The sequence below is a fragment of the Accipiter gentilis genome, chromosome 5 (assembly GCF_929443795.1).
Source record: "Accipiter gentilis chromosome 5, bAccGen1.1, whole genome shotgun sequence".
Lineage (NCBI taxonomy): Eukaryota > Metazoa > Chordata > Aves > Accipitriformes > Accipitridae > Astur > Astur gentilis.
Genome location: NC_064884.1, coordinates 4,668,720 through 5,226,518, shown reverse-complemented (window position 1 = coordinate 5,226,518; position 557,799 = coordinate 4,668,720). Strand labels below are relative to the sequence as shown.

Sequence of the window (557,799 nt, the reverse complement as noted above, 5' to 3'; positions counted from 1 at the left end):
CTTCTGCTCCCTGTGGTTACTGCAGGGCATCTTTCATGGGATAGTTTCAGAAGGCTTTTGTAGGGGATTTGAATGGGATTCCTGTATTTATGTATTCCACTGGGGGGTTGTGAGTGAGCAGCTGTGTGGTGCTTAGTTGCAGGCTGGGGTTAAACCACGACAATTTGCGTGGCATTTGGGAGCCCATGTCAAACAGGCCAAAAGCAGGGTTCAGGAAAGGGAAGGAAAAAAGTTTTTCACCTACTGATGCCTTCATTCTGCCCTGTCTTTGTCTCTCTCTGACCTCCCCCTCTTTGTGTTTATTCCCTCTGTGAACAGGACAAACCCTACGAGGCATGAAGCAGTAAGGGAGGCAAGGAATGTGTTACAGAAAGCCTGTTGTTTGATAGTTGAATCCAGATGTTAAGGGAAGGAGCAGATTTGTGTGAATAGGACAGAAAATGGCTAGAGCAGGAGAAAGTAAGGGGCACCAAGCCTACCCTGCCATTTAGACCAGTTAAACACAAAATGGATGAGAATTCGGCTCTTCAGGTACAACTTCTATTCTGCCCCCGGCAGAGGACAGAAGCTGAACCAAAAGGGAAGCCTGCCCAAATCTTCAGCATAAGAGAAGGGCTGACCTGCAAAAACCACTAAATCCTACTCTCCTATTCCAGTGTGATGTATTTGGGCCCACACCAAGAGGTGTCTTCTCCAGAAGACATCCACAGCCAATGCTTATTCATGAGCCTGCTTCACAAAAGCAGCTACCAGTCACGTAAGGAGCTGTAGGAGAGTGTTGGTCATGAGGAATATTTTCCAAGCATTTCCTAGTAGCTCCCAAATCTATACCATCAGTGTGAACTCTCAAGTCTCTCCTTCAGACAGACCAGACTTTTCCAAGGGATCTTTCCAGCTTTCATGGCCTTTCTAAGGAAGGGCAGCCTGGATCTGTACTACTGTTAGTGGATGGTCCCCACTGTTCAGGATTTCTCTCTTAGGGCCTCAGGTGTGCTCTGAGGGATCCTCATCTGTATTGTGTGCTGTGGCTTCAGGGGTATTATTTTTGTGGTATTCCCCTATTCCACCCTATCTGTGAAACACAGCAGGAGCAGGCTCGTGATCTTGAGTCTCTTCCCGTGAATTTACCCAGGAGAAAAGGGGCAGAATCCCTCCTGCACATGCCAAGAACCACTCCAACCGCTCTCCTCCCCCCTTCCTCCCCCTTCTCATCCTCCCTGCAGCTTCATGCAGCCTCTGCGTAAATGAGCATGGTATCTCAATTAATGTGCATCTAATCAGGACATCAGCATCTCTGGAAGAGAGTCTGCATCGGCTGCAGAGGTTGAGAATTCAGTTAACCTACCAGTGCACTGCCACTGGGGCCCGTTCATTTAATTACACCCAGGCTGCTGTATTCCTCAACCTTTTAATTGCCCAGGACAGAGAATAAGGTGGTAAACAGGTCAGAGATAGAAGTTGCTAGGCATTGTTTTTAGACAGTAAAGCTGTTTTTAAACACCATTCAGAAGCTTGTTTTATGTAATTGCTGAGAAAAGGAGGGCATTCAGGAGGGCCAGCAGGGAACACTCAAAAGGGATGCTGAATAGTTTTTAATTAATGAAAAATGACTTGAAGCCTTATTCCCTTCTGTAACAGTAAGATCTCTACTGAACACCACAACACAAATCCTTTCCCAGAGCTTCAGATCAAGCCATAGGTCCTCTGTAGTAATATTCCTGATAATAGCTGGGATTTAGTCAACAAGTTTGAAGACTGGGAGAATAAAAAAAAAAAAAAAAATCCAATTAACTCTCCCAGAGCTCTATTGCTTCTGCAGTGCTGTGAAGAGTAGTAAAAAGCTGGGTTTTATGTGTTCAGATCCCCAAAATAGTTGCCCCGATTGAATCCTTCAAAAAGCACTGATGATTCTTTCATGTAGCTTTAAAAGTCGAGTTTGGCATGAAAATGAAGGATGGAAGATTAAAGAGATGAAGGTAGAACATTTGGGTCTGATCCCTGACCTCAGTTATACCAACTTTAGTTGAGATGAATACCATTGTAAATAAGATGAGAAACTGAGGGATTGAACTGGCAGCAAAAGCTTGTTCTTGGTTGATTTTCATTTTGAAGGCTTAGATCTCTCGGGCTGTTCTGGACAACCACTGAGTGGTTTTCAGAGCACAACCAAAAGTCTGATTTTCCTTCCCCTTGCCTTCGCATTACTGCCCTGAACTCTGTCTGTGCAACCAGTTAGCCAAAGTGCTGGAAGGAGAAGTCTGCCTGGCTCTCAATGTGTGCACGCAGAGCTCTCCTCAGTCCAGCAAGGGAAATAAACCTGATGAGGCCAGGGCAGGGGACGGAAAGCCTTGGTAAACCACAAGCAAGCTGTCTGGCGAAGGCTGGGAGAGAGGATGGCTCTCAGGATCTGCTGGCTGGATTAGCAGTCTGATCAGGGCACAAGGCCTGAAGCTGTGGTGACAGAATGTTTCCTAGGGTTCTGCTCAGCTCTGCACCTTCTGAGATGAGCTAGCTGTGCAGTGTTTTCCTGCTGAAAGTGCTGCAGAAAGGACCTGCGGAGTTGAGAGTGTGCTGTGAGTAGCTCCCAGAGAAATGCATTGCCCTGGGAGTATAGGGAAGTCTTCTCAAGCCCCTGTTCTACCTCGATCCAAAAGCACATCGTGCTTCGCGGCTTCAGCAGGGTCAGGATCTTGCTTCTTCCCATTGCAGTTTGTGGGCGATCCTGGTCTGTTATAAGTGAGCATAATCTAGTCTTAAACTTCTTGCACTGACAAAACAGTCAAGGTGTTTGCACCAGCTTTGATGCTTGCTCCATCCATCTCCTCCATGCCTTAACCGAGCAAGGGCAAGGGTGTTGTGTACAGTTCATTAGACGCAGCCCAATAAACCACCTTGAAAGAAATATGGCTTGACATCTGTGCTTCGTTTGAGCTCTGGCTTGGAAAAGACTTGGTGTCAGCGCCCTGAGGACATCAGCAGGCACCGATTGCCCCAGCAAGCCTCACCCAGGCCCTGGCCCACACACTCTCTCCCCACTGGCCCCACAGCTCCGTTTAAGCCCAGGCCCTCAGCCCTCCCCTGAGCTGGCTGTGGGGAGCACCCAGAGGGGGGCTGCCCCACTAGAGAAGATGGGCAGAGTGGGACAAGGCTGCATCTTTGCCAACAGAGGCATGGTCCTGGGCAGGGTGAGCAGAGCAGGCTTAGGGGGGATAACCGGTTCAGCCAACAGTCCAGTGAGCACTAGGCAAGTGTGAGATGATAAGCCAGGTCCAGGGTCCTGCTGAGGAGACAAGTCAAGCTCAGGAGGTCCTACCTGCAGTGGAGCTCAGGTAAGGGCTGGGGACCACGGTCTTTGCTTAAAAGGAGAAGTGGAGCCAGGGCAGAGGGGGTGCAGGGGGAGGGCTGAGGCTGGACGTTTAAGGCTTGTTGTTGCTCTCAGGGCCCCAGCAGTTAGGTATGGCACAGACCTTCTTGAGGGTGCCCTGCCTGGACGTGTGCCTCCCCTGACAGCCAGGGCTTCCTAGCTGCTGTGCGGCTTCTGCACTGAATTTCTGTTCAACAGAGTGCAGGATGCTAGAGGCAAAGGCAACTTGGAATGGCAAACGAGGCCTTTTTGAAGAACCAGAGACAATTCGGAGGACCTAGAGCTTCTTGGGAACCACTGTGGTTGTTGATTCAGCAGTCTGAGGGGAACCACACTGGCGGTGATAAAGCTCGTTTCTACAACAGCAGCGTTGTGTGGGACTAAGAGCAGCTGAGATCTGGAAGAGGTGCGGTGCTGCACCTGCGTGAAAGCCCCCTGCAGCACACAACACAGGCAGGGCTTGCTTTCTGTCTGCCGCAGAGGAGGGGAGGTGTGTCTCTTGCCCCTCTAAAGGCGAGGGATGCAGAGGAGTTGCTGGCAGCGGAGCAGTTCTCAGCAACCTGCTCTTCCCCGCTGCCCAGCCTCGCACAGCCCAGCTCCCCACTGAGTTACCGAGATTGTTTCTTAGAATAAGCAGCTCGTTCGCAACAAACATCCTCACTCTTTGATGTCTTGGTGGTACTGCTGTTGTGGCATTTTAAATACCTTGGTTTCATACTCATAATAAGAAAACTGGCCACAGAGACTTACTGTAAGCTGATGAGAAAGTAGCAGTAATTATTGCTCTCTCCTCCATGGGAGGGTAAACTTCAGATGCTAATGGCCTCTAGAGTATTGACTGATTACTCACATTGGGGTGAAACAGCAAGGGGAAAGGGCCTTTGTTCTCTTTGGTCTTAAATGCTCCTGTGTTCAGCAGGTTGGGTGGGAAGCAGCCTAGACTGCATGAGAGATAGTGGCAGCAGTCTGATTTTGGACTAAGGGAAAGGATTTTTTTTTGGGGGGGGGGGGGGGAGCAGGGGGACAGGGCAGATGTTTTCCTGGAATGGACGAAGAGAGAGCATGGTGCAGGTATTTATGCATCATCCAGCTTGACAGCATGCACACAACATCAAGTGGGTGATGAGGACAGGGTGGCTGCAAATATTTTTGTTTGCCTGGTAAATTTGCACGCACGGAAGGCAGGGCTCTTGCAAGCAGTTCACTCACCAAGCCGTGTGTGGGATGCTATAGGTCTTCTCACACTCTGCTTCTGTTTTTCCCTTGCCCACTACGGCTCTAAGCTTTTACAGCAAGGGCTATCTGAGTCCAGGTCTCTGTGGGCATTAATCCCTTCCTGGTTTTCCAAGGTGCCGATGCGACAGCTTCTCTAAATGAAGTTTTGAGGTGAGGAAGAGGGAATGAAGATTGTAGCTTGGCCAAATATTAGTGGTTTTCCCGAGGGATGACAAAGGATGCATCTAAGGCACCAAGGCAAACCCCATGTCAGATTGTAATCCCCTGCTCCCACGCACTGCCCTGCTGGAACTTCACAACAAAGCACAGCGGAGAGTGTTTTCTTTTAACAGCATATTTTTTTTCCTTAACCTTGTTCTCAAACATAGCTGAGGTATTTTAATGGAAGTTTCCTCCCAGTAAAAAGACTGCAGCGTGCACACATACCAGAAACTCTTGGCCCAGACTATTAACATTCAGTAAAACTAAACGCAACTCAGGGTCCCATTGACCTTGCAATGAGAACATTGAACTGTAAGGCATGTTTCAACTTTCCTACAGTTCAGAAAGAGAGATTACTTGTACAAAGAGCTGTCTCATATGAGCAAACAGCAAAGGTAGAAGAGGCTGACTGACACCAGTAAAGAACTGGCGTAGCCATTCGGACCTGTCCCAAAAGCTTTGAGCTGTACTTGCTCTTCTCCGGCTACCCTTAATGGCCAGTAATTCTCCACCCACCACTAACCTGTTGAAGTGTCTCTTGCTGGGATGCTGACCAGTGGTGTCTGTCCCTTTTGCTCATCGGCTTTCAGTCTCTTTCAAATCTCAGCAAAGTTCTCATCTCCTGTGGTCCCTGGTTACTTTTCTGTTTTCTGCTATTAAAGAGCTACTTGCTCTTTAATTCTGTTGCCTGCCAGCGTTTTGAACCCCCTCCCCACCTTCCAGTATTTCTTGTCTGTGTGTCCATTCATTTTGGGACTGGGATCAAACCTACCGTTCCCAGGTCAGACTGAAGGTTCAGTTGTGCCCTGCTCAAATTGCAATCTGCAGGACTACAGCATTCCTGGCAAGGTGCTGAACCTCGGAAGGAGCTCTCTGAGACAGCCTGCTTTCTGATTTCCTTCGGTCTAGGAGGTACCAGGAGAAAAAATAATACCACTTACTCCAACCCAACTTCGCTAGCTGGGCAACACAGCGAAGGAGAGTCCTGCGTTCTCTCTCGCACCCCAGGATCCGGGTACACAGTGGGTACTGCTAAAACCTGCAGCTGGGAGACCACGTTCCTGCAGACATGTAGAGCTGCAGAGAGCGCAGCCTCATCTCCCTTTATCCTTTATCCTCCAGCACGGACTGCACTGTGCTCTGGTGCTTGGGGCTCAGTTGCAAGCTGATAGACCTGAAGTAACCCGAGTGCAACGGGGAAGTAAATTCCAGATTTGGGAAGAGAAGTGAGTATGGCCCTTTGGACTGGAAGTCTTCCAAGGGTTATTTGTGCCCACTGACCTCATGGCACTCTTTCTTCCAGCCCCTGCTGGGGTCCTCCTGTCTTTTTTGCATAATCTCCTCTGAATAAAAACACTGTGAGCGGGGCCTTCTCCTCAGCAGCTTTTGTCACGAGGAACTGTCTTCCTCTGTGTTTCTACCTTGTGGGCCCTCCCTGTCTTTTTGTAGCTGAGCTGGGGCAATTCTTTTCTCCCCTCGCTGCACCTCTGAACTTTTCCTTCTCCTCGGCATTTATTTTTAAGCGCTGCTATTGTCCTGGAAAGTATTTCAAGGAGACAATTTGTTTTGAGGGAGGCTGCGGAAAATACAGGGTCAAAACTTGTGTGAGGTCCCACAAAAAGCACTCCTTGGAGGAGAGTGCTCTCTTTGCCTGGAAGCAGGGATTTAAGTGGTTGTTTCTGTTTATTTCTGTGTTTCTCCTCGCAAAGCTCTTTCTCTGAGGCCCCGATCCTGCTGCCACAGTGACCTCTGTGTTTGCAGAGAGACCTTTTGAAATCAAAGGGGCCCTTCACGAGCATCTGCCCATCTGGAAGCGATCGCAGAAGCGGGTGGGTGAAGGGCAGGTTGGGAGCCTTTTGACTGTGAACCGAGGAGTCTGAAGGGACCCGGGTGCACGTGCCTGCGAAGGAAAATCCGACGTGCCCCTCGGGGGCAGGAATACATCCAGGCAACAGCCCTGTACCGCTGCAATCATGTAAATGCCGTTTGATGCACAGGAACCGCACGTTTAGCGGGCTCTGCGCCTGTTCGTTCGTGCAGGCGGGAGAGCCGGGCTCCGCCGGTCACGCTGCCCTCCCTCTCTCCTTCCCAGCCGCAGCCTGCGGCCGGCCGCGTATCCCAAGGGAGAAGAAAAAGCAAAGCCACGCGAAGCGCGCCCGGCAGGAGAAGACGCCTGCGGAGCCCCGCGGCCAGGAGGCAGCGGGCTTACGAGCGGGGGACGCTGCCTTAGGACAGAGCTTGGCGGCGCCGAGCCTCGCCCGCCCGCCCTCCGCGTCCCCGCCGGCGCGGGCCCTTTAACGGCGGGGCGGCGCGCTGCCTCCGTGGGGCCGGTCCCTGGGCCTGGGGAAGGAAGTGACGGGCGGGGGGGGCGAGGGAAGAGCCCGCCGAGGGCTTGAATGAAAAGGGCGAGCGGGCGGCGCGCCGAGCCACCCCAGCGGGGCCGGGGCCGGGGCCGGGGCCGGGGCCGGGGGCGCGGCGGGCCGCCTGCCTTCCTTGCCGCGCCGCCGCCGCTCCGCGCCTGCCCGCCGGCCGGCTCCGCACCGCTCCGCCCGCGCCCCCCGCCCCATGGCGGCCCTGCCCTGAGCCCGCGGCGGCCGCGGGCTCGGCCCCGGCGGGGCGGCTGCGGGGGGGCTGTGGGATGCGCGGCCCGCGGCGCCGGTTGCCGGCGCTGCCCGCGCTGCTCTGGCTGGCGCTGGCCCCGCTGCCCGGCGCGCCCGGCCCCGCGGCGCGGGCCGAGCTGCGGGTGCGGGTGCGGCTGCCCGGCGGGCAGGTGACGGAGGAGAGCCTGCAGGCCGACAGCGGTTCCGACTGCATCAGCCTGGAGCTTCGTACGGCCGACGGTGCCCTCGTCACCCTCACCGCCGACTTCAGACAGGTACGGCTCTTCTTCGGGCTCCGGGCTCCCGCCCCCGCGGTCCCCGGCGACCCCCGGGAAGGGGCCGCCGGCGGGGGGGGGGGGGGGGGGGTGTAACGGGGGCGCCGGCGGGGGGTCCGCGCTCTCTCGCGGGGACGCGCCGCTTTCCCCGGGGAGGACGTGCGCGCTGAAAGCCTGTCCCCCGCCTGCCTGCCGGGGTCCCCCAGCCCCGAGGAGGGCAGCGGAGGGGTAACCCACCCGCGGCGTGTCTTGCGGGGCCGGAGGCCCGCGGCGGTTCCCGGCTGAGCTGTAGGCGAGCGAAGGCTGCGGCTTGGGAGCTCCGGCCCTTCGCACCTCGCGGGTCGGCAGATGGGCTTAGCGAGACGATCGGGTCAGGACGCTGGCGTGGGGTGGGGGGGGGGGGGGGGTTGTGGGGCGAGCGCTGGTGATAGGAGAACGCAAGGTCCTTCCGAACCTGGGACCCGCTGGGAGCCTGGGGAAACCCTGGCTGAGGGTCCAGGAGCCAGAACCGTTTCTGAGGAACGGAGGGTCCTTGCGCATGTGTGGGGAAGGGTCCATCCACCCTCGAGCACTGCTGGGGTCTTTGTTTGCACTCTCTTCTCACACGTATAGCTAGCTCCACGCCGTTTAGGCAGGCTGCTGTCCCCACTGGCGTTACACCTGTAACCCGGGCTGCCTCTGTGGTGAAAATAAGTGGTAAAGATACTAGTGGCGTGGGTGGCGGAGCTTCCCCAGCACCCAGCCGACCCTAGCAGTTCTGTTTCTCGTTGCTGAGTTGCGAGTAGCATAGTTTTGGCGTGGCAGGCTCAGCAGCAACTGGGCATGGAGCAGGGCCGGGGCAGGGGAGTCTCTGTGCGGTGGGGAGAGCTCCGGTTCCCGACTCCCGGATAGGGGTGTTTGTGCTCTGCTCTATCACTAGGACATCTCTCCTCACAATGCGCGTGGGGTACAGCTAGTTCCTTAAGTGCAGTCCTGCTGTCTTTGGGAGCACGTGTGTGAGTTTGTGGTGTGGGAAGTGTTTGACCATCAGTTGTCCGTGGGCCTGACGACAGCCCTCCTGTAAGGGGAGCCTTTTCTCCCAGCCCGGTGCTTGAGAAGTGGCCTTTCTGCAGGGAGGTGATACTTGCTGAGCTGAAGCCCAAGATCCCAAGCTTCTCAGCAGGAGATGGTAGCTTCAGGGCCAGCATGGCATTCTTCAGAGCGTGCCAAGCCTGGCTGGATGCAGCAAACTTGCTATTGCACAGGGAAGAGCTGTTTGCTGCCGTGTGGGTGGCATGGCTGTCCGGGTAGCATGGCAAGCTTCTTCTTCCAAGCCTCCGTTCAGACTGTTTGCTCAGGTGGACTTTGGTTTGCGGCAGGAGGAAGCTGAAACCCATGAGATAGGAAGGTGGTGTGTCCCAACCTGCTGGGAACCCTGGAGCCTTCTGCCAGGGATTGTTCTGGTGCCACTTTCCCTCTCAGCTGTGCTCTTTGGTCCCAGTCTTCTTGCAAGCCTCTCAGATGGCCCTCTTCCATCTGGAGGCTGCAGGGTCAAGCCCACCTCTTTCTGAGATGTTAGCAGAAGCCTTGGTGATTTTGGTTGTGGCGGCACGCTCGGTGTACTCCAGCACACGTGCAAGGAAGCAGTCCCATAAAAAAAAAAATTCCAAGAAGACATACCACACTAGGGAAGTTAAGGAAGGGAGGGAGGGCTCTTAAGCCTGCAGTTTGCAGTCTTGCATACCACAGTGTATCCCTGGCCAAAGGAAATCCAAGCTCATTACAGATCCTCTAGGTAGGCCCTTTGGGAGCCAGGGATGTGACGTGTGGACTTCTGGTGTCCTGAGCTGTTGGTCATTTCAGCATTCTTCACTTGCTTCCACTCCTCTTGAGGGGAGCTTGTTCTCCGATCTCATCTACAAACCCAACAGAGCCCATGTTAGCTCTTCTCTCGCTCTCATCCTTATTATAGTTGAGCTGCTTCTGGGTACAGGTTCTCTGAAGGTATCTTGACTTCAGTATGTTAAATTCTTAGCGCCGTGCATCCTCAGCTCCTGCTGGAACTACACAGGAGATGGTCCCTGGAAGGCTTTGCAAGTATCGGACTTGGGGAAGTCCATTCCTAATCGTCAGTTTTAGAACAGTTGGGCACTGGCTCTCTCTGTTTCATGGCTTTGCTGGAAAATAGCTGAAAAAAGCCAGAAAAACATAAAGGACTGAGGAGATGAATTTGCGGTGCAGTGAGTAATGATGTGAGCAGGCAGCTGCCTGGCCAGGCTTCCCCTTCTGACCTGTTCTGGCTGCATGGAGGCAATTCACCGTTCTGCTCTGGTGCTCATCTCTAGTATTACACAACTTCTTCTCTCTAGAGAGAAGGTCTTGAGGCTCTTAGCCTTGATAAAAGCAGCTGGGGTTGTTGATCTGGCTTTCCCAAGCTAGGTTGTGTGGTCATGCTGTGGCCAGGATGCTGGGGTTTTGCACAAATGATTTTTCCACTTCTCTGGCTTAAACTGCAGGGGGTTAGTCCAAAGGCAGATTTATTTTTTTTTTTTTTTTTTTCCTTTGCTGACAAGGAGTTGCTGCTAGACCAGAGGCTGGAGAAGGAAGGAGTTTTAATGAGATCACAGTTCATTGCTTTGCTCTGACACTGGTGGAAGCTGGGTGGGACTTGAGCAGTGGTTGGGTCTTCCACAGAGGTGGGATTTTCATTTCTCTCCCACCCCTGCCTCCCCTCCAGAGCTGAACATGAAAGAGTCGTGTCCTCAGAGCACACCAGTTTTTTTTCTCATTCTCTAGTGCAGCACAAACTGGTCAGTGGGAGTCCAAACTGGGACTTGATGTTTTCTGGGAAGGGCAGTAGTGAAGACCATTTCTGTTCTTGCAGTTTGAAAGAATGTGATGAAAACATTTCTTCTTTTCCTGTGTAGCACTGTCAGGCATAAAATGTATTGCAAAAAAGAGTGAGGGGGGACAGCAACTGTAAATGTTGTGTCTAATTCGAATAGCATGACCTTGCCAGTTGTTAAAACAGTGGCCTGAGAACAAAGTGGGTGGTTTTTTTCCAAGGTCAGTACAAAGATATAGAAAAGTTTCTTTTTCCTTTTGATTGCCAGAAAAGTTCTGTTTGTTTGTTTCGATTGCTGGAAAAGTGTTGGAAACGCAGGAGAGAAACCATGGGTGATGGTATTTTAACGCTTGCACTGCCAGTCCTTTCAGTTTCCTTGTTAATAAAGCTGATGTTACGTAATGTTCTGGGGTGGTGTTTTGAGAATTTTGCCAGGGGTCCATTGTGTTAGGTGCTAAATGACCAGGTGATACAGGAAAGCATCTGTCCGAAGATGATGGCATCCATGATAGATGATATCCATGTAGTTTGGAAAGCAGTCTCTTCTCTGTAGAGATACCAAAAATATAAAAGGAGGGTCATTCAGCACCCTCTGGGAGGGCAGGAGGGATGGGGTGGGCTCATTAAAACATGGTGGTGTTTGTTACCTTGAGCTGTAGTGAAGTGCTTAAAACTGTTCTCTCTTGAACTGATCGCTGAAGTGTGGGTAGACGGCAGCTGTACCATATGCAAAGGCAGCGTGATAGCTGCTGAGCTGAGCACAGGGCTGGAGGGCTAAACTCCTGCCGTGCGGCAAGAGCTGCCCTTTGCTGACTCCATGGCTTTGGGGAAATCCCTTGTTAGGTAGGCTTCAGTTTCAAAAATGGTCTCTGACAGTTACTTTTAGGCATTGCTCAAGCTGTTGGTGCTGAGCATGAGGATGCTTAACTAGAGGTTGTTTTTCCAAGCATCTCAGAGCATTGTGGGGATTTCTGGCTGCACAATGCTTGTAAGAATCAGAGTCAAACCTTATTGCTCCTGAAAATGTGCATTTATTCCCCCCCCCCCCCCCTTCTCTCCCAGCACATCCTTAGTTCGCCTTTATAGATTCGTGAGTATAAGAGGCAATGCACCAAAGTGTCTTCACTCTAGCCGTTTCCAGTAGGAGAGGGGTTAAAAAACATAATCCCTGCCCAGTCAGGGTAACTCAGCTGACTGGGCCCCCAGTGTGGATTCTCTATGTTGTACGAGCACAATGGCTTTCTGGCCAGCTGTAGCTGTTCCCCTGGGGCAGTGCAGGCAGGACCCTGACCACAGCAAAGGCTGCTGACAGCGTAAGGAATTGGGCCCAGGAGTGCCGGTATTTCCCAGTGCCCCAAGCAGTGTGTCCTTTTTGCATGTACCCACCACTCTGAGCAGGCATACGATAGCAAAGACAAAAGTGGGTCCCACAGCAGCGCTGATGTCCTTGGGGGAGAGAAATTTGGCAGGAAAGCTGAACGGGTTGCGGGGAGGAAGGCATTGAAATAATTTATTTCCCTGGGAACTGGTTTGCTCCACTCAATGTGAAGTCGAGAGCCTGGGCTCAGATCTAGACCACACAGGCTTGTAAGTCTCTACTGGATAAACCCTAGAAACGGAGGTTGAATTGTTCTCGCACCCCAGATGACAGTCCCTGGAGGAGCTGGCTGAGGACAGTGTGAGGAGGGAAGAAGTTTGGTGATTTCACTGCTCCTCCTTGCAGGCTAGTTCTTTGCTGGAAGTCCCTCCGGTAGGTGCAGGCAACCCAGGCCGTTGGGAGCTCGGTGCACTGATTTCTTTCCTGCTTTTAGGAAAGAGGAGCTGCTCTCGCCTTGCTGTGAAAGCCAAGGCTGCGGTTACTTCCAGTGGCATGGTTAAAGCACGGCTGCAGAACTGGTTGTTTTCTGTTACACTAAGCGTTTGTCGTCCAAACCTAAACAATAGCTGTAACAGTACCCACCACACGAGTGCAGGTCAGGGCCAAGGATTCTCAGCGCCCTCATGATGAGTTCATCTGGAGAGTCCCCGCATTGCAAAGGCAATGTTCTGCTGGGACTTGTTCCCTGCTGGGAAATTTTGCAGAAACCCGGAATTAAAGGTGCCGTTTGTTGCCTTGGCTGGGTACCCGCCTCGGCACCGATTCACCCTACTCCTGCTGGTGGGAAAGAGGTGAAGTGGCTGGGGAGGGAAAGGCACTCCGAGTAGGAAAAACTTCAGTGGCTCTTCTCGTGTGAGAAGCATGACATATTTTTGATGTGACAAGCTTCGGTTCTTGTTCCACCTGAGGCTGCACAGCCACGGCAGGGTGAGCTGGGAAGCTAGGGAAAGCCAAGCAAGGCTTTGAGACAGAGAGGTGAAGCAGGGCTGGGCAAAAGAAGAGACTGACTTCTCGCTCAGGAGAGAGTGGTCACTGCGGGGTTTGTGTCTCCCAGAAAATGGGCCAGCGTGCAGCACAGTTCTAGCCTTGCTCTGAAATCCACAGCAAGGATCACTTTGGGTTTGCTCGCAGCCAGGTAAAGGTGTGACTTCTCTCTTCAGAACAACATGTGCTACAGGAGCCAGCTCCTTGAACAAAACAGGTTGATTAAAGCTGTTTGTTGGCTCACTGGCTATTTCAGTGCTGGCAAACCCAGACTATTCCTGTCTTTTCAGTGCATCTCCCTTGGTATCAACAAATGTGCTGGAAATCCCTGACGCCTGTTGTTCAGGCAGCACCGGAGCCCTCTTCATGCCACAGTTGCTTCGTTTAGATGTCGTGGAGTGAGACAGAGCTGGGAGAGGGATGTGGCCCAGAAGCACTGGGAACGCAGGGAGGAGGCGAAGAAATGACCTCGTCTCTGGGGGACCCAAGCTGTTTAATGTACCTGACCAGGCAGCCAGGCACAGAGCCTCTCTGATTCAGCTGGAAGGGGCTGCGGCAGGCAGGTGGGGAGCAAAGGGCTGGCTGGGTGTGTGCCCAAGGGCAGGAGCAGGGAGACATGAGGGAGATGGGCCATGCCTTTCTGAGAAAGGAGACTCTGGGGGTGGAGGAAAGGGTGGGTCATGCAGTGGGACACCACCCCATTGACCTATACTGTCTTCCCCTTGCTCTTTCCTCCTGCAGCTGTACCTCCCCCACTGCAAGACCACCTTTCTCTTTCTTTGCCTCCTTCCATTACCTACCAATGTGCTCTTTCAATGATGATTTTTGCAGGGATCTTTACTAGAGTTTACAGGGAGTCGTTGACCTGTACATCAGTAAGCACACAGAGATAGGCGGGTAAATATTTAGATTAGCTGAGCAGCGGCCCTGGGTCACTTGCTCACTGGTGTGATGGGAGCGAGGCTGGAGTTGGAGGCAGTGCAGTAAGGTGATTTGAGGGCAATACAGCAGTGGCTGGTGACGCTGTGCGCTCCGAGCTTGCTCCTGGTGTCCGTCTTGGGTTGGAGGGGGACTCTCGATGCTTGTCTTGATGCCTGAGAGCTGTTCATTTGCTCCACTGGTGCATTGTCATGACACAAATTCGGTCCTTCCTCTCCTGTGTGTTTGGAACTCGGAAACACTTAAAACATACTTAAAACCTGTGTCCGAATTCACCACTGAACAGAGTCACTGAGTCCAGGAGTCCTTTGTATCGTGTGGAAGTGGCACCTTGGGACCTGAGACCACTTGGGAAGGAGCTTATCTCTGCCTGGACTCTGTGGGGGCAGCTGGGCTCTGGACTTGGGAGGCAGAGCGAGGGACCTGCAGCTGTGTGGGATCAGTTGGGAGCTCTGGACCGTTTGCTGGGCGCAGCGAGAGCTGTGAATCTCTCGTATGTATCAGCCTTGAGGAGGAAAGAGTTGGGTGTCTGAAGGCTAATTCTTAAATAGGCAGATCAGAAGGATTAATCAGTTGCTCAGCATGTTCTCGTTTTACAAAAATTGCCTCCAACCTGGAAGTACTGCACTGTTTTTAATCTCCTGCCTGTAGAGGCTTTCAGCCTGAGTGCAAAACACGGCTATCCCTGTTTGCTTTTTCCAGACCGAATGCTGATTGTTCAAAGTGAATGAAAATTAAATCTGCAGCTGAAGAGTATGCCAGGGTCAGCTACCAGTTTTAGTCTACTCATCCTTGAGCCTTGCACAGCATGGGAGCTCACAGCAGAAGAGATCAGCTGGAAGGCAGCTGGACTAAATGTAGATGGGAACATGGGTCGTTCCAGTGGTGCCAATGTCTCAGTGAGAATTCTCCCCATTAAAGCTGTAAAAAAATAATTATTCCATAGTAATTTCACAAGCATTTTTGGTATCTCTTTCTTCCCCAGACTCCTCCATGTCCTCCTGTTGTGGTGAGTTTTCAGTCAACAAATGCACCCAGCAAAATCCTTTCTCCTGTCCTGGGGAGGGAAATGCATCCCAAATTGCAGCTGTTTTTCAGCTGTCCAGATGTGCACTGAATTGCATACCCTTTTCTCTTCTGGATATGGAAGAGAAGGCAAGGAATAAATGGTGGGCTGCATGAGCTAATCTGCAGAAAAACCTCAGTGGGGACACTGCTTAGAGCTTGTAGAAAAGAGAAAGGCTCCCTTCTTCTTGGGGCAGAAAGAGGTTTGGATGAAACTGAGCTCATGAGCTGTGCAACAGGTATAGCTTAGGAGGCCCGGAGGAAAGGGATGATCTTGGCAGCTTGGCATAGCTTCTGCTTGCTGCTCCATAGCCACCAGTATCTGTCTAGCTCTCTGTGGAGGACGTTGTTAAGAGCGAGGGCTGTGGCTGGGTGCCAAAAGGCAATAATTGCTCTTCATACCGAGGAAGAGGCACCATTCCGATCCATCTGCTTATCCCTTGTAGTAGTATGGTCTGACACCAAGACAGGGGATGGCAGATTCCCACAGAGTGTACAAATGCCTCTGAAGCCCGAAGCCAGATGAATTGATACCTGCATAGAAATTGGTGTTAATTTATGCCAGAAGAGGGTGTAGGGAGGTTTTAGTATTGAACAAGGTATTCTGTGAGTCTCCGTGGAGGTAACTATGACTGGTTTCCAAGCTGGTTTTGGAGACGGACTACAATCCATGTCAGAAGCTCTATATATAAAATGCCAAAATTATTGACTGGGGCAGAAAGGAAGGTCAGCTGCAGCTGATCATAACAGGTTCCTTCTGGATCTAACAATTTGACTTTCATTTCTGTTCCACATGCTGTAGGGTTCAGAAATTAATAATTTGTTCTCCAGGATACTGGTTGCTCAGAAGCAAGTGAGGGAAGGCAGCAGAGGAAATTGGGACTGCTTACCCCGAGTAATGCATGGAGATGCTTGTTTGACAAAACAAAATGAGACTCCTTGGAGGCTTGCCTTCCTTCTTGGTAAAGGACACAAACCCCCAGCTGTTGTTTGAGGAAGCCATGGATGTGGGATGTGACCTGGCAGCAATTTGTTCTTGCCACAGTGGGATTGCAAAAACCCTTACTTCTTCACGGACAGCAGTTACTATGCTGCAGGTTTTTGGGTGGGATTGAACCTGGGACTACACCCCTGTGCTCAGGTAGCAGAAGTATGAGACCTTTGACTTCGTTCTTCTGGCTGGAGCCTTCCTCTTTGACCCTGACTTCTCGGTTCACCCTGCTGATGCCAAACATCTATGACTCTCACTCTGTTTGTTTATCTCTTTTTCAGGAGGTGAAGATCTTCCGTGCCTTAATCCTAGGGGAGCTGGAGAGGGGCCAGAGCCAGTTCCAAGCGCTCTGCTTTGTCACGCGGCTTCACCGCAACGAGATCATCCCCAGCGAGTCTATGGCAAAGCTGCGGCAGGTAAGAGGCACCCTGCAGCTGGCTTCAGTGCCAGTTCCATCCTCCAGTCCACCCAGGGTTCCTTAGAGCTGTCCTGTCTGGCTACCCTTCCCAGGCAGCTGCCCGATTGTTCAGCTGTTAGACCCACCTTTGACCACCCCTCCTGCCTGAGGGACTCAGTATTAAACTAAGTTTACCAACAGTATTGATCCTGTTCTACTAATATACTAGAAGGAGGCATGATTTAGTTCAGCCTAGTCTGTATCAAAGGGTAGGTGGATGGCTAGAGCAATCACCCTGAAAATCCCTGTCCCACATTGCCCAGTGAAGTAAGTACTGATTTGGAACCCTTCATCACAAACAAAGCATTATGAAATGATCAGAGGCAAATCAGAGCAGTGATAAACTATCATCAGTTTCAGCACCAGCAAGAAGTTTTTTCAGTGCCTTCCCTCCAGATAAGATGCAGGTGCATTTACAGAGGAACATCCCCTTGCACATCTTCTTATGTTGGCAAGAAATTGTGACATGCTATAAAGAATGTGTTGTAACCAGGATTCAAGTTTTCATTATTTCATCCTCTGCAGAAAAATCCCAGGACAGTGCGGCAGGCTGAAGAGGTGCGGGGCCTGGAGCATCTTAGCATGGATGTAGCTGTCAACTTCAGCAAGGGGGCCCAGCTGAGCTCTCACATCCACAATGTCTGTGCAGAGGCCAAAGAAGCAATTTATACCCGAGAAGAAGATGTCAAATTTTGGCTGGAGAAAGGTAAGTTTCCTTCAGTTTTGTTGCAACTGCTCCTGTCAGCAAGTTGGCACTCTGCTGTGATCTCTCCTGCCAGGTTTCTGGTGATCAGCACAGATCATTTTGGCTTCTCTTTTGCTTTCTTTACGGTAGATAAGGCACGTCTATCGTTTGCTTGCACGTCACATTGCACTACTCTGTTTGTTAGCATATCTGACTTCTTTTGGTGGTGCTCTCCTAGTGAACCTAATTAGGCAGGTATTTTCAAGGTAGCCTTTCACCTGGTCCATCACCCCAAAGAAATATGTTCTTTACGCCCTCTCTGTATCTTTTGGCTTACTTTCCCCAGGGCCCTTTCTTCTCCCATGGTTCCTCTTTAGGCTCGTGTCCAAACAGCCCCTGTGAATGCGCTCTGTCTAACCTCATTCTCCTCGACTGTCCTGGAGACTGTGCAGAGAGAGCAATGCTTGCCTTGGTGGCTCTCTCCTTTGGCCTTGCCTTTCGGCAGCCCCCTGAGCAACATCTCTCTGCTTTCTCCCGCAGGGGTGGACGGCTCCATGTTTGAGGTTCTGCCACAGACATCTGATCTCCCTGACCTGCAGCGTTGCAAGCTGTGTGCAGATCGTTGGAAACCCTGCATTTGCAGCTACTCACTGAGCATCGAGTGGTACCCGTGCATGCTGAAGTACTGCAAGAGTCGTGATGCTGGGGGCAAGGTTTCTTCTTACAAATGTGGCATCCGCAGCTGCCAGAAGGGCTACACTTTTGATTACTATGTGCCGCAGAAGCAGCTATGTCTCTGGGACGAGGAGACCTAGCAGAGCCAGGCCAGACCTTTTCAAGGGGCAGCTCATCTGCCTCCTGCCACCATTTATGATGCTAAGGGCCTCCTGGAGCGGGCTGCTCCAAAGAAGGAATACAGTTCACAGCGGTGCCTTGTACCAGGAGAGCTCTGTGTGTGTGCCTTTCCTTCTGGCCCCCTGTGACTCCCTCCCCACCTGATGCTGCCTCATACTGTGATAAGCGGGCTCAGCTCACTGTGCGTTGATGCTCTCCTGCCAGCTGCCAGGAGATCCAGCTCCCTGGAAGAAGCAGGAGACACGGGTTGCTGGGGTGGAGCACTGGGAAGGGTGTGTTTTGCCCTGCTCTGGAGTTAGCCGATGTGAAAGGGGGCAGCTCTGATCAGTTATCAGCCTCGAGCATCCTGATGAGTTGTCAGGGCAGGGAGAGAAATAGTCTTGATGGCCTGCATTGTCAAACATCTCTGCCACTGAAGAAGCCCCTTCGCTGACTTCACCACCTCCTGGTGACACAACAGCATTTCCCAATGGGAAAACAGCTGATCTATGGGACCACATACCCTGAACAAGGAAGGTGCGATGCCTGCCCAAAGCAAGAGCCTGCCTGTAGCTTTTTCTAGTGTCCAGCTGGCTTTTATATCCTTCCTGTGGCTAGAAGATATAATGGGGGGATATATCCCAGCAATGACTTTTGCCCCTAAAGGGCTGGTAATTAGGGCTCTAATTAATCCCTGTTTAGACTAGTGAAGGCCCAACTTTTTGTGTTGGTCCTGTGACTCTCCTACTAAGAAAGAAACATCTAGAGACTTGTGACTACCATCATAACATTGTGGTTGCAAGGGGGGGAGGATGATCCCAGGTGGGTTCGCACTGTCATTTTGAAGAAGACAACATTCTACATCTACGTCCAGTTTTATGTCCTACTCTGCCAGCTATTCACAAGAAGCTCTTAGATAATTGTACTGCTTTGCTGTGCCTTGGTTTTCCCTATATGTAAAACAGGGACACCACTGAAGCTGACCTTGGCCCTGGTATATACCTGGAGGGCATCAGACAAAAAGCACTGCAGGAGTGCTGCCTGGTTCCTGTGTCCTCTTCCACTCAAGTCAGAGCAAGCAGGGAGGGGAGAGAGGCTGTTGGGGTCATTGTGAACCCCTGTACCTCCTGGTGAAAAGCCTTCACAATGTGCCTTTTTGCCTAAAATACAGGAATTTTTGACAAAGAAAATGAATTTGGTCACAATTATTTTTGTATTGATCACTCAAGGGGGGAGAAGGGAAACGTATTTTAATATTGCAACATGAAGTAAAACACACTTGAAATGATTTTTTTAAAACAAATTATTTATCATTTGTAAGGTAAAATAAACTGATTTTTTTTTAAAGCATCCCTGGCCTAAAAGATTCTCTGTGCAGCATAATCTGCATGTGATCCACTTGTTTGGGTTCTTGGTTTAAGAGTTGTTCCCTTATGGGTAAGTCTCAAGCCTGCACCTGGGACATTGAAGACCCGTGGATGGGGGAGGGACACCCTGCTGTTCAGCACGACCACAGCACTTTCAGTGTGGTCCTGCATCTCAAGCATACCATCCACCCAGCCCCTCAGCAGGGAGACGGCTTTGACTCATTGCAAGCAACTGTGGAAGAGTCTGAGGTGAAGTAAAAGACCATCAGTAGAGGCAGGTCCTGGGGTTAGGCGAGCTGGTGGTGCTTGCTCTTCTCTCGGAGTGATGGTGGGGTCCCATGAGGGGATATTACGCAGATGTGCGGCTGCACCATGTGGCTGGAGGCTTGTCTGGTCCAGCAGCCTCAATGAAGTATTCTTTGTCTATTCCTCTGCAGCCATAGCTGAGGGGAGATGAGGGCTGCAGAGTTTTGGGCAGCTCGGAGCTCTTGGCTCTGGCTGCTCGAGGAAGAAACGTGGAGTGCTGATTCCCCCTAGTGTGGTGAATGCAGAGGTGGGACCGAGGACTTGGGCAACCTCGGCCCTTCTCCACTTGAGCCACCAAGGCAACTTATCCCCTTACTGTGATTTCTGGGGAAGCTGAAATTGCTGGGTTTTCACTTACATGGTCAGCATTTACAGGGGTATGTTCTTTGCTGCCTCGTCTCCTGCTGCAGCAGGACACTGTGGGACTTTATCCCCGCTTGCCGGAGTTAAATCCAGCTTGTGGGACGAGGTGGGCTGTGAGCAGCGTGGGAGAAGATGGCAGGGTGGCTTCGTGCCTTTCTGCTGGGAGCCCCGCGTAGCCCATTTCCACTGTTGCTCCCTGTACAGGGCTGCCGGGAGCGGACACGACCTCGCTGTGGGAGCATGGGGTCATATCCCGGTGAGCTTGAATGTCCTTATTTTGTAGCGGTGAGGCTCTGGGGTGCCTGGATCGTAGGGACATCTCAGTGCTGTGTCGGGAGGGCTCTGGGAGTAGCAGACAAGCGAAGGGTGTGAACTCTAAGTATGAGCAGTAGACCCTGAGCTCAACTCGGTAGTCGTTTCTGGCTTTGTGCGTGCTCTGGCAGAGCTGGGCTTTGAGGGCAGACGAGCAACCGGGGCACGTCCCCCAGGTGTGCTGCAACCCGCCGCGCTCCCCAAAGCGTGGGAGGAAGGTGGGGACTCCGCTTTCCCGAAGCTGATGCCACCTGCTTGCCCTGAGGCTACCGCGGCCTCGAAGGGGTCCGAAAGGGAAGGCTGGGGAATGGCGGGGGGGGGGGGGGGACACACAGACGCACCGGCTGCTTGCCCTGTGCGGCCGCTTGCCGTGCAGCTTTCCCGGCCTCCACAAGTGGGTGCTGGCGGAGCACGGAGGCGAAGGGTGTCCGGGGACAGAGGCTGGAGGCAAAGCCGCCTCCGGGCCGGAGCCGGGCTGTGGGGGTGCGTGTGATCCGTGCCTCAGTTTACAGCTATGGGTCTCGGTCCCTGCAAGGTCTCGCTCTCTGCCCAGCCTCGCTAGAAGAGAGCTGTGCTGCAGCGCGTTTGCTTTTCCGAAGAAAAAACCTCCTTCCTGGTGCGCTTCAGTAACGCCCTTGAAAAGCAGCTCTCGCAGGTGGAGGCAGGAGACCTTCCTGGCACAGAGAGCAGGCGCAGTTGGCCAGGAGCACCGGTGTAAATCGTTCCTGCGAGAAAAAAAAGCGGGGGGGGGGTTGTAACATCTTTCTGCAGTTCGTGCTTTCAGGGCCCGTCCAAAGGCCATACTCCATAAATAAGTGCTATCTGCAGAGCTTATCTTCCTCCAAGAAAGGAATAAACATTGGCAGCAGGAGCGGAGGAACACATGCATACAGTGAGGATGAGAGCGGATGGATTATTCATTGATGGCCATGGAAGAAAAAAAAAAGAAAGAAAAAAAAAAAAGCAGCATATCTGCTGGCATCTAGGAGTGATCATCTCAGGGCAGAGTTAAAGCAAATCTGCCTTTGCTGAAGAAGGTGGTCTTATTTCCACGACAGAAAGGAGTGATGATGCTGTGATCCCTCCCCTATTTTTTCTTTCTCTGGGTACCAGAGATGTTTCGGGTAGCTTAATAACGAGGGTGTGTTCTCTCTTGCCTGCACAGCACATCGCTGAAGCCAAGGGTACCCAGGTGAAGGGCTTTGCTCCCACAGCTCTTTGGGGAGATTAAGCGCCTAAATATTAATTTTTTTTTTTCCTGCCGTTCCATTGACCACAAAATAACAGTCAAGAAAAAGCAGATTCCCACCAGCTGCAGGGCGATTCCCGGCTGCATTTGGCAGCGCCTGCAGGGCCAGGAGAGGGCACTGCGGCCCTGCCCATGGCCGGGACAGCATCCCCGGGCGGCGGGATGCCCGGGATTCCTGTCCGGCTGGAGGTGCCACCGGGGAGGACCTGCCTCCCCGGGGCTCCCTGCTCGGCTCTGGAGCAAGGGACAAGCGCCAGGAAGCAGAGAGAAAGGGTCGGTGTCAAGTGAAACACCCGGCTGCTGTGCAAAAGGTGCTCTGATGGGGGGGGGAGAAGAGCTCTCGTGGTCCCCAGCCTTTCCAGGGCCTTTCTCCTGTGCCCCAGAGGCCCTTCCAGCTGGCTGGAAGCCAGAGCAAATCCATGTTTGACGCAGCGAAGAGGCCCGATCGCGTCAGTCTTCAAGATGGGGAAAACCCAGACGTGGGGGTCACGCCGAAAACACTAGAAAACAGACCAGCGGCTGCCCAGGAACGCCCCGAGGATCAGGGCCTGAATGGCTGGGGCTCTGCCACAGGCTCGGGATCCGTGGCAGGAGTCCAGCCCCTCCAGCAGCTCAAAACAAGCTGCCTGCGCAAACCACCCCATGTCACCTTTCTGCTTCCTGGAGCAGCGCTGAACGGAGCCCGCAGAAATCTCCCCTCGCGCCTGCAAACGTTCGTCTGGCCTGGGAACTTCCTCTCCTCTCTGCTTTCCCCCTTCCACCTCTCCCCCCGCTTTTCTCCACTTTTTCCTTGTTAGAGTTTCGTTTAACACATCCACCCTTTCCTCCTCGAGTGTGGCCCTCTCCTGAGGATGTCCTCTCTGACCACGCAAGCCGAGGGCAGGCACTCCAGCTCCATAACAGTTGGACTGGGTTGGAGGTGAGGCTCCAGAGCCTGCCCGCCCGCCCACCCATCTCTTCGGAGAAACCTGTCTTTCCAGGGAGGGAGAGCAGTATGTGGGAAAGCCAAGAGCCCTGGAACGTGAATTAGCCAGGGAGAGATGAATGTGTGATAGCTTGTACCTGGCAGCTACCAATTGAGCGTGTTAACGCTTTCAGGAGGGGTTTGAGCAGCGCTGGAGCTCAGGCGGGTAACGCAGGCGTCCTGCTACCCTGGGCCGTGCTGGGGGTCATCAAGGTAGTGCACGGCGGGGACAGGGAGCAGCCGCAGTGCCCGGATCTGTGAGGGTGACTGTTGGTCCCCATCACAGCGCAGGGTACAGGCTGAGGAGCTGGCCTCTGGCAGCTCCCTACAGAAGAAGCCAATATTAGGGTTTTTTTTTTTGCCTGGCTTCCCTGGAAGTAGGCTGAATACTGCAGCTTTAAACAACAAGGAGGAGGAGAAAGAGGCTGCCGGCCACTTCTCTCCTCTTCTTGGGGGACTGACGTACCGCACAGAGCACGAGTCAGGAAAGGGGCTTCTCCATGAGCTGATCCTAATCCTGCCCTGCGTCTTTAGCCAAGCCAGGTTACCCTTCCACTCTTAACTTTCCTTTTAGCGCTGATTGTTTCCTACGGCATCATTCAGGTTCAGCCCAGCCCTAGGAGATGCCCAGGCTGCTCTCATGGCTCCCTCTGAGCAGACCCCGGGGTTAATCAGAGCGGCCAGAAATGAAGCGAAAGGGCTGCTTAGCGGAGGGACAGGGCAGTTCCCGCAGCTCGGACGCCTGCCCTTCTGCCTGCTGGCGGCTGCCGCCCAGCCCGGCTCGACGCCTCGGCCTCTCTTACCCACGCGTTGCAAAAGGCCAGAGCCAAAAGCCTGTCCGCGAGGGGCCGGCTGGGCTCTGGGGCTGGCGGCAGAGCCCCCGCGTAAAGCCCCCCGCTCGCAGCCCAGCAGGCAGGTGCTGCGGGGTGTATCCGTGCAGCCGAGGGCGGGCAACCCGCCTTCCTTCCTCCCTCCCTCCCTCCTTCCCACCCCACCCCACGCCCTGGTAGCGCTGCAGGGACTCATCCATTCCCCAGTTACTAATATGCAAATGGGTGCTTTTTGCATGGGCCGGGCGCCAGGCTGCTGGGTGTCAGGGCACCCGAGGGAGCCGGAGGTGGGGCGAGGCGTGGCGCGGCGCCGCATGCTCCCCTGGCCCTGCATGGCAACAGGCAATGGAGCTCTAGGTCCCTTGGGGAGCGGACCCACGCCCGGTTTGAGAGGCAGCGGGTGGCAGAGGAGGGAGGGCAAACTGGCAGCCCCTGGCAACCTGGGGCTGACGGCAGGAGGCTGGGCGCACCGCGGATTTCCCTCCGCCGGCAGGATGGTGAACCTGGAGTCTGTGCACGCAGGTAAAGGGCACTCGAGGAAGGATCGGGCCGGAGCTCGCCGCGTAGCCGGGACCGTGGACTTGGGCAGGAAATGGGATTGCTCTGATTCCTGTGACCTTTCCTCCCTCCTTTCCCTCCTCTGTTCTCCCGCTGGAGTTGGCTGTCGCAGCCGGTGCCTGGTTAAGTGCCCGCGTTCCTACCTGGGGATGGATGCTGCCCCGATCCTATTTAGGGGGCTGCCAAGCCATGCCCACAATGTGGGCGCACCGCTCACGCTGCCAGCCCTAACGTGGGTCGGGGAGCAGAGCGCAGAGGTCTCTTGGGTACCTGGAAAAACGAGCATTTAGTGCCTGACCCGTGGGACTAGTCATCGGGACAAAGCTGGGAGGGGTGAGGAGGGATAAATTCACAGAGGGATGCGGCAAGGGTGGAGGGATGCCTGTGTGAGAGCGAGAGCGAGATGGAACGTGGGTTGGAAGGAGAAAAGTTAACGACAAAGAGGGAAAAGGAGGGAGAAATGAATGAAGAGGGAGCTGTAAGAGGCTGGGTTGCGCGAGGAATGAATGAACAGGAATACTCAGAGAGCGATGCCTTCCAGGGGGTCTGATCCAGAGGTACAGCTTAGGTAGTCCCACGTCTTCTCTGAACGGACCTCCCCTCTGCAATTAGCTGGGGAGCAAGAGCAGTCGCTGCCAACCCCCTTGGAGCTGTGCTGAGCTCCGGCTCTCCCGGACAGAGTGAGTTTAGCTTCTGCCCTCAGCTCAAGCCCCTGTGCTCGAGGGGAAGGACAGCAGCCCCGGGCATGCTGGCGCTGAGGGTGACGCTGGGGTAGGAGCAGAGCGGCGGCAGCAGCGAAAGCCAGATCCTGACAGCCCCTTCTGTGGCAGGGGCAAGGCAGCAGGCTGTTGGGGGTATGGGAGCCACGTGCCCTGCTAGCGATCTGTGTCGGGTGCTTTGCGCAGCATGAAACATTGCGTGTTGTCCCCAGGTTTGGAGGGGAGGGGACGGATACATCCATCAGTCTGTCCCCAGCTCATTCCCATTGGCGTGCTGCAGCGAAGCTCAGGCGTTTGGTGGTCCTGCTGCGCAGGGGAGACCTCGGGGTCCCGTGCTCGGTGCCTGTAGCCCCTCAACAGCCCCTGCCTGCGTGTGGGCTCGCAGGCAGGCCTGGGGGGCGAGGCAGATGCTGCGGCAATGCCATCGCCCAGCACAGTCTCAGCCTGCAGCGGGCCGGCAGAGATGGCCAAAACCTCTGCTCCGTGCCTGCGTCGCAACCTCCCCGTGGCTCTGGGATGCCAGCAGCCCCTCCACAGCTGGTCGGCACCCCACTGAGCAGGCTGGCTCCCTGTGCCAGCCACGGGGAGGGCAGCTGGGGAGCCCCCGGCGCAGCGCGGCCGGCCGCGAGGAGAGGCTGCGGGAGGCGGGAGGCTCGTGGTCTTGGCTCGGCGTGTGAGCTTGACTAGTCTGAGCACCTGCGATGGGTGTGCTTGTGTGTGGTGTCTTTCGGGGACGCAGCCCCCGCAGGCTCCTATCCACCCATCTGCTTTGCTTGTGGGCGACTCTTTCTTCGTGAGAAGATTCCCAAAATCGATACTGTGCCCTCTGTCAAAGGCAGTGGCATCAGTCCCAGGGTGGATTTGGCCAGGAGCTGCACAGAGCTAGGTGCACGCTGAACTTCCATTCTCCCAAATCATCCCACCTTCCCGTCTGTCAGAAGGGCCTAAGCTTTAAGCAGTCTTTTCGCAGGGAGAGAGGCCAGCCTGGGCCCAACCGCTTTCATGTGCCAGAGCCCAACGCTGGTGGGAGGGTGTTTCTTCACCCTTGTGCAAAAGCAGTTCAGCGTGTTCAGTCTCGAGATCCCCGAAAAGCAAGGCCTTGCAGCAAGCCGCTTGCAGAGGTGTGCTCTGTTTCTTCCCTGGCCGTGCAGAGAAGACACAACGTGCAAGGTGAAGGTGGGCTGCGCGGGCTCCGTACGTCCTCCTCCCTGCCAGGAGGGTTTCCCTGCAGCAGCGCATTCCCTGGCCTGTACCACTGCCTCCTCCCCAGGCATCTGGATATTTTGCCTTCCTGCAGCCTCCAGAGGGGCTCAGGCACCTAAAGTGCAGAAAATTCAATAGGCTCCACGGAATGGTCTCAGCCAAACCGAGTTCCCCCTGCCACGGCCACCGGCTTTTGTTTTTCCTTTTAAAGTCATCAGGCTGCTTTACCCTAGTGCCCATGTCTGAACAACTACTAGGAATAAGGGCTTGGGAAAGCTTTATTTGCTGACACCGTTTGTTTCAGCAAAAATATAGATGCAGATATATCCCCAGAGAAGTGTCTGCACTGGTATAGTTCCTTTGGTCTGGGTGAACAAACCAGACTACCCCTACTCCAGGTCTGTTTGCTAGCTGAGGTATAGCAGCACATTTTTAATATGGCCCAGGCCACAGTGGCGGCTCCAAATAGGTTTGTGGTTAGGAGTTAAGCAGTCCTAAGTTGCATTATTTTTCCCAGAGATTTTTTTTACCAGCCTGCTTATTCTCTGTATATTGCCAACTGGCAAAGCTGTATGGAAGGAGCCTGCATTTAGTTGGACTCAAAAGTCTCACAGCCTGTCTTGTCTTGAGATATTTGTTCAGATGGAGAGGGGGGTCAAAACCAGATGCACCACTCCGTCCTGGTTTATAGTGGAAGACTCTTGGGTGTCAGTAAAAAGGTGTTGGCTTTATCTTGTCTACATTTATATCATATTAAGAAGTCATTCCTCTGCATGGCTGCTCCTTGTTATTAAGGATCCCTCGGAGGATGACTGGTGCGCGCTCCTGTCCGTAGGTATACAAAAGCTGGCCAGCCCCAAACCACGCAGATCAGTTAGCTTTGATGAAAAGGGTTTTCTTTTTCTTCCTCATTCCCTCCCCCACCCCCCAAGATATTTAAACTGTAATAACTTGCGTACATCTATGATGGGAATTTGAATCTTTGTCAATATAAAATTCTTCTGCTCTATATATGAGAGAATCACAGGGTATCTTGTTATCTCCTGACTCCGGGAGGAGGGAATTTAACTGATGGGTAGCATGTGATATGTAATCAAGTCACAGCTGTAATTCCTCCTTTCCTCCCCGCCCACCCCAGGTTATAAATGGCAGAGGGGCTAAGGGCTCACTCCTGTGAGAGAGAGAAAGCTTCTCAGGGTTTGCTTTTGTGTCTTCTGTGCCCATAAGGGGCTCCTTGGTCTCAGGGATTAGATAATTTTCTTTCGCTAACCTGCCTTCATTCGTTGTTTGTGTGCTCACAACGAAACCTGCATTACTTTTTTTTTTTTTTTTTTTTTTGCAAACTTGCAGGCTTTCTCACTAAAGCAAGCACCAAACTTCTACATAGTTTATGATTTTTTCTTACCCTATTTTATGAGAACTTGGCACTTTTTTTTTTTTTTTTTTTTAAGATACGTTTTGGCAGCAAGCAAAACTTTGTGCTTTGTAGATTGCCTAAGTTAGGGTCCCTTGGCAGTATTACAAGACAAGAAGATGTTTATAGCTGATGATAATTACTCTTCCTGCAGTAGAAATGCTTAGAAGCCCCACTAAATGTTCGTGTCTTAATTGCAGTGGGTTTATTTGAAGGGGAAAAAAAAAACCCAAACCCCACAACTCTTTTCTCTCTCCTTTTTCCTCTCACTCCTTAATACAATTTAACGAAAGGAAGTTTCTGAAGTACGTGAATGTTTCTGCGCTGTCTTTTGTATAAAACTTTGCCATTTTTTTCTTCCTTTATTAATTTTCTGAAGAAAAAGCTTGAAAAGTTAATCTAAACAAAGCTATTCAATTTCGGCCAAAAAGCAGATAATTTGCCATTTGCACACTTGGAAGTTTGAATGGGGAAAAGAAAACCTGAATGAACAAAGAAGAGGCCTGCCTGCTTTAGTGTGAGTAATAGAGGGAAATAGGTATAAACCCCTATGAGATTCCTCTCACCCTTTTGGAAATAATACAAGGCATATATAGGAAAGAGGAAAAGGTTTGCATGATGCCTTTAAGAAGGCTTCCACCTGCCTTTTCTACCCCAGCAAAACCACAGCAAACACTGGCCCAGCTTCCACGCTGTTGTTGTTACCTGATGCAAATCGGATGACATCTGTGGCCGGGATTGGCTGCAGGAAGCACATGCAAATCAGTTGGGTCTTTATAAAAAATATTATTTTTTTTTCCCAACTAGCCTGGAAAGAGTTAAAATTCCCATGCAAAGAGTAGAAGAGCGTGAGGGGGTGTCCATCTGAATTTGAATAGATATTCTTCCTTCTTTCACTGCTGTGTACTTTGCCTCTTTTAAGGAGGAGATGAGCAATCCAGTGTAAAGTTGACTATTCCCACCTTTTCTTTCAGCTGTCCCCGAAGGAGAACGTGGCCCCGGGTGTGGTGGCAGCCATCACTTCAAGGGTAAATGATAAATTTACTGACATCGATACGGATGGGGGGAAATAAGCAGGAGCTTGATAGCAAAGCGCTCCTCTTGCTCCTAGGTTGGGGTCAGTGCTTTGGAGCAAGGCACCTTCTTCGTGGTTTGTGAGGGGTGTGAGCACGGGCATGTGGGAGAGAACAGGGTAAACAGTTTGCAAACAGGGATCAGATGTATTGAGAGAAATAAGCTGAGTTTGCCAGGGAGCAAGCGGAGAAGAGAGACTTCCCTTGCCTCTCTGAGAGCATCTCGCTCCGTGCCTGCCTTTCTGAGGCCAGTCCTCCCAGCATGTGCTTTGTACAGCACCAAGCGCTGGCTGAGCCATCTCAAGGGACAAGGAAAGGATGTGGGAGAGGAGGGGAAAGCTGGCAGGGATCCCCTGCCTCTACAGGTGTGGTGGAGGACGGTGGCAAACCGAGAGCCACACCAGCTGGTTTGGGAAGCCTGCATAAGGCACGGGGGGGGGGGAGGCCACCAAGGCTGGTAGGGCTCCCAGTGGTTAAAGAACCCCTCATTCCTCTGCGCCGGCGAGGAACGATGCAAAAGGTGAGAACACAGCAGCAAACTGGGGAGGGGGAAAGGAATGAGGGGGATACAAAGAGCAACAGGAGGGAAAGTGCATCCTCGGAGCTGATGAATATTCTAGTGACTGTATGTTGAGGAATCAGAAATTTGAAAGTCTGATGGTTTATTATAATTACACATTCATTTGTGCTGTTTAGTGGAAGCCACATGTGCCTGTTGCCTGGGACTGTGACCTGTTATTAAAATCAGTTGTGCCTCCTTTTCCAGAGATCAAGATGAGCGGTGATGCGGCAGATTCCACAGATACTCGGCACGAACCTGACCAGGTGGAGCCAGGTAAGGAGGGTCCAGGACGTGGGGGGCAGGCGAGGAAGCCCGAGGAGGTAGAGGAAAGAAAAGAAGAAGAGGGGGGCATGGGTGCTGGAAGTTTCTGTCCATGCTTTGCTTGACTCCTGTTGCTGCTACGTTGCGCTCTTCCAACCAGCCTGGGAGTTGATCAAGAATGCGCTCTGGGCTAGGATTGCGTTCGTATCTTGATCAGCGTGCAAGATCCTTCTGTAACAGCAGTGAATCAATGTGTGTCTCAGTAACGTCCTCTGCGGTTTTAGCATGGAAATATGCTCATGTCTTGCCAAAGGACTAATGCCATTGAAATAGTCTTGGTCTGCTCAGTTTAGCACAAACAACTCTTCGTTTTACGTAGGGTTTGTGTCAGGAACATTTCCTCAGACGAAACTCCCTGGGGACTAAGCCTTTTTTGGCCGTGTATATGTAGAAAAATGGGAGGGGCTTCAGGAATAATCAAATCCAGCTGTTGCCGAAAAACTCAGAATAAAGAACTTACCAACACCAATTCAGTGTAGATAAGCAGACACTTCTTTATTGACGGCCGGGTGCGCGGGTGAGTCCTCTCACGAACCACGCACCCCTGAACACCAAAATCATACACCTTATATTGAACTTATTCATATGTGTTCATTAGATTTCCGAGAAATGTTATGTATATTTATTAGATTTCTGGGAAGTTATTAGCATATGTAAATGTCCTTTACGCAAGCGCCTTGCAGGTCTCTGGTGGTCTTCTAGAGTCCTCTGGTGGTCTTTCATACTCTTCCTCACTTGTCTGCTTCTTGACCTTCTTTCGGTGATTCTGCACAGTCTGGCCCTTGGCAGGTAACTAACTGTTTCTTGGCAGGTAGCTACAAGTTGCTTCGTTCGACTCTTCTCAGTTCCCATTAATTTAAAATTCTGACATCTTATACATTCCTCTAGGTTATAATATACTCCTACAAATAAACACTATATCCAAATCATCTTAAATCTTAAGCTTGTTATCTAAGTTCTAAATGTTCCTACTAGATGATTTTGACCAATTCCTCCGGCCTTGGTACAGGGTTATACAGAGGATTTCACAGCAGCTGTTGGTTGTTGGTTAAATGTGTCAAATGCAATAGATATATATAGTTTTTGCTAAAATATTTCTTATAATTCCATATTCCTATTAAAATTGAATATGATTAATTCTAACTAATAACAAATCAATAACAAATCAGTAACACAGCTAGATGGTTCCAGCAAAAATTTATCGCTCTTCATCTTGAAGCATGATTGGGTTTCTCATGTCCCCTACTCCCACCTGATGGCTGCTCAGACTCTCGCTGCTCCGTGGCTAGAAGCTCCAGTTTTCCTTGAATATGAAAAGCTGAAGTACAGGGTGATCCTTTGAAGATGATAGTGTTAGTGTTGGCGTTAGCACTGATTTCTGCCAGGTTACCTACCAACTTCTGCACTGCCACAAGGTGTGATATACACCAGAAAAATTAGTTTTGTATTTTCTGGCATCAGTTCTGACTGCCACTGCCTGCAGTGGGCTTTAAATGCAAGACCTTGGGTCTGTAATTTCACAAAGGTTCGTATCATAGATTCCTTTTTAGGCAAATAAACAGCAATAAGAAATACTTTTAGCACCCACTAGGTATTAAAAAAATTAAGATTATTAGAAACCTTGAGGCTCATCTGTAAACTGAGAAATAAACACCTTTTAAAACCCAAACTGGTAGAGACAATGTAGAAGAATGGTTGTTCTTTGAGCAATGAAGAGCCCTAAGTGGGGGGTGGGGGGTGGGGATGTGTGTAACAGTAGATTAGAACTTTACATGAAATGATTTTACTGTTTCTCTTTTACTTCTGTCATTTGAGAGAACTTAGAAAGACTGAGATCTTTGTAAAGCCAGAGAACTCTAGGCATGTTTTAATGGGACTAAAACTACCTCTTTATTTACACCTTACACTGAGGACTAGACATGCTCTGTGCTTTTAGCTGTTGAGCTGGGTTATTTGACATAATGTAAGATAGAGATAAAATCTGGTTCTATTCATGTCCATGAACTCTGATTGACTTTGGTCAGGTCAGCTTCTGCTCAGGGCTTTCAGATGACCCCAAGTTGTTTTTTGAGATAAATGTTTCCAAGCCGCCTTGCAACAAGTATGTCCTCAACTTCCCAAGCTCTTTCCAAAAACCCTGGTAGCTGTTACAGGGCCTTATATTGGGAACCAGAGTCTCCTGAAACGTTTCATGCATCTTGGCACACAGAGATGATGGATAGCTCAGTTGAATTAAGATTAGGGAAGGCTGTATTGAGGGTAGTTATTTGGTTTTGGTATTGGCTGTTACTAAATGTAGTGGGAGGCTCTGGCTGCTGCTGTTGTCAATAGTGTTAAATAGGCGAGAAGCTGGCACCGCAGTTGATTGGGTAAAATATGTTTTTCAGCTTAAGCTTCCCAGACAGCTATTAGTGCTAGCTGTAGCACCTCTTTCTAGTGGTAATTGAGAAAAGAAAGCAGAGAAGTGAAGTCAATTTGTTTTAAAATAACAAAAATGTTTACAGCAGCATTAGCTCTGCTCTAGGAGCCTTCAAATCAGGCAGGGAAATCAGAACAAGTAAATCTCCTTCATTTGCAAAAGAGTGGCACTTCCCTGCGGACTGATGGAAGGAACCTGTTTAAAGTATTCTTTTTTTTTTTTTTTCTAATGCAGTCCCCGTGACTGGTTGATCTGTTCAGGATCTTCAGAGATCACCACATCAGACTCAGCTGGGAAGAGAGGCACCGCAGTGGGTTTAGGAGCTTCTTAGGGGCCACTAGCAAAGAGCCTGAACCCCTCCTGCGGGCTGCCTGGTCCCTTGCAGGACTCGCAGGGAAGAGGGTGGCTGGGACAGGATCACACGCTATTGCTCAGCTCTAGGTGTTATACTTCAGGTGCTGTAACCTGGCACATCGGCCCGCCTGGCAGTCGCGACCAGGCAAGCCCATGGAGGGTCTGCCTCAATGCTTTTCCTAAAACCTCTACGCATCTTTGTCGTTTGGGTTTTTTCCCTCTTTCCGACCATTCTGTTTATAAACAACAAAGCTCTTTGTACTGAACTTCCCTGGAAGTTTTTATTTTCCCTTACACACATTGTTAGAAGAATATTTACTGCAACACCTAATAGTTTAGTGTTTTGTTTACTGGCTTCATGTGGGAAAATCTGTTTTCCAGTGACTCATTAATTGAAGACCCATTTCCTAATGAATTGGACCAATCCACGCAGCTCCCCAGGAATCTCGTTACCCCCAAAGGAGAGGGCAGTAACCAAACTAACGACATTATAGCTTATAAAGAATGGAAATCCTTCTAGGTGCATATTTACAAAGGCCTTTCATCACCAAAAGATGCAGACCGGCTCCAAGAAGAATTAAAAAAAAAAAAAAAAAAATACTGGAGGGAGTTGAGTGCCAAAATGCTTTTGTAAACCAAGCCCTTGATCTAAAACTGATGCCTAAAGATCTGATGGGAAGTGTCAGTAGCAGAAGCCTAATCTCATCCTTTCATATCTCCGCCAGTTCTAGGCTTAGAGGGGAAGAAAGGGTAATTTGGGGCATTGTTTTACTTTGAAGGCGTTTAAAATAATCACGGGGCTTTTTCTTTTTTGAGAATATTGTCAAATCGTTCATCTTTCATAGGAGGTTAGGAAAGTGAAGCTTTTTTTTTTTTCTTTTTCATCCACACCAATTTCATAGAAAACACTTCAAAGCTTTTTATTAAGATGGTCTCCAAAAAACCCATATTTGTTTGATTCCACCCCACCCCCCGCCATGTCTACCGCTTGCAGTGAAATTTTACCATTTCACAAAAAGCTATGATTAAAAACCCAAACTTTCTAAGGAATATCAACTACCCTGCCCAGTTCTGTGAATCTTAAGCCTCCCTTTGCTGTAATTCTGCTTTTTTTTGGTCACAGTACACGTGTGAGGAGTATGTGGAATAGGCACGAACTTCTTCCATGAGGGCTGTGGGTTGGCCTGCCTTCCCCCCTGGCCCAGGATCTGTGTAGGTCAGCCCCAGTCCGGGCAGCGGGTCATGTCTCCAGTCTGAGATTCCTCTTTACCTGTTCCTGTGTGATGCCAGCGTGGTTTAACGCTTGGCGTGCGGCAGCTGCGGCTGGGCTCGCAGGCAGTCCCGCTGACTCCATGGGGGGTAATGACAAGCGTGAGTTTTATGCTTGGCTGTAAGCTCTTTTCATCTGTTTAAACAGATGAAAGCCATGCCAGCAAGTTCTGGGTTGATTTTTTTATGGGAACTGTGGGGGCTTGGCACTGCAGAGTGTCGCCCCTGGTCTTCAAGCCGAGAGGCAGAGATCTCCCCCTTCTTGTGGTTTATCTAAGCCCTCTGTATCTGATGCAACAAAATGCTGAGGTGGGACTTGCCTCTGTCTGTCTGTTTGTTTGTGTCAGACACTTGTTCCCCGTTTATCTGCTTGATCAAAACAGGTTACACCAAGCAAAGCTACTTCCCTTTGATTTCATCTGTTGAGGCTATGGGGGGGAAGCCAAAGCTTTAACAGAAGGGCGATAGGGAAGCTCTTCAAACACAACCATCGGTAACTGAATAGCTGCAGGCTCTCCGAACATCTTCCCTCCCCACCCTGTAACACGGGGAACTGGCCAGCCTGCCAGGAGCCCAGGGCGGGGTGCGCGATGGGCATCCCAGTACACGGGGAGAGGAGCTGGGGTGTGTACGTGTGGGTGCAATATAGGACAGCCCTACAGCATTATCGCTGCCTCCGGAGCAGCTGGTATCGCTCCCTGGGACAGTGGTGGTTGGCTGACCCGGCGGCTTCGCCCAGCTGGGTCGGGTCTGGGATCTGGAAGAGGAGCAGCCGGGTAGAGGAGCGCGGTTTCACGGGGAGGGCACGTGGAGCCATAAGCTGGGCTCTTGGCCTGCTTCTGACTCTGGTGGCAACGGTAGCAGGGTTAACTAACCCTCACAGCTTGGGGAACCTATCTGCGTGCGTTAGGGAGCGATGAAGCAGGTCTCCTCTCTCTGAGGGTAGGAAAGACCCTTTCCTTTAAATCCCGAGAAAATGAAAGTGCGAAGGAGCTACGATACATCTGCTTCTGTGGTCTCGCAAAGCGTCTCTTTTGAGAAGACGCTCCTGTGAATGTCGTTCTTCTCCCCCTGCATCCTCCACTTCAGCCAGCTTGCGCCTGTGGAAGGGTGTCAGCGTGAGACACCTTCCTCCGCTGCTGCCACAAGACACCTAAGGTCCCCTGGCAGTGGAGGAGAGAAAGCAAGGGCAGCTCTGAAACTGGACACCAAAACTTCCACCCAAGCAAAAACTCCTCCCAGTACCCTGGCTTCTATGTCAGTGCATTTTGCATTAAATCTGTATCAGGGCAGATGGAAAAACAGAGACCGTGTCTCAGTCTGCCTCTCTGCCACACACTCCCTGTACAAACTTAAATTAAGTCTATCTGTGTTCCTCAGCTCCAAAGTGAGGGTCCCCATCTCTTCTCCCACCTTTTTGCCAGGGTGTAAGCTCTTTGATGCAGGTGGTGCTCTCCCCACGGATGGGTACGGCTCCGGGCACGATGGGCTCTGGGACGGCTGTTTTATTGTATTCCGATTGCAGGTGTCAGGGTAGGGTCTCTTTTAAACATGATGGCTCAAGCTGGAACGGGGTATGGAGGCTCTGACCCCTGTGTCGGCTTCTAACTCAGGCAAAAGGAAATTTGGAGAAGCAAGGGATGTCAGATTGAGCAGTGCAATGGCTTGTGTGAGATGAGTTGGTGGGTGCTCAGGCAGTGCTGCCTGGTGCACAGGGGCACTCCTTGCTGCGCTCAGCAAGCAAGCTAAGGGCTGCACAATCTGAGCTTTTTTTCTTTTGCCTTTTGTTGTTGCCGCTTCAGATCGGGCTGGAAACAGGCTGCCAGGCCAAAGTCTTTTGAGGAAACTTGGCCTTCCCCAGCCCCGCGCTGAGCCTAGTCCTTGGCTACGCCTTTGCTCTCCAAGGCTAGCTCTCCCTCGTGAAACTTTCCTCAAAGCCTCCAGGATTTCTCTTGTCTCTTCCCCCTGCAGCCATGCACAGCCCCAGGACAAGTCCTGAATAAATGAAAGCAGCAGCAGTCGGGCTGGAAACAGCTGGTTGCTATGGCAATTGGGCCTGCTCAGGATTTGCATAAGGCTGATGATTTTCATAGCACAGCCACATTTAAGGCAAGCAGGAGAAATTTCCATATTCCCAGCTCCGAGTCAGTTGGGGCGTGGGGGAGGCCAGGAGGGGGATATTTGAAATTCAAATGAAGGTGATTAGGGTTTGAGGTTGGGTTATTTTATTTTTTTTTCTTAAACATCCCATTATGGAAGAGGATAAAAAAGGATGGGGAGGGGAAAGGGGAACAAAAGGCTGGTTTGACTTGAATTAGAGGGGCAAAGGAAGAGCTGGTCTGATCTGCCTCTTGCCTCTGGTCTAAGAGAAGAGACTTGCCCTCTCCCAGCACCTGCAGGTGAAATGTTTTCCGTGGGAACAACTGCTGCCCTCGGGTTTCCTTCTGGAAACCGCCCGAGTCTCCCACACTCGCTGTCCTGCTTTCTCCCCCCCGCACCCTGCCCTACACGACGGGTATATTGCACTCAGAGCTGCAGTGGGACTAGAAGATGGGATTTCTTTGAGGCATTGTTGACAAAGGAAAGGCATTTTTATAACCCAGGGGTTTCCACCCAAATGAAACACTTGACTCTTCAGTGAAAGCTTCCCCTGGAGTCTGTAGCCGTCTGACTGAGTCAGCACAGATTCACTTTTCTTGCTAACCAGTCTTAACTTTCCCATGGAGATGCTCCGATGCCCCGGTTTGGTCTGTTTGTGTCTTTAGAGCAAACGGTTAACACGAAAACTGCAGCCCTATCTGTCTGCCTCGAATCTCCCCATCCTGTTGACACTTTCCCCTGCTCTCTTTAAAAAGCACTTCTTAAAGTAAGCTTTGGCGATGGCAAGCATCCCAGCAGGGCACATAAGGATCTAGGGCACTGACTGATGTCTGCTCAGCTTCAGTTTCTGCTCCCCAGTGCCACTGGACACAGCTGGAGGGAATCAGGGGTAGCCACTAAAACGGAGAGAAGGTCATTTAAGTGAGATCCTACCACCCGGGGCTTTTCCCGCTTGTTCTGGAGAAGTCACTGGTCTGGCTGCTGGGAACAGTAGCGTTGAGGGCTACGATCTGGTATTTGCTCGAGTCCTCAATCCTGAGGAGTATATCTGATGCTGAATATCTTTTTTTGCTTAATAGAACCACATCCTTCTCAGTGCAGGTGAGCGTTTTACTTCGTTTACAGCATGTGGGTCAAGTATTGTTTATAGTTATAATAATTGTTGCCACTCTTTACCTGCTCTTGGGCAATCTTTTAACTTCACATGTTGTTTGAGGTGAGAGATTTGGTTCTTGTCTCAGTTAACGTGAACAAGTTAATTTCTCAGCTTCTAGAAAATGTACGTCGAAAGGCACTCTGCATCTGGCCTGCTTTGTCAATCTCTAATGGCATTGTGCCTTATCAGCTGGAGTGTTGAAATCCTCAAGATAGGTGAGATTAATCTTAATTTTAGATATTCAATACTTTGAGGATGAAGTCTGACCTACTCACCTCAGGCTCCTCGTACAGTCAATGATGAAAATAGGTATCTCCAGAAGGTGATTCATCTCTCTGCCCTCTATCTCGGGGGTAAGACGAATTGCCCTCTGGAAGCGCCCGCTTCCTCTCTGTAGCTGTAAAGGGAGCCTAGAGCAATTGGCTCAGAATTAGACACCTAAAAGTTAGACATCTAAGCCCAGGCAGCTGAATCCCCTGCCTGGTGTCTGCCTGGCACTGTTCCCCCATTGCCGTTCAGCTGTTCTGAATTTCCCTCCCAAACGCATGCGGCAGAAAACTGATTCCCTGTGGGAATTCCCCAACACCTGTTAAAGATTGAAATCACCTTCTAATTCCCTTGTCCCTTCTGTGCAGCTGAGATCAAACTGTGAGGTGAATTAAGCGTGTAGCTGGGCGGGAAGGGGGTTAAGGTTAGCTAGCTTTCTGGTCGCAGCCCTGATTTTGGCCGGTGGGTGAAAAGCCAGGGTGGCTGTCACTCCCCGGAGGTGACATCTGCATGTTGCTGCGTGTGTTTGCCTTGGGAAGACGAAGGCGCGCTGCAATCTTGGTTTTACTCTTCTCCCATTACAGTGCTTTTATCGTCTAGTGCTGGACTGGCTTGGCGGCCCCCAGAGGGAACTGTGTCAGTTCTGATAGAGTGCTTGTCTTTGGTTTTCAGAGCAAATGCTGCGTTCCAGGTGGGGGCAACGGCAGCGGGTGGGGGGAAGCCGTCCGGAACTGTTCTGCTGCTCCCATCCCCAGAGAAACTTCCCCAGGCAAACTCGCACCAGATCTGATGCCAGTGCTATGCAAAACAGCTGCCAGGTGAACCAAGGAGAGCAGCGTAGTCCTTGTCTGCTGTGCTGCGGGGAGCCAGCTGAGCTTATCGCTGCCTTTTTCCCCCTGTCCAGAGCACCCATAAAGAGGGGAATGAAGGCTTGTTTGACGGGGAGGCTCCTGGGAACCACGGAGCAAGGGGCTCAAAGCAATCTTTCTCCATTTAAATCCCAGGGCTTCCCCAGTTTGATGCAATTTAAGGAGGGGAGGACTGCGTCTAGCAGACGCTGGAGACTTTGGATCCCATTCTGTCTGGCTGGTGTAGCAAGAGGCAAGTTGTTGGCTGGTGTGAAGCTCCAGCAAAATTAGTGGAGTTCTGGCAGTTTACGGCAGCTGAGAATCTGCTGCCACTTACACTTTTCTTTCTTTTTATCTCCTGGAGCTAGAAAAGATTAAATCTTAAGTACAGATCCTCGTTGTTTGAACAGCCCGTTCCTTTAAGGAGAGAAATGACTACTTCAGCGTGAGTCCTGATGTTGATAGAAACTGGGAGGAAACTGAGTCTATTTTTAAAAATATTTGTAGGAAAATTACTGATTTAACTGAAAGAGGAGAGTTGTTATCCCCATCACACCCAAACCTTAGCTTGCAGCTGGAATCATTTTAATTTCACTGAAACACAAGCTTTTACTGGAATAGAAAAAGGCAAGATTTGTTTGCAAATAAATCTGTGCGCAAACACTCACTGGTCCTGCTGAAATGAAGAGATTTGTGTATCCAGCTCCCATTTACATAACCACTGGGAGTAGAAATCACCTCGCCCAGTTTTAAATATCTCACTGTTGGACATCTAAGTCTGAAGTAGTTGCCCCTGGGTCCCTTTGTAGTCAATAAAGAGAAATAGTCATCTCCAGAGGGCCATTCATCTCAACTTAAGATAGGCGTCTAAGATAGGTCAGATGAATGGCCTCTGGAGGTGCCTATTTCTCCTCGCTGTCTACCGAGACAGCCTGGGGCAGTTATCTCAGACTTAGACGCCCAAGCTACGACTGAGTTAGTGTCAATCTCCATGCATATTTGCAGTATGCTCTACTGTCACAGAATACCTGGCTGATGTGCTCCCGCTTACCCCTGTCGACCTGCAGTGGGACATGCAAGAGAGCAGAGGGTAGGACGCGGAGGAAGCTGTGTGTGGCCTTGCAGGAGAGGAAGGGAAAACGAAAGGTAGAAGTCTGTCAGCTGCACACGCTTGTGAAGCGAGGGAAAAAGAAAGAGATGGGAAGCTTGGAAGAGGAAGAAAGAATACATTGGAGAACTTGGGCCTCGTGGTAGCAATGTGGAGTGAAACTCCGTTCCAGCTGTGCATCTCAAGTTCCAAGTTTTGGGGTGTATGATAGTGACTCAGAGCCGTCATCACTGGGACCTAGGGATTTCCCTCAAGGTCTTTGAATCTTGCCTCATCAACATGCTGCATTTGAACGTGAGCGAAACTCTTATATCCAAGAAACCAGAAGATTACCTTTTCCTTCCTGTTCTATTTTAGCAACTGGGAACTTTATTTCCTCCTTCTCTGCTCCTTGCCTTTCTTCCCTTTAGCTACTGCCTTTAGATTGCATCAACCCCCCGTGGGTTTCAAAGGTAGAAACTGCAGGCCTTGAAGATCCTCACACAGTCCTGCTCAGGTGTGTGGATACTGATTGCGATCATCTATTAACACTATCAGCATTCCCATCGTTACATGTGCAGTTGTTGGCTCTTGGGGCGTAGAGCTGGAACGCAATGAATGAACAAATTCCTCGGGCAGGAGCAGCTGGAGAGAGGTGGTCAGGGAGCAGATGGTTACAGTGAGAGGCACGGGAGCATGGAAGCGCGTGGCAGGTTGGAGGTTGTAGCAGAGTGGGGAATTACATGGAAGAAGATAAAGACCTGAGACTGGGAAGAGAAAAAGCTTTGAGAAGCAGGTCGGGAGGAAGATGGGAAGTGAGGGCAGGCTGTAGCACAGCAGAAACGCGGACAGGCTCGGGGAGAAGGTGCAGAGCTGGATCTAGGTTGAGTTGCAGATGATGAGAAGATGGAGGACATTCGGGGGGAGGGGGCAACAGCTTGTCCTGCTATGAAATAGTGCTCTGGTATTTTTTGATAGTGAAAACCTACAGCTCAGCCTAACAAGAGCAACAAAGGCAGCTCAGTTTCCACAGCCAACGCTGTTAACATGTTGCAGATTAAATCTCCAGAGTTGTTTCTAGATAGCAGAGAACAGGGTGCCATGGAATTGTGATTGTTGACTCTAAAATATTTTGCCATCTATGAATAATTGTACCAAGCGTGCTCCCCCCGAGGACCTCAAAGAACCATGCTGATTCACCTGGGAATATTTTGTGTATGGTGCAAGTTGAAAAACTGCGTGCTAGATTAGGGTAGAGACTTGTTCACTTGAAGAAAGCAAGTCAATGGGAGAGTTGGATTTGCACTCCTGCCTGCACAGCCTCTCTTAACTGCTTTCCAACTTCTTGCAAGAGACATGAACTACTGAAAAACATGATGTGTTGAAGCTTGATCAGATCACAGGGCATGGGCTATGCTTTATGGGGAATGTTATACTGGAAAAAACAGGAGGAGGAGGCCCTGGGGGCTTGTGCCAATGGGATGTGAACAATTTAAGACTGTTTATCACAAACTCAGTTGGACTGGAAGAGAATGACTTAGGGAATGGATTGCAAAGGGAAGGGGTTTCTTGGGGTTGCCTTTGCAACTAAAGAGGCTTCGTGGAATCCCTTAAAGCATTCATATCTGTGGAGCGTACAACCTTTCCTCTGTGATGTTCTTGATGAATTTGGCAGGTGTGATGGAGGGGGGGGGGGGCGGGGGGAGAATGTTTATCATCAAAGGGGAATGAGTGAGGGCCTGTGCGGTACCTTCAGGCTGAAACCTGTCTGATTTTTCCCCCTGTGCCTGCCAATCTCTTCTGGAATCAAGGAGACGCCTCTTGAGCACAACCCCACGGCACCCTCTGTTCCTTTAGATATCCCGTAATTACTCAGTGCCACACGGGTTCCTGAAGATCCCTGGTTTACAGCCTTGGCCACCTGTTTGCTAGCCTCTCCCACAGTTAGTTCTTGCCTTATGTACAGTGCCTTGGCCCTGGATTTCCCTGGAGATTTGTAACGTCCTCCAGCTCACCTCTGCTGGAATCTCCCTTTCAGTCGGTGAGCTTTCCCCCACCCTTGCTGCTTGGCCAGCTGTCTCCCGGGCAGAAGCACTTCTCTTATACTTCAGCAAAGGCTGATACCACCAAATGTTGCAAAAGCTGCCTTCGTACTTCCATTGCTGCATTCACCTTGATTCCACTTTCCTCCTCCTTTCCTTGCTCTTAAGGTGAACTAAGCTGGGCTAGCAGCCTGTCTTTGGTTATGTGCGTTCTAAGTTCTGGAAAGTTTGTATCAATGCTGACTGTCATTAATACTGAGACATTTTTCTGCTTGTTTCATTGTAGGAAATGAACAGAATGGGCTGGACTTTAACAGGCAGGTAAGACGCTCCCTGGGTTACCAGGTATTCTCCTGCTTTCTTGAATTACTGTTTTTTTAATTGCTCATCCTGCTGAGTCCCAGGCAGCTACTGCTAAGAGATAAAAACTGTTAGGTAAGAAGCTACCATTAAACAGACCACATAAGTCCTCCCAGTTCCCCTTGTGGGATAGAATGACAGATTAAACTTCTGGTTTCCAGGCCTTCCTACTTTACAGAAGCTCAGTTAATTATAGAGTTTCTTGAAATCACCATTTGCTTGAGGCTTTTTCTGGCTTTTAAATTTTTTTTTCCACTGTCATTTAGAAACAAAAGGGACCTCAGTTACACTGGTAAATGTGCAAATCCCACCCCAAAGCCCCATGCATTTTTACTGCTTGTGACACTGGCTCTGAAAGCACTGTGGTATGCAAGTCTAAGAGCACGGGGCTGACTCACAGGAGTATCAGCAAGGACTGAAGATGAGGTGGTTTGAGGTCTTGGAGTGCGTAGGTCAAGACCAGGCCTGCCTACAACGGCAGATTCCTCTTTGCAAGACAGTGGGGAAAGGGACAGCAGATAAAAGCAAGTGATTCTTGCAAGGCAAGCAAGCCCTAATTACAAATGAACATGTGAGGGACCGTTGTCTTTGCTGTGTTTGCTGTTATCCTCCTGCTTCATACAGCTAAAAGCAACCCCCATCTCACTGAGTGCCTAGAGATTTTCATCTGTGGCTCTACTAAATCCCCGAATCTCACATCATAATTGCAAGGGGAAGAAGCTGACAGCCCTCCAGAGCATATAGATTTTGAATCTGTGCAGACACATGAGAAAATGCTCTCTGAGTCCAGAGCTAAGGAATCCTGTGGAGCCATCAGTGGAGCTGGACTCAGACCTTGTAAAGAAAAAGGGGACGTCTAGAGAGCTAACCCACTGATCTGCTGCAGAACTCCGGGGGTTGGCTGGGGAGCTGGAGCAAGGAAAGCAAAAGGGGCTGTAACTCCACGGGCAGTCACTAGCGGTTGAAGCAGATGTTGGCACTGTTAACAGTACAGCAACCTACTTGATTCCAACCATGCGTTCCCCGAGTTCAAGGGTTGCAATCCTTTGCAAAGGCTTCCTGCTAGCAGCAGGTGGGCAGCTGGAGCTTCTTGCCATGACTTTTCTGTCCTTCAAGTTTGCCGTGGTGGCTCTTGTCTGACAGATGTCAGCAAGCTGCTGTTTGTTTGTTTGGTTTGGCTGCTATGGTTTTGGGTGGGTCGTAACTTCCTATCAAAGGTGTCTTAACACGTTCAGCCATCTTCCAGGTTTTTGGAATACCCAGCTGAAAACAAAAAGTCTTGTGTCTCCAGCTCTGTGGATTGCAGAGCCCAAAGCACAGGCTTTCTACACGCCAAGAGAAGAATCCAATCTGCTTATAACTAGTGATAAAAGAAAATTCCCTCAAGATAGAAATAAGCTATGAAAGTACAAGATCATTACATGTTGCAAACTTTTCCTATGGCAACACCACAAGGATGTTAGAACTGGAAGCTGGGCTGAGGTTAATCAAGGAAATGTTATTGACTGTGGTGAAGCAGTGCTGATTTACACCCACTGATGATTTGAGACATTATCTTTAAGGTCCTAGTTTTCTGCATGCCACTGAATGAATGAGGGGATGCTGGCAAAGTTGTGGGGGCAGACAGCCTTGCAGTCAGTATGATTTGGGCCAGAGTCTGCTTGATAGAAATGTCCTCCTCCCAAAAAGAGATTGTGATTTTATGACAGCCTTCTGTAGCATTCACTTCCCACTTCTGTTTTTCTCCTTCCACCAAAGTGGTACCACAAAATCCTTTTCATTTGTGCCAGCACTTCTGTGTAACTGACTACCAGATCTGACTGGGGACTTATCAAGGTTTGAAAAGCAAAAGCCTGTGAACAAGCTCCTTTTATTTTTTAATTTTTTTAAATCTGGACCGATTCCCCAAAACATAGGTAGTATCCGCAGAAGGGGTTTTGCAGTGATGTTGGGGATGGGGTTATAACAGTCCATGTGAGTGGACACAGGGGTGCGCAAATGGCTCTCTGTCTCCCTCTCTTGGCCCTCTCAAGGCCATGTGTAAACTTGAGCCATTATAGTTATTGTTATTATTATTTTAAATGAGCATGAGCCCAAATGCACACGGGTTATACACTCACATTTTAGGTTGGCCTCAGTTATTGGTGAATTCATCTTCAATTCAGCAAATAGATTTCAAATGACAAGAAAAAGGAAGAAGGGAGATATGGAAATATCAAAGTGTTTTCATGTAAAATCAGGTGCTGAGCTCTTTCATTAGGGATGGAGGTTGGTGGGTTTTTTAATTTTGGTTTGGGGTTTGAGGTTGGTTTTGGATGGCTTTTTTTTTTTTTTGTTACCTTGCAATTCAAGTTTTCAAACTGAAGCCAGAGAAGTATGATTTGAAACCCAACTCCAAACTGAATGCAAGAGCTGCTGAGCTCTCTTTGACTTTATTTGGAGTGCTGGGCGCTAATCACTTTGAAGATCATAAATCTCACATCATTTAAGCCTCTCCCCCAGTCTTTGTAGATGGCCTACATTTCAGGTCTGTTTCCCTCCCATGTTATGCTCCAGGCGGGAAGAGAAGGGTGGAGTGACCTGGTTAGACCCCTTGCTTGCCTACCAATTCCCTGCTGTGGCTGCTCTCACCCTGAAAATGGGGAGGAGGGAAACTCTTGCGGAGTTTGAGGTTTTCTCGCAGTTTGTGGGTCAGCCCTGCACTTTATGAGAAAGCTGCCTTCTGATCCCTCAACCTATTTGGCAAACATTTCTTCCCCCCTCCCCTCTTCAAACTCTCCTCCCACCTGGATGCAACAGTAATTTGTATGTGAATGAGAGGGAAAAGGGTGTGTATGGAAAAAGAAGCATCTTCTGCCTTGCCTATCTGGTTTGGCTTTTTATTTAGTGAATCTAATGCCGGTTGTTTCCTGTTTATATCAAGGGAAATGCAAAGAGACAGTAATAAACTTTCACCTTCAGTGCTGGCAACCTGGATAGGGACATCTGCTTCTTGATGGTTTGGGATTGTATCCAAAGGGCGTCAGGGACAGAACTGAGTAACTCGGCACATGTGGCTTGAGAGTCTTGCCATGAAAGGGCATTGAGTGGGACCAGGAAAAGGTCTGACCGAAAGTGTTGAAATCAGAACTTTACCTCGCTGTAATGTGGTGATCCTCACCAGGTGATGCTGCTGTGGTCTTACCACGTCTTGTTTGGTTTATTTCTCCATTGGTACACACAGCGTTCAGCTTTTAAGGAAATACTGCATTGTTTGTTTTTGTGGATGGCTCTGAAGAGAGCTGTTCTAGACAGCCAGGTAATTCACCCTGTGTCTGGAGTTAACCCCTGAGATAACATTGCCTTCTGGAATACACACATGGAGCTGATGGTTTTGGGAGACGACAGGGCTTGTGTGCATGGTGTGAGTGTTGTAGCCCAGCACATAGTGCTGTGCGTCGATTTGCAGCTGGAGGAGGAAAATACACAGATGCTGAATCGCTGATTTCTTTTCCATCAGGAAAGTGATGCGTAGGACCATGTCATCTGTTGGTCCTTGTATCAATGCAGTCTCTGACTGCCAGGGAGGAATGAAGGCTCAGATCTCCTCCTCTTCCAGAGCAGGGAATGAGAGGTCCTTTCCAAGCCCCTTCGTGCTCTCAAGCACCGAGCTGCACTCCGGTGCTGGGAGAGAATATGCCTCTTTTGAAATAAAGCTGAATGGTTATATGTTACTAGTGCTTAGGAAAGGAAAAAAGGTTGTATGTTACCAGCCAGGAAAGGATTAGCAGGATCTGCATGTGCTCTAGTAGGATCTGCATGTGCTCTGTATCCAAATATGTCATGCAGTTTCATTCCAGCAGAAGGCTGTAACCCTTGCAGACAGGCTGTCATTTGTTTAATGATAATGACAGGTTTGTTATTTGTATCAACGTAAAAGTGATCCTGCCGTGAGACTTTACAATATTTAAGACAGACAAGCAGGCACTAGCGTACTCGAGCAGCCCAGGGCTCAGCACAGCTTGAATTTTCCTGTTAATTCTTTATTGCTATTACTTTATTTTCTTTGGTTTACACCAATCAGGGGGTATAATAAGGATATATATTTCTTTCCAACAGGCTTCTTAGAAATAGGATCTTGGGATGGATTTACCTCGGAAAAGAGGTAGCTTGGAGATGTATTGCTGGGGGAGGAGAAATCTTCAGAACGTAAAGGGAAGCATCCAGAACAAAATAAGGAAATAAGATATGCAATTGAAGTGGCCTCGTATTTCATATGCACATTAGCTCAGCACTTACATTTGCACACCAAGTTGCACACATGGCTGTTTTGACTGTTGCACATGACTGTAAGGGACACGGTTCAAAATCCCTCTCTTCAGTGGTCAGTCAGCATTAAATAATTCAGCTGCTTAAGATTCCCAGTCAGTATGACCCGAGTAGACTTTTTTTGGCCAGTTGAGTGTGTCTGGTAGTATATCGTGAAAGAGCGGTGAGGGACAGGGTCCATTGAAAAATTCCTTCCTTCCAAAACCAGGTGAAGGATCTTGTGTGTTACTGCCCTACTCTCTACAAGAGGTGCCACAGGGGTTCCCCTCCTCAGGACCTCCTTATCTAACTCATCTCCCTGCCCTGTTCATATCTGACAGAGTCATTGTCCAAGAGAACTTTAATTTTTGAAGGTTTATGTGGGGTTTTCAACAGTTGTTTTGAGGTAATAGAGCGAGTTGTCTCCGGTCTTCACAGCTGGTGCACGTGATATGAGAAATTAAAGCGGGCAAACTGCATCTGAGATCTAGAATCACTGGTGGCTCTTTTTCAGTGCCATTAATAACACTCTGACCTTGTTTGGTACTTTCCACCCACACGTCTGAAGGTACTTTGCTAATGAATTTAGCATCCCGGTGCCTTTGGAAGGTAGGGAGGTGTTTAACCCTGTCTTACAGGTGAGGCAGACACAGACCGACTACCTGGCTTTTCCCAAAGATGCTGAGCAACGTGATTGCAGTTGAAATCAGTGGATACTTTATAGGACAGTTGCCTGTGGACATTGAGGTGAATTGTAATCCAGGGACCTGCTCCCTGGCAGAGCTGGGATACGGACTCCGATTCTCTGATTCATAGTCTTGTGCTCAACCACAGACAAGTTCTTCCTCCCCTCCATCCTTTTGAAGGTGGAAAGAAGGGCCTAGCTTACTAGGTAGTTTGTTATTAATATCTGGGATGCAAAACTCCCTGCAGATTTAATTTCGCTCAATCAGGGCTTCCCTCCCCCCAGGGATGTCTCTCATAGTTTTTCATTCCACTTTGTGTTCCCACCTCCCCCTAATCTCATGTGTTCCCTAGATGTCATTTCTGTTCCTGCTTGGCTTTTCCCTGTGGGTAGTTCAGGTTTCAGTCTGCCCTCCAGATTTCCATCCCAGTCCTGTTTTGCCCTCCTCTCAAGGGGAGGTTCACATCCTGCTTCCTTCTCCCCTCTGGGGATCAATTCAGATTTCACTCTCTCTTCTTCTCTGCACTGCCCCAGGGTATCAGCCTAAGTCTTGCATCTGCTTTTCATCTCTTGAGCCTTCACTAACTGGAAATCAGCCCGGCTGTCCGTATCTGCCTTGACTGACACTGGATCTAAGCTGAACAGTACTTTGGCCTTTCCCTTTTGAAGTTTCCTTGCTCTGTCTTAGGGATAGACTGATTGCATAAATTTGTATGTGTGCACTGGTTCTTCATTGAAATGCAGCCCTTTGGGAAAGCATCAGAGAAAGCCCTGTCTTGAGGGAAAGTCCTCTGTTTCTATATATGGCACTGTTTTGCTTAGGACAGAAATGTAGAGGAACCTCTTCTTCAAGCTAGTTTTGTTCTGGCGCCTTGCAGAGGCCCTCAGATGAGATTGTTGGGAATGAACTCTGCAACAGGCCAGTGAGTCTCTGGGGAAGTTTATGAGGGGAAGGGAGATGGAAGTAGGAGGAAGGATTTGGCCTTTTTGCATTTTTTCTCAAGAGGTGGACTGAAACCACTGAATTAATTTTATGTGAGTCAATAACAATTGACAACAACCCAGCCTCGCTTCAGAATTGGCTGGATTGTATCTGTTCCTTAAGATCCAGCTGCAGTCTGTTCACAAAGTCCTGCTTTCCTGCTCCAGGCTTCTAAAGAGCAACATATATTTATAAGGTATTTCCTACGCTTGTTGCCTTGGTCCACTGGCAATATATCTTGCACAGCTGTTTCAAAGCTGTCTTAGAGATGAGGGAGAAACAGATAGGGCTTTGTGCAAATTCTCTGCTCCAACTGGGCTCCTATCATCCTTTGGGAAATATTTTCCAGGCTCATAGGTGACAAGCCCTAGTTTCATGGACCTGTCTAAAGGGGCATAACGATTGTTTCCACAATAGAAACTAAGCTCAAGGCATGGTTGTCACTGTCAAACCACTATTTAGGTTGCCCGGCACCTTTTAAGCGGTGAGTTGCACGAACTGCTGTGCATGGATATGACTCTTTTGCCTACTAGAGAATGGCTCATCCGTAATAAGGAGAGGACTCAGAATTCTTGAAGGCCTTTCATCTGGTGAGCTCCAAGAATTCAATCAAAAGCCTGCACCACCCAGCAAGGGTGGGGCCCTACACCCATTTTGCAGAAGGGCAAGTCATAGCATAAAAAGGTGAAGGCGATGGGGTTTCAAGCAAGGCCTCTAATTTTGGAAGCCTGACATCAGAGTGCACTTTCTATCTTCCCAGAGGTGCTGATCTGCTAGCGCTCCATGTGAAAGCAGTGGGCTGAACCGGGGCTGCTCAGCCCCTTAGGAGTCAGACTTCGGGTTTATTCTAGCAAGGAACCCTCTTGCCCTGCTTCCCCAACACATCGAAGTTGCCCAGAGCCGCAGAGTTGGGAGCAGAGAAGTGGCTCTGAGCTCCCTCTTCCCCTCAATCACTAGACTCGATTCCCTCCACCCAAAAGGAAAAACTGTGTGATACTCTCCAGCAAAGTTGATCTTTCTCACTCTCCCTTTCTTTTTTAATTATATTACTTGTGTGTATTTAATGCAATCCCTCTAGCTGCTCTTCTTGTGTCCCAGTTCCCTGGGGCGCAGCAACTGGTGCCAAAACTACCATGAACCAATCAGAGAAACCTGCAGAGCTGGGATGGAGCCAGCCCCAGTCACGGGAGCCGTCTGATTCCAAGTTAATACCTTTCAAATGTGGGATGTGCTGGAAAGTGCCTTGCTACTGAGGGCTACCAGTGCCATGACTCGCTAGGTGGACACTGCTCTGCCCTCCTTGTGGATCACTGATCCGGGGACATCGCTGCTGTACAGCAGGGAGGCAGTGCCAGGTATTTAGATGGTTTGTGACTCGTTGGCAGCCAGAGGGCATGGAGAATCCAGAACAATCACAGTTTTCTCCCCTAGACAAGAGATCCGTGGCAAGGGGAAAATTTTCATGCAGGGAATTTGGCGAACAGTTAAGGGTCTGGTTTTAGCCCCACAAAAGCCCAATAAGGCAACTTTGCTGCTGACTTCCACAGGAGCATGATGAGGCTCCAGGGAACCTGTGTGAGCATGCAAGAGGGCATGGGAGAAGCCATGAAGCCTGGTGTGTGTGAAATCGGATTGATAAGGAAAGGGGCAGGGATGCAGCCCAGGGTGGGAGCAGAGAAGATAAGCACAAAGGTGTAGGCAGAGGTGGAGTTCTGGAGAGCTTTGGAAGTTGGGCAAGTGAAGTTGAGAGAGATGCAGGGAGCAGTGCTGCGATGCATGAGAAGGTTGGGGCAGAAGGGCAGGACCTCTGGGCTGAGGATGGCTGGGGAGGAAGGGTCAGGGAGAGTCCTGGAACGGAGACATGAGAGAAATCACAGCCTTAATGGTGGTGAAATTGTTTTTTGTGCTTCATTTGGAGGTTCTCACCATTCTGACCAAGAAAATGGCATCTTCCCCTCCCCCTTTTTTAAATACTTCCAATTTGGCATGTCCGCAGGCCTTGGCAGAGAAGGTGCCACATGCCCGAGTACCAACAAACAGTAAGAGTGAAAATGCTGTAAGTGGTTGCTTTTCAGTATCTTTTTGCCAGTTCTGTGCTCCCTGAGCACAGATCACCTTCCAAAAGCACTAGCTAGCTTCTGTGCTCCTGAAGCTCTTGCAGAGGCTGCAGTATCTAATGTGGAGAGCAGCCCTTCATCAGGACGTGCCTCCCTGAGCAGGCGCTGGGCCATTCAGGGCAGGTGCTCTTCCTACCTCTCATTTTGGTTCTCCACTCTCTTGCCCAGCGCCTGCTTTTGAAGCCTCCTGTGCTACACGTGATCATTTTGAGGTTTATCGTTCAGCACAGAGGAGAGGGGTGACTTCTTTCTTTTTCCTGTTCTTTGTTTAAAAGCAAAAACGCTAGGGACGTTCCGTATCAGAAAGCCTGTGAATGCCAAGCTGAGTGTGGTTCTGCTTGTTTTCTTTTCTGAAGCATGTAGCTCAGTTATTCTTGAAGTTTTGATTTCCCACCCCCATTTTTACTCCAGCTAAGGCACAACTGTTAACATCCTGAGCTGAAGCTCAGAGGATAAAGCATATCAGATCGGCCTCAATTAATAAACTCGAAGGCCTCGTGTAGCTGTGATGCAGGTGTGTTGAGGTTAGGGATTACATTTTAATTTTTCAGTGTGCTGTCATTGCTGAGTTTTAAGATGTAGTCTGTTAGGCTTTCAGCGTGGGATTAACTCCCCTTTTGTCATGCTGACAGCCTCTGAAAAATCCCACCCTTCACTGTGAAAGGATATCAAATGTTATAGGGTGAATATCGTTGCATTGACATAAGGGTTTTCTGCTTTCTTCCTGGGTGTCTGTTAAGCCTTGCCGTACGTGCAGGATAGTACATGTGGAAATAGTAATTGCAAGCCCATTATTGTTATTGCTATAATTTATTATTAGTGTGTTTTTTATTTTATGGTGCCCACGTGTGCAGGTAATTCACAGAGAAGTACACTTACGCCATTGGAAGGTGGGAAGTCTTAGTTAACTGCAATAGCCTCGGATCCAGTTTTGGTACCTGTTTCTATCATAAAACTTCCTCCCTTGACTTCAGGCAAATCACTTTGGGGCAGCTTCAGACAGCCCCGTTGTATTGAATAGCGCTTCGGGAGTGATTCAGCCCTGGAAGAACCACGCTGTTTGTTTCCAGCGAGGGGCAACTGGTTCAGACGCTCTTACGTCTGTGTGCACTTGACCCTCTTCTATCCAGTGAAACAGCCTTACCACTCCGCAATGGGGGGAGGGAGGGATGGATATGAGTAAGTCAAACTCTTAAACAGTTGTGATTTGCTGACTATGAGATAAGCCAGATACGAAGGCAGATAAATATCTGTTTCAAAGAGGTTACCGTCTAAATAGAAACTACACAACAAATATGATTGTCTTCTATCTTACAATAATGACCACGGTTCCTGCCTAATAAGTGGTACTGGAGAAGGCTGACATGGCTTTAACGGCCTCGCTCTGGCAGGATACGGAGAGCACTTATCTAGATTTGGGGAAAGCATCCGAGGCTCTGGGTGCTGAATCAGTCGGTGGGTCCCACCTTTGCAAAGAGGATGACGGAGCGGTGCTTACGTTACATCAGAAGCGCTCATCAAAAGGAGGTGGCTTGGGGCAGCGTTCAGGCTGCCTGCTTTGGTGTCTGAGAGACGACGAAGACCAATTCCGATTACCAGCGAGCGGTGACCCGAAACTGCGCTTATACGAGGAGGGCTGCAGCCAGAGTCCTGCCCAACGAATGGAATTCGGCTGTCAGTCCATTGAATCAAATGTGGGTCTGTCGGCCTGTCTGTTGGAAGGGTATGGCCTTCCACGCGGCGAAATCAGAGCTGCTAAGGTGAATCTTTCCAACTTCCTCATGTAAGGCTGGCTTTTTACAGCTTTGCAGTATGTCTGCAGGATGTTTTCATGAGCCGAATGTTTGCCAAAAGTTCACAGATCAGTTACAAAACAGATGTACTTTTTTTTTCTCCCCTTCTTCCTACTGGTAAGGAAGAGTTTGTGCAGTAATTGCAGGCAGGTTGGGAGATGTTTTCTTCATAATTCTCCTTCTTATGAAATGTTTATGAAACACCTTCCACAAATCGGTTACGCAAGCAAGCTGAAGAGCTTTGATCATTTTCCATCGCCCTCAATATGTTTCTTAGTTTGTTTTGCTTTTTGTTTTTGTTTTCAGGCCAGAGATAGGTAAGAAACAATTCATCATCCTTGGCCAGGCCCAGCAGACATGCTAGCCAACTAAGGAAAGGACTCTCTTTCCATCCAGTCACCCTTCCTGTGTTTTTCACTCTGATTGCTTGGGGGCAGCTGACCCTATTTTAAGGCTGTGAAAACATCCACTTGAGATATGCGAGTGCGATTCCTTTCCGATCCCGGAGAAGCCCTGGGTCGCTCGGCGTACCGGTGCCGCCACCTGCCGTTACCTCCTCCGGAGGAGCTCGGAGCTGCTGCCAGCCCTGCCCGCAGACTCCCCTGAGCCCAAGGGAAGAAGGTGCCTGGAGATTCACAGCTGGCAACCCAGGCTCCGCGCCTCTCCCTAGCTCTCGGGGAGCAGGAGGTGTCTGCGGTGCGTTACTTGCTCCTGCTGGTTTACGGGTTCGCTTTTCCTTAGACAGTGTTATTTCCCCAAATCAAATTCAATGGGAAGAAACTTAGGTTTGCTCTCAACGGCTTCTTGTTCCCCATTCCCCGCCTGGCTTGATCCTCGTGTAAAACCAAGGTCCTGAAGAACCACGGTGGGATCTGGTCCTGGTTTTACCTAAATCGCTGTTGCTCACTTGCAGTGTTTCAGCAGGGTTCTTCTCATCAAGGACCTACATGAGGCGATTCGGTGGTAATTTCAACCTTTTTTTGGTTCCTTAAAGGAACCTTTTCTCATATTTGTAGAAAATGCCTGCAAATATGAGTCAGATGCACTGGGAAAGGAGAAGGCAACTCCTCCCCTTGTTTTATTAATTTGAAATTTACATTATTTTAAGGGAGTCTCATGATATTGAGTGGCCTCGCCCACAATGTGTGTGGTTTTTTGGGGTTTTCGGGTTTGGTTTTTTTAATGTACAGTTGGTAATACTGCCGGTTTAGCCAGGGAAAAAATGAAGGTGCAGGATTTGCATAAACCATCCCAAAAGTTTTGGATATACCCCGAACTCTTGCTAATGAACAATTAGCCAGCTGCAGGCCTGTTGGGGAGAGGAAGAGGAGGGAGAGGTAAATTTGAGCCTAAACCCAATGAAAATAGGTGCAGGGGAGAAGGATTTGTCAAGAACACCCAGGTTCCCGCCCACTGCGCAGGAGGGAGCCAGAGAATTCCAGGGACGGGGGAAGGAGCAGTGGGAGATGTTGTTGTTTTTAAATCGGGAACCGGTCCTTTGCCAAACCCACCTCCCGTTCTCATATTGTGCGATGCCGGGATACAGCTACACACCCCTTTCACCCTGGAACGCTTCCAAATCATTCCGCTTGGCAGCTGTAAAAATTGATTTCAGTTTGGAAATGGCTTGTGCTTCTTCAACACTCCACTCTTATTGGGATCATAACTTAGGCGGGATCAAGTGCCTTGTTCTCTAAGACGCGGATAACTTTTCTTTTTGGGACTGTTCAGACTTGGATGACTGCATTGTGTGAGGCAGACACACATGAATTGCAAGCGGGGGTAATTTTTTTTTTTTTATTTATTTTTTCTTTTTGGCTCAAATGACTTCTTTTTAATGCACCCTCAGAAAGAAAAACGTGCATAAAACCATTTGCCTGCAATGACTGGATGGCTCAGGGGTAACGGTGTATTCTCCTGAGCCTTTCGTCTAACATTGAATAACTTAGACACTATCCGCATTGATAGTGATCAAGAAGAACTTTCCATCTGATTTTTTTCGCCAGGTTAAGAGGGATGATCATGCCAACCTGAAAGGTAGGAAAGAACTGGAATTCATAGCATGTATAACTCTTGTTGCAAAGAGCTAGCATTATTGCAAAACTAGTTTCGGCAGTGTCCAGAGCTATAGTTGTAATGAAAGGAGATGTTGTAATTCTCTTCCCTCTGCGTAGTACCTTCCAAAATGCAGAGGTTAACGTTACAGGGCCAGCTCCCTGCATTGCAGCTGCGAGCCTCTTGTGATCACATTCTGTCCTTTGCTCCTGCGGAGATTTGTGTATTCGTTTGCTTCAGTCAAATTGAAATAAAACCTCCCTCAACCAAAAATATTCGCTTGGGCCAGTTTTTAAAAGCTGAATTTCTTGTCCCCCTCTGCTGGTAGGAGGTTGTATGTCCGCATCAGCACTGCAAAACCCCGGCAAATGCAACCCTGCTTGCTTTCTGGGGGATGTTGGGCTTGAGTAATTTGATGGGAAATGGTGAGGTTCAGCCCTAGTAGTAAGAGTGAATCTGCAATGCGGAGCCCGTGGACGGGGTTTTCAAGACCTTTCCTTTCTGGTGTCGTCCTGGTTTTTCCAGTTTGTGGAAACTGGAGCCTCTTCTTGCGCTGGAAAGGCTTAGATGAGGAATGGGACTCGTGAGCCTTGTTCCACGCATTCTCAGGCTTAGGAAAAATGTGAACTTCACTTTGGAAATTGTTTGCTTGGATCTTTTCTTAGGGAAAATGTGTTCTAAGAACTCTGTATGTCTTTTCTGTCTCCTGTGCATGGCATCTGCACATAGACACTCCTCATACAGTTTTCAGGAATTAATCTAAAATCTTCTAAAATCTCCCCAACCCAGTTCCCCTCTTTCCTGTCCCAGTCAGCCTTACCAAAGGATTTCAGCTAGTACAAAGTGATGTAACGGGTTGTTTGTTTGTTTTAAATTAAGTAGCAGCAATGTTAGAAATTAACATGGAGACTATGGAATAAACCAGAAACAAGGATTGAGTTCTGGTCCCTGGGTAAATTCTTCTCTTAAGAACGTGGACTCAGAAATCGTGACTTTTTTTTTTTTTTTTTTTTTTTTTTTTTGTAGACAGAAATAAGTCTTGACCCTTAAAGTAGGTCAAAATGACCACTGGGTAAAGGGCTGACACCTGTGAAGTTTTCCCGTTCTTTTTCCACAGCTTTTTCTAGCTAAGGAAGCAGATTTTTCCTTGCTAGACCAGTACAATTTCATGTTGCTTTCTGGTAGAAGCTGAGCAAATATGTTTGGTGCCTGGGGTGCTGCATTTTCGAGTCTGGAAGATTACACTGCTTTTTGATGTCTTTTACTTCATGACCTTTCCTTTCCCATCCCCTTGTACCGTTCTCTGCTACCTGCAGAACAAAATGAGAGGCTATCTATAGCCAACCCTGCCATCGGGCTGTGAGTCGTGATCTGCAAAGAATTGCTTCATGTCTTCCTTATAACTCCACAAAATGTCTCAGTATTTTGTCTGAGGAAAGTATTCACATGCTTTAAACCTTGCTAAGTCACTGGAACTTGGTTATTTCCTAAAGTGTTTTAATTAATGCGTTTTGATTGAGCAAACTGCAAGCCTCCCCTTGGCTTGGCAGAGCAGGAACACTATGTCCATGTCACAAACTGGAGAGCAGAAGTGGGGAACGACTATGCCTTTCTACAAAGCCAGGGATGGAAGCAGTGAGTCCTGACATCTAACTTTTCTCTGAAAGGAACCCCTTCCCGATGCCTTCCAGCCTCTCAGACTCCTAGCTGCCCCACACCTGCATCCCCTTGTCTCTGCTCCCTAATGCTACAATTACTTTGCTCTTTTTTCAGATTAAAACCGAAGACCTCAGCGACTCCTTGCAATCTACAATCCCCCCTAGGTCAGGTCACCTTGTGCAGGGATCATCAATGATGCCCGGAAGCCAAATCGCAGGGGTAAGTGACTTCGCTGCTTCGGGGATCCAGAAGTCTGAAATGGCACTGGTTAGTGAACCTCCAGAGAAGAGGCTGATTTTGGGACACTCGCCAAATTACATGCGCCTTTTGACAGTGGCAAAAGGAGACTTGAGGGTATGATGGACTCTAAATTGGAAAAGTGAATGTGTGTTGGCAAAAGTCAGCTTCCTCCTCAGCCTCTTCCTTCTCTGCAGAAAGTTTTACATGGGTTCAAAGGTAGACTGGACACGTACTTGGAAGAGATTTCTTTTGAGGGTTTACTAAGTAGGCAAACCACACCATGCTCAGGAAACCCCTTGAATTGAAAATAATTGGAGGCTGAGACAACACCAAGGGGAAGTGTTAGATATGCTTGCCCTGGTCTTCCTCTTTCATGAATGTCTGGTTAATGTCATTGTTGGAGATAGGATTCTAGGCTAGATTAACTCTTCATCTGAACCAGTAAAGCCGTTCTTGAATATGCTGCCTCAAATTGATTTATGCCAGAGAAGAAATTCATTCCTTGAGGGAATTTTTTTTTCCTAAGGTAAAAAATTGGAGTTTAGCACTTAACTCTTGTTAAATTCTAGTGGGAATTAGATGCCAGAAGGCCACACAGCTGCTCAGTAATCTCTTCCCTCATTCTTTCATGGGTATTCAGATCTCTTACACAATTCTGGGACTGTTCAATTTCCCCAAAGCTTCAAAAGTTTTCTTGAAAAGCTTGAAGAGCTCATCTTATTAAGTAATGAGTTCCTTTAAAAACGTACCTCTGAAGTTGGTCTTATTGGGGCATTATTTTTGTGGGGGTCTATCCCAAGCAAATGCAAACTCTTATCCCCTAATCCCAACAAAGGACCTGGGGCTGAGACCCCAGTAATGTGAAAGAGCACTAGGATGTAATCCACCTCTCTCAATACCTATTGCCTGCTCTACTCAATGCAGGATGGGGAACTCCTTGCAGCTACATGGCAAAGAACAGGAAACATTTTCAGATCTGGGCATTGTGTCTATTGCAACGCATTTGCTGTTGGTGCAGAGAATCAGGTGCTGTTGGGCATTGCTCCTTTCCCGTCTCAGCACACGGCTGGCTGGGAAATCAGCCCTCTGTGGAAAATAGGCTCTCAGTGTTCGTGAGATGGGACAGTCAGCTGCACTTGCCTGTGTAATTTTAGGGAGTTCACTCTCTGAAAATACATTATCTGGAAGAAACTGAAATCCAGGAGGTTTCACTGTTACTTCTAACAATAAGGTTTTGATTGCCTGTGCCTCAAAAATGTCATTTTCAAGGATTAACTTTTTCAGATAAAAGTAGACAACTCTCCATGTGGATGTCTGTATGTGCACAGAATTCTTATACAGCTTAAAACTTCAGATTCTGGAGTTCCTCTGGACCTGTAGCTCTCCCGTGCGTGAATTACACAGATCTGGTGTGTTGGCAGTTAAATGAAAAGTGTGAATGGGGTCGAGGACAGTATAAAAGAGCAGGGAATCTTTACAGGAGGGGTGGTGCTGTGTGATGAGCAGGCATCTCTGAGTTTTGTTGTTCCCTTTGCTTTTTCCCGTAGGATATGAGCTCTCTTCACACTCTGCAGCAGCTTGTATTGCTTCCCGGTCATATGCAGTCAGTGCCCCAGTTTCTTCTGTCTCAATCTCAGGCCGGGCAACAAGGTAAGAGCAATAAAAGCAGAAAGGGGCATTGTTACAAGCAGATACATAGCTAGGAAAAACCTCCCTTCTCATGACTGGTGCTTTTAATCTAGTCTGTTAGGTTTTCCCAGCATGATGGTGTCTGTTCCCCTGCTGTGTTACCAGCTGCGTTTTCCCCCTGTGCTGGTTCCCACACCCGGGCTGATCCCATAAGCACGTAGCTCCTCCGGGAAGGGTCCAGTTCCTTCGATGCTCCTGGCACCTGTGGCTTGTGTGCGCTAAGAGTGCCACCTTGGGGCCAGTCTTTGCAGGCTTGGTGGGCATCCCACCTCTGGAAGTCACCTCTGGCTGGCTTCCAGCAAGGCAGCGAGGAGCCTGCTCCTTGGGGAGCAGTTGCAGCCTCGCTGGGTTTAGCAGTCCTCCTTTCTTCCAGAAAACTGAGGAGAGGTTGAGTTGATCTCTCCAAGTACCTTGGAGGGAGAGTAAATCGAGGGAAGGAGCTGAGCTGCTCTGGTGGAAGGACGATGCTGGCACTAGAACAAACAGGTCTAACTTAGCCAGGGGCAACCCGGGGATGAGAGCTGAGAGGTGCGGAGTTGCCAGTGGTTGTTCCCAAATCTCGCTCCAAGCCATGGGGCAGGAGAGGACAGGAGGTCTAACTACTTCTGAAACACAGTGTAATCAGCTCTGTGAAAGGGATGAAAGGACTGAGGACTGAACCGAGTGCTTGAGAAAGTCCCTGTGTTTCTATTTTTACTGCTGATATTTTTTATGGCATTTCTCCAACAATGGGGATACAGGCACACCATTGATGAAGTTTTATGCTGCTTGTGGACAGACAAACGTAGTCTTTGATCCGTAACTTGACAGATGCAAAGGGACTTGGGTCCTTTGCTCACATTCTTGACTTATTCCAGCACAGAGGTCCTTCAGTATGAACCAAAATTCAGAATTAAAACCTTAAAATCTCTGCAGCTTGAATGCACGAGTGCATATGCTCCAAAAGAAAACCTGTATTGTAGGCAAGTAGGCAACCTACTTCTCATTCACGGTGTGTAAACTCCTCTCTGGCAAATAATGCTGAGGGATGTATACAGACAGTACTTGATGTATATTTACCAACAATCTAGGATTTAGTTTGTTTGAAATGGCAGGGTCAGGATCATCTGCCTGCTTTTATTCACGTATGATAGGAAACGCATTATAATGCAAAACAGAACTTGCTTCCTTTTATAGAGTTAGAGTTTCTTCTGTCAAGTGTCTTCCTTTGGCAGCTATAACCCCTCCAACAGATGGCCGCTCGTTTGGCCATGACCCCTTTTGGTTCCAGACTTGACAAAGACTGGATATTCTGGCCAGTAGCTGGCTTTTTGTGCAAGAGCACTTCCATTCAAATAGATGATTGCCAAGTTTTAATGGTCTTTTGAGGTGTGTCTGCACAGCCACTGGGGAGTGAAAGGGAAGGCACAGATTGGTTTTATGGAACTGTTTGATACAGATACAGACGGAGCATTCTTCATACCAAAGAGATGCACAAAATATTCCTGAAGGTTGTCCCTTGGGCTGTCGTGGGAACACCCCCAATGTTTCCTGAGTTCTGGCTGATGGCTACATCAGTTAATGGATTTCATGGCCAAAGGGACCTGGCTGTGGGCTTAACCTTTCCAAGAGGACATGCGTTTTCATTTGGGTTTTGCATTTTAAAGCTGTTTTTAAACCAGAAAAGTTGCCAGGTCTGATTCATTATGCCCCGATGTGATTCATTGTGCAGCCCTTCAAACAGCTAATGCTGGCACACTTGAATAAGGGGGTGAAAGCTCTGTGCCGTAAAGGTGGAAACAAGCAGCCAGGTAGATGCTGGGAATACTGTCAGCCAGAATATTCCTGCTGTAGTCTTCATCTTACGAAAACACAGCCTCAGTCTCATCAGCTGTCAAACCAGTGATTCCTGAATCCAGTCCATAATTTTCATTTGAGCTAGAGCTCAGCTTTCGCAAAGGTGTTCAATCATGATTTTAAAGACTCCAAATGACAGAGCATCCGCCATGTCCCTAGGCAAGCCATTCCAGTGATTAATTACCTTCACTGTTAAAAATGTGCACCTCATTACCAGCCTGCATTTGAAATTCAAAGTTGTTCCAGCATTAGAGAAGGCTTATTGAAACACCAATCTAAATAAATAAATGGGATCCTGCACATTCAGATCTAAATTAAAAAAGGAAAGACAGAAAGAGAGAGAGGGGGGAGTGATTGATTCTGGACATGATCTTTTTTTCCTTTTTTTTTTTAGCAGAAGTCCATAAATTTCTATAGTTTTCCCTATCATTGTCAGTTACAATCAATAGAATATATTGACTGTTTCAAGAAAGGTTATAAATCCTCACTAAATTCTATAGGCTTCATCCACAACAGACTTGAAGAACCTAACTAAATTTCTAGGGAACTACACTGCTTTGGTTGCTACTTAATCCTTTAGGACATTCCCTGTAAGAGATATAGGTTTGTACTTGGCGGTTTGTCAACTAAACAATTACGCAGTCTCCATAAATACTAGTTTTTGTTAGTTTTATAGATTTTCTTTCTTTTTTCCTTTCATCATTTTGTGTCAGTTTATATATTCCAAAAGAAATTCAATTTATTTGAAATACAGTAGGGTAGAAAAGAAAGGGTCAGATGGCTTCAAAATGACACTTCAAAATGAAAAGTATAGTAGAAAGCAGCAAGTGGGCAGGCTCATGAGATTAACTGTAGGATCAGGATTTTTTTAACAAGATCAAGTGGCTGAAAGTTGCAGTCAGAAAAGCTTATATTGGAAATAAGATGCACATTTTTTTAACAGCTACAATGACTAAGCACTGGGAGAGATCACCACTACGGATGTAATAAATTCTCTGCTGCTTGGCATCTAAAATCAAAGTTAGATGTCTATGTAGAATGTCTGTGCCCTAGTTCAGCCTTAGCTTAATGAGCTACACACAGGGATCAGTGGATGAGATATTTTACCCATATCATTATTGTAATAATCCCTTTCAGGCTAAAAAGCCATGAAAAGAACCTTTCCTTTCTTGTAATCCAACTCAGAGCCATCCACAGTTGTAATGGCTGAAATTGTCCTATTTTGAACAAGAGCTAACTAACGTTTTCCATTCAGAGTTTCATGAGCCTTTCCTGTGCAGAGTGATGCTCAGCTGCCTAGGTGCTGATGAAGGAGCTGATCTGATCAGATATGTCTCTTTTTCTTTCCTCAGCTTTGCAGCCAAACCTCCTCTCCTTCCCCCAGCAACAGGGCAGCCTTCTCCTCTCGCAGCCAGGACCCAGCCTGGCATCACAGGTAACTTGCTTCAACATACAGTCCAACATACAGTCCCACCCTGCCAAGCACCCATCCACAAAAGTGCTGTTTCTCCAAGGGCAAATGCCAGAGAAAATTGTGTACTTCTCTATTGTTGTGACTCTATGCATCTTTTTTGTTGTTTTAACAGGCTGTGGGCCGTTCTGGACTCCCTGGCTCATCGGTTGAACCCCACCTGGACGTACCCCAGCATTTGCAAGTGGCAAAGCACCTAACTCCTTCAGGAGCATCTGAGGAACCCAGTGACCTGGAGGAGCTGGAAAAGTTTGCTAAGACTTTCAAACAAAGGCGAATCAAACTGGGGTTCACGCAGGTGAGCAGCCTCCCCAGTGGGAAGAGTGGTGTCACTTGTGATGTGGACATGTTAGACTGGGGGAGTTTGTGGCAGAGACGTGGACGGAGGAAGGGCTGGATTAGATACAGTTTGGCTTTCTTTGGAGCATCCCCTTCTGAACACATGAAGAGACAAACCATTCCTTACCTTCCTTCATTACCATGACCTCTTTATCTGCACCTTCTCCAATAGGCAAAGGCTCAGGGATGCGGGGCAGATTCCCGTTGTGGGAAGAGAAGTCACTTTCTCTGGAAGGCAGGTCATGGAAACAAGGCTGGACCTACTCTGAAAGCAGCCTGAGAGGTGGTCTGACTGCAGGAAGCTGTGAGGGGGTTTTCTGAGCTCATGTTGTGATTTGGATCTTCTCTGGCAGGGTGACGTTGGACTTGCCATGGGGAAGCTCTATGGCAATGATTTCAGCCAGACCACCATTTCCCGCTTTGAGGCTCTCAACCTGAGCTTTAAGAATATGTGCAAGCTCAAACCCCTGCTGGAGAAGTGGCTGAGTGATGCAGGTAGGTGACATTACATGCAGAAATGCCACCAGTCTTGGCCAGGACAAGAAGATTCATCCGGGAACCTCCAATAAAAGCCAGCAAAATCGGAGCTGGAGCTAAGACCTCTCAGATCCGTGGCTGGGCTAGTAACACACTCCTTTCCTCTGTGGCTCACACAGCAGGTTGCATAGCAGCCTAGATATCACACCACATCTGCCCTTTCTCTCTGGCAATATGGGATTCACATTGCAATTTGGTGTCCGGGGCAGTCCCTTCCTGCATCGCCTCTTGCTCTGTTGCATGGCCTGCGGCAAATCACTGGGCTAGTCCATTCAGTCCCTCCCTGTGTCAGCAGGAAAGAATAGGAAGGGACTCCTTCCAAAGAGCTCGGAGATCAGCCCATGGAAAGGAAGACATAACTGCAAGGGGAATCCCCAACAGCAGCCGGGATTGGGCTCGTGTCCTCTGCTGGCTGCAGACCGCTGTAGGAATGGCCTTAGTCTCATGTGCTTCACCCAGCCCTTTAGGAGTTGCATGTTTGACCAATTTATCACGTCAGGAGCTGTCTCAGCTACATAAGGCCTGATCCCAGTGGTGTAAGTCAACATCTTTGACTGTGTGAAATTAAAAAATTGGAAAATGTGTGGTCCCAATCAGAGCAGGCTGGAAATCAAGCTGGAAAAAGGAAAAATAATGTGTGATGTGGTGGCTTGACCCAATACAGTTGATTAAAATTTTAGCACTCATATTTCTTTCCTGATTCGGACAAGATCATTGGTGGATTTGGGACTGTTGGAGCAATTTTAATCACAATCAGAAGGATCCATAACGTAGGAACATTTTACTTATTTTAGGAGGTGCCATAGTTGCTAGAAAGGATCTAGGAATGAAAATAACTCGTTATCTTCTTGAATATCTCTTTTTCCCTTCCTCTTTCCCCAGAATCTGCTCCTTTGGATTCTTCCATGAGCACTCCGAATTCGTACCCCTCAGTGAATGAGATGTTTGGACGGAAAAGAAAGAAGCGAACCAGCATTGAGACCAACATTCGCTCCACGCTGGAGAAAAGATTTCAAGATGTGAGGGGAAAATCTTTCAATGTGTTGTGAACTGTCTGAGTTTGGCATTTGCTAGGTCACAGTAGCGCCGAATCCTCAAAAAGAGATCTCTTTTTTTGTTCGTTTTGGTAGCACGTTAGAAAATGCTTGCAGGGGTTAACAGGAAAAGTGTCAAAACCAAATAATCAGACCTAATTATTTCCTTGGCAAATGTTGTTTTAAAGGAAATACAATGCCATCACCACACCTCCCCATTATCGTCCACTGAGCAGTGCCCTAGCCCAAGCTGATCTCCTGCAACCACCTCTTCTCTTTGCAAGCTGTAGATGTGTGTCACGGGAACTGTGTGGCCATGGTGCAGCACGGAAACGGATGCCCCATTAAGCAGGTCTTGTGAGACCACAGAACCAGTTGCTCCAGATATTGCTGCTGAATCATTTCAGAACTGGAGCCTTTTACTTTTTAATGATCAAGATTTTCAAGAAAAATCGCTACAGAGAGCAAAAAGAGCTTAAAATCTGTAGGACTAAACTGTGCATTGAAAATTTTTCATCAAAACCATTTTTGACCAGGCCTCATTTTTTCTTGGTTTCTCCCTCATATCGGATCATATAAAAATTTCCTCCTAAGACTGTTAATGAGAACAAAAGACAGTCATTGTCAGATCATTATGGGCACCTCATTTTTAGCTACTGTGAGGCATTCTTTGTAATGGGAAAAGTGTCTTGGCATCTCCGTGCTAGGTATTCTTGGCCCACAAGTCTCCAACTCCGATCAAAACCCATAGAGCTAAATGCAGTCAAATGCACCAGAAAAAAGTGACTCAGAAGAAAGGTTAGGTGCTATTATTTCCTTTTATAAATGAAGGATGGAGAAAGATAAGAAATGGCTTTTCTGAGGATGGTGCAGGTAGGCGTACAAACAGCACTCGGAGCTTGTGTGTCCTGGGTAGTGATAAGACCACCAGTCATTAGCTTCCCCCCAAGCAATGATTTAGGGTGCTGTTAAGATCAAAGAGTGTGGTGCTTTATGCAATAACAGGGCCAGGTACTGTGACTCATCCCCCACTGATTCCATGAGACTTGATGTTGAATCGGAGGCATTCTCTGGTTCACAGAACATAATCTCTCAAGCAAACATTTACCCTTTGTCTTAGAAGCAAATTTTCTCTCCTCCCCAGTTTACAGCCAATGCCACCCTTGTCCTCTGCCTTTCCACCAGCAGAAGCATACGTTGATGCTGAAAGCTACGGGTCCCTGGGGCTTTCTTTAACCTCCTGCCCTTTCTCAGCAGAACCCCAAGCCCAGTTCAGAAGAGATATCCTTGATAGCAGAGCAGCTCTCCATGGAAAAGGAGGTGGTTCGGGTCTGGTTCTGCAACCGGCGCCAGAAGGAAAAACGGATCAGCTGCCCGATGCCATCCCCCATCAAATCACCTATCTACAATTCCAGACTGGTGAGAGACTCTGGATTAAGGAGTTCTACATGCCATCCCAGACAGGAAGGGAATGGGGGGCGGGGGGGGGAGGAATGCAGCAGGGTTTGCTGGAAAAGGACAGGACATTTCCTTGTACACACAAGTCCCCAAGTTGCTGGCAAGCCCACTCCACAGTCCAGTGGGGGACTATACCTGCAGGAGTGTGCAGAGAAGCAGCTGGGCTAGCCACGTATGGGGCATATACTCAACATCCCAAATTGAATGGAATGTCACGTTCGCATTTACAGAACACTTATTTTTAGTTATATTAATGAAAACAATAGAAAGAAAATACAAGTTTCCTAGAAGGTACAGGTCATCTTAATTGTAGGATAATTTATTCAAATACGGGTGCTATCCCCAAATCTTTCACCCTAAAATTGGTAAATAAAAGCTTTCCAAAGTTAATGGAGGAGGAATCAGCATTCCATGGAATGAGAATTACATCCACTTATGTCAATTTAGTTGCTAACTCTGAAACCTAATGGTAACCATTTACGTATCAGTTTGTTGTTTTACATCTGTGCAGAAAGGCAGAATACACTTCAGTAGTGCCAGCCGTTGTTCTCTCAGGTGGTACATTCACATTTTGGCAAGTGTATTTTCATTGCCAGGAAGGATGAGGACAAAAGAAACCATTGTGAGAGTTGGTGAAACCGTGTCCTTGTAATCTACTGTCTGTTGCTACTGGGGACAACAAGCTACTATCGCATTTCTGCTAGTTAGTAGTTGCTTAGTTGCTTCCACCTATAAAAGTGGCAGGAACCTCCCTACGGTGTTAGTGCTGGAGCACACGCAAGTGGGAGGGAGAGTATGTATTCCCAAGCAATATTTTATCTTGAAATCTTCTGGTTTTGGAATTATCCATCAGAAGGCAGGAAAACTTCACAAGAAGTTTGACCGCTTGTTGCGCAACACATTTGGTCTGCAGTCACAAACACAAAATGCTGCTTGCAAGCCATGAATTTTTAAAGCAGTAGCTTTGGTGAATAGTTTTCCTGTGAATGTGTTGTACAAAGTATGCCTTTGCTCATCAGTCATTCTGAACAACGTGTTGCCTGTAGTTAAAGTATCATGATGGAACAACAAATGCCCCAGGCTTGCTTTGATTGCAGCCACCAAATTACTAATTGTCACCTGAGAATTCTCACCCACCAAGAGCTCTGTAAAGGAAAAGGGATTAACTGTGCCCAAGACCAGAGTGAGCTGGGAAGTTTGTGACTAGGAACATCCAGTCTGAAACATCCAAAGGGCAGTGGCTCCTACCACCTGGATCTCAGGACTTCCAGGATGTTTGGCTTGTGTTTGATAATTTCAGGCTTTCCCATAGCTGATCCATAAATTTACACCTATGTAGAGAGTGTCAAGCACATGTAATACTCATTCTGGTTTCTTTCCATGGCCCTGGATTTGGGAATGGTGCTTCTACGCTAGACTATGAATAGAAATATCTGTGGGAGCCTCAGATGTAGATAAGTCTGCCTGGGAGCCAGCACACTCTGAACGGAATGTGTAAGGAGTGGCATTTTGTGATGTATAACCTCATAGTGCTAACTGCTTACTGTTTGCTTCTGTTTCTCTCCAGGTCTCTACCTCAGGGTCCTTGGGGCCCCTTTCTGTCAATCCAGTGCACAGCACCATGCCTGGGACTGGTAAGCCTTGAGAAACCTGCCTCACCATTCCTTCCCTCCTTCCTCTGCTCTTGCTCTTGCTCTCTGACTACTTGGTTCCTAGGTCACATTTGCAGGCCACTCTTAATAAGATCCTTGGGTTTGGCCAGGGAAAGTATCCCCCCATAACAAGTGTACAAGGGGTAAGAACAGCAGAGTCTTTCTCTCGGCTGCAACGAAGACATAGAAAGCTTCCTGGGCACGATAACATTCCCAGGATAATCCTAGGCAAATTTTACCGCGGCGTTTAGGTTTGGGAGCCAGGCACACCTAGAAGCCAAACAAGAGGAGTGCTTTGGGGTAGGTTACTGCATTTCTTCAGCAGAACATTGTCAGACCTCCTTCGAAAAGTGCGATTCACAGTAATAGAAACCAAGTGCTGCTCCAGAGAGCGCAGTCCTGGAGACCCTCACCTGCTCTGTGGCTGGGGCACAGATGCTGCCTTGCTGCTGCAGGGCAGACAGTGAGTCAGGTGAACAACAGGGTGGGTACAAGATATAGTGGAATTGTTCAGGCTTGGGCTGACCTCGGCAGGAAAAGGAGATCCCAGTCTTATTCAGCTTTCTCTGCTACACAGTAACATCATCGTGTTCCCCAGGGAATTCCAGCAGGCCCTCCTCCCCTGGCAGTGCACTCCATGCCAGCAGCCCCGGCACAGCCCAGAGCAACTCCAAAGCTGCAATGAACTCTTCCAGTTTCAACTCTTCAGGGTAAGGCGGGGGGGCCCAGCTTGCTCCTTGGCGAGGGCATCGGAGGGTTTGGGAGAAAAGCATTTGGACCTTGGAGAAGAATGTGCAAGCCCTTAGAGACTCCAGCAATGTGGAGCTACGTGGTGGCACGTTCTTACATGAAGCTTCGTATCTAACCCAAAGCTTCTTGGGATATGGCTATTTCTCTGCTTGAAGACAAATAGTAAAGCAAGTTTTGCCTGAAAAACTGTGCTGGTTAAAAAAAAGAGGTAAAAAAATCCCAAACCCAAACAACAAAACCTGAAGAGAAACACTGGCCATGAGGACTGTCCTAAACTAACTCCTCGTGTGGATAAAGCAGAGGAAGGCTTATTTTGCTGTTTCTGCTTGGATAACCCCCTCCACAGCCGGTTTTCTTTCCTGCAGTGCCACCCAGAGAGCTCTGCTGCAGAGTAACTATTCCACAGTGGCAGATGAAACAAAACCAAAAATTTTCCTCTGCCCTTCCTTTAGGTGCTACAAAAGCATTAAGCCACACATATGGGCTCAGAGCCCTCCTGGTTATGTCCCTGGACATGCCTCTGCCACAGTCTGTGCTGCTCAGGCCTCTCTGCCACTGCAGCGTCTGCCACACCGCATCGAGGATGCTGTGTTAGTAGGAAGGCAACAGAGAGCAGAGGGCGTTACCCACAGCTTCTGGGCTTTCTGAGTCATGGATCATCCTGTGCAGTGAATCAGACCTCCTCTTACATGGAGGAAGTCCAACAGCCAGGTAGTACGTGAAAACACGAGCGATATGGAAGATGTTGCTTAGAAAGACAGGGGGTTTGCTGTGAGCTTCCTCTAGGAGGAAAGGATCATTTGCTGGCTGCCAGGTCAAAGTAATGTTACAAATGGAGTAATAATGATTTTCATTTCAAGGGAAACAGTTAACAACATGGCAATTGCAGCTCTTATTCCCTATGTTGCAAACAGATCTTGGTACCGATGGAATCAACCTACCTACCTCCACTGAGACGACTCCTCCATCACGTGTAAAAGGAGCTCTGACTTCTAGCTATGGACCAGCTTCTCTAGGAACAATGCTTGGGGCAACATCTGGTGTTCCAGTGCCTTCAAAATGCTGCCAAATGAAGGTCTTGTTTAAGGGAACCCGCAGCAGCAGAACTCTCCAGGGACTCACAAACTGCAGCTGACCTTCCCCAAGGATTCTCAACGCCAACAGTGACATTATAATACTCTTCCAGGCATTCACTTCAAGAACGAGCCCTTGCTTAGCACTATTAGCATGAAACACTGCCCTCTGCTTGCAAATCTCTGCATTCACACTGGATTGCCTGTCAATCTCTAATCTGGAAGGATTTCTGTGTCAGGACCCTCTTTTCCCCTCACTCATTTCAGACCTTCCCATAAGAAGGGTCTATCATGCTGTTACTATCACGCACACATACCGTAAACCCCCAAACTGAGCCGAGGTTACCCAGTTCATTTCACAAGAGACCTGTGTCTAGATGTGAGCCTTGGTTTTCAATAGACTTTCAAGGTCAATGGCACTGTGCTTTATCCACTACCAAACTTGCTTTGCTTTGAGCCATTCTGCTGTTTCTAAAGGTGCTTTTTTTTTTTTTCTTTTTTCTTTTTTTTTTTTTTTTTAAGTAAGTATTTTAGAGCCTTCTTATTTTTTCCTTTTAAAAAAATTGTTGTCTTTTGCAAAATTTGTGTCCAGGTCTTGTTATTGTTCACAGCTGACCTCACTGCCCCACTGGAGGATGTCACTGTTTGAAAACCTTGGGTGAACTTCTGACTCCATTGAACACAAAAGCAGTTTGTGTTTATTTGATGGGACAAGGATTAGTCTTGACCTTCCCTTCTTTCTTTTATTCATCCTTTGGGTTTTATCTGATACCAAAGGAAAGCAACCTCTCTGGAGTAGAGGTGTGCATGTGTTCTGGTCTTTCCTGAATTGTAAGTAATGTAGCTTGCCTGTTCTCTGCAGCATGCTCTTTTGTTGTATTGGTCAGGTGTGAATCTTGAGGTTTGTGTGCGCAAGTGTTTCTTAATTTCATGAGATGCCAAAGTGTAGGAAACTTCAACATTCACAGCATATCACCAGGGAAATTGTTGTCACTTTGCAACTCTCCACTTGAACAGAGGTAGATATTTAATTTTGTTAAAGTAGACTTGAGTAATACAAATTCCTGGTCAGGTTGTCTATGGGTACAAGTAATTAATTCAGTGGAACTAGAGTAAATGAGTGTCTGGTTCACAGATTGTAAATAGACATTTTTGAGTAGTAGTCTTTTTTTCTGATGGCTTTTTTTTTTTTTTTTTTAGGTAAATGTGAGCTTTTTTTTAAAAAAAAAAAAAAAGTAAAAATAATCCTTTGTCACCTCTGGGGAAAAAAAAATATTTGATCTGTTACTTCTTATTCTACTCATCCAGTCCTGTGTGATGAATTATTGCTAAATGGGAGTCCGTGGACCTGTAGAGTTTATCAGCTACCTTCACAACAAGTATTGAGCCCCTTGTATATAGAACTGCATTTGTTGCTTTGAGTGAGGTTTTGTTATAGAAGCAGACATTGATAATAATGAGAGAGGACTGGAAAAGATAAGGTAACGCTTCTTGAAAAATGGAAATTAAGAAAAATATTTCTTTTTTAAAAATACTAAAGTAAGCTTTTTCAAAATGTTCTAACACAAAAAAGGGAGAAACTGTATTTCTGTTTCCTAGATTCCCCACCACCACTCATTTACCTCTAACTGAAACGCTTTCATCATATCTGTTTTTCAGTGGAAACATTAAAATTAAATGAAACTTTTTTTTTCCCCCCAAAAAAAAAAAATCTGTTGTGATTTAAAAAACGTTTTATGTTGGGAAAGCAAGAAATGTAGATGGGAAGTATTCTAACTCTCCTGATTGCTATGGCCCTTCTTTCTGCCATTAATTAAATTTTCTTACATGCTTGGAGGGTTGATTTCAAGCCTTGTTCTCCATTGCTTTCCAACTATATTTAGAGATGTGAAACGAATTATTTGAATATAATCACTCTGAAGCTAAGCTGTGACAGGTTTGGTATAGCTGCGCGGGTGGGTTTTTTTGGCAGATTTCCTAAGGTTCCCATTACTGTTTCTAACAGGGATTTCCCTGCAAGAACTGTCTTCTACAGCTAGAGTGACAGGAATTAAACATGGCAGCTTTTTCTATGGTGTATCTTCATCACAGGATTCTTGAGGGAAACCCAAATTCTCCTCCAGCCAAGAGAATGATACTACAGGAGTATTTTAGAACAACTGTGCTACAACAACCGCATTTCAACTCAGCTAGTTGTTCGCTGGGTCAGCTGCAGGGACGGATCATGCCAACATGCCCTCCCTGCGTGAATTTACCCCTGCCATGTGCCTCCATGGGATTGCTTATAATGACGGGCTCTCAAAATGGGCTAAGGCAAGTGCTGCAGACACAGAATAATAGCTGCTCAGCTCCCCTCCAGCGCTGGCTCTGTCCTGCTGGAAAAGCCTGCGTGATCGCTGCCGAACGTTAATAGCGGAAGATCTCTAGAAATGAATGCACTCACGTATACACAACCAGGGACTGGTTTTTATTCGCACGCAAGATCTTTGCTACTGGATAGAGAATTGGGGTTGATATGATATTTAAGTGTTTTGCCTGATTCATTTCCATTAATTTCACATAAGCAGATGAGTTAAACTGGCTGGGAGGCTGGTGGGGTGAGACTAAGGGAACTGTACTAATATGGTGGGGGGTAGGATAAACAGGAATGAACAAATCAGCAGAAATTTGTTTTGCTTTTTGACTAAAACATGCCAGTGTTTTGTTGGTTATGTTGGAAAGAAACCTTTCCAGAGTTGTGTTTCTCTCTTATCTGGTCTAAAAGATTAGAAAAAAGTATGCTTTTACATGAAAATTCCAATTCTGACATAGTTTTAAAAAAATCCATTCAGAAAACAAATTGTGGCAGGTAAAGTGCGCGGGAGAATTTTCCTCTCCTGCCTCTGGCTGGGATAGCATAAACCCCACGGCGTACTAAGAGGAGCCAACGCGCATTGACGACTCAATTGCACCTGCCACGCTTGAATCCTGCCAGGTGCATTGCTACGGGCTTGTGCCCTTGGAGAAGAGATGCTGGGAGTCTTAAGGGAGAGGTGTAGGTGGTAACCGGCAAATTTATAGCCCCTCCCGCAAGGAGCTGCCTTTCCTCTCAGGCCTTTCACGGAAACACCTCACTCGAGTCCTGTGAGGGCTGGCCAACACTCTGAGAGGAGGAGGGAGGATGAAACAAACAGTCCTTTTTCGTGCCAGCCTGAGAAGTGTTTTGCGTGTGACTGTTCACTGGGTGTGCTGCAGCCCTATGAATAAAGTCATCAGGATTTGGATTTTGACCAAACAGCAGCTCTGGCCAAGGATGAAAAAGAGGGGTGGCTGGCTCTCACTCTGTAATTATAAAGACCCCTTAAGAAGCTTCCAGCTTTTTAAGCAAGAATTTTACAATCCTTATTCAAAGCCAGTTCCATATGCAAAAGATGTTCAAGTGGCATGAAGGGATCTTGCTCCAGCCTCTCCCTCCTAAGATATAGATCTTCTTAAAATTAATACTCTCCGTAATGGAAATAAGTGCATCGCAGGATGGCATACTGCTAAGACAATGACACTTTCTCTTTTTCTTTTTTTCTTTTTTTTTTTTTAATGTTTTGGCTATTATGAATATTTAAAGATAACAGGAAGAAAAAATTTAAACCACCTATCTGTACCTTTGGGATACCCTATCTAATTTTACTTCCTGCATGACCTTGGACAAATGACTTAGTCCCCATTAGGCGATGGTGATGATAATCCTTCCCTTCTCCCAGTCCTCAACTTGTGCTAAATAGCATCGTTCACAAATGATGAACGTTACAGCTGATTCTGCTGCCAGCCATCATAGATATTTATTACGCTGACCCTCAGCAAAACTCCAGTTTCTAGCTCATTTCTATTGTGAAAAAGCTCAAGTGATTTCATAGATTATAAGCAATTATTTAAAAGCTCAGAAGTGACCATTCTGATTGCCTTCATAACCCTCGCCTGTAAATTTTGCCCAGTAATTCCTGCATTAGTCCTATACCTGGTAGCTGAGTTGTAACTTGGTTACTGATTTCAGAGTCAGCTGCCAGTCTACTTAAACACTTGGTAAAGGCTCCCAGAGGTTCGTGAGCCTCTTTGTCAAAAAAGACCAAAAATACAGTTGTGAAAGGCAGCTGACTATTTACAATAATATATTTACAAGTTACTGTACATGTATACGCTCTTACAGTACAGAGAAGATACATCAAGATAAAAATCTGGTTCTTAACTGACCAGGACTATTCCATTTAATTTTCAGAAATTTCTCTAAGTAATTTGCTCCCACAAAATCAGCACTGCATAAATTTTGGAATGTTATTTCTGAAAGCTGGGAGGGAAATTCAGAATGTATTAAATGCTCAATAACGGTATCTGCACATTAGTATCGCAGCTAAGATCAAAGCCAACACCTTGCCAGGTGTTGTGCAAACACATCATGAGAGCTGATCTCCACTGAAAAGTTTATAAACACAATAACAAGTCTCTCAGATTTATTGATAAACTGGTTCTGAATAGGAAAATAAACACTAGCAGCTTGTTTGTTTCACAAAAAGCCACAGTTGGAAAGGAAAGGTCTTCATTCCCCTGTCTTCTAGGAATACTTCCAGCCTCACAGGAGCATCTCAGGGATTAAAAATATACAGAGCAGGAAATTCCAGCTTTCCAAGCCTAAGAGTCACCTCCCACAGCCATAGATAAACAATGCAGGCAGGGAACAATTGCTCACAAGCAGATGTGCCTCATAGTGGCTATAAGAGCTCACATAATCTCCTGAACGACCTGATCTGCTACCAAAGCAGCCCTTGTGCCTGAACAGTCTCCACGGTCTCTGTCCCTACTCTTCTCTTGAGGAGAAGAACTCCTCCGCTCCTCCACCGTTGGGACTTAAGCATCAGTGACGTGAAGCCCATGTGTGAGTGAAGAGCCAGCTGTCAGCTGAGGGCCTGTCTAAAAACACCTCTGTGGGTCCCATCCTTATTGCTTGTGAGTATAAGGGGTGCAACCCCATTCATCTTTTATTTTTATCTGTGGTCTGGTCATTCACAAGCTCTCTGGAGAAATGAGCCAGATCCCACTCAGCTCCAAAATCAAATCGAGGACAATGGTATGCCTTTGGAAGTTAAGGTCTGTCCGTAGGTAGACCTCTCTCTAGTTCCTGCTCTTTTTCTCAGCCAGAGACAACCGAACTGGCATCCTCAGCATACAAAATGGACAAACGCTCCTGACTTTCCTTTCTGTTGACAGATGCTAGAGTGCATATAGGAGATGCACTCCTGTTAATGACTGACATCAAGGCTGACTTTTCCACTTAACCGCTGTAGCAACTCCAGAGCTCTAAGTGAGTGTACAGGCCAGGTAGGAGGTGCGATACCTGATACATCCATGATGTTTAGCAGTGAGCAAGTTCATGCAGGACTGAGAAAGGTTGGAAAATTAACAATTTGCTGTTGGTATTTACTTTATTTTATTGTTCATTCCCCTTTCTTTCCCTGCTTTCCACCTGTGAGGAGAGTGAGTGCAAGCTGGGAGAACAGGGCTCTGTTCCTTGCCCTTTCCAGTTTTCCCTGTCGCCTGAAGGGAGACTTTGAGAATTTCTAAGCGTTCAAACGATCCCATCAAGTGCCTTCATCATTCCTGATGCTCACAGCCTCGGGATTTACAGTCCTGGTAGAATTAGCATAGGTCCTAAGACTCCAATACAACGCCTTCAGTAGCTGAGCTTAAATTCAGGCTCACCTTTACAGATGACAACAGGGACTAGTGCCCGAGCTGCAATGCGACCCCTTTTCTCTGTGCTGGGGGTCCCTGCCTGCACAGCCTGGGGGCTTCGCTTCAAAGTGGGGGCCAAAATGCTGGCAAAGGAGAGAAAAATCAGGAAGTTTTAGCTCAAATATGAGAGTAACCTATAATCCACAATTCGACTAGAAGCATATTTTAATGTGCTTTAATTTATAACGCAGAGAAACATCCTATGGAGTGCAGCACACACGACAGGCCTAAGTGACCATCGATGAGGCCTCTCACGCTCTGAGTGGCTGGTTTCACTCCTGGCATAGAGCTTTTGGCTGTAGGGAGGGTTTGGGTTGTTTGCAACACACGATCTCCTTTAGACAGTTTTTCAAGCAAAATGAATAAACAGAAATTACACGGTACCAGTGCTGAGAATGCTGTCAGAGCTTGGAGGAAGCACAGCCCTTTCCTGGTTACTCACTCCTGCCTCTGCCGGGCCCTGGTGCTCAGCCCCAGCTCAGCTCCTCGCTCACTCATCCTGTTCTGCGTGTTCCGCGTCACATCTCCCGGCACACGCCACGCCACTCCCCAGCTCCGGACCCAAGCAGTCCCAAACTTCCCGGCTGCTCTCTCAGCCTCCCCTCCTTGCAGTCAGCACAGGACAACACAAAGGTGGGCACCAGAAGCCCACCCACCCGGCTGCTGTTTTCAAAACCGGTACAAAATTTGAAAGAGAACTCCAGGACGCTTTTTTTTCAAAAAAAAAAACCACACCAGCAGGACAAAAGCACCTCCCCTCTTGCCTGATCCAGCTTTATTCTCCACTTAGTCTCCTTCATCAGAGAGAACATCCAGCCACATTAAGGTGCGGGGACCCTCTGGGACTCTTACAGCGGGAAGGCTGAGGCTGGACGGAGGTACCAGCCCGGCTGACACACTCCAAACGCCTGTCCTCATTTCGCCTACCCGGTTTCCCCTTCCCCGCACCGTCCCCCGGCAGCACGGCCCCTCTCCCTGCTCCGGGGCACGCAGCCGCGCTGCTCGGATCCTTTTTTCGCCTCCGGGGTAGGTAAGCGGGGCAGAGCAAACGGGGACGGGGAGCGGCTGGGGGCGAGGGGAGCTGCCCCGGCCGGGGGCGGGGAGGGAAGGGGAAGGAAGATAAAAGCCTCTCGGGGTGTGCCAGTACCGCCTCCCTTCCCGGGCAGTCCCGGAGCCGGCAGCCGGGCGGCAGGTCCCGGTCCCGGTCCCGGTCCCGGTCCCGGTCCCGGTCCCGGTCCCGGTCCCGGTCCCGGTCCCGGTCCCGGTCCGGCAGCAGCAGCCCGGGGTAAGGAGCGGGCAGGAGGGCGCCGGGCTGCAGGATGACCCCGGGGCAAGCGCTGCCCTGAGCCGCGCCGAGGGTGCTGGTTCTGCCCCATGCCCTGCGGGGGAAGGGGGTCTGGTCTCCCCAGGTGTGCCGGGCTCCCCCCCCCCCCCCCGCTCCGGGGTGTCCCGGGCCCCCGCCGCTCCGTCTGCCGGCCCCCGAGGGCGAGCTGAGACGCTTTGGCTCAGGGGGCGGGGGGGGGGGTGATGGGATTTTCTTTTTCCCCAGACGCGTTAGGGTCTTGGTAATGAGGAGAGGCTTGCAGGGGAATGGTGCTGAAGAGGGCTCAGGAGAGCACATGCTCATGGGAAGGGTACAAGGCAGCTTTTGGTGCCGTTTGGTTTGTTTTGCTCGTGTGTGTTTTGGTGGTTTGGGTTTGGTTGGTTGTTTTGGTGTTTGGGGTTTTTGTTGTTGTTGTTTGGGTTTTTTTTTCCCTGGGGTTTCCGTGAGTGGGCTGGGGTGGATACTGAGGCAGATGATCTGCATGAACACCCCTTGCCGAGAGGGCTGCTGCGCTCATGACGCCTTTGCTCTGTGTTCAGCAGGATGGTTTGCATTGTTCTCGAGGTGACCTGCAGCCTTGTTGCCTGGCTGTTTCTGTACACCTGCTTCTGCTACTGGAACAAGCACCGCTCCTCCGAGTGGAGCTGTCGCTTGGTCACCCTGCTGCACGGGCTGATTGTCACCTGCCTCTCTGGTTACGTTGCTCTCTTGGATGGCCCCTGGCCTCTGAGCCATGCAGGTATGTTTGGAGTCTTCCCCTGACACGTGTCCTTGTCATGCGGTGTGGACACCTCTGGTTCTGTTACAGGTGGAGCGGGGGGGCTGATTGCTTTTGTTGTCTGTTCTCTTATGTGTATGTTTTGGGGGCAGGATTTTAACTCTCTTACTTCTTCTCCAGCCCTTACCACTTCTTACTGTTAATCCTTCTATTCTTGTTTGTTTGTTTGTTTTATCCGTGTACATAATGAAAGTTTTCAGGTCGGCAGCTCGAGTTTATTGCAGCATTAGGTGTAGCAATGTGTTGAGAATAGGCCAAGTGCTGTTCACATCTTTCAGGGTGTAGTAACTCTTGGCATTTGGCTGTGGGGTTTTGTTTGCTGTTTTCTGTCATTAAATCTCAAATAGTTCTGCTGACGGGGGTCAGGCTTTCCATCCCTGCTTTCTAAAAGGGTGGAGAGACAAAGAGAAACAGAAGTGTGGCAGGATGGGATGGCCTGCCTGGGTATGCTGGGCAGGCTGAAGTTTTAGCCCATAGGATCAGGCTGGAAACTAAGGAGGAAAGAGGCATACTCACAGCCATTATTGCTGCATATTGTAAAGGAATGTCTCAAATAAGACCCCAGGCTTATGTACATCTTTCATTTCAGGTTCACCAAACACATCTCTTCAGATCCATGTGCTGTCCCTGACCTTGGGTTACTTTATCTTTGACCTGGGCTGGTGCCTATACTTCCAGACAGAGGGGGTCCTAATGCTGTTCCATCACACGCTGAGCATCTGCGGCATGATCATGGTGCTGGGGCTCGGGAAATCTGCTACAGAAGTCAATGCCGTTGTATTTGTGAGCGAGATCACCAACCCACTGCTCCAGACCCGTTGGTTTCTGCGGGAAATGGGGTGTTACCACACTTTCCTGGGAGAGGTGGTGGATTTCTTCTTTGTGTTCCTCTTCCTGGTGCTGCGAATCGGGGTAGGAGCTTTGATCCTGTATGCGATGGTGACATCTCCTGATCCCAGCTGGCTCCTCAAGGCTGGAGGCCTGGCCATGTACGTTGTATCTTTGGGGTTCATGGTTGAAATATGCCGCTTTGTCAGGAGGAAAATGATGAAAAAATATCATTCCTGGACAAGCCTGAGGAGTAAGAATACACCTGTGAAAACTAACGGGCACTTGAGAGCTCATTAATGGGTTGTGGATGACAATCCCTTGGGCTAGAATCCTGGCTACCGAAGACTATTCCTGTGAAAAGATCTCCTAAAAGTGATGTGGAATTGACTTTCTGGCACTGGCAGTGGTCTGCTACCCCTGGAGGAGATGAATCAGCTCTAGGAACATGGGAGAGCTGAAGGAAGAGGGGTTTGAGTGGAAAACTGAGGAACCTGACATGTCTACTGAACTCTGATTCCCTGACTTCTCCACCAATGGTACCGTCTCAGCAAGGGTGGCAATGCCAGACCTATTCAGTCTACAACAAATAATTGCACAATCTGTATGATCTGTACTCATTTTGGAGGTAGAATTATTTTATACTGTAGAGCCAGAAAATCAAATCTGAAAAATCCTGTCTTCCTGCCAGTGAGACCAGGTAGGGGTGTGACCTAGCAAAATTTACTGAGCCTCACTCTCCCTTAATCCTGGAGTTGGACAACATGATTGACTAAGTACTTGGATGAAAGCCTCTGAACAAGATTCAAGTGCTTGCAGGGGTATAGTGGAGTTGTCCTTTGAGCGTGTGAAGTGATGGTACTTGAGGTGAGACAATGTTTTACCTCATTATTCGTAATGATACATTTCTTTTTTTTTCTTTTTAAAAAATACTTACATTCAAGCAGATATTGATCTTAGAGCAGTGTGACTTCACTGGGATTGACTCAGGCCCTTGCAAACTCCCTTGCAAACTGGAGTCAAAAATTAGACTTGTGCCAATAAACTCCATGAGCAGGTGTTCACCTAGCCTTGGATTGCTTTAAAAAAAAAAATAAAAAATCAGGCACTTTGTGGGTGAGAGATGATAGAGAAGAGCCCTCTCTGGATGCTTTTTCTGTTCTGGGGTTGGCTCATTTACAAGTCACTTAAGCTGAATGCATGGCTAACGAGTCTAAGTGACTATATTTTCAGGGGTGACTAATGTTCAGGCAGATCTCAGTGTAACATCTGCTCCCATACCAGCAGGTCTCAGAGTACGGACCAGTTCTCTTGGTTTTTTTACCTCTCAGAATCATGTTCTGACATTCCCCCTGGGGTTTTAATGTGAATTTCCCTTTATTTAAGGCTGCAGTTCAGACTTACTCTCCCATAAAAGCCTCACTTACAGCTGAGAAACAAATGGGCTTGTGTTGCCCTCAGGCTTAGCAAGGCTGGTTGCCTTTCCTTCCTGCTTTCAAAGACCTTGTTTAGAGGAGCTTCTTTATGGAGCTAAAGAGCCCCTGAAACAGCCTGTGTGGCTCTTGCTCAAGTGAGGTGTCACCCCTGCTGCGAAGATGAAGGAGGGGAGCAGAGGGAATACAGCTGCTGTGGGGATGCAGCCTTACTAGTTCCTCCATGCCTCTTATCTCCCTAACTCTGGCACTGTTCAAGGCAGATATCTGCCTTGGCTGAGGGTTAGAATAAGGTGTCTGGAGAGATTAGAAAATGGCATGAAATAACCTAACTTTTGATGTGCCCTCTGAACGCATTGCAGCTGTGAATCCAGGCAAGTTAGCAGGGTAATATGTTTTTCTAAACAGGAGCCTTGCACTCCTGATAGGTTGCCAGCATGGCTGTGGAGGGCTGGCCTCGTGAGGTGTGGTCTTGCCAGAGTCACTGTGCTCTTCCAAAAAAATCCGATGAGTGATGAGACTTCTAATAAAGTTATGTTCTCTTTTTAAAAAGAAACGGTTGCTGTAATGTTCTTTTGTTCCAGGTCTTGAGGAGGCAGCTGAAGTTAATGCTGAGGAAAACAGGCTTGAGAGTAGCCTAAGCATGCTAAGGCTAGTAGTCGTTGACCAAGCTCTGGCTCATGCCCTTCGTGCAGTTCAGGAAGGAGTAAGCTGGTGGGGAAACAAGCACAGATGGAGCCATGTGCTGTGGAGCTCAGGCTTGAGACGTGAAGGATAGATGAGGGTCAGCTGAAGCTCAGATTTGTGACTAATGTACCCATAACCTGCCTTGCCAATGAATCACGGTCAATATCGCAGGGAGCTTAAGAATGGGCCATTAAATTGAGGTGTTTGCTCTTGACAGACACAAGGTCACAGGGTAACTGTTAAATTCTAGTCATGGCCCACATCGCAGGTTCCCTTTCTTTTCCTGCAGCACCAATGCCTCTCTGTTGCTGCGTTTCATCCTAGGAATGACAAATTCAGAAGGCTTGGGTTGCAAGGTTGTTTGCCTACGCTATCTTTGGAGAAGCAACTGAAAGTGTGAAAACACCTTTGGTGTTATGAGGTGTCCCGAGCCACTGCTGAGTGGCTGTTTCCAGCTGAGAACCTGCCACTGCTGGGCCAGGACTCTGCTGTCTGGCGTGGAGGTGGGTCTGGGCTTGGCTTCCAACAAGCAAACTCTCTTCCTTCAGCTGAGGGACAATAACCCAGTGCACCCAGCTTGCCTGCATACAAAACAGAGCTGATGGTAGTTATCCTGTGAGATTTGAAGCAAAGTAAGTGCCCTCAGGTGGTCATGCACCACATCTCATCTAAGGATAGTTTTAGCGTTAAACTCTCTAATGTGATGCTTGAAAAGCATCTGGCTCCACCCTCAGTATCCCATTGGATTTCTTATTCACTAACATTTCAAAGAATGTAATTTTTAATACAGGTGCCTGATTTTTATCTGTCAAATATCCTTGAGGGCTTTTACAGCCACAAAAAGTGAGCATCAGTCTTGGCCTATCATTGAGGAAGGCCATTGGGCTCTCGTGTATTTCCAGTTCTCGTGTATTTCCAGTTTATTTTTAGACACGAAGTCTCCCAGTGTTGGCAAGCTAATACCTTCTGTGACCCGTTGGCACTGTAAGCTCTTGTTAGAATAGGTACAGAAAGAAGACAAGAAGAAAGAATGTACCGCTGAGGGAGGATGTAGCTATACTAAAAGGGGTAGCAGTGTGAGCAGACGTTCCTGTCCTGAGCTGTTTTGCTGAATGGTATTCATCTGCAGGCAAACCGAGCCAGTGCAACTCAGCCTGCCTTTTTAAATGGCTGACTCTGCACAAAGCAAACAAGAAAATTAGTGTATAAGCTGCACCTAACTTCTGGTACAATCCACTGGGAGATGATTTAACTCGCTGCCTTGCATCTCGCTAGACACAAATTTTGCACGCTGTATGATCTAGGAGAAAACCACCCACAACTCCTTCTCTACTTTCTGCCTTGGGCATTAAATGGTCCTTGCCTTGTTAGGACTTTCAGAGTGCTCTTCCGTGTCCATCTCTGTTGTTCTTCCTGGCTGCTCAGTTTCTGTGCTATGAGTCAATGTTAGCCCTATAGCTTTCTGTCTGTCAACGCTTCTTTATCCGAAGCTTAATACTAGAACATCTCCATCTCGGTCGTTATTGAGGCTATTGGAGGGGGCCTGGTGCCTGGTCTAGCAAAGGTGGGGGAAAGAAAGATGAGACCTAAGATTTGTCAGAGAAGCAAATGCACTATTAATGCTGGTGAGGATGTTGTGCTGAAACAGCTGAAGAATGAGCATCTTGTAGCAATAGGAACCTGTGCCTGGCCTGAACTGGAAAAGTAAGATAGAGATCCAGTTGAAAACGGGCTTATTACAAGTGCTGTAAGAAGCAGGACAAGCAACTGCCACCACCTGTATTTCAAAAGGTAAAACTTGAGAGGATGAAGGAAAAAAGCCAACCCTACTTCGGGGTGTGAGAGGTTGTTTCGGTTGCAGCTTACGAAAGGAGTGAGCGTGTTGGTCGGAGGAACATTTGTGTAAGCTACTTCAGGTGTCCCGCATAAGCCCTGTATTTTGCTGCTCTGTGGATGCAGATGAAGGCGGGCGAGAGAAAAGATGTGGTTTAGCACTGAATGCTCGTAGCGAGAAGAAATTGCTAGGCTTTGTAACTGCTGCATAAGCGCTGGATGAGAGGGTACGTTTCGGGCAGGGCTGTGTGCTTTCCCAGCCCGCTGAAGCTGCGAGCTCTGCGCTGCGCCTGGATGCTAAACCCCGCGGGGTACGCTACCTTGCAGCGGGTGCTATCCTGACACGGTTTTGCAAGTTCTGCGGAACGGCGGGTTCACGCCAGGCGCTGCCTGGGTGCGAACGGAGGGAGCCCAGGTCTGTCTCTGCCTGCGGCCCGTTCTCTTCGGGACGCGCGAGGTGACTGGAGCGGGTCCCGGGTGCGTGGCACTGATCTCCCGTGCCCACAGACTAAAGCGATGATGCTGTGTGTGGGTGCGTGTGCCGGGTGAGAACCCGACCTGCCTCTCGCCCGGGGAGCGACAGCCTCCCGGGCGCTGAAGCCAGGCCCTCCCCGCCTGACAGGCGCCCGCCGGTTACAGCAGTGGCGGCCAGGCCCCGAGACCGCCAGCCTCTCGGCTGGCTTTAGGAGCCATGCGGCCCCCTCCCTCTCTCCCTCCTTCCCGCCGCCCTTGCCGTCCCTCCTCCTCGCCAGCAGGTGCCCCTCGGCCGCCGCCGCTTCCTCTTCCCGGGCGGCGGAGGTAGGCCGGGCCGGGCCGGGCCGGCCCCAGCAACCGCGTCCCTCCAGGTGGGTGCGCGGGGCCGGGCCGAGCGGGGAGGGCCGGGCCCCGCGGTCTCGCCCCGCGGCTTGGCGGGCTGCGGCCGCCGGGCGCTCCCCGGGGCGGGCACCTTCCCCCGCGGCGAGGGGGCCCGGGCCCGGCCCCGGCGGCTCCGTGCGGCCGGTCCCCGCAAAGCTGCGGCAGCCGCTGGGGAAGAGCGGGGCCGGCGAGCGCGGGGGGAGCGGGGCTCGTTCGTCGCCAGGGCCCGCAAGGAGGGAGGGAGGGAGGGCGGCTGCATCCCGGAGAGGGCGGCTGCTGGCTGCGGGAGGGCTCGGGTCGGCTGGGCAGGCTGCGTCTGTGGTTTGGGGACGTTGTTTAGGCTCCCTGGGCTCCTCCGTTTTCTCATTTGTACAGGGAAAAGGAATAAAAAAAAAAAAAAAAAAAAAAAGGAGATAACGGTGCTTTGCTGGAGGTGCCCATCTAGTTTTTAAGCTCTTTCAGGGAGGGCAGGGCTGTTCTGGACTAGGTTTTTAGGCTCACGTAATTATTGTAGAGCCTGCTTTCGTTCGTGACCCCATTGCTATTGGCGGTACAAATGATTATGACTACTGATGTTTTTAAGGGATATTGCCCTTTCCAGTGTGTGGGGGCAGGTGTAAATCACAGGTGCAATATACGTTGTATGTGCTCATGACAGATACTGAGCTCTGATGTGCAATTGGAAGGTAGCCCCCATCTTTCTTTCCAGGGAGTGGAGAAACATCTTCCTCACAAGGAGGCGTGGAAAACGCCTCAAAATGTTTAAAAGGTCATTTCTCTTCCTTCTACCAGCCTTCTTCAGCTGGTCAATCCCTTTTGTCACATCAGAATTCTTCCTGCCCTATTTGCCTGGACTCTAAATGCTTATGGACCTCAAGTACCAGGGATGTTAATGGAAACACCTGCTCAGAGCAGTTAATCACATCCTTATTTCATTTCCCCGTGTTCCTGAGGCCCATTATGCTGTAATGGTTTTGTTTACCCAGCCTCCCAAGTCATTCCTAGTCATACTTGCAAGAGGCCAAACAGGAAGGTTAGGTATTGCAAATCTGACTCCTCATCACGTGTAGTCCTTTTGGTGTTCCCCAGCTCTGGCAGTGAATCCAGCACGCTGGTCAGAAGGTACCAGCAGGACCAGTGGTGCTTTTGCTGTTACGCAACTGGAAACTCACGTATCCCAGAGCGTGACTCAACTTCTTTTGATGTGCTTCCCTGAATGCTCAGAAGTAATGAGACACATCTTATATTTCATGGAAAGGTATTATAAATAGGAACAAGATGTAGATATTGGAGTATTTGGGGGGCTTTTAGCAGCAAGAGCAATATCCTCCACAGATGTTTATGCCCTGTAATTTTGTTCTGGCAGCATGTCTTTTGCTTGTTTGAGAGATTCTGTATTGCACATTGAGTGAGGGAAGGTGTATAAAAGAAATACTGCTGAAAAAATCTTGATGGGCATGACATCTAATCCTTTTGTATCAAAAAGATTTGGAGGTCTTGGTGCCAGAAGAGATGGAATGAAGTCTGTAGTTAGGAGGGTTAAGTGGTTTTCACCTTGTCTCACTCCTCTCAAACTGCAGAGGAGGGAGCATCCAGTGCCTTGGTGAGGAGAGGTGCAGGGCAGGGTGGGGGGCACTCGTGGACTGCAGCCAGGGGTAGGAAAGGGACTGGCTGTGAGTGCTTGGCTGCTCCCAAAGGTGGTGGGCTGCTTCATCCAATCACTGTTTGCTGGGGGGTGCTTTGTTCTAATCTGAGCTTTATCCTTGCACACTCATGAAGAAGCCTGAACTGTATGTTGTTTCACTGGAAGTTTTCCTGGGGAGGACAAGGGGATTTTACAGTGGGGTTTTTTCCCCCAAATTGTCCTGGAAATGTGTTGATGCTAGAAGGTTAAAATTCAGTAGCAGGAGGAGATGGCAATGCCTTTGTGTTTCTTTTGACCTATTTGCAATTGGTGTCACTGCACTGGGAAGATTGATTAGCAGTGGACCTAGCAAGAGACTGTGTGTGTTTTGGGTTTTCTTGGGTTTTTGTTTCAGGAGAGGAGGAACCAAGCTAGCAAACAGCGTGACAGGGTGAGTAGGTCAAGTGGGGCAACACAAGAAGACCAGTCAAATGCAGATATATGGGCAGGGAACTAAAATGAAGGGGCAGGTGTAGCTCTGGATCAAAGCCTTATTGCTGGATGTGGTGCTCCTCAGCCTGTCCCTCAGGCAGTGCAGATGAGCACTAACATATCCCAGCAGATCCTGCATCGTAGACTGGTTGGGGAAGTCCCCCGAGGTACTTTACCAAGTCGTGGTATGTTTTCTGTTCAACCAGGCTAGGAACTCACTAGCTTACAAGGTCTATGCTTTCAGTGCATCTTCCCACAGCTGAGGTGATGCTGGTGGGGGTCTGTGTGCTGGTGGCCACATGGTGAATCTGCCCTAATTCTCAAGGATACGCTTCTTTGATGTAGGCCTTTCCCCAGAGGAATCGCAGTTCCTCTGCAGAAAAACTTTGTCAGGAGCAAGCAACACCATCAGGAAACAGCACTGTACACTCAGTGCTGGGATGGTTATGGGTGAAATGCTGTACTGGGTTGTGTTAACACTGCTGAAGGCTAGAGCTTCTGATGGATTTTGGTTTTTCTGTTCCTGTGACAGGATGCTGTTCGCTCTGCCTCTGCGGGTAGCCTACAGTCTGCTTGCCTGGCTCTCTCTCTATGCTTGGTTCTGTCATCGCTACAAGCACCGGAATTATGAATGGAGCTGCAGGCTGGTCACACTGACCCATGGCATCCTTGCTACCTGTCTCTCTGCTTACATTGGCTTTATTGATGGTCCCTGGCCTTTGAGTCACCCAGGTAAGTAATGGAAGTCATGGTCCCAAGTTCCCCAATGGGTGATGGCACAAAGTGGGGTTCTCCCACCACCTCAGTATCCAGCCCACTTGAGGAATGATGATTGTAATGATAGCTGAGCTGCTTTGTGACGGAAAGTACTAGAGAAATGGAGAGACTGGTACTGTATTTTGCTAGTGTAATGGCCCTCCCCAGCTGCAATCTGGCAGAGCGTGTGATCATGTTGTGTGGCCATTACATGCATGCAGCTGTTAGACTAACAACTATAGTATTGTGACTCGTCTGACTTGTCCAGCTGAGCTGTGATCAGTACAAGCTAATACCAGCCTGCCAGTGCTGAAGGTAAATACCCATTCCTTGTCTCAGATCCTGTCTGCTTGTTGCCTCCATGCTTTAAAGCTCTGTCTGGTGTCTTTTATATTTCAGGATCACCAAACACAACTCTTCAGGTACATGTGCTGTGCCTTAGCTTGGGCTACTTCCTCTTCGACCTTTGCTGGTGTGTGTACTTCCAGGCAGAGGGTGCCCTGATGCTGGCCCACCATCTGGTGAGCATCTTGGGCATCACAGCATCGTTGGCACTCGGGGAGTCAGCTGCGGAGGTCAATGCCGTCATCTTTGGTAGTGAGATCACTAACCCGCTGCTGCAGGCCCGCTGGTTCCTGAAGGAGATGGGATGTTACCACACTTTCACAGGCGATGTGGTGGATTTCTTCTTCGTGGTCCTCTTCACTGGGGTGCGGATTGGAGTGGGGGCCTGGCTGATGTACTGTGAGCTTGCTTCTCCCAAGCCCAGGTGGTACATTAAGCTGGGTGGTGTCATCATGTATGCTGTCTCCTGGGTTTTCATGGTCAGCATCTGTCGCTTCGCTAGGAGGAAGAGCATGAAGAAGTACCATGCTTGGAGGAGTCGGAGGAGTGATGAGTTACACTTGAAAACTAATGGACATCTGAAAAACCACTGACTGGATGCTGAGTAAAGACTTCCTCGAGTTCACAATCTGGCAAGAAGGGGATCGTGCCTGAAATGCCACTGTCGGGAGAGGAGCCAACACACGTTAGCAATTCTGGAGCCAGATTTATCCCTGGCATAACTCCACTGAAATCCATGGAGCTATGCCATGGATTCATTGGACCTACAGTGTTTGGCCTGGCAGAGGCTGGCTCAGTGTGTACGTAAGCATACGCTAAATGATATGAGTGAAAGAAGGGCTAATTTTACAGACTAAACTTAACTAGTCCAGCAGTGCAGGTGTAAATAGCAATGTTAGTAGCTAACTCCTTCAGCACTGGTAGAATCTTGGAAGAGAGGAGAAAATAACAATAGATCTTCATGTTCAGTGTCCTGTACTGTCTAGACAGCTAGAGTGACTCTTCATACTGCTCGGAAGAAGCATGTTCTAGTGTTTCATTAGAGTTGGGATTCCTGGCTCTTCCACCAACTCGTTATGTGACCTTGGGCAAGTCATGTAACTCTAACTCTGTGCCTAATTTCCCCATCTGTGAATTGGGGGTGATGGAGCTGATCCATCTGTGTTATGCACTTTCAAATCTTTACTTGAGAGGTGCTATATAAATGCAAAATGATGGTTGTTACCTGCACTTTGTTCATTATCCCTGTGTTTCCTTTGGGAGAAACGATTTTGGTGGTTGAGCTAGAGTGTGACTCTAGAAAGAACAGGGTTTTTAGGTAGGTTATTGTTTCCTATCCTTGCTAATTCCTTTTAATAACTTATTTAATAACATATTGATAACTTGGTTTTCAGTAGTGTCCAGAAGCTCTAATTAAATGCACTGGCGCCTTGCAGGACTAGGTGCTCTGTATGCACACCCAAAGACACAGCCCCTGATAGGAAATGCTTTTCTGACTTTTTATCTCCTTTTCATCCCTGACTGTTAAACCTCCACCCACACCCTCCAAATACTGCTTTTAGTTCTTGAGTGACCAACACTCTCTGTTATGAGAAGCCCCACCAGGACTTGCCAGTAAGTGGTTTTCTGGCTCATGGACCAAGCCCTGGTTTGTCTGCAGAATGCCAAAATTCCCTCTGCTGTGCTTATTGGCCCAAAGGCAGGTATAGTGTGGAGCCAGCCTGAGACCAAATGGCATGCCTTGAGATTGTCAGACAAATACCTTCCCCAAGCTGTAAGTAACTTTTTAAAATAAGAACAGTAAATGCAGGGTGTTTTACTGCAGCAATCTGCAAACAATCTGTACTTGCCAGTTTGGGCAATCTAAAGGGAACAGGGTCCAGAACCTGATTTGTAGTGAAGGCTGTATATTTCTCTTGCCCTTGAAAGTGTCACCCTGGATTCAGACAGCATATCTGAACCCAGAGTCTGCAACAGTGCTTGGGGATAGTGGGGTACTGTAGGTGAATGTCTGGGAGCTCTATGGAAAAAAGATTGAAAAACACTTGAAACTAGCATTGATGTTTTTCCCCAGGACCTTAGATACCAGTTTTGACAAGAGTGTTTCCTCTGATCCAAATTGGGATTTCTGGTTGAAGAGTGGCCAACATGCATCTTCAAAACACGGTGGCTAAGGTGGAAGAGCTACCCAGCTTCAAGTCTGTCCTCTGCTCTGTTCAAGCCAGAGACTTAACCTTGGCTCTCCGTCATCTGAATTGATGCCTTGACCCCTGGGCTTTGAATTCACTTCTGTCTCCCTGGTTGGACCTGGGTCACTTTATAAAAGTGAGCATTTTACAGCCTAGTAATTAAAGGAGAGAGAGGCACAGAATCTGGCCTTTTTTAAGCAAAAAAGTGAACCTCACTGGGAGAAAAAAAATAAGTGTTACTTATCTGGTCCCATATGCAGGGAAAAACTGTCCCCCAGTTGGCAGCTTCTGGTGTTTATTTCACTGTATGTTCTTAAGCGCTGTTCCTTTGTTATTGCTGTCATTATTATGATCATTTATTTTGAGCCTCAGCACCAGGCCTCCAGTGCAGCTCAGGTGCCAGTTCTGCTGTGAGCCTTGCCTGTTGCAGCCAAAGACCTGAAGAGTCCAAAGCACTTCAGATTAGCAGAGCCAACTGGTGGGCGAGCTGGTCCTGAAAAGGAAACTTGACTCATTTAGCACAGCGCAGTAATATGACTATTGAATCTTGAAGGGAGACAAGAAGGGCTGGTTGGGGCTTGCTGGTTCTTTCTCAGCTCTGCTGCTGCTGTCAGGCATGTCAAAGAGCCTTTTTGCCTCAGCTTACCCACTTTATTAAGTGGGTACAGTATTAGCTACCTCGTGGGGTGTTTTAATTTGTTAACAGTAAGCCACTTTTGATGAATACTTGGTGGTCTGTGTCAAGCTGTGCTGCATAAAGGCAAAATGCTGTTGCTCTGAGTGAAGCACTTCTCACTATGACCTGTCATCAATACTTTGTTACATGAACATGGCACTTCCCAGCATCTGGCTTGCCTCACAAAAGCAGGAGTCCAAGGTGTTTTACAGTCGTGCTTATGGGTAGGAGTAAAAAGGAGTAAGCTAGACACATGTAAAAATCAGCCATGCTGCTTCTTGTTCAGGTGGACTCCCAGGTTGAAGAAAGGATGTCTGGTGGGTTTTTTCTAGTAAGGATTACAGTAAATTTGGAGCCAAAAGAGTTTCAACAGCCAGCCTGACCAGGGAATAAGGGCTTTCAGCAGCAAGTCCAAGTCCTGAAGAAATGTAGGTGAAAACAGCCTGTCCATTTCTCAGTGTGGCTGTTGACTTGCCCACCCAGAAGTTTCCTGAGCAGTTGTGATGATTTGGACTCTGACCTCTGCTGAGGTTTGGTGTGCAGCTTAATGCATGGTTACAGCCCTTCTGTGGGGGCTGTGCAGCCCATACCTGCCCAAACGAATAAGATGTCAGTTAGTGACTGCAGGTATCTATGAAACACCTTGCGTGATGATGTTTTGAAAGATAATGCACTTAATGGCTGAGTGGTCCCCTTCTTTGAACTGGGGGGAAACTTGCTTGGAAGAAGTAGAGTACTGTGATCAATGTTGAGGCTTTAGAAGTTAAACAAGGGCACCAGAAAATAAAAGAGCAATTAGGAATGGCTTTATGAGGTAGAGCTAGCAATGATGTCTCAGAGCAAGGTCTCGTAGTCTGTCTAGTGGGCTCCAGCATAGAATCACAGACCCAGAAGAAGTATAACTTTAAAGCTATGGAGCACATGGTGGGACCTGTCCTCAGGCTAGTCCATGATGGCTAGAGCAAATTGTAAAAGGAAACTGCAGAACTAGTGTGAAATAACAACTTGTGTTTGAATTACTGTGTAATAGCAACTAATGTTCCACCAGTGAATGGTGTAGATGCTTTGTATTATGTTTTATAAAATAAAGATTATTTAATTATATGAGGAATTTGTTTTCTCTCTTTGGATGCAATTCTTAAGTTGTATTGTGTATTGTTGGATGAGTTGGCATTGCCAGTGTAAATGAACAAAGTGATGATCGGTGTGTGCTTTTTAGGGAGTGAGCCAACAACTTGTTAGCTTTCACCATTATTGCTTCTTAGACATGTTAACAGGCAGAGAAACCACTCTTCTTTGCAAGGTTGTCCTGAGGAGTACTTGGTAGTTTGGTGTTTGCTAATAGGTGCTTCCAGGTTGTTGACTGGCTGAACAGGGTGCATTTCTTCCATAGTGTTTGTTCCCAGGCCTTTCAGGCGCCTATCCTCAAGCAACTCGCAGAGCAAAAATGTTTCCTTTGCTTTCCATGCCTTGTATGCTAAAGGAGAAGGTTTTCCTGTGTTTCCCCACCATGAACCATGAGCCCTTCTCATTCATAAACTAAACATTGTTGCCTAGGAATTGCTTCATTGAAACATTTGATGGGAAGAGAGTATTTTTTAGCATTATTTAATATTGCATGGGGGTACTTGCAGCTGTAGAGATGACCTAAAGTCAGCACTGTGCAAAGGTGCAGATTTAGTCTGGGGTCTGAGTCATGCTAGTCTGTCTCTCCACGTGCCTGCTGTGGTGTTATTGCTTACGTACTGGGGAGCTGTCTTCATTCAGAGCCAGAGAGAAACTGCAGGGCTGTGCAGCTGCTGGGAGCTGTGTATATCATGTTCTGCTCACGCCCCAAAACTCCCTGGGCAGGACTGACTGTGCCACATAATCTGCTGTGGGAGATGTGAGCTGCCAGGAGGATGTTGCGCAGGCCTCAGGTCTGTTTGCATAGGGGCGTCTTTTGCCCTTGATGCAGTAGCTTAGCGCTGAGAAAGCCACCAACACACAGAACAGCTTTGTCAAGTGATTTAGAAAGTTGTGCACTCCTTTTAAAAGCTCTGCTTCAAAAGATGCTCCTAAAATAAGAGGAGAGGAAAACATTTCTTTCAGTGATGCTTTCACTGACTGCAGTAAGAGAGCTAGGCACCAACAAGAATTTCTGTGAACCAGTCACTGTATAGACCCAGTACAGAACAAAGGCCCTGCCCTGCATGGTCTGCGCCTGCAGCTCTGAGAGCGTAGCCAAGCCACACTCAGGAAAGACCTTAAGTGTTGTGTTGGTAAAGAATAGCTACTCTGCTTTGCTTATGGTCACAGCATTTTGCCAGAGCACACCAGTATGCCAGAAGTCTGTTTTCTATAAATAGTTAAGCCAATTTAGTTGTTTGGATGTAACCCTTAAATCTACCTCAAAATCCTCCAGCGCTGGGAAGCAGCTGTGTAGTGTTGAGCCCTCTAGAGATGCTGGCCTCTTTACGCTCTACAAGCAGCATGGCTGCATGATGAAGGGGTCTCAGGGACTGCAATAATTTATGCTGGGGGTTTGTTTAACCTCTGAGGTAGTCCAGAAGCAGAGAAGAAAGTACAGCAGCATTCTGAAGCTTTGCTTTACAGCTGCAAGCATCTTCCAAGTTTCACGTCTTCAGGAACAACATGCCAGAGTCTAGCCTTAACTCAATGGGCAAATGTGCTTTGACTGTAAAGAGTGAAATCTGCTCCCCTACCCCCAATTAATTTCATTTTTTCTCTTCCCATTATTTCTTTTAAAGCCGTTCCTTCCCTGCTGCCTGCCTTTTGCTTCTACTGCTGGCCCTGCAGTAAAGCTTTATGAAATTAACCTCCTCTTTCAGCCCTCTACCCTCTTTTTCTAGCTGATCTCCTTATTTGTGTTTGAAGAAATTGCAATCTTATGATATTCAAGGCTTTATTCCCTTGCAACAGTGGTCCAAGCACTGGTGTAAAAACATAGCATTTTAAGTCTTTGGAGTCTGCTATTAGACTAATACCAGTGCTGTCAGCAGGTCTGTTTCTTGGACAGAAAAGGATGAGAGAAAGTTTTAAGCTTTATGGAAGTCGTGGGTATGTTCCTAATACTTGCAGGCTTTGTATAGCTTGGCTGGAAGTAAAATAACGTCTGCTGCCATTTCCAAAGAAATCAAATTTCAGAGATGGAGAGGGAACTAGTCAGCATTAGCTTTGTGTTGCATGAGCAATTTCTGGGCAAGGAGCAACTCTTTTTTGGTTATACCAATATACCAGCAGATTTCTCTTTCCAAGTCATCTTCAATATGTGGTCTAGTAAATCCATGTAAGAGAAGATGTTAGCTTTTGCTGGCTTTGTCCTATTTCCAAGTTCCAGGGGGAGTTTGGCAGCTGATAAGTTGGTAACATAATGGTTCTTTAGAACATGACTTTTAAGAAGGAACTGAAGAGATCAAGGTGTATGGAAAAGCTTTTGCAAAGTAAGAACACTTTGCCGGTAGTTAATTTTGTATGGGAAGGAGAAAGTGTTGGTTTCTGTGGCTTCTCAAATGTTACAACGTACAGGTTTTCAGCAATGCTTGTATTATGATGTTGTTTGAATTATGTATCATGTCAGAAGGTTAAGATCTGTTCAGTGTAACTGATAATCCTCAAATGCGATGAGAAATAATGTTGTTCTCCATCTCTTTAGATTTTACCCTAATAACAGATAACTTTTTTTTTTACCCCCCCCCCCCCCCTCCCAATCAGAGGACATTGATTCTAGCAGAGAGCAAGAAGGAAACTCAGGACAGAATGTACAACAGCTTCATCTGTCCTTACAAAGGTTGCTGCTTTAATTATGCTGATATGGAAAGAAAGCTTAGTGCTATAAAAATGCTTACTGCAATGTGGATTATCCAGGTTTAGGAACTGTAATAAGCTGTCACAGTAGAAGCTCTGATAGATTAAGCTATCTGTGTCTCAACTAAGTCAGCAAAGTATTGAATTTGTGTCCAAGTGACTTAAAAGCATAGAACAGCCCTGTATGCATTTCCAGGATTTCCAGTGAACTACATGCAGAACAAGCTGCCTGTCTGTAGGGAGCAAATCACGTGCCTATTTTAAGGTACGAGATGGTAAAAGGCTTTGAAATGCATAGCAATGTGGAGCACAGCACAAATTCATGGGTTTTTTTGTCAGATTAGGGTTGCATCCAGATGTCCGTTAGTGGCCACTGGATTGGTCATATCGGGTTCTGAAGCAGGCTGCATCCATATCGCAGTGAAGCTGGGTAGCCTCAGCATAGCATCTGGCTGGAAAATGCAGTGGATGGGCAAGGAGATAGAAATGTGTCTGGATTTGATTCAGGGTATCATTACTATCTTCAGCTCCCTCAAAAGTAGAATCTTGGCAAATAATGAAATCCCCCACACATTCTCAGCTGGCTCAGAAGAATCTCATGCTAGAGCAGTTCCCCAGGATCAAAGGGTGCTGAACTAAGCAGCAGCTGTTAGTGCTTAGGTGACTTTGACTGGATGGAATTGCAGGGTACTAGAAAAAAATCAGGAAGGCAGGAAGGTTTAAGTTGTGCTAAGCCTGAGTGCAGAGCCAGGCTTACCCCAGTCCTGACACAAGGTCAAGGTCTTATCCGTTCTTCAGGAGTTACAAATTTATATGCATATTTGGGAAATGAGCTGTCTTCTCTGTTAGCCTTGGGAATCATTTCCTCTGTGCCTTTCCTCTCCAGCTGTGCAAGGTGTAAAGGTTGGCTGTTGCCTTCCAAAAGCAGCTGACACTTTTTTTGCCAGAACGGCAGGTGGCATAGCAATTTATGGTAAGTTTAAATACTGGTGCATTCTATCACTAGTTTTACATAGATTACTTGTAAGTAGCAAAAGTTAAAAGACTCTTTATCCATTTAATTTTTATGATGGAGATCAGCGAAACACAGCTAATAGCCCATCATGTCTGACTTGGAGCACACAGTTTTACAAAGCTATCTATTCTTTACTTGAGGTCTGCAGGAGATCCATTGCACTCACAGGTAAGTTGCTCTAATGACTGATGATCCTACCTGAAATGTTGTGAAGGGAAATTTTCCTGAAAAAAAAAAAATTATTACATTCAGTGTTTGTTCATGCTTAAAATTTGAAGTATACCAGCTATCAGAAGCAACACAGTGTGATAAATCTGGCATCAGGGAGTAAAAAAAGTACCATCTTTTGCCGATTTCCTACCTTTGTTTATGCTGTACCCATAGCAGTGCAAACCCCGCTCATACCTCCGCATCTGAACCCTTAGGTGGTCAGTGTCGAGCAAGCAGAGCACCCCAGAGCTCCGCTATCTGACACCCCTTCGAAATGCTTGTTTCAAAAGGGGACCGAGGGTGTGAGCTGTTGAACTGCCAGCGGGGAGGGTTTGGGAGGAGAGGTGCCGTACAAGGCTTTGCCAGCAGATGGCAACGGCTCCTCAGTGAGCTTCGGGTGCGAGGCTGGAGAACTGGGTCTTTGCAAAAAGAACCTCAGTGAAACCTTTCTCTATAAGCCTGCCTTTTCAGGAGTCCCGTATGAGGCACCTCCGAGGAGCTGTCCTTTTTGTGCCATCCTTTAAGTCAAAAGAAGTTTTCCTTCGTAGGAGTCAACCTTCTTTGCTTCAGGTCCTCCTTACTGGAGGTGCTTAGCTCTGGTCTGGACTGTAAAAAATAGACCGTTGGTGGTTTGCCCTGGAGACATGAACTGGTGAAGTTAATATGCAGTTTCCACTTCTAGCATCTATGTCTGTCTGATGGTATTATATGTAAATACAGGCTAAGTGACGGCTTTAGAGCCACCAAAAAAAAAATATCTATTTTAATTGGTACTGCACAGTGTAATTGCTTATTGATTCCTCCCCCCCCCTCCCCTTTCCTGCATTTCACATTGTAAAACAGCCCAGGCAGAGGTAACATAAATAGGCATCTATATTAGTGTAGGTACACAGTCAGCTCCCACCAAAAAATTCAGTGTTTGCAGAAAAGAGAAGCAGTTATGGTTTCAGAGTCTACTTCTGAATTGGTTTATTAGTGCTTTGTCATTCTAAGTGTTTCATTAAACATTGAAATGGGAATGCAGCCCATTATGAGCAACAGTTAATCTACTAAACTGTGTGGCATAAGGGTTTTATGCTTCCTTTTTGTCATTGGTGTAGCTTTGTGTGATGCTTCTTTTGACAATGCTGAGCAAATTTTTTGTAAATGTGCAACGCTGTCACTCCACCAGATTTTACATCAATTTACTGCAGCAGAGGATAAGTTCCCTTCTTGTTCCTATTTTTTTCCCCCAGGATTTCCTCCAGCTAATTGTTATTGTCATTATGTTGTTACGCACAATAAAATATAATGAAAGTAACAAAAATCATCGAGGCCCAATATGCAAATGCCGGGCCTGCCATGGAACAGGTCTCCCAGGAGCCTTCCTCTCTCAAGCCACAGTACTTTATGTTCCCTAAGTTAAAAGCGGGGAGGCATTTATTGCAGAAAAGATGCAACAAGTTGTATAATAAATATAGATAGAGGTATTCAGTCACTCTATTACCACTGACCAATGTATTGCATACAGCTGCAGAAGGAGAGGCAGTCATGGCTGCATGTCTTGCATTCCCCCCCCCCCCCCCCTTTTTTTCCCGAGCTTCTGTCTTCCTCAAAAGGAAACCAAAAGAGGAAGTATAAATGTCCTGCGTATATATGTCAAGTATCACACTGAAAATGATTTAATCCCACGCTTCCCCTCTTTGAACTGAACTTCGTCAAAACAACAAATTCTTCAGACTATCAGTCTCCTGGCTTCCTGATTCGTGCTCACTTTGCTCCAAGGAGGAAAAAGCTATATGTTGTAGAGCGGCCGGGTCCTGAATATAGCTTCAAGCAAGGTATGGTCCTGGATGCTTAATGACGTATCTGTTCCTGAGTTTCCAGAAACCTGTTTTCTAGACTCTTTCCAAGTCCAGTGTCCTGGCTTTGAAGAAGTGTATCAAGGTAAGGTTAATTAGAGGGAAGAAGCATGGTGTCCTATGTGATTGGCATTAGCTAATAAGATTATATTGGTCTGTTGGCATTTGGTAGGAAAGACTGATGTTCCACAAGTTCCTCTGTATTGGGAGGACCAGTATTAATGCCCAGCCTCCCTGGCAGCAGAGCTGTCCTGCTTTCCATTCCACTTCTGTGGAATGGCTTTAATTCCTGGCAACATGAGGCACAGTAGCATGGAAGGTTCCTGAACTTCTAGTATATAGATGTTATTCCTAGGTGTTTGAGAACAAGAGTGCCTGGCAGGAATCTTATTTATGCCCTTGTGTTGACATAGAGATTTTGGGATTAGGTAACGTACCTAGAACTCAGCTTCTGATCTGTTACAGTTTGCTTCGTGCTGTTCATGCATTGTCAGGAATAGGCTCTGCTATTTAAATGCATGTGCAGTTGAGACAGGCACTTCTCCCTAAAGCTGTGTTATATACGGCATAAATGACAGGGAGTTAGAGCAATATACCAGCAAGGGTATGTTTCTGTTGAGAGCTGTGGCCAAGGAGAGGGAAGTCCAGACGTGTTGAAATTTGAATGTCCAACTAGTCTGTATTTAGTAGGTATGGTAATATACAGTCTGTTGCTCACCTTTTCATATTGGAGGGAGTTTTTTTGCATTAAGAGAAGAGGAGCACGAACAGGCCCTTGGCTGCAGTGTTTCTGGAAGGCCGAGGAATGCGCAGGGAGGGATCAGTTCTTGTTCTGATCTCGGATTTTTGTTGACCTTCACCTGTGAGGAAAAATTCCCAATGAAATGTGTTGCGGAAACGCAGGGAACGCGTGATTTGATATGGGGCTATGAAAGGTCTGGGCGTAAACAGCACGGCCGGTGACTGTCTGAGCCTCCAGAGCTGCACCGCTCCTGTCACCTCGCTATTTTAGTTTTCTGTTTCTTTCCGTTGTTAAGTGTCTTCGGTGCCCTATCTTCCACCCCGCGTACCCTGCGGAGGGAGGCACGCACGCTCCCGGCCCCCAAGAGCTTGTGACAAGAGACGAAACAGCAGAGCGGGATGGCCGGAGATGGAGCCCCGGCAGGGTTGGGAAACGGAGAGGGAAACCTCTTCGGCAGCGATACGGCAGGCCAAAGGAGGAGCAACTCAGCTGCGACGGGATGAGAAGGAAACACCACCCCACTCCCCCCCACCGGCGGCCTGGAAAAGGCCGAGGCTGTCCCGGCAAGTGCCGGCGCAGCCGGGGCAGTCCGCGGTGCCTTGAAAGAGGGGACCGGGAGGACTTGTGCCTGCCGCAGACCAGCCCGGGGGCCGGACGAAGCCGCGGGGCTCGGCCCTGAGGGAAGGGGCTGGATGAGGAGGAACGCCCCGTGCGGAGTGTGTGTGTGTGGAGGGGAGGGGGCGCAGGACCGGGCCCGGCTGGGGTTATGTATGAGGAGAAACCCCTCCCCGGCCCCCTCCTGCGCCGAAGGGGAAGGGAGAAAGACCCCCGGCACCCAAACGCCCGCACAGAAACCCCGGCGGCCGGGGAGGGACGGCGCGCCGCGGCCGGCCCGGAGGGAGGAGGGGCGGCCTGCTGCCGGCGGAGGGGTCGGGCGGAGCGGCGGCGGAAGGAGACGGCAGGAGGGGCGGGGGCGGGTGTGCGGCGGCCGGAGGTACAAGCCCCCCCCAGAGCGCGGGGGAGGGGCGAGCGCGGAGGCGGCCCGGCCCGGCCCGGCTCGGCTCGGCGCAGGCTCCTCCGGGCAAGCGCCGCTCCCGCCTCGGAGCTGCAACAGCAGCAGCAGCAAACAGCGCAGCTGGGCCGGAACCGGGCCGGGAGGAGCGGAGCGGCGGCGCTCGCCGCCGGACTTTGCCCCGTAAACGGGCCGGGACCGAGGCTGCGCGGAGGCCGAGAGCCGCCGGCTGAGGGGAGCCGGCCCGCCCGGGGCCTCGCCGGCAGGCCGGGCCGCCGCGCCCCGCTCTAGCTCGGGCCGAAGCGGGACAGGCGGAGCGGCGGGGCATGGACCTGCGGGCCTAAAGGAGGCGGCCGCCCTTCCCGACCCCCCCCCCCCCCCCCCCCCCCCCCCGCTGCGGGCGAGGGGTCGGGGCGGGCCGGCAGCGGGACATGGGCCCCTGGGCGGCGGCCCTCCGGACACCGGCAGCTGGCGGGGCGCGCCGCCCGCCCCCCGCGGGCGAGAGGCCGTAAAGAGCGGCGGGGAGTGGAGGGCAAGGGACGGCGGGGGGGAGCCCCGCGCCCGGCGGGCACCCCCTCCTGCGGAGAGCGAGCCGGGGAAGGTGGGCGAGCGTCCCCGGCGGCGGGGGGGCCCCGCTCCCACCCTGCCCCGCGTTCCGCCTGCGCGGACGGCGGGGGTTCCCCTCCGCGCTGAAACGCCGCACTGGTGAGGATTGGTCGCCTCGGAAGATTTTTTTTCGCTCTCGGCACGCGTTGCTTCCCCCCCCCCCCCCCCTTCCTAGGGGCTAAGGGAGCATCGAGGGGAACGGCTTGTTTTGTTGTTTGTTTTGTTTTTTTTTCTTGGAGTTTTTCTTGAACATCCCCCACGCCCCGCTTCAGGGGTCTGGATATTCTGGGTGACTGTAAGAAGAGTTTTGGATTTTTTTTTTTCTTTTCTTTCCCCCCCCCCCGCCCTTGAACTGAATTTGTCCTCTGTGCATGCCTCTTCTGGAGCAAGGCTGGATCCTGAACCTCAGTGCATGTGGGGGGCAAAGCCTCGTTAATATTCCTGCAGTAATTGTAAAATGTAAAGTGGATAATACGACTCATTGCCAAAGGCTCCAATGAGTGGCACACAGTCCACAATCACGGACAGGTCAGTATGAAATGAGATTTCTTCTTTTTTTTTTTTTCTTTTTTCTCCATTTCCGAAGTCTAGGCTCTTCCCAGAGCTCGTGTGCTTTGTGTTCTGACTTCAGTGACAGACGGGATCAGAAAAGCAGGATTAAATCTGAGTTTTTGGGAATCGGCATGTACCTGGGGTGGCTGACTGTCAAGACAACTGGGTTAACTTTGAAACTGGAGTATTTCAAGTCCAACAGCTTTCAAGCCTGTCAGGCTGACTTTGTAAGAACCAGGGACTGCAATTCAGCTTCCAGCACGGATTGGTGTTGGGAGGAGCACCAAAAGGAACTGTTTCTGTGAGATGTTAAAGCAGGAAAAGTGACAAGAGTTTGAGTTCAGATTCGAGCTGTATCCTAAAAACCATGTGGAGGATGCACTTGCTTCGCGTTAGGTCAAGCATTGTAGCCTTTCAAGAGAGGTCACTTCAGGTGAGGGCAGGAAGGATAGTTGATGAGCAGGAATGTCTGCTGGTGTCTACGCGATGTTCCTTGCTTTAGATACCTGCTTAGGCCTCTGGGCTTCTCTGCAGGTGCTGCCATGTGCATTTCATTAGCAGTCTGGGGTTCTCTCCCTTGTACTGGGATGCTTCAGAGGCAGAGGAAAAAAATGTGTTTTCTATTGTGAGAAAAAAATTGGGTAGGAAACCTCTTATGTGCTTTTGAGACAGAAGTATGGAATGAGCATCTTCAGTTGTTTGTTTTTTTTTTTTTAATGAGAGTAAAAGATACCTTTTTGATGCTCGTAAGCTGAAAAAACTTCTCTTTTATTGTGTATTTTATTGTGTTCTCCTTTATTTTGCCTGTTTAGTGGTTAAGGTGTGAATGCCTGTGACAAAGGCCTCGCTGCTTAGGCCTTTCATGACCAACACAAGCAGTTCTGGCACAGAAGAGAAGCCAGGGCTGGGACAGAGGGATTATGCTTTTGGGTGCCTGAGATCACCTTTGAGACTCAGGTGTGGGCAGGAAAGAGAGTGAGTGTAGCTCTCACACTTAGGCTTTGTCATGGCTCCACAGGTCTTAACAGACAGTACAGCGTCTGAGCAGTGCAAAAGGGCGCTAGCACAGCTCGGAATCACGTATGGTCTGTGTTTATGACCGTGGTGTTCATAGAGCACCAAGTCTTTGAAATGAGTTGTGTGGTATGTTTATACTAGCAGAATAGGTGACAAAAAGAAAACTCTGAACTTTTTCCTCTTTTGCGGTGCATGTGCGTGAGATATTTCTGAGTTGCAGGACACTTTTCATCTGTACCAGGCAAGACAGTGACAGTAGAAGGTGGCATTTCCGTGACTTTGTGAGAATGTTCTCACGTACTTAAGAGCCTATGTATTATGATAGTTTGCAAGATATCAAAAGGAACGACAGGATTTTCATACCAAGAAGCAGTTGAGTGATACATAGGAAGGAGAAGCATGAGGACAGGGAATTTAATTTGCTTCTTAGTAAAACAAAATACTTTCCATTATTGAATTGGAACAGCCAAACTGAAAACGTAGCGTAGGCAAAAAAAATGTCTCATTTCCTTTTGCTTTCAGTCTTGTCAAGAGGATGTTTCTGTTTGGTGTTCCATTAAGGTTCTGGTTGAAAAGACTTTTGATGTCAGGTAAGGAGCTGTCTCCACAACCCTGACAGTCGGAGCTTTCTGGCGGCGGGGTTGTGTGATGGTTGGGGGAATGTGGGGAAGCAGGGCCTGGCCTTGCCACTACTCTTCACCTCTGGCCTTGAGGAGCCCCAGCTCTGGGGGTGCAAAGGGAATTTGGTCACTGTGGCCCATTCATTCCCTGGCTGAACCTTTTGGCAGAGAGCTGGATATGGTGGTAGTGCGTGTTCTCATCACGTGGACGTCCGCTTACTAGCGTCTGGAGCAAGGCAGCTCCATTTTATCTACAGCATTGTGTAGGATCTGGAGGGGGGTGGTTTTCGGTCACTATTGTCCTAGCAGTATGTTGGTGTAAAGCTTGCTTTCCCATTAGGCCCAAGAAGCCTCTCTATTGCCTCTTTAAATTGGGCTCTTAAGCTCGGAATGTAAAGCAGGTACAATATAAATAAACTCAATGCTTCCAGTGTCATTACATCTAGATGGCATAATTCATATGATATATTCAATTCTCTCTGTATTTATTGGTGACCTTCCTTGCTGGGATCAAGTTGGGAACTGCCTTAAAACCGAAAAAGCCCACTTGCATCTGTGCCAAATGGTATTATGAATATAATAGGGTAGCATGGGTCTGCATTTTTCTCCATATTAGCTTTACATACTTGCATTTTACATATGTATAGCTGCTTAAATCCCTGTTACAGGCAGCAAATATTTCCTTTTGTATCCCTTCAGTTTAAGGTGGCAATCATACCATCTGTTTTGATAGCTGTTTGACATTTCCCTTGTCCAGGTTGCACTTGTCCCATCCTTTACGTGTTTTATGTCTTTTAAGGTCTTATTGATGATGTCATGTATGGCATTGAAGTATATGTAAATTAGAAGGAATATATGAATGGCCATTTCTAGTGTTGTTCTGTAGCCAGTATGATAAATTATTTTTTTCATTAAGCCCCCTCCTTTTGTTCCTTCTTTTTTTTTTTTCCTCATAGTGTTTTCTTCTTTTTCCCAATAAAGTTCAATGGATTTTGGCATCTGACACTATGCTGAAATACAGTCATGCCAGTTCATATCTCATGCGTCTGGGATAATTTTCTCTGTGGACCAAACCTTAACCCAGTTAATTTCGATAATGGTTATGCTTCATCCCTGAGTTGGATTCTGTTATCCAGCTGGCTCACGAAACAACATCGTTTTCTTATGTGTTTTTCCTCCAGTGTCTTAAGACTGGAGGGAAGTGAGTGCCCGGGAGTATGGGGGAATACCAGGTATTAAAAAAAGAGACATAACAGATGTTAAGACCTCTGAGAGTGTAATGACTGTTCAGCACAGTTACTGAAGAAGCATTTGACACATGCCATTCCCCGTCAGCTACTCAGCAATTAGAGCGCAGAAAAAAGATTATCTTGTAACAGACTACTTGAGATTTAGAAATACATAAGCAAAAAAGTGGTCCAGGATAGCCATGGTGCCCTGCATGGCTTCTGATGGTATGAGAGAGTCAGAACTTTAAGCAGTGACATTTACTTCCCCTTCTTTCTTTCAGGATGTTCTTTTACTTTGTCAGCTGCTTCTTTTCATAATCCTGTTGCCCAGTGGACCATATCAAACAATTCATCTTCAGCCTTATTGCAGTGCCACTTTGTGTTTGTAAACATTTACACCCTCTTAATTTAATCCTCTCTTAGCTATGCTGTATTTGTTTAGAGGCCTCCTAAGGTGGCATTTATCTTGATTAACTTAATAAGTCTTTGAGGTAGACATCTTTATCTGAGCTGTTTGTCTAGATTGCCTTTATAGTTAGTGGAAGAAAATAGGCACATCTAGGGGACCATTTCTTATCCTAAAGTAGGTATCTGAAATTGATCAGGTGAATGACAAAATGCCCAGATTTAGGTGAGATTTACCATACCTTTTAGCCTGAAAATTTCTGGTTCTGTTCTTCCTCGAACTCCTGTCTAGTTACTAGTGCTAGGTTTTTTTTTTTTTGTTGCTGGATGCTGTATTGGGCTGTCCGTGTGAGGATTTTGGAAGGCGGAGAGTGGACTGCAGGAACTATCTAAGGCCAGCTTTGGGACCTCGCTCTGCGTAGTGGGTGGCTGGGTAGGGTACATTAAAGGAGGTGTTTTCCTGTTACTTCTGCGAGACTGCATATGAGCGTGCCTGCGTTTGCTTGCTTCAGAGCTCTTCTGGCCCAGAAGCACTCGGGCAGGCCGGCTGGCTTTGGGCGTTGCTCTGTTCTACTGTTTGTGGCAGGCGACACATGGCTGAGCGAGATAAGGGTTTTATTCTTTGCAAGGACATACTGGGGCCGGGATGAAATTCGGCCATTTGCAGGCTCTGGTTGGCCACTAAAGGATGATCAGAACTCTGCTGTATCCTGTTATGACACTGAAGAAACATTTGTATGCGATTAAATTTTTTTTTTTTTTGTCTCATAGTTAACTGTTTTTTTTTTTTCTTCCTGTAACCATTCCAAACACTGCAGAGTTGAGCAATTGCATAGCTACAGAACTTGCTTTATGTTTCTCTCTGTTTATTAAAGCACAGTAAAAGAATGGAGGCTCTTGCTACTTTTGCAGTACCTTGTTGAGGAACTGGTGACTCTTTCTATGCAGTTGCTTGCAAGAGAGTTTTATTTATAACAGTGCTGTAGTTTCTGTTGCTATGATTGGAAAGTAGGAGAGGTAGAATTTACACATAATTACCCTTGAGAGGTTTTAATTGTTGATTTGCTCCTGACTTGGTACTAAAATAGACCTTAATTGTTTCTTATCTGCTTAGATGCACTTTCCCTGTCTTTGGCTGTTTGCAAGTCCCCGTAGTAACTGGGACTTGTTTAACTGTATGGTGGGAAAAATTTTTTGGTTTTTTTTCCAGTAGGGTAAGAACTTAATAGAAAGTCATGCCTTAGTGTTACTAAGTAGCTAGATGTTATTATCGTGCATTTACTTAATTAGTAGAGTTTGTAAAAACCAATATTTATGGAAAGTGGGCAGCAGCACAATGTCTTGTTTCTATAGACTAAAAAGTGTAATAGTCATCAAGGCAAGTCTTCTTGTGCTTTCCATCCTTGTACCTTCACTATGTTTGCAAATTAGTAGTTGACATAGCCTCTGCATAAGTCATTTTTTATTTTGCTTTTATTGAAGCTGTCAGAAGAGAGTACTGTCTGTGATGTTTACTATTGGCTAGGAAGCAAATGCTACCAGTTCATGCTGCATGGTTTATTAGGGTTTTTACTGGAGACAGAAGTCGAGGTGAGCTTGATTTTCTAGTTTTGAATAGAGCTGTGGGCGTCATGATTATTTGGGTGGAGGCAGGAATGATATTTCATCTGTTAGCCCAATTGTATAATTCTCCCTGTGCACATAACTCCTATTATGGCATTTATTAGTGTTTCAAATGGATAGATTAGGAACGGTACTGGGATGTAGGCTACTTCAGTTTTAGACTTCCAAAAATCTTATCCAGATCTACAGGAATCGGGGCATGATACATTCAGCAGCAAAAAATACTCACCAGAGCTAATTATGGAAAGCCTAGAGAGTATGAGGGATTGCATGAAAAGTCTGGAGAGAAATGGCTTGGTGATAACTTGAGCTCTTCAGATACCATTCCTGTCAAAGTGATATCCATAGGGGCCTAGGTAAATGTGAAACATAAAAACCCTTCTGCAAGATGGAGGGACCTCTTTGACTTTTCCAGCCTCATACAGTCCATTCTACAGAGAACTCTTAGACTGACTTATCACAATAGGGTTTGAGTGCTGGTAGCGCGTTGACACAACTAATGACTGTCATGTATGGGTTGCCCTTCTCTGTGTTGTGCGCCTCCCCTTTCTTCCTGTGGACAATTGTTTGCACATTGGAGTATTTCAAGATCACTGTTCTGCTTTGTTAATGCCTGCTGCTCTCCTATTTAGAGATGCCTGAGAAGAAACGTGTATCTTGCCCTTGGAGCAGAAGTTGCTGAGGTCACTGGTGAGCTTTGTGTGTGTTAATTTGTAATCTTCTGGGACCAAGCTTTATAAAAAAATGACTTCTGTATTGATGAGCATGACCCATATAGGAGAAGAGTGTTTTGGTCCTTGAGGGTGGCAGCATTGACCACAGTCTTCCTACTGGAAATCAAAGTAGTCTTCTGTTTACTCTCAGAATTGTTCTGTATCATATGGTAAAAGTAGTTATTTTGGCATTGAAGATTATTTGGCAGTTCATCTGAAGGTAGTATAGAGCGTTTTCATGTATTTGCCTGGGGAAAGCGGTGCAGACAGCTGTACCAGTTATTTTGCGTATTTCATGACTGTATCCCAAGATCCTTTGATTATTTCAAGAAGTGGGGTCTCCTAGTGAATTTGTGCCTTAAGCATTTTGTGTGAATCCTGTTCAGTGAGTAGCTTCAGTGCGTGCTTCTGTTTCCCTGCTTTCCGAAAGAACTTTGGAGTATCTATCATCAACAGGATTTTTGACATTAACTGTTCCGCCCCCCCCCCCCCCCCCCCCCCCCCATTTTTTTCCACAGTGTTCTGAGTAGCATCGTTTGCCTCTCACGGTTACAAACATCAACCCCCACCCTGGCCAGCCCAGTGTTACAGCTTGTAGTTATGCAAAGTGTCTCAAAGAGGAGCAGTGTTTGCCTTGGCCTGGAGACTGAATTCTCCACTTAAACCTCTAGGTGGTCCTTCTGGGTCACCGAGGAAGTATGCTGGCTGTGCTGCTTGAAAGATAAGCTTAGGCTGTTGCTTTCAAGGCTTTATCCTCCAGGTTTCTCATCAAATACCTCTTCCTTTCCTCTGAAAATTAGCAGTAGGAGACTTACCTTATGTAAGAGATGTCAATAGCACTAAGAGAAAATAGACTTGAATGTCTGCTTTCTGGTAGGTGATGCTATGTTCTGTTCTCTGGCCCTGTTCTGGATAATTATTAGGTTTAAAGAATAGAAGTGTTAGTTCATGTCTCAGCTTGATTAAACTAAGGGTCAGGAGCCTGGATGTAGACAATGTCTTAACATCAGAAGAGAGGGCTCAAAATAAGGACAGGGGAAGCAGTAGCAAAGTAATTAGTAAAATGAAAAGGGATGTAAAATATGCAGTGTTTAATTAAGAATGTACAAGGGATAAAATACAAGGCAGGATACAAACAAAATAGCAACAGCACACTTAGAAAAAGACAGGAAGAAACAAGGTTTACTCATTTTTCTTTTAAAAGAAAACATTTAAAAATAAATATATTAAAAATGACAGGAAAAAGCAGTATCCTTATGTTTAAAATGTAAGCATAAGTATAAATAGCAAAACCAAAACAATGTTCAGACTGTGACATTCACAAATTGTCTACTAAACATCATTATGTTTTGTTATTACTCTGCATCCTTTCCTTGAGAATTTTCAGTATTGTGTCTGTTTGACTTCCAAGACCAATGGACAGGAACCCTTTCTTGCATAGTTGTGCCATTTAGTGAAGTCTGATGGTAAATAAGAAACATTGCTGTTTATGTTTGTTGGCAAATGCTTAAATATTATCTACGTGGCTATTTTAAGCTTTGTTTTGACAACACTGAAACTTCTAGGCTCTGATGTCAGTTGGTAAGGTACTTCATTAAATTGCTCTGGCACTGGAAAAGCAAATGAATGGTGTCCTTCCTGAGGCTGAATACTTGAGGTGGAAAAGATCCTAAGGCATAGCACATGAGTTCCTGTACTTGAAACAATTTGGTTGTAATCTGTCCGGATCATTGTCATATTGGTTACTTGGATACTGTCAAATGTCCTGCTGAAGATAGGCAGTGTCCCTTGCAGGACTGATGTGCTGTCTGTTTGCTGGCCTGGAAGTGGCACTTGGGTCTCAGTTCATTTAAGGGTTCAGAAAAACTAAACCTTTTATGATTAGAGAACAGGGCTATGTAAAAGATGGACTGAACTGTGTAAATTGAGCAAAAGGGCCTCTTTTGGTGGTTTATAAAGAAGTTGCAGTGTTGATGCTAGAAACCTAAGGGAGAATCCTGAGGTTATGAGAGTTCTTGGTTGCTCTCAGTTGGCCCAAGAAATATGTATGCAAGGGCAAGACTCAAACTGGATTTTATCTGTTCCTGACCTCTTGAAATACATATTGGAAGTCTTCAGAGATATTGGTGGAAATCTTAATTTTATTCAAGTGCTCTTCCTCCTTGAAACCGTGAGTAGCAGCACAACTATTCTTGTTTATGTGAGAAGCTGATGTTGAATTTATTTGCAGACTGTGAATCCTGGTTCGTGGTATCACGGGCAATCATTTTACCCAGAGCTTGGGTGACGTCCCAAAATGAACCAGTAACCTATGAAGGGTTAGGTGCTCTTTTATGGAGTCCTGCATGAGCTGTAGTGCTGGAAGGGGCTTGGAAAGTTTAGGTGGGACCTGAACTGACCTGAGTAAGCACTTCCAAGTCTGGAGGAAAAGACCCATCTATTTAATGAAGCACTAGACTGATCTGAGACAGGTACAGGATTCTAAGTCCACCACTCCCATAAACGTACAAGCTTCAACCTGCAGGCTTACCTAAAGTATCTGATGGCTGCTTGAAAGTTTTTTTACCCTGTTATGATAGTGGCTGTTAGTGTAGCTTATTGGCAGCACATCAGACAAGGCGTCTCCTCTCAGTACTCCTGTGGCACAGAGGCACCATTGCATGCTTCTGTTGTGCCCAGATGCAAAAGGATATTCTGATCAGTAGGGACTGAGATCAAAGCTACCAGAAAAGTGTTGGAAAAAGGGGAAAATAAGAGAATTGAAGGAGGGAAGCTATAATGAGCGCAGAGAAAAAGGAAATAGGAAAAAGCTGCAATGTAAGACATGAGAAAGTCAATAGGAAGTGAGCGAGAGGGAGAGAAATGGGAGAGGTGGTGGCAACTGCCAGATAGGAGAGAGGTTTCCTGTCCGCCAATGCATTCTGAAGGCACAGGTCAGCTGTAAAGGACTAAGACCTGGTGGTGTAAGGCAAAAAACCCTGACAAGCCGGGGCTGCAGCTGTGTTGAGTTTTCTGCAGAGGACTGAAGATAGGTTTTTGGTGTCTGGGAGTACCTGTGTATTTCTTGAGGAGGCTGTGTAGATGCTGTTTGGGACCAGAACACTCTTTCAGCCATTGTAATGCCTTCTAAAATTTTGCTCTGACTTGAGTGACAGCAAGTCCCATGTGACAGTATCTGAGCCACGATGATGATAATTTCTGTTCTTTTGTTAAGTGGCTTTCAAAGTTCTTGCTTGCAAGTGAGAAAATAATGCGGTTTTCTGGTCTGTGTTGATAAGATATTTTTTTCTGTCTTCTGAAAAATTATGATTATGTGATGTCCCAAATTAGGCAGTGACTTCAGCCAAAAGTAAGCTGTTCTTCTCAGGTCACTTCTGGCTTTAAAAGGGTGATTTTCCCCACTGCTGCAGACTGCTGTATAAGCCATCTAACCTGACTTGGGTAGGCAAGTATCATAACAACTTTGAAAAAATATTCAGGGGAACTGTAATAAAACGGGATGAATTTATACCATGTGAACTCTCTAAATGCAAGGGTGTGAAGGAATAATGGTTTATCAGAAATACTTCTGCATCAAAGATAAAAGGTCTTAGCTTAGAGATCTCATAATGATGAACTGCAGCTCTCCAGTTGGCAATTTGTTCTTGCTGTCTGTTGAGAGACACAAAATGATAGGTTGTGGTTTGCCCTGCGTAGTCCCTGCGGTTTCAGTAGCGGAAGTGGTTCATGTGGGTGCAGATCTGATCTTAGCAAACCAACAGGCTCAATCATTTTGGCTGGTGAAGGTGGTATGGGGATACTGCAGAGAGAGCCATTTGCAATTGTTGTGGGATTTTCTTTGTTGTAAGGATGCGTCAAAGTCTGTAGGGCACTGGTAAAATGAATACCTTTGTTGCAGACTGCTTCTCTACCCTTGAGTTATAATAGAACCTTCAGCAGTAGAAGAAAATATCTTGTAGTAGTTCAGAAATGGGTACATGATCTAAAAGAACTTTGCTCTGTATCTGGTTTAGTTGCTTCAGTGGCAGGTGCCTTGGTGTACCGAGTTTGATAATACTCAGCGGCTGGTAAGTATAATGTTGCCAAGCACTGCAGCCCTTTCAGTGGTATTGAAAACCCCGAGTTTTACACTCTGATACGTCAGGTCTGTGAAGTTATGTAAAATGTTCAGCCCACTCACATTGTGGAAATTGTTGTGAGAATAAAACCCTATAATACTTAGGGAATGAAAAAAGGCAAGTACACTTTCTGTCCTTCCAGTGTGGAAAGATGTAGGAATGTTGGTGATAGATATAGAGTGTTGTTTACTTTGGATGTTAACCAGTTCAACTTCAGCTGTATGTATTGCATAGCAAACCTTGACCTCCTCTCCCTTTTCCTTTTAGTAGACTTGTTATCAGGTTTTGCACTCGTCTGTGAGACATTAGCCGTGTTTTCTGGTGTCTGCACCTGTTCACCCGTGCCTTTGACTCCCCCTCTGCAGACGGGGTATCTGGCTGTGCTCTGGCCCTAGTAATCCAAACGTGCAGTCCCTGGTTTAGGCCAGAAAACCACTTCTCTTCTGGTAGTGTGAAACGTGCTTGGCTGGTTGTGAGATACAGTACTGCTGCCTGGCGGGTGCCAGGCGCAGGGGAAGAGTGGCTGTGTGCTGGTCACGGCTTGTTTTGACAGTTAGTACCAGCATTACTGGAGGAGGTTCTTTCTCTTAGCAGAGCTCCTGGGTCACGTGTAAAGCAGAAGCAGATAATTAAGCTTAGCTGGAAGGGGGAGAGGAAATAGCCTTGCAACAGGTTTGAGTTTTGGGTAGCCTGCAAATCTAAATGCTCTTTCTGGAATTCAGCCAGATGGAGAGAACCTTCCCTTCTCCCTCCCCCCTGCCTTTTTTTTTTTTTTTTTTTTTTTTTTTTTTTTTAAAATCATCATGGCTCTGCTGCTACTGGGAGGCAGCTTCACTGAGCCTGCTTACTGCAATGACGAGAACATCACAGTAGCTTGGAGTGTGCTAAAAATCTTGCTTCATTTGTTGCCCTTCATATATGGAGAAAATGGCTCCTTCAGATCTATAACATCCTTCTTGCAATATTGATGGGTTTTGATCAGTTGTTAGATCAGCAAATGGCTTCAGAAACTCCACCAAAATAAGTTAGTTCCTCTGCTTTGATTGGGAAATGGGAATATTTTTTTCCCAAAAATAAATGTTCATGTAGAGTGTATGTAGGGATTTAAGTTTGTGGGGGTTTTTGTTGTTGGTTTTTTGTTTTTTTTTTTTTTAATGAAATGTCTTTTAGATCAAAACTGCAATTGGCCCCAAAAGAGCATTTCAACAGCTAGGTAAAGAGGAAAAAAAAAAACCCCAAAACAAAGAACATACAAATAATGAGGTGGATTTTGGATTTTCTTTTGTTTCTTTGTTTAAGAAAAAAAAAGATTTGTAATTGGTTGTGAGGATAGGGACAAAGGGACTCTGGACACTTCAAACAAGGACTGTTCTGTTCAGGGACCTTGTTTATTTAAATCCCCATGTAAAATCTCTTCATCTTCTTCTCAAAGTTGTGTTTGGATCAGTTTGCTGTGATAGTAAATTTGAAATACAGTGATTAGCTGTATGGCAATGAGAAGCCTACTCAAATATCTGGGACCGAAAAATGGAAAGCTTGCTTCCTGTGGGATTTTAAGAAATACTTTCTCAGTCATGGTAAAGCCAGTAGCATTCCTGAAGCTGGTTGCGTGCTCTGAGAATCCATGAGCACTGCATCCTCCCTTTGTCTCTGTTACCTCTCCAGCTGTGTGCACACTGGATATAGATGTCAGGCTGCATGACTCTGGCACAGAAATAACAGATCTGTGGGGCAGCCCTTTGTCAGTGACGAATACTTTGGCTGTCACTGTGGCCTCAGGATCTGTTTCTCGATGGCAGTCAACCCAATTCAGTTGCATGATAATGTGCAGGAAGAAATGTCCAGTAGCAAATGGATTTTCTCTTGTAAGATTGCGAGCCGCCTGTATTCTCCCCCTCCTCTCTTTTCTATCACGCAGAGGATGCTTGCTTTACATGCTGCAGTGGGTCTGATTCCATATACTCCATTTCAGAACCCTGGGCAGAAGACACCTTGGGAGACATTGCCTTACTGCAGGCCATTCACAAATTTAAAGAAAACTGTATTTCCCTTGCTGATTTAATGCACTGAGTACTGAAGCTTTGCTGGTGATCAGAGCTTAACTTATGTTTGCAAGTTTCTTCAGTTACTTAAACTCACGTTGTTGGTTATGGTGATAAGACAACATTTTGTTTAATCCTGTGAGGATGTTTAACTGTGGACAACTGCTGATGGGTAGTGAACATGTTCAGTTAATACAGTATAGCGGAAACTGGAGAGGGGGAAGTCTGTATATTGGCATTTGGAGCATGCTTTGATAAAACATTGAGGAAGTTGTGGTTTCTTGCAAGCATGGATAACTCTCAGATCTAGCTGATAAGAACAAGTATATTAAAGTTTCTGTAGGTAAGCTGCGTGTGTGCTCTGCTTAAATGGAAGTGATAATACTTAATTTTGTATATTTGATGATCAAATGTTATCTGAAAAGCAGCTGCAATTACTGCAATTTGCCTGGTTTTAGCACTGTTGCCCCTCCAGAGGCTAAAGCAGGAAGTGTCTCTTAAAGCTGCAGCAGTACTCAAGCTTGTGAGTAAATAATTAAAAAAAAATCAGATGAATCAGCTACCATGCCCCACTAAAGTGCTGGCCTGCCTCTGAGGAAATATACTGTCATAATTACACTGGTATAACTAGCTATGTGAATGCTTTTGCTTTGGAATTTCAAAGTAGGGGACAGATGCACTGTTATAGTTACAATGGTAAAGCTTTCTGGCAAGATCTAAAACCTTCTTTTTCTCCCTGCCCATCTCCTGGCCCCTTGCACGGCTTCAGTGGTGTGCTTTAGGCATGATGATTGCTGTGAAGGGGGAGATGGAGAGCCCTGGAAAAGACTGTTGATTATGCATTGGCTTGAGGGCAAAGGAGAAATTGTCAATAGGACAGACTCCAAACTAAAATTAATTCTAGGGGAGATAACTCAAACTGGTATTTGGCTCATAGACAATGTCTGGAAGCACTGTGAACTCAGTGGTTGTATGTTCCTGTATGTCCAGTATGTCACACTGAGAGGATACAAGTATGTTCTAGTGCATTAAGGAAATGGATTTCTGCATTTTCAGAGGCTGGGGCTATGAGTACAGGTATTGCTACCTTGCATTTTGTGGGTTTTTTTCCTGCTTTTAGAATTTGGGCATGTAAGGCTACAGATGCAGGGTACAGTAATGATAAAGCTGACTTGCTTATGGGGTCAATATTTTGATGCAGTTCATGTCTTTTATTTTTTTTAATATGTATTGTACTGTAAATCTGGGGTGGGGTGAAGTCTAAGGTGATTTGAGAACGACCTGAAAATCCTTTGGAAAGAATAAGTCAAGCTCCCCCCACCCCTGTTTCTCAATGTATAGTGAGCAGTTAGTGGAGTTTTTTTAGGCCTGAAAGTATTTATTGCTGAAAATTTCCAGCTCTGGAGTGTATCATAACAAGGTATTGAGTGCTAAAACCACGTTACCGGTCTTGTGTTTTTATCTCTTTCAATTATGACACAATTTTAGCAACTATGTTCAGCAGATTGCTATGAGTTAAGTAGATTTTGTCTTAGAAAATGGAGTATCCCTGTTCGTTGGTTTTTTGTTTTTTTTTTTTCTCTTTTCAAATTGTCAACTATATAGTAATTACTTGTCTCTCCCTTTAGTTTAGTATTCTGTTCTGGCATTGACTCAAGTTTGAATTTAGCGACTGGCATGAATATCGTATTTTGGAGCTCTTTTGGGGGCTGCTTTTTTTCATAGCAGGCTTACTGGAATCAGTTGAACTTAATTCAACGACAGGATAAGCAAGAATTTGTTTAGATAGGCTGTTTTGAAATGTTTAATGCCTTCTAAAATTGTTCATGGTAAAAGATCAAGGAAGGAAACAGTATGACCTTTTAAATGGAGCTCCATATATCCCATTTTCTTATGCCAGAAGTCAGCCCAGACAATGAGAGACTGAAAGGATTAGGGTTCTCTTTCATAAAGGATCTTTCACTTTTTGCTTTTACAGATAGGTATTTTTTTGATTGTGTCACGGATTTAACAGACTTCACAGCTGTATTTAAATGTTTCCATATTTGTACCAAAACTTTCTTATTTTAATTACTGTCTGTAGAAAATTGTCCAGTAGCACGTTGTATGTCACAGTAGAAAAATGGTGGGTCCTTTTGTAATTTTTTCTTTGGTTAGCAGATTCTTTACTTCAGTAATACCTTTTATGAGTAAATGCTTGCAATTAACAGTTACGCTTAAAGTTTTAATGACTTTAGTGCTTTCATTTTTTGAAGATGATATTTTTTTAAGCACTGCATTTTGCTTATGGTTAATGCAGCCATGCATTAAAAACAGACAGATGTGGTTCAGTCTTGTAATGATTGACTCTGTAAAGTAGGTTGCCAGCGTAATCCTAACTTGTGCTGATACGTGCTTTTTAGTCAGCTGGCTGGAGCCTGGAAGGTGGGTTTTGTTCAGAGCAGCGCTAGAGGATTTGTATGGTGAATCATTCAGTGAGGTGCCTAATAAATTGGGTTGTATCTCAAGCAATAGAGAGCTGTTGTTATATTTTCTGATCTTCTACTCCTGCTTTTGTATTTTCCCACCCTGCTCAGGTTATCAATTTCTGTCATGTCTTAAATCATCTTTGCTTTTTCCTTTGTGGGTGGTGCTTCTCTGGAGCTTGGCCTACATGAGATTTGATCTCCTCTTGTTTCTTCTGTGCCAGCTTTTAATTTGAATTTTGCCTGGCATTCTACAGATGCTTTCCCTTGAGTTTCACATAGTGACTGCTGAAGTTGTGTCCGCTAGTGTACTTAGAAAGTTGGGGGTATTTCTTAGGGGGTTCTCATCTGGTATCTAGGATCCTAAAAGCATTTGGTTAACTCTTGTGTAGCAAAATGCTCTGAAACCTGAAAGCTTTCAGGTCATTTGACTTACTTGCATGTGATTTTCTAGCACTCAGTTTAACTTTCCTTCCCAAACACGTTGTATATGCCAAGTATCTGTGACTTCGTTTCTGTACCTCATAGGGTGCCACGCAGGCTTCTCTTACTAATCTTCCAAAAAAGGAATTGTGGTACTGATTTAAGATAGAATGGCTGAGTACTGGTCAAATAATCTGGATAGTATTTCTACTTCAGCAATTGTTGATCTACTTTTTTACTGCAAAAATAATTTCCTGTTTCTGTACCTCAGTTTCCTATTTTTCAAACTAAGTTCCAGTAATTTAAGGCACGTTTCTAAGGAGCTGAAATAATGAAGGGTTTGTATATGTGAAGCAGTGGTTTTGTAAAATTATTACTTTATCTGATGTAAGCTCTCCTTAAATTGTCTACTCTGACTAGCAGAAATTCCTAAGAGGAAGCGTCTGTATCTTTAACTTCCACTGCCTATTATGTAATGCAGCATACTTCGGATATTCAAATGAAATATTGACTCATTTGTTCATCGAGTTTTCTTCTGTTTTTCATAAAGCATGCCAAACAGAAGATTTCTTAGTTGTATGCTGCTTGTGAGTTGTTGACATTTCAGGCCAATAAAAGTTTATGAAAGAACACGATCTATGCTATGAAGGCAGAGAGGGTGAACTTATCCACTCCGTCTGTGTAAAGTCTGCTCAGTTCTGCACATGGCAGAAAGGAATCATCTCTGTAAGCGATGGAACAAGCGTGTGGATAACAGCTGCGGGTTGGGCAACGTTTGTGTGCTGCTGCTGTCAGAAACTGTATTGAAGGATCAATATCAGTTCTGTAAAGATGAAGGTCAAAGACCAAGATCTGTCTAAAGTAGAAATAAACTGTATGTGACTTGAAAATAACGCAGCATAGGCATAGAGGGGGAAAAAAAAAGATACAGTTTATAGTTCTCTTGGTGGCAATAAAGAAGTGCCATTGTGAATGAAGTATGGGAGTTCGGACCTTTTTCTTTTTATGGGGACACCCCCCCCCCCCCCCCCCCAAACAGACATTCGCCATACTTCAGTAAAGTGAATTTCAACGCCTCTAACATCTTTGTGACTTCTCAGTAGGTATCTGCATTCTAAAGAGCAGCCCATTATTTTTCTACTTGAAAACACTCGTGTTTCTCAGATGTGTCTAAAAGACACAGGTCATCTAGTGGACTCTGTGCTCTTGTGGTATGTTGCTGAAATATGTCAGTTTTCTTGCATATCTTCTTGTCTGTACCTTTATGTTTCCACACTCCCTCTCCCCTCAAAAAAACCATAGCAGCCTTTTGCTAGTTCCTGTTTATTTAGGATGTGTGGGATGGATTTTGTTGCTTTGTGTAAAAGATAGGAGAAATTAACATCTTGAGCCCATAAAATGAAAGGGAAAGAATGAGGGTCGGTGCTCATAACATACAGCTCAATAAAGTATTTAGATACTCTGATAGGGTAACTGGACAGCCCTTCTGCCTATCAGTTATGATTTTAGGGGCTAAGGAAGTGCATTGACAAGCTTTTTGTATATTGATGTGATGTGTTATAATGTTAGGGATTCATTGATTAAAAACGCATCTATCCATCTATCCTGTATCCTGATAGCATGTGAACTAAATCCTTTTTCAAGAATAGAGTTCTTTGTCTGTGCCTCTTTGAAATTCCCCAAAATTGTGAGTGAGGTTCAGCCTCTTCAACAAGAGCTGCAAACAGGATGCTTAGCGCTTGGTGTGTTGAGGCCTTAGGTTTTGTTGTAGAAATTCAACCAGCAGTGGTGGTGATCAGATGCAGAGCTCTTCTGCTGCTCCATGGATTTTTTTTCACAGGGGTGTGGACTTCGTTCCTAGGGGACCACTTTGCTTCCGCTGGATGGAGCTCTGGGAAGCTGTTCTTTTCCCATGCCTGGCTCCTTATTGGGGTAAAGGTCTGTGAATTCTGCATAAATATTTACCATATCCCAGCCTAACCAGCTGAGAGCTGCTAATACTGTTACTGAGCAAGGAGAAGAGCTTTGCTTATGTTGCTTGTAGGGTGTGTGACTTGTATATATGTGAGAAGTAAAGCATTCCTTAATCAATAGAGAGTGTAAGGGAGGGAATAGGGTCCAAATTGCAGTTACTTGACAGAGAATGATGGACAAAGAAATTTGAAAATTCTGGAAAGTGAAACCTGAAATATACAGGCTTGTAACTTGTAGTGTGGTATTTTAGAAGCACTTATTTAGATTAATTGTCTTATGTTTTATTAAACTTTTTCTAAAAGGACAAAGAAATCTGGCTAAATGAGGAGGAGTTGTATACTTTTACCATGTTTCCTATGTTCTTAGGAGAGATTTCTTTTTTAATGATATGGAAAGCAGCATCTCTTTTCTATGCTTTCTTTCCTTATACTCCTTTCCTGCTGTTGTCCAGGACTGTAGAAATCCCTGTAGATTTAAAATAGTGATACTACATTCACAGTCCTGGCCATATCTTAGCTGTCTCTAATTTCTTCTAAAAACCTGGCTGTACCAGACTCTTTTTTGCTTTTTTTAGTCAAAGATTTCTCCACCTCCCCACCCCCTCCAATTTGTTTTCTTCTTATGTTCTGTGGCTGAGAGAGTACTGAGGGAAGGAAATCTGGGAAATCAGAGTAGGAAGCAAGATATAAGCTTCCATTCCCAAATCTTTCTTGTTTTTATGCTGTTTCCTGGCAGCTGCACTGGTTTGTACTTGAAAGGAATGCATTGTGTTTCTTTTTCCCAAAAGCCGTAGATAAAATATAAATAAAAATTAATACTGTAAAATTTTAAGTTTATGTGCATAAGCAAAAAACTGCAGCCAACAGTGAAGTCTTACATGACTTGTCTGTGTAGTTCTGCAGTGATCATACTGGATAATAATCCTGTTAAAAATCAGTTATTCATTATGCCCTTCCCCATCGTAAGAAAGAAAGAGAACTTTGTCTCAAGTAGTGATGCATGCCACCTTTGCGATATTTTGGCTCTGGACGTAATAGGCTTCAAAAGGTGTTTGCTGCTTTAGAAAGCAATGTTCTTTCAGAAATTCATGATTTCAGGAAAGAAGCAATCTACAGTACTAGCCCTGTTTACTTACACCAGTTCCTTCTATATTGTTTTTGCAGTTTAAAAGAAACCTTAGAGCAAGAAATGAACAAATTCAATGTTCAGCTCAAAAGTTCATTCTCGTAATAGTTTTCCAAAAGTGCTGTTGCTGTGCCCTGCGCTTAAATCCTTTTTCTATTTGATACTTTTCCTGATAGACTGAAATTTCATTTGGATTCTTCAAAGTTTTTTTGACTTTGTTATAATGAAGAAAAGGCTGCAACATCTATTTCTGAAGCTTTCAAGATTGTTTCATGGTACAAACACATTTCTTTTGTCAAGTGTTCATGCCAGTAAGAGAGTTTTTTAAGGGGATTGGAAATGTCCCTTCTGAGGTAAAGGCATAACATCACCTTGAAGCGTATTCCTGTTGTATTCCTCCATTTGTTCACTGACCTGAATGGTTTCAAATTAAATATTTTACATGAAAATTTCAAAAAGCAAGCACTCTGCTTGGAGGAATTTGAGTTTTTCAAGGATGTAGTAAGTAATACTCTACAATGTTGAACATACTTGTTCTTATGATTGTAAAGCAACTTACAAATCTTAAACTTGTGGTATTTCCCTGCAGCGGAGTAATACGGAGTTTTATTGATGGGTAAACTGAGGTACACAGCTAGGGAATGTGAATTTCTGTGGAGGGGAGCAGATCTGGTTCTGACCATCTGTTTCAAGCTCTACTTGTTGGAGTGTGTTGTTCAGATTGCTGCAGGTGGTAAGAGTACCCTGGCCAATGAAGGAAATGGGAAACAACAGTGTTTCAAGCGAAATGTAGTTTAGTAAAGTAAGGCATATTGGCCTGCTGGCATTGTTTCATCTATGCATTAGGGAGAAGAATTAGGAAATACTTGATTTTAAATGTAATCCAGGTTTAAAAATATCTCTGTTTTGACACCCTCTTTATGCCCTAGCAGTGGCTGTTTGGTGCAGGTGATTCTCACTCAAGCATGAATAAACTGGATATTAAGCTCTGCTCTGGGATTTGCAACAACTTTTCCCTTGCTTCCTTAACTCTTCCTGATTTCATGTTTGCTTAAAAAAAACTGTACCTTTTTTTTTTTCCTGTGCTTCAGGTCATATACCAGGACTCTGAAAGGAAGGGGTGCTAGCCAGTGTGTATCTGAGCAGCTGGATATGTAGTGGGTTTTTTGCTTTCCTCTGGTTACCATTTTCTTTTTGAGAGCTGACATTTTCTTTTTTGATTTGTGAAATTCCTAGAAAATGATAAACTGGGCAAATGTTTCAAAATACGAACCAATGAAATACAGCTTACTACTATTTAGAAAATGATAATGCACGCCACTGGAAAAGATGGAAGCATGGAAAATACAAGCTCTGGCTGGGAAATGATTGCATGCTTAGAACTATGGAACAGATAGATGTAGGGGTAGGAGCTGATTTCTTTGGCTTCCTGTCTGCTGTGTAATTGTAGCCTTGATGCAGTTGTGGCTTTGAGATTATATTTGGTACCAGCATGCATTGAACTGGGCAGCACAGAAGTTGTGGTGAGTGTAGTCTAAAAAATCTGGTCATGAGAACTGAGGAAATGCAAAAGAAAGTGTCTACTGTTAATATATTAAAGTGGTTTGCTGCAGTTTCATCTTTTTAATATGCCCCACAATTTGGGGAAAAAAATGGAGTTTAATTAGGAATGGTATTTCAAATCAAATTGCCAAAAATTATTTCGATCAAGTTAGATGGTTTTATGGCAAAGGCTAAAATAGAGATCTTGCTTTCTCTCTCATCCTGCTGTACGTGGTGGCTTGGATGCTTGTTAATGGAGAGCCAGGCATCACACTGCCTGGGGCATGGTTAGAGCCCTGGGAAGATTTACATTAATCAAACACAAACAGACAGTGTAGCGTGAAGAAATTTCTATCCCGCTAGCAGTGCTCACAAACTTAATTAGGTTATTGGGGCAGAAAAAGAAAACAGCCCCTTCACCTTCCAATCCTTCTTCCCCAGGGCTTGACCAGTCATATAAGCTATAAGAGCAGTAAGCTCATTGCCCCCTCTGCTTTGACCTCCCAGTTTCTTTCCCTGGATGACAGAAAGAGGCATGCTTTCATTCTCGCTCTCTTTCCTGCCCCCTTCTCTTCTAAAACAATACAGAGGCTCTGTTTTTCTGAGACTATGTGCTTTTCAGGTGCCACGGTGGTCGGGTGTTTTCAAAATGCCTGAAAACAAAATACATTACGTAGCACAGTGTGACCCTGTAAAAGGCTGAAAGTGGATTGAAGGAAAAATTTTGCTGCTCTATGCCAAGCCTTTGTTCATGTGCCTTCACGTGATGCAGTTTCTTTGATCAGTGATCTGATTTAATGACATGCATGCACATATATATGTGTGTGTATATAGACATATACATGCATACGTATATATACATAAATACATACAGAATGTACAGATCTATGTTTTGCATATACAGATATAGGTATATATTCTTCTGTCAGGACAGCTGGAAATGCTAAATTTTAAAATCCTAGCTTTCTTCTGCTTTCTTGTTGCATGCAGTCTCTGTGGGATGTATGTGGATGCTGTTCTCTGTGTGTCCATTAGCAGTGCAGCTTTGGGCCACAGCTGATGGTGGTTGGGAGGAGGTGGGAGAGAAGAGGTGGAGTTTCTTCCCTTCCCTCAAGTGGTCAGTGAAACAATCAGGCAGATGCCTCTCAAGAATATCGGATAAGCGAAAAAAAACCAGAAAGCTTCCAGGAGGGTAGCTTGTGTTCCACGGAGAGGACTTAGTCTCAGTGTACTCCCTGTGGAAATGGGCCTTTGGGATCTCCCTCTTCAGCTGACTTTGTCTTGTGAAACAGGTAATATCTGAGAGTCTTTGTTCCTATTCTGTGATATATGAATATACTGAAAGATGAGAAAATAGCTTCCTTGAATGCAGAGGAGAAAGAAAGGATTTTTCCTTTAATATTTATTGGGGAAAAAAGGTGGGAGTGGAGGTTTTTCTCTTTTAGTGTTGTTTTTTTTTTCTTCTTTTGATAGCTGCTATGTGAACCTTAGTTACTCTTTTTGTATTTTCATTATTAAAATGGCCAATTAAATATGCTTGCTGTGAAAATCTGTGCCTCGGTGTCTCAGCTCAAGAACAAAGGTTTTGACAGCTAGGAAAGATGCCTTAGATGTCGATGCTGGCAGCACTGCCTTCTTTCCATTTCCCAATGCTGAATTACATAGCAGCATGTTAGCAGAACCTTCTCACCAGCTTTTGCAGTCTAAGTGAGTGTGATTTTTGATAAGCTGATATTTTATGCATGTTGATGTTAAGTTAGCTGTTGGTGTTCAAGAAACCATCTTTGTTTTGGGTGTTTTTTTTTTCTGAATACAGTTTTCACTGATCTTTTTCCTTTTCTTTTTTCTTGGATTTTATTGTGAAGTGTTCTAAAAATTAAGCAAATTGCATCAGTAGAGAGGATAGTCACAGTGATGGTCTGGACAGTACTGTTGGTGCAGAATTGAGACAGCATTAATACAGTGACAGCCATCCGAGCATTGAGAGACTTCTCTCCATTTGCAATAGTTTCTGCTAATGTATGGGTATGAGAATTTGATGCAGAAGGGCTGTAAGATGGTAATCACTGCTGGGGAGATTTGTTTTTTACATATATGCATGTATATGTGTAAAAAGCCTGTTTTTTTGTTGGGTTTTGTGTGTGGGTTTTTTTGGTTTTTTTTTTTTTTTTTTTTTTTTGAGTGGATATGCTATAAACTGGTCACTTAGCTTTGTGGACAGATGCGCATTTTCCGGGAAGGCAGCACTGTAGGTGGCTCTGACATGGAGAGGTAACTGTCTAAAATAATGAGCAACGATCTGCAAGTTATTGCAAGCTCTGCTCTCATCAAAGTCAGTAAGAGTTGGCAGTTCTCAGCATTGTGCCTGTATGAGGAGGAGGTACCAAGAACTGGTCGAAGTGAAGCAGATGGGGAAACAACTTAAAACTGGCATTGATATTTCTGAGAGCTTGGTTATGTCTATACTGCTGCTACATGTCTTGAGGAATTTTGCTGCCATCACCTCTTAGCAGCTGGTAGGTTTCCTGAGTAAATGTGTTTTCTTTTCTTGTATTTTTATTTATTTTAAGAGACCCAAGAGGAAAATACTAATACAAACTTGTTTGGAGGCCTATTAATAGCAGTGTATTTGACTCACATGCTGTTCTCAGGATCTTGAGCCATTTTACAAGTACGATGGCTTTGCTACTGGTTTTTTTTTTTTTTTCGCTTCCATTTTATAGTAGAAGAAACAGGGCTTGATCTTGCTGTGAAATCCTAATCCTGTGTTCTGCTCCAGTCCTTTACAGTTGGTCTTTCTGGATTTATCCTGTAATTTAGATGAAGAGGAAGATGAAATGTGAAGGAGAAAGCATGCCACAAATGCCTGTGTAAATTTTTTCACTTCTCATGCAGTGTATGCTATGTGCATCTTTTGTCTTGTGTTTTATAGGTGAGACCTGCATTTCAGGGGAGAAATAATAGGTTTGTGTATCACAGAATTCTCTTTATTTTTTCTTAGGCCATGTAAATAACTAAGATGTCTTTAACTTTATTATGTAGCATTGCTAATATCTTTATAGTTCAGTTTATATCACATTTTCTTTTTTGTGAATTCTGACAAACTGAGATAATATGGTTGAGAAACTTTACATGGATACTTTTAAAATATAAGTTAATGGTAGGATAGAAAACTTCTTGGGGGATGTCAAAGCAAGTAAGGTGAAATGTTCAATTAGTTGCATATTTTTAATTTAGTCTCAAATAGTTTAGGTTTGTATTTGGTGTTTGCATCTACATGAGTAAAACTTCACCAGCAGAATTAGCTAGATTGGAAGCTGTGAAGGATTAAGAGCTAATAATACACTATACAGGTTAAGCAACAATGTGGTAATGATTTTTTGGTCCTCTCTGCTACAGCTTTCGTTGGTAAAATTGTGTATCCATTTTCCCTGGTGTAAATTAGGCCTCTGGGAGCACTTTGCCTTTGGGTAGTTTAAGACATATTAGCTGTAAATTAGTTTATTGCAGCTGGCAAATATTTAGAAGCTTTGGAAAGGTCGTAAGGGTGGATGTTGTCCGCATATCCCATGTGGAATGGGTGTAGTTTGACCAAGGGTTCATGACTGGGTGGGAGAAGGAAAGGCAGGGCTGAAGATGCTTTTTTGGTTGAGTGTCTGCTTAGCTTTGAACTGATCAATTCCTAGTTCTGATGAGCAGGTGAGTCTTGGGTTTGAAGTGTTGGCATTACATTTCTAGACCAGTAAATGTGCATCAACTCTTAAAACAAGCTAACAAGAGAATCGAAGGAAAACTTAAATTAAGACAAGGTGTCTTTCTTGGAGCTAAGTATTTTAGTTGTGCTGACCTTATTTATCATAGGAGTAACTTAATTAAATTTTGCATGGTGCAGTAGGTCAGACAAACTGGTAATACCTTTTGAATACATAAATCCATCGGTAAAGGTGTTGCTGAGCTATGTACCTAGGCTAATGTTTTCAAATTTTAGTATCAAGGTAAATCTGCAGTGAAGTACTAAGTCAGACATGAGCTCATATTGCTGAGGAGCAGAGCAACAACTTAGCCTTGTTCATTCTTTAAAACGTCTTTTGAAAGACCTGTTGGAGGAATAGTAAATATGTCTTAATGTGGGTACTTTCTTACTAGTATCTAGCACCCAAGCTACATTTATTAGTTAGAAGCCATAGAGGCGTGGTGTTCCTGTGCCAGGCAACTGTACTCACTTACTCACTAGAAATGTGAACGCTGGGCCAAATATTCAAATGTGGCTCTGAACCTTGTACATATATTTGCAAAACTTAAAGCTGGATAATTGGAGTTAGTGTTACGGTATTTTGAAGGCTACATTTCCAGTTGTATTACGTGCACTGTGTTTTTTCTCCTCCCTTTCTAATTGCTGTCTTTTGCTGTTTTTAAGAACTGTTTCCACACTAGTCTCATTGCTGGTTCATAACAACCACAAGCTAGGTATGGCATTAATAAGGAACTAGGCTGTGTGCCTAATGAAATGCAAAAACTGCTTGACACGCTGGGGCAACACGAGTGATCTCCAAGCCCTTATGCGTGTGTTGGGTGAAAGCAAATCCCATGGCAGTTGATGGCTTTAGGTTTCTATTGTTGGTTTAGGAAAATAAAATTGTCTGGCGCAGAGCTCTTGTTCCTTTGTCTCTTGCTTTGATTTTTGTGCATCTAACTAGAAAGCTTTTCCAGACGCCATGTAGGAGGAGTGGTGATAGGGAGGCGGGGAGCAGGGCTGCTTCCATTGAGCCAGTTCTGTATTGCAATTACTGGCAAGCAAAGCAAACATTTCATTTCCCCGTAATTAGCTCCAGTTTAGGGAGGCAGGTTAATTTGGACTGCCACGCCCTGTCTGCGCAAGAAACCTTGTTGCTTTATTTGATTCTTTCATAGAGGAGCAGTCTGTGGGCAAAGGGATTTAAAATTATTTTCACTAATGAAAGCTGGAGAAAAGAATCGAACACGCATGTTCTGCGTTCCCCCCCCCCCCCCCCAAAGAGCTGAAGCTCAGGTTGCCAAGATGATATGAAAATGTGGAGAAAAGGGCTATTTTGGAGCTCCTCTAGCATGGCCAAACCATGCATATTTCAGCTGCATTTCCTTGCTTCAGGGAAGCCTGGGCTCTCTATGCCTGGGAATATTTCTCTATAGCCTACTTAAATAAGCAAGAAAACTGGGTCATAACTTCTGAAATCGTGAGGCTTGACCTTTCTCCTGTACCTGGTCAGTTCTGTGGGTCATGCAATAAAAGCTTGCAGCAAATGAACAAATCTTGGACATTTCTTCTCTGCAGTGCACTAGTTTTGCTTAGATTTTTGTTATGGTAACATTTTCTGAAGGTCTTTTTAGAAAAAATACTTGGCCTTTTTCAGTATTTCTGGTGTTTAATTAATTTATTTTTTTCCATTTCAAAGATGTCAATTTGTCTTTCCCAGAGGTGGAAACTGACATATTTAGCAACTTGTTAGCAGACACATTGGGGAACTAGTACGAAATCACCTGTGATTCGGCAACCTCTGTTCTTTATCAGTTTCTGAACAGAGTTTATTCCTGCTCGGAACTGCGTTCTGTGGGCAAACCGCAACCTTACTGCTTGAATCTTGCTTTTAGGCTGAATTTAACAACAGCCTTAGGAAAGCATGAGCAACTTGGTTTGTTTACGTTCTCTTCCACTGCCCCCCTCCCCAGTTTTAGTTTGTTTGTCTGCTTCTACCCCATTGTGTAGATATTAAACAATAGGTGTCCTTGTCTTAAAAGGCTGTAACTTCAGGCCCTGTAGATGGCAAGCTGATGCTTCTGAGCCTTGGAAGTCAGTCAGGAGTGGAAGAACAGTGCTGGCTGCTGAAAATGTCTCTGTCCCCTCCCCTTTGTAGAGTTTCTGCAGGGACTAAAAGTTCTTGCAGGGTCCTGGCTTCAGCAGCAGAGCGGCACAAAGGCCACATTGAGAATAGCTGCTGGGGAAGCCCTCCTTCCTTGCCTGCCCTGTAAATGCAGTTCTTTCTCCATGAAAAGCCCTGACATCAGCTCTTGGAAAAGTCCAAGTGCTTGTGTCATGGAAAATAGCTGAGGCACTTGCTTGGGCTGGGACTGAATGACTGAACTGTGGATGAAACTTCTCTAGAGATGCTTTTCTTCTACCCTTTCCAAACGTTACTGTTCATAGAGAAATATAAACCCTTCCCATCTGAAAGTTTTACAGCGAAAGGGTGCTAAGGAAAGAACTACAGTTGGCTATAGTATATGCAAAGGACCCTCCTTGTTGTTGTTCTTTTTTATTTACTTTTAATTTGTCTGTTTAACAGACACTGTTGCAAGCTCCTTTTAGAGCTTGTCACATCTATCTGCAAAGGAGTATTTTCCCAGAGAGAGGAATGTTCATTTGGATGGTTATACTACCTGTATCATTGGGAAACTCCATGTACTTCCTTGTGCGGAGGCAAAATCTCCATGTTCTTGTAATCTGTTTTATGAAGACGACTTATCTTTTGCGTTCTGTTTTTCTTTCATCTTTTTAAACTGATTTTTTTTCCTCTTTTCTTGCTCTCTTCTCATGCTGCTGCCTTCTCTTCACCCCTCTTGACAAAACCCTCAACCAGAATAGATCTCCGGTTAAGTGCAAGAATGAAAGGTATAGCTATGTAGAAATATGGGTTTTTTTAAAGCTCAAAGAGGAAACATCCCAGTGATGGAAATGTGCTGTCACTAGCACCAGTGGAATGTTCTTTTCCTGTAGAAGTACCTTCCTCTTGGAGTCCTGACCTTCTCTTCCTTAAAGACCACCAGAAACCTGCTAGCTTTCAGACTTGTGAAAAGGCAAAATTTTTTTCCCTTGATTTTTATCAAATTTATCTTAACCTAGTTTGCATTAAGTGCTGGTCAGTTGCATTGATCCTTATACTGATCCATCAAGAAGTATGTTGGTGGGCTGTATTGGTTACTCTGCATTTTCTAACCCCAAAGGAAAATTGAATGGAATATTCTAGTTATGGATAGAAACATTGGTGGGCCAGAAAAACAATATAACATTGACTGAGTTGGAGGTATTCACTGATGTTTTATTAGGGCAAATCCAACACTGAAGTTGCTGGGAATATTTAGAAGGTGGAGAACTGTGTGGAGTTGACCCAGAAGATACTAGCTATATGGGTTCTCCGGTCACTTCACTAAACTTCCTATGTTCCTTCTGAGAAGGCAGCGACTAGGCCTGCTCACAAAGCTGTCAGTAATCTAAAGCTAATAATGCCACGAACGATTCTTCCGTGAGTCATTGCGTCAGCTGTGGTTGCTGCCTTGGACTCCTACAAAAATAACATGGAAACTTTTATTGCCTAGCTCGGTTTTGCCTCCTTGTGCACTTGCTGCAAGTTCATAAGATCTGTCCATAGGCTCTGACAGCTCCCACGAATCTGTGCTGTTTGGGGCTCTTCTTCAGCCTGGCTGTTTCTCTGCACCTTGCATTACAATCTGTTGTCATCAGCATGCAGTGGGGTTTTTTTGAGGAAGAAAACTCTGTGGTTTCCTGAGCTTATGTACTTTGATATGGGGAAAAGATGACACTGCATAAAACTGCTCTTTAAGTGGGTTAATGCTAAGGTAAGTAGGGTTGATCTGTTGAATCAGTGTTGCACACAGAATAGCTGATGTGGTTACAGCTGTAGTTTGTGGGCAGTACAGTGAAATGGCAGACTTCTGTCTGCGTTTTTTCTTGGTTGCTAATAGTTGCCCACTTGCTGCATCTGTGTTTCTCTCTATCCACTTGTCATTTGCTATCTCATCAGTTCCTTTTACTCACCCGCTGTCCTATACAGAACATGTCTACCCATTTTGTTGTGACAGAAGACTGCCTTTAGCTCTATATTAAGGTCACATCGGTACTGCTTTTGTTCAGGTCATGTCAGCACTCTCCCATAATACCTTTCTCAGGGCTCTTAAGCCCTGCAGGACACTGCTCTGATGGATAGATGCATCTACAAACTGGGAAAACAAACAGACTTTCTTTTTATTTGTTTCTTACTGTCCCTTTCAAGATGAAATTCTGGGAATTATCTGCGGAATGGCATTTGAGACATCCATGGTTACTGTACTTTCAAGGCACTTACTTAAACCTACTAGATTTAGACAGAAAATGTAGCCTTTTTCTGGCTACTGTCAGTGCAGGTCCAATCAGGGTGTTGAATATGAAGCTTAATAGCCACTGAAGGACTTGTTTGCACGAGGTGCACTAGAAATAGTAATTAAATTGTTCAGTGATTTTTGACTGTCACCCAAGAACAGACTTCAGTTCTTCTAGTTGTAGGCTCTGTTTGGGTATGTATGAGCAAGAGGAGAGTACAGTCCAGCTCAGCCTTCCAGAAGCGTAGCTGCCAGTTACACAACTTGCTCTTTCACCAAAATCCATGGAGGTGGTGCTGGCAAAAGGCTTCTCATTGACTAATTACTTGGTGAAAACCTCCTGAAGTAGGATGATGTCATTTAAAATAGACATAGTTTGGCATTTTGACTGGGGACACACACCGGACTTTGAGTTAACCTTTGGTTTTCCTCTTCTCTTTCTAAATGTGTGAAAAAGACGAATGAGTGAACCTGTAACATTTCTGCTGAGTTTGGGGTGGTCAGGTGTTTTTGCTGCTTGTCTTTCAGATTTTTGAATTCTGTAAGAGGGTTTGTCTGTAACAAGCACCGTCTTATTTAAATGAAACTAATAAAGCAATGAAGAAGCTTCTATTGCAACTGTTCATCTCCTAATTAAAGATTAGTTCTGTCAAGCAAGCAGTTTTTGGCTGTTCTCTTTTGTATGGGTTTCACAATATTTCTTACTCATCTCGGCACAAGTTGTAGTAATTTATACTTGCATCGTGCAAACACACACAAGCTTAATTTCAGGCATGTGAGTAGTCCTGCTGAAGTAAATGGAACTAAAGTTAGGCACATGAATAAATATTTCCAAGGTTGGGGCCCTTGTCTGAATCTAAATATTTTTGTCTTTGATCAGTTTTTGAGATAGCAGATACTTGAATTCTGGTAATATTTTAGTACGGGAGGGAGAAAAACCCAACATGGTTATCTGAATGCTGTGCTATTTATGGTCAGATGTATTTTCAACCTCCCCGGCTAGAATGGAATGCTTTGTACTGTTGGAAGCTGGGAATCCTTCCTCACTCTGGTGTGTTTTGACACATTAGGTCTTAAAACTATCTTTTTCTGTCTTGGCTTCCAGGTAGTTATTAGGCACCGGTCCAGTACTGAATGGTGCATACATGTGTGAGCTAACTTGGGGAAGTATAATTTTTAATCCACAGTGTTACTAGTTGTAAGTGTATTTTTCTCACTTGGCTTTTCGGTAAATAGATTTTCCTAATGCAGCATGACTAACAAGACATACTCTTAGTAATTTGATGCATTTAAATTACTTAAATTATTTGACCCAGTATTTTAAAAACAAAATGTGACTTGGCTTTTAATTGTTCCTGGTATTTGGGAGAGTGGAACAACTCGTTTGAAAATGTGCTGATGTTCATTGGTTATCAGACAAAATGTCTACAGGGTTTTATCGTGTAGCCTAAACTTGCCAGCTAGATTTGGAATTAAGTCTCCAGCTGTTAACCACACCCTGCTGTGCCTTCAGCTTGCATAGTGTTTACAGTAGTAGGTGAAATACATTTTATATGTTGTATTTAGTATTGAATACTATAACACAGTGAGGTGATTTTCAGTACTACTTTCAAACAATAGTATTCCAAAGTGAAGATAAGTTGCACTGAGATAGAAATAGTTGCTGGATAAACTCGTGGGAACTCTTCCTTGTTGTTTGATTACACTCCATTTATCCACTTTTACTCTGCTTTCTGCTGTAGTATACAACTGACATAGTGTTTGGGAACTGAAGAACATCTTAAGCAAATCAAGAAATGCTAGGTAGTCTTCAGGTAGGAAACTGGGAAAAGAGGAGGAACTTCCCTACTGCGTGCTCCCCACGGTTTAGCTAGAAAGGATGTTAAATCACAGTTGTAGTCTTAGCTCAGCTGACTCTTCCATCTTTAATTTCTGTCATTTCATAACTTGGTGGCCTGGAAACACTGCAGGTCCAGGAGGGGAGTTTTTTTGGGGGGGGTGTGTGGGGCTGGAGAGCTTCACCTCCAGCCTAGCGGACAAAGCCCACCCCCTTCCTACTCCAGTGGTTTTATGGAATACTTCTGAAGTGAAGCAAGTGCAGGAGAGGGCCCGGAGCTTCCTCAGCCTTGCCGCCTCTAGTGAATGTGCTGCGTGTGCCCAAGAGGCTTTGCTGTGATGGTGACCTGCCGCCTGCCCCGCTTCCCTGCCATGTCCCTCTCTCCCTCCCTGCTTTGGAGAAGAAAGAAATGCAGGAAGCTGGCGGGTGGCCAAGGGGCTCCAGAGCTTCCGGGAGCGGCTCCCGGCGTGCTCCGCAGCCGGCCTCCGCAGCCTGTGGACACGGTGGGACGGAGTCCGAGGGGAGCGAGCGCTGGGCTCGGGCGTCTCGTGGGTGTTGGCATGGGGGCGGCGGGGATGCTTGGGAGCTGGCTGGCTCCTTGAAATCCTGACCGTTTGTGCTGAAGTGCTGTGCCTACACTGGTTGGTGCAGTTCCGGCCTCAGACAAGGAAGCTGAGGGATTTGGGCCCTCGCTCAGAGGGACTTCTATGCTCACCGGCAACGCCAAAGCACAGAAAAGATTCCTGATGCGTTCCAGTGCCATTTTATATACAAAAACTTCAGGGTTCTCTTTCTAAGTAATCAACGTCAGTGGCCCACGTGTAATAAGTAGAAAGTTTTTACGCAACTTTCTAGACCTCTAAAATAGAACGTTTGCACTTCATCCTTGAACGGGTAATAAAAAATAGCTCTGAAACAACCAAAATGGTACAACGGTGAACTAACTTCATTTTATTCATAAAATTCCTTTTGCTGCAGGAGCGTAAGCCTGGAGTTCCAGGTGCCTGATAAGAAACACTATGGGATAAAGGTTTTTACTTAAATGCTTCATTAAAATATTTGTTAATAGTGTTAGGATTTTTTATGAAGCTCAAAAGCTCAAGTGCATTAGGTAAAAAAAATATGGTATAATTCATCTTAAGCATCTTCTCCTGCCTTTGGAGGAACTATAGATTGTCTTTCCCTGGATTCCCTTTTCTCCTTTTCTGCTTTTCAGTGAACCACTTGATTACTATTGCAGCTGTTTACCATATAGTGTGCAGACAGGGTTACGGTGGTCTGAGGTGACTTTTGTGCCCTTTGCTTTGGCATTCAGGTTGTCTGTCTTGCACAAAGTAGTTCTTTACTGGCCAGAATTTGTAAATGGGAGGACTGGATACTGAAGAGATCTGGATTTGAAGGTGGAACAGAATGAGGAGAGGCTTGACTAGCTACACGTTTCTTGTTTGAATCACAGTGGATTTCCCAGATTTCTGAGGTGAAAATAATGCTTTTTGGGGGGGCAGGAGGAAAGAGGACTACCACTTCTTGTGGAGTCTGTATACAATCTTTTTTTCTTCAATTAATTAACTTCTGTGCTGCTTTACCCCTAGCAGCAGGGGGTTCCTAGGTTCCTAAGGCTTATGCAATCAAAGGCCCTATCTATCCCCTTAATTTTGAAGCTGTTATTTTATTTCAACTAAATTTGATGCTGTTATCTAAAAGATGGCAAGTGTCTTGATGTGCATAATTATTTTCAGTAATAGACAACATTTTAATTTCACTTGCCTAATGTGTCATCAGATGTTCGTTTCAGGGTTGCCATATTAGCCCACGCTTGCATAGGGGATTGGCATGTGTGAGCTGGCAGGCATTTTGGGTGTATACCCATTTAATGGAATACCTGTTATTCAAAGAGAGGGATTAAGCTGAGTACTTCTGCTGTGTATCCAGTTATGTTTTTCAGGTAATGGGGAGGGTGTTACTGTAGCTCTAAGACTGTGCTATTTCTGGCTGGGCCACTCTATAGTTATCGAGGAAAAGAGAATAAGTGGCAAGGTGCCCCTGCTTTGGAGAAAGGAGGTTAAAACACGAGGTGTGCATTTTGGGCAGTCTTCTTGGCAGTGCTCAAGGAATCTTTTGTTGTAATGCTCTGAAATGCTCTTAGAGAATGGTTTGATTCTGGGTATTGGAGCAGTTTGGACGGACAGGGCCATCGCTCAGCTCAGTTGAGTCTGAGTTTGGAGGTGGTGTCCTTGGGATTATCCTGCACTGATGTTGTCTTTTTCTAGGGCAGACTTACCATGGGGTTATTGATTGTTAGAAAATAGATGTGTTTAAGCTGAATTAAAAAAACAAAACAAAAAAACCCCAAAACAACAAACAACAAAACCCAACTTTTTTTTTTTTAACTGAGTCATTTAAAGCCCTGTTAACTTTTGTGGTATTAGATTTCTTGTTACTTGAATCTCTTTCCCTGCCTCTCTCCAACGCTCACCCTATTACTACCTGGAAAACCTGTATAAGTAGGAGACACTGAATGCAATAAGGATAACCATTCTGTATCCGGGGGAAATTATTGGCTATAATAATTGTAGATATCTTCATTTAGAATAAAAGGTGACTTAAGTTATCTATTCTTTTCTTATACACACGGTTCTAAGCATTTGCATTGCTTTCCAGCCGAAGGATCTAAAAAACATTTAACAAGTAGGAACAGAGCTAAACTTCTGACAAGTGCTGAGAAAAAACTAGTTCTGCTTTATGAAAGTAGAAGTTGGTGCCCTAAGCTGGATGGCATATGCTTTGCTCTGTCAGTTTTCTGCAGTAATTCAAGGAAAAAAAAAATCTCAGTTTCACAAATCCCACATCTTTTCCTTACTTAAAAAATGCATATACACTTCTTTCTCCCTTTAATTGCGGGTTTGTGTTGCCTGTTTTATCTGCATGTCCCAGTAATAATATTTGGAATAGTTAATATAATTTCAACTTAACTTCACTCTGTTGTGCTTGTCTCAAAGATGGCAAGTTCATACAATTTCATGTTAGAAATCTTGTTGGGGGGAGATGTCATCCTGAGGTCCTGTGTTACTAGATACCATAGAACCCACGTAGGAGGGAGGTAACTGGAATGTCTCAGCTATAGGAGTTTTTTCAGTTAGAGTTTGGACCTTCATTAGGTGCCAGGTACTCAGTCCATCAGGAGGACAAAAAAATCAAGTTACATTAATTTTTAGTGTTTGTAACTAGTTATGAGAGGAAGATGAGATGATCCATGAGCTACTATAGTAAGAAAGACAGACCTACTAAATGCTGGATTTGAGAGCACAGATCCTGCTGTTGTTCTTAGTTCTGTTTGACATCTTAAGCATATTGACTATAATTCTTTACCCAGTTGAGTCAAATATAAATGGACTAATAATTGGCTGAAGTAGAAGAATAAAAAAGACTTGTTCTCTTGTGAAGGCATTACAGAAGTATAACTGTTTTTTATTTAAGCATTAGTGTTGATATCAAACATAATATTGAGAAACAAAAAAGTTCATTAAACTTATGTTCTTTCTTGTTTTCAGGTTTCCTCTCAAAAAACCTACAAGGTGAGTTACTGAAGTTTGACTGTTTATCTGTATTGCAAATTATGTTACAGCTTTTTCGAAAGAGGAATGCTTTTAAAAGGAAAAAAAATAAGTACAACAACAGATAGCAATACCCATTACAGATGTGAGGAAACGAATTTCCAGATCGGGCCAGGATGCCAAAAATATCGTTGGTGGGGTGCTTAAAGTGCATGGCATAGTGTTACCATTTGCATTTCTGTTACGTACACTGGTGGGTTATCTTACCTGAGATTTGAGATGGTCAGAGAAAGTGACACTATGTTGGTGCATGAGGTACAGACTCTTCCTTTGGGGGGGGTGGGTATTCTAAATCTTTAATTTTTGTATACAAAGAAATTTAAGGTTTTCTGGGAGAGGAGGTGGAGTTAAGATTTCAGGAGTTTTTTCATTTTTATGTAACTTTAATTTGTTTTGCTTTTAAAATAAAATGTGGCCTGGTGTTGAATGATAAAGAGAATGCACTTGCTGTTACTAATTTCAAAGGTTAACGAGACTGTTTCTAGAACCCTGAGTACACTCCTAAAGATTCTGAGGGAGATCATTTTCCCTCTTAAATTTAGTGGGAATAAATTTTTTTAGGTGAACTTAATGTGTACGTTTTAATCTAAATTCCTTGTTAGCAAACAGAACTAGCTAAGGTTATTTCCAAGAGTCTCACCAGTTAGGCAGTGCTGCTGTGGCATGGTAGTCAGGATCCTCTGCTTTGGTTTGACACAGACACGGCAGCATTCTGAGCAGAGAGTCTCCAGCTGACAAGAAACAGAAGGTTGAACGCTGCAGTAGTACGCACGACTTTGATCCGACAGGTAAAGTCCTAAAATTTCACAGGTGAAAATCCAGACTTCAATTTGAAAAGTACTAGGGATTGGAATAAAAAATTATTTTAATGTGTCAACAAATGTGGTTTTCAGAGTTGTGTTGTTCTGCAGTTGAGTCTTTTTGAAGCGTGCAGGCATTGAAATGAATATGGGCTGGCTTTTAAACATGCTCATCCACAAAGCAGCTGTTAACTGTGCAAGAATAAACCTAGATTGGTGGTATCAGTGAATAATTATAACTACTTCCTCTTTCAGAAAAGTCAGTCTGAAATTTCAGTAGGCAAATACTGTAATTAGTTGTGAGTAGTTCTTCTGGATGTTTTAGTTGAAGTGTGAAACTGGAGATGTTATAGGCTCGACTACGGCTGGTATTCCTTGTTGGAATTTTTTTGAGCCTTAGTGGATTTTGATCCATCTCTCTCATTTGTAAAGTGAACTTGTACTTTCTAACGTGATACATTTTAAGAGAAATGTCTATTTTCAAAGGATATGCTATCCTTTTTTTTTCTTCTTTTTTTTCTTTTTAACCTTCCAAAAGGTTAAATTAGGGTCAATTTGGTAAGCCTGTCCACTGCTGTCTTGGAAATTAGGATGCATGAAAGGATTCTTCATTCTCTCTCTGAAACACTAACCCAGTGACTACTGTGTATGTTCATGAAATGCATGACAGGCTCTTGTCTGAGCCTCCTGGCCCCATGCAATGTGCATTTTTCATGTCTGTGCATTCTGCTGTTTAGTCCAGTCTTTTCCCTGGGGCTTGTGGAAGACATGAGAGTTGAATGTAAAGGCGGTAGAACTTGTAGAATGTGTTTTTTGCACAAGGTATTTGAAGCTGATGTTTATAAACCATCCTGTTTGTTAATGCTTTCTGCCGCTACCTGCATGACTACTTCCTAGTGTGCACAAAATAAATTAAAATGGGCTTCTAATGTGAGTTTAAAAAAAAAAAATTCTGTAAAGGAGAAAACCTGAATTAGTGCTTGTCTTTTCCTTTGTCCTTGTGAATAGGTAATGTAAAATTATTTCAGGTTGGGGGAGGTCTCAGGCTATGGACCTGTTTTGTAGAAGGAATTTGTTTTCTTCAGAAGCAAACTTCAGGAATCCTCTAATCTTAATTCGATGAAAGTCATTCCAATTTTGAGAGCTGTTACCTAGCACCACTGTTATGATGCTTGTGATCTGGTCTGCTAGATGAACTCTGTACTGTAGCCTTCATAAAATTATTTTCTTTTTAAGGGGTGAATTCCGAATGCTGAACTACTATGTGTATGTCAGTTACTCTGGAGATAACCATTACCAGAGTTTCTATGCTTGGACTGTTTATTATCCGGAATACTTTCTATAGTTCATTGCAAAGAACTTCTTTTATTGTGTCTTAGATTCTGTAATAGATTCTTTGTGGTGTTACCTGTGTCTTCATGCTCGTATTATTCACCCTTTATTCCAAGTGTTTCACCTATGTTTTGTTCACATCTTATTTGTGTTTTGCACGATTTAACCTAATAAATCAATCTGTGTTTTTCATGAAGTTTTTTTTGTCATGTTTGGTCTCCATATTTTCTATATCTCTCTCTCCTTTTCTCCTGCTCTCGTGCAGATAGCTCCTCCAAGAAGACAAAGTCTAGTTCAGAGGAGAGTAGATCGGAGACGTATGGTAAGCTAAAGCAGCTGCTGCAGCCTTGCACCTTTGCAGTCTGCTCCATGCTTTCTGTCTGTGTACCCAAGGCTTTTATCCTTTACATGATTTGCATGGTTGGCTCTGCAGCAGGGAGTGGGAGACTGGGTTTAAATGTTGCTATCAGCTTGTAGTTTTTGTAGTGGCTGGAAACTAACCTGTACCTGGCAAGCACAGGCTGTCACCTGGATTCTCCTGTTATCTGTTGATAGTTGGGAAAACTTGCTGGGGCTGCCCTTCTTGGAGATCTTGTGCCACTGAGTATTTTTGGCATTGTATGAGGACACAGTTTATGCTGGACTCCAGAAGAGTTTTGTGGTTGTAGAGAAGTCTGTGTCTTGCTCTAACTGTGGAGCTTAATCTGGATGAGCCAGCAATTCATCTTTTTGCATTATTTGTAGAGGATCTCATGTCAGTTCCTTTTATGTTTCACAGAAGTGGAAAAATGTGTCTGTAAATAATTTCAAAAAATGTAAGAATATGAAGTTCGCCATTCTTTGTTCTGAAGAGGGAGTAACTTCCCTGGCTGTCCTGTATTGTGTATTACTACTGTGTTGTGGGCTTGTAGGCTGGAACAAATTGACATATAACAGTTTGGCATAGGAGTAGCCCCACATATCATTATGTTGTCAGTACACCATAACGGGTGCTGTTGGAAAAATTGTCTAACCAAATACAGCCTGTTTGCTCATCCTCCTTCTTTATCTCACGTCAGGTATGTCAGTCTTCAGGCTGTGACACACTCTCCATCCTAACTTTATGTTAATGACTTGTTGAATTTCCGATCTCTAAAGATATTTGCACTTGTATCTTAGAAACTACAAGGTAATAAGTTTTCACAAGTTGGTGGGTGGTCTTTTGGAACCTACCAGCTTCTTAAGACTCTTGCACCTAGGCTGAATCTGGCTAGTACTGCTACATTTCATGTTTCTAAGTGTGCATGTTCAGCTCTGTCTTGACTCCGGCCATGGGTTGCCTTTCTTTTCCTTTCCCACTTTTTTTCTTGATAATTAAAACAGTCTGTGATACTTTCTGATTCTTCTCAGTTGAGAAATTTGCTTGCTACATAACCTGCTGTGGGCTTTTGGACAGATGCAATGACTTTTCCAGTATCAGCTTTATCATTCCACTAGAATAAAACTGCCAGGTGTTAACGGCTGTGATCCAACTTCTTAAACCACCTATGTAATACAAAATGATGCTGTCATAGCTCTGATTGTAAGGAACATTTGAAAAATAAAAGCAAAACCCTCCCCCAACCCCCCAAAACACCAACCTTGAAGAGTTCCTTTTAAACCAACATAGGCATGTTAGCAAAAGCCCTTCAGTTGGTGCAGTTTAGGGAGGTGTGATCTGTTCCTTCTGTGAAGATGAGATCTCTTAACTTTCCCTGGAATTTTGAATCACATTTTTTTTTTTTTTTTTTTTTTTTTTTTTTTTTTTTTTTTAAGATAAGCAACATGATGGTCATGTTCCTCAGAAACCGTAAACACGTTTTGAAAGTGCCTTGATTTGCTTCAGTAGAGCTGGAAACTTGTTTTAGGGAGACCTGGCTTGCTGCAGCTTCTATGTCTTCCTCTCATGCTCAGAGGATGATCAGGGAAATGGCCTGCTTGAAGAGCATATATTTTGGGATGATGCTCCTGATGAGCTTGTGTTGAAGCCTTGACCAGTTCTTCTCCTTGCCAGATAGATGCTGGTTGGTGACAGCACAGACTGGCTTGATCCTTATGTGTTGAACCTGCATTAATTTTTGCCTAATGCTGCTTACCCATAATATACTGGAGGTGCTGTCAAACTATTGTAGGTTAATTACAGGAAACATTTGGTATGCTTGATGGAATGTTTCTGTGTTTATACTTCTCCTTCAGACTGTACAGTGTCCTGGTTTTTCATGTATGGCAGAAAGAAACATAACTTCCGAACGTAAGCCTTTACTTCCCCCGAAGTTTCCTGCAGATGCTCTATCCATGTCCAGTATCTATGGGAGCAGTTTCCACTCATCCTTCCTTTCCAGTGGCCTTTGCTGTGTTGGACATTGCCCTGCCTTTTGTCTCTACCCTCTACTTTTCCCAGGTTCTGTGGTATGTGTAGAGAAGTCTGCTGTTTGCTTTGGATGGGACCAAACTATTTAAAAACCTACAAGTAGAAATACTGTACTGATATTTTTCTCGAAGGTGACTGGATGGTAGCTGGCTCTTTCTTTGGCTAGCCATTGGAAAGTGAATAATAGAAAAGTCTTGAATGACAACAGGAAGAGAAGGTGTGGCTTTTGTGTATTTATTTGTTCTTATCTCTTGAAATTCTTAATTAAGGGGCAAGAGACCAGAATTGCTTGAAGTATATGAGTGGCTTGGCGGGGGGGCAGAGTGGTTAGGTAGGGAAATTGTTCTGATATACAGAAGTTGATCTATAGCGACATGAAACTTGGAGTGAGATGTTTTCTTCCATAAATCCAACCATCTCATATCTGTGTATTCAACAAAATCTAGATGATCAGGAGAGAGGTGGAGTGTAAGTTTCAGGTATGTTATAATTTTACCAATTAGTGCCATAACCTCCCACAATACCTGATAGCTGATTCTTGAAGTAGAATTCTTGTCTCTTAAATGAACTTAAAATTGAAATCGGCTTTCAGGGTGGTAGGTGAGATATCAGTTACTCTTCCCTTTTCCCCATGACTTGGTTGGTCTCCAAAGATATCTTCTTTTTTATTTAGTAATGATCAGTTTCTGGCCCAAATACTAGACTAGACCATATACATACTCGTTCACATGTGCTCACCAACTCTGGGAAAGGTTTTAAAATCTTTTTGTTTTGAAACCCCAGACTTCACCCCTGTTCATCAGATGTTTTTCAGTTGAACTTGCTTTTCCTGGTTTGTTTCTCGAGTTCTTGTCAGCCTTGTGTCTTTATGTTGTGACCACCATTTTCCCCGACTCTTGAAAGGACTCTTGGGAGCCCCTCATCACTACCCTTATAATAGCCAGAAACAGCTGTGAGTGCAAGGGGCACTCGACCACAGGGGTTGAATGTATCGTTGCTATGGGAGCAGATAGTCCTATTTATCATGGTTAAAATACATGGTTCTTTTTTTTCTGGAAAGGTTTCCCAGTCTTGTTTTGTGAATGGTATTCAGTGCCATTGTTATTAACAGTTTTATCAAGACACTATACACTGCGCTAATTTCAAACAATATAGTTTTTACACTGACTTTACATGACTTCTGTTGCCAGGTTAGTGGAAGAATCTGAAGAATGCTGCTAATATGGCATTTGGTATGAAGATCACAGTAATAACTAGGACTAAGTGAAATTCAGAATTCCATCCTATGAGAAATTTTCTTTATAAAAGCTGATAGTTTTATTTATTTTGTGGAGCAGCTTTTCTGAAAATATTTTGCAGAAATAAAGCTTCCCAAACGAAGTGAAACATTTGGACGTTCTCAAAACCCCAAGGAGTTTGTTTTTGTTTATTGAATGATTCATTTCAAATCACTATGTTAAATTGCATTTTCCCATTGTGGCCTCATGCCTCCAGGGAGGTTATAGTTCACAAGTCTCCTTCCATGCCATGTCCCACACAGTTTGATCAGAGGAGAGGCTACGTTGTATTATGGGAGATGTAATTCATGTCTCCATGCTCTCTAGTGAGTCAGTTTTTTAGAATGAACCCCTGCTCTATTTGTTATGCACTGCTAAGAAAAAGAATTCCTATTTTATTGAATAACTTCCAAATATTTAGGATGTCTAGAAGAGGAGAAGAAGGTAAATCATCTCTTCACTAGAGAAGCTCTTGGACAGACAAAATGTATCTGGCAAGACTGTTTGAGACAATTTTTACCACGGTGTGTCAGTGACCTTGAGAAGTTTGGACTTTACCCTTCCCTGTTATCCAAAAGGCATACTTGTAAGGGGTTGGAGAACTGAGCTACGACGTCGCAGAGGGAATAGTGCCACCTATTGAAGAGTTGATTGTCTTAGCTTTTCTTGCAATTCCTTTTTTGTGAGACTGGTAATTTCTAACTGCTTTTACTTCTAATCTTAAACCTCTTTAACTACAGCACATGGTTAGCTGCTTTACTGTACTCTTGGCTTGAGGCTATACCAATGAGTTTGGGGAATTATCATATGCATGAGGATGAAAAAGGATTTTTAAGACTTACTTTTTTTCTCCACAGAATTTTATGAATCCACTCAAGATATGAACATGTAGTCTGATTTTGTGTATTTAAAGCATAGTTACAGTGATGTCTCCTCATTTCATACCATCAAGATACTGTCACGTGAAAGCAAATGTGGGAATAAGATTATTATTGATTTGATTTTGAGTATTATCAATGATGAGTTCTGTTGATCTTGTAATCTTTAATAAGCTTCAGCTGGAAAAAGTGAAATAGCATGGTAAGATATTTCAAAATGAATGACTCATGATTTCCATCCAGGGAATGCTAAGAATTGGAACACAAAAGCAAAAAAGGTGAATGAAAAGCTGATTGCCACTTGCTAATATGGACTCTTCAGTGTTGCCCCAATCTCATAAACTTTAATTAAAGTGGGTGAAGTTGGTTTAGTTAGTAATTTAATGTAAGAGTTCCTGTATGTACTTGTGATGTCCAGGCATGACAGCAACAGCTATAGAAAACTTTACGTTGCGTGTCATTGGGCTCTCAGTGGTTTGTGGCTTTCCTTTCAGTCCATTCCAGAGTGTCTAATGAGGTGTTCAAGGTACAAGACGTGGGTTATGAAAACATTGCTGCTCTGGTCTTAAAATTCCACCACTAAGCAGATTTCAAATTGAATGTATTTTGCTTAAAGAACAAAAGTGAGCAAATGACAGATTTGGGGAGGTTCTTTGCTAATTTTCCCTTGCAGAGTACAAGAGAGCACTTGAATGTTGCTCTTTTTAGCCTACCTGGTTCAGACAGGGAGCGCTATCAAAGCTGATCTAGTTCTGCAGGTAACAGTGTTATCTTCAGAAAACTTTCAGATAACGTCATTAAAACCACTATAAAGCTGTTGTGTATCTCTGTCAAGCATGGTATCTCTCAGCTGGCCTATACAGACTTTGTTCCAGCCTTTTATATTGTGCTTAGGAGAAGGGTTAAGTGCCTGCTTCTTGCCTGAAGGAAACAAATGCAGGGAAAAAGCAATTACAGACTAATTTGGGTTTGAGTTGTCCTAATTTCAGTTGCCTCCCCATTCTAAAATTAAAAGGTGGTCTTGGGTGAAATTGAGACTTGTGGTGTGAAACAGTTTAACTTGATTATTCTTGGAACTTAAATTGCACTCTGTAAGGTTTGCATCTCCTACTGCATTGCCTCTGCTTTGGCATCAGGTTCATTCAAGGAGAAAGCTTATCAGTAGATCTAAGGGTTATTGGTTCTGGAAAAGAAAGAAATTCAGTGGAAGAGCAACAAGTATGCAGGGCTATACTGTGCCTTTAAACAAGGACAGTTCTTATGAGTCAAAAGATTAGTTAGTGTCTTACTCATAAAACCTGTACGTCTGGCAGCGGGGTTTAAAATGAGCTGTTTTTATGAAATAGCATATGTTCCCTTTCCCACACCCCACCCTGGGGCATCATTCTTGGGAAGTGAGACTTAAAGAAGCTTGGCCGTATAGAAAAATGGGAGGTACAAAAGGGAGGCATGTTCTTTCACTTAACCATATAAAGAGGGTGTGAAAGGTGGTGGGTTTTTTTCCTCTTGTCTGCTCTCACCTTGCATCCATTCCATCAACTTACTGCAGATCGCTGTCTATGGCATAACTTGCTTCTACTTTATTGGCAGAAGGTGAGTTAGTGGGATATGATACTGTGACCAGACTGCTGCAGAAGTGCTGGAATGCAACCTCTTTTCTACTACTCCCACGCCCATTTTCAATATGCCACACTCAAGGAGAACAGGGCTGACTGGGCAGACAGTATTTTCACTTGAGGCTCCTCATTTCCATTAGGAGTTGCTCCAGAGAAGTGAAAGGAGCTCTAGTGGTGCGAGAGTAATTTAAGATATGGGTATGACTCCACACTCTGTTGCAATTCATTCCTTAAAAATTATTCCAGAAAAGAGAGTCTTGCTGGGATAGCATCTTCATAATTCCCTTTGCTCCCTCCATACTAAATGAAACTGCTACAATTCTGGTATCTGATTGTGGAGAACTCGAATTCTTTCTCAAGATGCTGGTGTAAGAATGAAAGGCTTTAGAAATGAAGAACCAAAGCAAGCTGTTATAAATAACAGTGATGTTTAGTAGCTAGTAGTTTCTGCTGGGTAAATAAAAGAACATCCGTGAAACATTTTGCAGAGTTCCTAAAGTCACTTTTCTGGATACCTTCATTGTGGTAGGCTTTTTACAGATGCTCCTAGGAAAGTGCTCTGCAGTGAATATGCCAGGACTATTGCTTTGTTTTGTTTTTCCCTTATTTTGTTTTCAAGTGAACAATAGACATACACAACATTTCAGTTTTTCAAAATGCTGCACCTACTAAGTACATTTGTCTCTGCAGCAGTATTTATGTTCACATTATACTGAGTAATCCTAACACCGGGAAACAAAACAAGTTGCCTTTGATGTCACACAGCAAGTTAAAGGAGGAACAGATTCCAACTTGCATCTCTGTACTTCAGTACAGATTTGCCCCTGTACTTCAGTAGCTCAGGGGGAAGCATGGTCTTGATTTCAGAAGTCTTGTTCAGTGTAGCAAGTATGGCTTGTATTTCATTACTGCTGCTGTTCTGGTTCTGTGTGATATTCTCATCTGAAACAGAAGGTGCCCCGAGTTGAGATTTTTGCTGACAATTGGGAGAACTACTGATCAATGAATCTGTTTTAGTCCAACCTGCTGATGTTAGTCTGAGAGATTTGTGACTGACTTTTTAGAGTGGATTGTAGAAGTTGTTTGATGGTTTTGATGTGTACTGGAACATGACAGCCCTCTACCATACTTTGAAGAACTATTAATACAGACAAAGGGAAATTGTGCTCATTGGTTCATGTACATAGCTGCTCTTCTTTAAAAGCTGCTTTTACCTCAAGTTGTGTCTGATGTGTCAGAGCTGTCTGCATCTCTGCTGTTGTATATCTCTGTTTTGTGTAACCGAAGCAATAAGCTTGACCTGTCTTGACATTCCTATCTGTTTCTGGACTGATGCCCTGTTTCTGTCTCTCATATGTTTTTCCCTCTGTTGTGCTGTACCAGTTTCTTTCAGTGCTCTGTGATTATCAAGGAGGATAAGGTTTTGGACTGATGCCTAGCATGTGTCTCTTTGTATTTCTCTCCTCTTTCTTCTGCCCTTTCCCCACATTTCTTATGCAGGTCTTGTTCAACGGTGTGTTGTTATCCAGCGGGATGAAAACGGATTTGGGCTGACAGTCAGCGGAGACAATCCAGTCTTCGTGCAGTCCGTCAAAGAAGGTAAGCAGACTTGCTAAATGTGCTAGCCAGAGAGCAGCCTAGAGGGTTTTCGTGTGAATCAAAGAAACATGTGTATGAGCTGGAGGAGAAAACCCCAAATGCCTTCCTCACAGGTGGGATGGCTGTAGCTTTGGAATAGATATGCAAGGACAAAGAGCGTTGCACCATTGGGATGCAGCAAATCGCCTCCTCAGTGTCTGATGTATTTGGAAACCGATGTCTTGCGTCTGAAAGGAAGTAAATGACTGCTTGAAATGTGGTGGGATTGTGGCTTGATTTGTCCACTGCAAAATGAGAACAGAACTGCTCTAGATACTCAGATATTTTAATCTGATAGAGACAGAGGAAGCTTGCATGAGTGCGGGAAGTAGCTTTGTGTGGAACTACAGAAGGGCTTAAACCATTTTCGCTTTGAATGGTTCTATTGAAATTGGAACTAAATGATTTCTTGCCTCTCTAGATGGAGCAGCCATGCGGGCTGGAGTGCAAACAGGTGATAGAATTATCAAGGTAAGGGCATTCAAATCATCAGAGAAGTGGATCCTTTGTATTAAATGAGCTCTTTCCCTGAAAGAATGTTACTGATATGTCTTCTGTGATGTTTGCGTTTGCGTGTGGGATAGAGGAATGGTCTAAGTTTCTGTGTCCTGGGGATACTGAAACAGTAACCACTGAAAGCCCACTGCTGAATGTTAATTTTGTTGTGGAGATGACTCTCACTTCAGAACTTTATGGGCAAATTCAGCATCCTACAAGGCTCAAGTATCACATATACAATAAAAACAGAAGTGGCAGGGGAGAGAAGGAACGGAGAGTTATTAATAAGTACCTGTAAATAAATATTCTTCTTGGATTATTGTTTTTCCCCTAACTGCCCCGAGATCCATGTCCTCTTTTAGTCTCAACAACTAAGAGATTAAGTCAGTAACTAAAAAGACTGTCTGAACTATTGTTGCAAAATGATGGTTGTGCTACAGCAGCTACTGACACAGAGCTGGAACTTCAACTAGGCATTTAAATTAGTGAATTAAATTAGCTACCCTAATTTTTTTTTCTGCCCAGTCAGAGTGGATTGCTTATTGCTTGCTTTTTTTTCCTGGTTGGTTGCTTGGTTTTCTTTGGTATGTGTGTATAGTTTTCTTTTTGCAGAGCTCTGCTCACTGAGAAACTGTTAGAAGGGTAAATTGTTTATCTGTTAGTGTCTTGAAAGACATAGTAATGGAGATCAGGGTGGGGGAAAGAAAATACTGTTCCTCATTCTATGTGCTTATTGTGTAGTGTGTGGGTACCTTTGGTTGGAAATCAGTAGCTAAACACTGTTAACTTTCTCTTCCTCCCTGCCCCCAGGTGAATGGCACTCTTGTAACACACTCAAACCATTTGGAGGTGGTAAAGCTGATCAAGTGTAAGTAAAGGCAGGTCACTGTTTTTGTCACTGTGCTCCTTTAAAGCATGAAAGGTATAATTTTAAAGGACCAATGACCGATTCAGCTATTAGGTGACAAGGACAAGGTCTAACCATGCCCCATGCTGAGAGATAAAGGGTGTGTATGAAATGCTGAAAGGAAGTTGGGGTAGTTTTGAAATCTCGGACTTGAGCTGATACCTGCTTCTGCAGTTTCTCCTTAGCTTGATGTTTGAAGTTACCATCAAACCTTGCCTACGTGTGTTCCCATCTTTTGATTCCACCTCAAATACCATAGCTATTCAGGCATTCTTAACGTAGATTACTGTATGATGCTTGCAAAGTACTGGCATTTCTAAAGGAAGTGTCGTCTTGGTTGATATTCTTGGACAAGGAAGAAAGTGGTAGTGGTTCCTTCCACCCTAGCACAGTTGATTTAGTGGCATGAGCATATGTATACTGTAAATGCAACCTGATAGACTAGAAATTGGATTGTGTATTTTTATTAAGGGTGATTATCATGACAGTTTTTTGATTACCTGAAATTTAAACAGACATCTCTAAAACAGAGCTGACAGTGCTCTCAGGTTCTCTGGTTTGAAGAACAAATGGGTGAAGAATGGTCTAAGTTTTGTCTCTAGGGTGAGATGGCAACCAGAGAAACAGCAACTATAGAAGTCTGAAAGTGTGTCTGAAATGTGAATTGTTCTTGTTCTCCCTGCAGCGGGTTCCTATGTAGCTCTCACTGTTCAGGGGCGCCCACCAGGGTCGCCCCAGATTCCATTAGCTGATTCTGAAGTGGATCTGGCAGCATTTGGGCATATGTCTCCCATCATGACATCTCCCCATTCACCTGGCACATCAGGAAACGCAGAAAGGATTACTAGCCCAGTGCTTGTGGGGGTAAGATTTAAAGCTCTCTTTCCAAAGAACCACCATAGCAGTGGAAGAAATGTAGTCACGTATTTTTTTCTTGAATTGTTTTGTGCTGCTTGCACAAATCAAAAATTGGAATTGGAATATTTATTCTGCCACCCAGTGGGCATTTAATCACATGGGGAAAAACATTTTGCAAGTAAAAACATCTAGTCCCATCTGAGGTAATACAAATACAGTTGAGGGGGTTATTCACAGGTTGTCTTTAAGATACACTGCAGTTTGCATGATGTAAGTTTATACGTTGTCTGGTCCAAGCCAGTCATGCTGTAACTTCTATTAAAAAGTGGATTTTAAGGTATGCAGGCATGTGGCAAAGAAGAGTAGGGAAAGCAAATAAGCAAACACTTCTGGTCTGTCTTTTTTTTTTTTTTTTTTTTTTTTTACTGTTGATAGCTATGTTCAAAAGTAGGAAAGAATGCATAGGGTAAGATTTAGAAACTTGAATTGCTTCTTGTGGGGCTTTTCAGAGCCCATGTTTAAGAAGTAGATGAAAAGTGGGCATATCCATTTTCCTTATATTTCTTCCCAGCTCCACCAAAAAAATGACCCTTAATCTTTTCATATTTTCTAGGAGGAGAATAATATTGTCCACAACCAGAAGGTGGAGATTTTGAGAAAGATGCTACAGAAGGAGCAGGAGCGGCTGCAGGTACTAGAGTTGCAGGAGTTTGAGTTGGGGAGGAAAGTATGATGTAAATACAAAGATTGGTTGTTGAATCACTACTTAGCAGCATCTTCAACATTCCCTTGCCTAGCTTGTGTTTTACCTTAGCTTTTCTATATACTGGCCTAACACCAGAGCTGTAGTCACTCTTACTTACCAGCTTTTGAATTTTTAATCCTTGGCAGAGTAAGAAAAAGTTTGTGGGAGCTTTCTTAAGTGGAAATGTACATATCCATCAATCTGATCTAATCCTTGGTCAAATAAGCATCTTTGACTCTTACTGAGAGATTTCAATAGATCTCTAGAGTTTTATTTTCATATGGCAGATGAGAGAGAGGAGAGCTATATAAAATGGACAATCTGTAGCATCTACTTGGTAGGTGTGGCGATGTGCTGTTTACTATTTAAAATGTGTAATGGAATGAGGATTAGTAGTAGGTTGTAGTTCAAAGCTTTGACATTGAGGAGATATTGAGTGAAAACTCATAAAATTATTTTTCAGTCTCTGCAGGAAGAGTATAGCCGATCACCTAACACACGACTGCTCAAAGAGATACAGGAAACAAAGAAGCATATTCCTCAGCTGCAAGAGCAGTTGTCCAAAGCCACAGGCTGTGCTCAGGTAACAGAATCTGTCAGGCTTCTCTGTGATGTGTTCCAGGTGAAAATTCTTCGGGGATGATAGTATTCTGGGCAAGCAGGAGTTCCCTGCCATGCTCTTTTGTGCTTGTACAGGCAAATTGCACCCTCTAGAGTTGAGACTTGTAATTAGGCTTGCAGAGGCGGTCAAGCAATACAGTGCAATGTCAGTATATGAAGTAGACATTACAATGGATATTCAAATAATCTGTGAAAAACTCCTTTTATAACGGTAAGTGCAAACTATGATGTGTTTATTAGTCTGTCTGTCAGTACAACTCAAAAGAAACCTGTGAAGTCGAGAATGAATAACTGGAAGCTTGAAACAGCTTTGCTTTTGCTTTTGGGAATTAAAAAAAAGTAGGTGGTATTATTTTTCCCCTTTTCCCTCTGCTTATAAAGTTAATATAATAAGTCCTGAAAACTTGGTGTCTTCTCTTAGAAAAACATTGCAGCCTTTTCTAGATACATGAAGAAAGTTTTATAAATAATGTGAACTAACTGGGTTTTGAAACAGCTAATGTTTAAGGATTGTTTCTTGAAATATTCTACTTGCTCTGTGCTGTCTCCCCTCCCAACTCACTTTATCTTTTTAGGACGGAGTCTTGTCCTCCAGGTCTGTGACGGAATCGCTGCAGATCAGTGAAACGGAGGCAGAGAGTGGGGATTGCGTGAGCAAACTGGATTACAGTGGTGACAGCCCCTCCCGACCAAACAGTGACATTGCTGATGTGAGTCTTGAACAGCTCCATGTCTTTGCTTCTATACCTTTTAGACTTGGTTTTCTTGTGGAGACTCTTCATGTTTGTGTTGTCCTGTGTATCATACATATGTACTCTGTAACACTATGTATTGCTAAAATAGGCTTCTCAGTACACACCAAAAATATTTCCCTGAGGAAACATACTATATTGGACTTCTGTTAGGGATGGGGAAAGAAATAGTGTGGGTTTTGGGTTTTTATCCAGGATTAGATTTTCCTGGCACAATCCCTGTGACCAGGCAAAGAAAGATGCATGCCAGCATCTTTCTCAGAACTCAGAGATGCCAATTAGAGCATCCTTTAAGGGTATGGTAATGTTCCACTTGCAGTAGCTGTGACTCAGAATCCAGTCAGTGGGCAAATTGCCATGAAAGTGCGGAGGAGCCTTGCTTCTACCAAATAAGCTTCAATTATTGCCAACAGTAAACGCTCTTAGTCTGTTCACTCATTAGTTATCAATCTGTGTGCTTGTATGGTCTCTCTATTGGAGTGCCTTAGCACCTAATCCTTAATTAAGTCACTATCTAATTAGTGCAGAGGAATTGAGACTCTGTACTTGGGTGTCGGCCTAAGTTTGTTGTGGGAGCTAAATTTGTACTAGCAGTTGGGAGTGAAACGAAGGTGGGTCAGATATGCCTCCAAAATGTGAACATATATGACTCTATTTTAAAACATTCCTCCTCCCACTCCAAATCTGACTAAATATCCCCCACGTTTGTATAGAATAAATGCAGAACAAAATTCATAGCTATCTTCCTGATAAGCTTAATCCTGTCAGTATTGTGGATGGTGTTTGATGACTGGAGGTGATTGACACACCAAACATTCAAGCTTTTCAATCCAAAGCGACCCTGAGAAACTTCAGGATTGGGTGTGAAAGAAATATCTTGAAGTTTAACAAGAAGTCCAGAGTTCTATAGCTGGGGTGAAATAAATCCATGCATCAATACAGGCTGGAAACCAACAGGTTGAGTAGTAGCCTAGCTGAAAAGACCGGGGTGTTATTGCAGACACATCTTTTACTGAAGATGAGCCAACAGCACATGCTTTTTGCAAATAAAGCCAAGTGTCTACTGGGCTATACAAAAAAGAGGATTGCCAGCAGGTGAAGGGAAGTTACTAGCCCCTTCTGCTGGGCACTGGTGAGACTACACCCGGCTTACTGACCCCACTGCTGGGAGTCCCATTTTCAGAGGGGATGTTGAGAAAAGGGCCTAGTCAGAGAGCTAGCAACATGGGTACTACATAAACAGTCAGAAGAGGTGGAGAGAGCCAAGAGAAAGCTAAGAACAGGTGCACTAGTAGATTTTACAGCTCTGCTCTTATTCAATGTCACTAGCTTTCTTACTGAAACTGCTTCTGTGTTTGGTTGGGTTTTGGTTGGTGTTTTTTCTTTTTTTTTTCTCTTTTTTTTTTTTTTTTTTTTTTGAAACTGTGCAGGTAAGTCACACATTGTAGTTTGATTGTTCATACCTCAGCTGTTGAACAGCTCACTCTGTGAGAAGGGAGAAGTTTTGGCTGTTGTGGCTGAAAAACTTACTGTGCAGTTCTCATTTTCCTGGATTTGCTGGTACTTACCAGAACTGAACTTCCTTCTTTCCCAGAGTCCTCGCAGTGGCTTGAAGGAGCGGATTTATCCAGACGAGAGCCCAGAAAAGACTGAGGTTCAAGATACTGTGAGTATAAAACACAAAGTGTCTCAACAGCATCTTCTGTAATAGGCCCATTAAAACCTTGCTGGTTTCCCCCCACTTTCTAGATAGAGCATGCATAAACTTTGCTTTAGAAAACAAAATGCAATTAAAATTGTGCAGGGGAAGTCAATTGGCTGAGTAAATGTTTATGGAGCTTAAGAGCAGGCCCATTTAGAAGCGAGAAATATATACTCAGCAGTAAAACAGCTGGACCTAAAATTCGTAGTGCAGTTGTACATATTTTATTCCTTGAGTCCAGCAGTAGATGAAACAACCTTTTCTTTAGGATATTTAGTCATTATGAGGCTGGTGTTATCACGGATAGCCTCAAGAGTAGGTAAAATTGGAATATAGTAGGAAGTGTGTACCTATCTGAATGTAGTATTATCTTCCTTAAGATGACTTCTGAAGTATTTTTTCCTCATCTGCTTGACTTTCCAAAGTCATATTTCTTCATTTGTACTAAGATGGCATTTGTCATGTGCCACATGCACATGTGCTCATGTCTGTAGATGATGCAGTTGATTTTGAATCATCTGATTTAATGTTTCTGAATGCTTGCAACTTGGGAGAAGCATTTGTAAGGGGATCTCGTAACTGCAGACTTGGGCAAGGTTGAGTAAAGACACATGGGTTTCCACTGAGTTTTGAGAAGGAAAATAAAAATGATAGTAACATTTCTAACTTGGTAAAGAAGGTTTACTGTACCAAGAGAGTAATAGCACTGTACATTTCTTCCCTTCCTTCCCCTTCTCTTTCCTCGCTTCCGACTCACCCCAGGATTCCCAGTCCAGTGTTGGAAGTCCTTTATCCCGTGTGGGGCCTCAGATCATTGGAGCAGAGGATGATGACTTTGACACTGAACAGGAGCAGGTGGGAATGACTTTTAGCCTCAGCCGCCACTTTTCCCCCTTGACCAAAACTCTGTTCCTCTGTGTCTAAACTACAAGTTCTCCATGACTTGTTTTTATTGAGCAGTTCTTTGTGGTGAATTAAGAATTAGAGAATGTGGTTCGTGTTACAGCTGATCTGGCCAAGTAGAGACATTTGGAGAGTTTATGACAATATGCCATCTTTGATTCTTTCTGTTACTCTTTCTTTCACCTCATAACTTCAAGCTTTCTAGAAATTAATTTGCCTTGTTTCATTTTCTTTTGCTTATTTAGTTTCTACGAAGTTCTGCATTGCTGTCACAGCAGTTATAGCTGCCATGGTTTTTGACATATTTATTCTGAGTTATTTTAGCTGTCCTTTGCTCTGAATTATATTTCATTATATTGTACTCAGTGTTCAGGAGAGTATTTAAAAGAAGTGCTCCTATTGTAAGCTCTTCCTGGGATGTTAGAATGGCATGGCAAAGGTTCTGGAATTGATCAGGTTTTATTTTAATTAAACAAACAAGGAGTTAAGGTGTTGGAACAAAGCTTCTTGGTTTTTCTCACAGTAGCTGTCTTGAATTATTCAAATAGTTTCCATGTATCTCTACAGATTAACGGACAATGCAGCTGTTTCCAAAACATTGAGCTCCTGAAATCTCGCCCAGCTCACCTGGCTGTTCTTCTGCATCATGTGGTGTCCCAGTTTGACCCTGCAGCATTGGTAAAAAGTTCTGGAATTGTTTCCCTGGCCCATATTGGTAGTCTTAACCAGAGTGCATCAGGATCTCCTTGTTCTTGTGCAGCACTGTCAGTGACATAGCTGGATCGGCAAGGAGAGAAATGCAGATCCTGTGTAGGCACAAGAGTATTTCACATAAATGAAGGGAAGCACAAAGAGAACTGTTTCTCCCTTACTTATTTGTAAACAGCTAAATGTATTTAGCTCTTGAAAGCACTTCACTCCACCCTAAGGTGGTGAGATTATTTGTCTATGGGGAAGGTCTCCCCCCCTCTCCCCCCCAGAGTTTCAATCCAGCAATGCTGAATTCCTTGAAATATTTTAAAGGAAACTTGGACCTAGGGATGTTAGAAGAGTTCTCATGGTATCACTTCATTTCTTCCCCTCCTATTTCCCACAGTTGTGCTACCTTTACACAGACTTGTACAAGCAGACCAACTCCAAAGAGACTCGGCGTGTCTTCCTTGAGTTTTACCAGTTCTTCTTGGACCGAGCTGCAGTAGGTTCCAGTCATTTCTCTCATTTTCAAGCATATCTAGCAAGTTGACTTTTACTTTTCTCCACTCTGCTGAACTGGAAAAACCTAAGGAGTTAAGTCCTTCAAAATAAACTGTTTTTTTGTTTAAGTGTTACTGGTGAATATGGCAAAATGAATGGTGGATAGCCTCAGATGCCTGGTAACACAATAAATCATGGTGAATGTGTTGTCTAATAGGAGAAATAATTTTGTGATATGTAAGCATTATTGGGGTGGTGTTTGTTGTGTATGTTCTCCCAGCCTTTCTTTTCTTTTGCAGAATCTAAAAGTTCAAGTTCCAGATGAAATCTCCTTAGAACTAGGTAGGGTCCTCTTGTCTTGGGTATCTATTTCTGCAGTTTCTACTGTCTGAGGCAGTCCAAGAAAGTTTCTGAAATGCACTTGGGGTTACTTCAAACATACGTGTTACAGAGAGAGACAAATAAATACTTATTATGTTTCTTGGGGAGGGCATAATGTGTGCTCTGATACATGCATAAGTGGTGGGAAGCATTGGCCACATTGGCATATACATTTTTTAGTATGATAGTGGATGTGACCAAAGCTGCTTACACTTAATGCGCTGAAGTTGGTATTATCAGCAAGTTAAAGGCAAAAGGGTACTCTAGGGTGGGTTAAAGTATACACGAGTGACTTTATTCTAAGGTGGAGAGGACTGTTCTCAAAAGAGCAATCTATTAACTTTTCTCTTCTGACTTACAGACAGACGAAGGCCAGAACTCCTTCCTGAAGAGCTTCATCGCCAGTTTATACAAACTATGCAAGATAAAGTCTGTCCAGAAGTTCAAAGGAATCTGGAGGATTTCAGGTAACAACAGTTGTCTGTTTAGTTTTTGTTAAATTCATACCTGCCCTCAGTCAGCATGCCCAATACAGGGGAAGTCCAAACTTGAGGGACATAGTAATTCATCTGGGACTGAATAGGAAGATACCACTGGAGAGGGCCTCCAGGGTCACCCTGTGATCAATCCTTGAATGTTCTTTGACACTGTGTTGCAAGTTGCCAGTTGCAAGATCAATTTTAGAACTTGGCTTCTTCATTCCTTGAAGCTATTTGAGGTAATTTCAGAATATTTTTAGTTAGGTGATGTTATATAAATCCTTCTTACTGATTGTGTTTATAATCAGCTTTTTTTTTTTTGTCCTTTTTTCCTTCTCTTTCCCCTTTGGGCACAGAATAATCCATTGTAGAAAGCTTTCATGGGCATTTAGTAGAATTTGATAATTAACGTTCCCTTTCATGTGGAGTCATAAGAGCTCTTTGCCAACACGAGACATTACACCAAGACAAGTATTCAATAATGGACTTTTGCCTAAAAATGTCTCAATTCAAGTATATGCTTCAAATACACAACCTGGGATGCTGCAAAAAGAGTAACTACTTTTTCTTGACCCTTGCAATGGCTGCCTGTCTTGATAAATATCATACAACTTTATCCCTCCAAAGGCTATCTTAGCTATGTTTTACAGTGCGTGCAAATGTTATGGAGAAATGTCATGGCTTCTCCATTTTCATACAGAAACCAATAATGAAACCTGGTTGACATCCTGAATGTCAAGAGGTTGCTTTTCCTTGTTACAGGTCAGTATTCAATTTCAAGTGATGCTTCCCTCTCCCCATTTTTTAGGCAGAAACGTAGTATGGGATTGACCCTGGCAGAAGGAGAGCTGACCAAGCTGGATGCAGAAAGGGTTCGTGACCGGAATGCAGTGGAGAAGGAAAGAGCATGTGCAGAGCAGATTATTGCTAAAATCGAGGAAGTCTTGTGAGTAATAGCAAGTATAACTGGGCAGGTAAAAAAGGTTCTACTCTGAACCTGACAACAGCAGAGCAAGGAATTAGGAACTAGAAGCAATCTGAAATCACTATGTTTACATTGCTTCCCCTGTTTGCTATCAATGTACGTTTGAATAATGATAGCCAAAAGTAAGTTAATAGTTAGGTAAAGTCCATATATCTTTTCAAGGAGGCTACTGTTCAAATAGCAGAGTTAATGTGCTCGTTGTCAGCTTGTGCATTATTAGATCAGAGTCCTTTTTTTGGGTTGTAGAAACTTATAGGTTCAGAATCTATTTTTTCTTTTAATGTGAGCTGAATCCAATTTTCTCAGCTGAACCTTCATTTTTGTTTACACCCCCCTGCCCCAGGACTTTCTAACACTCTTAAAGGACACTTTGAACACAACTGCTGATGCTGTGGTGGATATGACTGGGTGTTAATTGGTTTTCGAGTTTCTTTTTAAAAGTCTTTCTTGTTTTTAGGATGACATCTCAGCCTTTGGAAGAAGACAAGAGGTAATGGAAGTTGTGTGGGCTTAGTCTGTGAAGTAAGAACCCCAGTGCTGGCTCTTGTGTTCTGCTGAGCAGAACAAGACAGCCCTCTGCTGGCTCTACCCAGAAATTAATTTTCTAAATCACCTGGCATAATTTGAATTCAGAGCATCAACCTCTTGCTCTCAAGCTCTTCTTATTCTGAAGTTCATTGCCTCTGTTTCAGATCTGAAAAAGTTACTGTTGCTGAGAGTTCGTGTTTCTTTTGGTTTTGTTTTGTACATGTTTCCTTCTGGTCTAACATTTATTTTCTTTATGTGCCTTGCCTTGTTCAGTTTGTATGTATTCAACTGTCTGGGTAGCTTTTACTAGACTCTTTACAGCAACCATACCTTTTACTGTTACTTATTCTTACCATAACTCAAAACTATAATGTGACTTCAAATATGTATTTAGTTTATCATTTTAGGACCTTCTATGTAATTCTCAAAATTCTGTTTTTACCTCCTAAGCTGGTATGCCTTTTATATATTCCATCTTTTGTTTACAAGAGGGTGAATTCTGGTACTGGCTGAGTCTGTCCCGTTGTCTGTGATAGTTCATTTCATATTAAAAAAATAGAGATGCCAAGTTCTTTTAATCTAAAAAATGGTTACTTTCTCAATAGAACCTTTGCATTTGACCTTTTTCATTTTCTTGACAAAATATGTTTTCCCCAATACATTTCTCCTTATCCTCCATCTTCTTTTTTTTTGTATATACTTGGCAGTTCCACAATGCAGTATGTGATTCTTACTTACATGAAACACCTGGGAGTCAAAGTTAAAGAACCTCGGAACCTGGAGCAGAAGCGTGGCCGTATTGGTTTCTTGCCAAAGATCAAGGTAGTAGTGCTGTGGCCAGAGTGCATTTGTTTAAAGCTGCTCAGCATGGGTGCATCATTAGAATTCAGATTCCACTTTTGCATGACACGTTCGAAGTTGGTATGATTTTACAGTCTTTATTGCAGCATCAAGAGGATCTGGGATTACTGAGCTGCACAGCAAACCTAACAGTTGAAATTGGGTTCTACGTATGTTTTCAGACACGTGAATTAGAAATGAGTTGCTTGCTTTCTTCCTTTATCTGTGTGCCTGAATTCTAACTACTTGTTTTTCACAGTTCTAGCCTTATTAAAACTCTGGGTGAGAAATGTTTCATACAATACAACCTTGAATCACTTGTGGATCTCATTAAGGCTAATCAGGCTGTTGGTGTGCATACTTTAGTTTTCTTCGTGCAAACCTTGCCCAAAAACTCATGCTTCATGATGCAGGAAAGGTACTCTTCCTGCCTCCCACACTATCCCAGTTATATAATGAATTTTTCCACCAAAACTCCATCTCTGTGGGTGTGTTCAGTCGTCTCCCACATATGGGGGTGTATCTGGTCACAGTAGCTACTTATTTTCATCAGCGTTCCATCTTCCTTTGAAATGTCAAGACTGTTACGAGCAGTTCTGCACTGACAGTGTAAAAAGGTTAGACCAAGCGTTCGCAACCTTTCTGAAGTGGTAAGATAAGTTGTATTTCTCTCTCCCAGATTAGAGTCTGTATGCTTGTGGAGGTTTGGAGTCACAAGATGATATGCCTTAGCGAAACAAAGTGCTACTGGTCGCTGTAAATTGGTTTCTTACCCTAGGGAGGAGAGTGGTTTCTAGCTCCTGCTAAGTAAAACCCAGGGTGTGTGAGTTTTTGCTTATAACAGGTGTGTGTCTCCCTGCTGCTAACCCTGTTATGCACACCTCATAGTCTGTCTGTAGGCTGTCTTTCCTCTGATGCTGCAGGATGTTGACCTCTCAGTAACTTGTTAGAAATAAAATTCTCTTGTACCAAACTCCTGCAGTTTTAAAGAATTAGTCAATATCTCAGTAAATAACTGAATTTGAATGAGTGATCTGTTTGCTTTGTTTTTGGGTTTTTTTTTATGTTAATGGCAGCAAAGTATCAAGAAAGAGAAAGAAGGAGAGGAAAAAGGAAAGAGAAGAGGCTTTCCTAATATTCTGGGCCCACCAAGGAGACCGAGTCGACATGATAGCAGTGCAAGTATGTCAGACAAGGAAATATATGTTCCCTAACTATTAGTCTGAAAGCCAGATAAAGTCTTTGCTGTCTTTTAAAAATCCATGCTAAGAATACTCAGTAAACTTCTTGATTTTAAAACATGTTTTTGAAGACACACAAACCTAATTTTGTCCTGAAATGCTTCCTTTCTTCATCGCTGAAAACAGGTAAAAGCTTTTTCAGCAATATAATTGCTCTGTTTGTTTAGTTGGCAGAGCCATGGACATGCAGAAGCCCCGCCACCCAAAGCACTTACCTACAGCATCTTCTGTTAGCCCAGAGCCACCAGATTCTAGCAAGATGCGCCAGAGTGGGTCCTCCAGTGATGGAACAGATGCACCATACCCAGCTGCCAACCCGATGTCTCCTTTGGCAATGGGTCCCTTTTCCTCTCCAGAGGGAAGCAAGGACAGCGAAACAGGTAGGATGATACTAGTAAAGAGGAATGATTAAAGATTGTGTTGTGAATGGGATATGCAAAGCACGGTTCTGATGCAACAAACTTGACAAATTAGGAAATGTTTTTATGTCATTAGACATGATCTTCCTTGCCTTAGTCATCTTTTCTGACTTAGTCTCTGGTTCAAATTAGGAAATCTTATCACAGCCAGAAATTGTTGTTACGTGGGTTCTATCACTGTGGCATTGGATCATCTAACAGGGAAAAAAACCCAGTCTCAAGTGCCTGCTTTTGTAAGCACAAGTCAGTGTCATCTGGAAACATTTGTCACTTGAGATTTTTCTTACCGACCTAGGAATTCAGTTCCTCCAACTCTAAGCTGAAATGAGGCTGTGAAGTTCTCTTATGTACTCTAATTTGGTACAATCTCTGTCTAGGTTTGAAGCAGACTGGAGAAGCTCCACCTGCTAATGACTGTATGGATGGCACACCCCGCACACCTAATAATACCTTTGAATTCCCATCTCCTTTGGAAAACTTGCAGGAGGAGGAGGGAGAATCAGAGAGGTAACTATGGTGCCCTGGTTGCTTGAGCCTTGGAAGAGAGTTGATGTGACAATGGCTGTTGAAGCTTCATCCATAAAACTATTAGTGGCATCATTTTGTTAAACATTATTGGTAGAAGTAGGAAATGCTGGTCTGTGTCTGCTGCTGTGGTAGACCTAGAAAACTGTGTATCAGGAGGGTGAGGCTGACATATAGACAAAATGTTCTAGTTGGGAGCTTAGGCCTTTACTCTGAAGTTATGCTGAATGTCTGATTGGGGTGAAATTCTTGCATAAGCTTCCCTACTAATTTCTTTCGTTTTTTGCAGAATGGTTGACATGGGAACACCAAAGCCTTTTCGCAAGTGAGTATGCTTATAAATGTTTGAACTTCACTGAATTTGTTTAGATTTTAATAGGTTATGAAGTAGAATGCAGTAGTGTTCATTGTTCTGAGCCAGTACAATTGTCTGCATGATCTTTCCTTTTCTTAAATAACGCATATAAGAAATGAGACACTGGTATCTGTATATAGGACAGGTGGAGTGAATCATATGCAGATAAGCCCTTTGATCTATGCGTGAAATATAGTGATTGTTGTATCTACTGATTTGAATTGATGGGTTAGGGAGTTGAGATTTTCACATTTTCTTTTTAAATCTGTGTATTGCTGTTAGCTCTGTGTCTGCAGATAGATGGAGGAAAGAAATTGTATTTTGCCCTTTCACCAGCTTGATATTCGCCTTCAAATTATTTTATCTATATCATTAAAAGGAGGGTTATGGAAATACTGTAAGAACAGATACTTTCTCTTAGTTCTGTAAAGGGCAAAATTAGAAAATGTGCCTATAGGTTCAGATATTTAACAGCCTCCAGCTGTTACGGAGAGCCTATTCATAATGCTTTACAACTGAGATACAAATACTTAGATTTTCTCTTCTTTCTCCCATACATCTGTGCCTAAAAGGGGAAGTATCTGACATATTTTTTCATGTTAGGATGGACAGTGTTGGTTTCACAGATGTACAAAGTGAAGATGAGCTATATGATTTTGACATGGACATGGACCCTCCCAACTGGCAGCAACTTGTGAGCCGAGAAGTGTTGATGGGGCTGAAACCCTATGAAATCAAGCGCCAAGAAGTGATTAATGGTGAGATGGATATTTTTTCCTAGCTCACTAAGCACAAAGTTGAAACCTGTCCTCTGGAGTTCTGAAGTTCTTAAAACTAGGTCTTTCTTCACTGATCTGCTCAAAGTAGTGGCCATGTATTACTTCTGATTTGCAGAGTTTGTTTGTGTGAAACTTGTACTTGTTACTGAAAAATATCATGAGATGAAACTGATCCAGTCCTTGGAGAAGAAATAAACAATATTAAGTGGTTTGACACTGAAAGACCAGTTTGCAATATCATGTTCTGTAAAAGAAAGCAAGAGGCACTGTCTAGACCATTGGAAAGCACATGATGCAAATGGAAAGCTACTACCAAACTTCATCTTCAAAGCTTTGTCTCAATTTCAGATCTTACGATCCTGCAGAACACTCTGTGTGCCTATATGAGCTGCTAAGAGCTCACTGTTTGTTTGGAATAAATTACAAGTCACAAATCAATTGGCTTCTCTGTTCACTCAAACATAGAAATGCAGCAGAGCATGGCTCCGTTCTGGAGCAAGCTGGGATATGGGCCAGCAAGGGAGGTGTTGATGAGGGAGAATTCTGTAAGTTCATACTTCTGACTTCTGTTTGCTTCACATTTGGATCCACGTTGCCACACCTTTTTAAGTAGATAGTTACAGTCCTGCTTTCCCCTCTCTCTTCAGAATTGTTTTACACCGAGAGAGCTCATGTCCGCACGCTGAAAGTTCTGCATAATGTCTTCTACCAGCGTGTCACCCGGGAAGGGATCCTGAACTCCAGTGACAAACGGAAAATCTTTTCAAATCTGGAGGATATCCTTGGTCTTCATGGTAAGAGCAGCTACGGTGCCTTTCAGCTTTGTCGTCTCAGCTGAAATTCTGGATACAAATATCTGAAAAATTTAAGCAAGTGACCCTGAAACAAGAGGCAACCTTGTACAATGCTTCAGGTGAAAAAGAATACATACCGCTGTTCTTCCATTTGCACACAATTTTTCCATTTCTTTTTTACAAAGATATTTTGATAAAGAATGCAAGTGTCCAGTGTTTCAGATACTTGCTTTTTCTTATCTCTGTGCGTAGACTCTCTTGTGCTGATTCATGCTTTGACACAAGGAGCAATGCTTTGATGACTGGTCTTTATGGGTCAACTTTCAAAACATTACAACTGTTGTTGAAGAGAATATGAAAAGAAATGTGGAAAGAATGGTGTCTTGCAGGTGGTTTTGAAGGGTGGCCCTTCCTACTTGTTTAGAGAAAGTACTGTTCAGAATCAGAATTTCAGCTCTGCTGCTGAATAATCACTTGTATAATTTTATGCAGGCAGCTTGAAGTGTGTTCTACATTATTGCTGTGTTTTTCAAAGGGCAGTGATACTGAGCCTTAGAAAAGATAAGACCGGAAAGGTTCTTAGGGGTCATTTGAAGACAGGCGAGACATAAGTGCAAAGGAGTTATATAACATTTTCTTAGATATTCTGCTGAATTTATTATGTTGCAGGACACTTTTTTTAAATTCAATTGAAATTATTGCAAATCTACTCTTTTCCTAAAGTAGCTTTTATTTTAAAATAAATGCTGAAAATTAAGCAAACAATTTGAGCAGTACTAATGAAATTTAATTTTTTTTTTTAAGTTGCATTGAACGATCAGATGAAAGCTGTCCGAAAAAGGAACGAGAGTTTTGTTATTGGCCAAATTGGGGAAGACTTGCTTTCCTGGGTAAAATCCTTTTTTGCTTTCTTGTATTTGAAAATAATCTTTCATATAATGACAAAGAGCCAGAGGTTAGTGAAGGTAATTCCCAGCTAATAGGAATTACGACCTTCTAACTGAAGGTCTTAGAGTTGTCATTTTTGTGGAGCCAACACAGAGCTAGAGAAGGAGGGTTGAAGGAAAGCAGGAAGAACTCATAGGATTTTAATTTGGATAAAGATAATGGTAATTTAAGGAAGAAAAAATAATTCTTATGATGTATGGGTAGAGTAGAAAGGTAGTTTTGGAGACATAAAGGTTAGAGTAGGATTTTGAAAAATAAAATAGCACAATTTATTTCAGTAACACTGAAATAAGTATTGTGTTGCCTGTGGTGCAGTTAAAAGATAGTTAAAAGTACTGGTTTCCAGTCCTAGAATTTACGTGGCTGAACCTTTTCAAATGTATAGCACTGTTGCAGGCTACCTTTCTGATTTCCAAATGACAGGAACAGGAGTGATGTAGATTCTTTAAAAAACCCCTAAATTCTCTCTTGGGAATCTCCCAGTTTGTTGTTTGTTTTCAAGCCTACTTAATTTAGGATTGAAGATTGATCTGCTTATTCTTTTCAGCTTGTCATGCAGAAGTCTCTTGTGGGTTTGTTTTTTATTTTTTATATATCCCACTGTTCATCTAGTATTCCAGAAAAAAAAAAAAGACAAAAATGAAAATCAGATGTGGCTGGTAAAGAAACACCTCCAACCCTTTCAGTTCTCCTGTGTGTTATGAAAAAGAAAGAAAAATACCTGCTAGAGCAAGCTAGACCTTAAGCTAATAGTTATATGCCCTTACGTAGTGTTCTGGCTAAGTGGCTAAAATAAAAAACCGCAGGATCTCATTCTCCAGAGTGAGTATTTTCAGGAGTTACTACGCTGCATCACAGACTGGCTAGCAGGAATGGGAAGAGTTGCGGTTGCGGTAACAGATTAACCATCTGTCATGTGCAACACATTTCTCAGCCCTGCTCATGGCTATCGTTCCCCCTAGCTGTGTTTTTCTAATACTTTTGTTTAGGAAATAAGATGTTATGTTATATTCTGGTGTTTAATCATGGGTGCTCCTGAGAAACAAGATGACCTTTAGTCTTGGCTTTGCTGACCAACAGTCTGGTAAATAATCCCTTGTCGTTCATCTGAGTGCAGTTTTTTCTGCTGTCCTTATGGCCGACAGTGGAGACATGGCACTGTGTTCTCCCTCTGAATCAGCAGTGCATTTATGGAAAGGATTGAATGTGCTAGGGCTGGAGACAGGAGAACTGTAGAGTTTGAGATGTAAAGGGGTTCCTCAGTAGACTGGGAAGACAAGGCTTTAAAAACAGGATGGAAATCACTTCTCATATTTTGCCAGTAATTTCTTTCTTCCCTGGCGAGACCAGTTCTGCTGCATGGCTATATATCTGTTGAAAATGGCACATGCTGAACTTGAGTCTACCTAAATTTGGCTCTCTTGGCTTTCTGGCACAGTTTAGTGGACCAGCAGAGGAGAAGCTCAAACATGCAACTGCCACTTTCTGCAGTAACCAGCCCTTTGCTCTAGAGGTCATCAAGTCACGCCAGAAGAAGGACTCTCGCTTCCAGACTTTTGTGCAGGTGAATTTTACGCAAGGGTTTGAGCTGCCTGAGGATGTGGCTGGTGGCCAGTATAGCATAATGAATGGTTGTAGATAAAGTTATTATAATTAATGACATCATGTCGTAACATTGTCTTCAGATTGGGATCATTTCCTATACTGTATTTATCTATGCTAATCATTTCTGGAGGAAGGAACCTTTAATTTTGGGGAACACAGAATGTCCTGATAGAATGTAGGAAAGCACATGCTGTCCCACGCAGGAGATGGCATCTCACCTGAGGTGGCTGTTTCCCAAGAGTGAATACTTCCGTGGGGAAAACTGTGTATAAGTAGTGCAATTTTGATGCATGCCATGGTCAGAAGACAGATGATGTACACCTGTTCTGCCTGCCAGGAAAAGGGCTTGAATACATGTGGCATTTGGAGGAGAGAACATTATCTTCATTACCATAGGCTGGGAAGAACTCCAGTAATACAAGGGTTGAGGTTGTATTGAAAAATGTGCTGCAGTTTTGCTATAATGTGAAAGCCTAAACTGATGTCTTCCCTGTATGGCGGTGACTGAGATTGATTGGAGATGGTAGCAGGCCTCTGTGAAGTAATGAGGGAAGGAAGCCACTACTTTGTGATGAGCCTTTCCTATATGTAATTGCAAATGGAGAGGGGATGTGTTGTCTGAATGATAGATCTTGGCATTTCTTGTCTTGTATTTAATTACTGGAAAGTGAAGTAATAGGCGTTTATGTGATGAATAGATGTTACACGTTCAGGTAATTATAGTCTTAATAAAAATGACAAATGTAGTTATTGTGCTGTTTAAATTTAGGATGCTGAGAGTAATCCACTGTGTCGCCGGTTGCAGCTGAAGGATATCATTCCCACAGAGATGCAGAGGTTGACTAAGTACCCCCTTCTGCTGGATAACATTGCTAAGTACACAGGTAAACCTTTCCTCTAGAGTTTGTGTATGCATCTCAGCAGGTTTACTAGGCAAATGTGATTTCAAAGCATATGTTGAAGAACAGTTCAATTTTATGGGTCACTATCTGTTTTCATTGTGACCTTGCTGCTGCCTTCCATATGGGAGGGCAGGTTAAAAAAAAGATTAAAAAAAAAAAAATTCAGTCTTTGTTTCTAAATTAACTTCATTTTCCTTCGGGGGGGGGGTGGGGTGGAGGCTGGAATTCAATGTGAAATAAGTGAATGACAGTCTGCATTGGGTTGTAGTGCATGTAGAGTGCAATATAATAATTTAAATGTAGTTTTAAAAGTTAAGGGAGAAGAATGCTGAAATTTTGAAGATAAAACAAACCACTCTGCTTATGAAAGTTACTGGCAAAACAATATGATTAGCTATTTGTTTTTGAAGAAGGAAACCAGGAATTCCTGACTGTCTCTTCTTCACTGTCCCAATTCCTAGCCTGTTTCTTAGTTTTACGCTATTACTGTTATTAATGGTTTTTAATTATTATGACAACCAAACAGAAGTGAAGAAAATATTTTGTTTACATCCTTATATTTATGATTATGTAAGAGTATGTGATAATGTCAACAGCTAGAATTACATTCAGAAGAAAAAGAAACAGAGGAAAAGGAGCGGGTATCATGTAACTTCCTTATTACATGCTCTTAGCAACCAAATCTTTAGGAACTTACTGAAAGACAAGTTGTATTTGTGCTATTGCTTTGAATAGTCATTAGAATGCCTGTTCTTTCTGTAATTTTCTAGATACATTTAACTCATTTCTACAGTCTTGAGCAAGGAAATAACGAGAAAGAACTCAATCACTAAAGATGATACTCTGTTTATTTCAATAAATTCGTTTTCAATAATAAATATGGTCTGAGAAACATTTTTTTCCTTGAATTCAGGACATTAAGATAGCTAAATTAAACTTTTAAGAAAAAACACATTTATGTGAATTCCAGTTTCCTTGTAGATGCATTTGAGAGAGAAAAAGAATAAGATCTTCAATAACAGAAATCCCTAATCATCCATTACTAACATAAAAATGTAAAGAATGAAGAGTCTAATAAAAACCTATCAAGTTATTCCATTGCTTAAACAAGCTTTCATAGACATAGGGCATACTTCTGAGCAAGGAAGAAAAAAAGGAAAGCATTAGTATTATAGAACCTAAGCAAAAATCATGTAGTGTTAAGGCTTATGGCAAATCAACATGTTTCTTTAAGAAGAGAACAAAAAGCAGATAATGCAGAACAAATTGATTTTTTTTGAAGGTCAAGGTTTTCTTGTTACCAACTAAGGGTGGTTTTGTTCTTTTTTTGTTGTTTTTTTTTTTTTTTTTTTAAATCAATCCTCAGTAGTATTTGTTCAAAATTCCCAATACCTGGGAAAAATGTGCACTCACAGTGCAGTCTGATCTACACCCCTAAAGTCTGATATAAAGCAAGCTTCATATAAAAAATCTTGGATCTTACCAATACAATGTCAACTAAAACTTTGAAGCAGATTGAACTTGGAAAGAAATACTTTCCTACACAATAGACGACAACAGAATCTTAATGTAGCCTTTCTTCCTCATCTGTTGAATCTCTAAAGCACTACAGAACATTTTCATGTTCTTGCAGAGGGTGGAGTTTAGCTAGGAAGTGATACACTGAAAGATATTTCCAGCATGACAGGCGAAAATGTGATTAATAATACCACAAAATGCCTTTTCAGGTTTACTAGCAGATACCTGCTGCAGTGTAATTTCATTACTCATAAAAAATACACTGCATTTACAAGTTCACTCTAATCATAATTAGGAAAGTATGTGATACTCCATTATCCTTGATGTACTTGTTTATTTGCCTGTTAACTAAATTCTTAATGTGGCTTGTGGTAGTGAGAACTGATGGGGTTCACCTGTGTCTGTGTATGATCAAGTGGCATTGGCTGGAAAGATAACTCTTGTTTGCTCTTGCTGTAATGGAAGACTGTTCTTTATAATCAGGCTGCATGAATGTAGCCAGAGATAATTTTTTCCTAAGCTGTTAAAATAAATACAGGCTATCTGGATGGAAAAAGTTATTATGTAACACACTTTTTTGATATTTTGTGTTATGTTTCTTTGTCTGTTTCTTTGCCTTCCAAAATAAATAAATAAAAAGGATTGGAAGAAATGCAGAAGCCAGTAGTCAGTTGCCGAATCCTAGGACTTCAGCTAGCTGGCTGTGTGTTGATCTTAAATAACTGCCCCAAGACTCTCTTTGTACTACTGTGGAGTCTTAGTAAACTTTTTAGATTTCTCAGAGTACTTCTCAGATTGATGTTTGTGGAATGAATAGTTATCACAAGCCCCTCAAAAAAGGGAAAGTTACAAGGCTGTGCTGCCTATGGTGATCATCAGAGGCTGGTGTCTTGTGCAGGACAGAATGAATTATCTCCTGTCACAAATCTATTTTTGTCATTTCACCTTTGAAATGCAGTGCTTTTGTTGATAGGCTATTCTGCGAATTTAAGCTCTCTTTCTCAAATTCGAGGTCAGCAAACTGCACTAAATTTCTGACTTTTTCAACCTTTATTGGAAAGCATTATTACATTTCTTTTTTCTCTTGCAGAACTGCCTGAAGAGAAAGAGAAAGTGAAGAAAGCAGCAGATCATTGTCGTCAGATCCTTAACCACGTGAACCAGGCTGTCAAAGAGTCTGAGAACAAGCAGGTAGGAGGTGAAGAGAATGAGCATCAAGGGTTGGGGAGAAGAGAGTTGATGGGCAATAAGCTGTTTAAGACACCTAGAGTCTCTCTACTAGTGACTTTATATTGTGGTTCAAGATGTTTTGTGGTTCAAGCTGTTTTATGGCACAAGTATTCCTGTGAGAGGAGGAATCCTGGGCATTTGGGAATGTGTGGAAGTATTCGTGACGGCCTGCACTCTGACGCTAGTGAGGTTTCGCTAGTCAAAGTGACCATCTTCATTGCATTTTCTGCAGCATTTGGAAGATTATCAGCGTCGTCTCGACCTGTCCTACTTGAAGCAGTCTGAGGATCCCATGATGGATGAGTTCAGGGTGAGTGACAACATCAAAGCAATCTCTATGTAAATCGCGATTGCAACCCTCTTGTTCAGTTTGTGGCTCTTTCTACTACAGTCTTCTGACGTACAGTCAAGTGGTCTCTGGAGATAAGTATTTCTGTACAAAAGTTAAAACAATTAGTCTCAGAAATTTGAGTTTTGCTACCTTCCTGAAGATCTCTGTGGATGTAACAACTTGGTTCTGCACATAGTGTTGATGAATCTTGTAAGCTCTGTGAAACAAATCTTAATGGTCTGCAAGCTAATACACTGTATCACATAAGAGATACCTGATGGATGATAAGTCCTATTCTGGATATACATCTCACATGATCGCATGTCTTAGTTGTGCTGTTAGAACTGGGGAGGCCTCAGAGAGTCACGAGGTGTAGTAATGAAGTTGGCTTTAAAAGAAGAACTTGTAAACAGGCTGATTTGTATAGGAGATCCACAGGTATAGCCAAATAAAGTATTAAGTCTAGTGCTAAATGTACTATGTTTCACAGCCCCTGTAAATTCTTGCGGTTATGTTAGTGAAGCTGGTTATTTGCTGTCCCCTGCTATTAAATGGAATGGGCAACTCCACATCCTTGGAGCAGGACTAAACTTTATGAAATTTTCATGTTTCAAGTGAATTATGAGCTCCAATAGGCACTTGCAATGTGAAACAATTTTTTTTCTTTCTCACATGTTCCAAACAGGTAGCTTCTGCAAAAGGACTCTTTCCCCTTTGCTCTTGTATCTTTTCCTCATGATTGGTACTTTATCCCCAGTTCTTAATTTTAACACTATCTATGCCTGTGTGTTGTATAGATTCTCTGTTGTTTATTTATCACTCCCCTATCTTCCCCAAAGTCAGCGTGAGTCCGAAAAATTTTTAAATGAAGACTTTTTCTGTAAAACTGTGTCATGTATCCTTCCACAAATAAACTTGCAAGCATTTAGTTAGGAAATGAAGAACTTACTGGCAGTTATGAAATCTTGCTGTCATTGATTGTAGACTCTGAGACTTGGAAGGAATGACTTGTGAAAATTGTCACTTCTACTTGCCTGCAGATCTAAATGTCACAAGCACTGAAATGACTGAAGAATCCATTGACATTATAAAGTCCATCAGATCATTGGAATGAGTTGTATGTCAGTATATCATTTGTAGGCACACTTGCAAATCGAGTGCTGAAGCATTAACCAATTGTAATACCAGAACTGCAAACTTTATATGGCATATTGGGAAAACTCCTCCTAGAAATCAGATGACATCCTAGTGCCTTAGTAGCTTGACTTAGTAGGAAAATTCTCTACCCTGTTACCCCCGGCATCTGCAAAAGAGCAGTGGAAGAGGAAGAGTGATAACAAACACCTCTCACAAGATTTTAGTTTACAAGCATACCCTACTCCTGCTCCATGTTTCTTTTTCCAGACTGGGTTTAGCTGCTTATCTCCAGACTGGAAAGCCTATCCTACCTTTCCCTCTGACATTCCCATGCTTTACCATTACTTGCTTCCACAGAAATTTCATAGTGCTACTTTTTTTTCTTTCCCCTGGTGACAGAACTTGGATCTAACGAAGAGAAAAATGCTTCATGAAGGACCTCTAACTTGGAAGGTTAATCGTGACAAAACTATTGGTGAGTCCTGTTCCATCAACTGACTTAGTTGGGTTTGTGTGTGTTTGCTGAGAAGGAGAGAGAGAGAAAGCATTTCTGCAGTTTCCAATTATGATTCTTACTGCCACCTATAATAATGCCTGTGTGTTTCTCAGAGCTGATTAAATTATTCTTGTCAATTCTGAAATGTGCTGGAGTATCATTAAGGCCATGCAGGGACACAGCAGTCAGTCATGAGATGATCCAATTCCATCTGTAGCTTTCTGCTGTAGTTTTGATGAGGAAGATTTGCAAGCTTTGCCTAGAATGGCATACCACTGATTACTGCCTCTGCATGAGTAATCAAAAATGCAGTCTTTTTCTTTCTGCAGGGGTGTGATACAAAACTATGAATCTTTAACTCATTCTGGGTTCTTTTGCACTCTGTGCAGATCTCTACACTCTGCTTCTGGAGGACATTCTGGTGCTGTTGCAGAAACAAGATGATAAGCTGGTACTGAAGTGTCACAGTAAAATCTTGGCATCGACAGCTGACAGTAAACACACCTTCAGTCCTATCATCAAATTGAACACTGTTCTGGTTCGTCAGGTGGCAACAGGTTAGTGTAACCAATTGAGAAAGCAAAAGGGGAAGCAAAAAATGAAGATTAGCTCAGTTGAGGACAGGTGTTTTTGTCTAGAGTTCCAGAGTAGAACATGGAAAAATGCGTAGGCTTAATTCTTGGTTGTCCAACACCTTGCTTTATATGTATGAGCTGTTTAACTTCTTTGCATCAGTAATAGGCATGGCTTGAGTTTTAAATAGGCTTCTAAATTAAAGTACTCTGATTGTATTAGATGAAAGGTACTCTAGAAATTATTAGGAGGAAAAAGAGGAGAAATAAACCTGTTTTAAAATGGTTTGGGCAGTAATGGATCTTTTCTTTCAGGACTAATAGACAAATTTCCTGGATAGGGAAAGATTGATGTTTATATATTATAGCATTGGAGGGTTATCTCATGAACTCTTCTTTCATTGCTTCTGGTTAGGGTTATGCCCCATTTTAGGAATTTTCAGAAAGCTATTGTGGGACAAGGCCTCTAGTTAAATTCTTCCCTCCCTGTGTTGCTTCAGATAACAAAGCTTTCTTCGTCATCTCCATGTCAGAAAATGGCGCTCACATTTATGAACTGGTGGCACAGACTGTTTCAGAAAAGAATGTGTAAGTAATTGGTTCAGCTCCATATGCTGCTTGATTTGTTCTACTTGAGAGATCTTTTACATCTGCTTGCCTGTAGTAACTGTGCAGGTGTCCATGAATTACCTGAGTTCCTTCTCTGAGCTTAGCTGTCGGCCTATGTAGGAAGTATCCAAGGATAGTCTCTCCCAACTTATAAAAAGCAGGGTGAGGGTGTATGCACATGTTAGTGAGCACGCGCGTGTGTATATATATACACATATGTATTTAAAAAACCAGCCCATACATACACTCAATGCTTCCGTTGTTGCTTGTTGTCTGGCTCGCTCCAGACCCTTTTCTGACCTCAGAAATGCTCTTATTTACCCTTGCAATTTTGGTCTTATGTGACCGACTGCCAGATGAGTAACTGAAATAATTCTGCATCTTTGTGCAGAACCAGTTAGCTTTGCAGACTATGATACTAGCATCATAAGCACCCCAATGCATAAATTTGATTCCTTAGCTAAACACTTCTTTTCCGCTTTGGTAGAAATGCTTTTTTTCTGAAGTATAAGCAGGGCATAGACTTACATGTGTGATACATAGCAACTGTTATAGTGTGTCATATATTAAACTCTTCAGTAATATGTGAAATGTTACTTAATGCTTTCGTATATATTTATATATAAAATAACTGCCTTACCTGACAACTCCTGCTAAGGTCCTGTCATTAATTTCCTTCTGCTGAATAGTATCCTAGTGAGATGAGCATTATGCTGTGGTGCTTCACTTGTGGCTGCAAGGTATTACTGAGGAATTGAATGTCACAGAATTAATTAAATAAACAAATAAATTCTGTTGATAAGAAAAGCAGTAATAATATTAGCTGGATTTAAGAGGTGTTAAATAGAGAAGTATTCATTATGCTTCACGTCTTGCATGTTTTTGTTTGATGTTTCTACTGCAGATGGCAGGACCTTATAGCTCAGATGGCAGGGACTGTAAAAATGGGGAGTACCAGAAGAGTGATTCCATTACCACAGTCAGGACCTGGCGAGTAAGTAAAAGTAGCTGGAGGAAGAAGGGCTGGTGTGTTTTTTTTTTTTTTTTTTTCAGTATTCCTTCTTCTGCTCAAAGATTGCCAGTCAAAACATGGATTCTCGTGCAGCAATTCAGATAAATGTGACTAAAAGAATGCGTTCATTCTTTCCTCCCTGCAGAGAAGACCGTGAAGAAGAGGAGCAGCAGAAGCTCAAAGAGCAGCATGACATTCCTGCCAGTAGTCTACAAAGTCCAGGTAAAACAGCAGTCCAGGCAAATGATATCAGTAGATTTGCTGCATGGAGTGCAAATGTGCCAAGCCATATTCCTTGGGGCTTGGGGATCTTTTGGTAGCTTTGATGTTTTTCTGGAAAGGAATGATTTCTTTATAAGTCATGTAGAGAAGTGATGCTGAAGCTCTTGGAAACCTACCTCTTACTATTTCCATCTGTTTTATAAATTGCTGGGAAAGATTCCTTTTTCCCCTGGCTTTTACCAAGCCCATGCTCAAGAGCTGTATTTTTTAGTGTTTTCAGAGATTTCTGTGTGAAGCGGAATTTTCTGCAGTTTATCATTGTATTTGGCATAGTTGTTTAACCTGAATGTATGTTTTCTGTTTACTAGATAAAGATTTGGGCCTCGAATCTCCCTTAATACTGAATGCTCAGTCGTCTTCACCCATCATGTCTGAAAAATCCAAGGTAGAAAGTTTTCTTGTGTCAGAAAGACAGTTTGATAAAGTGCAGCAGGCAGACCTGACACTTAAAGATTCTTCTGCATGCTATGAACACACAACCACCAGTTTACCTTCGGTATCAGAAGGGCAGTGGGCATTGGATGCATTAAGGAACTGTAAGTATCTGTGGGCAGTGTCTGGTGGGATGTGATTTGGAGATGGGAATTGTTAGGTCAACCATCTAAATCAATGAGCTAAAATAAGATCTAAAGCCCATTTCTATTAAATATCAATTCTCTCTGTGCTGTAGATCACAGCATAGCAAAACAAAATGGATCAGACAGTAAGGAATTCTAAGTTCTGAATTCATATACTGGCCCTTTCTTTGGCTTTAGGCATCTCATTGTTTTTCTGTGGTTTTCCCATGTATAAAATGATGGTGGTAATGAATTGTTACTTACTGTCCATGAAGTGCTTTGATGACAAAATTATACTGCAGAACTTTGTGCAGTGCTGTACAGTGCCATTGCTAGTCAGCATTTTTTTTAAAAGACAATGCAGTTAGCTTGTGGACTTACTTTCATAGCACTGGAGCAGAATAGGAGAGTGTGCATGAGTTGCAGATTATGATTTTGCATATTTTTTTGTAGAATCCTGCAAACGAGATTGGATATATGTGAGCTTGGCAAAGTCTAGGTTCAGATTTTCTGAATACTTGGGAGGTGGTTGGATATAATTAGACCAACACTTGTGTGTGTTGAAAAGAAATTCTCCTGATAGACAGATTATTCTGTAAAATCATTTATAGATGATTTTTAATCGCTTCCTCTGTTCTCTGGTATACGTCCTTTCAGAGGAAGAATGCAGGGCTATGCAACCTACTTGATCAGATCTAGCAGTGCAATTCCTAAATATAACTTCCTAAAATTTGAATGAATTCATTAATCCATATATCTCTTCTTGGCAACTCTGAAAGGGACATGAAGTCCCTCAGCTGTACTTGGAGGGAATAGTCTGTATTGCTTCTCTGTGGGTCATTTGCTTTTACCCAAACGCAGAGCATTCATATCCTTGGCCCGAATTCCCTCTTCCATCTCTCTATACAAGTAATGACACTTCTTTGCAATCTAATAGTTTATCTTGGATCTCTTGATCCATTTATGCTTCTCTTTATAGGATTCAAAGTCCTTTTCTAATTCTGAATGCTGTACAAATGTTCTTGGTACTTATTTTCAGAGACCAGTGATAAGATAATCTTAGTCTGTGGTGTGTGTAAAGACAGTATTAGTGACCTAGCATCTCATGACTATTCAGACTTAAAAGAGCAGCCCTCTAGCAGCAGCAGTGGGTCACTCACATTTTGACAAGAGCCTTCCACTTAGATGAGTGACTGTTTTGTTGTATGAAATCATAGCTTTTCTTGGGTGTTACATGAGCATTATATGGTGAGAATGAACAGTGTTCTTGTGCTCTTGACAGTATTATATTTTTGTTTTGAACAATGTGTCCTTATTATGAAGTGTTTGGTTGGGATAATTTGAGAACTAAAGGAATGTGGGTTGAAGTTCAAACAAGCATAAATTTGCATGAAATTTTAGGGAAAATGTGTCTTCAATTTTTTTGATCTGTCATTTCAAAGTTGAGGGGAATATTCTCAATATGCTTGTTTCTCAGGTGGGAATCCCCTATTACGGCCATAGTTTTTAGTTCATGTAGGGGCATGGGTAAAACCCAGGCACTCACCTGCACTCCAGCTCACTTGCTGGATAATTTCAGTAGGTGATTTCTCTGTTTTTCCCTAAGCAAGATGGAACAAGTATTGACATGCTTCTCTTGCTTTTAAGGTAAAATGTGGAGTAAGGCTTCAGACCTTATATATTTATTTTATCCCTGTTTTTCCTACCAAGAGCAATGAGAAGGCTGGCTGCTATGAGATATACCTTTTTGAAAGGATGGCCTTTATGTCTAGTTTAATCGCTGTTAGGGAGGTTATGGTGCGTGAAGCCTTGTGAACGTTATCTCTACTTGCAGTGGGCTTGCTGAAACAATTGTTGGTACAGCAGCTTGGCTTTTCTGAGAAGGGGACCCTTGAAGACCGGCAGCGCTTTCCCAGGTTTAGGACCATTTCTGAAGAAGCCCAAACAGAGAGTGGAAATGAGCCTGGACTACAGCACTCTGCCAGAAACAAATTTCACCAGCCTGGGACAGACAGAATGCTTCTGAGAACCGGAACTAATGAGTCCACAGCTAGTTATGGCCTCCGGACTTCAGCTGAATCGCCAGCTTCAGGGGATGCCATGCAGCTGATAGTGAGAGACCCCAGATCAAGTAGTAACTTAGCAATAGACCGCATGAGTCTGAATCTGGAGATCTCAACCACAGACCTGGAAGGGGTGGGTGTTGATGAAAGCGGGGAGCATTTTTTCGATGCTCGAGAAGCTCACAGTGATGAAAATCCATCTGAAGGTGAACTAATGGAAAGGAAGGAGGAAGAGGATGTGCAAATACGGATCTCAGGTGAGCTGACATCATTCACCCATTGAATGATCGTCTGTCCAGATTCAGTATTAGAGACTTCCTCTCTTGTTTATATAGTGTAGGACATTTAAAGTTAACTCTCAGACCTTGACAGTCATTTTAGCCCTGAAAAGGGCTGTGCAAACACGTACCTACTGAATTCTCTATTTTATGGAAGAAGAAGCTGAAAGACTGTGGTGTTAATACACTGTGACAGACTGTAATTACAGAGGCACCAGGTACAGCGCAAGCTCTTGATTGTGGTTGCTGCTGGACCACTTTCTCTCTCAACTGACTGTTGGGACCTGTAGGGAAAGCATTTTCCCTGAAGGCAAAGCAATTCCTTAGTCTGTACAGACAGAGCGCCCACGACTCATGTTATTTTGTAGATACCGTGTTGGTTTCTCCTGATCAAGCTTCAGAAATGAAACTTACGAGTTTAGCTTTGCACTGTAATTGTCTCCTGCAACATTACCCCAGTCTGAAGCTCTTAAAAGTTTATTATTTTTGTTATTTCTGTTATTATTACTACATATGGCGTATTTGGCAGTTACCTGAGCAGCACCTTAAGGTATATCTTTTCTAGCCTTCAAGAAGGTTGTACAGCTGTTAACTCAGCAGAAAACTAGCTCTAAGGCAGCAGCTGTGAGCACTTTCATGGGTCTTTGTGTGCTTTGTGTTTGGAAAGTCCTGTGATTTTGATCAGCCTACATGGTGACACTGCACTAAATTTAGCACACAAGTTGAGGTTTATCTCATGTGCATGTTGTAGTAGAAGTAGCTACTAGTAAGTAGATTCTATACGACTATTAGTCTTGAAATCTCTTACCCATAAATATGCTATTATTTAAAAATTGGTTTCTTTCAATGTGGATAAGCCAATTTGTGACTGTCTGAATGCTGCCTTCCAACAACATATTGAAAATAATTTTTCTTTCCCTGAACTACTGAGACATTTTAAATTATTAAAACTGAGCCAACAACTTGAAGCATCTAATTTATTTGTCACCTCTTACGCTGTTTACTTTCTTAACTGTGCAGGGACATCAAAATTAGATTGGCCTGTTTTTAGTCAATTCTGATTCCATATGCTAGCTTTGTTGTAATACTGTAGAGAAATTATTTAATATAATCCTATTGCTAGGTGCAGGTTGTGAATTTAATTGCTTTATCTTTTAACATAGCATCAGCAAGCTGAATTTTAAAGCTACCCCATCTAAAAGCATCCTCGGTACTATAGCTAGTAAGTAGAGGTTAGAAATCCGAGCAGTGTGATTTGTTAGGTACCATTAGTATAAGTGCAGGTTTTTCAGACATTATAATAGAAACACAGATTTTGGAAAAACAGGAAGGTAGGTGGTTAGCTCATCTAATCATGTAATTCTCAAACTGCAGTCCAAAAACCAGGCGTGATCTCTGAAGCCCAATTCAGAACCAAACTAGTCTGGTCTGATATAATCACTATTCTGTGTAGTGTTCACAAATGCTTTTTCTTACCCATTTTAAAATCTCTCAGGGGATGGGCCTCTTGCCACTTGTCTTTCTTAAAGTCTGCTTAAACTGTCTACAGTTCAGTGGTTCTTGGTGATTATTGAGCTGGAGGTGTTAGTAAAAAGCTGTTCTCTTAACAGGAAATTATTTGATTCTTGATGGATATGGAACAGTGCAGGAGAGCTCCACAGATGAGGAGGTATCATCTCTGGTTCTCCAGTGCACTGCAGGTGGCCGCACCTCTTTGGACTCCGCACAGCAGCAGCCGCTTTCCCCACGGGACACCCAGTCGGATGGAGGAAGCTCCCCGTTTGCTGAGGAGATGATGGCCTCACGCTGGGGGGGAGTGGAAGAGTCCTGCTCATTCGTAGCAAGCCCTCACTTCTCTTTAGAGTCACGTGTGCAGATGATGCAGTATATTCAGAAGATAGAGGATGACCTTGAAAAGTTAAAGGTATAGTATGCTTCTATTTGCAGTATCAGCATTTTCATATTCCTTAGGTTTTCTTTTAGAAAAGAGCTTGAAAATAATTTTGAGTGGGAAGAAAGGCAGCCATGCCTTTTTTTGTCTTTGGCTCTTATCTCTGCAAGTTTTTGCAGCAGAAACTTGGTGCTGTTTTGCTTGCATTAAGTTGTGGGTTACAAGAGGCAAGTAGTTCCGCTAGAGCTAGCGGGTATGTATATTGCTTTGATGTGAATTTGGAGAGATGCCTGAGGGGTGGGACAAAACTGATGCAAGTCTGCAACAGTAGAATTTTGAAGGGGCCACTGGCCTAAGGAATATGAATATCTGACATAAAAAGACCTATCAAATCTGTTGCGTACTGCTGCTAATATCAAATGAAGGTGCTAAGTTGCAGTACACTAATAACAAGGTTTTCAGCCTCACTATATTCAAAATGATTTTTTTGTTTATGATGGGGATTCTCTATACGTAATAGCCATTGCTGTAGAAGGTTTGCAGCATCTTGATACGAGACATGCCAATGTGTCAAGTCAGTAGCCAGCCTTTAATTTAACTGAAATCTGAAAAGAAAGTACAATGTTGCATGCAAATGGAAGGCCTGATAAAGGTGCTGATGAAGGAGTTGAGATCCATTGTGGGTCACTGTGCAACATGGGTGATTCCAGTTCACTAACCTGTAGTGAAACTTCTCCTTTCCCGTTTGAAGCCCTCTTTGTTCACTTGGTAAATAGAGAAAGAGCCGCTTGAGTTTTGGGGTTTTTTTTTGTTTTTTAGGAGGTTGAGGAAGACTACACCATTCTCCGACGCCAAGGGCTGGCTGGATCAGCCTCCACAGGAGAGCACTCAGGTATATAACCAGGCTGTCTATAATCGGTAGCATATACCACATTAGCTTCAGACATTAAATGAAGAACACAAAGTCAATTATTAATGTCTCTCACACACACAAAAGGTTTCACCTACTTCAGCAGCTCGCTCAGGGCTGAGACCATGCTGATTCCAGGAAAGGTCAGTTGAATCCATTGAGACTCACATGTGCAGAGGAGCTTGTTCCTTCCTCTGAAAAGGTTGTTAGCAAGCTGTCTTGCCCCTACCTGTCAAAGACCTACATCTCGGGATGTACAGCTTCTCTTTCAAAGAACGCTAGATTGATGTGAAGTCCCAAAGGAAGATTTTGGAACGTTTAAAATGATTACAATCTGTCTTTGCTTTCTCTGGGGTGTCTCTGATGCTGTGTAAAGTGGTTGCCATGGGTCCCTTTAAATTGGCCGTAGGCATCCTAGTGGTTTAATTGCTGGAATTGCTAACAAAGGTCTTAAGGTTAAACGGGTGTGTGCTGTCTCTCATATAACACGCTTTCTCTGCTAGTACTAGTGTTCAGAAATGTTAGGCATTCATCTCTCATTGCACCCCCGTCTCTCACCACCCCCTTTTTTTTTCCTCCCCCACCCCCCCTTCAGACAAAAGCTAGTCAAGTTTTCAGGAATGGCTGAAGATTGGATGAAGAGTATCAGGACACAGCACCTGCTGTCTTCCTTGTGGACTCTGAGACAAGAGGGTTTGGACCATCCAAACATGAACCATACTCCAGCAAAGTGGGCATGGGGTGCTTTTCCTGTGGGGCATCTGCACTATCTTGTCAGTGAGGGAGTCTATGCTGCTCCTCTCCTTGCTACCAGAAATTCATTTTTCAGAACAGAAAAACCAAACCAAATGTACAGAGCTTTGGGTGTAGGATATAAAAATGTATTTAGACATTTAAAAAAAAAAAATCAATGTATTTATTTGACTTCATTCCGTGTATCAAAAGCACATTTTAATTTTTTAATCTGCCTTTTTTGTTCTATTTTAATTGGGTAGTGACAGTTCTAGCCCTCTGCATATAGTACACCCTGCTTGCCACTGCTCCTGAACCAAAGGTCAGGTCTGAGGGGAGAGGGCGTGCCTATGTGCAAGTGTATCTTTACTTCACTGGACTGGACTCTGCACTCCCTGCTGGCAATCAAACTGCCATGCGAAGAGCTACTTATGAAGGTGTTAGGATGACTTGTGGCTGGAACTATCTGTATTCAATGAGTGCATGGGAACTGCTCATGTCACCACATGTGTAACAAGAATTCTCCATGCGCTAAACAGCCAGGCACTTGAGATGGGCAAATTTTCTTTTTCTCTTCTCCTATTAGGGGTCTCCTTTGTTGACATGCAAGTTTAGACTGGGAGAGGAGAAAGATAGGTTTAATTTTTTCTTCACTTTGTTGGCTTTGATCATTGTCTCCTTTGTAAAGAGATAAAAATACTTGGACCTGCAGCACTTTCGTAACTCTTCTCTGGATCAAAAAGAAAAAATGCAAACCCAGAAGTGTTTCAAAGATGTGGGGCAGATCTGCCCCTGATTCACTACTGAATGAATAAGGGCTGCCATTTGAGTTAGCCACAGGTACTGCTGATTATAGGGCCAGTAAGTTTTAGTACCTGAAAGTATGTCTTGCTGAGAGCTTGGGGTGGGTTTGGGGTTTTTTTGGGGGGTTGGGGTTGGGTTGGGTTTTGAGTTGTTTGTTTGTTTTTGTTTTTTTTTAACAGATTTGTGCCAATGTGTTCTCACTGAAACAGATGTGCAAAACAAAGAAGGCTGAAACAGCTCTTCAGTACTTCCTTAGGCCTGTTCTAATGGGTTTTGCTGTCAGAATTCCTTCTAGTCTGGGAACAAGATGGTAAATATCAGGCTACCAGCAGAGCTAACACTGGACAGCCTAAGCTGTCCCTGGTATCACAGACACTGTGAATAGGACTGCTAGTGGAAAGTGTTTAAGGGACTCTCTTTCGGACCCTCTTCCCAAGTTTTAAACTATTTAATGAACCCAAACTGAACAGCATGCCCAACCTGTAAATCCCATTAAGACGTCAGAACTGCTATAGCGTTGTTTGCATCGCTGCGTGCATCATGAAGTACTGAGAATCTGTCTTTGGTCAGCATAAAGATCACACCCCCTGCTCCTTTAAAATAAGTGTTTTCTCTTTAGCTACTGGCAAGAAATCAGATCTATCCTTTGCCTACTCATATAGGAAAAAACCAGTTCTTGTTCTTCCCGTTAGACATATGCAAGGGACAAGTTCATGTAAAGATTGACAGAGGTTGAGCAGAAATTATTTTGGGCCTGATGTGAAAGTTGGAGCCATGAGCTCTTATAAAGTAGGGAGGAGTTTCTCCTGTTTTAAGAGTGGATTGCACAAAATATCATTTTTCACCAGCGGAGCATTACACTGCCAACACAAGCCAAAGTGTTTTCTTCCAGGCTGGCAGGAGCTGCTTTCTTCCTTGGGACACACCAAGGCCTGTCCTGTTGCACCTGTATGAGTATACTGTCAGTATTAGCTGAGCACTTCCATTCTTATGTGGGCGGGAACTCCCCTCCTCACCTTCAGCCATACTGTTCCTTTGGTTATAAACATCTAGACTTCCTCTGATAAGCCCCCAAACTAGAATGCTGCCTCATACCGATGTGGCATCTTTTACCTGATCCTGCCAGAAAAAGAACTGAGATAAAGCCAGACTTGGTGTTTAATGCCATTTTCCCCTTAAATAAAAGGACCCCAACTCCTCTTCATCAGTTGGCATGATGTTTGCCGGGGTCTACACACTCCAGAAAGGGGAGCAGCTATTATGACCTTAGCTGTCTAAAAGCTTTCCAGCAGGCTTCCATGGTTGATTGAAAATTACCACTGAACTCTAATAGAGATCTCAGTCTGGCTTTTCAAGAGTATGCTGGAAGACTAGCAAAGATGGGACCTGTTAAGGCCTGGTTGCTTAATACTCCTTCCTTGTGACTGAAGTCAAAATCCTTGGTTCTCTGGTTTTCTCCAAGTTGCATGAATTTCAAGGCTCACGGTGAACAACATGCTGCACGAGAAGCATATAGCTGTTCAGACGGGCCATGGGGGAACAGTCTGCCCGTGCTGCCTCTGACTTTCACCTTTGCATAAGCATCATCCACCACTACATTGTTTCATCTCTAATAGATGTAGCAGCAGTGAAAAAGCTGGGAATGTGAGTATTTAGGTGGCCAGGTCATCCTTACATTTCTGCGTCCAGAGCTGCTGGAGTGAAATCTTCCTTACCATCCCCTAATGCTACCTTGGACGTAATGCACGTAATGTGAGGTCAGGTGTGGTTCTGTCCTGTCACCTCTCAAGATGTGTGAGGGGAAACGCTTTGTGCCAGGCTAACGGGAATGGCAGAGAAGCCTTTGTGCTAGATGAAATGGACAGTCTCCAGAGCAGGAGATTGCAGAGAGCTTTAAGGAATGTTAGAGAAGACCAACCTATTTGAACCCAGTTTTATGGGCAATGTAAATGACACGCTGTGCTCTGTCCTGTTTGTTTTTTGTTTCAGCTGGCCACTTTATGCTACATTGGTCATCCTTACAAATAGGGCATTAGTCCTCTAGAAAAATGATGGTGGGGTCAGGGATCCATTATCTTCTGAGAGCAGTAACGTGAAACAATAGGGGATTCCTTTTTCCTCTCTAGCACATCTACTGTATGGCAGACTTCAGGCCATGTCTCGCTGTGTGGAAGGAGCTGGAACTCAAATGCACTATTCGGGATTCTCACTTTTTTCCCCCCTTTAAGCCATAAGATACCCCTTTTTAAAATTTCAGTTTCTAGTGTAAGGAAGTGTTTTAATTTGCCCCTGGTTGGTGATTGATTGCATTCCCTTATTCAAACTGGGGAGCAGAGCAGGACAACGTTCTCTGGTTTGTTTGCCCCAGCCCCTGCTCCCCAGTGTTTTGGGTTTTTTTCTTCCCCAAATACAAGATGAGCAAGGGTTTCTTATCTTGGGAACAAAGATGTAGTACAGCAACCATTCTTGCATATCCTTCTGAGAAGTGATTTCTCTTCTGCTGTTACAGGATGTAGTTCATGGACGAGTAAAAAAGTGAGATGGCTACTTTCTGGAACGGGGCACTTCCTTCTCCTGTAGAGGGGTAGAAGAGCAAATGCTAAGCTGGTGTTTGATCACTCTGGTTTCTTGAGCATACCTTGTCTGTAGGGAAGGGAGATTTCTTTAATATCCTGTAGGTGGGATCAGAAAGAAGGATGGGGAATGTAAACCTCAGGAGCTAAGAAGTCTAGATGGTTTTGGTCAGCTTTCAGACAGCACTATGGCTATTTCCAGTGTTTCCATAAAACTTAGATATTCTGATTTACAGGTACTGTCCCTGTTATTAGAAGAGGGGTCTGATGCTTCAGCTAGTGACCCTTGATTATAATCGCAGTGTTTGATGGTATCTGGTATTGTTTTCTTATTCTGTTCCCCAAAGAAATCCCTTAATTCCCTCCCCTAAAGGTGCCAACTGACAAGCAGATGTACTGCAAAAGGGATACTGCAGCCAAAACACTGCTGTTTTATTTTGAATTAAGTCTTGTGGAGCTCTCTTCATACTAGAATATTTTTATTTTCTTTGTACAACATACAATCATGTACTCTTAACAGAGATTTACTTTAAAGAGAAGAAAAAAATCTGGAAGTATTCTTTAAAAAATACACAAAAATCTTTATTAATAATCCTGTATTTTTACTGATCATGTTTGAATGTCTAAAAAGACTTTATTGTTCTAATTATCCAGATGTATGTTTGTAAAATAGCTCTTTTATGACTTAGCTGATAAGGTTGTATGTTTCTGGAATTAAATATTGGTCACTTAAAAAAAGACTGTTTTCAGGATCTGGGAAATAGAAAATTTAAGCGTTTCAAATATCATTAAATAAGCTTAAAGTAAATAAGTTTTGTCTGCTGGATTTTTTTTGGGGGTTGTCTTGTTTTAATTGCCCGGAGTGTTTGACAGGACAAACTGTCTTGATCGGCAAAGGAAGCTTTCATTTGGTACAAATGACCTTTCAGAGTCTGTTGCTGCTGTCGCAAATGTGGGACCCCAGTTCTCCCAGTTAACGCAATTCTTATTGATCAGTTGCTCTTCCTTGAGGAGAGAGCGAGGGCCTCCTGGGCTGAGCTCTCCTGTGGGCACTGCCTGTGCCCAGCTGACTGGCAAAGTGAGAAAATTCTGCTTGCATCATCTGGTCAAGGTGAAAGGGTCCTGTAGTTCCAAGCACTGTTTCCCCTCCTGCTGTGCTATCTCCTGCTAGTTTCAGAGGAAATGTTTGGGCCACCTGAGCAACTTTGGTTCTAATTGATGACCTCACTCTAACCGTCCGTCTCTCATCCCCATCCTAACCTTGTGAATAAACTGCAAGAAATGCCTGTTTCTGGACTCGGCAGTCTCTGCTTAAAGAGCTGCTTATAGCAGTGTGTCTTCAAAGCCCTGTTAAAAAATAAAAATACCCACAGGTGTAAATAAAAAAGAAAAAAAAAATTTACTGAATCTCAAGAGATTTTAATCAAGTCTTCAAAATTCTGACATTGAAGACACCAGGTTCAGACTTTCACAGATGCTTATGTACCTTGACCAAATTTCTGCTGGTCAGAATGAATTAGTGGGTATCTAGTCTTATTCTAAAGTCAAACATGCCTCCTGAAAGAATTGAGGTTCCAGATCAGTAAGTAATCAATGCTTCTCCGCCCATCACATTCTGGACTTGTACTTTTGTACAAGTGTGTACCAACACACTTTCTCTGTGTTGGTGTCAGCAGCAGTGTTACATGAAGGCTATAATCTAACGGGGGTATCTGCATATGGTATATAATACAATGAGTATCATGCTAAACCAGGGCAAAAGAAAGCTCATGAAATCAACAGCTTGTTTGGGAGCTGCATTTTAAAGGATGGTGGTGTTTGGTTCCTTGCCAGATGCAATCTTTATTGTACAGGGAACAGTGTCCCTATGTCTTCTCTTTAGTGTTGACCAGTAAGGTGGAAGTAGCACAAAACATCAAATACGAGAACACAAACAAATCTGTGACTTGATCCAAGACGAGAATGATACTTCAGGATGTTCACCATGGTAAGTGATGCCTTGGTTGTGTTTTGCACAGCTTATAGCGCAAGTGTGGCCATTCTGTTTTCCGCAGTTGCTAAATGTGGCTTGGAAATGGAATTTTGCCCTTTATAGTGAAATTTCCTACTGAGGTGCAACACCCACTGCTGCATTTCACTGGAATACTTTTTGTTTGCTGATATTTCCCTCTTTGTATCACTAACAGCAATTTAATGAACGCTTTAACAAGTCCAGCATAGCTGTCACTATTAATGCTTTGGCTCATCTGATCATGTTTGACAGTTAAACCTGAACAGTGAGTTTTGCTTTCTGTTTCAAGTCAGTTTTGTGTTCCTGTGCTCCAGCACTTTACCTGCTGTAGGGGTTGCTTTTAAGTTTCTAGCATTGTAGTTCTAAATCCAGCCAGAACCATTATCCAACGAAATTGGCCAAGTTGATTTTATTAACTTATAAGCTTATTCTTATTTTTAAAATGGAATCTGTTTGATGGTTAGGAACTGTGAGTATGTAGCCTTTCAACATGATATTACAGCTTAGTGTCTTGCAAATTTTTATCGTTTAAGTCTTGCTGGACTAATTTTTCCCCTGAAGCATAACTGCAAGCATTTGCTGTCCAACTAAAAGGCTGCAGCTTTATATCAAATGTTAGCCAGAGTCCATTGAGCTTAAACAATAGTTTGCTTGTGTTCTGTAAAGTGAATCTTCTTCCTTATATTATGTCTTTTGGTTTTAAGCTTTATACCTTTGAATCGATTTGGTTTCTTCCAGCAAGTTCTTTTTGAGACTGCCTTCTCTGGAGTGTTCACAAAGACGATGCATATGCGTGAAGTGATGTGTGCAGCAGAACAAGACGCTGTTTTTTCCTCTCTAGACTGCTCTGTTTTACCGAGTTAGAGTTTCTAGAAGATGAAACTTCACCCCTGTGCTTGCCAGCCCTTGCCTCCTCTTTACAAGATGTGGGATAGAGCGCCTATGGGGACAGTCACATAACACAAGCTGTATTAAACTGCTTTGCGTATCAGTGCATGGGAGCACTTGAGGCTTTTCATTTCCATTCTTTTGCTGGATATTTTCCCCTCCACTAGGATCAAATAGAAATTTGAAAGAGAAGTGAAATTCAAACTTGCTGTTGAGGGAACTTGCAAATTTTTTAATATGGAACATCTGTGCTAAGCGTTTTGTGCCAAGGCCTCTGTTTTGTTTTATTATCTGCAGAGGATGCTTTACATGAATCCCTATCATTTAGTGATACTCCTATCTTCAGCTTTTGACTTCCTGGAAAGCGATGCAGTCACATTTCTGATAGACGGGCTGATAAAAATAAGTGAATAAAAAAACAAGGACCAAACCAGAAAACATGCTAAATCAGGTATATTTCTGAATGTTTAGAATCCTCTTTTTTTTCTTTCTTTTTTTTCCCCCTTCTGCAGTATGTATGTGAACCTCCTTGAGAGATTACTTTATTATAATTGGTAATCTGAGCTCTATTATGCTTTTCTAATGATGCTGTTCGTGTTTTGCCTATTTAAATGTTACTTTATATATTCCCTTTACTGCGCTGCTGTAAATAAATGATTCAAAATAAACAGCTCAGAAAAATCTGAGCTTTGTGTCTTCTGCAGCCTATGCCCTTGAATCCCAGCTAGGGATCGGAGAGAACTGTACTGCATCTTTCAGGGCTCTTTTCACACACACAATCATGGAATTAATCTCTCCTTGCTGCCTGCCATAGGGAAGGAAGACACAATAGAGGATTCATGAGCGTCTTATTTCAGATGGGTTTGTGTTGTTTCTGGGTTATGTTATTTAAAGTATTGTGGTCATGCAGCATAGCTCCCAGAAATGTTGGCGTGTTTGTTAATACTTGTCCGTGAATATATCTTCTGTGGTAATGCCTGACAGTTTTAGCTGGGACTGAGGACTTCACTGTGCTACAAACTTTACAAGACCAGTTTCTGGGCCAGAGATCTTGGAGTCTAAGTGAAGTTGCAGCATGTTTTGGGATCCTGAGATGCAAGCAGTGCTAACTTTGTAATGCGTCTCCTGTGCCATTCACCTCCCAGTCTTTTTTGTGAAATGTCTCTCCTAGTCTTTACTCTAGGTCTAGGGGTATTTGTCTAGGGGTATTTGTCTAGAGGTATTTGGCATTGTTGCTCGCACACCCAGTGATTCTAGGATCTTTGGGGGCAATTAGGATGGCAGTTCTATCCACCCACCACCACCCCAAATGTCAAAAGGTGACAATTCCACTTTGTTCCAGGAGAAATCTTTTGGTAAGGGTGGCCTTGGTATTTGCTGAAGACTGTCTATAAATTACCCTTTCTTTTTATCAACTAGTCAATGGATTTTAGATTATTGTTGTTGTTTTTCTTCTCCCAAAATATTAATGAAGGTTGGCATAAAATGGAAGTTGTCCAGTTCCTGGCATGTGTTCTTTGCCACTTGGTTGGATTATCGTGAAGGTAAATGTATTACCAGAGAAATGGACTCGGGCAGGGCACAGCTCACACAAAATGAAAGCTTGGATATGTTTAAGTGTGATCCAACATTTAGATGGTAAGCACATGAGTGTAATGCTACAGTATGGGTTTGATACCTAGCTTATGTCTGTGTTAAGATGTTGGCTTAACAAATCTTAAAAATTTTTGAGAGACCTATTATTTAAAAAGGAGGGTCATCATAGCTTCTGAGGGAGAGGCATAGGAAGTCAAAAGTTATGATACAACTCTCAGCTCTACACTGGAAAGGTTGGAGCAGTACTGCCCAGACAGCGAGAGATGCAACAAAGTAGGAAAATACAGCTGCTACTGTACGAGAGACTTCAGAGCCATTCTGCAGAGCTGGAAGCGTTGCAAATTGGTTTCCAGACCTGTTAACTGATTTGACCACTTCTTGGAAAATAGTTCTGGGAGAAGTCTGTTCCTTCCTTGAGATGACTGTAGATTGCTCTTGCATTTCTCCATATCACAAACCAAAAAACGGACAGGGCTTCCTTCTTCAGTCAGGGAGCATCTATTTTTCCCCTTCTTCCTCACCAGATGGGAGATTACAGCTGCAAATCATCAGTTGGGCTTTTGGCAGAATAAAATGCCCAAAATATTTCTGCGGCTTTCTTGCACCGGTTTGTTTGTTTCCAGATGTCTGCAGCTTATTCAGCGTGAAGTATTTCCCTGATCAATATTTTAACCTTCTTGTTGATATTTACTCAGTGCTGCTGAATAAACTGTGTTAAGTGGAGCTCCATGGATGGGAGAGTAAATCTACATTTCTATCGGGTCTCTGGAGGTTTTGCAATAATTTGTATTATCCGAGGTTTTTGTTATACTAGGATATTAATGAGCCCATCTTCCTTCCTCTTCCCAGAAGCTTCAATTAATATCCCACTTCTGGTGCTAAAACAACATCTCCATTCTGAATTAGCATGGAAAGGAGAAAGCTTTGTGTTCGCCTCTTGTCAGCTCCAGTTTGGAAGAATGCTTTCTCTTTAGTTTTATAAAGATGTATCTGATTTAACTCCATCTGTTTCCCTTTGACCTTTGTGATGAGAAGGAGATTAAACCCTTCTCTGTGGGTCTTCATTGCATTTTTAAATCCTGCTGGAGGTTTCTGCTCCTTCTCCTTCAACCATCTCCTTTTAAAACTCTGAAGTCTAATTAGACAGTACTTAGCAGAAGAGATGCCCTCCCTTTTCTCCAGTGGTTCTGGTGTTTGTTGACTATTCAACACAAGAATTTGATTATAGAACTGCCTGTTCTATGTTCTGCTGGGCATGCCCTTTACCCAGTATTTTGCCTCCAAACGCTGAATTTTTTTTTTAGCTTTTTTTTTTTTTTGCAACTTTTGTCATGGAAAAAACAGGTTCACAGTGTTTTGAAAGCCACTCTGACCCATTGATCATCATCATTTTAGTGGATGCATGCAGCAGAAGTCAAATAGCCTCAATTGTATCTTATATTGAACTCATCTTTTTTCCTCTGCAATTTCTTTATTCTGCTGTAATAAAACTACCCCTGTCACTGCTGAGCTATTGCTCATCTGTCTCTCTCTATAAAATGGGCTCTGCATCTGGTCTGGAGTTGGCAAAAAGAAAATGCTTATGTGAGGTCAAACAGTATCTGTCTACCTTAGAAACAAAAATAACGAACCCCAAAAGTATTTCTTCCATGCTGCTAATGGTGTTGCAGGTGGCAGCTGCCGCCCACTTGGCATGGCAGTGACTGTGGATGTCCCCTGTCAGTCACATACCTAGAGGAGCTCATAGTAGCTTAGCCAGTATTAGCAAGTGAGCAAGGAAAGACTCCAGTCTTGCCTCCTCTTTCTTCTCAGTAAACCCGATCCTCCAACGGCACGTGTTGCTGTGCCAATGTCTGCATCAGAAGCGTGTGCTGGGGTGGCTGCCTTGCTTCAGCTGCTCCTCTGGGACTCTGCTCTGTACTTGGAATATGCTTAAGAGACTTGGGAGTTGGATTCTCAGCAGATCTATGTTTTTCTGTTCAGGTGACCGTGCTGATGCACACCGTCCTAGGCCCTGAGCCTTTGTCTTCTCTGCTTTACTTTCTTAACTCTCCATGGAAGTGTTAGTGCTGGAAAATACTGTGCGCTGTGCTGATGAGAAAAGTCAGAACGGGGTGCTCAGAGCTCAACTCCGAAAAGCATTTGCTAGCTCAAGACAGCTTGGTACATCAGCTGGCCAACCCTGAGAGACAAGTGAGTCCAGGGTATCTACAGTTCCTTCAGAAACTGGAAAGAGAAAAAAGGTGGCTCTGCACCTCTGAGTGCTTTTTCTCTGAAGACTGGAGGCTTTATAAATTGGTGGAGATTTAAGGGCAGACTAATTTGCCCGAGAGTGACTCACAGCCAGAGCAGAGACTCCGGGGCCGGAGCTCCCTGAACCCATTGCAAAGATGGGGAAGGTGCAAAAAACTCCTCCTGGGTTCCGCGGGTGAGCCAGTCGATGTCAGAACCCAGAGCAGCTAACCCGGCGTCTCCTCCTCTCTGGGCTGTGTCCTTAGTCCTTCGGCCAACCTGCTGATGAGATCTCTGAAGTCAGTTTCATTCTTCATTACTCCCTTCTGTTAATTATTTCTCACCCAAAAGTCTCTTAATCTTTTGCTTTCACATTTCAAAGAGAGGTGGGTTTTGTGGGTTGGTTTTTTTGATTGGTTTTGGGTTTGGAGGTTTTTTTGCCTTGCTTTTTAAATGACTGCTTTTATTTTCTTTGGTGCGTGAATGGAATACATATAGGAGAAAGCATCCTTTTATGGCAGTAATTACAAGGAAGAGAACACCAAAAAGCAAGGGAAACTAAGATGCAATTGAAGATAAACACTTTGCAAATAATCAGTCCAATATTTATTGTTGTCTGAAGGGGATAGATCTCCTTGTGAAAGCACAGGGCTGTGACCAAAGGTGGTCTGGGTTTAGTTCTGAGATTTGCTATGCGAGCCTGTGTGACCTTGCTGAAATCATGTCATTGCTCTGGCCCCATCTCTAAAATGGCAAGGTACTGCACATGCTTTTTTTTGAACCTTATTTAAATGCTCTGATCTTCCAGGATTGTCTCACTGTGAGTACAGCACCTGAGTGAGTACGCAATCAATCTCTTTTGGAAGTGTTAGGCACTAACTACATATATACATATATATGTATACATTTGTGAGATTAAATGGTAGTTAAAGGAATGGGTTGCTTTCAAAATTGGGAATAAACAGAAGTGTAAGGATGGAGGCTGTTGATAGGTAAGATATGGCCTAGAGACAACATGAGACTGAATGCCCAGCTGTTGGTTGGTAACGGTGCTAGCCAGGAATTTCTGTGAATGGGGGCATATCACTGCATTTCAAGCAAAAATGATCACTATGATTGTGGCAGTAGCTGTTTAAAGCTTAGTAATGCCAGTGCGGTTGCAGGGCTCCCACATCTCTGGGAAACAGGCCTGTAAGGCAAGTCATCTCTCACCCAGAGTGCCTGGGAAATCTGCATTCCTGGCTGCAGAACAATGAACCAACAAAATGCCAGTGGTGGCCTCCGCAGTTCTTATACTTTATATAGCCTAGATCCTGCAACCACGTATGCACCTGCTGCATTTTAGTGCCGTGAGTGATCTGGCAGGGGCATGTCCTCACCCAGAGAAAAGCTTTGGGACTTCGTGTGCGTGGGGCAGGGGCTGGGGTGGAAGGAGTTACACAACGTAGCGTGTGAAGCGGCCTCATCAAATGGGATTACTAGTTATCCCCCCCCCCCCCCAAATTTTGCATCAGGATCGCAGATGCCATTTCTGACTTTAGCTCTTTTAAATTCACACACATTTTCTTTTGCATAAAAAAGAAAGCAAACAAACTGTTCCACAAAATGTTCCTTATTTATCTAACTCATCCTACTAACTTCTTTGAGCATCTAAATATATATATATAATTAGATGGGCTTTTTTATGTAACTACCACAAGATACTTACTCCGCTAACCGGTTCCTTCAAAGCTGTTCTTATCTATAAAATTATCTAATTTGGACATGTTCTATTACCAACAGAAAGTTGTTATGAACCTCGAAGAAAAAAAAATCTGGCACATATATATTAGATTTATTTTTTGTATTTCAATCAAATGAGAAATCTTGCCTTTTGGAATGTCTGTTATCCCCAGAAATCTCTCAGTACTTCATGCATTTGACTGACTCTTTTTTACAGTGGTACTGTTATTTACTCTTCTGCTGAAATATAGCCACCTATGAAGATAAATGTAGCAGTTGTTTAAATGATTCACGACTCAACTTCACGTCAATTTGAGATCAGAGCCCCTCTTAGTGCAACTGAGAGGGAAAAGATAATTTAATTGCTTAGATATATAATATGCCATGAGGTAAGCAGTGTGATTACTGATGGTGGCTATTTCCCCTGGATGTTTGGATCTGTAGATTATTCCATGGAACAAACAGCCTGTTGTTTGTGAAAATAGGGACAGACTGATCCATATGCATCACTGCAGGCTTTCTTACACCCTGCATGGGCACAGCTAGTAAAGCTACTGCTGGGGAAAGCATGTTGTGGTCTAGATTGAGCTGGACCTGCAGTAGTATGATTATTGTTTTGAGCTCCTGTTTTGGACGATTAACTCGTTTTCTAAGGCCGTCTGATTTCCCCTCTGTGCCTCGTTGATGTTAGGAAGCATCTTAGCGGTGAATCCCAGAGAAGGAGCCTTCAGGGCTGTCTGGTGCAGCGGGGACCAGTGCTCTGTCCTGAACACCCTGGAGGGTCCTTTGTGGCCGAGCCCCTGGGACAGACGCTGCCTCCCGGGCTTTCTGAAGTACCAGTGTCTCTCCACTGTCTTTCTGCGCCCTTCAGCGTAAGTGGGATCCCAAACCCTCTGTAATCTTTGGATTTATAGTCTCACAACAACAATAGTTCCTCCCACAAACAGGATTTTCTAGGTCATCAAACTGCCTTGCTTTTGCAGGCAACTGTGTCAGATAACCTCATTCATAAAATGACCAAACTCTATTTTAAAACTAGTTGGATGGCTTCCCTCCCCCTCCTCTCCCCACGTAACACTTTGTATCAGAAGGCAGTTTCAAAACCTCTCTCTCATGATTAGAATCCTTTTTATTTCCAAACCAAACCAGATTTATTTGCAGACAATTTCTACCCCATTTGTTCCCTTGCTGAATTATCTCGAGCACAAAGGTCCCAAAAGGTTTTAAATAAAACACAACTGTCTCAGAAACTGGAGAGAGGAAATGAAGTTGGAAATAATTGGAATGCAGCGATCTTGGCTCAAACTTAGCGGTGAGACTTGCAGCAGGAGAACCTGGCCTTTTCAAGAGCAGGGGAGGAGGAAGGAGGGGAGCAGGACGGAGCTCAGCCATGCTGTCCTTCGCTGTCTTGCAGGACTCGTAGGACAGGACCGGTCCTGACGATGCGGTGAGGGAGGGTGTGCAGCCATGCCTGCTGCTCCCCCACCTTCTGTTGGGCTGGAGGTTTGTCCCTCACAGGTGAGGCGGAACGAAGGCTTTCCACTGCCCCCCCTGGACAGCAGGGTCGGGCAGCGTATCTGCCTTCTGCTTTCCAGGTCCCTGGGGACCGCAGACAACTCTCTGGATCGCCGTCTCCTCTGGTTTGCTTTCTTTGAGTTAGTTCTCACCTGCCGTTGGCTGGCAAGGGTGCCCCAACTTTTGTGATTCTGCACCGATTGATACTGTGCCAGAGGATGGCTCGCAGAGCTTTTGAGGTGAAGGCCTTGTATTAGCTTTCCACGTCTTAAGTTACCTTCTAAGAGTACAACAGCAAGGCTGAGGCTCCAATACTCGCATGAAGGACTTAGGGCCATGCAGAGATGTACCTGAACCACGCAAAAAATGTCTAAAAGCAAGCAGCGTGGTTGCACAAGCGGACGCCTCCAAAGGCAGGAGATGGCAGGAGCCATGAGGAGGACGCAGCATCTGGTGGGATCATGCCTGCGAGGGACACACGGAGGAAGGCCTGCCCGGCTGGGGATGTGGGCAGCGCTGAGGTAAGAGCTAGGCTCCGTCTGTTGCCCGCTTCTGGAGTTTGCACAGAGGCTGCTCTCAGCCTGGAAGCGATGCCAAGCTCCGTCAGCCAAACCTGCGCGTTCCTGTCCCCCGGACCCCCGCTGCCACCTGCTCTGCCCGTACTCGGACACGAGCAGAACGCGCCGCTCCATGCGGTGCTGAGCTACGGCCCAGACAGTTGTGAATCTGGACCTTGAGGGCCACAACCATAAATTAAAAGCAAATGCAGCCCAGACATAGGGAAACGCTCTTTTATTCTGAGAATAATAAATGCTTGGAATGGCCTGTTGGGCAGGGTCACCGGTGCAAAGGCACGGGGATCATTCGCAAAGCAATTGACTTGTAGCTGTTGTCCTAAGGGAAATGATGTGTAAAAGGGATGAGCTCAAAGCGCCCAGTGCTTGTTACCTATGTATCTTATGAGTAATTTGTCTCTGAAGCAGAGGCGGGTTTTTTTTCTCCTCCTGCGAAGCTGATTCTTTTCCTCCAGCTTATTTCTTCTCAGCAGGAGGGGAAGATGAATTTCTGTCAAATAATAGTTCATTGCTTCTAATGCAAGAGTCCAATTAATTGATGGTTTAAAAGCTTTGCTTTTCTCGTTATTAAAACCAACCAAACAGGAAAACAAACTGCAGTGTAGCAGAGGAGGCTGGAGCGTTACGGTCTACAGGGACACAGCTTAGAAAACTGACCGGCTGGCGCTGCATTTCTCAGCCTTGCACTGTAGGACAGGTCCTGTTTTTCCCCTCTCCTGCCAGTTTCCCAGTGCTAGACGATGTCTCTGGCCCAGCATGCGTCACTGGTCAGGGCACAAGGAGGAGATTAACATTTCCTATGAGGATTTTAGGAGCTGTGGGCAGAAGCACCTCGCCCTGCGTCCTTCTCGGCCAGCCTCGGAGAGGACACATGGGGAGGAGAGTCAGGGTCCCGGCTGATACCAGGGAGTCCCACGGCAGTTAAGGTTGTGGGACGTGTGGGGAGAAGGCACAGCCTTTCCAAAAATCACATCTCACTCCCAGGAGCGCTCAGCCTAGGTTTAGGAATACCGGTCACTTTTGGAAGTTCCGGCCCCCTGCCCTCCCCCCCTCCAGTCCCCTGCCCTCCATCCCAGCTCCCTGCCCTCCGTCCTCCCCCCCCTTCCCTCCTTCCCCCTTCCCTCCCTCCCTCCTCCCCCCCCTTCCCTCCCTCCCTCCCTCCCTCCCTCCCCGCCCGCGGGGGGGCCCCCGCAGCCGGCAGCCCCTTTCCCGCGGCGCCGTGCCCCGGCAACCGCCCCCCGCCCCTGCAGTTCCCCCGCTCGCCGCCGGGGGCCCGCCGCTGTTGCCGTTGTTGCCGGAGCCGGGGCCGGAGGAGCCGCGGGCAGAGCCGAGCCGAGCCTGAGCCGCCCAGCCCAGGTAGGGGCCGCCGCGGGGAAGGGGGTCGGGCGTCCCCGCGTCCTGCCGGAGGGAGGATCGGAGGATCGGGGGGGGGCCCGCCGCTCGCAGGCAGCGTCCCGTCGTCGTCGTCGTCCCCCCCCCCCCCGCCGTGGCGCCGCTCCCCGGGGGCTGGAGCGCCAGCCCGGGGTCGTCTTCCCCCCCCTCCCGCCGCGGGATGCCGGCCCCGGCTCCGGCTGCGACCCCCGGGGAGAGCCGCTGGCCCGCCCGCCGCTGCGGAGCCGCGGGGCCGGGAGGCGTTGGAGCCCCCGGCAGCGAGGTGCGAACCCGAGCCGAAATCTGCCAGGCTCTCCATGGTCGCCGGCGGCAGGGATCCCCCTCCGCCCGCCCGCCCGCTCTTAGGGCGGCACTTGCTATAAAGGACTTTCCTGCCAGCCCTTCGGGGGGGGGGGGGCGGATTGGTTGTCGGCGGCCGCAGTGTTTTTAGCGTAGCAAGAGTTGCCAAAATGTCACGCTCCAGCTTCCAGGAGAGCTGGAGTTCAAAGAGCGCGGGGCGACGGCGACGACTCTGTAGGGCTACAACTCCTAGGGATAACCTGGGAACAATTCCCGGGATGTCTCTGGCGCGTGGAAGCGTGTGGGGGACATCTGTACGGGAGAGCAGGAGCGGGGCTGCCTGGGATGGATGCTCCCCGCGTATTTGTGTGTTGCTGCGTTCGCAGCCTGCGTGCTACAGTCATAAGCAGTGAGGGAAATGCTGTTTAACAGGTATTTTTCTCAGCCTTTGGATTGGGAAGAAAGGGCTCGTTGTTCTGGAACACGTCTTGGCGGAGTTGCGCTTGTGAATAATTTCTCTTAGAATACACGGGGTACTCGTCGTATGCACATCCGTGCAGGCTTGATGCCGACACGGATTCTCCTTTAACGAGCGAGCAGCGTTGATTCTGGGCAGCGGGGGAAAACTCCGTGCAGAAACCTCTCCCTAGGCCCAACTTTATTCTGTGTTATTTATGCACGAACTCTGGCGTAGCCTGCAGCTCTGACTGGGCGCTCTGCATAAGTGAGAGCTGCTGCCAGTGCTCTTCAGCTCTCGTCCCCTGTCGGATTTCTTTCTTTCCCAGCCTGGCAGGCTCGAGACCTCAAGGCTGCGACCCTCGGGAAAGTTGACATACATGAGGTTCGTTTCGTCTCCCACGCGTGCCTCCTTTGCGGTGAGATGCTGCTTGCTGGAGGACCCGGAGCAGCGCCCTGCCTCCCTGGGGGCCTTCCGCTAGCGGGAGATGCTGAGGGCCGGCTTGCTCTGCCACCGCATCCCGGGCAGCGTTCCTGCCGGAGCACTGCTGGGCACCGCCTGCCCCACGCCGTGGGAGATTCCCCTCCTCGGCCCCAGCAGGAACCGGTCCTTTTGTCTCTCTGAGGCGAGACGGCCTTTTCTCCGAGAAGAGGTTCGGCGACCGCATCCCAGCTGGATGTGACCGCTGCAGTTAGCCGAGAGCGGAGCCTTCCCTGCTTCCCTGGACGGGGAGCCGAGGGTCTACAGCACCAGCGAGCGAGCGAGCGTCCCCATGGAGTCGCTGGCGTTCCTGTAGAGCTGTCGCCAGCAGCCAGCGGCTGCTCCTGCGACCGGTTCCTGGGCGTTAGGACGTGTGTGCTCGCAGGTAGGAGGTGGATGTTAACCGTACGCGGTGCTTTTCTGCCACGGCTTGCTTTAGTCTTCGTTTCGCATAGGGGTAGAAGCGTGCTCTCTGAAGGCGATCCGCAGTGAGGCTCCTGCCGTGCCAAGGCGTTCTCAAAGTAGTCTCGATGCGAGGCTGCTTTAGTATTTATGCATATTAGGCTGTGTGTTTGAAGGGAACCATCTGGGTAGAGAAATAGATGGTAAGCGGCTGAACCTTTCCCCGTTGGTTTCCATTTCGGGGTTGGGCCTGATTAGCAAAGCCAGAAGTTGGGAAAGTTGCTGTGTGGCTCTTTCTGGTTTGCAGGGGCTTCTTTCCCTGTGTCTGGCATGAATTAACGCCCTGAGACGAGAGACCTGTACCTGGGGCGTGGGGAAAAAGGGAGCCTGTCTTGAGCAGGAGGGCTTTACGGCGTGAGCGCGGCAAACCAGAATGCTCTTTTTCTCTTTAAGTGGCCATTTCTCTTAACCCTTTGTGGGCTGCCTCCTGTGGGGATGGTGCCTCTGCTCTTGGTGGGGGGAACGGGGTGCTTGAGGAAGGTGAACCCTGAAATGAAGGGCCGTGGGTGGGGGCAGGCCAGTGTGTCTCCCAGAGTCCTGCCTGGGGGAGCGGGAAGGGGAGAGAGCAAGGCTGATAAAGGCATCAACATCTCCCTGAGAAGAGTCTCCTGTGAAAGGTTGGCTCTAAATGGGGGGTTTAGAGGAGCTGCCTGCAGCTCTGAGAGAGACACAGAGACAGTGCTGCTGCTGCCTGCAAGTTATCTTGCTGGAGATTTCTTTTGCAAGCTGTGCAAGGAAAATAAGCCAAGGAGTCATGTGGGCTGGCAAAGGCCTAACTATCCAGATGCCAAAGAGCGTGCAGCAATCTGTGGGTGCGTGGCAAACGATTCGAGGGAGCTGGTCTTCAGAGAGCTCATCAAAGGAACAGCAAGGCAGGTACGTGCAGCGCTGCTTCCAAACTATCTATTCCGAAAGCTAAAGCGTGCCAGGAAATCCCATCTCTCCTGCGTGTGTGCGCTCACGCTGATTTCTTTGCTTGATGGAAAAGCAGCGAGTGGACTTAAAACTCACCCAGGACTTGGGGAAGATCCTCAGCTAGATGCTGGCGGATTGCACGAGTTCTGGTGGGAAAGCATCTGACTGCAATGTAGGATCTCTGCTTTCTGCCGCAACAGCTGCTTTGACCACGTTGGTTTAGATTCCAATTCCTCTGGGAGAAGCAGCTGGTTTGGCATGTGCAATAGGGCCAGAGGAGACCTAGGAAAGGCCTTGGGCCCCTTTGGCTGGAAGAGAAGCTGTGTGTTTTTTACTGGGTGTGCATGCAGAATGGGCGCTGCTTGAGCCTGCATGGGGAGCGAGTGCCTGCGTGGGCCGGGCTTTTGTGTCAGTGGAGAAAGAGGAAGGAGGTAAAAGCAGGGGCGAGGAGGAGCGCGAGGTGACGCAAGTGATGAAGGACCAGGAAGGAGCAGATGCGTGCTTAGAATCAGACATAGCTGGGCCATACAGACGAAGGAGAACTCCCTCGTCCAAGAAACTCCATTTTCTTTAAGATGGTTTAAGCTTTATTCTGTATTCAGCCGGGACCAAGCATGTGCAGGTGGTCAGCGTCTTGCCCTTTTTAAAGGCTTGCTGATGTGCTGGGTTGTGAATATTGATTCATGCTGACTTTGGGTGGAGATCTTCCTGTGCAGTACTTGTTAGGGTCAGATTTTATTTAGTTTTCATGCTTCTAGGCAGCCAGGCAGAAGGCGAGACAGAAGTTTTGCAAGTTGTCTCAGAAATGTTTTCTGCTCTGGGCAAGAGGCTTCCAAGGCAGCATATACAAAGCTGAGGTATCTGTTGATACAAGGAACCTCTTGCTGTGCGTGAATAGGAGGAACACGCTGAAATCGTGGTCTAACAAGATGAGAACAGCTTGAAGGGTGTCTCTTAGACTCGAGGGAACGATACGGAGAAATCAGTGAGATATTAGCGACTCCGTGATGAAAGCTTTGTACAGGAATGGAAAACTTAGCTTTCAGCTTTGTACAGAAAACAGACTGTGGTACTACTGCAGGGTCGTGCCTGTGCACTGGAGACTACAAACTCCGGTTTGTCTGGCTGTACCCTCTTAGGGGAACTATTAACGCTGTTGTGGGTTCTCTGACAAGAAAAATGGGGGGCTTGGAGAGATAACAGAAGCTATAAAACCTGTGAGGAAGTAACGGAGCCATTTTAAGGATCTCTATAATAACTTTTCATCTGATCCGTGGGACATGGCTTGGAAGGACAATTTGTGGCATTAATATAACACTGCTTTTCGTGTTGTTTGTTCTGGTGCCTGTGGCAGTTACTTTTAATGAAGGTGGAGGAAAATGTGGTGAGGACCAGCTTGAACAGGGTCATTTCCACGTTGGTCAACAGCGAGCGGCTGATGGGTAGAACAGAGCTGGCAAGCTTCAAGCAGTTCAAAAGTTATCGAGGCAGTAAACCCAGAAATGTTTCCTGTACCTTAAAATGCTCAACTACTGTCAATAGAAGCTAATGTAAATAAAGAAGCGAGCATGGGACTCCTTGGGTGCTTTTCAGCCATGTCCCTGCAGGCGCCTTACGCGAGAGATGAGAAAGGAGACGTAGCTGTGTTTTACCCAGCTCTCTCGGCACGAGCTTCTCTCTGACTACGCCAAATGAGGTGAGCCGGCCGTGGGACCTGTCAGCTGTAATGTTGTCCTCTGCTTTGCTTGCTCATTGCTCTGCCTCTGTGGGAGACCTTGCTGGGGCTGGGAAAAGTCTCCTCGTGTTCCTGGGTGCAGCGCGGCATAAGCAGCACTGCGTAGGTGGCATCCAACATGGCTAAGCAACTGCAGGATGCCGAAATGCCTCCAAGAGCTGCAGTAGTGAACGGAGGCTCCCTGAGCCCCAGGAGGTATGAGGAGCTGTGGCAGAGAGAAAAGTTGGCTGGGGGAAAAGTGGAGTCATCTCCTTGTACCAGGATGTCGAGGAAATCCCCATTCACAGTAAATTAGCAGTGATTGAATTGTTGAAAGAGGGATTAAGGGACCAAAGGAAGAAACCTGGGTGTTGTAAATCAGTAGGACTGGGGATGGTTCATCCCAGGGCCCTGAAGTAAATAAAGTGTGAAAGAGCAGCAGGTGTTAAAGTGAAAGAGAAGACTCTTCCTCCTCGCTGGGAAGTTACCAAGGCAGGAACGCAAGCAAAGGGAACTGCCAAGTACAGCAGGAGTAGTTTTGCCACGTGATGCCGTGAAATCGAATCTGAGCAAGAGCTAGGATATCGGGCAGGTGAGTTTTGCTTCTGTTCTGTGTCAGCTGGGAGGGTCTAATTATCACTCAAATATTTGGATGGATCTGACCTTGGGGGTCGAATCACCATAGCTTATATGAAGAGGATGGGCGTGCAGCAGGGAAGCCGACCTTCCTAATGCTGCTTGCCGTTTGGAAGGCTAATGAAACGGGAACTGAAAATGTACCAATGGACCTAATTTATTTGGATTTTTCGTTAGATCCACCCAAAAGAGACAATTTTAGGAAATAAATAGAAGAATGTGGGCAATAAGTAGCTGTAGGGTAAGGGGCAGAGTCCGGTGCTGGCTTTCCTAGTAAAGCTGTAGAAAATAGAAGTAGAATGGAGGAGCGCTGATCAGCGCATATATAGGTGATTATGTGAAGGTTCCGCATACAGAGGCTAGACTATTTATTATCTTTAATGATTTGGAGGTGGAAATGGATCAGAGCTGAGTTAGAGCGAGCGTGCCAACAGAAAGGGTTTGCTTTTGCGGCTGAACATTTGGAAGAAATAAGAGACAAGGCTGCTGGATTTGAGCGTGCCAGTGGTTCGGCTACTGTAGCAGCAGTCAGGGTGTATCTCAGATTCCACCAGGAGAACGTGCAGGGGCGTGAAGTGATACGAGTGGTCTGTGTGTGCAGCTGACAAGGCCCTGTGGCTGTGGGGGCAAGCTGCAGGTGGAGGGGAGCCCCAGGAGACACTCTGCTCCGGCAAACCGTGCTCTCCATCTCCGGCACTGTGTGGTCCAGGGGCTGGGTGGAGAGCGGTGTCTGCAGTGACGTAGCACTGACGGTCAGCTCTTCCCAAAGCCGCTCGAGTCAGGTCAGGGAGCCAGGGCGCTGCTCTGGCTGGAGCGGGGGCTGCGGGCAGCCAGGCTGTGCCCGCGTCCAGCTGGACTGGCTGGCTTTAAAATGAATCGGGGGGAACTTTGCTGAGTCCTGGTGAGCTCTTCCGTGACCGTCTGGTGGGACCTTCCCCTGGATTTTCCAAGGGGATAGAGACCGCTCTACTGATTTATGAGGAAGAAGGAGTCAAGATCTAAGCTGTCCATCTACACGGGTGATTTCCTACCCAGATCCGCAGTGCCTCTTACCCAGAGACCTGGGAAGTGTTTACAGCGTTTGAAGGCGAGTGTTACTGTTAAGTGCCTGAAGTGCGGTTTTTGAAGAAGCTGTGGTCTCCCAGTGGCGGGAGGGAGATCAGAGAGCCCAGAGGGTTCCTATTTCTGCTTGATTGCCAGTCCCTGAGCCAGGTCTCGGTCCAGGTGGCAGGGTAGCAATACTTATTCTGGCCATCCTTTGCATGGAAGCGGCTGCATAACGCAATACCCGAGCGATGTCTCAACTTAGCACCTGGTGAGCCATCCAGCGCAAGGAGATTTTAATCTCTGCTGAGATCTCCTGGCTTCAAAGTCTGCAGAATTTATTTGCATCCTTCATGAGGGGAGAGAGAGCCAGGCATACTTTTTTTCCTTAGTCTCTCTGTTCCTCCCCCCGCCCCCTGCCACTTGTTTTTCAGTTTGTTTATTTGGTTAGCTCAGCATCAGCACGATGATGTGGAAATAAAGCAAAGGAGAGTCGTCTTGGCCTCATTGCATATGCATAAATGAGAGAAATAGATCATACTGGCAATCCCTAGCTAGGCTACAGTTAATGGAAATTCTTCTGTGACCTTATAAACCCTGCTTTGCAAGGGTTTATAATGAGTCTGCAAAAATTCATTCTGGGCACAAACAAGTCATCTGAGGTCTTAGACCCTGTGAGCACAAAGTAATAATAATACTAATTTCCCACCCACTCAGGCATGTGCTCAGCTCCTTAAAGATTTTGCTATTTTTAAAAAACAGGTTTTTCCTTTCTGGGACTGTCAGTGTGTGTGTGTGTGTGTCAGCAGGGGGGGGAATGAGGATGACTGGTGGCAAACAGCTCATTCCATGCAGCGTAACGCCGGTTCCCCTGCATCTCCTCCCTTGGGAGAGTCACTGTGGGTCCTTCCCATGGCTCTCGCTGAAGTGGTTTACGTCATTAACATTGCAGACTGATGAACTGTGTGATCGCACCTCAGCTGTTTCAGCAGAAAATCAGCTCTTTCTACATGATCGTGGCTCTGCACCCTTCTCTCCCCTTCCTACACGGACATCTGAATCAGATATCAAAGATAGTCTGGGCCTCATCAGGAGGGGATGGATTGTTAAAAATCCGTGCAACATTTCGTGCACCCTTAACATTTTTTTTTTTTTAACTTTTTGCTGAAAACCAACAAGTTTTTGGTTCAATGACAGAAGTTGGCATTTTTCTGAAGAAGGCGTTGCATTTTGATGCTGAGGGTTTTTTAAATGGCTCTCTGGCCCTGCTCGGAGACGGAGGGATTGCAAGGCTAGTTGTTTGAGTCCACAGTGGGATTCATGTTGGGCATCAGCCCTGTGCTTTCTCTTTACAGACTATGATGAAGAAGGAAATTGCTGTGTCTGATGGAGCTGCTCTTAATGTGGCTCGTCTCAGGTGAAGTGGCAAGGCTGGGGAGTAACCGAGCCATGGAGAAAGCCTGGCTGCAGACACGCTGGTGCAGTCTAGTACTGCTAGTACGCAGTTCATTGAAACCAGTGCTGATCTGCAAACTGCTACATGTGCCAAATCTGCTTTTTTCACCCCCCAAAGTCTGATCAAAATATGTTTTACTCTACCCGCACTCATTGTTTGCTCTTGCTGTTTTCTTGTTTGATCTCTGCTTATTTTCCATTTTTGCTCCACCTTGTGTGTGGTCTGGTAACATCTGGTGTTAAAAGATTGTGTGTGTGCATGGACAGCTTTGAAAGCAGGCTATCACATCTCTTTTTAGTCTGAAAAATGTTTGGGGCAGAGACTGCGCTAATGTTCACAGAGCATCTGGTCCTCTCCAGGTCCAATTCATCACTGTCTTGCAGTTTGCATTATTGTTCACACCAAGGGAAAGTGGGTGTGAAACTGGAATAATAATGTTTCACACTTGCTTTGCATTGGTTTTGATAACCAACAGCATTTTAACCTGTCAGAAAAGGCATAAAGAAATGGAGTAGTTGGAAACTGAAAATACAGTGTACAAATAACATGTTAATTACCCTTACTGAGAAAAGGACCACTGTGCTCGATCCTTTATCAATGGCAAATCTAAAATCAAGATGGGATTTTTAAGTTATAACTTAAGGGTTCAGAGCATCACGCAGGAGTTAGTAGGGGAGAGCAGCAGCAGAGCTCATTGCAACGGTTCCCCCAACTTCAACCTTCTCATGCTGGACAGATCTTCTGAATGTAACTCCACCATGGCTGGGGAACAGTGATATTTTCCTGGGTCTGCAGAGAGCCCTGAACGATATCTCTGCAGCAAAATATGCCTCGCTCATTTAAAAAGGTGTTGGTGGGAATACTAGTTGTTAAATGTTGGATGTCAGCGTTGCAGTTTCTTTAATGAAACCTAATGGCATAACCATGGAAAGAATTTAATGCTCTGTGGTAAATCTGAAGTTTTGTGTTTGGGAAACAGGTCCTTTTGGTATTATGGTAGCTGGACTTCCCAAGGGTCTTTAAGGAGACATGTCTTTCAGTGATTTGGACTGACATGCCTTTTGTTCTGTTCCTGCTGAGTGTTAAATAAGATTTAAGTCTCCTCCGTCACTATTTAGTTATTGAAGAACATCCCAGCCGACAGAAATGCAAACAAAACTGTCTGGATGTTTGTTTATGCAACAGATCATTAGAAAGTCTGTAGGAAAAAAAAAAAAAAAGTTCTGGTCTGTTAGATAATTAATCTGCATTTTAAGAATTGTCTAAAGACATATTTGCAAGCTAGTCCATTGAGCCGCTGCTCATCTAGTCAATAATCCCCATATTTAATAGTCCCTAAGAATGTATTTCCATAATGTGCTGTGAACAGTTGAGAAATCTGCATCTTTTTTGTCTTAAGATGTCAGTGCTTGCACATTTTCTGTGACAAATTTTTTTCTAACTGTTGGTGAAAAATCCAGACATATTAGCTTCCAACTGATAGGGCTGGGGATAGGGAGAGAGAAAGCTTCTTAAAGCAAATCCCTGGGTCCAGATCCCTTCAAACACTGGATGAGTTTGCAATTTCCATCTGGCATCAAATGCCAGCGCCGTGGCGCGAGTCTGCAAGGTGCTGGCAGCGTTGCTCAGAACGCACCTCGTGGCTAGTGGGTGTGGGGCGAGGGGCTTTGCTGGCTCTCGGGGGCCCAGGCTCCTTGTCCCGTGGGTGTCAGAGGAGCAGGAGCATGTCTCTGGAAGGAGGATCTGAGGTACGTCTTGAGCGACCTCTGAACAAGCACTGTGCTGTAGGGGTAGCTCTGTTGGAAGGGGTGTGAAGTGCTGTAGTCCTTGCGTGGTGGATTCATTCTGGCAGGAGCCTGGAGCGCAGATATACTGGCATTGCTTGGGTTTGACTGATGGAGCTTGCTTGGCTCCCGGGAGCTGGCTTTGCTGCAGTAGCACAAAGCGCGGCTTGGGACCGGCAGCCGTGTCCGGGCAATGAATGCCCTGTTCCTGCCTGGGACCCTGGCAGCAGGCACGTTCACTCGTGGATGGTGGACCAGGCTCTGGTTTTGGGATGTCTGCAGCATAACCAGCTACCTGTGTCATCTGAGCCAAGGTAACCCATGTTCCCATACTGTGACAAATGTGAGGGTTTGAGGAAGGGTGTGAAGCTTAGTCAAGTTATCTTGCATTTATAGTGGAAAAAGGGGTAAATGTACAGACGGCTCCTGCAGTACGGCTGGCATGTGATAGCTTTACTAATCCACATTAACAAAACCAGGGAGTAAAACCCACACTTCGAGACAGGAACCCCTGGGAGTCAAGGTGAGAAGCTGGAGCTTAATTTCATTATCTTATCAATAACTAGCTGGTCTTGGCTGTGTTGTGAATTCTCGGGAGTGTTAATGCTATCTTCGGCTGTCTAAGCAAAGAAATAATGAATACAAGTAGGAAGAGACATTGTGTGCAGTCGTGGTATCTATACCTTAAAAATGATGTTGGCAAACTGGTGAGAGATAAGCGAAGAGCTACAAGGATGATGTGAGGTCTGTAAAGCATGCTGAAGAGAGAGACTGAAGCTCAATCTGTTTCTTTTAACAAAGAGAAGGTTAAGGGGTGATTTGATTATTGTCTGTAAGTACTTAACCAGGGGAAGAGACTTCTGCTAGCCAAAGGTACGAAGGTAGGACGTGGTTCTGTGGCTGGATGCTCAAGCCACATAAATTCAGATGAGACAAAGGTATGCTTTATTTTTATATAGCTTTATATTTAAGCACAGGAGCAAATTACCCAGGGCTTGGTACATTTGCTGTTTCTAAATTGAAGTGATACATCTTGCGGAGTTTGTCTAGGTCAACTGCGGGCTGTGGAGGCTCGGTGTGGGAAAACTCAGCATCAGTCAATAACTAGTAAAACCAGATTTTCAGAATGGTCATTACTGTCCTTCAAATCTTTCAGTTATGTCATGATTTTTTTTTTTTTTTTTTTTTTTTTTTTTTTTTGAGGCAGGGGCATGCGAAATCCAGCAGGGCGTTGGGCTGTAGTTTAGGAGGGATTGGGCTGGTGTCAGCTGAGCCCATTTCTAGGTCTTGGCCAGAAGCTCAGGCCGTAATGGCACAGTGCTGTATGTGCTAAATTGTCACCCTTGCTGAGTTTTTGCTTGTCAGGATGACTCCTTTGTTTGAACAATTAAAGAATCCCCTCTTCCCTCTGCTGTTAGGACAGGAGCAGGCAGCATAAGCTTTGCCCAAAAACTGACCTACTTCTAGCATGACTTTACAGCTGGGACGTGAAATGTCTCGGCCAGAATTGCTCCCTATGGAGGGCAGAAGGTGGCTACAAATCTGCAGTTACCACTGTAGGGCGCTCGGGGTGAATGGAGTCATGTGTTGACTGTATGAGGTGGGGAAGTTCTGTTCCTTCGGCCAGTGATGTAGAGCAGAGTCCCAGAGTTCCCTGTGCGCTAAATTTCAATACGGTTCTTTCACCCCTGCATTGCCTGTCTTCCTTCCCTGCCTGACTTCTCCAGCAAGCTTCCTCCCTCTTCCCCTGCCCTTCCCTGGTGTTCTTCCTACTGAGAAAGCTGGCGTTTGGACATGCTCAGGCTGGCTGAAGCTGTTCTGCTTTCATCAGACCCGCTTTCCTCTTACTCCTCCGTAGACACACCAATCTTCAAAGCCTCCAGCATGTGCCTGCACAGAAACAGAGGATGCTGCAACCGCGCATCCCTTATGCCACCACCTGAGACATGTTCAGCAAACTGGGGGAGAGAGATTAGGAGGCATCATTACCATTCAGTCGGTAGCTGGTGTGTTAATTAGGGCGCGTGGTATGCTCAGGAAGGTTACTTTCACCTAATACCTAGCTCCTCGCCAGCCTTAAAGCTGCAAGGGAGAAGTGGAAGAGGAGTAATGGCAAGAAAATGCAGTGACACATTGCACCTTGAAACAAAGTGCGTTTCACAAGTGATTGGGGCAGGGGGGTGGCCGAGTCTGTGCCTCCAGGCTCTTGGGCCAGTGTCCTCTTGTAGGACTGGGCTGCCTCCCCCTTCTAGATGGAAGGTGTTCCCAGGTGGTCATCCTGCAGCCTTGTCTTGTCTCCTTCCACCCCTTTGACTTGGCTCTTTGCAGAACTGAAGGGGCATCTGAATTTTTTCTCTCAATGTTTGATGTTGGTGCATTAGAGAAAATTAAATTAGGGTTGCATCAGTACGAGGGAGAGATTATCATTTGCAAAACCACATTTTGCTTAAGTTAGTAGTATTGTAACTGTTAATTGAGTGTTCATTGATTGTCTGTCACTACCTTGATGTAATCTGTTATTGTCCTTTCAGGCGGATGGCCTACCACTGATTAAATAGTATAGCTGCTCTTGCACCATTTAACTGTCTTGACTGTTTGTTTTTTCTCCCCCAGTGATTCCATTTTACCAGTGGTATAATTAGCATCGTCTTCTCCCCTTTGGAGTGATCTCAGCCCGCGTGCCGTCCTTGTTCTCTCCCAAGTACCTTTAATGCACCTAATACTTCAGGGTTTTAAAGTGGTCTGAGACAAGAATTTAAGCAGGGGATGCATTTGAACTCGGTCCAAGAGCTGTTGTCTGTGTGGATTTAGGGTCCGAGTTTCCCCAGAAATTGCTTCATTTGTTAGAGGTTTTTTGTTGCTGAAGGTTCAGTTGTGGAACTGAGTAGTTGTTTTACGGGAATGGGTGGGAAAAGCAAACCCAAACCCTAGCTCTCTTATGGTGTCTTTCGCGAAAATGGCTCTGTAGTCAGATAATCATGGACAAGTCATTTGTGTAACTGGTACGTAGCAACGAGACTATCTGTGTGCTCATGATGCTTTTCACCGAGAGACTTGTCGAAGCCTTTTCCAGCACTTCAGCGAAGCTCTTCAGGCTCCCTGGGGAGGTTGCAAGTGTACAGGTGTGGAAAGACACTTATGTAGGATACACACGCTGGTGAGCAAAGGCGAGGGCTGCTGCAGGAGCTTGGCTGAGCTGTTGCGCAGCGCCTCAGCAGCAGGGCCAGGCGGATGCAGCAGGCAGGAGAGCGGGAGGGTTTGACGTAGCACCCGGATCCACGAGTCCTTGAGTCCTCCAAGTCCTTCTGTACCACGAGATGAGGAGCTGGCAGCACATTCCAGTAATCCCCTGCACTAAATGATCCTCCTCTTCTGTATCTGCTGTATGATCCAACGTGTCCAAAGTAATTGCGTTTTCTTCCTCAAAGAATGAGACTCATGGCATAACATGGTGCAGTTTTGCATATTCAATTATTTCTTCTCTGCCAGATTTTGCGGAAAATCTTTAAGATTTGTAGTGGGCTTTCCTGAAGCCATAGGCTGGTCTTTAAGATCTTTCTACTGTGTGTTTGGTGGACTTGAGCACTTTTGAAAGATTAATTAACCCTAGGTGAGAGACTGTGATTTAACATTTCTGTAGGGGGCGAGGGAAATTAATATTCTTTCTGCCATGCTGAGTATGTTTAAACTTCTGCTTTCAGCTTGTCTGACTTGGAATGTCTTCTAACTAGTACAAATGATAGAACAATTTATTTTAGATGATGATTTATGAGAATATTGCTCATATACCCAGAACATGACATTTTCAATCACATCTTCATTGCATTGGTAAGAAAAAAATGATTTTTGTATCCTGACATGTTTATCCTTTGGAGACTGAGTCAATTATCATATTGTATAAGAGTTCACTCTATAGCTCTTAGGTCTCTGGGAGTATCATCATGTCAAGAGGAAAATTCTGCAGGGCTTATTCCAGCCGTTACAAAGTTGGGAGGATAGCACAAGTTAAGAGGTATCTACAAGTGGCATTCAGTAATAGGAAAATGACTTAATAAAGGTGCGGTGTTAAATATGTAAGTTAGAGCCCATTAAGTTCTATGGAAAAGCTGTCATGGGGAAGCAAATTTGTCCTCAAATACTTTTTCTGGTTTAGTCTGTTTTAATTTCATGAGTATAGTCATGCAGACAAAATCTTAGAAAGACTGGGGATTAACTGGTCAGCCTCTCTGCTGATTTATTATTGCACTGTTAATGTCAGCCCCCTGATAGCAGTGATGGCTCTGGCCATCCCGGGCTGCTGGGGACTTTGTCATAGGCTCTGAGCAAAGGATGCTTTGCTGCTAAGTGGTCCTGAGAGGTCCTGCATCCTCCCTGAGTGCTCTCCCTCCCTCTCCAGGTCCAAAGTTGGGGTGCGGGTGACTTTCGCCCCGGCAGTGTGTCAGGGCTTGCAGAGCTTTGCCAGCATGCCCCAGAGTGGTGCTACGGAGTGGCTCTGCGCATCCTGCTGACCTCTTCTTTCAACCATTCTGCAGACACAAGCAAGGAAAGGAGACTTCTTACAGGACCGTAGGCTCCTAAATCTTTCATCACAGCGACGTCTCTTCAGCTTCTCTTTCCATGGCGCTGAACTTTCGGCTCCCTCTTTGTGGTCTTCCTCCGGAGGCTGCAGGGCAGGGAAAGGTGCTGGAAAATGATGCAAAGTGACTGTTCAGGTGGGGCATTCACATCACTGTCTTTCAGTCTTGCATAATGATGAGCTTGGTCAGCCCAAATATCGATTGGTGTCCTCCGAGAACGGCTCCTCGTATGAGATTACCCAGACTGCAGAATGTGAGTGCTGCTGCTTCCCAAAAAGGCCCTGAAAAAGCCAATCAGCTGAGAAACAAGCAAATGAGTTCGGCCCTGTTTATCTTTCATGCCCAGGATGTATTCTGGTGCCTACCTCCTCCCCACTCCGTGGTTATGTCCTGACACCAGCCTTATTTTGGAAAGCGCCCTGGCAGCAGGGTGGGAGAGGACAGGCTGTGCCAGGGCCGTGCCTGCACTGGGCACCGGTGGACTGAGCTGGCCCTCGCGTGGGGAAGGCAGATACGGCAGTGTGTGTGCGTGGTGAGCTTGGCAAGACTGGGAGGAAACCTGTGGCGGGGAGGTTAAAGCTTCAAAGAGTAAACAGTGCCATCTTTTTTTATTATTTTATTTTTATTATTCATTTTGCCTATTCAGTTTTTCAGTGGTGTGCGGCTTTAAACTCTTCTTCAGGGCCACAAGAACCAGAAGCTTGCTTTCCATCAGTCTGTTAAAATGAAGGTGGAGATTCTCTTGCAAACTCCTGAGCTGGCGATGCAGGGCTTTTAGCAATATATCGGAGATCATGAGTTGAATGATCAAATCAGCTTTGCCTTAAAGCTCTTTATAGCCCTTAGCTGAGGTAATTGATGGAATTTGTGCATTGCTAGCAGTGGTCTGCAGGGTTCATGCTGCTGCCAGTTACAGCAGTTGGAGTTGTTCTCCTCTCTGTGCTGGTAGACTTGCTGGTTGGTTGGTGGGGGCCACCGTACTGGAAAGCCTCTCCTCACTTCTCTCTGCGTGGACAAGACTGTGCTCTTAGAATGTGGCAGATTAAAATGGGTTGATGCTACGGGAGGTGGAAATGCCGTTCTGAAAGTACAACTCAAAGCAGTTTTCTCCTTGACTGTATGTTGAGCAAATTTCCAGTCACAGCAACAAAAATATCTGAATCCCATTTGCAGACATCGGTGTTAATACAGTGCAGCTGATATGCTCCATTTGCTTGCATAAATGCAGCTTTTAAAGCTGTCACATATGCTAGATAGAGCCACTACCCCTCACCTGCTTCTTCTTGGAATGGCAATGTTTAGAAGGGATTCCCAAGACGATGGAGATGATGGTTGTATCTATGCATTTGTGCATATGTCAGGACTAGAAACCCACCATTTCCAAGCTGGTGTGTATAGCAACGCTTCAAATGAAATGTTCAAAATGCAGTTATACAGATGGAATTTTTGAGCTATATACCTTGGCTCAAGCACTCCTGTTTCTGTAGCTTTGTTTACGTGGAGGTTTTGTGCTGGGTTTTGATTTTCCCATTATTGAGGTTGTTATGTTTTTATGGTGTTGCATTACTCATTGGTTCCTTTTATTCTTTTCAAGTTTGCCAGCCATGACTAATGAAGAGTTTTGCTGCAGACCTTTTATGGAATGGAGGCTCGAGCTGGTTTAAGGGGGGCTATTTTTTCCCCTTTCCCACCACCAAAATTTGATACTGAATAGTTGATGCTTTCAGTGGGAAGCTGCAAGCTGAGAAATTGTGACTCCTTTCTCCCCCCACACCTAGCCCAGGAGGGGTGATTCAGGAGTGCTGGCGTGGTGTCTCCAGTTTGGATGTGGCATGCTGTGGGCTGGTCTTTCTAGTCAGACTAGTGCATTCCCTGGTGAAGTACTGTCCCCATCTTACATCCTGGGAGTCCCTGACTGAGAGAGAGCTGTGTTTTATGGGACTGTTAGGACTCATGATGGATGGCAGGGGTTTGATAAAATGTGCTACCTTTTCCTGGAGCAGTGGCAATAAGGTTTCTAGTTCATTTTATTTCCATTACTGGAGTGTTTGTGCTTTAATGAAGAGCTCCAATCTGGTAAAGAAATTAGTTGCTTTCTTGGTGAAGGGATGAACTTCTGTTCAAGTGAAAATCTGAAGCATTGAACCTGTCAGCAACTGGCCTGGCTTTGCAGCGTGAGGGTCATTACCTCCCAAGCTATTGGCGCTGGGATGCCTTTGGTGTCGCTGCATGTTCGCCCTGTTCCCAGCATAGCTGATGACCTATTTGGGATCGTTTAATGCAAACACTATTGGTGTTTTCCGTTTAGCAATGGCCACAGTCATGAGCACTGGCCCTGAACGTTTCGGGAAGGTCAGATGAAGGAACCTACACCTGTGTTGGGGACAGTTGAGTTATTTCAGCTTCAGTGCTGAGTTGGTGCCATAATTTTTATCTTTCTGTGCCTCTCTTGTGCAAGAGAGCTCAGCAGATGACCTGGAGTCTGTTATGCCATCTGTTTGGGTCACGTCCCTATGCCCCCAACTCTTGCTTGTTGAACTGATGCTTTCCTGGCACCATGTATTTCAGAAGTCAGTCAACCCTGGGAACGCTCCTGGGGAGGGCGATAGGATGTGAGCAACAAGAAAGAGGAGGGAAGTTAACAGTACTTTAAATATGAATAATTGTCCCCTGCTCCTAAAACACAGCTGCTTTGCCTGGACAGCTCTGCTTTGCCTGTCATGGGGATATTGTTTCTGCAGGAACACCCCTCTTGGTCTGATGGGAGCACTAGAGTGAAGGTGCTTCCCAGTGACCCAGAATCACAATCTATTGAGCTGATTGAGCAGCAAGAAAGTAGCAGTAGCTGGTTTTTTTTTTTGTTTTTTGTTTTTTTTTCTGGAGGTGGCATGCCTTCATATGACAGAGTAGAAGATTTGGTACTAGAGATACCTTGAGCAGTAGGCCCTGGACTTAAAATGCAGGCATTTTCTCCCAGTTGGAAGACATTGAATTTACAATGGAGATATCAGAGGAGGAGAAGACGACGGACTGTTGTTTGCGCAGTGTTGATGCCCATGGGCTGGGGAAGGTGAGCAAGCAGAAGATGCAGAGGTTTGGAATGTGGCTGGTGCCACAGCACTGGCCATTGTGCAGAGCTGCAAAAAATGTACTTCTTTAGATGAGGGGATTGTCCTTACCCCTTTTCTTCACAAAGGTGTTGCAGGAGGATGATGTGATCTGCCCGGGACAAAACGAAAAACCCTGGGGCAGAACTGAGAGTTGAACATGCATCTCCTGACCTGTAAAAATTAGCCCTGCAATGCTAACTTCCAACCCCCCGCTGTAAACAGCCAACTGTAAATGCCTTCTGGCTGCTTGTTGTCTGTCTCACTGGCTGCTTCACGCACACCAGCTCTAGCAGCCAAATTGAATGACCTAACCCTGAGTGAGATGGGCTACAACAGTACGGGGGAAAGCAAAGCCAGAGTGTCTCTACATAAAGACTTTAGCTTTCGTGGATACTGGGAAGATCCCCTTCACCAATTCTGCCATGGCATCAGCTTGGTTAGAGGTAGAGGCCAAGCATACATGGCCAGGCTGTGGGAGCCTCTGAACCCTGCTGAATGTGCATAAAATCCTAATCTGGCCCTCAGCAAAGAAACCCAGCCCTGCTTCTTGCTCTTTCTCTCCTGTTTGTGCAAGCAGTCCCTGAAGTCGTGATTCAAAAAAGTGCATGAGCAGGTGAGTTCTGGTGCTATGCTTTGAATAGCTTTTCTGAACAGGGAAGCTCTTTTGAACCGGGACATGAATCCATGAGCTTTTCTGGGCAGCAGCTGTCCTGTACCTCTACAGCACCTAAAACCAGAGAGCTCTGAGCACCAGCGAGGGACTCTGGTTGCATGGATCCCAATACAAAGGATTCAATGGTCGGAAAAAAACTGAATTCAGTTTTAGAAAACATCTGTGAAGTTCAGTTTTATAATGATAGACAAGCTGCATTCACCAACACTTGTGGTATGCTTTGGGTTCATGGCCTTTGAGGATCTTCACAGTGTTAGGAACAGCAACTGCTGCGAGTTTGAGTGGTCTTTCACTCCATCTTCAGAGAACGATGGAGATATATATATTCATAATGGATGTTTTCTGTGTGAGAAGTTGGATCCATATGACCCTGCGTCACCCTTCTTAACTGTGAATAATTCGGGATGTGGAAACAGGTAGCTGTGGACAAGCAGCTGTTACTTAATTTCTATTAAAAATTTAAAATATGCTTCCTATCCTTAAAAGAAAAAAAAAAAAAAAAAGGCAGTGGAAACAGATTGAGATTACTTTTTTTTAATTAAAGGAAGCTGTTGACTTGTGTACTTGGATGTTCCCGCTGAGATGACTAGCTTTTGAGTTTTAATTCACGGCACATTTTTTGTTCACTTTTTTTCCAGATTCTCTTACTGAACTTTGCCCTGTGGGTGGAACTAGTGTTAGCCTTGTTAGAGCATCTAAAACCTCTAATTATTGGAGAAATGGCTTTCAGTGGATGAGAATTATCAAGCCAGCTGCTGTGTATGTGTTGGCTTTTTTTTTTTTTTTTTTCCCTAGGTGTGGATGTGTCTACTTAATTTAAACAACAGGGAGCATGTAAGTGTGGCTTGATTGGTGTGTCTGCATTACCGGTCTAGTGTAGCAGAATGAGGTGTACTTGTGTGTGTGTATGCTTTCATCTTGTGTATCCACTCCTGTCCGAGAAGGCTCAGAATTGTTTTGTATTATTTGGTGTATTGTTATTTTGCAACTGAAATGAAGTAACATGGAATTTTTTAAAAAGGCACATAGTAACATGGAGCCACTGGGACCAGTTAGTCAGTGAATATGGAAAGGTACCAGCCCTAATGATGACAGGGAAAAGTTCTTTATGGGATCTGGGAGCAAAAGGCAGGGAACAAATGGATACAGCCTGCAGAGGCACAGGATGGAATTCATCAGGGAAACAGGGCTTGCAAATAATTGCATATGCAGTTGTTAATGTCTCGGGTGATTAGTTAGGGCCTGCTGTCCCATCCTTTTTGGGCGAAGTGCCTGCAAGAAGGAAAAAGAAGGTTGCGTGAACTAAAGAGAGATAAAGAAGCGACACAAAGGGTGCAACAGCATTATAGAGTAGTCTGGAAGAATGAAAAAGGGGGGGGGAGTGTTCTAATGGGGGCATCTGTCTGGATTCTAGCTATTTGCAGTCAAGCACTTATTGGCGAGATGTTTAGCGTATGTGTGTGAAAGCAAGCCTCTGGAACACAAAACAGGGAGGGCAGTTTGGTGCCTTGTTTTCTCTTCCCAGCTGTCTATGAAGACGATAAGCTTTTGAGTCCTGTGGTCCTTGCAGTGTTGGGCATAGGAAAGCCAGGCAGGAGAAGACAGGACTGACTGGTTTAAGAGCAGTGTTGAGATACTGTCCAAAAGTACAGTTCCTGGTGCCTGCTGCAGGGAGCTGGAGGGGGTCCTCCCCGTCCTTAAAGCGTGGCACAGAGATGGTTGCTGGGAGGCTGCTACAAATGAGCAGGGCAAACTGAACTGCTAGAGCAATCCTACAGGCTTGTGCAAAGATGTCATCAAACAGAAGAGTGCTGCAGAGAGGTGGTGAGGGCTGCGCAAACAGCAAATACAGGAATGTGTGTGCGTGTGCTGAGGACTTATTCTTGCTCCCACTGTGGCCGGTAAGGGAGCTCTGGTGCAGTGGAAAATCCTCTTGCCGTTGTGGAGTCCGTTGGGCCCTGCTGAAGCTCCGAGCAGCACGGTGTTGGTGGCTGTACCTAAGGGCAGGGACGGCAGAGCCAGCCGAGCCATGGCACGAGTGGCGTGGTGCAGCTGGGTGCCGGCCGGATCATCTCTGCGCCCCTGGAGTCGTATTGACCTGGTGTGGGATGCTATGCTGGGCCCCAGAGACAGACAAAGAAATTGCAGGACACGCCGTGTAGCACTGCTTGGTGTTACGGGCTAGCCAAGGGGGAGGACCGCAGCTCTGCCCTGCGTCGGAGCCCACGGTGACCTCGGCAGTCTTCGGGAGGGCCTGATGGGGAAGGGCAAGGACCACGGGCTGCCTTTGGGTGGCTGGGTAGGACGGGGTCAGCAAAGCACAGCCGCTTCTTCACAGATGAGATGCAGACAGCTCCCTTCACACAATGCTGGTTCTGTGGTCTGTGGTGAAATAGAAAGGGTGGAAGAAAGAAGCTGGACTCTGCGCAGGACCACGCTCAAAACTGCCAAAGTCGGCTCTGGCTATGGGGCTGGAGCGCAGCCCAGGTCGGCAGAGTCGCACCCCATTCAGAGCTGAGTACACAGAAGGAAGGGGGTATAGAGCCGGATCAGCAAGGAAAATCTCCGTGGGTAAGGAGGAGATCTCCACTGGGAGCAGAGAGGCTGCTCAGCAATTCTGCTTCAGGAACAGGTGTGAGTTTGTGCCCGTCTCATTTGCTTTGTTGTTACTCAGAGAGTAACTTCTCTTTCATTTGCTTCCCAGCATGCTCCGATTTTTTTCCATCTATTACTTTGTTTAAAAACTAGCTTGTGTTGCTTTGGCCCTGATTGGTGGTTGCTAGGTCCCAGCTATCTGGCACAGCACTGCTTTCCTCTCCTTCTGGTTTCCCAAGGCCACAAGCCAATGTTTCAAAGTTGGGAGCTTAAGGCTGAACTCCAGCATCTGCAGTTTAGGCACAAAAATAACCCTTCAACTGTTGCATCTCTGGAGGTAATTAGCTGGTCTGAAACAGAAACTGATTCTTTGGGTGCCCAAGTCTGAGTACTAGGGTCTGCCTTCTCTGTGGCTGGTGTGTAAGGGAAAATCAGGCCTTTAGTGGCTGTTTCTAACTCTTTCAATTTTGGTTGCCAGTTTGAGACTTTAATACGCAGAGCTCCTATTTGTGCTGTTGCTTTGGCTGTGCCATATGCATAGGCTTGGATGGTGATACAATGACAGCAAATCTCTGAGCTGGCCTTGCAGAGGGCAGTTCAAATAAGATGGCCCATCAATTCTGTTCTGTAATGTTTGATTTATTAAAGCATGGAAACCTGTGGCCATCCCGGCACCGAACACATGCCCACAGGAATCAAAGAGAAACAATCTCAAAGAAAGGGAATGAACTCTTCTCAACAGCATAAATTGCAGCAAGAAAAATTGGGGCTGGACATCAGGAAACATTGCTGAACGGTAAAAATAGTGAAGCACTAAAATAGATTGCTAAGGGAGTTTGCAGAGTATCTGTCACTGGAGATTTTAAAGAACAGATTAGACAAATGGCTTGGAAGGATTGAGCCTGCTGGATGGACGGGGGGACTAAGAGAGGTCTTCATTTACTCCCCGTTTCCCACGGTTCCTTCGTCAGCGTCATGGCAGCATGAACGGCCCTTGTGGTGGGCAGGGCAGCGGGTGCATTTCTCCCTCTGCCTGGCTGAGGCTGTACAGAGAGCTTAACTTAACCTCTGCCTGGCACAGTCCGGTTCTGGGGCATGCAGACCCCTGGAGACAGGGAATTTGGGGTTACCTTGCTCTTTTTTAGTACCTTATTTTTAGCCCTCGGACCGCTGAGGGGTCTGTGCCAGGTATTGACAATATTACATGAGCAGTAGCCCTGGGCTGCTACAAACTTAGGTTTAATTCATAGCTCTGCCAGAGATCTCCCATGTAGCCTTGGGCAAGTCATATTGACCCCTTGAACGTGGGCCAAGCTTTAAACAACAAGTAGAGGCACCCATGTTAGGGACTTGGGATAAGTTATGTTCTTTTACAGTCCACGGATGATTGAGCTAGTGGTGATAAAGTGGAAAAGATCTTGACTTGTATCCCATGATTCTTGAGAACGAAAGCAGGGCCAAACTTTACAGTAATAAACCAGTTTGTCACAGTATTAACACCTCTGCACCCCTTCTTGTACGTGCTGGGAGTGGTTCTGCTCTCCGTGATATGCAGTCCTTTCTTTTCAAGCAGGTTTTATATGCATTGGGATGGGTGGTATATGAAAATGTTACACCTCAAGACTTTCAGGACCCTGGAAGGAAAAAAAAATACTTTTGGAAAATTAAATATTTCTGACTAGGGCATGATAAATTTTTTTCTGTTTAGGAAGATGAGAGATTAAAATTGCAAAACAGGCAGCAAAGAAGCAAGTTGGTGTGCATGGCAGGGTTGGCTGGGTCTCCTGACTTCAGAGAGACTGTGTGAGGGAATCAGCAGAGAAACAGAGCTCGTTCATATTCAGAGAAGTCTAAGAGCCTGGCTATGGCACGGCTGTGGTCTTCGTTTGCAAGTGTAGGATAGCAGCAATCTCTTAGCATGCAATGCTGAGCCTGCTTGTGTCTATAGTTATTTGACTTACGAGTGTTTTCCCTTGTCTTTGTAGTGCTATGAGAGTGCTGAGAAGACTGAGGGGCATATATTTATGTCCTTTCACTGACTGTTTTAATCTACAAAATCTCTACAAAGATAAATTTCGGAGTGAGTTGAACAGTAGGTTACAGATGAAAAACCAATTTACAAACATATAAGCATGGGGAGAGGGAAAGGAGAGAAATGCATGGGTCACCTGGTGATCTGCTAAGTGCTGGAGTGTACTATAGAGCTTAAGGATCAGATGTGTGATGGGGTAACTTCTGACTTGTCCTCCCTTTAAAAGGAAAATCACAGGGTGTTTTATTTGATCTGGAGAGACTGCGTTCTCTGTCTTAGAGGGCTGTGTTAGCACTCTCAGTGTACAAAGCACAAATTATGTCCTCCCTGTCTAAGAAAACCACTTCTGTTCAGCCTTTGCTGGTCTGCTGGATCCCTAAGGCCAGGTTTTGCTATATAAAGCAGAAGACATCATTGTGTTTTATTTCAGACTGAAGTACATTCTCGGAGAGATAGCTGACACATTAACCTGTCAAGCATCCTTACTGCGATGGTGTTCAGTTGTATATCCAGGCCTTCAAATGGGGAAAAAACCTTTGGAAAACCTGGGTTATAATCTGCGGGACTGCAGCGAGAGGTAGATGGGTGATTTGGTCGGGTCAGAGTCTGGTCTGGGATGTGAAGCTCTGGCTGGGTCCTAAGGGTGGGCTTGGAGCAGGGTGGCAAAGTGGCAGCGTGGTATCCCCATTTCACAGGGGGATGGATTGGCTGGTCCAGAGTCACTTGAGGACATCTCCAGCAGATGCCAGGAGCTGATCCTGCACCTCCAGGGGCCTCTCCCTTTTCCCACTCAGTAGGAGCTTTGGGGACCGAGCTCACCTCGCAGAGGAACTGGGGGGCCCCTTACCCATGTCCTCAGCCCTCCTCAGGGTAGTGGCAAACGGGGTGCCAGGCAGCAGTCCTTTCCTTCCCCTGAAGCGTGGCCCTGGCAGCTCCAGTGCCTCCGTTACTCTGGCAACAAACTGCGATCAGACAGCACCAAGCAGCTGAATTCAGCCCCTTGTTCCAGGAAAAATGCTCTCATTGAAGCTGAGCTGGAGCGAAACCCTCCTGCCTTTATTCTGCTGAATGACACCAGCATCCATTCGTGCACTTATTAGTTAGTGCGTGTGTGGTGGGGAGCACGGGAGGAGGCGCCCCGCAGAGAGGGAGCGGTGGGCACAGCCGAATCCTAATAAGGGCCACCAAATCGCTCGCCCCATGCCATAGCCCTGGTGTTTGGAGGTGGCCGAGCCGCATGGAAAGGAGACGAAGGCTTGGGGAGGCGAGAGTGCAAGAGAAACTGGGGATGGGTAGAGGGGGGAGATGCTGGCGAAGAGGTAAGAGCAGGGAGACCCGCTGACAACACCAGGAACTGTCACTGAGACGCAGGGCTCGACGTAAGTGGGAGATGGAAATTCTGCCCTCATCCCGCCAGAATAAAGAAAGTCTTGCAAAGCACTTCTCTCTCTCTGCCTGTTTGTCGGCTTACAACGGTAACAAAGGCATTTGTGGCACTGGGGATGTGCTGCTTCTCTGGGATTGAGGGAGCTGCCCAGAATGATAATTGGGTCCTTTTTCATTTTTTTAGGAAGCTAACAGGCTACTGCACAAAGTAATTAACTGGACAGATGGATACAGCAGAATTTGTAAACGTCGACAGCAACAATAAGGCACATTTTTTTTTAAAGGCCTTGTGTCAGCAGAAGGAGAAGGGCTCCAAGTTGGGGCTAGCTTTCAGGGAAGCAGCTAAAATAAATGAGATTTTAAAAAATTAATAATCTTTATAGCTGCATATGATGCAGGTGTCTGGTGATGGCTGTGAGGATGGCCAGAAGATGGAGGGGAGAGCAAAAAGGCCAGGATTTCAATATACCTCCTTGCTTGTCTGTATATTTCATTTTGCCTGTGCAGAACATCCCCCCTTTGTGTACATAAAGGTGTAGTTTCTCACCAAATGTGTGAGAGGAATGAAAAAGCATAGTTGTTGCAGTACCGAGTCCAACCGATGTGGTTTTTCGATTGTTACCTATACTCTGGGACTGTCAGATCTATTTCAGGTTGTTTGTAACGGGTGATCCAAATGCTTATTTTGCTCCTGCCTGGTAGAGTTTGGTTAAAGAGGGAAGGCGTGTGTTTCCCCCACGCTTGCTAACCAATCTTTTCAAATGCCCGGGTCTTGCCTGTGCAACGTGTCAGTCTTCTCAGTTCTTGCCATTTGCTGGTTTCTTGCGGCAGTGAGCTCCGCAGGTTTAATTATGTGTGGGGTGTTCTTCACTTTGTGTTGAAGAAATGCTGGTCACTTCCTACAGCAGCAGCCTCCCGGCTGATGGCCTGTCAACGTGATACCAAAGGCATATAAAAAACCAAAGTGGAGGGCATAGCTGTAGCCAAGCAGCTCATGCAGAGCTTGCTTGGGCACCTGTGAACCGTGCTGCGTTGTGCAATTAGTCTGACCTAAACAAGAGCGAAGAACTGGCCTTGATTTGTAGCAGGTTACGGCTCTGTGCTGATGTCGGTCCGTCCAGCAAGACTTGGGAGCACGTTGTCCTCCAGCATCAGCATCCCAGGAGACGTGTTAAAAGTTAGGCGAGAAGCCCGTTTTCCCTGACAACTCGGCGTATATCGTCAGAACGTCCAGCCTCCAGATGAAATGCCATAGACACAGGGAAAGAACCTGGGCCAGCAAACAGGCTTTGGGGCTCGTAGGCAGCGCTAGCCCCCTTCGCCCCCGGCGGCGGCTGGAGCTCTGTCCGTGGTGCTGGGCTCGGCGGGGGCCGGTGCCTGGGGGGGACCTTGCCTCATGGTTTGGGGTCGGTTTGCTTTATTCGTTCGCTTATTTGTTCGGGTTTAGGAGCATAAATGCGTGTCGTCGTTAGGGCTGGAATAGTGCGGTTTTACGGCATGGGCGGTACGGTCATGTCAGGGTAAGCGCAAAGTCGCTGCAAAGATTTTGATGCTGCATCCAAGGAGAACGTCTCCCTCGTCACCCACGGACTCTTCCTTTTCTTTAATGAGCAGGCAGGAATTTGGACAAGTTGTACCGACTGCATAAGTGGGGGCATATGGGGAAAGAAACTGCTAAAAACTGGCGTTGTATTAGTGTGGCAAACTTTATTAGGGAGGGAGTGTGAGTGAAACATGGGAGGCGAGCGGTGTGCACTGTCTCCTGAATTCGTAACGACCCCTGCCTGGCTGAAACACCTCTCTCTGGCAAAGGGAATGTAAAGTATTTGACAGATCAAACCCTCTCAGGAAAACAAGGAAAAGCGGTGTGGGGAAATCTTGCCTAAATCATGCTTGGCTAATCAAGTTAACTGTTTTATGGGATTGTGATTAGGGCTTTCAATACATTGATGGCAGAAGCAGCTGTCATATGGTTTGTGCTTTGGATTTCCTTTTTCTTCTGCTTGTAGATGTACCCTGCTTCCCCTCCCCCCCCCGCCCCGAGAATGATTTTTTTTTTTTTTTAAAAAAAACATTACATTGGAAAAAGTTTGGTTTTCAATTTTTTTAATAGGAAAAAAATAAAAGTCCTGTCTTTCTCTCTTGGGAAAAAAAGAAAAAAAAGAGGAAAAAGAGAAGCATCATGATTTCCTGGGTTTGGATGCAACAGTTTGAGTTATTGTTGAAGGTTTGGTTTGGTTTTTTTCCCTGCCCAGCGGTAGGACTGAAGAACTTTATTGTGATCTAAGTTGTATTGTCTTCACTAGTTTTGGAGACGAATTGAGGGTTTCTCTTACTTTCGACTTTCATTAGTTGAAACAGCTGTTTGCAATTAGGGGATGTGTTGGGCTGACATGCCAGGGATTACATACCATCTGCAGAAGCAGGGCAGGGTAAGTAGCACTAGCATCCCCCTCTTGTCCTGTCGAAGGATTTTGGCTGTGGTCTCATGGATGAGGCGGGGCTCTGCTGGAGTTCGGTCCTCTGCTCTGTTGCTGAGTTTCCATGTGAGCAAAGAATTTGTCTTTTTCCATGTAACGCAGCATCTGCATCCAGACCTGATTGGTACAAGATATCCTTGAGTTCTTGAGTTCAAAGTCATTCAGACTGGGCACTTGCAGGGGTAACGGGAGAATGAAAACTGAGAAGAGCAAGTATTATGCAATCAGAATTTTTTTTTTTTTTTTTTTTTTTTTTTTAAGGATAGAAATCATTCTGATGCTGGACATGGTAAAGGCTAGGCACAGTTCTCCCTCAGGACAGGTTAATTGGTTTTCCCTTGCAACTTTTCCCAAATCTTCCGGTTTGGTCAGAGACGAGATCTAGGACTGGGTATGCCGGTGTTCTAATCTTGTGGAGCAATTTATAAATTTTGATGGTGATCTCTTGGCTTCTAGAAACTGAGATCCAGCGAACTCATGGGCTCCTAGACTTCATATAAGCAGCAGGCAAAGAAAACAATCTTGAAATCCTTTCCAGCTTTGGTAGCTGTAAAACCAGCTTTACAACAAACTGTGTGTTGTGGATGAATTGTCTCCAATTAGACTAACTGCTTGTTCTTCTTTTATGGGAAAAGCCTCCAGCCATTTCTGGGTGGCTTTACTGTTAAAAGCAAGATGATGTGAACAGGTGAAGTCCCATTTATCTGAAGGCTTTTTCATAGGCAGAGGGATTGCTGGGAGCACAATACTAGTGTTGCATCCCTTGGATTTTCGTGCTTTATGCCAAAATGTTCAGGTCACTGATTCGTAAGATAAAAGACTCCTGACTTGAACATAACAGCTCTGCTACAAACTGCTTTAGTTCATTATAGTTGGGTAATTAATAGATGCTCTTTCAAATCTGCTGAAGCTCAGAGCTGTCAGTCAGGGAGCAGGGGGAGGTTGTGAGCCTTTCTGCATGACGGAGGACACAAACCAAAGCAGAAAACTGTCCATGTTCATGCAGAGGCCAGGCATGGCTGATCTGGAGGCAGCCTATGCTTGTGGCACTGCCTCGGTCCTGGCGATGCCAGCATGAGTTGAAACTGGTCCTGGAGCTGAAGGAAGCGTACATCTTCCCGGGCTCCGCTCCAGAGCGCCTGGAGCAGGGGGAGGGTGACTGGTGGTGCGAGCATTGGTCGGAGGAGGGAAGCAGTGGTCAGAGACACGAGCATACGTACATAGTACCCTTGATGGGCTTTTTCTTGCATAGCAATGGAGTTTTTCTTGCAGTTCTGCTGTTTGCTGCACCTTTTGCCAGTAGTGAATAGATAACAAAGGAATGGAAATATACTAAGGAAGACAGAGCAAGTCAGTGACAGCATCTGGAATAAACCTGGGTCTGTCCATTGACACCTTTTCTGGTTGAAAATGTGGAGGAGTGTAGGCCAGTAGCAGAGAAGGGCCAGGCTGGACATCAGCATCCAGGCAGAGGGGAGAGGTTCTGAGCAGATATTACAGGAAACTTCTTCAAGCCATTGAAGTGGAAGGGAAAGCAGTAAAATTTTATATGTAAAAATATATGAATAGTATAATCAACCAGAGTATTAGCTTGCATTAGCAGGCTAGAAGTACTGCTGTGTCCCTGAATTGAGGCGCTTGCCTTCTAGGTCACGGGAACAATTGCACTGGGGCGAGGAGGCAAATGCGGGTCGTGTGCCCGCTGCTTGTCAGCCCCTTCCCTCTCCGTCTGTTCTGTCGATTTGTGTGCAAATATAGGGCAGGGATAGCTGCTGACCATGAGCATGTTCGGCACCTTCCTCGGAAGGGGCTCCCCTGTCTTGCTGGAAGTGTATATCCTCATTACCCTGCGGTCTTGTCCCTGTGGGCAGAGGAACGTCTTCTGCCTCAGCCTGGGGCTGACCCAGCCACAGAGCACATGTGACACACAGGATCCCGAATTATCCCATCTGCCTCCTGCTCTGTGTAGGCTTGAGTAAACCCGTGAGAGTTGGAGGAGGCTCCAAAATGGCAAAAATACATACATGGAAAAATAGTTGCAGTTTTGGAGATGAAAAACAAAAGTCACATTCCTCCTTCTCATGGCCTCTTTTCCCTTCTGCTCTTTTTTTTCTTTTTTTCTGTTGTCGTCCCGTCCCCGTCCCCCCCCCTACTCTCCCCCCCTTTGGTCAGAGCTTTTTTCTCCAGTAACCCCTAACAAAGGAGATGATAGAAGCTGAGTGTGTTACTTGAGGGGCTTGTGGGAAAAATTGGAAACTTCTTGGTGAGGGGGCTGAATTGCAAAAATCACCAATTTTTGGAAGAAGGCCATTCTCTTGACAAAAACTATTTGAGAAATTCTTCCCGGCTCTAGCTATAATGTGTTTTGGCCACCATCCTGTGTAATCACAGTTCATTATTTCTGAAGCACGGATGATGCCTCATCTGAAATATTCCTCACATGAGGAACAATTATGCTTCAGTCAGGCAGCAGCAGAGACCTGCGCTCCCCCTCTGACCCCACCAGCAAGACGCGATGGCTCCCTGCTACCCCAGACCTCTCAGCTCTGCAGGCAATCTGGGAACAATCTGATGGCTCCGTAAAACATGACATGCTTTGCTTGGTGGAGATTGGGCTTTGCAGGATTTCAGGGTCACAGGGATGCTATCAAACCCCCTCGGTCATACCCGCATCGTGGTGTAGCAGAGCATGGGCTGGCCAGAGCAGCGTGGCTATCGAGCTCGTGCTTTGAAGCAACAAGGAGCTCTGGTTAGACCTGGCTCTGTTGCAGAGCATGGCTACTGTCTTTCCCTGCCTTGCTGCCACCTTCCTTCCTTCTCGTATGAAGCTCTTGGAAGGTTTAGGAGCTGATCAAAGTGGAAAAAAAAAAAAATAAGGCATGTGGTTCTGCCCTGTTGCTTTGAAGCAGGAGTGTTCCTGCCTCTTTCTCTGCCCCTTTTCCTGCTGTCGCCTCCCTCTGTCCCAGAAAGGCCTCCAGCTTCTGCTGTGCTCCTGGCTGTCCTCCGGTTCCCCAAACCCAACTGGACGCACCTCTGCCCGGCTGGGAGTGCGGTTTGCCTGACCTCTGCCTCTGCAGCAGGGCCAGAGTAGAGTGAAGACGTAGTTTTTCTTTGACTCTTGGTGATGGGTTGATTATGCCGTTTAAAGCTCCTTCTATTTCTTCTCCTTGAAGCAGACACGAGCATTTTGCAAATGTTTTGAAGTGCCAGTGACAGCAGTACAATACTGGTACCGTTCTATTTAGTTGCTTACTCTACCTCTCCTGCCTCCCCTCAGCCTCCACTCCTCCCTGAACACCTGCCTTTTATCCAATTTAATTTTCACACCTCCTCCTGCTGCTGCTGTCCTTGCCAGTTATCTCTGTGGTTATGCAGTGAGTGTCTCTTTCCTTTACTGGAGTGATTGCCTGGAAGACTCCCATCCCATCCCAAACTGGCTTCCGTGGGCCCAGCAGATCTGGTCCTAGAGTTGACTCTGCCGCAGCTTCCCTCTGTCCTGGGGGAAAACACCTCGGATCCCCACAGTACTGAAGCATAAGGTTAACTTCAAATTTGTGCTGAAGGCATGTTGATTTCAATATAAACAGGTCCCTTCATGAGTTTGGCCATCTGTGTGTTATCACCACACCTGTACTGTGGAGAAAATGGCACATTCCTCCTCTGCCTCTGCAGAATTGTCTGGTTGCTGCTGGCCAGTGTAGCTGCTGTTGCAAAGGCATCAGTCTGAGTGCTCATTACCCTGTTTGGGAAGGAGAAGAAACTTTATTGCTAAGACATTTTAAACAGCTCTCTTTGAAGCTTTAGTTGTGAATGCGTGGAGAGTGGTTAGCACGGGTTTTCTTAGTGTGGCATAGCCACTTCCATTTCAGCCACGGTACCTCGCAGTTCTCTCAGATATGTGCATCTCTTCTTGATGGCAGTGAGCATCAAGTCAACAGTCACTTTAGTATGGTTTCATTCCTGAGACATCCGTCTGCTTTTAGGCAGGCCGCTCTGTGTTTATTCTCTTCCTTGCTCTTGCTAGCCCAGCACAGCAGCTGGAGAGGTCATCATCTGCTCTGGCTCGAGCATCACCAGAAGTGCTAATGAAGTCTCAGCTGAAGGGCCAGGCAATTGCACTTCTATATCCCCAAAACCAGAGCCAGATTCTCCTGGGCTCAGTGGCCTCACAGGACGCATTTGGTCTGTGTGATCTTTATGACTCATAATGACCAAAAATGAGAGGACCCAGCATGAATCTTCAGCTCCCATCTGAGTTTGCAGGATTGGCAGTTAAGAAGAGCAGAGAGTGAGAGCATGATGTGCTCTTAACGGAGAAATCTGGGCTCATTTGGTCAGAGTAACTAATGTGCCAACAGGGATGCTTGCTCTACCATTCCATTTTTCAGACTGCTGTTACTTTTTTAAACAGGGTTGGGAAGGCAGAGTCTGAATAGCAAGGCCCAGAAGGGCAGCGGGTTGTGCACAACAACCCGCACTCAAGGTGCTCAGAAATCCTCAGCCAGAGGTTAATAACAAACAGCGTGCTCCTCACTAGAAGAGAGACCTATTCCCTTTCAGTTTAGTGTCCAGTGCCGCACTAGAGAGGATGCAGTAACTTGTCTAGGACTCTGCCTTGTCTCCACAGAGGATTTTTCCAACTCACCTGGAACAAGGCTAGAAGAAATGGGAGGGAAACGTTGGCACTGCCCTGTGAAAACGTGCAGGACCTCATAGCCATTGGCCTCAAGGTACAGGTGTAGTATAGAAGAAGGAAAAAGACTCAAAGCATGACAGTTATGTCCATGCATCCCCTTTTAAAATGGATAACTGTATCCCCCAGGTATTTCTGTAAGTACTGTTTTTGCTCTGTGCATAATATTTAGCACTTGCATGAAATAATGCGATCTGGCCGTAGCTTGGACGTACCATTCTGGAGAGGACAGCAAGGATTTGTAATTTGCTGCTGCGGACAGAGTGGCACGGAGGGTGACACCTCCAGGGATGGAGAGGCACGCTGGGTGAGCATCCAGGACTGCTGTCTCTCCAGCCCGTTGTCACTGTTATTGGTAATCTCTGGCCTTGCCTTGCCTTGCCTCTACTGAGATCTAGGCTAGTGTGATTGCAGCAGGGCAGCTAGCACACACGTGCTGCATACTACCAGTAACGCCAGGATAGTTGCCTACTCAGCCGAAATCTCTGTGTGAATGTGTCTGCGGCCCCATGCTGATTTATTCAATAAAGGATGCAGTCGGAGATGATTATGAGGGACCTTGATCAAAAAGACAGAGGTTATCCTAACTGGGAGGAAGAAAAGATGGCGCCTGCACAGCAGGACTGTCTGCAGCTGGTAACCTGCCTTACATCTCCGGAGTGCCCTTTTTAACTGAGGAAGCGGGGAAGGGGGAAAATTGCCGTCTTTTTTGCTAGGATGAAAAGAAAGCGAAGTATGAACGGTCATAATTTAGTGGGCTCCTGGGTAAATTTGTATTTCATTCCGATTATTGAGTGCATTCCCTAATTGCAGCAATAAAAAGGAATAGTCCATCTTCTAAATGCAAACGGTAGTGCTGATTGTTATTTAATTAGTTGATTCCAGTGGTCGAGGGGTGAGCTTGGAATTACAATTGCAGCTTGTATTATTTCACTGAGATTGCCGAATTAATTAGGAGAACAATGGGATTCTTCATTGTTGACGTCTTGAGAACTTGTGACAATAACTTTTAAACTGAAGGAATAATAAAAGGCCATAATGGGTGGTTCTCCTGACACCCAGAGCACTGCAGAGAGACACGAGGGAACCGTAGTCCCCCCCGTCCCCTTTTTCCTCCTCCGCTGCCCTTCCCTGTTGTAGAAGACAAGGTGTTTCCAGGGAACTTTCTAGCCTTGCTAAGGAGAGCATCAGAGTAGTGTCGTAGGAGAGAAGGAGCAGCTCTGCCACTCTGCAGCCATGCAGTTAGGTGTGCTTGGAATAGCAATAGCGACAGTGGGCTCAGCGTCAGGTGCCAGAGCAGAGCTCGCCGTTGGGACGACACGAGAGAGAGGAGTCTTACAGCATGCAGGGAGGATCAGTGTGCGTCTTGCTTGCCAGCATGCATTGCTCATCTTCACTTCATCATGCTTTCCCTCTCCTCCGTGGATGCGTCGGACCTAGGGAAGGTCAGGCTCTGGGCAAGGAAACCTAGTGTAGGACAGCGATGCTGCGATGGATGGTGCTGGTGCAGAAGGTGACCCGGTTGCTGTGTGACTTTGCTCTTCGTGGTGCCAGGGGGCACGAGGCTGCTGAAGGTCCTGTCCGCTGTGGACCGAACTGCCCTGGGCTCACTGGCTCATCCGCAGTTTGCCAGGCATGCGGGAGGACACTCTGAAACAACGTGCGGCGGCACAGTGGTTGCAGTACTTGTGCGGGGTGATTGTGTTAGCATCTGAAGAGGTTCGCTAATGGGATCTGGAGACCAAACCCTACGTGATAAGACAAGTTCACCAAAAAAAATTCCTTTTGCTGCATTTGATGTGCAAGGCTTCCTCTATGATGAGCAGACAAAAATGTGTGGATGGATCATTCAGGCAAAACCATCAGGAAAGACAAGGTAATTTAAAGTCAAACTTGAGTTGCTGACGTGGGTTAATTCCTAAGTATTGTGGAAAAATAGCCTGTGGTATTCATTGTCACACAGTATAATTGAAGCTGAGAATAGATATTTATGTGGCTTATCAGACTTTTTACGGAGTTGTAAGTATAAAAGCATAAATGAATAGAAAGTTATAAATTCTTATGCTTCAGGATATGACCTAACTTCTGCTTAATGAGAGCTGAGCAGAAACTTAAACTCAGGACAAGCTGTCTCTCCTCTGCCTTTGCACTTTCTTCTCAAGCACTCGGTGCTGGCTGCTGTCAGGCCCTCGCAGCCAGACCAGAGAGACCACTAGTATGTCCCAAGGGAGGCTGGGTCCCTGTTGGGAAGTGTTATGTTCAGCTTAATGATCTGCTGGCCCTCCACCCCCGAAGGTGCTGCCTTTCAAGGCATCCTACTGTGATCGTTCTGTACAACTGAGGAAAAATCAGGAAAATCACACACCCCATTCTCATTGCTGTACCGGTTAAGGATTGTTTGCATCCATGTCAGTGTATCAGTCAAGAAAATAAGGTCTTGCCCTCTCTCGCCATCATCCAGACACACTACCTGGGAATGCAGGCTTTTGGGAAAGCGCATTTCCCTTAGGGCTGCTAATGACCTGCAAAAAACTATTCCTGAAGTGAAAAACAGAGAAGTCTTTAAAAACTGAGGCACTGTGCAAGTGTGTCCATGAAAGCGATGGGCAAGAGGCATTGAGGTTTCACTCTGAAAATGTTGGCTTTATTGTTTTTTCTCTCTTTTTTTTTTTTTTTGTTTTGTTATTGAAAATGTGTTTCATATAATGGCCTTTTGGCTGGTTTATTGTGATGTGGCTTTTATTGTAGCTGACTGAGTATTTGTGGGGATATTACAGCCTTGAAGTAGAAGAAAACACAAAACAGGTTTTCTCAAAATACATGGGGGGCTTTATTATGTTAAAGTAATAATCTTTCCTGACTGAACTTGGCTTCCTCTTTCACGGGTGCTCTGCAGAGAGTTGTTCCTTTCTTGGGTATGTCTTTGCATTGTCAGGATTAATTTTTCGGAGGGAGAAGTCTTCATAAGCTAAGTGTTATCCACTCCTTCCTTTTTAAAGTCATGAGGTTAGATATTTTTTTTTTTCTCCCTCCCCTGCAGAAATACCGTGGCTTGAATCTACTATGTTGGTCACTTTCTTCCCTTCCAGGGCCTGCTACCAACCACTCTGTTTTCCTCTCTCCTTTTATATGAGTGTTTTGTGTTGATCGAAAGTACTTTGAGGTAGGCTGCTTTGTGGGAATTTGTAGGGCCGTCTTAGATGGAGGGGAGCACATGAAAGGCTAGGGTGCCTAGAGGAAAACTGCTGGTGTGGCTGCAGTGGTCCTGGGGCCACCTGCCCGGCTGTAGCAGCAGCGTCGGGGCTTTTGTGCCCCTCTCTGCTCCCTCAGGGCTGTCTGAGCCGACCGCGCACGGAGCTGGGAACCCCTCTGCCTGGTCTGTGGGTGCCAAGATGGGCAGCGCTGAACAGCGTGAGATGGAAAATGGTGTGAATGAACGGTACGGTAAATATTCAGGTGTTTATCAGGGTGCTCCTTCATAGGCATTTGTGTTCCTCTACTTAACATCAGGCAGAAACGTATATCCCCTGCTTTCACAACTGCCTGCCTTTCTTCCCCTCCTCTCTCCAGCTCCTGCATCCCTCTAGCCCTCTCTTTGGCATGGCTTAGCTCTCCTGCTCCTGGCTCATCCCAGGGGCTGTATTTCACCTGCTGGCAAGACCTCTTCACTCTGGCTGTGCTTCAGCTGAGATTTTAGCCAGGCATGAGTAACTGCCTGTATCTCAGCGTAGCCAGGAGCTTAATGAAGGAGAGCTACGCCACAGCAGAGCCTGAGCTGCCGGGAAATGGGGCAGCGTGTGCAGCCCTGGCCCCAGAGGCTGCAGCCACAGCCAGGACATCCTCCCAGTATCCTTGACCCGTGGCAGCAAGCATCCCCTGTGACAGGGGGGGAGCCTGGCTGCTTTTTGGGGTGTGGGAGCTAGGAGGAGGGGGTAATGTTGGGGGCAGGAAGGGGTTGGAAATCTGCACGTGTCCCTGCAGGTTTCTTGGGAGGGCAGAGGGAAGGGTGGCGTGGAGTGGAAACTGTTCAAGAAGTGGGTGGGTGGGTTTGGGCACACCTGAACCTGTCAGGTCTGTCACTTTCTCAACATCTTGGCAAGCTGCAAAATCTCCTGAGCCTAAACTGTGGTGCAGGAGCCAGGGAGAAAGTGTGTGCCTGTGTGTGCGTATATAGAGGGAGAAGGAGGTGGGCTGCAGTGGGTGGTTGGTGTGAGGGCATGGCGATGGGGAGCGCAAATGATGGAAAGAATACAATTTCCCTCATCCCCCTCTGGTTTTAATGTTAGAGTACTTCAAGCACTGTTTGCTTGCATCAGAAGGAGGAAGCTTGTGGCAGTTTCTTCTCTTTACTCAAAATCGGTTTGAAGTACACGGCAGAATAGTTTTCTCTTTGTAGTCTGGCTTCCCCCGTCTCCTGTCCCTTCTTCACTTCTCAGCCCGTTTTCTCCCCTTAGCTTCTACTTGTACCTGACAAGCAAATGTCTCCTCTCCCTCTCTGCAAGTACCTTTTCTTCATTCACTGATTTTTCTCTTCAGACTCCAGAACATCTCTAATCTCTCTTCCCGCACTGATAAGTAAAATGAGTTCTTCTTTTCCCCAGCCAGCAACAGCTCGACTTGGACAGGGCTGAAGGGCAGTTTTGCTCAGGCTGTGATTGACAGGGGATCTTTGGGATATTGTGGGCTGCGTTGATATATTTCCCTCTTTCCCCCTCCCTTCCTCAGAGAGTTTGCCACCTGCAGAAAAAAGGGCAACTGAGTTCTATTCCCAGAGTGCAAAGAGCAAGGGGAAGGAGACACCAACCTGACAGGGGCATGGGTGAGATCAGCCTTGCTGGGCATTGGTGGTCATGAGTCCATCAGCCAGGAGCTGGGGAGATAAAGAAACCTCGGGGGAGAGTGAGGTGGACTGGAGAGGTGAAGAAAAGAGAGCAGCAAGAAGGAGAAAGAAAAAAAAAAAGGCACCCTGGAGATCTGGAAAAGGGCCAGAAAGAACAGTGTACAAAATACCAGGGAACTGACAGTTAATTTACAGCCTCCAGGAGAGGAAAGGGAAAAGGGAAAAAAATGTCTTTGTTGCAGAGAAGCAAGTGATATGGAAGAGAGTTGATGGTGGTGTGGAAATATGTGGCACCTTCCTGACTCCTAGGTTTTCTCCTCTTTATACTACAGTAGTCCTAGGTGTCCTAGTCAAAGCAAATTGCATCTTTCCGAGCACCTGAGCAAAACCCTTGCCCAGGAGCTCTCCCCTGCCACCATGGGGAAGCTCTAGGTTAGATAAAGATAACGGAAGAAATACAAGAGCTGAAGCTGGACCCTGCACAGGAGGCTGTTCACAGTTACAGTGCGAAGCTGGGACTTGGGGTATCTGGTTTTGCTACAGATTGGATTTGAAGGGGTTCATCCCCCCTCAGTGGGCACCTGCCTGCTGAGATCAAACTGTGGGGAAGTATGGTGTCTTGTTTCTGTGTCTGCTTCTGGCCCTGAGAGGAACAGCACTTTGCTCTCTGGTCTGGCTTCAAGCTTTGCCTGGTGCCGGTTTGTCCTGCCGCCTTCCTGTACAACAGAGTTTCTGGATTTGCTGAGCCTTTGCCCAAATACACCCCAGGGTCTGTTCCTCAAGGAACCACTGGGAGTTGTGCTTGCTTGCCTCGGAGCTAAGGCTGACTTTTAACCTGTGCATCGAGTTCAGGAGTTGAGGGACAAAATGGATCTTGTGTATCCAGTGATGGAAAACCTTGCATTCTTCCTGAAGGTGGCAGGTGTCCCCAGAAGCAAGAAGCCTAAAGACAAGATGTGCCGAAGGGGAAGAGGAGAGCAAGCCATAAGAGATGCTATTTCTTTGTTCTTTGAGTTGAGAGTTCCCTACAGCTCTAAGCTGTAGAGTTGTTGGGCTGAGCAAGTTGTGAGGCATATGGTGACACACCTCACTTCATGCTGGTCCCTGCTGTTCCTACCAGGAAAGCATTGCTGGCAATTACGAACAACTGCTCCAGCACTGCCTGCCTCTCAAAAGCCTTCCTGGCAGCTGGATCTCTGTGGTCTCTGCTGCAGGACCAGTGCTCCCTGCTGCAGCGGCACCTGTTCCAGCCTTCCTCTTCCCAGGACCTGCTGCGGAGTTTGCCTGCGCAGAATCGCTTCCCGCCTCCTTAGCTCCCCATCTCCCAGCTCTCTGGGACCACCAGCTGCTGGTCTGTTGATGTCAACTTATCTGACCCTTCAAAGCCAGCGTGTTCCCCTTCACTGTAATTGCTATTTGCTGAATAATTTACAGATTCCGTGTTTTCGGCTTAGGTGCGGTTGTCCCTTCCTGGGAGAATCCCCATTTAGGTTAATGGGGTGCTTTAAACTGGGTGAAACCGTGGTACTAGGGAGCGACTGGGATGCAGTGGGGATTCAGCTTGCTTAGTGCTAGAATTTGGGAGTCTGAGGATGTGTCCAGGTAGTTCGTTCGCTGGCTGATGAGCCACTGTCTCCTTTGACAGGAATATAGATGCAATGGTTCTTTTTCACTCTGTCTGAAATAGCTTTGTAATAACAGTAGGAGTTGGAGAGGCATTTTTATTGATTAAACAATTGAGGCTATTTGTCTTTACAAAACCAAAAATATAGAGGTGTCTTTTGCTTCCTACGTATACATTGTACACATTTATTATACGCAGCGGTCTCTGTAATCAAGCTGATGTTTATGATGGACTGGTTTATAACACTGGGTTGAGGTGGGATAATGTGAACTGAAGTGCAAAGGAAACCTGATGTAAATATGCTGAATAATAAGGACTGGAGTCGAGGCAGCCTGTGAAGACAGGGAGGGAGGGAGGCCAGGTGCTGGCTTCTGGCAGGAGACGTGTGATGTGAGCGAAGAATTACTTTTGAAATGTCTGCTCCTATGCTCTCTCCCAGCAATGCACCAGTGATTTCTAAGACATTGCTTTGATCAACCACCGTTTCAGCTATTGGAAAATTTGTAGCTGCATCTGTCTCTTGACCCTTTCTGCCAATGGTACTGCATGATTGCAGAGTGTCAGTGTTTCTCTGAGGCTAAGGCAGGAGACATCTGTGGTGCGTGTATGTGTGCAGAGGAGGAGCATCTCTGATGCACACAGCTTAGGCTGCTCTGTCTTTGGCACACAGCTCCTCTTGTTTTGTGGCTTTTTCTGCCCTCCCCTTGTTTGGCTTTATCAGTTTCTAGGTGGTACCTGTGATGAGCCGGTCCCAGAGCATTGATACAGGTCTCATCTTTTTATTTGTGTGCTTGTACTAGCTCATACGTAACTGAGTGCTTGGGAATTATCTCTGACTGCGTTTATTCTTACAGATATTTTTTTTTTCCTCTTTTCTTTTTCTTTTCTTCGCTTCTCCAAGTGGGCACATGAGCATTTCTCTGCAAACAGGAACGTGTGTGTGATGGAGCTTGGATGCCTTTAGGCATGTATGGACTTTCTGAGGTCATCCACTGAATACGGTTTGTGTAACCTTTCCCGGCAGTCAGATATGAGAACTCTCTCGGCTGTGTGTCTGACTTTGCCCCCTAGCTTTGGGCTGGCAAAAAGGGCTTATTCTGGCAGACCTGCATTGCATTGGCACTAGCAAGCGTCCTTCAGGGGGCCGTGTTTCTTCTTTGTTTCACCCTTGCAAGCTCCCTTACCTGCCTTCCCAGGCGAGGAATTGCAGTCCAGGGAGGGACCTGAGCCTTACCAGGAATGAGGGAGTGGTTTGTCCAGATAGAAGTGAAGCAGCTTGAATTTGACTGAATTATTAAGTGATCATTTAAATTTCAACACTTGATGCTGGGTTGTTTGTGGCAGTTCTTTAGGGCTTCTTTAGGAAGCTGTGGCATACAGATTGGAGAGAAACCAGTTCAGAATGAAATGCCTTTGTAGGTGTGTTTGTTTATATGGTATCTTAAGTGCACAATATGTCTGTGTATGCCACAGCCACCTTCATCTTGAAGAAGTGGAGGGCTTGGCTGAAAACACTGTGTGTGTGGCATATATGTACGCGTTGCTCTGTTCTCTCTGTGTGATGTGTTGAAGGAAAATTGGATGTAAGCCTGGACAGGGACCTTATGAGACACGCAGGCCCTGTAATCACAGGTACCTGCCTTGGTAAAGCTTAGCAAGCACCATCTGAAAACTACTATTGTTTTTTCCCCCTTGCTAGTTTTTTGGGAAGGCTGTGCTAGATCCTCGCTGCTCTAATGGATGGGAATGCTTTCAGAGCACCAGCCTAAATTAATTCAGAACTTGCTTAGCCCCATTAGTTTTTGTGTCATTATTATCCTTGGACATAAATAGTCATATAGAGGAGTTGTCCACTGAACTAATCTTCATCTGTAATTGTGCAGTAACATGTGCATCACAGTAGCATGTGAATACAAGCTTGCTTAGGTTGGGCTTTGCTAGAGAGTCCCTTTCAGCATGAAGTAAAAAAGGTGCCCTTGCCATTGCAGCTTTGCAGGGGATGATTTACATGTCCACAGAGCCCCCCCTTCAAAAGAACTTGTCAGACTTTCCTAAGTTAAAATGACAACGAAGAAAAACAAATATAATTGATAAGAAGGAGGTATCTTGTGAAAAATGTTCTTTAATGGAAAACGTCTTTTTTGATGTGACAAGGTTGTGTGTGTGAAGTAACATCACAGCTTTGATTTTGGCATGGTTTAAAAACAATCGACTTTGTCATGTCCTAGAAGTGAGGAAAGGAAATGATACTAGTAGAAAGAAGCATGTCTGCTGCTTTGGATGGAAGTTGCCTGACCTCTGTCAGAGGGCTGGAGGAGGGACACTCAGTCATGCACTTCGTGCACCTGGCTGCAGCTTTTAGACTGAGGCCTAAAAAAAGATGGCTGGAAAAATGTCATCTTCCCATATCTGATATTTGAGAATCTTTTTTATTTGAATGCTTTCATAAAATATCTTCAGCAAGCAACAGTGCGGTCCAGCTCTCGGGGCATGGCAGAGGGTGGCCGGAGTGACCCCGTGTCCTGACTGTGCTATGTTCAGCATGGAGACAGCATGGCTCTGATGGTTTAGGGGGTTTTTTTTGATGTCATGGTTGCATGGGGATTTTTATGTAGTTATTTTAACTGTGTATGGTTAATGCCAGTATAGGCATTTGCTCAGTAATGGGTGAAAAGAGTCCTTTGCCACAGCAACATTGTGAGTACTTTTGTCCCTCAGCTTCTTCTGAGCTGAGCCAGTCCTTGCACTTTTTTCCCATCTCTTGTATTCATTTAGTGAGACACAGAAAAAATAGGATGGTTTAAGCAGCATATGTGTGTGTGAGGTCCAGGGCCAGCTATAGAAATCAGCTGGTGGAGGGCTGTGCAGGACTGTGCACCAGCAGCCACTTTGTGTGGAGGGGAGAGACAGAAATTGCTATTTGGCTTTATGTGGCTGCTTACAGAGATTAGGGTGCTGTCTGCCTCCTTTCTGCAATGGTTTAGGGTTCACAGAGTCATCTTTATTTTGCTACGGTGTCCCTTGATTCTACAATTGCTGTGTCTGCCTTAACTGGGTACTGCAACAGTTATACATGTTAAAATAAATGAACTTTTTACTGCAAAAGGGGAAAAGAAGAAAGACAGATGATCCCTCAGTAACAGCTGTTTGGAGAAAGAATCCCACAGAAGCTGCTTCCTTCACTAATTAGAAATCTGCTTTCCTTTAGGAAGGATAACGTCTACATTCTTGACTTCTGTTCTTGCTTCTAATTACTTCTTGGAGAAGTGAATAAAGACACTGTTTCGTATGTTTTACTTAGAGTTGCTGAGGCAGAGAATGTTGGGTGGAAATGTCTTCTGGAGATGGGAAGGAAGAAAAAAAGAAAAAGAAATAAAGATGTCAGATGGTGCTTTGAATTTCAGAAAAGGGGGTTGGTTTTTATTCCAGCAAGAGCTGCATGAGTACTGGATTAGAAGCAGTGGTAGAGCTGATACGTGGCATCTTCTGGGTCTCCGGGGAGAGGATGCCGTTCCTGAGAGAGGACAAATCTGTGACGAACTGGGACTCGGGGATGATCACATTGAGAGACTGCGGACAGCCGAATGGGTCTGCTGTAAAGCCAGACAGCAAACTGTTCCCTCTCCCCTGCAAAATACAGCTTCCCTGCACAGCTGCGTCTCTGCGTAATTTAAGTGAAAAAGGGTGGTGGTTGTTGCAGTAGCTACGTCCAGCCAGGGAGGAATGAGTGATGCTGGGCAGAGGAGCCTGTTGCTGTCAGAAGGGATGCAGGACAGAGATTTAAGGAAGAGCAAGCAAATGTTGAACCTTTCTATGCATGAAGTTGGGTTTAGGTTTACAGAGGTGTTGCCGAAATCAGGAAATTGCAAGGAGGTTTCGAACCGTTGCTGCAAGGAGCCTGTTGCAGGCTGCGGTGGGTGGCGGTGAAGCGAAGGTGCAGCAGTTCTGCAAAACAGCCGCTGTGGGAGGGGAGGAAGGTGAATCACCGGGAAGGCACCAGAACCTGCGTGGCAGCGTGCTGCTGCTTCGCCTCGGATCTCAGCCTCCTCCCGTGGAGCTCAAGGTTTGTTTCCGAGAAAGGAAACAAATGGAAATAAGCCCGGATACCTCCATACCTAATGTCATTGCTTACAGTGGGAGCTAACTGTGTAAACCACTTTGGGGTTCTGGTTTAGTGACTACAGTACAGAGGGGCTCCACAAGTGCTGTTTGGTAGCTGGTGAATCGAGCAAATTCTTGTCAGAAGTTTTCAGTACATTTGTCATAAACCAAATGCTTAGAAAAATGGAACGTTAAAGCTAAAACTCTCGAAAAGAGTAAATGTGCTGGTTTGACATCTTATGAAAAACATGCTTTGATTGTTTTCCATTAAGAAATAATTTTGGTTTGAAATGTGTTTCATCTGTTTATTAAGGTTATAAATATTGGAATTGGAACAAAGCGTTTTATTCAACCTGAAGCAAACAATTCTGTCTTTTCCCCAATAGCTGGCGAGCAGTGTGTGAGGTGCGGAGTGTCTCCTCCAGTGGGCTGGAGGGGCTCCGTGGGAGAGACTGCTTGTGCTGCTCTCCCGTCCAAAAGGCACGCAGGGGTTTGTTGGTGTGCAATGGTGGCGATTTGAGCAAAGCCTCTCTCTGCCTCTGCTGAACTTTTTTAAGCCTCGAGCAGGTGTTAGGTTGCGATCCAGTAATTCAATTGCTCTGGGCAATAAATTTCAAGGTAAGTGTTGGAAGCTCCATCACTTGAAGTACCAATGTTTTTCTATTTTCTCCCCGTCTTCTAGGTAGTGTTATCAGCAATGGAAGCAATGAAGCCTGATTTCCTATGGATTTCTTTCTTATGGTTGGATTCTTTGATGACTAAACAAGTATGAGCTTTGACCGAATGCCCTGGCCACAGAAAAAACTTCAGAAAAGCTGTATTGTGTGTAAATTCTTTAATAAGAAGTGAGCTTGCATCGCATCCTGCCTGGCCGTGAGAATGCTGAGACTGGCTATTGTCTGTTAGCTATTTTTGTGAAACTTGAAGTATTTGAGGGAGCTGGCTCTGTCAGATGCGGCTGCAGGTGGCTAGTGGGTTCATTTATGGTTGTGGGAGGCTGACAGACAGCTGCTCAGGGGAGCTTGTTTCCATGGGAAAGCAGCTTAGAAATATAGGTGGGTAAAGAACAGTTTGGAAGACATACCTTTGCTATGATGCTAGTGGAGTCAGTGACACCATTTCTGGACTCTGAGAGGAGGAAGGAGCATTTTTTCCCCTTGGGAGTTGGTTTCTTCCAGGAGTGTGTGAATAAACATGTCCATTAATGCAGTGGCAAACAGGACTTGGTGTGCAGGGTGGGTGAGCGTGGTACTTAGATTAAAACTGCTGGTTAACCATGACCAGTGGAGAGGATTTAAATGTGTTGGTTCTCGTGTTGGGCAAGTACCATATCCGCAGTTACCAGAGGGTTAGTTAAATGGCATGCAGTATATTAAAAAATGATCCATTTCTCTACTGTAGACACAATCTTCCTAAAATCGCTTTACCTTTTCAGTGTTAGTCATTTTCAGGAGTGTGCTTAAACAAAAGCAGTAATGAAAAGTGTATGTGTGTCTGGGCAATAAGAAGGAAGAGGAGTGAAATATGTATTTCATCTCTTGCCTAGGAGCCATACAGACGAGTTCCCATCTGCGGAACCTGTGGTTTGCCAGATGAATTCCCCCGGCTCGAAAGCTGATGGGATGGTGCTGGCGTTCTCCACCTTTGATGTTTCGCATCCAACGCAGAAGTAAAAATCAGGGAGCAAAATCAGTATGGGAGAGCAGGGTGACAAATCTCTCTGTACAAATAACAAGCGATAAGCTGATAACTGGTAGCCGAGGTACACAATTAACACAATTGGTTAAATTAACTGATGGCAGAGATCTCCTTCATGTGGAGGTTTGCCACAAGTCTTTATGACCTTTCTGAAGGTTTGCAGGGAGTAGCTGTGGAGGATAGACATCTTCAGAAATTAGCAGTGACTTTCAAGCAGAATAGATGATTAATGAGAATGTATTGCTCTTGATGGACAAATGAAGCACCTCCAGTTTTCTTGTGAGTGATGTTCAGCTTTCTTTTCTCCAGTAAATGATTCAGCTGCTCAAACTTTTCTGAGAACAATTAGAGGTAAAGAGAGGGGAGAGAAGGGAAGAACTGGCCTCTCTCAGCTTGATTTATGATCTAACTCTTTTGTAACAAGATTTCCAGTGTTGTAAAATATTAAATACATCCTTATATTCAATATCACATTTTGATACATTTCATGCCTCATTTGCTACTGGAGTCAAGGACAACTTCACATTTTTCATGGCACAAGGCCCAGATTTGTCTATTTATTTATTTTTAATCACTACATTTTTCTTTTTTTTACCTGTATCAATTTGGATTAAATCTTGGCAACCATAGCAACCTATTCCACTGGGTGGTTTCAGGTCTCTAGCACGTGGGAACTTTTTGGCTTGGCTTATCCCCCATGGGCTGCTGTGCAGTAACAATCTATAGAGGATCATGGTTTGTAGGGAATGGGTGAGATATGGTTTTGTGCTGATGTTAGACTGAGGCAGGCAGCTCTGTCTGTCACCGGCAGTGCCACTTTTAAACAAAAGGCTATTTTGTTTAACAGCTCACGTGATATAACGAGGGGGATTAAGTGGAATTTGCTGCCACAGTTAAAGGAAGATGCACATAACTCCTGTTAATTAGAAAGGGCTCTGTATTTGTCGTTGCCTTGATCTGTGTGGGAGTTTTTTGATTATTGCTTCTCACATTGGGGAACAACAGCTGAATCCTGTTGCCTTCTGTATCGAGTCACCAGTACACAGTGGCTTTGCTTTTGCAGGTAGGGATGGCAGCTTGGGATGCAGCAGAGCCAGTGCTGCACCTTTGTAATCGGAACGTGGGCTCCATCCTATTTCAGCTGTTGGACCTTGGGTGCATCCTTTTAAATTCCCATGTTAAGCCAAGGAGTTTCTATGGGACTACCTTAACAGCAGGGCTCTGGGGAGGCTGAGTGGTGACATGTCTGTGTTGGCTAGGGGTTAGATTTTTTGTGGGGAGAGGTCAATTCTCATACGCACACCTTGCCCTGGAACCATTCCACTTAACCTTCACCGAGGAGTCTCATCTCCTTCTTAAGTTGGCGTAGAGGAATTAGGCTGTGTTCCCTTTGGAGGTGATATCTCAGATGTGAGTCATCCTCCTGGGCTCAGGGTGTCTGACTTTCTCTTTACAAAATCCTATTTTTTCTTCCTACTGGCAAGGTGACTCCATTTTTTTGTCTAAGAAAGTACAGTAAGAGCCATTTGCAAGTAACTGGAGCTCAAGAAGCTCTGCCTAGAAATAAGACAGACGTTTTTGAACAGTGAGAGTAATTAGAAACCGTAATACTTCCCCTAAGGCTTGTGGTCAATTATCCATGAATGGCAACTTTACATTGTGATTGGATGCTTTTCCTGAAAGACGTGCTTTAGTTGAAATTGGAATGAGCTCAAGAAGGCCCATGGCTTGTTGTTTTGGAAGGGGGCCTGGACAACCACAGGGGTCCTTACCGATCTGTAAGTGGGAGCTGGTTTAGGAAAAGAGTCCAGTGTTCAAATATTTTTTCAACAAGCTCTTTTGAACTGCTGCAGGTTTGCCACTGGAGCCGAGTTCGTGACAGAACAGCCACGAGACTTGGAAGGGTTTGGCTGGATGGAAAATTTTACAGCTAAACCTATTGGTGGTGTTGCCCTTCCAGTTCTCAAGAGTGCACATCTTCTTTCAGAAGTGGTCAGCACCCAGAAACTAAATTCTGTCAAGTTTAAGTGGTAACATCTCCTCATGGGCAAGCACTTAGTGCCTTTAGGGACAGGTCATCACCAAGGCATAGTGCCCTAAATGAGTGACATCGAACCTTTGGTCCATTGGCAAAGGAGTCTGTGAAAGATGAGAGTATCACAAATGGCAAACAAACGGATTTTCTCCTCAGGAGAGCTTGTGTTGGTACTGGAGAACTTCTAAGACTTTGGATCAAAAAAGCTTCAAAGCCCTTCTTTTTAAATGAAAGTATCAGTAGGAGTCAGGGGCCATATTAGTTTAGGGGCTCTTAAAAATCTACTAGGTGCTTATCTGCCTCTTTTGGTGGCCAATATCCTTTGAAAATCTGTCCCAAAGTACTTGAATCACTCCTGAAAATGGAACTTACACTTCTAAATTACCTGTTTGCCTGAAAACACTATCCATAACATTGCCTTTTTCCGATAGCCACATCAATTAAAAGCCTTCCTGCATCTTGCTGTCAGCAGGCCCTTGTGTATGGGAGGGAGTGCAGGAGTTTCACCCAGGCTGCTTTTTACGATCCCCATGCTTTGCAAATGAAACAAAATTTAGTGAGGGAACCTGTCTTTGTTCCCCTCCTTCCTATACAGCAAACTAATTGAAAACAACATGAATGTTAATGATGCATTTCGCATTTGGAAGTTAGAGGGGTGATTAATACATTGTACGTTGTGTATTAACACCTTCTCAGGGGCATAATGAAGACAAAATATATGCTCTGAGATGAGGTTGTTTATTTTGCAGTGTGTTTCCCGTGTTCCACCATCCCTTTTCATAGTGAAATACAAGCTTTCCAATCCAGAGGGTTTTGTTTCAAAGCATAATTTTAAATCAATCAATAAACTTTTATGTCTTAATCCTTTTTTCCTTCCACTTTTGGTTGGATAGCTGAAACAAAATGCACAAAGTGAACGGAGATGTGAGGAAGGCAGAAAGAGAAATGAAAACCTAAAAGGATGATACAAAAGGCCAGTGATGTGACAGGTTCCTGAAGCTGTCTCCTCTTGATGTTGCTGGAAATGATCTGGTATTGGAGAGAAGGCTAAGAAAAGGTAACCTGTTAGACTCCAGGGAAAGCTTTTTCCCCTCCTCTGCTCCTTGACCGGTGGCCACCTCCAGAATCCTTGTAATGCTTTTTTTAATTATTGTGATCAATTGCTCTTGTGAAGTCTCTGGCGTGGCTGGAGGCTGAAGTTTTTGATTAATCTGTAAGGCAGTTGGATGCACCGAGTGCATCCGTGTGACAAGCAGAGATCAGTCTCCTCTGTCCCCGGTTGGTACTGGAATGGCAACTGCTGTCTTAACTGGGCTGCTGTGACCCGTGACTTCTGGAGCACCTGTACACATGCTTCCTTGTGCATGCCCGCCTACCCTTCAAAGGCATGTCTCCTTCCAGAGTGAAGCTGGGACTTGAGCCCCAGCCTTCTGACTGTCCCAGCTTCTTGCCTGCGCCACATTTCGAAACCTTTTTGCTTCCAGGAGGGCTTTAAACAGGGCAGGGCTTCCTCTGCGGCAGTGATCACAGGCCAGGTAACCTGTCTTTGGCACAGTAATGACCAGCGTCAGTGTAGCTGGCACTGAGCGCTTGACTTAAAATCGACTTGCAGCCTTGGCAGAGGTTTCAGCTGAGCTGTGGACGAGCAGCCAGATCTGCTCACTCTGCAACTTTGCGTTCTAGAAGAGTTCAAAAGCTACCAGGTTTTCTGATTTTGTTGCAGATACTTGAAGGGGCTTGTAATTTTGCAAGAAATTTGCAGTTCCTGTTGTCCTGCATCTTCCACGCAGCTTGTGCTTTCCTTTTCTAAACCAGAATAAGTCTCTTGTTTGTGAAACAAACCTTAGGCACAACAAGCATGGTGAGAAACCAGAAGGAAATTAAGAATGCCAGATATATTGGTGTTCATATGTTATTTCATAGGCTAATATGGGTTTGGAGGATTGTCACTTTTAGTGTGATTTTGTGTAGTGATGTTGGAATTGTCTGCTCTGCTTGTGGTTTTGGCTGGCGTCATTTATGATGGAAAGGCATGTGATTTTTTTTATAATGATGTGTCTAGTTCAGTGCCTAGATGCACTCATGTGGAAGTGTGGCATCCCCTGAACGTCTCATAAATCTGGAAGGTCAGTGAAGTTGTAACCTGAGAAAGCCTCTTAAGCCCTTCAGGTGGGAAGACAGGAGACTGGTGTTGCGTGGCTTGAGTATCGGACGTTGCAAGAGAAGTCAGCGGGTCCGCAACCACATGATAGATAAAAACCTTAGCACCGGTTAGCAGCTGAAGCTGTGTCTGAAACCTCTGAGCCCTTCTGGCTAGCCCAGGGAGCAAAGCCTCACAACTCACGCAGATCACTCCAGCTCCTGTCTCTAAGCAGGCATGCTCTTTACCTCTTCTCATTGTCTCGTGGACGTCCTGAGGACCACGAAAGGCGGTGAGCACCTGCATCTTTGCGTCCCTCAGACCGCTCACAGTAATAAGCTTTGGGAAATGACTATTTAGCATGGTACGGCCCTTATACTGCAATATTGTTGTCGTGGGTGGAAGCATGTGGTGGTGGCTGATTATGTAACCCGCTCCAGGAAGAGAAGGAGATCACGCGAGCTATAACACGTCTATAATTAGGTACAATGAATGGCTATAAAACAACAAACACTTTTAAATGCCGTTCTTGGCCACAACTGAATTATTTTTCTCCTTTGGCAAAGTCATTAAAGGGGAAGGTGGGGGGGGCGGGGAGGAAGCGTGTATGTATCAATCCTCTCTCTGTGTTTGAAACCTTGTTTTATTATTTTTTGATGAATGAAAATTAAAGTCTGAGAATGGGTAGAAAGTCCCAGTGAGAATGGCTGAGTTCCTCTAGGCTGTAGGCAGCCTCTTATTAATGGCACCTGGCACTGCTATTCCCACTGGTTTGGCGATGAAGAACGCCCCCCCCCCCCCCCCCCCCCCCCCCGCCAAAGTGGGGTGGGGGTAAGAATCAATCCATAGTAATTACTACTTTGCAAGTTCACTATTTATTGACTTTCTGCATGGTCATGAATGGAAATGTGCTTTATTTATTAAAACACATAAAATGCCTTTTTTCTTCAGAACTTGACGTATTTTTCCTGTTCTTGCTACCCCCTAACCCTTTTAATCTGCCATTAAGCCATGTGTTTGCATGAAACCAGCTCCATCTCTCTGTTTTGTCTGAAATGATAGTAGGCTCAAATTGAGGCCCTTGAGCTTCTTGATGGCACGTTCTACGTGACTTTCTTGGCTCTGTCTCCCTGCCTTGGGAACAGTATCCTGTGGCTGTGTATATGATCTTAACCTACTGTGGCTTGGCTGTATCTTAAACGGCTTCCTTGTTCGGGTCTAATTAATTTTCCATTAGTAAAGCAGCCCAAAAGATGCAGCTACGGATTTCAGTAGTCCCATGTAGAAAGATCTGAAATGTAGAGCGATGGTACCAGGAAAAACCATGTCATCTTTCAGGATTGTGTAATAGAACAATTTTATCCTTCTTCTGTAATTTCCAGGCCAGCTGTGGTAGGAGGCAAGATTTACTGCTGCTCTTCTCTGGCAGGCAGGGTTGTTCCTCTGACCTTCTGCTCTAGCAGACATTCGAACCTGGACATAAATCTGGGGCTATTGCTTCTCCCAGTCATCTTGGTGATCTCACTGCTGCCTTGTGCTCACTGTTGCATATCTGTCTGTCTGCCTGCCTCGCCTCTTGTGCTCAGATCCCAGTTTTGGGGGGGTCATGGGGCTGTGTCCTTGTTTATCTGCAGCTTGCAGGCTGCTGGAGAGACACATGAGGGGAAGGGTTATACACAGTTTGGGCAGCTTATCTTGTGTGTAACCTGACGTGGCCTGGAGCAAGACTTGCTGGATCTGGGAACTTGGACAAGGGTTATCTGGCTGGGGCTGGGTTACAGTGGGCTGGAAAAAGGTGCAAGAAACTCCAGGACGTGGTGAAGGAGCTGCCAGGGCTTGGGTACTCTCTATATCCTTGAAGTTAATGATTATTTCCTATAAGGGAAACCATTTTAAAGGAGGAGATGTAAGGTCCCGAATTGCCTAGCTGCTCATGGTTGAAAATTTCCCAACCCTCTTTCTTTGGCACAGTTGTTGGCCATCCTTCCCTGCTCTGGAAGTGTCTGTATTGTGCTGGCCTGATTGCCGGCTCTCGAAAGCCCGTGAGGAGTGCTGATGGCATTGCTCAGTGATCTTGAGATCAGATGGGATGATCTGATGACTGCATCAGCAGTTCAAGTGTGCTGGAATGGTCAGGCAGAAGCCATAAGTGACCACTCTAAAACCATGCACGTATGGAAGTTTCTCTTTCACACCTTGATGCAGCAGCGCGGAGTAAATCCAAACTGTCATAATCCATAAGCGTGAGTCCTCATGTACAACCTCTTTAGCAGACTGCAAGAGCTGCTTCCAGAACAGTAACTCAGGTAATAAGGAGTCCCCAGGTTCAGCTTAGTAATAGCTTGTAATGACTCCCAGGGAGTGATTTCAGCCTCCGTAATCCTCCTAGCCGTACCCACTTTCTACAGTAGTGTCCGTGAGGCACCACACCTGTGTCATAAGCGATCTTGTGTCTTGTTGAAAAGCTGGATGCAGTGGTGTTGGTGGGGAGCAAAGGTACAAATCGGGGCGGGGGTGGAGCGTTTGGGGAGATGGAGAAGTGTGGGGGTTTTGTCATGGAGTTGGGCACAGCGTGTGGGAAACAGCACTGAGGCAAGGGGGAGGCAAAGGGGACTGGGCTGGCTGACTGAGCAGGTAAGGGCACAGACCTGAATGTCATTTTAGAAACCTTGATCTAAAAACTCCGACTCGGAGACTGTTAAGACCAGGACGAAGGCTCAGATCAATGGGCTTTGAATGAATTCCTATAAAAAGGAAGAATTTGGTTTTGACTTTGTAGGCATACTGCAGGAGAATCTAATCCATTGTCCCCAAAGGAGTCGTTCCAGCCCTCCTCTCATCAAGATACGCAGGGATTTTAAAACCTGCCAGGTTTTAGTGGGGTTGGAAAAGAAAAGAAGGTGGGGGAGAGGCGGAAATTAAACCACAAATGTTCACAATAAAATGGTGATAGAAATGGAGGTGGACAGGGAAGAAGAGAGCATCTGATTTTAGTCTCAGGAGACCAGTAACTTCCCAGGGCGTTTTTGGCTGTTCTCAAGTCTTTTGCCTGTGCGCTGCAAAGGCCTGTGCAGGCTGAAGTCAATCCAGCGTTGGGATTTTGGCGTATTTTGGTGTCAAGCCCTGTGATTCCCACCCAGGCAAATGCTTGGATCCCCCCCCCACCTTTTGGAATAAGAGTTGTCCAAGCCTAAAAACCAGGCATGGAAGTGAGCTTCCTGATGGCGAGTGCATGCCCAAATGTTTTGCTGGAGCAGGGTCAGTGTGCCTTGCCTGTTGTCGAATCAGGCTTCTACAAGCTTATGTTCTGCAAACAACTAGGTTTTCCACCTTGAAGCTGTGCTCTGTGTGTGTATATATATGAGAAGCTTACTTTCTTTTTAATAGTCATATTTCATTTTTCTGCGGTGCTTCTCGGCTCTAGCTCCCAAATCTCCTTACAAAGAGAGGTATGACCTTGTCAGCACGTGCATACGTTGCTGTGCACTCTGAGAAGGAGTTGAAGGCATCTTTACTCCATGTAGCTGGTAAGAAGTCATTACAAGCAACCTTTGAATCCAGGTTGGGGCTTCCAGGCAAGCGTGTGGTGTAACTGAAATGGCGTTTTTGAAGCTCATTTGAATAGAACCGTGCAGTACCAAGGCAAGGAGACCTAGTAGAGAACACTTCCAGTTTTACAGAGGGGGAAACAGTGGGAAGAAGACACAGTGAGTTATTTAAGGATAGGGAACAGGGCAGTTGCAGAGCTAAAAATGGATTTCTGGAGTCCCAATTCAATAGACCAAACTATCACGCTGTGTGTGTTATCTTTTACAGGCTCACTAGCAGGCATAAACATGTACCCACCCACACAGTTTTAATCTCAGTTGCTGTGTCAGACATTGCTGATGGGTGAACCCTGAAAACTCCATGAGGCAATTTTAGAGGCATTGCCAAATTTTCCCTGGCTGTTAGTCTAAGAACGTCCGCCCCTTGGGTCTACCAAACTGAGCTGGGAACCCTTGGAGAAGCATCTGTTATTTCTAGGGGCGGATTTCCTGGGAAGTGGATTCCCCTGTGGACTGTTGAGCTGTGACTTTGCCCCTTCCCGTCCCATACAGAGCCAAAAATGAGAATGAAACCATGAAACTCATGCCTCTTCCCCATGAGCATGCAAAAATCTGGGTCACATTTTGATGGGGCATCTACATGAGACTAGATCCTCTTTGTACTTGCCCAAACCTGCCTTGTTGGCAGGTGGATCAGGTACTGGCAAACCCAAATCATGTCTGAATACACTGACAGTGCTTTGATTTTTTTTTCTTTTTTCTTGGACCTTCTGGACTCTACAGTGTCCAGATACTGGGAGGTCCAAAACTGAAAGAAGTTTGCTAGCTACTTTTCAGGAAATCTTGTCTGTAGTGGTTTGTTTGTTTGTTTTAATGGGGGGATGGGATGTTTCAGGGCTTGCAGTGTTATCCAGTGATCTCAGTTCAATGTCTTGTCAACTATGGGCTCCCTTTGTGATTCTGGACAAATTGTTTTGTCTCTTTGAGTCTCGGTTTTCCCTTCTGCGAAGTGAGGATGGATGATTGTACTGAGGGGTTGTGAGGAGAAGCAGTACGTGAAGCTGGGCTGAGAAGGGGTCCTTGCATCTCTCGTCTTCTGACTCTTACTGGTGGCAAGTATCGGGTTTATTTGGACATGGCTGTTTAGAGAGGGCTACTTAGATTCCTCTCTAAACCCCAGCAAATCTGCTGTGGGATAGCACACTGCTTGACAGCTGTTACCGCCGAGCTTTGATACTCTATTTACACATGACAGAAATGAATTGTAGACACAGCGGATGACTAAACAGATTAGTTACCACGTCGTTAATTACCTTCATCCCAGCACTGTTCTGGACAATGCTCTGAGGCAGAACAGTGACCTGATGATACCAGTGTTGTGTCGCCTGTGCTGAGCTGTCAGTGGGAGAATTATTAGAATTGCTTGAACTGGTAAATCACTGGTGACTGCTTTTGTTTGGTGTGAGAGAGACCGTCTCTGTAGAAGTTGCCTCACATAACCCACTTGGTTGTGTTTACAGTGAACTATTGGAGTGACTTTCATATGTCCTGTCCCACTGTGGAGGGGATTAGGAATAGCTGAGCTGACTGCACCACGGAACAAAAAGCCCTGCGAAATTCAGTGGCGATGAGGATGTTGTTAAAAGATGTTATCTCTTCATTTTACTAAACATCAGTCTTTTCTGAGGGCACTGGCTAAAATCTTAAGGTGTGAAATGTTAATGGCAGCATCTTCTAGTGAGCACAGCACTGCATTATGAGGGCTGGGCTCTATTTCATGTTCCCCTCCTGACTTTGCTTTGCTGTGCAGAGCAGGGTTTGTCTTGGTTTGCATGACAGGAGTGGAGTATTCGGGGACAAGGATTTTTTCTGGAGCCTGGAGGATTTCACTTGGAGTGCTGCTGTAGTTCAAATAAATGAGAAAGTCCAGCTAGGCAGAGGATCAGGGTGTGGGGTTTACTGGGGTTGGAGGAAGGGAAACACATACCAAATGCAGCTGGAAAAATGCTGCTCCAGGTTTCCAGCCTCTGGGTTATTCCTGGCCAGAGCTAATGATGATATATGACTCTTACAGAACTTTTCATCCTGAGACCTCAAAGCCCTTCACTGAAGAGGTCTGCAACATTATTCTCACTAGGTACAGGTGGTAAAATTAATGCATTAAGAGAGAAAGTAGTTTAGCCAAGCAGCAGAACTGAAGATGAAATTTTGGTGTCCTGAAACAGTGTCACGCTTTGCCTCGCAGGAGCCACTGCCTTTTCTAGCTCTTGGACTTTGCTGCTGCTTTGATTACTAAGTCAAGCCCTGCTGTTCTGGAAGTCAGCAAGCTTCTACCTCTTGTTCATGCATACTTGCTTGCTTGCCTGTTAGCTTCCGTGAGCCCCCATAAAGCGCTCTTAACCCTATCTCCCAGCATCTGCTGTGTGCTTACAATGACAAAATCAAACACAAGTTTATCATCATCTTCTTCCTTCTGCTGAGCAGCTGCTGTGAATACCACATGCCAGTGCTTTAATTCTCATAAATTGCTCACAAAGCCTGGCAGAGGTGTCACAATTTTTTTAGGGCTTTTTTTAGGGGGGGGGGGGGGGGGGAGGGGAGAACGTGAGAACTTCTGCAGCACTCTAAAAAGCCCTGGAAAAGAGTGAGCCCCGTGGCTGTTTTGGGACATGGCCCTGTGCTCCCTGTAGGGTCATATCTCTGCATGCAGTGCTGTATGGTCCCGTCCTTTGCTAGGAAGTGACTGCAGGCACACAGGCATCCCTTTTCTTGTTTCTGGCTCTGCGGTAATCTGGGATATAATCCTCAGATTAGCATGGTCAAACCAAGTTTAAGGGCTGAATTATATCAGTGGGAGAGTCCAACACACTGCCTGCTCCTGAAATGCATCTGTATTTACCTTTCTCCTTCTCTGGTTACTCTCCTAGGGCACAGAGCAGTTTTGTGTCCCTCTGCCTTTTCTCCTTTCCTTGCCCTAGAGCTCTCAACTATTAGCAGTTGAAGCCTGTTTCTTGCAGTTTGTGGGGTTTTTTTCTTTTCTTTTTTTTTTCCCCCCCGCATGGATCTCGATAAGCCATTTCACACCAACCCAGATATCTGCCAAGTGTGTGCCTGGCTCTCTCCCTGCCTTTGGCTGCAGTTAATGCTGTGCCACTCTCACTCAAGCACATGTGTTAACTGTGGCAATTTTTCTCATCCCCCAGGCTGGGTTCTGTTCTCTCAGTCCTCTCCTCTGCCGTGTGCTGTGCGGGCTGGCTGTGGGCATCTCAGTTTGATTTGAGCCTTGGTTTCTCTCCTTTTCGTAACACCACTGCTTTCACCCTGGCGCCAGGGTGAATGGTTTTGGCCATGAGGCAGCTGGCCACCCGACAAGGAGGGGTGGATCAGCACCAGCGGGAGCAGGACTCCGCAGAAAGCCCCCAAAATTGGGAAACCCTGGCTGCGTCGGACAGGAGCTCACGCTGCCCTCCTAGCAGAGTCCCCTCCGGGAGCAGCCCCTCCTGATCCGCTCTTTTCCTTGGCTTCCTCTCAATTGCCTGGTGCTATTCAAAGGTGTTGGCTCTGCTCCCTCAGCTTCTTTCCTCGCCCCAGGAAAGAGTTGCGTCTCTCGGCTGCGCAGGCAGTCTGCCACCGCTGCGGAGAGCCCGGGCTGTGTAGGTGGTTGCCTCTTGCCTCTGCCGGAGCGCAGAGCCGGAGGCGCGTGGGAGAGAGCGGGCTCTGCATCCCTCCTTTGCACTCTGTGACTCTCTGTGTTTAGCGCCGGTGAGCTCACCCTCCCGAGATGTTAACGTGCAGCACACAGATGGCCTGAACAGTTTGGGGAGCAGACTCTCTTCATTTGTGTAAAGGCAAATAGGCTTTGAAGAGACTAAACTGCTACAGCAATAGTGACAGGGGAATTCGGAATTTTTTTTTGAGTTTGTTCTTAGGCTTGGTTCCTTCAGTTGCAGCTAAGAGGCTTTGGCACACGCGAGGAGATCCTCTGCACTTTTGCACTTCCCCGGTGGCGTCCTGAGCTGCGTCTGACTGCAGCGGCTCCTGCGGTTTTGCGCTGAACTGTGGCATTGTGTCACGGTTTGTCCGACGTCTGCTGGGAGTCACTTGGAAGGGGATATTGGCTCTCTTTTGGGAAACTTCTTGCTCATTAAGGGGTTTATCAGTTGAAAAAGTCGCTGGGGTGGAAAGAGCTATTTCTGCCCTGCGGAAAATCCCCGCCGTTTATTCTGTGAGCTAAAGGTCAACTTAGCAATCTCCCCTATTTAGATAAAACATGAAACCTTCCCTCCTCTGCTGTAAGCCTACGCTTGCTGGACCGCTTTTTGACATTTCAGCATGCCTGTAGGAGGGAGTAATGGATCGGGGAGACTCTGGTGCTCTTTAGGTTTCTTGCTAACTTGGAGGCTTTACTCACATGCCTACCGTACGCGCAGAGATTGCTGCTGCCGACCATGAGCTGATTAAATGCGACGCATTGAAGTTAAAGAGAGCTTGAGATTGCCACTGCAGCTGTGATCGGCTGACAGGATGTGGCACAGCCCAAAATTCTAGTCAGGCTAAAATCAAATTAAAGTTTCCCAGCATGATATTTTAGGAGGGGGAAAAAAAAATAAAAAGGAGACGGAAAAAGAAAAACCCAAAACAAAAAAGCCCCCCACAGAGTTCATCTGGTGGATGGAGTTACATTAAGCGAATGGAAATTAAAGGCTTTTCATAAAGATCTTCAGTATAATTTGATGGAAGACTTTAATTATTTCAAAGTGCCTAAGAAAAGGAGCTTGGAAAGATTTCGGGGGAGGGGGGGGTGAGCTCTCATAAAAATCTCTCTCTTCACAAGCGTTTTGAGCTGTTGTTGGGCTGAAAGGCTGCTGTCAGCTCAAAAAGAGGGATATGAAAATCCTGTGCCCCCCAACCTCCCCAGAGACCAATTCCTGCATGAGTGGCAGTCAGTCTCATAAGAAAAGGCCAGGGAGCTGCGAGGAGGCGGGTGAAGGAAGAGCAAAGACTTCAGCGCTGCCAGGCAGCTCTCTTTATCAGCCTTCACAAGGCACGTAGGATGAAGAGGGCTCCTGGCCGTTAACGTGAGGATGGCGGGCTGTGGTTGATTTGGATCTCTCTTGGCGTTTCGGACAGTAGAGCCAGAAAGAGCATCTTCTCCCTGGCACCCTGGGGAGATGGTCCATTGAAGTCATAATGCTAAAGTTGTCACTCATCCAATTCTTGCTTGGACAGGCCAGGAATTAATGGGTCTTTGTCTAGTCTCCAGGTTGACATAAATTCAAGTATCTGGAGACCATCCATTCTTTCCCTGAGACTCAAATGCTCTTCTCCCGCCTCCAGCCTGCTCACTTTTAGGAAGAAATGTGGCCTCTTCAAGCCCTGAGTGCTCAGTGTTTTCAACTCCTTCTCTTCCCCAGACATGCCATTTTGAGATACCCCTCTCCACCTCCATACACACCTCTCCAGGAGAGCGGCCCGATGCTGTTGCAGGAAGCTGCAGGCAGCGGGGGGGTAGGACTGTGCCCCCAGCCATGGGTCTCATCGCCGCGCCAGCGGGCCCTGCCTGTGGGCACAGCCAGTCCTCGCTGACCTTCTGCTGGGCTGAGACTGGAGGAAGGTGTTCGAGGCTGGCAAAGTTGAGATCAAGGAATCGCTTTGGCTGAACAGAGCAGCCCCGAAGGGCAGAGATTTCAGGCTGCTGCCCAGAGCCGCTCTCACTCCCGCAGATATGTGCTGCACCCCCAGGCCGTGGTGGAGGACGGCAGTCAGAAATGGCAGTGTTTCAATGAAACTGGGAGTCTTGCCTGATTTGCTACGGCCCAAGGGTTGCGTAGCACCAGGTTTTTCCCGTTAAGCTTCAGGATGCCTTTCCTTGCTACGTCTGTTCTCAGCGTCCTTTCCGATGGTGCGAGTGGTCCTGATGTTAATTTGACTGCGTGGGGCTTTGTGGGGGCTATATGTGCCCTACCAGAGACTTGCTGTGCGCCCTCACGCGCCAGCCTGTACGTCAGCTAAAAGAGCACTGCCCTCCTTTGCAGGGGTGCTCTGACGATAAACAAGGCCAAGGAAGTTCATAGCAAAGGAGTGGGAAAAACATAACCATCTTAGATAAATAGGTGAGATGGGGAGAACAGTGGCATCCATTCCCAGGGACTGCATTATATAGCAGTAGAGGGCAGGTGCTCATTTCTCCTGCCTGTGAGGATGGGCGCTTGGCAGATAACTGGGAAAAAGGCAGCTTTGGTAGCCATGGCGATGGGAGCAGGGGGGGTGCTCGGTTGTAGGTAGGAACCAGGGCAAAAAGGACAGGCACACATCTAACAGGCAGATGAGTTGCCTCTGTTTTCAGCAGCCTGTTGTCCTGAGTGATTGCTGCTGGGCTCCGGGAGCCACTGAACTTGCACAGCTCGTGGGTGAAATGGTCCCAGAGAGGGAGCCCTTGGGATAAACATCCACACCAACTGTCTAGAGAAACGAACTCTGTTTTTAGGAGGCTCAAGTGACTGCAGAGTCGTACAGCCTGCTTGTGAGGAGAGAGGGAGAAAGCACTGCAACTTCAGAGAGAAGCTTGATCTGAAGGGGCATTGTGTTTGTTCAGCCCTTAACGAGCAGCTCCCTGGAAGTGCTGTCGGATGAGGTCCTGTAGGGTGCTATGTCTGAGGCTGTTCAGGGGCCAGAGTTAATCCAGCACTTCAGTAATAGGAAATTATGCATTGTTTATTGCTGAGAATGTTTGTGGGTTGTTGTTTTTTTTTTTTCCTTGGTGTGTCAAAGACTTTCTGCACTGATCGTTCTTTGCTGCATTTCCTCCCTAAAACTGCTCTTGAAGAAAAAGGAGTTTGTGCTGTGCACTTGGCCAGGCTCCTGCGTGGTGTCACTGCAGAAGTTTGGGCTGTGCGGTTAACCATTTCTGTCTTGTTATGTCAGTATCTAACCACCTTCCTCCCACATCACATCTTCCGCGCTCCGCAGGCACTTGTGCCAACGCATGCTTGCGTCACCGGGTGAAATTAGAGTCCCTCGTGAACCTTGTGGGCCCCCGCAGACGACGTTCAGATCAGTGGCTGAAATCCAGGTGTGAAATAGCCTTCCCGATTTGCGTGTCATCTCAGCAGAAGAGCTGCTTTGGTAGAATAGTTTTTTGAGCGAAGACAGCGGAGTGGTGGATGCAGACAGCTTCCTAAGCGACATGTCTTCAGGGCAGGGACGATTCGTATAACAGGAAGCAATCGAGGTGATGGCAGTTGGTTTTGTTTTTAATTTAAGGGTCTATTTGCACACACCAGGCTGTCCTTGTTCTGTTAATAACGGCATCTGCACACTGGGGTCACCATCTCACTGCACTCTTTGAGGATTTGTTGTTGAAGCAACAGCATTTGTTGGGGGGTGGCAGAGAGAAAATGGCCCCCTAATGTTAGTGATTTAACTTCTGGCAAAGCAGGCCAGGAGATGGAGGGGAGGAAAAGCTGCTCCATGTGGGGCTGGGGAAGGAGCTCAGGCTGGAGGTCTGATGAGTGACCACCCTCGTTCACCTTCAAAATGCTCAGTGTTATCTGTCCCTCTGGGTGTTTGTCCCTCTCCTACCAGCAGTATCTAAGCTACTTTTGGAAAGGAGTAATGTGGAGTTTAGTATTAATAGCTTTTCTTTTGGGGGCAGGAGAAGATGCAGAGGCTGCCAGGCTGCCATTTGACAGCAGTTAGCAACAATCAGCTGGGCTGATGGCTACTGGGCAGCTGGAATGGTTGGAAGCCTGCTGGGCTCGAAACTGGTTCAAAATGAGTTGTGCTGAATCACAACCGCTCAAAACTTCCTCTGCTTGGAGTATATCTGAGTTGAAGTGAATCCCAGAGGGTGGGGGGAGAAAACCCAAGTGGTTCCCGTGAGCTGGGGAATTAAGGCAGCCTGGCGTACAGTTTATGCCTTGTGGCTGAGTTCAGTAAGCTCTAATTGATGATTTTCCCTATATTGCAGGCATGCATAACATCTTTCCCTTGTGGATTCCGTGGTGCCTAATGGGATTTGAGCTAAACTTGCAGTCCTTCCGTCTGTGGAGAATTCTTCCTCTCCGCTATTAGACTATTATTTCATGAAAGTCGTAGAATCTGATAGTTTAGTGAGTCTGCATCCTCGTGAAATTTGGTTGGAAACTGGCCATCATATTCCAGGTTGGTTAGGGATGGCACATCAGTGGGTATTGAAAGCACATCTGTGCGTTGCTTTCTCTGATATTGAGACCAAACCAGAAGTGTCTGGATCAGAAAGAGCAAATTCAGCATGTCAGATGTCCAAGTCCTGTTGGCTCATCGGGTCAGACAGGCTGTGAATTTGGGCTTAAGGATAACAGCTGCATCAGAATATGGTGCTGGATTTTGGACGGATTATAGGTCAAGATGCAAACATTAAAGTTGGTCTAAGGCTGGTTAATGAGGACAATTTATGCTTATAGCTGCAAGAGAATAATGTGATCAGGGTTTTCAGAGCGCTCAGCGTGGGCATAACTTAGTCCCTTTGTACTTCCCTCATTTAACTGGAATTGATGTTAAGCCAGCGATGAAAACAACTGAAAAGCCAACTCCGGAAAGGGTTTTTCCTTGCTCAGTTTGGAAATTGGATATCGCTGATGAGGATGAGTGCTCTGGGAGCAGTTTTGAGAATGCTGCTAAGTCAGGAGCACAGGCAGCCTGATTATAGCTAACTTGGAGCAACAGAAAGGTAAGGTGGACAGAATGAATTTGTTCTGTGAACAAATTTGTTTTTCACGCTGAGGCAATGTCCTGTGCCTTTGTAGGCCTGTCTGTTATGTTTTGTTAATGAAGCCAAGTGATCTTTGCTTGCTGCACGTTGGATAAAGTCCGCAACTGTGGCATCATTCTTCTGCTTATATCACACTGCGGATAGGAAGGGAATTCTTGCACTCGGGTAAGGATGGAGTAAGGGCCCATTAAATGTCTGTGAGAGGTATCCCATGCTTAACTCTTCACAGTGATGGTAAAATGCAGGCTCCATTTGAATCAGTGGTGAAATTCTTTGCTGGGTGTGGGGGTTTTTACTCAGGGCTTTCCTAAGGCTAGTTTTCATGGCAATTCAGGAGTGCATGTCCCACCAGCACTTCTAGAGATCTCTGCTGGCCGTTAGTGTAGAATTGCTTAGATCTTTTGCAGGAGTGACGCTGTCTGGGCAAGGTCTCTGCAAGTGAGAAGACTCATGGCATTTGGCTTGCTGAAGGGAGAAATGGTAAATAAGTTAGGCAAAACTGTATGTGAAGTCTGCAGCTATCCAGGAATCGTATCTGTTATGGCCGTGTCTGAAGCAAAGTGGCCAAATATTTGAGAAACAAAGGATAAGCTAGATGTAGAGCAGTTATCTTGAGGCTTATGAAACTTGAGTGGTGCTTTGTTCGAAAGCACTTCTTGTATCATCAGGCAAGCTGCTCTGTGCCCATATTCCCCGTTAGGCGAAGGAGTCTCCAAGCCTGAGAATAAATACATTAAAGGCCATGAGACACAGAGAAGAGGATGGTGAGAAACTGAGAGATGCCAGAGCCAAGACTGCGGAGAGAAGTCATGTCTCTTACTGAATTTTCTGTGCTGTCATGAGGGGAAAAGCTGAGCAGCTTTTTCCCAAGGGTGTGTGCATGAAGATTTCTCTGGTATTTCACCCAGTAATGTTTTGACAGGCTTAATAAGAAATTTCCTTTTGTCGGCAAACATGGTCTCTCTCCTGTCCTTTCACCATCACCGCTACAAGGGTGCTTCTCCTGCTGAGCCAAACAGGTGAGGACCTATTTCCCACTGAACTCTTTTTAAAATTCTCTGTTGGATTAAATGAAAAGCCTATTTCCTCAGGCTCACATGCTCTGCAGTGACCCAGTGAGGGAGGTTAGCATATTCTGCCCTTGTCTGGGTGGTATTTCTCATGTGGCCAGGACTCCCCCTCACTTCTCTGCTGCTTGGCGTGTTGTTGCAACAAGCAGGGGGGAAATGCCACCGCTGCCTCTTCTCCTCCACTTGGATGTTTCATCTTGGTAACGCAGTAGCACTGCACCTCTAATTGCATGCTCTCTGGTGCTAAACTGTTAATCAAACACATAAGTTTCTGGTTTGAAATCATTTTTGTGTCACTTATGCTACAAGCAGGATTAAGAGCTTCTCTCATGCAAATTAACACTTCTTAAATGCAACATTACTTACCAGTTTGGACTTCGGTTCTGCTTTCCTGTGCAAGACTATTTATTGCTACAGGCCACGCCATTGCTCCGGCTGCTGTCTTTTGCATCTGGTTGTTGTGTGCAGCTCTGTCGTTGCGTGTATGTGCATCTCCTAACAACTCCTCTGGTTTTCTCGCATCCCTTTAGTTTTGCAGGTTTCCTTGCTCTCTTGTGCAGACTTTTCTCCTCTGCCTGCTCTCAAGCCTATCACCCCTATGCTTTCTTGTGCATATTCTTAGCTTGGCATCTGTCCTCTTTCCCACCTCCTTTCAAATGCATATGCTTACTGTCTTCCAAATGCACACCCCAAAATTCTTGCTCCATTAAAATACACAAACCAAGTCTTACAAACGTCATCTTCAGCCATTCACAAATTACCTCCTCCTAGCCTCAAATTACAGGCTTTTTGAGCTTGTATGTATCAAAATGTTCTTTGGGTGGTAGATGGGAGATTAATCTATTTATTTCACTTACAGTTTTGGCAGCTATAAAAAGAAGCAAAACTAGTTTTTTGGCCATAAACCACTTCTTGCAGGTTGATTTGGTCGAAGCTTCTTTGTTTTCCTTTCTTTTTCCTCTTGAATCTGCCAGAGACTTTAAGTGAAATAAATAGATTAATCTTCTTTCTGTAGCCCAGAGATCAGGTTGATGCATTTAAGAGCTCTCTCTCCCCCTAGACTTCTGTTATGTTCAGAGATCCAATTCATATTTTAGAACTTCCTTCATGTGTAAAGAGACTCAGTGGTAGCAGTAATTCTTCACTAACAGCAAATAGGGGTCAGTGCTTGTTGGATTTATTTTCTTCTGAGAGAGCTGAAAATTTTCCATCAAAGCGTTTTTGATAAAAGGAAATTTTGTGGAAAAATATCGGGGGGGGGGGGGGGGGGGGCAGAAACCACCCAAAACCTGAAGATCTCCTTCAAAGGAAAAAGTTGTTATTTTACAAGACTATGTGTCTTGAAGAAGGTTCAACTGCTGCGAGCCAAATGGCTGAAAGCAGATTTCCAAAAGTGTATATACTTATCAAAACAGAACTGTGAAGAAGTGTGGCAGAACTGGAAAAATCCTCAGTGTTGAAGATAGGAAATTGGTTTTCTGAGCAGCTCTATTTTCTGTGGTGAAAGGGTATACACCGAGTGTAAGGAGGTCTCCTGGAAAGGGTTTCTTAAAGGAGTTCATTCTGAAATCAGTCCTTGGCACTTTATTAAGCTGGGGTCTTGTTTTTTTCTTCCAGCGTGTGCGCTCGCATCACAGCTTAGTGAGAAATAGGCAAGTTTGAAGAACTGAAGGTTTAATACCGTCTGGGTACTTTGGCCTTACACTGCCCAGGGAAAGACACAGTATTGCTAAAATTGTGTGGTGTGTACGTGTCCTTTCCCGGCATAGCACTGGGAAGATGTAGATGCCTGGCTTGCTCTTTATCCTACCTGGCCGCCTAGTGATCTCCAACCATTTGCTAGATGAAGTCTGTGTCTCTGGCCTGCCCCCGCAAGGTGAATGTTTGACCTTGGCAGAGCTTGCGCAGAGGCTGACTTGCCTCAAACCAAAAAAAGAGCCAGTGGCACAGTAGGAAATGGCACCAGGGTTGCTTTTGCACTTGCTCTGACTCTTCAGTCTTATTTTTGGCTCTTCTCACCCCCATATACACAACCCAAGAGAAAGCAGTATTTGGGCTGAGCTTGTGTCCTGCCACCTGCTTTCGAGGAATGGTTTGACTTGGGGCTGCGTGTACCCTCCAGTGAAATGAACTACTTTGCTTTGTGTTTCCACATTTGCTGTAGGACAGGAGTGTGGCCGAGGGATATTTTCTGCAAAAGAGCTCATGTCCCCAATTTCATACAGTGGCTTGTCCCTGGTTCACGTGTCTGTGTTGGGTTTGTTCTCTATGGGAACAGAACTGAAATTTCAAAAGCCTTTTTTATCTATTTCTTAATGTAAAACAATTGTAAGTTTAAAGGCTTTTTCTTATTCCTGGTTTAAGCTTTTTATGAAGCCAAGGCTCTGACTGTTTTTATTTATCCGGGGTCCCACAGGCCTCTTTGCAAGAAGAGAGTTGTTGAGCAATTGAGATTCTGCTCACCTAGGAGTTTCCTCGTGCCACCTCAGCTGGAGAGATCAGTGTGTATTTCCCCTTCCGAAAATATTCGCTTGTACTTGGCTGCATACTGTATGCAGTGCAAACTAGCCGCTCTCTCCTGCACCAGAGGTATTTTAATGGAATTGATGACCCGCAGAGTGGGTAGGAGTCTTCTGCTTGAATAAATGTGGCATAATGTTTGATACAAGAGCCCTGGCCTCTTTATATGGGAGAAACAGCTAGTGCAAGGCTGTACACTGAGGCTTTTGTGAGTGCCAGGTGTGCGGAGGTAAACAAAGATTTTCTTACTTCTTTTTAGACGATTTGGGTCAAACCTGTCCAGAAACTTCATCCAAGGTAAACAGCCCTCAGCCTTGTAATTATCATTAGCAGCGTACTTAAAATGGTGAAAAGGTTGAGGTGATGTCACGACATAGAGCTCTTAGGTCAGAGGAGCAGTACTGGTGCGGACACCTCTGGCCCCTTTTTAATGGCAGCTTGCTGTCCTTCTCAGCCGGCAGAAAATCTGCCTTTCGCCTTCCACCTACAGACGCTCCCCTTCCCCCAGGCTTGCCGTGATTTTTCCTTTAAGATAACAGCTTCAAGCCAATTAAGACTGTCTGAAGTGGGTAGAGCAGACATCGCTGTGTGAGACCACAGTGCTTTTAACTGCTATTGTTTGTTAATAAAAATAAATTGTGGGCACCAGGGAGGGAGAAAATCCCACATGATCTTAGTTTTCTCTTTTCGTTGGTTTTTTTTCCCAGTGAGAAGAGATTTGTCACAGCCAGGGAGGCTTTTGGCAGATGATCTCAAGAGGGTCGTGCTGGGATGCTTTGGAAGGGTACTACTGGTCCTGTACTCGCCTTTGCATGTGTGCCCCCCATCTCCTTGGCTCGGCCGCTCTGTGCGTGGTGTAAATCACTGCTCATAAGCTTCGATGCCGGGCTGTGAACCCGAGGGGGCTGAGGCACAGGCGAAGATGGCATTTTGCTGCCTCTGCTGCCAGGAGCGGTAACTTGTGGCAGAGGGATGGGGCAGCCAAAGGCGACGTCCTCTTTGTCATACTGTGAAGCTGGCCAGAGCTCGTCCATCCCAGCTCCGTGCTGCAGAAGCATGGCTCCGGTGGCTTTGCCGGGGAGGGTGAGGCAGGGTTGCGCTAAACAGCCCTGTCTAATGGTCCTAGTGCTTTCGCAGATGGGGGTTTTGCTCATGGTGCTGTGCGTGTCCATCCTGTTATGTGCTTTGGTGTCTGTTTTCTCAACAGCCATAGGACTTTCTTCATCGCTGCGGTGCTTGAAGGCTTTGCTGTTCCGTGCAGTGCCCTATGAAGCAAGGCAGAAAGACAGGGGACAGCAGCACGTAGACTGGCTCCTTTTGTGTGCCCGAAGGGTTTGCCGGTGTGGCTGTACTGGCAAAATTTCCTAGCGGAGAATCAGCTTAAGCCTGTTCCTAGAATAAAATAAGCTGCCCCAACAAAGGAGTTTTAACGCTATCAAGTCAATGTCTGTAAGGGGACTTTTGTAAGCAGGATTCCGAGGGGGCAGGTGGGGTTTTCACACTCGTAATTCACTTTGCTGTGCCAATAAAGCTTTCAAGTATTGACTGACCCTGGGGGGCCTGATAGGTCCTGTGACAAGCCTGCGGAGGAGCGGATAATTGAATGGAGATGTCCTGTGACTCAGCCTGAAACTGTAACTGCTGAAGTCTCCCTGTGTTCACAGCTCTGTGGTTGATAATGCTGGGGAAAATCTAACTTTGAGATAGCTGAGTCTATATGCAGCTTGTTTGAGGAATTAGAATGGGTACATATTGCTTTTATCTCTAAGCTATCACAGGAAAAGTTGATCAGGCTTTGCTAATGGTGGGGTGGATTGAGAAGGGTGAGACGAGAGAACACCGGATTGTAGAGAGAGAAAGTTAAAGAAAATATTCCACAGGAATATGAAATGTCAGGAATACATTCGTCCTTCTGCTTCACTGCCTCCAGAATTCTTTTCTCCTTGAAGTTTCTTGCTTCTTTTTCTGGAAGTCACGAATGGGGGAGGGAAAAAAGAAAAAGAGAGAGATAAAAGAACACGGCTAGGAGAATAAAAAAAAAGATTCCATTTTATGTATCAGCTGAGCAGGTGTTTATCACTAATATCACCTTCTCTTGAATATCACCTACTCTGGTGCTAACTGAATGACCCTCACGGAGCTGTGCAGTCACTGTGGTGTGATGGAGAGTCGGAGGTCCTTTTACCCCCCGGATACCTGGGGAAGAGAGATACCACTGGTCTGTCTCTCACCTCAGATGAGTTCATCCCTGGCAAGCCACAGTGCGAATGTTGTGAGGACAATGCGAGAAGAGGAAAGGCATGGTGGCTGAAAGTAAAGCAGGCTCTTTAATGCTGATGAAATCTAAAAGGAGACATAGTTTTTATAGGAACATAGAAATTGCTAGACTGGAACGGAGCTGTGCTTCATATTGCTAAGTATCCTTTTTTAGTACTAGCTGCTTCCAGAGCAGTGTAAGGAGGCTTGCCCCAAGGGGTGATTCTTTTAACCCTCAAACATAGGGAGTTAGCCAGTGCCTTGCAGCGTGAAGGGTTTATATGCCTTCCGAAGCCTTATTTTCTCCTTTTTTTTTTTTTTTAAAAACTTTACTATTGTAATTCTAGCTGTTCATTCTCTTTATAAATGTTTGATCCTTCTCTCAATCTTACTGAGGTTTTGACTGCAACAATACCTAGTGGTAATGATTTACCCATGCTAATTACACATTTTGCAGAGGAAAACATATTGTTCGTAGCTTTAAATGGCGTGATTTTTTAGTTTAATTGAACTTACATCTTTGTATCCCTGGGGCAGGCTTGCAATTTAGTTCCTCCCCCTGAGACACACAGGCTCTTTCTCAAGCCCAGCAACAGTCACTTGTTGAAATATTTTTCAGGTTCCTTCGCTCTTGTCAGTTCCATTTAAATTTGAGCCTCTCTGCAGATGAAGCTTTGCAAAAGGAAATAGCTCTCTTTGCTTGTCGAAAGAATGAAAAAGGCTCTGTTAAGTTGTTTGTTGATATTTCCTGACAGTTTTTCAGAATTCCTTGCTGCTCTGCAGCTGTTAAATTTGTTGTCTCAGCTGTGAGGATTACTCTAGCTTTGCTTGAGCTGCATTTTCTCACCATTCATCAAGCTTCTGGTGATGCACAGAAAGATCCATCAACACCAAAGCCACCTCCAAACTAGCATTTGGGTAAAAAGTCTGCCTCCCAATCGCCTGGATAAGATTGAAGTTGCTGACAATTTTTAAAGGGTGTTTGTGGTTTCTCAGTGAGCTTGCAGACGATGGCGTAGGGGTTTTGCAGTAGAAGTAAACGGAGGTTGCATCAGGATAAAGCACACGTTGGGGTTTTTGAAAGCCTGGTCTTGGCACTGCCTTCCGGACCGTGGAGCAACGTGCCAGTGCAGCTGGAGATGCTGTGCCCTGTCTTGCTGGGATCCAGCCCATTGCCAGGGCTCCCGGGCTTGCTGGGACCAGATGTGGCAGGACAGATGTGGCAGGCCAGGTGGCAAACAGATTTTGCAGGGTGGGCAGTATCTTTGGAAGTGTGAACGGAAATAGCAATGCACCTGGATTTCTTGAGTGTCCTTGGCAGGTTGGGCAGAGGGAACAAGAGGGAGAGAAGAGAGGTGGCTTGTTCAGGGATATCTTCACTAGTGGCGTGGCAGCTTCAGGAGAGCTTTATTCTGTGATTTAACATTTTATTCTGCCTTTTGGCTTTTGCTGTATTGTCTAAGAATTTTTCTGCAAAAAACCTCAAAATATCCGGAAGACGTGGTGATAGCAACAAAGAAAAGTACCATCTCACAGAGTCATTAAAATTGTATAAGTAGTTTCAGAAGCAAGTTGCTTCCTCTGAGAAGCAAATCGTCCATAATTCTGCTTGGTATTTAGAGACTTTTATCTCCAGAGAGAATTCAAAACTATTCAGTATAGTCTTGATTTATTTTATTCTCTTGAATTTTCAGAGCTAAAGATGAAAAAGGGCTTAACAGAAAAAGAATTACATACTTGTGCTGTGCAGAGAGAAGCCACGGGCCAGCTCGTGATCCACCAGCTATTCAGCAATTCACGTACCACCCTGAAGGACCCATGAAACTCTTTTCTAGCCAGCTCACTCCTTTTGGGGATAGCAGATTCAGACTGCTTTATAACAGCTGGCCATCAACCAGGCTCGCTTGCTATCATAGCACGCCGCCAGTACAATAAAGAGGAACCATTAATGCAAGAGCTGTAAATGTACAGGCTGACATGTTCTTGGTGGAAACGTCAGTAAAGGAAGTTGGTTTGATTTATTTCCAGCAAACTGTGGTGAGGATGAGTCCGGGATAAGTCATCTTCACATGCACAAGAATTAGTGCAGCAAGTTTCTAAATATCCTTGTTCTCTTAAGTGTTTTCTTGGCTTCTAAGGCTTTCTGCTTTGTGTTGCGTGAAAGAAGAATGTTATCTTCCTTCCCTCTCTGGGTGGAATTTCAGAGTGCACTCGAGCTGATGCCCCAGTCGTACCTCTGATTCATTGCTGCACCTGGGCAGAAAGCATGTTTTATGGCTTCTCCTGGGGAGACGAGAGACAGACAGGTGCACCTTGCAGCTGTAAGGAAGCAAAAGCTGTTGGGAGGATGGCTAGCTCAGCAAGGCAAAAATTAGTTTACAACAAAGGGGTTTGAACTGTGTTTACCACACTTTCGTGCCTGAATTTAGAGAGTAGGAGGCAGGAGGAACTTGAGGAGATGGAGAGCTGTGAGGACTGAAATACCTCTTTGTTCCTTTGCAAGTTAGAAACCTCGATGTTAGGCTAGGAAGAAAAATCCTCTCGCTCCTTTCCCTCTCATCCTATGTCTTGAATTCCAGTGTCTGTTCCCACTGCTCAGTGGTGCAGATGTGATGGCAGCGAAGTGTCCTTGTGTTGCACTCCCTGGGTATTTTGCAAGCACCTCCATCAACCAGATGGTCTATGGGTATGGGTCGTAGGAGCCTGTGTAGTTCTGCTGTTTGGTGAACCCCAAGATGTATTTCTATTGCTGGCAGCTGTTTCTTGGGTTCGTGCTCAAAAATCAAAGTACTGGGAAGCCGTTCTTAGCAGTGGGTAATGTGTTAGGTGAACGCAGCATCCCTCTGTGCTCCGTGTTCTAGGTAATTACAACCCTGCCGCTCACGTAGCAGAGCGCAGCGGGTGCCCTGTATTTATTATTTAACTTTGCTGTTAACTCTAAGCTGGTGATGCAAAGGCAGCTGCTTCTCTGGGAATCTCGTCATTTGCCTCTTCACCAAACCAGGCTGCAAACAGGAGAGGTGGCCTTGAGGTCTGTCCCTTGGAGCTGAAAGTCACCGGACCCTTTCCCAGTCCTTGGCTGTTCGTAGTTTGCCTAGAGTCGTTACCCTCATACGGTTTGTTTTTGCAGACTCTAAAATGAGAACCACCCATTTTAGCATGGTGATCCCATAGTGCTTTGGCAGAGAATGACGGGGACGTTAACTCCAACATCCTCCTCAAATGGCAGGCGGGCATTTCCCTCCACTGCTTTGGCTGGGAACTGTGGGGTTTTATGTCTGCCTTTCCTTGCCCTAGTCCAGAGGCACAGTGAGGCTGCTGCCCTGCTTTTCCCTCACAGTGGCTGCCTTTTAGATGCTGATACAAAGTGCTTGGGGCAGGTGGGATCGTATTTATCCGCACAAAGACATGGTCTTAAAACACCTTGCCAGATGATATTAGACAGCTGCGGCTAACGTTGTGGAGGAGAAGCGCGTGCTGGTGGAGGAGGAGGAGGCTGGTGGGGAGCGTACCCAAGGGCTGTCATCTCTCACTGTCCCTACCAGAGGAATGAGCTCAGCGCTGTGGCAGGGAAACCCGCTTTAGTACTGACATCTTCTCAGGCCTGGCTCTTTTTGCATCTCCGACCTCTGCGTGTGGTTGCTCCTCTTATTTCTTCTCGTTTCGTGTGAGAAACGCTGACAAATCCGAGTGTTCGCCTTGACTTTCCCTGGGACCAAGCCGTACCCGACGTGCTGCCGTTCCCTACGCCCTCCTTGGCGAGTGCCGTGGCCAAAGGTTTCTGCTAGTTTCTGCTACAAACGCCTTTTGTCGAGTTGCTCTTTTGAGCCAAGAGGCAACGTGTCAGTGTCTGGCAGAACGCAGCGGGGCCGTGGAGGGGAAACAGCGGGGATGAGCAATTGCCATTTTTCTCAGTCGTGTCTCAAGATGTGTTTGGAGACTTTCTCCCCTTCTCTCCCTCTGACGGCTCTGGTAGCCTCTTCTAGACTGCCTTGGCCAGGCAGGAGGGGGCAGTGGAGGAGAAAGAAGGCAAAACGCATCCGAGGCCCCGTATCAGATGCTTTGCTACTTGAGATGTCGTTGTTAATCACCGCTGGCTGGCAAGGGCTGCTCAGGACGTTTTTTTGCACTGAAAGCATACCTAGGGTGGCGGTGCAAGAAGTGGGACCTAAAGGAGGAAAACAAGGCTGTGAGTCTTGGGGAGTGGCTGTGGAGCCGACGCTGAGCGCGATGCAGCAACTTGGGGTGCAGACCTCGAGGAGGGTTGAGAGAGGACGTGTGTGCGCCCGCGCGCGACTTCAGCCCTGCAAGCGTCAGTTCCACAGCCTGGGCTGTAATACCGGTGTGAGTAAATTTGACGTGATCCTGCTGTTTTGTCAATAACTTGGAAAGTTTTGAAATAACTGCTTCAAAGTGCTCAAATGATACGTTGCTCCATAATCTGTCTCTGCTGCTGCCAACACTTCTAAGTAACCAATTTGCCGTGCGCTTAACCTTTTAGGGCTTTTCCTCCCCAGGCATTACTCTGTAACTCCCACTAAAAAAAAAAAAAAAAAAAAAAAAAAAAGAGAGAGAGAAGAATGCCATTGCCCTTCTCAGAGGTGGCTAATGATTTCCAGGTGGTTTTTGGCAGCTTCAGCTTTTTAAAAATGTGTTGAGCACACAACTTCTGAAATCAGGATGTTCTTCAAATGTCCAACGGACACTTGAGCATGGGGGTCCCTCAATTTTCTTGAACTGAGAGAATTGGGACTCAGAAGGCAGGGATGCTGGTGGGAGCTTCCCAAGGGAGATGTGATGCAGAAAGAGAACAAGCTACAGGGAGTGAAAATGTGCAGGGGCTCCCTGCTCAGTCCCTGTGTTGCCTTCTTTCCTATGGCCACGTCTCAATATTTCTTCTGCCTCCCTTACCTGCCTGTAAAAAGGGGATAGCCCCTCTGAAGCGTGCTGAGATGAGAAGGTGGAAGTCTAAATGTAACCTAAAAATAGCTTAATTGAAAAAATGGCAAGTAAAAAACTATGTCTTTCTTGAACAAAACTCCTGGTAACTTCAAAGGCAGATTAAAGACTTTGCCTGTGTCAGGACTTCAATATTTGGCCCAAGAATTAGACAAATGGAATAGCATGAGAATGTTTGCCAGAAAATTGGAGAAGGGAGAGATAAGGTAACAGACGAAATACTCAAAGTCAGCATTTAAGGACATTGCTGCCTGTGGAGATAATTTTATCAACCTGAGGGACAACCATTTCTGCTATAAAGTAAAATCTACCCTCTATGTAGCTGTTTAAAATGGCATTTGTTAAAAATGTGTTTAAGTGTGCTGTGGGAATCTGCTGTGGGACAACCAGTGCCAATATCTGTACTAATGAGAGTTTTGTGGATTGTCCACTTACTGCTCTTCATTTTGACGGTCTTTGGACTTTGAAAGTTAGACCTGTGTGTGTTGGGAGTGGTGTTACCTTGTAAGAGGAGAAAAAAATGGTCCTGCTCTTGGTCTTGTCCTGAATCCTTTTGCACATGACGGGGAGGGAAGGAGGTGGTGACTGTCATTGGGGCTGGAGCAGTACAAAGAATTTGTTTCTAGTTTGGTGGCCAAAGTGACTCTCTGTCTCTGACTCCCATCTCTCAAATTAGGTTTTGGTGTGAAAATGTTTTGTCCTATCCTAAAATGAGAAGTCGGTATTATATTTTAAGTTGCAGGCTGCTCTGAGTGAAAAAAAGGATGGGGGGGGGGGGGGGGAGGGGGAGAAACATTAGAGATGTGACTCAATATTGATTTCCACTTGTTTTTGTGGAAATGCTAAAAATGCCAAGATGAAATATTTGGATTTTTCCTTGTGTTTCTTTTCCATTTTTTTGTTAGAAGCTCTTTGCCCAGTTTGACTCCAATTCCTGAATAATTCATAGTCTGTAAATAGCTTCCTCCTCCTCCTCCTTTGGTAAATAGACTCTTTGTCCCAAGTGCTTGGCAGGCTCAAAGCAGTGTCATCCTGCTGAGTTGCTGGTTCGAGAGCCGAGGTGCTCACGGTGCCGTGTGTTCTCTCTCTGCAGAGTTATGTCATGCCCAGACCACCAAAGGGCTCCATGAGGATTTATAGAAGATGCCCCGTGTCTTGGCGCCTCTGGTGCTCCTTCTGCTGTGGCTAATGAAGATCGCTGCCAGCCCCCATTCCCTGAGGATTGGTGAGTACAAAGCCTCCTCTGCCCTGCATTTAACCATCCTTCCACTCGTTGTTTGGGCTACTCTGCGTAGACGTGCTCGGACAAGGGAAACCAAGCGTTGACGGTGGTGGTTGGGCTCCCTGCGTTGGTGGTGGGCTCCCCATTCAGGTGGGGCTGAGGCCCTTGCTGAGCTACAGTGTCCCACCTGTATTTTGGAAATGTTCTCTCCTTCATCTTATAAATGAAATGCAGTTTATATCGAGCGTACGTATTTGCATTGATTTTTATGGTGGTAACGTTACCCGATGGGGATCTCTTTCTGTATAAATTTAAAGTGAAAGCCACTCCTCAAAGGGGCACTGAGGAATGAAACTTGCTCCCCTCCACTCCACTTGATGCTCTGCTAAGGTCCACACAAAAGGAAAGAGGTTTTTGTCACAAATTTATTTGTGCCCACATTGATGAGTAAGGAGTCTTTGAGCCCAAACTGAACCTAGTTAACTGGTGCAACAAGAAGATTAATAACTCCAAAATGCTCCATTTGTAAGAGTCTCCTATGCATTCAGACTCCTTAGGGCTTTATTAAAAAGTGTTCAGGAAGAGGCACCATCATCTTTGCTTGCTGCCTGTGTGGATTAGGGAAAAGAAATGCATCCAGAGACCTTGTAATGAAACTTGCTTCATAGTATAGACACTTTGCTCTGTTGTTTAGAAAGGAAACTGCTTTACCTGACTCTTCTCTCCAGAACTACTAGCTGGTTTTATTAACTATTTGTTGCAGATAAGAAGCTAATCTATTCCTGTCCCCGTTTGCAACTTTCACAGGTGACACTTGAAGTAAAATTACTTCTCCCCTCTGCTAGTGGAGCATGGAGCAGCTCAGAAATATAGCAAATGAGGGTCTGTGCTGGCAGGAGTCTGGGAAGGGTGGCTGGGTGTTTTATATCCCCAGCATCTGTGATTCATGGGGAGCACTCATGCTGCATAGTCTCAGCTCCGCAGACTGCATTTCATGTTGATCGGCAGATCCTCCACTTGAGCCAGCAGATGGGAATGGTGATGGACGGTATATTATCAGGATGCTGAAGGTGAAAGATCCTTCATTACACCTTGTGCTCCAGCCACCTCCTTCTGTGGGGAAAGTACTGTGGGTGCTTGGGAGCGTGAGGGGAAGGGGAGCTCCCCTGGCAGCGCACATAGCAGCACTGGGCTGCAAACCAGTCTGGGAACTGGCGTGGTTGTCCACCTCCACAGCGCAACCCAGAGTGAAATGGGGAGGTGTTTGTGAGAGACGGGACTGTGCTTTTGTGTTCCTGGCTGAGGGCTGGAAATGAAAATCTGTGCTGCACTGCACTGGGGGCCACTACCAGGCGGGATTAGCTGCTGCCTTCCAGGTCTCAGCTTGGTGCACGCTCAGGGGCTCCCTAAACGGAGTTGGTGGCGGCTGCTGTGAGGCCAAGTCAGTGCTGACCCCTGAGGGCAGGCAAGAAGAAGCCGGGGTGTCTGTGTGTTCAGGGGACACATGAGCAACTGCAGTGTTTGTAGAAAATCTGCCTCCTTCCATCTGTTCAAGTACTAGTTTTGTCTTCTGTGCTTGGTATCTGCTGCTGGGCGAAGGAGATCTGGACACGTTGAAGGCATATCCGTAATAGAAATTACTCACACGCTTGAACACAGGCATGATTCGCATGTCGCCTGGTCCCACCATCTCATGCAGGTACACCACTGTATGCCCCTGTGCTTTGAAGAGATGCACAGTGGTGAATAGCTGAGCGCATGCTGCTTAAACGTAAGCATCTTGTCGTTAGCATCGTGGACCTGGCTGATTCCCACACATGAGCCTAAAGCAAGAATTTGCTGAGGGAGGGGAAGCTCAGGTTGGTATGTTAGTACATATCTACTGCTTTTGCTTTGCTCATGGCCTCAGAGCTAACTTCTCTGAAAATGGTGTCTGAAGCAGATGGGCAAAGAGCTGAGGAGGGGTTTGGGGTTTTGGTTTTGTTTCTTCAAGACAGAGTTTTATTTTAACAATATATCCAGCAAAAAAAGTTAATAAAAATAAAGTACAAAATAAAAGGAGCAAAAAAATATTACTAGCAGCCCTGAAATCATTCCCAAATGCATGCTTTTGGCAAGGCAGGGAGGTCTGTTATCTAGCAACATAAATCAATGCACTGCATAGAAAAGGAAAACAGACCAGCATGAACATTTAAATATTCAAAGAAAATGCAAGCTAACATTTAAAATAATTCTGAAAGCCATCTGGTAATGGACTGCTCAAATGTACAGTTATGTGATTAGTAATGTGAGGTGAACATAGGCAATGTCGTGTCTGGGTTCTTCACCAAGTTGCTAGAAGAGGTTATTGCCTGCTGCGCTTGGCTTCCAGGGTAGAAGCAGGCACGGTGGTGCTGAGTCAGGGGCGCTTGGCTTTTAAACTAAGCACCGAGCTTCCCTGCTGCTGCTTTCTTGGGTTTTGGGTGGATCTTGGCGCTGATATTTCTCAGTGGAGTTTCTAGGCAGCAGACTGCTTAATCTTTGAGCACACAGTGACAGGAAGTTCTCCTAGCCTGGATGGGACCAGCAACGAGTGTTGCATTCCAGAGAGCTTTAGAGGCGTCATCTATGCAAAAAAAGTGAGCAGAATATAGGCTACAGGGTGACCTTCCCTGTGTCTTTGGCATGCAGAGGAACAATCTGTAGTCTATCGTATGCTCTATTTCTCTCCTTGATACGCAGGAAAAAGCATTGGTGCGCACCTTTTTTTCAGCCTTTTTCTTCAGCCTTAAACTCTGTGTATTCCTTTCTGATCCCATCCTGGAGAAAGTCTCCTAGTTCACGTTGTTTTGGAGAGCTTTTGGGGGAAAAACGCTGGTCCACGTGCTTTATCCAAATTGTGTCTTTTTTCTGAGTGCCTTTTGTTTATCATCAGTCAGCTTGCCTGTTCTGTCCTGGTGAGGTATTATCTCCCTAGATGCTCAAAAGATGATTGTGATCAGGGGATGAAGAAGCAGGCAGGAATGGGCATGTTCTCGGAAGTTTTCAAGAGCTCCAGGAGCTGTGTAAGGAATTGCCTCGAGACATCCTGTAGCCCTTGAAAGAGCCAATATATGTCCTAATAATACATGTCCTGGGAGCAAAACCCAACAGTTGGTGCTTGCCCAACACGTGCTCTGTTGCATCCATCCGCACCCAAAGCACAGAAGACATCAGCTTCCTCCTGCCTGCCGCAGTGGCGGGCAAGGAGGATGGCTGGTGCAGTGTGCTGTGGGCCAGCATCTCCCCTAGCTCTGGTTTCCTCTGGTATATACATATATCTGGCTGTAGAAGTACTTCTGGCTTTGTTTTTCGTTTGTTCACTCATGCTCAATAAAGTGTCAGGAAATTTACTTGAGTTATTTACTCAGTTATTTACTTGGTCTTATAGAATAGACCGTCAGAGCCCTAAATTGGTATTCTCTTGCTAGATTCATTGGGTGTACTAACAGCTTATTTAAAATTCATATACAAGCCAAAGTTGTAGTTTATACGTGGCATTGCCCTAACTAGCAGTAGGCTCAGTAGCGCTGACATACGATCTACTGACAAACTCCTTGCAAGGCCTCCTTCAGCCCTGCAGCTCTTTAAAGTGCTCTTTCCTGTAATTGCCTCTGTCTGTCCAAATCCCTTCCCTCCCTCTACCTCTCAACTTTGCAAAGTTTATACAAAAGGCAAGATGCCGTTCTAGCATTTAGAGTATTTTGTTTGGTGAAATCTAGTGTTCTTCTACCCCATACCCAGTGAAAATGCATCCACCGCTTGCCCAGCTGATAATTGAAGCAATCATCTGCACTGCTGTCCCAGTGCTTGTGGTAGGGTTTCATCCAGCAGAGAAGCAATGTGTGGTCAAGGTCTCCACAAATCCAAACTGACAGTGGGGTGTCACTAGAGGTGCCAGCCTGGGACATTTGTCCTTGTTTCTAGGCACGTTTCCAAAAATCTGAAATACCTAACGGGCTGTGAATCTCCTACATCTGCTGTGATCGTGGAACTGTAATGTCAAGGAAATGTTCCTGGGATCCCCCGGAGCATGTGGAGTCGTGGGAAAGCACTGGCATTTAGCTGTGCATGCTGAAGTAGGTGGGAAGAGGCAAACTGGAGACATGCATCCAGCTTTTTCTGCATCACTGCAATTGTATAGTGCCCCTCCATTTCCTACCTATCACCTTGTCACAGACCTGTGTGGCAGAGCACCATTTGTATGGCCTTGCAGCCCTGCTAATTACCCTCCCGAGGTGCTTATGATACTCAGCTGCTTGTTTAGTGAGCTAAAGGCCCCACAGCAGCACGGCGTGCTTCTGCCCTGTCCAATGCAGTTAGTACATTGGTGTGTCTGAGCTGGAGGGCTGAAGCAAAGAAGAAGAACTGAGCATTAAAAATGTGTGGCAACGAACACAATTGTGGACCGTTTAGTTCAGCTTCCCCAACTCCCAGAGGATATACAGAATTCTCCTAAAGGCACTGCAGAGAAGATCCCACAAGGCAGCATGTTATTTAACATTAACATTTTTAAGGGTGATAGTGCCACTGATGATGAAGGCGCAGTCAGTCCCCTGGATGCTGTAGAAGAAAAATCTCGACGTCGGCCCCAGTGGGCAGGTACAAACGCTTCCTCCCAGGGGTGCGGTCCGAGGTGGAGAGAAACACCACTGTGCCCTTTTCGGCAGGCAGGGAGAGCTGTGGCTTTGTGGCGGGTTGGCTTGTGCCAGCCCCGGTACCCCCGTATCCTGATGGCAGCTTGCTGAGACGGCTTGAAACTCCAACTTCTCTCGCCTGCGCGGAGGCAGGGGAGCGCATTCAACGCAGACAGACGAAGCACAAACTCCTTTCCTTACGCAGTGCTGCTTTCTGGCATACCCAAGGCCTTTGTGGATGATAGCAATGCAACCGCAATAGACTGCTGTCCACCAATTCGCTATTCCCCAGCAGAGAAATGGCCTTACCCTGGCTTTGAACCCAGCAAGGCTGCCGCGATCAGCTTAAAGCGGAGAAACGGTCTCCGAGCCTCACATGGTGGTGCTGTTGCTGGAAAACCTTTTCACTTGTAATTATGGTTAGTGTTTAAGAAGACAAAGCTTCTGGTAGGGGTTAGGTGACTCTCTCCCTGGCCAGCTGTCCCACCGGCCGCGGGAGCAGAGCCGTCACGTACTGCCTGTGCAGGAGGGGGGACGGCTGATGACTCCTTGCCAGAAGTCAGCAGACCAGAGGGGAAGAACTGGGCTGGAAACAAAGCAGGTTGCTGAAACATGTGTGATTAGCTGGCTTCTCTATGCACGGACCTAACTGTTAAAAACGTTATTAAAAATAATCCTTAAAAAGAAACCATCGTGAGCTGCAGGGCCCCGGTGCCCGAGGCTGTACCCACATGGCTCCGGAGCAGCAGCGCTTGTTGGACGTACGCTTTCAAGTCCCGTCGTGTTTGGACTGTGATTAAAAAAAAGCCAAAAAAAGCGCCACCCTGGCTTGAGGACTGGCGTGGGAGGAGGGTGTGTGTAGCTGCTCTGGGGGTCAGGTGGAGGGGTATGTTCTGGGCATGAGGAGGGATAGTGGAGGACTTTTACTGTTTGCAAGTGTTTGCCAAGTTGCATCTGGAGAAATAAGGCACGAACGAAGGGCTGTCCCCATGCTGTGGTGACAGCAGCAGGTGTGGGCTGCAGCTAGGTTGACATGAAATGCGTGTAGATGCTTTCTATGTAGACGCTTTCTATGTGTATCTTGGGTTCCTAGGGACTAGGAACCCAAGCTAGAGACTTGCCAGGGGTGGCCCTCGGCTCCCCTCAAGCCCACACTGTAGCTGCCCATCTCCTGGAGACCTGCCGTGGCGTGTGGCCCACCATCGCACCCAGCTCTTGGAGCTGGGAAGTGCTGCTGGGTGTGCCTGAGCTTCAGTTCTGTCCCCTGCTTGATTCATGCCTCACTGGGCTCATTTCAGCACTCGTAAGTAGGGTTTGGCCTGTATTGATTTTATTTTATTTTTTTTAAAAGGCTTTCACATTTCATTTAGGACTTTCCTAGATTCTGAGAGTCTAAAGAAATAGAGAACTGTGCAGGAGGAGGAGAGGTATCTACATCTTTGTTGATGCATGACATGGTATATTTGTCTGGCTGAAAAGATATTAATATTTCCCCCAATATTAAAAAGGCCCAGTTAAGTTCCTTAAGGTGAAGTAGATTCATAGTTATTTGTCATTTGCTGCTGAAGAGTGGTGAGAGGTAGAGAAAAATACAGTATTCATTTGTTAACTATTTGCCCTTTTAATTTTGTTTTCATTATTCTTCTAGGAGAGTGATATTTTATTTATGCTTTCTGAGTTATGTGCACAAATCTTTTATTTTTTAAAAAGTCACCGGTATAGATGTCAGGCCCTTTCAGCAATGCCTTGTCTAGACTTGCCCTTTGATTCTTTGCAGTTCTCCTCAGGTACTGCTGTGTTACGGTGCTAGGAAGAGTGGCTAACAGTGCCCCATCTCCTAGCCATGCCTTCCCTGTCCTGAGTGGTCTTGTGAAGGCAACTGATCTATGGAGGCTACTTCCAGGATAAAAGGAGTCTTTCTTTTTTTTTTTTTTTTTTTCCAGCAAAAGGCAACTGAAGCTGTTCAAAGGGGGCCGCGTGCAGCTGGTGACTGCTGCGGCCTGTTCTTCTCTGAAATGATCAGGTGAAAAGTGGTTTTCTTGAATGCTTTTGATGTTGGACGCTAGGGCAGAGCATTCAGGCTCCCTGCATGTGTGCTGAGGTCGGTATCTGAGGAGAACGTGGCTGCTGGGTGGTCACCGTGTGTGGGCAGGGGTTTGCACGTTGTTCCCACTGGCTCTGCAAACTCGAGTTTTCCTAGGGATGCGCTGGGCGGCTTCTCTGCATGCAGAGGCAGGAGGCTCATTAGCACCATCGAAGTGTGAGTGAAAACTGCGGGAGAAAAGCGAGAGCTTCCGAGCCAGGAGCCCTGGGAGAAAGCGAGTGGGAATCGGGTTGAGCTGCAAGCGAGTACTTGAGCAGTACTTGAAGGACGTAGAAGTCCTGCATCCCTGCTTCATTTTGCTTTGATTTTGAACAGTGAGGGGCCTATTTGGCATATTGACTGAGACTGGATACCAAAGAGGGAGGGATTGATCGTTTCCTCCACTGTAGAGGTTTCTACATGAATTGCATGTGATCAGGGTTGAATGCATTTGGCTTAAAATCAACTGAGCCGCGTGCTCTGGGGAGCTCTTACAGAAGCAAGAGGGGCTTGGTGCAATGTGTGAGGACCTGCCCTGCAGCTGACGGCTCCGTGGGAGAAAAGCATCCGTGGCATGGGCCAGGCAGCCCGGTGCCCGGGGGGCTGCCCTGCTCGCCCACTCCCCGGCGCACGCAGTCCCCCTTGCCACACCGCGGAGATTGGGGTGGGAGGGGCGTGTGTCTCTCCAGGCTGTGATTTAGCCGCATAAACCATAACAAGCTCCTGATCTACAGCTGAGGAATCCAGCACTACAATAATATGAATAATAAATAATAAGCAGATTTATACCTTAGATCAGTGCTACAGGGCATGGAGTGAGGGGAGGTTGCGGATTCAGTGAGACAGACCATCTCTTTATCTGCTTTGCACCTCTGTGGCGGAGTTATTTTTACTGATCTCTTCGTTAATGTCTGAGAGGCAGGCTACATTGTCCATCCCAAGAGGCCTTAAGTTTTGTTTTGATTCATTATATATCCATGTACATATTATATGGGCATAGATCTCTGTGTGCAGAGCATCTGGATGGGGAAGTCAGCTGGTAGTTACAGAAAAGAGCTGTGTTGCTCAAGTAGCAAACAGCATAGACCTCTATTTTTTTAACTTTTTTAATGAAAGTTACTTGCTCACCAGCACTGGTAAAGCTGTGGTATGCCTGGGCACAGCAGCCAGCTGCTGCCCGGTGCTGTACCGCGTGGTGGATCTGGAAGGTGACCGGGTTTGAAGTAGGTGCTAATTCAGCAGGAAGAGGAAAATTTGCTTTAAGGAGAGGAGCCAGGGAGAGAGGGGCTGGTCACTGGGAAGGTCATACGTATCTCCCTTACAGGTCCAGTCCTATGCAGTCGCAGGGGGAGCGACAGAGGGCAGACATGGATAGGTGCACATACAGGGTTTTGCTTCAGAGGTCTGATTTTTCACTTTTGTTCCTGAACATCGAATATTCTCCCTGAGCCAAGGATCAGGATCTGAGAGCCATGTAACCTGTTTTATATCTAAATACTGTTACTGCCCCTGGGCAACGCTTTGTGTATTTAGCTGCTGAGCCATGTTTAATAGAGGTCTTTTTGTTTCATAGAGTGAAAGCTAGACATAGCAAGAGCTACTCTGTCATTTTTTCATTTTTTTCATATATATATATGAATAAAAAAGTCAATTACATGAATGAAAGATGCTTGGTTCCCTGCCTAAACAGCTGCCAAAATTAATTCCAATTCTGAGCCAAATTCAGCAAAGCTGGAATTTCTGCAGAAAGCTCCAGCGTGGCATGAGATAGGCTTGTGCATTAGTCTGCATTACAGATTACTGCTGCCCAGCTCCTCGCCCTTGGCTATCCGTGTGGGCAGCTGAGGAAGGATGGATTTCACGCGCTCTGCGATGAGCTTGACTTCACTGCAGAATAAGCCCGAATTAAATATCCTTAGCAGACCCTTGCTGGAGTGAGTGCCATCACACTGCAAAGCAGTGCTCACTTGATAGAGAACAGCTGTCTTGGCAGCTCAGAGCACCTGAAAACTTAGTGCCAGCGTCAGCAATACTTTGAGCTTCAAATTTGTTCCTCCCCACGGACCAATTAACTTGCATTTAAAGAACCACCTGAATTGAGCAGGAGATTTTTTTGGACGTGGCCAGGAGCTGGGTTGAGTTACAAAATTTGAATAAGCATGCCGAGGAAGCAAGCCCTCCGTAAGCAGCTCTACGGCTGGCTACTGAGGATGGGGCACCTGTGGGATTCGTGGCTGAAGAACACGCTTGCTTACTTTTAGGGAGATGCGTGCCTGTAGTGACTATAACTAGTGATCTGAAGGTTGTTTTCAGGAAGCGAGGTGGAGGAGAGCCTTGCAGCTTAAGGCGGTGGCCCAAGTTTCTAAAGGTGAGTTGAGATAAAGCCAAAGCCATTACCTGTGAGCTATTACAACCTTCCTGAGAAGGCAAGCTGGAGGATGGCAGATGGGAGGAGGAAGACAGCAAGGCAACTCCAACTTGTAACAGTCTGTTGGAGCAGAGCTGAGATCCTCACGCTGTGCGCGTAAGGTAGGGTTTCTTTCTGTTTGAAGTGATGTGCCTTGTGCTTTAGAGGTTTATTCTTCATTCTGTTGCTGCGCAACTCTTGGCAAGTTCACTTGTCCTTGCTCTGTAGGTGGGTGAACCGCAAGCTCGGGGGCCAGCACTCCTGGGTGCAACATGTGCAGTGCTCCGCTCAGTGAGGTGTTAAAGCCTCTTGCTAGCGTTAGGCACTGCAGGGCTGTTGGGCAACCTTCCCAGAAAAGGTGCTTTTGATCTGAAAGGGCACTTATCTCAAGTGCCCCTCTGCAGCTAATTGCTTGTGGCTCAGTTTAAGATAAACACACCCCTGTAAAGCTAAAAGCCCAAATTGTCCTGGCTTGGATTTAGAAGCTCTAGCTCTTGATATCCAGGTGTTTCGAACCTATAGCACTTGAGAAAGTCACAATCCCAGAAGTAGAGAACAACCTGCTGACAAAGCAGGGGTGAGACAGATCCCGGCTCCCTGCATGCTGCTGCTGCTGAGCCCTACACAGGGCTCCAGCCTCTGCCAGGGGTAGGTCCTGCCCTTCCCTGCAAAGCCTTGCTCCTGGCTTTGTGCTCCTCTTCTCCCTCACGAAGACCTCACTGTGATGAGATTGAAGCTGCTGGCTGAGGTGATTGCTGAAAAAATGCTGAGGAAAAAGGGAAGGACGGAAGAACTCGAAAGAATGAGTTTTGCTTTTCTGGAGGATGTTGGCTATGAAAAGCACGGAGCTGGAGGTTGTGCTGATCGGCAGGGGAAGCAGTGTGCATGTGGGAGAGAAGGGGGCAACACCCAGGGCACAATCCATACCTGAAATAGCTGTGAGCAGGCAGGACAAATGGGTGCCCTCAGCCTGCATTTTGCTGGGAAAGCCCTCCAAGAGGATGATGTCAGGTTAGGGTAGCATCGTTCCCCAGAGCCCTTCTTTGGGGTGTTATCTCTGGAGGGGGGATGAGTGTGGGAGGCCTGAGAAGCAGAAGGTGAAGATCCCAGCTGGAGGAGAGCTCCTGAAATGAGGAAGACCCGGGAGATGCATGGAGATGGGTGCTTATAACCATGGCCGGTTATGCCCGAGAGTGGTAACGGGGAGCAGTGGCAGGGCATGGACCACAGGGCTCTTGGGGCCGGCAGAGACCTCCCTGCGGGAAGGGATGTGCAGACCCGGTGCTCGTAGGGCTGGAGGCTGTGAGGGAGCTCCGTGGCCCATAGGTAAAAATGAAACGCTAAGCTCAGCGGGCAGAGAAGTAAAGAAAGCAGAGGCTCATGTGTCAGCAAAGAGGTGGACTTGAGCGTGGAGCTAGAGGGGAGCAACAGGGGGGATCTGCAGTGGAGGAGCAGCTTAGCCAGGCAGTTGCCAGCTCTGACTCGACCCCTGCCAAATGAGGACTGTGAATGTAAGAAGGCTGCAGGGAGGGATGGCTCATTTTCCCAAAGACACCGCTAATGAATTCCTCTTGCACCTCCAGACACTGTAGGGGTTTGGAGAGGCTAAATGGAACTTTATGCGAAAATGATGGCTGAATGTCAATTCTGCTGTCGAAGCCAATTTGGGAGCCGGAAAGTGCTAAAAGAATTAAGATTGTTAAATGGAAATAAGTCAACTTGGTTGAGATGAAATAGGGTTTAAATGAGTGAAATTATCTGTGGATTACTCTTGTTAGAGTACTGCCTTATTTAATAAACTGAGTTTTAATCTGCTGCAGGGATTCCTGAAGGAAAAGCTTAGCCTACGGGGGTACATGCATGTGATGAAGGGGAAGGACCGGCTGTGCCATCTTCCAGAATGGAGCCACAGGAGTAAAAGGGAGGTAATAGTTTGCCCGTGAGTGTGTTGTACTTTCATGAGGATCTTGTTTGCTGCTTCGTAAGTGGTTTGATCCTTTTCCAGGCTTCTTGGGTAGTTCTTTCCTTTCGCTGGCAGAACAGGAGATCACTTCTTCTGGTCAGGTGATGCCTGTTGTGGATACCACATGTCCCTGGGGAGCATTTCTAGCGTAGGGCCATGCAGGACTTCATGGTTCCTGGGGGAAATGTAGTCAGACCTCTCCCTGAGTACTGGAAAAGAGTTCTGCAAGGGAACGAACTCTTGCTGTCTTTAAGAGGGAAAGAGAGAGCGCTGGAAATCTTGAGGGCTGCAATTTCACTGCGAAGAGAAAGTCTAGAAATTATTAATGGGCACTGATTATCTGCTCCTGCAAGAGCAGATCTGTTGCAGAAGAGCAACCAGGTACTCTTAGCTAACTTTAGCTGTCCACCCGACTCAATGCGGATGTCACCTGTCATCTTGCATGTGTTTCTGACCTGTCTCTCTTTAGTGATAGTCATGAAAGCATAACTGCTCCAGATGCTTCTGAAATTGTCTGCGGGGGGAAGGACCTGATCTTAGTGCTGAGCAGTCATGTTTCAGCACTGTAGGACTCTGCTCTTGGCTGCTGGAGCTGGTATCTGAGCCTGGGAGCTTACGGCATGCAGGAGGGGCATGTGGCTTCGAGGGGAGGATCTGAATGTGAGGTACAAAAGGCTAATGCGCAAGGAGGGATGGGGCTTGATTTTCCTCTCAATCCTATAACAGGTTTCAGAATATCTCATGTTCTGTACTTGGAAAAGTCAAGAATTTCCAAGCTGTTTTCAGACAGTTTTGAGACAGAAGTCAATTCCAGAGTCATTGGTGGGTTAGGAGTCTCAAAGGGGATGCAGGAGATCCAGGATCAAACTCCGGCCCCTGTAGGAGGCCATGGGTAACCTGTCTGGGTTATGCTCCTACCCGTTCAAAGGAGACTGTCTGCTGTAAATTTTACATCTTTGGTAGTCCTCGTGGTTGTTGTCAGGAGAGCTAATAAAACTGCCTAGCAGGCAGAGCTGAGCCATTGCCTGCCACAGCCTTCCCATCCTGTATTTTTGCCTCTTTTCCTGGATCTGTCCTGACAACTGGTCTCTATAAATGCTGAAAATTCTTGCATCTCATCCTGCTAAAATTGTGTTTGGGGAGGAAGTTAGAGCTGGGATAGCAGGAAGAAGGCAATGAAGAGGCTCTGTTTGCCCATATATTTTTCTCTTGCTGGGGGGATTGCTGTTCACTACCCCGTCTTGTAGCACAGAGCAGACTCACTGGAGCTGGTCTGTATGTGCTGTGTCCTCTGGAATTATTCCTGGTTTCATATCGTAGAGGTGCAGGCCAGGATGAATGCCTGAGATCTAGCCTTAGGCTCATTCCACATGAGCTTAAGATTTCTGTGATCTTCTTGCCAAGCCCAAGGGATAATGAAAGTTTGAAAAGTTATAATGTGGTGTCAGCTTGGGTTTGTCTGAGGATCTCCACATTCATTACAGATTCCACCCCCTTCCTAACCCTGATTTGTGGTTCTTCTGCTTGACAAGAGGAATCTGCTAACCTGTATCTGATAGGATCAGCTGCCCCTTCTCGCTGCTAGAGGTTTTTGTAGTCACCAGCATCTTACAGAACTTCTGCTTATGGATGCACATGTGTGCAGGCTATGGTGTTCAATAGCACATTTGATAGCCCCCACCTTGTACCAGATCTGATTCACAGGCATCTAATTTTACCATGGCAGAATGTCCCTAATCACACTCCTTCATTCACCCTGTAGAGTGGTTTTCTGGTTGGGTTCAGCTGCCCTGCACATCTTCCTATTTGACCACCAGCAGAAGACCGTTTTGCCATTTGACTTCGGCACTTCAGAACATTTTGTTCCACATCCCTTGCACAGAAGATAGCTTGGCAGTTGCAGACCTTTAGCATTTATTATCTGTTGGTTTTCTATCCATTTCAGTGGCATGTGGAATTCTTTGTCATGCTTGTTTCATTGAGGGCCCTGGAACGGTGGGAAGAAGTACTTTGTTTTTCCAGGCGTGCTCAGAAATACCATGATCTTAGCGATCACACAAGACACAGCAAAAGAACGGTTGAGTTGGCAATGAAATATCTTGCAGTACTGGTGCCAAGTCTTGGGTATCCCATGCAATAGCCACCCCAGATGCCTCGCCAGCCCCAGTTGTGCTGCTTCACTGCAGAAGCTGGTGTTGAGCTTTTGGGGCCAGGTGAGGCTGCAGCGGCTTTGCCCAGGCAGCAAGCAGTGCCCCGAGCACTGTAGCTTTCAGCAGAGCTTGCCTCAAAGTCCCCAGCATGGCCAGTCTTTGAGAGGTAATGCGGTAATGCTATGGGATAGCTGCCTACCAGCTCTGGCAGAAAGGAAGCACTGTGGTTGTCCAGCTTGGCATGGCTGAGGAGCATTACCAGGGTAGGACAGGGGTCTAAGCACTTGGGTTTTGGAGCAGAAAGCTTGTTTTCATTGTAATGGCTGTGGTTGAAAAGCCTGTTCTTCTCTCATGCGTTTAAATCCCATGGAGCTTCTCGTTAGGAACAAATGATGCCTCAGGCAAGTGGAGCTATAGAAAAGTAATCTTTATTAAGCACCCTCAGTGGTCAGAGTTACTTGATGAGCTCCAGAGTTTTATTTGCAGGCAGCTTGGGTTGTCATTTAGCAAGAAAGAGCTTTGAACTCCCTCCCTTCCCTGTCTCTAGGTTACTGTTTTCTATTTCTGTGTGTTTTGAGTCCCTACAGCCCTGCAGATACTGCTCGTAAAATTGTTGACACTGGGAACAAAATGAATGGAAGAGTCTGGATGTGCACAGGTCAGGAAAATGCAGCCATGCTTGGGGAAGGGGATACAAGGTGCCTGCAGTGCATCGTGAGTCCTGAGCAGGACACCGGCGTAGCTATTTCTGTGGGAAATGCTGTACAGAACCCACAGACTGATGTGGGAACATCTACGGGAAGTTCTGTCTCTGAATGCTTCATTGCTGCATATTTGGGGCAGGAATGGCTACTGGGAGAGCAACATGTCCTCTTGGAGCCATCCGCTCTGCCCCTCCGTGCTGGCACCTACAGTAAGCTGTACGGCCGGTTGTCTTTCATCTCTGCACTTTGCAGGTTCTCCACAGGTGATAGAAAATGAGCTATAAATTATAAGCACAAGGGCCAGCGAAAACCAAAATAAATTTAAAACAGCATCCTGCCAGTTGTTTTGCTTTTTGCTGCATAGCTAGAGGGAGAAAGAATAAACAGCTCAGAAAAATAAAGCAAGACATGGGGTATGAGTGTAAAGGTGTTGCACACCTCAGCTGCGTAGCTAACCCCGATAGTTGTTTGAGGCTCTGCTGCTACACAGTGCCGTATGGGATATTTCTAGATTGACGTGGAGGCAAGCCCAGCCTCACTCCCTGCTTGAGTGATATCAGGGAATCTCAAGGTAAACCCAGGATGAAAAAGGGAGAGAGAAAAATTAATCTGTGACCACTGTACTTGGCTTTATGAAAAGGAAATGAAGTGAAGGCAGGAGACTCAGAAGTTCGCCTGCATCTGTCTTGTCAAGCATGTGAAGCTGACACAACGATGGAGTCATTACAGGCTCCTGTGTAAATACAGGCTCTTCATATTTTATATATTTTTTTTCCTCATAACATATCTCATTTACTTAATAGCCTGTAATTGCTCTGGAGGAGCAGTCACGTCAGCCATCTCTAGCACTCATGGTCCATAGGAGCTTTTTGGCATCAGAGTAAGTGCCTCTACAAAGTGCAGCAGCACAGAGGGCTCAGCAAGCCCCTTGCACAGAGGTCTCATGGCAGATGCTTTCAGTCCCCCAAGCTCTGCACTGTGACGGGGACCTTTTAGGACGAAGACATTTTCCGTGGCGCTGGGGGCAGCTGTGCATTGCGGGAGATGGCTTTGAGCTGGTTGTGGTCCCTCTGCTGCCTTCACTTCTCCTCATCATTGCCTGGCTCTTCCCCTTTTGGATGGCAAACTGCAATGGGTCGGTGGCTATTCGTTGTCCTGGGACTGTCAATTTTATTGCAAGGAGATGGGAAGCATTTTCAGGCATTGGCTAGCAGCACGGAGAGTCTTTGAGCAGAATTTTGTGCCACTAAGCATGCTTTTGAAAGACGTGTCCTGATGCTTAGGGAATCAATTAACCTCTAAAAGATTTGGTGGCTTGGTTTAGAAGAACACTGGCTTTGAGAGTTTCCTCTCCTGCTACTAAAACAAACCACCTCTAGCATTAAGCATGGACGCTTTCTAACACCGAAAGGTGAAGTGAGAACAAAACCAAAATAAAATAAATTTTAAAACCCCACAGCAAAACTCCGGAAGGAATGCAAGAAAGACCATCTGTGTGACTAACACGCAAAGCCCTTCTGAAAAACAGTCGTTTGCTGAATATAGCTATATGCTTTTGTTTTAAATGTCCTGGCTCTATTCTTTGCCCCCCCCCCCCCCCCCAATCTGGAATCAATCCAGCATTATTTGTGCTTGAAAAGGCAGAACTGGCTCTCCGTGCTGAGCTGCCTGAGCTACAGCCAGCACCTGCAGGGAACTGTGCAACAGGTTACTGTCTGCTTGCTTTTTTTTGCAGCCTTCTTAAGGGAGAGCCGAGCAATCTGTGTACAGGAGCGCATGCTGTGGGGATGTGCATCCTCACCTACTCCGCTTGCACAGGTCAGTGCAGCCTTTCAGGGCTAAAGCTCACCGCTCTTCTGGGAGCTGCCAGAATGCAGGCTCCGCTGTGAAACATGGTAGTTCATGGAAGTTCGCCCTCGATACTTGGAATGTCATTGCTTCTCTGCTGGTTTTACCGATCTCTCTACTAGAGCTGAATTAAGCAGGTTCTCCAGTGCTGTGGGGAAAAGTGTCACTAACTTGCTGACCAGAAGTTTCTAACCACCAGGAACATCCTTCCCAGTTTTGCAGTGGGCTTGAGCGGGTGAATTCTGCTTTCAGTTGCAGAAATGGAAAACACAGTGAAATTAAATGCAGGCATTACGTTTTCTTGCACCTCTCCTCTCTTTCTCTTTTCATCCTGGCAACAGACTTCAGCCAAGCGTATGCCTGGGTTTTGAGACATCTGGATTGTCTGTAAGATATAGCCATTTCCAGGAGAAATACAAACTCCGTCTTTCCCTTTTCAGAAAATCTCTCCCCAGGTAGTAAATCTGAATGTAGTCAGTTAAAAGCTGAGAGAATCTGGAAATGTAAAAATATCAGCATTGGTTTTATGTATTTTTCTAGCCAGGATATCAATGCCTGAGTGGTGAGACCAAGCGAATTTCTTGTTGCACAGAAGAGTCTATCTCTCGGAGAGCAGCAGGGTCTGATAGCTTGTGGTACAGGGTTCTGCTCCTGACTGGCTTTTTTCCTTCTTTTTGTAAGCCTGGGTATGACACACACGCGCTTTAGATTTCAGTCTCAGCTAGCTAATCTGCTTTCTGACCTATAGAAGAAAATAGCCACTAATTATTTGTTTACATTGTGCAATTCAACTGCGCAAACGCTTCCTTCGAAGAGATTAGTAGCGGGGGTTTATTTTATTTTGTTTTCCCTGTCACATTGTCTTTTAATTCGGTAGAACTGGATTTCTTGGTTTTGCCCTTTGTAGGAGCCCTGAGCCCCATTACTGCATTAAATGTGTAAATCAGCAAAATCCCTTGGTCCGAAGCAGAGGTGTCGTGAGGGAACAAAAAGCCAATGCGTACGTGCGGTATCACCAGTGCGGGGAGACGGGAGCTGGCCACCCTTCACTCAGCAACGCAGTAACGCACTGATGGATTTGGATGGGACGGTAAAGGCACAGTGTTTGCTGAATCGGGTTCCTCTTTCCCCACATTGTTCCTCAAAGTCAATCTGACCCTGCTTTGCACTGTATTTCCATGAAAGCGAGAGGGTGCTGAGCATCTTGCAGATGACAAAACCTCTCTTTTAGCCTGGGATTATTCAACTAATCTCGTGATTATGGTGATAATCCCCTTTGCAATGGTGCCCCTCTCCAAGGAGCTCTTCCCTCGGGGACTTCCGAGTCCCAAATCGCATTTTCTCCTAATACCAAAGTGCTCTGTATTAAATTAAGGCGCTTTCAAGGATCAGAGGTGTGCAAGTCGTCTGCCATTTATAGCTTTGGAGTCTCTGGTGTATCGTCTGTTGCCTTATTGACCCTCTTAGGGTTCACGGTAGGGATGGAGACTGAGGGGCTCTCCTCTTGGAGAGGAGACGGCTTTTCAAGCTTGACCCCATGCCCTTGCAGCAGAGGGAGTGAGCTGGAGCTGACCCACCAGCTGCGGGCAGCATCACAGCCTGGGCAGTGACGCCTGGGGCCCGCCGCCTTGCTGGCTTCGGAGGTCGGGTGTTTTCAGATGGGATTTTGCTGCAGCTGAAGAGGGCAGGCAACCTGATGCGCTGCTGCCTCTGAGGGCAGGCAGGGAGGCAGTGAAAGCAGTGCTACTCTCCAAGCTGTAATCCCTTCCCACTCCTGCTGCCAGGTACTTGGCGGCATATAAATATTTTGCTCACAACTCATTGGAGGTGGCATCTAACCAGATGTGCTCTCACTTGGTACGGTAGGAGATTTATTTGGTTGTCCATTTATAGCTTATTATTTTCTTCTGTCTCCCCCCCTCCAACTTAATAGCAGTTTGCTATCCACTAGGGTATACATTTTCTTCTGATTAAGTGCCATTTAGCCGTTGGCTGCTTGCTCATTTTACGTTTATAGGCACATTTACAGCGGCACAGACAGAGGCACAAGCGCCTAGGAGCAAGGGTAAGGAGAATGGAGAGTCACAACAGCTTGATTAGATTGGATTTTAATAAAGTTTCCAGCTAAGCTGCATCACAACTCTTCCTCACGGTGGAGATGCTTGGGGTGCTGGGGTTACACAGCTTCCCACCTGGTGGGACAGCCAGTGGGACCTGCACTGGAGCCAGCTGGAGGCTCCTCATGAAATCCTTGACCATCAGGGATGTCTGAGTTCTGGGAAGCTTGGAGCTAGTCTCTCTAGGGTGAAGAGTGATTTCCCAGCTTTCGGCAGCTGCTAATTAGTTGCAGCTGATGAGATAATTTATAAAAATTAGGAGCAATTTTCTTCATTGTGCTAATATCGCTTGGCAATAAAACCGCTCTTTTAAAAGGGTGACTTTTCTCTAATGTAGGGATCAAGGCTAAAAATATATATGTGTGTATATCAGTAGAGCGAGAGAGCACGCTTCTTAACCACACGTGAAGAGGTATTTCAGAAGTTCATTTGAACCGTAAGAATGAATTCAAATTGAAATGCAAATTTCAGTGTCGCTTAGAGCACTGTTTGGAAAAAATGTTTGATCGTGTCACCTTGGTGGCAGGGCAATAGAAAAATCCTCTCCAGCATGCTGTGGAAGGAGGTTTTAATGTGGAGCAGACAGCTTGCATTACGTGGGGGTTTTGGCAGTGAATCAGCAAAAGGAAGGTCGCCGTTCTCCCCCTTTCCCAGGAGTGACAGTGACTCATTGCCAGTTCATAACGTCATGCAGGAGTAGCGGCTTGACTCACAGGGAGCAATGGGGAGAGTTACAAGAGGAGTGTTTTGTCTCTTGTGCAGAGTGCCTTGGGGAAACAAGATGCATGAGTGAGGGGAAGACGTGGCAGCAGAGCGGCAGGGAAAGGCTCAGCACCCAGTGCTCCTGATCCGGGGCCTTCCCCTGGCTGTCGAGTTGCGATGCAGTGGTGGGATTCGTTCCCCGTGGAGGTGGGATTAAGACATAGTGGTGGGATTTGTTCCACACGCTGCATCGGTGTTTGAGAAGGAGCCCCGTGCTGCAGCTTTGCTGCTGGACCTCTACGCTTCTCGTGAGCCTCAGGTGTTGCTTGCCCCTTTTTAGCTGGTCTAAGACTAAGCTGAGCCCTTAAGCGTGCACGTGTGTTTCTGGCCGGTCTAGTGGGAACTGAGAAACAGAGGTGTTGCTCTTGCAGTTGTTTGCAAAAAGACATTCATTAGGCTGAAGAATGAATTTTCCACAAACTCAGAAGGCCTCCAGTACTCCGTCAGGTTTCTGATGATTTTGTCACGGTGTTAATCCCTCAGGTGAGCGGCAGCATTTTGATATCAGCAAACAAATTACGTTTCCGCATAGATAACCCAATATGGAGTCAAGCACGGCAGCAGAAAACGATTCATCAGCTTCGAATGGGGCCTGCAGATTTCAAGCAGGGCTGGATTCAGCTGCGGAGCGGAGGGGAGCCTGTGCCTGGAGCAGCCCCCTGCAAGCCCTGGGTGTACAGGGGAGCGTGTGTCTGCGCGGGACAGCTGAACAAGTGCACACAGGTGACCTGGTTTGGCTTATGGTGATGCCCAGGATTTCCAGCTGAGACGGAGCACCCTTGCTGTCCCTTGCTGTACAATGTTATTTATAGCGAGAGGCACTGTCTGTACCGGAGAGTTTACAGGAAGGCAAATCATGAGCAGAATGGAGAAGGTGGAGAGGATCGGTTGCTCTGTGTGTCCCCCTGGTAGGAGAACCAGAGGACGCTGAATGAGGCCGATAGGAGCCAAGTTCAGAACAAACAGCCCGATGTCGGGTTTGTGCAACAGGTGATTGATACGTTGAGCTCAAAGGATGTGGGTGAGTATACAGAAAGTTTTCATAGATTTAAGGGGAAACCGGGCAAGCAGAGGGAAGAGAAAAGCACTTAAGAGTTATTAAATATATAAACAACATCAGTTTCAGAAGTTTCCTAACCTGAGAGTAGCTGAAGGCTGGGAGGCTATTAGTAGGAATTATTGGATGGACTTTTGGTTTGACAGTAACATTTGTTCTTACGATCTAGATATGAAGCAGAGGCACTGAGAAAATGAAAGGAATTGCCTGTAGCAAGTTTTCAAATTAGCACCTAGATCTCCCAAGTCCCGGTCTAGTGTACTGTCCATCAAGACTGAAAGGTGTGGAAATCCAGCTGGGCTGTTAGCAACACGCAATGGAAACCTGTGGCGGCACTGGCTGCAGGTGCAAAGGGCCAAGCAGCAGGTATCAGGAGACGGGGGTAGATTTGAGAGCAGTAAGTGGAAGGGGGGAGCAGTTTGCTGCGTGCAGATAACGTTGATGGTATTTGTGTGCTAAGCCATTGCCGCTCCGAGCATCTGATGGTAATTGCATGGGAGCCTGTAGTATGCATGCACACATACGACAGAAAACAGCACTATGTGAGCATGAAATTGCCTTCCAAGCTTGGGGGGGTTGGGGGGGATGCCGGAGGGCAAGTGTGTGTGAATGGAGTAGAGCCCTGAGAGTGCATGAGCGTGACAAAAACCAGGATATGCAGCCGTGTGTGCAGGGTAGCGGTGAGCCAGCGCTGGGCGTCCATGTGTGAAATAAACTGCAACGGAGCAGGCTGGCACAGGGGAGACATGCAGGAGGAGCAGGACTGGCGGCAGCCTCTTGCTCGCCGGAGCCAGACACTGAGGTGTGCCGACAAAACCAAAAGTGCCTGTTTGCTCTGGTGGTAGCAGGAATTGCCGGGGGACTGTGCTGCTGGGGTACGTCTTGGTGCAAGCAGGGCCCAACGCGCCTTGGGATCGAATGGTTGGGATGAAACGGAGAGGCCGTATACCACCAACGCTCAGCCGGCACATGCTGCACCTCTGTCATCGCCCACAGAGCCACAGTGACTTCTCTGGGCCACATGGGCTGTTGCAAACTGATCTGCAAAGCCTTTTGGAGGAGGTATTTGCACAAGACTAGCACTGGAAGCTGCTGCTTAAAATTATTCCCTGGTTTTGTGGAAGCAGAATTAGTTTAAACCTAAGTTTGTTTTTTCTTACGTGAAACAAAACACCCTTCTCCCGTTTCCGCAGCTGCATGTTCATTTCTTCTTTTTAATGCCATCCTTAAATATCTTTTTCATCTCTAAGTGATTCTCTCTTGCACTTTATGGTGGAGCTATCTTTCTCTCCCAATCTCTCCTACCCTCTCCATGTGTCAGTTTTAGTTGCCACTGTTCTAGGAAAAGCATGTTATGTTCCTTCAACCTGGATGTAGATGTTGATACACAATTCTTTCCAGCATTTTATTAGCATCCCTCAGATCCCCTCTAATTTAAACATCTTTGGTTTTATAGTTTTGGGTGCCTTGCTTTATCTCTCTGTATATAGACAGAGAGCTGTGAGCACAACCTCATTGAGACTCCATTAGGAGGACTTATATCCTGGCCTAATCTTATCCGTGATATGCCTTTGAATCTTGCCTTACTGCAAGCCCTTTTCTAATTCAGTCTCTCATACATCTTTTCTTCAGCCTTGTTTTAAAAATCAGAAGTCCTCTGAAGCCGTTGCCTCAAGCTGCATGGCCTCAGGCTGTGGTCTTGTCCAACATGACGTGCTGTGTGAGGTCAGCTGGGGTGGGACATGGACAGGAGACCACCACAGGCAGAGCTACAGTACTGGGGCAAGGTTGTTCAGCACGGTCTGCGAAAACATTGCGCGCATCAATGCGTGGTGTACTGGGGAGCTGCTGTTACCTGTTTGTGGATACTTCGTGTGCATCCTGATGCCAAAGGCCCAGGAGATATGACTTTGCGATAGGCACATGTAGGAACTTCCCTAGCGAGTGCTGGGAGGCACGTGCTTTTCTTTTCTGTGGAGTTTTTTTGGTGTCTTACTGCTTGTGTCCACCCAGATGTTGGATGCCTGATAGCTGCTGGAGACAGTACGAAGTCTTGTCTCTTGCAGTCCAAAGGAGTGATCTGAGTTACTGACCCAGGCGTCGATGGCAAAGCCTTGGAATATTAGCCAGGATGCCCTGGGCTTGCCATCAAAAGGACCTTGTTTTAGTTTTCCGATTGCAAAGGCTTCATCGGCTCCTGCCCTGAGTGTAGCTCTGCCATGTGTTAGTAACCAGCTCATGCAATAGATGGATGGAGTCATCCCCTTTATATATAACAAGCTCAGGAGGATCATATCGCCTGTCTGCTGGCTAATGTGGATCTTTCTCAGGATAAATTCATCTCACTGCATGTACCAATCCTCTTGCTGCTGTGATACTTCGTATAAGGTAAAGACTGCTCCACTGTAACTCATCACAACATAGTGGCAAGGGTCCATTTTTGCAGCACAGTTTGAGTGCTGGAGCCTTCGTTGCTTTGCAGGGAAATTGTGGACCAAATTGAGGCCAAGGTGTTATTTTTCTTATCACTGTATGTTGTGGATCTTGGCAGCACTGCTCACAAACCCGCTAGCTGAGCATTGTGTTGTGTGGTCCCTGAAGTCGGAGAAGGGAGCTTTCCTCCCCAGTACGGTCTCCTTGGAAAACCTCATTCCGGTTCCGCAGTGGCCTTGTTACCCCAAACAGAGGTGATGCCTACTCTAGGACAAGTTTGTAGACAGTAGGGGGGGTGTATTTGAAGCACAAAGAGGCTAGAAGCTGGCACGAGTCCTTTCCTAGCTTTCCGATTTGACAACTGAGGCAGGAATGTGGCAGACTGTTCATCACTCCTGCAAAAATCCGTGTCGAAATGAGGTGGATCTGAGTGACTACTATGTGTTTAAAGGAAGAAAAGGGGGACAGGAGGAAGCAGCTGATGCTTGTATAGGTCCACCTTTCCAAAGAAGGATTTTGCATTGGGATTCTGCAAGGAGGCAAGTCCGTCTGGTCTGGAGAGGGAGATCTGCTGCGGGCAGGTCAGGAAACCTTCTGTGGCAAGAGAAGCGCGTGGATCTGAGAGTGTGTGTGACTGGCGTTGTGATGGCAGCGTGAAACGGGTCAGGCTGCTGTCTGTGGGTTTCAGCTGTGGCTGGACAAAGCAGAGGAGGGAAAGGTGAAGCAGAGAGATAATGAGGAGGGAACCAGGCCATCTCTCATTAGCAAATGATATGTTTGCTTTTCAAAAGGAAAGAACAAAACATCTCAGTCCCCTTGCCCTTCAGGTCAATAAAATGAACACTTACTAATGGCTGAATCAGAGACTGAACAACTTCATTACCTGTGTAAAATCAATTGCCATTATCTAGCTCTCTTTCTGTTGATCCGTGCTGCAGTATGTCAGCACGTTCTGGCAGGTGGCGGTGAGCAGGCAGTGGTCTGCTTAGTATGTCCGCGTGCCATTTTGCGGAGGCCCGTTAGAAGACACACTGAACAGGCCGGGCTCTTCCCGATGGGTCAGACCTTCCTCGGGTCTTCCATCTGGGCTCCCTGCAGGTGACTCCCACATCAGCACACTGGTGAGCTGCTGGCCAGAACGTGTACTGGAACAAAGAGGCCACAAGCTAAGCAGAAGGGTCGGCTTGCAATGTAAAAGGCCACGCGGCCTTGTGAGAAGGGCTACTGGGGCGAATTTGTAGCTTCTGGACTGCTGCTGGGAGCCTTAGATGTAAATGACAACCTAGCTAATAAGGTCTAATTGGCTATTAAAGGAGGAAGCAGCCCCAGAGATGCTAAGGGCCAATTAACCCTGGGAGCTGGGAGCATGACACTGTATCGCTGTGCAGTGATGTGTGCATGAGCCTTTCATAAATGGATGTAGAAAAGGAGCAGTGGAGGTCCTTACCAAAATCCTTTTGAAATAGCTCGGGATATTTCAGGCATACAGCAAGTTGAGTGTTCACTTGCTTTTGTAGCAGACTGGAGACTGGATTAGTGGCTGACTAGTGTGGGCACACCCAGCACAGATCTTACTGAAACCCTATGGGGATCAAAGGGGCTCTAGTGAGATAAAACATCTCAGGCTTTTTTTTTTTTTTTTTTTTTTTTTTTTAAATATCTGCTTAGCTCTGAAGAACTAAAAGCTGTATCAGGTGGGACGGATCCACGGGGAAGCCGGCATGTTGGCGTGCGTTACCAGTGCGTGCTGGCGGTAGGAGGATGCGGTGGGCTGTGATTGAGGCCAGCACTCGGTTAAACCAGAGGATGGTCACGCAGCAGGGGACCAGGAGGGAGGCAGGTCTGCTCTGACAGGAGGCAGACAGGCCTTGGAAGGCTGAGATCATTTCTTGAGCAACCCAGTCCAAAGCCTGTTGAAGTCAATAGGGGACTGTGGGCGGCTCAATCAATCATTCTGCCTCAAAACCTCTTCTGAGATGAGGGCTGAGAGGAGCCAATGTTTTGACACAGACTTGTCACTAATTTGAATAAACAAATTGTGTCTAATGGCTTTGTCCTCTAACTGATGCCACTGCCGCCTTATTAAAAGAAAACGGAGATATTTCACGTAGCAAAGCAAGCTACCTATTTTCACAGTCTATTTTTCTGCTAGGTGTGTGCAAACAGAAAATGGGATTGGGTGGATTTGACTTGGAATTTGGACCCGGCAGTCTCTGCATAATGTGGGCTGTATGGCATACGTCAGGGTCTATTGCCTTCCAAATCTTTATTGCATGAGGCTGGCTTTGTGCGTTGCTGTTGTGATAGTTAGTGGTCTTTCTCTTGATTTTATTATTTCTGATTTCTGCACTTTTGCTGCTCTGAGCTTTGGCCATTATGTACTCCAGTGAGTTCAGTTCAAGTAGGAGATGAGTTCGATAGTAGGACTCAACTCATGGACTTGGAGGAGCAGCAAGGTTGTCTTTGTTTGTCTTCTGCTTGGCTTTTTTTGCAGAGCAGGGAGAAGGGGACCGGGACTGTAGGGTCTGCCCTACAGTAGCACACCCATGGTTTGGCCTGTTCCAGTGGAAGAAATAAAACAGATATACTGCTAATAGCACCGTTCTCACTGTAGTTTTTCATGAAAAGCAGAGCAGAGCAGGAGGAAAGAGCTGCTGTCCTCATTTCCTGATGTTCCCCAAGGACGTTTCTCTCTTGTCGTGTTCAGGAAGCAGATGGAAAGAAGATCTAGTGCTGACCTCAGCAGTATAGACAAAACTGATTAGCTTCTTTAAACCTGTCTAACCATCTTTTAGTCTGTCTGGGTCATGAGACTCCTATTGATGATGTCTAGTTTATGCACTGGCTGATTTGGCCGTGAGCTGGCCTGAGCTGGAGTTCCCGTTCACGAGAGACAGGCAGCGTGCTGGGTGCTGGGACCTGCTGCACCAGCCCTACGGGGTGGGGGTCTGCTGAGCCCCCACCATGACTCTTGGGCTTTGGGGAGGGGGAGAGGGGATTCGGAGGCTGCTTTCTGTATTGACTCGGTCACAAAGGAGACAAAAGCTTCTTTTAGCCACATAGCCTGAAGCGCTCTGCTGAAATAATTTCTGTTACCTTTTATCTGCCTCAAAGGAACACTTAAAAAATCATCCTGCCCATAGCGGGTAACCTGATGAGTCTAATTGGTGGTATGAAAACACAGCCACTTGGAGCTTTCCGATCCATGTTCTGGCTAATTAGATACACTTCCCCTGCTAGCTTTTGCCTGCTGTGCAGTGTTGCATGTGTTCAAACACCCTATCAAGAGCAGGAGGTGTCTATATGTGTGCATTTTGGATAATACGTTTGCGAAGGTAGGTGTTGGTATTATTAATTGTCAACCCAACAGAAAACAGGATGTACCGTCGCCAGCTATAAAGGCAGCAAGTGTCTCGCTGGTTCCCCTGTCTTTGACAGCCCACAAACAACAGTGTGCGGGGATAACATGGCAGTCTGCTTTTCTCTTTCGGCTTGCGGTTTTATTTATTGTGGTAACCTGTGTTTGCAGGCAACTTTGTGAGGTTTTGGGGAGAGGAAGGATAATGTTCTCCAAGGGGAGCAGGGGTTGGGAGTCGCTGACTGCGGGTGGTAGGAGGCTGCGGTGGCAGAGTGAGGATGTGAGAGTGGCAGGGCTCCAGGGCTTGTGCCTGGGCAGCAAACACACAGACAGCACCTCTGGGTCACTGCCACTTCCAATCAGTAGGCAGAGGGGATGATGGCATCCCATCCCGGGGACACGAGGCCGTGCACTTGAGGGGACCGCTCTGGAAGGGTGGCCACAACCGTGCAGTCGTTGCCTCTAACCCTCCTAGCATTTGCATTTACAGCTGTCAGGGTGCGTTGTGTACGGCATAGAGATGTGATTGACTGAGCGGTTCGTGTGCGTCTGGATGTGGCATAGGCTGAATGAGAGCTGGTCATGCACTGGTTACAGCTTGCAGGCCTGGCTGTGGAAGTAACACTTCCACGCCTGGGGCTGACACTTTGGTGCCTTTCCACCAGCGCTGCATTGCTTTTGAAAATAGACTTTGTTAGAGGCTTGCTGGTGGAGAAAGGTGGGCCAGTATTTCTTAGGAGATGACAAAGCTGCTGGTTTCCCTCCGGGATGGAAAATGTTCTCTGTGGTGCAATGCTAGAAGGATAAGACGGGACCTCAGAGCACTGAGGAAAGTTTACTCCTCCACCAACAGGTTGTTTTGTGTCCGCTTAGGGATGCCACTAATGCATGTCCTGTCTGCACACACACCTAGCACAAACGTCAGCTGTGGGGAAAAGGCACAGAAATTCAACAGGTTCTGGCTGAGGTTTTCACCTAGGCAGAAAATAAATTGGCTGGTGCTGCTATTCTCTTTTTAAATTGGCGGTACCTGGCATAGGACCAACTTTCTTTTTCTTTCTCTGGGAGACAACTATTGCTCCTCCAGGGAAATCTCCAAGGGGACCTGGAGAACAAGATTGGCTTGTGGTTGCAGTAAGCAGCGGGATGTTGCAAAGGTTAATTGCATCCAGCTGATGCACTACTGAAAACCAGCATTTTGGGATGAAAAATTACTGCAAAACTGAATCCCTGGAGCTGCAATAGCCTCTGCCCTAGACGTGCACGGGTTCCTGCATCTCCCTCTCTGTAGGGGTAAGCAGGCACGTCATTTAGGTGCCTGGGCAGCAGTTTACAACAAACAGTCTCATACATGTTCATACCCAAGCTCTCCTACAGGTAAGCATTCATACACTGATGAGAACTACGATTATTATCGGTTGTGCCTCTAATGGCCAAGCACGTGTTGCAAATTTTTGCTTAGACGAAACCTGATGTGTTCAAAATCTCTTAAAGAAAATGAGATCTTAGCAGGAAGTCTAAAACCAAACAGAAGGCTCTTTATTGACCATTGGATGCTGTTTTCGAAAGGATACTGCAGGTGGCTGTTTCTGTGTAGCAAAACATGTAGGGTTGCTCTGTATGTGTTTTTGCAGACAGTTAAGAAACCAATAAAGTTAAATTGGTAGAACTGTCTAATGTGATTACAGCAAGATGGGGATAAATGTGGTTTCATTAGATCTTGTTTTGAAGTAGGAGACTGTCATTTTCTGATGGAAAACTGAGATGACAGGGAGTACTGGTATTTGAAGTGCCTTTTTTAAGAATGACCTGCTCTGTCTTTTTGACATCAAACATATGTACGCAGAAAGAGAGCACTGGTTTATTTTTTTCTGGTGCAGCAAAAAATGGAAAGCTCCATTTTTAGTCTTAAGTTTTCTATCAGAGAATTTCATGAGGGGAGAAAAACCTTGGGTAAAAATGCTTGAACATGTTGTTTATAGCAGGGCTTGTTTGCAAAACCTGGACTTGAGCTGAGACCACAGTTCGGTGCAGGCATCTCCCACATAGCGGCTCCTGTGACCCCAGGTATAGCCTGCAAATTCCAGCTGCAGAAGGATAAGCCGTATAGTGCTGTACTGGTCTGTGAGGTGCTCAAGGAGGAGGGTGAGTCCACTAGTGAAGGTGGCTTCTGGCTACAGTCTCATGCATTCAGGGTATCCCAAGTCACATACTTTTAACGGTAGGTTTCAGTTTTGGTAGAAACTCCTGAGTTGGTGGCACGTGCAGGGCAAGCCACATGCTTAGATCTGATGTTCCTATCTTTGAGGTTTCAGGGTTTGGGGAGATAGGGGCTATGTCTTGGGATAACTCCAGTCCTTGACCACCGCGGAACAAGGAGTCTCAGCTGTAAAGATCGTTTCCTCTAGTGCAGATGGTCTCCTTGCCATCAGCACTTGATAAGAGATCTGGAACTTGCCCCTTTGGTGCCATATGTACCTGCCTTTTCTCTTCTAGGGAGAGGGCTCAAAGCTGACGCTTAGCTCCGGTCTGGTTTCTTTGCCTCCTGGCTCTAATCTCACCATTGGTTATGAAATGATTCACAGGGACTTCCCACTGTCCCTGGGATGTTAATTAAAAGATTTCCAGCCTTAAAAATTCCTTTGCGCTGTTGGTCTTCTGCAAGAAGCTACAAAGTAGATTGGTGTTTATGCTATTAATCCCCTGGTATCTCCAGGAGACCAGCACTGGCTGGAGCCGTGCACAGATTGATTTTTCCTGGTGGTCGGGAAGAGAGAGAAATGCAATGTCTGACGCCCCCTGGCCAGGAGATGAAATCTGGGAGGCCATGGATAGAAAAGCACTAAGGAGGACAGGAGAGAAAAGGGATGGCCCAGGTCCCATTATAGCAAAGATGATATGCCGTCATATGAGTAATGCTGATGGAAAATGTAGCAAATGACTAATGTTGCAGCCAGAGTAATTGTTTGGAGGACTGGCATTTTTAGCATGGAAAGATTCAGAGTGAGCTTTCAGTAAATAAAGGATAAATTGGCCCTGAAGTTCAGGGCCAAGATTTGGCAGCTGAGATTGAAAAAAGGAGGGGGGAGTGGTTTATGTATTTTAAGGAAAGAAAATAATTTTTCAAACTGCATTTCACTTAATTGAATACCAAGAAGAAGGGCTGGACTGAAAAAAATCTTTATTCCATAGAACATACAGAACAAGGGTCACCTCACCTAGGCTGCTCATGGCAACCAGCCCTGGCCATTGAACCGTGCCCTGCGGAGCTAAAGGGGACCTTCTGCATCTCCGCGGATGTAATCCCATATAATTATAATTCCAATCCCCTTTTTTGTCCTGTTACAAACATTAACTAATTCACTCCTTGGGCAATCTCTTGTGTAACTGCTGGTGCAAGATTGCTTGTGCAAGGTTTTCTGGAATTAGCTGTGCGCGTGGTGGCAACAACAGCAACTTTTCTGAGCAGTGGATGCTTCCCTGCGAGCTGGGATTAGTTCATTGCCTTCATGGATGTTGAGTAGCCAGGGCAGGGTAGAAACCCCTTTGCGATGGTCTGGCTTTAATGTAGTCCATAACTGGGATTTGAGGCTGTCTACGAGAGCGTGTTCGTGTAAACTCGTCCTGGGTTCAGCTGGGATAGAGTTAATTTTTACAGGAACCTGGGAGGTGGGGGCATAGCCGGGGCAGCTGACCTGAACTAGCCAAGGAGCTATTCCATACCGTGTGCCATCATGCTCAGTATATAAATGGGGAGCAGGCTGGGGGGAGCTCTCTCGGCTTTTGGTGGGGGCGGTGGCGGAGCGTCGCGTTCCGGGTGGTGAGCAGTTGCACTGTGCGTCACTCTTTTTTTGGTATATTCTTTCATTAGTACCGTTGTTGTTGTTGTAACTTGTGTGTGTGTGTGTGTGTGTGTTGTCCCAGTGAACTGCCCTTGTCTCAGCCCTCGAGGTTCCGTTTTTTGTTTGGTTTTTTTTTTCGTTTTCTCTCCTCCGTCTCCTCCCCATCCCACCGGAGGGGACGGGAGGAGTGAGCGAGCGGCTGCGTGGTCCTTTGCTGCCGGCTGGGCTGAAACCACGACAAAACTAATGACCCATTTTCTTGCTCCCTTTATCCTTCTCATGATCTTTCTGCTCTCTTCAGCAGTACCTTTTCCATGGGGTTAAATCAAAGTGCAAAGCTCTGGTTATCTGAGTTAGTGACCCTCAAGACACTTAAGACCAGGGCAAATGGGATGCCATCAAACATCAGCCTTTGATGCTTTTGACCCTTGTTCTTTAAGGGTTTTACCCAGTACGTGTGCGGATGGGTGCAGAAGAAGGGGTTCATTAGCGGGAGCAGAGCAAAGGCAAGCCATGTTCTAATAAGCTGCCATTTGGAGCTTTTATAAAGGTCTGTGGAGCTGCTTGTGGCTTCCAGATGGGCAGGGGGTCACCCTTTTCTTCCTCATTTCTCCCCAGACTCCTCTGGTCAGGATCAAGAGAGCAGTTTAATGTTGAGGAGACAGGTCTGGACGTGGACCCTCAGGTTCAGGTCCCAGCTGCGCCTCAGGCTTGTGTCAGGACCAGACTGGGAATGGGGCTTCCTCCTCCCAGCCAGGCAAAGATCAAAGCCATGGGGGGCCTGATACCAAGAGCTCAGGGGGCACCTTGGGTATGCAGAAGCTGGCAGGATAAGAGGGGAAGCAGGTGATGGTTTCCATTCAAGGCAAGCTCTCTTTGCACGCTTTGTCCCTTTCTGCCTGCAGTGGGAAGGACAGCATTCCCAGTGCGGAGGAGCTGGCAGGATGCCTGTCCCCCTCTGCCTTTGGCAGCCCACAGGTTAGGAGTGTGTCATGGGAACCCACGAGCACGGAGCTGAGCTCCAGGCTGCTGACGCTCTGATTAATGCTGCAGCAGGGCTTGTTATGCTGGAGAGGAACCTTTACTCCAGAGACATTAAATATTAATAGCAGCAATAGAGACACAGATAAACAAGAGCGAGTTATAAACTGTTCATTTTGAGGGCATCGGTGTTAACTCTGGCAAACTCATGTTAGAGCCAGCTCAGGAACATGGGCCAAAGGCTGGTGCTGCATTTAAATCCCTGGATTTCCACCTGTCCTTAGAGATTCTGACTGTTTGCCCAGCTCTGCCCTGCAGAAAAAAAACCTTCCTACCCACACTCAGGCCCCCGCTGCAAAGTGGCAAGTTCTTTAACCTGACAGCCACGCTTTTACTTGGTCTGAGCTTCCCCAGCAGCTGCCATCTGCGCGTTGTGTTTTCTCATTGAGTTTGTTCTACAAGTTCCTAGATAGCTGAAAACATACCTTCAAAAATCAGACAGATGTCTTTAGCCTTGTATCTTGCCAGGGCATTATAAACCATCCAGGCTGGATCCTCTCAGTGCATCAGGTCGGGGAGGACAGCCCAGCGCTCTTGGAGATGGCAGGGATGCTTTGGTAGGACAAGACCTGCCATGGGCTGGTCGCGGCTGCTGCTGATAAATGTTGTGTCGCTGGAGCTGTAGGTGTTCAGGTCTCTCTATGGGGCATCTATGAGCAAGTACCCTTGCAAAATAGGCCACCTTGCTTATTTGAAAATCCTCCCAACACGTGGTGGTAGTTTACAAATCGGAGAGCGTTTCGCATGTTTAAAACTTACCACTTAATGGTGGAAACGTCCAAGGCTTTTGTGACAATATTAGCTGTGTGGGCTGGACAGTCATCGCGTAACCCCAGGAGCTGGGCATATAGGAAAAACACTAAATATTTCCAGTGCAAACTGAGAATCAGTCACAAGCATTGTGTTTACTACTTAGATTAAACAGTTTTCAGATGAGAAATGATTGTAAACCCATATTCTACTAATGCAAAGTATTATTGACTGAACTCAAAGTGCAATCATTTATAACATGTCATGTCAACTTTTTTACTGTAATTTATAATGGATTCTTTTTCCCAAGGGGTGGGAACAGGGGAGACTGTTGCTGGCTGACATGTCACGCTGGAAGCAGCTGCATTTGGGGGTTTTGTATGGTTTTGGGTGCACTTTTGGCTGCACCCCATTTTTTAGGGTGGACCACTGGGCCCTGGAATATATAGGGAGATCAGAGGTGCATGAGCCTTTGGGCCAACCTGCCAGTCTGTAAAATGTTTAAAATGCCTATTTGAACAAGCAGGTCTAGAAACCACTTCTTGTTGGAGAATGTGAGGTTGGAGGGAGACTTCCAGCTCCTCCTGCAAAGTAAGATGATGAAGCACTAATTGTGCGAAACCTCCTGGGCAATGACGTGATCATCTCGCTAAGTGACTTGGGAAACTCCAGTGAAGCAGAACCGCGAAGCTGACTAGCCGTTGGCACGCATAGCAAAAATAATAACAATTAACATAAAAGAAAACAAAACCCAACCAATGGCTGCAGAGGGAAAAGAGCAGTAAAATGAGCACTGCTCTGCCATCCAAAAGCTGACCAGTGGGGTTTAAAATCCCCTCTTAATAATGTATGCTGCAGCAAGGAGAATCAGACTGGGAATCTAAAGGTTTAATATCAGGAAAAAAATCAGGCAAATAAATCTGTGTTTAAAAATTTGCTCCCTTTGTAAGAGAAATATATTAAGTTTCTTTTTTTAATGCCGTTGGGGCAAATGCATACTTTAATCATTGGATTTTAGCATGGCCAGACTCAATATATTAAACTGGTATTTGTTCAGACCTTTTCAAGAATTAACAGATGGTGAAGAGAAGATACTGAGTTTTTTGGTTCAAGACCTAAGTAGTCCTCATACACACAGTCCTTACACAGCTCAGCTTGGTGTCACCACATGCTAAAGCCTTGGAGAAATGTCCACACCCTCCTGGAGAATAAATTAACGGTACTAATTACCTATCTGGGTAGCCTATACAGTAAGTGGCTATAACTTAGCCACTTTGCTAATCAAACCACGCTTAAAAGTAACCTGCAGAACTCTGTAATAATACAATATCTGCCTTCAAAGCCTGTATCTATCTTTTATTGACCTTGGTATTTACACAGAATATGAAGGATACTTTCTAGCCCTTTTCTACACATGGTTGATAATCCATATTGATGAATCTTACCCTAGGTGTCTCGCATTTTTAGGAAAGCTTCAGTAATTAGCTCGGTAAAGCAACACTTCATCTTCTGTTTGATGGAGCTAGTAGCTGGTATGAAATAGAGTCACTCTGCGTGCTCGGCCCTTGCTGAGGACACCTTTGGCCATCGGAACAAGCTGTCAAAAGCCTGTGTAGTCTTCATCTTTCCATGTCCTCATGTCAAGAGTTGGTTCCTTTCTGGAAGGTCTCTCTTAGTGGACGTGGGATGTTGGGTTTCCTGTGCGTACAATGTGACACGACGGTGGGATCTGTGGTAGTTTTCTGCTATTGCATAATAGTCCCATCTTGTCATGGTATCTAGACCCAGAAGGTGTGAGTGACTCTTAGGACTCTGATACACGGTCAGACTACAGCAACAACTGTTTTCCCGTCAGATAGGTATGCTTGCTGTTTGCATGGCTGGGTTAAAGGTCTGCCATTAATTGCTGAGGGTTCAGTCGTGTTGCTTGCAACTGGAGAAAGCTAGGTTGCACTAGGTGATGGTGACGCAAAGCTGGGAGGCAGTGAGATACCCAGGTTCCTGCACGGCTGTGGCCCTAGTTGTGTGGCAATTGTCTGACCATCCTTCCTGCCTGAGCTCTTCTTGGCCCCTGACAGCTTCCCGCAGGTTTCCACGCGTGCCATTGCAGCTCGTGGAGCCCCAGTTTACGATTAATGAAGAGAGATAAGTGTTTTGCAAAATTGGATGGCATACTTAGCAAATGGCCCTCGTCACTTATATTTATGTTATTAATTCAGTCTTCTGCGATAATTGGCAATTGTGCAAGGCCCCTCATCTTTTCTGGTGAGAACACTTGAACGTAGTTTGTCTTAACGTGATTTATGGCGGTGGCACTTTAAAGGTAATTGAGATTGCTGCAGCAGTTCCTTGAAGAAATTCTGAAGGATATTTTGCGTGGTGGTGGGGGAATGAAGGGTACAAGCAGGCTGCAGTTAAATATCTGACTCATTTTTTCCCTCGCTCCCTGCGATGCTGGCAGAAACATCTGGAGGTCGCCTGTGCAGAACACGTGTCCCCATCCCAGAGAGTCACATAACCACCTCCTCCTGCACAGTATAAAACTTACTGTCTTTTCTTGAATGAGACAGCTTAAAAGGGGAAGAAAAATATGGAGCACAGTGTTTGGCTAATGCTTGCTTTCAATGCACCAAGACTTGCTATCATTATTTCTTCCAGGATGGCTTTTGGTGGCATGGTTGGGAGATGGATGGAGCTATTGTGAACATCGTGATGGGAGTTCAGCAGTGTGGAGTCAGAGGGAGAGGGCTGTGAATCTCTTGGAAGTGTAGTTCAGCCAAGATCCTACACAGGCAACAGATGTTGTACTGGTTTAACGATTGATTTTTATAAATCCATTTCACCCTTGTTTGAATCTGTTGGTAAATTGCTGCTGTTTATAGCCACTGTGGTAACACGTGAATAGCCCCATTTACTGTTAGGTGCTGTACAAATCCAGGCAGGGAGGGAAGCAGAAGCTCTTGATGTCAGACTGTGAGGCACCAAAATAAACCAACCCAGTTAGAGTCAGATGGGGTATAGCATTCACGCTAGCTCGTGGCTCGAGCTGCTCGTTTCGACTCTGGCCAGTACAGCAGAGTTACACGTACAGAGCCCTCTGCCCACAGAGATGAAGAAGTCATTGATATTTCCAGGCTCCCTTGAGAGCTCTGGTGTCACCTTTCTGTGTACTCGGTGTTAGCTGGCTGAAGTTATTTTCACTGTGCTTTATTTTCTCTTTCTAGGAGCTTAATCTACCCAAACGTTTCTATTTGGAGCTCAGCTATTGATGCCCCCCACATCGTGTCGACCCGAGCAGGGGGGAGCTATGGCTGGAACTGGGGTGCCCCGTGGTGCCAGGGCGCTGTGGAGGCTGGGGTCTGCTCTGCCCTGCCTCGGGAAGGTGGGGGGGACAGCTGCTCTGGCTTCTGCGCTGGCTGTGCCCAGGGCAGCCCCCTTCCTTTCCTTCCTCCTGCGAGGCTGATGGTGATGCCACTGAGCAATAAATTGGAGCACAAAAATTGCACAGGTGGGGGGTTTTTTTGGTGTTTTGTTTTGGGGTTTTTTTTGGTTGTTTTTTTTTTTTTTTTTTTTTTTTTTTTTTTGTGGCCCAGAGGACTCAAAGGAGAAAGAATTAGTCCAGAGTGAAAATTTGTAAGCTGAGGAAATTGATGAAAAAATTAGATCTGAGAGACCAGAAACTCTCTCTGGGTGTTTTGTGATCAATCCACATATAATTGAGGCAGCGGAACAAGGAGAAACCTGAGCTAGAAAAACCTCTGTTGCTCTCTCCTTTCCCTCTCAGGGATCAAAGTCAGGAAGGCTCCATCAGCCGACAGAGCAGGCTTTTTAAACATCGCTGTGTGAATGTTGCATGCTTGCAGTAAAAACAAGAACATTAATGATAGCCATGCCTGAAGTCTGAATTATTGTAATACCATTTGTCTTGGTTATTGCAAAATATAACCTGGTGCAGAGCTTTGCTGAAAGGATCATAAAGTTAGTGTGAAAAGAGCTGGAAACAAAGCAGAAAAGGGTTTTACAAAAAAATAACTAAATCGGCCCTGGCTGAGAAGAGGACATGCAGGAGGGATGCTGTGGTTGTCAGATCTGTAGCAATGCTGACACTTTGGCTTCTTCCACTGCTCCTTCTCCACGCAGCTGAAATAACCGGTCTCTGCCCACCGGGAGGTCACTGTCCTCTCTGCCCTTCCAGGCTGAGCTGCATCTCTGCACGCCTCGAGCCCTTGGCGAGCAGCGCGCTCAACGCGTCTGCCTTGCAGAGCGTGGGCAAACGGCGGTGCTGCCTCTCTCCTTGAAGCAGCCGGGACGAGTCCTTGTGCTCCTCCCGAGCCCCACGGATGGGTGCCCAAATCGCGTTGCTGTCACCCAGAGTCTCGGGCCACCGTCTGGCTGCTGGAGGGTGCACGGAGCGGGTGTGCAGCTGGGCTGCCGAGGAAGCCGGGCGTGCGTAGGACCAGCAGCCCTTGTGCCCCGGCTGACGGGCTTAATCCGCGTCTTCCGTGGGCTCCTGTGAGCAGCCTGCGAGCCTCTGCCCCGCCGCCTTACCCCTTGTTAGCCTTCCTTTCTCTCCCTCTTCGACTGAGGATACGAGGGGCTTCTGGCAGCTCGTTGGTCCTGCTGGAGCTGTACGGAGAGGCAGCAGGCGAGGTGTGGAGGAGGAGGGGACCGAGAGGCAGGGCTAAGCCTTGGCATCTGCGAAGCGGCTTCGTACAGTCAGCGATGCCAAGGGGTAGGGTCGCTGCTGCCGAGCCGCCCTCACCCTGACGCCGGCTGGGCTGGCTGTGCCGTGCCTGGTGGGCGAGATGGAGGAGCAGATTTTCAATGAGGACATCAGCGAGATGGAGAGCTGGAAGCCCCAGCCGTCCTCCCCGCTCTGCTTTGCAGCGGGCCGGGGAGCAGCGAGCGCTATCAGAAAGCTGCCTGCGAATGGGCTGTTCCTGCGCCAGGGCCCAGAGCATATGGAGGAGCAGTCGAGTGCTGTCCAGCAGCGGAGGCAGAGGAAATTAAAAATGTGGCATGCAGTCAGGGAGCAATGGCTCTGGCGTGGGGGACAGCCAGGCCCGTACTGATGCCGCCTGATCTCCTGTACCAGAGCGGCGCATTCGGGGCTGTGCCAGCCCTGCTGTCCTGCCCTGCCCTGGCAGCGCCTCTGCACGGGACGCGGGGAGGTGACGACACGGGGACATGGCGCTGGCGCCCGGACTGGCCCTCGTGCTCGGCTGGCAGCGGCGCAGGGGGTCGCTCTGGTTTGTGCCGGGGTTTTGCCCTGTCTGAGGGTAAGGCGAGCTGGCACCTCGAGCCCTCAGAACATCCAGCCTCCTGCCGCTCGTTCGTTAGTCGCTGGTGAGCTGCCCAAAACTCCCGTCACGCAGGAAGACGGGCGGCCCGTCTGCATCTTTCTGAGCTGTTTGGTAAGCGATGCTGTGCTCCTGTAGCACCTCAGGGGGACTGCATTTCCCCAGTGCCTTTTTAAAAAAAAATAAATTTCTTTTTTCTAACCCAACTCTAAGGTGCATGTTGAACTCCCATGTTTTAGGATAGAGGATTGGCAGACCCACTGTGATGGAGTTATTTTAACTGGGAAATAATTTCCTTGTTTGGAGGGTTCTTTTTGAAAGTGGCGTACAGAAAGTTCCTTCACAAAAGCATGGTTTGACTGATGTTGAATGAGAGTCAGTCCTTGCTCCTAAGTTTGTGCCTCTAGCGGAAACGAGAGGCGGCATAAGCAGCTGGTCCGGGTTCAATGCAAGACGTGACTTTGGATGGAAGTGGTGCATTTGTAAAAAGAGGGGTGACCTTAAGTAGGCCTCGCATACAGAAGATCTGGCCTCCTCATCTATAGCATTTGAGTCTCTTAAGATTTGTACCCCAAAATGGAAAGGGGGAAGTAATTGCCATGCAGCTTCCTAGGTTGAAATGCTTCAAAGAATAGCCCCCGAATGAAATATATCTCATGGAGACAACCAGGACTTCTGCCCTGTTGCCCTCCACATTTATTTGTAGTTAATAACACTGCGTGCTCATCTTTGGATCTATCCCCGGCTGAAGCCAGGCTATAGATTTTGCAGTACTTTGTAATGGGAAGCCTCACGTGAAATTAAATGTATTTATTTCGAGCATCTGTGTAGACAGGCTACCTGGTAGCAGAGATGAAAGAGGAAACGTCATTTATTTTTTGCTTTAAAAAAGGAGAAACAAAAGATTTTAGGTGACGTTACTTGCGTGGTAGCCTCAGACAGTTCTCTGCTACGCACTGGCGTGGTGTGATACGTAATGTGCGTATTACTTTTTTTGCTTCAGCCGTAGTTTTGTGAATCTGTTCTTTGCATTAGGTCTTCTCTCAGACACCGGAGAGGGTAAGGCATGAATTGCCAGTGCCTGAGCTCCTACAGAAAGGTTCTTCATTCCCTCACAGGGGGCACATGCTTGGCATTACCCAAGTCCTGCTTAAGCCCTAGGTTGCACCTGATGCACTGGCTTCTCCAGACAGAGCAGGATGCAGCCAAGGACCAGGTGCTGTTTGTACATAGAAAGCCTCAGCTCCACTGTAGGGTCCTTTTTCGCCAGCATCTTGTCCTGTGTTAGATGCCTCAGCTGACTGGGCTCCTTGGAAAAATCACGGGTTTAACTTCACCGCCTGCCCACTCCCCCCAGTCTCTGCTTTCAAGAGTTGGTTTTAATGGGAGCCAGGGTGGCTTTTGACAGGGAGAAAAAGATTTCGGTGGTGTCAACAGTGAATGTTAGGGTAAGGGCAGCATGAATCCTCTAGTGACAGCACCTCCAGCTAGGCTGTTAGTCCCACATAAGTCTTAGTGTGCGCATAAGCCTGAGACTGCTTCCCTAGTGAAGTCCTAGGGTCAGCACCGACCTTTGGCTGGTTGGGATTCAGAGGCGGAGATCTGGTCCAGGGCAAGTACAGAGCGGTGTCCGTAATTGCACCTATAAGGAAAAGTATTTTCCTTTCCTCATTGTTGGGCTAATTACATCTGTCAATTGTAGTCCCGCTCCGGAAATCAATAAAGAATGAAGCTTTGTTTGGCTGTACTTGAGAGAAGGTGCATTTCTACAGTCTTCCCTTGGCCCTGCAACAAATAGTAGTAATAACAAATCTATATTTCTGCTCATTGTGTTTTCTGTTATCTGGATCTTTTTAGTGAGATAACATGGGGAGCAAGAAATGCAGTGTTCTCTTTTTCTTTCTTCTGTCTACATGTTTTCATCTTTTTAAATTAACCTTATCGACTCAAGTATTGCAAGCACTGCTCTGCTAGCTCCCGGGTGCCAGGTTGTGTGGGAGGCTGAGAGGCTGCCCGAGCCTCGCAGGGAGAGCAGAGCCGCAGCGGCAGCTAGTAGTGCTCTGCTGTGCCTGGTGCCTCTTCTGTGGATGGATTTTTTGCACCTATAACCGCCAGTCAGCTTGGTGCGTTTTCGTATGTGGGGGTAGAGTCTGTTCGTCACCATCATGAAGATTTTTGCCCTTTTAGAATCAAAACACCGGATTGGGTCGCTACTGGCTGGTAGCGGGTGGCTGTGTCTTTGCCCTGTCTGCTCCCCAGGGGCAGGGATTGGGCTGGACGTCCCATTAACCCCACTGGGCTCTCAGAGCAGGCACATAGTGGATGAACCTGGGAGGGGTCGGGGATCACCCTCTGCTGTCCCCTGTGCCCAGGAATTGCCTCCCCACTTCCCTGGGCTGTGAGAGCATTTTCTTGGGTTTCTGTCACCAGCATAGGTCTGTCCCTCGCAAACTTTTACCTGTCCCTGCTGGAGAGTTGGAACTGTGCGGAAGCTTTGCAGGGCATGCGATTCTTTTTTTTTCCCCTTTAAGTAAGCAATATATATTCATGACTAAAACTAAAGATACGCAGGAAATTAAATTGCTCGTATTGCTTCTGCTTGGTGGGGAAACTATTTCCGTCCCCGCTAACGGAGGAAGGGGTCCAGCTCTCAGCTCCGGAGGGTCTGAGGTGGGGGCACAAAATTAGCAGCAGCCACAAAAATAAGAGAGGAGGAGAAAGGATAAATAAACAAGGCCAGGGAAAGCCTCTGAAGGTGCCTGCATATTGGCTGTGTTCAGGCTGTGCTCCATCCCCCGGGGTCTTCCTAACGTGTGGAACAGCGGGACGTGCGGCCAGCCCTGGATGTGGGATTATCACCAGGAAAACTGCCGAGGAAGCCCCCACCACCCCCCCCAAAGGTTCTGCATGGCCAATGGATTAACTGCAGCAAGCCATAAACCTCCTCAAAAGCCTTCCAGAGCAGCAGCTGATGCTACCATAGGCCCAGGGAAGCTGACAGGCTCTTAATAGAGGGATATCCCTGCCGTTCCCCTGATACTGAGTCAGTGTGCTTCAGCTGCCAGAGGAGGGCCAGGGCACAGAGGAAAGAGGTGAATCCCGAACAGGTTATGTGTCCTCCAGCCTCTCCACGGGAGAGCGGTGGGTTTTGCTGGCTTCCCCTGCAGACAGACTGCTGGGGCCCTGGCAAATCTGTGCCAAATCTCCGACTTTGTCTCCTGGGGCGGGAGGAATTAAGGACATCAGGTTAAATAAGCTTTTTTTGGAAAGGAAAATCCTAAAAGTGAATGAGCTCAGAAACTTAAAGGTAGGGATTCAAGTTTCTATTGCTGTTGATTAATTTAATGTGAAATACAAAGAGTGGGGATGGGAGGGAGTTTTGGAATGACTTCAGGATTGTCTCTAAAGAAAGCCCACTGCATTAGCCTGAAGGCAACATGGAGATGAGCAAGCTCTGTGATGTCTATATAAGAGTGGAAAACTGGCAGCTTTCCGGCCAGCTACTGAAAAAGCACCTCAGGCAGCTGATGATGCTACATAAGAAAGGAAATGCGAGGAAGGACCCCAAAATACCTGCCGGCTGCAGGCTGTCTTGGGGATAGTCGGGTTGATGCTTCAGATCCTGCCTTTGCTCATCTTCTAAAAACTCTCCCAGTTTTTAAAACTAAAAACATCTTCTAAAAACATCTCCCAGCTGTGACCCTGTCAGGCGGCCGTGCCTGGCCCGCAGCGGGACCCTGGGGCACTGCAGGAACGTCTGCTCCCAAGGGAGAGCCGTGGGTGCCCGCGGACGTCCTGATCTCATGGAGAGTGGGTAAAGCCCTGGCGCTAGCTGGGAAGACGGCTTTATTGGTGCAAACCATCAGAGCACTGTGCTGGAAAATGTAGAAGAGCTTTATGTGGTTTTTTTCTTGAAAACTATGTTAACGTGACAGTTTTAAAGAAAATAAAGAAATGGGGCTGGAGGTGAGAAAAAGCACATATATAATTTCTCAGTTACTGCTCCCATAGCTTTTTCGATTTGACTGTTTCCCCTCTGATGTGTGAAATCTGAATCTGAATCCAGGCTTTCTCTGCTCCTTCCCTGTTGACCTCGTCAGAAACACTGAATGCAAGGAAAAAAAAAGAACAATAAATTGCTTTATGTAACTCCAGACAGGAAAACCCTGCACTTACCCTCACAGGCAGCCTTTCCCATCTGTTACCTCGCTGTGCTGCCTCTGGGTTACCTCAATAAGAAAACTTAATTGAGGCAATGTCATGTCAGGAGAGAATGATACTTCCATTTTCACAGGCTCACTTTTGTAACCTGTTTCACTCTTAGCAGAACTACACTGGGCTTCATGTCTTGCAAGATTTTTCCCGTCGTCTTTCTAATAAGAAGCTCCTTTCATAATATTTTTCATTCATACACAGACAAACATTTTTGTGTTGTCACTTCTTTTGGTTTCAATAGCTGTGTTGCAGTAACTATCCTCTGCGTATCCACGTCTTTTTAATGCATAGATGCATAATGAGGGAAAATCTCTGCTGCTTGGCGGTTGGACTAGATAAAGTGTGCCAGAACGGGAGGATTATCCCCCTGCTTTTTCAGACAGGGAGATGACAGGAGGAGACTAATGGGAGGTTTTTAGCAGCAGTTGGAGACTTAACGGGCTGTGAGTGTTCCCTTCCTGTCATTATAACCAGAGGTAGGCGAGCAAGCGTGCATTCAAAAGTTATGCTGAGCCTGTCCTGCACGCATTCTGCTCACTTTATGGCTGGGGCTGGACCTCCATCGTTTTTAGGCACCTTTGTAGCACAGGAAGCACAGAGAGTTAATTCAGCTGCCTTAGAGGCTCCCGTTCACTCATTCCCTTTTCAGGGGCTGTGTCATCTAGGGAAGAGTGGTGGTAGGGACAGGCAGCCAGGAGCTCAGCAGTGTCCTGCCTCATGCCTTCAAAAAACCCACTATTTTTTTAAAACTAGTGAACTTTCCTGAAGAACAGATCAGAGATGGTGGTGGTGCGCGGATGAAACGCTCCTGGCTCCTCAGTGCTTGCAGGCTCATGACGAGGAGCCGAAAATGGGAGGTTTGGGGCTACGGTTTTGGCCAGGGTTCTCTCCATACCTTGCCCCTGTCATCTCCCGAGAGCCCCGGGGCTCCCCTTTGCGGCCAGGAGGGCAGCAAGGTGCGGGGAGCTGGCCCTGCGGTGCAGAGCCCGTTGCTGGTGTGCAGCACAGCCCGGTCCAGCACCTTCCCGGGGCATCCTTCTGTGCCGAGATGTTTCTTAAACCGCTTTTCAGTGAGAAGTCTGTTCCTGTCACTCTCATCCCTTTTCAGAGTCAATATTAATAAATGGCAGTTGAGTGAGTGGGGGAGCTGTGTTTATCCCATGGATGCCAGGCAGACAATGAACCTCGTCTTGCCCAGATGGCACAGGCTCTCCTCCAAGCAGATAAACAGGGCTGGTGCCATTGAAACGGGCCCAAACACACAGAGTTACAGTGATAGTATGGTAATTACAGCGCCTCCAGTGACCATCTGGACACACAAACTGATTTTCTATTTGGATAATAAAACCTCTCCTATGTCTCCAGTATTAGCCATGTATGGGGATGCTAATTGATTTAATTGAAGCTCTCAATGTTGAGCCGCGAGTATTGCCAACCTTTTCAGCCTAGGTACGTGGTGGATTTTAATGTCCGTTTGAGGCAAGGAAATTGGGATGGGCGTACACTGCTCTTGAGATAGTTGCAAAAGGAGCGTCGGTTGGAGGTCCCGGAGTTTGGGACTTGTGAGGTCCTGCTCCAGAGTGAGGCGAGACACGGCGGCTGCTTCTGAGCTCTTGTAAGCAATGGGACAGAACTCTTGGTAGGGCTGGAGTCTCGCTAGCTTGTTGGTTGATTTTAAACAAAAGTTGTCTTTCCGTGGTTTATTTATACATATACACGCAAGCACGTATTAGATTTTGGTTATCTGAAAAATAAAGTCATGGCCAAGTGATTAATATCCTTTATTTTGTACTTTAGCATCTCGCAGCTCTGGTCATAAGCCACATACCAGGTCTTGCACAGATACCGAAACACAAAAGAAAACATGCATTCAGAGACTTCCAAAGGAATGAGAGCCCTCTCTGCGCCTTTGAAAAAACTGTTTGCTGAGCTTGTTTTCATGAGAAATTTCAGGGTTTTTTCATCATTTGAAAATCACCATTTTGGCCTAGAAGACACTGTCGGGGTTCTCATGCCAAAAAATTACCTGAGTCTGTCTCTTTTTCTTGTCTTTACATGACCTTTTTCTAGTAAACAAACAAAAACAACAAAAAAGAAAAACCACAACCTTGCGGCAAAGTTATCCATCTAACAAAACAGCAAAGAGTGACCTCTTGCATAAGTGACATAGTCAGAACCTGTTGTATTAGAAACTATTCCCAGATGACCTCAGGCTATTACTTAGCACCGGGTAATATTCCTGATCATTAACGTGCTTCATTATGTTAAGGATACATAGTAGTGTAACATCTGTGGTATGTGTTCCCCAGGATAAGCGCTGTCCTTAGCACTTTGCCCTGTAGCTTTTTGCTGCCCTTCTTGAGGGAAATATTTTGGGTTTTTTTCCTGTGCTTTCTCTTGTTTAAAATAGGAGGGATGTAGTGGCTCATGTTGCCTTAATTTCCTGTTGATTTTGCTCTATCCAGATTCCTCATTAACTGTTTAATCAGGAACATGGGAAACATGGCCAAGCGTTTGTTGTGAAAGGCATGTTGAGTTTGGAAGGAGTAAAACAGCTCAGAGGAGGCACCTGCGAACAACCAAATTATTGGCCTGAAATCTTTTTTATCCCGGTAGGCAGCTGACTGGGAAAGGAGAGATGATCTTGGTTCTGCAGAAGCAGGGGTGGGACTTTGGCAAAAGGTATAATTTCTTCTCGCTTGGGAAACTCTGAAGGCCTCCTTTTGGCCATCGGAACAGCAGGAGCTGGGGAGAGCCAAAGGATGGGGAGCATCTTCCTCGTGAGGTTTGGTGACATTTGTTGGGAGCAGAGCCCAGGCTCGCCGGTACTGCAAGGGTTAGTTCCTCCGGGCCTGCAAGGGTGCGCCGCAGCACCCACTGCCCTTGGGAGGTGTTGGGGTGAAGCAGTGGTATACAGCCAGCAGCTGATCGGAGCGAGGATCGAGGCGACTGCTTAAACAGAAAATAGTTATCGTACCCACTGCTTTGCATCAGGCCTCTGTGCGACTTATTCCCGTTAAGCCGTATTCGAAGCGATACAGTGACACAGAGATGTCGTGTTGACTGACCTCTCTGCACAGGGGCTAATCCAGCATGAAGCTACTGGGACATCTTGCTCCTTCCATACCTAACAACCCTCAAGATTGCTGAAAAGCCGATCGACTGGTAGGTGTCTAGTCAATGTACCTCAGAGATCCTGGGCTGCTAGCATCAAAAAGCAGTCATAGGTGGACATTCTCCAACACGCAAAACGTCCTTCGTTGCCACCAAAGGCAAATGCTGCAAGATGCACGTTGCGTAGTCTGGGGCTCCCTGGGGAGGATCACGTGAAGAGCGATGGCAAGCTGCTGGGGACTTTACTTGCACTTCTCAAGGGTGGATGCTCCTGTCAACTGGCTCTCATAGGAGACTTCAGAAATAATCTTCCCTGATGTCAGTGCACATGTTAATTGGACTTGACAGATGATAATGAAGAAGAGGCTGTAACTGAGAAAGGGTAGAGGGAATGTCATCACTCTTGGGGGAGGAGGAGAAAACAGAAAAGTCCAGATGTCCAGAAGTTACATGAGGTAACTCAAAATACTAACCTTTGCTATTTCTGGTGCCAGCGGTGGTAGATGCAGGGGAAAATCAGTAACTCTAAGGTGGGTAGCCTGCAGTTCACGTTCATGGCTTGGTCTTGTGGTTAACCCCTTTATGAAAATTAGTTTTTTTGGTGAGGGATCCTCCTTTGTTGAGAATGCCATAGCTAATGCCTGCACGTTGTACAGGGGGGGACCGCTCACCTGAGGGACTGACTTAGCAATTATTCCTGGCAAACGGGGATGGGGAAAGGGGGATGGCTTTGTGGGTGCTGTGTCTTCAAGCACAGAGCTTGTAAGCAGAATGTAGCACCGTTTCCTGGAACTGTGGTTCTGTGCCCATGTGCCTCATGGCTAATGCGTAATTAGCCTTAATTAGCTTAATTAGTCTGGATTTTTTTTTTTTTTTTTTTGCCTTTGCTAGAAGATCAGCATGTCCTCCCCATGCTGGATGGACATTCTGGCCCGGTGCTCTCGGCAGTGTGAGCAGGACCCCGGCGATGCCAGCAGAGCCGTGCTGGCTGGTGCACGGTGTACCACGGGGTGCAGCCCAGTGCACCGCAGCATCAGAGGAGGTCTGCCAGCCCTGCTGCAGGGCTCTGTGCTCTGGGATTTGGAAGGTGCACGTTCAATTCCCTCTCCCACACGACAGGCAGGTCCCTTAGACCCTTGAGGCTTTTTAAGTGCACGACTCCCATTTTGATAAAACTCCTGCAGAGACCAGCTCCTTGAAATAGGAGGGGTTTTACCCCCTCGGGGGCAGGATTGGCATCTAAATGTCACTGCAGAATCGGGCTGTATCCTTTTTCTGCCTCTGCTCCCCATGAAATTGAGGTGACACTTCTCTCACTGCTGAGAAAGGGCGGCAGAGGGGCTTGCCTGGAGCACTGCAGGCAGGGATATAGGCTGTTTCTCGGAGTCCTGTGCAAACAGTTGATAGTTGCAGACTCAGTTGCCCGGTGATTGTGTAATGAAAAGAACAGCCTTGTTTATTGTCATCAAATCAGATAAAAGTGGCATCTGGCAGTTGCATTGGTAGTACGCTCAAAAGACGATGCTGTGTGCCAGAGGCAACGTTTTCCCTGTGCTAAGAGCATGCCCAAGGACCCAGCTCTGCTGAGGTGCCTGTCACCCTAGGATTAGTTTAGAACAACCTCTTCAGCAAAGTCATCCTGTGTTCCTTGCTGCAAGGTTTCAGGGAGGACAGAAATCCTCCCATCACAGCTACTTCTGATGTGTGTTTCCTGATTGTGGGCTCTCATATTTTTCTTGTAATTACCAGCAAACTGCCTGAACAAGAGCTGAAATGCTTTTCCCTGACTGGCAGGAGCACAACACCCACTGATGAGTCAGAGGAGGAAGAGCTCCTACTTCAGATGAGAGGGTATTGGGGGGAAAGGGAGGGTAGAAGACAGGGAAGAATAGCTGCCAGAGAGTTGTGGAATAAATGACATTTGTTTAAAGACACATTAGAAGATTAATGATGGGAGTTAAAGTATGAAAGCAACAGGGCTTAAGTGTAGTATTAATGGAACCCATTTTCTTTGCCATCTCCTGCAGGAACTCTTTGGAAGTACAGAAAGAGGAAAATCACTTTACAGTAATAACTGTTATTTATATAAGAGACCAACATTGGATGTATCAAAATGTGAGGTTTCAAGGTAATAACTTGACCCTCACAATCATTGTTATCCATTTAAAAGGCAATTTCTGTGATGGTGAATAGATGGAGGAAATAGCCCAAATCCTGCAACTGATCGTAAATGAGGTTTATTTTATTATTATTGTTATTAGTCAGTTCCCAATCTGGTAAGATTGTGTTAAGAAAAAGGGAAAAGACTGGGAGAGATGAAGGAGCTGATAATCATCCTCTCAGAATTTGTTGGGAACATTCGATGGGCTCATTAGTGACTTAGGGCCTTGTCTTGGCTCCCTCCAGAGTCAATGTCAAATGTCCCATTTCAGCATCATTGATTCACATCCCATAAAGAGGAGCAAGCAAGCAGATGACATGATCTTGTAGTTTCAGAGAACTGCTCCTGTTCTGCACCTGTAATTCACACTGGTGGAAGGTGACTACAGTGTCGTTGCAAGTACAGGGTGAATTAACAGTGCAAGCCAAGAGGATAACGATGGCTGTTCTTGGGGACTGTCTCTCTCCTGGTGCTAGCTGTGTCCACATCATATAACCAAATCACATACGTTCCCATCCCAGGATTTGCAAGTGGCCTTTGGCAGGAGTAGCCACGCACGCTCCACCCACGTGGCTGTCCATGCGTGGTCACGCGAGAGGGTAATGGGCCACGCACCACATGGGTTGTCCCTGCAGGTCAGCTCAAGCCAAGAGGCTGTTTCTGTGTTTGGGTGTAGCTAAGGCAAACGGGCTGTGGCTGTGCTCCACGGGCAGAAAATATGTTCTGCACAAAGCAGGAGCCCCCAGCCCTTTTGCAGGAATCAGGACAGATTCATGAATGATTCATGGGAAGGGTTGGGGGTAGCAGGGATGGATGATAATAATATTTTCCGTGTGGTCAAAATACAACAATAATTTGACCAGCTCTAATTTTTAATAACCACTGGGTTTGCGAGTGGATGTGGTAGATGAGCTTGAGCAAACTATAGCCTCCCAAGCTGGCTTTTCACTTCAGAGCAACTGGGCCGTTCTCTGAAATACAGAGCTGTGTAAAACCTCTCAGGCCGTGGGAGGAAGGAGCAGAAAGTTGAAAAAGAGGGGAGAAAGGTTCTGTTCTGTTTTCATAATATTCCAACTAGAATAAGTGTTAGACACGAGCCTCAATTCATCCCAGTTCAGAGCAGTGTTTGAATGGGAGTTTTATCTTTAAACCTCAAGTCTCACGGAATGAAGTCTTTCATAAGGGCTAGGGTTTTTCCCCTTTAACTCTGCGTGCATGGCATTAGCTTGAGCATGGAGACTCGGACTGTGATGCACAAAGTAAGAGGGGTGGCAGGGAGTGGGTAATGGGGAGGGGAGGTCTAGGTGTTTGATGGTGAGATAGCACTTTGCTGTCCCGGAGGTGGCCCTGGACATTTCTCACGTGGGAAGAGGCTGAGGTGGGTGATAAAGCAGCCGTGTTTCTCCAGGCAAGTTCTGCTAGCTGGGATAATGAAAAAGAATCGCATCTGTGAGGGCAGCTGACACAGCTTGCTGTCTCGAAGATGTTTTCAGTGTCGTGTTAAGATGCCTTTTACAGACTTTGAGAACTAGTGGCAATGTGGTGCCCCTTGCGGTTAGCAACCCTAACTCTTCATGTGACAGCAGCAAGAGCAAACCCCCAGCGGAGAAGCCTGGACCACCCACTGAAATGCAAGCTGGTCCCAGCCTTCTCACGGTGGGAGGCTTCCTTGGCAAGATCCGCTGTCCTCCTGCCCTGCCCTCTGGTGCGTACTCGGGCTCGCAAGCGTCAAAACGTCTGTGGCTGGATTCAGCTCTTGCAGGTATCCTCATTAAGGTGGTTGAAAGGAGGAGGGTTTAATGATCTGAACCATGACTTTGATTAGTCAGCATAACTGTTGCTTATTTATAACGTAAACCACAGCCTATGGATAATGCCGTTGTTTAATTAAGCTTATCACTGTGAACCTGATCCAGTTCCTTGCTGCTTTCATGTACCTAATTCAGTATCCTCTCTAAGAAACATCATAACAAACTACAGGGGATGTAATTCACTTCACTCATCCTCCGCTTTACAAGTGCGGATGGTTCTGGTATGTCTCATTCTTGACCCGGAGTTGGTACCTATTCCTCTCCAATCCTACCAGCTGCTTCTGCATTAGCGTGCTGCTGCTTCCGTCACGCCTAGCATCTGGGAGTCTGGAATAGCTTTTTCCTTTGGGTTTCTTTCACCTTGTTCACTAAGAATTTTTGTGTCTGATTTAATTTAGTCTATGCAGCTGAGCTTTTTCTTTATCCTTGCCTTTTGCTTTCTTTTCTTCCTCTTCCCTTGCCTTTTCCTGTTACTGTGTAGCATGTTTAAAACTTTTCCACATTACACAGATGCAGGGGAATCTGTAATGAGCTCCCAAGCTGAAAGCAAAAGCTGTTTGCCTAAAAGTTGTTCTCTACCTTCATTGAAGAGCACTGTAGTAGAAACCTCAGAGATCCTTTGGAAAAAGTTTGAGTAACTTTGAAGGATTTTGTGGTTATTTTCTGTTGTGCCAAGGATTCTCCAGGCAATGTTTGTCACCCCCCATAGGGATGGTCTCCAGAGGATGCTAGGCCAAATTGCCTCAAGTGGGGATGTTACTGTGCATCATTTCAGTCACTTAGGTCTCTGTAGATCCATTCTCTTGAAAACTAATCTAACAATAAAGTGGGGCTGCTATTTTTTTCCAAATGAGAGCATCCACATGAGAGCTTAATGTACTGTATCTGGTGCACATTACCTTCAGATCTTAATTAATTTTAACTTTCCTGAGTATCCACATGTTTCTTGACCTCTTCAAAATGGACATGGTAGTATTTCTTTGCTTCATGGAGATATCACGAGGGTGACTATTAGGAAACTCACAGGTTGTGTTAGAGACGGTAGAGTTTATGGGAGGTGCCAGAAGGCTCAGTGCTCAAGGCAGAAGATGGGCCTCTGGAAATCTCGGTGGTGTGGCTGAGCTGGTTCAGCTCTAAGTCTCAGAGGTGCCCATTTGGGTCGGGCACTGACATTCTGTGATCACACGTTCAGCTGCAGTGTGGATTCAGTGCAAGGCAGGTGGGCACTGCTGCTGATTCGGGGTTGAACAGGAGCCACTCTGTACACAAACAAAGAAAGATAGAACAGGTGGAAAGGGAGAGAAAACCATGTCAGAATCCAGGGAAAAGAAAATGCCTGGTTTGTTTTCCCGTCCAGAAGCCAGGGGAAGAAGTCATTGGGGGGGGGGGGGGGGGGAATGCAGCGAGGAGAGCACACTAAAGAGGAAAGGCAGAAAGGCATTAAAGTAACCTATTAAATTGCTGAAGACTGAATGGCAAAAAATAAATAAATAGAGGCTGCGTAAACTGATGGATATTGGATCTGAAGGGCTTCCACATCTGGTGTGACAGCTCTTTAGCATCTCATTTCAGTGTGACTCAGCAGGAAAAGTTGTTTGTTCTAACAGAAAAGCAAAGAGATGAAAACAATCCTGAGGCACATCAGTGAAGGGCTCGGGTGTCATTGTTTTATAATTGGATCAAACTCTTTCCTGTAGTATAATACATCTGGATCTTCTGTGATAGGGGTGAGGTTTCCAATGTCACCTCTTCCCACCCTTGTTTATCTTCTCAGCTTCTCTGTGATAACCTCCTACTCTTAGGCCACACTCTCTTGCACTCCTTGCACTTCTGTGCACCAACATCTGGGCACTGTGGGGATAGGGAGGTGGTGATCGGTAGGCAGTGAGGTTTTCCATGGAGCAGGTGCATAGAGAGCAGACACTCTAAAGGCCAGCTTGTTAGGGACAAATTATTACCGGATTTGGGTGCTCTGAATTACCCTCTGTAGGTCCTGAGCCTCTCCACTGACTATAAAGGCTCCAAACATAGTTTGAATATTCTATCCAGGCTGTGCTCAGCCTTGGAGCATTGACCCTGGTCTTCACTTTTCTTCATACATGTTTACTTTAATATGCTGCTGCTTCTGGAGGTTCCCATCTCCCCAAAGCTCTGTTAATAGTGTTCACTTGGCTTTTGTGATGCACTTGGATGCCTGTACATTGAAGCAGAAGTGTCAAGTTTCAGTGGCAGTAAGTAAAAAGGCTAAGGTGCTAAACAAAGGGTTCTGAAATCTCTTGGCATATTAACATAAATAAAGTCTGTTTATTTGCCATGTGGTTTTGCAAAACCTTGAGGAGTCACTTTATCTCTCTTTGCCTCTGTTCTTCATCCATCATAAGAGAATGAAACTCATTCCACCTATCATCTGTGTCATATATTTAACGGAATTGTCATATCTGGTATCTACATCCAGCATGGTAGGTCCTTGTCCTTGGATCCATCTTTTAGAGATTTGTAATAGTAGCAATGGCTACCGATTTGTAACAAGAATAGAACTGGTGCAAAATATCTGTAAGCTCTCCGTATTAGTGAAAGCAAAACCCTAGATCCCATTGCTACAGCAATTTTTCTTCCCCTTTTCACCTTGACATTGGGGATACATCCAAGGCTATTTGATATCTCTGTCTATGCAATTAATCAGCTGTCTGGGGGAAGCCTGGAACTGGGGCCTAGCACTTACGTATTCCATCATTTGGTCTAAGCTGTGCATCCTCTGCAATGCACTGGTGTTTGCCAGCCTGGGAAGAATCAGCAAGTGGTGCCAAAACCCCAGCATCCCTGAAATAGGGAGATGCTGAAAGAAGAACAAATGCACTGTAAATGCTAAGATCCCAGGAAGGGTTAAGATGAAAATAGTCACTAAAGGCCCCACTTACATAAATGGAAATTCACTGGCTTTAGAGGGGCCCCAAATTCCTTTAATCCGGAAGCATGCTGGAGGTTCAAGAAATGGTTGCCTCTGCAAGAGGCAAAGTGTCAGTTTTGGAAATGTTGCTCTCCTTACATCATTGTCAATCAGTAAATCCCAAAGTATTGCAGAGTGTTGCGTGTATGCTGGAACAGCCTTGGCTGCTGCTGAAATACAGCCCTACCTCTGGAGGTGGAGCTCTGGTCTTTTGTGGTCATCTGTCTTGTAGGTACAGAAGATGCTTATTGTGGGTGTGTGACCAAGAAAGCGTCCCGCGTCATCTGGGGTTCTGCAGCTTTTTCCTTCCCTACCTCCCCATCCTGTGGCAGGCTCTTTCCCACACCAGTGGCTGCTGCCTGCTCTCAAATGCGGAGTCCCACCGCTGCATTGTTCATTGCCATCTCTCAAATCTATGATTATAACTATAAATCTTAGCAGACTTTCCCCATTTGTTTTTTGATTTTTTTTCTTTTCTTTTTTTTTTAACTAGGAATTTTACACATTGTTTCTTCCTTCCTCATTCTTTTTGTTTGCCTGGAAGTGGCACTTGGGGTTTGTGTGGTTATTTCTCTTGTATTTATACTCTCCACTGACTTAATTAAGTTCTTGCTTGTTTCCTGGTCTTGCCAAGTTTACTGGCCCCACCAGGGCTTCCCAGTGCTCTCCTCCTAAAAAACACAGCTGCTGCCAGTCACCTGAGACCATGATAATGGGCAGAAAACTTCCTTTTGAAACTCAACTTGATATTGAAACAAAAGACAGACAGGAAAATTATGTTCCCAACTTCAGTCAGTGTTTTTAGGCTGGTTCCCTAAGAAAATAAGATTTAGGCACTTAGACTGACCTTGTGTGGATATGGGTGTTTATCCAGTAGCTTAAATTTTGTGGCAAAGTGCAGTCCAGTTTGACAGATAGGCTTTTCACAGATGCAGAAAATCTGTACTAGAGAGCACTGTTATGAATACCTCCTGCTGTCAGCAAAGCTTCAGGGAAACAAAAAGGCATCCCGCCACGCCATGTACACACGTGCAGAAACAGGTTCTTGGTGGCTGGAATCGCCTGTTTGCTTGCTGGAAGATTTCTGACACCCCCAGGAGGCTCTTTGCTGCTGGTGCCTATTTGCTTCCGTGTGCCTTTGGTAGCAACATCCCTGGACAGTGTCCGTGGCTCCTGGGATGCCTTGAGTGAAAGGTGTCCCACCATGCCTTCCTGTCATTCAATTTTAGTATTAGGCCTTCACCTCCTTCCCTTTCTGTCCACGAAACCCTGCCCGTGTGAGAAGGAGAGCCCTTCTTCTTCATTTTTCCAGCCTGTCCTGCTGGAGGCCCTGCCCACCTCTTTCTTTTGGAGCCATAATCATTTATTCCCTGCTGCAGCCCTGACCTTACACCTCAGGAAGGTTAAATTCATCACTCTTCCTTCCCCCTGCTTTTCTCTCCTCGATTTTGGGAAGTTTCTTGACAGGCTTTTCAGGGGATTAAGTAGGATTTACCTGGTTGCAAACACACTATTCGAGTTCACAGATCAGGACTTTATCCATAGCTGCAGCATGCCTCAATTCTGTGGCTGTGGAAACCCGCAGGAGTTTCCTTGTTGGCTTTAAAGGACCTCGGTTTGCTGCCCTCCTTTTGTACGAGAGGACGGCTTCAGACTGCATTAGCCAGCTCTGGACAGGGCATTTCCATTTCAGACCCCGTTCTCATGCCTTTGTGCTCTTTTGCTTCCGTCTTCCTGCTAAGGGTGTTTGCTGGCTGCCTTACAGCGAGATTTGTTTTCGGAAAAGCGGATGATCTTTATTGGAAGAGCAGGACCTTGTCTCATTAGCGTGTTTTCCTCCCTGCACGTGAAGTAAAGGAGTGAGAGGCGAGATGCGACCCGTCTTGCAGATGCCTGCTTTCAGAATGGCAGCTGAAGTGTGTTCCCCCCTCCCATCCCTTTTGGGATACAAACAGCCATCTCTGTTTCACGTAGGTGTGTGCGGAGGAGGGAAGAGGAGTCTGGCAGTGCTTTTACCTGCCTGAACCAGAGGGACAATGTTTGCGGGGGCACAAAGATGAACTGACCCCACTGAGGCTTTGCATCCCAGCGCTGTGACAGGTCCAGTGTGATTGACAGGTTGTCACCTTCCTAGGCTCAGGGAGGACGGCGGAGAAGTGTGACGGCGTTCTCTGCCTTCCTGGAAACTCACGGTCTCAGAGAATGTTATTCTGATTTTATGTACACAAATCAATTAAAGAAGAGAAAAGAGAGGTTGTGTTTCAAGCCGTAGAAACTAAAGCCCTCTGCTGTTTATATCATATTTGCCTCTCTCTCTCTCTCCCTCTCCCCTGAATTCACTCTCTCTGGATAGCAGAAATGAGAGGGAAGCTCCATTTAAATGCAGATTTCAAATGTTGGCCAAGAGCAATAAATAGCCCTCTGCTACACTGATCAGACAAACATTATCAAGTCTCTTTGTGAAGGAGAGTTTATGTTTTTAGATTTTCTTTTTCCTTGATGAGATCCTCTTTCCTCTCAGAGTAATAGCATATTGACGACTTTTTATTTTATTTTTAAGCAGCACTTCAGAGATTATAACGGAAACACAATCCCACCTGTTTCTCCACTGGAGCTATACTTGACAGCCCTGTAATGAGGAAGTCTGCAAATTTCTAATCCTTTACTGTATTGACAGCCTGAAGGGTTGCCACTGTATTCAGCAGAGGGAAAATATGTGCAAAATAAGGCAATCCTGCAACCATTTTTCATCAGCTGACCCTCAAATGAATCTGCAGCCTCATGGTTTTGGAGCTAGTGTGGGGTTAATGAAGACAGTGGCAACTGCAGGTGATAAGGATAGCACAGGTGGTTGGGGAGCAGCAGCAAGGGGAGATGTGGAGGTGTGGGGTGATTCTTCCATGTCTTCTCCTGAGGATAGCGTTCCCCAGCAGGACATTGGTGTTTGAAGAACGGTACCTTTTTCTGGTATGCCTTTGATCTGAAGGGTTCCTGGTTTTGAGACTAAGGACTGATCAGCTCCTGTGGTAGGTGTTGGACCTTCTAGGTGTCTAAACCTGGTTGAACTGAGGTTACAGTTGTTAATTTGGGAGCCTATTCATAATGGGAACATAGAGGATTTGAGGAGTGTGTTTACAGTATAAATCAGAAGAGGTTGTAGGTGTGATCTTAACGCGTCAGAGGAGACACCTGAGAAATAGCGCACACAGCTTTATATCTTTTTAACTTGGAGGGACAGGTTATGAACAGTGAAATATCACGTTTACTAAGCCAGTGCCTTGCTAAATCTGCATCTTCAAGAGGCGACTTGAGATGGCAATCGTGTTTCTGAGTATGGCTTTACATCTCAGTGGTATGAAGAGCATCTGAGAAAATGTAGCAATACTTAATAAAGTTAATGGGGAAAGGTCAGCTGAACGCTGTTTGTTGTAGTGGTATATAAACCTCCCTGTAACATCTGTTCCCTGTTATTGTTATAAAAATGCTACTTCATTAGATCTTGGTTGGATCATGAATTAAGTAGTGATATGTAGTAAAACTTGCAATCGCATTAGGCTTGTCAGAGTGCATATGCTGTGAATCTGGCTGGTGGCGGGTGGCACTCTGGGGAGCCACATGGCTTGGGGGAACGGGAGAACGGAGGCTTTCTGCTTTTTTAGCACTGGTTGAAACCCAGCTGAGGGTGGAAAGGATTAAATTTCAGTGTTGTCTGTAAACTGGCTGGTGCTCTTAATAGGATGAGTTGTTCTGTCTCTGCCCAGCTCCGGGAAGACAGCTGTCTCCACCGCTGAAAGCACCCACGCTGACAGCACTGCCTGTCCCCCCATTCACTGCTTTGGTGAAAAGGAGTAGGACCGGATTGTTCGGAGTGAGAAATGAATGTTCTTCCTCCTTCTGGAGAAGTTCCTCTTGGGTAAGAGGAGAAAAGGCAGAAGAGTTTGAGGATCTGCCTTTCGTACTGCCGTGGCTGTGCTCTGCTCGAGTGGAGTGAAGATGCTGCAGCCAGGTGCCACCGCCGTGGCTGTCCCTCTGCGTGGGGACACCCTCGGGGGCGCGTGATGTGGGGCCAGGGCGGATGGGGCTTAAGGAATCCGCCTCTCTGGGGAGCTCCTTGTCCCGCTCCTGCCTGGCCAAGGCACTCGCAGATGGCCTATGTGCTGTATCTCGGCAGGGCAGGGCTTAGAGTGGATGTGTACTAACGCGCGGGCACACGCGTGCACGCGTACACGGGCGCCTCGTCGGAGAGCACCGACGCCTGCCTCCCTGTCCCCCATCGTGTCTGCCCGCCTCTGAGGGCTGGGACATCACTGAGGTGAGGATGACCTGTAGGAAACTTAATGAAATCTGTTTTTCTCAGAGGGCACCGTCACGTCCTCTTGCATTTCTTTGGCTACCAGTAATACCTTTTTTTCTGGTTCTTGCTGTTAAATCATTGACTTTGAGGGTTGCATTTGAAATCTGCGTCTGACGGAAATTCACAGTCACTTGTTGCTTGAATCTTGAGCAACTTCAACCCAGCTATTTTCAGTGCATATCCAAAGCGATAAATTCTTCTGGTTTGTAGCCTGTTGGGTTTGTGGGTTTTGTGTTAGGTGTAAGGAGAACCTGGGCATATTGAATAAAGAAAGAATTATTACGATATGTTTACCTATCAGGATTGGAACATCATGTGGGAAAATGTTTCCAGCCAGCTCTTCCTGAGAAAAGCTCAGCCTCTGCCAGTCCTTGCTGACTTCACTTGAAGTTGTTTGGCTCTCAGTCCCTGTGAAATCCTAAGCAGCCCTGAATCAGGCATCGCAGGCCAAGGTGCTCCTGACTCCCTCTGAAATATTTTTCTCATAATTCTTAGAGAAGGCAGTCTAGATTGGAGACATTTATTATGATGGGGAAGATAGAAGTGATTTTTGAGGCCAACAAAGTTCAAAGACTTTGCTGTAAGTTTTCAGGATTAAAGATTTACTTGATGCATCTTCCCATATTTAATAGACAGGAATAGATGAAAGGGAATTTCTATAAAGATTTTCGTTCATACTTAATGATGCTACTATTAGATGAGCTTTGGCACTGTGTCCCAAGACATGAAGTTTTAAAACCAACCTTTTTTAAACATTAAATGACCTTTTTCATCTGCTAGCTTTAATAAATAAAGATTAGTTCAGTCTTATTACCTAGTCTGTTCTGGGGGCTGGTTTAATATTGGGTAAAACTAACTAGTCTCCCAAAATGCAAGTGAAGAAATTTTGCTGGTTTTCTATCACAAGCCCCACAGGGCAATAGGAAGCAGTAATGTAGTTTGATTAGTGGCTGGGCTGTGGGAGTGCGACCACCACCACCTCCATCCATGGGATTCAGGCTGTCCAGCTGTGTTCCTTTCTTTTCCAAAACCTGCCACCTGCTGTGAGCACTTTCCCCTTTCTCACGTATTTGCTCCCATAGCTGCTGCAAAGTTCAAATTCATTCAGAGCTGAATAGGGAAAAGGGTTTGTTGGTGGGTTGGTTGTTTTTTTTTTTTCCTCAGCTGTAGGGAAGTTTTCAAGATTTCCAAAAATAAGAATGGAAAGTCCCATCCTGAATAGAGACAAAAAACCTGTGTGCAAACATTTGTGTCTAGGCGGCCTGAGGAAATTATTTGAAATGCTTTGGTTTTGACTCTTTTATTTTTAAAATGTATTTAACTATACATTAGTGGAAGTGAATTTTTTTTGAAAACAGATGATTGAAGAATATACTTGAAAATGTCCAATTTAGTGATTTTGAAGCTTTAAATTACAAAATAATGAATCTAAGAATGCTGACATACACTCCCCCCACCCCGATCTTTAATTGTGCTATGTCAGCACCTCGACCGTAAGCAGCATTTTGTGATGTTCATCAGATTCAGTACGTTGCTTTACCATTTCCTGGAAACAGGGCCATAGTGAAAAGTTTACACGCGTCAGACAGTTTTGTGTATGAGGACTTCCTTCTCTGTCACCTTCTGCTTTCCTAGAGAAGTGGGGCGTTGAGCAAGCTGCTTGTCGGGGCCCTTTATTCTCCTGGCTTCTCTGTAATTAAGAGCAGTCACCAGCCATACCAATGTCTTAAAAAACCTGTGATCCATGCTCCTGGCCTTAGAGGAAAGCACAACCTTTTTTCTTGCATAATGAGATTAAGATTAAGTACCCTAGCTTTGCAGATAATGATGGTGCTTGCGTGTTAGCGGAGCAGAGGAGACGGTGTCGCCTGAAGGACTGGGAATGTTCGCCAAGACATCTGTGCATATCGTACAAGAAGTATTGCTGTGTGTTTCTTTATCAGTACTTAGTTCAGTTTAGCTCCCATAAAACTGGGGAAAAGTAGGAAGAGAAGGAGTTCTTGAGTGGCTATCATCAGGGTACAAAGTAAATCAGGCTAGTGTGGGCTACCTTTGCTTCACCAGTGGATTTGGTCTCTAGTTACCTTCCACAGTTGGGGTTAGGGTGGGACTGGAAAGAAGAGGTGCTCTGCAATTTCGTCATGAGAGTAGAGATCCTGCTGGGATGAGCGTAGCAAGGCTGAGAAATGAGCCCCGGAATGCGATGCAAGTTCGTTGTTGAAATTGGGCTATGCTTTGAGTTTTGGGGTTGGTTCAAAGGAAGTCTTGGGGCAGGAAAGCCAAAGTGAAAGAAGCCTGAACCTAAGACAGGTTTCTTCATCGGGCTGGGCTGTGTCGGAGGCTCCGTAACTTGGTCGCAATGAGGGGCGATCGGTGCCCATGAACTGGGGGAGCAATGAGGACCTTCAACGCACAAACTAGCCCTCTGAGGAACATGTTCTTAGTCCCACCTACAGCACAACATCACCACGCTTCTCTAACAGCGGTCCCAGTTAGCTATGTCTTCAAAATATATGTATCCTTGCACTCTGCTTCCAGTGTTTGCTCTTAGGGGGGCAGGACACCTCCCATTTATAGCTCATGTGCTTTACTTCAGCTGCCAGCTGATTTACGTGTTTCACTCTGGTTTTCCCTATCTAAAAAAAACCTCCAAAACCAAACCCCAAATCTGCAGCCGCACAATGACATGTTTCAAAGTTTCAACAAGGCACCTAGCTACTGTAGTTCCCCATTTCCTGACACAAAAACCAGCAGAGCCCCACTAATCCCTGCTTTGCGAACCTACGCGGTGCGGGGCCTGATTTGGTGCTGAGCTGCGACTCTGTCTACACCCGAGCAGTTCTGAATGGCCTTGCTCCCTCTGGAGCGATTTTTGGGAAGGGAAGATAAGCATTGGTGCCTTTCTAATATACACAATAAAACCCAATGCTGCTCTTCGCCAGGTACAACTGAATAGCTGCATTCTGGGAGGAGACCTCCTATTAGCAAGGATAAACCCTCTGAGGTGCAGAAGTTGTGCCAGCTCGTAATGAAACGCTGAGATTAATGCTGGACTCCAATTTCTTTTTGCCTTCCGTCAAAAAAATAAAAATAATACCCCACACTATCTCCCTCTGCCTAACACAGATTTGAGTGGGCAGGCCCAGGAGCTGAGTTCAAGAGTCAAGTGCTTTCTGTTTGAAAAATATTTGTCCCTTCCCACCCACGGCTGCCCACATGCTTCCTGAAATATTCCAGCTATCAGCACCGTACCAGTGCTTTCTCAAACGAGCGAACTGAGGCTATCTGGGGACGTTCTTCCTTTGTTGGGATGTGAGGCAGTGCCCGGGATCCTGGCTGCTTGGGGCTGCACAGCTGGACGCCCCTCTTTAGGAGCACCCAGGGCTGCAGCGGGTGCTGGGCACCTCCAGGACCCCAGCAGCGTAGGTGGCCGTGTCATGCTTCAGCGCGCCGGCAGGTACCGCGGCCGCTGCTGCAGAGATTTCGCTGCCCACGTGCCTGGCAAGACCCGGGAGGTGGGCGAAGCGGTGGGAAAGGCCGCGCGTGGGAGGGAGGACGGACGCGCTAACTAACAATAGCGGCGGCCGGAGCAGTAGCGCCGACGCGGCGGCCGCTTCCGTGGCGGCGGAGATCCCGGCGGGGTGCTGGGAATGGGGGGAGACGGGGAGACCCGAGACGGGTCCCCGCCAAGGCTAACCGCTGCCAACGCCTTTGCTCCCGCAGCTGCCATTCTGGATGACCCCATGGAGTGCAGCAGAGGGGAGAGGCTCTCCATCACCCTGGCCAAGAACCGCATCAACCGTGCGCCCGAGCGGGCGGGGAAAGCCAAAGTGGAGGTGGACATTTTTGAGCTGCTGCGAGACAGCGAGTACGAGACGGCAGAAACCAGTAAGTAACCCTCCGTGTAGCTGGTCCTTCCCCAGTTCTTCTCTCTGCCGGCTCGCAGGAGGTGTCTGGCTTGGTGCACTCGTCGCAGAGGAGAATTGTGTGATAGTCAAGGCGGGTACCCAGGGTAAAAAGCGCCTCTCTGCTCCTCTGCCTGGGTGCACCCACTGCAGGGGCACAAGGGCATGTAAGGGGATGTCTAGGCTCAGAGGGCGAGCGCCGAGACCGGTTTTCGTTTGAGTATTTCGCGTGGTGTTGTGAGGTGAGCCCTGGGATGGACGGACGGACTAAGAGGATCTGGGTCCCCAGTAAGCTTTGCCACCATTCAGCTCATCGGCTTGGGACAAATTATTTTCTTTAATCTGTGTGTCAATAAACAGAGGTAATGATACAGGAGGTGATACTCCTTTGTAAAGTACTTAATGGTGTGCAAATTAGAGACTCTGGGCAAGTTCAGTGCAATTAAGTTATTTTTAAAACCCCATGGAACGCCGTGTGTCAGCAAACATGATAGCTCTTCCAGTGCTTTAGATTGGCAGTGGATTTGTTTACACAAAGCCAAGTTTTCAAGTGATGTTTAAAATCATGTGGATTAAAAAGAGCTAATTTTGAAGGAGCAGTATACTTCCCGCGTTGCTTTAAAGTCCTTTAATGCAAACAGGTCTCTACTATAATTGTTATTCTAGACACCCAACTCGTCAACGCCACACTGACGAATAAAAAAGAAATTGATGGTCAGTGTCCCACAGACCTCTCAGGAGCCCGAGTGAAAGACACCAAAAAGATCTATAATAGCTTCTTCCTGTAAGAGGGAACATCCTTCGGAATAGGATAGCTTCCCTTTAGAATGATTTTTAAGACGACCTTTAGAGTTCAAGGGAGGACTGTAATTTTTTATTACAAGTTGGCTTGAAAAAGCTGGAGAAATCATTTTAAATAATAGCGATATTAGACTCATTTCCCAATGGTTCTCTGTTCCAAGCCTGTGTAATCTGCAGAGTACCCCCAAAAGGTGTGGTAGTATGTTGTGGTCTAGAGCAGGCCGTTTTTTCACACAGCTTTGGTGTTTGTTCTGCACAGACTGAGCATCGCTGTGCCTGGGAGGCCCTGTGGAGCCGCACACCCCGCGCTGCTCCGGAGCAGGTCTCCGGATAACTGGCAGAACGGGCTCAATAGGCCTGCGAGATCAGCAGATTGCTCCTTCATCTCCTGAATTAGCGTTTGCATTATTTATAGAAGCGTTCGGTTAATAAAGTGCATTTCAGCAAGTACCTGTATGTCTATTTATAGAGCCTGTCACCCATGAGGCAGTCTAGATTAAGATCATCACATGCAGCGTCACAGGGACTATTTGAAATAGCAGTTCTCCACCTTTTCGGATGCCTCATCTCTTTTAACTTTTTCTTGGTCTTTCCCATCTGTTCAGGATTGTGCGCATCCTGCTTTACCCTCATTTGGCACAGCGATAGGGCAAATCCAGTCTTACAGGCCAGGCCATGCAGAAGGGATGGGGACTGCCTGGGTTTCCAACTGCATTCCCGGTTTGCCCCAAAAGTATCCCAAATCTCCCAGCGAGCCTCCTAGGAAATGAGAACAAAAATGCTTACTTGCCTGAGCCTTCTGTGTCTTTGAAAGAACCAGTAGCATTTTTAGTTCCATTCTTTTTCCATTCTCGTAAATCTTCTGCACGTAGCAGTGTTTCTGTTATTTAACTTTGCTTGGGAAACAGGCTCGATTGTCAAGTGACCCCAGAGCTGCAGTAAAGATGGTGAGCGGGATTTCTTTCTTGCTTGCACCCCTGTAACACTGCTCAGAAATTATTCTGTTGGAATGTTTTTCAAGCAGAAGAATACTAATTTGCTGAGAATGAAGTATTATGCAAGAAATTGTTGATTTCAGCAAATGTGGTGTTTAGGGAGAATATGGAAATGGGATAAGTGAGGAAGAGGCAATCTTCCATTTCAAATTTTCACCTCGGGGTGATTTTCTTTGTTTTCTTTACTTTGACTTATAGAATGTAAAAAGAAATCGGAGCAAACTGATTTGATTTTGGTGAAGTGAGTATTCACATAATTTTGCAATATGTTATTTGCCTTTTCTAAAGAGTGAAAAATGTCTTGAAGCATTTCTTACAAAAGGAAAAATCTGGATTCTGCATGGCTCTGCTATTAATGTCACTGAAGTTATTCTCGATTTATACTGGTGGCAGAGGAGAATCAGATCCTTTAACTTAAATTTCAAGGCTTTCATGGCTTTGAAATGTCTGACTTCTCAGCTTTAATACGGCACTGATATTTGTTATCACACGTAATATTAATAAAAGCAGTTTAGATGTTTTAACCTATGACTGCAAAGCTGTTATACATCTGTTTAATACTGTTCTCAAATTTCACGCCCTTTGAATCACCCTTAAATATCACAGCTAGCATGCTTAGCCGACTGATCTAGGAACGCTGTGATTACACCCCATCAGTGATGTTCTGTGTACAGTTAGTGCTTCAAGAAAAGAAAGACTTTTTGAGAGTTAGTTTTTTATTTTAGAGTTGAGCTATCTTTCTTTGGTTTTTTCCTCCTGACTGACTCAGGCATCTTACTGTTAGGGGGCCACAAAATCACAATTGCTATAGCAGGTAAAATATGAGTCAGTCTTAATCACATTCGTGCATGGTTTGCAGTTTCAGCTTTATATATGAATGAAGACAAACACTGGCTGTTCCTGTATGCAACATCTGTAAAGTCCTGTGTTTTGAAATGAGTTTGCAGTGAAAGGTTACGGCTAGAGCTTTCTTTGCTGTTATAAGCAAAGCCTGTTGTCTCTTTGTGATTGATGTTTCAACTCCTTTTATGGAGACCCAAAATGACTTGTTTAATCATGTCTTTTTCGAAAACACCTTATTCCTTTTGATGTCCAGGGAGGGACAGATTTTCTACTTGTCACCCTGTCCCCTGTCATCTCGTCAGTCTTTTAAGCATCTTTTTGTTGTTAATCCAAACATCTCAGGGCAGTCAGCAGTCAGAGTGAGTGAGCTACTGAAGGATTTTTAATTTTTATTTATTCGCACCAATATTTCAAAGTGCTTGATACATCCATTCAGTGACGATGACTCAAATGTGCTATTAACTGTCCCACCATCTTTGTGATCCTGTTGGATTTCATGTTTAAGCCTGCTCTGGTTGCGTGTTCCTGTTGAGAAGCATAAAGGATGCTGCAGGGAGCAGTCTTGTAGCCATGGTGCAGGATGCACTCTATAACGCCATCTGTTTAAGTACTTGGTGTTTTCTGTATGAGAATCCCATTCTGACCAGTCCCTGTCATTCAAGATCCTCTGACATGTTTTGCAATCATGGAAATGTTGAGGTAATTGCATACCTTCCCTGCTCATTTATTTTCAATTAGAGGCAGGAATCTTCTTTGCATGCTGTTGGAAACCCTCGTATCAGGTATCTGTATGCACTGAAAGAGATGCTGTGTTCTGCACCGAGAGTGGATGCTCTCACCGGAGTGCGTTCAGCCGTGCTCTGAACAGGGACAGTTGATGGAAATGCTTGCCAAGTGCCCTGAGATCCCAGGAGGTGAGAGGCACTATCTGACCATGACTAAGTGGATGTACATACATATATAATGCAAGAGCTACTCATCTGTTGTGCTTTTTTACGTTCCAAAATAAGCACATATTTCCATCGTCCTTTAAAACATATCTGGCTGTTTCCTGAGGGTCTAGACCTGTACTTAGTTCCCAAATATACTAGTGAACACAGCCCTTTCTTGCTTAAGCAGCGGGACAGACCTGCTAGTACGAAAGGAGAGTCACTGTTTTGCATTGCACGCTGAACACACGCCTGAGGTTGCGTGAAGGCCACCTCCTAGCTCTGGACTGTAACCTGTGCTGGGAGGGAGACAGGAGACTCCGACCCCACTCCCAGCTTCTGGGCAAAGCCCATAACTGTGCAGATGGAGGTACCACAACGGGACACCTGAACTGCACAAGCAGCGGAGGCAGGGAGGTCCACGTAGAAGTAGAAGGGCAGCAATCATCAGTTCGCACCTCCAAGAAGCTGCCCCCAAGTGATGGCAGGAAGGATCCTGTCCTGCCTAAACCAGTGCAGGTCCCAGCAGAGCAGGGTGTACCCTAGGATGTTTCCTTTTCAAGAACGTATGTGTTCTAAGAGTGTTGTTAAGAAATCTGTTTGCTAAGCCTGTTTCTTGTTTTTCTGTCCTACTGTCCTCAAGGATCTTAGAACAGCTGGGTGCAGGCAGTCCGTAAAAATGGCTGGAATAGGAGGTTTGGGACATCTCAGGCCATCAAGTCAAGGATGATCAGTAGTACCCAGGTCCCACCTCACGATAAAGAGGTTTTTAACGTGTTGTCACTTCAATGTCCCGCATTTCTTGAGGTACTGAATTCTAAAAAACATAAAAATTGGACATGATCTTGGGCAGAGGTGACTGGGTTTGCACCAATCAAAAATGTGTCCTGTCCAGTATATAGCTTACATGGCGCCCATATGTTGAAGTATGAAGAGACTTGAGTGGCAGGGGCTATGCCAGTATCTGTGGTTATAGTCTGTGCTGTTATCAGGGATGAATTTTTGGTACAGGGCTGACATTTCTACGTCCCTGCTAGTGCTTGTCTGAATCCACAGTGCCCACGATGGTAGCAGGGTTGAGCCTTTTTTCTCTCTGTAGAGACTAACAGCATCAGGTAATGTTCTACAATAGGAAATGTGTTTGGATTACAAGAGAAGCAGCTTTCCAAATGTGGTCAAAACCTTTGCCTCAGGCACCTCGGCTTTGTTTCCATTCATTTTCCTTTAATTTTACTGGATGTTTCACCCTTGGAGTGATAAGCCAGGTCTTTTTCATATGATAGTTGTTGCAACTCTGTTGCTATGACTACTTAACCCACTTTTTGTTCTCGATACCAGAGATATGAAGAAAAGTCTTCACCAAACTTTTCCCTGTGTGCACAACAAAATTCCCCCTCAGGACTTTTGCCCTAATGACCTGTGGATAAAGAGGACTTGGAGCAGCTCTTTCTTCCTAGGTGCTGAATTGCAGAGCACCCAAAGGGTCTGCTGCAGCTGAGAGGGACTGACGAGTGCCGCTGAGATAGCATGCGGGGTTTTCAAATTGCTGGTGCTCTTATTTAAAAGGATCTTCTGAAGACATGTAAGTGCCTCTAAATTTTTAAGCACAGAAGAAAAGCAAGTACTGGATTCCTTTGAAGATGCCGCAGAAAAATATCGCTCGTTCTGTAGCAGATCAAGGTGGTGGAGGGTGAGAGAGCATGGAAGGAAGGAAAGCCCAAGAGAAGACGTTTGTATATCATCGGCACTTTCTGTAAGAAGTCAGAGCAATCAGTATGTGTAGGGTCCTAGTAGAATATGGATTTTTTCCTTCGCGTAGTGCTTGGAGAGAAGTAAAACCAATTCCCCAAAGTGACTACCGAAGTCCTCAGCTTTTGGCCTTATATTCCACTCATGAGGCTATGGAGACTTATGAAGTCTAAGGGTAGAGATGACCACCTTGATGAGCTGGTCTTGTCTTCTGCAGAAAATGGACTGTAGATGTTCATTTGCTGAATGCTACCCTCAGACCCATAGCTCACTGTTCTAAAAAAACCCCCAAGCGCAGTATAGGCTCTTGTTTTACATCCAGCCTTGATTTAAAGACTTGAAGTTGATAGAAAAACTGCTCTGATCTGTAGTACGACAGTGTTGATGATGAATTCCCTTCACTACAAAAAATATGTTCTGGTTTGAATTTTTCTAGCTCCTTTTTCCAGCCGCTGAATCTAGATAACTTTTTACAACCATCACAAAAGCTTGTCTGACATGTAGGCCAGGGACCCGCAATGAGGATGATGCTCTGAAACAGACCAGCCATTTGATACTGAAGAGGCGCTATCTTTAAAATCTCTGCTTTGTGATACGGGGGTTTAGTTTTTACATACGAAAATGTTGCGAGCTTGCTCTTGCCAGAACTGATAAGTCCTTGCGGTGTCTCCTTTCTCCCCTGTGGTATCCTCTTTCTTCAGAAAGCAGTCACTTGACGCCAGTTGAGCAAATGTGGCTTTGTCTGTCCGAGGAGAAAGGAGCCGAGTGCGTGGTGATGCTGAGGCAGGTTTGGTATTTCAGAATAAGCTGTGGCCAGCACATGTTCAGACAAGCCTTTTGGAGTCCAGGGATTCAGGCACGAGGGGCTCTTGCCTTCTGTTCGCGAGGCTTTGCCTGCGCAAGCTGCTCTGGAGGAGCGTTTCTGAGCGACATGGTTGATTGGGATGGCAGCGGGGAGGTGGCACCAGCTGGGGTAGTCCTCGGAGTGCCATTTGGCTAAATTTGTTCTGTGAATTAAAAGGACAAAAGGTTGCAGTTTAACCCGGGAAGCTTGAGGGAAGAGATTTAACTTCTTCATTTTGTCAGGGTCTTTTTATTGTTCTGCTAACCTTGGTGGCGTGGAGCCAGAAGATTAACTACTGCCAGAAAAAAACCAAACCAAAACAAAACAAATGAAAACCAGTGGTACGATCCTTATTATTACCACTGAGCTCTGCAGAGGGTGGTGGAAGAAATTCATACAAGTTTGCTACTAGATGATGCTTTGAAGCTAGGTCACTGCTGTATTTAGTATCTTCCATGAACTTTAGTTAATGTTTTATCTTGGAGAATAGCAGATGGGGCTGAAAAGGGATGTTATAAGAGAGAGACTCCAGTTCTGAGTTGGGGATGGGAATACTGGGAATCTGGGGACAGTTCAGGTGGGATTGAGAAAGGCTGGGCAAAGACAGAGAGGAGGGTGTCACGAGCAGGGTGACAGTGCTTCAGAAGGAATGGAGGGATTTGGGGGGACATAAATGGCAGGGAGTATGTTGCGTGAAGAAGATGATACTGTGTCCTTAGTAAGGTGCAACAGGTACCGTAAGCGTGATTGCCTGCTGGAAACTGAGGATGAAGTCTAATGCATGTTTCCTCTCTCTGGTGCCCACAGTGTGCCAGATTCTCCCAAAAGGAGTGGTGGGCGTCCTGGGACCTTCTTCAAGCCCAGCCTCAAGCTCTATTATCAGCAATATCTGTGGGGAGAAAGAGGTAAGTGGAAAAGTTCTGTGTTGGAGTACGTCTGTGCTCTTGCGCTGACTGACTTGGCTCCAATGCCCTCACGCCCACGGTAAAGCAGGAGCCCTGGCTTCTTCCTCCCGGTGGTTCATGGCAGGCCTGGGGCAAGAGCGGAGTCACCCACTGTGGGTAAGGGGCAATGCAGAAATCCTGACCCGTTCCCCAGCCCCGCCTTCTGCACATTGTCCTTCAAACTGAAGATGCTCTCAGTGGGCTCTGGTCGCAGCAGTGCTTTCCCGCTGGCTGCTGACTGGTGCCCGGACTCCCTGGGAACACGGTGTTTTGCTGGTGATTTTAGTAAGTACGGATTAGGTTTTTAATTTACCACTATACTGAGCAGCAATGCCTTCTGTACAGATCCCATGCTTTCTGCAGCCATGAAGGGTTTCATTTGAGACTCTCGTGTCTATGCCAAGTCCCAGCCACAGCCACACAGCTTGCTGCAGCTCCCAGCTCTGCCTTACGCTGCCTTCTCCCTTGCCTGGGTCTGCCTCTTGCACTTCGTGTTCAAGTCTGGTGCTCTGTTTCTCAGTCTTCATTTCTGTGTACGCACACCTCTCCTTTCCACCCGTGCTCCCCAAACCCTCTCCAGCTGATATCCAGTGTATTCTGTCCTCATCTCCCAGCTGCAAGGCAGAGCAGGGATGTTACTTCGATTAGAGAGGGGCAGTGAGGTACCTGCTTATGGTACTCCAGGACATCCTTGGCAAAGAAGACTTACTGTAGTCATCTGCAATATCGTCCTTCCCATGATCTGCTGTGGCCTCTAACGATCAGAGTTGACAGCTTGGTTTATCACCCCTTCTCCTAATGCACATATTCTTGCAGCTTCTTCCTTTTCCGCTTTCTTTCTCTTTTCTGCCTCCCCTGTCCTTGTTTTTGTCTGTGTGACCTTTCAGTTCATCTTCCCTCACACCCAACGCCGATGAGAACCACGTCCTTACTGACTGAGGGGTGCGAAACCCAAAGCTTGCCCTGGTGGACGCACATCCTGGCCAAAGGTCCTGGGCGTGAGGTGACTTTGTGGACATGCTAGGAAAGCTGCACCCCTTTCTGTTTGCTTCTGTTCCATCAATGCAAACCCTTTTTATCTGTGTCCAGGCTATGTGCCTGATTTAATATTTTATAAGCCATGAACAATTTTACACTGATCTGGCTCTGCTCGCGGGAAAAGAAATTGAGTTCTCTTCTCATAGTTCATCCCTTTAAAGCCAGATAACATCTCTCAGCCATTTAGCAGTCTCTCTCTCTGGAGCCCAGCCTCCAAGGAGGGGAGTGTCTGGAACTGAGCACTGTAAATAACTTGCATTCACAAATGACTGCTGCTCTTTGTTCCCTGAGAATCAGAAGTGTTGAAGAGATGGAAGAGATCTTTTAGACCTAGTGCTTTGGGCTGCAGCAGGATGGGTCTCTTGAGAGTATTTTGTAGTGCTTTCTCCAGTTAAATGTCCCAGACATGTGCTCCATCCCAGGCAAAGGCAACTCTGCAGTAACAGATTGCAAGTATTCTTCCCCTGAAATTCATATTCTGTCTGAGTCTCTGATCTAAGTCTCTTCATTTTTTTTTCGGAAATGAAAGGTGAGTGCTAGTGCACTTCTGAGGGATCCGATTCTCAAGCTTGATCTCGGCTGCCCTCCTAGTGGTGTAAACCTGCAGTAACTCCCTCCGATTTATATCACACGAGCATCAGTTGGTGCTGCTGTGTTGAAGGTAATACAGCAGCCCAGCCAGAGCTGTCGTACTTGCAGCCATCCATCAGGTAAAGGAAAGGGTGTCCCCATTTTACCACCGAGGCACCAGATGGTGAAGTGACTGGCTTGGTGTTCACCAGGAGCCTGTGATAAAACAGGGGGATGAATCTGTGTCTCCTGTGTTACCCCTCCAGTGCCTTTGGCCCAAAGATTTCCCTCCCTCCTCTCCAGAAAGGGGTATTGCGCTGGGGCATAGCTCTTGGAAAGGAGAGGAGGGCTCCGGGACTGACGGTGAGGTCTGAACCGGGGCTGTGATCAGCTCTGGGCACTTGCAAGAGCTGCCGTGGTGGCGGCTGCCTTCACCTCTGTCTGCGTCTCTCTCTTCTCTAGTAGCGGTTGTGGCTGCAAGTCTCAGACTCCATCAGGCTCCCGAGAGCGATGAGCATGCTTGTACTGGAGCTGCCGTGTCTGCTCTGGTTAAAGGAATTTGCCTTTTGCTTACAGTCAGCTTCTTTCCCTGTTAACAAGGCCCAGGATGAGGGCTGCAGAGTGAAATCAAGGCAGATAGCAGCTTATTACACTTTAACTTTCCTATTGCTAACCAAACACCTTACGCTGTCAATAAAGCAGCCATCACAAGCTACTAATGGCTTTTCCCAAGAGGAGGGAGATGGGAGGCGTGGGATGGTAGCTTCTGGAAGGACTAATAATGGAGGAAAAGAGGACTTGACACTCCTTTAATGAAGCCAAAGCAGATGTTTCCCTTTCTCTGTCTCCCATCTCTTCCAAATAATTCACTCGGCAAAAGGAAAGCAATATTCCTACTCCTTATTTGGCTGAACCCCCGGTGTCTGAGCTTGATCCGTCTGCCCACCCGTTCCCTCTACATGAAGCTGTGAGGTGTGCAGCAGAGCTGCCTCAGAGCCAGCCCTCGGGCTGTCCCCCCGTCCCCCTTCCCCGAATTCCCTGGGAAGCGGCGTCCCGCTCCCACCTCCTGCTGCGCTCTATTAACGACAAGCGCAGCGTTATTAGGACCGTGGTTACGGTCCCGTTGGATCTTGCCCGCCGTACGGCCACCTGTTACCTCTCTGCTGATCAAAAAAGCCCAAAGCTTCTGGCTGCTGCATCTGTTCCTCTCTCTCCCGAGCCTTGCCAGCACAGGGTCATCTTGTTCATCCCTTCATCTCTCCTAATTACCTGACGACACATCAGTACTGCAGGCAGAGGTGCATTTGCAGCACTTCATCTGTCTAGCACACAGCAAAGTCAGGGGGTCTCCAGCATGGGCTGTGTAACTCCCTGCCTGTCTGCAAAGCATCCTCCGTATTTACCCAGGCAGCAAGCCCAAAATGAAGTGTGGGCCCAGCTACAATTAGTGCCCAAGCTAATTAAGTTGAACTCATCCGGAATGGTTTCCTGTGCTGTAATGACAGCCCCTGTTGCCTTTCTCTGAGTGGCTCAGCAAGACTTTTCCTGATCCACTCCTTCCCGTGGCTTCTTGTTGCTGTGATAATTATTTTCCTCTGCTATTGCACAAATCCCACCCTCCTCTCTTCACTCCAGTGATGCTTCTGCAGTTTTATTGGGATACTTCACTTTCTGCCTGCTGTGCATTTCACACCAAAGGTCCTTTATGGTAGATTTACTTGTTTTTATTTCTTTTTCCTCTTTAATTATGTTTTCTTGCCCCTCCTCCCCACTTAGGTTCCTCACTTCAAAGTGGCACCAGAGGAGTTCCTGAAGCTGCAGCTCCAACGGTTCACCACCCTCAACCTCCATCCCAGCAACACCGATATCAGCGTGGCCGTGGCAGGAATCCTGAACTTCTTTAACTGCACCACTGCCTGCCTCATCTGTGCCAAAGCTGAATGTAAGTCATTGCCAGGCTGGGTTCAGCTGCCCCTCTGCTCCCGGTGCCTTCTGTTCCGCCTCCTTCCGCGTGTTTGGTGCCTCTTGGAGAAGGTCCCACAGGCAGCGTGTGAGAGCTGGCTCGCTGTTGCATCCCAGGGCGTTCATCTCTCCTGCTTGTGGTGACAGGGTCTCTTCTGTGGGCAGCAGGCAGGCACTCGGTCGCAGCAGCCCGAAACAGCGGAGACCTGCGGGGCAGATTTTCCACCCCGTTGCCCCGTGGAGGTGTTTGTGGTGTTTGTGAGAGGAGGAAAGGGGATGGAGAGAGATTCGCCTGCCTTCTGTTTGACAATCTGAAGAGTGTTTTGCTTGCACAGATGGGTTTTTGAAATGAAAAAAAAAGGCTTAGGCTTGTTTCTGGAGATTATTTTAGGCAAGTAAAGCTTTTTGAAATATGTCTTTCCCAAACCCACGTGCAGTTTGTGGCCTAAAAGCAGGACTTGATTAATAGTCAACACACTGCACACCCTCTCGGGCTCCGCAGCCATACATCTGCTGGTAATTGTGCATCTGGATGCTGGAGCATTCACCTCAGCAAGACCATATTCATCTCTGCATAACTCTCCTAACATGGCAGGAGCAGGCTCTGCATCACAGTGGTTAGAGAGAGTAAAGCGTGTTCTGTGCTTTTTAAGGTCAGCAGCGTGTAGGTAGGTAGCTGGTGTGTAGTAGCCACACCAATTTTGCTTTTATTGTCCTGTAGCCAGATCCATTAGCACTAAAGTTTATCATACAAACAAGCCTAGAAAAGGGGTTTTGAAAAGACACATGGATCCAAGGAGAGCTCTGGGGATACTGGCAAGAGCTTAGCAGTTTCTGACTATGGGGCCAGGTACAAAGGAAAGGCAGCATCCTTTCCAGCTAGCCCTGGGCAAACTTCACACCACCAGCTGTGCATGTAACAGCAGTGTTGTGGCAAACTCCTGCACAGGGACAGAAGGAATAAGAGCGTCTTTGTCTTTTGCTTTATGTACCCTGAGGAGACCAGATCCTCAGCTGATGTCAGTCAGTAAATTGCCTTCAGTAAGCATGCTCAGATTTACCCCAGCAGAGGACCTGACCCAAAATTATGCAATTAAAATCATGCAAATGGTCTCCTACATTACTTCTAGTGCTGGAATTTTTCATTGCCTAACCTTAACCTCAAGCAAAAAGGAAAAAAAAAAAAAAAAAGGAAAAAACGATAATTAGGTTTTCTCACCTGTCGCGCAGCATGCTCACAGCTCTGTCCTCGCACTGCTGCCAGGCATGGAGCACACGTATACACATCAGCACACTGCCATACACCCCTGCCCTTCTCCCCAGTTACATGCCGGTGCGTCCCATCGAATGCAGCCTGGTATGAATATGAGTCTCCATTTAACTGGAATAAAGCCTTGGGAACCAAATAGTTCGCATTAAAATAACACCCTTTTAATTGAATCAGTCCAGTTTATTTTACTCTGGTTTTCCTCGATAACTCAATATTTAGCATGTGCTGTGCAACCCAAGTCCTTCCCAGACCCAGGGAAGCAGTGGGACGGGTGCCTTTCATGAATCCTGCTCTTTGTGCTCAGTAAGGACCTTAGCTGAGCTAGGCTTGAAGCACAACACGCTCTGACTATAACAGAGTGCAGAAAAGGCGTAATCCAGCTTCATGTAGGAGCACAAGCCCTTATTTTCCCTTAGGACAAGCAGTGCTCCTAAGCACAGTCCTTAGACAACTAACTTGAGGCACTTTGGGCTTTCAGAAGGTTCCCTGGAGGCAAATAAGGGGAGGATATGAGCTGTCTGCTCATCAGTGGGGAAATGCTGTTTTCAGGGATGTTATTATTTAGATCCCAGGAGGGAAAGTCATAGCTGTTTTTGTTTAAGTACAGGGCTGTGTGATGGGACTCCTGGGTCCTATCCTGTCACGCTCATACTATCACTGTAAGGAGTCACATCCTTCTTCTGGGGACTGATTGTAATTTCTTCTGGCAGAAGCAGAAAATGACCCTTAAAGTCAATGAACTTAGGCTAGCCTAAGTGTAATGCAATGGTGAATAGAATAAGATTATGTGATGTAGTTTCTCTGCGGTGTGGAATAATCAGCTAGTTTGTGAATTGCTCTGAAGTCCTAACGTGGAAGGCTTTGTGTGATTCCACAGAAACCTTAACTCAAAAAGGCAACCACAGACAAATATAGGGGTGCACAGGCTTCACAGGAGCTACTCTGTAAGCTCTGATTGTCAGAGGGGAGGAAATAACACCCAGTGTTTAGGAAGGGAGACCAAGGCACTGAGGTCAAAAAGCTTGCGCATGCCCTAGGGCCACAGGGAGAAGCTTGAAGCAATGCTGTTGGGTGTAAGAGTGAAGCTGGATGATAGGAATCGCCTTTTCTCTTCCTAACCATCAGGGTCAAGGATTGCACCAGCACAAACCCGGTGCAACCATAAACAGAACTGCTGGTCCCCTGGGCCTTGGTCAGCAGAGCTCAGAGAGAAGGAGGCTATCTCCTCTCCAGTAGCCTCATGGGCAAAAGCAGTAAACGGGGGTGTGGAACTCCATGAAAGCCTCCAGGTCCTGCCTTTCCTGCTTCCCAGCAGTGTTCCCTGGCAGCAGGCTGTAAGGTGTGCCAGGCACTCTGGAGGGGAAGGCCATATCTGCAGAGAGCTTGGGGCTGAGCTACTCCTGCCAGCTCCGAAAGTCTGCGTAAGAAAAGGAAAAATAACGTAAGCAAGGTCAGGACTTCCCACTGGTCAGCTCGAACCACTGACCTGCCTCAGTGCGCACCTATGGTCCCTATAGGACTGCTCAAGCAGCACGTGCCTGATGCAGCCTCTCTGCGCACGGTGGTCCTCACTTTAGTACTTCAAAGTTGCCAGGAGGGGTCTACAAGCCCTTGCTCATGTTCAGCCTGCAGAGCACCCTTCTGAAGTGCCAGTCTGTCGGCAGCAGCGTTTCGCATCCTCTCGTCATCACACAAAGGGGAATCTCTTCAGATAATAGAGACTTGCCTCCACGCGGCAAGAGGAGCTGCAAGCGGGAGGCTCGATGAGGCTACACGTAGGATCTAACGTGCTGGAAACGATAATTTCCTTGAGCCAGAGGAGGAGATCAAACGCTTCCTTTTTTCCCTGGTCCCACTTCTTCCTTTCTGTGCCTGATGTGCTTTAGAAACTTAGCTGGGCTCTGCCTTTCTCACCACAGAGGCCAGGGTGGCTTTCTTACCTGGGCTTGCGCCCCGGTGAGCTGTGGGCTGGAGGAGGAGGCAGCAACGGAGGTGCGGGTGTAGACAGCAAAGAGAAAAAATGAAGAGGAAGCTGGGGCTCTGATGTGAATCACAAACTCATAGCAGCTGGCAGAGGGATGCTCTCCAGTTTGCAAGATTACCTTACAGCTGAGATATACAGCCTTTGGCGTTAAGCAGCAGGATCTAATTTTCTTTCTGCAGGATATTAAATAGAAAAGGTGCGTTTCCAAAGGGCGCGGCTGAAGATTTCCCTCCAGATGCCTGCACCCTTCTGTGGATTTCTGTCCCCTTGAAATTCACGTCATGGTGTAAATCTGGGCTTCTCCCACCAGCACGGTGCAGAGTAGCGCAGCTTGCCCTTTTCTTTCAGGTCTGCCTGAAGCTGAGTGCTGCGGGGCTGCGATCTCTGGGAACACTCGGTACTGACTGCAGCGCAAGCACTCCCTGCTGCCAGCCCCAGCTTCACCGTGGTGTTTGCCTGGGAACTCTCTCCAAGGGCAGAAGTATTTTATGATGTTCAGTGATAGTCCTGGGGACTTCAGTCCATGGGTTGCAGTGGCAGCAATGGTGGGTCCTGGCATCAGCGGCCAGGTGTGCTCAGCCCTCATCACTGACTTAAATTGGGTGCAGGCTTGGTAGTGAGCACTTGGGGAGCTGCATCTAGAGCTGCCTCTCTTCCTCCTGAACACCTGCTTCTCACAGAGTACAGCGTTAAATGCCATGAAATTTAGATCATTGTGGAAAAAAAAGGGTAATTTCCCATGTCTTCTTTTTTTTTTTTTTTTAATGCAAGTCTTTTATGAAGTTAGTGAAGCGCTCGTAAAACCTTCCTCAGTTTCGCAGCAGCAGATTTTGCTGGGATGAGCTGTAAGTAAACTTGGTGTTTTCAGGACTGTTACTTGCAGCAGCCTGCCTGGTCCCTTGCAGACGTGGAATAAGGTGAAAATAAACCTTACAGGCATCAGATGGAGGGCTTAGGTAAAATTTACTGTTCACTTGAGCTAGCATACAAAAATGGTATTCAGGTGAGGTCTAGCCCGTGTGTCCTGTACACAGAGTGAATTCACTGGCTAGTGAGAAAGAAAGAGAAGCTGGTGTGATCCAGAGAAGTCCTGGCCGTGACTGTTTCTGTAGTCCCTTGCTGAGTTCCTACCTGTAGTCAGAGAAAAGGGAAGAGGTAAATGCATTGTAAAGAGTTCAGCGCAAACTTCGCATGCTGAAACTCTCACTGTGAACGAGATACATCCTCATCTTGGATGTATCCCTTTTAACGTGCTGCTTTGTTACCTTTGTGAAGTGCTGGGAGTCCTTGAAAGCAGCGCTTTGGAACACTAATCACATCACACTGTATCACTTCCCTGGCCCCTGACCTTCTGGTGAATGAGCGGTTTCATGCAGTCAAAAGTACAGTTAGGTTAAGAGTAGACCTCTGACTTGAGGATGGGTTTTGCCCCTCCGCCAGCTGGGATGTGACTCTGCTGATAGTTCTGTTCTTTTCGATTTCCTTCAGTTCAGCTTTCCCCCTTCTTTTTGGATTGTCTTCCCTTAGGGACGGATGTGTGGCCATGCTAGCTGTCTGTGTCTTGCTAATGATTACATGTGGTCGTCTCTCTGGTCAATCAAACTTGACAGGAGGTTATTTCCTGATGAAACTCAGCAGCTGGATAGAAGAGACAGACTCTATCAAATATGCTTTCTTGACTAAGAAAAGCTGCAGCAGGAGCTTTGATGTCTTATTAGACATCAAAGAAGCTGTGTTGGAAGGAGCCCTTGCAACCACCTAGCTGCAGGAAGAAAATTCAGTCAGAAGTGCTGAAGGCAATAGGGCACAAGCCCAGGGAAGTCGGGACTTACCCATGTGGGTGCTCGCTCATTATTACTTCTTTCCTTCAGCTCCCATCTGAAGGGAGAGCCCGGTCCTGCAGACTGCTTGGGGAGTGCCGAGGTAGCCAGAATCCCGGCTCTTCCCTGTGTCCAATCACATCCAGACGCTGCTGCGGAGGCGGAGGGCTGTGCTGTGCTGGGGCACTCGGAGGGCTCGGTGGGGGCACAGGGGAGGCAGAAATGCGGATGGCAAAGCAGAAGGAGGGAGGAGGGCTTTGACGTCGAGGTGGAAGGTGGGTCTCCAGGGACCTTGCCCCGTGGTGGAGCTGCTGGACTGCAAACAGTTTCCTACTTTACTCTCCAAGTTCTCCATAAAGCACCAAATATGCTGGTTTGGGTTTTTTATTATCCGCAGTCCACAAGTAATTCCGCGCTGTGCTAGGACCATACTCACAACTTTTGTCACAATTTTTCAATGGAGACCTAATGTTGTGTTCTTGCAATGATCTCTGCTTTGTCTGACACTCAGCAGAGCTTTCCATCCCAAGGGACGGATGCCCTTGGAAGATAGCAGCTCCCCATCAGAGTGCTTCAAGATCTCCACAGTGTATCAAGTTGTGCCCTGCAGGGCACTTGGTTTGTGAGCTAGTAATGGAAAGGCTTAGGAGAAGGGATCATCCTCCAGCAACCAGTGATAACCAGAACAATCCCACAAGCAGGAAGATAATGGAGAACTTTTCTGGACTCTGGGCTTCTGAGCAAATTTGTATCAGCAATCTTATCTCCTGCCAAGAGGCCTTTGGGGCCGCTTTTTGGCTGGAGAGCAGCTGGAGTAGCTCCGTCATTTCCCATTCCCCGTCGGCCCAAGCAGCGAGCCTGTGCTGCAACCCCAAATCCTTTGCAGTGCATAGACGCAGAACTGCTTCCTACTGGGGATGACCGCGGGCCATGAGAGAACTGCTTTTTGAACCAAGTGTAAAACTTAGAGGTATCTGTTTTTTTCTCCCTTTTATTTGAAGGCCTTTTAAACCTAGAGAAGTTGCTTCGGCAGTTCCTCATCTCCAAGGACACTCTCTCAGTCCGGATGCTAGATGACAGCCGGGACCCTACCCCTCTTCTAAAAGAGATCCGAGATGACAAAACAGCTACCATCATTGTACATGCCAACGCTTCCATGTCTCATACCATTTTGCAGAAGGTAAGTGTCTATTAAGTGTCACAGCTGTAAATGCTGCTCCTTCCGCTGAACGAGATATTGCGTGCAGTACATGAGCATGCATGTGCAGGTGTTGTGTGATAATGGAGTGTTAAAGTTCCTGCAGCAATACTGGAAATGGTCTCTGCTGAGAGGGGAATTGCCACTGATAGAGTTTCTGGGGAAAATAATTTGCTCTCTCTTTCCAGGACTGTATCTGTAGAAGCAATGGTTTAATTGCTCTGAGCTGATGTGTTTGCTTTCTAGAAGTGGTGTGTGCTGGTGGCTCGTGTTGCCATCAAACAGCCATGGAGGGCTGCTTAGTGCTCTGAATTAGTCAATCAGTGCAATAGGTTTTTCTTCTTTTTTCCGAGTACATTTCTAACTTTTTGCTGCCTTTTTTTATCATCTTATTAACCGAGATTTTATTTTAATCCTGTTTATTTTTAAATGGTCTCTTGCTGCAGTTTTTAGCATTTGTTTTGATAGTCTACTTCAAAACTGAGCAGTGGCTCCAGATGGAGTCTAAAGTTGTGTAGAGTTTCCCACATCCTGGAAGGAACAAGAAGTACTTTCCTGAATGGAGGCAGGATCCAAGCAATGGGGTCCCCCCTTGGCTGTTGGTGCAGGCATTACACACGGTGTCCCGGCTGCGGTATCAGGGAGTCAGTCATTCAGAGGCCTTGACTGTATCAGATTTATCCCTGATGACAGCCAGCAGGAACCATTAGAGCTGTTTTTGTTATTCCCCACCTACCCTCCGCAAAGATTTCTATTCCACTGCTCGCAATTTTGCATTTCTAAATAGGCAGGTTTGAGGGTATTTTGAGTCCCCTCCATGTAGGGGGGTGTGTGTGTGTGTGTGTGTTTTATCTTTTTTTTTCTCCTGGTCCCTGTTGCGTACTGCCTGGCTGCTGAGGGCTGTCCCCCTCCTCTGTTGCTATAGTGACTTCCCACAGGCACACAGCACCGATCTTCAGGCACCCGCACTCTCCCTTCCCGGCTTGAGCGTCCTTCTGCCACAACTGATAAAGATGTCAGAGACTGCCACGATTTTTCAGCAGTTCAGTAAAAACCTAATGTAGTCTTCCCAGCTAGAGGATTGTAGGAATGGAAGGTAATAAATAATGAGCTTCTGATCTGGCAACTTCTTGCACCTTGGGAGGCTGGAAAGTATTTTCTTTATAGAGGTGCAACCAGAGTAGGGAATGAGGTTGTGGTGAGCAAGGAGGTACATCCTTGGTCCCCACCCACAGGTCACCAAAAGCTGGGAAAAAGAAAAGCCGGGAAAGAAAAATGCACTATTGGTTTGAAAGTGCCTTGTGTCAGACCTGTCTCAGGAGACCAGTCCTGGCCTCGGACAATGACAGAAATTGCAATTTCTCATCTCTTACCCTCCACATATGGTCTGGAGACACATGGTTGCTTCCTTGATTACCAGCCTGTCCCGGCTGCCCACCTGCCAGCGGGCACGTTAAATGGATGGGAGCGATGCTCGCAGGAAGCGCTTTGTTGCTCGCTTTGATTTTCTGCCCTTGAAATCAAATGCACTGACTTCAAAGTGGGTCAGAGGGAGAGCTGACATTATCTCTGTCCCCAGGAAGGGAAAAGGGAGGGAAATGGGTGCCAGGTCTTATTGTGTAGGGCTTAAAAATGAGGCAGCTGTCTGGAGAGCTGGCCGAAAGGCAGGTCGGCAGCCTCCTCTGGAGTCGTGGTGCTCTTTTGGTCAAATGACTTTGCTGTGTCCATTTTGCTACCTGTGCAAGGGACACGGTGAGAATGTGCAACCAAAGGGCTGGGCACAGCCAGACCTAAGCCGCTGTCAGTCCCCTGTGTGCATCCAAAGCTCTCCCCGCTGCCCGTGTCCTCTCCCACTGCAATGGTGGTTTTGCGCAGAAATAGGTAAAGAACAGGCAGGAATAGGGAGATGTGCAATCTAAGCCGCCTCTTCTCAGTATCTTTCCTTCGCTCGCTTTCTGTTGTCACCATCCTCCAGCTTCTGGGTGAGATGGAAAGGGACTAAAACCAAGTGAGGAGATGCTGCCTTTGGGCCTTCCCTCCCTGCCTCCCGTTCTTCTGTGTGGTCTGGGGTGATGGGAAAACCTCTTTGCCAAGGTCTGGAAGCACGATTTGAGACCAGCTGTGCTTGGCAGTGAAACATAGGCTTGCAGGAGGATCTGCAGATTAATCCCCAACTTTCCTGAGCATCTGTTCCCACAACCAACTCCTTGTTGACTGAGAATTTTGAATTTTGGAAAAGGACTTCAATGAACTGGTCTGCGATCTCTAGAAAAGATCATCCCGCGGAAAAATCCGTGTCCTTCTCTCTGCATCTCCAGACACTTTTACCCTCTTTTTTTCTATTTCTGTGGCCATTGCAACTCTGTCTAAATTCTGGAGAACAGGCTGAGTTACTAGGTTTCATTCATGCTAATTAATCTGTGGGACTGGAGCCCAAATCTGACTGATACATGTGGGAAAACCACCACTGGGATGACTGTCCTTTTTCTGTAACTCCAGAAGAGCTTTTTCTGCCTTGCTTTCTGCATCTGTGGTGAAAGGAGACCAAGCCCTGAGCTTTCTCGACTGCCGCTTTCCCTCATTATGTTCAAAAAGATGTTGGTGGTTGATCAGGAGAAAAGCAACATTCACTTACAAAGCGGCAAACCTCGGCCAACCTCGCTTTCCTCCAAACACACTGCACAGCCCAGGAACAACTCACCCCAAGGGGCTCCACAGGTCTCAGGCTGGGGCTGCGGGACCCCACCTCGCCTTGCCAGGGTCTGTACGGGCCGTTGCTGTTGGTTCTGCACCTGCAGAAATCCCCGAATGCCATCTCGCGCCGTGCCACAGTGGGAGCGGGGATGCTGACAGGGCTCCGGAGCTGCGGCTCGTGCAGCGTTGGGTCATTTCTCTCTGCCAGGCAGCCCCTGTGCAGGTGCTTTGTCAGGGCTGTTGCGGAGGGGAGACCTCGGAGGTAGGCTCAGTCCCGCTGAAAAATTAGTTCGCCAGACTTTAATTTCACAGGTCAAACTGTGTTGCTGTGTCCCACCCTTCCCCGCCTGCAGGAAGAGAGCAGCGCTTGCACGGAGCGATAAGGATGAAAAAGCAAATGTGGCCCAGTCTGTGCCTTGCTGGAGTGGAGATTGAAGATTGTCAGGCTCTGGTCTAATCTCCTTTCCTCTCCTTCACAGGCAGCTGAACTGGGAATGGCGTCTGCCTATTACACGTATATCTTCACTAATCTGGTAAGACATTTTTCTCGGCTTTTCTCCCGTGTGCGTGGAGAGTCATGTTAATGGGAGCTGATCTCCCTGGCCCGTGGGAGTGCTGGGAAGAGCCACGTGCTTACGGAGCGGGGGATCGGCGGTGGAGGGAGGGGGAGGCGAGGAGGGGTGTCCCCCTGCAAACCTGAGCATCAGTCAGGGAGAGTCTTGCCCTGGCCTTCGGGAGGTGAAAGCCGACGGGTGCCCGGCAGAACCGATCGATCCCGTGCAGCTGCCAAAGGCAGGATTTGTAGACGTCGCGGCCAGAGGCAGCGCGATGAGATGTGCGGGTCCTTGGGAAGCACCAGCAGACGCGTGGTTCCTGACCAAGGGCTCAGGAGGGTTACGCTGGAGGTGTCAGCCCCTGAGCCCGTTCTCCGTGCCGGGAGAAGGGCAGGCTGTACTGGGGCGGGCGTGCGGAGGGCACCACGGCCCCGTCCTTTTCTGCCTTGCCTCTGAGAGCAGCCGTGTAAGACAAAGGAAGGATGATACCATAAATGTTGAGAGGCAGAGCGGGGCATATCTTCAGCGTGGCCCCTGGTGATTTGGCTTTATAGCTGCTAATAACATTAATGGGGGGATCGTACGGTTAAATCCCCGAGTGCTGTGCTAAACAAGGAGTAATGGGCTTAGGCAGCAGCAGGGGGAAACCCAAAATAAACATCAGAGAAACTTCTCTTGCAGCGGCTACAAAGCTCTTGAACAGGCTGCTTAGTGGCGTGGGGGAAATGCTACCGCCAGGGAGACCGGATACCTACCTATTAATTCTGGTGTGGGGATGGATGATGGAAACCTGAGTGCGGCAGGACGGGCTGGATGATTAAGTGGAGGTGCCTTCCAACCCCAAATGATACTCATATTCTCTAATTTCTATTAATATTTATGCCAGGGTGTGCGTGTGCCAGGAAAGCCGAGAGCTGAATCACACTTTGTGTTTGGGTGGGAGACAGACGGGAACGGATGAAGCCAAATGTGTAGGCAGGAGAGCTGGAGTGGAGAGGAGGAGGGGGAAGGAGGGAAATGGAGGGGTTGAAAGCCAAGAGAGCAACTGGGACAGAGAAAGGAAAAGGGATAGGGAAAGGAGACATCAGAAAAGAGACAAATGCAAAAAAAACCCCCCAAAACCCAAACCAAAAAAAACCCAAAACCCACAAGCTTCCTACCTGAACTAATAGCATTCTGATTCCTGCTTAAGTGCTTGATCCATAGGTCCTAACCTTGCTCAATAGCAGTCCAGCCAGAACAAGCTTCGCTGCTCCTGTTTATCCCCATGCAAACGATCAGCACCGGGCAGCAAAGCAGAAGGAAGGGGTGTACCTGGGGGGGACCAGCCAGTGATGGACGCTGAGGGAAGAAGCTGCACCCTCGGGAGGTGAACGTCACTTGTTTTAAAGCAGTGGCTGCTGCTTTGTGATTTCTCACCCCCAGTGCCAGCCCAGAGTTAGAGCATAGCTGTGCCGGTGCTGCTGGTAGAGCTGGTAAGGGACAGTGCCTGTCTTCATCAGATCCTGCTCGCAGCACTGAACCACTCCAGTCATTTCCCAGTCCCAGCAAGTAGTTTTCCTGTTGCCCTCTGGTCCCAACAACTGTTTCTTGTTCCGCTTGCCCTCCCCAGTCCCAGCAGTGCACCCCACGGACCGGGACTACGCACATAGTAAGGGATTTCTATTTGCACGTCACAAGCACGGTGGAGTCCCGTGTTCCTGGATGGCGCTCAGACAACAGAAATATAAAAATTAAGCTCCCCACTGCCACCACCACCAGACTGGTTTGGAGCATGGGTGTCATTAAGCGTTTGCTCAAGGTTAAGAGGTGAAATTTGTCTTTGAAACCCACTCATCTAGTGTAATGCAGTTACGGCAGGTGAGAGAGAAATGAATTTTGTTGCCATTCACTCTCACGGGATATTAATCTGTTTACCCAGGCTCTTTTACCACTTTGTCCAAAAGACCAGCCCTCAGCAGAGTTAACTGGATTTTTGGCAGGGACCGTTAAAGAAAGGTGACATCGGGCAAAACCTGGGCAGATGGAAGAGATGTTTAAGGAAATTAGTAATATTTAAATGGGGATGAGAGATGGGAGTGAGCAATTTAGACTAATAAATCTGGAGGGATTATCAAGCTCCTAATGAACCCTCTGAGGCTTTGCAATCACTGCCTAACAGAAAAGATAAAAATCATAGTGAACTGCTGTCAAGGGGAGCAAGCAAAAAGATGGCTTTAAATGGAGGGAGAACCCATCAGAAAGGGAATAGACAGTTTGTGTAGCATTAAGCTGCTTGGAAATGGAAAAATATTTCAGGCAAAAAAAGAAGAGAAAAGGGGATAAAATGCTGAATTAAACACCTGCCCTGCGGCACTAGAGGGGAATTCTGTTTCTGTCTTCTAGCATTAATTTTATTTAATAAGCACATCCCAGCCGACAGCTAGTTGTGCGTCGCAGCTCTTCTCTCTGCGGAGTGTTAGATGGAGGCAAGTTGCCGCAACTCCCCTGGCGCCGGTCCATGGGAGAGCAATTCGGGGGTGACGGCTCCTCCTTAGCCAGCCTGATGACTGCAGATAGCGTCAGCATTGCTTTCCCCACCGTTCAAGGGGGAGGCAGAGCGGTGCGTGAAAGCAGATGCCAGCCTTTGGCAGGAGATTGCGGGAGCAAATGAGGAGGAAGTCCTCGGCCCCCAGTGCATTTCCATCGGAGCCGAGGCGAGCAGCCTGATGTAAAAATATCCACAGGCTAATTTACTGCGTGCGAATTCATTATCAGCCTCCTTCAGCCAGCTCAAGGGACGCTTTTTGTCAGCAACAGAAGCTCAACAAATTTTCCCGGAGTCCTAATGAAACTCGCAGAGCAGAGCAGGTCTGTTGCATTATTCTTCCCCACGCCTGTCGTCTGCGTACGGGGTACTCGTGGCAACTGAGCACCCTTCTGTCCTCAGGCCCCTTGCAGAAAACCGCAGCCTGACCCAATTTTCTTCCTGGTATCTCCACAAGGTGACAAACTCCCTTGCTCTGGGACTTACCCTTCTGGGAGGGCTGAAATTTCCTGAGGATTAATGGCAAATGCTGACCCAGTGGCCAGCAGGGCGCGGGGGTTTTGTGTATCCACACAGCTTACGACCACGTAAGGGGGCGATGGTGTGCTCCATAATAATAGTAATAATAACAATAATGCCAGTGCATAAATAAAGCATTGCAGGCAGGCTGTTGTGCATTGAAAAAAATGTTCCTCCTAGTGCTGGAAATCCTTGAAATCAGCAGTGCTGAGCAGGAGGGGTTGTTGGATGCTTCCAAAATCCCGTGCTACAATTAATTCTTTTAGCTTGTTAATTCTGTGTAGCTTGTTGGTTTTTGTCTTTTTTTTCTCTGTCTCTTTTTTTTCTTTTTTTTTAAATATAATGTATGGACCTCAGGCTGGGTTTAAATTTCAAAACATTTATCAAGGAGATTAGATGGAAATAATTGAAACAATTAAAATTATTACTGTAAGAAGGAAGGTGTAAGGGAGTTCTACTAGTGCTTTGAGTCAGATGGTCTATTCATTGGATGCAGTTTTGTTCCCTGACAATATTGTGCGCAGGTGTTGTTGCTGATAAAACAGCTGCCGTATTCAATTTCCAGAGACCAGATAAATCAGTTTTGGTTTGGTTTTTTGTTTCCTGTTTTTTCTTCTTTGTTTAGTGATTTATAAAGAGGTTGGTCTTCATATAGGATGAAGTTTTCAAAGCTGAATTGTCACTCTGGATGCCCCGTTGGAACTGGAGGGGAAATTAGTGTCCAAATCACCCAGACAACATCACACGTTTCAGCAGTAGCTTGTCATTATGGTAACATCCTTTGGAAGGAGGGAATGATGTAAAGTAAAGCCGAGGGAAAGTGGACTACAGCTTAGTATTTGACCAGGGCTGTGGAGCTTAGGTTTATAGTCCTGCTTTGTGAAATTACTTTCTCTTGTGAAAATGACCTTCTCCTTCTGTGTCTGGTTCTGCGGCGTGAGCTCCGGCACAGGCCATGGTGTTTGGCCTCGCCGCACGAGGTCTGCTGGCCGCAAGCACCCTCATGGTCCTTTGCACAAGTGAAGGCGGCGAACTCTTGTGTTGTGCTGTGACAAATTTTACCTTGCGGTCCAGCCAGCCTTCCTGATTCCCAGTAGCTGATGCAAACCTTTTTGTAGAGCTCTGATCATTCCGTGGATTTATGGTTCATATTTTCAGTGGCATGTGGTAGCAGGGCAAACAAATCAGGTTTTTTGCAAGGATGCCAAAGCAATTCTTCCTCATTCCAGTTAGCAAGAGAAAAGGAGGATTTAGATGAAGCAATAACCGTACCTCCCTGTGTTTTGCTGCCTGTGCTACCTTACCTGTCTGGGTCATCTTTGTGCATTGTTCAGAGTCCACCCTGTGCTTGAATTCCAGTTGTTGAGTAAATCGTTCTCTCAGATACAGCCCAGGCCCTCTGATGGGAGAGCAAACCTCTCTTTTCCTCTGCCCTCATGCTGTCTTGTCCTATTTGTCCTTCAGACTCTCTGCCCCTTGTTTTCCAAGAGTTGTGCTTTTCAGGTCCCAACAGTAACACTTGACCTCTTTGCTCTTTGAGTATTTGTCACTCTTCAAACTTCAGGCTCCCTGCAGAGAAGTTGAAGTAAATTGCTTTCACTAAGTATGTGGGCAATGCATTTTCCTAAAGTGCTGTTGTTCGAAGAACAACCTCCGAAATTTAATAGCTCTCCTTGCATGAGGAGGTAAAAGACCCATCCTTAGTAGCGTATGGCACACTGACGCTTTGGTGAGGTGTCAACTTTCTAAGAGCAACCAGATTATATACGGACAGTTCCCCTGAATTGTCCCCGAGTTCGTTGAGATCGCAGTTCCTCTTTAACTACATGAATGGCTGAATAACAGTCCCTTGGGTAGATCTCCCACATCCACTTACTTACTCAAAAGGCCACAATTTGTTGCTGTGATGGCTTTTTTTTCTTCCAGAGAAATTGATTTTTACATGTGGCCCATTATAAACTTATTGACTCTGTCAATAGTTTATAAATAAACTGAGACTTCCAAGAAAACCATAAAGCACTTAGCATAATATTGTCCACTTGAGTAAATAAATAAATGTGTTCTTAGAGGAGCTTAGGAATGATTAACAGACTCGGCAGCTCAGCCCTGGGGGCAACAGGATCCAGAGAGGCAAAGGCAGGTATTTTCTCCACTGCTATGTCTAACAGAGGAGGTTTGACGATCTCAGGGAAGAAATTGGTCACTGGTGCCAGATTGTGAAGAACTGACCATTGCAGGGGCCAAATGTCCCAGTCATGTAATGGCCACGTGGCCATGCCCAAAGCTGGTAGTGATGCTCAGGTGGTGGTCCCTGGCATGCCTCTGTTACAGAGGAGGATGGGAAAGTCATTCACTTCAATCTGTGTTTTGTGTCTTCTGTTGGTTTGCACGTTTTTCTTTCTTCTTGTACTCTTGATGCTGTTAATGATCTCCATCAGTACGAGAGCACTGTAAGGGACCTCAGCAACACAGGAGCCTAAAGTGTTTTCAAGCTTCTTGTGAGGAATCCATGTTTTAGCCATTTGTTTGGGTGTCCCTGAAGGAAAACTAGTCCTTCTGCTCCCCTCTCTGTCAGCAAGTCTTGCTCTGGACTCAACATGAACTGTGAAAACCTGGAGTAACTGCAGAGCAGTTGCACCAGATCTGTTCAGTGTAAATAGGACCAGGATTGGTACCTTCTGCCCCTTTGGACCAAGTGTATGAATCCTGCCACCCGTGGCCCAGGGAGAGACTCCCTGGAGAGAGTTTTGGTTGCCCAAAGAACCGTGAGCTGACATACTTTATGTCCTCTGGTTAACCCTAAAATGGTGAATAATGATGCACATTGGCATCCGATGATGTCAGCAGTGAAGTCACTAGAGCTGTGCTGACTTTGCACTAGCTGAAGGTATGGCTCTTGCATAAAGGCTGCCAGGCAATCTCAGTATGGGAGTTGAAAGTCTGTGTTTGGAAGGTGACAACTTTTCTAAGCACCAAATACTCTTGAAATGGAAGTTTTGCCAGAGCGAGGACTTAATAGAGAAATGGAAGCCTTGGCCCAGTATTCTCCTTCCCATCCCACATAAAAATAGAGAAGGAACAGTACAGCGTGTTCTGGTCCCACGGCGGACCTGTGCCTGGTGTAACAGCCTTCGCTGCCGTCAGAGGGCCGGATCCTTGGCTGGGATTGAGGGAATGAGGTCAGAGCAGCCTACTGAGCTTAGAGCACCAGGAGTTTCTCCTGTTGAGTGCTGGGCAATGACAGAGTCAGAGGGTGTTTTGGAGGCTGCTAATCAGCAGATCCCAAAATCCAATAAAGTTCTTGCGGTAATTAAGAGAGGAAGATAACCACATGTGTGTGTGAGCAAGAGAGAGGGGGACGACGACGACACATCTTTACTGTCATTGTGGGTTGTATTGAGCAAATCCTGTTCCTTCCAGGGGCTTGGGATGGGGTGAGGTCGAGCAGGGCGTGGGAAGGCCTCAGAGTTCGCTAAAACCAAAACGAGATCACCTTTATACTTGTCTCCAAGCATATACTTTATACTTGCCTCCATGCAGGTAGTAGTTTCTGTCTCCCTGCTTCCCGGGTGATCTAGGTTATTAAAAATGTGATAAGAATCAAGTGAGGGAGCGAGGTTCTGCGTACACAAATGGGATGCAGAACAATATCACCAGCTAAATCGATAAAGCTGGAAGGAGCTCAATAGCTGATGCAGAGCGCTGAATAGCAAACTGGCCGTCTCGCTGCTGCGGGGTAAGCAATTACCAGGAGCCACTCGCTGAAGTGAGACCACAGCATGGCAGCGCAGGGGAGTCTTGAGGGTTCGCAGCTCCGCACTTTAAAAAACATTTGCTTATCAGGCAGCTTGTTACGACACTAATAATCCCCTGCTTGACTGGCCCTTTCTACGCAGAAGTCTCCAGCCTCTTCCCAGACATGGGAGGGAGGGTGTGATGGGTGGCAGCGGGGCCAGTAGAGAGGGAAGACCTGGACATTATTTGTGGCATCTACTTTAGTCTGGGAGTGGATCACTTGGGTGCAGATTTGGGAGGATACTTCATTAATTATATGCTTAAATATGAATGTTGCCTTTAAAGTTTTGCATTGCAAGGCATGTTGTTTATCCATGTCTCTCGGGCTGAATTGGGCTGTCAAATTTTTAATTGCTTGCCATTTTTTTGCGCTGTGCCTCAGTTTCCTCCTCTGTATTGTGGGAACAGTAATACCCTGGCAGGAGTCCCCACGGGGTAACGGCAGCGGTGATTTTGTACATTCACCTGGCACTGTGCTGTGACAATGTGAGGAGCAGCATGTCGCCGCTGTTGTGTTCCAGAACCAGAGTGAACCGGGCAGGGCAGGAGGGGGATTTCCATCAGAAACCCGGGCTGAGGTGGGAGAGGGCTTGTGGGTGCTGAGTCCCAGTTGGGATCGGCTGGCCCGCAATCCGAACATTCAAGTCAAGAGACTTGCACTGAGTAATATGCTTGTACCTTATGGCTTTATGTTCCTAATGGAATGGGCACTATAGGCTGTAAATCTCCTGATCGTAACTCACAGCTAGTGATGCCAGAAAATCCAGGCTCATGGTTTTAAAATCATGAATTACTGAGCTTGGCTGTGTGGCTTTTATTAGCCAGGTACTCCCAATGATCTAAATGTTTGGGTCACTCCATAGGTTTTGTCTGCTGCTGTAAAGTGAGAATGCAGGTCGAGTGCCGCATGAAGCGCAGAAACCCAAGAGTGACTTCATCTTCTAATAACTCCTCCAGTGCTGTCTCCCAGGGAACCCCTTTGTATTCAATTAGCTAATGTGTGCCTAGCACTTTGAAAATATAGAGTGCCATAGAATTGCTAAGTGTTGTTATTTAACAGCACATATTTAGTGGTTGCAGCCCTGTAGTAGAAGTCAGAAAATCTACACTGTAATTGCCTGGTGCTGCTGCAGAATTTGTTGTGATTTGAGCAAAGCCTGGGGATTTTTCTTCTGTAAAAGTTCATTAATTTTTGGCTGCAGACCCTCAGGGCCTACTTTTTCTGAGATCTCTTGAAACAGAATATTGACTTTTGGTGGGTACTTCAAAAAACGGATTGAAAAGAAGGGGAAGTGTTCGGGCAGCCAGGATTTGTATACCTGAAATTCACCTTGGCGTGATTTTTGACGGTCTTCTCTGTGCATCAGGCTGCACTGGTTGGCATAAAGGAGCTGGGCTGAGACAGAGGGCAAAGGGCTGGTCAACTATTGCGACAGTTCTGGTGTAGGGAGGGGAAGAAAAAAAATCATTGGCAGTGGAATAGGAAGTAATGAGGGAGAGGCTGTTTGCACCCATCTCTTTGATTCGCACCCTCTTGCGTTCACCAGGTACCTTGATCTTTCCTGAAAGTATGTGGTTACAAAACTGTATTTGTGCAGACGAAGGAGGCTAGGACAAGGCACGCCAGGGCTTGGAGTGCCCCGTTTAAACAGAATCTGCTGACAGGTGTGAGTTATTTTCCTAATGGCTCCTTGCTCTTCGTGCATTGGAAAGCTATCTTCTAGCCTGCAAAAGTACCAGCCAGCACTGCAGATAAGGAAGAGTAACTACACGAGGAGAGGACAGGAAAGGCGGCTGCGAAACTATTCTGTGTAAGCACTAGGCCCGCCAGCTTTGTCTAGCAGTCAAGGCAAGGTCAGGTATGTATACCATGGTTGTGCTCAGACTGTTTAAATTTTTTCCTAGCTTAGGCAAAAGTCAGCATCAGTACGTCTCAATGAGAAAACCTTGGATCTGACACCGAATCCCCGTGCACCCACTACAGAGCCATTCACGTGTCTGAGTCTTGCTTCTCAAATCTGAACAATATTTTCTCTACCTCAATCTGATCTTTGGAAAGGTAAATGCGTTAGCGCTTGCACACAAATGCGTGGTGAGAGGAGCCATCTGAGATCATCTCCAAGAGCAGGGTTTTCCACTCCTTTTCCTGACTGCGCTTGCCTCTTGCCAGGCAGCATCGGAGGCTCAGCCGTCCCTTGCCATCGGGAGGGCAGGATGGGAGGTAGGACCAGGGCTGACGGATGCGGCGTCAAGCTCTGGAAGTCAGCTGAGTGGTGCAGGCCTTGAATGGCAAATGAGTTTGTGTTTGCAAAACGTGGGTTTGGAAATGTCAAGTGTGGTGAATGACTGTGTAGGAAAGGAAAAAAAACAAACAGGGACAGAAGCTGAGCCAGCAGCTACTGGAGTATCTGGATGCTCTCGCCCCTTTGCCCTCCGTAGCAAGCCTGACCTTACCAAATCTCTCTTATCCCATTGCAAATGAAGTGTCTCCCCCAAGGACGGTTTGTCTCCATCTCATTGCATAGGCAGCTCATGGCTCATTGCTTGTTTCTGACCTGGGTCCGCGGAATACTCTTGTGCGCATCTGATGGAAAAACATTTAAAGGCAGAGGGTTGGAGCCGGAGCAGGGAGAAAGGACAGGGAGCAGTGCAAGCAAAGGGTCGCGTACAGGCCACGCAATCGCCCCTGTGTTACAGAGGCGGATGCTTTATGAGCGTGACAGCATCAGAAATGGGGTTTTCTGCAGCTGGAGGCTTGCCTAGAAAAAGATGGATACGGAGAGCACTGGCTGTAGAAAAAGACCAAAGCTAGCAATGACCAGCCGCCACTAATGGGAGCTGGGAAAAAGCTGCTGTTAACTTTTGAACCAGATCGAATTGTTGACTCCGGTGGGGGAGCATGTCTGGGTCTGCCGGCGGTCGCTTTGTCAGGCAGCGAGCCCTGGCAGCTGCCTCCATCCTCAGCGGGGCACGGGAATTTTCCCGGGGAAATGGGGCTGATGCCGGCAGGGGTCCCTCCTGAAAGCTGCGCAGGGAGCCGAGCCGGGGGCTGGGACTGAGCCCATCACTCAGCCAGCCTGAGCAGACTGGACCCATGGGTTCAGCCTTGCGACCGCTCTGTGACTGGGGCAAATCGCACCTCTGCCTCAGTTTCCCCCGTGCGAAGTGAGACCAGCGGGGCACATTCCCTCACGCAGGAATCGCTAATTTAAGGAGCAGAGCTTAACAAACCTGCCAGGGCCTGAGCAACCTCAAAAGCTTAGAAACATCTTCAGGGGAGAAGAGGCGTGATAAATAAAGGCACTAATTTCAGCTGCCTTGAGATTGGGGCGGTCTGGCCTGAGACTGAAGCCTTGGTCTGCGTGGCTGTTTCAGTACATAACATCTCATTTTCCTTCTGCATATAACGAAGCCAAGAGGGCAGTCGGACAGCTGCTCGTGTTGTGCCCCCCCCAATTTGCCTCCCAGCTCTGGCTGGGGGCAGGTAGTGTTTTGCAGGGGCTCAACATATCTCCTGCTGCTCTGCTTGCATCCAGGATCTCCTCAGGCCCAGGTCCTCATTAGCCATCTGCCCTCGTTGCGTGGGTTGACAGGATGCCGTGGGTAAATGGATAACCTGTCAGGAAGGCAGGAGGATAATATCATTCAAACGAATCAATAGTTCACAGGCAATTTCATGTTACCTAACGTTAATGCGGTTGTGTCCAAAATGCATTTAATCCTGTGTCTGATCACATTCTCGTGGGAGTTTGCCGTGCTGGAATAGTCTTGTAACTCCATGTTTCAGAGATTTACAGACATTGTTCCTATGTGCACACATACGCAGGAAAGATAAAAAATTACTTGACTTGCTGAAATCTCACAGTCCACAGAGCCAAAAGACATTCGTATTAGTGGTGGAAGAGAATGGGTATGCAGCAGTTTCAGAATCTATTACTCCCACCTTCTCACTCCATTTTAGCAATTAGCAAAAGAGAAATTAGTGAGGAAGGCACCATTATTTCCTGCTAATAGGACAAGGAGGGCTGGAATCTTTTCCAGGAAACTGGCTTTGTCATGTAACTGCTTCCATTGACGTGAGTAGCAAAATAGAGCTCTCCCTTTTTCCTTTTTTTTTTTTCTTTTTTTTCTCCATACAGTCATTTTTATACATCTTACCACTTTGCTCTTTAGAAATGCAAGAGGATGGGCCCTGCTCCAAAGCCCACAGTCAAAGCACCTTCCCTAAAGGCCTCCACAGGACATTAGGATGTCCTGTGAGTGGCATCTCCTCCTGGTACCTGATGGCAGAAAGGAGCAGAGCAGGATTGCCCCGTGGGGAGGAACTGCTTTAATTTAACAGTTTAAAGTTGGTGTCACCGAATTGGATATCGTGGTGGTAGAGCAGCTTCACTCAGCAGATGATGATTGCCACCCAGGCTGGGGTCCAGTTCAGTATGTTCTCAGAGGAAATTAAAAATAGTAAAGAAAAAGGACGTTGGTGTCTCTCCAGACATGGATCCCACAGTCCGGTGGTCTTGGTGGCTTGGGGATCCCTCCTGCCCCCTGTTTGGATGGACAACCACTGTCTGTGTGCTCACGCTGTCTGGGGCTCTCAGCTGTAGCCATACATGGGCACAGCAGGGTTTTCATGGGGAACACGGTAGAGATCTTTTTCTGGGAGTGCCTTGGAGAGAGCGTTGCTTGGGAAGTATAAATCTGCTAAGGAGCTCTGTGCTCCGGACCTCCCACAACACAGCTGACCTTCTCTGGCCAATTGAAGCGGGTTGCTGGCTTAATCTGAAAAATATCATCCACCTCCCCGCCTCTGCTGTAACCTCTGTGTAACAGGGAACCTCCTGTCAGAAGAGTTGGGTTTAAAGCTGCGAACAGTAACGCCACACTTGGCCGTGGTTGACAGGAACCACGGCTCAGAAATGAAAAGTTCCCAGCACCTGCTTTGGGAGGGGTTTTGGTCTTTCTGTGGAACTTGGCCAATAAAGTACTGGACTTGGCTGACATCTTCATTAAAAGCCTGAGGCGGGCAGCATGCTGAGTCGAATCGTGGTTAGCGCCCAGGCTCTTCGTTACCGGCCAGTGGTTGGATTTCAGCCCCAACTTGGAGGTGCAGGTTCTCATGGTCCCATCTTCCCTTCAAGGGTATTGAGTGGTTTTGAAGCTTTTGGTGCCTGTTTTCTTCCCTAATCCCATTTTCCGTTTTGGGCTGCTTTAGGAGTTTTCCCTCCAGCGCCTGGACACCCTGCTGGATGACCGAGTCAACATCCTGGGATTTTCCATTTTCAACCAGTCTCATGCTTTCTTCCAAGAGTTTGTCCAGAGCCTCAACCAGTCCTGGCAGGAGAACTGCGATCACGCCCCTTTTACTGGGCCAGCAGTAAGTAAAATTCATTCCCATTGCTTACAGTCTCCCTAAGCTGGAAGCTGCTATAGACCGTCAGGAAAACCTTGCGAAAAGACCTGCGGGCTGGTTCTGAGCGGACACTGGCAATGCAGTGTGAAGGCCATGCAGAGGTAGAAACTCTGGTCTCAAATGTATGGGTACATGGTATTCGCTAATTATTTCATCCAGATAACCCCTGTGCTAAAGAGCTCGGGCGCATCACCAGGCTGCTGTTGTACTGCTGCAGCTTGGATTGGCTTCCTTGGATTGTCTGGGGCAGATGGTGGTCCCGGAATGGGAAGGAGGAACCGGACAGAGCACCTTAGCTGAATTAAGTAGGTAGGAGGGGATTTGGGGTGTCGAGCTGTGACTTTACCAGGGAGCCTCCTGATCCGGAGAATACTAAAGCAATCCTGAAAGCCTGCGGTCGCCCGAAGGGACCTTGGGGAGCCACGTGGGTGTAGAGCTTTAGAGGGCTTGTCTGCGCTTGAATGGCTGTACAGCTTTAAATTCAATCCTAATCTTAATTTGAATTATATTTATATGTGAGTGCAGGGGATGATGCAGCCCTGATTCAGCGTTCCCTTGTGAAATTTGTCCCTGTTTATTTTACCTCTAGGAAAACGGCTTGAGGAAGAGGGGGTCTAGATGCAAAGAGCATGGAAAGGGCTGGGCTTAGGCAGATGCCAAGGGGCTGTGTTACGTTGTGTGTTCTAACATATCCCTGATGAGTGTGCGGATCAGCACCGAAATCTTCCCTAGGGACTCTTCAAAACTGGGAAGGTTTGCAAAGCAGACTTGCCAGATTGGGGATTGCAGGGGGCTGTGGCTGGAGCTGGGGGAGGGGAGAGAGAGAAAATGCCATCCATCAGTGGAACCCTTTGCATTGTTTTTAATGAACTCAGGGTCCCCTTGACAAGCTGAGGCAGCTGTGTGCTGCTGCAAACCTCCTTATTATCACTACAAAGTGATATTAAACAGGCAAAATAAGGAGCTTGCTGCCCTTTGTGTCCACGTCCTATTGGCTTGACATGGAGCTCAGGCCATGGTTAGTACGTGCCTGGGACCATCCTGCTCCCCCTCCTTCCAGCCCTCCCACACAGAGGCAGCTGCAGTGAGCTTGCTGTCTGCCCTGCTAAATCTCTATAGGTTTGCTACCAGGAAGCTTCCTATTTAGATGACGGTTGCAGGGACTGTTCGGAGGCATTAAAAATAAATTTCCTTCTAATAGTACAAACAGGACAGTAGGAACAGGAGTGTAGCAGGTGTGATGGGGAAATAACTGACCTTACTGTGCCTTCTTACCCTGTGCTGCCTTGAACAACCAGCAAAACCTGTAGGTGGAAGGATGCAAGAGCATGCCCCATTGCAGCTTGGTTTTTTGTTTTTGGTTGGTTTTTTTTTCTTTTTGAAGGAGTTCAGAGCTGAAAAGGCACTGTTCGGTTTGTCAGCCTGAGCCTAAATCACCCATCGGTGTAATATTAAGTCAGCTGGATGCTCCCTTCATTCATTCATAAAGCATAATCAGCCATACAGCAGGCTTCCTCCCAGGCCAGGGAAGATGTGTCTCAAGGGAGGGGGCTCAGCCACGCTGGATCGCCCTGACCTAAACGGTTTCAGCCCTGCTGTCATTAGGGGACCTGCCCGGGGGCTGCAGTGGCTTCCCAAGAACCTGCTGTCTGGCTGCTCTGGGCTGTGCTGGGTAGGGTAGCTCCCCTTGTGCTAGCCGGTGCTCAGCTGCTCGGGAGGGAGCGTTATTCTTGGTGTACAAATGGGAAATTGAGGCACGGAAGGGAAGTGACTTGTCCCGTTATATCAGCGTTAGGGAATCTACAGCACAGTTAGAAAATGGGTTCAGTTCTCCCAAATCCTAGTGTAGAGTCTTAACCAAAAGGTGATTTCTTTCTGATAATGCGAAGGTTCGCTCTACGTTCGTAGCAAGGTTCCCATTGCCAATATGCCATGTCCCAGGTGAAGAGAAAAGGGCCTCGCCTCGGGTGGTGAAGATACAGAGCAGAGGTGAAGTGAAGTATTCCCAGGCAGGGCACGTGTTTCCTTCTCCTGTGTCTGCAAAGCAAATCCAGCACCATTTTGCCATGCATTGCCTCTGCTGTTGGAAATCTGGCAGGTCTCAGCTCCCAGAGAGCATGTCTCTGTGTAAGAACTTCCCCTTTTAGTCCTGGGAAGCAGATATCTCGTGGGGTAGCTCATACTAAAAAAGAGAAAAGGAAGCTCAACAGCTGGAAGTGACAGGAGGGAGGTTTCCTGCGAGCTGCAAAATCCCAGGGCTTTCTTGCTAGAGCTGAGAAAGCGTCTGAGGAAGAAGGAGGGAGCTGCTTGCTCTAATGCCTTTCTCATTAATCACATTGCAAAGAAAGGAAATCAGAGAAAATCATTCAAATTACAGATGGCTAGATTAGGTAATTAGAATTTAGGCTAAAACAGATGTTTGTAATTAAGTGTTTATGTCATTGAATAAAATCCAGATTGTAAAGTCTATTTCACAGGATTTTAATGGTTTTAATTCTCTGTGTTATGTTTGGGGGCAAAGATACAGATGATAATGTTTTAGGAGGAAAATTTTAAAAAAACCACACGGCAAAACCCAGACTAGCCAAACCTGTTCATATTTCCCTGGTTATCCGTTTACCTTTAAACACAGCCTTTATGTGGGAGATTTCCATAAATAAAAAATAAAGTGGGATGTTCCACTCAGCTCTGCTTAACCTGCTGTTAGTTTCTAGAGAGGCAGATCTGGTGTTGGGAGGAAGGTGTGCTGCAACCAGCAAGGAGCTGTAGTGTACCAGGGTAGAGCTCAGGCACCATCCCTGCTCCCAAGGTGCAGGGCATCTGACGGCATTAGTTGTCTTAAAGGCACTGGTGGGAACCGTCCTGCCCGCTGATGTGCGCGAGGGCTGCAGATCTGTTTCTTGACCCTTTCTAGTTGGTGAGCTGTTCCCAGGGCGTTGCGTCCCAGTTGTACCCTGCAATACCTCCTTAGTTCTCGGGTACAGCCTCTCCTCGTGCAGCTGACTGGCATGCCGAGGGGAACGGAGCAGCGAGCCCGTCTGCCCAGCCTGCCATCTGCTCCCTTTTCTGGAGCCTTGTTCTGATCAGGCGTCCATCACGTGGCAATTTTTATTAGCGACTTTCACTGTCAAGAATTAGGCTTTAGGGAAAGAGGGAAGTCCTCCCTGAACCTGGGAGTGGAGGACCACTGCTGAGCTTACCAAGTCTTTCATGTGCAGCCTGGCGCAGAGCTCTTATATTGCAGAGACAGTACAAAAACAACAGGGATCTGCACAAATCAGACAACGCATGCAAGGAAGAAAATCAATTTGTTAACAGGCAAATTGGCTTTTTGTGACAGAGTGACAAAGCTGTGGTTTAAAATGAGAACATAAAAGTAGTGAGAGATTTTATAGGCAACGTGAAGAAAGTTGAGGCGATGTACGCGAGAGCGGTGACAGATCCCCCTTGCTGAATCTGCCCAGAGGAAGTTAAAAAGGTGCTGCCTCCAGCTCTCTCTCCGCTCCTCTGCCGAAGGCTGTGGCCCCAAGGCATCTGGCTGCTCCGCATCTGTTCCAGTGCGAAGTCAAGCAGCTTCATTTACTGCACCACTAACTTAGGTGAGCCTGCAGGGAGGTGGAGTGGATGTGCTAAATGACCCACTTCGCATCTAAACTTTCTGGGCCGCAGGAGATAGCTGGCAACAGTGAGCTTGTGTTAACCTTGTTAACCCCAGTTATCCTTGTGAGAAGACGCTTGCCTACCTATGAAAGCCAGAGAGACCAAAGAACCCAGACGAGCTGCTGCACTCCAATGCTATGTAATTGTGAACGGTTTCCTCCGCACAGCTTGCATCCCAAATTAGCTTGCGGTGTTGAATATGATTCGTTTTATGTGAGTTACCAAATGAATAGTGGCAGAGGGAGATGGTCGTTAGGTGGATGGTGCAAGGCAACAGAGCAAATGCTACGTTTGGGTTGAGATGAGAGACGAACAGGAGAGGGGTGGTGCTGCTGGTGGGGTTGCAGGTAGCAGTGGAGCAGGATGATCCCACACCGGCAACCATGGGAAAGTATGGAGCGCCTTAGAGGATCTTGGTACCAGAGGAGGGAATAGAGTGAAGGCCACGAACCTCCCTAGGTCTGAGTCCTGGTGGCTGTTCAAGAGATATTGAAGGGGGAATCCAGGTAGGTATTTAAAAGGAGGTGCACGGGTCTGTTTACTTGCATGTTGCTGTGTTGCCAGGCTCCCGTCCATCCAGGTGCCGTGCTCCAGGACCCATAAAAAGGAGAGGCTGGAATAGGAGCCTGGTTTTGAGGCCGGTGGGGCAGGGAATGGCTGGCATAAGTGATAAGCAGCATCAGGAATGGAAATGTGGTTCTTCTGAGGAAAGCTGTGATTTTTCTTCAAAAAAAGGAAAGGGGTATGTTGAGGGCATGGGAGAGATTCCCATTCCCCACCAGGAGGACTTGATCCTGTGTATCACAACCCCCTCACCAATCCCTAAATTTCTTGAAATTGTAAGAGGGCTGCCAGAAATCCTAACAAATTGTTCGAGGCTAAGGAGTGAAATATTCCAATCAATAATGTCAAATGCTTCACTGAGATCTACGAGTCTCTTGCTCACCAGCTAATAAGAGATCATTAATTGCTCAGGGAAAATGGAAATGAAAACCCAGCAGGAGACAATTAAAAATGCTGGTCTAATATTCTGATTTGGTATGAGATAGTGAAACTTTGGGGTCACAGGGGTTGCGTTTCTCTCATAACAGTTTCATTTGGCCAACTGGTATTAATATGGTTCCTGATTCGGGAAAGCAATTGCTAGTTGTGTATGGTATCCTGTAACCTGAATGGGACTCAGTCCACAGTTAAAATTAAGTATATGCTGAAGAGCTTCATGGAACAGGGGCTGAGGACAGGCTGGAGAGGTCGTATTACAAAAAGAACATGTATTGAAGGTAAAAAAGAAAGGTAGGGAAAAGGATATATCAGCTCCTTTAAGTAGCTCTGGAAAATGCTTCCCAGGAGGGGAATGTTTAGGTCAGATGTGAATACTAAACAAAAAACCTTAGTAGACGTACCCCTGAACAGAAGGGAAGAAATGCAGGAGAGGCTTGCTGCTGTTGCAAAGGGACCTGTGATATCTCATAGCTAAGGCTGGATAGGAAACGGGATACCCAGTTTCTGTTCCCACTCTGCCACCAATTCCGTGTGTGTCCTCAGGCTGCTCAGCTCCTCTGGTGTTACTGTTTACCTCCTGAAAAATAGCTGTAATAAAACTTTGTAGCTCTGGAGCCAGTCAATCCTTATTATTAGCAGAAGGCTCTCAATATATGTGACCAAAGGTGCTGCCTGTTGCATGGGAAACAGGTCCGATGCAAGACTGACAGATGCCAGTCAAGTTGCTCAGTGCTCACTGGAGAGTCCCCGGATGCTCTTTGTGTAAAACAGATTACGCTGGTACGTGCAGGAGGAATGCGACAGAGCAAATGTGAGTCTGTGCCGGGACTGGAAAGGTGAGAGGTTACTGGTGGCATTAGAGCTGGTGTTTGGGGTTTTTCTAGCATCAGGCTGGAATCATGCCTTTTAACTCGTGCCGGCTTGTACGTTTTAAGGTTTTGTGCTGCTTGTTGACTGCCTAATCCCAGGCCATTGTGGTCAATGAGGTCTTACCACTGATCTGAGTAAGATCAGGCAGGGTCAAGTCTGGTTCACTCTGTTCAAATTAGTAACGCAGTTGAAACCAGAGGTTCATTGGGATGATTGAACTGGGTGAGATTGTCCTTGCAGGGCTGCTGGCAGAAGTGAATAAACCTAATCAGGCTTTGGGAGGAATAGAGGATGCAGATACCACTCAAGTGCTGTAAGCCACAAACAGGGTAAGGTGGGGGAAAGGAGCCCCAGGCTAGAGACTGAACCCATTTCTGGGAGCTGGGGTGGTAAGAGGATGCTCTCGGAAGTAGCCACGAGGCAATAGCCACAAGGAAAATGTAGCCTTGATAGTAATGAGCTGCAGCGGCTTAATTCCAGCAGAGTCAGGAGGTGACAATAATTAAAAGTGAAATCTTAGTCACAACAGTGAACATGAGAGAGCAAATGGCTGATTATTAACTAGATCAAAAACATTGAAACGGTTGTGCATGGGCGAAAAACACTGTTTGCGAGGCTTGATGGACAAAGAAATCTGATTAAAGGCAAATGAAGCAAAGACGAGAAGGAGAAGGGACGAGCTCTGTAATTCTTGACGTTCCTTCAGCAATGCCATTACAGAGCAGGTAACAGCCAGCAGGAAAATGGAGGTTGCAGCAAGGCACTAGATGGTCTCTACGGGCTCTGAAAGCCAGGACTCAGTTGCATGAGAAGCATATCTAGCAACACCTCATTGCTTGTGGATCTGCCTTTCAAAGCAGTGGTCGAAGAAGGACTCTCTGGTGCCTAATGAAGGCTGAAGCAGCGCAGTCACATTTTCTTCTGTGGCTGTAGGCACAGGATTTTTATTCTGCCCAGCTGCCTATTTTAAGAACTTCGTAAACCTGATGCTCTTAGGGGTGTTCCCCCTGGCCAGCAGATTGATCAGAGGTTACCAAAGCACCAAAAAACCACACCTTGATTGGAAAGGGTTAGTTACTTTAGGAAACTAAGAAAGGAACGGGAAGGGACAGCGACAAATAGAGATAGAAAGGTCATAGTGATGGCAGAAACCCTGAGGAACAAGCAAGCAGAGACATAAAGGGTAAGGAAACAAGCAAGAAGAGAAGGAGAAATGTAACAGACTGGGAGTGGGACTGGGGCTGCCAATGGGCACACTTGCCCCAGTGGTGCCAACGCATCAGCAGTTCAAGGATACCATTGCTTTTGTCTCCCTGTCCTTGCGTGGGTGCAGACGCGGTGCAGGGTGTTGCTGGAGCAGAATGGTAGGCAAGCAGTGCTTGCTGTCTGCATGGAGGAGGCCGAGGATTTTGCTCCTTTCTGACCTTTGCTGAGGTTGTGGATAGAGCACTCTCCTGCTTGCTGCAAGGTCCTGAAGGTGCAGTGGGAGGCTTGATTTTTGTCCTCCTGCCTCCATTTTTTTTTCTTCCTTTTCCCCACAGCTCTCTTCCGCCCTGCTTTTCGATGCTGTGTATGCCGTGGTGACTGCTGTGCAGGAGCTGAACCGGAGCCAGGAGATCGGTGTGAAGCCCCTGTCCTGTGGGTCTGCCCAGATCTGGCAGCATGGCACGAGCCTAATGAACTACCTGAGAATGGTGAGAAGGGACTGAAGTTTGCTGGTGTGTTAGGAGCTAGTGCTCATCGCTGCCGGAAGGAAAAGACGTGTATGTACAAGCTGGTGCTGGCACAGTTCTCAAGCACAGAATGTCGGTCTGTTTGAAGGTAGCACTGGGAATGAAAAGAGAGGAGATCTGAGGGCTGGTTTGTCACTGGCCTTGGAGCGACATGAAACTCTCCGTTTTTCAGGCTTTGCTGCAGATAAACTGGAATTCAGTGTTTTTTTTTTTTTTAAAGTATGAATGTTTCTAAGTGATTGGAGCTCTGTTTTGAGTGAACTTGAGTTGCTAGAAGGTTATGCAGTACAATTGCTTAGAGCTCAGTGGCAAGTTGTGAGTTTCCCTATGAAGGGGATTGGGTTCCTTTGAACCCAAAAGTGTGGTTGCAGGAACCAATCAAGCCTAGTTCTGGCACAAGAACAGACCCTGAAATTTCAGCCTTGAGAAGTAGTTGGAGTTTGTCAATGTGATTCCTGAGAGCCAAGCTTGACCATGCAGAAGGAGCATGTTTTCTGAGTCTGTTTGGGGTGCACCTGAAATGTCATGAGATGAGGAAATTTCATGAGATCTTTTTTTTCCCCCCAAAGGAAGGATCAGCTGAACCTGAACCTTGTACCACTTTGGTCGATGCATGTGAACCCTGCTTTAAATCTCACCCTTAGTCAGAGACAACAAAACTCTTCAGCTTCCCTTGGCTCTGCTACTAGGAGGCCCAGTAGCTTGCCCCTGTTACTGAAGAGGTGCTCCAGCAGCAAGCGAGCAGTGGTTAATCTGCACAGTGAGGCTAGACACTCGTCCTGGCTCCGTTGCAACATGCTCTCGTGTTAAACGCCAGCCCGATGCTGTGAAACACCACATAAAGGTTTCTGGAGGAATCCCCCGCTAGCGATTCAGTGTGACGCAGCGAAGGGCTCGTGCCCGCCGCGGAGCAGCGCGGTGTTAGCCTTGGGATGGAGGGAGGCGGCGAGGGGCTGCGGAGGTGGTTGTTCCAAAGCAGCCGGAGCAAAGAGATTCGGGGAGCCCCGCACCTTGTGCTGCCGATTCTCCTGCACCCCTCCGCGTCTCTCTGCTACCCTAGCCAGACTCCGAAAGCAATTAGGATCGAGGCGCGAAGACTTGCATTGCTGTACCTGCTGGGAGGGTGGACGGCCAGTGCGCGGGGCGAGTGGCCACCACCACCGGCTCTGCTGCGGGTGGTGGGGTGAGCCGCCTCGATGGGCGCTGTAACTCATTCTCTCTTGGACAGGTAGAATTGGAAGGTCTCACCGGCCACATCGAATTCAACAGCAAAGGCCAGCGATCCAACTACGCCCTGAAAATCCTGCAGCACACGCGCAGCGGCTTCCGACAGGTAAGAGCAGCCGTGCTGCCCCGGGGACGGTGCCCGGGGACGGTCTGCGCGTAGCCTGGTGAGGTCTTGGCTCAGGCTGCTGCTGCCGGGACCGAAGGGGATTGCGGATTCCCCCCCTTCGCAAGATGAGGTGTTCAGCAAGCGACAGCACGGCGTGGATGTCGTGGTAGCTCTCGCTGGGCCTGGGTTGTCAAGCGTACCGTGTTTCACTTCATCAAGGACGTGTCTCGAGGTAATTTAGATTTGTCTTAATGTATCAGGCGCCTGAGGTGGTGACGTTAGAGTCAGTATCTGTCCTGTCACGGTAACCCTCCTGTGCAGGAGATAATTCAGGGCGTAAAGTGTATGCCAGATACAGCACTTGTTCTCAAGCTTGTGGAGACACGTGTACTCATAATTATTTAGATGGGGAAAAATGGGAGTCTTTCCCATGAAATGGGCAAAAAAGCGTACCGTGAACCTTTCCAAACAACTGCTTCTGGGAGAGAAATAGAAGGGGGCAATCCTGTGTCAGGAGCTCCCCACCATCTCTCCCCAGCGTGGTGTGTGGGAGGAAGTGAAAGACAATTTACCTCTCAGTTTATGGTGCATGTTCCTCTGCAACGGGTTTGCTTATCTCAGACTCTCATTTGCTTTTTGTCTCAGCGCTTGTAGATTCCTCACAGCGTTGGTCCTTTTTGTGCTTGTTACCCTCTTTCTGTCCAAGGGATATTTTCTGGCTTCAGCTAAGGTTAAGGATAACTGTGTGGGGCCACAGATATCAAACTGATGAGATTACATGACACAAGCCCAAGGAATTAGGGTTTTACTGGTAAATCCAAACCTCATTCAGGAAAAAAATGCAAGTCCTGGGAAAAGGGCTTTCATCTGTCTTATTTCCCTGCTGACAGATCCACACCTGCCCTTTTCTTGGAGATTGCCACTTCTCCTAGGTGCTGGCAGGGAACAAAGGCTATTGTATCTTACCCTGCACCAACAGAGCATTTTGGCATTAGGAAATCTCTCCTGGTCTGGCAGCAGTGAATTTTAGCCTTGGCAAGGATGTTGCCTGCCAGTTCTTACCTGTCAAGTGACAGCTCAGCTTTGATGCTGCCTTTAGCTGAGTGAGCGGGGGATCAGGATGGCATTTTCCCCATGGTAAGATCTCTCATAGCACCGATGCCCTTTTAATCATGTCCCAAACCCATCATATTCTGAGCAAAAGTGACAGATCCAGGCCCATCTGCATTAATAAGAGCGTGCATTCAGCTGGAGCAGAGGAAGCAAATGCTGTAAACCTCACTATGACAGCTATGTTTCTGACGTGTTTAAATGTGGCAGAGAGTTCACATTAAAAACACAGGTCCTCTTGGAGCAGCGCTTCTCCCAGAGCTCCACAGAGAGCTCTGACTGCAGCTTAATCCGCCCTGAGACAAAAGTCTCAGCTCTTCTCCCCAAACCCGGTCTGACAGGAGAAAACATTTTTTGACCTGTTGCCACAGCTCGGTCAAATAAGCAGCTTCATGTTTCAGAGGTACCCAGGAAAGCTGCGCCGGGACCAAGCTTTTCAGATTCCCCATCAGAGCGCAGTGGTGATAAATCACTTCCAGTAGCAGTAGCAAGGTGCTGGAAGGACGGGGCAGTCCCTCGGTGTGCGCAGCTACCTGCTGAGATCCTGCGGTGGCTGCAAGCCCTCTCCTGTCAGAAACCCACCGCGGAGGAGTTAGTCTTCATAAAACTGCTCCGTATGCCTGCAGCAGCCTTCCCGCTGTCTGCCCTCCCCTTCTCAGGCAGCCCCCTCTCGGGGGTCTGGCCTGACTGATAGCAGTGCCCGGAGGGGTGTTAGGGCCCCTCACAGGCTGCAAGAGTTTGCCGTGATATGCCGGGCTGGGAAGGGCATCCCCGGACGGAGCTGTGAAACCTGGGCAGGGTCCTGCCTGATCCTGCCTGCCCGTCTTGGTCACTGCAAAGGGAAGCCAAAGGCCGCTCTGCTGTGCCACAGATGGTTGTTTTCTTCTCGCCAGCTCGGCTTCTTGTAATAAAAATGACTAAATAAATCATTAGAAATCATTTAATTAAACCCACCTTGAGGGGACGGCGTAAGGAACAGACATTCACATCCTGGAGACAGTCTTGTTCCCAAGGGTTATATTAACTGATATATGTTAACGGGCTCTTGTGTGAAACACTTCCATTCCCTCCTTAGTTTTAATCGAGCTCATGCTCTCTGGCCTTTTCTCTCTTTCCATCTCTCTCTTTCTCCCTCCCCTCTCTCTCCTTCCATCTATCGAAGCCACAGGGACTTCCAGCTCATCAGCTTTGATAGAAGATTCACCAAATTTTGAAGCTGATCCAGCCAGCAAACAAATTAGAGACACTTAGAATTTCTAACTTGCTGTTGCTTTTGGGCAAGGAGAGACAGGGCTTTTTAACATCCAATTTTTAATACATTTATGTAACGTACCAAACGTGTCTTTTCCTAATTTAGCTTAACTAGTGGAAATTTTTCCCTAGCCATATGAGAGCTGCTCTCTGTTCATAGGAAGCACGATAAAGCACAGACTCATTAATGTGTTGGTGATCCCTATATCTGACAAGGACTGAGTTTGTAAATGTCATCTTTTTATTTTTTCCCATTCTTTGCCCCTTTAAAAAGCATTGCGGCATACCCCTCCAGTTTCAGCGTAGCGATTTGCAATAAACCGAGAGCTCGGGTTTGGCAGCTTAACAGGAGAAGGGAGTGAAGAGGGGCTGTGATTTTTGTGGCCCCAGGGGAGGCAAGTGTGCAGAGGAGAGGCAGGGGAAGGTGCTGTCGAGGCTGGAGCCCCACCATGGGCACGTTGTCCCCAGCTCTGCCCCGTGACCCCTTGCTCTCGCCCTGTCCTAGCTTGGCCTATTAGTGGCCGTTCAGTTAAAGGCTCTGCTGGCGTCCTGAGACAGAGCGGTGGAAGTGACGGGGGTGTCTAATTGGTATGTTGATGAGATACAGATGAGTTACCAGCCGATAGCTCTGAGACCCTCCGCAATCCCCGCCACATCAAACCTTTTTAACTTAGAAGCGGCTAATCAGTCTCGACGGGACTTGTTCCACTTTAGCTGTTACCCTCAGCAAGAGTTCAGGGACAGATCCTGCCAAGAGCTGAATGCCTTTTGCCCCCCAGGACCCAGCCAACTCGGTGCGTGCCACCATCAGGTCCTGCCTGGGCTATGCCAGGTGCCAATCATGTTGTCTGAAGGGGACGTCTGGGGAGGAAGGGGATCGCAGGGGTTGCTGCGTGGCCTCAGGGGTGGGTTGCGTGCGTGCCTCGTGATTGTACAAGATTTAATAGTTGGTGCTCTCTGTGTCCCATGCTAACTTCTGTGGAGGACGTTTTTGCCTGCTTGCCTTGCTGGCATCAGTCTTGCAGTAAAGTCCTTCAGGAGTGCCAGCGATGTGGCAGACCTGTGCAGTGTCCTCCGGGGGCTTTCTTTCATTTGTTTTTTTTTATTCCCTTTATCCCTCTCCAGGCGCCTCCAAATTCCCTGCCCTTTGGGCCAGTGAAGGCACCACGTACCAAATACCTACTCAATTGTATTTCCTCCTGGCACAGCGTCTTTCCCGTTAGTGCCGACAAGACTCTCCAAACGCAAGGCTTGATGAGAGGTGATGGCATTTTGTACCCCTTCCTTGTCCTGGGGACACAGAGGAAGGGGAGGTGACGAAGGCAAGCCGTAGGACAGTGCTTGCTAATCAGAGCCCAGAAGGTATCGGGGTGTGTTGCAGTGGTGGTCCCCTGCCTGTTTTAAGACACCTGTATTCAGGGCTGGCTTTGCCTTAATTTTTAGCTGGGGAGAGGGGGTAGTAAGTACCTGTGATGCCTCTGAAGCTTATGGAGAGGTCCTGCTATGTCATCTCTCCCTGCGACCGGCTGCCATTCAGGCCTGCGGGGCACTGAGCAGAAGACTTCATTAAAATCATTAGTCTGAGTGGTATTTTGTCATCTTGCACCACAAGGAGCTTGAAAGCCCAGGCATTGTTGACATGGCTGCGTCTGAACAGAGGAGCTGAAGGATTGAAGGAGCAAGCTGGGAATGCCCCGCTTGCATTGCCTTAGCCACTGGTGATTTTCTACGGAGATGAGAAATCTTTAAGTGTCACCAGTCCGAATAACGACTTTTGCAGAGCGGCTAATTTGAGGGACCTTGCCTGCCTGTGGGGACGGAGCAGTGTCACGAGCAATGGCACTCCCTTGCTTATTCCAGGCTCGAGGCTCTTTGGGCTGCTTTGCACTGAAACTGTGTGTTTGCTCCCTGCCTACAACAAGGACATAGAACAAGACAGCCCTCCTGCCGTGAGATGCTTGCAGGCGTTGCAGGCAGGACGGGCAGAGTAGGGCTGGCTCAGAGGGCTGAGTGTAGGGAGGCACCGGGAGGTGCAGAGATGATGCCGCAGGAGTCTGCAGTGGGACCACACAGCCTGAGGACATGGAGGGAACTTTCTCTACCCAAGCCGTGGGCTCTCACCTGTCACTGGGTTGTATAATCCCTCTCACGAAGTTATGGAGCTCCAGCTTGCAACCAGGTGGTTGTGTTGCCCTCGCTGCTCTTCTGGAAAGGTACGCCGTCACTTCAGTTCCTCTGATCATTAGGAGCCCTTTTCTAATTTTCAGCCTGTTTATTTCTGGCTGGTTTATATCTACTTATTTTTGTGCCATCACTATTATTTTAGCTTCAAAAGCTGTTCTACCTCTTTGCTATGGACCTCCTCCACCTGGTGTATTTATACAGACCAATCATATCCGCTACTAAAAAATCCCGAGTCCTAAAAACTCTTTAAGTCCTAGTCCAGAGCCTTAACAACAGGATCATGTTATCCGTGTCTGTGTAGAGCATTTGATTGTTTTCTAACACATTTTGCAGATGAATGTGTTTTCTGTTTTTCAGAGGCTCTTTATACATAGATAGCGATGATTAAAATCACCTTGACATCCATCTTGCAAGGGAGGGAGAGATCTGACGATCCCAGACATCCTCTGACACATTACGCTTCAGAAACAGCGAGCAATGTGAGGAGTCAATTAGTGGCTTTATCATACTGCGAGGGGGACAGTGGTGAGCTGGAACAAGCCAGGATGGGGTGGAAGTACCCCAGCACATGGGAGTGTTTGGCTCTGGTGCTGTGTTAAAAGCAAGGTCAAACCCACTGCGCTGTCAGAGGAGGAGGCAGTCAATTAGTCTCAGTATGCCAGCAGGGGAGGGACAAATTTGAGAACAGTGAGGGCTGTTAAAATTAAAGTTAATCTGTCAGTAATCTCTGGTTGTGAAATCTCGGAGAAAAAAAATTAGGCAATGTTTATGACTGATCACTCGCTCAGAGAGGCAATTGCTGCAGAGGGTCTGTTGTTCAGCAGTCACAGGAAAAGGCAAGCACCTTTGTGCAGAGTTGGGGAATACAGCCGGGATAAATCCCTCCTGTCGCACCAATGCAGACCCTGCGCAGGCCGGTTAAAGCTGTGCTTCAAGGACTCTCTGTCTATGAAGTACGTGGGAAATCTCCCAGTTTGGGACTGTTCCCAGAGATGAGTCCTGCACTACAGTGTCACCGTGATGCTACGAGCTTGATGCTAGTTAAGTCACAACAAGCTGTCAAGAGAACGGGATGCCCACAATCTGCTCCCAGCCTGCTCCGACACACTGTCACTGTGCCTCCATCTCCCCATCTGTCAGATGAGGCTAATAACCCCCCAGTACCTCTTCTGTTTGTAGGGAGCCTCCGAGAGTTAATGCTTCCAACACATTCAGAGGTCCTTGCCATGACAGGTGCTTTTAGCAGAGCATTATTAATGTTGGCGAAGGGGCTGGGCTCACATCTGGGAGGAATAATGTGTGTTGTGTTATCCGCAGAGTAAACAAGCCCCCCCCCCCCCCCCCCGGGGACTCAGCTGGCTCTGCCTGCACTGCTGCATCCCAGTGCCTCAACTCCAGCTGGGGAGGAGAGCAGACATTCACGTGACTGTCCTTTGCTTTCCCTGCCTGCTTTCCTTCTGCAGAGCCGCCGAGTGCGAGCTGTCCTGTTTGCGCTTCCCACTGCTCCCTGTGCCTAGAGATGAGGAGGCTGGATTTGGGACTCCTCGCAGACGGCCACTGTTGCAATGGCTTGTCGGTCGCTTGGGCCGGATTTGCACCGACAGCCAGGAGAAGAAAGGACTTGGCCCTTTTTTCACTGTCCAGAGCGATTCAGTTTGCCGACAGCGTAGCAGTTTCAGGTTGTGTTTGGCTCAGGTGTGCGAGCTGGGAAGTGACTTTGAAGTCCTCCAGCCATCAGTCATGCCAGAGGCAAAGCACTGCCAAGAAAAGTGACTGAGTGCATGGAGTCAATCCTGGGGCGGTGTAAATTGGCGTGCCTCCCATTCATTTCCAAGGCGGTGCACCCGCCTGGCCCGTAGCTCTGTGTCGCCTTACACCCACCTCTTTGAACGTAATAAGATTACTCTTTGACGGAAGAGAAATCGATTTGTTCCTACAGCCTTGACAACCGTGGCACAGTGAAAGGATAACCTGCTTTGGACCGACAGTGCCCGAGACAGCTTGTGTCAGCGCGGGGGAACCGGGAATGGATTTGCTCTGGCTACGGAGGAGCCGCGAAGACACCCCTGCAAGTTGGGGTCACCCGCTACCTCTTAGGGCCGCAGCAGCTCGATTCAGTGGTGTCGGGGGACTCAGGCTGCGGCCAGCAATCCAGCATGCAGAGGGCTGGGGTGAGACCTGGTGGGTGCAGAGAGGCTTTGCAGGAGAGAAAGCAGAGAGAAGGGGTCTCGGAGGGAGCTGGCCTTCGTCAGCCACCGGTCTATCCGTTAAGAAAAAAACAGAGGCTCTTTTAGGGAGCATAAGAGAGTGAGAGCCTGATTTGCGTACTCTGAATGAGCTGCTGGAGGTGCTGATCTCCCTGCCCAGAGCTCTGAGGGAGGGAGATTAGGCTCTTGAAGTTAAAATTAGGTTTGTTGAATATTCCTCCCCCTGGCTGATGGCAGCGGCTGGTTGCATTGCATCACAGCTGAGTCACGAAGTCCTCCCAAGCGCTGGGGGACTGGTCCCCGCCACGGGTAGTGGCAATTAGGTTTGCTGCAGTGACACTGACGCTTGGATGGGCGAATTAGGCTCTCCATGGAGCTGTTGGGTGTGATGAGCCTGAATCAAAGGGTTTGGTGCTACTTAATCATAGTGCAGTAGTTGTCATCCATTATAGGCGATAGAGGAGATAAGTCACGGTGCAGCACTGCTGAGGACGTGGCTTCATTTCACCACCTGCCACCAAGGTGGAGCTGCTGGTCAGGGCTGGAAGACGTCTGCCCCGCGTCGGCACTGCTGCTCTGGGATTGCAGTGGAAGCTGCAATGCTGTGATGGTCCCTGTGAGGTGCCGTTTTCCTCCGAGGACCTCACAGTGCCTATACCAGCCTTTAACTAACGACAGTGATGCTCACAGGAGGACAGCAGGAGGTTTTGCTTGCTTTCAGGCAGGTGAAACCTTTGTTCGAAGTTACAGAGGCAGCGTAAGGCAGGACTGGAGTTGGAGGCAGGAACCCCGTCTCCCCGTTTCTGGGCTTTCACTGTGAAATCATGAGACTTCAGCACTTCCTGAAGTTTTTCCGAGCTGTGTCTGTAACACACGGTGCCCGTGTGAAGAGCTCGGTGTCGTCAAACCTGGGTGTAGCACTGACCCTGCAGCGTGTGCTGGTGGTTGGGTCTCGCTGCAGGAGCGTGCAGCTGAGCCAAAGCCCGGCTATAGCGTTGCTTTTCCGGCAGCCTCCCGCGAAGTGCCTCTGTGCCTCGTCCCCCTTAGGACTTCACCTCCAGAGAACTGAGGAGGTGAAGGCGTCAGCCAGAAGGCACCAGGTTGACAGCACTGACCAGGTCTTCATCCTGCAGCCATGACCTAGCTGCCATGCCTTAGCGTGAGGGATGGCAGAGGCTCCAAGCCGCACCGCGCCGGGAGGGAACGAGCTTGCAGGTTTGGCTGCGTGGGGACTGCTGGGTGAGATGAACCCATCTTGGTGGCATCTGGGGACACTGCAGAAGGCTGCTTGGCCACACGGCTTTCTCCTGGTGGACCGCTTTGCCGCAGCTGCAGGGGACACACATGGGAAGGCAGAGCCTGCCATAAGCAGGGTCAGGTTTTTGGCGCTGTCGCGCGAGTGGGGGTGTGCCAGCACCGTGCACCAGTGGGTTAATCTCTCTGCCGGCCCGTTGTGGGGGTGCCTTGTAAAGGTAATGGAGCATTCATAAAAACCTCTTACAGGGCCAGCTTGATGGTTGTCAGTCACCGGAGCCATATGGCGGGTGTGTACAGTAATTTGCCCTGTAAATTCCCTTATTGTGCTGTTTATCTCTCCAGATCGGCCACTGGCACGTTTCTGAAGGACTCAGCATGGACAACAGGATCTTCTCCTCCAACATATCAGACAGTCTGTTCAACACCACACTCATTGTCACCACCATCCTGGTAAGTGAGGGGGTCACCTACAGTTCCCGTTAGCTCTTTGCCAGCCCAATGCTTAGGGGTGTCAATCAGCTCGAATATTATTCCTTCTTCCTACCCCCCCTCAGCCCCCAGCATGCAGCATTGCACACTGATTTCATAAAGAACAGACGATCAAATCTCTAATTACAGCACTGAGGACAATCCATGACAGTGTAATTAAACTCAAGTTGATGTTTCATATGGAAATTATATTTGATGAGTTCAGAAGCAGCTGGGGAGAGGGCTGGGATGGGGCTAAGTTGCCATTTTACATTTATCTCTGAATGATGTTCCTGTTTTGCACACAGCTGCTAAGTTGGAGGGGACAGTTGTCCCTTCTACCCATAAAATTACTGAAATTGGCCAAGATGGGTACAACTTTTATGAACCAAGACTTCACATCTACAGGCATCACTGTCCTTATTCAACAAATTCCCCTTCCATGTTCTGCCTGTCCTGTGATTTTTTTTCCAGTACCTCTGCTCCTTCCTTAAAGACACCCAAAATTCTGAAGAACTCTGGGCACTATTTCTTCATGTCCCACAAAGTTTGTTGAAAAGGGGGACAAACTGAAGAAGTGGCCGTATGCCAAGAGAGGCTGGGATCTGTATGTCCTGCCATAACTCGGAGCAGTCACTGGGATGCTCTGGCATATGCCAGTTGGAAACAGCCCCCAAAGCCTGATCCCTTAGCTCTGCTTCATATCCTAAACCAGGATAACTCTGCTGCACCTCCAGCCCATCTCTGACACAGCAGGGACCAATGAATACCAGCGTAGAAACAGCTCTGTTAGCTTCACACCACCTGGGTTCCCAAGGGATTAAACCAGCTTTTTGTATCTCTTACACCCTGGTCGAGGGGGATATATCGGGATGGGAAGATTTGGCCTGGGTGCCCCTTATATGAGCCTCTGCCATCCCGGTGCTACCAGGGAGCCCACTCCCCTCTCTGCCCTGTGCTCGGCACCGTGCTGGTGGGACGCCTCGGCTAAGATGGGAATGACAGCTGCCCAGTTTCAATGCAGGAAAACCCTTACTTAATGCTGAAGTGGAACCATCAGGAGCTGGAAGGCAATGACCGCTACGAGGGCTTCTGCGTGGACATGCTGAAGGAGCTGGCAGAGATCCTGCGTTTCAACTATAAGATCCACCTCGTTGGCGATGGTGTGTACGGAGTCCCTGAGGCAAATGGCACGTGGACAGGGATGGTCGGGGAGCTGATTGCTCGGGTAAGTGAATTAGCTGCTCTTTTTAACTGTGCTCTAGTGGGACTTGGCAATGAAAAGCCCTGATGCTTTATTAAGTGCTCCAGGATGATAAGGATGGATGGGGGTTTTAGTCCATTTGTGAGACTTTGACCAGAGGATCTCTGTTTAACGTCTTCTCCAAATGGCAAACGTATTTGTTGTGTTGATGTGACAGCGTGTGAAGTAGTCAGAGCAGGAGCCAGGGCCCCAGGCGCTCTCAGGGGTGCTCACTTTGTTGGAAGGGAGGCCTGGACTCCGGGGTCCCTGCATAAGAGCTCGAAACAGAATGGATTATTTTTCTTGCACAGTGGAAACATTAATGAAAACTTGAAACAGGAAAATATGCAGGCTCTGGCAGGGGTTGGTAGAAGCTGAAGAAAAATTACAAAACCACACTGATTGGGAGGGAAACAAGTAAGAATTGCATTTCTACCCAGAAAAGTTTTGGCAGATTCATTTCAGCTCCTTAACTTTGAGTATGGTTTTTGGAGAAGAACGCTTCTTGTTCGCTTGAAGCGGATGGATCGAGATCTTTTCACAGCTCTGCTTTGCAGTGTTGCTGCACGGCAGCTAGACTGAAAGCTGAATGCTTTTGCTGCGTTTGACAACAATTCTGTGTACGTGTGTGCTCAGTCAACCTGTACCTGCCTCCCTGCTCTTTGTGTTCCTCCGCAGCTAAAGGTAGTCCTTCCCCAGGGACCCTGAAGCTTAAATACAGTTCACGAAATGCTCTGAGATCCTTAGTAAAATAGGCTTAGCCAAAGCTAACATTAAGATTGATGTTATTTAAACCAATACTTCTTCACTCACCGATTTCTACGCTGCCTTGTTATTACCGGAGCGCTTGTGAGAACCCAGCGACAGTTTCTCAGCTGGTGGCAAATCCACAGTGAGGTGTATTTATGATAATCCACACCACTGTGTGAGAGGAGCCCCTGAGCCACCCCATCATTCTCCTCACAACAGTGGCACATCCTCCTGCAAAGCGGAGGAACGAGGGCCCGAATCCCTCCCCTGCGGCTCCAGGCAGGAGTCTGGGGCTCCTGCTGCAGCTTTCCTCCCAGCTGCGGGATACGAGTGAGCATCTCTAGAAGATGCCCACCGGCATCTGTCTGCTTCTTCCCCGGATGGCAAAGGGGACCTGGCTGACGCTCGTCCTCCCTTAGGAGCTTCAACTTGAGTGTCTAAAGTCAGGTGGGACAACTCTAGGTCTAAAAGACTTGCTGAGGGTCAGGAACAGGGCACGGTACGGACTGGAGGTCCCTCCTGAGCTAGCGCCCTGTCTCCTGGGTCGCCCTTCCCCGGCAGAGGGATAGCTCTCGATGCCAGCTGAGATCCCACCTCCGTCTGCTCCTTCTAAAGAGCCTTCTGTACGGTTGTTTGCAAATGCTCTGGGCTATTGGCATAGTTTTTATACATATCTTTCTCTGTGTATATATATACACACACACACAATTACAGTTCTGCAACGTTTCTTTTGGGAGGCAAGAAGGAAGGCGCAGAGAGCAGCGTGTGATCTATGCAAACAAAGGAAGGGAACAGCCATCAAATTTTTGGCCTACTAACCTTGGCAGTGCCTCTCCATTAAATGGGAGCTTCTAGAGGGTTGTTTTTCTTTAGTGGTAAGTGTTTTAACTTCATCTTCACATGGAAACCAATTGTTTCTTCTGCAGCTCGAGCCTTATTTGGGAGGATTTTTACTTCTGCTTCAGCAGGGCAGAGCTGGCAAAGCCTGTGTGAGGCTGAATCAAAAATAGGAGAAAAGAAAATGCTTTCTCTGCTTTGTTGTTCCTAGGGTCTTTAGAGTCATTATAATGGCTTCAGCGAGTTTTTGATCAGTCCCAGGGACTGGCACTTTGGATCGGGCCAGCTAGGGCAGAGCTGCCCGTGTGCATGCTGTTGTGTTTATTCAGGGCTGCTTGGGACGTTGCTTTCCGAGATCATGTCACTGCCCAAGGGGTTCCTCTTCTTCCTTGACAGTCAGCCCCCAAGGGGGTTTGTCCTCAGTTCCAGCCCGTTGTTCATTCCCTATCCCACTTCAGGACCACTCGAAGCAGAAGAGCCAGCAGATCCTGTGTTGGGTGCACACATTCCTTTCACCGGATTTATCCCTCAGGCACCTTTCTCTATACAGCCTTTAGCACAGAGAGGGCATCAGTTGGGACACAAACCTATCACAGGGGTCAAAACTTCCCAAATCCTACGGAAAAGAAAAGCTCTGCACGTGGCTCTCTGTGCAGTGCTGTATTATTGCAGGAAAGTGATCCTTCCTTGACCCTGATCAGCTGTTAGAAAGTCAGGTTTGACTCACATGCACTTAGTGTGCAGGGCAAGAAGGTCAGAAAATTATCCAGCTCCATGCAATACCTTTCCTGGGTTTTTTGTTTGTTTTTTTTTTTTTTGTAATCCCCCTGTGGCCCTGCATATCCTCAGAGCAACTATAGGCTATATGGGAAAAGTGTTTCATTTTATTGCTTCTAAATTAACTAGCTATTGATTTATTCTTACATGCTGAAAATTCTATTACAGCTAATTGTGCACTATGATATGATTGAGAAGGATGCAATATAAACATAAATTTGTTGTTGACCCAAATTTACCAGTACATATCTTATCGACCTGCTCACAAAAATAATTAAGAGCTGAGGAAGAGGGGGACTGGGATGGCTTGGGGGATTAGTGGAAGAGCTGTAGAGACTCCTGTGTCTAGGTCAGCAATCTGACTTGTCATCAGATCAGGAAACCTGTACACTTTGTGATCAGCCAGTGGAGATTTGGCTTGGGAGAAATCACTTGGAAGGACTCGAGCCCATTCTTCAGTGAAAGATGTCACAAACTCAGAAAACGCTGAGCTAATTGGTCCCTCTGTGCATGCAGGGCAGGGAGGCTGAACACCCTGCTCATTCCTTGAGTGAGCAGGGGAGTAAAGCTGCTCTCCGGCCGGGGCAGATTTCCCCCGTCAGCCTTGCTGGCTCTCGTGCAGACGACTGCAGGCTCCAGCGGTTCGGCTGACACCGTACACGCGTGCTATCCATAACAAGCAAACAAGGGGGAACAGCAAATCTTCCCGTCTCCTATTCTTTGGCGTCAAAGCCTTAGGGGACAATAGGGCTGGAAGAATTACGTCTTGCTCCTTGCCGCTGCAGTACAGTCTCTGGCTCAGAGTCCCTGACGGTTGTCTGGTCTTCCCTTTCTCTCTCTCTCCAGCTCATCCTCAAGCCGAAATGAATTTGCTAGTCTGATACGAGCCAATGAATGTATTTTCATGGCAACGAGATAGCCTTCTCCTTGTTCCGCCACGCCTGCACTTGCTGTCTTGGTAGCGTGGTGCCCCGGTGGCTGTGCTCAGTGCCTGTACATTGGCTCACAGCAAGCCGTTGGCACTCGGCTCCCTTGCTTCTCCCTGAGGAGATGGGCTTGTGTCTGAGAGATCCCTCAGCAACAGCTTCTGATTTTACCCATCTCGGGAATGTCCCTGGAGAATATTGCTGAGCTAAAAGGAGATGGTGTGGTTTGGTTTTGCCAGGAAGCTTTGTTGGCAGGAATCTGATGCTGCAGTTTCGCTAAAAGATCTCCCAGGAACCTCCCTCTGATACACCCGGGATCAGGACCCTGTGCGATGCGCTAGGTGACTGTCCCCTCTGCCGAGGACCTGTCCCGCTCGCCTGCGGCAGGCTGCAGGGGACGGGAAGGACAAAGCAGCCCCAGCAGGAGCACACTTTGTGCAGACTGGCTGCGTGTTTTGTGCAGCCTGAATCAGCTGCCCAGGCTTCCTTCAGCATTGTTTAAATAACATATCACGTTTGGTGATGGTAACACAGCAGATCCATGAGTGTTTTGAGGGCAAGCACATCTGGGCGAGCCTGGTGCTGCTGTAGGAGGCGCCTTAGGGTGCACGGAGTGAGGAGGGGGTGATTGGGGACAGCGAGCTCCTGCTCTCCCCTTCTGCACAGGATCATTTGGGGAGTGAGACGTTGTGGAATAATGCCGGACCTTTGGTGTCTGCGTCAGTGGTTTGAATCTGGCCGAGATCACTGGTGATCAAAGTTCTTTTTTAAAGTGAGGGAAATGAAGCTGTCCATCTTATGGAAGGGTCTGGCCTCAGGAGCAGCAACACCAAGAACTGAAAGGACCCTAAAGCTTTGGGGTGATGGTTTTTCCAGCTTCCTTGCTGGTGACCAGGTGGTGCTTTACAATCAGAAGCCCTCTCTCTTCAACTGCTCCAAAGATGGGGAATGGCAGGAAGGGAAAAGAAGGAAGAAGATATTTCAAAATTGGCAGAGTCCTACCTTCCACTCGGCAGTGGGTGTTGGTGTTCAGTGAGAAAAGCTGTGCGTGGGTGAAAGGAGGGAGGGGGAGTCTGTTTGCACGCTATCGCGCTGGCAAGTGTGACATGGGGGGGCTCGAGAGGGTGGGGAGCGAGGGGGAGTGTGGAAGTGAGGAGGCGTGGGTTGTTGAGCAAACACAGCGAGGGTATGGGCAGAGAGGTTTGCATTGCGCTGTTGATTTTGCCAAAATCACACACAAGATGGTGGGTGTGGTGTGAGGTGGTTAGGTCTCGCTGCTGTTCCCTGCGGGCTTAGGGTTCCCATTCCTGGTGCTTCACCTTAACTGGCTTTTGCCATGGGCATGGTGAACACCTGGCACAGACTTTTTCTTCCCAGTCCTAGAGACAGTCCAGGTGAAGAAAGACGGGTGGAGGCAGGCTTGAGGCTGACATCTGCACTCATTGCTGGTCATCCTATCCCTGACTGTGGCTTAAATGGAGGGCTGCAGCCTCCAGGGTTTTCAGGCTGTCACTTTTCATATCGCTGAATTCATGCATGTCCTTAAAAAAAACCCCAAACCCGCCAGTTTTGAGTGACCCTCATCTGGCCCTGCTTTTAAATGCAAGAATATGCATCCAAGCACACAACCTGGCTGCCGCTCGCTCCATCAGGAGGAGCTGCACAACCTGAAATAGCTCCTGTCAAATCAGATGGACGGCTGGAGCAGAAGCAATCAGTACATTGATCCGGCAGCCGAGCCGTACCTGTCGTGCCGTGGGACAGATCTGCAGATGCAGAGAGACTGCTCTGTCATTGCCACGGTGGTGCGGGAGCCGCTGCCCAGGTGAGCAGGCTGCAGCCAAACTGCCATGCAGTGGCTGCTGCTGATTTCACAGACTTGCGCAGAATAGCAGAGATCTTCTGGAGATCATCCAGTCCAACCCCTGGCACAAAACAGGGTCACCTCCAGCCAGGCGCTCAGTACCGCATCTGGATGGGTTTCCAGCGGGGCAAGCTTCTGCGGCAGCAGTGCTGATGCTGACGGGTCTGCGCTGGGGGTAATAGCTGGTGGTCAGGTGGGTCCTGGAGGTTGAACACTGATTTCAGCTTTCTAGAAGGCCCTCTAAGCATGGGGGCAGTGTAAGAAATAGCTTTCCCTGACCTTGGCCACACTGTCAGGGCTCTGTGGGCAGTGCTGGCGAGAATGACGCTCTCATGTGCACCCAGGGCATGTAGCATCCAAACTGCTGTTCAGGTCAGGGACTCCTGCTCCTGGAAGAAATTCCAGCCTTGTGCTCCCAGAGCTGTCCTTCAGGCTTGTTTTCTGTGTGTTTGACGCAGAAACAGCCCAAAGACTTACGCCGCTTGGACATTCTCGCTGTGTTTTGATTCCGTAGCTTGACAGGAGGTTGTGAATTGCTGTGGGGCTGGAGCAGGGTCGGTCTCCCAGCTGTACCCCATGCCATGGGAGACTTTGGCGGGATCCTCTCTGCCCGGCTGAGGGCTGACGTGAGGCCCCATTCATCACCATTAGTGCCGAGATGAGCCTTGTCAGCATCTGCAGCGAGGAGGCGGCTGCCTCCTCCGGACTGGCAGTCCCTGCAATTTGCTTCCTAAGGCTGCTTAATTGTTGTTCCTCTTCAGGAGCCCGGCTCAGCCCCCGTGTTTAACATCCTTTGCAGTAGCAGCATAAGCCTGTCTGCTAATGCAGGCAGATCCCACGGTTAATGCCAGGTATGGTGGTGGCAGCTCATGCTTTTATCTCAGACACCAGCCCACCTGGGCTTCCTCTTGCCTAGCGAGAGTTTGGCCTTGTTTTAAGCAGTGCTTTGTTAAAGAAGCGTCTGTCTCTACTCCCAAAATGCTCTGGGTCTTTTTCTAAGCCTATTTCATGCTGACATTTATAGCTGCAACTGTGCTGGAAGGATGAAAATCAGGCAGTGTTTGCCCCCTCTTCTCCCCATCCTTTGCCTCCCGTTTTCCCTTTCCCCGGGGCCCAGTTGCGGACAGAGTGCAGAAGCACAAAGCAAAATCCATTTCTTCCCCAGTGCATTGTTTAGCCTATAAAATGCAAAATCCTATCCATGCTCCAGTGGGGAGGGCTGGAGAGCGCTCAGGTTTGCAGAGTTCCTCTGTAACTAAGATACACTGATCTCAGTGAGTCACAAGAAGTTTTGTGAACATCAGGAAACAAAATCAAAAGCATGAAATGGATGATATTCAGGCAGAGAATACATTGCGTGCCATTCCCAGATCAAAGTTTATTGCTGTCAGAAATCAGCTCTTAACTTGCATGACTTCTGAGCCTGCAGAGAGAGAGTCTTTGACAGAGCACAGCCCCAGCTAAAGCCAGGACGTGCCAGGTCTCTGCTGCAGGGAGCTCTGGCACAGGAGAAAGCAGATGTGCATATGCACAGGTTAGAGCAGGCTGCGAGCTACGCTAGCTCTGAAGCTGGCAAAAAGTCCTGAAAGGGCAGAAGTTGACCAGGCAGGGAATGAGTGGAAGGAAGGAAATCAAATCTAATGGAATGGCTGGACCCTCTGAAGATGAGAGGAGGGACCTGGGCACAAAACCTGTGTGCCCAGGGAAGGCGGCCCTGCTGTGCTGAGTTTTTGCTCCATAGGCAAAGGGAAGGGGATGGATTTGCATTATATTTTGCATAGGGAAGAGCAGCTTTCAAGATGCTGCTGCCTACATGATCTGGAAGGGTCCCAAAGGACGATAATTGGGGGAATAACCAGAGTGCACAAATTTCCCTGGTGGCATCCGTGTCCCACCCCTGAGAAGGTGGGGGGACGAGGCGTGGGACGGTGACTTAGCTGGGTAAACTTGGGGGCCATGCCGCTCCTTTATATTGGCCCCTGGATGGGAATGGCAATGTCCTGAGAGGTTTTGCATGAAGCACCTTTGATGCAGCATATTTACCATCTATTTAGTCTACGACTTTGCTGGTAGAATTGTATCCAGTTTGGAGGGCTGGGAGAAAAAAATCCGTTGTTAGAATAAGCTGTATCTTCATGAGGGGCTTTGCTGGAAGAGCTCTCCCCAGGACAATAGAACCTGCAAACCCTTTTAAGTATAGACAAGAGAGGTTTAGGAAGCTTTAGGCTTTTCTTGCAGATAAAATTCCTCACATGCCATGTTCCACAGATGAACTGATCCCATTTTAGTAATCTGCTGGTGTTTACATAGGGCTCAAGTGCTCATGCACCATGTTGTGATTATTGGTGCCTTCTAAAAACCCTGTGGGTAAATGTCTGGCTAGGCAGAAATTCTCCCCCACTCATAACTCATTCCAGACTGAACCTCCTAGGAATCTGTAATAGCTGCTTGGAGACAATTGCAAAAATCTGGCACTGGGCCTGTCCAGTAAAGCAGTCCTGCATGGACTGTGAAATATCACCTTCTCCGTGCCCCCCCCCTCCTCCCCCCCTTACTGGGCAGGCTTGCAGATCACCTTGCCTTTCTTTTCTCTTCTCTTTCCTTCGTCCTGCAGGCTCCAGCAATGATGCTCTTCCCTCTTGTAACTCCAGCCTTTCACTGGCCCTTCCTCCCAGCCTGCCTTTAAGTGGGCAAGTCAGTTTGGGGAGGGGGGGGGGGGAAGACCCCTTGGCAAAGCTCTGCCAGGAGGTGGTTAGTCCTCTTAAGGAAAATGATGCAAGAGCAGCAGGGTCAGAGAGCATGGCAACAGTGATTCACCCACAAATTTGCCTTTATGTGGCACATTTACAACTAGCGCATGGATCCAGGGCAATAAGCCGCATATTTTAGTGGGTCTTTGGGCCTGATGGTGCCTTGGCTTCTGCACAGACCTTATGAAACTTGGGGACAACAAGTGCAAATAGCTTTTCTTTCCCCCGTTCTCTTTTTCCGCTTGCATAATCATCATCCTGCAAAGCAGGCAAACAAATGTGTAAGGGAATGGAGGAGGTTCATTTTTACAGAAAGCAATTACAGACATTAAAAGAGCTATAGTAATAAAAAATAATATTTAAAATTCAAATCCCTTATCTATATTACAAGGGTATTAACATTGGAAGACTTTTTTTTTTTTTTTTTCCCCCTGATCTCATTTGCTTTGCAAGTCTATCTGGAAATTTTTATGCCAGTCCTCTGAATTTTGTGGAAACTGATCTGCAATTTTGGAAGTCTGGGTTGGCAGGCTTGTAAACTTCATGACTCAAGGTACAGGGGTAATGACGCTGCTTTGTTACCCTTTCCTACTTATGGCGCTTGCAAGTAACAGTCTTGTCTGGAAGGGGACAGCTCTGTTCAACAGGGGCTTTGGAAAGGGCAGGTTGTATCTTCCCTAGGTTAGTATAATATTTGTTGTCTCAGTGGCTCTTGTTTTGCCAGGTCTTAAAGCATTCAATGAATAGAGATGGCAATCAGGCTGTGAGTGCTTGGGGGCAGGGACTGCCATTTTGTGAGCTGTTAATACAGCTCCTAGCACAGTGGGCTCCCCACTGGGAACATTTGTGCTTTTCCAACCTGTAAGTATAGAGATAAAAAGGCCCAGGTGAGGAAAGGAAAAATGGGGAAAACAGTCCGGAGCACAAGGTGGGTTAAACTTTGGAGTGTGTCTGAGCAGGGCTTACTGCAAAACCCACACGGGCAGAGGGATGCAGGAGCAGAGTCCAAACCAGTGGACATCACCAGCAAAACTCCCACGGTTTCCACAGAGCCTGGGTTTTGCCCCACAGCAAATGCACCCCATCCCAGAAAGATGGGACATCCATCCTCCAGGAGCGGGTGGCCCCGGGCATGGCTCTGCTGCTCTCCCTGCCCCGTGGCTTTCCCGGGCTCAGGGTCCTGATCTTCTCTGCTATCCTTTCTCTCCAGAAAGCCGATTTGGCCGTGGCAGGGCTGACGATTACTGCGGAGCGGGAGAAGGTGATTGATTTCTCTAAGCCGTTCATGACTTTGGGAATTAGCATTCTCTACCGAGTTCATATGGTAAGAGACTTGTTTTATAACCGTTTATGTCCCTCCATTATTTGCATGCAAACGTGCCTAGTTATAGAAGAAAAATGAATGACTCATAAAAATATTTTGATTTCTTATTTAAACGCAAATGTGCTCGACCTTTATTCCCTCCTTTTCTCTGTCCTTCTGCCTTGTGTCAGCTCGGTGGATTCGATTCCCATTGTTCAAACCCCCAGCTCTGTTGGCTCCCCTTCCCCATCCTCCCCGGGCACAGGGCACTTGCTGGCATGGTGAGGGGCCATGAGCAGAGCCCTGCCAGATCGGTGCAACCAGGAGAAGTGTGGGTACATGTCAGCTTGTCTGGGTCTGCTTCAGGCACAGCGAAAGCCATAGGATGGCTTTAGCACGGCTTTGAGCCCGCTGTGGCGAGGTGCGCTAAGGGCAGGCTAGGCTGGACGGGTGCAGCAGCCCAGCAGCGCAGCTGGGGGGGGGTGGTCCACAACTGCAGCAAACGTGGCTTGGAGTCTCCGTCCACTTGCACTTAGTGAGGAGACTGCCTGGGAGGCTGAGCTAGGACATCTACGCGTGCACCTAGTTGGTGTCGGGGCCCAAATGCCCTAATCTCAGCTGCGTTCCCAGCCTCTGTGGTGTGCAGCCTTGCTGCCTTCCTCGCATCGGAGAATAAGATCAGGCCGGGAAGATATCTGGGATCGCTTTCTTTGCTGTGACCTCCTGTAAATGCTCTCCTTGGAGCTCAGCCCTCTGCTTTCTTAATCACAGGCAGGTAAAGGGAAAAACGGCACTGCTCGAGTAGCCCAGGGCACTGCCCTGGGGCAGGCAGGGTGGCAGGCTGAACTCCGCCGTGGGCAATTATTTCCTTGCCCTGCGTGGGCTCTGTTTCTCCGCCCTGAGCCCTTCTCATTTGCCTCCTCCCGGTTGTTCACCCTAAAGATCGGAAGGCCCTGCATCCCGAGGAAGGCTCCTTACTCTTAGGGAGCTCCCCGCCTTGCACGGGTGCTCTCAGCCCCCCTTTTTTCTGCATTGGCCAGGTGGGAGCGAGAAGGGAGGCACGCTGTTGTTTAGCAACTAGCTCTGGTTCTCACTCCACCGCATTCAATAATCTTTTGCAACTCCAGTGGCGGCAGTAGCGTGGTTAGCCGCTGCCTCCCGAAAGGCAGGTCAGGCGTTACGTGGTGGCTGTTCAGCAACGTGCGGGCCCGTGGCTTGGAGCACAGCAGCCGCGGATCTGCCCAGGGGATTCACGTGTGGAAGCACGTACGTGGCGTTGCGTTGTGTCCTTGCTTAGACAGCGCTTGTCGTCTGAAATTCTTGTGGATTCTCTTGTATTCCCATTTTCCGTTGTTCTAGCTTCTTCCTAAAGCTCAGGAGAGGACAGATTTTCCCCAGCTACGCCCACACGGGCCAGGCAAAGCCTCCAGTTCCCCGGTGTCACAGGAGGCGAGCTCTGGCAGCCAGGTCCTTTGCAACAGGATGTCATATTATTCCCAGTCTGCATTTTGGAAATGTGCTCTGTACAGTGCCGAGTGTGATGCGAATTACAGTCTTGGTTTCCCGTCAGCTCAACAATAGCAGCCAAAAGGATAAAACAATTAAAGCTGCCTCTCCCAGCCCGCTCCTCCCCCCCCCCCCGCCCCCGTTCAGGAGGCTGTTAAAGATGCAGCGTTTGGTATGAACATAAACAAACTTGCGCATACATCTCTCTGTGCTGACTGGCTCCTGCCAAGAACAAACAAGTAATTAAAATCTAGTTAAAATTGTTTCCTCTGGTACGTGCAGAATTTAGGATCGATGACTTAACGGATCAAAAAGGGTCAGACTCTTCAAGATTCTGGAAATCAGATGTAGCTGTCCCTTCCCTGCTACACTTGCTTTTTCACACCACCAGCTGCCCCATGGATCCGGGAGGTGTTTCTGCCAGCGTCTCTTGGCTCGGATTATAATTGAGTTTCTTGCTTTCTTGGATGCATTTTTAAAGTTCGGAGATTGAGTACCATGCGTGCTCTGCCTCCAATTTACACCATAACCTTCAGCAAGTCCTTTAACGAGGCATCGTTCCCTGAACAGCGTGAGGCTGATGTCGCTCCCTCCAGAGGAAACACAGGAATATTGGTGCAGGGTTTGCATGTGATCTGCTCTATAAGTACAAGGCATTTGCCGGTGCCTCTGTGAGAGCTCAATATGAATGTGTCTGACACATCTACTTAGAGTGTAAGTTCTTCAGGGCAGGGACCATCTGCTGCTTGCGCTGGTACCGGAGTAACGCAACACAGCCATGTTCCAGCCTGCCCTTCAGGCATTTACCGAACTGAACAGGGTTAATAATTACATTCTTAAAAAGTGTTTGGCAAATAGCGCCCTGCCGTCGGTCAGGACTTCGTCAGCAGCTGCCCGATGAAGGACCCGGTTAGGACTTTGAGTAGCAGAGCTGAGCAGTGACCCAGGCAGGCTTGCAAGGGAGACGCAGGGCATGTTCCAGGTAAGGTCACCCCGCAGCGTGCCCTGCTTTACTGCATCGAAGCCGTGAGGGGCGATGGCAGGGGCAGCCTGGGCTCGTGCCCTCCCCGGGAGCAGGGAGGTCTCCCCAGCAGGGAAGCTTGGAGCCCCCTCTTCCTTCTCCAGCACTTGGCCCTTCTTTGTCCAGACCTTTCCTGCTTAGCTTGAGGAGAGCGTCTGAGAGTGGTGTGGCAATTAACTTATTAAACTGGTAAATATTTATTTAACAAGGAAAGGCAAGATAGCTAATTGCTCTGTTTTCCGCTAAGGATGTTGTTTGCAGAGCAGCGGAAGGCAGCCCCGCAGCCCCATCTGCTCCTATCCCCTCCCCTACCTTCCCTTCCCCGCCCCAACAAACATCTCTGCAATGTCAAAAATTGCAGCTGACATATGTTAATCACGGCACAGATCAGACGTAGCCTAATAAATAACCACAAATAAATCTCTTGCTGAGGAGGTGCCTCTACGCCCTGGTCTCCTCCCAATATGATGACATTTTATTTTAATTTCCATGTAACTCCAGTGGCAACTGATTTCTCCTCCCTTTCTCCTCCCCACCCTGCCAACCCAGCCACCACAGTGCGTGTGTCTCTTATCACACATAACCAAATATGGCAGCTTTAAATGGGCCTGTCATTTTTCTCAATTTCACTTGTTGTGATATAATCAAGTATGGATTTCTGACACGGGGACTCTAATAGGCTTTCTGACTTGCAGGCTGCTAAGAGAAAAGGCTTGCTTTGTTTTATTATGTTCCCATTCTGACCACCTGGTGGGACCTGTGGAAGGCAGGAGATGGATGACGAGTCCCGAGCAGTCACTCTGCTCGGCAGAGGGCTGAAATCAAGTGCCCAGTGCCATTTCTTCACAGAGGGATGTTGAAAGTCAGGTTTCTTTGTAGCGTACACCTGCTTTTGCTCACATACCTGCCTCTATGGGAGGGAACGAGGGACTAGTTAGCACGTGACTCTGGCTCATCAGCCCTGAAAGTCCTTGCTGTGCTCTACCTTAAGATGAGAAAATGTAGATTTGGTGAGTACACTGGAAGAGCTGAGTTGAGGCCAAGTGAACTGAGGCTTGAAGTGTTTCTACTTGATTGCTGCAGAAGACACGAAATGGGAAGGACCGAATGAATAGCTCCTTCATTCCAGCCAGAGGAGGCTTGACAGCTGAGGCAGAGGAGCTGAGAGGAGCTGGGCACCCCTCCTGACAACCCGTGCTGCTCTGCCAGCAAGCTTCCCGCTCCACTGAAGCAGGGATGGGAGCAACCGCTGGCCCCAGGCGTGCCCGGGACCACGGTACGCGTTGGCCTGTCGGTTGTGGGCCATCTGGTGACCCCAAATTAGGCTCAGGATTCGCAGCAGCCTATACTTGGGTTTTGCTTATCAACTCCAGAGAAGGGACTCTGGAGAGGGAGGGATCTGGATCTACACCTGGATCAGACGTGGTCATCCTAGAACATACACCCTTTGTTTTGGTGAGACCAAATGCACTACAGTTATACCTAGCACGCATCAACATTTCTGCCTTTCCAGGCTGAGTTTCCTTGCTTTCCTTCTGAGTTACAGAGACAGAAGAGAGTTGTCTTGCCTGCCTCTTTCTTATAGGGACAAACGTCCATGAGAAATGACAGAGGTAGGGCTGACTGTTTCTGCGAGGGGGAACAGGCGAGCACGGGGCACCATTCAGACTGTGTGTGTGTCCAGGGCAGGCAGGGAGTCTTAAGGTCTCTTAAGGACCTGAACACAGACAAATCCAGGACCATGCCACATAGCTTTGCCCCTCTTCCCAGATGTCCTGCGCGTTCAGGCTCTTGGATCACCAGTATCTGCCCAGAAAACTGGTTCTCTCTGGCTGAAAATGAAGACTTCCAAGAACGACTGAGGAGGGTAAATGAATCTCTCCTGCTTCCATCTGAGGATTTGCAGGAGGCCTTCATCAATTATTGGACATTTTGAACATTTCTATTCCAGGAAAAATAGCTCTTCCAATTAACAAAGCTGTATTGGGACCGGCTAAAAATATCTGACAGACTCCAGATATTGTCATTCCCATCTTCAAAACAGACAGATAAGAAAGAGTTTGTGCCCTCCATGGGAACAGAATATCTTTATTCTTACCCACAACTGTGAATGAAAAGAATATGTAGCAGCAGCCTGAAAATGACTGTAGCTGAAAAGAACCAGAACTACTACTACTGTAAAGTCACAGGAGAGAGTCATCGCCAAGCCTGAGACTTAAAGCTTCCAACGCAATTTCCTTAATGAGCGTAATTTATTGACAAACTGCCCCAGAAACATAGAGAAGACATCAAGGCCTTAATTACAGAAAGGAACTTTGCTACAGGAGCATCTCACAAGGGAGCCTCAGCTGAGGCAGCGCCAGTGCCTGGGAGTTTTCTGCCAGCTCTGGGATGCTGGGGAAGGATAAGCTTCCTGGAATGATCTTCTGCTCAAGAAGCTCCAGTTTTCTTAGCTGAGGGCAGATGGTGCCCTTCGCACCTTACTGGTTCCCATTGCCTCATTTCATTCTTGAGAGTGCAAAGCACCTGTGAAAGAAGAGAAGCAGCTGAGCCAGTTTAGCTCTAGATGAAAAAGGGAACCAGGGGCCTATGGGGCACCCAGGAAAGCCGTGCAGTTGCTAAAGAGAAGAGCTTTGACATTGCCTACCTTTGGCTTTCTGCTGGCATCAAGAAGTCCATGACTGTCTGGATGGGGTCAGCAAGAAGTGCAGAGGGAGCGCACCTCGGAGCCTGCAGACTCGTGAGATGGTCTCGTCTCTGTGAACTGGTGAGAGGAGCTCCAGCAAGGTGAGCAAAGGACGTTACTGGAAATGCGAGTCCCTCTGTGATGCTGGGGGTGTAGTTTCCAGCAGTGTCTCTGGCTCTGAAAGCCTTTGGTTTGGGCCCAGATGCTGGCTGTAGCAGTCATTTGTCTCTCTCTGGGTTTTGGGGAAGAATATAAGGAAAAGCAGAACACAGCAGCAATTGACTCAAAAAAGGGAAAGGAAAAAAGAACATCGGACCTTTCACTGTTTGTACCTCATCTGCTTATACCAATCACAGTGAGATAACCTGGTATGGAAGAGAGACCTTGTCTTAAAGAGGCACTCTGGAATTATACCCAGGAGAACCTGAACCTTTGCTTGGGAAGTGACTTTAAATTAATCTGAAAATGGGTGCAGGATGGTCTGAACCGCCGATTCTTAACTCATCCATTTGTTAAAAGGCTTAATAAGCCAGATTCTCTAAAAATGCTACTATATCCCAAGCTCAAACTCATCTTGTCCTTAAGGATACAGGGATAGGATGTTATGGTGCGGCGGTTCTTTACTTCATGCAGGGCAGAGTTTGCTGTAGAAGGTTTCTGAGATGTTATGGGCCCAGCTGGTGACTGAAGCTGAGAATATCACAGTATCCTAGATATTTTTAGTACAGGAAGATCTTTGTGCAACAACTCTTGCCTTTTCTAGCAACAACTTAGTCTTCAGAAGAGCTACCAAGACCTTGTGAAATTCAGGTTTTGCATAAGATTAGGAATACTTCAGTAGTAAAACAGTGGTTTTTAATGGAAATGGACTTTAAAGTGCTGGTCTGAGTCTGGGGAAGGAGAAAAAAAAAAAAAAAAAGCAGCTGTGCTTCCTGGGGACTTTTGTGGAAATAGAAAATTATTCACCACCTTTGGATTAAGCACAGCTCTAAAATATCAGGACTCTGGTCTTTGATGGCTCTGGGTTTGCCATGGCGATTGAGGTTAGGTGTTATTTATTACCGGCTATTATTAGTTTATGTGGTGTCACAGACGGGCAGGGTAAGGCAGCGGACTAGGGAAAAATGAGGCCTCTGTGTGTCAAAGATGATCCCCGGCAGCAGCTTTTGTGTAAAGCGAGCAACCTACAGAGGAGCAGCTGCCGTGCTGCAACTGCTGGGAAACGGCTGCTGGAGTGAGCTGCATTGAGCAAACAGTGATAGATGTTTTCAGCACACAACAGAGCAAGGTGCCAGCAAGAAATACGTTGACAGCCTGGCCAAGACGTGATAAAAGGTTGTTTCCATTCTGACTTTACTGTAAAAGCCTTCATAGGACCTCTGACTCATGGGCAGCTTCCCGGTTGCAGGTGCTTGGGGAAACTGTAGAGCTTGAGGTTTTGTGATGCCAAGAGTGGCTTTGTGGTTTGGGGCAGAAGATAAAGGCTCCTGTGAGCCAAGGGCTTATATTCCCACAGGGTTAATGTAAGCCTTTAGGCCTGTGTTGGGAGTTGCGTGCTTTTGCTGGGAGTCTTTCAGAGGAGACGGTAAGGAAAGAAGATGCCTAAGGTAGATGAGCATTGCCCAAACGCTTGCAGCGTTTGGGGTGCAAGAGGTGTGTCGGGGTGCACAGTGCTGAATGAAACAAAATGCTTGCTGCTCCACACGGGGATTGTAATTTGCACAGAGAGTAAGAACACTTCTTTAGTCCTGTGGCTTGTGCTCTATTTTTACCTCTGCCCTTGTCCCCCACAGTGGCATTGAGTGTGCTTGACACCACCAGTATCTGTGTTGCAGAGATGGTGGTGGTGGGAGAAGTACGCTCACCAAAATGGGAGGTGTTCAGCTTTTGAGAAACTTCACCTAGGAACTAATCCTCCCTTTGCACAAATTTTGCTACATTTGACAAGATTTCAGCGGTGACAGTGTCCTTGTGAAAATTCAAGGTACTTTGAGTGAAGATCAACAAGCTTTTTCTAGCAGTGAGGCCTTACTTTTCAAGGAAAGGTGGTTTGCCGAGAAAAAACAGGAAATTCTGACGCATCATGGAGATAAAAATACCGTGTTCCCTGGGATAAAAGTAATAATTTTATTGGGTTTTGCAGAGAAGAAACATTTCAAGGCTGAAGAAAGAAAACCAGAAATATTGCAAATGTCTCTTTTTTTTTTTTTTTTTCTTTTTGTGCGCAAAAATATTTTCTCCCCACTCTGCTTCGTGCAAAGGATCCCACCCACCTGGTAGCTCAGGTGTGCTCTCCTGCCCAGCAAGCGTGGTGTGCAGCCTGCTTGGGTGGACAAGGGCTCCAGATGGGGACTTCCCCATCGGGGGGGGCAAGGGGTGCAGCACATCCTACCATGGGGAGGACAGAGCACTGCGATTGTCTTGATTTCTTTTTTTTTTTTTTTTTTTCCCCTATCAATTCACCTTTTTCTTTGCCTGGAGGAGCAAAAGTAGTTGAGGTGGGGAGAAGAATAGTCTTAGGAGATGAATCGCAGCAGGGACATGCTGCAGGGCTTGGTCATTTGTTGCATTTGCTGTCACCCGTTTCCCCTGCAAGGCTTTTGCAAAGCCCTATTTACTTTATTTCCCTTCTGTTGCTCCCATCCACTGTCGGCATCGGGGCAGGCGTGTTTCTTTGCGTTGTTTTCAGAACAGACTACTTAATTTGTAGAAATACAAGCAGGTCAAACTCCTTTTTGTTTCTCTTCCAGGGCCGCAAACCTGGCTACTTCTCGTTCCTGGATCCCTTTTCCCCTGGCGTCTGGCTCTTCATGCTGCTCGCCTACCTGGCTGTCAGCTGTGTCCTCTTCTTGGTTGCTCGGTAATGTGACTGGCAGTGCCTTTTCCTTCCTCGCGATGCCATCTAGCGTCCCGCTCCCAGACCCGTGGGGGGATGCAGGGTGAGGGGCTGGGCAGGGGGACACAGGGACATCCACCAGGCCACTGGTGTCCAAGTGTCCAAGCCCTCTGCCAGCTGGGGACTGGGGCTTTGCCGCTGCCTTCCCATGCAGGCACGTCACCGATGCATATGGCAGCCCTGGGATGGCCGTTGGCATGGCCGTGGCAGGGCGGGCAGCAGCAGCCTGCTGCGATTTGGGAACGTGCTTGGCCACGGCGGTGGGCGCCGGTGCCGAGGGCTGCGTGGGAAGGGTGGGAGGAGGTTTGGGAGTGGGGCTGGTGCTGTGCAAATGGTTCTGGTCCCTGTAGATGCTTGATCTGCAAACAGGTAAACCAACCACTTGTCTTGACCAGGAAGGGTGGAGGCTGGCAGGTACCAGCAAATGCATTCAGAATGATTAATTCAGAATTAATGCAAATTCCAGTAGTGATGTTTGCTTCCTCTGGCCCTGCAAAACCCAGTGTGTACAGAAAAAGAAAGTTCATTAATATCTTTCAACAGCCTCTTGGTTGATGTGCAGAGCCCCACTTGACAGCTCTCAGTTCCGTTTCCCTATGACTAATTTAAATCAGCCTTAAAATATATCACTGTGTGCTTGTCTGCAGCATGTCTTTCATCGAGGCCCGGGGTCCGTGCTCCATTGCTGTCTTCCTTGACCTCCTAACAAACTGCTTATGGTTGGTGGCATAGACGGGTCTTTTCAGACAGAGTTGAACTGTGTCCCAGCAATGTGTACCAAAGACGTGCTCAGGGCTTGACGGCTCTTTCGGGACACGGTTAATACCCAATTCTCATTACAAAAATTGGAACTGTGCTATCACTCGGTCCCTTGGCATGGCTAAAGTTGTCATCCTGACAGGACTTTAATGGTTTCTTCGAATGCTGTTACAGCCTCAGAAATGTAGTTCTGAAGAAACCGTTGAATAATGCAGTCTGACACTCTCTGCAGACCAAGATTTGGTGCCTTTTTAGCCCCCTCCTCATGTTTTAAACATAATCCTCCAAAGAGGTGCCTTTACACGGCTTCCTGCTGGAGAAGGGGGTTTGGACACTGCTCTCTGCCTTGCTCAGTAGTAAGGAGCTTTTGACCCTATGAATTGCAGAAGGCTTTCCCAGATTTTTTTACTGCCAGTGCTTGATCCAACCATAGAAAATCTTCAAGAAATAACCTGTGCCTCCCTGGCATCACAGCGAGGTAGGAGATGCAGAAATGAAAATAAACACCTTATTTTGGTTAAATGCTGTGTAAGCTGGCAGAGCCCTGCAGCGGTATTGGCAGTATCCCCAGAATGACCTTCCCAGGCACCAGCTTTGTTAACCATTAGCAATATAATGAACTGCAGCATAGGAATTAGAAGACTTTCTTAGCAACCGGAGAACTGAGGGTTGGAAACAGCAAAAAAAGAGAGCTTCTGTGACAAGCTGTCAGTTATTTCAGATTGCCACCCCTGTCCTGTCCTAGTGAGCGCTGAAGTACATGATGCTTTGAAACACCAGCACTTGGCTTCAAACTAGACCTGGGACCTAGACCTTGCCAGGGCAATCAGACCTTCTCAGAGAAACCATTTGCACCAATACAGTTATTTTTCTTGATGGTGTCATGCAGTCAGGTCTCGCACACTTCACTTTTGAACTTCCCGTTGATGCGCGTTCTCCAGTCAGGATCACAGCCAAAGATGTTTGATTTTAATTTCACGTCAAGTCTGTGCACATCTTGAATTATTGTTGTGGTTCTCTGCAGTATGAATTTGCACGCAGAGCTCCAGCCTCCCCACAACCCATGCCCAGATTTTCTGTAGAGCCTCTCAAAACTTTTTCAAATCTTTACAAGAAAGCCTCTGGCTTTTGAGTCTTAGAGCAAGCATTTCACACAGCTCTGAGCCCTGGGCATCAATTGACAGCAAAGAGTTTCCTCCTCAGAAAAATCTGCCTCTAGGAGAGTTGGGGCTTCACAGCTTTTCTTTTTTTTTTTTAGTTTTCTTTTTTTTTTCTCCGATGTGCCCGATTTCCCAGTGAATTACCTGAGCTACCTGTTTCTTGTCATTTTAGATTGACACCATACGAGTGGTACAGCCCCCACCCCTGCTCGCAAGGCAGATGCAATCTTCTCGTGAATCAGTACTCTCTTGGCAACAGCTTGTGGTTTCCAGTCGGGGGATTCATGCAGCAAGGCTCCACCATTGCCCCCCAAGCATTATCTACGCGCTGTGTCAGTGGAGTCTGGTAAGGAGGTCTACCCTCCTCTTAAGCAAGGCTTCTCTGTGGATGTTTTCTGGGCAGAAGCAGATGGAGAGGCACAGGGTGGGGATGGGGATCAGATTCAGTCCATGGGGAAATCTCAGGTCACTGTCTTTGCTTCGCCTTTCCCTAGGTGGGCATTCACCTTGATCATCATCTCCTCCTACACAGCCAATCTGGCAGCCTTCCTCACTGTGCAGCGGATGGACGTCCCCATCGAATCCGTAGATGACCTGGCTGACCAGACAGCCATCGAGTACGGCACCATTCACGGCGGATCCAGCATGACCTTCTTCCAAGTAAACCCCATTCTTTTGCTAACCAGGGCAGGGGTGCAGAGGGCACCCTGTAATCAGGTTTGGATGTCACCCCAGCCTGTCGTGCCTGTTTTATTCCGGTTTCTGGCATGGAGGGGACCTCTGGAGAGACCCCTGACTGCTTGGTTGCGTAGGACTGGGCTAGATCCGCACTGGGTGATGGTGGGATGAGTGGTGGAGGAAGTATGGCAGAGGACAGGGAAGGCAGGATTTTGTAATGCTGCAGCCGGCGTGCTCTTGGGGTGTCGGAGGACTAGAGTCAGGACATCTGTGCTGCACCCTGAAGCAGCAGATTTTCCTGCTTGGACTTAGAAAGCAACTTAACACTTGGAGTGCCACCACGTGGGTGGGAAGGTGGTATGCATCCCTGTGTCACAGTGATGACGTAACATGCTCTTCAGCAGCTGAGCGTCTGCAGTCAAATTTCCATGGGTCTCTACGTGGGTTTGATGTGATCTTAGCTTTTACATGAAAGTGTCAGTTTGGGTAAGCAAAGAAACGTTTGCAAACCCCAGGTAGGCTAGCATATGTCAAACTGCTGGAGTCTGTCTGTGGTCAGTGGCACTGAAAACAAGTCAGTCAAGTGTATGAAAACTTATGTGGGCCATTTAGCCCAATTTAATTTTTATCTTCCCTGCCCTATTCAAAAGGGAAATAAATGAGTGAATCTTTTCTGCAGTGCTCTGAATGCACAAAGAACTGCTTGAGGATTATTTATTTATTACTTGTTGAAATTCCGAGAGGAGATAAAGCTTTTCTCACTTTTGTACACCCCCCCCCCCCCCGCCCCCCCCCCCGCCCCGAGTCTGAACTGAATTGGGAAGCCTGAGAAATCTCTCAACTGAGCCTGAGCTTTTCAGCCCAACTTTACACCCTTCAGGGGTTTGGCAAAAAGCTACTTTTAAGCAGAATGTTACAACTAAAACGAGCTGAACAGAGCCCAAGTGACTAAGGTGGTTGTATATAAGGCACTTGCTTAGTTCTTTTCAGGAAGGTTTTCAAGTTTAAAATCCTGGCTGTGGCTCTGCACTGCCTGGCGGGTGCTGGAGTTGCTGGTATCAGAGAAGAAATTAGCAAAACATGTTCTTGTACCATTTGCAATGCTTGAAACTACGTTGGGATCCATGTGCGTCTGGTGTAACAATGGTGGGTCAAACACAGTGATGTATTAAGCAGGCACGGCTGAGGCTGTCTTCACCATCCTTCGGTTCCTGGTTGCCTGAGACGTACGTCCACTGCTGAAGCACCCTGCCTTGTAAGCTGTCCGGGCAGCCGTTTCCCCTGACGCTCACACACAGGGTTACGGTTTAAAAGTGCAGCAAATTGGGAGCAAACACACACCCTGTTCATCTGTCCCTTGCCCAAGTGACTGCACCCAGAGGACAGAGCTGGACAGATGAGGACAGTAACTAGGCCAGCAGCAGATTCCCCGAAGCTCTCCGGCATCGCTCACCAGCCGCAGAAAACGAGCCCTTGGAAGTGCGATGGCAGGGGGTGCCTGGCAGCATGTCACGTACCTGCTGCCTCGGCCAGGAGGGGACGGGAGGTGGTGTAAGGGATTCCGTGCGCTGCAGAAATGCAAGCATGAGGGGAAAGGGGGCAAATTCAGGAACTCCTAATGTAGACCAGAGTGCGTTTATCTTTAGTCTTTGTGCAAGCAGGTTTCACTCTTTGCCTAGCACAGGCAAGAGAGATTAACCACAGTTGGCTTTTCTCTCGATCAAACCAAGGTGGGTTCAACCACCAGCAAAGTCGGAGGATTTGGGGCTGGTTGAGCTTTAGTTTACTGTAGTCAATGAAAAGACTCCAGATCTCTTGAGCAGGTACTTTGATTTGCCTCAGAAGGGGGTGAACCAACATCTGGATTCAGGAAGCAACAAACTCCAAAGAGCTTTGGCGCTGCCCTCAGTTCCCTTCTCGGGGTGAAGGTGTCTGGCTCTGATGCTGGTGAACTGTTAAGCACAAGGTTACGGTGACAGACAATAGGGTGTGAGCTCTACAGGGAGCATTCGGTGGTTTAAATCAGCCAAGCACAAGCTGTTTCTTCTGGCTTTTTTGGTGTGTTTTTGAAATACTGTTATGGAAACTACATATTTTTCTAAAATTGAATTTATGCAAACACCTTTGCTGGAACCTATTGGAATTAGGTATGGATTTCATGCCCAGCTTTGCCAACAAAGTCTCAAATCCACCAAGATATTCGGGCCTCTCAATCTCATTGAAAGAAATGGAGGTTAGGCATCTAAATCCTTTTTGAATCTGGCACCAAATCTGCTTTGACTCCTTTCCCTGTTGTGGCCTTTTCATAGTGGTGTCTAATTTGGGGTTTATGTTACAGCAAGATGCTCCTACCTTAGCCACGCTTGCCTCCTTTGTCCTGCAGAACTCCCGCTACCAGACGTACCAGCGGATGTGGAACTACATGTACTCCAAGCAGCCAAGCGTCTTCGTGAAGAGTACGGAGGAAGGGATTGCGCGCGTGCTGAACTCCAATTACGCCTTTCTGCTGGAGTCCACCATGAACGAGTATTATCGTCAGCGCAATTGCAACCTCACGCAGGTCGGGGGCCTTCTGGACACCAAGGGCTACGGGATTGGCATGCCCGTCGGTAGGCAGTGAAGAAAAATTCTAGTCCTTCTCAGCTGTCGGCAGAGGACCGGAGCATTTGAAAGGCTGAACCGGCTTTAAAGCCAATGTCACGTTTCACAGCTCTGCCCAGGGTCATTTTTTATCTCGGGAGGAAAATCAAATATGTTGCAGTTGCCCAAGGTGCATGCTAAGAGCCAGATGACGAGACCCTGCTCTGGTCCAGAGCCATGTGACACGCGACTGTGGCTCTTTAAATAATTCATGTGAAAGATGTTTCAAAACTGCTGCTTATTTTCTGCGTATGTGCTCTTTGCTGACTGTTTCCTTTTTGAACCAGTGTTTTTGAATCATTCTGTGCTCCTTGTTTTATCTCAGAAGTGCTGTAAAAGTAATGCTGTTGCAACTCTTTTAGTTTTTAGCGCAAGTTTCCTAACAGCTGGTGGTTCTTAAAACTCCAGGACAGAGAATTGGGCAATTCAGTGACTACCTCGGCTAATAATCAGGTTTAACAAATGCAGGGTTTTTGTCTTTCAAATATGAGAGCTAGCAAGAGAACATCATCTCCCAGGGCAGCACAGAAAAAGGATGTAGTAGTTGTTATTCCCAGCGATCAGCTGATCTTTCGGCCAGTCTCGCAGGCTCGGGAAGCCTTGTTCCTGACCTTTAAGCACCTGTACTTAGCAATACAAAGTTAAGGTGAATTACGTAAGAACCGTCACACAACCAGTAACTATAGTCTAGCTAACACGTATAAGCTCGTAAAGTCACAGTAACCTGATTGTGAATACAAATCTTTACTTTCAGGACTAAATTTGTTCTGACATTGTCTTGTTAAACAGTGAAACCGTAGCAGATAAGAAGAGTAGAAAGCTGCTCGCTGGGACAATAGTGCAGAGTTACCAGGAGAACCGTGGTCTTTCCCACGGCCCTTCTTCTGGATCGCTGGTAGCTGGCATCACGAAGGCTGCCGTAGAGCTCGGTACTGAGCGCAGAAGTGAGCCTCCTCTACCATCAACGTTTGGTCTTGCGTGTAGGTTGAACTGCCTGCTGTTGCGGTGCACCAGTTTGAGGGAAGGAGTGTTAGAGCAAGGCTGAAGTTCGAAGCAGAATGACAGGAGAAGGGACCTCAGTGGTCTGGAGGAGCAGCGGTGCAAAACTGAACTGCCTCTTCAGACCCTGCCCCTGAAGCCCAAGCTCCCCCTTGTAATGGACCTCTTTAAATGGCCTAGGTGGGTCTTGGTGGACAGGCAAAATTACCATCGGCATATGAGATTAACCAGTTGACAGTCCCAGCAGGGAGGCAGCAGGATTCAAGGGCTTCTATGAACTGGAATACCTTCCAAACCATTCAGAGGCAAGCTTTCGTAGTTGGGTACGCTGGCAGGGCATCGTGGCAGGGATGAGTGGGGAGGAAGGCTGGCCGAGATGGTGCCTTACCACATACCTTTTGGTGTTGCAGGCTCTGTGTTTCGCGACGAGTTCGACCTGGCCATTCTCCAGTTGCAAGAGAACAACCGCCTGGAAATCCTGAAGAGGAAGTGGTGGGAAGGAGGCAAGTGCCCCAAAGAGGAGGACCACAGAGCCAAAGGTAAGCCACGCCGCTCTCCGGTAACGTGCTGAAGGGACTAGGCAGTAGAAGCATCCCTGCCAGCAGTGCAAGGATGAACATCCATCTGCACATGAGCACTGCCAGGTTTTCTGCCCGGGAACTACTTTTTCCCCTTCTTCTGACCTGAGATTCCTTCCTTCACAATTCAAGGAGAAAGCCAAACAGCTCTGCTGTGCCTCATGCTGTGTGTTTTTGCCTGGGGCAGAGATAGCGGGAACAACCAAATGACAAATATTGGAGGCATATGGAGGGTAAATTAGCTTCTAATGAATGTCTGGGAAAATAGATGGCTAAAGGGATCAGACCAAAATCCTGGGTTCCTTCAAGGGAGATGGATCTCCACCACAGGCCCGCTGGTTAATGGCTCCAAGTGAATGCGCCTTTTAAACAGCCAGGGGAAGGGACACAAGGACTTTGTTAGTACATCTGTAAACCGAGGAGCGAATTCTTTTGGGTAATGCTATGCAAATTGCCATAAAATCTACCACATTACGCTGATGTCCCCGTGTGAGAGCAGTTGCCAGCTTAACACAGTTGCTGCATTTTTTAGTTTTGGCCGTCACCGTTTCCTCAGCAAGTGTTTTCTGAGAGGCCAGCGGGTCCCCCAGTTGAAAGAACAGTCTTCTGACCTTTCTGAGCACAGAGATGGAGAGCCAAGCCGGGTCCGTGGTAGCTCTTTTGTTTTCTTGACATTGCAGCAGGTGTAGGTGTGTGTGTCTGTGCCGTTCGTGAGCTAGGCTGGATGAGACCCCACGGGGAACTGTGAGCGGGTGCTCCCTGTTGGGCAGTGCTGCACTGCAGGCAGCCTGGGCTGTTAGTCTCGAGACAGAAGGTGCTGGTCCAGCGTCAGGCATCAGGCCTCAGGGCAAGGCGATAAGTTAGTAAAGAAGTTCCTTTTGAAGGCAAGCAGGCACGTGGGAGTCTTCTCCTCCGTGGACTGTGCAAAAAGCAACTCTGAAGTGGAGTCTAGTCTGTGGGCTGTTTTGAGATGGCTTTGGATGGGGGCAGCTGGGAAGCAGGCTGTTTCTGGCGCTACCCACCATGCTCTGTGACCCTGGACAAGTTTTTCTGCTCTTTTGTGCCCTCTGTCATGGCTCACTTTCTCAGTTTGGGAAATGAGGAAGGCTGTAGCCTGCTGATATGTGTAAATGGAGGAAGGAAATACCCACTCCCAAGCCCATCAAGAGGTATCTGAGGCGGCATCCAGGTAGAACGATAGAAGGATGTAGAGAGAAGTACTGGCCCTAAATTCAAATTTGAGAGCTGCTAGGTGGAGAGGATGGCCTTTATCTTTGGTCTAAACTGTGATTATGAGCTATGTTTTCTGCCCTGCAGTTGTTGTCTTAGTGGAGACATCTCTGTGAAGGGCTGATTTACAGAGTCACTAGATTGCTCCGGAGGCAATGCCAAAAGAATGACGGAGGAGGAGGGAGAAATGTGACCTCCTAAGTTTTAGAACAAAACAGGTCAGCTATTTACAGGGATTTTGGTGAAATTTTATGTCTAAAAGCCACGCAGAGATTAAGTCAATAAATCATTGATTCTTACACTTTGATTTAATGCTACAGAGGGGAGAGGAAGATTTTTATAGATGTTCTTGTTGAGTAATGGCCTCATACAGTCACCTCAGTGCAAAGCACCGCATGCTTTTTAGTAATCAATCCAATCAGGGGCCCAGTCCACTTGAGACCCGAAAGCAACAAGCACAGGAGAGAAGAGCCGTTGCTCGGACAGCGTGTGCTGAGGCCGGCACTGCTCCCCGGCTCCTCTCACAGTCTTGTTCCGCAGGGCTAGGCGGAGGCACAGGCTGCGGTTTTGGGGAGTGGGGTCACGGTGGGAAGTGAGGTGACAGCCTCGGCACACGGAAAGCTCAGGCCAGGTTCTTGAGGGGTGGATTTTCCTCCCAGCTGATGAGCTTTCTGGAGTGCAAGCTGTGTAGGACAGGGCTGGCAGCTGCCGTGCATGCGATTTAGTGCCTCCTCGAAGTGAAGCTTGTCCGCACGTGCGGCGTTTGGCCCAAGGCGGCTGAATGGGTCCTGTGATCCGTAGAGAAGGTAGTCATCCCGTTGCGAGTTGTCCAAGGGAATTGAGATGAGTAGCCCCACAGAAGGGGCTGTTTCCTCCTCATGGGCTGGAGGGTGCTGGGCAGAGAGCACCCAGCCTATAACCAGGTACCCCTGGGTGGCAGACACCCCGTTCAGTCACCATATAGCGTGAAAGTGTTGGGTCCTGGCCTTGTTTGGAACCTCTCCTTGGTACTGCAATACAAGCAGCTGTAAGCATTTTCCACCAGCACTTTGTAATGCAATCAAAGGCGCTTTTCTTGGTGCCAGCTTCCTTTAAAGCCCTTTCTTGTCTTCTTCATCTCTGCTTCTTTAACGACATTGCTCGTTTTCCTTTGCAAAGTTCAAAGCAACTAGAGCTGGGCAAATAATTTGCAGGGATTAATGTGCCCGATTGATCTCTCATTTTTTCTCCTGTTTTCAGTTTGTCCACAAATTGCTTTGTACTTCCCTTCAATGTACTTGCTGTTTATCTGCAAAATCATCATTTCTGAGAACGCATCTTCGATCGTGCAGCTATTGCAAGTCATTTGGTTTGCCATCTGAGTCATGCGGTTAGCTATTAATAGGACAGTGCTGGCTATGTGTTTTTGGTCCCCGGCTGGGTACATGTAATGCCAACTAAACAGCAAAGCGTTGGGATTTCTGTACAGCGATGCTTGCAATTTATGTTGTGTCTGCCTCTGCACAGCATTGTCTCTTCTGCTTTATTTTAGGCCTGGGAATGGAGAATATAGGTGGAATCTTCGTGGTTCTCATCTGTGGCTTAATCGTAGCAATTTTTATGGCAATGCTGGAATTTTTGTGGAGCCTTCGGCACTCTGAACAGTCAGAGGTAGGACCTGAAATTGTCCTGAGGTTTTAGTGTGTTTTCATTGCTATCTGCGGGGTGCTCGGCAGTGCAGTGCTCTGGAGCAAGTAATGCACCCAGGCTGAGATGAGCGTTCCCGGTAATGAGACCTCAAACGCACAAGAAGGCTAGGTGCATTGGGCAGGGTCTAAAATGCACGAGCTTCTCATGCACTCCTACTAAGATCAAGGCTGTAGGGATGCTCCAAGGGCTTTTGAAGGGATCGAGGATGTGTGCAACGTCCAGGTACCTTTCCTGGAGATGGCATCACCCGAGGATTTCTACCGGCAATGGGTTTGGGTCTCGTGTTGATTTGGGGATCCAGAACACAGGAGGGTCTCTGACAAGAGGCGGAATCTGTTGGCCTAAATCAAGCGTAAGTGTCCGAGCATTGGTGTGGAAAGCCAGTGGCCAGATTAACGACCGAGTCCGTAACACTTTGGCATCAGAATCCAGAGCAGACGCAGCGCTGCTGGGCTCGCAGCTTACTTAGGTGAGCAGTATGTCTCGGGTCTGCCTTCCAGGTGTCGGTGTGCCAAGAAATGGTGACGGAGCTGCGCAACATCATTCTCTGCAAGGACAGTTTCCACCCTCGTCGGAGGCGAGGGGCAATGATACGGACTCGCCCCGTTATCCCGGAGGAGCGCCGAGCCCGCAGCACAACCACGCTCAGCAACGGGAAGCTGTGCAGTGGGGGCGAGCCAGATCCGCTGGCACAAAGACTGGCACAAGAAGCCGCCCTGGTTGCCCGAGGGTGCACGCACATCCGTGTGTGCCCCGAGTGCCGCAGGTTTCAGGGCCTCCGGGCACGGCCGTCTGCGGGCTCGCCCGCACGGAGCGAAGAGAGCTTGGAGTGGGAGAAGACCACCAACAGCAGCGAGCCCGAGTAACGCTGGGGCAGGGGGCGTTGGGGTGGGCCGAGAGGGTCCTGTTCCATTTTACAGAACACGGACTTGTACAATGTCAACTTGTTTTTAAATTAAAAGCAGTTACCCAGCTTCTCCAGAGCAAGGCGGACCTTTGGGCTGACGCACAGGCCTGGCCAGGGGGTCGGCTTTGGTTTCGGCGTCGGAGAGGACGCGCGTCTTGCCGAAGCCCGACGCAGCGGGAGCGAGCTCCTCCGGCTGGCCTGTATCCGGCAGTTGTCTCCGTGCCACCGTGCGGCTCCGAGGCAGGAAGAAGGGACGTGGTGGGTAACTGGCGTGGCAGATCTTGCCCACCCAGGGGCAAGAGCGGTTCTTGGAATTTCTCCACCCCAGGCCAGGAGAAAGGACGCTGGCTCCGTCTCCCCGTCGCATAGACTTACCAGGGGACGTTCTCAAAGGGTGGGGGGAGGGTCTTTTTATTTGGTGCGGATAAAGGATGGGAAGGGAGGAGCCGTTATTTCGTTTTGGTTTATTTTGGGTACATCAGGACCTAGTCTCCAAGGCACCGGGTTTCAGGTGCTGAACTCTTCTTCCTTTTCAGAGTGTGGCAGGTGGACTGAGGAAGGAAGGGAAGGATGGGATGGGACACGCTCCCCCTGGGAAGGACCATTGGCTGAAGGTCCATCTGAGGAGTTATTAAAATACATCTACATATAAATATATATATACACATAGATATATATATATTAAAATGCCAAAAACCAACCAACGAACACAGTGAACTCAAAGAGGCCTTGAAACGTCTGGAATTTCAGGGGTTCTGTGTCTTTTGTTTAGTTCTGGGGTTATCTTTTTGCTTTTTTCCTTTCTGTTTTTAGGGTGCGGGTGGGAGAGCCTTTTGAGGAAGGTGAGGTGGGAGCAGGCGAGAGTGGGGAGCGCTGGGGAAGGCTGCCCTTTCCCACCAGCGGAGGGAGGTGGTATTTGCTGCCCACTGTCGCTCCCCAAAGCATCCATGGCCCGTGCTCTGCACGCTCCCGAACAAGTGACTCTGAGTTCTGGTCCTGGCTCGTGAGCTCCTCTCGTCTATGATCCACGGAGCACCCTCAGCTTCGAGGATGACTTACAGCCCATGTCTAGCAGTGACGATGCCGCACAGCATTTGACGAAACCATTAGCCCGGGATCTGATGTAAGGAAAATATTTACTTCCCTAGCAACAGCAGCAGCTCACCCTCTGCTTGGTACAGACGTGGGTTTTACATTGACAAGTTTAATTTTCGGATTGAAAAACAAATTCTATGCAATTTCTGATTGTAAAAGGAAAGAGACAACAATGGAGAGGGGCAGGGGAGAGAGAAAGCCTTGAGTGAAGGTACATCCTGTTCTTGAATTGTTTTCTTTTCTTTTTGTCTTGAATGTACTGAAATAAAAGATGTCCTTGTATAATCGTGCTTTTTTTTTTTTTTTTTTTCCCTCTTTCCTTCCCTGTCCACACTCACAAAAGTCATGAGATAGTTTGAGGCCTGTCTGCTCGGGGAGAAACCCAGCAACTCCCCACCTGAAAGGGAAGACGTGCTTTGGCTGTTGCAGTTCTCTGCTGCCTGAGTGCATCCACACCCGTGGTGTTGCCATTATCTGTAGCTGAATGGAAATGGGAGGAGAAAAAAAAAAAAAAAAAGAGAAGTCCAAAAAAATAAAGCCCAAGATACGTGGTGGTAAGGGGGGAAAGAACCCATAACTAACAGCAGTGCAGTCTGTCTGGGCGGGCCAGGTTTCCACGCGATGTGGACCATGGCAGTTACAGCCTTCCCAGACCTCCTGGTTGGAGCCCCGTTGACCAGGGCTGAGGGTTAGGTGCAGCAGGTCAAATCCATCATGTTATCTCAGGCAGGAGCCTGTCTGCAGCAGATGTTTCCAAGGAGGATATGCAGGGAACAGGATGCGATGCCATGGCGATGGGCACGTTAGGCTGGTTCTGTTGTTTCCAGCAGCGTGTGAAAAGAAGCGTCTGCCACACAGCAACAGTAAAATGTGCGTGCTCGGAGAGCGCTCGTGCAACAAGGAGGAGAGGATTTAGACCTTGTTATGCAGGATGTCATATGAGATGTTCACAAAAGTCCTTTCTGGCCTTCGTATCTGTAAATCTGTGGGATGTTACCCTCTCCTGGACTGAACAGAGCCGTGAAGGTGCGAGCGTGAGATGAGGTAAGGCTTCAGCAGAGCCCAGGAATCTGGTGCCGTGGGATTGGAGGGGCAGATCCTCAGCCGAGGTAAGTCAGCAAAACCTCCATCCCTGCATTCTGTAAGGATCTGGGCTTGGGCTTTCAAAGTACTGACAGCAACACTAGAGACATTTGAGTGTGCCTGTGTTGCGTTTAAAGGCCGACATGTTTTTACGAGCAGCAGAATATATTCATCAAAAAGAAGCTGCTTTTTAAAATTTATTTACAGATTAGCAGAAGAAAAGGCTCCATGAATCATTTATCAGACCTGATGTTTTTTCACCCCTTCACCGCAGTGAATAAAGAGGGATCTTGACAGAGCCAGACATTATTCCTCTGTTTCTGCAAAGATCTTGCAGTCATCTGCTCAGACAGCGGATGTCAGGAAAAAAATGATGAGAAACCACCTGGTTTCTCACCGTCTTTCCGTTTTATCTCTCCTGTTAGCTTGCTCCACCCATGTGGTATTTTATATCTGGGTCTGTATTTTAAGGAGATATTTTTCATGTTCTTCTTGCCCTCTTCTCTCTCTCTTTTTTAAAATGTTCGGAGTGTTTGCAGTCAGAGTAGAAATGGACCTCAGAAGAGGAGTGGATGGATAAAAGCTGCTGTCATTTGGATGCATTTTCTAGTGTCTCTGTAGGTCCTGTATTTTCTGCTCACTGGTAAATAAATACCTACAGGTTTTATGCTGGAGGGACCCCACAGCAGACAACGTTATGCCTATGCCTGGGTTTCTGCTCCTACACATTTGGGTGCCCAGATGGGTTTACATCTCACGTGTTCTCTCTTTCCCCAGTTTTTGCTGTCATCTCTGAAACTATTCTGGGGGCTCTTGTGCTCAGCCATTCCGAATGCTAATGCACTTCAAGATCTGGAGTGGCTTGCTGTCCAAAAGGCGCTTTCACAGTATTGCTGTCTCCCAATAAAACTTGAGTAATTCTAGTAAGATATCGCTGCAAATTCTACTGGGAGCCCAAGATTAGATCAATTAAAATGTAATACTTTGCTTTATCCCCTCTGTTTTGTTTGATCCTCCTGCTGCCCCCTCTGTTCGGGGTGCCTGGCAGCAGGGCCGAGGGCTCACGTCTCTCCCTGCACTGACGTCCAATTCTCCAACCCTGGCTGGGTCGACAGCAGTCTGGCAGGTTCCTCACTAAAAGGCCTGGGATCTGTCCTTGTGTGCTAAAACCCATATTTGTGTTGTTATTCCAGGCAGTTCCATTTTCACCTAATGATAAAAAGCTATTTTCTCCCCGGAGGTTGCATGGGTGAAGGTATTAACAAGGCTTGGATGAATTGAGTGGTGTAAGTAAAATAGAAAAGGATTGCTCTGTGAACCGTGAGAGCCCACAGGACTTTGGGAAGAAAGACAGTGAGCTATAAATTATAAAATAGAGACTGAACCCTTTGGACCTTAGTTGTCCTGAGGCAGAAATTTTTTAACCATTTCAGATCCACAGAAATCTTCCCTGCTCCTGCCCTGCCAAGTCTGCTTCTCTCCCTGAACCTTAAGTGCCTTACCGGGTAAGTGACCCAAAAGGTGGAGGAAGAGGCAAAAGGAATAGCTATTGTTTTGCTTCGCTTTTTTTGCAGTTACGGAAAGGGTCTGGAAGGGGTGTGAGTCCTAGCAGTCATATGTAGGCTGGTGGAGATACCTACAGCACTGGTAACTGCAGCTGTGGGCACAGGGTGACTGGGCTAGACACAGGAATCTGGGTAACTGGTTTTGATGGTTCTTGGGTGATGACCCTGAATGGTAAAGACGTCCCTTGGGAAAAGGAAAGGACCTGTAGGCAAGGTCTGCTCAGTGGAGGCTGGATGATGACTTTGTTCTAAGCTTATGAAAGAGCGAAGAAGCAAAGACGGGCTGCTTTGGGGTGAAGCTGTCATGATTTGGCTATGAAAAGGCTGGTATGAGTGATCAAAGTCCCCTCCATTGGCTTTTGTTTCATTTAACTCTGAGATTAATTATCTGCAAGATGTGTTTCTCTCTTCTACTTCACATGTGTATCCAATGAAGGTGATGAAATTTGTCGTGGTGGCTTTGACTATATGGCTTTGATTAGAGGGAAAAAGTAGCACTGCGCATTAGAAGGAGAGCCTGCCAGTGAGGCGCTGCTCTGAAGTAAGGGAAATAGCCCCGATGACCTAGAGGCATAAGTGGAGGCAGAATCAGGCCAGTAATCTGCAAAAGGAACTGCAAGCTGCCATCAGAAATGGTAAAAAGTAAGTCCGGGCTCACGCTTGATACTTGCAAGTCTGCTGAGTTTTGTCCCTCCTTGCTGAATATCTAACTGTGAGGGAACAGCACGTCTGCCTGAAATGAGGAGCTGCAACTTGAACAGAGCTAGCGGAGCAACGGCTCAGCGTGACGAAATGCCTGCTGAACAGAGGATAAAGCACCCACAGTTCCAGAAACCCCATTAGAGTTTGATGGCCGCTAACTGATTGAAAATACTTCTGTGTACAAAGTAGCATTGATGAATTCAGTATAAATAGGCTCCTCTGGAACTTGATACCACACTGGGAAAATCAGCTCGCTATCAACTGGATCGGACAATGGGCAGGTTTATGCATCCTTCAGGGAGATTTTTTTTTTTTTTTTTCCCTCCAAAGGGGAATCTGCTGTGCTCCAGTTAAGTTAATAGTCTGATTTGTGGCCGGACTGCAACATTTCATCCCAGAAAGCGTTCCAGCCGGCAGATGAGGATCGCTTGCCTTGCCACCGATACGCAGCTGTCTGGGGTGGGGGGATGTGTGGCAGTCCGTCATCAGCACAAAGGGCCACACAACAGCGGCTCTCTGAAAGCTCTACTGAGGCCACATCAGTAAGAAAATGAAGGAAGCTAGCTTAATTAACAAAGGCTTTCTCCTCTGCTGTGTGTAGGTCTGCAGTTATCGGGGTAGCTGGCAGTTCTCAAAGACTGAAATGACAGTAGTTGGCTGTAAAAGAGATAACTGTCAGATTAGCCAGTACAGATCTTCTGCCTAGGTTTTCTATATCATACCTATCTTGAAGCATCTCCATGTATCAAAGGGACTAGTTGGCCATTTGCCTTTAAAAAGTACCCTTTCCAATGTGATAAATAAGGGTCTATTACAATGGAAAGACCTAACATTTCTTGTTTCTTGACTTAGGATGTTTTGGAATAGTATTTTTCACGCTTTGATCAATTTGTACAGACTAATCTTTTCTGTTGTTTTTATTGTGGTGCTTGTGGTTTTGGTGTCTCGCATATTGAGCTTAGGGTGCAAGGGAGAGAAAATGTCTGTTGGAGTGTAAAGGCAGTTGAGAAGGGCCATTCCTGGCAGATGGAGTTTCTTCTCACTGCCCATCAGGACTCCTGCGGAGTCGCACCCTCAGCTCCTCTAAGTCAGCTGGGAGCTGTGCTGGGCTGTGCCTGCTGGGGAGCTGGTCCAAAGTGGCTGCTAAAAATCCCAGTTGGTGTGCAGCATGGAGAACAGAGAGGACTTGCTGCTTTGTTTGGGACAAAATGTTAACTGAGGTAAGGGGGGAATTTCACTGACGTTGGTGAGGAGAAGGCAATTTAGACCAGTATGGGTGAGACCCGTGCTTTTTCAAACCTGTTATCTTCCGTCTTTTCTCTTCCTCTCTCTCTGCCTTCCAAGCACCTTTTTCCTTCCTATTCATCCCTCAGATACTCCTCCTTACGTTGCTCAGTCTCAGAAAAAAGGTCTCAGATTGGCTTTTGCCTGAACTCCCAGGAAATGTTCATGAATGTAGTCTTCTGGCTTTTCAGGCTTAGCTCTTGCTGAGCTGAGATTTAAAGCAATTTATTTTGAAGCCAAAAGTGAATGTAAATGAGGAGAAAGAACTAGGGGAGGAAAAGAAAAAAGACCTCTTATTCCCAGGTGAGCACTAAGATGTCTGATCTGCCTGCCTAAAACTGATTGTTCTTCCAGAGTCTACAGTAAATACCCTTGCGTGTTAGTGAGCACAGCTGTAGAGGATGCTCTGATTATTGCTTGCTGAACTAAACTGGGACAAGGAGGTGAACACACAGCCTCTGGTTTTATTCCCAAGCCATTGATCAGCCACAACATCTTTAGCCCTCAGACAGCTGAAATGGAGGTCACAACGTGGTAGGGAGCCAGACATTACCAGGAGGCTACCAAGTGTCTGCGCTCTGAGGTCCTGTGAGCCAGATTGCTCTCTTCTGCGAGGAAGGTCTGGTTGCTGGCCGTTTCAAACGGCCCCGGCATGTTGCTGGCCATGCGACTGGGTCAAACCTCTGGGGATTTCTTTTTGAAGCTAGACCTTGAATGTAAAAACGGGGTTTTGTAAGGGAGTCTCTTTGTGAGGGAAGTCTGCTGGTTTAGCAGACGTAATAGTTACCCTGACCAGGCAGTTTCATTATAATTCCCCCGCGTGGACACCGTATTTCGAGGCCGCATCGTTATTCTGGAATGAAGCCCCCTTTTTTTGGTTTATTTTTGGACGAAATAATGAGCCGCTAGAAAGTAGCAGCAAGGATGGCAAAACTGGATGGCAAAAATGCCACCGAGCCGTAGCAGGCACGACGGGAGATCCTCTCATAGGGGATGCTATGCTCCGGCTGGCTCGCGGTTATTTCTGTCTGTGGTGGCCGCTGTGTCCCAGCAGCGAGAACAGCAGCAAAGCTATCGCTCCACCAGCTTGCTGATCCGTGTCGGACTTTGGGCTAAGCCTGCATCCCTTTCCTGCTTGGGCTTCCTTGACAGCAAGATAGGGATGAAGACCTGCCAAGCCGAGGACGGACGGTGCGAGGTCTGAGGCGCTGACTTGCAGGGTGGGAGGCCACGACCACTCGCTATCGCTGCACCGGCAGCACTCGCTGGGGCTTTGGCAACGTCATTTTACAACCCTGGGCCTCCACTCTGCCTTGTAAAATGGGGATGACCTGAGTACTTCCCAACCTCACTGTTTTTACTAAATACCCTGTCAGAGAATAGAAGCAGAGGAAATTCTTTGGATTAATGTGTAGGACTGGAGGGGGTCTGGCAAGGTTTAATCTGTTCATGTTTGCATAGGACTCCGAGAGCTTCCGATGAAAGCGGGTGGAGATTTGCCAAGTGTTTGCTAACATTAATGGTTAATTATTATGAATGCTGGCAGCCTACACGCTCAGCCAGCATCGTTCTCCGAGCGAGATCCAGACCTGTAATGGAGTTGTTACATGCACAAGACAGGAAGAGACAGCTTCTCCCTCTGTTTTGTCCCATTCTCCCAGCCAAAGTCCCATTCCAAAATCAGACAGCAGCGGCACTTTTCTGTCTCATAGTAACAACTAGTTACGAATCCAGAGCATTTGGCAGAGGAAGACCTAGCCATTTTCCTGTCTGCACTCATTTCTGTCTGCTGGTGCCCTTTTTGTCTGGCTGAACAGAATGGAAATTGTGGTCCAAAATGAGATGTGTCCTGAACGGGGCAGCGCACGGGTGCCATGCTGTGCTGCGCAGCAGGGACAGATCCAGAGTTGACTGGAGAAGGGCACTGGGCATAATCCATGCCCAGGTTTGCCCTTCTTGCTGCTCGGGCTGGGTCAGTGAGCACCTGGCCATGCCGTGGCACTTCCCAACGCGTGAGATGCTGCGCTGGGGGATCAGAGGAGAGGACACAGCAGTTCTCACGTGGGTTTGGAGAGTCTCGTGAGCGTGGCAGGTCAGCTGAAGAAGAGCAAGCCTGGTCAGCTGCATCCTGCACTGCGTGCCCAAGTTTGCGACAGAATCTGCATCGTGATGGAGAGGGTGAGACAGCAGCCAGCTGAGTGAGTCTAGCCCTGAGTGTGTGAGATTTGATTTGGCAGACGTAATTTAATGGCCAGTACCATCGCAGCAGTACCTCAGAAAGATGCCTTTATCTAATAGTAGCCATCCGGAAAATGAAATCAAATGAATAAAAGGCTCAAGGTCCATTTGGTCCTATGAACATGCCTAGCAATTGCCAAATTATGAAAATCCAGTAGATCTTCAGACTGCACCAGTACTGATCTATTTTTTATTTCTATGTTTGAATGTGCAGTCTGAATTTCTGAAGTTGAAAGCTGCATCGTTCCTATCTTTTGGCTACTGATAGTATATTAGAATTATGACTGTGGAGTAATGTTTGCTCTAAAAGGTAACTTCAAGGTGCATTAGTCTCAGATAATTGACAGAGACCGAAGAAGCGATTTGGGAAGCGCTTATGCAGAACCAAAGATCTTAGTGAATTGTTACCTTAAATTAATGGTCTAGTGAGAAGCTGCTTGGAGTTGATCAGCTGGTGGTAGTACTAAATGAAGCCAGGCTTTAAAGTTATTAGCAAAATATCTGTGAGACAGCGCTGCTATGGATTTATACACTAGCATTGTGTCTTAAGGGACCCAAATCTGCAATGTGCTCCAAGTCCACAGGACTTCCCTGCCTTCGATGGGAGGAGAGAGCGCTCAGTATCTCTCAGGATTGGGCTCTAGCATACTGGAGCTCAGGTTAGGCCAGCATGGCTAACAGGCTTCACACCTTTAACTCCCTTCTTAATCCCCAGATGAAATGAAAGGTCTTCTCTCAATACTTAGTAAATCTCCAATTTTATTTCTCATTATTAAATCATGAAATTGGCCATAAATGTTTAAATTAAGTGAAAGGAAGAGAGATTTGTGAGAAAATTGAAGTCTCTTTGAGGAATTGAAGAATAATCTCCAAGGATGAAGGAACTTGCGTTTGCCAAACGCAGAAGCAAAAGGATTAAAAAGCTACAGAAAAGAAGTAGAAAATTGCGTATGTTTCAAATCCTCTCCCCCACCCTCTCCCTAAAACCTCTGGTGATTTAAATGTAGGGGAAATTATTCTGATAAGCAGCAGAGTCTACTAGATGCTCCTTCCTCTGCTGCTGTCATTACCTCCATGTGCGACCCAGAGAAAGTCTGTGATTTTGATGGGTCCGTGTCCCCATGTGTGACAGTGACACTGCTTCCCTGGGCGCAGCAAGACCTGTCGAACGTTATTAGAGTGGGTTGGAAATTAATTGGGTTTAGGAGCTTCACTCCGACTAGAATGAGGCCTCGGTTTTTTGTGTGTTTGGTTTTTTTTTTTTTTTTTTTTTTTATGAACATAGTGAGTAATTAACTGTTTGATTTTTTCAGACTGTGCTTGATTCTCTGTCTCAGGTAATTTTTCAAGAGTACATGCATTATTTTTTTTTTGCCTGAAAGATCTGCTCCAGATCACATTGGAGTGAAAATAGGGGAGTCTGTGACTTGTATTCTGAACATTAACAATGGTTCCCTTCTGGCCTTAGTATGTACAAACCTACGAACCTGCTCGAACCCTAGTAAGTGCCCCCCTTGACAGTGGGTGACATTTATTTGTGGCGCATTAGAAGTGCAAGTAATGAGGAAAGGACTGTGACTGGAATTTTTTCAGATATTGAGGATGGTTTTTTTGCTGAGATCGATCAGGTCCAGCTCTAAAAGTATGAAAATAATGAACTTGGATTTGGGTTGCTCTGTCACCTAACATGGGCATGTCGCTGGGGTGAATGCCTCTTAAGTGGCACTTGTTCTGCATGCGTGAACTAGCTCCACCATTGCTGAGTACCATGGTTGGTAATCCCTGCGTGACCAGACAAGGAGGAAGCAAACAGAGAGGTGACTCTAGTTCCCGTGGCCTGTTTAATCCTGGAGGAGGTGGCGGTGGGAAAGAGGCGAGCCTGCCAGGGAGGGGTCACCCGCGACGGCCAACGGTAGTAAAAGCTTTGGCAAGTGGATACTTCTCTGCCAGGGAGGAGTAGACTGAGACCCATCAAATTTATTTCACTTGAACAATGAGACAGCTAACTCATGATAAGCACATTCAATCAGTGCTAGCCTGGGCTGAATTCAAACCAGCCCCTGGAGGTGAAAGACTATATTGTGTTAACAATTCCCTGACTTGTCCAGTCTCCGTTGAAATGGTCTATAATGTAGGCCAGGGGATACACTGGTCACTTTCCCACACTTGCAGCACTGACCCAGCGCAGGTTAACACAGGCATCTGTTATATCCAGTTGATCTGTAACTATAGAAAGCAGCAACTGAAATGTATTTCAAATCAAAATGTAGCCTGCTGGTGCCAGTTACCAGCTGAAGTATGCTCTGTCTGCCTTCTAGCAACTAAATAGCACAGGTAAGTTGTGTAAAAAAACCATGAGGATTGTTAGCAAGTGTAGCCTCTGAATGCAATGGAGTTCTTTATCTCACTGAAACAGATATGAGAAGTAGGGGGGGAAGGCAAACCAAACGGAGACAAAGCTCTTTCCAGAATGCATTAAAAGAACCAAATAAACCATTCAGAGCATGCAGGTAGATTTTATTTTTTTTTTTTTACGGAGCGTTAGCAAGGCAATGTTCATGTGTGCTGGCCCACATAGGAACAAAATAAAACCAATGTTGTGTCAACAGGGTAATAAGAAAGAACACCAAAGTGTTTTTCTCTCTGTGAAATGGAAATCAGGCCCCTGAAAGCCATGAGTACATTTCAGCGCTGACAGCTTGGGCTGCCAGTGCTCTACTGTAAGGAGTCCAGGGGCGGTAGGGTGGCACACAGCAGAATTACAAGGAGATAGTGCATGTGATGTGGACCATGCCACCTGAATGAAAACCCTGAACCCTTTGACATAGCGCCAATGCTAGAATTTGCCCCAGGATGTACAGCAGTAATGTGAATCTTTCACAGTTCTGCACCAGGCAAGGTTGGGAAGTCAGTCAGTCTTTCTCCACCGGTGTCATGAAGATACATACGCAATGTTTTATTTAAAAAGCTGCTATGTGTGAACCAAGACCCAGCACCAAGGAGAAGCAGGGAATGGGAGACAGGGTGGCTGAATTTTAGGAGTGGTAACAATCTGGGGCACCTCTGATTCAGCCTAACACAGCTTTTAACTTTGCAGTTGGACCTTAGGTAACGTGCTGATGGCCCCAACACTGCCAGTGGTCTGCCCGAGGCTTGTTTTGTTTCTTGGGATGGATGTTTTCTGCTGGGAGATCCTTAGTCAAACTGGTTTAGCTCTGGGGGTCCCAGAAGAACTGCTTCCTTGGCCTAGCATGAGTTGTCTGTCCCCCACTTTCGTCTCCTGACTGTAAACCTGTGGGTACAAGCCTATGCCGTCAGTCCAAAGTGAGGCGGGAAATACATGGCAGAGCAGGAGTTAAACAAGTCTCTCACTGCCTGGGCTGATGCTGAACACATTTTCTTGTCCTCCATCTGAGTAGCACCCACAATGCTGCCATTGTATTCTGCTGCCTCAGCGGAGTGTGCATAAATCGGGGTGTGTAAGTAGCAGGATAAAGTTGTCCCGATGATGTTACAGGCTCAGGAGAGCGTGTGGATATGCTGCAGCTATTCGGCCATGACTAATGCAGCTCTCCTCCAAACTTCCCTACCTGCGGCAGGAACGAGAGGCCACGTTTCAGGCAGTTTCTGATTCTTATCATGTAATCCCGGCAAGGATGGAGATGGGGAACCAGGCAGGCTTGTTGCTAGGCAGATTTGTCTGACACGGTCTCACTCCCTGTGTTGATTGATCATCCTTCCTTCTGAGGTCGTGACCAGCCACCGCAGAAAAGATGGTGCCACCACCGAGCCAGTAAAAACGGGAGAGAAACGGGCAAACTGGTAAAAGAACGGCCGGGCACTGCCAGCAAAGGGGCGCAGCTGCCGGACAGGGGGATGCACCGACGTTACAAGTCAAGAATGCGCAACGTTTACCGATTTGCGATGTTTTTATGTACTGTTGTGTAGCCAGGGCTTCCCCTCCTGCCCCTCCAGCGGGGGGGGGGGGGGGGGGGGGGGCGGTTCTGGGGCGGTTCTGAGGAGGCCCCAGAGCTCGACCCCGGGGCTGCGGGGATCTTCGCATCATCTGTCTCTCTCTCTCCCCCTGTCTGACGTCACTGCCGAGGTTAGGTGACGTCAGAGGACACCGCCCCGCTGGGGGGGGTGGGGGGGGGGGGGCGGGCGCGGCGCTTGCCTGGCCGGCGTCGTCTCCGTAGCAACCGGAGCCGCCTCCGCCGGCCGGGCCCCCTCCACGTGACCGGGCCCCGGTCACGTGATGTTTGGCCGCCGCGGAGCTGCTTCCGGGTCAATGCAGGACGCGGCCGCCGGGCTTGGGTGAGCGGGGCCGGGGGCGGGCGGGGACGCGGCTGTCAGCGGCCATCACCGGCCGGCGGTCCGCCAGTCAGTCCGTCAGTCCGTCACCGGCCTGCTGTGCGGCGGTCGCGGCGTGGTGCCGGAGCGGGGGAGGCCGCTGTCACCCCGGGGACCAGCCGGGGTCCGGCCCGGCCGGGCCGGGCCGTGTGAGGGGAGCCGGGGACAGCCGAACGTTTGTGTTGGAGGCGGCCGGGCCGGCAGAGGCTGCAGCGCCCGGGGGAAGGCCTCGGGGGGGGGGGGGGGGGTCGGGGCCGGGGACCCCGACCTGTCGTACCCCGCCGTGGGGCCCAGCGACCCGGACGGGGACCGACGGACGGGGCTCCCCACCGACTTCTGCGGCGGAGGAGTTGTTTTTTCCAGCAGCGCCCGAGGGCATCGCTGGTTCGGTAGTGTAGTGTCAGAGTCCGGGCCAGAAGCACGTCCAGTGACATGCCTGGCACCTCTCGTGCCGTCCGCTCTCCTCGCCACAGTCCCTGCCGTTAGCACTGGCAGCTTCCAGAAGCGTGGTGTGGTGGCGGGTGAGCAAATAGTGATGCTTGCTTTGATGATGAAGTCCCTGACAGCGTTTCGCACGCTTGGCTAGCTTGCCCTGGTGGCTCAGAAGGCTGGTCTGTCTACCCTGAGAGTATTCATTCATCTGTCTCTCAAGACCTCTTCAAAAATAACTTCCCTGAGTCGCGTCTTAGCAGAAGAACATACCGGCTTCTTTTAGGCAGGCATTTGTTCTGTTGTATCCGTTCCTTATGCTTTGTTTTTCATGTATACAAACACGTCAAAATGCGTTTGGTGCGTGGCTGGTTAGGACCTGCTCCGAAGGCACTCGAGCTGCACTGGAATTTGTTAGAATGTCGTCAATGATGTAATTCTCCTGCAGGGTCTCGTATTCTCCTCATAGGCTTACAGCAGAGGAATAGAAATATTTTTCATGTCGTTTCTAGTGCTATCCTTTCGCTTCACTCGTCAGCTGCAGCAGTCCGCTGGGCTTCCCTTGGATCTCAATTCAGGGTCATGCTCTTCTTTGCAGACACTTGCCGTGTTGTGTGTTACTGGGGCCGCAGCCTTCCAGCAAAGCATTTAAACGTAAGACAGCAAAGAGTGTTCGTTGACATCTTTCAAAGTCTGAGCACATCTTTTGAAATCTATGCTGTCGTTTAGAAAACCCAGAGTTATTTTAGGATATGAATTGTTCCTTGAGCCATCAGTCGGAAAACACTCAGAAATGTGCGCCTTGCAAATCATCCCGTCCTGCCCTTGTGCAGACAACATTCACTTGAAATGTGTCATGCTTTCTTTGCACGTTCTGTTAATCCTTGCTCTCAAGCAATTGTAGTGATTCAGAGAAGCCACGTGCGTGACTGGTGATTATAGTGATTATGTGAAATGTGACAGGAAGGGAAGTGGAAAAGGTGACTGCCCACTCCCCGACACTTTTGTCATCTGGCAATGACATTGGCATGCAAAAGGAAAGCTTGAGAAAGAAAATGTTTGTGATTCAACGTCATTGACTGTAAATGTAATTAGGTTTTTTTCTCGGTTCTGGATTGCTCTCATACTGTAGCTGAAAACACAATTTTTTGCCTTTAGTGTGATGTTAAGGTCGCTTTTTCATATGGAATTTCCAGCTGTTGTTTGTTTAGTGGATAAAGTGGAATGGAGTTGATAGAAAAGCAATGTGAAGGGCGGAAAGCTTTATGCATGGTGGGAGTTCCAGAATTTCCAGACCAGGAGGTCTGAATGTGCATTTAGAAAGCAGTATCTGTCCGTCCTACAGTAGTGAGCTTCCAAACCACTCTGGAACAAGGTCTTTCAGCCTAAAGCCTTGGCTGTCAATGCAAATTGTTCCCGTAGCACGCGGAATGTTTTAGCATAAAATTAAATGTCTTATTTCTAACACAGACTTCAATTTGAGGATTTTTTTTTTTTCTATTCTAGATAGACTAGTGACATGAAGTTAAGCTTGAGATGTGAGTCAACCAAGGTGTTGAAGGCTGAAAAAGGTGTGGGTTTGTTGGTGTTTTTTTTTAAAGTAAGGTCAATCCTTTTAGTCTCTGCTTGTGACATGTGGACTTTAAATATAACATAAAAATTGTAACAGGCTTCAGTCAACTTGCTTCTTATTATACTGAAGTCCTTTGTTACAGGGGTGCTTTAGGTAGTCTGTTCATGAAGAAGTAAAGTAGAGCTTGTTAAACAGGTGATTCTTAGCAAAGGGAACCTGAGCCTTAGTTAAATCACTTTTATTCAGGATTTTATATCCAGCCTTGCCCTTAATAAATCTAAAGGAAAGTTTATGGCAGCAGGCAGAGTCTTTAATTTGGCATTGGTTAGCAACGTCGCTTTCAACATGTGTGGCCCCACCATGAACTCAAAAGCATGGTTTTCCACCAGGAGGTGCAGGTTTATGTGCAGAATGTACATATCTGTGTGACCTGGGTTTTGCTAGTATACTAGAAATGTAATTACGCAGCAGTTGGTAGAAATGCTGCTCCCCGACTATGCTGTAGGAAATCTGTAGCTGATTCCTGCAGTTCACGACTTGTGTTGTTAGAAGGGCGGATGTGGATCTCTCCTCTGTGTCCGTGATGGGTAGCAGGCCCTGCTTTGGACTACGAGGTTTCTGTGAAACCTGGGAACAGTGTGGTTCCCTTTCTTTGTGCATGTATCGAGCTCATTATCCATGAAACCATAAAATACCAAGTTCAGAGTATGTGCAGGAAAGTAGGACAGATAAGCTTGCTTCTACCTAGGGTATGGCAGAATGCTGGCCATCGTGGTATCTTTGTGCCAAGTATACCTCCAGCTGACACTCAATATCTTTCTAGGCAGGTCAGCAGCCCACGGTGTGGGGAGTCCTTTTTCCTGTGCTGTTCCATTCTGTGACATGCGTAGATAGGAAGAGCACGTTTATCTCCCAGATGCATTAAACAGCTGCAAAGTTGAATTGGCAGAACTTGGTTTTTGGACTGGCCTAATGACGTGCTCATATGTGCTCCAGAGTGTTTCATGACGCAGCAGTTGTGTTCTAATTAGAAGCCCAGGTTTGTAGGCAGGACGGAAGAACTGTAGTTCTTTGTAGATGTCAGAGGAGAAATGATGACGCTCCTTTTGAGGCCAAATCTTGCTTTGAATGAGCCACTGCTGTCAGTGAAGGCAAGAGCCTCGAGATATCCTGAGTGAGTTTACTATCAAAATCGAGTATTTCCATGACACCCTGTGGGTCAACTGATGGAAGTCTTGCTAGCAGAGGCTGTTGAGCTCCAGGCTGTTTACAGCATCGGCCTGATTTTACAAAGGCAAACCATAACCTGCTTTGTATAGTGTTTCTTTAGAAACAGTTAGGGAGATGTGGATCCTTTTTCTTTTTTTACTTTTTTCCCCACCCATAAAGCTGATCTTGACTGAAAGTCCTGAGTTACAGTAAAGGGAAGTTACACGATGAAAGCACCTGTTCAAGCAGTCTCTTACTCATAAACAGCTCGTCGGTCTTTCCCCTCCTTGCTGCCCTGGAAAGGTGTTTGAGAATACCTGCGAATATCTCACAGTCCTCTTGCGAGGTACTGAAGTCACCTTTTGCAGCCTGGGGCATATCGGGAGTTGTCCTGTAAGAGCATGTGGAGCAAGGAGGTCTTGTACTTGGCCTGTAATGGTATGACTGAAAGCATGTTTGTGTAGCTTGGGCCCTCTGTTTGGTTTTGGTTTCTGTTCATGTAAAGTTTTACTGTAATGTTGAATTTGAAATATGACTTGCTAGACTAATCTGTAGTTCAGAAGTAAAACCCATGACCCATCTGGTCGCTTTCTGTCCTGTGTTCCCAAGGTCCACTATTGCAGGTTATTATTAGTTGCTGACTGTTTATATGCTCTGTTTTTTTCTGTGTTAACTAGAACTCCAAGAAGGGAGCATGGACCAGCCCAGCGGAAGGAGTTTCATGCAAGTTCTTTGTGAGAAATACAGCCCCGAGAACTTCCCGTATCGTCGTGGACCTGGTATGGGGGTGCATGTCCCAGCAACTCCACAGGGTTCACCTATGAAAGGTAGGCTTCTGGTCTTTCTGAGCATCTGTGGGTTCTGGGTGGGATCGGTTTCTTGGTTGTTCTTGCTTATGTTGAAAGAAGAGTCACCCTGAATTGACCAGAAAAAGAAACACCACGCTGTGTTATAACATGTTTCTTACAGAAGAGCTGAGAGACTGGAATCTAACAGTTAAAGACAGAAAGTTGATGTAGCGACTGAGCAGGTTGCTGTAAAAAACAAGTAAGTCACTCTACAGCATAACAGAATCAGGATCCTGTTAATGAAAGGTGGAAATAAGGCCCTGTGCAGTGCTGAGTTTTGAGGGTTCAGCAGTCCCTGGAACTTATTTTCTTCAGACTAGCAATACGAACTACTTTATTATAGGCTGCAACAGCACATATTTTGGCAGAGATGGCTTAACAAATACATAACACTTGATCTAAATTCAAGGTTGGTCCAAGTGCTACTGGTGTTGTGCAGTACCATCAACTTGCATCGATGCCTGCTGGTACAGGAGTCCAGTGTACACAGAGGTGGACCATATTTCAAGCCAAGCGATGAGTCGTTGAATCCCCAGCTAGGTTTCTTTTGTGACAAGCAACTCAAATGAATTTGTGGTTTACTTTGGCTCTCTGCTCAAGGCATCAAATGCTCTTTGACTGTGCTTATGCTGACCTAGTGGAGAAATCCCCTCTCTCCTTTGCTTCTGACCTTACTGCCTTGATAGAGTTTCAGACAGATGTGTGTGTGAAGTGCTGTGCTGCTCTTGTATGTCCTTGAGCCTTCTAGACTGCAGAATCTGTGTCACTATTTCCTGCTCTTTGAACTGGATCTACTTGACACCCTTAAGTCTTTCCTCACGCTCTGACGTTAGCATTTGGTTCCTGGTTTGTACAGGTGAGCCTGAGATTCACATTTATTCCACCAGAACTGCCCTTTCTTTGTGTAACCTCTTGCCCGTCTTGATCTGTAAGAGTAGTTTAAATTTCCGTCAGGTCAATTTGTATCATAACCAGCCCCAGAGGGGAAAATAGCCACAGAAGTCAGCTGGATGAAGTGTACGGTAACTGAGTTTGACAGAGGAGAAAAAAAGGCCTGAGTTCAGTTGAGGATAAAATGTACTGCATGTCATTCAAAATTGACACGAACAGAAAATTGGCCTGATGGAATATTCAGTCAATGCCCTCCCTCCTATGTGAGAGCATCCACTTACCTGAGCTGTTTGGATGCTGAAAAGAAGGCACATTTGTAAGTCTTAAAACGTGACCGAGACACGACTTACAAGTACTTGTGACTAATTCCCAAAACTACAGCACTATCCTTCAAAGAAGCCGAACGCTAATGAGCCAGGAAACTTGAAAACTCAGTCACTCCAGATAATTGTCTGCTTCTAGAATCCTCTTCTAGTCATGTAGCTGTCAAGTATTAAGGAGAGAGAAAAAGGGCCACCTTTTTAGGAAAAAGCTTGTTGTTAAATTCTAACAGATTTTGATAATCCATAGAGGTGGGAGAGCCGTATTGTATGTGAAAGAGCATAAGAATGATGGCTTGCCTTGCCTACACATGGATTTCTTGTGTCGAAAAGGTTTCCTGTTACAAATCCACAGCTTTTAACTTTGTCATGTTTTGGCCTTAACAAATCAAGCTGTGACTGAGATCCAAGTGCTTGTATTTGAAATAGCTGTGAGAACGCTTACCTGCATGAGAAGGAACTAGAGCAAAACCAAAGCAGAAACGTAAAAGGCAGAGTAGAGACCTAAGTTCTTCCAGGCTGGAAGAATGCTATATGTTCTGCATTGTTGAAAAGGGAAAGCTTAGAAAAGAAAGGTTTAAATACGTCCTTGCTGTTACTAACCCCGAGTGGGTTAAGTACAAGAGGATAAGGGAGTCTGACCCTGTGCAACAAACAGTCCACTTAGTCCTGTATCCTATCTGCAGCAGCAGATGCCTGGGGAAGAGCATAAGTTCTGGCAAGAACTGATGAGAGACATACTATAAACTACAAAGGGCTGGCCCATCCTTGCTGCGATGTGGACAGAAATGCGTGTAGTAATTGAAGAGCGCTGATGCTGAATGGTACTTCATGTTTAGACACAAGAAGACTTCTTGACTGATGTCAGTCACTTGTCATAAAATCCATGTTTATCCTGAGATCCTTAAATATGTGTAAATTGTGGAATTACTGGTACATCTTTTCTTTTGCTGAATGTCAGTCATGTTTGTTTGGGCTTGTTTTTACTTTCTTTAACTAAGCAATGCAATGCTGATCAGAGGGCATCTTTTCTTTTTCCCTGTTTCAGATCGCCTCAACCTTCCGAGTGTGCTAGTACTGAACAGCTGTGGCATAACCTGTGCAGGGGATGAGAATGAAATCGCTGCCTTCTGTGCTCATGTGTCTGAGCTAGATCTCTCTGACAATAAACTGGAAGACTGGCATGAGGTAAAATGGTTACATGCGCATCTTTCTGAATAACTTTGATGGCTATTACTGTGACTGAAAACGCATTGCAGGTTGTAAGAGTACTTCGCTCATTTAAAGGAGAGAGATTTCAATTTTTTGTGGCTTCTTTCTCATCTGTGAAGCTGATGCTTATTTACTTTGACAACAACTGAGCAATAAATGTGATTAATTTAATCCATTTGGGCACTTCATTTACCTCGTGACTTACAGTCTTGGCCTGCGGGTGACAAATATACACAAATTATTTTTTTTATCATGCAAAGCACCAGAACTGGCATTTCTAACATCAAGAGGTTAATGAGCAGTGCAGGTTTTAACAGAGTAAGACCTGAGGAGGTCCAAGTAATGGGAGTTGATTCCCATCTTTGCCACCAATTCTGTGATACTGGGCAAGGTATTTTTTCTTTCTCCGCTTTTGTTTCTCTATCTGCAAGACAGGTTTAACACCATTTACCTCAAAAGATATTTCTGAGGCCTCATTAATTAATGCTAAATGCTATTGTAAAATCCTCTGAAGTGCTGGGATGAAATATGCTAGATAAATGCAGTGTAATACGAGTAAAACAATTGCAGTCTGTTCAAGAGTCATTAACAGTTTCTGACTGGCTTATGCTTTGCTTTTATGTTAGCGTTTATTGTTGGAAATACGTGGAAAAGAACAGGATGCGCAACATAGAAATTATCATGTATTCCTGTTGCATCAAACTCCTATGTCTTTAAAAAGGTAGCAAATGCAGCATTTGCAGAAACATCCCAGCTCTGGCACGGGGGTTGCAAAGTCCAAAGTGGGATAGATTTCCCTGTTCCTATTATTTTCTTGTTAGCCTGGAAGGTATTAGCTCAGCGGGTGGGAGAGAGATCTTTGGTTTGTCTGTTGAGATTAGAGCCAGGGAAGATGGTTTTGTACTGAGGGCATATCTGCTAAGAACTGGGGTGGTGTCTCCTAACTTGTTTTATTCTGACCCCAAAAGGCCCTCTCTCACAGTAATGAGGTGCTGCCTCTCCACTCCCTGTTCTGCCTCTTACTCTCAGTGGGGCTGGCCTCGCATTGGGTAAGCAGCTGGGAGAACTGTCACTTGCAAGCTGCATGCCTCGCACCCTGCTATTTGTTCAGTCTCTTTAGGCTACCCTGGACGGCACAATTTGCCGGCTTCTGCATGAGCTGCAGTAAAGCAGGAAATGAAAGGCTTTCTGTGTACTTCGGCCCCTCTGAGACAGGATTAAGTTTTCGTAGCCCATCCGCAACAGATAAATATCTACTCAACTCTTAAAAACTGCCAGTGATGGGGATTCCAGATCCCTGGGTAGCTTGTTCCCATGCTTAGCTAATAACCTGATAGTCTAAGCTATGTAACTTAAGTCTGCCATGCTGCAATTTAAGCCAATTGCTCCCTGCCCTGTTCTCAGCGGGCATGGAGGAGCATTTATCACCATTCCTTATATGACAGTGTTTTGTACCCACAAAGAAGAGCTTTCACCTCTCCTTTTCCCATTTTAGTACAATACTGAAAAAAACAGTTCTTCCAATCCTTCATTGTAGGCCATTTTTTCTAAATCCCATGTTGGTTTTGTTGCTCTGATGTCATTCCAGTTTGTCTAATTCATTCCAAACACGTAGTGCCCAAAATGTGACATCACCTAAGATGAGGTGCGAAGTGAGGCAGACTAATTACGTTCAGCATCACGTATGCAACACTTGAATTCAACCTCCACGTGAGACAATTGCCCTTTGCTAGGAACTGGGCCCTGTTATTGACCTGTGTATGTCATGGTCTGCCCCATCTCCTCCCATCCTGCTTGCTTTGTGGAGTGGGGCTCTCTAGCCAGGTGTTCTCTGACTCGTATTTATTTTCTGGATGAATGTTTTTTTCCCAGAATGTTAGTACTTTGACTATCCTTGAACTGAACTTCTGTCTCACGGGTTCAGTTCCTCAGACGGCTTCGCTTTGGCCTCTAGTCTTGTACCACAATGTGATGGCAGCCTTTCCCGCCTTACTATCACCCACAGATTAAAAAAACCACATAATGTTCAATTATTCTGGTCACTGAAAACATAACAAGTAGTATTCTGCTAGAACACTCCCTCTGTATGTCTGCTAGCTTTGTATTGAATTCTTAACTTACAGTGCTATCCCAGGCACTGTAAGTCCCCAGTTTGCCTATGCGACTTGTGTGCAGATGGCGTCAGAAGCTGTCATTCTCTTATACTACTTCCCACTGAATCAGTTACACAGTCGAAGAGGAAAATTAGATCGATGTGATGTGTTCTTTACGAATTGATGCTGCCTGGCTGTTCTGTTCACTTAATCATTATTAGATGACTACAAATTGATCATCTAAATAACTTGTTCACCTACTTTCTGCATATTAGCAGTATCTAGGTCAGCACCTACCTCGATCACACCATCCATTATGTATCCTGCATTCCAGAGCTGTACAGTCGTCATCTCTGGCTTTTCTTTCCCTTTCTTGATCTTTCTTCCTCACCTCTCCGCTACTTTGTCCTTAGCTGCACATCTGTACACACAAAAAGAGAAAGTAGCCCCAAGCAGAGTTACACGAACATTTGGATTCATTGTAAGAAAGCTGCTGTTTTCAGAGTAATGGAATCAAATAAGAACCTAATTGTATGCATACAGTGAGCTTCTATCTGTCTTTTATGTTGGGCAAAATGGCAAGGTCTGTGGCTAGCGGGGAGCAGTGGAAAGCTGAGCAAGTGATCAGTGTTGGCCGTAAACTCAAGAGACGTGCCCATTGCCTCCCTGCTAAAAGGGGGTACGGTGTGCTGGCTCCTGTAACGTGCTGCTGCTTAAGCTTGGTATTGAGGTGGATTTTATGACCTCTCCCAAGAGTCTGGCTTTCTCTTATCAAGCTGCTTGGAGAGTGTAATTAAGTGAACTGTTGAGGTGAATGAGCAATTAACCAATCAATCTAGATCAGTGAATAGCTGGAGTATGAATTACAGATAGTTATCCAGAAGCATTATTTTTTTCCCCATATCATTTCTTTGGCTTGTGGTGATTCCGAAGGGCCCTCTTTTAGGAGACGGGATATTGTTGCATGAGGTCCGATTACTGCCTGATACGCATTTCTTTCTTTCTCTTTTTTTTCCCTCCCCACTTAGGTCAGTAAAATTGTGTCCAACGTTCCCCACTTGGAGTTTCTAAACTTGAGTTCCAACCCTCTCAGTTTGTCCGTTTTAGAGAGAAGGTGTGCTGGGTCTTTCGCTGGTGTTCGCAAACTTGTGCTCAACAACAGCAAAGCTTCCTGGGAAACAGTCCACACAATCCTGCAGGAATTACCAGAGTAAGCATGGGGAGTTGGGCGTAGAAAGGGGTGCTCGCTGCACACAGGTCAAGGCTGGCTTATCAATTCACGTGGTGAGGGATGAGAGGGGTGTGAGGATGCAAACATGATCGGTAGAGAAAAAGGGAATTTTTTTCTTCGGGAGCTTGGGAACCGGCCAGGTGAATGTTTTACATTGTCTTAAAGGCTGAACTTGTGCGGTGCTGCAAAGCCCAGAGCTTCTCATCCAAATCTAAATACCAGAGATGGATAATCACCCTGACAATGTAGGAGGTGACACACTTTCCTCTGAGTCACTACAGAATGAATGGTGCAGTGCATACCTGTACTAATAGCTTTTGAATGGGATGTAAGTCTGAGGGTCTGGCCACTTGACAAGTAATATTTCGTCATGCTTTTCTGGGCAAAAGTGTTGATTTCTATGGCTTGGCCACGGTCCACCTTGGCAGTGGCATTCTGCTTCCATGAATGTCCTAGGTGGCTTCATTTTGATAACAGATTCCTCTTCATACAGCTTTGTAAGCAGAGATTATGACAGCAGTATATCCTGCGTGGCCAATGTATGCTTCCCTGGGATTAGGAGAGCTAGTTTAGTTGCGTGAAAACTTGGTGGGACCTGTTCTTTCTTTAATGAGAATCTTTGGCAGAACCAGTGATGCCAGGAAAAAAGCGTCATTTGTGTTGTATAAATCCACCTTTTAAGTGGTGAGGATTGAGAGCAGGTACCCATCACCATTGGAGTTGGGTCGGTGGCTTGTTGGAACAGCACCCCGAGCAATCTGTTACACAATTAATACTGGGAAGCTAGGGAAACACTTAGAGGTGTTTTTCATCTGTGGAGGGAGGAAGTTTATGGATGGGAGCAGAGACGTAGTCAAAACACTCCATTTGGAGTGCTCAAAGGTCTTCTCTACACCAAGGTTTCAAATCATGTAAGAGCCGTTACAGAAGGTTGTGTTAAAGTTGTATATGCATGTCCCTGTACCTGAGAGGGTAGCCATTTCTCAAGGTATGTTGAGATGATAAAACAAACTTTCTCCCCTGTGCAGCTTGGAGGAGCTCTTCCTGTGCCTTAACGACTATGAAACAGTGTCTTGTTCTCCGGTTTGCTGTCAGTCTCTCAAATTACTCCACATAACTGACAATAATCTTCAAGACTGGACTGAAATTCGAAAATTGGGAATTATGTTTCCATCACTGGACACACTTATTCTGGCTAACAACAACCTCACGACCATTGAAGAGTCGGAAGATTCCCTAGCAAGGCTGTTCCCCAACCTGCGATCCATCAATTTGCACAAGTCAGGTGAGAGCCTGGAAGCAGTATGCTTTTTGTTCTCAGCGTAAGTGACAGCGGTTGATCGGAGTCTCTCCTCCTGAGTAGGTGAAAAAACACACTTACCTTGTGCTTTTTGAAACTTTGGCCTTGGGGTGGTTGCTTCTTACTCCTGTGTTAGCAGTAAGTAGCCTGCAGTCAGCATTGCTTCCTGCAAAGTATGAAAGGGGGCAAGTGAAGGCAGAAATGCTGAGCAAGAGCCTAAACCTTTGGGATAGTTCTGTTGCTGTAGCAGAGATGAAAATGCTCAGTGACCTCTGTGCCAATCTGTCCTGGCTTCTTGGCAGAATTGAAAAGCTGTTGATAGATGTAGTCCCAACAGACCTATCGTGTTGAAGTCTAGTTTCCTAATGGTGCTAATGCAGGGCCACACAAGCAGGTGTACTGAAGTGCACTGACCTGAAGAATGTAGTGTTAGGAGAGGAAAACAGGCAAGAAATCAACTTGCCTGTCTGTGGGCTTTACTTGCTGCTTTTGGTAGTTAGTAGTTATCTAAAAGATGAATCACAGTAGCGTGGACTGGCAGTTATTCAAAATGAGCTGGCAAAGGTTTATACGTTTGTAGTTTCCCTCTGTTTCCTGTCCCTGCCTCAGGTGCTCCTGGCTGGAGAAGGATAAATAAATGTCTGGCAGTGGAGGGGATGAAAGAATCCCATTTTCCTTTGATTTGCTGTTTTATCTCGGGTAAAATAAGCGTATGCGTAGGTATGTGGCATGTAAGGGCCAAGCATTCACCCGCAAAAGCTGTCTATCATCTGTGCTTGGAAGCTCACCACAAGTTATGCTTGAGGCTGCTTTTACACTTCAGCCCCAGAGAATTTTCAGCCAATGCTCCAGAAGGAGAATAAGCATTTGGCGTATTGGGAAGGGCACTCCACGCTCAGAGAGAAGGAGCTGCAGGGCAGCTGTGACGTGTTTGTGAGATAACATGTATGCCAGAAGTTCTTCTGCAGGAGTACTTAATTCATCATCGTCTTTTGTTCTTTACAGCTTTATATGCTGTGCAAGCAATAGTTAAATGTTAGCCAAGGTAGAAGGTACTTTATTAACATGCTCTTCAATGTCAGCATCAAGGAATCCCTATAATAAAAGCTTAAAGCTAACTAGAGGAAGAAAAGCCTGTTAAGCTGGATTTGAAAGCACTGTCTCACTGAGGAGCAAGTGCTCCCGTGGTAAGTAGTTTTGCAATTTTGATGCCAGGTACTTAAGAACTCTGGATTCTGTATTGCATTTTGATGTTTTGGGAGCTGAAAGTCAAATAGAAATCCCAAGGAGCATGTTAAACTCTTTTTTTTTTTGCAGGGGCGAGGGGGAAAGCGGCTGCACTCCAAAATTCTGTCATGTGAAGACTCCAAACTAGCGCCTCCTTTTGCAGGCTCTTTTAGCTTAGCGGAGGTCAGGGGTGAGCTAAAGATAATGGTTTTTAGTGAAGTTGGAGCTCAGTGGGGTCATGAAGGGATGAACAGATTTTCCTGCCAAGGCGGATGCCATGGCTGACAGCAGTTTCTCCTGCAGAGGTGGTTGTCTTTCTGCACTAGCTTTCTCCCAGCTACAAGAGCTTTTGGCATGATCCAGAGAGGTACTGGGCACTCTTTGGTGATGCAGGCCGGTGATCAGGTGGAAGAGTTCTCGTCCTGTCACACACTTTTACTCAATTTGTCTGTCAGTGTGTCTGATACTGATACCCAGAGGATGGCTTTAGGCATAGGTGACCTTGGCAGAGGTGTTTCAAGTGCTATGGGGAAAGGAAGCTCTCTCTGCCTGCCTCACACATGGTGCTGTGATACTTACAGGAGTTTTGTTTCTGCTCTGAAAAGAGCCGCTTCTTCTGAGCTGTGGTTGTGACACACAGTTTGGGCTTGAACTTGACACTTCCTGAGAGGCTTAGCTCAAATGAGACCCCTGATTTTGTTTGAACCGATAATTTTTCTGTTTTTTCACATTTTCTGTACTGTGTGGGTGAAGCTGTTGAATGTTGTTCGGAGAAACCGGTTTTCTAACTCGTGTTGCTAGTGTAAGCTTCTGGAACAGTCATCGGAAAAGCATCGCAGTAAATGTTTCCGCAGTCACAGCAAAGGGAAGTGAAGATGAGTAGTGTTGATCTCGCCACATAATCAGGGCTGTACTGTTGCTCGATCCTCAGCTTTTTTTATTTTATCCTCTCTGCTTTCCTTGTTATCCCAGATGTCAGGTCTTGAGGGGGATGAAATTAAGTTAAAGCCTTTTTCATTAAATGGCTGGATGGCTTCTGGGACTGTTTTACCGTTGGGTCATGAGTGGAAATGGGACCCAAGGTGGTCATGTGTGAGAGGTAAAGCCATTTGATGGCTATTTAGTGACGCCTAGAATGACAGAAGTCCTGATGACTTCAATACTTAAGGCAGCATCCCTTTATAGATGCAGCCATCATAACTGATGCTAGTCAGTCCTCGGCAGTGAGGCCAAAGACTGAATGGTCCATAAAAAACTAAGCTCCCCAATCAGCCATGAAGATCATCCTTCTAGACTTACAAAACAGCACGAGAGAATTTAAACTACTCTGTCTTGTAAGCAAATGAAGGAGATTTTTTGCAGTGCACCATGAGCAAAAAGCCAACTTCTCAAAGAAACGGCAGCTAATGCTCGCCCTGTCGTGTATGTTCTTTGGCTGTGTCTGATTATCTTGGATACATGATGTATTATCTGTGTTTGTTTAAGCAAGTCTTTTCTTCCAAGCAGGTCTGCATTGCTGGGAGGACATTGACAAGTTAAATTCTTTTCCCAAGCTCGAGGAAGTAAAATTGCTAGGAATCCCTTTGCTGCAGTCCTACACCACTGAGGAGCGCCGGAAGCTGCTAATAGCCAGGTCTGTTGCTTGTTTATTCTGCTCAGCAGAAGCGTTACATGGCAGAGAATGGCTGGAGTGGGTAATTGGAGGAAGAGGCTGTTAGGAGATAGGGTTTTGTATGAATTCAGCGCTTGGAAAGATTTGAGATTTCTTTTTTTATGGTGTGGGAAAGTGGGAGTAGTGGAAATGTTAAGTCTAACTTCTTTACTTCTCAGAGAATTTTTTGAGTCTCATACATGCTTGTGCATGCGATGCATATATGTGGCAAAATGAAAATGCTTAATTTTGAATGTGCTTGGAGAAACTGCATGGGACTCGCCCTCTCTCTTGAGGGGACTGAAGCCTAAGCTACCTGGCAGGATTCTCCTGGTGTTAGTGTTGTGGCATGTAGCTTTTCATGGCGACTCTCTTGTTGGTCACCCTGTCTGGGTTTCTCTTCTTGCTGACTGTATTTCTTGGTGTCTGCATGCAGGTTGCCATCTATTGTCAAGCTCAATGGAAGCATCGTTGCCGATGGGGAGCGAGAGGACTCGGAGCGATTCTTCATCCGATATTACATGGAGTTCCCAGAGGAGGAAGTCCCATTCAGGTATGAACTCTTTGTTGTGGAATGGAGAGCAGGAGCAGATGGGCAGCGAGGCAAAAGAAAAGGTGACTGAACAGATGATGTTACATGGGAAATCCGAGCGAGTTGTTCCATGAAAAAAACCATCCCTCACCTTCCGCCTGTCTTGCCTTCTTCAATCGGTTTTAGTTAATGTTGTTATATTAGTGTTGTCTGATGACTTGTAGAATCACTTCTGAGTCAAATTTGGTCTTAAAGTGTCCGTGTCAAGTGCCATTAAACAACATGACTGTTCAGTTCATGATCTTCATTGCTTCCTGTCCTCCCTGATGGCTAGCTTCATAATCCACCTGTGTTTGGGAGTCCCCAAAAGCCAGTACAGATCGTGCTCTCTGGTGCCAGGCTGGGGCATCTAATTCTCTTGACCATCTGGAGTGTGGAATGTGACTGGCGATAGGAAGCTGTCCCCTCACTTTCAGGCCTGCAAATAGCAAGTCTGATGGTTTTTCTTTGCCAAAACAGTATGCCCAATGATCTGTTAATCTTGGTAAACTAATGAACTTTGACAGACGCTGTTCAGTCGGTATCTTCTCTGTGCCAGCATCTACTTACTGTTTCTTAATGGGCTGAGGAAGGGTCATGGAGGATCAGGCCACAGCATTTATGTGCCTTTTTCCCTAGAACCCTCATACGCTATTCAGACAGCAAAGCGTCATAGCCCTTTCTTTACAGAAAGGGGATAGGACAAGAGCATGTGGGTGTGTGTCCGGGGGGACAGACAGAGGTAGGGACCAACTGAGGTAGAGAAGAAGGCCAAAGGTTTGGCCCAGTACAGATGACAAAGGTGCAAATGGAATCTGATGGGTGCTTACGTTGGCTGGTCAGTGTTTCTGCCAGCTTAACTCTTAGGTAAAATGTCTCTTGTTTTTCAAAAGCACTGTGTATGTGACCTGCCAATACAGGAAGGCTGGAATGGGGAATGAGGGCACGGCATTTTGTATGAATACTAATAGGTCTAGCGATTATAGTATAGGTGTATAATATATATATAGGTGTACTGGGGTCAGTTCAGAGGCGAAGGGTACTAATGTAGTCAGGGAGATAAGACAGCTGGTGATCCCTCTTGTGCCTTTTCTGAGGACAAGTCCTGGCTTGTAAATTTTAGGACCCCTTGAAGCAGAAAATGGAAAGAAATATTGGAAGGGATAGCAACAGAGGTGGAGAATGTAGGGGAGAGGAAGGGGAAGGGGAGATAGGGACTGCGAGTTCATGGTGCTGCTCCCAAAATGGATTATTTTCTGTAACATTTTGTTTCTAAGAAAACTGTTTCATGTCTCTGTTTGTGGCTCTAGAAAGGGAGAATAGCAGGGCAGCTGAGCCCAACAGCTGCAGCAGAGTCCTGCCTTTTGGTAAACAGGGCTTGGGCTGACCTGGAAAACCAGTCAGGAAAAGGCAAGGCAGGCCCTTGCACTGAAGGCAGTGTATTCGGTTGCAGTCTGGGAGGGGAACTAAGGTGCGAGGAGCCCTTTGATCCTGGTGGAACACGTGTGACACCCTGAGCTCAGGAGGAAGGGTTTGCGCATGAGAGGGAAGGTAGATAAATAGCTGGTGGGCTCTGAATCTTTTCCTGCTGGACTTGTGTCTCTGGGTATTGTGGTGACAGATGCCTTGCATGTCCAGGACCCATATATTGTTGAGAAGGACACAGTGGGATATAGTTTCACACATGCATGATGCTACTGTTAGGACGTGGACTTTGGGAGCAGGCTGTGTGCATCCATGTAGTTACACAGTACAACACACAACTGGGGTTGGTTTCCAGGTGGGAGCTCATGTAAGAAATTACTAATATCTCACCCACCCAAAAAGCTGGTCTGATCTTGACCAACATGCTAGCTTTATGCTATTTTGGTAAGATACCAGAGAATTACCTCCCCCTCTGATTTCTTAACCTTTAAACACTGTGACTGCCCTTTTCGTGGTCAATGGGCTCTTTGTCTGAATCCCTTCATCTGTGCAGCGTTTTCGAGAGACTTGTGCAGCTACTAAAGAGGGTTGTTCTGTTCTGGAGGAGTTGTGTGCTGCTACAGACTATTTTCTAGCGAGGCTGCAGATGGCTGAGAGAGACCCTAGTGCTGAGGGCTGGGTTTCAGTTCTTGGACCTGTATGCAGCAGCCCTTGTAGGAGGGGAACCCTGGCATTCTTTACAGAGGGATTTTGTGTGTGTTTGTTGCTAAAGCTTCCTCTTCTTTGCTCCCAGATCTGGTGTGGTCTCTCCGAAGGCGGTTTGTAATTAGAATCTAATGAGGACACACGCATGTTGTTGCTGGGGGTATGGCATCTGCATTGCAGTGCTGCCTCAAGCTGAGGAAGAAGACACGCTTGGGCATGAAAAACTTAAGAGTGTAAGCAGCCCCCCTCAAGATTGTTGAGGTGTAGCGTGCGATAAGCGAACAGCACGCTCTCTCACAGCAAACCCTCCTGCTTGCATTGCATGTCTTCTCGGGCTGCAGCTCAAAGGGATCGGAAAGGGAGGGAAGGGACAGAATAATTTCTCTCTTTGGATGTCGTGGGTTAGAAAGGAGTGCCAAGTGTGCAATCCAATATTGGCTGTATTCTTGAGTGACGTCTGTGTCTCTAGGTTTTTTATGAGTCCTCTGCTTGTCTGGTCTGCTGTTTATCTGCAGAGTATCAGAGACACTTTTAGCCAGGCTCAGTTCTTCAGCATCCTCTGCTCTGGCAGCCATTGTCTGCCAGGCTGCAAGGGTTAATTATAAAAGTCTCCAGGGTGCCTGTTATCAGGGTACAAAAGAACCATATGAGGAGTATGCCTTCATCCTTATTGATCTGAGGGAAGCCAGTCATTCAGACTCCTAACTTTCTTTGCAGGCTGCAGCTAGCATACAAGGAGCAGGCTGCAAAGCTTGTTCTGCGTTTCCTTTACATGAGACAATTTAAGACAACATTGCTTGACCCTCCGCATGTTTACACCACGCATTTGGGTAATCTTAGCCCACTCATGGTATTTCTGTCTCTCAGCTTGCTTGAAATTTGTCCCCCTCTTTGTACTCTTCCCACCATCAGCCCTGTTCACTGCAGTTTCCCTTAACGCATGAATCCTGGCAGTACTTCTGGTCAGCACGTGAGAAATTGTTGCTGGACTGCGGCGGAAACTGTGCTGCAAAGAAATCCTCCCCATTGGCAACACATGGGCTAGTGCTCGCTCTTACTGCGGGCAGTAGCCCAGTGCGTGAAATATGGGGAGCGCGTTGTCTCCTCTCGGCACTAATGGCTTTTCCAAATAAATAGGCCTGATCCTATCACCCAGGTGACTGTGAGAGCGTGGCACCGGCCTGCCTTCAGATGCTCTGCCCTGGCGAAGGCTCATTTTGTCTGTGAGACTGGGGAAATCCTAGTGTGCTGTGGCCCTTACCTCATTTCCCGGTAGACAGAGTGTCTGCTGTTCTCCAGGAATGTTCCTGCCTTCAGCAGGACTCCCTGGGGTCACCCAGCCTGCCAGGTCCCATCATCTCTCGACAGGGGCTGTGACACGGCACCGATTGCATTCAGCTCAGACTCGGATCGGGAACAAAAAGAGCTTTCTGTACGGCGCGTATTGGAGGGCCTCTGAAATGTTACCTTTTCTCGGCAGTTCTTGGTCTTTGTCATTTCAATCACATTGTGTTTTGTGTTGCTGTTTCGCCTCTTTCCCAGCCAGGCAGGGGAGATGCAGCCTTGCCCAATTGGAGCGATACCCATTGAAGGTGGCGGGAGGGTGAGATGTGCTTTCCATTGCAGGGGATGGCTCCCCACGACAGACCTTGTGAAGGACAGTCGGAGAACTTGGCTCCAAGGAGAAAGTGATGGTGGAGCATGTGGCTCTGCTAATAAAATTCCCATGTTGTTTTAGAGTAGGTGTGAAGGATCAGTTGGCAAGAAGTCCCCTGTTTGTTGTCAGCTTCCAAACGGTGCAGCAGCTCACCTTAATTTGGTGATCTTGATGATTCTGTGCTCACTGTAGTGTAACATTTGGGACCTTGCTGGCCTCTTGGAAAACAGCAGGAATGTCTGGAGGTCAGGCCATGAAGCCACAGATACTGGGAATCTAGACTGGGGGTCACGTCCTTTGTAGGAGCACTAGCTTGCTTCTGGCAATCTTTAGTGAGGTGTTTTCAATGGAGCAGGAGGCGTAGAGCCTTGTGAGTGCAGCATCCTCTCTTTCTTCTGAATCCCACTGCAGCCATGGCTGGGGTTTCTGAAACTGTAGGAGCCCAGTAGAAAGCTTCGCTGCTCAGTTTTGAGACCAGTCAGCTCAAACATCTCAGGTCTGTGGTAACTTCACTTTCCTCAGCTAGATACCACCTCCCTAGTCGGACGTTCACATGGGTTCATCTCAGCGCCACGGTGCAGCTCAGGAACTGTGAGACAAGGTGACTGGAGTGGATGGTCTTTCTAGGGTTTATTTTGTGCTTTTCAGCATCTTGCCTGAGAAACACTGAGTGCTGTGTGAAGTGTCATGCCGTCAGGGGAGAAAACAGGACTCACACCATCCTAATGGATGTCTGTTCAGGTCATCAGACTTGAATCGGGGTGAATGTTGTCTCCCCAAAGTGTGAGCAATTTGGTGGCAAATGGAGAAGAAAGCTGGGGTTTTCCTTCAGTCGCTGCTGGGCAGGAGACTTGCATGGAGAGAAGCATGCGCTTACAGGCTTTGAATGCTAGCTCAGCAATATTCTTCACTCGTGAGAGCCTCATCCGTCCTTCCCACCTTGAGTGAAGTGCCAGTTAAACTGCAAGACATTTTGGAAGAGCCATATGCCAGCTAGTCACTGACATGGAGGATGAGGACAGCTCATCGCTGTCTGGGTTCCAGTTTTAGCTCTTGTCTAAAAGTTCTGGGCTTTAGATGAATTGCACCTTGGAATCTGCACTTACCCTCTTGTCATCTGGTCATTGTACTGTCCGTGCAGATATTCGTTTGTACTTTTGCAACCTAGTAGCATCCTTGGATGATTGCAGTTAAAGTGGGGTAGTATCATAATGTGAAACAGAAACTGACTTGTGAAACGTACATTGGCCATACAAGCAACTGTACAATAACTCTGGACTTGTTTTAATTATTCAGATATCACGAGCTGGTCACGAAGTACGGGAAGCTGGAGCCCTTGGCAGTCGTGGATCTTCGGCCACAGAGCAGCGTGAAGGTGGAGGTTCACTTCCAGGATAAGGTGGAAGAGATGTCGATCCGTCTTGATCAGACTGTGGCAGAATTGAAGAAGCACTTAAAAACTGTGGTGCAGTTGTCAACAAGCAACATGCTGCTCTTCTACTTGGACCAGGAAGCTCCTTTTGGTCCCGAGGAGATGAAATACAGCTCGCGAGCACTGCATTCTTATGGCATTCGGGATGGAGATAAAATTTATGTGGAACCTAGAATGAAATAGCCTCTTGACCTTGTGAGTGCACACACGTGCACACACATGCCCCCACACACCCACACACATGCATTAAGGAATTTTTGCAAGGTTTTTATTTCAGTTGGTTGGTTGAGGTTTGGTTGCGTTTCTGTAGCAGGTAATTTCTTAGCCCGGATGAAGTGCCCTGATCTGAGAACCATGCCCACCATCCACTGCAGGTGACCTTGAGATGACAATTGACTGCAGTGCGTGTGTTTCAGTGTGTGCAATACCTTGATGTTTTCTTCGATGCTCCGGTATACTCGTGATTTGGTGCGAATGGTCAGTTGTTCAAGCTAAAAAATGCTAGGGTCCATAAGGGAGAAGATAGCTCGGTGCAGAATTTGATCTGGTTTTTTCTTTTTCTAAATTTTTGGGGTTTTGGCTCCACCAGAGCACCCTTTGGCCTAGCTATCTGACTGTGGCTCGAGCTTGCCGAAGTATTTTTTGCAGCTGGGTGCTGTCTCAACCTTCTGTTGCATTTGAGTTCACTGAAAAGATCTAAAACAGTATTCTGCTTGATTCAGAGCTCAGGTACTTAGTGCATCCACTTAACTCTACTGGTTTGGTTGGTATGAGTGCACAAAATGGGGGAAAGAAAGAGACCTTATTAGAAAGGAACAATTTCTTTTCAAAACGCACGCTCTATATCCATGCTGTTCTATTCTGATTTTGGGGGAAAAAACGTTTTGATTTCTGTACCAGTCTCACACAGGGTCTGTAACCCATAGCACTGGCAGTCCGGAGGCACAGGGACCCTTGCCGTGTGCGTTGCAAAGTGAATTTTGGAAGGCGGTGGATGGGCGTTGCGTTGGAAGGGCTTTTAGAGTAACAGGTCAAAAAGGGGTTGAAGAGCGGATTCCTCCCCGTTGGCCATGACTCATCCCTGCGATGCTGAAGGGATCCTCCAGTATGCACTTAACTTCGTACCAGTTTGTACTGAAAGTGGAATGGCTAAAATTCCTCTCCTGAGAGAGAGTAAGAGTAGAGTTGAAGTTTGTGTTTGTTGTTGTTGCACCAGAAATGAAACCTAGCACTTTCCCTGGGGGCCCCTGGCTCTGGGGTCCCTGCTTAGGGTCCAAACTAGGAGAATGTGTTGGCTCAGATCAGTTTCTAGAAGATGAGTAACAAAGCAACTAGACTCACATTTATTGTAAAGCAGGTTTTTACTATCTATATTGGCTTGCCCCCACACGCACCTCGTAGGCATCACGTGCTGCTGCTTAAATTAGCCCCCGTTTTCTACTGCAGAGCAGATTCCCTTTCTTGTGCAATGAAATCCTCCTTCCTTTGTATCCCTTGTTTTGCTTTCCTGTGTCCTCCCCTTGTTCCTCTGTCCCCCTGACAAGTTGAAGACTTTTCAAATTACCTAGGTATAAGCTGCATAAAAGTTTTTGAAGCTGTGCAGTGAGGGCTCGAGTTACATGTGAACTTCTGACCTTAATTTTGAAATGCTCCCTTATCCCCATGTGCACTTTCTTTCCCATGATGCTTTTGTCCACATCACCAAGCTCCTTTTATATTCTTGGAGTTGTATATTTCTCGTCATATTTTACCTAGATTGCGGGGTGGGGTAGGATGGGGAGGGGACAAAGTATTATCTCATAGTCTTCAGGTTCAGGATGTGGGGACCATTTGGAGGGGAGTAGTTCCGCATCCAGAGTAATGATTTAAAATGGAAGGATTTAAGACAAGTTAATAATTTGTGCCTCATCCCCCTGCCAAAAATGTCAATCTCCTGGCCCCGTTGAGAATGAGCAATAGGAAATGGAGCAAGATTTGCAGTAGGTAGCGTAGAGGCTGCGGCACATAGATGCGGGGCCGTGGTACCTGTAAAACAAAAGAGCGGGGAGATGGCGGCAGTGTAGCATAAGATGATGCTTTTATAAGCTAGAGCTTTACTGAAGATGTATTTTCCATTTGGGCAGAGAAAGGCATTTGCTGCCTTATAGCAGAACTCTTAAGCCAACACTTCTGTATGATATATACATACATACGCATAGGAAAAGTTGTGTTTAATAAGATATTTTGTTATAAAACAAAGTTTTATGAAGATATGGTTGTTTAATATTAGAAGCCTATTTCTCCCCATGACCTCCAGTTTAAGTAGGTTATCCCTCAGTCGCGGCAGTGTCAGAGGTAAGCGACCGATGGGGATGCAAAAGTATCTCTGACCTAATTCTATAGAGAAGTAATTGCCTATGTGGGTATATTTATGGCATTGTAACTGGTATTAACGAGATGCTGTAATTGTTGACCAACTTCCTCAGCACAATTAAATGTCTCTGTTTCAGAGAAGGAAATAAACAAAGACCATTAAAGAGTTGAATGGGATGTTAAAGAAGACCCAAATATGTGCTTTTACATTTGTTCACCCACAAAAGGTTAGCCTGTCTGCAGAAGGAATGGTGCTGTCACCGCACCAGCTCCGAACTGTCAGTAAATCATGCTTTTATTTACGGCGGACCTTGTAGGAACTGGAAGATGGAAAAAGAGAGCACCTACTGGCATACAAGGTCAACAAGCGCTATGCAGCTGCCGGGGATTTGGTGCTAACACCCAAACCGGCTCCCCTGGTCTGTTCAGGTCAGCAAAAGTCACGATATGAATATCACCGCCTTGCCGCTTCATCGGGGGAAGGTTGTTTCTGGATGATGTTCTCAAGCCATTCACCTTCTGCGCAGCTAGCAGAGCACTCGTGGGGTGGAAACCAAAAATCTCGGTTGGCTTCCCAAGGAGAAGGAGTCACGTCCAAAACCCAGGGACAGTTTATGCATCCAGATGATTGACTTTGGAAAGTAGGGCCAAATGGCACACCACTGATATACACACTGGAAAATATCCCAAGTCGGCTTGCTTTCCTTTTGTAATGCCTTTTGGGAAAGGGTCTTGTATGTGTGCCATGTTGCTGCTTAACAGGGAACCATGTCTTGGGGAGAGAGGGAAAGGCTCTGAGCGAGAGAGGGGGTTTGGGACTAATGGTGGGTGCCAAGAATCCGGGAGGGTCCCGAGAAGGCTGGCGGTTTGATTTAAATCGATGCAATGTCAGGAGGGGCTGTGTCCCAGTGTTGCCGGCATATACCCGCTTTAGCAAAAGGTCCCTTGTTCTGTTGCATTCCTTTGAGAAAACAAAATAAGAGTTCCAAGCTTCTCTAGCTTTTGTGTCTTCTATCTGAGGGCTACTTTTGTCAAGAACTGTTTTGTTGTTCATGCTAGTTCGTGCATAAAAGTCTTCTGCGGGCAGTCTACACAGTGGGCAAAGCACCTGGTTCGGAAGGAATTAGGTGACAGCTATATACCAAAGTGTCGCACAGCTCCGTGTACTGAGATTAGATGCTGTGCCATTGTGTTTTTGGATACATTCCTATTGAATATCCATGTTTTGACCAGATGTTTCAGGCGGATTGCTTAACTGGCAATGTTATGAATATGCATAGCGTGGCAACTGTCCTCTGCTCAATCGGTGGGATTTGTAACTCCTTTTCTTGGGAGTTGCATACATCCCGATGGCAGATGATAGTGTGGCCCGTGGCGGCTTGGAGCAGCTCGGAGGACCTGCGCCTAATGGCACTCGTTGCTTCTGGGGAGAGGCTCTCAGTCTGCCCTCACCTACTCAGGTCTGTAATCCGAAGAAACCGATGCGGTGGCTCTGCCTCCGTCGGTTGCTGGTTTTGCTTGTTAATGAGATTCTGTAGGTTCTGTTCCTGTGCAGATTTGAAAATGCAAACGAGGTGCTGAAAGCAGCCCAGAGGCTAAAATATGTATTCCTGGCAGCTGTGCCTCCCTCATTTGAATGTGGCACTTTTGTAGGCGGTTAGAGAGATGCCTTCCCCAGAGCAACGTTAGAGGGGCTTTAGCCATCTCAGGCCTTTGCCTCTGTGATTGCTTTTCTGCAGCTACTGGAAACTTCAAATATAATTTAAACATGAAGGTCTATTCTTGCTCCCTATTAATGATGCATCCATATGTAATTTTAAAGAAAAAGGAAGAACCGTAAGTCCATCTCGTTTTTTATTCTGGTTTCTCTCACGGGGAATATACTTCCCGCTCCCACAATTTGCCTTTGGTTTGCTCGCAGACTTAGTGGTGGAATTCAGGCCAAACAGGTAATTGGTTTGGATCAGTTCAATAAACTTATGTAAGTTTTTACACAAAAAAAGTGTCCTGAGTTTTGCACTTCTGTGTTTCCTGAAGCAAGACATTTCCCTCTGTCTCACCCACACGCTTAACACAGACCTTCAGGAGAGTGAAAGCTGCTGAGATTTTTTTTTTTGTTCTGCTGACTGTTCGTGCCAGCTGTCTGCCCGGTGAGCTCAGGCACAGCCACCTCGCTTGTGCGAGATGCTGCTTGTCGAAAGGAGAAGTCACGGGGCTGGAAGACCTAGTCCTCTTCTGGACTGTATTTCTCTGTGGCGGTGACTCATCTCCACTTCCAGGTGAGGAACAAGGCTCGAGCTTGCTCTGTTACCTGCTCCGTGTCCTTGGTGGGACAGGCCTTGGGGTTAAAATGAGTTTCACCCTTGAGGAAAGGCTTGCAGCTGCTGATAGGGAGGGCAGTATGACCCATTAAAGCAGTAGTCATGGGCTTAGCCCATGCTGGCCTGCACAGAATGATCCTGGGGAGTGGCAGGAGGAGGTACGTGCCCCTCTGGATGAGACGCAGCTCCTGGGCGAACCCCTCGCCAAGGCATCTTCCCTGGTGTCCCGATCCAATATCGGGGAGGGTTCTTAAACGATCCCAAGAGCGAGATTAAGACATAAATGAAGTCAGATGCCGTACAACCTTCCAAGTTTTATTTCCTATAACTGATAATAGCGATAGGACAGAAGGAAGAAGAAAGGAAAAAAGGCAGACCTAAGCAAGAAAACAGAAGAGAGACAGCAAGACTAGTTACCACCACCACGAAGCCAGCAACGTCCCGTTGACTCGGTCCCGATGCAGGTGATGGAGGGTCCAGGTTCCGGGCTCCAGCCAAAGTCTCAGTCCCAAGCGCTGCAGGTTTTCTTCTGTTGCTTTTCAGTTGCAGTTGCTTTTCAGGTGTTTTACAGTTTTTCAGGTTCTTGAGAGGGGAGTAGGCAGTACTTCTATTGTCCCAGTCCCTGCAATTTCTCCGAAAAGTCCACCCGTTTCCACGGAGCTCATTACCATACGCGCCACCCCATGTTCCTCCGTGGGCGCGTGCCCAGGTGTTCACGGTGGTTTCTTCACCTTGCTCGTGGGCAAGCACAGCTTGGTAGGCACTGCTAGCTTCAGGTAGATATGGTGGTTTCTTCAGGGACATTTTGCGCGTACTCCCCCCCAGCAACAGGATGTTGAGGCTCTTTGCAGCAGCAATGTTGAGACAAACATTTCCAGCCAACACAGTCTTTTACACCTGGGCTGGCCCGGCTCCCTTGAAATGGGAATGTGACAAGGCACTGCCTGCGGTCGCTCTGCCAAGGTCAAGCAGCCAGAGAGAGCTTTGTCTCGTCTTTTAATGCTTGTTTTTTCTTGAGGTTGGGCATGGGAAGGAAATTTTCTTCTAGAAGATAAAAAAAAGAAAAAGTGGTTGGTTGTTCAGCTCCAATGTGCTCAGCACTGCATGATGGGAGCATCCCCTGCCAAAAGAAAATAGCCTAGAAGACAAAGTCTTCCCCAAAGAGACAGTGAAACCTAATCAAACTTCATCAGTGTAGACTTGCCTAGGACAAACAGGACCAGAATATTAAACTGACAAAGGAGCAGAGGGAAACCTATTTTCACCAGTTTTCTCTGTCTTACAAAACAGGATGGGAAGAGTCAAATTGATTTTCCTGTGGCTGGTAATGTTTAAAATTTGTATGGGAGGGAAAGGAAGAGCCAGGGTGCATGGAGTGGCAGGCTGGAAGAAATATGCCCCCGGAATATCAGTCAGTGCTTTATAATCCCCCTGCCCTCCTCAAGCAGGGGTTGGTTTAGAAAAGGGAAAAAATAAATTAAAAAAAAACCAAAGAAGCTTCCTGCTAGCAAGGCCATGCTTGGAGGATGAAGAGAAAGCACACTCTGGGATTTACTCTGGAGGCGGTGTACTGCCTGGTGCCCTGATGTACTAAAAGAAACTGCTGAGGTAAGATATGGCATTTTGGGTGTGAACTTACTAAACACATTTCTAGGAGCACCTGGGGTCCTGGAAAAAAAGTCAGGGCTTTTAGGTGGTTCTTGTTTGACTGCTGGCATTCCTGTCGTCTCTCCATTCCTGACGAAGGGTGGGGAGTGGGTGTACGAGATGCACAGGATGAATACCTACATCCTAGAAGGGAAAACAGGTAGCAAAAGGCCCCCACCCAAAAAATCAGAAGGGAAAAATCCTTCTTCTGCCAAGGTTGGGCTCGGTGGTTTTGTCCGTGGGTACATGGCCATTTTCCCACGACAGACTGCTGGGGTTGGAGCACCGCCTGCGCTAACTGAGCCTTAACACAGCCTGTAAAAGTCAGCTCTCTACTGGGGCTCTGCCAGTGGCTTCCTTTACACCTCGGCCCCTATTCTGCCTCTCCGTCTCTCATCTGACATTGATGTGAATGAAATTAAAGCATAGATCTTCTCTCAGGCTACAGATTGGGCTCGGAGGAAGAGCTTTGGTCTGTGTAACGCAGTTTGAGGCTTACAGCCTGCGAAGCTTTGGCAGGTACTGCTCTCCGGGGCTAGCGGTGCTCCCGCGCACCGTCAGCATGAGTGTGCAGGAGCCGGCCCGTTTGCACGGGTGGAAATGTTCACCAAGCAGCAGCCGTCACCAAGTGCCAAGGAAAAACAAGCATCCTTGGTAGTTACTCGGCTCGGGTGGCCACAGGGCAAGGGCATGGAGGGCCAGGGCATCCTCGCTCAGCCCGTTATGTCCCTGTCCTGCAAGCATGTAATTGCACGCTTGTGGACAACACGTCTTCACCTCAGCTACACCTGCAGCCCACGGTTTTGGCCCTCAGGGTAGCTGTGTGTCTAGCAAAACCCCTGGACTTGCAGAGATGTGCTGCTATTAGGGGTGGAGGGCAGGGGTGATGGAGTTAGAGAAAAGACTGGGCTGTGGGCGTCTGCGAGAGAAGGGAGGTAGTGCCAAGAGAGGACTTCAGCAGCAAACTACCCCGGCTGCTGTGGGCACCTGTGGGTGCGCCACGCAGCCCAGGCACCAGAGGCATGGAAAATCCCTGTGGAAACTGCAGGTTGTACGAGTGAAAACAGTAATAATGCTCACAGCAGTCCCCCAGTGAAACTCCCCACTGGCTCGAGTGAAAACGCCAGTTGGTCCTTCCAGAGAGGATGGAAGCAGCAACAGCACTGAAACCCTCTCTGGCAGATTTGGAGAGAGCACGCTGCACCGGGTAAGTTTTTCCCCTTCCACCTGTAAAAGCAGAACTAAGTTGCATTACAGAAAGTAAAGCAAGACTTGGATGGAATAGTAACTCCATTTAAACTTTGGGGCACTGCCTTTGAACAGTGCTTTAAGCCTAGCACTGTTTAATGCTAATCCTGTAACATTATATAGATGGGCTTTTTTTTTCACTTACACAAAGGAGGAAGGGGCTCAATTCTTCTGAGAGTTGGGTTTTTTTCCTTCAGCGAAAAGCAATGCTGAGCAGCACAGCTCCGGCTCGCTGACATTTCCATCTGAATCCACCTGAAGGGGGTGAGCTTTTAGGGAAGAAAGAGGCTTCTCTCCCACTCCAGGCCAGAATCTGATCTCCAGATTAGCTTGCTGGTTATCAATACGGGCAACAGTTGTGATTGCAACTCAACACTCCTCCAGCCCTGGAACGGCATTGAAGAAAACGGACTTTTCAATTGCGAGCGCAAGGGGAGTGAGACATCATTTCAGTCATCAGCAATAATTGGCAAAGGAGGACCGGCATGCATTCTCCATTGACATAGGATTTCTCCCTGGTCTACCAAGATCGGTCTAAAATTTCAGACGTGATTGCTCCTCTAGTCTACGAAACAGGTTGGTAATTTTTTTTCCATGCCTAAAAAATTGTATTTTTGAATGCAATATGGTAAGTAACGTTTTCTTTATTCTCTGTCATGTTTCCCAAGTGGTGACAGTCTCGCTCTTGTTCTTGGTCTACCACAGTCTCCGCTAGTCATTGTCTGCCCAGTCTCTGCTAATGAATCCGCAGTGACTCAGATTTACAATCTATACAAAATTCTGTCATCCTCCTTTCGTCTTTCCAAGATAGGGAATGTGGTAAAACTTTTCCTTGGGGGAATGAATTTTTCTCAACACAGAACGCAGTTGCTGGAAGCAGGCTGTGGCCAACGTTGATGCGAGTGGCATGCTGAGGGGCAGTGAAGCAGGGAGGACCTTTCCTTCCACACTGTTTCACTCTTTCCGAGCTCCCGGTAATGGGAGTCAAGTGGAAGCGATGTGGGACAGACAACGGCATGTTCCCCGCTGTAGTCCCACGCTCTATGCGATATGTATGTATGTGCGTATACTTGGAAGGAGTTGGATCTGTTGATCTCCATACACTATAGAAACAGATCTATAGGGAGAACATAAAGAGATGCTGGGTTTCGTAGCCGGTGTGTCCACGCAACTGAAATGCATGGAAAGTATGAAGCTGAGAAGGTAGAGAGTCTGGTATTGAAACTAAGGCTGCACGTAATGCATAGATATAGCTTGTGTCTGAAGCTGTTCACGTACTTTTCCAGCAGGCTTGTGCACGCTGGGAGCACACGATACTTTCCTGGGAGCTCTAGGTGAGCCATGCCTGTGTGTAATGAATGGAAGCGACAAGCAAAGAAATCAAAGCAGGTGTTTTAGTGATATTTTCTACTGGATTAATAATGAATAACAAATTGCATTAGGCACAGAAGGAATTAAAGCTGGCACAGGGTTTCGCTTTGATTTTTCCAGCCCTGTATCTGCCTCTCTCTCTATCTTTGATTCCTGTACAGCAAGGAGTTGCCCAGCTGTGTAAATGTTTGTGCTTCTTCCATACTCATAAAAAATGGTAAGCGATCGTGTTAGCAGCCAATGCAAAGGATTAGTTGAAGCGGTGTCTGAAGCCCCTTAACTATGAAAGCACGCCGCAGCTCTGCATCGTCTCTCGCGTTTGGAGCGGTGCGAAGCTGTTCCCCTTGAAGTCAGGCAGAAGCGTCCGTCGTCACACTAAGCGGATCAGGGAGGAATTGCTTTTGACCTATGGGGAGAATAGATGGCCCACGGAGAGCCGGGACTATTTACAACTTCAAACGCTGCGTGAAATTAGCAGCAGCTCTTCTGTGTGGTTATGGGCTTACTTTGACAATACCTGCAGGGCAATTTGCTGTTATCACCAGGGAAGTCTCATTACACCACTTAATGGGGTAGGCATTTTGGGTCTGCCTGGCGGGTGAGGGACCTCCGTCTCTGAAACGTCCGTATGTCGGCAGCAGTCAGGCGGCTTCGGGAAGCGACGGCGCTCAGCATCGCCCGGGGTTTGCTTGAGGATGCAGTTTCCTACCAATGTGATGCATGTCCAGGTTTCTTTCCTTCCTGCAGGATGAACAAGCGATCGTTTCTCGGAACCTGGGTGGCCCTTTTGGTGATAACTGCGCGGCAGCGGGGTGAGTATCTCCTGCTCGCGCGCTGGGAGGCTGATGCTCGTCAGCTGTGCTGGGAAAGCGGCCACCTCGGAGCAGTGCTGTACCCAGAGACCCCAGAAGTACAAAGGGCTTGGAAAACACGCCCAGCCCCTTGGCTGCAGCAAGGACGAGAACCAGCACGAACTTAGTATTTCCCATGAGGAGGAAGGCAGGGAGGGACCGCTGAGTTTAAGAGTGAGTGCTAAGCAAAGGGATTGGTGCACCTTCGTGGGTAAGCACAGGTGCCAATTTTGCGCAAGTGACAGCTTGTGTCACGGGAGATGGATCAGCAGCCTGCGCAAATGGCCCTCACTTCATTGAAAGCAACGAAGCGACGATAGTTTACGTTAAATGAGGAGCTGGCATGCCAAGCTGAATACAAAGCTGGCAAAGCCAGCAGGATATACAGGCCACAGAAGCTGTTAAGCTCGGTGAGCGTTTTACGTATGCTTGCATATATCATTTATATGGCCGCGTGTGCACACATGGGGCATTCCGGAGGTTGTGATGGTCTGGCCAGTCTCTACGAAATAGGAATTTGAAAACCTTCTGGTGTTAGGACTGCCGAGCAGGCTGACCAACCTACACCCAGGGCCTAAAGGGCAACTTGGGTGAGCGATAGCAAAACGTCATGTTTTGTGGGTAGTGAGGTTCCCCTGGGGTGCTCTCGGAGGACATCCGACAGCAGACACGGAGGTGCCTCCGGCAGGGTTGCAGGGCTGAAGCCTGCAGCAGAAAGCCTCTCCGTTCACTTGTACCCCGTTTCTCATGGTGTGCACTTCGTTTTGTGAAGAGGTGGTGTTCACATCTGGGCTAGATGAGGCCCTGAACAACCTGCTCTGACCATGAGGTCAGCCCTGCTTTAGGCAGGAGGTGAGACCAGCTGGCAGCCAGGGTCCCCTTCCGAGCTGTGGTTTTCTATGATGTTGAAAAGCACGGGAGCAGCTCGCTAGCCTCATGGAGTAATTAATCTTTGTCATGTTTCAATTCGAAGAAGGGCGAGCAGAGCTGGTGTGGACAGGAAAAGCCTCTGTAATTTGGTCATGTGGCAGATGTGTACCATGTGGCTGGTACTAGACGTGTGGCCAGCTTGAGGACCTCTAGCAAGGGAACCCAGAGCTAGGGAGTCAGGAAATTTGGAAGCCGTTTCTCTGGTCAGCTGCTGAGTTGCCATCAGGCTGAGGACAGCTCAGGCAAAAGCTGTGGCTCTCTTTCCTCATGCGGGAAATGAGGCCACCAGTTCACCCATGTGAAATGCCACTGGGGCAAAAATCATGACCAGTGGGGCCAGCCGGGCTGCTTGGCTGGATGAGGTGATGCATGCAAAGGTACGGTAGTGTCGCACTAGTAGTGCTAAAGAAGCTGGCATCCAGAAGTTTTTGTTGAGTTTCCTGTTTAAAAAAGAAGTTTAAATCCATGTCTCATAGCTATGCCTCAGCTGTAATAACTCGTCAGGTGCGTAACAGCTGTGAAATGACTTGTTTTACTACCTGGCAGCCAGGAGTTTTGCTGCACCCCTTTGAAGATATCTGTGAAACCAGGCTTGCAGCTCGGACACCGTCACACACTGCCTCCCTTTATGTCCGGCGGAGCACTCAGGCCGTGTGTGTGTCTTAGGAAGTCAGAATGCCAGTGGGTTAGGCCAGGCTTCCCCTTGTCTCCTCTTCCCCAAGGAAATTTGGACCAGTTGAGCCTGTGAAGAAGGGTCAGACAGCAACTCTCCCTGCTTCCAGACAGTTTCGAGCAGGGAGCATCCTCAGGGTAGCTAGGGGAGAGCATCCCCCAGCTCAGGCAACACTGAGAGGCCCTCCTGCATCTGTGACGGTGGGGCGCAGAGCAAGCTGTCTTCGGCTGGAGGCCCCCGAACAGTGCAGGGTAGGGCCTAGGAAATAAAAGCCTGTCCTGAATCCAGGGGAACAGAGCTGGGATTGTTCAGAGCCCGGTGTCTCATGTCGGCCAAGATTGAATGTCACAAGGACAGGGCGCTGCTTTTCTAGATCAAAGAGGGGAGGAGGGGGAGGAAAACCCAGCGAAATCCCCATTTGCTCTGTCTGTGAGGAGCCACACCGGTAGTGAACTGGAAGAAACAGGGCATGAGATGACAGCAGAGATCTGGCAAGGGGCTGGAATGGGAAAGGACATGTGCCCTAAGGCTAGAAGTGCCCGTTTGCGACTCAAGCCAATGGATCTTTGTCTGGTAGAATGTGGCAGGCTTGTATTGAAACACATCAAAACCGTCTTCTGAAGTATTTTTAGGAGAGACAATTACTCTCCTACTAGTTCACTGGCAGTGCATTTTAGCAGGAAACCTAATTTTGCCAGGAAATGTTGGAGCAGTCGTGACACCTTGGGCTGTAACCCAGCAGCAGGAGCACTGGGGGTCCAGCAGGGACGGCCATCCATGGCACCTGGGAGGGCTCTGCCGTGCAGGAAGGAGGAAGGTGGCCACTGCCAGGAGCGTGGCTCTGGGGGTCGGTCTTAGTGTTGTTTGGTCCCCAGGTACCTGAGCACCTCAGCATCTGAAACAGCAAGTCCCGTCCATCCTGGAGCAGGGGGCGGGGTGGACCTGTTGTCCTTGTTGCTCCGATGTGAAGCCAAGACATAGGCATTATGACTTGATCACGGTCACATGGAAAGCGAAACGTGCAGCTACAAGCTGTATGCACATCTGGTGGTCACTTTGCCATTGCCCTAAATAACCTTTGGATGATGCTTTCTCTGATGACCCTGTCCCAGAACCGGTCCCAGAGCTAGGACCTCTGCCCTGGCTTGAGAAAACCTTTGGCTGCTGGCGATGCTGGGGTTTGGTGCTCTTTTCCCTCAGCGGACAAGATGCAGAATATGGCATCGTGGCCAAGTACCGGTTTAGCTAGTCGCTGTTAGGCTGCTGCCTCAAGCGCGCAGCATAGAGCTTCACCCCCACCCCGAAGCCTCCTGTGGCTCAGGCGCAGGCTGGCGGCCAGCAGACGTTCGGCATCCCCAGTGCGTCTGCGCCGGGGAAGGAGGTGAGGGCAAGGCAGCTATTTCGGTCTTCACAGGAGGTCAACATTTGGGGACAGGCAATCCCAGGGCCACCGCCATGGCTGCTCTAAAGTCAGGACTGGTCCTGACATTGCCATAAGGACTCTCTTCTCCCTCTCCTTCCAGCTCACGCCATGGCGAGTCTGTATCCGTTCTGGCAGAACGACACAAAAACGCCCAAAGTTGATGATGGAAGCTCTCCCGAGATCAAGATCTCCATCCCATTCATCTTTTTTGGAGCCCCGTACAGAAGCGTTTATGTAAGTGGAGAAGCAGACCTTCCCTTTATTCTTTTCCTTGCCATTAGCAGCCGCATTTTAAACGCACTCTCCCTGTCGTCAGGAATCAAAAGATTTATTAGCACCTACCTGACAAGTTCTTAGATTTCATGAACTGATAGGTTTTATGATTAAGAAAGTCAAAGGTATATTTAATGGGCTAATGTTCATGGGGAAGGAATATAAAAGGCAATAAATTTTCTTTGTAGGTGATTAAACGGTACAGCAAAGCTAAGGCCTTGACACAAGGAACATTATTCCTGTTACATGACAAGAAACAAGAACATGCAGAGACCCACAGGGGAGAAGAAAGGGCAACGGTTTGGACCCGTATGTAGGTGCCCGAGAAAAGGACAGGCTGCTGCTGTTCTCAGATGACAGCACAGCAAAAGCCTGACAAAAGGGACACCGGCTGCTCCGGGCTGGCCTAAGAGAGGGTTCACCTGAGTGCATGAAAACAGTGCCTTAAACAGGGGCCTAAGTCAGCATGACCGTATGCCAGATCCCAAGCACATCCCTGCTTTGTGGCCAGCTGGTCTCTGCGGGTATGCCCGGTCCAAAGCAGGATATAAACCTGCCAGCCCCACAGGTTCAGAAGAGAGGCAAAGACTCATCTGTTCCTCTGCCTGACTGGCTCAGATTTGTACAGGGCAGTGCTGGGAAAGCAGTAATCCCGAGGGGGTTTCGAACCCTTGTGTGGTGGGAGATTTCAGCATCCAGGACAGCAGGGCCACTTGTTCTCCATGCTTTAGAAAAATAATTGTTGTTATGGGGAGCGTCTTTGGCAGACTCTGGGGATGCTGCCCATGGCACTACGTGTCATGCTGCTCTTGGGGGGCCCCAGGATCTGTTGCAGACAACAAAACCGAAGGCAGCGGGCCTGACGCTTTAGCTTTTTCCTGGGAGCCCTCATACCGTGCAGCCACCTATGTCATACGATGGGGTCTCGGTGCTGTAGAGCTGCTCTCCAAAGGCTGGGTAAACCCGGGGCCCCGAGGCAGGGTCCCAGCCAAGCCGGGTGCAACCCCGCTCTGTGGGGTGTCTCTCCTGTGTTGGCCCATAAGAGCCCTGTTTTGCAGACTTTTCAGGGTTTTGTCCCACCTGGGGCTTCCTGCGCTCAGCCTTTGGCCACCACTCCTAGGATGAAGTTGCATCTTTTCCTGGATGGTCAGGCTGTCTCACCGGCTGTCGGTATATAAGCCACCTTCTGCCAAAAGTCACTCACCCCACGTTTTCTGATAAACCGGCAGCTTTCTGCTACCTGCAAAGGCTTGCTCAAACGAAAGCGGGCCTCTTTGTGCAGGTCAACAACAACGGCGTGATTTCCTTCAATGCGCTAGTCAGCCAGTTCACGCCAGAAGCCTTCCCCCTGACAGACGGCCGGGCCTTCGTTGCACCCTTCTGGGCGGACGTGCACAACGGCATCCGGGGAGAAATCTACTACAGGGAAAGCACAGAACCCGAGCTGCTGAGGAGAGCCTCCAAAGACATCCGCAAGCACTTCAGAGACATGTCCTCTTTCTCTGCCATCTGGATCTTCATCGTCACCTGGGAGGAAGTCACTTTCTACGGAGGGAGCAGCACGACTCCGGTAAGAGCGATCAGCTGTGCTTCTTGATGGGTGGTGTTTGATGGTTGACTATATGTCTCTGTGTATGTGTGTGTGTGTGTGTGTGTGTGTGTGTGTGTGTGTGTATATATATATATATATGAATGAAAACCGGTTCTGGCCTTTGTGCGTAAAGTTGAGCGAATTGCTTTGTGTTCCTGCTCCTCAATTCCCTTTCAGGCAGAGGAGCACCATGGTCCTTTCGTTCTCTCCCATGGGAGCTCATATTAGCCTCGCTCCCTGCTCTCGGATCACCAAGGAAAGCATCGCCTCTTCAGTGTTTGTAGGCAACATGTCTAAACAAGGCTCTGACACCAGTTAGGAGGTTTTGGCTTGATCATAGTGTGGTCATTTTTTTGTTAGATACAAATGCCCATTTCATTTTTTCTCTGTACTGTGATATATGACCCTCACTTTGCCTGTGCTTCTACAGTGATAAAACAGAAGTATTTGCACAGGGGGCTACAGGCACCTCAGAAGAAAGGCCTTTATAAAGGAGCCGAAGTTTTGGCATTGAACAGTAGCTCTGTTGTGATATAAACTACTCGAGGCTCCCACTCGCTCCTGTGCCATCAGTTTATAAAGAGGGATTCTGTTTGAAGGTACGTTATCATGGCAGTAATGGGGCCAGGGTGTTGGGCAAGACCCAGAAGCACCCAGGAGCAGCCGGCCCAGTGCAGAAAACAGCCTCCTGTGTGTGCAGCATCTGAGCGTGCCGAGGTTCGTGCGCTCAGGTTGTGTGCACAGAGCAGGCTCCTCCTGAGACTGCGACGTGCCGAGCGGTGCCCAGGGACGGAGCAGAGAATAAGGGGCATGCCAAAGCATACACACACTTGCATCCCATCCTGAAGTGGCGCTGGAGGGCAGCTCCTGCCCTGACCACCTCGTGCTGGATCTGGTCTGTCCACTACATGGGTTCAGGATAAACTGGTCCTGTACTCAGCCTTGGGGAGAGGGACACAAGGGAAAGAGAGCACGAGGCAGCAGGGTGATGGAAAGAACAGGCTGCAGAGCTGGATGGGAAGCCCTTCATTGTCTGGCTGGCTAGCCATAATCTTCTGCTCTGTGCTCCCTTCTCCTTGGTCATCCTCTCGAGGCTGGATTTTGTAACTTGCCCTTCCTTCCCCACCGCTCACGTCCACCTGGGATTTGATGGGAGTCTGCTCGGTTTTGCACCCCGAGCTCACCTTGCAAGGCCATGGCAGGTTTGAAGCAAAGCTAAGATTCTTATTTGCTCCTTGCCTGCATGAACAGGTAGGGCTGCTCCGGCAGAAATGGCCCTAGCTTGGGAATTGGCTGTAAATTAAGTTTTGGAAGTAATCCACACTCTGAGGAGTTGGAGACAGGAAAATGGGAGCTTCAATTTGTATTTATTTGGCAAAAACCCCTTTTCCTTTCAAATCGTGATGGCTTTTTCTGTGACAGAGGCTGACGCGCTCTCTCTGCAGCACTAATCCAAGAGGGCAGCAAGGGCATCTCTTCGAAAAGGGCTGAATGGTTGCTCTGAAATCCTGTGCGGACATCGAGATAGGAAGGGGAAAACCAAAGGGAATACTGACAGCATTTTTATGATGACAACTGACCTGCCTGCATGGGGACACCAATCCCGACTGACCAGAGAGTCATGCTAGTGACTTGGCTGTGGTAGCTCTGTTATATTTCCACAAATGCGCGAGTCGTATCTCAGAGGATGGGGACAGCGGTGTGATGTTTTTCAGGACATGAATAGCTTTTAAATCTGTGGTTAGTATGTGAGCCGCGACTGCAGCTGACAGTGGGAGGTCTATGCCGGACCGCTGACACATCGCCGGTAGGGCCTGTGTGGAAACTTGGGGCGCGGATAGCGAGCGAGGGATCCCTGCTATTGTTTGGGGAAAGGGTTGTTTAGGATTAGCCTGTGTACTGCGAGTGCCAAAAGCTGGCTTCTTCTGTCTCAAGGAGCTGGCTCTGATAAACAGTTCAGCTCTTTTCCATTTGTTTGAGAGGCTTGAGATTTAATGCATATTTTTTGCCAGTCCTGGCAGCGCTTGCAGAAAAAAAAAATACATATATATATATTTGCAGACAGCAAGCAATATAGAGATTCGTGTATTGCCTGAAGAATTACATTTGCAACACAATGCAATTTATTTTGTTATAGAGCAGCCTTCCTGTTCAATAGCGGCCAGGGCTCTGGGTTGGCACATGGAATAGCACGATGCAACTTAAGCAGGAAATTCATCGCAATGCAGAAAAGCTGTAGAAAACAATTTTGCAAACGTGGCCTCGGGGATGCTGTGGTTACTGTCTCTTGATGACACCCAAGCAAACGGGTTCATTTTTGGAGAGACTTGTTAGATGGCTAGGGTGCTCGATGCATGTTTGGATGTGAGCACTAAACAGGGAAATGTTTCTGGTTCATGTAAGTGCTCCTAACGAGGTTTGCCAGCCATCTTAAACTGTAATGGGTCAGCTCCTGCCACCCTCCAAGAGGCACCTGACCGGAGCAGGGTTCGTTGCTCCATCGAAGAGCTGTTGTACTATCCAAGTGATATTGCCTTTAGGTGTTAATGTCTTTTGATCTCACGGTCGTGGGAAGAGACTTTGCAAGCACGCGTGCCAAGGTGGTGAAGAGGAAACCGCACGTATGAGGCGGAATCCCAGGGAAAGGATGCAGGAGTTAGCTTGCTCTCCCACTTGCCCCAGTGTGAACTGTGCCATTCGCAGCTTGTACAGGCTTCTTTGCATCTGTTTTCAAGATTTCTCATGGCAGGAGCCTAATGCGCCTTGGAAGTGACATCCCTTGTGGCGTGCAAGTAGCGAATGCAGCCCTGGGGTCCCCTCCTCAATCTTCAGGAGTTTGCGCTCACCTCAGCACCAATAATCAAACTAGCGGTTCTGCTGTAAGGGAATGTAAAGTGGTGCAAAGTGACCCCTAGTCCCTCGGTTCCGGCATCTTCCCTTTGTCTAGCAGCACATGTGACCTGTTGTTAACGCGGAGCAGCTCAGCTGCCTCTGCTAGCAGTGCTCGGGGGTCGCTGGCAGGGTAAGCCCTAATGCTTCCTAGCATGAGATGGTTCGATCAGTGTGCTTCCCGTGTCACCTGATAATTGTTTCTGTGGCTGTTGTTTCCTTCACGGTTTGCAGTACCCAGGTAGCTGGGCTCCTAGTGTTGCTCTTGAATAATCAAAAGAGGTGCAGCACACGCTTTGTCCCCTGCTAAAATCCTGCTTGCTCAGAGGCAGGGAGAGCAGTTGTTTGCCACGGCACAGTCCCGGCGCAGAGCGGTCTAGGACGGGCAGGGATGGGAAGGATGGGAAAATGCAGAAAGCCGAGAGAAGTGATTGACCGTTAGTTCCCAGTGATGACCTCTGCTGCTGGATCTGCATGGATAAAGAGCATATCTCAAGGGGAGAGGCCTCTTCTGTCTTTCTGCACAACCATAAAAGAGAAGAGCTCGGGGCTATGCCTCCCTCGCTGGCTGCCAAGTGTGCCCTTCCCACCTGGGGCCTGGGCTGGCAGTCATGTGAATGTATCTGGAATTTGGGGGGCTGGAAATGCAGAGTCATTTCAAGTGAAAGGAAGAACACGAGTAGTGGATTTAGCAGGTAGCGAGGGGATTTGGCAGACAAGCAAAGTGCATATTATACATGGCTGACTTGGATGTAATCCACCGCTAACAGTATTGTAGGATATGAATGTGGAAGGGAAGCGGGTAAGCTAATGCGGCGAGGAATAAAGCTAAGATAGGGTAATGGAAGATAACGGGTGGAAACAACCCGCATCCTGCCGATTGTGTTTTCCCCGCAAGCTTATTCTCATGCTGCCATCTATTGGCGTTAAATTGGATTGGAGATGGTCTTGTCTTGTCCTCCCAGGTGGAGGTAGCAGCGGGGATGGGAGCTGGCAGAGTTGCAGCAGCAAGCGCGAGCGTATTTTGGGTCTTGAGCTTCTGCCGCTCTTCACCGCGAGGTTACCACGTCTCTCCCAGGCCAGAGATGAACGCGGCAGAAGGGAAGGCAAGCAGTGTGAGAAAAGCAGTACAACCTTGTAAATGTGCTCATGGTTTTCAACAGGTAAACACTTTCCAAGCTGTCCTGATCACAGACGGAGTGTCATCTTTTGCCATATTTAACTACCACGAAATCAGCTGGACTACCGGGACAGCCAGCGGAGGGGACCCCCTGACCGGTCTCGGTGGGGTGATGGCCCAGGTGAGGCTCTCTGTCCCATACCCCAATCTCTGTCGTGGTCTCGGATGGCTGCCTGTAGCTTCCCCAACGTATCTGTGCTCACTCATGCCACTCAGTCCCTCAACGTCCCCAGCACTGGCCTTGCAAGCCCGCTGCTGGGCACAGTGGGACGAGTGCTCCAAAATTTGGTTTTAGCAGCGGTGCCACAGCCAGTCCATCTGCCCAAGGGGGGAGAGGTACCCTGCATGAGGGCAGCCTCCCTCCGTTGCTTCCTCAGTTTATCTAGGCAGCTCAGTACATACACCCATAGATCTATATGTACGTACATACATATGTGTATACATAAATGTGTAAATATACATCCATACCGCTTGTAGTACCTGTTGGCCTTTTCACTCACATCCAAACTACCTGGAAACTGAAATTCCTGAAAAGAGACTTTAAAACTAAAGAAGATAACCTCACAAGTTATTACGGGGGACAGAGGAGTGTGGAAATGCAGCATCGCTTTCCCATAGCAAAGATATGTGATGAAATTTGCTCTTTCTCTGTTTTAGGCTGGCTTCAATGGTGGAAATATCACCAACTTTTTTAGCATTCCGGGCTCCAGAACCCCAGACATAGTCAATATTGAAGAAACGACCAACGTTAATGTCCCCGGGCGCTGGGCTTTCAAAATAGATGGCAGAGAAATAGATCCAGCCAATGGCTGCAGCCTGAGAGGTAAGGGGGAAATGGCATTGCTTTTTTTTCAAGTTTTGGGGTGCAGTGTAGCAAAAGGTAAAGCTGTTGGGATGCTGGCAGAGAGGTGTCTGACTGCTCTGGGCTGCTGCGTGATTTGTGTTTTTGCCAAGGCATGCCCTCGAGCTGCAGCTGTAGGGACAGAAACACGTGAGCGGGGTTTGGGTCCCGTGCGCGTCTCTGAGTTGCTGCACGCAGCGCAAAGCCATCGCCCAACTTCCAGCGATAATTGTCAGTCTGCCCATTGCAAAAGGCTAACACCTTGAAGAGTGAACAGAGATCTTTGTCATTCGTGGCAGCGTGGGCACGGTGGGAGAGCATCCTCGGCAGCATATGCGAAGAAGCTGTCATCAGCCGTTGTTTGCCCTTTGTCCCCGTTGGCGTTGCCTCTCCCAAGGGGGAACATCAGTCCACTTACGGATGGCCAGACCTAGCTCACAAGTAGTATTTGCAGTGAATTCTCAGTGCAGCCGAGGTCTGACTTGGTAGCTTTGAGAAAACTGAGAGGGGTCAATAAATACTAGGGAGTCTTCTCCATTCTTGGTGTTGCTTTCAACCACCAGCGAACAAAACTGTCATTGGTGCTAGGTTTTTTCCCTTCCTGGGATTTTAGTAACATGGTGTGATTGTAAGCCTCCATTTCTGTGGCCCAGAAGCACAATCCGAACCCAACATCAAAGGCGGATGGAGCTCGAGTGTTTTGCAGGAATAGAATGCCACTGAGCCATCATCTTGATTCCTTTCTGTGATGCTGATGGTGGCTACGGGAAAGACCTGGGGACAGCAATTTCCGCTTGCCCCCAGAGTAGGAAAACTGATGGTGTGGTCCCATTTCCCTTGTTTCTGCAAGAGGAATAGCAGGTTTTCCAGGTGGGACAAATGCCACGTCCCTGCACCAGTTACAGTATGTGTGCATGTGTCACCAACACTGTGGGGTTATAAAGAGATTAATAATTGCACACAGCAACTGCACAGGGACTCTGTTGCAGAGAGATTATTGCGTTGCCGTTTGACAAAACTGTCAGGAGCGTCCACCGTGCTCCGGGAGTCAAGAGAGGATTGATTGTCACTTGCCGACAGACACTGGAGATGTCACCACTTTGAGACATGCAGCTTCTTTATGTCTTGGTTTTGAACTGTACTGAAGAAGGCCCATGAGACCCGGAGGCTCTTGCAGCCCCGGCAGAGGTTTTGGGTCCAACCCCTCCAGCTGATTCCAGCTGCCAACCCCAGGAAGAAAGGCTGGACTTTGCAAAGGGGCTGAATTCCAGTCTTGGCTTTGCAGATGGCGTGACAAGGGCAGCGTAGGTAGATCCCGCCCCTGGATTTGTGTTTCACGGTGGACAGCCAGTCGCCCTCCACAAGAGGAGATGCAGCGCGAGGCATCTGAGGCGAGGGGGCCCGCTGTGCCTAATGGCACTCGTTTGCCCAAATCCCCCGCACCAGAATGGTTGGCATGGGAGCCCTTGCAAGTGGGTCTTGCTAAGAGGAGATGTTGTTTGTCACAGAGAAGTGGAAAATAGCTTTATTTGTAGGAGGCAGGGAAGAGAACAAAAAGTTTAGCAGAGGTAAATTCGGGCAGTGCGCACGGCGGAAGCCGCGTGCATGAGAAGTGTGAAAGACGGCCATATGGAGGAGAGGAAAACTTTCACGGGTATTTGCCACCCTTGTTCTCCCGTCTTCTCTCTGCTTCTCACGTCTCTCACCAGACAAACCTGCCTCCCTTTATAGTACTGCCGTGTAACAAGTCTGCTCAGTCTATTGCTGTGGGATCACTCATCGTTTCCCATCGTCACTGGCGTATGGTGTGGAAGTTACTTATCAACAGTTCTTTGGTTTCATAAGTACTATGAGTGCTTTCTGAATGGGAGCAAATTTCTTCTGGGCCACCGATGGCAGAGTCGCTCTTCGACTGGCAAAGTTATGTGAACAGAGGCATTATAGAGATGGCAACTAAGCTGAAGAATGGTGCAAGTACAGCGACGGTGCTGGAAATGGCCTCCAAAAGGCACGAGCTTTACCAGTGGACTTTCCCTTTGAGAAACTAGCACAAATGGCTCCTGTGTCCCACGATACTGAAGCAGAATGATGGTGGCGAGTGTCTAAAACAGAAGGAATAACTTCAAAGCTAGCCAGCCTGCACGGTGCGGCACCGACCCCAGATTCATGACAGTACTCGCACCATCCCATGGCCTTGTGGTGCAGGGAGGACTCAAAGGGGACACACCGTACATTGAAAATGAAGCTTGTGATCGCAGCGCTTTGCTGAGTGGCTCTCGCTGGCTCTGCGCAAAGAAAGCATCTGAGAAGCCCGGCAGCAGGACACTTTGGTGGCAGTCTTGGTCGTAGGGCTGGCAGACCCCTCTGAGGACTGACACGGTGCAGTTAGAGGATGTTCCTCTGCTTAGAGAAGTGATGTAGCATGGGTTTTTCCTTTTCTGTCTTTCTAGGACAGTTTCTCCGTCAAGGGGAGATCTTCTGGGACAACGCCAACTGCACCACCAAGTGCCGCTGCCTGGACTTCAACAACGAGATCTTCTGCCAGGAGATGGCTTGCGGCCCCTTTGAAGCATGCGAGCCAAAGACCAAGTTCTTCCAGTGCGTGCCGGTGGAGAGCAGCACCTGCGTGGTGTTTGGAGATCCACATTACCACACCTTCGATGGCTTCCTCTTTCACTTCCAGGGTTCCTGCTCCTACCTCCTCGCCAGGCAGTGCTGGCCAGGCTCCCAGCTGCCCTACTTCAACGTGGAGGCCAAGAACGAGAACCGAGGCGCCTCCTCTGTCTCCTGGCTGAGGGATATTTTTGTGGAGGTCTACTCGCACAAGATCGTCCTCCCCAAGGGCAGCTTTGGGAAAGCAAAGGTAAGAGCCCTGCTGAAAGGGGAAAACTTGTCACATTGGCTCCTCCGAGGCAGTGGCGAGACCGCAATGGCAGCCCGGAGAGCATGGGACAGCACTTCTGGGCCCCGCGTGTCCCTTGGGAAATGGGCATGGGTGACAGGCATGGTGGCATGGTGGTAAGCCTGTGGCTTACCGACGGCTGTCCTTCTGCATATGTCCCTAACCCTAAGACGCTGTAACAGAGCTGTACGGCTCCTGACTGTGTCCCAGTATGAGGGCTCTGGTACTTCATGCGCCGGCTCAGTGCTCTGGTGTTGTTCCCGCAGGTGGATGACTTGGTGGTGTCCCTACCCATCTCTCTGGAATTGGGCGCAATAAAAGTCTACCAAAGCGGCTTGTCCACAGCCCTGGAAACTGACTTTGGCCTGCTGGTGACTTACGATGGACAACACTATGCCTCCGTCTCCGTTCCAGGCACATACATCAACGCCACGTGCGGTCTGTGCGGGAATTACAATAAAGACCCTGAGGACGATACCCTCCGCTCAGACGGGAGGTTGGCCGTGTCTGTACCGGACCTGGGCGAGAGCTGGCAAGTGCCGCACCCTGAGCGGAAATGTTCGCCTGGCTGCTTGGACAACTGCAGCCTCTGCGATGCTGCCACGGAGTCTCTCTATTTCACCTCTGAATACTGCGGCTTCATCAACAAGAGCGGCGGGCCGCTGTGGGAGTGCAGTGCCATCGTGGACCCCACCGCCTTCGTCCACAGCTGTGTCTATGACCTCTGCAGCGCGCGGGATAACGGCACTGGCCTGTGCCAAGCCATCCAGGCGTACGCCACGGTGTGCCAGGCCCTGGGCATCTCGGTGGGAGAGTGGCGTGCCCAGACGGGATGCGGTAAGTGTTTGCATGCTCCTGCTGGAAGCCTTCCCCTCTGGAGGAGGGGAGGGATTTCAGGGGTCCGCCCATGTGCCCGGCAGTACATGAGATGAGAGGAGAGGAATCCAGGGGAGGGAGTCAGGTGAGAGCCAACTGGTCCCTCCTCTCCGTGGCATCAGGCTCTTGCACCAGCAAAAGGGTGACATGAGTCAGGTATGAGGCGAGAGGTCCACGTTGCTCTGCAGATCATTGGCTGCCACGATGAGAGATGGAGGCTGGTCTGGAATGAGGACTGGCCGATGACACGCTTCTTGGCCCACCCTCCTTGCTTGTAGCATTAAATAGCTGCGGGAGGCTCGACAGTTCTGCGGCCATTTTTGAGAAGCTATTGCTTGCAGAAGCAGAACGGCTGGGGAGGCAGGGGAGGGAAATGGAGGGGCCAATTCTACCATCAAGCGGGACTCCTGGGTCACTCTGTGTTGTCTCTGTTGTGAGTCAATGGGAAAGAGGTAATTGGCCCCGAACCATGCTGTAATATGGTACCCCTGTTGTTTGTCTCCCCTCTGCGCCCACAGCGATGGCTGTGCAGTGCCCAGCTCTCAGCCACTACTCGGTGTGCACCAGTAGCTGCCCTGCCACATGTTCGGACCTCACGGCCCCACTGGCCTGTGCCTTCCCGTGCACCGAGGGCTGCGAGTGCAACGAGGGCCACGTCCTCAGCATGGACCGCTGCGTCCCCGTCCAGAAGTGTGGCTGCGATGTGGACGGCCGGTATTATGCCATCGGGGAGTCTTTCTGGGCGGCAGCAGACTGCACAGTGGAGTGCCACTGTGAGGATGGCGGGGATGCCAGGTGCTTTAACACCACCTGCCCTGAAGGAGAGGTCTGCACCATTGAGAACGGCTACCGGGGCTGCTACCCCAAGCGGGAGAGCCTGTGTTTGGTGGGGCAGAACCAGGTGCTACAGACATTTGACGGCGTCACCTTTCCCTATCCACTGGAGCACTCCTACACGCTGCTCAAAACCTGCCCGGAGAGACCGGACTTCATCGAAGTGGACATCAGCCAAAAGAAGCCCGGATCTGGTCCCAACGGGCCGCGCGTCGTGCGGATCCAGGCGGTAGGCCAGGAGGTGAAGATTGGAGGCGCTGGCCTGTCAGAGATCAAGGTAAAGATGCTGCTGTCAGGGCAGCCCACGCCGGGATGGAAGGCGGTGGCTCACACTGTGATCCAATGTCCCTTTGGAAAGGGGCTTGTGGGTCTGTGGCCCTGGACTGTTCCCCCAGGTTGGGGCCTTGAACACTATGGTGGCACTTGGAGGAAGCCCGTGTGGGCCACCACAGCGTGGAGGCCCTTTAGGTGCCTGCACAGTTGTTGTCACAGCGCCGTTATTCCCATTTGCTTGCTGAGTCAGTTTTGGAGACTTTCCCGATGTTGCGGTTGTCTCCTGCAACTTGTTTTTTCCCTGGAAAAAAATTCTCTGTTTGTGGGGCAAAATGCAAGGAAACAGTGTATCCTCCCACTTGAAGGAGGCTCCTGGCCTTGGAGGGGTGGGGTCCTGGTCAGTAAGCGTTTGGTGTACCCAGCACCGTGCGGCTGGCAGGCAGGAACGGCCGTGCAAAGTTGCGTTGGCCTCCCTGAAGCATCTTGATCCGCTTGTTACTTGTAGGTGAACGGTTATGACGTGGAGCTGCCCTATTTCCACCCTTCCAGCCGCCTGGAAATCTACCGTAGCGACAATGGCACCATGATGGAGTCAGAGGGGCTCCTGGCTATTGGTTACTATGATTCAGGCCTCCTGGAGATCCACCTCTCCACCGCCTACTTCAACTGCACTGGGGGCCTGTGTGGCTTCTTTGACGGCAATGCCAGCAATGAATTCTGCCTGCCCAAGGGCAAGTGCACAGACAACCTGGAGCTCTTCCTGGAGAGCTGGACCACATTCAATGAGATCTGCAACGGGGAGTGCGGGGACCTCCTCAAGGCCTGCAACAACGACTCGGAGCTGCTCAAGTCCTACAGGAGCCGCTCCAACTGCGGCATCATCAATGACCCTACCAACAGCTCCTTCCTGGAGTGCCACAGCGTGGTCAACGTCTCGGCCTACTACAGGACGTGCCTCTTCCGTCTGTGCCAGAGTGGAGGCAACCGGTCGGAGCTGTGCGACTCGGTGGCACGCTACGCCAGCGCCTGCAAGAACGCCGAGGTGGACATCGGCCAGTGGAGGAGCCACAGTTTTTGCCGTGAGTCTGCCAAAGCTTTTAAGTACCCAGGACGGGGAGAAGGGGATGTAGATCCCGCCGACCCCAGGCAAAGTCTTTTTGTTAGGAGCTTGTGGGTGTGCAGAGGTAGAGCAGCTTTTCTTACGGGATGCTGAAAAGTACGGGTTCTCTTTCCCCTGCCTCCTCTTTCATCTCCAGTGGGTACCCCTTACCCAGAGGGTGCTTCTCTGTCACCAGCCTGGAAGACACTCAATAGCAGAAGGGCTGTTTGGGAGGGAGGCCCTGACCTGACGGCACTAACGGCAGCATTATTTGTCCAAAGTCATATGAAGGGGTAGGGGTGGAGGTGCTTAAATGCTGGCAGTCTGGAGTTATTTTCCTCTTCTCTTCCCTAACGGTCAACCAAAGATCAGCTTTGCCTTCAAAAGAGCTATGCCCAGTAAAGCTTTCTGCCGTGAGGAGGGCCGGCACATACAAAGCGCTCTCCCGCACAGCATATGGAAGGGAAAGGGAAATTGCGGTAGGAAAGCAACATCTCACGAGCCTGAAGGCAAGGCAGCACTGCCCCACATACTGACAGTAGTTTCTAATTAGCACTCGTGCCGGCAGAGACAGATTTCCCAATGTAGCCATTTCAGGGTGGCATTTCAGGAGGCATTGGAAGTTTTATGATGTGGTGTAGGAGCATTCCAGAGCTGCAGATGGTGTCTGACAGTGCTGTACGCCACCACCAGAGGATAATTTGAATAACACTTGTTTTTAGCTCTGTCGCTATAAACTTGCCATTGATGCGTAAACATTCGTAATTCAGAAGCGAATGTGAAAAATCCCCAGTGTGGAAGTATGTGGTGGGGAGGCAGCCCCTGTCTCTGCCGTGGAGTTTTGAGGGAGGCATCCCTTGGCGAGCCCTGACCTTATACCCTCCAAAATAGTGGGAGCAGGTGTTGCTCAGCACGTGGTGGGACGGGGCTGTGATGTGAGGAGGGCAATGGCTGAGAGGAGAAGGGGTAGCAAAGGGGATGGGAAGAGACGGTGCCTGGCAAGGTGCTGGGACTGTTTCCCAGCTGCTTTTTTTTCCCCCGCATTGGTCACCGCTCATCCTGTTCCCACCTTTTGCCTGTTCCCTCACCCCATGCTGCCCCAGGGCTGCCGGAGCGGGGAACTCATGCTCCACATTTGTCGGCCCTGCAGCTCTCGCATGTCCAGAGAACAGTCACTTCGAGGAGTGCATGAGCTGCGTGGAGACCTGTGAGACCCTGGCGACAGGCCCCGTCTGCACGGACACCTGCGCAGAGGGCTGCCAGTGCGACGAGGGCTTCGCCTTCCGTGGCACACGCTGTGTTCCCCGTGGCGAGTGTGGCTGCAATTTCGAGGGGCGCCAGCTGGCCACCAACCAGACCTTTTGGATGGACATCGCCTGCCACTTCCTCTGCTACTGCAATGGCTCCGACAACAGCGTGTACTGCGAGAACGTCTCCTGCAAGGACGACGAGTACTGCCTGGAGGAGAATGGCCTCTACTACTGCCATGTCCGCACTGATGCCTCCTGTATCATCTCTGGCTATGGACACTACCTGACGTTTGATGGCTACTCTTTTGACTACCAGAGCAGCTGTGCGTTGGTCCTGTGCACCACGATAGCCCGGCCAAGGTCGGAGCGGTCGGACACTTTCCCGGCATTCACCGTCACAGCCAAGAACGAGGATCGGGACACTTCTCTGGCCCTGTGGGTGAAACAAGTCGAAGTGGAGGTCTTCAATTACAAGATCGTCATCCACCGAGCCTACAAATATACTGTGCTGGTGAGTGTGTGGCCACAAGGGCAGGGTGGTGGTTATTCTTCCCTGCCGTGGCTTCCAAGCCACAGAGCGATTCCCTAGGCAAGAGGCCTTATGGCTCTCAAGGTTTTCCAGGGGTCGGGCAGTGCGTATGCTCTGGCTTGTCCCTAGGTTGCCACCAGGCACAGCTTTTGGAGGGGGCTTCCGCTTTGGCTGCCTTGTTTGGGATGTAGAGGCAGGCCCAGCGGGGACCTTGCTCTGGGAGTGCTGAGCCACCCTCATTCGTATCCTCCTGCAGCAGCTTCAATTGTCATTCCCATTCAGGGTGCATCTTGCTTCCTTCAATGCAGATCAACGATGAGCGTCTCTACCTGCCCCTGAAACTGGGCCAGGGCAAAGTGAATATCTTTGCCTTCGGCTTTCACATCGTGGTCGAGACCGACTTTGGGCTGAAGGTGGTGTACGACTGGAAGACCTTTCTTTCTGTCACCGTCCCACGCAGCTTCCAGAACCTGACCTACGGCCTCTGCGGCCGCTACAATGGCAACCCTGAAGATGACCTGGCAGCCATGGGTGGCACGCCAGCTGCCAGCGTCGCCGACTTTGTCCAGAGCTGGGCGAAGCGGGATGCATTCTGCCGCGTGGGCTGCGGTGACCGCTGCCCCGCCTGCGGGAAGGTGGAAGGCTTCTGGAAACCCCAGCAGCTCTGCAGCCTCATCCCGAGCCAAAGCGGTGTCTTCGCCAAATGCCATAGCAAGATCAGCCCCGGCTTCTTCTACAAGAACTGCCTCTTTGACACCTGCGTTGATGGGGGAGCCATGCAAACGGCCTGCAGCTGGCTGCAGAATTATGCCAGCACATGCCAAACGCAGGGGATCGCCATTACTGGCTGGAGGAACTTCACCTCGTGCTGTAAGTGCCACTCTGCCTCTGGGTCCTTCTTCTCTAGAGGTGCTTCCTGGGGTTGTCCATCATAGCTGTAGCACTTGCTGGAGGTCACTTTGTAGAGAGGTAGCAGAGCACCCCATGGAGCTCTAGCGGGTGCCTGCTACCTCCAGGCCATTGATCCAAACATGTCCCAGATCCCCCTGGTCAGTGCCTGGGGATGGCTCCAGGAGTCCTCTCCTTTCCTGCCAGATAAGGGGGCAGGTGACGGAGCGGCGAGCTACAGCAGTGCAGTAGGTGTGCATGTAGTCACTGCCGAGCACGCCAGACCGACCCGTCTGCAGACCAGGGAGAGGGAGGTTGACAGCCCGGCAGCCGGTCCCTCCTGCACTTTGCTGGGTGAGGGAGAGGTGTGGGATTGGGTCTAGGGCTCTATGTTCTCTTGGAGTTGTTACAAACTGCGTGCAGTATAGTGGGAGCAGGAATGGAAAGGGGGAAGCTTCCAGTTCACAAGTTATTGGCTGTCCCTCCATTGTTAAACAGGAATTATATTAGTTAGCTTCAAAGCCAGGAGTACGTGTTTGCTCTAATGATGCCGCATGCTCTCATCAATAAGATTACGTACGACACAGTGTTCAATTAGGCTCCCAAGGATGGGGGCTGCAAGCCTCTTTGGCAGCTGATCTATCTGGCAAATCAGATGGGAAGTAATTGTCTTTGCTAACAGGACTGAAAATTAAATTTATGTTGTTCTTCCTTCTAACGAGCAAATTCATGGCTCAGAAGGCATCACTCTCACAGGGCAGGGGCGGCAAGGCCACTGACCAGCACCCACATGCCGGGTCTGAAATGGTCCCCAGTGGGGCGTGGGGAGAAGCAGCCTGCTCAGGCACAGGCAGCGTTCCTCACGGGCTTCACACTCCGACAGCTCAGCAAAAACATGTCCCCTGAAAAGTGTCCCCACAATGAGAGCATGGAGGCTCCGTAAACTACCTGCAAGGCCCCAGGGCCAGCACGAGAATCCCTCCTGCAGGGAGACATTAATCTGGCGTCAGTGAGCAGACTTGTTTGTGGGAGAGCAGGGAGCACGGGAAAGAGCTCTTGAGAAACTGGTGCGCAGGAGCTCAGAGACAGCGGTGAGTAACAGAGAAGCATTGCTCAGCTTGGACTAGGCAGCTGGCAAGCAGCATAGGATGGAGGGACAAAGTCTGCCTTTTCCCTTCAGTTGCATGCCTGGTTGCTCTGGGTACCTCTCTGGGCAATGTGGTCTGTGTTAACCACCTTGGCAGGGGAGTTAGCTGCCCAGGGACAGCAGCGGTGGGGATTACGGCCCCAGGTGCAGCTGGCCGCCAGGTTGATTTTGTCCGGGGTGCTAATTTGTGTCCATTTTGTCCTCTGGTAACATCGCAGCCGTCAGCTGTCCCCCCAACAGCCACTACGAGAGCTGTGTGTCCCTGTGCCAGCCCCGATGTGCCGCCATCCGGCTGAAGAGTGACTGCAGCCACTACTGCGTGGAAGGATGCCAGTGTGACTCCGGCTACGTCCTCAACGGCAAGAGCTGCATCCTTCCCCACAACTGCGGCTGCTACTCTGATGGCAAATACTATGAGGTACGCCGCTCATGTCCTTCTCTCAAGGCTTTCTCTCACCCTCTTTCTGATATTTCTGAGCAGAGTCTCGTGCCCTGAGCAAGGACATCAGTCAGGCCGGGCCCGTACTGGTGTCACGCTGGGTCTGTTTGCCAGGATCGTAGCCTCAGGCAGAGAGACTGCTCCACAGGGCCTGGAGGCACAGGTCCTCTCCTTCATCAGCATTGTGCATGTCTGCCAGTCCCCAGCTGTGCTTGGGGATTGCTCTGAAGTCTGGTGGTTTTGCACCAAGCGAGAGTGAGCGGGGAACGAGAGGCAGAGCGGGCAGACGTACGTCTAGTGGAAGCGCAGAGAGGCGAAGCGGGCTCTGTAGCAAAGCCCTGGCGATGGTCTGTGGGATGTTTGCTGGTGTTTGCTGGGGCCAAGCTGTCCTGCAATGTCCCAAGTCCTCCTCTGAGCTGCAGAGCATATTACTGTCGCTCCTGCTGGAGGACTCCCTGTGTCGGGGCTGGGGTCCAGGTCTGATCTGACTACCAGATTGCACTCGCATCAGGTTGCTTACATGTCAGAAGCACCTCGCCCGCACCAGTCTTGTTTCCAGCCCAAGAGCTTCAGATGGCTGCTCTTTCAGAGCTCCGGTGTGAGGAAGGTCAGTGTAGAGCAAGGAAGCCTCCATCCGAGGCCCCGTGGGAATTGTATCTCCTAGAGGAGTGGAAAAGTGGAGTTGGTAAGACTCCACAAGGCGAGAGTCTGGTACCATGCTAGTGATGGAAACCATGGCTGTTGGCGAGGGTAGGGATGATGCAGCAGTAGCAGAGGGCTTTCGCAGCTCTAGGCGGTACCGGGGGTAGAGTGGAGAGAGATGTCCCCCCATGGTGTGCTGCATAGCAAGTCTTTCTGTCTGGCAAAATCGTCATGGGGTTGTTGGGCGAGGGTCACTCTGGTGTCAGGTAGGCATGGGAGGGAACTGGTGGAGAAGGGGAAGAAAGGGCGGGCACTAGGAAGACTGGATTTGATGAGTGCCAAAGTCCAGTACTGTATGACCACGTTGTTCTAGGTATTCCATGTGAGATGGGTTTACTATTTCACATGAAAAGCACTTATTTGTAGCTATTGGATGTTACTTGGGAGTTTGATTCAGCAGGGTGTTGTGCTGGTGGCACTGCTCATATTATAGCAGGTTGTATTTTGTGTCAGTGAAACTGTGCTCCATAAGGTGTCTTTGCCAAGCCCTGCAGCCATAAGGAGCCAGTATCGGGGTACTGTCATATGGGGACCCTAGTGGACAGGTTGGTGGCCAGCAGGGCACAAGAAAGAGGTCAAGGAGGTATTTAGCACGCTGTGTTTTGTCTGCGTGTACGAGAGGTGAGGGAGGTTGTGGTGGTAGTGGAAACATGCAGTTGCCTTGTGCCTATGGGTAGCCGAGATGTTGCAAGCTAAGTGTGAGCTGCCAGCATGTTCTTTGTGCTTTTTTCTCCGTCCTCGTTACCCGCTCTCACTTGCCGTGCAGCAGAGGGGTGTAAACCTTGGCCCAAGCATCCGCAGAGGGTAGGGCAGGGGTCCCCGGCCCTGCCAGCCAGCCATGGGTTCCTCTTTCAGCCCAAGCAGCTCTTCTGGAATGGAGACTGCACCCGCCGGTGCCGCTGCTTCCGGCGCAACCTCATCCAGTGCGACCCACGGCACTGCAAGTCGGACGAGGAGTGCGCCCTGCGCAATGGTGTCCGTGGCTGCTTCAGCACCAGGAGCTCCTTCTGCCTGGCGGCAGGTGGCGGCGTCTTCCGTACCTTCGATGGGGCCTTCCTCCGCTTCCCCGCCAACTGCGCCTTCGTCCTCTCCACCATCTGCCAGAAGCTGCCCGACTTCTCCTTCCAGCTCATCATCAATTTTGACAAGTGGTCCTCGCCCAACCTCACCATCATCTCCCCCGTGTACTTCTACATCAACGAGGAGCAGATCCTCATCAGTGACAGGAATACTGTCAAGGTAAGGTCTCGTCAGGGACATCTGCCTCCTCCAGAGCGGGGCTGCGGGCTGGGCGTTAGGGGACCAGTCCTGAGCAGAGGAGGATGGCACGTGGGACCGCACGACGGTCTCCGCAAGAGTCCTGGTAGGGTCCATTGGTGGCTTTGCGTCCCGGTCGAGGTAGCTGTATGGGTGAAGGACGCAGCTGTCATCCATTGGGCTTTGCGGGAGGATGCCAGCTGGGACAAAAGGGCTGGCAGGAGGCCAGGACGTCCACAGCCCGAGAGTTTGTAGTCGCGTACCTGTCCACCTTTGTGGTGCGAGCTAAGCCGTCCTTTTGAGCAGAGGGGTACAGAGGGTTGGCTGTCGCTGCGGTGTCGCTTGGTCTCTGAAGGGCACCATCTGTGCCCTTTCCTGCTGAGCGATGAGTCCCAAGCTAGAGCCTCTGCATGTGAGTAGGTCTCCCTTTGTGGCACAGCCTCATGCAGGCATTTAAGGGAGGTAGTGTGCTCAGAACGAGCGATCAGTCGGGCTGGAAGAAGGAGGAGGATGTGCTGGCCCCTGCCAAAGACAAGGTGGTGCATTTTCATCGCCGGGACAGTGAGAGGCAGTTGCGGAGCCATTTGCGGACAGCTCACGCTCGCATCCATAGGTGGAGGGGACGGGAGGGACGTCAGCCTCGTGTCCTCTCCTGTGCCAGGTGAACGGCAGCCATGTGAGCATCCCCTTTGTCACGGGGCTTTCCACAAAGATCTTCAGCCAGGAGGGCTTCCTGGTCATCGACTCCAGCCCCGACATCCAGATCCGCTACAATGGCTTCAACGTCATCAAAATCGCCATTGGGGAGCGGCTGCAGAACAAGGTGTGTGGCCTCTGTGGCAACTTCAATGGTGACCGGACAGATGACTATGCGACGCTGCGGGGGAAGCCGGCGGTCAGCAGTGTACTGCTGGCGCAGAGCTGGAAGACCAACGGCATGCAGAAGAGGTGAGCTGTCAGATGGCCCTTCCCTGCCGGGCGGGAGCGGGAGCGGGGCCGGCCATGATGGGAGCCCCCGCGACCTGTCCGGTGCCCACAGCTGCAACGAGCTGCAGTACTCGCAGTATGCCGCCTCCTGTGACAACGTGCAGATCCAGGAGCTGCAGAGCGACAGCTACTGCCTGAAGCTGACGGACATGAAAGGCTTCTTCCAGCCCTGCTACGGCCTCCTGGACCCCCTGCCCTTTTACGAGTCCTGCTTTCTGGATGGCTGCTACAACCACAAGAAGGTCCAGCTGTGTGGCTCGCTGGCTGCCTACGGCGAGGCCTGCCGTACTTTTGGCATCCTGGGCACTGAGTGGATCGAGAAGGAGAATTGCTGTAAGAGAGCCAGGGGCCATCCAGGTTGAGGGGAGCCACATCCCGCCGGGACCACAACCGGCAGGAGAGGGGGAGTGGGGCTGCTGGGGTGGGGGTGGCCCGTGGTGGTCAGAGGCACCTACCCTGCAGCCCAAGAGTGAAGATCGTGTTTGCGCTTTGTCTTGTGCTGTTTAGCAGGAGTGGTGGAAGATCCCTGCGTGGGTGCCGACTGCCCCAACCGCAGCTGTGAACTGGACAACGGTGGGGAGCTGTGCGGCTGCATCGAGCCCCCGCCCTACGGGAACAGTGAGTCCTCTGGTTCCGCCTGCAGGGTTGTCACAAAGCAGCACAGGCAGGCTTTAGGCTGTTGTACAGCCAGGGATTCGGGAAGGGAGATGCCAAGGGCCGGGACATTTGCAGAGGTGGGTTTTGCCACTGTGAGTGGTTCAGGATGGGAGCAGGTTTTCTGGAGAGCCCATTATGGGCATCTCTGGCTCGGGAGTCCTTTGAGCCGCAGGGATGTCGGACGGGCAGGGCATGCTGCAGGAGATGATCCTGTCCCGTTTGTGGCGGTGGGGAGGAGGGCCAGGTGGGCTGGCAGCCTGGACCTGTGGTGCCATTTGTGGTGTTCTGCAGCTGCCTCGTCTTCTCCTCCAGCCACCCATGACATAATTGATGCAGAGGTGACCTGCAAAGCTGCCCAAATGGAGGTGTCCATTTCAAAGTGCAAGCTGTTCCAGCTGGGCTTTGAGCGTGAGGGGGTGCGGGTCAATGACCGCCACTGCCCTGGCATTGAAGGGGAGGACTTCATCTCCTTCCAGATCAACAACACCAAAGGCAACTGTGGCAATGTGGTGCAGGTGAGCTATGGTACGGGGCACAGGGGGCTGGGAGCAGAAGCCAGGCTGTTCATCTTGGGTGTCTTCTCATTCGTGCAACTTGAGGGCAGAGGAGGGGGAAACACATGTGGGAGGTGGCTTGATGGGGCGAAAGGGACCTGAGAGTCGACCGGCACCTGGGATGCACATGTAGCTCTGACCACCCATCAGGGCAGCTTGTGCTCAGGCAGTAGGTCGCAGGTGTGCTTTGTAGCACGTGGGGTCACCATTGCCTCACTGACTGGTGTCCTGGACCAGAGGATGCAGGAGAGGGCAGAGGAGTAGTTGGGAGGCTGAGGAGAGCCGTCCATGTCTTCTGAGCTGTTACATATGTGAGGAACTTGTTGGCGTGGGGGGCATCGAGGCGGTGTGTCTTCACACCAGCCGGGCAGTCCTCCTCTGCAGCGGCCTGGCTTGACACCGGGGGCGGGGTGGGGGCATGCCTGGTGCTTTCATGCGGTAGGGGTTAAGGAAAACAGAGGCAGGTCTTGTAGACTGAGGATGCTGCCCAGCGGTTCCTAGCCCTGCTGAACCGTACCCTTTCTGGCCAAGGGTGGTGGAGAGGCTGCAGGGCCCTCATTGTTGTGTGGCTCGTTTAGGGGCTGACATGTTCATTAGGAGCAGGGGAACGGAGACAACCGGTCTCCAGTGATGCCCTGCGTTCCTTCTGCAGTCAAACAGCACACACATAGTGTACAAGAACACGGTGTGGATCGAGAGCGCGAACAACACAGGCAACATCATCACCCGGGACCGGACCATCAATGTGGAGTTTTCCTGTGCCTACGAGCTGGACATCAAGATCTCCCTGGATTCGGTCGTGCGGCCAATGCTCAGGTAGGAGCTGGGGCGAGCTGCACAGCCTCTCCCATCACATGGGCACAGGAGCGGGCAGGCAGGCGGAGGGTGAAGCGGCGAGGGTCCGAAGCAAGATGCCGAGTGGAGGGTTCGTAGCCTTTCGCCCATCCGAGCCAGTATTTGTTTGTCATCATTAGTGTGATTAACCTGACGGTGCCAACGCAAGAAGGGAGCTTCACGACCAAGATGGCCCTGTACAAGAATTCATCCTACAAGCACCCCTACCGACAGGGTGAGGTGGTGCTCACCACCCGGGACGTGCTCTATGTGGGGGTCTTTGTCGTCGGGGCCGATTCCAACCACTTGATCCTGATGCTGAATAAGTGCTATGCTACCCCCTCACGGGACAGCAACGACAAGCTGCGCTATTTCATCATCGAGGGAGGGTAAGCGACCGTGGGCCAGGTGGCCCAGCACGCCCTGTTTTTTGTCACATCTGTCAGGCTGGGCGCTCGAAGGGGCGGCGGTGTCAGTTGGAGCAAGGGACCTTTCTGTCAGCGAGATGGTTGACTAAGATCTGGAAAAGGTGGGGCACAGGGCAACTTGCGTTGTTAGTGCAGGATTTAGTTTGCTTAGTGCAGAGGTAGCCAGAGGCCCCCCATGCGACAGAGTCCTGGCTGTGGAGAGAAGTGGCCTTCCTCATGTCGCCGAGGCCACGGGAGTCGGGGCTTCTGTAGGAGATGGGGGGACATGGATCATGGAGGAGATGTCTTGGGAAGCGGGAGTATGATGAAGTTGGAAGTGCCACAGAGAGGTCATGCTACAGAGGCAGGGCGCAACGCCCTCATCCATCCCCATCAGATCTAAGCACACTGCCACAGGACCCAGGGCAAGGGGCCTTATGGGGACAGGGCAAGCAGCGTCCCTCGAGGGAGGGTCTCGGTCATGGGAGGGCCGGGGCGAGCATCAGTGCTTTGCATAGGTGCCAAAACATGAAGGACAACACCATCGGCATAGAGGAGAATGGGGTGTCATTGACGTGTCGCTTCCACGTCACCGTCTTCAAGTTCATCGGGGATTATGATGAAGTTCACCTCCACTGTGCTGTCTCCCTCTGTGATTCAGAGAAATACTCCTGCAAAATAGTAAGTGGGACAAGTGCTGAGGGATGTGTCGCTCGCTTTGCATGGCTCCAGAGGAACGCAGCAAGCCCGGTTGACCCGGTGTCAGAGAGGTGGCTGGAGACATAGCCCCGGGGGCGAGGGCGGGAGGGTCGTGTGTCCCTCTGGGTGCCAGGAGGAGAGACCTGCCATGGGCAGGTCGCCTTGGGACCCGTGCTCTGTGAGGCTGATCGCAGGGTCCCTTCGGGAGCTGGGCCGGCTGGAGGGACGTGGAGGGGGCCCAGGCAGGGGCCGAGAGTAATGGAGGCAGCATTTATCCCTGCGTAGAACTGCCCTCAGCACACGAGGAAGGCCAGCGTGTTTGCCGAGGAGCCCAAGGAGCAGATCATCTCGGTGGGCCCTATTAGAAGGAAGCGTAAGTGTGTGTGTGACCCCAAGGAAGGCTGGGGGGGGTTTGTCGACCATCCGGGTTGAGCCCAGTGGCGTGCTGCAGGGCAGTGCCTGGGCACGGCAGGACCCCGGGGCGAGGGAGCGTGCGTGCACGTGTCCTGTGGGGAGAGGCTGTTCCTTTGAGCAGGAATTGGGACAAGTGCAAGAGAGCCCTTGGGGTTTTTGCTGCTGGGAGATGAGGGTGGAGGGCATGCGTGTGCGGGTCGGATGGGTGCAGGTGTGGGCCACGTTGAGGGTCCACCTTGCTTGGGGATATATGTTCCTAGGGGTCCGTGGGTGGTTGCACAGGAGCCGGCATGATGGCAGGGTGGGCAGCGGAAGCCCAGGGTGTTGTGGGGTGCTCTGTTTCTGGCCCTGTGCTGTGGCTGCTCCTCTTTGTCTTCCCCAAAGGCCCTTGGAGGTTTGTGAGCATCAGACTAGGTGCTGCTTTGGGATCACGGGGGACGATGGGAGCCTAGCTGGGTCCTAGCGTCACCCCAACGACACGTGTGACATGAGGGTGTGCCTGGCAGGTGGCCGGCGTGCTCTTGTGGGCCCCCTTGTTGTAGCAGGGAGTGTGGGTCTTAGGCAGCCAAGGACTGGGGGCTTGGGGTCTGGGCACATCGCTCAGGTGTCCTTTGTTCTTTATGCCCAGGATCAGACTGGTGTGAGGACAACGGAGGCTGCGAGCAGATCTGCACGAGCCGGGCGGACGGACCCCTGTGCAGCTGTGTGACGGGGACGCTGCAAGGGGATGGCAAGAGCTGCAGGGGCAAGTACCGGGGGCAACACAGGAGGAGTCAGGGCAAGCATAGTGGGGTGCTTCTGTGCCCGAGCTGAGGGGCCATAGGGGCAAGTGGTGTGGGGAGGGTGGCTGGATCATGTGGCACGTTGCAGCTGGGAGGGAGGTGGAAGGCAGGGAGCTGGATGCACACCATCCCCAGGGGACAGAGGTGCTTGGCAGTGCGGCGCCTGAGGGCTGTGAGGCCAACGATGGTGGACTTTGAAGAGCCGGCAGGCGGTCAGTTGCAAGAGCGGTGATGGTGTATAGCATGGTGCAGGGCAGTGGCAGGGTAGAGTAGAAGCCATGGGTAGAGTCTGGAGGCCAGCAAGGGGCTTGTGGGAGGGCAGGGGCCCAGTCATGAGATGGGGCATCCAGGAGGGTGCGGGGCCGGTGCAGTCTGTGGGGCACCTGGGGTGTCGGGGGGAAAGGAGGTGCCTGTTGTGCGTGTGCCAGGGCCCCAGCTCACGTTGGTCTTGTTGTTGCGTTGGCAGCCTCCAGCTCTTCAGGGGAGCACCGTGCCCGAGTGACCCTTCTGGTGGCAGCCCAGCTGTGGCTATGGCTATGGCTGTGGCTGTGCGCAGCTCTGCGGGACCTGACCTCGTAGGTGCGGCTCCGTCGCCCAGCCAAGTACTGTTCTCACGTCAGCCTGAGTCTTTGTAGGGTAGGAGACAGCACCCCCACAGCGGCCAAGCTGCCTCCGACCCATCCTGCTGCATGGAGGCAAGAGAGGTACTTGATCTGGAGAGAGATCAGATGTGGACCGTGAAGGTGTTGTGTGGCAGGCGCGGCTGGATATTTGCCGGCATCGATGTGGGACTTGGGGGTTTTTTGCAGTTTTCTGGCATCGATGCGGGACTTGGGGTTTTTTTGCAGCTTTCCATCATTGTTGTGGGACTTGAGGGGGGTTTTTTACAGCTTTTTCCCAGGCTTTCCCTCATAGAACACACTGTAGGCGGCCCGTACCCCTGTTGGTAGCGCGGGATGGGACGGAGCACACGCCGTCCCCTCGCATGGACAGCTGTGAGTCTCCACAGTCCTCAGGAGCTGCCATCAGTGTCTTGCGAGCACACGGACTTGGCCAGAGGTAGGTGTTGCAGCACAGGTCACGGGCCGGAGGAGCGCGACATCATCGTTGGATGTCGTGACACCTTGGGAGTGTGTCGCCCTCTGGCTCTCCAGAGCAGAGGTCTCGTTGAGGTGTGCGGTGGAGGGCCGAGCTCATCCTCGGGGGTCTGGGAAGCCTCTTAGTGCGCTGTGGTGGTGACAAGCCAGTCCCAATGTCTGGAAAGGGGTACTTTCTGATGAGCAGGAGTGAGAGCCAGAGAAATGAGGGACGGAACTCCCTCCCTTGTTTGCGTGATGTGCCGTGGCAGAGTTTTTTGAGGGCAAGAGCAGGGTTGGGGTCCGTGGGCACGGGGTGGCGTCGGGACACCCGGCGGGAGAGTTGAGAGTGGCCTGGGGGTGCCGGTGGGTGTGGGGGAGACTGTCTGTGTTGGTGTCTTGTCTTGTGTTTGTACTCTGTGAAATGGCTGTGTGGGAATAAAAAGCGTCGTAATCCTTCGTAAGTGGTGGCGTCCTGCGTGATGGCAGCAAGGATGGGGAGAGGCAGCCGGGGCCGGAGAGGGTCCCTGGGAGGGGTGAGAAGCGTGGGTTTCAGGGTGCTGGGCAGGGGCCACATACGGGTCATGCCAGAGCCAAGGGCCCAGGTCGGAGCTGGAGGAAGGAGGTGGTGTGCCTGTACTTTATTAGATGGATCGGATGAGCTGGAATTGGGGCAGGGGGATGGAGGGAGTAGTAAGCTGTTGTGGGGAGGGAAGGGGGCACCTGAGTTCTCTGCCAGGGTCCCAGGGAGAGCTGAGGAGCCCAGTGGCTGGAGGTGGGCAGCGGTCAAGCGAGTCACCTGTGAACCTGGTGGGTGATGGTCTGTGTGCCCATCCTCCTGGCTGGTGGCCGTTGTGGAGTATGGGAGGAGGTTGCCATTGCAGGGGAGACAAGCAGAAGCAGGGGCGGTTGGTGTGAGGAGCCAAAGTCTTTGGTGTCTGGGCGTGGGTGAGTGGTGCCGACATGGGTCTGGCAGGTTTGTGGCAGTCTTGTCACGGTGCTGTCTTGGCGTTCCTGGCGCTGGTGCGCTCTTTGGAGCGAGGGGCCGTTTGCAGCTGGGGGGAAGCCTGGCAGGGAGGGGCCTCTTGGGGGGAGCGGGAGCAGTCGCGAGGCACAGCTCGATATAGAGGAGGGGGTCCAGCATGGGAGCCTGTCTGGCAAGGGCCCTTTCTGCTGGGGCGGGCAGGGGGATGGAGGGTGAGGCTGACGAGGAGCATCGGATGAACCAGGAGCATTGGTCAGCTCCCAGAGCTATGATATCATTGCTATTAGTGAGACTTGGTGGCAGGAGTCCCACAATTGGAGCTCTGGGATGGAAGGCTACAGGCTGTTCAGGAGGGATAGGCAGGGCAGGCGAGGCAGAGGTGTCGCACTCTATGGAAGGGAGAGATTTGATTGTACAGCCCTTATGGGTAGTGACACTGTGGTTGAGAGCTTCTGGGTGAGGATTAGAGGGATGGAAAACAAAGGAGATGTTGTTGTGGGTGTCTATGACCGAATGCCCAGCTGGGATGTAAGCACTGATGAGTTCTTCTAATAGGCAATTAGGAGAAACGTCTGGATCGGCAGCCCTTGTCCTTATGGGAGATTTCAACTTCCCAGACATCAACTGGGAATATCATACTGCTGTCATGAGCAGGTCTTGGAAATTCCTGAAGTTTGTAGGTGACAGCTTGTTGTCACAGGTACTCAGCGAGCCAACTAGGCAAGATGTCCTCACAGGCTTGCTATTTGTGAACAGAGAAGGACTCGTGGGGGATGTGATGGTAGGTGGCTGTCTTGGCTACAGCGATGATGAAATGGTTGAGTTTAAAATTTTCAGTGTAATGAGAAAAAAGGACAGCAGAGTTGCTCCCCTGGACTTCAGGAGAGCAAACTTCAAGGTCTTTGGGGAGTCAGTTAGCAGAGTCCCCTGGGAATCTGCTTTTGCGGGCTTAGCGGTCCATGAATGCTGGTCAGTCTTTAAAAGCCACCTTTGAGAAGCACAGGAGCAGGCAATTCCCCTGTGTCACAAGTCAAGCAAGTGGGGCAGAACCCCTGCTGGGCTGAATGGGGAACTCTTCGCGGAGCTTCAGAGGAAAAAGAAATCGTACGATCTCTGGAAGCGAGGTCTCCTGTGGGGAGATGACAGAGCTGTGGTTCATATAGACAGGGAGCAGACCTCAAAGGCCAAAGCTCAGTTAGATTTGAAACTGGCCAGTGTTGTTTCAGATAAGAAGAAGGGCTTTGTTAAGTATGTTAATAGCAAGAGGAGGTCTCACGAAAAGGTTGGAGTGATACTTGTTCAGGATGGTCATTGGACGAACAGAGATGAAGAAAACACAGAGGTGTTCGATGCATTTTTTGCCTCAGTCTTTAAAAAAGCTGACAGGCCTTGGGCCACCCGGTCCCCCGAGTCAGAGAACTGCCAGTGCAGGAACAGTGTCTTTCCTTTTGTGGACCCCGAACTCGTAAGGGACCATCTGCACCGGCTGAACATTCATTCCGCAGCACCAAAGGAGCTAGTGGACATTATAGCAGGACCCCTCTTGATCATCTCCTGAAGGTCTTGGAAGTCTGGGAAGGTCCTCACCAACCGGAAGCTAGGCGACATTATCCCTATCTACAAAAAGGGCTTGAGGGAAGACCCAGGGAACTAGAGACCTGTTAGTCTAACCTCAGTTCCTGGAAAAATAACGGCAATGATTATACTGGGTTCTATTGAAAGGCATTTAAAGAGTAATGCAATCATCAGGCTCTGTCAGTGTGGGTTCACAAAGAGAAAGTCCTGTTTAACTAATTGGATCTCCTTGTACAATAAGGACATCCACCTAGAGGAGGAAGGGAAGGCAGCCAACATAGTTTTTCTGGATTTTGGTAAGGTTTTGATGCTGTCCCTCACAGCATCCTTCAGGACAAGTTGTCAGACTGTGGAATGAGCAGGGTCACGGCATGCCGGGCGAAGAACCAGCTGAAGGGCAGAGCTCGAAGGATTGTAGCAAAGGGGGCTACATCTGGCTGGCGACCGGTCACCAGTGGCGTTCCTCAGGTTTCTATTCTAGGGTCGGTTCTGTTCAATATATTTATCAACGATCTTGACATAGGAGTTGAATGCATCATTAGTGAGTTTGCTGAAGATACCAAACTGGGAGGTAGATGACTCTCTTGAAGGATAAGAGGCTTTGCAGAGGTATCTAGATAGATTGGAGCATAGGGCAGCAATTCATGTGATGAAACTGAATGAGTCCAGATGCTGGATTCTGCACCTGGGATGGAGTAATGCTGGGCACAAGTCCAAATAGGGAGAGGAGTGGTCCAAGAGAGGCCCTGCAGAAAGGGATCCAGGGGGTGCCACTTGACAGCGGGCTCAGTAGGAGTTAGCAGCATGCCCCAGAAGCTGAGAGGGTGAACCACATCCTGGGGTGCATTGAACACAGCATCACCAGCCAGTCAAAAGAGGTGATCGTCCTGCCGTACTCGGTGTCGGTGCGCCCTTGCCTTGAGTACCATGTGCAATTCTGGGTGCTAGAAATTGAAAAGGATGTGAAGGTGCTGGAAGGAGTCCAGAGGAGGGCCAAAGAGCTGGTGAAAGGGCCAGAAGGCATGTCCTGCGAGGAGCAGCTAAGGACTTTGGGTTTGTCTAGTTTGGAGAAAAGAAGACTGAGGGGTAACCTCATTGTTCTCTGCCGTTTCCTGAGGAGGGGACATGGAGAGGGAGGTGCTGATCTCTTTCACTCGGTATCTTGTGATAGGACCCGCGGGAATGGTTCAAAGCTGTGCCAGGGGAGGTTCAGGCTGGACACGAGGAAGCATTTCTTTACTGAGAGGGTGGTCAAACACTGGAACAGGCTTCCTTGATGCCTGTACCTGTCAGTGTTTAAGAGGCATTTGGACAATGCCATTAAGAACATTCTTTAACCTTTGGTCAGCTCTGATTTGGTCAGACAGTTGGACTAGATGACTGTCGTAGCTCCTTTCCAAGTGAAATTGTCTAGTTCTATTCTACTCTGCTCTAGTCTACTTTCTGGGAGAGGGTGTGGGAGCTTGCACAGTGTCTTCCCCTGTCTCCCTCTCTCTCCCCCTTTATGTGCTTCCCCCCCACCCCTGTCTATTGCTCTTTCATCTCTCTCTTGAGGTCTATTCTTGTTTTGCCATTCTTTGCTTTTGGCGACTCTCTCTCCCTTAATCTGTCTCCCTCCCCTGTTCTCTGTGTCTCTCTGGTATTCTCTGTCTCTTAATCTGTGTGTCTCTGTTTCTCTTTCTGTCCTGGTTTGTCTGCCTGCCTTTCTGCCTGCCTTCTCTTCTTTGTTCATGCTCTTTCACTGTTTGTAAGGTGCGCTCTCTCTCTCTCTCTCTCATATTTGGTGTTTTTACTTCAGTCCCTGTCCCTGTTGCTGTCTGTCTGACTACCTGTCTTTCTCTTATCCCATGCTCTCTGGCTGCCTGCCTTTCTTGTCTCTGTCTCTCTGTATGTGTCTGTAGTGCTCTCCCTCTTGCCCTTGCTCTCTCCTTGGCTTTATGTTATGTATCTCTAGTTTTGTCTCTGTCTGTCTCTCAGCCTGTGTTATATTTCTCTTAATGTCTTTCTCCCATTTTCTTTTGAACTTTTAACTCTTACTTGATCTACTATGTGCTCTATTGTTCTCTGTAGGTGCTTTGCTTTCTCGGTGTCTCTGTGTCCCTGTCTCCCACTGCTGTCTCTCTCTATTGGCTTTTTTCCTGTTTCTTCCCATTCCCTCTTCCCCGCCCCAGCTTTTTAGCCTTTGCCCTTGGTCTGTTATTTGGGGGCTTTTGGTTTTTTTTGTTTGGATGCTCTTTTTCTTGGTCTCTTGTTCTCTCACTGTCTCTGTCCTGGTGCTAACTAATGGAGTCAGTTGCTGATGCTGGTGAGGAGCATCTGTCTGTCTTCACTGGAGGTAGCTTACTCTACTGGTGGTGGTGAGGGCTCCCTTGCTCTCTGGCTAGCTCCCTCCCTCCCTCTGTGTGTCCATGTCTCTCTGCCCTATGCCTCTCTCGCTTTCTATCTCTTTCTGCCTTGCTCTCCCCTGTCTGTCTCCCTGTCTCTGTGTTTCTCCCTCTCCCTGCTCTCTTCGTGTGTGTCTGTCTCTCTCCCTGCAATGGCTCTTGGTCTCGGTCTCTTGCCCCAGCTGCTAATAAGCCTCTGTGTCCCTGGGCCTGTCTGTTTCTGCCTCGCCCCCTGCTCTCTCTGTCCCCCCCCCCCCCTTTCCCACTGTCTCTCTGAGTGTCTCTGCCCTGTGTAGCTCTTTTCCCTTGGCCCTCTCTGTCATGTCTGTCCCCCTCTGCACTCTCTGTGTTATCTCTCCTCTGTTGGGTTTCTTCTCTGTTGTCTCCCCTGTTTTCTTTTCTGTCTCTTTTTATCTGTATCTTCCCTCTGTTGTCTGCTCTCAACCCACCGCCACCTCCCGTGTCCTTCTTCTGTATCTATTCTCTGTCTCTGTCTTGACCCTTGCTCCCTTCCTTCATGTAGCGGGTGTCTCCCTCTTGGTCTTGTGTCCCTCTGTGTGTCTACTTCTGCTACCCCTGGTCTCTCCCTCTGTGTCTTTTATTGTTCTTTTATCTGTTCTTGCTCTCAGTTCTTCCCATCCTGCTGCCTCCCCCCCTTCCCCCCCCCCCCCCCCCCCCGCCTCTGACTTGCTTCTATTTGGCTTCCTGTGTGTGTCTCCACTTGTTGAATCACTGGTGTTTTTTTTCCTGGGTGCTGCATTTCTCTGTGTCTCTTTGCTGCTCTTACATCTCTCTGCCTTCTCTATAGGCCTGTTTTTGTCCTCTGTTGGTGTGCCGCTATCCCTCCCTTCCTGCCAGTCTTCTCTCTCTCTCCCCCGCTGTGGTCTGTTTGTTCTCAGCCTCTCTGCTCCATCTCTCTATGCCTTTTGTCTTGCTCGCTCCCAGCCTACCTGCCTTCTCTCTGTTACCTCTTGACCATTGCTCTTTGCTCAGCTGCTCTGTCCCTCTTTGCTGTCCATTTGCTCTCTGCTCTGCCCTCGTGGCTCTACTTTCTCTTTGTGCCTCTGCCCCCTCCCAGTAGCATCTCTCTTTCTTTCTTTGTGTCTCCTGGCTCTCTCTTCAGTCAGTCTTTGACTCCCTGCTGTCCCCAGCTGTGTCTGTCTGTCTTGGTGCTAATGCAGGAGCACTGTGGCCAAAGGATGGAGAGGGTTGTGTGCCTTTAAGGGAGGTAGCTGAATGTGCTGCCAGTGAGGAGGGGCTGTCTGGTGGTGAAGATGACTATGCGTGTCTCTGGTCTTCAGAGGGTTTTACTGACTGTCCCAACAGTGATGGTGAAGCCTGCCTCTCTGCAGTGGAGGCAACAAGTCATTCTGGTGGAGATAATGATGGAGGAGAGCGTTCATCTGTCACTAATGAAGGGAGCCAAGTGGCCCAAGGGTGCAGCTCAGAGGTGGGGAACTAACTTTGTTGGCCATGTTCACCAGGACCATCTGAGTGGCTTACTTGGTATGTAGGTGGTGATGACTGCCTGGCTCTTGTTGTAGGCTGGAGGGAGCTAGCTCACTCACTAACAGAATGTGTTGATGATGCTCTTGGTGACTGGGTGCCTTGGCAGGGGGGAAAGCTCGTTGAGCAGGGCCCGGTGGTGATGAGTGCCTGTCTGTTGGTCTTTGTCAGTGGGTGCTCAGCGTGAACATGGTAATGAGGAGGAGTGCGTGGCTCAACTGGTGCTGCCAGCGGGACAGGAGGACGCCTGCAAAGACTTCATGGATTGCTGGGAGGGGAGCAGGGCAGGCAGTCCTGATGGCGGCGGGAGCTGTACCAGGTGCTGGAGCCAGTCCACTGCTCTTAACCACGGTGCAGCAGCTCAAGGCTAAGTCCGTCCTTCCTCAGGGACGAGGAGGCCCGGCCTTTGCCCACCTGGCCCGGGGAAGGAGCAGGGAGGCCTCCCAGCCTCCTCTGCCCATGGCCTGGCCAGCAGCACTGCTCTGACCTTGGGGCGGCTGCTGCTGGAGCCGGACAGTGTGGCGGGGCCCCCGCTTGGGGCCCTGTGAACCTCGTTGGCCCCAGCCTAGGGCCTGCAAGGAAATCTCCCCCCACTCCCCCCACCAAGAGCAAAGGTCCCAGGGACCATCCACGGCACAGAAGTCTCCACGTGGCCAGACACGGCACGCCCATAACCGCAAGCCTTTGCCTCCTTCTCCTGTTCCTCCCTTAATACTGGAACCCACCATGCAGTCCAACACAGGGCCACCTCGTGACATTCTTGACGTCATACATACATAAAACATACTCCCTACAACAACAGCAGCAGCCCTCAGCCAAGGCACCCACATCACTGCCTACTTCTGCCCCCGTTTCTCCCCTACCCTTTCCTTTGATCCCCCTTCCAGTGTGCTATTTTTCACTAGACTAGAACTACTTTTCTCCGGACTAGCTCATCTAGGGCCACATTTCAGATGTGGGCTGGAAACAGTAGACCCAGCTAGGCTTTGCTAGCTTGCGTGCCTTCTGCTGTATGACTCGCTAAGAAACTGTCTTCATCTCAGCCCACCAGTTTCCTCACTTACTTTTACCTTTCTGATTCTCTTCCCTATCCTACTGGGGTACAGCAAGCAAGCGAGCAGCTGCACCACCGGCTAGGTTCACGCTGCAGCATCTGGCCCACCACTTTCTTTTCCTTCTCTGCTACAGCCCCTCAAACCCACTGACCCATCTATGCAGCAGCCTGCCCTAACTACAATACCCCTCACCTCTCAGGCACAGCCCAGGCCATGCCCCACACTCATTCCCCCCCCCCCCCCGCCAAATGACTACCTGTCCACCCATGCCCATTACTTCCTCCACACCCCACACAAGCTCCCACGCTCCACACCGCCACCCCTCAGACCTGACTGTGGCAGTCCCGACAGCAACTGGGAAAGCCCTCCACACAGCAGAGCCCCGAGACACCCCTACCTCCTGCCACACTTCCTCCCATATCCACCCTTGGCAGGGCCACCGCCAACCGCACCATCCGGCACCAGATTCAAGTCACCAGCCCTGCCTCCATCCACACCGGCCTGGGCCACACCAAGAGCTCGTCTTTCCACACACCATCTCATAGACACATTCCCTCAACCTCACAAAGCACCGAGAGACTGGCAAGCAAACCCTTATTTCCTGGCCAACACTCCCACCAAGCCGGAGAGGAGCACGCCTCCCAGACACCACCAACCAACCCCTGGTGACAGATGTGCTCCTCCTGTTGGCACAGAACTTGGGTCTGGCACCCATGCTCAGCAAGTAGGCTCAAGCAATTTCATTCCCATTGCCCAAAGCTGACGGTGAAAACCTCGCACCTAACTTGGCAACCCTTAGGCTAGAGGCTAGGCTGACAATAAGCAGCCACAACAGCATGAACACAGCAGAAAATAGGTCTACAGCTCAACCACCTTTTACACTATAAATATCTGCAGGCATCAGGGTCCATCACACTCTCCCTCCACAGCAGCAAGCTTCCCTCAAGTAGGGATGCCTCCCAAGGTTACCCATCAATGATGAGACATCCCTTACCCAACACCACACACACACAAAGGTTGGTAGGTGACCTTTTTTGGCACACATGTACCATTTAATACACCTATCCTCACCTTAATGCAATAATCTCTGCATGCTCCCAATGGATCAGGCAACCGTCTGCCACGATTATCCCATACTGACATGAGGTGTAGCAATTACTAGTAGGCTCTTGACAGCCGATCCACCTGTAGCCACTTACTGACTGACATACGTATTAAATATTTGACATACCTCCCTTTACTGATCCCAACACAATAAACTAGCTACTACATCATAGCTGTGCAAGTGATCTCTAGCTCTTCTCCTGCAAGACCCCACCAACCATGCCCAGTCCCTCCCCAGTCATGCCAGCATGCCACACCCTCCATACATCCAACACCTGCAGCACCTCTCACCAGCAAACTCTAAAAGCAAACAGTGACCAGCACAGCAGGTACACCACCACCCAGCCCCACTCCACACAGCAAAACAACATGGTCTGGCTGGCCATACCTCAGTCCTACATTCACCACCCCCCACCTTGCTCAGGGCCCTTGCAGATCAACTGCTCCATCCTCCCCCGCTACCAGCAAGGGCCTCTTTATCTACGTCTCATTCCTCACCATCCCCAGGGACACGGCCTCCTCACCCACCCCGGGCAACATGTTCCCCTGTCTGTCTCACCACCCTCAACCTAACCAGCTTCTTCCCAACAGCCACATCAGAGGCAACCGCCTCAAAGACCATACAGGATGCCACCACACACACACCCCCCACTTTCCCCACCATCGCTTTTGTCCCTTCCATCACTCTGCACCAGCAAAGACAGATTGGCACCTCCCTCTCCAGCCCCCATCCCAAAACAGTTGTTGCCAAGAAAAAGACAATGCCTCTCCCTCTCCTCCCGCCTAACCTCCACCATCCCTGCCAAAGCTGCACACTCCACTCTTCTGCCCATTCCCATCGCCCCCCAACAGATGCCCTCCAAGCCTTTCTAGTCCTTCATATATGTCGTGGTTTAACCCCAGCCAGCAACTAAGCACCACGCAACAGATGCCCTCCAAGCCTTTCTAGTCCTTCGTATATGTCGTGGTTTAACCCCAGCCAGCAACTAAGCACCACGCAGCCGCTCATTCACTCCCCACCATCCAGTGGGATGGGGGAGAAAATTGGGAAAAAGAAGTAAAACTCATGGGTTGAGATAAGAATGGTTTAACAGAACAGAAAAGAAGAAACTAATAATGATAATGATAACACTAATAAAATGACAACAGCAATAATAAAAGGATTGGAATGTACAAATGATGCGCAGGGCAATTGCTCACCACCCACCGACCGACACCCAGCTAGTCCTGAGCGGCCATTCCCTGCCCCCCCCACCTCCCAGTTCCTATACTAGATGGGACATCCCATGGTATGGAATACACCGTTGGCCAGTTTGAGTCAGGTGCCCTGGCTGTGTCCTGTGCCAACTTCTTGTGCCCTGGCTGGGCATGAGAAGCTGAAAAATCCTTGACTATAGTCTAAACGCTACTGAGCAACAACTGAAAACATCAGTGTTATCAACATTCTTCGCATACTGAACTCAAAACACAGCACTGTACCAGCTACTAGGAAGACAGTTAACTCTATCCCAGCTGAAACCAGGACAACATATGAGGCAATGCGCACACACACTGCTTGGTGCCATGAAGCACTCTCTCCTTTCCTCCCTGCAAACCACTTTATGTCCGAAGGTCTCTGAGACACAGAGGGTGCCTCCTTCCACCGTCAGCCTCTGACAAGACCCCTCTTTCTGTATTTCTGGAGCCTCGATCTGCTGTGTTCCCCACTTCACAAGATGACAACATACACACTAGGGTCCTCAAGTTGCACCTCACAGGCACCTCTCACTGTTACCTACTCTGCCAGCCTGACCACCGGTTACAGCCTATCATTAAGGCTACTACCAAAATCCACCTTCAATACCAACAGGGTGAAGCATCCACTGCCGCTCTAGGAAGTCCCCTCCAGCTTCAGACCACCCTCCCCCAACGCGGGTCCAAGCTATCCCCACGTGTCCCCTGGCCAGGCAACAGGATTGGTGACTCCATCTCCACCTGCCCTCTTCAGGAAGCAGACAGGAGCAACAAGGCCATCCCTCAGTCTCCTTGTCTCCACACCACTCTGCCCGGGATCCTTAAGCCCTCCTCATAGGAAGGGCCCACTGGTCCCCTCCAGGCACACTCCAGAACCTTCCCACCCTCATTAGGAAGCAGGACCCCATGGTGCTCCAAGCAAGGCCTCACGCACACTCCCTACCAAGTGCAGAAAAAAGAACTATTCAGACAAGCTATGTGCTCCCCACCACCCGTGCACCAGAAGGCTCTCCTTCCCGTGCAGCCTCCCCTCTCCAGCCACTCGCTTCCCTGGCTGCGCTCGTGTCTGGCCTCACTTCCTCTCACACAAGAGAAAATGGCACCGCTTCCCATCTGCTCTTGAGATGCTCCCGATCGCCCTGACACTGTCATCTATCCCCATCCCTCTACCAGACCCCAGCTCCCTCGACAGAGTCAACAACAACCTCCCATTCTGGATGCTCTGCTAACTTTACTTACTCGCTCACTCCAGTCAATACAAAAAGAACCTTCAACTCCTGCTCCTAGCTCTCCGTTAAACACAATAAACACCGCTGGCCCTATGATGGAGCCCCAAGGTACACCCCCACCATCCAGACGTTCCATCCAGCCCTGCTGTTCCAGCATCCCTCCGTCCATCCATCGCACAGTCAGACACCTTAGCTGGAATGATACCGCAAGAGATGATAGCAATGGTCTTTCTTATTAAAACCCCAAAAAACCTACACCCACCAGCTTCCCTTCATCTGCTGTACAGGTGGCCTTATCATATGCACAGCACAGCACAGCTCCAGCCCGCCCGCACTGGCTGCCTGCTTCCCGCAGGAAAAGGCTGGCTCCCCTGAACCTCGCTGGGCAGCACATCACAGCACAGAACCAGCCCGACCGCGCTGGCTCCATGCTTCCCACAGGCAAGGCAGGCTCCCTGATCCTAGTACAGTACCCAGGAGGCAAGGGCTCCCAGGGCCAGGGACAGTGCCATATCCTACTGCTTTTTAATATTGTTTCACATTGGGACCATTTCCCAAGGCTAGCTACCATTTCCCAAGGTATCATTCTTGTCCACATTCCTTGCTGCCATTATGTCCGTCGCTGCACGTCCAGAAGTTTTCCTCCCTGATGTGTGGTTACCTCCACGATCCCTGTTCCCAAGTAGAAAAATCTCCACTCCTCTTAACAGACTGTCCACTTCCACACCTAGGTACAAAAATAGAAATTGAAAAATATCATTACCTCACAAACTACAAACAGCACCCAAATGTTTCACAAACCCACCATGGAAAAACACAGTTACACTCATGCACTTCACAACCCTGGCCTACTCCATGCTGGCCATCTAGTCCAACTCCCCCCACCCTTCGCCCACAAAATCCTCAACTGTCTTCCAAAGACCATCCGCTGATCAACGTAATTCCCTGCGCTAATTGGCAATTAGCACGTCCAGGGGAGCGCTGCACGGGAATGCCGTTCCCGGGAGCCTTGAAAAAAATCCCCCTGCCTGCCAAAACCCCAGCCTGAGCCTGACCCCCATCCGAACATTGGCAATGAACATTGCCTCACAGAGTGGCTGGGACCTGGGAAAAAAAAACCCAGCTGGGGGGAAAGAAAAAATCCCCCAGCCTTTTTTTTTTTATTTATTATTCTAATTGTATTTTTTTTATTTCCAATTTCCTAGAAAACATCTCTACACCCAACCTTCAAGACACCACTAAAAAGTTAAACCACATAACACTACAGGGTTACACACATTCACAACACACCACTCATTCAGATCACACACACACTAGCCCTCACTCCCAACTAACCCATCCCGCCACCAAAGGGCATCAAGGGGCCATTACCCCTTACCCACAGCACCCAGAGCCTCAAAAATCACCCTGCCTGCAAAATCCCTGGCCCCAGCCCAACCTCCTTCCAAGCTCCCCACAAACTACCCTTCCATTACAGCAACACATAAACACACACCATCTGCACCATACATAGATTTTCCACCAGATACTTAGCTTTCATAGGCACAGTCCAACCTCTGTAGCAACCACATCGCCTAAACGCGAGGTTCCTACAATTGTCTTGTGCCACATAATCACCTGCAAAACCAACACACAAAACTGTTGAATATGCACTTCACCCTTGGCATAAGAATTCCTCCACAGCTCCAAACTCCTGCTTCCCACTTATTCCAAAACCAAAAACCTCAATGCCTTAACCATTTCTAGAACCTTACCACAAAGTGTCCACATAAACAATATTAACACCCATGCCCACTTACTGCCTTACTATATTCTACATTACAATCCACTCCACTACTGACATGCAATGACTCAAAAATTATTTAACCCTCAAGGCTAGCAATCTAGACATATCAACATTTCACCCATAGACTCCTATAGCTGTTCCAGCTACCCCTGACTCTACATCCCCGGGCAGAGCAGCTCCAAGCCAAACACACCCATGCACACAACACACACAACACAGAACGGTACCAACAAGGTGATTCAAAGAGAGAGAAAACTCTCAGCAAGAAGAATGACTCCCAGACAGCAGTTACCATGTGGCAAGATGACCTACAGCGTCCAAGACCACGAAGCCAGGAGGCTCTACGACAGCTCCAAAGAAGAAGAGGCAAAAGTAAAGGGCATTATAAGATGATTCTGTCAAAACCAAGATGATAGATGTGTAAGAAGCCTGTCATCAAGACCTAGGAACATCAAGGTGCAGGGAAGAACTCCCGGTCCAAAGCAACACACAGCTAGAGAGCAGAGCTGCCAAAGCAGCCCTTAAGAGCACCGCAAAAGAGAACCAGCGGGAACCTTCCGACACCGATCCACGCTTTAGAGCTCCGAGCGCAAGAAAAGAAGCACCCGATTGGCACAGTGCCGATGAGTAAGGGCATTCGAGACCCTAGGGACTGTTTCCGAAGCACATGCCACGCTCCCTGAGCGCAAAGACTGATGATGGTGTTGAGACCCAAGGAAGGTTGAAGGCACACAAGACAGACTACACAAACTACACACCACCACAGACACAGGCTGGAACTGCCCTGCCTGGCACACGCTGGTCTCACACTGGAAAGCAACCTGCTCCCGTCGCCTGCCCAAAGGGGACTGCTCCTGGACAGCCCTCTCTCCTGCGCTAACTTAAAAACATCTCCCTGCAATTCCCAGCTTCGTCCCTTTCTCCCAGCCTCTCGCCAGCCCTGCTCCTCCAACTTACCTTTCAGAGGGCCGTGGGTCTGAATCCATACTCCACAAAAACCACACGGGCTAACTGGGATGTTCCTCAAGGTGACACATTGGTCTTCAACATCTGCAATGAAACAAACAAACAAATCAGAAAAGGGAGTAAGCATCCCTCTGGCCAACATCAACTACTTCCACAACTCCCCCCTCCTCACAAGCGCCACCGGGTTTGCTTCCCTGCTCATTCCAGGGTCAGACCCTGCAGCCATCGTCACTCATGGTACCTAAGGTACCAAGACACACCAAATTAGCATGGCGCTTTTGAGAAGTCATCGGCCCCACGTTCCTCCTCGCTAATCTACAGCTCACCTCAAACGCTCATCCAATTCAAAGATAACCCACACAGCGCCTCCAGAACAGAAGGTAAATGCTTAACCAAGCAGCCCCATAATACTTTACTATTCAACACTGACCTGGCCAATAACCGCCTCACCTTCTTGGACTGCTCACTGGCATGCAGCTTTGCAGGAGACCTTATAGCAGACTTCACGGTGCGTAAAGGGTGCCTGTAAGAAACCTGCAGAGGGACTTTTTACAAGGGTGTACAGCCATAGGACAAGGCGGTAACGACTTTAGTCCTAAAGAGGGTATATTTCGTTTAGGCGTTAGGAAGAAGTTTCTCACTATGGCTGGCGAGGCACTGAAACAGGTTGGCCAGAGAACCTGCAGATGCTCCCTCCCTGGAAGCATTCAAAGCCAGGTCACATGGGGCTCTGAGCAACCTGGTCTCACAGAAGGTGTCCCTGGAGGGGTTGGACCTAGAGGATCTTTATGGTCCCTTCCAACCCAAACCATTCTATGATTCTATGACATTCAAATCCAACTGCAAAACTCATCTGAGGAAGGCTGGTGAATCCTCCTCCCTTTCCCCAGCAGTCCCAAAACTTTAGAAACCCCTTTTCTTCTTCTCAACTGTCAGGAAAGGAACCCCACTGCTTCCTGACACCTCCTGCCCTCGATTTGCACCCCTGAACCCCCTTCAGTGACTACTGCTCAGGAGTCACATCCCAAATTCTGGGGGCACCTCCTAACCTACAGCTCCCCAGAGACTCTGAGCCCTGCTACATGCCCACAAAGTAAAGTCAAGTCCCAAGGCTTGTAATCTACGGGGGCCTGACACAAGCTGCAAAGGTTCTAGGGACAACATGGCATTCTGTGGGCAATGAGGAAAAGCATCCCAAACCCTGAAAGACACTGTGCCTCATGGTCCTTCTGCTTTCTTCAGAAATACTAAAACTCCATATACAGATGCATACAAGACGCTCACCCTAACCCCTGCTAACAATATCACCATCAGTCCCGTTAAGAGACATATCAGCAACTTGCACAGCATACAGCAGAACTGGTGAAAGAAAAACCAAACAAGTTTCCATTTTCAATAAAGTTGGGAATTCCAGGAAAACACAATGCATGAAGAATAAAAAAAAAAAAAAAAATGCATACTATTAAACCATCTTTCTACCCCTGAACACGCAAAACAAAATTACTGACCTGAAAAAAAAGAAGAAAAAAAAAAAGCTGCGTACAAGTGTTACTTTCTACAACACATGCTGCTGAACCTTGACTGGTCCTGAAGCTCTTACTTCAGGCAGACACCTCTTCCCAAAGCTGTGAAGGACTCAAGAGCTAAACAGCAACATCAGAAAAACCCAAGAGCACAATGAGCTGCCTTAGCAGAGCAAATACCCCAAGCCTCCACCCACCACCCTTAATGCAATCACCTGGGAAAGGGGAAGGGCAGCAGTTATAAAGTCAGCTGGAGGAGCAGCAAGAGTGTTCTTATCTGCCTTAAATTTACAGCAAATGAGGCCCTGACCAGAGAAAGTGACCCTTGCTGCCAATGGCGATACCTGCTCCTGTACTACAGCTACAACTATTGCATTGGCAATGTGACCAGGTAAGGAGTTAAGCTTAATTTTTTCTGAGGTATAGACAGAAAAAGATACATGTGCCTCTAAACTAGGTAGGAAATGGTATAGGACAGACAGGAAAGAATTAAAAACCAGTAATATGCAGCATCATAAAAGTAGACATAGAAGGAAAATTTAAAAAGTGATGGGGTACAGGACAGGAAAAAATTAAAAAAATAGGGACAGAGCTGGTTAACAGAGATAGAAAAATTTAAAAAGTGATGGAATAAGGAAAAATTGAAAAGAATGAAAAATAGGGATAGGGAACTAAAGAAATGAAGATGTAGAAACAAAATCTAAAAAGCAATAGGCTACAGGACAGATAAGAAAGTATTAAACAATAGTGACAGCAAACTAAATAGAGAAATAGAAAGGAAAACTGATGGAGTGTAAGACAGCGGAAAAATTGAAAAACAAAGTGAACTGGATAAAAGTGACACAGAAAGAAAATTTTAACAGTGACAGCATTAAAGAAAGGCTAGGAAAAAAAAAAAACCCAAACAAAAATTAAGGATAGGGTGAATAACAGAGAGACACAGAGAAAGTAAATGTAAGAAGTGGCAGGGTACATGACAGCCAGGAAAGAATCAAAAAGCTGTGATACACTGCTTGATAAAGGTAGACATAGAAGGAAATTTTAAAAAATGATGGCATACAGGACAGGAAAAAAATTAAAAATAGGGAGAGAAAAATAGATAAATAGAGATATGGAAAGAAAATTTTAAAAACAAGGGCGTGCAAGACAGAGATGAAAAAACTAAAAATATATAGATAGTGAACTGTATAAAACTAGCCATAGAAAGAAAATTTGAAAAGCAACTGCTCACAGGACATACAGGAAAGAATTCAAAAATAGGGACAGCAAACAAATAAACAGACACAGAAAGAAAATTTTAAAAGGGAGATGGTACAGGACAGAGGATAAAATTAAAAAACAAAGAGAGTGAATAGGTTAAAGTAGGAATAGAAAGCAAATTGGAAAAAAGTGACAAGTGTCGTGGTTTAACCCCAGCTGCTTGCTCGCTGCCCCCCTGCAGCAGGATGGGGGAGAAAAATCAGAAAAAAAGTAAACCTCACAGGTTGAGATAAAGACAGTTTAATAGGTAAAGCAAAAGCCATGCATACAAGCAAAGCAAGAGAAGGAATTCCTTCACCGCTTCCCATCGGCAGGCGGGTGTTCAGCCATCTCCAGGAAAGGAGGGCTCCGCTCTGTGTAACGGTTATGTGGGAAGACAATGCCATCCTTCTCCTGCCCCCCAGCTTTATAGGCTGATCGTGACGTCCTATGGTCTGGAATATCCCTGTGGTCAGTTGGGCTCAGCGGGGTGTTCTCACTTCGTTGTCCTGTAGAAGTTAAGCTATCGCTGCCCCGCAATAAATCCCGCAGTGGCTGCAAGTCTGTATTTGTAATACCACAATAAGGTCAAATCCACTGTAGGTCTCCGACAAGTTTTTGTATGTCATGTACGTTTCAAGTGCCCCGGTTGACCACACTGATCACGCTTTAAAGGGCCTTTGTGTGGACCGTGGTTTCTTTTTCCCTGTTGCACCATTGGTTGTAATGCTACAGCGAGTGCTGCAGCATGAGCTTCGGCATGTATTTTTGCTTTCTCTTGTTCTTGTAGTATAGTAGCCAAATCCTCGTTTGCATTATTTGAATCGGGGTGTATGCGAGGTATAATTTGTTCATGTTGAACAGTGGTATCTGGGGGCTGTTTTCTCGTAGGCGGATTTTTACTCGCTTCCTGATTCTACAGGGTTTCCTTTAAGCGTACGGTTAGGGAGGCTTGGGAACTGTCAGTTGGCCGATTAATATCGGCAGTCCCAGGGAGTGGAGCGGAAGTCAAGGGCACAGGAGCAGGCGGACAAGCTCCAAAAAGTCTCTCTCGCTGCATTATGTTTTCCTCCCCGCTTTTCCCCTTCGCTTGCGGTTGGTGAGAGAGCAGCAAAAGCAGACGCAGACGCTTTATGATCTGCTTTCATTTCTTGCAGAGTTGTCTTCATCAATTTCCACAAAGTTGCAAGACCTTTAACTTCTTTAGAACCGTCACTAATTTCATCCCATAGGGAGGTTCCGATAACTTCTGTGGTGGGTTGACCCTGGTTGGATGCCAGGTGCCCACCAAAGCCGCTCTGTCGCTCCCCCTCCTCAGCTGGACGGGGGGGAGAAAATATAATAAAAGGCTCGTGGCTCAAGATAAGGGCAGTTTAATAAAGTGATAGTAAAGGTCGCGCGCGAAAGCAAAGAAAAAACAAATAATGATATTCTCTACTTCCCATCAGCAGGCGATGCCTAGCCGCTTCTTGGGAAGCAGGGCTTCGGTACGAAGCTGGAAGCTTCCCCTGTGTTCAAGAGAGCCCATACCAGCCAGCTCTAAGACGGACCCGCCGCCAGCCAAGGCCGAGCCCATCAGAGATAGTGGTAACGCCTCTGTGATAACATTTTTAAGAAGGGAAAAAACGTTGGGACAGATGGAAACGGCAGCTGGAGAAAGGAGTGAGAACATGTAAGAGAAACAACCCTGTGGACACCAAGTTTAGTGCAGAAGGAGGGGAGGAGACGCTCCAGGCGCCAGAGTAGAGATTCCCCTGCAGCCCGTGGTGAAGACCACGGTGAGGCAGGCTGTTCCCCTGCAGCCCGGGGAGGACCCCACGCCGGAGCAGGTGGGTGCCTGAAGGAGGCTGTGACCCTGTGGGAACCCCACGCTGGAGCAGGCTCCTGACAGGACCTGTGGATCTGTGGAGAGAGGAGCCCATGGAGCAGGTTTTCTGGCAGGACTTGTGACCCTGTGGGGGACCCACGCTGGAGCAGTGTGCTCCTGAAGGACTGCAGCCCATGGAAAGGACCCATGCTGGAGCAGTTCACGAAGAACTGCAGCCCGTGGGAAGGACCCATGTTGGAGAAGTTTGTGGAGGACTGTCTCCCGTGGGTGGGACCCCATGCTGGAGCAGGGGAAGAGTGTGATGAGCCCTCCCCCTGAGGAGGAGGAAGCAGCAGAAAATAACATGTGATGACCGTAAATCCCATCCCTGTCCCCCTGTGCCGCTGGGGGTGTTTGGTAGAGAAATCTGGGAGTGAAGTTATGCCTGGGAAGAAAGGAGGGGTGGAGGGAAGGTGTTCTGAGATTTGGTTTTATTTCTCATTACCTTACTCTGGTTGATTTGTAATAAATTGAGTTAATTTTCCCCAAGCTGAGTCTGTTTTGCCTGTGATGGTAATTGGTGAATGATCTCTCCTGTCCTTATCTCAACCCGCAAGCTCTTTGTTGTATTTTCTCTCCCCTGTCCCGCTGAGGATGGGGGAGTGATAGAATGGCTTTGGTGGGCACCTAGCGTCCAGCCAGGGTTAACCCATCACACAAGGGCTCGGCTGCTGGGGAACTTCTTTTTGACGAGGGCTCCACTGCTAGGGAAAATATTTTCAACAAGGGCCAGGATGCTGGGGAACTGGTTTTTGATGAGGGCTCAGCTGGCTGGGGAAATATTTTCGACGAGGGCTGGGCTGCCAGTGACCTTTTTTTCGACGAGGGCTCAGGGGCCGAGGAACTTATTTTTCACTAGACCTAGGCTTCTGGGGAACTTTTTATTGACAAGGGCTCGGATGCCAGGGAAATTATTTTCAATGATGGCTCAGCTGCCAGGGAACACTTTTTCCACAATGGCTCGGCTGTCAGTGAACTGTTTCTCAACGAGGTCTCAACTGGTGAAGAAAATATTTTCAATGAGGGCTTGGCTGCCAAGGAACTTTTTTCGATGAGGGCTTCAGCTGCTGTGGAACTTTTTGTTGACAAGGGCTCAGGTGCTGGGGAAATTATTTTCAATGAGGACTTGGCTGCTGGGGAACCTTTTTTCAAGGAGGCTGTCCTAGTTCAGCTGGGATAGTTAACTGTCTTCCTAGTAGCTTGTATGGTGCTATTTTTTGAGTTCAGTATGTGAAGAATGTTGATAAAACTGATGTTTTCAGTTGTTGATAAGTAGTGTTTAGACTAATGTCAAGGTTTTTTCAGCTTTTCATGCCCAACCAGTGAGAAAGCTGGAGGGGCACAAGAAGTTGGCACAGGATACAGCCAGGGCACCTGACCCAAACTGGGCAGAGGGATCGCTGCTTGGGTACTAACTGGGCATCAGCCAGTGGGTGGTGATTAATTGCACTGTGCATCATTTGTATATTCCAATCATTTTATCATTACTGCTGTCACTTTAGTGTTATCATTATCATTATCAGTTTCTTCTTTTCTGTTCTATTAAACCATTCTTATCTCAACCCGTGGGTTTTGCTTCTTTTTCCCGATTCTCTCCCCCATCACACTGAGTCGGGGGGAGTGAGTGAGCGGCTGCGTGGTGCTTAGTTGCTGGCTGGGATTAAACCACAACACATCTGTATCTGCAATGGTATGTGCGTGGCTATGTGAAATGCAATAGCATCTGCAGTAATCTCTGCATCAGCTCTGGTCCCTGCATCTCTAATGCTGTCTGCCATGGCATCTGCATGAGCAATCACATCTGCTGCTGAAATGGCAGCAGTAACGCTGTGGTGTTTGAGTGAAGTGGTGTCTGCAACGGTATCTGCTTCTGCAATGGCATCTGCAAAGGTATCTGCAGTGGCATCTTTATCTGCAGTGGTATCAGCTTCATCTAAGGTATTTACACCTCCAATGATACCTGCATCTGCAAAGGTAGCCACTTGTCCAGTGGCATCTGCAATGCCATTTGCACAGGTATCTGCAGAAGCAATGTTATGGCCAATGCATTGTGCATCTGCGAACATACCTGCACTGGAGTCTGTAAAGCAGAATAGTCCACAGAATATTCAAGAGCATCTAATGCTACGAACTGCAACGAAGCAGTTCGTTCAGCTACGTTAACGTTACAACTAAATCCCTCTCCCGTGTGAAATACACAACTGACTTAGACCCAGCAGGAAAACAGAAGAGTTGGCCCCTTCTTCTTTCTAGCTACTGATGCAGAGCACAGCGCTGTGAGGGCTGCTATGGGGAGGGTTAACTCCATCTCAGCCAGACCCAATACAATCTCCACCCCTTATTCCATACCATTTGCGTCCTGCTCAGGTCCCACATAATTGAATACGGACATCTTCTAACCCTACTATTGTATTTAATTCTCATTACTGCAATCCTTTCTTACCAACATGTACAACTGAAACTACATACTTAAACCACTTTTATAACCAACGTACAGATTTATACATTCTTATTAATTACGATCCCCTGTCCTTTAAGAGAGAGATATTCCACGGGCTTCTTCCACTCCCCCAGATGTTCACACACAGCTTATGACTTGGGCCCCATCCATCAAGATGAGTGGTCGGGACAGGAGAAGCAGTATGTTCGATCGTTGGGCACCAACACCGGCTTGGTTCGGGTCGCCGATGCACTTGTCTTGTTCCTTGCGAAGTTCGCTCCTCTGCAGTTCAGGTCATTCCTGCTACATTACTTCCTACAACGTACAACTCGCATCACAGATTATTTTTCCCCCAAGGTTAAATGTCCTTGAGTTAGCCCCTTCTTCTGCATCGTCCGACCCCCCAAGGTCGCCCTTCCAAGTCCACCACTCGGCACCGAAGCGTCGTCTCTCCTGGCCCTCCATTTTTCGTCACGCCACCTCTGCAGCACTCCACTCCCGTAAGCCGCTGACGGAGAAGAGCAAAGGCAGGCAAGCACAAGCACAGGTTTCACAGAGGCCACGCCGTCAGCACGGCATTCTAAGATGGCACGCGCAAAGCCGGAGTCGGTGCCGCCGGTGCCAGCACTGCAGCCCCGGACGGGTGCAAGAGCAGCCGCCCCGCCCCCCCCCCAACTCGTGTGCCAAGGGCTCGGCCCCGGCCTCGGCGTGTCAGAGCCCCCCCTGTGAGGCGGTGGCCGTGTCACGGGGGCGGCAGGTAGCCGAGGGCACCCCTGCCCACGCTGGGGGCACGCGCAGACGGGCGGTGGTGACGTCACAGCGGCCACTGTGACCCGTCGCCGAGGCGCGGATGCCAGGCTGCTGGGCTCCGGCCGTGCATCAGTGCGACCTGGCGAGGTGAGGAGAGGGCAGGGGAGGAAGGGGCTTGCCCGGGGCTGGTGAGGCAGGAGGGGAGCCTCGCACCTCGGGCCTCTGGGGCCTGTGTGGCAAGCTCGCTGTGTCCCGCTGCTCCCTCAGGCTTGGCAGAGGAGCGTCCGGAGGAGAAACCCCAGCCAGAGCTGCTGAGGCGGAGGCTCTCCAAGCGCTCACCGTCGCTGTGCACCGGGTTCGCCATGAAGCGGCAGGAACCCGACTCGAGGGGGCAAGGTGAGAGCAACGTATCCCTCCCCGCAGCTCCCCGGGGCTGACAGAGGGGTCGTCGGGGCAGTCTGCCGGCGGCCAAGAGCAGGGCGAGGGGAAGGCAGGAGCTCCCCAACCGCCCTGGGGCAGGGTCCCTCCTGCGCTCCTGGGCAAGCGGAGCCCAGGCTGGGCTGTGGGCACCTGCTGGGGCACCTGTGCCTGCCGTGCCCCCTTCTTCTCCAGAGGCCCCAGCCCTGCCCTTCAGCCAGCTCGGCAGGGACAGAGCAGGGCCGTGGGGGCAATCCCGCAGGGACACTTCCCCAGCCCCGCAGAGGTGCCCGCTCCCAGCAGCATTTGTTCTCTCCCCTCCAGCATGCATGCTGTGCCGCCGGGCAGAGGCTGATCCGGCTATCTGTGGCTGCAAAAGAGCGACGAAAGGGCTCTGTGCCCACACATACTGCCTGGTGAGTTCTCTCTCCCTCCAGCTTTCTGCCGGCGATGGTCCCTTCCTTGCTGACCTAATAACGAGCTCCCGGCCTTCTCTGCTCCGCAGTTTCTCGCCAGCGAGCTTTTTCCACGAGAGAGTGGGAACGCCTTTCTCGCTGAGGACACCAGACGGGCAATCCAGGCGGCAAGCCAGAAGGTGAGGACCTGGCAGGAGCAGGGAGCTTTGCGCCAGGAGGCGCTTGCGGGAGGGAGCTCCTCCTGGACCCCCAGAAAGAAATCCAAGCCCCTCCACCAGCTCTGGGACAAACGCCTGCTCCCAGCAGCTCCACAGAGGCTCTGGCACAGGCACAAGCCTCGTGCACCAGGCAGGTCTGCGGGCTGGGAGCCAGCAGTGCCCACAGCCTGCGCCCTGCCTGGAGCCGAGGGGTCGGCCATGCAGGCCCTGAGCTTGCCCCTGAGCGAGGCTGCTGTGCTCTTTCCAGCGATGCTTCGTTTGCGGCGAGATGGGCGCCGCCATCACCTGCGGGGAGAAGGGGTGTGACCGCAGCTTCCATCTCCCCTGCGCCTCACGGGGCGAATGCGTCACCCAGTTCTTCGGGCTGTACAGGTAAGGGCTGCCAGCCCCCACGCAGGAGCCTCCTTGTCCTCAAGCCCTCAAGTCCCGTCAGCAGTGGACACCCAAGGGAGGAACCCACGGGGACGCTTCCCGGCAGCCTGCCGCAGCCAGGGCCGGGGCCAGAGCCCAGACAGGCTCTGGGGCTCCTTCACAGCTCCTCTGCCCTCCTCTCCATGGCGGGGGAAGGACCGGGCACTTCTCACCTCACCTCGCCCCTCCCTTCCATCTTGCCCCCAGGTCCTTCTGCTGGGAGCACCGCCCAGAGCAGGCCCTGAAGGCTAAGCCAGGGCAGAACAGCACCTGCATCGTCTGCCTGGGCCCCGTGGAGGACAAGAAGTCCTACCACACCATGGCGTGCCCAGCATGCCAACAGGCCTGGTTCCACCGGAGCTGCATCCAGAAGCAGGCGATCCACGCTGGCGTCTGCTTCTGCTGCTTGCATTGCCGAAACCAAGATCGGTTTGTGATGGAGATGCTCGCCATGGGGATTCGAATCTCCAAGAGGTCGTTCTTCCTCTTCCCAACTCGCAAGGCATCAGGCACGAGCGCGCAGTGCCAGGCCAGGGACGGCCCCCGCAGGCCTGTCCTGCTGTCCCCTGGCTCTTGTCCTCAGCTTCACGGAGGAGCTGGAAACTGGGGGGGGTGCGGGGGGGGGGGCAGAAGAGCAGGGACAGCCTGGACCTGCCCGATGCTGGGGCCAGCAGGGGCTCAACACCTTTCCCTTCCTTCTCCAGCAGACAACCGTCATGGGAGAGCGGCCAGGCATTGGGACCGGTCTACCAGAGGCACAGACGCTGCAACGCCAGCAAGTGCCTTTGTCCGGGGGGCAGGGAGCAGGCAGAGGAAGAGGGGTAGGTTGCCAAAGCAGCCAGCTAGGGCTCTGCACGGGATCTCTGTCTCCACACGGGCTCGGGGGGGGAAGGACGACGAACAAGGGCTCTGCCGGGCAATTCCTTGCTTGCGTCACTTTGTCCTCACAACCAGCAACCCCTTTGCTTCCCCAGGCCCTGGCAAGTGCTCCTGTGCAGCTCCTGTGCTGCCAAAGGCACCCACCGACGCTGCCTCTACTCGAGCAACAGCGCGATCACCTGGGAGTGCGACTGCTGTGCTGGCCTGGGCACTGGTAAGAGGCAAAGCACCCGGGGGCCCCTGTGCTGCTATGGCCAGTGTCCCAGCTAGGCCTGGGAGCAGGGGCTTCGGGTGGGCTTTGGCTCCAGGAAGGCTGTGGGCACCACCATGGCCTCTCCTTCCCCACGGCCGGGTGGCCGTGCTGCTGACTTTCCTGCCTCCCCCTCACAGCCTCCCGTGACAACTCAGAGCTCGCCAGCCCCAGCGCCACCAGCCAGGCGGCATCGGGGCTGTCCCACAGCTCCCTGGGCTACGAGAGCAGCAGCAGGCCCAGCACCATCCAACAGGCGCCACTGCGGCCATCCTGCAGCTCCCCCGTGCCTGGAAGTAGCGGTTGCTCCAGCCACCCTGGGCCAGACCGGATCCGACACCGCTCACGGTTACATCAGCAGGCACAAAAAGCTTACAGCCGGCCTGGAAATCACCACAGGACCAGCCACGTGCCAGCCCCGAGTGCTGAAAGCAGTGCCTTGGGCACTGCCAGCCAGCTGGCATTGGGACCATCCAGCAGTTCCCCAGCACTGCAAAGCAGCGGCCCCAGCACTGACAGGGAGATGGCACTGGGACCATCCAGCAGTTCCCCAGCACTGCAAAGCAGCGGCCCCAGCACTGACAGGGAGATGGCACTGGGACCATCCAGCAGTTCCCCACCACTGCAAAGCAGCGGCCCCAGCACTGACAGGGAGATGGCACTGGGACCATCCTGCAGGTCCCCACCACTGCAAAGCAGCGGCCCCAGCACTGACAGGGAGATGGCACTGGGACCATCCTGCAGGTCCCCACCACTGCAAAGCAGCGGCCCCAGCACTGACAGGGAGATGGCACTGGGACCATCCAGCAGTTCCCCAGCACTGCAAAGCAGCGGCCCCAGCACTGACAGGGAGATGGCACTGGGAGCATCCTGCAGGTCCCCACCACTGCAAAGCAGCGGCCCCGGCACTGACAGGGAGATGGCACTGGGACCATCCAGCAGTTCCCCAGCACTGCAAAGCAGCGGCCCCAGCAGTGACAGGCAGATGGGACTGGGACCATCCTGCAGGTCCCCAGCACTGGAAAGCAGAGGCCCCAGCACCGACAGGGAGATGGCACTGGGACCATCCAGCAGTTCCCCACCACTGCAAAGCAGCGGCCCCAGCACTGACAGGGAGATGGCACTGGGACCATCCAGCAGTTCCCCAGCACTGCAAAGCAGCGGCCCCAGCAGTGACAGGCAGATGGGACTGGGACCATCCTGCAGGTCCCCAGCACTGGAAAGCAGAGGCCCCAGCACTGACAGTCAAATGGCATTGGGACCATCCAGCAGTTCCCCACCACTGCAAAGCAGCGGCCCCAGCACTGACAGGGAGATGGCACTGGGACCGTCCTGCAGGTCCCCACCACTGCAAAGCAGCGGCCCCAGCAGCGACAGGCAGATGGCACTGGGCCTGTTCCAGGGCTCCCCAGTGCCTGCGAGAAGCAGCTGCTCCAGCCACCCTGGGCCGGACAGGATCCAATACCGCTCACGGTTGGAGCGGCGGGCGCAAAAACCTTACAGCTGGCCTGGCAATCACCGCAGGACCAGCCCCGTGCCATCCCCGAGTGCTGAAAGCAGTGCCTTGGGCACTGCCAGCCAGCTGGCATTGGGACCATCCTGCAGGTCCCCAGCACTGCAAAGCAGCGGCCCCAGCAGCGACAGGCAGATGGCACTGGGCCTGTTGCAGGGCTCCCCAGTGCCTGCGAGAAGCAGCTGCTCCAGCCACCCTGGGCCCGACCGGATCCGATACCGCTCACGGTTAGAGCGGCGGGCGCAAAAACCTTACCGCCGGCCTGGAAATCACCGCAGGACAGGCCCCGTGCCAGCCCCGAGGGCTCAAAGCAGTGCCTTGGGCACTGCCAGCCAGCTGGCACTGGGACCATCCTGCAGGTCCCCAGCACTGCCAAGCAGCGGCCCCAGCACTGACAGGCGGATGGCACTGGGCCTGTTGCAGGGCTCCCCAGTGCCTGCGAGAAGCAGCTGCTCCAGCCACCCTGGGCCAGACCGGATCCGATACCGCTCACGGTTAGAGCGGCGGGCGCAAAAACCTTACAGCCGGCCTGGAAGACGCTGCTGACCAGGCATGCGCCAGCCCCGAGTGCTGTCCCCTATCCCCCAGCACAATAAAGTTGGCTGCTCATCTCATCCAACACAGAAAGGGTCTTGTGATTGTACCACTCTCTGTGTCTCTAACGGTGTCTGTAATGGGACCTGTATCTGTAGCTGCACAAGGACTTGCAATGCTTTTTGCAAGTTGTGTTTTGTTGTCGTGGTTTACCCCCAGCCGGTAACTGAGCACCACGCAGCCACTCACTCACCTCCCTCATAGTGGCATGCAAGAGAGAACCAGAAGGGTAAAAGTGAGAAACCTCGTGGGCTGAGGTAAAGGCAGTTTAATAGGTAAAGCAAAAGCCACGCACGCAAGCAAAGCAAAACAAGGAATTCCTTCACCGCTTCCCATCGGCAGGCGGGTGTTCAGCCATCTCCAGGAAAGGAGGGCGCCGCTCTGTGTAACGGTTATGTGGGAAGACAATGCCATCCTTCTCCTGCCCCCCAGCTTTATAGGCTGATCGTGACGTCCTATGGTCTGGAATATCCCTGTGGTCAGTTGGGCTCAGCGGGGTGTTCTCACTTCGTTGTCCTGTAGAAGTTAAGCTATCGCTGCCCCGCAATAAATCCCGCAGTGGCTGCAAGTCTGTATTTGTAATACCACAATAAGGTCAAATCCACTGTAGGTCTCCGACAAGTTTTTGTATGTCATGTACGTTTCAAGTGCCCCGGTTGACCACACTGATCACGCTTTAAAGGGCCTTTGTGTGGACCGTGGTTTCTTTTTCCCTGTTGCACCATTGGTTGTAATGCTACAGCGAGTGCTGCAGCATGAGCTTCGGCATGTATTTTTGCTTTCTCTTGTTCTTGTAGTATAGTAGCCAAATCCTCGTTTGCATTATTTGAATCGGGGTGCATGCGAGGTATAATTTGTTCATGTTGAACAGTGGTATCTGGGGGCTGTTTTCTCGTAGGCGGATTTTTACTCGCTTCCTGATTCTACAGGGTTTCCTTTAAGCGTACGGTTAGGGAGGCTTGGGAACTGTCAGTTGGCCGATTAATATCGGCAGTCCCAGGGAGTGGAGCGGAAGTCAAGGGCACAGGAGCAGGCGGACAAGCTCCAAAAAGTCTCTCTCGCTGCATTATGTTTTCCTCCCCGCTTTTCCCCTTCGCTTGCGGTTGGTGAGAGAGCAGCAAAAGCAGACGCAGACGCTTTATGATCTGCTTTCATTTCTTGCAGAGTTGTCTTCATCAATTTCCACAAAGTTGCAAGACCTTTAACTTCTTTAGAACCGTCACTAATTTCATCCCATAGGGAGGTTCCGATAACTTCTGTGGTGGGTTGACCCTGGTTGGATGCCAGGTGCCCACCAAAGCCGCTCTGTCGCTCCCCCTCCTCAGCTGGACGGGGGGGAGAAAATATAATAAAAGGCTCGTGGCTCAAGATAAGGGCAGTTTAATAAAGTGATAGTAAAGGTCGCGCGCGAAAGCAAAGAAAAAACAAATAATGATATTCTCTACTTCCCATCAGCAGGCGATGCCTAGCCGCTTCTTGGGAAGCAGGGCTTCGGTACGAGTAGCGGTTGCTCCGGAAGACAAAATGCCCCCCTTCCGTCTCCACTTAGCTTTTATATCTGAGCTGACGTCACGTGGTATGGAATATCTGTTTGGTTAGTTTAGGCCAGCTGTCCTGGTTATGTCCCCTCCCAAGATCTTGCCCTGCCCCAGCCTGCCATTGAGGGGAGGGCAAAAATGTTGGAGAGCCAGCCTTGATGCTGTGCCAGCACTGCTCAGCAGTAGCCAAAACGCTGGTGTGCTATCAACACCTTTCTAGCTACTGATGCAGAGCACAGCGCTGTGAGGGCTGCTATGGGGAGCGTTAACTCCATCTCAGCCAGACCCAATACAATCTCCACCCCTTATTCCATACCATTTGCGTCCTGCTCAGGTCCCACATAATTGAATACGGATATCTTCTAACCCTACTATTGTATTTAATTCTCATTACTGCAATCCTTTCTTACCAACATTTACAACTGAAACTACATACTTAAACCACTTTTATAACCAACGTACAGATTTATACATTCTTATTAATTACGATCCCCTGTCCTTTAAGAGAGAGATATTCCACGGGCTTCTTCCACTCCCCCAGATGTTCACACACAGCTTATGACTTGGGCCCCATCCATCAAGATGAGTGGTCGGGACAGGAGAAGCAGTATGTTCGATCGTTGGGCACCAACACCGGCTTGGTTCGGGTCGCCGATGCACTTGTCTTGTTCCTTGCGAAGTTCGCTCCTCTGCAGTTCAGGTCATTCCTGCTACATTACTTCCTACAACGTACAACTCGCATCACAGATTATTTTTCCCCCAAGGTTAAATGTCCTTGAGTTAGCCCCTTCTTCTGCATCGTCCGACCCCCCAAGGTCGCCCTTCCAAGTCCACCACTCGGCACCGAAGCGTCGTCTCTCCTGGCCCTCCATTTTTCGTCACGCCACCTCTGCAGCACTCCACTCCCGTAAGCCGCTGACGGAGAAGAGCAAAGGCAGGCAAGCACAAGCACAGGTTTCACAGAGGCCACGCCGTCAGCACGGCATTCTAAGATGGCACGCGCAAAGCCGGAGTCGGTGCCGCCGGTGCCAGCACTGCAGCCCCGGACGGGTGCAAGAGCAGCCGCCCCGCCCCCCCCCAACTCGTGTGCCAAGGGCTCGGCCCCGGCCTCGGCGTGTCAGAGCCCCCCCTGTGAGGCGGTGGCCGTGTCACGGGGGCGGCAGGTAGCCGAGGGCACCCCTGCCCACGCTGGGGGCACGCGCAGACGGGCGGTGGTGACGTCACAGCGGCCACTGTGACCCGTCGCCGAGGCGCGGATGCCAGGCTGCTGGGCTCCGGCCGTGCATCAGTGCGACCTGGCGAGGTGAGGAGAGGGCAGGGGAGGAAGGGGCTTGCCCGGGGCTGGTGAGGCAGGAGGGGAGCCTCGCACCTCGGGCCTCTGGGGCCTGTGTGGCAAGCTCGCTGTGTCCCGCTGCTCCCTCAGGCTTGGCAGAGGAGCGTCCGGAGGAGAAACCCCAGCCAGAGCTGCTGAGGCGGAGGCTCTCCAAGCGCTCACCGTCGCTGTGCACCGGGTTCGCCATGAAGCGGCAGGAACCCGACTCGAGGGGGCAAGGTGAGAGCAACGTATCCCTCCCCGCAGCTCCCCGGGGCTGACAGAGGGGTCGTCGGGGCAGTCTGCCGGCGGCCAAGAGCAGGGCGAGGGGAAGGCAGGAGCTCCCCAACCGCCCTGGGGCAGGGTCCCTCCTGCGCTCCTGGGCAAGCGGAGCCCAGGCTGGGCTGTGGGCACCTGCTGGGGCACCTGTGCCTGCCGTGCCCCCTTCTTCTCCAGAGGCCCCAGCCCTGCCCTTCAGCCAGCTCGGCAGGGACAGAGCAGGGCCGTGGGGGCAATCCCGCAGGGACACTTCCCCAGCCCCGCAGAGGTGCCCGCTCCCAGCAGCATTTGTTCTCTCCCCTCCAGCATGCATGCTGTGCCGCCGGGCAGAGGCTGATCCGGCTATCTGTGGCTGCAAAAGAGCGACGAAAGGGCTCTGTGCCCACACATACTGCCTGGTGAGTTCTCTCTCCCTCCAGCTTTCTGCCGGCGATGGTCCCTTCCTTGCTGACCTAATAACGAGCTCCCGGCCTTCTCTGCTCCGCAGTTTCTCGCCAGCGAGCTTTTTCCACGAGAGAGTGGGAACGCCTTTCTCGCTGAGGACACCAGACGGGCAATCCAGGCGGCAAGCCAGAAGGTGAGGACCTGGCAGGAGCAGGGAGCTTTGCGCCAGGAGGCGCTTGCGGGAGGGAGCTCCTCCTGGACCCCCAGAAAGAAATCCAAGCCCCTCCACCAGCTCTGGGACAAACGCCTGCTCCCAGCAGCTCCACAGAGGCTCTGGCACAGGCACAAGCCTCGTGCACCAGGCAGGTCTGCGGGCTGGGAGCCAGCAGTGCCCACAGCCTGCGCCCTGCCTGGAGCCGAGGGGTCGGCCATGCAGGCCCTGAGCTTGCCCCTGAGCGAGGCTGCTGTGCTCTTTCCAGCGATGCTTCGTTTGCGGCGAGATGGGCGCCGCCATCACCTGCGGGGAGAAGGGGTGTGACCGCAGCTTCCATCTCCCCTGCGCCTCACGGGGCGAATGCGTCACCCAGTTCTTCGGGCTGTACAGGTAAGGGCTGCCAGCCCCCACGCAGGAGCCTCCTTGTCCTCAAGCCCTCAAGTCCCGTCAGCAGTGGACACCCAAGGGAGGAACCCACGGGGACGCTTCCCGGCAGCCTGCCGCAGCCAGGGCCGGGGCCAGAGCCCAGACAGGCTCTGGGGCTCCTTCACAGCTCCTCTGCCCTCCTCTCCATGGCGGGGGAAGGACCGGGCACTTCTCACCTCACCTCGCCCTTCCCTTCCATCTTGCCCCCAGGTCCTTCTGCTGGGAGCACCGCCCAGAGCAGGCCCTGAAGGCTAAGCCAGGGCAGAACAGCACCTGCATCGTCTGCCTGGGCCCCGTGGAGGACAAGAAGTCCTACCACACCATGGCGTGCCCAGCATGCCAACAGGCCTGGTTCCACCGGAGCTGCATCCAGAAGCAGGCGATCCACGCTGGCGTCTGCTTCTGCTGCTTGCATTGCCGAAACCAAGATCGGTTTGTGATGGAGATGCTCGCCATGGGGATTCGAATCTCCAAGAGGTCGTTCTTCCTCTTCCCAACTCGCAAGGCATCAGGCACGAGCGCGCAGTGCCAGGCCAGGGACGGCCCCCGCAGGCCTGTCCTGCTGTCCCCTGGCTCTTGTCCTCAGCTTCACGGAGGAGCTGGAAACTGGGGGGGGTGCGGGGGGGGGGGCAGAAGAGCAGGGACAGCCTGGACCTGCCCGATGCTGGGGCCAGCAGGGGCTCAACACCTTTCCCTTCCTTCTCCAGCAGACAACCGTCATGGGAGAGCGGCCAGGCATTGGGACCGGTCTACCAGAGGCACAGACGCTGCAACGCCAGCAAGTGCCTTTGTCCGGGGGGCAGGGAGCAGGCAGAGGAAGAGGGGTAGGTTGCCAAAGCAGCCAGCTAGGGCTCTGCACGGGATCTCTGTCTCCACACGGGCTCGGGGGGGGAAGGACGACGAACAAGGGCTCTGCCGGGCAATTCCTTGCTTGCGTCACTTTGTCCTCACAACCAGCAACCCCTTCGCTTCCCCAGGCCCTGGCAAGTGCTCCTGTGCAGCTCCTGTGCTGCCAAAGGCACCCACCGACGCTGCCTCTACTCGAGCAACAGCGCGATCACCTGGGAGTGCGACTGCTGTGCTGGCCTGGGCACTGGTAAGAGGCAAAGCACCCGGGGGCCCCTGTGCTGCTATGGCCAGTGTCCCAGCTAGGCCTGGGAGCAGGGGCTTCGGGTGGGCTTTGGCTCCAGGAAGGCTGTGGGCACCACCATGGCCTCTCCTTCCCCACGGCCGGGTGGCCGTGCTGCTGACTTTCCTGCCTCCCCCTCACAGCCTCCCGTGACAACTCAGAGCTCGCCAGCCCCAGCGCCACCAGCCAGGCGGCATCGGGGCTGTCCCACAGCTCCCTGGGCTACGAGAGCAGCAGCAGGCCCAGCACCATCCAACAGGCGCCACTGCGGCCATCCTGCAGCTCCCCCGTGCCTGGAAGTAGCGGTTGCTCCAGCCACCCTGGGCCAGACCGGATCCGACACCGCTCACGGTTACATCAGCAGGCACAAAAAGCTTACAGCCGGCCTGGAAATCACCACAGGACCAGCCACGTGCCAGCCCCGAGTGCTGAAAGCAGTGCCTTGGGCACTGCCAGCCAGCTGGCATTGGGACCATCCAGCAGTTCCCCAGCACTGCAAAGCAGCGGCCCCAGCACTGACAGGGAGATGGCACTGGGACCATCCAGCAGTTCCCCAGCACTGCAAAGCAGCGGCCCCAGCACTGACAGGGAGATGGCACTGGGACCATCGTGCAGGTCCCCACCACTGCAAAGCAGCGGCCCCAGCACTGACAGGGAGATGGCACTGGGACCATCCTGCAGGTCCCCACCACTGCAAAGCAGCGGCCCCAGCACTGACAGGGAGATGGCACTGGGACCATCCTGCAGGTCCCCACCACTGCAAAGCAGCGGCCCCAGCACTGACAGGGAGATGGCACTGGGACCATCCTGCAGGTCCCCACCACTGCAAAGCAGCGGCCCCAGCACTGACAGGGAGATGGCACTGGGACCATCCAGCAGTTCCCCAGCACTGCAAAGCAGCGGCCCCAGCAGTGACAGGGAGATGGCACTGGGAGCATCCTGCAGGTCCCCACCACTGCAAAGCAGCGGCCCCGGCACTGACAGGGAGATGGCACTGGGACCATCCAGCAGGTCCCCAGCACTGCAAAGCAGCGGCCCCAGCAGTGACAGGCAGATGGGACTGGGACCATCCTGCAGGTCCCCAGCACTGGAAAGCAGAGGCCCCAGCACCGACAGGGAGATGGCACTGGGACCATCCAGCAGTTCCCCACCACTGCAAAGCAGCGGCCCCAGCACTGACAGGGAGATGGCACTGGGACCATCCAGCAGTTCCCCAGCACTGCAAAGCAGCGGCCCCAGCAGTGACAGGCAGATGGGACTGGGACCATCCTGCAGGTCCCCAGTACTGGAAAGCAGAGGCCCCAGCACTGACAGTCAAATGGCATTGGGACCATCCAGCAGTTCCCCACCACTGCAAAGCAGCGGCCCCAGCACTGACAGGGAGATGGCACTGGGACCGTCCTGCAGGTCCCCACCACTGCAAAGCAGCGGCCCCAGCAGCGACAGGCAGATGGCACTGGGCCTGTTGCAGGGCTCCCCAGTGCCTGCGAGAAGCAGCTGCTCCAGCCACCCTGGGCCGGACAGGATCCAATACCGCTCACGGTTGGAGCGGCGGGCGCAAAAACCTTACAGCTGGCCTGGCAATCACCGCAGGACCAGCCCCGTGCCATCCCCGAGTGCTGAAAGCAGTGCCTTGGGCACTGCCAGCCAGCTGGCATTGGGACCATCCTGCAGGTCCCCAGCACTGCAAAGCAGCGGCCCCAGCAGCGACAGGCAGATGGCACTGGGCCTGTTGCAGGGCTCCCCAGGGCCTGCGAGAAGCAGCTGCTCCAGCCACCCTGGGCCCGACCGGATCCGATACCGCTCACGGTTAGAGCGGCGGGCGCAAAAACCTTACAGCCGGCCTGGAAATCACCGCAGGACAGGCCCCGTGCCAGCCCCGAGGGCTCAAAGCAGTGCCTTGGGCACTGCCAGCCAGCTGGCACTGGGACCATCCTGCAGGTCCCCAGCACTGCCAAGCAGCGGCCCCAGCACTGACAGGCGGATGGCACTGGGCCTGTTGCAGGGCTCCCCAGTGCCTGCAAGAATCAGCTGCTCCAGCCACCCTGGGCCAGACCGGATCCGATACCGCTCACGGTTAGAGCGGCGGGCGCAAAAACCTTACAGCCGGCCTGGAAGACGCTGCTGACCAGGCATGCGCCAGCCCCGAGTGCTGTCCCCTATCCCCCAGCACAATAAAGTTGGCTGCTCATCTCATCCAACACAGAAAGGGTCTTGTGATTGTACCACTCTCTGTGTCTCTAACGGTGTCTGTAATGGGACCTGTATCTGTAGCTGCACAAGGACTTGCAATGCTTTTTGCAAGTTGTGTTTTGTTGTCGTGGTTTACCCCCAGCCGGTAACTGAGCACCACGCAGCCACTCACTCACCTCCCTCATAGTGGCATGCAAGAGAGAACCAGAAGGGTAAAAGTGAGAAACCTCGTGGGCTGAGGTAAAGGCAGTTTAATAGGTAAAGCAAAAGCCACGCACGCAAGCAAAGCAAAACAAGGAATTCCTTCACCGCTTCCCATCGGCAGGCGGGTGTTCAGCCATCTCCAGGAAAGGAGGGCTCCGCTCTGTGTAACGGTTATGTGGGAAGACAATGCCATCCTTCTCCTGCCCCCCCAGCTTTATAGGCTGATCGTGACGTCCTATGGTCTGGAATATCCCTGTGGTCAGTTGGGCTCAGCGGGGTGTTCTCACTTCGTTGTCCTGTAGAAGTTAAGCTATCGCTGCCCCGCAATAAATCCCGCAGTGGCTGCAAGTCTGTATTTGTAATACCACAATAAGGTCAAATCCACTGTAGGTCTCCGACAAGTTTTTGTATGTCATGTACGTTTCAAGTGCCCCGGTTGACCACACTGATCACGCTTTAAAGGGCCTTTGTGTGGACCGTGGTTTCTTTTTCCCTGTTGCACCATTGGTTGTAATGCTACAGCGAGTGCTGCAGCATGAGCTTCGGCATGTATTTTTGCTTTCTCTTGTTCTTGTAGTATAGTAGCCAAATCCTCGTTTGCATTATTTGAATCGGGGTGTATGCGAGGTATAATTTGTTCATGTTGAACAGTGGTATCTGGGGGCTGTTTTCTCGTAGGCGGATTTTTACTCGCTTCCTGATTCTACAGGGTTTCCTTTAAGCGTACGGTTAGGGAGGCTTGGGAACTGTCAGTTGGCCGATTAATATCGGCAGTCCCAGGGAGTGGAGCGGAAGTCAAGGGCACAGGAGCAGGCGGACAAGCTCCAAAAAGTCTCTCTCGCTGCATTATGTTTTCCTCCCCGCTTTTCCCCTTCGCTTGCGGTTGGCGAGAGAGCAGCAAAAGCAGACGCAGACGCTTTATGATCTGCTTTCATTTCTTGCAGAGTTGTCTTCATCAATTTCCATCAAGTTGCAAGACCTTTAACTTCTTTAGAACCGTCACTAATTTCATCCCATAGGGAGGTTCCGATAACTTCTGTGGTGGGTTGACCCTGGTTGGATGCCAGGTGCCCACCAAAGCCGCTCTGTCGCTCCCCCTCCTCAGCTGGACGGGGGGGAGAAAATATAATAAAAGGCTCGTGGCTCAAGATAAGGGCAGTTTAATAAAGTGATAGTAAAGGTCGCGCGCGAAAGCAAAGAAAAAACAAATAATGATATTCTCTACTTCCCATCAGCAGGCGATGCCTAGCCGCTTCTTGGGAAGCAGGGCTTCGGTACGAGTAGCGGTTGCTCCGGAAGACAAAATGCCCCCCTTCCGTCTCCACTTAGCTTTTATATCTGAGCTGACGTCACGTGGTATGGAATATCTGTTTGGTTAGTTTAGGCCAGCTGTCCTGGTTATGTCCCCTCCCAAGATCTTGCCCTGCCCCAGCCTGCCATTGAGGGGAGGGCAAAAATGTTGGAGAGCCAGCCTTGATGCTGTGCCAGCACTGCTCAGCAGTAGCCAAAACGCTGGTGTGCTATCAACACCTTTCTAGCTACTGATGCAGAGCACAGCGCTGTGAGGGCTGCTATGGGGAGCGTTAACTCCATCTCAGCCAGACCCAATACAATCTCCACCCCTTATTCCATACCATTTGCGTCCTGCTCAGGTCCCACATAATTGAATACGGATATCTTCTAACCCTACTATTGTATTTAATTCTCATTACTGCAATCCTTTCTTACCAACATTTACAACTGAAACTACATACTTAAACCACTTTTATAACCAACGTACAGATTTATACATTCTTATTAATTACGATCCCCTGTCCTTTAAGAGAGAGATATTCCACGGGCTTCTTCCACTCCCCCAGATGTTCACACACAGCTTATGACTTGGGCCCCATCCATCAAGATGAGTGGTCGGGACAGGAGAAGCAGTATGTTCGATCGTTGGGCACCAACACCGGCTTGGTTCGGGTCGCCGATGCACTTGTCTTGTTCCTTGCGAAGTTCGCTCCTCTGCAGTTCAGGTCATTCCTGCTACATTACTTCCTACAACGTACAACTCGCATCACAGATTATTTTTCCCCCAAGGTTAAATGTCCTTGAGTTAGCCCCTTCTTCTGCATCGTCCGACCCCCCAAGGTCGCCCTTCCAAGTCCACCACTCGGCACCGAAGCGTCGTCTCTCCTGGCCCTCCATTTTTCGTCACGCCACCTCTGCAGCACTCCACTCCCGTAAGCCGCTGACGGAGAAGAGCAAAGGCAGGCAAGCACAAGCACAGGTTTCACAGAGGCCACGCCGTCAGCACGGCATTCTAAGATGGCACGCGCAAAGCCGGAGTCGGTGCCGCCGGTGCCAGCACTGCAGCCCCGGACGGGTGCAAGAGCAGCCGCCCCGCCCCCCCCCAACTCGTGTGCCAAGGGCTCGGCCCCGGCCTCGGCGTGTCAGAGCCCCCCCTGTGAGGCGGTGGCCGTGTCACGGGGGCGGCAGGTAGCCGAGGGCACCCCTGCCCACGCTGGGGGCACGCGCAGACGGGCGGTGGTGACGTCACAGCGGCCACTGTGACCCGTCGCCGAGGCGCGGATGCCAGGCTGCTGGGCTCCGGCCGTGCATCAGTGCGACCTGGCGAGGTGAGGAGAGGGCAGGGGAGGAAGGGGCTTGCCCGGGGCTGGTGAGGCAGGAGGGGAGCCTCGCACCTCGGGCCTCTGGGGCCTGTGTGGCAAGCTCGCTGTGTCCCGCTGCTCCCTCAGGCTTGGCAGAGGAGCGTCCGGAGGAGAAACCCCAGCCAGAGCTGCTGAGGCGGAGGCTCTCCAAGCGCTCACCGTCGCTGTGCACCGGGTTCGCCATGAAGCGGCAGGAACCCGACTCGAGGGGGCAAGGTGAGAGCAACGTATCCCTCCCCGCAGCTCCCCGGGGCTGACAGAGGGGTCGTCGGGGCAGTCTGCCGGCGGCCAAGAGCAGGGCGAGGGGAAGGCAGGAGCTCCCCAACCGCCCTGGGGCAGGGTCCCTCCTGCGCTCCTGGGCAAGCGGAGCCCAGGCTGGGCTGTGGGCACCTGCTGGGGCACCTGTGCCTGCCGTGCCCCCTTCTTCTCCAGAGGCCCCAGCCCTGCCCTTCAGCCAGCTCGGCAGGGACAGAGCAGGGCCGTGGGGGCAATCCCGCAGGGACACTTCCCCAGCCCCGCAGAGGTGCCCGCTCCCAGCAGCATTTGTTCTCTCCCCTCCAGCATGCATGCTGTGCCGCCGGGCAGAGGCTGATCCGGCTATCTGTGGCTGCAAAAGAGCGACGAAAGGGCTCTGTGCCCACACATACTGCCTGGTGAGTTCTCTCTCCCTCCAGCTTTCTGCCGGCGATGGTCCCTTCCTTGCTGACCTAATAACGAGCTCCCGGCCTTCTCTGCTCCGCAGTTTCTCGCCAGCGAGCTTTTTCCACGAGAGAGTGGGAACGCCTTTCTCGCTGAGGACACCAGACGGGCAATCCAGGAGGCAAGCCAGAAGGTGAGGACCTGGCAGGAGCAGGGAGCTTTGCGCCAGGAGGCGCTTGCGGGAGGGAGCTCCTCCTGGACCCCCAGAAAGAAATCCAAGCCCCTCCACCAGCTCTGGGACAAACGCCTGCTCCCAGCAGCTCCACAGAGGCTCTGGCACAGGCACAAGCCTCGTGCACCAGGCAGGTCTGCGGGCTGGGAGCCAGCAGTGCCCACAGCCTGCGCCCTGCCTGGAGCCGAGGGGTCGGCCATGCAGGCCCTGAGCTTGCCCCTGAGCGAGGCTGCTGTGCTCTTTCCAGCGATGCTTCGTTTGCGGCGAGATGGGCGCCGCCATCACCTGCGGGGAGAAGGGGTGTGACCGCAGCTTCCATCTCCCCTGCGCCTCACGGGGCGAATGCGTCACCCAGTTCTTCGGGCTGTACAGGTAAGGGCTGCCAGCCCCCACGCAGGAGCCTCCTTGTCCTCAAGCCCTCAAGTCCCGTCAGCAGTGGACACCCAAGGGAGGAACCCACGGGGACGCTTCCCGGCAGCCTGCCGCAGCCAGGGCCGGGGCCAGAGCCCAGACAGGCTCTGGGGCTCCTTCACAGCTCCTCTGCCCTCCTCTCCATGGCGGGGGAAGGACCGGGCACTTCTCACCTCACCTCGCCCTTCCCTTCCATCTTGCCCCCAGGTCCTTCTGCTGGGAGCACCGCCCAGAGCAGGCCCTGAAGGCTAAGCCAGGGCAGAACAGCACCTGCATCGTCTGCCTGGGCCCCGTGGAGGACAAGAAGTCCTACCACACCATGGCGTGCCCAGCATGCCAACAGGCCTGGTTCCACCGGAGCTGCATCCAGAAGCAGGCGATCCACGCTGGCGTCTGCTTCTGCTGCTTGCATTGCCGAAACCAAGATCGGTTTGTGATGGAGATGCTCGCCATGGGGATTCGAATCTCCAAGAGGTCGTTCTTCCTCTTCCCAACTCGCAAGGCATCAGGCACGAGCGCGCAGTGCCAGGCCAGGGACGGCCCCCGCAGGCCTGTCCTGCTGTCCCCTGGCTCTTGTCCTCAGCTTCACGGAGGAGCTGGAAACTGGGGGGGGTGCGGGGGGGGGGGGCAGAAGAGCAGGGACAGCCTGGACCTGCCCGATGCTGGGGCCAGCAGGGGCTCAACACCTTTCCCTTCCTTCTCCAGCAGACAACCGTCATGGGAGAGCGGCCAGGCATTGGGACCGGTCTACCAGAGGCACAGACGCTGCAACGCCAGCAAGTGCCTTTGTCCGGGGGGCAGGGAGCAGGCAGAGGAAGAGGGGTAGGTTGCCAAAGCAGCCAGCTAGGGCTCTGCACGGGATCTCTGTCTCCACACGGGCTCGGGGGGGGAAGGACGACGAACAAGGGCTCTGCCGGGCAATTCCTTGCTTGCGTCACTTTGTCCTCACAACCAGCAACCCCTTTGCTTCCCCAGGCCCTGGCAAGTGCTCCTGTGCAGCTCCTGTGCTGCCAAAGGCACCCACCGACGCTGCCTCTACTCGAGCAACAGCGCGATCACCTGGGAGTGCGACTGCTGTGCTGGCCTGGGCACTGGTAAGAGGCAAAGCACCCGGGGGCCCCTGTGCTGCTATGGCCAGTGTCCCAGCTAGGCCTGGGAGCAGGGGCTTCGGGTGGGCTTTGGCTCCAGGAAGGCTGTGGGCACCACCATGGCCTCTCCTTCCCCACGGCCGGGTGGCCGTGCTGCTGACTTTCCTGCCTCCCCCTCACAGCCTCCCGTGACAACTCAGAGCTCGCCAGCCCCAGCGCCACCAGCCAGGCGGCATCGGGGCTGTCCCACAGCTCCCTGGGCTACGAGAGCAGCAGCAGGCCCAGCACCATCCAACAGGCGCCACTGCGGCCATCCTGCAGCTCCCCCGTGCCTGGAAGTAGCGGTTGCTCCAGCCACCCTGGGCCAGACCGGATCCGACACCGCTCACGGTTACATCAGCAGGCACAAAAAGCTTACAGCCGGCCTGGAAATCACCACAGGACCAGCCACGTGCCAGCCCCGAGTGCTGAAAGCAGTGCCTTGGGCACTGCCAGCCAGCTGGCATTGGGACCATCCAGCAGTTCCCCAGCACTGCAAAGCAGCGGCCCCAGCACTGACAGGGAGATGGCACTGGGACCATCCAGCAGTTCCCCAGCACTGCAAAGCAGCGGCCCCAGCACTGACAGGGAGATGGCACTGGGACCATCCTGCAGGTCCCCACCACTGCAAAGCAGCGGCCCCAGCACTGACAGGGAGATGGCACTGGGACCATCCTGCAGGTCCCCACCACTGCAAAGCAGCGGCCCCAGCACTGACAGGGAGATGGCACTGGGACCATCCTGCAGGTCCCCACCACTGCAAAGCAGCGGCCCCAGCACTGACAGGGAGATGGCACTGGGACCATCCAGCAGTTCCCCAGCACTGCAAAGCAGCGGCCCCAGCACTGACAGGGAGATGGCACTGGGACCATCCAGCAGTTCCCCAGCACTGCAAAGCAGCGGCCCCAGCAGTGACAGGGAGATGGCACTGGGACCATCCTGCAGGTCCCCAGCACTGGAAAGCAGAGGCCCCAGCACTGACAGTCAAATGGCATTGGGACCATCCAGCAGTTCCCCACCACTGCAAAGCAGCGGCCCCAGCACTGACAGGGAGATGGCACTGGGACCGTCCTGCAGGTCCCCACCACTGCAAAGCAGCGGCCCCAGCAGCGACAGGCAGATGGCACTGGGCCTGTTCCAGGGCTCCCCAGTGCCTGCGAGAAGCAGCTGCTCCAGCCACCCTGGGCCGGACAGGATCCAATACCGCTCACGGTTGGAGCGGCGGGCGCAAAAACCTTACAGCTGGCCTGGAAATCACCGCAGGACCAGCCCCGTGCCAGCCCCGAGTGCTGAAAGCAGTGCCTTGGGCACTGCCAGCCAGCTGGCATTGGGACCATCCTGCAGGTCCCCAGCACTGCAAAGCAGCGGCCCCAGCAGCGACAGGCAGATGGCACTGGGCCTGTTGCAGGGCTCCCCAGTGCCTGCGAGAAGCAGCTGCTCCAGCCACCCTGGGCCCGACCGGATCCGATACCGCTCACGGTTAGAGCGGCGGGCGCAAAAACCTTACAGCCGGCCTGGAAATCACCGCAGGACAGGCCCCGTGCCAGCCCCGAGGGCTCAAAGCAGTGCCTTGGGCACTGCCAGCCAGCTGGCACTGGGACCATCCTGCAGGTCCCCAGCACTGCCAAGCAGCGGCCCCAGCACTGACAGGCGGATGGCACTGGGCCTGTTGCAGGGCTCCCCAGTGCCTGCGAGAAGCAGCTGCTCCAGCCACCCTGGGCCAGACCGGATCCGATACCGCTCACGGTTAGAGCGGCGGGCGCAAAAACCTTACAGCCGGCCTGGAAGACGCTGCTGACCAGGCATGCGCCAGCCCCGAGTGCTGTCCCCTATCCCCCAGCACAATAAAGTTGGCTGCTCATCTCATCCAACACAGAAAGGGTCTTGTGATTGTACCACTCTCTGTGTCTCTAACGGTGTCTGTAATGGGACCTGTATCTGTAGCTGCACAAGGACTTGCAATGCTTTTTGCAAGTTGTGTTTTGTTGTCGTGGTTTACCCCCAGCCGGTAACTGAGCACCACGCAGCCACTCACTCACCTCCCTCATAGTGGCATGCAAGAGAGAACCAGAAGGGTAAAAGTGAGAAACCTCGTGGGCTGAGGTAAAGGCAGTTTAATAGGTAAAGCAAAAGCCACGCACGCAAGCAAAGCAAAACAAGGAATTCCTTCACCGCTTCCCATCGGCAGGCGGGTGTTCAGCCATCTCCAGGAAAGGAGGGCTCCGCTCTGTGTAACGGTTATGTGGGAAGACAATGCCATCCTTCTCCTGCCCCCCAGCTTTATAGGCTGATCGTGACGTCCTATGGTCTGGAATATCCCTGTGGTCAGTTGGGCTCAGCGGGGTGTTCTCACTTCGTTGTCCTGTAGAAGTTAAGCTATCGCTGCCCCGCAATAAATCCCGCAGTGGCTGCAAGTCTGTATTTGTAATACCACAATAAGGTCAAATCCACTGTAGGTCTCCGACAAGTTTTTGTATGTCATGTACGTTTCAAGTGCCCCGGTTGACCACACTGATCACGCTTTAAAGGGCCTTTGTGTGGACCGTGGTTTCTTTTTCCCTGTTGCACCATTGGTTGTAATGCTACAGCGAGTGCTGCAGCATGAGCTTCGGCATGTATTTTTGCTTTCTCTTGTTCTTGTAGTATAGTAGCCAAATCCTCGTTTGCATTATTTGAATCGGGGTGCATGCGAGGTATAATTTGTTCATGTTGAACAGTGGTATCTGGGGGCTGTTTTCTCGTAGGCGGATTTTTACTCGCTTCCTGATTCTACAGGGTTTCCTTTAAGCGTACGGTTAGGGAGGCTTGGGAACTGTCAGTTGGCCAATTAATATCGGCAGTCCCAGGGAGTGGAGCGGAAGTCAAGGGCACAGGAGCAGGCGGACAAGCTCCAAAAAGTCTCTCTCGCTGCATTATGTTTTCCTCCCCGCTTTTCCCCTTCGCTTGCGGTTGGCGAGAGAGCAGCAAAAGCAGACGCAGACGCTTTATGATCTGCTTTCATTTCTTGCAGAGTTGTCTTCATCAATTTCCACAAAGTTGCAAGACCTTTAACTTCTTTAGAACCGTCACTAATTTCATCCCATAGGGAGGTTCCGATAACTTCTGTGGTGGGTTGACCCTGGTTGGATGCCAGGTGCCCACCAAAGCCGCTCTGTCGCTCCCCCTCCTCAGCTGGACGGGGGGGAGAAAATATAATAAAAGGCTCGTGGCTCAAGATAAGGGCAGTTTAATAAAGTGATAGTAAAGGTCGCGCGCGAAAGCAAAGAAAAAACAAATAATGATATTCTCTACTTCCCATCAGCAGGCGATGCCTAGCCGCTTCTTGGGAAGCAGGGCTTCGGTACGAGTAGCGGTTGCTCCGGAAGACAAAATGCCCCCCTTCCGTCTCCACTTAGCTTTTATATCTGAGCTGACGTCACGTGGTATGGAATATCTGTTTGGTTAGTTTAGGCCAGCTGTCCTGGTTATGTCCCCTCCCAAGATCTTGCCCTGCCCCAGCCTGCCATTGAGGGGAGGGCAAAAATGTTGGAGAGCCAGCCTTGATGCTGTGCCAGCACTGCTCAGCAGTAGCCAAAACGCTGGTGTGCTATCAACACCTTTCTAGCTACTGATGCAGAGCACAGCGCTGTGAGGGCTGCTATGGGGAGCGTTAACTCCATCTCAGCCAGACCCAATACAATCTCCACCCCTTATTCCATACCATTTGCGTCCTGCTCAGGTCCCACATAATTGAATACGGATATCTTCTAACCCTACTATTGTATTTAATTCTCATTACTGCAATCCTTTCTTACCAACATGTACAACTGAAACTACATACTTAAACCACTTTTATAACCAACGTACAGATTTATACATTCTTATTAATTACGATCCCCTGTCCTTTAAGAGAGAGATATTCCACGGGCTTCTTCCACTCCCCCAGATGTTCACACACAGCTTATGACTTGGGCCCCATCCATCAAGATGAGTGGTCGGGACAGGAGAAGCAGTATGTTCGATCGTTGGGCACCAACACCGGCTTGGTTCGGGTCGCCGATGCACTTGTCTTGTTCCTTGCGAAGTTCGCTCCTCTGCAGTTCAGGTCATTCCTGCTACATTACTTCCTACAACGTACAACTCGCATCACAGATTATTTTTCCCCCAAGGTTAAATGTCCTTGAGTTAGCCCCTTCTTCTGCATCGTCCGACCCCCCAAGGTCGCCCTTCCAAGTCCACCACTCGGCACCGAAGCGTCGTCTCTCCTGGCCCTCCATTTTTCGTCACGCCACCTCTGCAGCACTCCACTCCCGTAAGCCGCTGACGGAGAAGAGCAAAGGCAGGCAAGCACAAGCACAGGTTTCACAGAGGCCACGCCGTCAGCACGGCATTCTAAGATGGCACGCGCAAAGCCGGAGTCGGTGCCGCCGGTGCCAGCACTGCAGCCCCGGACGGGTGCAAGAGCAGCCGCCCCGCCCCCCCCCAACTCGTGTGCCAAGGGCTCGGCCCCGGCCTCGGCGTGTCAGAGCCCCCCCTGTGAGGCGGTGGCCGTGTCACGGGGGCGGCAGGTAGCCGAGGGCACCCCTGCCCACGCTGGGGGCACGCGCAGACGGGCGGTGGTGACGTCACAGCGGCCACTGTGACCCGTCGCCGAGGCGCGGATGCCAGGCTGCTGGGCTCCGGCCGTGCATCAGTGCGACCTGGCGAGGTGAGGAGAGGGCAGGGGAGGAAGGGGCTTGCCCGGGGCTGGTGAGGCAGGAGGGGAGCCTCGCACCTCGGGCCTCTGGGGCCTGTGTGGCAAGCTCGCTGTGTCCTGCTGCTCCCTCAGGCTTGGCAGAGGAGTGTCCGGAGGAGAAACCCCAGCCAGAGCTGCTGAGGCGGAGGCTCTCCAAGCGCTCACCGTCGCTGTGCACCGGGTTCGCCATGAAGCGGCAGGAACCCGACTCGAGGGGGCAAGGTGAGAGCAACGTATCCCTCCCCGCAGCTCCCCGGGGCTGACAGAGGGGTCGTCGGGGCAGTCTGCCGGCGGCCAAGAGCAGGGCGAGGGGAAGGCAGGAGCTCCCCAACCGCCCTGGGGCAGGGTCCCTCCTGCGCTCCTGGGCAAGCGGAGCCCAGGCTGGGCTGTGGGCACCTGCTGGGGCACCTGTGCCTGCCGTGCCCCCTTCTTCTCCAGAGGCCCCAGCCCTGCCCTTCAGCCAGCTCGGCAGGGACAGAGCAGGGCCGTGGGGGCAATCCCGCAGGGACACTTCCCCAGCCCCGCAGAGGTGCCCGCTCCCAGCAGCATTTGTTCTCTCCCCTCCAGCATGCATGCTGTGCCGCCGGGCAGAGGCTGATCCGGCTATCTGTGGCTGCAAAAGAGCGACGAAAGGGCTCTGTGCCCACACATACTGCCTGGTGAGTTCTCTCTCCCTCCAGCTTTCTGCCGGCGATGGTCCCTTCCTTGCTGACCTAATAACGAGCTCCCGGCCTTCTCTGCTCCGCAGTTTCTCGCCAGCGAGCTTTTTCCACGAGAGAGTGGGAACGCCTTTCTCGCTGAGGACACCAGACGGGCAATCCAGGCGGCAAGCCAGAAGGTGAGGACCTGGCAGGAGCAGGGAGCTTTGCGCCAGGAGGCGCTTGCGGGAGGGAGCTCCTCCTGGACCCCCAGAAAGAAATCCAAGCCCCTCCACCAGCTCTGGGACAAACGCCTGCTCCCAGCAGCTCCACAGAGGCTCTGGCACAGGCACAAGCCTCGTGCACCAGGCAGGTCTGCGGGCTGGGAGCCAGCAGTGCCCACAGCCTGCGCCCTGCCTGGAGCCGAGGGGTCGGCCATGCAGGCCCTGAGCTTGCCCCTGAGCGAGGCTGCTGTGCTCTTTCCAGCGATGCTTCGTTTGCGGCGAGATGGGCGCCGCCATCACCTGCGGGGAGAAGGGGTGTGACCGCAGCTTCCATCTCCCCTGCGCCTCACGGGGCGAATGCGTCACCCAGTTCTTCGGGCTGTACAGGTAAGGGCTGCCAGCCCCCACGCAGGAGCCTCCTTGTCCTCAAGCCCTCAAGTCCCGTCAGCAGTGGACACCCAAGGGAGGAACCCACGGGGACGCTTCCCGGCAGCCTGCCGCAGCCAGGGCCGGGGCCAGAGCCCAGACAGGCTCTGGGGCTCCTTCACAGCTCCTCTGCCCTCCTCTCCATGGCGGGGGAAGGACCGGGCACTTCTCACCTCACCTCGCCCCTCCCTTCCATCTTGCCCCCAGGTCCTTCTGCTGGGAGCACCGCCCAGAGCAGGCCCTGAAGGCTAAGCCAGGGCAGAACAGCACCTGCATCGTCTGCCTGGGCCCCGTGGAGGACAAGAAGTCCTACCACACCATGGCGTGCCCAGCATGCCAACAGGCCTGGTTCCACCGGAGCTGCATCCAGAAGCAGGCGATCCACGCTGGCGTCTGCTTCTGCTGCTTGCATTGCCGAAACCAAGATCGGTTTGTGATGGAGATGCTCGCCATGGGGATTCGAATCTCCAAGAGGTCGTTCTTCCTCTTCCCAACTCGCAAGGCATCAGGCACGAGCGCGCAGTGCCAGGCCAGGGACGGCCCCCGCAGGCCTGTCCTGCTGTCCCCTGGCTCTTGTCCTCAGCTTCACGGAGGAGCTGGAAACTGGGGGGGGTGCGGGGGGGGGGCAGAAGAGCAGGGACAGCCTGGACCTGCCCGATGCTGGGGCCAGCAGGGGCTCAACACCTTTCCCTTCCTTCTCCAGCAGACAACCGTCATGGGAGAGCGGCCAGGCATTGGGACCGGTCTACCAGAGGCACAGACGCTGCAACGCCAGCAAGTGCCTTTGTCCGGGGGGCAGGGAGCAGGCAGAGGAAGAGGGGTAGGTTGCCAAAGCAGCCAGCTAGGGCTCTGCACGGGATCTCTGTCTCCACACGGGCTCGGGGGGGGAAGGACGACGAACAAGGGCTCTGCCGGGCAATTCCTTGCTTGCGTCACTTTGTCCTCACAACCAGCAACCCCTTTGCTTCCCCAGGCCCTGGCAAGTGCTCCTGTGCAGCTCCTGTGCTGCCAAAGGCACCCACCGACGCTGCCTCTACTCGAGCAACAGCGCGATCACCTGGGAGTGCGACTGCTGTGCTGGCCTGGGCACTGGTAAGAGGCAAAGCACCCGGGGGCCCCTGTGCTGCTATGGCCAGTGTCCCAGCTAGGCCTGGGAGCAGGGGCTTCGGGTGGGCTTTGGCTCCAGGAAGGCTGTGGGCACCACCATGGCCTCTCCTTCCCCACGGCCGGGTGGCCGTGCTGCTGACTTTCCTGCCTCCCCCTCACAGCCTCCCGTGACAACTCAGAGCTCGCCAGCCCCAGCGCCACCAGCCAGGCGGCATCGGGGCTGTCCCACAGCTCCCTGGGCTACGAGAGCAGCAGCAGGCCCAGCACCATCCAACAGGCGCCACTGCGGCCATCCTGCAGCTCCCCCGTGCCTGGAAGTAGCGGTTGCTCCAGCCACCCTGGGCCAGACCGGATCCGACACCGCTCACGGTTACATCAGCAGGCACAAAAAGCTTACAGCCGGCCTGGAAATCACCACAGGACCAGCCACGTGCCAGCCCCAAGTGCTGAAAGCAGTGCCTTGGGCACTGCCAGCCAGCTGGCATTGGGACCATCCAGCAGTTCCCCAGCACTGCAAAGCAGCGGCCCCAGCACTGACAGGGAGATGGCACTGGGACCATCCTGCAGGTCCCCACCACTGCACAGCAGCGGCCCCAGCACTGACAGGGAGATGGCACTGGGACCATCCAGCAGTTCCCCAGCACTGCAAAGCAGCGGCCCCAGCACTGACAGGGAGATGGCACTGGGACCATCCAGCAGTTCCCCAGCACTGCAAAGCAGCGGCCCCAGCACTGCCAGCCAGCTGGCATTGGGACCATCCTGCAGGTCCCCACCACTGCAAAGCAGCGGCCCCAGCACTGACAGGGAGATGGCACTGGGACCATCCTGCAGGTCCCCACCACTGCAAAGCAGCGGCCCCAGCACTGACAGGGAGATGGCACTGGGACCATCCTGCAGGTCCCCACCACTGCAAAGCAGCGGCCCCAGCACTGACAGGGAGATGGCATTGGGACCATCCTGCAGGTCCCCACCACTGCAAAGCAGCGGCCCCAGCACTGACAGGGAGATGGCACTGGGACCATCCAGCAGTTCCCCAGCACTGCAAAGCAGCGGCCCCAGCAGTGACAGGCAGATGGGACTGGGACCATCCTGCAGGTCCCCAGCACTGGAAAGCAGAGGCCCCAGCACCGACAGGGAGATGGCACTGGGACCATCCAGCAGTTCCCCACCACTGCAAAGCAGCGGCCCCAGCACTGACAGGGAGATGGGACTGGGACCATCCAGCAGTTCCCCAGCACTGCAAAGCAGCGGCCCCAGCAGTGACAGGCAGATGGGACTGGGACCATCCTGCAGGTCCCCAGCACTGGAAAGCAGAGGCCCCAGCACTGACAGTCAAATGGCATTGGGACCATCCAGCAGTTCCCCACCACTGCAAAGCAGCGGCCCCAGCACTGACAGGGAGATGGCACTGGGACCATCCAGCAGTTCCCCAGCACTGCAAAGCAGCGGCCCCAGCAGTGACAGGCAGATGGGACTGGGACCATCCTGCAGGTCCCCAGCACTGGAAAGCAGAGGCCCCAGCACTGACAGTCAAATGGCATTGGGACCATCCTGCAGGTCCCCACCACTGCAAAGCAGCGGCCCCAGCACTGACAGGGAGATGGCACTGGGACCATCCTGCAGGTCCCCACCACTGCAAAGCAGCGGCCCCAGCAGCGACAGGCAGATGGCACTGGGCCTGTTCCAGGGCTCCCCAGTGCCTGCGAGAAGCAGCTGCTCCAGCCACCCTGGGCCGGACAGGATCCAATACCGCTCACGGTTGGAGCGGCGGGCGCAAAAACCTTACAGCTGGCCTGGAAATCACCGCAGGACCAGCCCCGTGCCAGCCCCGAGTGCTGAAAGCAGTGCCTTGGGCACTGCCAGCCAGCTGGCATTGGGACCATCCTGCAGGTCCCCAGCACTGCAAAGCAGCGGCCCCAGCAGCGACAGGCAGATGGCACTGGGCCTGTTGCAGGGCTCCCCAGTGCCTGCGAGAAGCAGCTGCTCCAGCCACCCTGGGCCCGACCGGATCCGATACCGCTCACGGTTAGAGCGGCGGGCGCAAAAACCTTACAGCCGGCCTGGAAATCACCGCAGGACAGGCCCCGTGCCAGCCCCGAGGGCTCAAAGCAGTGCCTTGGGCACTGCCAGCCAGCTGGCACTGGGACCATCCTGCAGGTCCCCAGCACTGCCAAGCAGCGGCCCCAGCACTGACAGGCGGATGGCACTGGGCCTGTTGCAGGGCTCCCCAGTGCCTGCGAGAAGCAGCTGCTCCAGCCACCCTGGGCCAGACCGGATCCGATACCGCTCACGGTTAGAGCGGCGGGCGCAAAAACCTTACAGCCGGCCTGGAAGACGCTGCTGACCAGGCATGCGCCAGCCCCGAGTGCTGTCCCCTATCCCCCAGCACAATAAAGTTGGCTGCTCATCTCATCCAACACAGAAAGGGTCTTGTGATTGTACCACTCTCTGTGTCTCTAACGGTGTCTGTAATGGGACCTGTATCTGTAGCTGCACAAGGACTTGCAATGCTTTTTGCAAGTTGTGTTTTGTTGTCGTGGTTTACCCCCAGCCGGTAACTGAGCACCACGCAGCCACTCACTCACCTCCCTCATAGTGGCATGCAAGAGAGAACCAGAAGGGTAAAAGTGAAAAACCTCGTGGGCTGAGGTAAAGGCAGTTTAATAGGTAAAGCAAAAGCCACGCACGCAAGCAAAGCAAAACAAGGAATTCCTTCACCGCTTCCCATCGGCAGGCGGGTGTTCAGCCATCTCCAGGAAAGGAGGGCTCCGCTCTGTGTAACGGTTATGTGGGAAGACAATGCCATCCTTCTCCTGCCCCCCAGCTTTATAGGCTGATCGTGACGTCCTATGGTCTGGAATATCCCTGTGGTCAGTTGGGCTCAGCGGGGTGTTCTCACTTCGTTGTCCTGTAGAAGTTAAGCTATCGCTGCCCCGCAATAAATCCCGCAGTGGCTGTAAGTCTGTATTTGTAATACCACAATAAGGTCAAATCCACTGTAGGTCTCCGACAAGTTTTTGTATGTCATGTACGTTTCAAGTGCCCCGGTTGACCACACTGATCACGCTTTAAAGGGCCTTTGTGTGGACCGTGGTTTCTTTTTCCCTGTTGCACCATTGGTTGTAATGCTACAGCGAGTGCTGCAGCATGAGCTTCGGCATGTATTTTTGCTTTCTCTTGTTCTTGTAGTATAGTAGCCAAATCCTCGTTTGCATTATTTGAATCGGGGTGCATGCGAGGTATAATTTGTTCATGTTGAACAGTGGTATCTGGGGGCTGTTTTCTCGTAGGCGGATTTTTACTCGCTTCCTGATTCTACAGGGTTTCCTTTAAGCGTACGGTTAGGGAGGCTTGGGAACTGTCAGTTGGCCGATTAATATCGGCAGTCCCAGGGAGTGGAGCGGAAGTCAAGGGCACAGGAGCAGGCGGACAAGCTCCAAAAAGTCTCTCTCGCTGCATTACGTTTTCCTCCCCGCTTTTCCCCTTCGCTTGCGGTTGGCGAGAGAGCAGCAAAAGCAGACGCAGACGCTTTATGATCTGCTTTCATTTCTTGCAGAGTTGTCTTCATCAATTTCCATCAAGTTGCAAGACCTTTAACTTCTTTAGAACCGTCACTAATTTCATCCCATAGGGAGGTTCTGATAACTTCTGTGGTGGGTTGACCCTGGTTGGATGCCAGGTGCCCACCAAAGCCGCTCTGTCGCTCCCCCTCCTCAGCTGGACGGGGGGGAGAAAATATAATAAAAGGCTCGTGGCTCAAGATAAGGGCAGTTTAATAAAGTGATAGTAAAGGTCGCGCGCGAAAGCAAAGAAAAAACAAATAATGATATTCTCTACTTCCCATCAGCAGGCGATGCCTAGCCGCTTCTTGGGAAGCAGGGCTTCGGTACGAGTAGCGGTTGCTCCGGAAGACAAAATGCCCCCCTTCCGTCTCCACTTAGCTTTTATATCTGAGCTGACGTCACGTGGTATGGAATATCTGTTTGGTTAGTTTAGGCCAGCTGTCCTGGTTATGTCCCCTCCCAAGATCTTGCCCTGCCCCAGCCTGCCATTGAGGGGAGGGCAAAAATGTTGGAGAGCCAGCCTTGATGCTGTGCCAGCACTGCTCAGCAGTAGCCAAAACGCTGGTGTGCTATCAACACCTTTCTAGCTACTGATGCAGAGCACAGCGCTGTGAGGGCTGCTATGGGGAGCGTTAACTCCATCTCAGCCAGACCCAATACAATCTCCACCCCTTATTCCATACCATTTGCGTCCTGCTCAGGTCCCACATAATTGAATACGGACATCTTCTAACCCTACTATTGTATTTAATTCTCATTACTGCAATCCTTTCTTACCAACATGTACAACTGAAACTACATACTTAAACCACTTTTATAACCAACGTACAGATTTATACATTCTTATTAATTACGATCCCCTGTCCTTTAAGAGAGAGATATTCCACGGGCTTCTTCCACTCCCCCAGATGTTCACACACAGCTTATGACTTGGGCCCCATCCATCAAGATGAGTGGTCGGGACAGGAGAAGCAGTATGTTCGATCGTTGGGCACCAACACCGGCTTGGTTCGGGTCGCCGATGCACTTGTCTTGTTCCTTGCGAAGTTCGCTCCTCTGCAGTTCAGGTCATTCCTGCTACATTACTTCCTACAACGTACAACTCGCATCACAGATTATTTTTCCCCCAAGGTTAAATGTCCTTGAGTTAGCCCCTTCTTCTGCATCGTCCGACCCCCCAAGGTCGCCCTTCCAAGTCCACCACTCGGCACCGAAGCGTCGTCTCTCCTGGCCCTCCATTTTTCGTCACGCCACCTCTGCAGCACTCCACTCCCGTAAGCCGCTGACGGAGAAGAGCAAAGGCAGGCAAGCACAAGCACAGGTTTCACAGAGGCCACGCCGTCAGCACGGCATTCTAAGATGGCACGCGCAAAGCCGGAGTCGGTGCCGCCGGTGCCAGCACTGCAGCCCCGGACGGGTGCAAGAGCAGCCGCCCCGCCCCCCCCCAACTCGTGTGCCAAGGGCTCGGCCCCGGCCTCGGCGTGTCAGAGCCCCCCCTGTGAGGCGGTGGCCGTGTCACGGGGGCGGCAGGTAGCCGAGGGCACCCCTGCCCACGCTGGGGGCACGCGCAGACGGGCGGTGGTGACGTCACAGCGGCCACTGTGACCCGTCGCCGAGGCGCGGATGCCAGGCTGCTGGGCTCCGGCCGTGCATCAGTGCGACCTGGCGAGGTGAGGAGAGGGCAGGGGAGGAAGGGGCTTGCCCGGGGCTGGTGAGGCAGGAGGGGAGCCTCGCACCTCGGGCCTCTGGGGCCTGTGTGGCAAGCTCGCTGTGTCCCGCTGCTCCCTCAGGCTTGGCAGAGGAGCGTCCGGAGGAGAAACCCCAGCCAGAGCTGCTGAGGCGGAGGCTCTCCAAGCGCTCACCGTCGCTGTGCACCGGGTTCGCCATGAAGCGGCAGGAACCCGACTCGAGGGGGCAAGGTGAGAGCAACGTATCCCTCCCCGCAGCTCCCCGGGGCTGACAGAGGGGTCGTCGGGGCAGTCTGCCGGCGGCCAAGAGCAGGGCGAGGGGAAGGCAGGAGCTCCCCAACCGCCCTGGGGCAGGGTCCCTCCTGCGCTCCTGGGCAAGCGGAGCCCAGGCTGGGCTGTGGGCACCTGCTGGGGCACCTGTGCCTGCCGTGCCCCCTTCTTCTCCAGAGGCCCCAGCCCTGCCCTTCAGCCAGCTCGGCAGGGACAGAGCAGGGCCGTGGGGGCAGTCCCGCAGGGACACTTCCCCAGCCCCGCAGAGGTGCCCGCTCCCAGCAGCATTTGTTCTCTCCCCTCCAGCATGCATGCTGTGCCGCCGGGCAGAGGCTGATCCGGCTATCTGTGGCTGCAAAAGAGCGACGAAAGGGCTCTGTGCCCACACATACTGCCTGGTGAGTTCTCTCTCCCTCCAGCTTTCTGCCGGCGATGGTCCCTTCCTTGCTGACCTAATAACGAGCTCCCGGCCTTCTCTGCTCCGCAGTTTCTCGCCAGCGAGCTTTTTCCACGAGAGAGTGGGAACGCCTTTCTCGCTGAGGACACCAGACGGGCAATCCAGGCGGCAAGCCAGAAGGTGAGGACCTGGCAGGAGCAGGGAGCTTTGCGCCAGGAGGCGCTTGCGGGAGGGAGCTCCTCCTGGACCCCCAGAAAGAAATCCAAGCCCCTCCACCAGCTCTGGGACAAACGCCTGCTCCCAGCAGCTCCACAGAGGCTCTGGCACAGGCACAAGCCTCGTGCACCAGGCAGGTCTGCGGGCTGGGAGCCAGCAGTGCCCACAGCCTGCGCCCTGCCTGGAGCCGAGGGGTCGGCCATGCAGGCCCTGAGCTTGCCCCTGAGCGAGGCTGCTGTGCTCTTTCCAGCGATGCTTCGTTTGCGGCGAGATGGGCGCCGCCATCACCTGCGGGGAGAAGGGGTGTGACCGCAGCTTCCATCTCCCCTGCGCCTCACGGGGCGAATGCGTCACCCAGTACTTCGGGCTGTACAGGTAAGGGCTGCCAGCCCCCACGCAGGAGCCTCCTTGTCCTCAAGCCCTCAAGTCCCGTCAGCAGTGGACACCCAAGGGAGGAACCCACGGGGACGCTTCCCGGCAGCCTGCCGCAGCCAGGGCTGGGGCCAGAGCCCAGACAGGCTCTGGGGCTCCTTCACAGCTCCTCTGCCCTCCTCTCCATGGCGGGGGAAGGACCGGGCACTTCTCACCTCACCTCGCCCCTCCCTTCCATCTTGCCCCCAGGTCCTTCTGCTGGGAGCACCGCCCAGAGCAGGCCCTGAAGGCTAAGCCAGGGCAGAACAGCACCTGCATCGTCTGCCTGGGCCCCGTGGAGGACAAGAAGTCCTACCACACCATGGCGTGCCCAGCATGCCAACAGGCCTGGTTCCACCGGAGCTGCATCCAGAAGCAGGCGATCCACGCTGGCGTCTGCTTCTGCTGCTTGCATTGCCGAAACCAAGATCGGTTTGTGATGGAGATGCTCGCCATGGGGATTCGAATCTCCAAGAGGTCGTTCTTCCTCTTCCCAACTCGCAAGGCATCAGGCACGAGCGCGCAGTGCCAGGCCAGGGACGGCCCCCGCAGGCCTGTCCTGCTGTCCCCTGGCTCTTGTCCTCAGCTTCACGGAGGAGCTGGAAACTGGGGGGGGTGCGGGGGGGGGGGGCAGAAGAGCAGGGACAGCCTGGACCTGCCCGATGCTGGGGCCAGCAGGGGCTCAACACCTTTCCCTTCCTTCTCCAGCAGACAACCGTCATGGGAGAGCGGCCAGGCATTGGGACCGGTCTACCAGAGGCACAGACGCTGCAACGCCAGCAAGTGCCTTTGTCCGGGGGGCAGGGAGCAGGCAGAGGAAGAGGGGTAGGTTGCCAAAGCAGCCAGCTAGGGCTCTGCACGGGATCTCTGTCTCCACACGGGCTCGGGGGGGGAAGGACGACGAACAAGGGCTCTGCCGGGCAATTCCTTGCTTGCGTCACTGTCCTCACAACCAGCAACCCCTTTGCTTCCCCAGGCCCTGGCAAGTGCTCCTGTGCAGCTCCTGTGCTGCCAAAGGCACCCACCGACGCTGCCTCTACTCGAGCAACAGCGCGATCACCTGGGAGTGCGACTGCTGTGCTGGCCTGGGCACTGGTAAGAGGCAAAGCACCCGGGGGCCCCTGTGCTGCTATGGCCAGTGTCCCAGCTAGGCCTGGGAGCAGGGGCTTCGGGTGGGCTTTGGCTCCAGGAAGGCTGTGGGCACCACCATGGCCTCTCCTTCCCCACGGCCGGGTGGCCGTGCTGCTGACTTTCCTGCCTCCCCCTCACAGCCTCCCGTGACAACTCAGAGCTCGCCAGCCCCAGCGCCACCAGCCAGGCGGCATCGGGGCTGTCCCACAGCTCCCTGGGCTACGAGAGCAGCAGCAGGCCCAGCACCATCCAACAGGCGCCACTGCGGCCATCCTGCAGCTCCCCCGTGCCTGGAAGTAGCGGTTGCTCCAGCCACCCTGGGCCAGACCGGATCCGACACCGCTCACGGTTACATCAGCAGGCACAAAAAGCTTACAGCCGGCCTGGAAATCACCACAGGACCAGCCACGTGCCAGCCCCGAGTGCTGAAAGCAGTGCCTTGGGCACTGCCAGCCAGCTGGCATTGGGACCATCCAGCAGTTCCCCAGCACTGCAAAGCAGCGGCCCCAGCACTGACAGGGAGATGGCACTGGGACCATCCAGCAGTTCCCCAGCACTGCAAAGCAGCGGCCCCAGCACTGACAGGGAGATGGCACTGGGACCATCCTGCAGGTCCCCACCACTGCAAAGCAGCGGCCCCAGCACTGACAGGGAGATGGCACTGGGACCATCCTGCAGGTCCCCACCACTGCAAAGCAGCGGCCCCAGCACTGACAGGGAGATGGCACTGGGACCATCCAGCAGTTCCCCAGCACTGCAAAGCAGCGGCCCCAGCACTGACAGGCAGATGGGACTGGGACCATCCTGCAGGTCCCCAGCACTGCACAGCAGCGGCCCCAGCACTGACAGGGAGATGGCACTGGGACCATCCAGCAGTTCCCCAGCACTGCAAAGCAGCGGCCCCAGCACTGACAGGGAGATGGCACTGGGACCATCCTGCAGGTCCCCACCACTGCAAAGCAGCGGCCCCAGCACTGACAGGGAGATGGCACTGGGACCATCCTGCAGGTCCCCACCACTGCACAGCAGCAGCCCCAGCACTGACAGGGAGATGGCACTGGGACCATCCTGCAGGTCCCCACCACTGCAAAGCAGCGGCCCCAGCACTGACAGGCAGATGGGACTGGGACCATCCAGCAGTTCCCCAGCACTGCAAAGCAGCGGCCCCAGCACTGACAGGGAGATGGCACTGGGACCATCCTGCAGGTCCCCACCACTGCAAAGCAGAGGCCCCAGCACTGACAGTGAAATGGCACTGGGACCATCCTGCAGGTCCCCACCACTGCAAAGCAGCGGCCCCAGCAGCGACAGGCAGATGGCACTGGGCCTGTTGCAGGGTTCCCCAGTGCCTGCGAGAAGCAGCTGCTCCAGCCACCCTGGGCCGGACCGGATCCAATACCGCTCACGGTTAGAGCGGCGGGCGCAAAAACCTTACAGCTGGCCTGGAAATCACCGCAGGACCAGCCCCGTGCCAGCCCCGAGTGCTGAAAGCAGTGCCTTGGGCACTGCCAGCCAGCTGGCATTGGGACCATCCTGCAGGTCCCCAGCACTGCAAAGCAGCGGCCCCAGCAGCGACAGGCAGATGGCACTGGGCCTGTTGCAGGGCTCCCCAGTGCCTGCGAGAAGCAGCTGCTCCAGCCACCCTGGGCCCGACCGGATCCGATACCGCTCACGGTTAGAGCGGCGGGCGCAAAAACCTTACAGCCGGCCTGGAAATCACCGCAGGACAGGCCCCGTGCCAGCCCCGAGGGCTCAAAGCAGTGCCTTGGGCACTGCCAGCCAGCTGGCACTGGGACCATCCTGCAGGTCCCCAGCACTGCCAAGCAGCGGCCCCAGCAGCGACAGGCAGATGGCACTGGGCCTGTTCCAGGGCTCCCCAGTGCCTGCGAGAAGCAGCTGCTCCAGCCACCCTGGGCCAGACCGGATCCGATACCGCTCACGGTTAGAGCGGCGGGCGCAAAAACCTTACAGCCGGCCTGGAAGACGCTGCTGACCAGGCATGCGCCAGCCCCGAGTGCTGTCCCCTATCCCCCAGCACAATAAAGTTGGCTGCTCATCTCATCCAACACAGAAAGGGTCTTGTGATTGTACCACTCTCTGTGTCTCTAACGGTGTCTGTAATGGGACCTGTATCTGTAGCTGCACAAGGACTTGCAATGCTTTTTGCAAGTTGTGTTTTGTTGTCGTGGTTTACCCCCAGCCGGTAACTGAGCACCACGCAGCCACTCACTCACCTCCCTCATAGTGGCATGCAAGAGAGAACCAGAAGGGTAAAAGTGAAAAACCTCGTGGGCTGAGGTAAAGGCAGTTTAATAGGTAAAGCAAAAGCCACGCACGCAAGCAAAGCAAAACAAGGAATTCCTTCACCGCTTCCCATCGGCAGGCGGGTGTTCAGCCATCTCCAGGAAAGGAGGGCGCCGCTCTGTGTAACGGTTATGTGGGAAGACAATGCCATCCTTCTCCTGCCCCCCAGCTTTATAGGCTGATCGTGACGTCCTATGGTCTGGAATATCCCTGTGGTCAGTTGGGCTCAGCGGGGTGTTCTCACTTCGTTGTCCTGTAGAAGTTAAGCTATCGCTGCCCCGCAATAAATCCCGCAGTGGCTGCAAGTCTGTATTTGTAATACCACAATAAGGTCAAATCCACTGTAGGTCTCCGACAAGTTTTTGTATGTCATGTACGTTTCAAGTGCCCCGGTTGACCACACTGATCACGCTTTAAAGGGCCTTTGTGTGGACCGTGGTTTCTTTTTCCCTGTTGCACCATTGGTTGTAATGCTACAGCGAGTGCTGCAGCATGAGCTTCGGCATGTATTTTTGCTTTCTCTTGTTCTTGTAGTATAGTAGCCAAATCCTCGTTTGCATTATTTGAATCGGGGTGCATGCGAGGTATAATTTGTTCATGTTGAACAGTGGTATCTGGGGGCTGTTTTCTCGTAGGCGGATTTTTACTCGCTTCCTGATTCTACAGGGTTTCCTTTAAGCGTACGGTTAGGGAGGCTTGGGAACTGTCAGTTGGCCGATTAATATCGGCAGTCCCAGGGAGTGGAGCGGAAGTCAAGGGCACAGGAGCAGGCGGACAAGCTCCAAAAAGTCTCTCTCGCTGCATTATGTTTTCCTCCCCGCTTTTCCCCTTCGCTTGCGGTTGGCGAGAGAGCAGCAAAAGCAGACGCAGACGCTTTATGATCTGCTTTCATTTCTTGCAGAGTTGTCTTCATCAATTTCCACAAAGTTGCAAGACCTTTAACTTCTTTAGAACCGTCACTAATTTCATCCCATAGGGAGGTTCCGATAACTTCTGTGGTGGGTTGACCCTGGTTGGATGCCAGGTGCCCACCAAAGCCGCTCTGTCGCTCCCCCTCCTCAGCTGGACGGGGGGGAGAAAATATAATAAAAGGCTCGTGGCTCAAGATAAGGGCAGTTTAATAAAGTGATAGTAAAGGTCGCGCGCGAAAGCAAAGAAAAAACAAATAATGATATTCTCTACTTCCCATCAGCAGGCGATGCCTAGCCGCTTCTTGGGAAGCAGGGCTTCGGTACGAGTAGCGGTTGCTCCGGAAGACAAAATGCCCCCCTTCCGTCTCCACTTAGCTTTTATATCTGAGCTGACGTCACGTGGTATGGAATATCTGTTTGGTTAGTTTAGGCCAGCTGTCCTGGTTATGTCCCCTCCCAAGATCTTGCCCTGCCCCAGCCTGCCATTGAGGGGAGGGCAAAAATGTTGGAGAGCCAGCCTTGATGCTGTGCCAGCACTGCTCAGCAGTAGCCAAAACGCTGGTGTGCTATCAACACCTTTCTAGCTACTGATGCAGAGCACAGCGCTGTGAGGGCTGCTATGGGGAGCGTTAACTCCATCTCAGCCAGACCCAATACAATCTCCACCCCTTATTCCATACCATTTGCGTCCTGCTCAGGTCCCACATAATTGAATACGGACATCTTCTAACCCTACTATTGTATTTAATTCTCATTACTGCAATCCTTTCTTACCAACATGTACAACTGAAACTACATACTTAAACCACTTTTATAACCAACGTACAGATTTATACATTCTTATTAATTACGATCCCCTGTCCTTTAAGAGAGAGATATTCCACGGGCTTCTTCCACTCCCCCAGATGTTCACACACAGCTTATGACTTGGGCCCCATCCATCAAGATGAGTGGTCGGGACAGGAGAAGCAGTATGTTCGATCGTTGGGCACCAACACCGGCTTGGTTCGGGTCGCCGATGCACTTGTCTTGTTCCTTGCGAAGTTCGCTCCTCTGCAGTTCAGGTCATTCCTGCTACATTACTTCCTACAACGTACAACTCGCATCACAGATTATTTTTCCCCCAAGGTTAAATGTCCTTGAGTTAGCCCCTTCTTCTGCATCGTCCGACCCCCCAAGGTCGCCCTTCCAAGTCCACCACTCGGCACCGAAGCGTCGTCTCTCCTGGCCCTCCATTTTTCGTCACGCCACCTCTGCAGCACTCCACTCCCGTAAGCCGCTGACGGAGAAGAGCAAAGGCAGGCAAGCACAAGCACAGGTTTCACAGAGGCCACGCCGTCAGCACGGCATTCTAAGATGGCACGCGCAAAGCCGGAGTCGGTGCCGCCGGTGCCAGCACTGCAGCCCCGGACGGGTGCAAGAGCAGCCGCCCCGCCCCCCCCCAACTCGTGTGCCAAGGGCTCGGCCCCGGCCTCGGCGTGTCAGAGCCCCCCCTGTGAGGCGGTGGCCGTGTCACGGGGGCGGCAGGTAGCCGAGGGCACCCCTGCCCACGCTGGGGGCACGCGCAGACGGGCGGTGGTGACGTCACAGCGGCCACTGTGACCCGTCGCCGAGGCGCGGATGCCAGGCTGCTGGGCTCCGGCCGTGCATCAGTGCGACCTGGCGAGGTGAGGAGAGGGCAGGGGAGGAAGGGGCTTGCCCGGGGCTGGTGAGGCAGGAGGGGAGCCTCGCACCTCGGGCCTCTGGGGCCTGTGTGGCAAGCTCGCTGTGTCCCGCTGCTCCCTCAGGCTTGGCAGAGGAGCGTCCGGAGGAGAAACCCCAGCCAGAGCTGCTGAGGCGGAGGCTCTCCAAGCGCTCACCGTCGCTGTGCACCGGGTTCGCCATGAAGCGGCAGGAACCCGACTCGAGGGGGCAAGGTGAGAGCAACGTATCCCTCCCCGCAGCTCCCCGGGGCTGACAGAGGGGTCGTCGGGGCAGTCTGCCGGCGGCCAAGAGCAGGGCGAGGGGAAGGCAGGAGCTCCCCAACCGCCCTGGGGCAGGGTCCCTCCTGCGCTCCTGGGCAAGCGGAGCCCAGGCTGGGCTGTGGGCACCTGCTGGGGCACCTGTGCCTGCCGTGCCCCCTTCTTCTCCAGAGGCCCCAGCCCTGCCCTTCAGCCAGCTCGGCAGGGACAGAGCAGGGCCGTGGGGGCAATCCCGCAGGGACACTTCCCCAGCCCCGCAGAGGTGCCCGCTCCCAGCAGCATTTGTTCTCTCCCCTCCAGCATGCATGCTGTGCCGCCGGGCAGAGGCTGATCCGGCTATCTGTGGCTGCAAAAGAGCGACGAAAGGGCTCTGTGCCCACACATACTGCCTGGTGAGTTCTCTCTCCCTCCAGCTTTCTGCCGGCGATGGTCCCTTCCTTGCTGACCTAATAACGAGCTCCCGGCCTTCTCTGCTCCGCAGTTTCTCGCCAGCGAGCTTTTTCCACGAGAGAGTGGGAACGCCTTTCTCGCTGAGGACACCAGACGGGCAATCCAGGCGGCAAGCCAGAAGGTGAGGACCTGGCAGGAGCAGGGAGCTTTGCGCCAGGAGGCGCTTGCGGGAGGGAGCTCCTCCTGGACCCCCAGAAAGAAATCCAAGCCCCTCCACCAGCTCTGGGACAAACGCCTGCTCCCAGCAGCTCCACAGAGGCTCTGGCACAGGCACAAGCCTCGTGCACCAGGCAGGTCTGCGGGCTGGGAGCCAGCAGTGCCCACAGCCTGCGCCCTGCCTGGAGCCGAGGGGTCGGCCATGCAGGCCCTGAGCTTGCCCCTGAGCGAGGCTGCTGTGCTCTTTCCAGCGATGCTTCGTTTGCGGCGAGATGGGCGCCGCCATCACCTGCGGGGAGAAGGGGTGTGACCGCAGCTTCCATCTCCCCTGCGCCTCACGGGGCGAATGCGTCACCCAGTTCTTCGGGCTGTACAGGTAAGGGCTGCCAGCCCCCACGCAGGAGCCTCCTTGTCCTCAAGCCCTCAAGTCCCGTCAGCAGTGGACACCCAAGGGAGGAACCCACGGGGACGCTTCCCGGCAGCCTGCCGCAGCCAGGGCCGGGGCCAGAGCCCAGACAGGCTCTGGGGCTCCTTCACAGCTCCTCTGCCCTCCTCTCCATGGCGGGGGAAGGACCGGGCACTTCTCACCTCACCTCGCCCCTCCCTTCCATCTTGCCCCCAGGTCCTTCTGCTGGGAGCACCGCCCAGAGCAGGCCCTGAAGGCTAAGCCAGGGCAGAACAGCACCTGCATCGTCTGCCTGGGCCCCGTGGAGGACAAGAAGTCCTACCACACCATGGCGTGCCCAGCATGCCAACAGGCCTGGTTCCACCGGAGCTGCATCCAGAAGCAGGCGATCCACGCTGGCGTCTGCTTCTGCTGCTTGCATTGCCGAAACCAAGATCGGTTTGTGATGGAGATGCTCGCCATGGGGATTCGAATCTCCAAGAGGTCGTTCTTCCTCTTCCCAACTCGCAAGGCATCAGGCACGAGCGCGCAGTGCCAGGCCAGGGACGGCCCCCGCAGGCCTGTCCTGCTGTCCCCTGGCTCTTGTCCTCAGCTTCACGGAGGAGCTGGAAACTGGGGGGGGTGCGGGGGGGGGGGCAGAAGAGCAGGGACAGCCTGGACCTGCCCGATGCTGGGGCCAGCAGGGGCTCAACACCTTTCCCTTCCTTCTCCAGCAGACAACCGTCATGGGAGAGCGGCCAGGCATTGGGACCGGTCTACCAGAGGCACAGACGCTGCAACGCCAGAAAGTGCCTTTGTCCGGGGGGCAGGGAGCAGGCAGAGGAAGAGGGGTAGGTTGCCAAAGCAGCCAGCTAGGGCTCTGCACGGGATCTCTGTCTCCACACGGGCTCGGGGGGGGAAGGACGACGAACAAGGGCTCTGCCGGGCAATTCCTTGCTTGCGTCACTTTGTCCTCACAACCAGCAACCCCTTCGCTTCCCCAGGCCCTGGCAAGTGCTCCTGTGCAGCTCCTGTGCTGCCAAAGGCACCCACCGACGCTGCCTCTACTCGAGCAACAGCGCGATCACCTGGGAGTGCGACTGCTGTGCTGGCCTGGGCACTGGTAAGAGGCAAAGCACCCGGGGGCCCCTGTGCTGCTATGGCCAGTGTCCCAGCTAGGCCTGGGAGCAGGGGCTTCGGGTGGGCTTTGGCTCCAGGAAGGCTGTGGGCACCACCATGGCCTCTCCTTCCCCACGGCCGGGTGGCCGTGCTGCTGACTTTCCTGCCTCCCCCTCACAGCCTCCCGTGACAACTCAGAGCTCGCCAGCCCCAGCGCCACCAGCCAGGCGGCATCGGGGCTGTCCCACAGCTCCCTGGGCTACGAGAGCAGCAGCAGGCCCAGCACCATCCAACAGGCGCCACTGCGGCCATCCTGCAGCTCCCCCGTGCCTGGAAGTAGCGGTTGCTCCAGCCACCCTGGGCCAGACCGGATCCGACACCGCTCACGGTTACATCAGCAGGCACAAAAAGCTTACAGCCGGCCTGGAAATCACCACAGGACCAGCCACGTGCCAGCCCCGAGTGCTGAAAGCAATGCCTTGGGCACTGACAGCCAGCTGGCATTGGGACCATCCAGCAGTTCCCCAGCACTGCAAAGCAGCGGCCCCAGCACTGACAGGGAGATGGCACTGGGACCATCCTGCAGTTCCCCAGCACTGCAAAGCAGCGGCCCCAGCACTGACAGGGAGATGGCACTGGGAGCATCCTGCAGGTCCCCACCACTGCACAGCAGCGGCCCCAGCACTGACAGGGAGATGGCACTGGGACCATCCAGCAGTTCCCCAGCACTGCAAAGCAGCGGCCCCAGCAGTGACAGGCAGATGGGACTGGGACCACCCTGCAGGTCCCCAGCACTGGAAAGCAGAGGCCCCAGCACTGACAGGGAGATGGCACTGGGACCATCCAGCAGTTCCCCAGCACTGCAAAGCAGCGGCCCCAGCACTGACAGGGAGATGGCACTGGGACCATCCAGCAGTTCCCCACCACTGCAAAGCAGCGGCCCCAGCAGTGACAGGCAGATGGGACTGGGACCATCCTGCAGGTCCCCAGCACTGGAAAGCAGAGGCCCCAGCACTGACAGTCAAATGGCATTGGGACCATCCAGCAGTTCCCTACCACTGCAAAGCAGCGGCCCCAGCACTGACAGGGAGATGGCACTGGGACCGTCCTGCAGGTCCCCACCACTGCAAAGCAGCGGCCCCAGCAGCGACAGGCAGATGGCACTGGGCCTGTTCCAGGGCTCCCCAGTGCCTGCGAGAAGCAGCTGCTCCAGCCACCCTGGGCCGGACCGGATCCAATACCGCTCACGGTTGGAGCGGCGGGCGCAAAAACCTTACAGCTGGCCTGGAAATCACCGCAGGACCAGCCCCGTGCCAGCCCCGAGTGCTGAAAGCAGTGCCTTGGGCACTGCCAGCCAGCTGGCTTTGGGACCATCCTGCAGGTCCCCAGCACTGCAAAGCAGCGGCCCCAGCAGCGACAGGCAGATGGCACTGGGCCTGTTCCAGGGCTCCCCAGTGCCTGCGAGAAGCAGCTGCTCCAGCCACCCTGGGCCCGACCGGATCCGATACCGCTCACGGTTAGAGCGGCGGGCGCAAAAACCTTACAGCCGGCCTGGAAATCACCGCAGGACAGGCCCCGTGCCAGCCCCGAGGGCTCAAAGCAGTGCCTTGGGCACTGCCAGCCAGCTGGCATTGGGACCATCCTGCAGGTCCCCAGCACTGCCAAGCAGCGGCCCCAGCACTGACAGGCAGATGGCACTGGGCCTGTTCCAGGGCTCCCCAGTGCCTGCGAGAAGCAGCTGCTCCAGCCACCCTGGGCCAGACCGGATCCGATACCGCTCACGGTTAGAGCGGCGGGCGCAAAAACCCTACAGCCGGCCTGGAAGACGCTGCTGACCAGGCATGCGCCAGCCCCGAGTGCTGTCCCCTATCCCCCAGCACAATAAAGTTGGCTGCTCATCTCATCCAACACAGAAAGGGTCTTGTGATTGTACCACTCTCTGTGTCTCTAACGGTGTCTGTAATGGGACCTGTATCTGTAGCTGCACAAGGACTTGCAATGCTTTTTGCAAGTTGTGTTTTGTTGTCGTGGTTTACCCCCAGCCGGTAACTGAGCACCACGCAGCCACTCACTCACCTCCCTCATAGTGGCATGCAAGAGAGAACCAGAAGGGTAAAAGTGAGAAACCTCGTGGGCTGAGGTAAAGGCAGTTTAATAGGTAAAGCAAAAGCCACGCACGCAAGCAAAGCAAAACAAGGAATTCCTTCACCGCTTCCCATCGGCAGGCGGGTGTTCAGCCATCTCCAGGAAAGGAGGGCTCCGCTCTGTGTAACGGTTATGTGGGAAGACAATGCCATCCTTCTCCTGCCCCCCAGCTTTATAGGCTGATCGTGACGTCCTATGGTCTGGAATATCCCTGTGGTCAGTTGGGCTCAGCGGGGTGTTCTCACTTCGTTGTCCTGTAGAAGTTAAGCTATCGCTGCCCCGCAATAAATCCCGCAGTGGCTGCAAGTCTGTATTTGTAATACCACAATAAGGTCAAATCCACTGTAGGTCTCCGACAAGTTTTTGTATGTCATGTACGTTTCAAGTGCCCCGGTTGACCACACTGATCACGCTTTAAAGGGCCTTTGTGTGGACCGTGGTTTCTTTTTCCCTGTTGCACCATTGGTTGTAATGCTACAGCGAGTGCTGCAGCATGAGCTTCGGCATGTATTTTTGCTTTCTCTTGTTCTTGTAGTATAGTAGCCAAATCCTCGTTTGCATTATTTGAATCGGGGTGCATGCGAGGTATAATTTGTTCATGTTGAACAGTGGTATCTGGGGGCTGTTTTCTCGTAGGCGGATTTTTACTCGCTTCCTGATTCTACAGGGTTTCCTTTAAGCGTACGGTTAGGGAGGCTTGGGAACTGTCAGTTGGCCAATTAATATCGGCAGTCCCAGGGAGTGGAGCGGAAGTCAAGGGCACAGGAGCAGGCGGACAAGCTCCAAAAAGTCTCTCTCGCTGCATTATGTTTTCCTCCCCGCTTTTCCCCTTCGCTTGCGGTTGGCGAGAGAGCAGCAAAAGCAGACGCAGACGCTTTATGATCTGCTTTCATTTCTTGCAGAGTTGTCTTCATCAATTTCCACAAAGTTGCAAGACCTTTAACTTCTTTAGAACCGTCACTAATTTCATCCCATAGGGAGGTTCCGATAACTTCTGTGGTGGGTTGACCCTGGTTGGATGCCAGGTGCCCACCAAAGCCGCTCTGTCGCTCCCCCTCCTCAGCTGGACGGGGGGGAGAAAATATAATAAAAGGCTCGTGGCTCAAGATAAGGGCAGTTTAATAAAGTGATAGTAAAGGTCGCGCGCGAAAGCAAAGAAAAAACAAATAATGATATTCTCTACTTCCCATCAGCAGGCGATGCCTAGCCGCTTCTTGGGAAGCAGGGCTTCGGTACGAGTAGCGGTTGCTCCGGAAGACAAAATGCCCCCCTTCCGTCTCCACTTAGCTTTTATATCTGAGCTGACGTCACGTGGTATGGAATATCTGTTTGGTTAGTTTAGGCCAGCTGTCCTGGTTATGTCCCCTCCCAAGATCTTGCCCTGCCCCAGCCTGCCATTGAGGGGAGGGCAAAAATGTTGGAGAGCCAGCCTTGATGCTGTGCCAGCACTGCTCAGCAGTAGCCAAAACGCTGGTGTGCTATCAACACCTTTCTAGCTACTGATGCAGAGCACAGCGCTGTGAGGGCTGCTATGGGGAGCGTTAACTCCATCTCAGCCAGACCCAATACAATCTCCACCCCTTATTCCATACCATTTGCGTCCTGCTCAGGTCCCACATAATTGAATACGGATATCTTCTAACCCTACTATTGTATTTAATTCTCATTACTGCAATCCTTTCTTACCAACATTTACAACTGAAACTACATACTTAAACCACTTTTATAACCAACGTACAGATTTATACATTCTTATTAATTACGATCCCCTGTCCTTTAAGAGAGAGATATTCCACGGGCTTCTTCCACTCCCCCAGATGTTCACACACAGCTTATGACTTGGGCCCCATCCATCAAGATGAGTGGTCGGGACAGGAGAAGCAGTATGTTCGATCGTTGGGCACCAACACCGGCTTGGTTCGGGTCGCCGATGCACTTGTCTTGTTCCTTGCGAAGTTCGCTCCTCTGCAGTTCAGGTCATTCCTGCTACATTACTTCCTACAACGTACAACTCGCATCACAGATTATTTTTCCCCCAAGGTTAAATGTCCTTGAGTTAGCCCCTTCTTCTGCATCGTCCGACCCCCCAAGGTCGCCCTTCCAAGTCCACCACTCGGCACCGAAGCGTCGTCTCTCCTGGCCCTCCATTTTTCGTCACGCCACCTCTGCAGCACTCCACTCCCGTAAGCCGCTGACGGAGAAGAGCAAAGGCAGGCAAGCACAAGCACAGGTTTCACAGAGGCCACGCCGTCAGCACGGCATTCTAAGATGGCACGCGCAAAGCCGGAGTCGGTGCCGCCGGTGCCAGCACTGCAGCCCCGGACGGGTGCAAGAGCAGCCGCCCCGCCCCCCCCCAACTCGTGTGCCAAGGGCTCGGCCCCGGCCTCGGCGTGTCAGAGCCCCCCCTGTGAGGCGGTGGCCGTGTCACGGGGGCGGCAGGTAGCCGAGGGCACCCCTGCCCACGCTGGGGGCACGCGCAGACGGGCGGTGGTGACGTCACAGCGGCCACTGTGACCCGTCGCCGAGGCGCGGATGCCAGGCTGCTGGGCTCCGGCCGTGCATCAGTGCGACCTGGCGAGGTGAGGAGAGGGCAGGGGAGGAAGGGGCTTGCCCGGGGCTGGTGAGGCAGGAGGGGAGCCTCGCACCTCGGGCCTCTGGGGCCTGTGTGGCAAGCTCGCTGTGTCCCGCTGCTCCCTCAGGCTTGGCAGAGGAGCGTCCGGAGGAGAAACCCCAGCCAGAGCTGCTGAGGCGGAGGCTCTCCAAGCGCTCACCGTCGCTGTGCACCGGGTTCGCCATGAAGCGGCAGGAACCCGACTCGAGGGGGCAAGGTGAGAGCAACGTATCCCTCCCCGCAGCTCCCCGGGGCTGACAGAGGGGTCGTCGGGGCAGTCTGCCGGCGGCCAAGAGCAGGGCGAGGGGAAGGCAGGAGCTCCCCAACCGCCCTGGGGCAGGGTCCCTCCTGCGCTCCTGGGCAAGCGGAGCCCAGGCTGGGCTGTGGGCACCTGCTGGGGCACCTGTGCCTGCCGTGCCCCCTTCTTCTCCAGAGGCCCCAGCCCTGCCCTTCAGCCAGCTCGGCAGGGACAGAGCAGGGCCGTGGGGGCAATCCCGCAGGGACACTTCCCCAGCCCCGCAGAGGTGCCCGCTCCCAGCAGCATTTGTTCTCTCCCCTCCAGCATGCATGCTGTGCCGCCGGGCAGAGGCTGATCCGGCTATCTGTGGCTGCAAAAGAGCGACGAAAGGGCTCTGTGCCCACACATACTGCCTGGTGAGTTCTCTCTCCCTCCAGCTTTCTGCCGGCGATGGTCCCTTCCTTGCTGACCTAATAACGAGCTCCCGGCCTTCTCTGCTCCGCAGTTTCTCGCCAGCGAGCTTTTTCCACGAGAGAGTGGGAACGCCTTTCTCGCTGAGGACACCAGACGGGCAATCCAGGCGGCAAGCCAGAAGGTGAGGACCTGGCAGGAGCAGGGAGCTTTGCGCCAGGAGGCGCTTGCGGGAGGGAGCTCCTCCTGGACCCCCAGAAAGAAATCCAAGCCCCTCCACCAGCTCTGGGACAAACGCCTGCTCCCAGCAGCTCCACAGAGGCTCTGGCACAGGCACAAGCCTCGTGCACCAGGCAGGTCTGCGGGCTGGGAGCCAGCAGTGCCCACAGCCTGCGCCCTGCCTGGAGCCGAGGGGTCGGCCATGCAGGCCCTGAGCTTGCCCCTGAGCGAGGCTGCTGTGCTCTTTCCAGCGATGCTTCGTTTGCGGCGAGATGGGCGCCGCCATCACCTGCGGGGAGAAGGGGTGTGACCGCAGCTTCCATCTCCCCTGCGCCTCACGGGGCGAATGCGTCACCCAGTTCTTCGGGCTGTACAGGTAAGGGCTGCCAGCCCCCACGCAGGAGCCTCCTTGTCCTCAAGCCCTCAAGTCCCGTCAGCAGTGGACACCCAAGGGAGGAACCCATGGGGACGCTTCCCGGCAGCCTGCCGCAGCCAGGGCCGGGGCCAGAGCCCAGACAGGCTCTGGGGCTCCTTCACAGCTCCTCTGCCCTCCTCTCCATGGCGGGGGAAGGACCGGGCACTTCTCACCTCACCTCGCCCCTCCCTTCCATCTTGCCCCCAGGTCCTTCTGCTGGGAGCACCGCCCAGAGCAGGCCCTGAAGGCTAAGCCAGGGCAGAACAGCACCTGCATCGTCTGCCTGGGCCCCGTGGAGGACAAGAAGTCCTACCACACCATGGCGTGCCCAGCATGCCAACAGGCCTGGTTCCACCGGAGCTGCATCCAGAAGCAGGCGATCCACGCTGGCGTCTGCTTCTGCTGCTTGCATTGCCGAAACCAAGATCGGTTTGTGATGGAGATGCTCGCCATGGGGATTCGAATCTCCAAGAGGTCGTTCTTCCTCTTCCCAACTCGCAAGGCATCAGGCACGAGCGCGCAGTGCCAGGCCAGGGACGGCCCCCGCAGGCCTGTCCTGCTGTCCCCTGGCTCTTGTCCTCAGCTTCACGGAGGAGCTGGAAACTGGGGGGGGTGCGGGGGGGGGGGGCAGAAGAGCAGGGACAGCCTGGACCTGCCCGATGCTGGGGCCAGCAGGGGCTCAACACCTTTCCCTTCCTTCTCCAGCAGACAACCGTCATGGGAGAGCGGCCAGGCATTGGGACCGGTCTACCAGAGGCACAGACGCTGCAACGCCAGCAAGTGCCTTTGTCCGGGGGGCAGGGAGCAGGCAGAGGAAGAGGGGTAGGTTGCCAAAGCAGCCAGCTAGGGCTCTGCACGGGATCTCTGTCTCCACACGGGCTCGGGGGGGGAAGGACGACGAACAAGGGCTCTGCCGGGCAATTCCTTGCTTGCGTCACTTTGTCCTCACAACCAGCAACCCCTTTGCTTCCCCAGGCCCTGGCAAGTGCTCCTGTGCAGCTCCTGTGCTGCCAAAGGCACCCACCGACGCTGCCTCTACTCGAGCAACAGCGCGATCACCTGGGAGTGCGACTGCTGTGCTGGCCTGGGCACTGGTAAGAGGCAAAGCACCCGGGGGCCCCTGTGCTGCTATGGCCAGTGTCCCAGCTAGGCCTGGGAGCAGGGGCTTCGGGTGGGCTTTGGCTCCAGGAAGGCTGTGGGCACCACCATGGCCTCTCCTTCCCCACGGCCGGGTGGCCGTGCTGCTGACTTTCCTGCCTCCCCCTCACAGCCTCCCGTGACAACTCAGAGCTCGCCAGCCCCAGCGCCACCAGCCAGGCGGCATCGGGGCTGTCCCACAGCTCCCTGGGCTACGAGAGCAGCAGCAGGCCCAGCACCATCCAACAGGCGCCACTGCGGCCATCCTGCAGCTCCCCCGTGCCTGGAAGTAGCGGTTGCTCCAGCCACCCTGGGCCAGACCGGATCCGACACCGCTCACGGTTACATCAGCAGGCACAAAAAGCTTACAGCCGGCATGGAAATCACCACAGGACCAGCCACGTGCCAGCCCCGAGTGCTGAAAGCAGTGCCTTGGGCACTGCCAGCCAGCTGGCATTGGGACCATCCAGCAGTTCCCCAGCACTGCAAAGCAGCGGCCCCAGCACTGACAGGGAGATGGCACTGGGACCATCCAGCAGTTCCCCAGCACTGCAAAGCAGCGGCCCCAGCACTGACAGGGAGATGGCACTGGGACCATCCTGCAGGTCCCCACCACTGCAAAGCAGCGGCCCCAGCACTGACAGGGAGATGGCACTGGGACCATCCTGCAGGTCCCCACCACTGCAAAGCAGCGGCCCCAGCACTGACAGGGAGATGGCACTGGGACCATCCAGCAGTTCCCCAGCACTGCAAAGCAGCGGCCCCAGCACTGACAGGGAGATGGCACTGGGACCATCCAGCAGTTCCCCAGCACTGCAAAGCAGCGGCCCCAGCAGTGACAGGGAGATGGCACTGGGACCATCCTGCAGGTCCCCAGCACTGGAAAGCAGAGGCCCCAGCACTGACAGTCAAATGGCATTGGGACCATCCAGCAGTTCCCCACCACTGCAAAGCAGCGGCCCCAGCACTGACAGGGAGATGGCACTGGGACCGTCCTGCAGGTCCCCACCACTGCAAAGCAGCGGCCCCAGCAGCGACAGGCAGATGGCACTGGGCCTGTTCCAGGGCTCCCCAGTGCCTGCGAGAAGCAGCTGCTCCAGCCACCCTGGGCCGGACAGGATCCAATACCGCTCACGGTTGGAGCGGCGGGCGCAAAAACCTTACAGCTGGCCTGGAAATCACCGCAGGACCAGCCCCGTGCCAGCCCCGAGTGCTGAAAGCAGTGCCTTGGGCACTGCCAGCCAGCTGGCATTGGGACCATCCTGCAGGTCCCCAGCACTGCAAAGCAGCGGCCCCAGCAGCGACAGGCAGATGGCACTGGGCCTGTTGCAGGGCTCCCCAGTGCCTGCGAGAAGCAGCTGCTCCAGCCACCCTGGGCCCGACCGGATCCGATACCGCTCACGGTTAGAGCGGCGGGCGCAAAAACCTTACAGCCGGCCTGGAAATCACCGCAGGACAGGCCCCGTGCCAGCCCCGAGGGCTCAAAGCAGTGCCTTGGGCACTGCCAGCCAGCTGGCACTGGGACCATCCTGCAGGTCCCCAGCACTGCCAAGCAGCGGCCCCAGCACTGACAGGCGGATGGCACTGGGCCTGTTGCAGGGCTCCCCAGTGCCTGCGAGAAGCAGCTGCTCCAGCCACCCTGGGCCAGACCGGATCCGATACCGCTCACGGTTAGAGCGGCGGGCGCAAAAACCTTACAGCCGGCCTGGAAGACGCTGCTGACCAGGCATGCGCCAGCCCCGAGTGCTGTCCCCTATCCCCCAGCACAATAAAGTTGGCTGCTCATCTCATCCAACACAGAAAGGGTCTTGTGATTGTACCACTCTCTGTGTCTCTAACGGTGTCTGTAATGGGACCTGTATCTGTAGCTGCACAAGGACTTGCAATGCTTTTTGCAAGTTGTGTTTTGTTGTCGTGGTTTACCCCCAGCCGGTAACTGAGCACCACGCAGCCACTCACTCACCTCCCTCATAGTGGCATGCAAGAGAGAACCAGAAGGGTAAAAGTGAGAAACCTCGTGGGCTGAGGTAAAGGCAGTTTAATAGGTAAAGCAAAAGCCACGCACGCAAGCAAAGCAAAACAAGGAATTCCTTCACCGCTTCCCATCGGCAGGCGGGTGTTCAGCCATCTCCAGGAAAGGAGGGCTCCGCTCTGTGTAACGGTTATGTGGGAAGACAATGCCATCCTTCTCCTGCCCCCCAGCTTTATAGGCTGATCGTGACGTCCTATGGTCTGGAATATCCCTGTGGTCAGTTGGGCTCAGCGGGGTGTTCTCACTTCGTTGTCCTGTAGAAGTTAAGCTATCGCTGCCCCGCAATAAATCCCGCAGTGGCTGCAAGTCTGTATTTGTAATACCACAATAAGGTCAAATCCACTGTAGGTCTCCGACAAGTTTTTGTATGTCATGTACGTTTCAAGTGCCCCGGTTGACCACACTGATCACGCTTTAAAGGGCCTTTGTGTGGACCGTGGTTTCTTTTTCCCTGTTGCACCATTGGTTGTAATGCTACAGCGAGTGCTGCAGCATGAGCTTCGGCATGTATTTTTGCTTTCTCTTGTTCTTGTAGTATAGTAGCCAAATCCTCGTTTGCATTATTTGAATCGGGGTGCATGCGAGGTATAATTTGTTCATGTTGAACAGTGGTATCTGGGGGCTGTTTTCTCGTAGGCGGATTTTTACTCGCTTCCTGATTCTACAGGGTTTCCTTTAAGCGTACGGTTAGGGAGGCTTGGGAACTGTCAGTTGGCCGATTAATATCGGCAGTCCCAGGGAGTGGAGCGGAAGTCAAGGGCACAGGAGCAGGCGGACAAGCTCCAAAAAGTCTCTCTCGCTGCATTATGTTTTCCTCCCCGCTTTTCCCCTTCGCTTGCGGTTGGCGAGAGAGCAGCAAAAGCAGACGCAGACGCTTTATGATCTGCTTTCATTTCTTGCAGAGTTGTCTTCATCAATTTCCACAAAGTTGCAAGACCTTTAACTTCTTTAGAACCGTCACTAATTTCATCCCATAGGGAGGTTCCGATAACTTCTGTGGTGGGTTGACCCTGGTTGGATGCCAGGTGCCCACCAAAGCCGCTCTGTCGCTCCCCCTCCTCAGCTGGACGGGGGGGAGAAAATATAATAAAAGGCTCGTGGCTCAAGATAAGGGCAGTTTAATAAAGTGATAGTAAAGGTCGCGCGCGAAAGCAAAGAAAAAACAAATAATGATATTCTCTACTTCCCATCAGCAGGCGATGCCTAGCCGCTTCTTGGGAAGCAGGGCTTCGGTACGAGTAGCGGTTGCTCCGGAAGACAAAATGCCCCCCTTCCGTCTCCACTTAGCTTTTATATCTGAGCTGACGTCACGTGGTATGGAATATCTGTTTGGTTAGTTTAGGCCAGCTGTCCTGGTTATGTCCCCTCCCAAGATCTTGCCCTGCCCCAGCCTGCCATTGAGGGGAGGGCAAAAATGTTGGAGAGCCAGCCTTGATGCTGTGCCAGCACTGCTCAGCAGTAGCCAAAACGCTGGTGTGCTATCAACACCTTTCTAGCTACTGATGCAGAGCACAGCGCTGTGAGGGCTGCTATGGGGAGCGTTAACTCCATCTCAGCCAGACCCAATACAATCTCCACCCCTTATTCCATACCATTTGCGTCCTGCTCAGGTCCCACATAATTGAATACGGATATCTTCTAACCCTACTATTGTATTTAATTCTCATTACTGCAATCCTTTCTTACCAACATTTACAACTGAAACTACATACTTAAACCACTTTTATAACCAACGTACAGATTTATACATTCTTATTAATTACGATCCCCTGTCCTTTAAGAGAGAGATATTCCACGGGCTTCTTCCACTCCCCCAGATGTTCACACACAGCTTATGACTTGGGCCCCATCCATCAAGATGAGTGGTCGGGACAGGAGAAGCAGTATGTTCGATCGTTGGGCACCAACACCGGCTTGGTTCGGGTCGCCGATGCACTTGTCTTGTTCCTTGCGAAGTTCGCTCCTCTGCAGTTCAGGTCATTCCTGCTACATTACTTCCTACAACGTACAACTCGCATCACAGATTATTTTTCCCCCAAGGTTAAATGTCCTTGAGTTAGCCCCTTCTTCTGCATCGTCCGACCCCCCAAGGTCGCCCTTCCAAGTCCACCACTCGGCACCGAAGCGTCGTCTCTCCTGGCCCTCCATTTTTCGTCACGCCACCTCTGCAGCACTCCACTCCCGTAAGCCGCTGACGGAGAAGAGCAAAGGCAGGCAAGCACAAGCACAGGTTTCACAGAGGCCACGCCGTCAGCACGGCATTCTAAGATGGCACGCGCAAAGCCGGAGTCGGTGCCGCCGGTGCCAGCACTGCAGCCCCGGACGGGTGCAAGAGCAGCCGCCCCGCCCCCCCCCAACTCGTGTGCCAAGGGCTCGGCCCCGGCCTCGGCGTGTCAGAGCCCCCCCTGTGAGGCGGTGGCCGTGTCACGGGGGCGGCAGGTAGCCGAGGGCACCCCTGCCCACGCTGGGGGCACGCGCAGACGGGCGGTGGTGACGTCACAGCGGCCACTGTGACCCGTCGCCGAGGCGCGGATGCCAGGCTGCTGGGCTCCGGCCGTGCATCAGTGCGACCTGGCGAGGTGAGGAGAGGGCAGGGGAGGAAGGGGCTTGCCCGGGGCTGGTGAGGCAGGAGGGGAGCCTCGCACCTCGGGCCTCTGGGGCCTGTGTGGCAAGCTCGCTGTGTCCCGCTGCTCCCTCAGGCTTGGCAGAGGAGCGTCCGGAGGAGAAACCCCAGCCAGAGCTGCTGAGGCGGAGGCTCTCCAAGCGCTCACCGTCGCTGTGCACCGGGTTCGCCATGAAGCGGCAGGAACCCGACTCGAGGGGGCAAGGTGAGAGCAACGTATCCCTCCCCGCAGCTCCCCGGGGCTGACAGAGGGGTCGTCGGGGCAGTCTGCCGGCGGCCAAGAGCAGGGCGAGGGGAAGGCAGGAGCTCCCCAACCGCCCTGGGGCAGGGTCCCTCCTGCGCTCCTGGGCAAGCGGAGCCCAGGCTGGGCTGTGGGCACCTGCTGGGGCACCTGTGCCTGCCGTGCCCCCTTCTTCTCCAGAGGCCCCAGCCCTGCCCTTCAGCCAGCTCGGCAGGGACAGAGCAGGGCCGTGGGGGCAATCCCGCAGGGACACTTCCCCAGCCCCGCAGAGGTGCCCGCTCCCAGCAGCATTTGTTCTCTCCCCTCCAGCATGCATGCTGTGCCACCGGGCAGAGGCTGATCCGGCTATCTGTGGCTGCAAAAGAGCGACGAAAGGGCTCTGTGCCCACACATACTGCCTGGTGAGTTCTCTCTCCCTCCAGCTTTCTGCCGGCGATGGTCCCTTCCTTGCTGACCTAATAACGAGCTCCCGGCCTTCTCTGCTCCGCAGTTTCTCGCCAGCGAGCTTTTTCCACGAGAGAGTGGGAACGCCTTTCTCGCTGAGGACACCAGACGGGCAATCCAGGCGGCAAGCCAGAAGGTGAGGACCTGGCAGGAGCAGGGAGCTTTGCGCCAGGAGGCGCTTGCGGGAGGGAGCTCCTCCTGGACCCCCAGAAAGAAATCCAAGCCCCTCCACCAGCTCTGGGACAAACGCCTGCTCCCAGCAGCTCCACAGAGGCTCTGGCACAGGCACAAGCCTCGTGCACCAGGCAGGTCTGCGGGCTGGGAGCCAGCAGTGCCCACAGCCTGCGCCCTGCCTGGAGCCGAGGGGTCGGCCATGCAGGCCCTGAGCTTGCCCCTGAGCGAGGCTGCTGTGCTCTTTCCAGCGATGCTTCGTTTGCGGCGAGATGGGCGCCGCCATCACCTGCGGGGAGAAGGGGTGTGACCGCAGCTTCCATCTCCCCTGCGCCTCACGGGGCGAATGCGTCACCCAGTTCTTCGGGCTGTACAGGTAAGGGCTGCCAGCCCCCACGCAGGAGCCTCCTTGTCCTCAAGCCCTCAAGTCCCGTCAGCAGTGGACACCCAAGGGAGGAACCCACGGGGACGCTTCCCGGCAGCCTGCCGCAGCCAGGGCCGGGGCCAGAGCCCAGACAGGCTCTGGGGCTCCTTCACAGCTCCTCTGCCCTCCTCTCCATGGCGGGGGAAGGACCGGGCACTTCTCACCTCACCTCGCCCCTCCCTTCCATCTTGCCCCCAGGTCCTTCTGCTGGGAGCACCGCCCAGAGCAGGCCCTGAAGGCTAAGCCAGGGCAGAACAGCACCTGCATCGTCTGCCTGGGCCCCGTGGAGGACAAGAAGTCCTACCACACCATGGCGTGCCCAGCATGCCAACAGGCCTGGTTCCACCGGAGCTGCATCCAGAAGCAGGCGATCCACGCTGGCGTCTGCTTCTGCTGCTTGCATTGCCGAAACCAAGATCGGTTTGTGATGGAGATGCTCGCCATGGGGATTCGAATCTCCAAGAGGTCGTTCTTCCTCTTCCCAACTCGCAAGGCATCAGGCACGAGCGCGCAGTGCCAGGCCAGGGACGGCCCCCGCAGGCCTGTCCTGCTGTCCCCTGGCTCTTGTCCTCAGCTTCACGGAGGAGCTGGAAACTGGGGGGGGTGCGGGGGGGGGGGCAGAAGAGCAGGGACAGCCTGGACCTGCCCGATGCTGGGGCCAGCAGGGGCTCAACACCTTTCCCTTCCTTCTCCAGCAGACAACCGTCATGGGAGAGCGGCCAGGCATTGGGACCGGTCTACCAGAGGCACAGACGCTGCAACGCCAGCAAGTGCCTTTGTCCGGGGGGCAGGGAGCAGGCAGAGGAAGAGGGGTAGGTTGCCAAAGCAGCCAGCTAGGGCTCTGCACGGGATCTCTGTCTCCACACGGGCTCGGGGGGGGAAGGACGACGAACAAGGGCTCTGCCGGGCAATTCCTTGCTTGCGTCACTTTGTCCTCACAACCAGCAACCCCTTTGCTTCCCCAGGCCCTGGCAAGTGCTCCTGTGCAGCTCCTGTGCTGCCAAAGGCACCCACCGACGCTGCCTCTACTCGAGCAACAGCGCGATCACCTGGGAGTGCGACTGCTGTGCTGGCCTGGGCACTGGTAAGAGGCAAAGCACCCGGGGGCCCCTGTGCTGCTATGGCCAGTGTCCCAGCTAGGCCTGGGAGCAGGGGCTTCGGGTGGGCTTTGGCTCCAGGAAGGCTGTGGGCACCACCATGGCCTCTCCTTCCCCACGGCCGGGTGGCCGTGCTGCTGACTTTCCTGCCTCCCCCTCACAGCCTCCCGTGACAACTCAGAGCTCGCCAGCCCCAGCGCCACCAGCCAGGCGGCATCGGGGCTGTCCCACAGCTCCCTGGGCTACGAGAGCAGCAGCAGGCCCAGCACCATCCAACAGGCGCCACTGCGGCCATCCTGCAGCTCCCCCGTGCCTGGAAGTAGCGGTTGCTCCAGCCACCCTGGGCCAGACCGGATCCGACACCGCTCACGGTTACATCAGCAGGCACAAAAAGCTTACAGCCGGCCTGGAAATCACCACAGGACCAGCCACGTGCCAGCCCCGAGTGCTGAAAGCAGTGCCTTGGGCACTGCCAGCCAGCTGGCATTGGGACCATCCAGCAGTTCCCCAGCACTGCAAAGCAGCGGCCCCAGCACTGACAGGGAGATGGCACTGGGACCATCCATCAGGTCCCCAGCACTGCAAAGCAGCGGCCCCAGCACTGACAGGGAGATGGCACTGGGACCATCGTGCAGGTCCCCACCACTGCAAAGCAGCGGCCCCAGCACTGACAGGGAGATGGGACTGGGACCATCCTGCAGGTCCCCAGCACTGGAAAGCAGCGGCCCCAGCACTGACAGGGAGATGGCACTGGGACCATCCTGCAGGTCCCCACCACTGCAAAGCAGCGGCCCCAGCACTGACAGGGAGATGGCACTGGGACCATCCTGCAGGTCCCCACCACTGCAAAGCAGCGGCCCCAGCACTGACAGGGAGATGGCACTGGGACCATCCTGCAGGTCCCCACCACTGCACAGCAGCGGCCCCAGCACTGACAGGGAGATGGCACTGGGACCATCCAGCAGTTCCCCAGCACTGCAAAGCAGCGGCCCCAGCAGTGACAGGCAGATGGGACTGGGACCATCCTGCAGGTCCCCAGCACTGGAAAGCAGAGGCCCCAGCACTGACAGGGAGATGGCACTGGGACCATTCTGCAGTTCCCCACCACTGCACAGCAGCGGCCCCAGCACTGACAGGGAGATGGCACTGGGACCATCCAGCAGTTCCCCACCACTGCACAGCAGCGGCCCCAGCACTGACAGGGAGATGGGACTGGGACCATCCAGCAGTTCCCCAGCACTGCAAAGCAGCGGCCCCAGCAGTGACAGGCACATGGGACTGGGACCATCCTGCAGGTCCCCACCACTGCAAAGCAGCGGCCCCAGCACTGACAGGGAGATGGCACTGGGACCGTCCTGCAGGTCCCCACCACTGCAAAGCAGCGGCCCCAGCAGCGACAGGCAGATGGGACTGGGCCTGTTCCAGGGCTCCCCAGTGCCTGCGAGAAGCAGCTGCTCCAGCCACCCTGGGCCGGACAGGATCCAATACCGCTCACGGTTGGAGCGGCGGGCGCAAAAACCTTACAGCTGGCCTGGAAATCACCGCAGGACCAGCCCCGTGCCAGCCCCGAGTGCTGAAAGCAGTGCCTTGGGCACTGCCAGCCAGCTGGCATTGGGACCATCCTGCAGGTCCCCAGCACTGCAAAGCAGCGGCCCCAGCAGCGACAGGCAGATGGCACTGGGCCTGTTGCAGGGCTCCCCAGTGCCTGCGAGAAGCAGCTGCTCCAGCCACCCTGGGCCCGACCGGATCCGATACCGCTCACGGTTAGAGCGGCGGGCGCAAAAACCTTACAGCCGGCCTGGAAATCACCGCAGGACAGGCCCCGTGCCAGCCCCGAGGGCTCAAAGCAGTGCCTTGGGCACTGCCAGCCAGCTGGCACTGGGACCATCCTGCAGGTCCCCAGCACTGCCAAGCAGCGGCCCCAGCACTGACAGGCGGATGGCACTGGGCCTGTTCCAGGGCTCCCCAGTGCCTGCGAGAAGCAGCTGCTCCAGCCACCCTGGGCCAGACCGGATCCGATACCGCTCACGGTTAGAGCGGCGGGCGCAAAAACCTTACAGCCGGCCTGGAAGACGCTGCTGACCAGGCATGCGCCAGCCCCGAGTGCTGTCCCCTATCCCCCAGCACAATAAAGTTGGCTGCTCATCTCATCCAACACAGAAAGGGTCTTGTGATTGTACCACTCTCTGTGTCTCTAACGGTGTCTGTAATGGGACCTGTATCTGTAGCTGCACAAGGACTTGCAATGCTTTTTGCAAGTTGTGTTTTGTTGTCGTGGTTTACCCCCAGCCGGTAACTGAGCACCACGCAGCCACTCACTCACCTTCCTCATAGTGGCATGCAAGAGAGAACCAGAAGGGTAAAAGTGAGAAACCTCGTGGGCTGAGGTAAAGGCAGTTTAATAGGTAAAGCAAAAGCCACGCACGCAAGCAAAGCAAAACAAGGAATTCCTTCACCGCTTCCCATCGGCAGGCGGGTGTTCAGCCATCTCCAGGAAAGGAGGGCTCCGCTCTGTGTAACGGTTATGTGGGAAGACAATGCCATCCTTCTCCTGCCCCCCAGCTTTATAGGCTGATCGTGACGTCCTATGGTCTGGAATATCCCTGTGGTCAGTTGGGCTCAGCGGGGTGTTCTCACTTCGTTGTCCTGTAGAAGTTAAGCTATCGCTGCCCCGCAATAAATCCCGCAGTGGCTGCAAGTCTGTATTTGTAATACCACAATAAGGTCAAATCCACTGTAGGTCTCCGACAAGTTTTTGTATGTCATGTACGTTTCAAGTGCCCCGGTTGACCACACTGATCACGCTTTAAAGGGCCTTTGTGTGGACCGTGGTTTCTTTTTCCCTGTTGCACCATTGGTTGTAATGCTACAGCGAGTGCTGCAGCATGAGCTTCGGCATGTATTTTTGCTTTCTCTTGTTCTTGTAGTATAGTAGCCAAATCCTCGTTTGCATTATTTGAATCGGGGTGCATGCGAGGTATAATTTGTTCATGTTGAACAGTGGTATCTGGGGGCTGTTTTCTCGTAGGCGGATTTTTACTCGCTTCCTGATTCTACAGGGTTTCCTTTAAGCGTACGGTTAGGGAGGCTTGGGAACTGTCAGTTGGCCGATTAATATCGGCAGTCCCAGGGAGTGGAGCGGAAGTCAAGGGCACAGGAGCAGGCGGACAAGCTCCAAAAAGTCTCTCTCGCTGCATTATGTTTTCCTCCCCGCTTTTCCCCTTCGCTTGCGGTTGGCGAGAGAGCAGCAAAAGCAGACGCAGACGCTTTATGATCTGCTTTCATTTCTTGCAGAGTTGTCTTCATCAATTTCCACAAAGTTGCAAGACCTTTAACTTCTTTAGAACCGTCACTAATTTCATCCCATAGGGAGGTTCCGATAACTTCTGTGGTGGGTTGACCCTGGTTGGATGCCAGGTGCCCACCAAAGCCGCTCTGTCGCTCCCCCTCCTCAGCTGGACGGGGGGGAGAAAATATAATAAAAGGCTCGTGGCTCAAGATAAGGGCAGTTTAATAAAGTGATAGTAAAGGTCGCGCGCGAAAGCAAAGAAAAAACAAATAATGATATTCTCTACTTCCCATCAGCAGGCGATGCCTAGCCGCTTCTTGGGAAGCAGGGCTTCGGTACGAGTAGCGGTTGCTCCGGAAGACAAAATGCCCCCCTTCCGTCTCCACTTAGCTTTTATATCTGAGCTGACGTCACGTGGTATGGAATATCTGTTTGGTTAGTTTAGGCCAGCTGTCCTGGTTATGTCCCCTCCCAAGATCTTGCCCTGCCCCAGCCTGCCATTGAGGGGAGGGCAAAAATGTTGGAGAGCCAGCCTTGATGCTGTGCCAGCACTGCTCAGCAGTAGCCAAAACGCTGGTGTGCTATCAACACCTTTCTAGCTACTGATGCAGAGCACAGCGCTGTGAGGGCTGCTATGGGGAGCGTTAACTCCATCTCAGCCAGACCCAATACAATCTCCACCCCTTATTCCATACCATTTGCGTCCTGCTCAGGTCCCACATAATTGAATACGGACATCTTCTAACCCTACTATTGTATTTAATTCTCATTACTGCAATCCTTTCTTACCAACATGTACAACTGAAACTACATACTTAAACCACTTTTATAACCAACGTACAGATTTATACATTCTTATTAATTACGATCCCCTGTCCTTTAAGAGAGAGATATTCCACGGGCTTCTTCCACTCCCCCAGATGTTCACACACAGCTTATGACTTGGGCCCCATCCATCAAGATGAGTGGTCGGGACAGGAGAAGCAGTATGTTCGATCGTTGGGCACCAACACCGGCTTGGTTCGGGTCGCCGATGCACTTGTCTTGTTCCTTGCGAAGTTCGCTCCTCTGCAGTTCAGGTCATTCCTGCTACATTACTTCCTACAACGTACAACTCGCATCACAGATTATTTTTCCCCCAAGGTTAAATGTCCTTGAGTTAGCCCCTTCTTCTGCATCGTCCGACCCCCCAAGGTCGCCCTTCCAAGTCCACCACTCGGCACCGAAGCGTCGTCTCTCCTGGCCCTCCATTTTTCGTCACGCCACCTCTGCAGCACTCCACTCCCGTAAGCCGCTGACGGAGAAGAGCAAAGGCAGGCAAGCACAAGCACAGGTTTCACAGAGGCCACGCCGTCAGCACGGCATTCTAAGATGGCACGCGCAAAGCCGGAGTCGGTGCCGCCGGTGCCAGCACTGCAGCCCCGGACGGGTGCAAGAGCAGCCGCCCCGCCCCCCCCCAACTCGTGTGCCAAGGGCTCGGCCCCGGCCTCGGCGTGTCAGAGCCCCCCCTGTGAGGCGGTGGCCGTGTCACGGGGGCGGCAGGTAGCCGAGGGCACCCCTGCCCACGCTGGGGGCACGCGCAGACGGGCGGTGGTGACGTCACAGCGGCCACTGTGACCCGTCGCCGAGGCGCGGATGCCAGGCTGCTGGGCTCCGGCCGTGCATCAGTGCGACCTGGCGAGGTGAGGAGAGGGCAGGGGAGGAAGGGGCTTGCCCGGGGCTGGTGAGGCAGGAGGGGAGCCTCGCACCTCGGGCCTCTGGGGCCTGTGTGGCAAGCTCGCTGTGTCCCGCTGCTCCCTCAGGCTTGGCAGAGGAGCGTCCGGAGGAGAAACCCCAGCCAGAGCTGCTGAGGCGGAGGCTCTCCAAGCGCTCACCGTTGCTGTGCACCGGGTTCGCCATGAAGCGGCAGGAACCCGACTCGAGGGGGCAAGGTGAGAGCAACGTATCCCTCCCCGCAGCTCCCCGGGGCTGACAGAGGGGTCGTCGGGGCAGTCTGCCGGCGGCCAAGAGCAGGGCGAGGGGAAGGCAGGAGCTCCCCAACCGCCCTGGGGCAGGGTCCCTCCTGCGCTCCTGGGCAAGCGGAGCCCAGGCTGGGCTGTGGGCACCTGCTGGGGCACCTGTGCCTGCCGTGCCCCCTTCTTCTCCAGAGGCCCCAGCCCTGCCCTTCAGCCAGCTCGGCAGGGACAGAGCAGGGCCGTGGGGGCAATCCCGCAGGGACACTTCCCCAGCCCCGCAGAGGTGCCCGCTCCCAGCAGCATTTGTTCTCTCCCCTCCAGCATGCATGCTGTGCCGCCGGGCAGAGGCTGATCCGGCTATCTGTGGCTGCAAAAGAGCGACGAAAGGGCTCTGTGCCCACACATACTGCCTGGTGAGTTCTCTCTCCCTCCAGCTTTCTGCCGGCGATGGTCCCTTCCTTGCTGACCTAATAACGAGCTCCCGGCCTTCTCTGCTCCGCAGTTTCTCGCCAGCGAGCTTTTTCCACGAGAGAGTGGGAACGCCTTTCTCGCTGAGGACACCAGACGGGCAATCCAGGCGGCAAGCCAGAAGGTGAGGACCTGGCAGGAGCAGGGAGCTTTGCGCCAGGAGGCGCTTGCGGGAGGGAGCTCCTCCTGGACCCCCAGAAAGAAATCCAAGCCCCTCCACCAGCTCTGGGACAAACGCCTGCTCCCAGCAGCTCCACAGAGGCTCTGGCACAGGCACAAGCCTCGTGCACCAGGCAGGTCTGCGGGCTGGGAGCCAGCAGTGCCCACAGCCTGCGCCCTGCCTGGAGCCGAGGGGTCGGCCATGCAGGCCCTGAGCTTGCCCCTGAGCGAGGCTGCTGTGCTCTTTCCAGCGATGCTTCGTTTGCGGCGAGATGGGCGCCGCCATCACCTGCGGGGAGAAGGGGTGTGACCGCAGCTTCCATCTCCCCTGCGCCTCACGGGGCGAATGCGTCACCCAGTTCTTCGGGCTGTACAGGTAAGGGCTGCCAGCCCCCACGCAGGAGCCTCCTTGTCCTCAAGCCCTCAAGTCCCGTCAGCAGTGGACACCCAAGGGAGGAACCCACGGGGACGCTTCCCGGCAGCCTGCCGCAGCCAGGGCCGGGGCCAGAGCCCAGACAGGCTCTGGGGCTCCTTCACAGCTCCTCTGCCCTCCTCTCCATGGCGGGGGAAGGACCGGGCACTTCTCACCTCACCTCGCCCCTCCCTTCCATCTTGCCCCCAGGTCCTTCTGCTGGGAGCACCGCCCAGAGCAGGCCCTGAAGGCTAAGCCAGGGCAGAACAGCACCTGCATCGTCTGCCTGGGCCCCGTGGAGGACAAGAAGTCCTACCACACCATGGCGTGCCCAGCATGCCAACAGGCCTGGTTCCACCGGAGCTGCATCCAGAAGCAGGCGATCCACGCTGGCGTCTGCTTCTGCTGCTTGCATTGCCGAAACCAAGATCGGTTTGTGATGGAGATGCTCGCCATGGGGATTCGAATCTCCAAGAGGTCGTTCTTCCTCTTCCCAACTCGCAAGGCATCAGGCACGAGCGCGCAGTGCCAGGCCAGGGACGGCCCCCGCAGGCCTGTCCTGCTGTCCCCTGGCTCTTGTCCTCAGCTTCACGGAGGAGCTGGAAACTGGGGGGGGGTGCGGGGGGGGGGGGCAGAAGAGCAGGGACAGCCTGGACCTGCCCGATGCTGGGGCCAGCAGGGGCTCAACACCTTTCCCTTCCTTCTCCAGCAGACAACCGTCATGGGAGAGCGGCCAGGCATTGGGACCGGTCTACCAGAGGCACAGACGCTGCAACGCCAGCAAGTGCCTTTGTCCGGGGGGCAGGGAGCAGGCAGAGGAAGAGGGGTAGGTTGCCAAAGCAGCCAGCTAGGGCTCTGCACGGGATCTCTGTCTCCACACGGGCTCGGGGGGGGAAGGACGACGAACAAGGGCTCTGCCGGGCAATTCCTTGCTTGCGTCACTTTGTCCTCACAACCAGCAACCCCTTCGCTTCCCCAGGCCCTGGCAAGTGCTCCTGTGCAGCTCCTGTGCTGCCAAAGGCACCCACCGACGCTGCCTCTACTCGAGCAACAGCGCGATCACCTGGGAGTGCGACTGCTGTGCTGGCCTGGGCACTGGTAAGAGGCAAAGCACCCGGGGGCCCCTGTGCTGCTATGGCCAGTGTCCCAGCTAGGCCTGGGAGCAGGGGCTTCGGGTGGGCTTTGGCTCCAGGAAGGCTGTGGGCACCACCATGGCCTCTCCTTCCCCACGGCCGGGTGGCCGTGCTGCTGACTTTCCTGCCTCCCCCTCACAGCCTCCCGTGACAACTCAGAGCTCGCCAGCCCCAGCGCCACCAGCCAGGCGGCATCGGGGCTGTCCCACAGCTCCCTGGGCTACGAGAGCAGCAGCAGGCCCAGCACCATCCAACAGGCGCCACTGCGGCCATCCTGCAGCTCCCCCGTGCCTGGAAGTAGCGGTTGCTCCAGCCACCCTGGGCCAGACCGGATCCGACACCGCTCACGGTTACATCAGCAGGCACAAAAAGCTTACAGCCGGCCTGGAAATCACCACAGGACCAGCCACGTGCCAGCCCCGAGTGCTGAAAGCAGTGCCTTGGGCACTGCCAGCCAGCTGGCATTGGGACCATCCAGCAGTTCCCCAGCACTGCAAAGCAGCGGCCCCAGCACTGACAGGGAGATGGCACTGGGACCATCCATCAGTTCCCCAGCACTGCAAAGCAGCGGCCCCAGCACTGACAGGGAGATGGCACTGGGACCATCCTGCAGGTCCCCACCACTGCAAAGCAGCGGCCCCAGCACTGACAGGGAGATGGGACTGGGACCATCCTGCAGGTCCCCAGCACTGGAAAGCAGCGGCCCCAGCACTGACAGGGAGATGGCACTGGGACCATCCTGCAGGTCCCCACCACTGCAAAGCAGCGGCCCCAGCACTGACAGGGAGATGGCACTGGGACCATCCTGCAGGTCCCCACCACTGCAAAGCAGCGGCCCCAGCACTGACAGGGAGATGGCACTGGGACCATCCTGCAGGTCCCCACCACTGCACAGCAGCGGCCCCAGCACTGACAGGGAGATGGCACTGGGACCATCCAGCAGTTCCCCAGCACTGCAAAGCAGCGGCCCCAGCAGTGACAGGCAGATGGGACTGGGACCATCCTGCAGGTCCCCAGCACTGGAAAGCAGAGGCCCCAGCACTGACAGGGAGATGGCACTGGGACCATCCAGCAGTTCCCCACCACTGCACAGCAGCGGCCCCAGCACTGACAGGGAGATGGGACTGGGACCATCCAGCAGTTCCCCAGCACTGCAAAGCAGCGGCCCCAGCAGTGACAGGCAGATGGGACTGGGACCATCCTGCAGGTCCCCACCACTGCAAAGCAGCGGCCCCAGCAGCGACAGGCAGATGGCACTGGGCCTGTTCCAGGGCTCCCCAGTGCCTGCGAGAAGCAGCTGCTCCAGCCACCCTGGGCCGGACAGGATCCAATACCGCTCACGGTTGGAGCGGCGGGCGCAAAAACCTTACAGCTGGCCGGGCAATCACCGCAGGACCAGCCCCGTGCCAGCCCCGAGTGCTGAAAGCAGTGCCTTGGGCACTGCCAGCCAGCTGGCATTGGGACCATCCTGCAGGTCCCCAGCACTGCAAAGCAGCGGCCCCAGCAGCGACAGGCAGATGGCACTGGGCCTGTTGCAGGGCTCCCCAGTGCCTGCGAGAAGCAGCTGCTCCAGCCACCCTGGGCCCGACCGGATCCGATACCGCTCACGGTTAGAGCGGCGGGCGCAAAAACCTTACAGCCGGCCTGGAAATCACCGCAGGACAGGCCCCGTGCCAGCCCCGAGGGCTCAAAGCAGTGCCTTGGGCACTGCCAGCCAGCTGGCACTGGGACCATCCTGCAGGTCCCCAGCACTGCAAAGCAGCGGCCCCAGCACTGACAGGCGGATGGCACTGGGCCTGTTGCAGGGCTCCCCAGTGCCTGCGAGAAGCAGCTGCTCCAGCCACCCTGGGCCAGACCGGATCCGATACCGCTCACGGTTAGAGCGGCGGGCGCAAAAACCTTACAGCCGGCCTGGAAGACGCTGCTGACCAGGCATGCGCCAGCCCCGAGTGCTGTCCCCTATCCCCCAGCACAATAAAGTTGGCTGCTCATCTCATCCAACACAGAAAGGGTCTTGTGATTGTACCACTCTCTGTGTCTCTAACGGTGTCTGTAATGGGACCTGTATCTGTAGCTGCACAAGGACTTGCAATGCTTTTTGCAAGTTGTGTTTTGTTGTCGTGGTTTACCCCCAGCCGGTAACTGAGCACCACGCAGCCACTCACTCACCTCCCTCATAGTGGCATGAAGAGAGAACCAGAAGGGTAAAAGTGAGAAACCTCGTGGGCTGAGGTAAAGGCAGTTTAATAGGTAAAGCAAAAGCCACGCACGCAAGCAAAGCAAAACAAGGAATTCCTTCACCGCTTCCCATCGGCAGGCGGGTGTTCAGCCATCTCCAGGAAAGGAGGGCGCCGCTCTGTGTAACGGTTATGTGGGAAGACAATGCCATCCTTCTCCTGCCCCCCAGCTTTATAGGCTGATCGTGACGTCCTATGGTCTGGAATATCCCTGTGGTCAGTTGGGCTCAGCGGGGTGTTCTCACTTCATTGTCCTGTAGAAGTTAAGCTATCGCTGCCCCGCAATAAATCCCGCAGTGGCTGTAAGTCTGTATTTGTAATACCACAATAAGGTCAAATCCACTGTAGGTCTCCGACAAGTTTTTGTATGTCATGTACGTTTCAAGTGCCCCGGTTGACCACACTGATCACGCTTTAAAGGGCCTTTGTGTGGACCGTGGTTTCTTTTTCCCTGTTGCACCATTGGTTGTAATGCTACAGCGAGTGCTGCAGCATGAGCTTCGGCATGTATTTTTGCTTTCTCTTGTTCTTGTAGTATAGTAGCCAAATCCTCGTTTGCATTATTTGAATCGGGGTGCATGCGAGGTATAATTTGTTCATGTTGAACAGTGGTATCTGGGGGCTGTTTTCTCGTAGGCGGATTTTTACTCGCTTCCTGATTCTACAGGGTTTCCTTTAAGCGTACGGTTAGGGAGGCTTGGGAACTGTCAGTTGGCCGATTAATATCGGCAGTCCCAGGGAGTGGAGCGGAAGTCAAGGGCACAGGAGCAGGCGGACAAGCTCCAAAAAGTCTCTCTCGCTGCATTATGTTTTCCTCCCCGCTTTTCCCCTTCGCTTGCGGTTGGCGAGAGAGCAGCAAAAGCAGACGCAGACGCTTTATGATCTGCTTTCATTTCTTGCAGAGTTGTCTTCATCAATTTCCACAAAGTTGCAAGACCTTTAACTTCTTTAGAACCGTCACTAATTTCATCCCATAGGGAGGTTCCGATAACTTCTGTGGTGGGTTGACCCTGGTTGGATGCCAGGTGCCCACCAAAGCCGCTCTGTCGCTCCCCCTCCTCAGCTGGACGGGGGGGAGAAAATATAATAAAAGGCTCGTGGCTCAAGATAAGGGCAGTTTAATAAAGTGATAGTAAAGGTCGCGCGCGAAAGCAAAGAAAAAACAAATAATGATATTCTCTACTTCCCATCAGCAGGCGATGCCTAGCCGCTTCTTGGGAAGCAGGGCTTCGGTACGAGTAGCGGTTGCTCCGGAAGACAAAATGCCCCCCTTCCGTCTCCACTTAGCTTTTATATCTGAGCTGACGTCACGTGGTATGGAATATCTGTTTGGTTAGTTTAGGCCAGCTGTCCTGGTTATGTCCCCTCCCAAGATCTTGCCCTGCCCCAGCCTGCCATTGAGGGGAGGGCAAAAATGTTGGAGAGCCAGCCTTGATGCTGTGCCAGCACTGCTCAGCAGTAGCCAAAACGCTGGTGTGCTATCAACACCTTTCTAGCTACTGATGCAGAGCACAGCGCTGTGAGGGCTGCTATGGGGAGCGTTAACTCCATCTCAGCCAGACCCAATACAATCTCCACCCCTTATTCCATACCATTTGCGTCCTGCTCAGGTCCCACATAATTGAATACGGACATCTTCTAACCCTACTATTGTATTTAATTCTCATTACTGCAATCCTTTCTTACCAACATTTACAACTGAAACTACATACTTAAACCACTTTTATAACCAACGTACAGATTTATACATTCTTATTAATTACGATCCCCTGTCCTTTAAGAGAGAGATATTCCACGGGCTTCTTCCACTCCCCCAGATGTTCACACACAGCTTATGACTTGGGCCCCATCCATCAAGATGAGTGGTCGGGACAGGAGAAGCAGTATGTTCGATCGTTGGGCACCAACACCGGCTTGGTTCGGGTCGCCGATGCACTTGTCTTGTTCCTTGCGAAGTTCGCTCCTCTGCAGTTCAGGTCATTCCTGCTACATTACTTCCTACAACGTACAACTCGCATCACAGATTATTTTTCCCCCAAGGTTAAATGTCCTTGAGTTAGCCCCTTCTTCTGCATCGTCCGACCCCCCAAGGTCGCCCTTCCAAGTCCACCACTCGGCACCGAAGCGTCGTCTCTCCTGGCCCTCCATTTTTCGTCACGCCACCTCTGCAGCACTCCACTCCCGTAAGCCGCTGACGGAGAAGAGCAAAGGCAGGCAAGCACAAGCACAGGTTTCACAGAGGCCACGCCGTCAGCACGGCATTCTAAGATGGCACGCGCAAAGCCGGAGTCGGTGCCGCCGGTGCCAGCACTGCAGCCCCGGACGGGTGCAAGAGCAGCCGCCCCGCCCCCCCCCAACTCGTGTGCCAAGGGCTCGGCCCCGGCCTCGGCGTGTCAGAGCCCCCCCTGTGAGGCGGTGGCCGTGTCACGGGGGCGGCAGGTAGCCGAGGGCACCCCTGCCCACGCTGGGGGCACGCGCAGACGGGCGGTGGTGACGTCACAGCGGCCACTGTGACCCGTCGCCGAGGCGCGGATGCCAGGCTGCTGGGCTCCGGCCGTGCATCAGTGCGACCTGGCGAGGTGAGGAGAGGGCAGGGGAGGAAGGGGCTTGCCCGGGGCTGGTGAGGCAGGAGGGGAGCCTCGCACCTCGGGCCTCTGGGGCCTGTGTGGCAAGCTCGCTGTGTCCCGCTGCTCCCTCAGGCTTGGCAGAGGAGCGTCCGGAGGAGAAACCCCAGCCAGAGCTGCTGAGGCGGAGGCTCTCCAAGCGCTCACCGTCGCTGTGCACCGGGTTCGCCATGAAGCGGCAGGAACCCGACTCGAGGGGGCAAGGTGAGAGCAACGTATCCCTCCCCGCAGCTCCCCGGGGCTGACAGAGGGGTCGTCGGGGCAGTCTGCCGGCGGCCAAGAGCAGGGCGAGGGGAAGGCAGGAGCTCCCCAACCGCCCTGGGGCAGGGTCCCTCCTGCGCTCCTGGGCAAGCGGAGCCCAGGCTGGGCTGTGGGCACCTGCTGGGGCACCTGTGCCTGCCGTGCCCCCTTCTTCTCCAGAGGCCCCAGCCCTGCCCTTCAGCCAGCTCGGCAGGGACAGAGCAGGGCCGTGGGGGCAATCCCGCAGGGACACTTCCCCAGCCCCGCAGAGGTGCCCGCTCCCAGCAGCATTTGTTCTCTCCCCTCCAGCATGCATGCTGTGCCGCCGGGCAGAGGCTGATCCGGCTATCTGTGGCTGCAAAAGAGCGACGAAAGGGCTCTGTGCCCACACATACTGCCTGGTGAGTTCTCTCTCCCTCCAGCTTTCTGCCGGCGATGGTCCCTTCCTTGCTGACCTAATAACGAGCTCCCGGCCTTCTCTGCTCCGCAGTTTCTCGCCAGCGAGCTTTTTCCACGAGAGAGTGGGAACGCCTTTCTCGCTGAGGACACCAGACGGGCAATCCAGGCGGCAAGCCAGAAGGTGAGGACCTGGCAGGAGCAGGGAGCTTTGCGCCAGGAGGCGCTTGCGGGAGGGAGCTCCTCCTGGACCCCCAGAAAGAAATCCAAGCCCCTCCACCAGCTCTGGGACAAACGCCTGCTCCCAGCAGCTCCACAGAGGCTCTGGCACAGGCACAAGCCTCGTGCACCAGGCAGGTCTGCGGGCTGGGAGCCAGCAGTGCCCACAGCCTGCGCCCTGCCTGGAGCCGAGGGGTCGGCCATGCAGGCCCTGAGCTTGCCCCTGAGCGAGGCTGCTGTGCTCTTTCCAGCGATGCTTCGTTTGCGGCGAGATGGGCGCCGCCATCACCTGCGGGGAGAAGGGGTGTGACCGCAGCTTCCATCTCCCCTGCGCCTCACGGGGCGAATGCGTCACCCAGTTCTTCGGGCTGTACAGGTAAGGGCTGCCAGCCCCCACGCAGGAGCCTCCTTGTCCTCAAGCCCTCAAGTCCCGTCAGCAGTGGACACCCAAGGGAGGAACCCACGGGGACGCTTCCCGGCAGCCTGCCGCAGCCAGGGCCGGGGCCAGAGCCCAGACAGGCTCTGGGGCTCCTTCACAGCTCCTCTGCCCTCCTCTCCATGGCGGGGGAAGGACCGGGCACTTCTCACCTCACCTCGCCCCTCCCTTCCATCTTGCCCCCAGGTCCTTCTGCTGGGAGCACCGCCCAGAGCAGGCCCTGAAGGCTAAGCCAGGGCAGAACAGCACCTGCATCGTCTGCCTGGGCCCCGTGGAGGACAAGAAGTCCTACCACACCATGGCGTGCCCAGCATGCCAACAGGCCTGGTTCCACCGGAGCTGCATCCAGAAGCAGGCGATCCACGCTGGCGTCTGCTTCTGCTGCTTGCATTGCCGAAACCAAGATCGGTTTGTGATGGAGATGCTCGCCATGGGGATTCGAATCTCCAAGAGGTCGTTCTTCCTCTTCCCAACTCGCAAGGCATCAGGCACGAGCGCGCAGTGCCAGGCCAGGGACGGCCCCCGCAGGCCTGTCCTGCTGTCCCCTGGCTCTTGTCCTCAGCTTCACGGAGGAGCTGGAAACTGGGGGGGGTGCGGGGGGGGGGGGCAGAAGAGCAGGGACAGCCTGGACCTGCCCGATGCTGGGGCCAGCAGGGGCTCAACACCTTTCCCTTCCTTCTCCAGCAGACAACCGTCATGGGAGAGCGGCCAGGCATTGGGACCGGTCTACCAGAGGCACAGACGCTGCAACGCCAGCAAGTGCCTTTGTCCGGGGGGCAGGGAGCAGGCAGAGGAAGAGGGGTAGGTTGCCAAAGCAGCCAGCTAGGGCTCTGCACGGGATCTCTGTCTCCACACGGGCTCGGGGGGGGAAGGACGACGAACAAGGGCTCTGCCGGGCAATTCCTTGCTTGCGTCACTTTGTCCTCACAACCAGCAACCCCTTTGCTTCCCCAGGCCCTGGCAAGTGCTCCTGTGCAGCTCCTGTGCTGCCAAAGGCACCCACCGACGCTGCCTCTACTCGAGCAACAGCGCGATCACCTGGGAGTGCGACTGCTGTGCTGGCCTGGGCACTGGTAAGAGGCAAAGCACCCGGGGGCCCCTGTGCTGCTATGGCCAGTGTCCCAGCTAGGCCTGGGAGCAGGGGCTTCGGGTGGGCTTTGGCTCCAGGAAGGCTGTGGGCACCACCATGGCCTCTCCTTCCCCACGGCCGGGTGGCCGTGCTGCTGACTTTCCTGCCTCCCCCTCACAGCCTCCCGTGACAACTCAGAGCTCGCCAGCCCCAGCGCCACCAGCCAGGCGGCATCGGGGCTGTCCCACAGCTCCCTGGGCTACGAGAGCAGCAGCAGGCCCAGCACCATCCAACAGGCGCCACTGCGGCCATCCTGCAGCTCCCCCGTGCCTGGAAGTAGCGGTTGCTCCAGCCACCCTGGGCCAGACCGGATCCGACACCGCTCACGGTTACATCAGCAGGCACAAAAAGCTTACAGCCGGCCTGGAAATCACCACAGGACCAGCCACGTGCCAGCCCCGAGTGCTGAAAGCAGTGCCTTGGGCACTGCCAGCCAGCTGGCATTGGGACCATCCAGCAGTTCCCCAGCACTGCAAAGCAGCGGCCCCAGCACTGACAGGGAGATGGCACTGGGACCATCCATCAGTTCCCCAGCACTGCAAAGCAGCGGCCCCAGCACTGACAGGGAGATGGCACTGGGACCATCGTGCAGGTCCCCACCACTGCAAAGCAGCGGCCCCAGCACTGACAGGGAGATGGGACTGGGACCATCCTGCAGGTCCCCAGCACTGGAAAGCAGCGGCCCCAGCACTGACAGGGAGATGGCACTGGGACCATCCTGCAGGTCCCCACCACTGCAAAGCAGCGGCCCCAGCACTGACAGGGAGATGGCACTGGGACCATCCTGCAGGTCCCCACCACTGCAAAGCAGCGGCCCCAGCACTGACAGGGAGATGGCACTGGGACCATCCTGCAGGTCCCCACCACTGCACAGCAGCGGCCCCAGCACTGACAGGGAGATGGCACTGGGACCATCCAGCAGTTCCCCAGCACTGCAAAGCAGCGGCCCCAGCAGTGACAGGCAGATGGGACTGGGACCATCCTGCAGGTCCCCAGCACTGGAAAGCAGAGGCCCCAGCACTGACAGGGAGATGGCACTGGGGCCATCCAGCAGTTCCCCACCACTGCACAGCAGCGGCCCCAGCACTGACAGGGAGATGGGACTGGGACCATCCAGCAGTTCCCCAGCACTGCAAAGCAGCGGCCCCAGCAGTGACAGGCAGATGGGACTGGGACCATCCTGCAGGTCCCCACCACTGCAAAGCAGCGGCCCCAGCACTGACAGGGAGATGGCACTGGGACCGTCCTGCAGGTCCCCAGCACTGCAAAGCAGCGGCCCCAGCAGCGACAGGCAGATGGCACTGGGCCTGTTGCAGGGCTCCCCAGTGCCTGCGAGAAGCAGCTGCTCCAGCCACCCTGGGCCGGACAGGATCCAATACCGCTCACGGTTGGAGCGGCGGGCGCAAAAACCTTACAGCTGGCCTGGAAATCACCGCAGGACCAGCCCCGTGCCAGCCCCGAGTGCTGAAAGCAGTGCCTTGGGCACTGCCAGCCAGCTGGCATTGGGACCATCCTGCAGGTCCCCAG

At 49.1% G+C, this 557,799-nt stretch overlaps 19 protein-coding genes and 1 long non-coding RNA gene across 41 annotated transcripts; 19 read left to right on the top strand and 1 right to left on the bottom strand.

The window, feature by feature from the left end:
• Positions 1-7,439: 7,439 nt before the first annotated feature.
• OAF (out at first homolog) lies at positions 7,440-19,180 on the top strand. The gene is made up of 4 exons (XM_049800554.1): positions 7,440-7,676; positions 16,139-16,273; positions 16,840-17,020; positions 17,540-19,180. The coding sequence occupies exons 1-4, from the start codon at positions 7,440-7,442 to the stop codon at positions 17,812-17,814; spliced, it is 828 nt and encodes a 275-aa protein (XP_049656511.1). The 3' UTR covers positions 17,815-19,180.
• A 4,280-nt stretch (positions 19,181-23,460) lies between these two features.
• Positions 23,461-66,514, top strand: POU2F3 (POU class 2 homeobox 3). The gene is made up of 14 exons (XM_049800180.1): positions 23,461-23,746; positions 28,093-28,146; positions 28,958-29,026; positions 40,903-40,937; positions 54,669-54,773; positions 56,342-56,444; positions 59,672-59,754; positions 59,906-60,088; positions 60,483-60,624; positions 61,549-61,685; positions 62,958-63,119; positions 64,726-64,792; positions 65,388-65,520; positions 66,475-66,514. Exons 1-14 carry the CDS (start codon positions 23,461-23,463, stop codon positions 66,512-66,514), a joined length of 1,599 nt encoding a protein of 532 aa, XP_049656137.1.
• A 6,656-nt stretch (positions 66,515-73,170) lies between these two features.
• On the top strand, positions 73,171-79,764 carry LOC126038599 (TLC domain-containing protein 5-like). Of its 5 annotated transcripts, none has more exons than XM_049800538.1 (3): positions 73,171-73,419; positions 74,260-74,456; positions 75,085-79,764. In XM_049800538.1, exons 2-3 carry the CDS (start codon positions 74,261-74,263, stop codon positions 75,621-75,623), a joined length of 735 nt encoding a protein of 244 aa, XP_049656495.1. In that variant the 5' UTR covers positions 73,171-73,419; position 74,260; the 3' UTR covers positions 75,624-79,764. The 5 variants fall into 5 exon arrangements, with proteins under 5 accessions (XP_049656495.1, XP_049656493.1, XP_049656494.1 ...); XM_049800536.1 differs by having other exon boundaries at positions 74,257-74,456; XM_049800537.1 differs by lacking the exon at positions 73,171-73,419 and adding an exon at positions 73,550-73,678.
• LOC126038600 (TLC domain-containing protein 5-like) lies at positions 76,125-87,324 on the top strand. 2 transcript variants are annotated; one of them, XM_049800540.1, is made up of 3 exons: positions 76,125-76,190; positions 82,780-82,979; positions 83,403-87,324. In XM_049800540.1, exons 2-3 carry the CDS (start codon positions 82,781-82,783, stop codon positions 83,939-83,941), a joined length of 738 nt encoding a protein of 245 aa, XP_049656497.1. In that variant the 5' UTR covers positions 76,125-76,190; position 82,780; the 3' UTR covers positions 83,942-87,324. The 2 variants fall into 2 exon arrangements, with proteins under 2 accessions (XP_049656497.1, XP_049656498.1); XM_049800541.1 differs by lacking the exon at positions 76,125-76,190 and adding an exon at positions 80,071-80,121.
• A 7,536-nt stretch (positions 87,325-94,860) lies between these two features.
• Positions 94,861-258,192, top strand: ARHGEF12 (Rho guanine nucleotide exchange factor 12). Of its 4 annotated transcripts, none has more exons than XM_049800228.1 (42): positions 94,861-95,974; positions 128,813-128,836; positions 129,575-129,663; positions 131,273-131,329; positions 138,668-138,766; positions 139,227-139,276; positions 140,114-140,171; positions 140,896-141,074; positions 141,682-141,759; positions 142,277-142,396; positions 143,010-143,144; positions 144,781-144,852; positions 145,651-145,743; positions 146,359-146,469; positions 146,888-146,986; positions 147,285-147,327; positions 147,728-147,833; positions 148,654-148,791; positions 149,288-149,320; positions 150,066-150,183; positions 151,275-151,380; positions 151,607-151,819; positions 152,236-152,365; positions 152,673-152,708; positions 153,342-153,496; positions 154,165-154,311; positions 155,116-155,201; positions 156,698-156,823; positions 157,634-157,748; positions 160,375-160,475; positions 160,747-160,824; positions 162,382-162,457; positions 162,868-163,035; positions 163,551-163,638; positions 164,564-164,653; positions 164,817-164,893; positions 165,262-165,489; positions 167,345-167,830; positions 169,462-169,775; positions 170,562-170,634; positions 176,644-176,748; positions 177,511-177,893. In XM_049800228.1, exons 1-41 carry the CDS (start codon positions 95,943-95,945, stop codon positions 176,709-176,711), a joined length of 4,695 nt encoding a protein of 1,564 aa, XP_049656185.1. In that variant the 5' UTR covers positions 94,861-95,942; the 3' UTR covers positions 176,712-176,748; positions 177,511-177,893. The 4 variants fall into 4 exon arrangements, with proteins under 4 accessions (XP_049656185.1, XP_049656186.1, XP_049656188.1 ...); XM_049800229.1 differs by lacking the exon at positions 177,511-177,893 and adding an exon at positions 258,102-258,192 and having other exon boundaries at positions 94,862-95,974; positions 150,066-150,180; XM_049800231.1 differs by lacking the exons at positions 131,273-131,329; positions 177,511-177,893 and adding an exon at positions 258,102-258,192 and having other exon boundaries at positions 94,862-95,974; positions 150,066-150,180.
• Positions 258,118-396,119, top strand: GRIK4 (glutamate ionotropic receptor kainate type subunit 4). Of its 5 annotated transcripts, XM_049800233.1 has the most exons (21): positions 258,157-258,233; positions 269,196-269,300; positions 317,026-317,190; positions 324,176-324,273; positions 327,697-327,862; positions 333,958-334,136; positions 337,328-337,381; positions 349,456-349,617; positions 356,727-356,879; positions 358,147-358,251; positions 366,603-366,710; positions 367,753-367,956; positions 377,086-377,199; positions 385,142-385,251; positions 387,379-387,552; positions 387,701-387,866; positions 390,268-390,493; positions 391,934-392,062; positions 394,863-394,981; positions 395,521-395,882; positions 395,983-396,119. In XM_049800233.1, the coding sequence occupies exons 3-21, from the start codon at positions 317,046-317,048 to the stop codon at positions 396,023-396,025; spliced, it is 2,817 nt and encodes a 938-aa protein (XP_049656190.1). In that variant the 5' UTR covers positions 258,157-258,233; positions 269,196-269,300; positions 317,026-317,045; the 3' UTR covers positions 396,026-396,119. The 5 variants fall into 5 exon arrangements, with proteins under 5 accessions (XP_049656189.1, XP_049656191.1, XP_049656193.1 ...); XM_049800232.1 differs by lacking the exon at positions 269,196-269,300 and having other exon boundaries at positions 258,118-258,233; XM_049800234.1 differs by lacking the exons at positions 269,196-269,300; positions 356,727-356,879 and having other exon boundaries at positions 258,118-258,233.
• A 12,001-nt stretch (positions 396,120-408,120) lies between these two features.
• Positions 408,121-428,209, top strand: TBCEL (tubulin folding cofactor E like). Of its 4 annotated transcripts, none has more exons than XM_049800238.1 (8): positions 408,121-408,208; positions 412,133-412,282; positions 414,563-414,702; positions 417,848-418,029; positions 419,079-419,335; positions 422,084-422,210; positions 422,665-422,781; positions 427,883-428,209. In XM_049800238.1, the coding sequence occupies exons 2-8, from the start codon at positions 412,150-412,152 to the stop codon at positions 428,199-428,201; spliced, it is 1,275 nt and encodes a 424-aa protein (XP_049656195.1). In that variant the 5' UTR covers positions 408,121-408,208; positions 412,133-412,149; the 3' UTR covers positions 428,202-428,209. The 4 variants fall into 4 exon arrangements, with proteins under 4 accessions (XP_049656195.1, XP_049656198.1, XP_049656197.1 ...); XM_049800241.1 differs by lacking the exon at positions 408,121-408,208 and adding an exon at positions 408,464-408,765; XM_049800240.1 differs by lacking the exon at positions 408,121-408,208 and adding an exon at positions 408,779-408,851.
• A 7,839-nt stretch (positions 428,210-436,048) lies between these two features.
• Positions 436,049-466,847, top strand: TECTA (tectorin alpha). Of its 3 annotated transcripts, XM_049800225.1 has the most exons (24): positions 436,049-436,162; positions 437,705-437,769; positions 440,935-441,068; positions 442,390-442,677; positions 446,751-446,888; positions 447,425-447,590; positions 450,059-450,471; positions 450,777-451,347; positions 451,905-452,497; positions 452,999-453,572; positions 454,743-455,353; positions 455,680-456,241; positions 457,625-457,824; positions 459,403-459,786; positions 460,466-460,752; positions 460,844-461,124; positions 461,299-461,409; positions 461,761-461,963; positions 462,655-462,818; positions 462,977-463,225; positions 463,762-463,924; positions 464,228-464,315; positions 464,985-465,101; positions 465,605-466,847. In XM_049800225.1, the coding sequence occupies exons 2-24, from the start codon at positions 437,706-437,708 to the stop codon at positions 465,715-465,717; spliced, it is 6,474 nt and encodes a 2,157-aa protein (XP_049656182.1). In that variant the 5' UTR covers positions 436,049-436,162; position 437,705; the 3' UTR covers positions 465,718-466,847. The 3 variants fall into 3 exon arrangements, with proteins under 3 accessions (XP_049656182.1, XP_049656184.1, XP_049656183.1); XM_049800226.1 differs by lacking the exons at positions 436,049-436,162; positions 437,705-437,769; positions 440,935-441,068; ... (1 more) ...; positions 446,751-446,888; positions 447,425-447,590 and having other exon boundaries at positions 450,071-450,206; positions 450,292-450,471; positions 465,605-466,845; XM_049800227.1 differs by lacking the exons at positions 461,761-461,963; positions 462,655-462,818; positions 462,977-463,225; ... (2 more) ...; positions 464,985-465,101; positions 465,605-466,847 and having other exon boundaries at positions 461,302-461,409.
• A 9,240-nt stretch (positions 466,848-476,087) lies between these two features.
• On the bottom strand, positions 476,088-487,403 carry LOC126038484 (uncharacterized). 3 transcript variants are annotated; one of them, XR_007506008.1, is made up of 4 exons: positions 483,042-487,403; positions 480,488-480,571; positions 480,029-480,121; positions 476,088-478,902 (listed from the first exon to the last, which is right to left on the bottom strand). It is a non-coding gene; the product is annotated as an uncharacterized LOC126038484 (long non-coding RNA). The 3 variants fall into 3 exon arrangements; XR_007506006.1 differs by having other exon boundaries at positions 480,488-487,403; XR_007506007.1 differs by having other exon boundaries at positions 476,088-478,012; positions 480,488-487,403.
• A 553-nt stretch (positions 487,404-487,956) lies between these two features.
• LOC126038399 (PHD finger protein 7-like) lies at positions 487,957-490,557 on the top strand. The gene is made up of 7 exons (XM_049800112.1): positions 487,957-488,003; positions 488,124-488,252; positions 488,779-488,868; positions 489,136-489,279; positions 489,526-489,792; positions 490,026-490,139; positions 490,293-490,557. The coding sequence occupies exons 1-7, from the start codon at positions 487,957-487,959 to the stop codon at positions 490,465-490,467; spliced, it is 966 nt and encodes a 321-aa protein (XP_049656069.1). The 3' UTR covers positions 490,468-490,557.
• Positions 490,558-495,348: 4,791 nt separating this feature from the next.
• On the top strand, positions 495,349-497,949 carry LOC126038397 (PHD finger protein 7-like). Its single transcript, XM_049800111.1, has 7 exons — positions 495,349-495,395; positions 495,516-495,644; positions 496,171-496,260; positions 496,528-496,671; positions 496,918-497,184; positions 497,418-497,531; positions 497,685-497,949. Exons 1-7 carry the CDS (start codon positions 495,349-495,351, stop codon positions 497,857-497,859), a joined length of 966 nt encoding a protein of 321 aa, XP_049656068.1. The 3' UTR covers positions 497,860-497,949.
• Positions 497,950-502,543: 4,594 nt separating this feature from the next.
• On the top strand, positions 502,544-505,451 carry LOC126038396 (PHD finger protein 7-like). The gene is made up of 6 exons (XM_049800110.1): positions 502,544-502,682; positions 502,975-503,103; positions 503,983-504,130; positions 504,377-504,643; positions 504,878-504,991; positions 505,145-505,451. Exons 1-6 carry the CDS (start codon positions 502,544-502,546, stop codon positions 505,317-505,319), a joined length of 972 nt encoding a protein of 323 aa, XP_049656067.1. The 3' UTR covers positions 505,320-505,451.
• Positions 505,452-509,936: 4,485 nt separating this feature from the next.
• Positions 509,937-512,578, top strand: LOC126038395 (PHD finger protein 7-like). Its single transcript, XM_049800109.1, has 7 exons — positions 509,937-509,983; positions 510,104-510,232; positions 510,759-510,848; positions 511,116-511,259; positions 511,506-511,772; positions 512,005-512,118; positions 512,272-512,578. Exons 1-7 carry the CDS (start codon positions 509,937-509,939, stop codon positions 512,444-512,446), a joined length of 966 nt encoding a protein of 321 aa, XP_049656066.1. The 3' UTR covers positions 512,447-512,578.
• Positions 512,579-517,591: 5,013 nt separating this feature from the next.
• LOC126038394 (PHD finger protein 7-like) lies at positions 517,592-520,216 on the top strand. Its single transcript, XM_049800108.1, has 7 exons — positions 517,592-517,638; positions 517,759-517,887; positions 518,414-518,503; positions 518,771-518,914; positions 519,161-519,427; positions 519,662-519,775; positions 519,927-520,216. Exons 1-7 carry the CDS (start codon positions 517,592-517,594, stop codon positions 520,099-520,101), a joined length of 966 nt encoding a protein of 321 aa, XP_049656065.1. The 3' UTR covers positions 520,102-520,216.
• A 4,700-nt stretch (positions 520,217-524,916) lies between these two features.
• On the top strand, positions 524,917-527,517 carry LOC126038393 (PHD finger protein 7-like). Its single transcript, XM_049800107.1, has 7 exons — positions 524,917-524,963; positions 525,084-525,212; positions 525,739-525,828; positions 526,096-526,239; positions 526,486-526,752; positions 526,986-527,099; positions 527,253-527,517. Exons 1-7 carry the CDS (start codon positions 524,917-524,919, stop codon positions 527,425-527,427), a joined length of 966 nt encoding a protein of 321 aa, XP_049656064.1. The 3' UTR covers positions 527,428-527,517.
• Positions 527,518-532,044: 4,527 nt separating this feature from the next.
• On the top strand, positions 532,045-534,646 carry LOC126038392 (PHD finger protein 7-like). Its single transcript, XM_049800106.1, has 7 exons — positions 532,045-532,091; positions 532,212-532,340; positions 532,867-532,956; positions 533,224-533,367; positions 533,614-533,880; positions 534,115-534,228; positions 534,382-534,646. The coding sequence occupies exons 1-7, from the start codon at positions 532,045-532,047 to the stop codon at positions 534,554-534,556; spliced, it is 966 nt and encodes a 321-aa protein (XP_049656063.1). The 3' UTR covers positions 534,557-534,646.
• Positions 534,647-539,107: 4,461 nt separating this feature from the next.
• On the top strand, positions 539,108-541,733 carry LOC126038391 (PHD finger protein 7-like). The gene is made up of 7 exons (XM_049800105.1): positions 539,108-539,154; positions 539,275-539,403; positions 539,930-540,019; positions 540,287-540,430; positions 540,677-540,943; positions 541,177-541,290; positions 541,444-541,733. The coding sequence occupies exons 1-7, from the start codon at positions 539,108-539,110 to the stop codon at positions 541,616-541,618; spliced, it is 966 nt and encodes a 321-aa protein (XP_049656062.1). The 3' UTR covers positions 541,619-541,733.
• Positions 541,734-542,158: 425 nt separating this feature from the next.
• Positions 542,159-545,046, top strand: EZHIP (EZH inhibitory protein). Of its 3 annotated transcripts, none has more exons than XM_049800243.1 (3): positions 542,181-542,210; positions 542,409-542,606; positions 542,871-545,046. In XM_049800243.1, exons 1-3 carry the CDS (start codon positions 542,188-542,190, stop codon positions 543,655-543,657), a joined length of 1,008 nt encoding a protein of 335 aa, XP_049656200.1. In that variant the 5' UTR covers positions 542,181-542,187; the 3' UTR covers positions 543,658-545,046. The 3 variants fall into 3 exon arrangements, with proteins under 3 accessions (XP_049656201.1, XP_049656200.1, XP_049656199.1); XM_049800242.1 differs by having other exon boundaries at positions 542,343-542,606; XM_049800244.1 differs by lacking the exon at positions 542,409-542,606 and having other exon boundaries at positions 542,159-542,276.
• A 1,189-nt stretch (positions 545,047-546,235) lies between these two features.
• Positions 546,236-549,127, top strand: LOC126038390 (PHD finger protein 7-like). The gene is made up of 8 exons (XM_049800103.1): positions 546,236-546,374; positions 546,667-546,795; positions 547,141-547,232; positions 547,322-547,584; positions 547,679-547,822; positions 548,069-548,335; positions 548,571-548,684; positions 548,838-549,127. Exons 1-8 carry the CDS (start codon positions 546,236-546,238, stop codon positions 549,010-549,012), a joined length of 1,323 nt encoding a protein of 440 aa, XP_049656060.1. The 3' UTR covers positions 549,013-549,127.
• A 4,633-nt stretch (positions 549,128-553,760) lies between these two features.
• On the top strand, positions 553,761-556,387 carry LOC126038389 (PHD finger protein 7-like). The gene is made up of 7 exons (XM_049800102.1): positions 553,761-553,807; positions 553,928-554,056; positions 554,583-554,672; positions 554,940-555,083; positions 555,330-555,596; positions 555,831-555,944; positions 556,098-556,387. The coding sequence occupies exons 1-7, from the start codon at positions 553,761-553,763 to the stop codon at positions 556,270-556,272; spliced, it is 966 nt and encodes a 321-aa protein (XP_049656059.1). The 3' UTR covers positions 556,273-556,387.
• The last annotated feature ends 1,412 nt before the right edge of the window (positions 556,388-557,799 follow it).

Bases quoted from the DNA above. Each gene is read 5' to 3' on its own strand.
- OAF (XM_049800554.1), top strand. From the start codon at position 7,440: ATGCGCGGCCCGCGGCGCCGGTTGCCGGCGCTGCCCGCGCTGCTCTGG. The intron at 7,677-16,138 runs GTACGGCTCTTC...TCTCTTTTTCAG, and splicing joins TCACCGCCGACTTCAGACAG to GAGGTGAAGATCTTCCGTGC. The intron at 17,021-17,539 runs GTAAGTTTCCTT...TTTCTCCCGCAG, and splicing joins CAAATTTTGGCTGGAGAAAG to GGGTGGACGGCTCCATGTTT.
- POU2F3 (XM_049800180.1), top strand. From the start codon at position 23,461: ATGGGCCGGGCGCCAGGCTGCTGGGTGTCAGGGCACCCGAGGGAGCCG. The intron at 60,625-61,548 runs GTAGGTGACATT...CTCTTTCCCCAG, and splicing joins GAAGTGGCTGAGTGATGCAG to AATCTGCTCCTTTGGATTCT. The intron at 61,686-62,957 runs GTGAGGGGAAAA...CTTTCTCAGCAG, and splicing joins TGGAGAAAAGATTTCAAGAT to AACCCCAAGCCCAGTTCAGA.
- LOC126038599 (XM_049800538.1), top strand. From the start codon at position 74,261: ATGGTTTGCATTGTTCTCGAGGTGACCTGCAGCCTTGTTGCCTGGCTG. The intron at 74,457-75,084 runs GTATGTTTGGAG...CTTTCATTTCAG, and splicing joins CTGGCCTCTGAGCCATGCAG to GTTCACCAAACACATCTCTT.
- LOC126038600 (XM_049800540.1), top strand. From the start codon at position 82,781: ATGCTGTTCGCTCTGCCTCTGCGGGTAGCCTACAGTCTGCTTGCCTGG. The intron at 82,980-83,402 runs GTAAGTAATGGA...TTTATATTTCAG, and splicing joins CTGGCCTTTGAGTCACCCAG to GATCACCAAACACAACTCTT.
- ARHGEF12 (XM_049800228.1), top strand. From the start codon at position 95,943: ATGAGTGGCACACAGTCCACAATCACGGACAG. The intron at 146,987-147,284 runs GTAGGTTCCAGT...TTTCTTTTGCAG, and splicing joins TCTTCTTGGACCGAGCTGCA to AATCTAAAAGTTCAAGTTCC. The intron at 163,639-164,563 runs GTAAGTAATTGG...TTTCTACTGCAG, and splicing joins ACTGTTTCAGAAAAGAATGT to ATGGCAGGACCTTATAGCTC.
- GRIK4 (XM_049800232.1), top strand. From the start codon at position 258,152: ATGCCCCGTGTCTTGGCGCCTCTGGTGCTCCTTCTGCTGTGGCTAATG. The intron at 358,252-366,602 runs GTAAGAGCAGCC...TTATCTCTCCAG, and splicing joins CGCGCAGCGGCTTCCGACAG to ATCGGCCACTGGCACGTTTC. The intron at 385,252-387,378 runs GTAATGTGACTG...TTGTCATTTTAG, and splicing joins GTCCTCTTCTTGGTTGCTCG to ATTGACACCATACGAGTGGT.
- TBCEL (XM_049800238.1), top strand. From the start codon at position 412,150: ATGGACCAGCCCAGCGGAAGGAGTTTCATGCAAGTTCTTTGTGAGAAA. The intron at 414,703-417,847 runs GTAAAATGGTTA...CTCCCCACTTAG, and splicing joins AACTGGAAGACTGGCATGAG to GTCAGTAAAATTGTGTCCAA. The intron at 422,211-422,664 runs GTCTGTTGCTTG...GTCTGCATGCAG, and splicing joins CGGAAGCTGCTAATAGCCAG to GTTGCCATCTATTGTCAAGC.
- TECTA (XM_049800225.1), top strand. From the start codon at position 437,706: ATGAACAAGCGATCGTTTCTCGGAACCTGGGTGGCCCTTTTGGTGATA. The intron at 447,591-450,058 runs GTAAGGGGGAAA...CTGTCTTTCTAG, and splicing joins CAATGGCTGCAGCCTGAGAG to GACAGTTTCTCCGTCAAGGG. The intron at 463,226-463,761 runs GTAAGCGACCGT...TGCTTTGCATAG, and splicing joins TATTTCATCATCGAGGGAGG to GTGCCAAAACATGAAGGACA.
- LOC126038399 (XM_049800112.1), top strand. From the start codon at position 487,957: ATGCCAGGCTGCTGGGCTCCGGCCGTGCATCAGTGCGACCTGGCGAG. The intron at 488,004-488,123 runs GTGAGGAGAGGG...CTGCTCCCTCAG, and splicing joins CATCAGTGCGACCTGGCGAG to GCTTGGCAGAGGAGCGTCCG. The intron at 488,253-488,778 runs GTGAGAGCAACG...TCTGCTCCGCAG, and splicing joins ACCCGACTCGAGGGGGCAAG to TTTCTCGCCAGCGAGCTTTT.
- LOC126038397 (XM_049800111.1), top strand. From the start codon at position 495,349: ATGCCAGGCTGCTGGGCTCCGGCCGTGCATCAGTGCGACCTGGCGAG. The intron at 495,645-496,170 runs GTGAGAGCAACG...TCTGCTCCGCAG, and splicing joins ACCCGACTCGAGGGGGCAAG to TTTCTCGCCAGCGAGCTTTT. The intron at 496,261-496,527 runs GTGAGGACCTGG...CCCCTGAGCGAG, and splicing joins TCCAGGCGGCAAGCCAGAAG to GCTGCTGTGCTCTTTCCAGC.
- LOC126038396 (XM_049800110.1), top strand. From the start codon at position 502,544: ATGGCACGCGCAAAGCCGGAGTCGGTGCCGCCGGTGCCAGCACTGCAG. The intron at 502,683-502,974 runs GTGAGGCGGTGG...CTGCTCCCTCAG, and splicing joins GGCGTGTCAGAGCCCCCCCT to GCTTGGCAGAGGAGCGTCCG. The intron at 503,104-503,982 runs GTGAGAGCAACG...CTTGCCCCTGAG, and splicing joins ACCCGACTCGAGGGGGCAAG to CGAGGCTGCTGTGCTCTTTC.
- LOC126038395 (XM_049800109.1), top strand. From the start codon at position 509,937: ATGCCAGGCTGCTGGGCTCCGGCCGTGCATCAGTGCGACCTGGCGAG. The intron at 510,233-510,758 runs GTGAGAGCAACG...TCTGCTCCGCAG, and splicing joins ACCCGACTCGAGGGGGCAAG to TTTCTCGCCAGCGAGCTTTT. The intron at 511,260-511,505 runs GTAAGGGCTGCC...TCTTGCCCCCAG, and splicing joins CAGTTCTTCGGGCTGTACAG to GTCCTTCTGCTGGGAGCACC.
- LOC126038394 (XM_049800108.1), top strand. From the start codon at position 517,592: ATGCCAGGCTGCTGGGCTCCGGCCGTGCATCAGTGCGACCTGGCGAG. The intron at 518,915-519,160 runs GTAAGGGCTGCC...TCTTGCCCCCAG, and splicing joins CAGTACTTCGGGCTGTACAG to GTCCTTCTGCTGGGAGCACC. The intron at 519,776-519,926 runs GTAGGTTGCCAA...TTGCTTCCCCAG, and splicing joins GAGCAGGCAGAGGAAGAGGG to GCCCTGGCAAGTGCTCCTGT.
- LOC126038393 (XM_049800107.1), top strand. From the start codon at position 524,917: ATGCCAGGCTGCTGGGCTCCGGCCGTGCATCAGTGCGACCTGGCGAG. The intron at 525,213-525,738 runs GTGAGAGCAACG...TCTGCTCCGCAG, and splicing joins ACCCGACTCGAGGGGGCAAG to TTTCTCGCCAGCGAGCTTTT. The intron at 526,753-526,985 runs GTCGTTCTTCCT...CTTCTCCAGCAG, and splicing joins GGGATTCGAATCTCCAAGAG to ACAACCGTCATGGGAGAGCG.
- LOC126038392 (XM_049800106.1), top strand. From the start codon at position 532,045: ATGCCAGGCTGCTGGGCTCCGGCCGTGCATCAGTGCGACCTGGCGAG. The intron at 532,957-533,223 runs GTGAGGACCTGG...CCCCTGAGCGAG, and splicing joins TCCAGGCGGCAAGCCAGAAG to GCTGCTGTGCTCTTTCCAGC. The intron at 533,368-533,613 runs GTAAGGGCTGCC...TCTTGCCCCCAG, and splicing joins CAGTTCTTCGGGCTGTACAG to GTCCTTCTGCTGGGAGCACC.
- LOC126038391 (XM_049800105.1), top strand. From the start codon at position 539,108: ATGCCAGGCTGCTGGGCTCCGGCCGTGCATCAGTGCGACCTGGCGAG. The intron at 539,404-539,929 runs GTGAGAGCAACG...TCTGCTCCGCAG, and splicing joins ACCCGACTCGAGGGGGCAAG to TTTCTCGCCAGCGAGCTTTT. The intron at 540,944-541,176 runs GTCGTTCTTCCT...CTTCTCCAGCAG, and splicing joins GGGATTCGAATCTCCAAGAG to ACAACCGTCATGGGAGAGCG.
- EZHIP (XM_049800242.1), top strand. From the start codon at position 542,188: ATGGCACTGGGACCATCGTGCAG. The intron at 542,211-542,342 runs GTCCCCACCACT...ACCATCCTGCAG, and splicing joins GCACTGGGACCATCGTGCAG to GTCCCCACCACTGCAAAGCA. The intron at 542,607-542,870 runs GTCCCCAGCACT...ACCATCCTGCAG, and splicing joins GGACTGGGACCATCCTGCAG to GTCCCCACCACTGCAAAGCA.
- LOC126038390 (XM_049800103.1), top strand. From the start codon at position 546,236: ATGGCACGCGCAAAGCCGGAGTCGGTGCCGCCGGTGCCAGCACTGCAG. The intron at 547,233-547,321 runs GTGAGTTCTCTC...TCTGCTCCGCAG, and splicing joins GTGCCCACACATACTGCCTG to TTTCTCGCCAGCGAGCTTTT. The intron at 548,336-548,570 runs GTCGTTCTTCCT...CTTCTCCAGCAG, and splicing joins GGGATTCGAATCTCCAAGAG to ACAACCGTCATGGGAGAGCG.
- LOC126038389 (XM_049800102.1), top strand. From the start codon at position 553,761: ATGCCAGGCTGCTGGGCTCCGGCCGTGCATCAGTGCGACCTGGCGAG. The intron at 555,597-555,830 runs GTCGTTCTTCCT...CTTCTCCAGCAG, and splicing joins GGGATTCGAATCTCCAAGAG to ACAACCGTCATGGGAGAGCG. The intron at 555,945-556,097 runs GTAGGTTGCCAA...TTGCTTCCCCAG, and splicing joins GAGCAGGCAGAGGAAGAGGG to GCCCTGGCAAGTGCTCCTGT.